General features: G+C 43.7%; 2 protein-coding genes and 2 pseudogenes across 10 annotated transcripts; 2 read left to right on the top strand and 2 right to left on the bottom strand.

Annotated features, from left to right (window-relative positions):
• Nucleotides 1–16,075: 16,075 nt before the first annotated feature.
• On the top strand, nt 16,076–44,661 carry TBC1D7 (TBC1 domain family member 7). Of its 3 annotated transcripts, none has more exons than XM_088471762.1 (8): nt 16,076–16,197; nt 21,944–22,066; nt 24,253–24,333; nt 32,338–32,525; nt 33,172–33,309; nt 34,469–34,611; nt 38,883–39,012; nt 44,371–44,661. In XM_088471762.1, the coding sequence occupies exons 2-8, from the start codon at nt 21,955–21,957 to the stop codon at nt 44,455–44,457; spliced, it is 879 nt and encodes a 292-aa protein (XP_088327888.1). In that variant the 5' UTR covers nt 16,076–16,197; nt 21,944–21,954; the 3' UTR covers nt 44,458–44,661. The 3 variants fall into 3 exon arrangements, with proteins under 3 accessions (XP_088327888.1, XP_088327886.1, XP_088327885.1); XM_088471760.1 differs by having other exon boundaries at nt 16,078–16,197; nt 21,947–22,066; nt 34,466–34,611; XM_088471759.1 differs by having other exon boundaries at nt 16,079–16,197; nt 34,466–34,611.
• LOC148524728 (5S ribosomal RNA) lies at nt 41,553–41,671 on the bottom strand (annotated as a pseudogene).
• On the top strand, nt 42,741–42,859 carry LOC148524729 (5S ribosomal RNA; annotated as a pseudogene).
• Nucleotides 44,662–68,503: 23,842 nt separating the features above from the next.
• Nucleotides 68,504–446,527, bottom strand: PHACTR1 (phosphatase and actin regulator 1). 7 transcript variants are annotated; one of them, XM_088471643.1, is made up of 15 exons: nt 446,451–446,527; nt 442,718–442,817; nt 388,254–388,400; nt 183,276–183,440; nt 138,816–138,896; nt 109,129–109,290; nt 93,481–93,678; nt 90,047–90,362; nt 85,034–85,263; nt 83,167–83,323; nt 79,975–80,030; nt 75,884–75,945; nt 74,085–74,225; nt 72,124–72,200; nt 68,506–69,700 (listed from the first exon to the last, which is right to left on the bottom strand). In XM_088471643.1, the coding sequence occupies exons 2-15, from the start codon at nt 442,776–442,778 to the stop codon at nt 69,685–69,687; spliced, it is 1,869 nt and encodes a 622-aa protein (XP_088327769.1). In that variant the 5' UTR covers nt 442,779–442,817; nt 446,451–446,527; the 3' UTR covers nt 68,506–69,684. The 7 variants fall into 7 exon arrangements, with proteins under 7 accessions (XP_088327770.1, XP_088327768.1, XP_088327771.1 ...); XM_088471646.1 differs by lacking the exon at nt 93,481–93,678; XM_088471644.1 differs by lacking the exons at nt 388,254–388,400; nt 442,718–442,817; nt 446,451–446,527 and adding an exon at nt 208,016–208,475 and having other exon boundaries at nt 68,504–69,700; nt 109,183–109,290.
• Nucleotides 446,528–576,716: the final 130,189 nt, after the last annotated feature.

A 576,716-nucleotide genomic window follows, 5' to 3' on the forward strand; every position in this document is an offset into this window, starting at 1 on the left:
GCATCCTATGCGTGCGCTCCTGAAAAGGGTGTGTGGCAGATCAGGAAGGGGGCTGTCCTTGCTGAATGCCCCCAATTCATCATACTCAGGGGTGTGCCCAGCACTTACAGAGGTGTAGGGCTTCCCCCAAGCTCTCTCCTCACGGTGAATAGATGCCATGCGCATGGCGTCTATTCACCCGGCGGTGATCGGTCACCACAACTTTTCCCACCTGCGGGACACTGCGACCCGCGGATGGGGAAGGCACACGGCAGGCTGTTTTAGCTGGGCCCCGCTAAAAGGGCAGGGCACATTTTGCCCTTTTAAAATCTGACAGTGCGAAGAGCTCCGCTAAAGGCCCCCATATACGGTGCACAGTGCAATATAGCAGCCGATCCGATTTCACTGCTATATCGTACCGTGTATGGGCATAATATCGGACAGAGTGCTCTCCCGTGGGGTCTTACATCTCACCTCCAGATCTTTCTGCAGGTTCATTTGATTTGGGGATGTGATGTACAATCCCAAGCAACGCTGTGGGGCAGGGGGGTGCTGGCATATCAAGCGGTCGGCCACCAGATCGCACCGTGTGTGGTGATCGCCCAATATGTCGTCCGTCGGATCCCCCTTCGCGTCACAAGGTGCACATCGCACCGTGTATGGGGTCCTTAAAACAGGCTAGCGGGAACACAAAATGCATTATATAACCTGTTGCTACAGAGTGCAGCATGAAATGAGCCATGGAGTACAAGCCAGACTCTTGTACATCTGTAGTATTAGCAATGGCTTAGTATATTGTTGTAGCGTTCCCGCTAGGGTGTTTTTTGTGGACGGCAACGGGGAGATGACGACCCAAATGCAGACGTGTCGCAACCATTTTCAGGGCGTGTCTGTGACTGTGATCCCATACGCAGTGAAAATGGCTCCAGCACCTCAGTTCCGGCGGCCATTCTGCGTGACCATAGGATTATTTAGAAGACCGATAATCGACTAATCTGCGGCTGAGCTGCGTCTTTGCACGCAGTGGCTTGGATTTGCAAAGTCACTGGTGGGCTTCTCAATACAAATCCCGGCAGCTGCGATATCTGCATATTTTCGTACAACTACAGTGGCATTAGTGTACATCTCTGAATCAGGCCCTTAGTTATCAACATAGGTAACCAGTTTCCAGGGACACCTAGCTGCTGAGCATGTAAGTAAGCTGAATATGGTTCAGGCTGGGTGGGCATTGGGGCACTGCAATGTCTTTTATAACATATTCAGTGAACGTAGTTATAATGTAATTTTCATGAATTACAAATTTACATATTTAATTAAAAACATAGGTTACAAAGCCCAGACTATGGGAATTGTCTCCACCATGGCAATTCGGAATTGCATTATACGGATGATCTACACTGAGTATAATCAGGCACAAATTTTACCAATGTTAAGTCTTAATAATACAAACATTATATACAATCTGATATACAGTGGAATATTGCTTATTCTCAAGGAAGAAAGCAAAAATGGATAATTGAAAAGCTTGACAAAAGGACAACTCCACATTGTATAATGTCACCTAAACTTGGAATTGCCCCATACCATACTTGAATGCTCTGAAACACTAGTCTGATGAATAAGGCATATAATAAAAGTACAGTAGTGCAATGTACAGAGCTTGCAGCAGTCACTTCAGTCTGACTGTGACACTTGGAAAAGTCAGAGCTCCAATAAGTAGCACCAAAGATCTCAATCTGCACTCACATATCTCCCAACTGTCCTAATTTGACAGGACTGCTCTGTTGACCCATTTTTGACCAGGCTCCCTGGAAGAGGTATCTCCCCAACCAAGATTGTGCGGAAGTGCTGCATGCATCTGACCTGGTGCACACGGTAATTCAAGATCAAGGGGATCAGGCCCCAAATGCTGAATGACCAAGTTCATTTTTTGTGTGTGATCCATCAAGAACATCTCAGCAAAATTGGCACTTTTGCCGAATCGGAATCTATTACATTCGGCCTCTTGTCTTGTTTCCATCTCGGTAGTGCTCAGAGGTATGCGCATAGGAGCGTGATGAGAACTCAGAGTTTGTGTTTGGGGAATAGTACCTATAACACATCATTCCTAATCTGTACATCATTTATGCAACTCTTAAGCATAGATGTTGATAAACACTGGAAAAAAAACCCATACCTCCAAAAGTTAGACATTTGGTAAATTAAATCTATTGTAGCATCATCACATTAACTTGATAATATTTGATATAATACTACAGAATGGCGGTGTATGTTTAAGGCTTACAGCCTTGGCAATTTTAATCTTAATGAATTAATTATTTGAATTATTAAAAAACATGAACTAAAAGACATAATGGTGCTACCTACAGACAAGCCACGATTTCACTTGTCTAGAATATATTTTATTTTTTCATTCTAAAACTTCAATTCCTATCCTGTTTAATTTATTTTAAAAACATGGCTATCTTTGAAAGGGTAAATTGAATGTATTATAATTTTGTGATGGCAATCAAGCCTTTGCAGAACTAAAAAAGAATATTTGCACCACTTATCTACCAAATGTAATTTTTGTTCTGCTTGCAAAATATTACAGATATTTTTGGGAAGGTGACCTTACAGAGGTATATTGTGTATCATTTCTGATTTCCTGTGAACGTCTATTTAAATGCCACACATGTGGGTAATAATTAATGGAATGGACACAATAAATATTGTGCTTATCTGGTGTTGAAGTTCAAGGCTTCTGTATGTATCCTTTCTATAAACTGCAGTAGCTTCTTCTACAGTAAATTCTGTTTCAAGCTATTGATTATAAATTGTGAGGTATGATAAAAGATAATATATAATGTAAATAGATAACTCTTTGTTGGCACCATTTTTTATGTTGGTTAAAGCCGCTATTAAATTTCAAACACAAATGGATGGCGAAATATATCTTTCCTATACATGGGTGAGTAGCAGAGAAGAGAGCACTGACTTACCAAAAGTCTCTTTCTAAAGCTGTGTACACATTAGACGATCAGCAAACGATGCAATGGTTGTCCAGATTTCCCTTGAACTCCCTGACAAACGGTATAGTGCATACACACTATGCAATCATCCAGACGACCGAACAATATATCTTGCATCGTATGGTGGTTAGATCTTTAACTATATATTGTTAACATATCGTCTGGTCGTCCGGTAGTACGTACACACTGCATGACTTGCGGGAAATCGTTAATGAGATTGCAAGATTGAGCAGCATGTAGGGTTGACCTGAAGTTTTCGACGGATGACGCTACGGGAGCGAGCAAAGTGCGTACACACTTGAGGCTTTGATCATTTTGTCTTTCCGATCCATTGGAATCGGCCAAATCATTCAAAACATCATCTAAAGTGTACACAGCTTAAGACATTTTTATGTTCCCTTACCTTGCTGTATACTACAGAAATTGCTCCATAAGATTTGAAGTGCACCCAGTATTTGTGCAAACCTTTAGAGCAATTCCAGTTTTCACCTAATGCAGCCCCTTAACCCATAGAGCGTAATGTGCTCACTGCTACTCTGTTCACCCCTGAACTTAATACATGTAGTACAAGTTTACAACAACCTGGTGCAGTCAACAAAGATATATCTGTATGAGACAATGTCGCAATACTACGTCTTCATATACAGCAAAGCAGAATATATTATTATGGAAGTGTGCACAGTTAAAAAAATAATAGCCCAATAAGTAGTTAAAAAATTGAGCATAGTTCAAATGGTCAGGGCAGGCAGCAAAGATACACAACAGTAAACTAGCAAGGTTCAGGGCTGGCAGCAAGAGAAAGTAGTCCCTTGCTCCTTTTTTTGCTTTGCTTCCAACTGAATCAGACACATGATGATTACGTCTAATGAGCAGTGATAATGCTGAGTCTATAATTGTTGCCTATGATAACACCAAAGTCACCTCTACTAAGCCATGTCTGACTGCATGAATAAGAGAGTGTATAAGAACTGAACTAATTCTAGACATTCATACAACTACAATAAGGAGTGCAATGTATTCTTTACCTCACTGGATTAATGTGCAGTTCTGTCTGCTACTAGTTTTGTCTCTACGGTGACATCATCAAGGGCCCCTTTGTCAAATGTACATGCAACTTGTATCGAAATAAAAGATAATTTGTTTAGTTAGCAATTCTGCTCACCTTTCTGATCCTTTTTCCATATACACCCATCAGCCATAACAGTAAAACCATTGACAGGAACACTCAAGAATACTCAGTTCTTGAAGTTGATGTGTTGGAAGCAGGAAAAATGGGCAAGCGTAAAGATCTGAGTGACTTTAACAAGGGCTGAATTGTGATGGCTAGATGACTGGGTTACAGCATCTCCAAAACAGCAGGTCTTATGGGGTGTTCCCAGTATGCAGTGGTTAGTACCTACCAAAAGTGGTCCAACTGGTGACAGGGTGCCCAAGGTTCATTGATGCGCTCATCTATCTGGTCCCATCTAACAGAAGGTACTGTAGCACAAATTGCTGAAAAAGTTAATGCTGGCTATTAATGAACGGTAAAAGGAAACGAGAGAAATACATAAGGCGCTCAATAGAAAAACGTAAAATTACATTCCATATCAATGGACCTTCAATGTTGACCATTAATCCCCTGAAGCTGTATTTCCACAAGTCCTAGAACGTCACTGATGTGTGAACCATTTCATGTAAACACATATTTCAATGTTTTCTCCCAATACCTCCAACTCTCTTCCTTTAGATGGTCTCAAACAGATATGAGGCCAGAGCCTCAAATAATGTGGTGGTGTAGATGTTATTCCTTGGCATCCCAAATGTGAAGATTTCAGCCCCATTCTCACATTTGGATAGCACCAAGCAGCTCCTCCACCAACATGTTTCGGCCATAAAATGGTCTTTTTTGAAGTCATGTTTTGTAATCTGGGCAATGTTTTGCTGGGAAACCTTGGGTCCTACCATTAATGTGGATGTCACTTTTACACACACACCATCTACCTAAACATTGTTGTAGACTAAGTACACCCCATCATGGCAACAGTATGCCCTGATGCACCCGGTCACACTGCAAAAATTGTTCAGTAATGGTTTGAGGAACATTACAGAGAGTTCAAGGTGTTGACTTGGCCTCCAAATTCCCCAGATCTCAATCCACTCGAGCATTTGTAGGAATGGAGGCTCCACCTTGCAATTTACAAGACTTAAGGTCAATGCAATTAGCTGCGAATGGTGCGAGTTGCCATTGCCAAGGTGTTAAAACAGCAGCTCATCTTGTGGTCTGCTGTCAGCCCGAATTTGCAAATTTTTGTTTGCAGCCCCACAGTTTTCGAATTCAGGGTTTTGTAAAGTGTGGCTGTTTATGTGCTGACTCACACTCTTGATGGATTGATCCCGAAGAATCTGTTGATAACACCTTGGTGCCAGATACCACAGGACACCTTCAAAGGTCCTGTGGAGTCCGGCACTTTCTGTTATATAGAGATATTGCCCACCACTCACTGACTAGTCAGATCCAGATGTGGACACTAATAAATCAATGCTTTAATTCTGCAGTTTCCTCAGGGTACAATACAACACCACAAACATGCTCCTCAAAAAGCTCCCCACATGCAGATTCCAGGATCTGGCGGCCGTCTCCCAGGCTGACGACATGATGCAAGTACAGCAAGTCCAAATAGTTATAGTGACTAGAGCATTTAAACACGTTGTACAATGTCAATGCACGATTGCTGAACTCCTACTTCCGGGAACCCTTATCCAGTGTTCTCCCCAGGTTATTTGCGGGTGCACCACCCGGCAAGAAACAGCCTACCACCCGGCACTTTGGGAGCCTGCAAGTGGGGACAGCATCTGGGAGCTGTATAAAAAGGACCAGATCCAACAGACTTTGCAGCTTTTTCCTAATCAGATGACTGGGCCTCTAATAAGAGGAGAATTAATATATACAATGTCATTTCAAGTTTAAATCATAAGGTCAGGGTTTAAAACATTTTATTATTGCTATTATTAAGACCCCCACCCGGCTACTTCTTGATGCCACCTGGCTGGAAACATTTTCTGGGGAGAACACTGCTTATCCGTCTACTGACATGATGTCACTGTGTATATATGTGAATAAGTATCACGTGTCCAATAGTTATATTTGGTGGACCTCATGATAACAAATATAATACTTATATCACATTTCTAACAGCCAATCAGGATATGCAATAATGCGTTTAAGTAGAGAGTCTAAAGGTGTGTACACACTGGGCGATATTACTGAGCGATTGCATGATTACGACATTGTAATCGTGCAATCACTCAGTAATCGTGCACAAATCGTACACTTTTATGTCGGAAACGACCAGCGATACGCGCTCCCGCTGGTCGTTTCCGACATTGTCCATCGCCTGAACATGCAGCACAATCTGACGATAACAACAGATTGGCATGTTCAGGAATGATGGACTGTGCCTGCACTGAACGACTGATCGTTCATTGCAGACACTACAGGTGATCAGGAACGACGGTACGATTACGATGTCGTAATCGCGCAGTCTTTCCTGATCACCCAGTGTGTACGCACCTTAAGATAGACATATACTACGGGACCTTGGAATAACAAATATATCCCCCGTAATAATGTTAATAAACAACAATGTATTGTATAATTATCGCAATAATGTGCTAATACTTGTAAAAATACATATTGGAAAAAAAAACATAATAGGTACTGTATAGTATTCAGATAACTAACAGTAGGGTACAAACATTTAAACAAATTATATATAAGTCTAAAGAGATCTGTGTATAATATTACAAATGCATAATGCAAACATAATATACTGTATGTAAAATACAGAAAGCACTGTAATCCCAAGTATTCAATCGAGTTGCGTATGGGATCCCGGTGGTCAGAAACCCTCCCCCTCTCCATACCCCTACCTCCTTGGTGCCTAAACCTAACCCCCCCTCCCTGCACCCTAAACCTAACCCTCCCTCCCTGCACCCTAAACCTAACCCTCCCCCCTTAGTGCCTAACCCTCCTCCTATTGCCTAACCCCAACCCCTAACCCAAGTACTTACCGCCGGGATGCCGGCATCATGATTCTGACAGGTGTCGAGATCCCGGCGCCAGCATTCTAAGTGCCGGCATCCCATCTGTCAGGATTTTGACCAGATCCCTTCAATTAGACCTTTAGGGAACAATGTACATTAAACAACCTCTAGTCTAAACAGCTGGATGTGCAGTTTGCTTTTAAAGTTTGGACATGTATAGAGCAGCAGAGCATTATTCCATTTTTTTATAGGTATAATATGTACAAAATACAGGTGATGGCCAGGGGATAAAGAAGATGTTTTTGTTGCAACAAATAAGGAAATCAACCTATTAGTTTGTGCTGCAGTATATGAATTATTATTATTATTCTCCTTTATTGTTATGGTGCCACCAAGGTTCCGCAGAGCCTTACAAATGTGTGAAACAAGAAAACAGTGACTTAAGGAGCGTACACACTAGACGACATGCTCCCTGAGCGATATCGTCTAGTGTGTCCCCGGCAGGGTGTGCTCAATGTCGTTCATGACATTGAGCACACCCGCTGAACGATATCATTAACGATATCGTTCAGCGCCGGGCTCCTTCCCCCATTCCATAACATGCAGCAACCTGACGACATTGTCAGGTTGGCCTGCATGTTAACCCGATGAACGATAATGACGAACGACCCGCGGGAACGCGCGTCGTTGTTATCGTTCATCGTTTCTGTGTTAAAAATGGACGATAAAGTGGACGACTGAACGATAATGATATCGTTATCGTTCAGTCGTCCACTTTAATCGCCCAATGTGTACGCACCTTTACAGTACAAAACAATGCAGGACAAGGACATGGTTTATAAACATTGCTGCAATAGCGATCATAACACTCAAATAAGCAGCAGGGTGGCAGCTACCAAGGTTAGGTGCTGTTGTAGGAGGTATAAGATAGTGTAAGTAAGGTAAAAGGAGAAACACATGAGGTTAGAGGGCCATGCTCGTGAGAGTTTACAATCTAAAGGGGAGGGAAAGACAGGATTAACACAGATGGGGTACTAGTGAAGAAGGAGCAAGGAACAGTGGGCCTGATTCAGCCCGGACGCTATGCTGCGCTCGCATTGAGCGATTTTTCGCAATCTGCGCATGCGTATGAGTTGCAATGCGCATGGGCGAACCAGTCATTGCGATGGGAAAGTGCTCGCCCGTCGCCCGCAGTTGGGCCGCTATTTTGAGTGAGACAGTGCCGTTTGTGGGTGGTAACGGGAAGGTGCTTGTAAACGGGGGTATGGATGTGCGAACGCAGGTATGCCCGACTGTCAGAATGGCGTTTAATGGGCGTGCATAATTAGCAAAGTAGCGTCATTACACACGTGACTGGGTAGTATTTTAGCTGCACTGCTCGCAAAGTTGCGGTGGGAAAAGGCTACCACAAGCACTGCGAGCAGCTCCGATGGCGCTCGATGTTTTCGATTAATCCTACAACTGCCGGAGATGACGTGTGTTCTGAGTGGCAAAGGGGCGTCTTTATACAGGTGCGAACGCATAGTGCGGCCGCTCGCTATTACTTAGTGGGCAGCTTTACACGACGCAGTGCAAGCACGTGATTTAAATAGCGGGCCCCTTTTAGCCAGCGAGCGGACGCAAATAGCATCCAGGTCTGAATCAGGCCCAGTGTATTTTTGTCCAAATATTTTGGAAATACTTAATTGATTGTCTTCTCTTAAGAAATTCCCAGGACATACTCTGTTCCAATTACCCCCTGGCAGATGCATACTTATACAGTTTTTAGTATGTCATATTTAGAAAGGGAATGCCAACAGGAATAGTCTGAAACTGGAATAAGTCACTGCCCGAACATTTTCCGTTTCCAAAACAATTTACATCTGATAAATACATCCTCATGCAGAAACGCCAAAATATATAATATTGGAACAAAAAGGTTAATCAGAGCAAGTGAAAGGCTATTACAAAGAATAATGAACGTTTTCTGAATTTTCAGACTGAGGGTAACTGAGTTTCCAGTTATTGAACCAATTACCCCTTGACAGATAGCAGTTACTTGCAAAAGTATTCACCCCCTTTGCAGTTTTTAGGTTTTGTTGCCTCTCAACCTGGAATTAAAATGGATTGTTTGAAGGTGTGCATCATTTCATTCACAGAACATGCGTACACCTGTGAAGTTGTGTGTTTTTTTTCATTATGTGAATCAAACAACATTTAGGACAACATAACAGAAAACCTCAGCGTGCATAACTATTCACCCCCCTAAAGTCAGTACTTTGTCGAGCCACCTTTTGCGGCAATTACAGCTGCAAATCGCTTTGGATAAGTCTCTATGAGCTTGCCACATCTTGCCCCTGGGATTTTTGCCCATTCCTCAAGGCAAAACTGCTCCAGCTCCTTCATGTTGGATGGTTTCTGCTTGTGAACAGCAATCTTAAAGTCTGACCACAGATTCTCAATTGGATTGAGATCTGGGCTTTGACTAGGCCATTCCAACACATTTAAATGTTTCCCCTTCCCTGGTGCTGAAAAACATCCCCACAGCATGATTCTGCTACCACCATGTTTCACTGTGGGGATGGTGTTCTTGGGGTGATGGGGTGTGTTGGGTTTGCGCCAGACATAGCATTTTCCTTGGTGGCCGAAAAGATACATTTTAGTCTCATCTGACCAGAGCATCTTCCTCCATACATTTGGGGAGTCACCCACATCCCTTTTGGCAAACTCAAATCGTGTCTTTTTATTTTTATCACTTAAGCTGCATACACACACACACAACGATTTTTTGAACGATTATCGTTAAACAATATCGTTTAACGATAATCATTTGAAAAAATCGTTCACTTTGAGTCAAACGATGAACGATTATCATTCATGCGCGTTCACATTTGTAGTTTGTAGTTCAGTCAGACTTGTCAACTCAACGATTTTCTTTAAGTTAATATGCAAAAATCGTTTCTAGTTCAAAAAAATCGTTCATTACACTTTAAAAAAATCTGACAGATAATCTGACAGAAAATCGTTCATAAAATCGTTGGTAACAAAATCGTTGTGTGTGTATGCATCTTAAAGCTGCATACACACACGATTGAGTTAATGAACGATTTTAGTAAACGATTTTCTACCTTGAAAAAAAATGAACTAAAATCGCTTACTAAAGTTGTTCATTTACTATGTTCATTTAAATGTAATGAACAATTTTTATGAACTACAAATGATTTTTGCATATTAACTTAATGAAAATCGTTGAGGTGACAAGTCTGACTGAACTACAAACTACAAACGTGAACGCGCATGAACAATAATCGTTCATCGTTTGACTCAGAAAGAGAATGATTTTTTTCAAACAATTATCGTTAAAAAAATCGTTGTGTGTGTATGCACCTTAAGTAATGGCTTTTTTCTGGCCACTCTTCCATAAAGCCCAGCTCTATGGAGTGCACGGCTTATTGTGGTCACATGCACGGATACACCAGTCTCTGCTGTGAAACTCTGCAGCTCCTTTAGGGTTACCTTTGGTCTCTGTGCTGCCTCTCTGATTAATGCCCTCCTTGCCCGGTCTGTGAGTTTTGGTGGGCGGCCCTCTCTGGCAGGTTTGTTGTGGTACCATGTTCTTTCCATTTGATGATGATGGATGTGATGGTGCTCCAGGGGATCATCAAAGATTTGGATATTTTTTTATAATCCAACCCAGAATTGTAGTTCTCAACAACTTTGTCCCTGACTTGTTTGGAGAGCTCCTTGGTCTTCATGGTGTGATGCCTCTTGCTTAGTGGTGGTGCAGCCTCTGGGGCCTTTCAGAAAAGGTGTGTTTATACTGACAGATCATGTGACACTTAGATTTCACACAGGTGGACTTCATTTCACTAATTATGTGACTTCTGAAGGTAATTGGTTGCACCAGAACCTGTGAGGGGCTTCATAGCAAAGGGGGTGATTACATATACACATATTTTTGTATATTTTTTTCTCATTTCATTTCACCAAATGAGACTATTTTGTGCAGATCCATCACATAAAATTCAGATTAAAAAAACATAAATAAATTATAGGTTGTAGTGTAACAAGAAAGGTAAAAAGCCAAGGGGGGGTGAATACTTGCAAGGCACTGTAGATACTGATATATTTTTTCAGAGAATTTGCTTAACATGACTCGTTTGGCTTATAAAAAGTCATTTAATAAGGCTGGGCCAACATTCAGCATATAAAATACTAGGAACTAGTGATAGCTGTCTCATTCTTAGCTGTCAATACAATTAGCTGTGAATGGGGCGAGATGCCGATACAACGGCACATTAATTCGCTCCCATCTCGCCCTGGACTGGCAGATTGTTTCAGCTTGTTCAAAGCTACCGTAAGTGCCACTTATGTGCTAATTGCGTCGACCCCTTAAAGAGCTCCACCCACAAACTTAACAATGTACAGTACATTCTTACTAAAAACCTACGGTCTACAGACCATTTCATGTATATTTTTAGTAAAAAGCAAATGTATACAAACAAATATATAAATTTATATCCGTGTAAATGAAAACATTCACATCTCAAAGGTGAGTGTTTGACTTACATTTGCACGCCCTTAATGTCCTACATTGTACATTAACACCCCTGATTAATCTCTCCAAGTGCAGGTGCAAGTTTTGCACATGCACAGCGCGTACATTTTGCACTAAAACACTTTTTTACATCACATAAATCACAATTGACTACTCTGCTGGAAAGTCCAGAAGACTTAAGTCTTTGGGACTCCCTGGATGAGAAGAACACCCTTCTGTGCACTTTCCTAATGAAATGGGAAAGTGGCATGATTCACAGGGAATTGTTCAGCTCCTGCTGTCTAATGGCGCAAATGAAGTCATCATCAGTTGCCCTACAGCAGGTGCACAAGGTTTGTACTGTATTATGCTGACATTAGAGAGCCCTTTCCCACCTCTCCAGACACAGGCAGGCTATAGTGTCAGAATTGCAAATTCATGTGTTTGCTATCTGAGCAATTCACAAAAGAAGCTACGCAAACTAGCGTAGTACTCATTCTGCATCAGCCCACCAAGTCTTACTACTCTGCCCTTACTCAAATTGGAGTAAAGACCTGTGAAGATATAAATATGATGTATCTCCTAGTCCACTACTACCCATCAGAACGCTGCTGTGTTTCCCTATGATGGGAACTGTGGCCTTGTCTCGAACCAAAGAGGTGCTACTAATGGAGAGGCTTAGCACAAGCAGCAGTAGCGACAATGTCTAGTCAAATTATCGTATTTTCTATCCTTGATGGGAGTACGTAACATAAAACGAACGGTTTCATTTGCATCCTATATAGTGGACCAAAATAGGTAGAATGGAATACCCACTGGGTAGATAAAGCTTGTCTTAAATGGTGATACCCCCAAAGGTTGCCCTTACTGTTTTTCAAGCAGGGGCTCCAAATTGCTAGTCTTCAAGTTGAGTTTTCCACTATAACTCTTGTGTGTCTCAGAAGATAAGAAAAATATTGTCATCCACTAAATGAGGAAGAGAGAAGGGACTTTGCTACTTTATAAATAAACTCAGCAAAGGAGAAACTTGTAAGGACAATCCTTTAATGTGTTTGCTGCTATCTGTAATACATCCACCTCCCTGACTAAAGAAAACGTAATGTATACAGCTCTGCTGAGTGTAACACAACCACCCCACCCTTATTAAATTTGTTACACTTCAGGTCTCATATAAGCCACAGGGGAAAATCAAAGAGAAACAAGAACAAAGCTGAAATTAGTAAACTTGGAGTGTCTCAGACATGACAAAGGGATCAAGCAGAAGAGTATTCATGAACAAGGACAAGGTCAACATGCCAGGAGATCTTGAACAGGTTACTGGAGTCATGCAAAGTGAAGTCACGAACGAGACAGGTCATACATGGGATCAAACAGATAGGAAGTCCCAGTATGCTGGAGCTAGGTAGTGATTTCATTTTTATTTTTTATATTTTTACCAATGTCAGTGAGGTAGGGATTTAGGCTGGCCACTAATTATATTATGTAGTATCACTTTGTGGCAGTGAAAATAACATGGATACCAGGGACACAGGGATAATCAAATAAGAAAGGCTATACTTGAGCTGAGAGTGACAAACATCAAAACCTTTTCCACAGTCTTTGCAATGTACGGGGTAAGTCTCTTTCCCCCCAATACCTGTATTGTATTCACCAAAAGGCCACCATCTCTCAGAATGGACCCTCCAATCTGGATGTCTCTCTTCCTGCTGCTCCTGGGGTTTTCAGCTGCAGCCTCAGGATAAGGGAGCTCCTTCCGAGCCTGCTGCCAATCACTGCTGCTGATCTGCTAGATTGTTCTCACATGCCCTGTCTCCCGCTCTCCCTATTCTGTCACTCTTGAGGCATGCCCAGCACTCCCCGAGCAGCTTTGCTCCCCCAGTCTCAACCACAGCACTGTTTAGATGCTTTGCATATGCGCACGGCATTTCTTCAGTATTCACCCATTGCTCTGCTGTGCTCTCCCAACCTCCCCTCCATCCATGGGACACTGAGGCCTGCAGGTGGGATAGCTGGACAAGGCCCGAAAAGCAGGACTGTTCCGCTGAAATCGGCCAAGTTGAGACATAAGCACCACATTCTATCACAGATCTCTCCTCACTATCTCTCTCTGGGCTTCTCCCCATCACTGCCCTGTACTTCTCTTTTTCTCTACCACAGTGCTCCTCTGCTGCCACTCCCAACCGTCTCCTCTCTTTCTGACAGGAAGACAGCCTGCTCACTTGGGGGTCTATTTACTTGGCCTTGGATGGAGATAAAGTGGACGGAGATAAGGTACCAGCCAACCAGCTCCTAACTAATTTTTCAAACACAACCTGTGACATGGCAGTTAGGAGCTGATTGGCTGGTACCTTATCTCAATTCACTTTATCTCCATCCAAGGTTAAGTAAATAGATCCCTTGATCCTGTCCTCAGCTGCTAACAGAATTCCCACCCTCCGCTCCTGACAGAATTTTCGCCCTCTGCTCCTGACAAGATCCCCGCCCTCCGCTCCTTACAGTATTCCTGTATTCGCTCATGGGAGGATCCCCAATCCCATAATTCAGCATGAATTGTGTCATCAAGCCATCTATATCACCCACTTCACTCAAAAACTGGGCGGCACCGGGCACCTGCAGAGAGCTCCGGGACACTTGCTCACTATTCTGTGCGTGCGGGAGACCCCCCACCCCCAAGATTGGGTTAGTCTCACAGATGTTCTAGAAGAGTAGGCAAGTACGATTAATATTGAAATCAAGTATTCCCCTCCATTTCAAGATGGTGATACTTAGAACTGTAAAGGTAAATTTAGCATTTGCTGTAGTGCCCTTAGTAGACTATGGGAATGTGTTAAAGACAAAGGACCTGATTCAGACCTGCTCGCTAGCAAGCGATCGCTCGTTGCTGGCGATGTTTGCTAAAGTGCGCATGCGTATACTTCACAGTGCATGTGCGCAAACTAGTAGGAGCGATCGGGAAGCGCTCACTCACCCTGCAAAGATAGCCCAGTAGAATGAGTGACAGGAGAGGCCGTTTGTGGGTGGTAACAGAAGCAGGGCAGTAGTAACGGGGGAGTGGAGTTGCGAACACAGGCGTGCCAGAGTGTTTCAACGCCGTTTCAGAGGCGTTCATAATTAACAGCCAGCGTCATAGTACACATCACCTGGTTGAATTATACACTGAAGTGCTCGCAGTGCTTGCGGTAGGGTACACTCAACCACAAGCGCTGCGGTACGATCCAATGGAACCCGATATACCGATGGTTGTATATATTTCCTGGAGATGACGTATGCTAGTGGGCGGATAAAGACAGGCTGGTGGGCGTCTGTAAACACAAAGTGATCAGACGCCAAGACATAGTGGGCGTGCTTATGCCATGCCTTGCGAGCGCCTGCCTTGACGTCACTTAGTTGAATTTCCATACGCTGGGAGCGAGCAGCTGCATCTAGCGAGTGGGTCTGAATCAGGCCCTAAGTGCGAAAATAAATGGACTGCAAGAATAATCAGTGGTTTCTCTGTGGTATCCCTGTTCTTAAATAGGCGAAAGCTGTGAAAACTAATTTCTCAAAAAATTCCAGGAAAGAGGTTAGCACTGGTTTATGAATAGAGTGCAAAATCCTACATTTGCTTGTTGGCAGGTATTAGTGTGTACAATCACTGAATTGGCAGTTTATTCCTAGAAAAAAGTTATATCTGGACAGATGGCAACCCTAAAATAACATGGTCACTAAATGCAATCATAAGGTAATTACTTTGCTATTCTGTCTCATTCTGTGGATCCTAAAGGGGTTTGGAGAGTGGACATTACTGGGAATATTGTATATGGTTTTGAGTATATTGGGGATGTGGATGGTTTGGACAGATTGTTGGTGGTGCTGATACTGGATGTTGGAGGAATGCCTTTACATTTTATATAGCTCAAATACACCATAGGTGCCCACAGTAAGTGTACTGACCATCTAGGTATGCAGAGAATTTTCCCTCTGTCAGTATAAGAAAGAAATTAGGTCAGTATTTTGCAATACATATTATGCAGCATACAGAATTGCAAAAAGGGCTCTTAGAATTGGTTTAAACTAGGGATGTGCAGGCTCGGATAGGTTCGAGTTTGCACGTGGAGTTCGGATTTTTCCCTCCAAAAAAACGGAACTCAGAAAGAGGCAAAACGTCATCTTACATGGACGAACATCATCATTCCTGGACTTTTGTTTTGTCCAGGAATGATGATGTTCGTCCATGTAAGATGACGTTTTGCCTCTTTCTGAGTTCCGTTTTTTTGGAGGGAAAAATCCGAACTCCACGTGCAAACTCGAACCTATCCGAGCCTGCACATCCCTAGTTTAAACTATCACTCAACTAAGATATCTTCTGGGACTATTATTTTCCAGGAACAAATCTTCAAAGACTGGCACTGCCTCTGGCAAACAATAACATCTGCAAACCATGAAGCAACAGTTCTTAAGTATACTGTACACTACAGTCTATGACTTACCCTGAGACATCATCCCAATTAGTATGTCATGAATTTTGACCCTTCGCAGTTGCCGTAATGTATTCCTGTGATGTCATAACCAGGAAGTAAACATCAGTGTGAAGCCGCTGCTGGTGAGAATAGCAGATTGGACACTAGCACGGATCAGACCTATACAGCGGGGATAGTGCTGCGTGTGCTCCGCTGCTCCCCCTAGGTACAGTATGTTCTACTGGCGTCTCATGTCTCGCTGTCATCGCCCCTCTCTCGCCTATTCCGTCCTGCTCTGCGTTCAGGGAGATTGTTTGATCTTTAGGTTTAGCATCTCCCATATATCTGTAACAGTCCGTCCACCTGATACATTCATTGCTGCATGGTACTTACTGTGCATTTGGACATAATGAGCAACAATGTATTAAGCCATCACAGCTAATGCAGCTAGGATGTTTTGCTGCATCGTTTTTTCTTAATTCACATTGAAATATAAAAAAATATTCTGTATTACAGGAAAAGATACCTTGGAGGGGAGGACAGGGTCAGAGACCAGGTTATGTAACAACACTTTCTGGACAGGGGTCTTGGTTGTATTCTTTATTAAGAAACCTATTTAAGCTAGCTACACACTATACAATTATTGGGGCAATTTGCAAATAATCGGGCTATTGGCCTGATTTATTGTATAGTGTGTACGAACAATCATTTCAGTGTTTCACCTATAAAACAGTAGAAGAACGTCCACAGACGTATTCCTTTCATTATCTGATCTGTTGGTCAAGAACGAAAATTCCGCCCTCAAATTCCCATTATGGAGCAGTGTGTGTGCATCCTCAATAATCTGCCCATGTTTTCTATGTTCTCCTGTCACTATGTCATCATCCTTGTGGGTGGTCATATGCAGAATCGGTGGTAGCTTCTAAGGAAAATTGCATAGATATTGGGGCTTTCAATTTTCCAAAAAATTGTCCCGTTCCTCATCCCAATCAAAAATCTGACCGTGTGTAGTTAGCTTTAGGTTATCAAGTTGTCTATTTTATGTTGTTATAAATGTTCCGCTTATGCCATTTAATTAGAAGGAAGGATGCTGTTCCAGTTCTCTTAGTTCCATAACTATCCTGGGTGATTTGGACTAATCTTGGGTTGGAAGAGGATTAGGGTGCTAATGCTGTTCTAGTAACTCCGGGAATATGATCTGACACATATTTTTATTGGGGGAGGGGTGAATGGTGAAGAAAGTCTATTGGCTCAGATGGGTTAAGTCAGTCAAATACTTCTAACCACAATTGTTTTATTAGTGAGCAAATATGAGGGGGGGGGGGGGGGGGGAAGCAGCCCATCTCTTACTCTCTATTTTAGTTTATCCTAATGCTGTAGAATACATACACTGAAGTGCCAAAAGTCATATGATAGCAGTATGTAAGTGTTGGACTGGAGCATGGAGGGCCCAGGTTCCGGAGTATAGATAGACCGAAAAAAGGTCCACAATGTCTAGATAAACACAAGGGAGTATATTTACTAAAGTGAGAGTTTTTAGAAGTGGAGATGTTGCCCATAGCAACCAATCGGATTCTAGCTATTATCTTCTAGAACACAGGTTCTCAAACTCTGTCCTCAGGACCCCAAACAGTGCATGTTTTCCAGACCTCCTCATAGAATCACAAGTGAAATAGTTAGCTCCACCTGTGGATCTTTTAAAATGTGTCAGTGAGTAATGAATGCACCTGTTGGGTGACCTGGAAAATGTGCACTGTGTGGGGTCCTGAGGACCGAGTTTGAGAACCCCTGTTCTAGAAGGTGCTAGGTAAATGTTAAGTAGAAGCTGATTGGTTGCTATGGGCAACATCTCCACTTCTAAAAACTCTCACTTTAGTAAATATTCCCCCAGATGTTAGACAGTCAATAGGTCGACTGGGACAAAAGGTCAGAAGTGGTCGACGAGGTCAAAAGGTTGAAACAAAAATGGTTGACATATGATTATTATTTTTTTTGTTAGGGTTAGGCACTTACCCTGACGGTTAGGCACCAGGAGGGAGTGTTAGGGTTAGGCACTAGAAGGGATGTTTAGGGTCAGGCACCTACCCCGACGGTTAGGGTTAGGCACCAGGAGGGTGGGTTAGGGGAAAGATTAGGGCTAAAAAAATTATAACAATCATTTTCACATCGACCTACTGACCCTGTCTACCATTTGTTCCTGTCGACCTTCTTACATGTCGACTTTAGTGTGTCGACCTTTTGTCCCTGCTGACCCTTTGTCCCAGTCGACCTATTGACTTTCTAACATCTGGTGTCTATCTAGCCACTGTCAACCTTTTTACTGTCTGTTAATCCACACCCGAAGGGCCCATGGGGGGAACGCAATAATAGAGGCCCACAAAGGGAGTGGCTAGTCCATTGGAGGGAGTGTGGTCTACTATAATGGTAACAAGTATTGATATAATTTATATCCAGGGCCATTACTAGGGGTATGCTAGCAGTGCTGCCGCACAGAGGGCCTGATTCAGACCCGGTCGCAAGCGCTGAGCGCTCGCAACCGGGTCGATGGTGGCCCACAGCGCATGCGCACGACGGAGCCGGCTCCGACGTGCGCTTGCGCGAGACCCGGCTAGCGAGCTGTCGATGATGAGTGACAGCTCACCCCCTTTGGTGGGCGGGCCGGGGGGGGTAGCTGCCCAAACGGAGGTGTTCCCATGAGAACGACTGCCATTTGGGGGCGGCCCCACTGACATCATGAGTGATGTCAGTGGAGAGATTCCGGCTCTGTTAGAGCCGAAATCTCTCTGGGGCTTGCGGCCACGAGTCCCTACCACAAGGGTCTCGTCGCAAGCCTGATTGTCGCGATTGTCTTGACCATTGCGACCATCATCATGGCCGCTCGCAATAGCTGTAGGCCGATCCCCCTAAAAAAAAGCCGGCCCTGATTCAGAGCGAGCGCTCTGTCAGAGCGAGCGGCTCTGAATCAGGCCCAGAGTGCAGGGCTCTGTGGGTGGCACTGTTGCAGCCCCACGACCCTTACTTCTGGATAGCAGGGTGCCTGGAGTACTGTAGCCAGTATAGCGCTCTGGGAATGCACCCTGCCATCTGCATAGCTGCTAGGAGCGTCCTCAGGACACTCTGGGCAGTACTGCACTTCCCTGTACTGGTGGGCCTGCCCCCTCCGCATGATGACATGCACTTAGTGGCGGGGGTGCACAGGGCACTCCGGAACCTTCTACACCACTGGTCACAATTGCAGAGAAAAATTTAGATAAATGTCACAGTTTACTTATTATAAAAGTGAGGATAATCGCTCTGCAGTAATAATGTTTTAGCACTTGGCAAATCAGAACTTTATATATATATATATATATATATATATATATATATATATATATATATATATATATGAAAGTGGTGTAAGTGGCGCACTAAAGCTAGAAGGTCAGATGACGTAAAAGCAAACAAGCAAGTAACCCAAAAAAACAAAACACACTCCCTCGTAAGGTGGCTGCCAATCCTTACTGGATATGATCTATTCAGAGAAACCATATATAGAAAATTGTTTATAGAGGTGAAGAAACGGCGCCTTCAGTGTATCGAATTCATAGCAAATGTCCATACATTCTTTGCAGTTCCAGGGTGATCTCCACGACAAACGTCCCACGTTGAATTTAACTCAAAATAAATTAGAAAATAAAGAACATAGTGTAACCTGATAAATACAATAATAGTGCATATATATGTAGCAGTGTTCTCATGCAATAGAGAGGTGATTGATGTGACCAGATGACAGTGTAGAGAGCACTCCACACGTGCTCTTAGTAACTGTGTTCAAAAAGCACCAGTACCCATTTAGATAAAAAGGCCTCGTACCAGCTATATTCTTTCTATGGATCAGCACAAAAGAAATCTTTTTCTGCGAATTTCCATTCTGTTCCAATTCATAAAACCATGACGTGTATGTCAGAGAGAAACAGAAAAAAAACCTCCAATAGTGTAATACGTTTTAAACATATACACTTTAATAACATACAAAAAAAGACTCGTACAATATAAAAGGAATCAGTAAGCTTATCTGTCCCAAAGTAATGGAGGTGTACCAGGAATGTTAATTCTGCGTCTCAACGCGTTTCGTCCCTCTGGGTCTCTGGAGACTTCTTCAGGAGTGAAATAAGCAGTGGAGATAGTCCAGTATGACACCAATAATGAATGCCATAGATATGGGTATAAATATAGGAACCAGGTGAGCGTTAGCGGCTGCACGCGCTGTTCGCGCATGCGCGGGAGTTCCAAGTCCCCGCGTGGATATGTTAAACATAGTGCAATCTTGCACTTCACAGACCTTCAGTACGGCACTCGCCACAATACATTTCATTAACACGAGGCATCACTTTTGCCTCTAGTGACAATCTCCTCTAATGTAATCCTTATCTAGGACGGCGGCCATTTTAGTGTATATCATGGAGGCCGCCATTTTTGCTAAGTCTAAGATATGTATACACATAGAGCTTATTACTAGGCAGCGATAATCCGTACTAAATAGAAAACAGCGGCACAGATGAAGTAGGACCTTGATATTCGGCGACTCAAGCAAATAACCAGTGCCAATGATAATATGTAAAAATTAAATAAGACATATCTTACAGCCAGATATTTTCATAAGAAGGCAAAATAATATAAATAAATAAATAGATTCTAGCTTTTATATTCTAGAAGGTGCTAGATAAATAAGTAAAATTTGATTGGTTGCTATGGGCAATATCTCCACTTCTAAAAACTCTCACTTTAGTAAATATATCCCTTAGGCTCTCTTCATGGCAGCTCAGGCCATGGTGGAGAATAAATTAGCATCAAGGTTTCTTTGGAACCTCATGCACTGATATAACGTGGGTCATCCTGAAGAAAATCCTTGCTCCTTTTTGCTTGCACCCCATAGAGGTGTAAGTAAACACTTACTAGGGTTTCCTGCTGTAATAACCTGCTGTGTGCACACACAGAACTTTGCACTTAATTGAATACTCCCCCATAAGTTTCTTATTGAGATACTGATCACAATTTATTAAAATCAGAAAAGTGTGCATGGCCACACACAAGCAGTGAGCCTGTGTAATGGCTGCACACTGCCTATCTAAGGCTAACAATGCAGAGTACGGCCCAGCCTACAAATATAGTGTCCCAACTGGACAATCTGTGGCACCCCTGAGGACGCCATGGCATTCAGTTTGGGCTATGGGATCTCTTCTTTCAGAGCCGGCCCTAGGCATAGGCATTATAAGCAAATGCCTAGGGGTGACTCCGCGACTGGAATGCCTTAGGGGCATGCCAAGGCTCTGTCACTGCGGCTGCCCCCGTCCAGGCCCGGCGACAGGGGGGTACCCCCGTCCCGGGCCCCAAGGGGCCGTGGCTGCTGAACTTAATTATTAAGGACGAGAGGCTGCGACGCAAATAGACAATGGAGCTGGACCCCATCCCTGAGCTGGAGACGAACGCTGCGCACTGCGCATGTGCTACTGTAAAGAAGGACGATGTCATGTCATTACGAATGACGTTGCGCCCGCGCTGCGCTGTCCCGGCCTTCTATCCCTGCTGCAGCAGCAGCCTCCTATGAAGAGCTGGAGGTAGATTGCAATCACACTCCGCTCCAGTGATATTGACTACAGGCACCTTCCCCAGCCCAGTGGTAGCCGCAGTATTGTATCAAGATTTGGGGTCAGTGGATTTTTTTTCCTTATTTTTATTTCATTTCTGTTGTAATGAAATCCATATATATAAATATATATATATATATGTGTGTGTGTGTGTGTGTATGTATGTATATATATATATATATATATATGTGTCGAGATATACTCACTAGGGGGCACCAGACAAAACTTTGCCTAGGGCACCAAAATGGCTAGGGCCGGCTCTGTCTTCTTTGCATATCATGCATTACAGGGATATAACGTATTGGACAATGTAAATCAGCTTAAAATTGTTTTTTATTTTAGCAGCGTGAAACATGACGGAAGATTCTCAGAGGAACTTCCGTTCTGTGTACTATGAAAAAGTTGGGTTCCGTGGAGTGGAGGAGAAGAAATCCCTGGAGATCTTGCTAAAAGATGACCGTTTAGGTAAAGAGAGCTCAGTGGGGGGATATTATTACTTTCTAATAGTGACAGACGATGAGTGATTATGCCTGTAAAATGCTCTAGGGGAACATACAGGGAAGATTCTAAAATGGTAACATTGAATGCAATATAGAAATATAAATATATAGAAAATAATGGTCGCGATTCAAGCGATGATAAATAGCTCCGCGATACAGCTATTCAATTCAGCGCAATGTTTGGTCCAACTAAAGTGCCTGCCGCGAGGCTGTTTGCCAGCTTAGTGCGCTGCTAACAGCCTCGGGGTCGGCACTTTAGTTGGAGAATTCCGGTTCTCGCAACTAAACAACCAGGTTAAGTCGCGAGAACCAGCATTCTCGAACTTAACATTGCGCAGAATTAAATAGCTCTGAGTGCTCTTTTCGGGGGCTATTCATCACCGTTTTGAATTGAATCGCGGCCAATGTTGAAAATAATTGTATTCATTGTATTAAGCAGGCTAGCACCACTAATCACAATTAGGAAAAATATATCTGTTTCCAAATATGTGATAGTTATGTCTTTGTTATTAAATGCTGTTGTGTTCCCCCCCGCACCTTCCGCTGTCCTGAGGCAAACAGTAGACAGTAGAAACAAAAGACAAAACAGGAATACCACTATAAGTATAAACTGTGTACAGCTTAAGATGGCCATACACTGGTGAGTCCCTGACAACTGGATCTATGTCATTGGTGTTGTAGGATGTTGATCACGTATACAGTCTAATGTGGTTTTTGTCTGACAGGACCAGCACCTCATGGCATCACATAAGATGTTGATCAGAATGGGCAGTCTTTGTTGGCCATATATACAACCATTCATAGTTATGAGGTCTAAAATGACCTAATTTACCATCACATTGTGTATGAGCACAATCACACCAAACTTGCAGCCTGTGTGTTTATCAGTAATCCAGTAGGTAATGAGCACAATGGCATTGAGGCATCTTGTGGTTTTTGGCTTATCCTGTGGTCATTAGGTAGAGATTCCTGTGATGGGCTAGCAAGATACACTTAGATTCTTTCCGGATCCCAACATTTGCAGGCTTGTGAGACACCAGAGAAATGTGCACTTTATACCTAATAGACCCACTGCCAACTGAGCACCAAAAGTTCAACGCTGGTGACACCACATGTCAAATATGAAAGCGTTTCACATGTAGTGGTTTACAAGTGTTTGTACTTGTGTCCTGGGAGGTCTGTGGAGGCCACCTCAATGCATGGGGTGTGGTATAAGAGATTGTCTAACTAATTTTTGTCTATGTCTAGATCTACCCCAGTTGTTAGACAGTCAATAGATCGACAGGTACAAATGGTCGACAGGTACAAATTGTCGACATGGTCAAAAGATCGACACATATTTTTTTAATGTTTTTTTGCGTAAATACCATTCGGCCCCTTGCGGGCTCGCTCCGCTCGCCACGCTGCGGGCGCGGTGGCACGCTTCGCTCACCACATGGATTTATTCCCCATCCATGCCCACTTGGATGGTAGGGAATGACGTTGGATGGTAGGGAATGACGTTGGACACTGGCTCATCTTAAGTGCCTAACCCTAAACCTAAAAAAAAAAAAAAAAAAAAAAAGTTGATCATGTTTGTGTCGACCATTTGTACCTGTCGACCCTCTTACATGTCGACCTTTAGTGTGTCGACCTTTTGTACCTGTCGATCTATTGACTGTCTAACAACTGGGGTCGATCTAGACATTGTCTAACTAATTACTGTCTATCTACAGTCCGGCACCCAATGCATGTGACTTGCATTCAATAGCCAGCTTCTAAAAAACCACACAGCTAACAGAACTCTCACAGAGGCTCACAGTGTGATTGTGTTATAAATGCAGCTGTTGCATCTCTTTCATATGCAGTGTAAGTGGGTAGTTACAGTGTTTTACCCATGTTCCCACTATCTTTGACCCCCCCCCCCCCCATGTTTTGTTTCTAAGTATCCTTGCCTCAAACTTGGAGCCATTTTAGTTGGTTCCTGATCATTGCACATAGCTTTCAGGATGAGACCGAGAAGCACAAAACACTTCATTCAGTAATTGATATATAGAGATATATATGTATGTATGTGTGTGTGTGTGTGTATCTATATCTATATATCTCTCGTGTGTATATGTTTGTAGCGTGGAACCAGACACATTTTATCATCTATCCTTTTGCCTACAGATATCGAGAAGCTTTGTACCTTCAGTCAAAGATTTCCTCTCCCATCCATGTACCGAATGCTTGTGTGGAAAGTTCTCTTAGGTACAATATACTACTAGGCCTCTTGTTATAACATTATGTATTGCCAGATAAATGATTTTTTTTCTTTGTTTTACGGTTAAAGTATGAGAATAGACATCCAATGCATAATCGAGAAACAAAAATAAATTTAAATCTGCACAATTTTTATACATTGTTATATCATATTATATTCTGAATCTTAACTGTAAAATTGTTCTGTTCTGAGACCATGGTAACTGTAGCCCTATTTAGTTAAATATGTATCAGTGATCGCGCTGAGCAAAAAAATATCGGGTAAAAGGGACCCCTCACTTTAAAAAATTGGGGTCCTATTCCACTGTTTTTGGGTCCCATCACAATTTATGATTTTGAGCTCCCTATATACCATCAGACCACCCCACATGCCCTACACATACTGTACTGTGTGAAGTCACACTCATATTTCAGTACTGATAATTATTTTAAATACTTTGGCTTGATCTCACATAGCCAACAGGTGCAGTGCTGGGGGCAGAGAAGTGGTAAGGGCAGGCAGCAGTGATACAGTGCTGGGGGTGGGGGCAGTTTGCAACTTGGGCAGTGCTAAAGATAAGCAGTAGTTGGGGTAGAGCTGCTGGTTGAGACAGAGAGCAGATGGGGCAGGGAGGGGTTAGAAGGGGGTAAGGCCAGGCAGTGCTAGGGGTAGAAATGGGGTTTGGAGAGGTAATGGCAGTGCTGGGGACAGGCAGTAGTTTGGACAGTGCTGGGGGCAGGCAGCAGTTGGGATAGAGGTGCATTAGGGTAGTAGACAGTTGAGGTAAGGAGGGAGTAAAGGTAGATTGCAGCTGGGGCTGTACTGGGGCAATGAGGCAGGGGCAGGCTTTAATACCCTATTTCATGCCCAAAACCTTGTTGGGCAATGCCAATTGCAGGTGATTCACATGTAAGTAACTCGCCTGTGTATTTTCCAAATTTCAAATTCGTTGCCCAAGGCTATTTAGCCTTTGCACAACCATAACACTTATTCAAATATATAAATTGGTGATTGTGCCCACTTTACCACCCAATTTCATACCCAAAAGCTTGTTGGGCAAGGCCAATTGCAAGTGGGTCATATGTAAGTGACCCCCCCTCTGTGGATTCCAAGTGTGAAATTTGTTGCCCAAGGCTAGTTAACCCTTGCACAACTACAGCTACTTATCCAAATGTATTAATTGATGCCTGTGCCCACTTTAATGCCCTATTTCATGCCCAAAAGCTTGTTGGGCAAGGCCAATTGCAAGTGGGTCATATGTAAGTGACCCCCCTCTGTGGATTCCAAGTGTCAAATTAGTTGCCCAAGGCTAGTTTAGTGTTCACTCTAGCTCCGGTGGCAGGCAGGGCGCTGGAGCTAGAGAGGGCAACCTTGTGCGCGCGCCTTCGCGCCCGAAAAGGGGGCGTAGTCATGAAAAGGGGGCGTGTCTATAAGACGCGTCCCCTTTTCGTCATACTTGGGGGCGTGCCCGGCGCTTACGGGCATGCTGGGCAGCCCCCAAGCGCATGCGCCCGGCGTCTATTCTCCGGCGGTGACCGGGTCACCGCATGTTTCTCCACCCGCGGGACACTGCGTCCCGCGGGTGAGAATGGCACCCGCAGGCTGTGAGGGCAGTGCGCTTTTTGCCCTCCACCTGGAGGGCAGGGTGCTTTTTGCCCTCCAGAAGGAGGGCTGGGCGCCGCGCCCCGCTAAAACAGCCTAGCGGGAACGCTATAGTTAACCCTTGTACAACTACAGCTACTTATTCAAATATAGAAAATCAGGTCACTATGCCCACTTTACCACCCAATTTCATGCTCAAAAGCTTGTTGGGCATATGTAAGTGACCCCCCTCTGTGGATTCCAAGTGTCAAATTTGTTGCCCAAGGCTCTTTAATCCTTGCACAACTACAGCTACTTATCCAAATGTATTAATTGGTGCCTGTGCCCACTTTAATGCCCTATTTCATGCCCAAATCCTTGTTGGACAAGGCCAATTGCAAGTGGGTCATATGTAAGTGACCCCCCTCTGTGGATTCCAAGTGTCAAATTTGTTGCCCAAGACTAGTTAACCCTTGCACAACTACAGCTACTTATTCAAATATAGAAAATCTGGTCCCTGTTCCCAATTTCATGCCCAAAAGCTTTGTGGGCCAAGCAAAATACAATTTACATTTGTGTAATAGATACCATATTTTGTTTATTCAATGTAAGCTTATTGATTCTATTTGATAAAAATATTTTAATATAACATGTTCTGAATAAGAAGCTGGAAAATGAATAAGAAGTTGGAGCTCGAATAAGAAGTGAATAAGAAGCTGGCCGAATAAGAAGCTAACTTCAGCCTCATTAGCTCGATGAACTGCAGCCCCAGCTTGTCCCTCAACACCCGCGTTTAGAACGCCAGCTCCTTTCTAGCCCAGGCAGTGTCCTCTTCCCCGGCCTCCTGCATGTTGAGAGCCCCTTGGCTGAAGGAGTCGGGGATGGAGTGCACAATGGCATTTGTGAACCACCCCAGGCTGCTGGAGGGGCCCGGCACAACCGTTATGATGGGGTCAACAACGTTGCTGCTACAGCCGGGAGAGTCACAGGGGGGGTGGTGGGGAAGGTGTGCAAAGCCCGAGGAGATGGAGTGCAGAGCCTTGTGAGAGGGGTAGCTGGATTCGGAGCCCAGGGAGGAGTATGCAAAGCCTGGAGAGCTGGATTCAAATTGCAAAGCATTCAGCTGGTCACTGGTGGGCAGGGAGGAAGGTCTCAGGTGGCGATTGGATGGGGAGACACTGTAGGATTGATATTTGCTGCGGTGCACGCAGATCGTATACGTAGTCACAGCATGTCCTGAGTGACCCGCTAATAAACTGAGTCCCTCGCTGCCTGTAGTGCATAAAATATGCGCTATAACGCAGAAGGGTGAACCCTGTGTAGGTACAGCTGTATACCGTCACTGAATTCTCAGACCATGCATCAAAATAGCTTCTGGTTAATAAGAAGGTGTCTGATGCGCAGAAAGGATCATCATGTTATGACAAATGCAAATTTACACCCTTTGGAGCAGATTCAGTTAGTATAGTAACATCTTTATGTATCGCGGCTTGGCTTAACAGGCTTATGGTGCGGTAATTTCACTTGCCACGTCTATGTGCACTCAAGGCTTATTCCAGAGTTTGCGCTGTCATTTTCTATGATGTTAACCTTATGTGTCTGAAAAAATGGGGAAATCAGCCTATACCCCCAAAAAGTGCAAAGTTTTATTGGATAACAATATAAAAGTCTATTAGTGACCAAAAGCAAAGTATTTGGGGCTCTTAAAAGGTGTCAAATGGCTGATTTTAGTATTATTTTAATAACGGTGAAAATATAATAGAAAGCAAGTGTTTTTTTCAGAAAATAAATGCTCTAGATAAATTTGGAGGTAAATATTGTGACATTTTTGCCACTTTTAAAAAGTGTTAAAAAACACCTGCAACTCCCACCTGCAAGCCTAAAAACACCTGTCTCTTCTATACAGCACCCCCATATATCTTAAATCATTTAGCCCATAGTCTGCATTTTGCAGAATATTACCCCAAAAATGAAGTGTCATTATTTGCCAAAGTAAGCTAATTAAAAACTTCTAAGTGCCTTTAGGTGGTGGTGGGGGGTTAATCTCATGGAGAGTTAACGCGTCTTAATTTGCGTGGCTAATTGAATAGCAAAAAATGTGCGTCCGGCCACGTTGTTGCATTTAGCTGGGTTAAAGCTGCTAATTTAATTCCCCCCAATTTTGATTTACTCCTGAAAGTGCGTATATACTAGACAATGTTCTCATGATGCGATATTGTGAGCAATTTCCCTTGAACTCTCCCCGGCAGCTCCCAGGCTCTACAGGACACGATATGCTGCTAAAAAGTGTCCAATCTGACTAAAGATCAATCTGCACAAAATCGTGTATGAGATTGGCAAATTTTGCCTGCAGTAGGCAAGATCTGAATATGCGCGATGTACGAGCATCGGATCGTGATGTTGAGTGGACACTCACGATTGGGACATATTTTACACCATTTGACGTTCCGATGCGTTGAAATCAGGCGAATTGTGTAAAATATCGTCTAGTGCAGGCATGTCAAACATGTGGTCCGAATAAACATTTTATGAGGCCTGACAGTGTGTGTGTGTGTGTATATATATATATATATATATATATAATATATATATATATATCTATCCATACACATACACAGTCAGGTGCATAAATATTGGGACATTGACAGAATTTTCAAAATTTGGCCTCTATTCACCACCACAATGGCTTCGAAATGAAACAAACAAGGTGTGCTTTAACTGCAGACTTTCAGATTTAATTTGAGGCTAATTACATCCAAATCAGGTGAACGGTGTAGGAATTACAACGGTTTCTATATGTGCCTTCCTCTTTTTAAGGGGCAAAAGTAATGGGACTATCAGCTCAAAAGCTATTTAATGGACAGGTGTGGGCTATTCCCTCATTATATCATTATCAATTAAGCAGGTAAAAGGTCTGGAGTTGATTCTAAGGGCGGAATTCAATTGTATTCGCGGCCCGCATCTCCCGTCTAAAGTGACAGGAGTTCGCGGGCCGCTATACAATTGTCCAAAATTTTCCCGCTGATCGCGCCCATAGAGGTCAGGTTTAGGTGCGTAAAGTAGCTAAACCTGGCCAAAGTGCTGCGCGCGATCGCAAAAAGTGATGTTTGGGCGCCCAAACATGTCACTTTTCGCACATTTCAGCTCTCATCCCCCAGAGGCTGCGAGCTGAAATGTAGCGCTGGCAGCTCATCGTGCCCGACAGGAGTAAGAATTGAATAGCTCCGTCGGGCGCGATAGGGGCTGGAAAGAATTGAATTCCGCCCTAGGTGTGACATTTGCATTTGGAATCAGTTGCTGTCGACTCTCAATATGAGATCCAAAGAGCTGTCACTATCAGTGAAGCAAGCCATCATTAGGCTGAAAAATCAAAACAAACCCATCAGAGAGATAGCAAAAACATGGCCAGGGCTATTCAATTGTTGTAAATTAGGCGTGATAAAAAATATTGGTTGAGCTGTTTTTCACTTTATCACCTGTTAGTTCTCACCACCCCTAGAGGGTGAGTTTTGAATAAAAAGTATTTTAATATTAGAATTTTATTAATAATTAACTAGTATACTATTTTTAAGGGTGAATATCATTGATTTAATCAAATATTTCAATAAAATTACTTTTTGTAGGGACAAAGTACAGGGAAAAAATAAGCCATGTGGGAAGGTGATCAGGATGTAGCCAATGGGTTGGGTATGAAATCCTGGCTGTCTGGATGCCGCTGGTCAGAATACCAACAGCAGCATCCCGACACCCATAAGGAATCAAGGTAAGTCTAACCCCTACCCTAACCCTCCCTCCCCGGTGCCTAACCCTAACCCTTCCCCTAGTGCCTAACTCCTAACCTAACCTCCCCCTAACACCCCGATACTTAGCTTCGGGATGCCAGCGGTCAGGATACTGGTGCCAGGATCCTGACCTGTCGGGATTTCAGTGCTGGTATTTAGACCGTCGGTATCCCGCACGCTGGGATGCCGTATACATCCCGTAGCCGATACCAGTACACTGCAAATGATGAAATCCTATATAAGTCAATTGATGATCAGGTACATATCCTTCAATTATGTACTCCTCTGATTAAAGGCTGATCACTTCATTTAAATCTGGTCACCCGTTCTGAGTATGAATTCATTAGCATATTTTCGCTGCGTTCCTTGCTGAATCAGGCCCTGTGTCCACTGCAATAGCAGCGATAGCACTGCCGGAAACTGCAGTAGGAACTCAATGGTCACGCGCGGGACCGGCCGGCGGTTAGTCTCTACACTTAGGCCAGTCCCCCCAATCCAGTCTCTGCCATCTGCACACCTTTTTTCCCCCACTTCCCACCCCCCCCCCGGCTTCCACATTTACTTAATGGAAACCGGGTCGGCGGCAGCAGGGGCCGAGCCCTCTTCCTTCTGTTCAAGAGTGGGGCGGGCTGCAGCAGGCTGTACAGTGGCAGTAGCGTAACTAGGGTATTTGGAGCCCAGGGCAAGTTATACTAAGTAGCCCCCCTCTAAGTATGTGCACGTGCGCAAAAAAAGTGGGCATGGTCACATGCCACAAGGGGCATGTCCACTGAAAAATGGGGACGTCTCAACATGACACCACCATATCTCGCCACTCTAGGGAACATTCCTTTCCATTCCATATGCACATTAATGCCCCCCAGTACTAATGCCCCTTATGCAATGCCCCCTGTTGTAGTACACATTATGCAATGCCCCCGTAGTGGTCTCTCTTATGCAGAGCCCTCAGTAGTGGCTCTTAGACAGTGCCCCCAGTAGTGGTCCCCCCTATGCAGTGCCTCCATATACAGTACCCCTTAAGCAGTGCCCCATATACAGTTCCCCCAGTAGTGCCCCTTATGTAATACCCCCTTATACAGTGCCCCTCATCCAATGCAACCTTATACAGTGCCCCCAGTAGTGGTCCCACCTATGCAATGTCCCTTATAGAATGCCACCTTTAGAGGTCCTCCCTATGCAGTGCCCCTTATAGATTGCCCCAGTAGTCTTCCCCCTATGCAGTGCCCCCTTATACATTTCCCCAGGTAGTGGTCCCCCCTATGCACTGCCCCAGTAGTGGTCCCCCTATTCAATGCCCCTTATAGTGTGCCCCCAGGTAAGGCCCTCACTGTGCAGTGCCCCCATTAGTGCACGAGTGCCCCCAATAGTGTTTCCCCCTATTCAGTGCCTATTATAGTGCCCCCAGTTTAGGTCCTCCCTGTGCAGTGCCCCCATTAGTGCCCGAGTGCCCCCAATAGTGTTTCCCCCTATTCAGTGCTCCCAGTTTAGGTCCTCCCTATAAAGTGCCCAGAGTACCCCCAGTAGTGTCCCCCATGGCCCTTACAAATACACAAACAAAAACAAATAAAATACCTTAATCCCAGCCCCTGCAACTGCCGCTGTCCCCACCTCTGTCCTCCCACGTCTCTCCACCCGCGGCGGGAGCCGGAAGGCTGAGCTTGAGAGTGAGCTCTAGCCCGGCTTCCCCCGTGGATGTTGGCTGCTACAACAATTGTAGCAGCCAAGCGTCCACGAGGGGAGCCGTGGGAGGACAGAGGAGCAGACGGCGGCGGGTGCAGGAGCGGGGAAGGCACGTATTTGTGTACTTGTAAGGGGCATGGGGGACCACTTCTGGGGGCACTCTAAGGGACAATACATATCGGGGGCACTTCATAGGGACGACTAAAGTGGGGGCTGCCGTGTGTTTGTTTATAGTATGGACTGCACACTAATTACTGCGGCGGTCACCCCTTGCCGTATGTCATAGAGAATCGGGCCCTGGGTTACCCGGGATGACATCGGGAAGCAGGGTCTGGGGGCGCATTTATCACAAGGCGTGTAGAAAGTACCATCGCCGCCCACCCATTTTACATGCCCACATGAAAATGATTTGAATTGTACCTAACCAGCAGGCTGGCTAGCCGCGATGAAGGTGAAGAAACAGGGCAGTGAATTAGCACGCCCAAAAATAAACAATTGAATTCCCCTCCTTAAGTCTAAATGAGGCTCAAAGTAGCACTAAAGTTCGAATAAAACTATCCATGGGATGGAAGAAGCATGTCTACACACTGATGCTGAGGTCATATCACAAGAGACAAAGTAACAGAACCTTACTAAAAGGAGTAGTTTACTGCTACCACATGGTATTATTAGATGGACTCCATGCTCCTTTGGTACTTATAGATACTCAACTTAGGTCCTTGGGGTCAACTGAAGTGACAGTAGCTGCTTCTGCACTGATTATGTGGGTGGTCATTTAGCACGTCCACTAGGATTCACTTCTACCTGATACTATTTTGAACAGTTTGTAATTGCCATGAACAGTGCGTCTTACAGTACTGCATTCAAAATAATATTTTTATTGGTGAATAAATAATATTTACACTTTAATCTTTTAATGTAAGCTAATAGCTTGAATAGTTATTTTGTATTGTTTTTGGCTTTTTAAAGGAATACTGCCTCCTCACCAGGACACTCACTCTATGGTGATGGTATATAGGAGGGAGCATTATGAGGATGTACACCATGCTCTGCAGGTTATCCGCTTCATTAGTGACTCCACTCCCAAGACTGAGGTGTTCCTTCACGTGTATCACCTGGAAACAGTGAAACTGTCTAGAAGACATATATATCCTCTGGTATGGTCAACTGTTATGGACACGTTGGTTTTTAACTAAATAGCTTTCAAATGCGAATTTTACTTTGGTTATTAAGGCTCCCAGCTCTTTCTTGCTGTAATATGCTAGAAGGGAAATCATTTGTGCAGCACAGTTGGTGAAATACCAGCATTAAGCTAACTGTGGAGTATTCCAGCAACCAGGGCTCCAAGTCCCTTATGTCTCAGAGCCTCAATACTCTGACCACCAAAGTATTATGGAAAATACAAAACTATGATGGTTTTGTCTTGAAAAGGAATGTAGTTTTCTAAGCCATTAGCCATTCTACCTTGGTTACAGTCAAAGGGGAACATTGGGTCTTGTCATAAAAGAAGTAGGTTACAATGTTGGTGCCTATGTCTGCTAAGACCATCCAGCCCAGTAACACAGTGCCCTTGGAAAGTATTTTCACATACTAGATATTTAGGACTTGTTGTGCACTTTGGGTTAACTTTTTATTTTCCTAGCCACTGGCACTGGAGGCCAACTCTGTGCTTAGCCACGTGCGGGAAGACCCTACATTGCTTTCTTCTTCATACATTTCTCTGTCTCAGTTAACTACTGTATCTAAAAGTGTGATATCCATGGGCTATCGGAGGTTGTTAACACAACATTTCTTCTGTTCCAGGAACCGGAGGATGAATCATTCCTGGCCATAGCCAGCGCAATGGAGGAGATGGTTGAGGATGATGTGGATTGTTATTGGCTTATCAAAAATTTTGTTCATCATTTAGAAACCAGGTTTAGGGATTCTCAGCCACAGCTGGTAAGTGTATAAATTGGCATACCCCACCCCCCTTACTGTAAGATATAGGTATCATACCTGCCTGTGTGTGATTAATGTGGAGCACACAAACTGTAAATGCATTTTACCTGACTCCATATATTTACAGTATGTAAAAAAAAAAAAAAAAAAGCACAATAATCATTTCAGAAAGTACATTTACCGCCTCTTTCTACAGGACACATGGTCACCGACCTTTGGAAGATTGCAGGCACCTAGGATTTGCCTTTTTTTGTAAATAAAGCCATTTGCTCGTCCAGAGAAATAATGTGTCCATGTTAAAGGGGATCTCCGGATAAAGTAAATCCTGACCTCCCCGACATGGTGTTTTTTTTCATTTGCACTCCACTTTACAGTGATTCCGCCCTGATAGCGGGTTGTAATGGGCGCTGTGTTCTGGTGCATATTCGCATAATTAAGACTTTCGTGCAGCTCCCTGCCTGTCTAATACACTGTAATGTGCTATGATCGATCTATAATGTGTATCCAATATAACACACTAGTGTACCACAATGAGAACATCAGGGCAATATGGGTGTATAGACCTGCTAAATTTTTGGAAGAATAAAATTGAATTGGATCTTGACTTGTCTGTTAGAGAAAAGTATTTAGAAAAATGACAACTAGAATCGTATGTCTGTAACATAGCCACCAGGGGGCGTATTTCTGATCTAGCAGCGCCATTTGCTGCCATGTGGGATGGAGCTGGGATCTGAGAATCATGCAGTTTTTGCCTATTGGTTCATTCATAATGGATAGTTAATATAAGAAAAACAAAAACATTGAAAAATAGGTGACAAGAGCGCTGTTCCCAGAATACACATGACCTTACAATATGCATGACAAATCAGTTCTAGCATAGATAGCAGGATTTCTGTCTGAAGCCTGTATGGAGCGGGGCCACAATGGGCAAAACCTGTTGTTAATTGTACAGGTTTAAATAAAAAAGAGAACCATATTGTATTGCTAGTTATGCAGTGTATATGTTTTATCAGTCTTCCTATAACATTTTCTATGTCCATCTTTGTTTCCTTGACAAGGTTATCTGAGGTTCCGGATTGGTGGAAAGGGGAATTCCTTGTCGGGGTATACGTTTCTATGAACCTTTATTTACAGCACCGTCTTCTCTGTTTTGCAGCAGAAAGCGTTTGAGCATTACCTAAATTTAGAGGATAGCAGACTTGTGACTCACCTTAAGACGTGCAATGCATTGGATAAGCTTCCCTATGACTTGTGGTATAAGAAGTGCTTTGCAGGTTGTTTACCAACTTCTAGTTTACAAAGGTACAAATCTATCATTACTTATCATTTGCATAAAACTGCTATATGGCATTGTCCTCTTTCTTCAGTATTGTGTTCATGCATTAAGGGACCAGCTAGTCCTGAATTATAAGGGCAGGTTTTGAGAAGGGGAGATGTTGCCGATAGCAACCAATCAGATTCTACTTAACTTTTATCTGCCCTTATAGTAAATATACCCCATAATGTGCAGAAAGCTTTAGATTTGTATGGTGCGTGTCGTAGCACAAATCTAAATGGCAGTGTAATTATAAAGCTGTCCAGCTTTTGTGGTTCACATGTAAAAGCAGCCAGTATTTACCCTGTATGCACACAAAAATGAAATAAAGTGTGTCTATACTATTTCAACATGGTCCAGGTGAAAAGTTACTCTTTATTTATTTATTTTTTGCTCCCAACTCCTAATCGGCACCAGTTGTCAGATCAGGATGAGTTATATAGAATACAATATGGCCACAGCATTATGCCTGATTCTACAAATAAATGCAAAAAAAAAAAATTCTATTGAAATGAACTTCAGGGCACACTATACATATTAGATGTGTTCAGTTTTGCTGTGAAGAGTCCTTTTTTAGTCACACTGTACTGTTACATTTATACCTCCGGCAGTAACTGGGCCTTAGCCTCTACTTTCTGTGAGATGCCCTATGTGCTGTCCAGGGGTATATTCAGAGCCGGATTGAGGGCCACATGGGCCTGGAGCTGAAAATGAACAAAGGCCTATTATGAGAATCAGAGGAGGCGTGACCAGTGCTGTGTGGGTGTGGCCAGTGCCATGTGGGCGTGTACACCCTTATACTCTCAGCCCCAATGTCTCCCTAAATATGTAAAATAAAAAAATGCTTCATTTTGTGAGGTAAATAGAAATACAATTTTACTACTTATGATTTATAGCTGAGCGTGTGGAGAGCAGATGGCCAGTCATCATCATGTTGTCATGACAATGGGCCTATTTTTATGTGGAGGCCTGGAGCTGTAGCTCCATCCGCCCCATTGTTAATCTGGCCCTGGGTATATTACAATGTAGGTGTACTTGTATACGCATAGGAATCAATATTAATAAAAACACAAAGTGTAAACTTGTCATACTTTAAATAAAGTTATCCCTGATGTCTCATTACTGTCATGAGGTATTTGCTGTTGTTTAAAAACAAATTCGGATTAAATGTACAGTATTTAATGAAGAAAAAAATAAGTTGAAATAATTAAGGGATAGTCCAAATGTTATGAGTACAATGAGGTAATATTTTCCATAAACTTTTGACAGTTACGATATTTGGCATTGTGCGCTGCCTGCCATTTTCTGCCCAGACAGGCTGATTGCAGCACTTAGTGACTGGAGATGCACCCCATTTTGTAGATCTTTTATCTGATATCTTTAGTATTGACGAGTCGCCCTAACCTTTATATAATGTGAAGCTAGTCACATACAGGCCCCAGATCCAGAACCAAGTGGCCAAATTGATTGAGGTTTGGCTGTCCCCTGAAAGCATTACTGTGACCTGTTAGTCCTGTCACACCCTGGCTAATAACTGTTCTCTGCAGGGCCGGATTAAAGGCAGGGCGACAGGGGCGGTCGTCCAGGGTCCACCACACATAGGGGTCCCCCACACCCTGTCCCCTGCCACTACTGTCCTTCCAATCCTAACACCGGCGGAGTACAGCATTTAGCTGTCTCCGCCCAGGTCCTCCTCGGCAGTCACATGTGACTGCAGGCAGGCAGCGATCACTGACCACTTTGGATCAGAGTGCAGCGCTGCTTCGGAAAGCGGGCAGGCTGCGCGGCACTGCAGGCGTGACGTCAAAGGTCGCGCTGCGCAGTCCCACGCCAGCTGCATCTGAAGATCGCGGATGTGAAAATACAGGACCTGCAGCTACTGCCCTGGGTCTGCTGCTGTGTGATTGCCCCGGCGTGGAGCCTGGAAGGTGAGTCAAATAATGTTTTTCTCATATGTGCGGTGGTGCTACTGGTTACGGGGTCGGGCAGGCACAATATTAAATGAAATATGTGTGTGTGTATATATATATATATATATATATATATATATATATATATATATATATGTGTGTGTGTGTATCCAGCATCTCTCCACTCTGCTGAATTTATTGCAGATAAGCAATTTTTTTCTTATTACTTATGTTGTGTTAACCCCTGTCTACTCTGTATCCCTGTAAATGTGATTAAAACCCCCCTTTCTGTGGAAAAGCACACCTGTGATAAGGGTCATTTTTTGCTTATTTGAGGCTAAACCCTATCCACCAGTGCGCAGACCATGAGGTTGTCCATGGGATCCTAGAGGAACATCAGAGTATTATATGCAGATGCCCAAGTATCTTTCTGGTACGCAATATATATTTAATTATACGTGCTATATCTAAACGAAAATACTACACTATATTTGTGTTCTATCTGGCTCTGGTTGAGCCTTTCCTATTAAGGTTTTCCTGATTTGTTGGAGGACCATACACACCTCACCATATGGAACCCCAGTAAAGAAATCACAGATAAGCTTTAAAGATTTATTATTTGGTACGCACATCTTATTTTGAGCACTTACATCACTGTTTTTAAATACTACACTATTAGGCGCATGCTTTTTCCCTATTCCACTTTCAGATCTTATCTATCCTGATCGCCGCTCAGGAACCTGGGAAGACTGCTGCCACCTCCACCAGAGGGACTAAAAGTGTCTTATGTGCCAGCACTATATGGACTGTACTTTGTTTTGAAACACACCTATAGCACAAACAGTGCTACACATTTATAAAGACTTTAACCAGTGCGCCGGTCTATACACTCCTTACAAACCATATATATACATATTTGTGTGTGTGTGTATGTATATATATATATATATATAATGTGTGTGTGTGTGTGTGTATATATATATATATATATTAGTGTGTGTGTGTATATATGTGTATGTATATATATATATATATTATTATATAATTTGGATCACTGATAGGGCCCCCGGTCAAGTTTGTTGCCCAGGGGCCCCCACAGACCTTAATACAGCCCTGGTTCTCTGTCTGATATTCATCCAGTAATTGCTTTGGTTTTATAGTTATTGTGCATCACAGGAACTCACTGGCCACACAGACTGCAGTGTTTGCCCAGTTGCTCGGTATGGGCAGTGATACACAGCTTGCGTAGCCAGCGTTTAGTATATCTTTCATTCATTGCCACTGTAATCAGTGGTACAAAGGAGTTATTTATCTAAGATATGGAATAGCCGTGATTAATGTTCAGCCTTTAAGAAAGAAAAATGGGTTTTCTTGTTGTCTCATTGATATCTTAAAAATATTTAACCCACAATTTAGATATTACTTACAAAACGTATGTGATGTCCAGTTGCTTTTGTTCCATTTTCTGTCACATCATTCCCCCCCCCCCCCCCCCCCCTTAGCTGAGATCACTCTGCATTTTTGGATGAGCTTTCCTAAGCCGTAGGGCAATGGTAATGTGGGAGAGCTTTGGGAATTGTTTCCCTTCACGCCACATGGCTTTTCTGTTGTGCATTATGCTATGTACCTCAGGATCTTCTCTTCCACAGAACCATATTCCAGACCTACAATACTTCTTACATACAATGGTGAAATCTAGCAATATATAGGCGCACCATGTCAAATTAGGGAGTCATATGAAGTATAGTGGGTGGTCAGTGCACAGGTAAATTCATACAATTATTTGATGTGACGTAAGATATGTAGCTAAAGATATCAATAATATCTAGTGTGTATATATAGCACCATTACCTCTGCAAGATTATAAAGTTATATGTTCTTGTTTGGCGGTGCTCCCCAAGAGTCAAAAATGTTTGTTTCATGACTTTTGTTCATATTTGTATCTATTGGCGATTTTTATGATAGGATGTATTAAAAGCTAAGTTTTAGAATAAATAATTAGAATTAGAGTGCCCCCAAACAAGAGGCTTCTTCCTCCTTTTTCTTTGTTTAAAATAAGAAGGTAACTCCGCTAATCTTATGTAATATCTCAAAATTATGTTATTTGCTTAAGCCTTGTGGTTGGCAATTCTATTATCAGCTGAACGGAATATAATATTTATCTTGAGATAATGGAGTGGCATGTGGGTGGTATAAGTGAAAGTCTATGTACCTGCCATACAATTGGTGTTGGAAAATATGTTGACTAAAACATAATAAAAGTTGGTCCCAAATTCCTGTTTTCATTACTTATCACATGCCAACTATCCTAATACAATCCATTTTTTCTTCTTCTTCCTTGTCTCCAGGGTATGGGACAAAGTAATTAGCGGATCCTGCAAGATTCTAGTATTTGTTGCTGTGGAGATTCTGCTGACCTTCAAGATGAAAGTGATTGGTCTAAATAATGCAGACAGTATTACTGTATTTCTGGACAAAGTAAGTATATTTAAAGGGGCAAGGTATAGCAGTCAGCTGTCAATAAACCATTATCTAGAAAACAAAAAAGAAGGGCTCGGTGCTGGGGCACTCTTAAACATATTCACGTAAGTTTCACATAAAACATAACTTTTAATAAACACGATTAAAATTGAAAGGGCACCCATGGTACACAGAAATATTTGACAGAGTTATCACTAAATATAATTTTTTATGTGTGTGTGTATATAATTTATTTATGATCTCCAAAGGTAGAGACAGACCAGCACTCCATAATATGCAAAACAGTAGTGAGCTTTAATGTGCCTTTAAAAAGTCAGAAAAACATCAATGAACAGCTCAATAATAAATGAGATGCTTAGCTCCAGACAGAGAACCACAGAGTCACAGCCGTGCGTCTGAGATAATAAATATATATATATATATATATATATATATATATATATATATATATATTATACACACACACACACGAGCAATGCTGTACCCCGGCAGCTGGTTCGGTAATCCTGTTTTCTACTTCAGGGTCCATAGGGTATCCACAGGATACCTTTTGGGAATAGGCGATGGCGTCTCAGTTTCGTAGGTGCCCGGCTCAGAGTCGGATCACCTTTTCAGAGTGGGGCTGTTAAACAGCCCCTGAAGTCATTTCAAGGCAGCTTTGCTGCACAAGATGAGCTAGCGGTGACCCCGGAATATCCTTGACTGTGGCCGGATTGCCTTTCCACAGCGATCCTGCCTCGGGCCTTCCCACCTCTCAGTTTCTCGGTGGCCATTTTTGAGAATTGGCAAATGCTGCTGGAGTTTGATACAGGTGGCATCGCGGTCCGGGTCCCCCGCATACCTCTCTTCCGATAAGGTCAGAGTATGCAGCACTGTTTCCTACCAGGCTCTGTGTCTGCGTAGTCGATCATAGTGCTTTTAGTGCAGGTGATTTATTTCTGCATTGTATGTGACTTACTGTTAGCGCTGTCTGATTGTACTTTCACTTCTGGCTGTCAGCCATTTACTATCCGTGTTCTTTCTCTGCTAAAGCCCTTGCGGTGCGATGTTGCAGGGTGTTCATTGCCTCACAGTAAAAGTATTTTCTGTGTGGGGAGTCACATACACTCCGTTTACACTCATCATGTCTGGGAGTGAACGAGAATATCCTCTTCAGCTAAAATGTACCACATGCAATGTACAGTTAGCGGAGGGAGATGGGAACGCTGAGGGATTATGTAGGGCATGTTATACTTTATCACGCCGATTTCTGTCACTGCACCGGTGCAGGAACTGCCCTGGGCTTGTTTTGCTAATGCACTTACAACCCTTGTGGGCCAGTTGGCGACGCCCCCTGCGTCTCCCCAGATGGGGTTATTGCAGCAGGCGGTAGTCTCATCACCCATGCAGGGGTTCCCCAGGCAGTTGATGGTACCCCAGTGTCTCCCGCTTTCTCCCCCCCCAGGTCTCGCAGGAGCAGGTGTGGGTGAATTAATTGCCCAACACGGTACAGCACCTGACGGACGTTTTACAGGGGGAGTCTCCATTGCGGCCTTTATTGTCTCAGACTGCTCAGTATGATGATGATGACATGACGTCTGATGACGGTGAGATTATTGACTTTTCCGACCAAGAGCCCCTTCGTGCAAAGGAGGGGGAGTCTAAGTCTAAAGTCTATATACCTGGCCTTATACGGGCAGTCCGTGCGGCCTTGGTTATTGAGGATGAGGATCCCCCCGTGGCTAAATCCAAATACACCTTCTTTAAGGATATTAAGGGAGATGCCACTGTATTTCCTCTATCTGGTCAGTTGGTGGATCATTTAGAAGAGGCGTGGAAAAATCCGGGTAAGCGGTTCCAGCCTCAAAGACGCTTGGCCTTTGCATACCCCTTTGCGGATAATTATTTTTCCAAATAAGGTGGATTCTCATGTCACACGCCTAGTGAGGAGTGCAACATTGCCCATGCCCTCCTTGTCCTCTTTCAAGGATGTTATAGATCGCAAGCTGGAAATATGCCTAAAATCCATTTATTCCCTTGCTGGAGGGACACACACCATAAGCGGGGAGGATCCAAGCGTATACGCCAAGCCGGAAACAGTGGGGAAACCATGGCAACAGGACGCTGGCCACAGCGTCCAATAGGAAATAGTATATAGACAACAGAAAAATAGAAAAACAAAGCCCTCCGTGCCATAATATCGATATCCTATATTGAGAATTAACAAATAATAAATATACCAGTAATAAACATATTATCATGAAAAAATCAACATCTATCATATTATAAGAAAATAATCAAAAAAAATTACCATATCATAAAACATATTATAATATATATAATTTTGATGTAGGGTCACAAATCTCCTACAATCTTATAATTAATATCTAGATATCCTATCGATTATATGAAGGCATTATATAGGAAGATTAGTTCCCTGGTAATATATAAAAAGCGTGGTTTACTGGTTCTCCAATCCCATGAATGTATGGAATCAAAGATATGCAAAATGCTTTGCTGTGTCACCACTTTGTCCCAAGCCACCTCCTATGTTCATTAACCTACAGCACCTGGTATTCCCAGGTGGTCTCCCATCCGAGCACTAATCAGGCCCAATGATGCATAGCTTCAAAGATCAGACGAGATTGGGCATATCCAGTATGGTATGACTGTAGGTGTGTTACCAATCGGGGAAGTGTGAACGTCCAGGTACACACAAAGCAAGGGTGATACTGTATCATAGTTGATAAAAAATATGTTTAGTAGATTGCACAGAACTAAATTATCTCATTGATGTTATCCAGAAGTAAGTAAGTGATCTCATTAATATTATCATGGGACCAGAGATAAAGGTAACTACCTCTGATGCAGTATTGTCTGTGTGTGTATGATTCAGTGTTAAACTATGAGTGTGTATAAATACAAGGGATAGTCTTGAAAATGTACCCCATCGTGAAATCAAAAATCAGTTATACAAATTGTATATTAGTTAAATATAGAGCAGATCTGTGACACAAAATGAAAATAATAAGAATAAAAATTATATCGAAAATATGCCTCAGATATCTTATCGTATGACAGTGTGTGTGTGTGTGTGTGTGCAGCTTGTTGAAAAAATATTGAGATGTGACCTATCGTGACAATAAAAATATAAATAGTAACTCAAAATGTCTGAATGTGTCTACACTATAATAAAGTTTAAATTGTTAAGTCTTCGAGTATAATGACTGTGATCTCTATTGGTTTGCGATTCCCCTTGCAGAATACCTGGGCAGGGAGTGATGTGAGTAAATAGGGGGTATTATGATTTGAATTGTGTATAAAGCAACAGAAGTGAACTAATGATGAAAAAAGTGTAGCATGTGACTGACGGATAGGGTACCGTATGACAAGTGTGGTGAACTATTAAACTTGGATATTGGTCCCGATTGACATATCCTTATTAGAATATATTACAGTGTGACGGATTTTTGTACCATCTATTAAAATGATACTTTCCATGCCTAATTATGTTTAGCAACGAGATTTGGAATACGTTATAAGAATCTAGATCTACACAAATACCATATAATATATATGTGATTCTTATGGATTGATAATTAATGTGGAACAATTAAAGTACTCTTATGCATTACTTTCTTTGAACTGCGTGTTATTTAACAAAGGGACTCCTCATATGAGAGTGTCCTACAATCACCCTTGCTTTGTGTGTACCTGGACGTTCACACTTCCCCGATTGGTAACACACCTACATTCATACCATACTGGATATGCCCAATCTCGTCTGATCTTTGAAGCTATGCATCATTGGGCCTGATTAGTGCTCGGATGGGAGACCACCTGGGAATACCAGGTGCTGTAGGTTAATGAACATAGGAGTTGGATTGGGGCAGAGTGGTAACACTGCAAATCAAATATTTTCGCCACAATAAATTATATATTATATTTAGTGATAACTTTCTATCAAATATTTCTGTGTAGCGTGGGTGCCCTTTCAATTTTAATCCTGTTTATTAAGTTATATTTTATGTGAAATTTACGTGAATGTATGTTTAAGAGTTCCCCAGCAACTAGGCTCTTCTTTTCTGCTTTTTTTGTGTTCTATGTTCTACTTTGTGCTTTGGAGCACCACCAACGGTGACTCATGACTTACAATATTTCTAAAAGGATGCAATATTGTTGGTACGTACTAATTGAGTTTTAAATTTAGTTCTGTGCGGAATTCTTTTACTTTTGTTTCAAAATAAACAATTGTCTGCCATTTATGTTTTGTTTTTCATGTATTGTATTTGTTTTGGTTCCAAAACTATTTAAGGGGACATAAAAAAGAATAAATTAAAATAAATCTCAAATTATAAATATGTAATCGATACAGCCGCAATACAGCAAATTATCAGCTCATTCCTTCAGAATGTTTACATGAGGGGATATTTGCACTAGTACAATATCTGTTATATAGAGGCAGTGTTGTGCCTGCTCTTATATTGTTTCCACATTTTTCTGTAAGATCGTTACAACCTCTAAAGCCGCATATTCACTTGCAGATATTAATGAGCGATTGAACGATAACGACATCATTATCGTTCAATCGCTCATTAATTGTGCGGGCAGTTTAATGTCTGAAACGACCAGTGAAGCGCGCTCCCGCTGGTCGTTTCCGACATCAATCATCGCCTGAATATGCCGGTCAATCTTCCGATAATGACAGATTGGCCATGTTCAGGGATGAGGGAGGGTGCCTGCACTGAATGACATATCGTTCAGTGAAGGCACTGCAGGGGATGGGGAACGACTGTACGATTACAATGTTGTAATCGTACTGTCGTTCCACTATCTGCAAGTGGATACACGGCATAAGCCTAACATACAGGATCTAGTATTTAGGAGTAGCAATGTGCAACATTACACTTGTCTTGATTGCCATATTACATGTGTTCAGGGTCTTTACATAATTACAGTTTTTTGTCATAAGGTTACTAAACGTAAAATCCAAGTTGCCAAATATCAAAGTACTACTTGTAAAACTGACTAATACATTCAGTATATAGAGGGTTTGGGAACTTACAAGGAAGAAAGTTATTCCACCTAAAGTTATGATTGCTGGGGCTAAGTGTGACCTTCTTTCTATGCCCAGCATACTTTCTGTATAATTTGATTACCGCCACCTACCTCATTCTAAAATAAGAGAGAAGAATTGCTTACCTGCAGCTTCAGGGCATGCCTTCTGTTATGGAAGTGCTCCAAAAGGTTTTTTCATAATGGGTTCAGTGTTAGGTTTATTGGCCTTTTATTATGGTGATATGTGATATACAGTAACTGTAACAATAATACGAAAAGAGGTCTCTGGTGATGTGACTCTGTTGTGTTCTCTCTTAGATCCCTGAAGACAACACAGACTCCATAGTCAGCAAAGCTATAGATTTGTGGCATAAACACTGTGGAATACCTGCCCATTCAGTGTGATCGTCTGCCCTGGATGTCTACTGACAGCTGTACATTTAACTTTTTTCATTTTATTTATCAGTAATTGTATATTGTCTTTTATTTTCCTCTGTTGGAGCCACTAAATTAATTTTTTCTGACTGTTGTGTGGTCTATTTCTGTATCTTCACTGACGCTGTATAAAAGCTAAAAGATGGAAAAATAAAAACCTGTTGATTATGTGAAGTGCACGGCTTTATACATATCAAATGTTTTTCAGTTACCTTGGTTAGTTTTCAATCACCATGAATTTTACCTATCGTAGCCATCCCAATATCTACAGTAATGTATAAATATGTTTAAAAACGCTTACTGCAAAATGCAGTTTAGAGATGTCTTATCTGATGGTGCCAAAACTGAAATAGCTTCTATTTTTGTTTGTAATGAAGAAGATTGGGGTATTGACCTACTGCATGACTCCCATCTCCCAAACCTAGTGTCGGTCATCGTAATAACCAACAATATAGTTGGTTTCCTGGCACTATAATGCGCACAAATAGCTTTGAAGGTAAAACACTGTATGTAAAATGTGAAAGGAGCGGTGTGAGGAAATCCAGGTCACTGGGGATCTCTTCTAGGTAGTTTGGCTCACAATCTGGCTGGGTTGCCTATCCCATGCAAGATAAGCTAATGTAACTATTACTAGATCTATGTATCATTTAATCTACATCCTTGAGTCCTATTGGTCTCCACTAGTTAAAAAAAAAAAAAACAAACATTCTCATTCTAGTCCCTGAGACTTTGATAAAAGAACATACATTTTTGTAATTTTGTATATACAGGTTGAGTCTCCCATATGTAGAAAAAGGAAGGAAAGTACTCTCTTTTTTGGGGGATTCTACCTATAATGATAAAACTTAACTTTTAATATTATTTCATAAAATAGTCATAGGAAGCGAAACACTTGAAGTTTACACATACAATGTTATACACAAAATATTATTAAAAGCAGGTACTTATATCACACCAAATTATTAATCAGAGAGTGGTCAAAATCTATATAAATAGATTCAATAATCGGAGGTAGGAATACCTAAATTCAAGAGAAACCACCAAATTGAGTCTCCCATATTCAAGATGTTTTGAAACAAAAGTATTTTGGATATCAGATTTTTCCATATTTTGGAACATTTGCATACCATAATGAGATGTCTTAGGAATGGGACCCAAATCTGTTTCAAATACACCTTATACACACAGCCTATAGGTAATTTTATACAATATTTGCAATAATTTTATGAATCAAATAAAGTATGCATACATACAAACTTCACTTATGTCTTTCATATACACCTTATACACACAGCCTAAAGATAACTTATACAATATTTTTAATACATTTTGTGCATTAAACAAAGTTTGTGTACATTGAACCACCAGAAAGCAAAGGTGTCACTATCTCAGTCATGCTAAAAAGGTTCTGTATTTCATACTATTTGGATATGAGTGACTCGACCTGTATATGTGCGTATATATATATATTATATTATACAGGTGTGTTTGTATATATGTGTGCGTGTGTGTGTAATATATATATATATATATATATATATATAATATATATAAAAAATTAGTCCTATCGATTCCAAGAAAAGACACCTTTACCTCTAAAGCCAAAAGGGACATGTCCGAAACTGTCATCTGGGTGAACGACTACAATGCAACAACACAGTCAGTGATGAAGTCTGCCCAAACAACTTTGGCTATCATCACTTCCGACAGTGATCTTCCATCATTAAAAAATTCTAAGCTATTACCCTGTTACCGTCGTGGTAAAAATATAGGAGACTGGGTTGTACGTAAAGACATTTAAAAATAAATAATTGTGCTGCGCTCTAACCGATTTAGTATGTAGATGCTGCAATGTTATACTCCTTATGTATACCACTAGTTCTTAATAACTAGAGTAACATATAGAAGGTTAGTGGTTTTAGCGTTAAATGTTTTTACTGTAAACATGTAAATAAAATACAATACACATTTATCCTATGATGCCTCTCCACATGGGCATGAAAAACATGTATCAATAGGTACCAATAACTGAATAAACATTAAATGAACATACTAAATAAATCATATTAATTAGAAATAATTAAATCAAATGTAATAGTAAATATTGGGGCAGATGTATGAAGCTCTGGAAAGTGATAAAGTGCAGAGTGATAAACGACCAACCAATCAGCTCACAACTGTCATGTTACAGGCTGTGTTTGAAAAATGAGAGGTGGGAGCGGATTGGTTGGTCATTTATCACTCTGCACTTTATCACTTTCCACAGCTTCATACATCTGCCCCATTGTCTCTTAATTAGAACATATAATGCACTATACAAAAATTGGTCAGGTAAAGGTGGATGATAATCCTATATAGTCAATCCAAAGAAAAATAGTGATAACTGAAAGTTGATGTAGCTGATAGCGGCGTCCCGCTAATCGCCTAGCTAAAGTTAACTTTAAATTACTTGAAAGGTGAATGAAGATAATTGAGAAATATGTGAAGATTCCGGTTTTAGGCAGAGCATGAGATATACATAGTCCAGATATTAATGGTACCGTAGCCCGGGGTGTATTTTCTCTGGGTAGGTAGTACGGAGGCCGGAGAATGTGTAGGGGTGCTCTGAACCGGGTTTGCCTCTAACGGGAACGGACGCCAGCAGTGTGCCTGTCTCCAGGATCCTCACTGCGTCCGTGCTTCCGGGAGGCAACTAGGTTAAATACCACCTGGCCTTATCCACCTGTTATTGTTTTACATTTGCATCCCAGATTGCTATTGATGAAATGCAACATTGACCTCCTGTGCAACGGCTCTGGGGTGAAGAGAATAAGAGCCACATTTCTTTCCTACTAAAATTTGTTGTGATAAAGATTCATATGAACTCCTTCACTGCTAGCTTATTTTGGCTCTTTTTGGACTGATCACATTACATCATCAATATCCGTAATTGTGCTGTAACTACACAAATAATACCTTGGTTTTTTTCCTCTCAGAAGACTTCACATGTCCTGAATATAGCATTAGTATGCTTATTTCTCAATAGGCAATAAAAGGCAAAAAAGGTTTTTGTTTTTTTTCTATTGAAATTGCAAGAAAGTGAACTGAAATCAAATGTCTTTTTTATTTTTTTTATTATAACCTCCATCAACAAACACTATGCAGTTCTTACTCCGGCATTAATCCAGATTTCCAAAACAGCAAAGAGCAGGATGTTACATGCAGATTTCTCAATAAAAGCTGCACACAATAAAACTAATTAACCTGTTAGAATGAATGCATAAAATGTGTAGTAATAATTTGGTAGCCCAAAAAGGCATACCATTTTGAAAAATAGACATCATACCACATAACTTGAGAGGACCTCTGTATTTATTATTTCCAGGATGTGGGAGATCTGGGCATTAGAACTCCCCTAGCTATGGATTTCTTTACAGTTTCTATACAGGGGTGCAGGGTCTGCAGTGCACATGGGTCCCTGGATTCAGGGGGGACCACACTGCACACCCTGCACCCATATAGTCTTTATACTTACCTGTCCGTTGTCTCCAGAGTGCTGCTCTACAGTGCCGGGCACCAAAAATCACTGGGAAAATGATGGCAGCCATTTTCCCGGTGTCTCGCACATGCGCAGTACTGCTGTCCCCGGGAAAAGGGCACAGACGCCATTTTCCAGTGACCCTATTCTGGCACAAAGCCAGAATCTACTACTCGCGCAGGCCCACACTGAGTCTGCACACAGGCCCCCCTCCTCTCTTAAAACACCCCTGTTTCTATAGCATAGTTTGTTGTTCTCTGTTCACCAGTACATAACTGATATGGCACATTGTATGAAAGAATGGACTCTCATCTTTTAAACAAGGGTGTTTGTAGGTGTCAGGATGATGGAAATCATACACGTTAAATGCAAATCCCCATCAACCAGGTCTACTAGTATTTTCTGCAGGTTTTTTCTGTTTTTAAATAATGTCAATTTAAAAAAAAAAAACAATGTGTGGGGTCTCCCCCACATCTATAACTAGCCCCGGGCCTTTGAGCCTGGGCTTGGATTTGAAAATAGGACAGAAAACAATGTTGGATCCCCACTATTTTCCAATAACCAGCACTATGCTGAACCAGACAGGGGGCTGACACTATAGCAGGGGACTCAGTGTGGGGTACCCCTGTCATAACTGTAACCATCCCCAACCTGGTCAGCCAACAGCTGGAATTCCTAGGGAAGTTGGGTCTCCACACCCCAAGGACAACCAACAGCTCAATACTCTTCACTGCGCCCCCTGGACTTTGGGTGTGGAGGTAATAGATAAACAAAAATATTGGTTGGTTTTTTAAATTACTGAACGAGGGCTGTGTACAGGTGTTTATTTAGTAACAGACTTCAATATTCGACGTTCATGTCCTGTCTTTTGAAATTTGTTTTACAGGTGTCAGTGGGCCAAAAATATCACACTCCTACATTTAATTTTATTAAAATAATAATGAATGTAAATCCCTAGGGAACAACATTTATATATATAACTTTCACCAGCTGATATCTTCATGCCATTTTGGGAGCTCCATCTTATTCATACAAACCTCATTTGCCAGATTGTTTGCTGAAAGCTGGACCCCATCACTTTCCAGCAGCAGCAGCAGATTTCTTCCACAGGACACAGAGAAGTATATACGCGTCTGAGGCCGGCGCAGCTGCACACATCTTACAGCATCTGATGGTTCAGCTCCCGGCTACTAGTTCACCAAGGCCCCGGAGCTGCAAAGGTCTGCATACAATCTCTGTCCACAGTTTACACAGCAATAACATTCAATGTTGCAGAATGTATACTTAGATGTTTAAGACTAGGGGCTATATTTACAAAGTGGCGTCTTGCTTCATAAATATAGATGTATGTATCTATTTATAACTGCTGGTGGTCCAGGATTTATTCAAGACAGCAAACTTCCATTGGTTACTATGTAGGTGTATCAAAAGCATCAACTGTGTTCTTTTCAGATTGCTTATAAGTAGAAGCTCCAGACTTTGCATATCTAGAATATACAAATATAGGGCCTGATTCAGCAAGGATCGCAGTTACTAATACGCATGCAATCGGCCAATTGTTGCATTCTGCGTATACAATGCAGTGCGCGTGCATGACCTAGCTATTGTGAATGGGACTGCGACTGCAGAAGCTGCGCAGACCCCTCGCAGAGTGATTGACATGAAGCACCGTTTGTGGCTGGTGACAGGAGGGGGGGTACACAGGCATGCCAGTTGCAGGGGTGTGCATAACTTTGCCACTGCGGTGTCATATGCAGTGTGAGGTCTCATAGCGTGCGTGGAAGTTACCAATTTCTGAGTAAGGTCATGGTTTGCCAGCCACCTCCATCAACGATCATGGCCACTACTACTTCTACTGTCCGCTACAATGTATAATGGTAGAAGTCTGCCAGCGGGCAGTGCTGCAGCTGCCTGTCCCTGTGGTCCGCCCCCTCCCTGTCTGCTGTAGTGTCTTCAGGGAGGGACTGGGAGAGACGTCATGACGTGTCTCCCAATACAGTCCCACAGTGCCCTGCGCCGAGGAGCTTTTCCTCTGGCGTTGGGCTTTCCAATGGCTCCCACAGTGACGTGCCGAGGATCTTTGTTATACAGGTAAGTGCGCTGTATTCAGGATAGAACCTGGGGGAGGGGGGATTTGTACTGTGTGACATAATGTGTATGTGGCATTACTTCTGTGGGCATAATGTGTATGGGGCATTACTACTGTGTGGTCATTCTGTGTAATGGACATTACTATTGTGTGGCGTAATCTGTAAGGGGCATTACTACCATGTGGTCATACTGTGTAATGGGCATTACTACTGTGTGGTGTAATCTGTAAGTCATTACTACAGTATAGTCATAATGTGTAGTGTAATGTGTATAAGGGACACTACTATGTAGTGTGATGTGATTAAGGGGCACTACTGTGTCTCGTAGTATAAATTGGGGGTAGTATAGTGTGGCCACGCCCTTTCCCTACATGAACATGCCCTTTTTTTCGGCCGGGCACCTGCGACGCTGTCCCTGTTTACAATATATGCACCAGTTGCATAATAAATTAAATGCATTCATTTTCAAGCAAGAAAATTCAGAGTGCAACCCACGTATCCAATTCTGGAATGTATAACTGAAAGAACAAAGGGAAAGGAGGATACTATTTGCGAACAATACAGAGAATAATAATATTAAAACATATTCAACTTCATTTATCTGTATTAAAATATACACAAAACTAGAGTTACAAAATGTTACAGGCATACAGTATATACAATGCTATTACTAGCAAGACATGACTAGTAAAAGCACTGTCCTTTTAAATATCGGGCATAAACACGAACAGATGTGTTGGATTTTACAACCCAACACTTCATAAATAAACCCCTGAGTGTTGTGATATCACTCCTGCAAGGACCTTGACTCTCATCCCCACTATTTAGGGGGAAATATATCAAGCCTTCTAAAGAGTAAAGAAGTTTCCCGTAGCAACCAATCAGATCCTAGCTAGTAATTATCAAGTACATGCTATAAAATAAGTATAAGCTGATTGGTTGTTATGGGCAACTTCTGCACCCCTTAAACTGGGTACACACCTAATGGATACGAGGGCTGATTCAAAAGTAATGAGACAGATTTTTTTTATTCAGAATCAGATGACTCCACAGGATCTGAACATTTTTATTTCTTCTCAGGGTCCATAGGGGATCCACAGGGATACCATGGGGTGTGTGTGGTTGGGTATGCAGTCGGGAAGCCGACGGACCTAATCCCGACAGCCGGCTTCCCGACTGCTTTATCCCGGCGAGGGTTAAATGACAGGCATCTAAATCTACACGCCTGTCATTTTACTGACATCGGGAGACCGGCATCCGGCATCCCGATCAAAGGGATGCTGGGCGCGGATAGCCACAGAGAGGGGAGGGTTAGGTTTACTGCTCCCAGGGGAGGACTTAGGGTTAGGCACCCCGGGGGGGACTTAGGGTTAGGCAGCAGGGAAGGGGGGTTAGGGTTAGGCACCCCTAAGGAGGATTAGGGGAGGGAATTAGGTTAGTCTATACTTACCTTAGGGACGATCGGGATTTTCACCCATGTCGGGCAGCCACTGTCGGGATTCCTGTGGTTGGAGTAATCCAGACACCAAACAGTTAAGCTTTAGCTCCCAGGATGCCTCGGTCCTCCACATATGCCCCACCTCGAGCCACAGGCAGACAGTTTTTCGTTTGGTGCAGGGCTGCAGCCGGGCAATGGAGAAGATCAGGTATGGCGATTCCCTGCTTGTGGGGTATCATATGTTGGCAGTCCTTACTTCGGGAGGTGGAGACCCACCGGAAGACACTATGTGGGGCAACTGGTGCATCCGCTTCCCCACTAGACCACTGGGGCAGTTAAAAGCCGGCATTGGGAACCAGGTAGAGGCCAGCGGCACCCGGTGGTTGATGCGGCAATGAGGAGGTAGGCTCTCCCCTGGCAGCTCCTCCCCCAGCCCAGAGCGCGATCCCTCCCAAGAGTTTTCCCACTTCTGGACTGCTCCCCCTACTCACCGTCCTCCTATATGAGATGCTCAGTAGCCATTAACCAATGCTTATTTAAAGATACAGGTCTCAGGAGTGTCGTGTCAGGGGCCTGGTTATACAGCACACAAATCCTACCAGCCCTTGGAGGCTTGAGTAGTTGATTTAGTGCACATTATAAGTATATTTATATGCTCTTTCTCAAACCCTCAACTACCACGTGTGTAGGGGTTCATTATTATTATTATTAGTTTTTTTTTAAAACACATTTTATTGGGAAGATGAGATACAACAGTGACCTACGTAGAGGTCTAATAGTATAGATATGTCATATTGCAAAAATAAGCAAATGTATGAATCACCTATACTGTAACACAAAAGAATCAATAAACAGTAGTGAAAATGCATCATGTATACAGTGAAACATTCTCATCTATTTTTCCTTATATTGAAAAAAGAGTAAGATATGAAAGAAAAAGATGGAAAGAGAAAGAGCAAGATAAAGGAAAAGCAAGAGAAAAAAAGAAAGAAGTCGGGTGGGGAGAGGGGAAAACCCGACTGGACAGAGCCACAGCGGAATGACTTGGTAGTCTGAAAACAGGGATTATATATCAAATAATCACACCAAAAATGATCAATAAAATGCTGGGAGAACCTGGAAATAAGAGGTCCAAGGCTCCCAGACCTTGATAAACTGTAGAGGAGCCCTTCAGTATACTAGTAATGTACTCCATGGAGTGGATATGCCATATTTTAGCTATGATCAGACCCATAGTGGGAGCTTAAGATGTCTTCCATGCTGAAGCAATGATGCATCTGGCTGCCAGAATCATTTCAGTAGATTGTTTATTCTGATGAGGAGATGTTTCAGGGATACATGTAGGGAGTAATAAAACATATTTAGGGCTAAGAGGGACCTGAATTGGTCAGGGTACCCAATTCCTTCTATAGGGGGACTAATTTGGAACAATTCCACGAAATATGCAGAAATGTTCCATCAGTCATGTTACATCGCCAGTACAAAGGGTGCATTCAGGGTGCATTTTGTTAAGGCAAGTAGGAACATAATACCATCTGAAACATAACTGTATGCATTTTCTTTTACACGAACACATATTGAGCTTTTGACCAAGTTAGAGTAGATGTCAGTCCTGATCGTCGTTGTCTAAGGTTTCCCCCAAGTCCGTCTCCCAGGCCCTCTCATGGGAATCTCTGTCGTCCAGTGGTGAGGGCAGAAGTTAGTCGTATAATGTGGAAATAAGTACTTTAGGGGATGCCTTGTGAAGGGCTAAGCTCTCCAGTGTGGTGAGAGATCTGTGGTTGAGTTGTGATGTTTGTTGAATGAAAGTGTCATATCTGTAAGTAAAATATGACACCCTCCCCAGTTTTTAAGGCTCTTCTGAAATTCAGCAAACAATTTTGGGAAGTTAGCTTGGAAAAGCTCTCTGTAGTGTTGGAGACTCCCAAGTATTTCAACTGGCGCCTATTCCATCGAAAGTGGAAGGGCATCTTTAATGTTTTCTGGAATGTAGAAGTCGAGGACCTCTATGCCGCTTTTACCGTTTACATCCTGCCTTTAGGAGGCCATGGATAGAAAGCTAGAATCCTGTCTCACGTCAGTCTACTCGCTTTCTTGCGCTATCACTAGGACAGCTATGGCTGCAGCCTGGTTGGCTAAGGCTATCAAAGAATGGGCAGGAGCACTGGAAGAGAGCCTGCCATCAGACACTACCAGGGAGCAACTGGCCTATATCTCCCATATTCAGGAAGAGGCCTTTTATTTGAGAGAAGCTGCATTGGATACTGGACTCCTTGCCTGTAAGTCATCTGTGACATCGGTAGTCGTCTGCCGGGTCCTTTGGTTACGGTCCTGGAAGGCAGACATGGTATCCAAGAAGGCACTTGAATCTTTACCCTTCTCTGGAGACAGGCTGTTCGGCGCAGAATTGGACAAGATTGTGGCTACTGTGGCAGCCTCAAAGTCTGCCTTTCTGCCAACAGCAACTGACCCTAAGCCTAGGCAGTCCTCTTATTTGTCCTTTCGCCCCCAGGGTAAGGCAAGAAGACAGTCTTTTCCCTGGCAGTTTAGTTCTCTCAAGACCTCAAAGCCGCAAGTCAAGCAGCTTTGTTAGGACAGACGTACAGCTTCCAAACCTGATGACAAATCTTCAGCCTGATGGAGTGGGCCTCCTCCTGGGAGATCCCAGGATGGGGGGCAACTTCTTCGATTTGCTGTCTCTTGGCGTCAAACAACAACAGACGCCTGGGTCCAAGAAGTGGTCTCTCAGCGGTACGCTCTCACCTTACTAAAGCGTCCTTCCCAGCTATTTTTTTTTGTACAGGTCCCCCATCAGACCCTATCAAGGCATTGGCCCTCCAGGAGGCCATTTACTCCCTGCTGCATTCAGGTGTGATAATACCAGTTCCTTCGGCTCAGAGAGGAACTGGTTTTTATTCCACTCTCTTTTGATTTAGAAGACGAATGGGTCTCATCCGCCTATTCTGAATCTCAAACCCCTCAAAAAATGTATCTGAGTGAGCAAGTTCCGCATGGAAACTTTACCATATGTTCTCCTGGCAATGGAGCCTGCGGATTTCATGGTTTCTCTGGACATTCAGGATGCATACCTGCATGTACCTATTACTCCAATCCACCAGCAATTCCTATGGTTTGCTGTTCTGCAGCAACACTACCAGTTTTGGACACTGCCCTTTGGTCTGTCAACGGCCCCTCGGGTCTTTACCAAGATAATGGCGGTGATGGCGGCACACCTCAGATGCCAGGGAATCAGAATCCTTCCATACCTAGATGACCTCTTAATCTTGGCACACTCACCGGTTGTGTTACAACACCATCTCCAGCTGACCATGGACTGCCTGCAAACACATGTCTGGATCATCAAATGGAAAAAGTCCTCCCTATCTTCGACACAGTGGATGATACATTTGGGGGCACTCCTGGATTCTCAAAATCAGAGGATCTTTCTGCCAGCAGACAAGATTTAAAAAAATACAAAACACTACACTTGTGTGTGCGCAGCTTGCTCCACAATCGGAGGGTATCCATTCACTCAGCAATGCAGGTCCTAGGGTCCATGGTATCCTCCTTCAATATGGCGGAATACGCCCAGTTCCACTCCAGGCCCTTCAACAACTGATTCTCTCCCATTGGAATGGACAGTATCATCTCATCCAGTCCCAGATGAGCCTCCTCTCTCAGTTTGGCTTTCTCTCACATGGTGGCTACAGACATCCCATCTGGACAAGGGTCGCCCTGCTGGATTTCAGATTAGGAACTTCTCACAACAGATGCCAGCCTTCGCGGATCGGGTGCGGTAATCTGTCATCATATCTTTCAGGGCTGGTGGACAACTCAGGAAAGTTGCCCGACCATAAACATTCTGGAGCTTCGAGCAGTGTACAAAGCACTCACTCAGGCGCAAGATCTACTCCGTGGCAGGCTTGTCCAGATCCAGTCTGACAACACAACTGCGGTAGCATACCTCAACCATCAAGGAGGCGCACGGAGTCAGGCAGCCATGCGAGAAGTGGCAAACATCCTGGCCTGGGACGAATGTCATCTTCCCGCTATCTCAGCAGTGTTCATTCCTGGAGTCCTCAACTGAGAAGCGGACTTCCTAAGCTGTCAAAACATACATGCCAAAGAGTGTACTCTCCACCCGGATGTCTTTCAACTCCTGGTGGACAAATAGGGCCTGCCAGAAGTAGACCTCATGGCCTCATGTCACAACCGCAAGTTTCCAAGGTACGGCTCCAGGACCAGAGACCCCTCAGACGCCTTCGTGGATGCTCTGGCAGTGAGGTGGAACTTCAATCTCGCATACCTCTTTCCTCTGATCTCCCTCCTCCTGAAGGTACTTCAAAAGTTCAAGCAGGAAGGCAGCATGGTGATACTAATAGCCCCACAGACTCCGTAGGTTGGGGAACCATAGACACTCCCTTTCCACTTCCTCTACAGCAGGACCTGTTGACGCAGGGCCCTTGCCTGCACCTGGACATACTTCAGCTGTCTTTGATGGCATGGCTCTTGAGTCATCCCTCTTAAAGGCTAAGGGTTTCTCTAGCTCTGTGGTCCAGATGATGCTCAGGGTGCCTCGGCCCGCATCTATTACAGAGTTTGGCACTCTTTCAGTAGTGCTCCTCCAGAGGCTATGACCCTACAGTATTTAGGGTCTCCCGGGTACTTTCTCCAGGCTGGGTTAGACATTGGTCTCTCAGAGTTCAGGTTTCTGCTCTGTCAATCAAAGGATTGCTCCCCTGCCTGCTGTTAGAACATTCTTTCAGGGTGTTCTCCATCTTCAACCTCCCTTTGTCCCTCTGGTAGCTCTGTGGGATTTGCCTTCAGTTCTCAGAACTCTACAGACTCCTCCGTTTGAACCTCTGGGCTCAGTAGACCTCAAGTGGCTGACAGCGAAGACGCTCTTTCTCCTTGCTATCTCCTCTGCCAGCAGGATATCTGATTTGGCAGTGATCTCCTGTCACTCCCCATTCTTGTTTTTTCATCCAGACAGAGCTGTCCTCTGTACCAGGGCTGGGTACCTCCCTAAAGTGGTATCCCGGTTCCATTTAAATGAAGAGATTTGTGGTTCCGGTCCTCGGATATTTCTGCAAGTGAAGCCTCCTTGGATGCGGTTCATGCTCTTCAGGTCTACATGGATCATACTAATTCCTTTAGGAAATCAGATTCTTTCTTTGTTATGTATGGCTTTCACAAGCGAGATGGCCAGCTAACAAACAAACTCTCTCAGGACTACACGCAAACTGATCTTCCTGTTCCAAACAGGGTTACAGCTCATTCTACTCAGTCTGTGGGACCCTCATGGGCAGTTCGACGTGGCGCTTCTGTTGAACAATTGTGCATGGAGGCCACATGGTCTTCTGTCCACACCTTTCTCAGGTTCTACGCCTTTGATACCTTGGCCTCTCAGGATGCTTCCTTTGAGTGTCAGATTCTCCTTTCTGCTCAGAAGCATCCCCACCATTAGGAAAACTGCTTTGGGACATCCCCATGGTATCCCTGTTGATCCCCTATGGACCCTGAAGAAGAAATTTAAGAGTTATGATAGACTTACCTTTGTTAACTCTGTTTCTTCGAAGTCCATAGAATCCACAGGGCACCCACCCTGATGCACCTGGCCTTGGGTATTTTCTCTCTTGTTCACTGATTCATTCATCTTCTGGGAGAGTGTTTCTTGAGAGTACTGTTCTTCCTTCTCTGCTTTCCTGCTCCTTCCTTGGGCTTGTTTACAAAACTGTCTGCCTGTGGCTGGGGTCGGGGTATATGTGGAGGAGGACCGAGACATCCTAGGAGCTAAAGCTTAACTGTTTGGTGCCTGGATCGCTCCAACCACACACACCCCATGGTATCCAGGTGGAGGACTTCGAAGAAATAGAGTTAACATAGGTAAGTCTACCATAACTCTTAATTTTTCAAAGTAGGATCCTTCACATTCATTTTTTGCAGCAATTCAAAAACAAAAAAAATCAACAATTGACGATGGCTTATTTGCTTTATAATTATTATGAGATGGCGTCTTAAAATCAGTCAGAACTCGATCTTATATGTAAAGATTACACGCATTTAAATGCAATAAATACTAAACATTATACATCCAAATATATTTCCACATAAAAATATCAACATAAAATTTAATTGCTTGCAATCACCTATTTATCTAATAACCACTTAGTGGTATCAGAATAATTTCTAATTAAAATCAATTACCACTTGTCCCTTTTATAGGTAATCTAGAGGCAATTATATATGCATATGTCCTGCCAGCCTTTTATAAATAAGAATAACTGATTCACAGAAAAAACTCACTGGTTATGCTTGAAAACTGGACTCTATTTATATTATTAATGAAAAATCAGTCCAAGTGATTATCCAGTGCAGGTGATTGGAGTCCCTCTCCTTGGGTGGATTATGCCGCAGCTCAGCTCTAGTCACATGTGATTGTTGCACTTTTAACAAAACAGTATGTATAGTGTGCCTCTCCCAAGGAATATTACTGAAGCTCCACTCAACAGTGTCTTATAATGCCGCTGTACTTCCTACCTGGACTTGCCGGTATCAAGCAGTCACCAAGGGCACATACAGTAAAGAACAGCCCACACACAGTCCATCTCCAGGAGTATGATATCTCCGATCAGCTCAAGACTGACTTCCATGGCTGTCACACTGCTCTCCTAGGTATGTAGTGTATCGCAGACTTCTCTTGTCAACAGGTAAATACTCCAGGGGCTTGCACGGGACCACAGGATAAGTTAGCGCTCCATCTCCAGTGAATCAGATAGCTATTTAAAGGTAATATTAAGGCTTGTCAGTTGAAATAGACAGCAACTGGGGATCCTCTGACGAGTTTCACCCCTCTATCAACTGTAGGGGCTATTTCATAGCATTTCAACAACGATTCAAAGACGTGCAGAACACTATTTTGTGACATCACATTTAGTGTTGCAGCTGTGGCATTTTTCATTTCATCATCTGTTGAGAGCTTCTTTCTGCTCAGTTTTTTTTCAGGGTTGGGAATACCCAGAAATCACAGGGCGCTAAGTCCGGGCTATATGGAGGGTGTTCCAGTGCTGTCCCATTAATTTCAGTCAGTGCTGCCAATGCAACAGGTTCAGACACATTGATATATGAGCTTCACAATAACCAGCATAGCGTTGCCACGTCTACCTATGGGACAGAAAAACAGAGGCTGTCTCATTACTTTGCGAACTCCTCCCCGCGGCCTTTACTGCAAGTGTACAGGCGGTTGACCGATCACCTGTACACACAGTACGAAGGGTATATTGGGCATTGGCTGTGCAGCACAGCCGACGTGATATCTCTGTGAATTACGTTGTTCACAGACATATCGCTGGTACACACTGGCCGACGGTCACATGACATATTGGCCAATCAATTGATCCGCCAATATATCTGCCGGTGTATACCCAGCATTAGTCTTGACATGCAGTGTTAGGACTTCATAGCAACCAAGTTTGAGAAACACAGCCCTAATGTATACCTTCCATTCATTGGTGAAGAGCGCCTCTGACATTAGAAAAAAAGAGATTCTGACTCTATACTCATGAAATACTATAATATTACATATTTATACATATTTTTACAGAAAATGATGTTCCTCTGAGGACAGTTATGGTATTTATAAGCATGAATAGTTAGATGTAAAATGTGAAAGTTTGTAACATCCTATGGATGCAATAATCTTTAAGACCACATGGTGGTGTGGTTTCACAATACATCAAATAGGATAGAACAAGATTTTAACTGTAATAAAGATGTAGAGATTAAACAATATAGATTCATTGTCTAAGTTCCTATAATTACTAGTTTGGTTTATGTACTAAAGAAGATGCGTACTCTCAGAAATCTCCCTCTACTCAGGTTGTAAAACCCCTACTCTAAAGTTGTCTTATCCATTCGGTTCTTCTGAAGATATTCTTAAAGGATTCTCTGTGCTGGTATACCTAAGAAGGTTACACTTTACCTGTCTATACAGTCATATGTAAATGCAATGCCTAAATGATTAGCTGATTAGTATTACTGCATCCATAAATATGCAGTCACATTTGCATTGGAACAAATAAGAATAGTGAGGAGCTCTCATAAATCCTTCCAAAAAATGTGAATATGTTGGTGAGAACTGTAAGTTTTGTAGACCTCCAGAAACTACTGTAGACGGGCCCCGTGCACACATTGTTTAGGGCCCCCCCCCCCATTACTGGGTCAGGTACGGGCCAGTCGCTTGAGAGTCTGCTTTACCTATATGTGTTTGCAATGAAGAAATTGTTCCTCCCTAGGACTGCAGTCAGTATTCAGTTTACACGAGGGAGATCACATGGTTTGGAGGACGCCTGTTTGCGAAGGAATATAACCAATGTGACTGTCATATAGCAGAGGTTTGACCAAAAGCAGGGGTGATATGGAGAAGCAGTGGGTGACAGGGTAAGGGTGAAAGGGAGAGGGTAACAGACAGAGGGTAATAGGGAAAAACAGAGGGTGATAGGGAGAAGCAGTGGGTGACAGGGTAAAGGTGAAAGGGAGTGGGTGTTGGAGAGGCAGTGGGTGGTGGTAGAGGGTGAGAGGTAGTGGGTGATGGGTAGGGGCAGGGGATAAGTGAGGCCTCTGTAGGAAGGTGTAAAGGGGGTTAATTGGGTTGGAAGAGTTTACTGGGACATGAAGGGAAAGTATCAGTGAGGGAAACAGGAAGAAAAAAAAAAAACAAGGAGAGAGAGAGAATAAACAAATTAAAAAAAAATAGTTAGTAAGGAACTCACCTTCCACTCACTCCTTGTGCAGAGACGCTATGTACAGCAGGCATCTTTCCCTGGCTGGCACAGCAGGGCAAAGCCGTATGAGTGGCGAAGGAGACCAGGACCACATTCCCTAGGAACACAGGCCGGACTCCTCTCAACTGCTTTTTGCACCGGACCAGTCACTAGAGTGTGACGTCAGGCCCCTGGCAACAGCAATGTCAGAGAGGAGAAGGTAAGAGGAGGGGAGGGGAGGGGGGGTCGGATCACCTCTTCCTTCTTTGCTATGGCCTGCGATAGTGTACTGTAATGAATCAGTCTGACTCATGACAGTACTGATGTCAATGCAGCTATGGGCACCCTCATTACCGCTGGCTCTGGTGCAGTGCACCGGGTGCACCACCGGACATTATGCCACTGAGCCTGTGATGGACCATGCAGTGACGGGGCCCGCACATGCCTGCAGCAGAGCAGGCACCAATTACAGCTGGGTTTGTCTCTGGACCCCTCCGGGGTCCCTAGAATCTTGGGGTCCAGTATGGCTTTGCCCCTATTCCCCCCTGTCGCCGGTCCTGCAGTCCAATATAAAATCAAGAAGGGCACAGATTAAGTCAACTCTCTAAACAAAAGGGGTTATTATTTAGTTGGACAAATGGGTTATTAACTGTCTGCAAAGATGTTTTGTATGACCTACAAATTGGCTCCTACAGCTGATAAACAGATATATTAGAGGAGAATAAGAGGGGCGTCTGTACTAAGACCCTGTAGTAGGAGGGTGGAATTTTATGAGAAATGATGACATAAAAATACAGGGCTGTTAGCACCACTACTGGTCAGAATGTTGACAGGTTCTGTATGTTGACAGTCATAATGTCATAATGGGCTTTAGCATTTTAAGAAACATGTTGAAATTCGCAAATGTCAAGATCGACAGCACATTTTGTGTTATTTTTACGGTTAGGCTAAAATATAAAAAAAAATGTATTTCCACATTCTGGTGTCGACATTTTGAACATGTCAACATTTAGGAATGTCAACATATTGGTTGTCGACCTAAAGTCCATGTCAATATTCTAAATGTTGACTTTTCATACCACATCCCTATGAAGACAAGTCACTCCAGCCTGTGATGTCACCTGTTGGAAAAGGTTCTATCATCTGTTGAACTCCCCTTGGGTTGAGAGGAGCCATCTGGAGGGGTAGGAGAGATCAGCAGACTGAGAGGGGTATTTACAGAACATTTACACACATTTTGGAACTGTTTGGAATTGCATTTTATTTAAAAATTGCAAATGTGTTTTTTTGTTAAATTAAAACACTAGAAAAGGCATTGACATTTCTCGGCATGTTTTAAAATGGAGAGAGGAATGCTATGTAGGCCAACTGGACCCATCGGAGACTCTAATGGATCTGCCAAACAGAGCGGGGAAGTTTTATTTTTATTTATTTTGACACATTTTTCGTCTCATTGAATGCTACACAAAAGAAATGGACTGCTAGATTAAATGTTTTGATCAAAATATTAACAAAATCTCCATGCTTCTATTCGCTAGATACACACAGATTTATTAATTGTTAGCACCAAGAGCAAAATTATTTTGTTTTGCTTAAAGTTATCCTTTAACAAAGAGATTCCCAAAACTCCGCCATTACAGTCCAGGTTTTATGGATATTCATGCTTGAGTCTAGATGGTTAAAACAAATTGACTGAGGTAATAATGAAGTCATCTGTGCTCAAACATGGATATCCTTAGAACCTGGACTGTATTTGGGAACCTCTATTTTTACTAAACATGTAAGCAGTGCAATCAGGGTGATTGCTACTATTTCAGGGAGTCTCCCTGACAATCGGGGAGAGTTGGCAAGTATGGGCAGTATATAATAGCAATCAGCAGTGTATATACAGATGGCAGTATATACACTAGCCATCAGCAGTGCATGCACATGCTGCAGTACATACAATAGCCATCAGCAGTGCATGTGCAGACGGCAGTACTGTATATATAATAGCCATCAGGACAAGGGCCCCTGAGTCCAGGGGGACCCACACCGCACACCCTGCACCCATATTTAGTTTATACTTACCTTTCTGCAGTCTTCAGAGTTTTGCTCTGCATTGGAGCTCATACGTGCTGCTTTCACACTCTCCCTGATATGCTTTTTCAAAAGTAGGAAAGTGTGGTGCATGTACAGGCGGCAGTACATACAATAGCCATCAGCAGTACATGTACAGGCGGCAATACATACAATAGCCATCAGCAGTACATGTACAGGCGGCAATACATACAATAGCCATCAGCAGTACATGTACAGAAGGCAATACATACAATAGCCATCAGCAGTACATGTACAGGCGGCAGTACATACAATAGCCATCAGCAGTACATGTACAGGCGGCAGTACATACAGCCATGGCCAAAGGTTTTGAGAATGACACAAGTTTTGGTTTTCACAAAGTTTGCTGCTTCAGTGTTGTTAGACCTTTTGGTCAGATGTTACTATGGTATACTGAAGTAAAATTACAAGCATTTCATAAGTGTCAAAGGCTTTTATTGACAATTACATTAAGTTTATACAAAGAGCCAATATTTGCAGTGTTGACCCTTCTTTTTCAAGACCTCTGCAATTCGCCCTGGCATGCTGTCAATCAACCTCTGGGACACATACTGACTGATGGCCGCCCATTCTTGCCCAATCAATGCTTGGAGTTTGTCAGATTTTGAGGGTTCTTGCTTGTCCACCCACCTCTTGAGGATTGACCACAAGTTCTCAATGGGATTAAGTCCTGGCCATGGACTCAAAATTTCGATATTTTGTTCCCCGAGCCACTTAGTTATCACTTTTGCCTTATGGCAAAGTGCTCCATCATGCTGGAAAAGGCATTGTTCGTCATCCTTTAATAGTTCTTGGATGGTTGGGAGAAGTTGCTCTTGGAGGATGTTTTGGTACCATTCTTTATTCATGGCTGTGTTCTTAGGCAAAATTGTGAGCCCACTCCCTTGGCTGAGAAGCAACCCCACATATTAATGGTCTCAGAATGCTTTACTGTTGGCATGACACAGGACTGATGGTAGCGCTCACCTTTCCTTCTCCAAACAAGCATTTTTCCAGATGCCCCAAACAATCTGAAAGGGGACTGATCAGAGAAACTAACTTTACCCCAGACCTCAGCAGTCCAATCCCTGTACCTTTTTCAGAATATCAGTCTGTCCCTGATATTTTCCTGGAGAGAAGTGGATTCTTTGCTGCCCTTCTTGACACCAGGCCATCCGCCAAAAGTCTTCGCCTTACTGTGCGTGAATATGCACTCAGACCTGCCTGCTGACATTCCTGAGCAAGCTCTGCACTGGTGGTTCCCCAATCCCACAGCTGAATCAACTTTAGGAGACGGTTCTGGCGCTTGCTGGATGTTCCTGGGCACCCGGAAGCCTTCTTCACAACTATTGAACCTCTCTCCTTGAAGTTCTTGATGATCCGATAAATGGTTGATTTAGGTGCAATCTTACTAGCAGCAATATCCTTGCCTGTGAAGCCCTTTTTGTGGAGAGCAATGATGACTGCACGTGTTTCCTTGCAGTTAACCATAGCTAACAGAGGAAGAACAATGATTTCCACCCTCCTTTTAAAGCTTCCAGTCTGTTATTCTAACTCAATCAGCATGACAAAGTGATCTCCAGCCTTGTCCTCATTAACACTCTCACCTGTGTTAACGAGAGAATCACTGACATGATGTCAGCTGGTCCTTTTGTGGCACGGCTGAAATGCAGTGAAAATGTTGTTTTTGGGATTAAGTTCATTGTAATGGCAAAGAGGGACTTTGCAATTAATTGCAAATCATCTGATCACTCTTCATGACATTCTGGAGTATATGCAAATTGCCCTCATAAAAACTGAAGCAGCAGACTTTGTGAAAACCAATACTTGTGTCATTCTCAAAACTTTGGTCATGGCTGTACAATAGACATCAGCAGTGCATATACATGCAGGGGTGTATACAATAGCCGTCAGCGAAGTATGTACAGATGGCAGTATATAAAATAGCTATCTGCAGTGTATGTATAGATGGCACTATATACAATAGTCAGCATGCACATAATGGACCTCAGAGTTACATGCAAGTTTGCTCTGCCTGTGGATCTGGTGATGTTTAGCAGCCACGCATGGGTTCACAAACCAGCCGCATCGCCACTTGCAGCTGAGGGGCTGTTACTGGGCGGGAATGGGTTGTTTGCACAGAGGATAAGTGTGCAGTGGGTATGTTATAGGCACATAGACAAAAGGTGTAACTCTGTACTGAGGGCCTGATTCAGAGCCGGACGCTCTTTGAGAGCGCTCGCTCTGAATTAGGGCGTCCCTTTTTTTTTTAAAGACGGCCTCCTGGCCGTTCGCATAGCTGTGGGTGACCACCCACAGCTTATGCATGCGGCCAGGTGATGGTCGCGATGGTCAAGACCATCGCAACCATCGAGCTTGTGACGAGACCCTTGTGGTAGGCCGCAAGCCCCAGTGGACTTCCTGCTCTAATAGAGCAGGAAGTCCACCTACTGACATCACGAGTCAGCAGGGCCGCCCACAAACGGCAGGCGTTCCTTAGGGAACGCCTCCGTTTGTGTAGCCACCCTCCGCCCACAAAACGGGGCGAGCTGTCGATAAATATCAACAGCCATCCCTTTTGTAGTGAGTCCCAGAGCAGCTCCGGCGTGTGCATGTGCAGTGGGGGACCATCGACACGCTTGCAAGCGCTGTGCGCTCGCGAGCGGGTCTGAATCAGGCCCAGAATTCCTAGGAACCAGAAGGTTGTCACATATTGTATCTAACTCAAATTTGAAATCAAATCCAAATGCTTTAGTGCAGCATTTTACCTTTGAGCAATGTAACCGTTTTTGTTGAACATGATAATTGCATGTTTTGTAAAACATTTCAATAAAGATACAAATAAATGTTAGTTAGCTTTTGTTTCCTTCCTATCTTCTATTTTCCTCAGCCAGTTATTACACTGATCACAGCAATAGATCTTGTTCTGCCCCATCCCTTCCCCCATGCTGGGCTGCAATCGCCCTGGAGCCACTACTGAATCTCCTAAACATGGATTGTGGAGTGACCCTCCCTCACATACAAGCTTTCTGTGACAGAATCTGCTCACAAATGGTGCAGCTGTCTGACAAGCTGACAGAATGCTTTGTTGCTTTCATTTAAAAACTGAAGAAGTTACTCAACCCATTGGGGCACATCCAATTAGCCGTGGGGTGTACCCCGTGGCTAATTATCGCGCAGGTCAGGATTCAATTAGCGGGGACTCCACGCGTGGGTGTCCCCGAGACCCCGCGCGCGAGTCCCCGCTGTCAGGCTTTACCTCGCACCTCATGTTGGTGCAAGGTAAAATCTGCGTATTCGGCCTCGCGCGAGCATGAATAACACACTGATTCCGCAGTTCTCGCGGAATCAGTGTGTTCTCGCGTGGAAGTCCTGTTTTTGGATGCGGGGAAAAAGCTATTTTATTGAATAGCTTAACCCCGCGCCGCGGGACTTTCACCCCTCAATTACACGCAGGGTAATTGGATATGCCCCTAATAATGTTTTACATAGTAACATATAAATGTTCAACATATTTGTTAAAAGCTACTGTTACTTTTAAAATATAATAAAGTATCAATGTAAAATAATACATGATAACATTTAAATTCACAAACTCCACTTACTGCCTCTTGGTAATTGGTTGGGAACAGTCACTACGATATATCCAAAATGCTAAACAAATTTTAAATATTTAACTTTATTTGGTTAATTTTAAATGGATCCGAGCTGCAAGCAGAGTCTTGCAGGAAGGCACAATGCCCATGGCAAGCTGTATCTTGGGATGGCATAGCAGGAGAATGATTAGTGGATTCTTGCCAAGGGCTGCATAGTCTCCCTAGTTTACAATGGGTGTCTTCCAGGTGTGTCAATTTTCTCCCAAACTCTAAAAACATAAGAAGCATCATTGTTTTTGGACTGTATTTGCCTTGTTTGTTCACATTTGGCAGGGAAATCAGATTGTATGAACCATTGGTACAGGGACTGTAATGTCTGTAATGCAATTCTATGAATATGAGTATAGTGCTGCGAAATGTGTTGGTACTATTTAAATCAAGAACATTAACTAATAACAGTGTTTTATTACTTCCAATTTGACAGGGCTTCAACCAATATGAGGTAGAGACTTAAAATGGCTCATCTGGGAAGTTAAATAACTAATATTAAAGAGAAGAATTCAGATAAGTAACATTTTGGACTGACCATAGTGAACAGTTAAGCCTACCACTAAATAAAGTTTAGTACAGACAGCGGCAATTGGGTAAGGTGAGGAATATTGCTAGTAGTAACCAGAAATAAGCTCTTAGGTAGAAGCTAGTTTTATTCTGGAATTATTTTTCATTACTTGTGATCTATCATCTTTAACTCTTTAAGGCAAATGATCCCTTCATGTCTATTCACGTATATTTATTAACATTGAAGAACTGTATATACTTATCTATATATTTTATCATATATCAATGTATATTTTTTATATTATAGTACTTATAGAAATCTTTGATTTTATCTGTTTTGTGTTTCATTAGTACGTTTTCATTGGTGCTGTTTAGATCGACATATTATAAGAGATTGATACCAGTATTCTGTGTACTAATAATGGTGAGAAGACATGCTGAGATATCACTGTCACGTTTGTAAAGGCAGTTGAATGATTTAAATTTCCCTGTGTGTTGTGATTAATCACACTTATGCCTGGTACGCACTACACCACAGGTTCTCAAACTCGGTCCTCAGGACCCCAAACAGTGCATGTTTTCCAGATCTCCTCACAGAGGGCCTGATTCAGACCCGGTCGCAAGCGCTGAGCGCTCGCAACCGGGTCGATGGTGGCCCAGAGCGCATGCGCACTCCGTCGCTCCAGGTCTCGCACCAAAGGGGGCGAGCTGTTGATGTTGAGTGACAGCTCGCCCCCTTTGGTGGGCGGGCCGGGGGGGGTGGCTGCCCAGACGGAGGCGTTCTGTCGCTTGGGGGCGGCCCCACTGACATCACGAGTGATGTCAGTGGAGAGATTCCAGCTCGAAATCTCTCTGGGGCTTGCAGCCACGAGACCCTACCACAAGCCCAATGGTATCGCGACCATCATCATGGCCGCTCGCTGTAGCTGTGGGTGGTCACCCACAGCTATGCGAGTGGCCAGGAGGCCGTTCTAAAAAAAAAAAACCCGGCCCTGATTCAGAGCAAGCGCTCTGTCAGAGCGACCGGGTCTGAATCAGGCCCTGAGTCACAAGTTAAATAATTAGCTTCAAGATTCTGTGAATGTTTTAAAATGTGCCAGTGAGTAATGAACACACCTGTGCACCTGCTGGGTGACCTGGAAAATGGGAACTGTGTGGGGTCCTGAGGACAGAGTTTGAGAACCACTGTACTAGACGATATGTCAATCGACATGTCAGGCACATCATCTAGTGTGTACCCACTGCCTGACATCGGGGTCGTTCCGTCGTCCATGCATGCATTCGACTCAGCTTCCGAAACGCCGGCATGCCAGTGAATGAAATATCGGGTGGTTGGTCTCCGGATCGTGCAGTGTGTACCAACCGCCTAATATGTCGCAAATAGGCACCATCGGGCATCAAATCGGGGGGGGGGGGGGGGGGTCGCCTGATATGTACCCACCTTTACAAGCCTCGGTTACGTTGATGGTGAACCAGCCTCTGAGTCTGAGTAACCAAACTGCTGGATCTCATCCAATTCTACTGGCCGAATCTGCTCAACGAAGCCACCTTAGTTATTTGTCCCTTTTATTACTATTCTTTCTCTGCTTAGGTGACAGTCCCTCTCTTTTGCCAGCGTTATTATAAGAAAGCCAGAATTACGCCTTTTTAATCAGATTTCCCAGTTTTAATGTAAGATGTCTGTGTTGTTTCTGATGTACAAAAAAGGCTCTTATCACCAACAGGGCTGTTGAGCAGCAAATGAGGACATTACCTATAAGGCTGTTACTGTAGGGATAACATGTGGCCACAGTTTGTTAGGATAGAGGTGTAGTTTTCAGTAGAGAGATTCCATGACGATCGCTATTATTACAGCACAGTCACTGTGTCGTCATCAATTGGTTTTTTTCAATGACAACTTTAACTTCATTTGCTAAACTTTTTAGTGACTCTCCCTTTCCAGTATGGCATTTGAATCAAACATAATCAAAGCAGTCCACCAAATAGCTTTTTTTCTGTCCAGAATCATTAAATGACACTGAAATGTACCCGAACTATATGCATAAACAGAAAGTAGATTTTGAAAAATATTCTTGTTTATTTCTTAATTTCATTTACAAGAAAACTCCATGTTATATATTGACAGGTTCAATCAATGGAGATTTCTGACCTGGCATAACGGTTGAGTTTGTCTTGACCAATCCGTTCCTACTCTATACAGAACAGGCACAATATAATGACACCACATTCCCGAAGACAAACACAATCAATATCTGCCTTTAGGAAAATATTTTCCTGGATGTAGAATGAAAGTAGGACTGATCAAGACAGCACCTGCTGATTCAGAACTGTAATGAGTGGTGGCCCATTCAACCGAAGAACTGTACACTGAGAGATGAAACAATGGAATGCACAGTGCAACTTACACTTAACCATAGTACATATAGGCACATCACTTTGGATGCTTTGGAATTCATAAAAAAAAATGTAAATGATTTGTTTGTTCAAATGGGTTACTGTCTCTGTACGCTTTTATTAACTGACTCTAATTTAATGTGTAAAAAAATGATAGTGGTTTTGGTGCCAAAAACCAATTGCAAAGCTACATGATGCTGGCCATCCCAGCCCTGTCTATATATCTCACACATAATCAGTTTGTTACAACAGGCCCAGGAAACAACAACCAGTCGCTTGCATGGAAGATATGACACATGTAACTGGGATGCTTTACAGAGGAAAAGTAGTGCAAGTCTCTCTCCTTGTTCACACATCCCATATAGATTTGGCTGAAATGCATCAAGCTGGTCTGACATAGGCTTTAGAGGTCTCCTTCATACTTGGGATCTCCTTACACGGTCTTCCAAGTGAACCACAACTGACACTGAGCAGTGAGATGTTCGCACCCGAGTACTTGAGGAAGGACAAGCACGGCTCAGTCTGTACATTCAGGGCAGATCCACACAATGTTTGCTGACATTTTTCTTTGCACAATGCTTCACATTTTAAGGTCTAGTGAAGATGGAGATCATCTATGAAGATTATGCAAATGACATTTTCTTCTCTTGAAAAAACAAGGCAGTTCCAAAGATTTACATTTATGTATAAGAGAAAATAAAATATCCCAGCACTTGTGGTTCCCTTTTTGAAAACAGTAAAGTATTCAAGTAGAACTTTAATGCTAGGGTCTGTGAAACCTGCACGAGAGAGAAACATGAATATATGAGAAAAACAAGAACATTGTACTATTAATGTTATACTATAATGTCATATTAAGGATTAGTATTTGCAATTTCTCTTGGTTATTCTTATACCAAATCAGAGTTGTAACTAGAAGATATCCAGGATGACACCTGCCAAGGGCACTGGTGAAGGGTGAGTGCCAACCTGGCCATAGGCAAAACTAATGCAGTCTTCCTGGCTTGAAAATCAACAGGACTCCTCTAAGAGGAGTCACAATGCCAGGCTAGTCATGCCGTGACCAGCATTATACATAATGGAAATGGTGTTGGCCTAACGCTGCCTCCTCCTGCGCCAGCCTGCGTGGTGATAATAACACGTCTGCTGCATTCAGAGTGGGATATCATTTAAATTGGCAATAGAGTGTGTCATAATGTGACTTGGAGGAATCCGCATTACGGCATATAATGTGAATTGGGGCACAATGTGGCATATAATGTGAATTGGGGCACAATGTGGCATATAATGTGAATTGGGGGCACAGTGTGGCATATAGGGACGTTTTTTGCAGGGTTAAAGTATCTGGCGCGTGCCCGCTTATCCCCTTATTCAATTTGGATCCGGCGAAAACGGGACCCAGCGGAAAGGTAAGTATTGTAAAGTCCTGTCACTTTAGGGGAAATCAGCCTTTCATCCCCCAAAAGATGGTCTGACATGGGGGATCACTCTGGGTACCCCCGACTTGGCCTGCTGAAGGTAATCAGGGTTTTTAAATAGCCGCTGCAGGTGCATAAATGCGTCTGTGAAGAAGTGGTGAATAATAGCATTTAGTTGTTTTTTTTTTTGAAAAATAACTATGTCCATCAAAATTGGGGTACATGAAAATGGGTGCAAGCATATTTTTAAGTCCATAAAGTGTTTTTGTAAAATTCTTCAAAAATCCACCTGCCGCAACGAGCCACATACTAGAAAACACCTGCCGCATACATGGGGACCCCCCTGAGGCTATTTCGCTAGTTTTTAAGTTTGTTCCCCAACATTTTTTTATTTGCCCCCAAAATTAAAGTACCTTTTTTGGGGTGTACTAAGGAATTTTTGAAAATTTTTTTTGACACAGATTACATTAAGGGGACATTCCAAAGACTGCAGGCTATTTTTTTTATTCTGCACCCCCCAAACCCCAATTCTGCACTTTTTTTCGACACCTCTTTTCGCACCTGCGAAAAGTCTTTGAAATTGAATATGGGGATAATTGAAACTGGCGAAAATGACGTCATCGGCGATAAATTATCGCAGATAACGGACTTTTCGCCCCATATTGAATATGGCCGATAATGTGAAACGGCTGCATGAACAGAGTGTCAAGTCATTCACTTTGCCAGGGGTGCACCCAAACTTCTAGTTACAGCACTGTACCAAATAATGAATTATGTATAAATAAGTACAAATTATTGTTATCTGTACAATTATTTTGGAAAACAAAAGCAATCATGAAATCATTAAAAACAGTTGATGATAAATGCCGTAAAAATCTGTATCGCATTTAAAATGGACAATGTCCCTGGAGATATCTTCCCATTAAACACTTTCTGTCAAGCAAATTGTTTCGAGAGGCTTTCCGCAGACCCCCTACCCTCTTCGAATTGCTTTGCCAACCACAGGCTCGACTTCAACACTTCCTCTCAGAGGGTTACAAACTTCTCATAGAAGACTCCTCCATGTTACCACACTTTACAGTTGATTAGGAGAAGGATCTTGGTTTCTTGAAATATTTAAATAGTGCAGCCAAAGCTGTTATCCCAGTACACTGGAGATCTACGTCTCCCCCCACCATGACTGAATGGTTCTCCAGGTTGGAGTTCTACATGACCATGGACGACTTTATGATGACCAAAGCTACTAAATTTAGAAAGTTCAGCGCCATTTGGGGACCTTGGCTTAGGGAGTCTACCTCTTATCTTAGTAACATCCAGGGTGGTTGTTACCTCTAGGTGTAACCTAATTATTCAGTCTCAGGTGGTCTTCCCTCTCCCTTGCATTTCCCTCTTCCCTTCTGTTTGCTCTAAGTCCCTCTATTGTTTCTTTCTTTCTCATTTATTACTATGTGCACTATTTCTCTGGAAAATTGATGCTTGTTATATCTCACATTGTTTTCACCTTGTGCTGGTGATCATCATCAGCGAGTATCTTGCACCAAGGTGGATACAACCACAACAGTTGGGTCTCATAAGAGACATATATGTGGTATTTGTATTTCCTTTGCACACTACACAAGGTGCACAAATACGCCCTTCCTGTACTTGGGAAATGTCAGTCTGCCCCTTCCCTCCCCCGCAATGGGGAGAAACTTCTTAGTCTACATACAGACTGAGACATGCGTCACTGTACTCAGCACTGTAATACTAAACCAATAGTTAGAAGGAACACTATATATACAAACCTTGTTAAATGCCTACTTAATTCATGGACCTCCATTTCTGTACTTTTAAATTCGTTCAGCTCCTTACGTATAGCAGCCTATAAAAATAATACATAACAAATGAACTTACATTTTACTGCTATACGGTTAACATACTGAATAAAACCACACTATAGATAAAATAAATATCTTCATATATTATCTATTACTGTTGAAGTGTAACACAGAGAAACCGGCCTTGTTGTGTGGCCGAAACGTTGTGTCCTAATAAAACACATTTTCCTTTTTGTATAACCCCCTTTAGTGCAGTCATTACTATGCAATGGCTACACAATGGTTTATTTTTATTAGGCCTCATTTACAAAGCACTCTATGGGGGTTACATAGTACAGTAAAATGCAAAACCAGTCTTATTACTAATTGCCGCTTTAAATTTAGTGTTTACTCGCCTAAATAACATCATGTCTCGGAACCTACTACATAACCCCCTATGTGTACCGCAGGATACTATGGATATACATCTATGTGTCTAGGTCGTCTGCCCAGCACAAGAGGATGGTGCACGTCTAGTCTCCGTTATTGAGTGACCACTCGGTACACTAGAAGTGAAACTAGGTGGTGAAGAACTGGAAAGATTTGAAGAGGTGCGCTGTGTTATATCAAAGTACAACCTCCTAAATCACGCTTTGTATTAAATAAACCTTAAATGCAATTCAGTTTAGCCTTAATTATAACTTAAATCTGTGGTTCCTAAAATTGGTTTACCTAGGGTAGCGCTTAGAGGGAAACTTTATATGTACTGTTCTGTGTTACATTTAAAACAATGTGCTGGAGATGAGTTATGGTACCAAGGAGCCGTGTTCCAAAAAAGCATAGGAATGGCTGGTTTCAAGTATAAGAGTAAGGGAACATAAGGACAGTTTTCATTATGCATCACGTTATGTGTGTGTTGCACTTGCAATGTGCCTAGAATGTACTTCTACATCAAACTACAACGTAAAAGTGCTAGAAGTGTAGAATGTGACACAAAGGTCACAAACACTGAACAGGGGCAAAACTCAATGGGTATGTGTCCTTTAAACACAACGGACACCCCTCCGCACCACCATGTGCTTTGTAAATGACATGTGCATCCATTTGTGAAAGAAGTTTGTGAACCACAGAACATTGTACTTTGTGCTGAGATATTACAATGTTTTATGTTTATCCCTTGGATGGCGCTGCAGACATTGTGTGGCACCTTATAAATAAAGGTGAATATTAATAATTACATCATCTACTCACAGTAACCACAACATTCCAGCTGTATAAAATGGTCAAATGAGTTTGCATGGTGCAATATAGAAAACATTAACTGCAGTCACTTAACATATTTGTTAATAATGATTTAATAATGAAACATGGGTATGGTTTTTTTGTTGATAAATAAGGGAACACATCAGCCAATTTGTAAATAGTCTACTTTAAAAAGGAAACTACATTCATCATTTGTCTTTTTTTGTGTTTCTAAAAATGGTTTTACTTATTTATTTCATCACTCACAAGTAGTAGTATTACAGTAGGTGTCTGCCTGTGTTACATATACTCTAGTGCAGTGTACTAGCCTGTTTGTTCTCAGCAGATACCAGCATGATTACAGAACGCAGCCATAGTGTATATAGCGTCTCATCCTACTAACAAAATGCAATGTGAGCAGACATTTGTCATCACAGTGTTTATGAAAGCTCAGCGCAGTACAAAGCTCTAAGACAACACAGAATAGCTCTGAAAACAAATTGGTGCAGTTGTGTTACAACAAATGGCTTTGTTATTAAACTGGCCCAAGGATACAGCTGCCAGGTTTACCTTGGAGACTACAGTCATTACATGTTATAGGCTGCATTGCTGAATATTTTCCTCTCATCTCTATGGCAATTTACTGTTATGCAAAAAAACTCTACGTCTTGTTAATGCGGAATATCTAATAGGCCAAATTTACAAACTTTGTCAGCGGCTGTAAGACGAGTCCACGGTTTGTCTGCCCTCCTGTCGTAGTCCTGTGCATCGGCCAACTCTACGTAATCACTGAAGCGTATTAGGATTTTCTTTTCACGCAGCTCCTCAACTGTGGGTCTTTGACTGAGCTGTGCACAAGAGGAAAACAGGATGTTACAGCATAAGGCCGGTCTGTGATAGCTGCAAATGAACAGAGACTCCCTTATCAAATGTAGCAGTTTGAAGCTGGGAAAGCTTCCTCAATGTGACAGGCGGCATTATTACCCAATGTACTATGAATATTACTACGATGGTGCACACATACCTTTTGTATAATCTTTGTGTGGGACAACCAATATTCAGTCCTCCAAAGTGTGTGAAATAAAGTTTACTATTTCTTTTGATGGTGCATTCCTTTTACCTTATTATATTTAGAACAGGCCTGAAACAAGTATCTAATAATAAATCATATCTGTGTGAAGAAGAAATATTATCACCCCATTAGGATTGTAGAGAGCAGGATTGCTCATTCTGTGGCTCTTGTGCTGCAAAACATGCTGGAACTTGGGTATACATTTAGTACAGGGCACCCTTCAAAGTCACCACGTATTTGGCGGTTTTCAATGCTGGATTTAAAGGTAAGAAATATTACATATAAACCCAGGAAATTTAATATTATTACCCCTTTAAATGCAGCACTGTTTAGTAAATTTACCCCCTGCAGGCCTAACATTTACCGGCAATTCCCCGAAGCTGATAGGCGTTCTGATTCGCCGATTGGCAGACTCCGATGAGTGGCGATTTATTGGGGGATTGGAATTTGCCAATTAGGATTGTCCGCCATGTTGGATTACCACAATTCCAGTTATCTGCAGAACGGGGAATTGCCCCAGTTACTTGCAGATGTATTGGTCCGATTACATCTTTCTGTTTAGACTTATATGGTTTTGTCCTTCCATACAGGGTTAGGAATCTGTATGGCGTGATACATTTCTGTACAACTTTGCTGATTTGTATACATTTATTTGGTGAAATTATCAATTCATAACAAGTAGTACTACACATTTAAATACTAATTATCTTTAGAGCAAACTTTATCAAAACTGTTGCCCATAATAATCAACGCTGATATAACTGTTGGGGAAGCCCCCTTCTCTCTCCAACCCTCCTGTTTTGTACACTCAGAAATATGGTCACTCTGGTTAAAAGAAACTTCTGGTGAAATAGGCATATAACAAATCATGTAAATCACCATACAGACAGTAGAGATGTCGTGGCCTATTGATTAACAGATCTCTATGACTGTGCTATTTCTCTGCAGATGTTCTTTAGTTGCATTCTGTTTATTACGCAGCTTGAGAAAATGCCTGTGTGGACAAACCCTAAAGCCCCTAATGTGCACTGCTGTCAGGCTGAGACTTAAATGTCCCTGGAGATACTTAAATGTCCCTGGAGATAATTTATTGGTCTGTTTAAAGCTGGGTACACACTAAACGATGGGCCCTCATATCGGGCAACCGGTACACATTAGACGATCCGTGTCCGACTGCCCAATATGTTGGCCCCTGTTGCATCCCACTTCATGGGGTCGTCAGCCGCATTGTCAGATTGAGCTACATGTAGGGCCGACCTGACGATACGGCTGACGACCCCACGCGAGCACGCACCGCCCGACATACACACTGCACAATTTGTCGTTCCGATCCATCGGAAATCATCAAGTCGTCTAAAATATCACTAAGTGTGTACACAGCTTAACTGTTTTAGTTCAGCCCTCTCCTAAACACATTAGCACTTGTAGTCTCACCTTACGTGTAAGTCTCCTTTTTATCTCTCGTTTTTCCTCCTGTTCTTCTTGTTCATTACGAGCTGTAAATTGCAAAATGTTTTAACAAGTTATACAATGTTATTGTCTTCTACAATAAATATTTATATTGTGGTATAAACCATTGGGTAGCCTGGGTTCTGCTCCAAGAACTAATTGTGCTAAAGACAACATTAGTTCATTTTAATTTTTCCACAATTAAGCAGTATTAAAATGTTGTCTTTCCAAAATATCAGGTTAGCACTATGTGAAATTAATTAAAAGTCACTGGGGGCGATTCAATTCAAAGCGATGTTTGGCCGAGCGAAAGGATTTCTTCTTGCACCCTCCTAGAATGCGAGGATAAATCCGACAAAAGTGCGCTAACAGCAGCGCGGCCAGCACTTTAGTCGGAGAATGCCGGTTCTTGTGACTAAACACCCAGGTTAAGTCGCAAGAACCGGTATTCTCCAACTTAAAAGAGTGCTGAATTGAATAGATATGGAAGCTTCGTCCCGGGGCTATTCAACATCCCATTGGATTGAATTGTGCTGACTGAGTCCAGTTTTAAGTATTGGGAGAGGAGTTGGTTATACGAATATGGTTGTAATTATTTTATTACAGATGTGTCCGTATACATGTAGCCTCCTTGCACGTTAAACAGCCCTTCTAGTCATACCATGCCATGGCACAACTTGGTAGCGCGAGCATTTTTTCATGGAATTGTTTTTCTTAAAATGTGTCTTATTCGCAAATAGGACGCACAAGCAGCTTCTGCTGATTAAAATGATATGCAGCATGCCTATATTCTAGGTGTGACTGCAGCTGTATCTGCATGCAAAATGCTACATTACAGTGTCACAGCCGCTGACACTGTAACTCATTAGTGTCTTTTCGTGCATCTTTTTCCCTTGAAATGCATGTTATTCGCAAAGCAATGCAAATAGTACACACAAGCAGCTTCTGCTGATTAAAGTAATATGCAGCATGCCTATATTCCGTGTGCAACTGCGGTTACATCTGCATGCAAAATGCTACATCGCAGTGTCACAGCCGCTGACACTGTAACGTAGCATATCGCATGCAGATGCATCCTTTTTGCATCGCCTTGCGAATAAGTCACATCGTTTTGCAAATAACTCACATTTGAAGGTAAACAGTTGCACAAAAGTGAGTGAGCCGCCAGGTCCCGTGCAACTCTGCTAGCATTGGGTGTCTTTTTTTGCCAAAAATGTGTCTACATTGCAAAGCGACTTGGACGCACCAGGAGACTGTGCTGATTAATTTGATATGTGACACTTGTATCTCTGTGTGCAATTGGGACTAAAAACAGGGCGTGGAAAAAAGCTGCATCAAAGCACTTTGTATGCTTATTGAGAGACACACAAGTGTTGCATATCAAATTAATCAGCACAGTCTGCTGGTGCATCCGAGTTGCACCACATTGTGGGGGTTACTCAGACCCGGTCGTTAGCGCCGATGCGCTCGGACCGAGTCGATGGCCCCCCACAGAGCATGCGCACGACGGCGCCGGCGCCATCGTGCGCATGTGTGAGACCCGCTACGACCGACAGCGCCTGTCGATGTTGATTGACAGCTCGCCCCGATGCTGTCGATGTTGATTGGCAGCTCGCCCCGTTTGGAAGGCGGGCCGGGGGGGTGGCAGCCCAAACAGGGACGTTCCCATGGGAACGCCTACCGTTTGGGGGCGGCCCCACTGACATCACTAGTGATGTCAGTGGAGAGCTTTCGGCTCAGACAGAGCCGAAAGCTCTCCAGGGCTTACGACAAGGGAGACCCTACCCTAGGGTCTCGTCGTAAGCCCCGATGGTCTTGACCATCGCGACCATCACCTTAGGCGGTCGTAAGGCTGTGGGTGTTAACCCACAGCCTTACCACCGCAAAGGAGGACGTCTTGAAAATTCAAGAGGTCCTCCCCTCATTCAGACCGACCGCACGCTCTGTGCGACCGGCTCTGAATGAGGTCCTGTGACTCAGGGGACTATTTACTAAGCAGTGTTAGGAGACAGAGTGAAAAGTGATAAGAAAGTGATAAGGTACCAGCCAATCAGCTCCCAATTGTTATCTCACAGGCTGTGTTTGAAAAATGACAGTTGGGAGCTGATTGGCTGGTACCTTATCACTTTTCACTCTGTCTCCTAACACTGCTTATTAAATAGACCCCTAAAGCTGGGTACACACCTAAAGATTTTCTGTCCAACTAGCCAACTAGTTGATTGGTTGGAATGAAAATCTGGTAAGATATGAAAGCAAATGACAATAAGCAATTTGCTCCCAAACGCCGGAAAATGGACAAAAACTGTTGTTGGAACAAGTTGTTTAGATCAAACATTTAACAAACTTGTCTGAACAACCATTTTCATCTGTTTTCTGGCATTTAGGAGCAAATTGCTGATCATCACTTACTCCCATATGTTACCAGATTTTCATTCCAACCAATCAACTAGTTCAGGGATGGGGAACCTCAGGCCCTGGGGCAGTATAAGGCCCAGGGAATCATTTGGTCTGGCCCTCAGAGCTTTTTTCTGTTAGCCTCATCTGGCTAGCAGGGTGCCCAGACAGCCAGGTCGGTAGTTTGAGTGACAGATTGAGGCGTTTGTGGGTGGTAACAGGGGAAGGTGCTTGAAAACGGGGGAGTGGAGATCCGAACGCAGGCTTGCCTAATTATGCGAACGGCGTTTTATGGGAGTGCATTCGTTTATGGGAGTGCATAATTAACAAAGTAGCGTCATGGCACATGTGACATGGGAGGTTTTTTACACTGACATGATCGTAGAGCTTAAGAGAAGGTATGGTCAACCTTAAGCTCTACGACCAGTTACGATGGTTCCCGATGGTCTCGATTAATCCTTATATGCCCGAAGATGACGTGTAATGCGTACGAGAAGGGGGCATATTTTTTTGTCTTCCAGCCGCTTCCTCCCCTTGGTCGGCCAGCTACCGATCCGAACTTAGGGACACAACTTGCGAGGGAATCATTTGCATATCCGGCCCCTTTTCCCCTACGACCGAGCGGCCGCTTCGACCGACTCTGAATGAGGTCCTGAGTCTCTGGAAGCACACAAGCAGAGCACGAGGAAAGAAGAAGCCATGAGGAACAGCACAGGTCCATACAGCCCAGGTAAGGTGATAATTAGTAACTTGATTTAAAGCTGCAGTACCGCCTACACAATACATTTTACTACAGGGCAACATTGGTATACAGTACAGATGAGTGGTTCAGTTCGACTCAGTTCTTGTCGCCAAATTAGCACTAGTTTGGATTTTATCTTATTGACTATCCAAAACACGTGAGAGCTGGATAGCCAATAAAATGCCGTTTTTGTGATCTGAACATAACCGAGTAAAACCGAACTGCTCACCTCTAGTATACAGTATGACTTAGATACATCTTTTTTTCTATCATTTAAATAAAAACTCATTTAAATGAATAAATATTTTTTCTTTTGATACTTATCAATTACATGAACGCTACTATAGTTATCCAGCACCAAACTGCTTTTCCACTTAAACCACTATTTTCCTGGCTGACATGATGCCTTATAAACTGACTTGAGCCAGGTAGTGGGAAGTTGGAAAATAGTGGTTTAGGTGGGAGACACGGGTGAACTATAGTGGCTCCTGTTAATTAACAAGTTTTTCTTTTATTTATGAAAATAATACAAAAAATAAAGAACTAACTCTTGTTTTGATAACACCATCTGGGGACAGCATTGCTGTACCAGGGATTATTACCCTGAGCTATTACCATTATTATCATGGGTTATTGTTGGCAGTATCGCATTGTACTATAGACTAATGCATACACAAGTTTTCCCGAGCAAAAGAGCATTTCACCCTTTGCTAAAGGCCTGAAACCACATTTAATGGCTGAGCTGCTGCTTCTGGGTCATTGCCTTGTGCTTGTCCCCCAGCCAGCACTTGCACTCATACATGGAATATATAAGTACATATACACACACACATATGCATTTTATATTACCCCTCACATTTGACAGCTTCCAAGACATAAATGCTGCCAATTTGCACATCAAACATGACATAAATTTAGAAGACAAGTATTATACACTTACGTTTCAGGATATTTCTTTGTTCCAACTCTTCAGCTGTCGGCCTTTGGCTCAATCGTCTGTGGAAAAAAAGATTGTGATTATTTGAAACACATTTTGTTCAAAATATAACTTCTGTAATCATCAGTAGACGTATGTGGAATCGGTTCTGTTACTAAAATAATTGTAGCACCCTCAAGCTATGACAGCCATACAGGAAGTATACAGATGTTACACAGCGTAAAACACTAACAGATCAGAAAGAAAGCAGGACCTGTTCTAAAGTTATCTCAACTTTGAACCACTTTAGCAACTACGTGAACATTGCTTTATGTTATTTCATTTGCTTGACAAAAGCTTTCTGACTTCCCAAGTGGTGCACTGCAAAGGGTATATTGGTATAATGCAAAATTGACATATGAACAGTAGATAAAAGCCAAACCAAATTGTGGTGCCTGGATATACAGTATAAATATGACACCTCCTGTGATGGGCAATAGGAGTGTTGTAGAGAATGGTGACAAAATTGGAATGATGCAAGTAACATTTAGAAACAGTACCTATTGGTCAAAAGAATTGTGTTTTGGGATTTATGTCAGTAGTATATTCCAACCTGATCCTACCAGCTGGATGCGGTGAGGATCCTGACAAGCGGGAAGCTGTCTGCCAGAACACTGGCATCGTAATCCCAAACGCTGAGTCAACACCGGCGCTGGCATCTTGACAGACGGCATCCCGATCGTAAGGACACCGCGGAAAGGTGAGTATCAGCTGCTGGTGGACTTAGGTTCAGGCACCCCAGGGGGGAGTTAGAGTTAGGCTTCAGGCTGAGGGGAGGTTAGGGTTAGGCACCGGGCAGGGGGTTTTAGGTTCAGGCAACACCGGGGGGGGTTAGAGTTAGGCACTAAGGGGGGAGGTTTAGGTTTAGTCACTAAGGGGGGAGGGTAAGGTTTAGGCACTTACCGGGAGGGTTAGGGTGCGGGGTAGGGAGGGTTAGTATTAGGGTACAGGAGAGGAGGGATAGGGTTACCGTTACCCTGTTGGGATTTGAACCATTGGGATGCCGCTGTCAGTGTACTGACAGCCGGCTTCCCGTCCATCGGTATTTTATACCGATTCCCTACCAGCTACCTATATCACATGGTAAAAAAATAATAGTCCTTCCACTGTGAATATTTTACAAAATAGTAGTGGAAATAAGCCTATACTAAAGAACGTTTCAAATAAACATTAGAAATCTATTTATAGCGCAGGATATAAGTAGACAGACTAAATGGGCCTGGGGGCCTTTAACTGCTGTCATCTGCACATTAGGTTTCGCTGTCCTACTTTTACTCTCATTAGTTTATTTTATAGATTTTTTTATGGATCTATTGCTTTAGTGGCACCAAAAAATGTCAGGCTCTTTGTTTGCTGTAATCACGGATGGTGTAATGGTTAGCATTACTGCCCCACAGCTGACTAGAGGGCCGTTAGAGCGCGGTGGGCGCACAAGGGCGCCACCTCATAGGAGGCACAGTGCAGCCGCTGTTGAGGCCCAGAACCGATGACTGCCGGCAATCAAGTGCATTAATAACTGTCTGTAGGCCAAAGTTTTCAGTACGGAAGTATTGACCTTTATCGTGTGGTATATTGCCTAATACTTATTGATTCTGATCACAATGATATTATATCACAATATGTACTTTACAATAGGTTGTTCAAAACAGAAAAATAATGAAGGCAATCACCAGCCCACCAGCAGCATGTAGGCTGTACTTCGCAGTGCCTATAGAGTAATCTCTAGCTCAGACGCGGCCTGGGGCAGGACCTTTAAATGGCGTTGTGGTGGCGTGACATCATAGGTCATGCCACTGCACAGTTTGTTGCTGACTCGCAGAGGGCGAGGAGGACTGACTAGCCGGGGAGGGAGTTGCTGCAAGTTTCTCTACTGAAGTTCTGCAACACCAACATCCTTCACAAGAACTCTGACAGAGTCTGTCTACAGGTCAGTCTTCTGTGTGCTTTATTTTGTTACAGTGGGGGCAATGAATGTTATTTCTTTTCTGGTGCGGCAATGAATGTGGGTTTTATGTTTCTTACAGTGTGGGCCAATGTGTATGGGATTTAGCTTTTTCCTGTAGGGACCAATATGTGTGGGTTTTATTTTTTTCCTCTGTGGGTCAATCTGTATTTTTTTCCATGTGTGTGCGTGAGAGGGTGCACTCCAAAATTTCTCGCAAAGGGAGCAAGTAGACCTTGGGCTGGCCCTGCTCACAGCATTGAGCTTGTGGGTTTGGTCTTAGACTCTATGCCAGGGTATTTGGTTGCACCAATTCCACCAGTTTGCATTTATGTACTGTGGGCCTTATTCAGAACCGGACGCTCTGACAAGAGCGCTCGCTCTGAATCAGGGCCCTCCTACATGAAAATGGAGCGGCCTCTTGGACGCTCGCATAGCTGTGGGTGACCACCCACAGCTATAGCGAGCGTCCATGATGATGGTCACGATGGTCAAGACCATCGCGACCATCTGGCTTGCGACAGAGACCCTGCGGTAGGGTCTCGCTGCCGCAAGCCCTGGAGTGATATTGGCTCTATGAGAGCCAAAATCACTCCCACTGACATCACTACTGATGTCAGTGGGGCTGGCTTCAGACGGTAGGCGTTCCCATGGGAACGCCTCCGTCTGGCAGCCACGCCCCCGGGACACGCCCACCAAAGGGGGCGTGCTGTCAATCAACAACGACAGCACGCCCCCTTTGGTGCGAGACCCGGAGCGACGGCTACCCCGTCGCTAGCCGGGTCTCGCGCATGCGCACGACGGAGCTCCCTCCGTCGTGCGCATGCGCAGTAGGGCACCATCGACCCGCTTGCGAGCGTCCTGCGCTCGCGAGCGGGTCTGAATGACCCCCTGTGTGTGTGTACACTAATACACTTGCTATCTGTTTTGAGCTCCAGGGTAACTGCAATATACTTTGTGTATTTCATTACACGCTACGTGCTGTTCCAACAGTGCCAACACATGCCTCTGATTGCGGGCGGGTGGTGCCAGCCGGGAGACTTGCCCACTCTTCCGGGGGTCGGGAGCGACACCCGATTTTCGGGAAGATCCCGACCATTTCGCAAGAGTAGGCAAGTATGTACTGTAGTATACTCGTATACTATAGTAATTCAATAATATTACTTAACACAACATTACTTTACAGTAAGAATAGCAGTATTGACTGAATCTACCTGGTAAGCTTAGTCCCAATCTGCTGTCTCAGTTCCAGCCTCTCTTCATCCGTCTGCACGGGGAGGATGTTTTTCTCCTCTAATTCTCTCTTGGAGGGTCTGTTACTTAACTTTATCGCCAAGGAGTCCTTCCGGAGGACCTTTAATGCCAGGGAACCTTGGGAAATATGGAGCTTTTATAATTAGCTGGAGTGTAACATGTTAAATTATTGTAAAAAAAACTCATGGATAGTTTATTATTAAAATCTTGACTAAGGTTTGGATATCATTTCAGGTGTGTACCACCACTTGTGAAATATTCAGCCTGTTATAATGGTATTATTTAAAATTTTTATTATCCATTAATTATATATATATATATATATATATATATAATATATATATATATATATATATATATATATATATATATATAAGTCCAAATTCAGCCCGGCACTCCCCTCCAATATCCGCAGACAGCTTGCTCCTGGTGCCCTCCACTGGGGTACGAATCCCCCACAATATAGAAATAAAGAACTGGCGGCACTCATGAGACTTTTGTAGAAATAGTGCAAAACTTTGTGCTTTTAATCTACGTTTCGGGACTTTAAAATCCCTTCTTCAGGATACATGAATCCTGAAGAAGGGATTTTAAAGTCCTGAAACGTAGATTAAAAGCACAAAGTTTTGCACTATTTCTACAAAAGTCTCCTGAGTGCCGCCAGTTCTTTATTTATATATATATATATATATATATATATATATATATATCTATATGCGGTCAACATCCCTACTGCAGGTATGGCATCCCGGCCACCGGAATCCCTGAAACGTAGGTAGCGGGGTTAGGGGAAGGGTTGGCGTTAAGAGTTAGGCACTAGGGGGGGAGGTTCAGGGTGCGGGGAGGGGGAGGGGAAGGTTAGGTTTAGGCACTAAGGGGGGATTTTAGGTTCAGGCACCAGGGAGGGAAGATTAGGGTAGGGAGAGTTAGGATACCTACCAACATGTTTCGGTATCCTAACCCTGCCGGGGTAACGACATAGAGACTCTGTACCCATCCCTATATACAGTGTATATATATATATATATATATATATATTATACACTATGTAGACAAAAGTAATTGGACACTGACAGCAAATAGATCAATGAGATGTTATTGACGTCAGTACTTTGTAGGTCCACCACGTGCAGTGATTACTGTAGACACCCTTCTTGGCAACTGTCCACAAGTTCCTGGACAACAGCAGGTGGTATGTTTTGCCAATCCGCCCTAAGTGCAGTGACCAATGTGACACTGAAGAAGGTTGAGTCGGCCTAGAACGCAACCATTACTCGGATTTGTCCCAGAGGTTCTCAAAATGGTTAAGATCTGGACTCTGAGCTGGCCAATCCATCCGGGTTACTGAATTTTCTGTATACCAGGCCAGCGTCGCCCTGGAAACGTGACAGGTGACATTGTCGTCCTGATAAAAACATTTGTTGTTTCTGTAGAACTGCAAGTGCTTTGGCCTCCCTACGAAGTGTTCTTGTCGAAACCACCACATTAATGGCCATTTGGAACTCGTGTGCAATGGTATGCATTTCGCCTGTCCATGTGTTCATGCATACCATCTGAATCGATCACAACAGCAACATTGTTCATACACTCTGCGTAACGCGTGTGTCATAGGGGTCTTCAGAAATGCGCCATTGCAAATACTGGCTCAACTTTGTGAACATCAGCATTGCGTGTGGATTGCATGTGGCTCTGAATCAGGTCTACTATGTCTATCTCACAGTTGAATTACTGTCAGCTAGGTTCTGGATACAGGACAAAGAATTAGTCTGGAAGCCATACAAAGTATATATGATTTAACAGATTGCATAAGCAATTCAGACTACATACTTGTGTATAGTGAGCTGTCATCATCTTCATCTTCATCCTCATCGTCGTCATCATCATCATCATCATCGTCGTCATCATCTCTGGAGTAGAGGCAGGAAGAGTCTTCATAATTTGTATCATGAGGCACATTTTCTTTATCATCTTCACATTCAATAACAACAGTTGGCACTTGTCTCATGTCAGGATACCCACTAAGCTTGGACATGCTGTCTCCTCCATGCAATCCCGAGCTTAAAGACAAACAAGACAGAAACAAATTCACTTTCATTTTGTCTCAGTGAGATACTGTAACACACAATATGAGTGTGAATATTACTATCTATCTATCTATCTATCTATCTATCTATCTATCTATCTATCTATCTATCTATCTATCTATCTATCTATCCCATATATATCTACTATCTCCTATCTATCTATCTATCTATCTATCTATCTATCTATCTATCTATCTATCTATCTATCTATCCCATATATATCTACTATCCCATATCCATCTATCTATCTATCAATATATATATATATATATATATATATATATATATATATATATACATATATATATATATATATATAGATATACACACACACACAGATATAGCAGTAAAACCCCAGGACTGCCTTTCATTTCAGGTTCAAATATAACCAGACCGTCACTCATTATAATATGCATAACTTGCTGTTACATGATGCCAAACCCAACATGCAGACCACAGGCAGTTATCATAGAGCTCTGAGTAGACGGTGGCTACTTTACAGAGATAAGTACAAGAAGCACATAATGGGATACTATTGACCCAAACCAATGTATAGTTTATGAAATGGATCTATTATCTATAATTATATCAGTCACAATGATCAATTATAAGTTGCGAAGTATCATTAACATCTCCAATTATGTAAGTTATTATGAGTTTCTGGTGCTTCAATGACTTGTGTGAAAAATTCTGACAAAACATCCCCCCAAACACAATCTTTATTAACAAACTGGATACTACTGGTTTAATGGCACCAATTCGTAAGGGATACTTTAATATAGTCAATTCTAGCATGTTTCTAATCCTGACAACACTTACATGGACCCCTTACGTGTAACACTTAGGGGTAAATTTACTAAGATAGGAGTTCTATTAAGAAGTGATGTTGCCCATAGCAATCAATCAGATTCCAGGTATTATCTTCTAGAAGGTGCTGATTGGTTGCTATGGGCAGCATCACTTCTTAGAATAGAACTTCCATCTTAGTAAATTTACCCCTTACTATGTATCTGATGAGTTGCTGGAGGAAAATCTTACTGCTTACCAGTTCTGGGAAAGGTGGGATGGTGGCACATACCTCCAGTATATGATAGGTCAAAACCACAACACAGCTCCTACCTAACACTATATGACTGTCTACAAACACCTGACGCTCAGATTATACAGTAGTATCCTGTATTTGTAGCTAGGATACAATTGCTTAATAACCCTGAGTCTCAGCGCTGCTGCCATTCTTCCTAAACACAACACAAGTAAATGAATGGAAATAGCCAAGGAGAGACACATATTCATCATATGATTCATATACAGTATGTTTATACATCTCTGAGTCTCTGTATAATTCACAGCCTGTTAGTGCTGAAAAGTGCATATATTCCTGGCCTGAATCCACGAAACCAGACAGACTTACTATTATAGGTTTATGCCATCTGCAACAGAAGTATGTTTGTGCCATGTAACAAAAAGAGGTGGAACATTTCCAATTATAACCTTGGGATAACTGCACTGTAATGTATAACTTGCTCACCACATATCATTACTGTGCTCACAGTGCACACCACATTTTAGAACTATATTTAGGATCTATACAAATGTAACAACTTTCTTCAGAGAATCAGTTGTATAGCAGGCAAGGCAATCATTGTAGTGTCATCTTTGCTGAAGCCCAGTACTCCTTACATTACTACGCACAGGCCCATACGTGATATGCTGGTGTTCTTAATGCATCTGCTTCATTTTTCATTCTGAATATCATTGCTAAATCAGAGTAGATTCAGCTACATTTCTATTGCTACAAATAATTCAACAAGGCAAACTACGGCAGGGGAATAGTAATTGGTCAGCAGCACTTGCTAGAGGCACATATAAAGGAAGTGCTGACACAATCCAATCCCATCTGATTCACCAATTCAACATGCTGGCAATGTGACAAATGGATAGAAAGCACACTGATTGCTGCATAATTCACATCTCTTCTCCATCTATTCTCCGTCACCCCCTAAACTCACATAGAAAGCTGGGAAATTGCAGAAGAGCACTCATGACTAACAGCCATAATACAAAATGCCTTGTTATATAAATCTACTTATGACGTTCTCACTGAAAAGGGTCTGCAACACTCTTTCTGTAATGCTGGGCTGCTATTAAGAAATATAAAATCATTTAGAAAGTTACAGTATATGTGTTATTGAACGTATCTCAGACACATCTGTTATTGTAGAACACAATCACTACGTGGAAACAGGACATCTTTGTCCAGATGACACATTAACTATTATTTAGCTGGGTACACATTTAAAGATGTGTACCCATCCGACCTATCACGCGACGGACCTGGCGGGGGCTCCGGCATCAGCAAGTCGCTTACCGGTGTCGGGAGCGACATGGCGACGACAGGGGCCATGCTGCATTCGGCAGCATGGCCCTCGCTGACTATGTCGCCTGTCGGACCTGCATGCAGGTCCGACGGGCGATGTCGCTGACGATGCACGGGAGCGCGCATCGTCAGCAACATTGGGTGTACACACTAGACGATGTTGCCAACATATTGTCCAGTGTGTACCGGCCATAAGTGTAGCATAAAGAATCTACAGTTCTGTCATGTGATCTGTATACTGTACTGTATATCTGTAACTGTATTTCCATAGTACATCAATGTATCATTTAGGTTTAGTGGGATTAAAGGACATAGGAGTCGTCATACTGCATTTTTGTTATTATACCCTCTAGTGTGAGTTCAAAGAAAAAGACATAGCTTAGATAATATTTGTTATTACTGATGTTTGTGGTACAGTTCCTGCTATCACTCCGAGATTGAATGCATTTTAATAAGGCTTATATAGTATACAATAAAATTTTTTAGTCAAGTCAACAACAAAAAAAACTTACAATTTTGTACAAAAATTAATGTCACTACTGTATTAGTGCCATGCTTGCACTGCCCACTATGTTAATCAGTGGATTCTCTGGTGGGAACTCCATGTAGGAATGCCCCAGGAGCATAACAGCAATAGTACATACTCTGGATAATAATCAAACACGTGGGAGTATTAAGTAAGTACTTTTAACACTTTAAGTTTAAGTTACTTTATAGGACATGTGTGTGTTAAGGTATATTATAGCACATAACGTATGTTAATGTATATTACTTAAAGCACATAACATGTTTGTATGTTACGGTACATTATTTATATTATATAAGGTGTTTGTTAAGGTATATAATTTATAATAAGCAAAATTTGTGTGTATGTTAATATATATTATTTATAGTAAATAAAGTACATAAGATGTGTGAATGTTAAGGTATATTATTTATAGTACATAAAGTACATAAGGTGTGTGCATGTTAAGGTATATTATTTATAGTACATAAGGTGTGTGTATTTTAAGTAATATTATTTATATTATATAACATGTGTGCATGTTAAGATATATTATTTATAGTACATAAAGTACATAAGATGTGTGCATCTTAAGGTATATTATTTATAGTACATAAAGTACATAAGATGTGTGCATGTTATTTATAATATATCATTTGTGTGCCTCTTAAGGTATATTATTTATATTATATAACGTGTGCATGTTAAAATATATTATTTATTTTATATAACGTGTTCATGTTAAGATAAATTATTTATATTACAGTATATAACATTTGTGTGTAAAGGTATAATATTTATAGTATATAAGGCGTTAAGGCATATTGTTTATAGTATATAACATGTATTAAGGTATAAAATTTATAGTGCTTAACATGTGCATGTTAAGGTGTATTATTTATTTTATAACATGTGCATGTTAAGGTGTATTATTTATTTTATATAACGTGTGCAAGTTAAGATATATTATTTATATTACAGTATATAACATTTGTGTGTAAAGGTATAATATTTATAGTATATAAGGCGTTAAGGCATATTGTTTATAGTATATAACATGTATTAAGGTATAAAATTTATAGTGCTTAACATGTGCATGTTAAGGTGTATTATTTATTTTATAACATGTGCATGTTAAGGTGTATTATTTATTTTATATAACGTGTGCATGTTAAGATATATTATTTATATTACAGTATATAACATTTGTGTGTAAAGGTATAATATTTATAGTATATAAGGTGTTAAGGCATATTGTTTATAGTATATAACATATGTCTGTGAAACCTCTCCTAAAGATAGATAATCATCACACATTTACAGACAGCAGTTGTTGTTCAGCCACATTTCTGCTAGTTCCAATTGTCATTATATAGAATTCAGTCACCAAACTGGTCACCTAAATTGCTGCTTGCATGTCAAAAATCACAATGTCTCATTTAAATAATTGTGTGACTCCCTTTCCGTCAGGATGCAACTCCACTATCTTGTACAGAGGCCACTTACTTGGCTTGTTGCTCTCTCCCCAGCCTTTGACTCGGCTTATGGTGGGAAGGTTGGTCCTGTGTAGTCAGATAGGACAATACTGATTTGGATCTGTGTCTCAATTTTGATTCCTGTGGATTTAGTGATGCTTTTACTTGGTTTAATACATGTTAAATTTCGATATTGCTATTTCTCTAGAATATGTAGTCTAATTGTGGTGCTTTGGAACTGCTGTACAGCTATACATGTTGATATATGTTTAGTGCCTAAATATAGTACATTTAAAGATACATAACCATGTCAGAGCATACAAATATACTGAAGGACATAAATTTATCATCACCTAACCCTATGTAAAGTTCAGTATACTGCACAGCTTTGTATAGTACCTTTCCAATCTTTGCATGGTCATGGCAAATGTCTTGTTTAGCTCCTCAATTACTCTGCATCCTGGGGGTATGGAGGGATGGATGGGCACTGAGCTAGATCCAGTTGACAGATGTTGGCTGCCATATTGAAGTTGGTGCTGGTGGACGGCTAATTGGGATGGTAGGACGGTGTGGTGATGCTGGGAACTTTTCTGATTGGAGTAGGAGTGGGAGTAATCTGCTCCTCCCAATGGCATGCATATCATGACTTTCTTTGGAGGTAGTGGAGGAGACATCTTCCCTGGCATACAAGGCAGTTTCATAGGTACTCCGGAGTCTAGAGAAGAAGAACACAGTTCAAATCTTATACTGTAAATGTAAACCATTTGGAAAGGTTTAAAAAATCAACATAGGGTAGTGATATTGTATTGTCATAGGGCATGTGTGTAGGACTCACAAATATAAGTTCTAAAAACACACATTATTGATCAGTGAAGAGGGGTACAATGATTATACACATTTATGAAATTATTGAAAGATATATTCTATATATTTATTTACTACTCAGGTAACATATTTTATTAACCCCTGAAGTGCTGGCCCCATGCTACTGCTGTTATTTCCGACTTTTCTAGGTTTTTTTTTCCCCAATGTGCTGCCTGAAAAAAAATGATAGAGGGTAAAGTTATCTAGAAAACATATTAATTTTTAGTTGAGATTTGATCCAAACGTGTAAACAACATCTGCTAGACAGGACCTCGCTCCAAAGCTGACCAACAAGCACTGCAATGTACTGCATAGCACTTTGGCGCAGCCACAGGAGATGCCACCAGTGGGACACTATACACAAAATTAAACACACACAATATTGAAAAGAAAAAGACAAATGCCTTAAACATCACATCATGTGACCCTAACACCACCAAAATAAATACAAACCCATAGAACATATGATATAGGTTGAATCTGAAGAAAACAAAAGCATTGTGTTGAAATATCAGTATAATGTGTCCTCACTTCCATAATCTGTATCTAGAATACTTCAGGAGAAACATAAACTTGTACATACAAATTTGTGTTTGAGTGTAGGTACATATAGGGCTGTAGAGAGCAATGACAAGCCCAGGAGAAGGGTGGCTTGTTAAAGGGGCCTGGCCACTGGGTGCACCCTCTCTGCATCCCTGGGCCCATTCTGTGGCCATACATGTTCTCAATGGGATTAAGGTCTGGGGAGTTTCCAGGCCATGGACCCAAAATTTCGATGTTTTGTTCCCCGAGCCACTTAGTTATCACTTTTGCCTTGTGGCAAGGTGCTCCATCATGCTGGAAAAGGCATTGTTCGTCACCAAACTGTTTTTGGATGGTTGGGAGAAGTTGCTCTTGGGGGATGTTTTGGTACCATTCTTTATTCATGGCTGTGTTCTTAAGACAAAATTGTGAGTGATCCCACTCCCTTGGCTGAGAAGCAACCCCACACATGAATGGTCTCAGGATGCTTTACTGTTGGCATGACACAGAATTGATGGTAGTGCTCACCTTTCCTTCTCCGGACAAGCGTTTTTCCAGATGCCCCAAACAATCTGAAAGGGGCTTCATCAGAGAAAATAACTTTACCCCAGTCCTCAGCAGACCAATTCCTGTACCTTTTGCAGAATATCAGTCTGACCCTGATGTTTTCCTGGAGAAAAGTGGCTTCTTTGCTGCCCTTCTTGACACCAAGCCATCCTCCAAAAGTCTTCATTCTGTGTCATGCCAACAGTAAAGCATCCTGAGAATATTCATGTGTGGGGTTGCTTCTCAGCGAAGGGAGTGGGATCACTCACAATTTTGCCTAAGAACACAGCCATGAATAAAGAATGGTACCAAAACATCCTCCAAGAGCAACTTCTCACAACCATCCAAGAACAGTTTGGTGATGAACATTGCCTTTTCCAGCATGATGGAGCACCTTGTCATAAGGCAAAAGTGATAACTAAGTGGCTCGGGGGAACAAAACATCTAAATTTTGAGTCCATGGCCAGGAGACTCCCCAGACCTTAATCCCGTTGAGAATTTGTGGTCAATCGTCAAGAGGCGGATGGACAAACAAAAACCAACAAATTCTGACAAACTCCGAGCATTGATTAGGCAAGAATGGGCGGCCATCAGACAGTATGCGGCCCAGAATTTGATTGACAGCATGGCAGGGTGAATTGCAGAGGTCTTGACACTGCAAATATTGACTCTTTGAATAAACTTACCAATAAAAGTGTTTGACACTTATGAAATGCTTGTAATTTTACTTCAGTATACCATAGTAACATCTGACAAAAAGGTCTATATACACTGAAGCAGCAAACTTTGTGAAAACCAATACTTGTGTCATTCTCAAAACTTTTGGCCATAGATGTACTCCAAACTCCCCAAAGGGCACCTAACACTTGGTAGCTGCCACCCTGCTGCTTTTGAGTGTTATGATCGCTATTGCAGCAATGTTTATAATCTATGTCCTTGTCCTGTTTTGTTTGTACTGTAAGTCGCTATTTTCTTGTTTGCTCATTTGTTTATGTACTTTGTGAGGTGCTGCGGAACCCTTGTGGCGCTATTTAAATAAAAAGATAATAATAATAATATAGAATCAATAAAAAGACTGTAAACTGCAATTGTGTGGTCTACAAGGAGCTAGTGTTTAGTAAATATGTTTGTTTATTAGTATACGTAAAAGGGTATATAAGCATTTATAATTTAAGAAAGTGATTTTGCTATATTAATCTTCCCAGCTCTCTCTCTCTCTGTGTGAACATAAAACCACACTTGTCTACTTTTTAATTCTCCTCTCCAAATTTGGTCACCAAAATGTGGTGAGATACATAAGTAATTTGTAACATGTCAACATTGCTGTAATGTCTACATCTAACACAATTTAACTCTAATGGTAATGTCGACATTTTGTCCATGTCAACATATGTCAGGTATAGCGCACATCGACAAAACAAAACATCGCCAAACTTGGCTCAGATGCAGTTGTCTATGGCTTAAGCCAGACCGTTATATCTGCCCAATAGTGTATCCATGTTCCTCAGTACATCCATGTACAGTAATGTAATATTTCATACCAAACTGTAATGCTGCTCATAAGCTAATATTTTGCTCATGTAACAGCCAAATAAAATTGAGCATTTGCACTTTATTTTGGCCATAAATACCAAATAAGCACTGTAATGTGTGCATTTACATTGGAGTAAAAATATTGTGAGTGTGCTTATTGCATAGATGGGTTTAATTGATACCTTTCCCTAGGAAGAAAGTAGCTGGAGGGAAAACTTCATGTTTTTTGCAGTCAGTAGATGGGGAATTAGCACAAGGAGAAGGTAAAATGTTTCTGTGTTGAGTGAATGAGGAAAGTCTGGCTGGTACACCTGCAGAACTCAGGAAGGAAGAGACATACTGTACAAGGTTCATTCACTGCCTCTTACCTGCTATATGGTTGGCAATTCTGGAAATAGGTTTAGGAGGCAGGGCAGGGGGCTGCTTGAGGAGAGTTAGTGGTTTCACAGGGGTGTCCTCATGGTCTACAGGGAAAGCAGATGATTTTTTGGGGGGTAGTAGCAGGGTTGGCTTGTAGGATGGATCCTGGGATAGGGATCCTGGCTCAGACGTTAGATCTTCAGACACTGAGGAACATAAACCACATCACAGACATAACACTGTTACATGTGAAGTAGCAACAAACGTGTGGCAACAGCATGGGAAGCAATGGGTTAGTTCACAGACGGGCTACAAATATGGCACGGACAGATCAGAGTGTTATTACCATACTTGTCTCAAACTTGTACTTTTATTAAAACAAATAATTGCTAATTTATTTTAAAAGTCAGCAGCAATTGTGTTATTCAGTTGAGTTTTGTAGATTCTAATACATACATTAAGTAACCCAGTTTATTTATTTAAATATGACCAGTACTCGTTCTTTATAAATATATTTAGTATGTGATTTACCATCAATTTTAAACTGGATTTTGACTCTGTAAACCTGTCAAATTTGATTTTTAATATATCCATTAAAAATATATATATAAAAAATATATACAGTACAGGTTGAGTCTCCCATATCCAAATATTCCGAAATACGGAATATTCCAAACTACGGAATTTTTTTGACATGACTGAGATAATGAAACCTTTGATTTTTGATGGTTCAATATACACAAACTTTGTATAAGCCACAAATTATTAAAATGATTGTATAAAATTACCTTCAGGCTGTGTGTATAAGGTGTATATGAAACATAAATGAATTTAATTTCTGTACACAAACTTTGTTTGAACCACAAAATTATTGAAAATATTGTATAAAATTACCTGCAGGCTGTGTATATAAGGTGTATATAACACATATATGCATTCTGTGTGTATATTTGGGTCCTATTCCCAAGATATTTCATTATGGTATGCAATTATTCCAAAATACGGAATATTCTGTTATCCAAAATACCCCTGGTCCCAAGCATTTTGGATATGGGAGACTCAACCTGTATATATAAATGATGATCATTTGAAAGACACTGGAGTAGATTCAATTATACCCCTTTAACACCAGAGCTAAAACCCGGATTATTGCAGGGTTAACCCATTTAGCTCCTTAGTGTAAAAGGGAACAGTGTTGGATTTCCGGGTTGAGTGAGCCAGCAATCCAACCCAGGTAACTTGCAGAGTTTAACACAGAAATAACCCGTAAAACCCTGCAATGTAAACGGCGCGATCTGGGTCACGATGACCTGGAGCGCGCCGCATCCCAGCCAGTTGGCCGGCTTCAGTGGCATTTGGAGATGGCATCATCTCCAAGCATCCATTTCCACAGGAGAAGAGCCTGGTCACTGCAGACCCGGCTCCGGTGTGAACGACGCCGACTCAGGAATTTCCAGGGTCGGTGCCGGCTAAATTCCAGGTCTAATCCGGTTTGGAGCCCTGTTCCAACCTCCAGGTCAGACCTGGAATTTAAGTATAAAAGCAGTATTAGCTGCAAACTAGGTTGCACAACTTTCTACCACGGGTAAAAGCTGCGGCCATGACTTTTTGCAATTCAGTTAGAAATCTGCAATTTGAAATGGGATTTAACGCAACTTTTAGTTCGCACCCCCAGAGTTGGTGAAATGTAGCAAAATTTCCTTATTTTTATGTAAAAATGTCAGGACAGCGCAGTGCTCCTGGGACAGTTCTCCTAATGACTAATAATACATTTAGAAGTTTTAAATAGGTAAATATGTCCAATAAAGACATGCCATTTTTCAGGTGATTCTCTCTAATAAAGTTGTTGTATTGATGGGAAATGGGTCTTTAAACTTGCAGATGGGCGTTGCAAGTATTTTTTTCCAACTTTTAACAAACCTGTATATACGCACTTAAAAATCGTTACAGACATTTTAATGTACCCAAAATACTATATATGCTTTTATTTGCCTAAATATACTTGCTTGCCATAATTTTAACATAATTTATATAAGTTGCAAAAATCAGCCATTTGACACCGTTCAACTGCCCACAATACTTTCCTTAGGGTCAATAACAGCCTCTTACACTGTCCTGCTACTTTTTATCCACTTTTTTGAGGAAAAACAGTGATTTCTCCACTTTTTCAAGCACATTACAGAGGTTGCACTTTTCAAAATTAACGCAAGACATTGCCACAATGCCCGTGACTTGCTGCTTGTAATTGAATTGCAAGGGTATTGGGAGTATGCTTCATAAAAACATGTATGTTAATGTAACACGGAACTTCACACTACAGAACTTGCAACTAATTGAATTTGTCCCACTGAGTGACATTCAAATATGTATGAAAAACCCTGCATCCATGTTAGCTAGTGAGAGTTGTCCCTCAGTGTTGTTACAAGGTAACATTTTCTAATCAGAAGTATCAGTGAGCGCTATGCTTAATAAATTGCACAGCTTTATAATTCCATTCTACTACTATTTAGACATTTGGCTCTGATTCTGAGACAGATGCTGTTGTAGCTGGCCTTGCGTCTTTTGCTTCAATTAAGTTTGGACTTTATAACAATGCCACTACAAATCCCTTCCCTGCTGTACATCTGTGCATCCGAATGTGCAAGGACTAAGTAGGTCCCTTGCAGTGTCTATACATGCTGCATTACCGTCTGGTACGACTGTCGTGGTCAGCATTTCTGTACGCACTGTTTACAGTGACAAGCCTCCTGACGCATCTGTGATGCTCCCATAAGACGCAACATCTCCGTGCATCTTTTAGCCACCCCCGTTACCTCCCAGCCATCACCCAGGAAAACCCCTCACATTTCTGCTACTGTTCGTCTAAATTTGTGCTATGACTCTCTCCATAGAAAATCGGAAAACATGCACGATAAAAAATCGCTCCACTACGTCCAACATTGCTGATGCATTTCACGGGCATTCCTCCACATGACATTTTACATGTCAGTAGCTGCATCTAACACATTATATGGGATGTAGTCAGTATCCTGGCAGTTGGGATGTCGGCGCTTAGAATCCCGGCGACAGTGGGGTTAGGGTTAGACACCAGGGGAATGGGTGGGTTAGGTACTAGATGGGGAGGTTAGGTTTAGGCTGTGGGCCTAGGGGGTGTTAGGTTTAGGCTGCAGGGTGGAAAGGTTAGGTTTAGGGGTAGGGTTTGGCTACTCACCGACAGGTGTAGATATCCTAACCCTGTTGGGATTCCGGCGTCGGAATTCTGACCGCTGGGATCCCGTGCGCCGGTATCCCGTACCCAAGCCCCATTATATAGTTGAATGGCATTTAAATACATACAGGACCTGATTCACAGTTAGGAGCAAATACAAAATGAGCAACTTGCTCCTGGAGCAAACCACATTGCAATGCAAGGAGTGCATGCAGGGAAAATACGGGCTGGTTTTGCATACATTGAGCAAATACCAGGCTTTTGTTTTTACAACTAAATTTAGAATTAAGCTAGGACATGCCCCTTCCTAACTCTGTCTTTCTCTGCCCTGCCTGCAGTCCAACATTGTTTTACTAAAGTACACATTGCTCCTTTATCTCTCCCTTTATTTGCTTTTAACTTTATATCAAGCCTATAGAAGCACTACATCCCCGCGTGAGAAATAATGTCTCCATAATAGGATATGCTCCTGGAAGCTGTAAAAATACAAAAGGTCTTCAATACAGAGATTGTAAAAAGTAGCTACTGGTCATGTGGTTTGCAGAGAATGGACGGCAAAGGTAACAAGACATGAATTACTAATAAAGGGATGCAATCACATATACGGAAGAAAATAATAATAATAGGCACTTTAGCAACAGTAGGAGACAATGCATGTTTGTAATATCTGTGTGTCGTGTGTGTGACGTAACAAGAAAGACAAATCAGCGTTAATTATTAAAATATGCTAAATATAAAAAACTGTACAAATGTCAGTAAAACAATATCTAGCAAATGATTATACTTTTGTCCTCCTCTTGTAATCTTTAAAAGGTTACATATTTTGTATTCAAAGTAAACATTATAGAAAACAAGAGCTGGGGTGTAAAGTCTGATGTTACATTTGACTTGTCACGCAATGGGCAGATACTGCTACTTAGGGCCGTATTCACTTAGACGCGAAAAGACATTTTTCGTGAAAAAGTATTGCCGATTGCGTCTTTTCACCAGGCGGAAACTTATCTCCATATTCAATTCCAAACACTTTCCGTGTACGCGAAAACGCAATGCAATGTAATAGGCGAAAAAGATTTGCCTATGAATAGGTAGAGAAAAAAAGTGCAAAATCGCTATTTTGGGACGCAAAGGTGGGGAAACCACTCTGCACCCTTAGGACAGCCCCCCAAAGCATAACTGCTTCAAAAAAAACCTTAAAAAAAGAGGAACACCCCAAAAAATTACCAGGAAAATGGGGGCAAAAATGTGCAAAGTGGGGGTACAAACTTGTAAACTAGTGAAATAGACTTTTGGGGGGTCTGCAAGTATGGGGGAAGTGTATTTTTTATTGCAGGTGCTTTCTGAAGGTGCGTTTTTTAATACTTCACTTTGCGAATCTTAACCATGGTTGCACCCATTTTCAAGTACCCCAAATTTGACAGGACTACTTATTTTCTAGAAAAAAAACTGGTTAATGCTATTCTTCACCACTTGTGCAAAGACGCTAATTAGAGGCAATTGACAGCACTTAAGTACCCCAAATAGCTTCAGTTGGGCTATTCGGGGACATCTATATTGATCCCCAATGTTAGTGCATCTTTTGGGGGTGTCAGGCTGATTTCACCATTTTTTACAGCACTTTTGAGTTTTGCCGGGACGCATTTTCTCCTCCTTTGGAATTGACTACAGCGAATAGCGGGGGCACGCTCGATAAGTCTCCGCAGCCAAAACACGTGATGTAGGCGAAAAGTGCGGCAGGCGAAACCTTTCCGACTTTTTGCAGATAATTGAATACGGCCCTTAGTCTAAATGCTAAGCAACATGATCACTATCTAATTTGTGCAAGCACATGGGTGATGAAATTGGATGACATTTAGCTTGTTGTGGGGCCTGCTAGCTTGGTGGGAAGATGACCCCATATACAGGCTAAAACGGCCATCTTCTGAGCACAGCTGCAAGGTAGTGGCATCTCAGGGCACCTTCACGGACAATACCATTTTCATGACAAACCAGAGGCTGTGCCACAAATGCCGGGATTACAACTCCTGGATTAGCCTTCAGCTGATATGAACATTACAAAGCATGTTGGTAAATTTAACCAGAAAGCGGTAAAGTGGCTTCAGTGCTGAAGTACCAGATCTCCTGCCATATGGTTAACCAGGAATATGGTCAAATCTGACAGTAATCCTATCATTCTCTGCTTGGCCAAGAGCCAAGATCTGTAGTCAGGTTATGCTGCCCATCCACTAGGCGATTAAATTGAGCGATTTAACGTCGTTATCGTTCAATCATTCATTAATCGTTTGAAGATCGTTCACTAGAATGTCTAAAACGACCAGCGATGTGCGCTCCCGCTGGTCGTTTTAGACCATCTATCATCGGGCAAACATGCTGGTCAACCTGACGACAGCATGTTAGCAGATGATTAATGTTCCTAGACTGCATGATAGCAATGTCTATAATCGTGCAGTCTTTTGCCTGTCTTCTAGTGGATGGGCAGCTTTATCATGGTTTTTATTAATTACGCCTCTGTGAAATAGTTTACATGTCACAAGTCTGCATATCATTTTAATGTAAAAACACAGCAATTATACTATCTGGGTTTCCGTATGTGGAGCGTAGTGTTAATGTAGCCCCACATCATGCCCAGTTAGAATAAAAAAAATAAGTGATGGGTACACGTACAGTATTCTGGAAATGCTAGAAACTTGCATTGCTCTTTGAATAGCTCCAGATGGTATCATTACACTGATAAATTATCCAACACAAAATTAAACCCTAGGAGGCTTTCATGAAATTTGCCCCCGTACTGTGTTGACAATGTAAGGAATTATGTACTGTATTGCTCTGAATCAACCTAGACCTTGTGCAAGAGGTTATTTTCTTAGTCTTGTCTTCCATGAAATAAAACTAGTATGTGTTTCATGTAAACATACAATATGTTTATGCTACAATAAAAAATAGTATATTATCTAAACCTTTGAAATGTGGCATTGTATATAGATAACAGGTCTAACTTAATTACACATTGAGCAAGGGTTACAGTACTAAATTGGAACATTATTTTTCAGACACAAAGGGCCAAATGTAATAGGGTGAGAGTTTAGAAAATGTGAGAGTTTAGCAGTAACTCTCACACTATTACATTGGTCGAGATGTATTTTCAAAATGGGAAACATCTGGATGAGAGATTAAATAGTGAGAGTTTTTTGAGTCTGAAAAACCTGGGAGTTTGCATGTTCTTGGACTCTATTACATTGGCCGAGTTTAAAAAGTGTGAGAGTTTACTCTCACATTTTCTAAACTCTCACCCTATTACATTAGGCGCAAAGACTTAAGAACTTTTACACCATTTCATTTTTGATCAGATGGGAAAAAATTCATATTAAATAAAATATTAATGTAGCCTTTTTTAAACGATTCACATAATTGTCATATGCAATATAATATAAACTGATGGACATGTCACTCTCGCAGTATTGCATTGGTAACAGGCCAAAATAGTACATGTGTAACAATAGGAAGGCAGGTGAACAGTCATTAATGAGAGTATAAACACAGGACTGGTAAAGTGAGAGAGGTGGATTTTGTATTTTACGTTAAAATTAGTGGTTCAACTGATACAAAGACTAGGGCCCTCATTCAGAGCCACTCGCTAGCGGCAGTACGCTCGTTCCGAGCGATGTTCGCACATCTGCGCATGCGTACGGTTTTTAGTACGCATGCGCGAACCAGTCAGTGCGGCCGAAAATCGTTGGTACGCAATATAGCGAGGGCCTGCTATTTTGAGTGACAGAATGAGGCGTATGTGGGTGGTAACAGGGGAAGGTGCTTGAAAACGGGGAGTGGAGATCCGAACGCAGGCGTGCTTAAAGGTCAAAACGGGCGTTTTAAGGGAGTGCATAATTAATACAGCAGCGTCATTGACCACGTCACTTGGTTTTTTTTATCTCAGAACTGCTCGCAAAATAGCGGTTGAAAACACCAACCACAAGAATAGCGAGCAGTTCATACGCTGTACGATGTACTCGATTAATCTAATAAATAGCGGACATGACGTATGGTGCGTGCGGCCAGGGGGCGTTTTTATCAAATAAACGAGCGTATGTTTTGCTCGCTCGTTCAGACTTAGAGGTGGGAACAGACTGCAATTTGCGAACGGATCATTTGAATAGCCACCCCTTGTTTTTGAACGAACGACCACAAATAGCGAACGGCTCTGAATCAGGCTCTAGGTTAGAGATTCAACCTACTAATCTCTAATTTCAAGAGTAAAGGTAATCCTGAATTTAGGGCTTATACTCACATGCATTTATTAAATGTGCATTACAGATGTTCCCAAACGTTTTGGAATCACGGCACCCTAGAGTATCAGCATTTATCCACGGCACCCCTGGGCCAAAACTTTCTTATTGAGAAATTCAGCAAAAATGAAATGAAGTAAATTGTGCTTATATGTCACCCTTAGGGTCAGGTATGTGGTGGATGACAGGGCTGCGCTTCTTTGTGCCACATATTTTTAGATTGGCAGCCATTTGCACTGGTTTTGCCAATCACACTGACTAAAATTATTTTATTTGGTACTGGACCACCATACCGAGGCACCCCTGCAAGTGTCCTGAGGCACCCCAGGGTGACATTGCACCCAGTTTGGGAACCACTGGTGTAGTACATTTCTTTTTAACGCAGAAACCACTGTCTGGTGTTGCCATACTCATTGATATTTTAGCTGTGTTGCACTAGTGCTGACACGGTGTCTTTCAGAACAGTGGGCCTGGTTCAGCGTTGGGAATAGAGTAAGATAAAGCAAGTAACTGATCATCTTGGTAAAACCATGCAGCACTGCAGGTGGTGCAGATATAAATGTGCAGAGAGATTTAGATTTGGGAGGGAGGTGTCCAAACTGACATCTAAATAGCAGAGTAATAATAAAGCTGTGCAGTATTTGTAGGCTACATGAAGAATCAGGCAGTATTTACGCTGCATGCAAACATTTTTTTTTTATATATTTGCACCCCTTGCATTGCAAAATGGTTTGTCTATGTACACAGGCCCTGATTCAGAGCCGGACGCTCTGACAGAGCGCTCGCTCTGAATCAGTGCCGTGCCTCTGAATTTTAGAGCGGCCTCCTGGTCGCTCGCATAGCTGTGGGTGACCACCTACAGCTATAGCGAGCGGCCAAAAAGATGGTCGCGATGGTCAAGACCATCGCGACCATCGGGCTTGCGACGAGACCCTTGTGGTAGGGTCTCATCTGCCGTAAACCCTGGAGTGCTTTCGGCTCTATCAGAGCCGAGAGCACTCCCACTGACATCACTTGTGATGTCAGTTCGGCCGGCCCCAGACGGTAGGCGTTCCCATGGGAACGCCTCCGTCTGGGCAGCCACTCCCCCGGCACGCCCACCAAAGGGGGCGTGCTGTTACTCACCATCGACAGCATGCCCCCTTTGTAGCGAGACCCATAGCGACGGCTTGGCCGACGCTATCCGGGTCTCACGCATGTGTACGACGGAGCCGGCTCCCTCGTGCACATGCGCACTTGGCCAACATCGACCCGCTTGCGAGCGCTCACGAGCGGGTCTGAATTAGGCCCACAGTTACTTGTTCTATCTTACTCAATTTCCAAATCTGAATCAGGCCCAATGTATGTTCCATTTTTTGGACTTATTGCATATTGGTGTATATGTACTAACATTGCAGATAAAGTAATGTTAGTGCCGCTCCTGCTTTACTTATTACAGTGGCAAAGCAAAAAAAGGTCACTGTAGAATGTATGAAAAAGCAATAACTGAAGTTAGTGAACAAAAAGTCACCATAGCGCGTCTGTTTATTTTACCATTTATGCGAGACAGGGCCGTAACTAGGGTGGTGCGACCAGTGCCATGGCACAGGGCACCGCAGGGCAGGGAGCACTGTTCAGGCATGTCAATTTTCTGTTTATTATCATTCTCACTTGTAGCTTCCTCTTCTTTTATCCCCAGCATCTCCTGGCCTCCCCATCTCTTCCCTGGCCCTTCCCCATGAGGCCATGGCCCTTTTTTCGGGTGCATTTATTATGTCCCTATTTGAAAAATAATGAGGAGGGGGCACCATTGCTCTTTCTGGCACAGGGCGCCACAAAATCTAGTTATGGCTCTGATGCGTGAGTCTCACAGGAAGCTGAATGAGAAATAAAAATGTACTAACTTCATTGCCAAGTGAACATTGTATTTTGGAACACTTCCTGCTTCCCTAACATTGTTTACATGAGGAGAAGCAGGTATTGTAAGGGCTGCCATTTAAATTATGAGGCCCAGTAAAGATGAAACAGGCAGAGCTCCAGACCTCCAACCTGGTGGAAGCAGAGGTGTAACATAGAGTGATAGCGCCCAGAGCCTAGACATCCTGTGAGCTCCCCTCCCACCCCTACAGTACTAAAATGTGCATCACAGCAGGGTTATAGACGACAGTAACCCTTTAAAGTGAGAAAAAGTTAAAAGAAAAACTTATGTTCATCCAATCTACTTTTGATCAGCAGCCACCAGCCATGGGGAGGGGGCAAAGGCCCAGTTGGGGACAGATGCGGCTGTGGGTCAGACACTGGGGAAGGGGAGAGGGGAAGATGAACACATGGGGAGAGGTGGTCACAGGAATATATGGGTGGGTCAGAGGCACACATGGAGAGGCAGGGATCAGAGGCACAAATGGGAAGGGAGTGTGGGTCAGGGGCACACTTGGGGAGAGATCTTATAGACACTCTTGGGAGCGATGAAGTCAGAGGAACACTTTGGCAGGGATGGGTTTAGGGGCACACTTTGTGAGGAATGGGGCAAGCATTTTCTGGGGGTGATGGGGTTCAGAAGAACACTTGGGCAAGGGGGGGTCAGAGGCACACTTGGGGAGGGATAGGTGCAGAGGCATACATGGATAACTTGTGCATGCCTTAGTGTGGAGCAGTATAGCAGACACAGCAGTTACATGAATGAAAGCAGGCAGGGGAAAGAGGAGAATAAAAGAGGAGATGAGTTGGGGCAGGCAATAGGATGAGCCAGTCCAACTGTCAGCTGAGATAATAGGTGGTCTCTATGAGAGGGGGGCCCGGGGCACGTAACTCCTGTGCTCCCATCTAAGTCCCTTATACTCTGCTGCTGCTCACTGTGTGAGTGTCTGACAGGGGGGCTGCAGTGCGCAGCTGATTCCGGCAACTAACTGCTTCTCAGTCACAGGCTGCTGCCCCCCCTTCCGAGCACAGCCCTAGTACATTAGTAACACCTGTACCCCCCTGATGGTGGCCCTGGGTATCAGCATCTTCTAGTAGAGAAAGAAGCACTGGAGAAGAAGCCCAGCAGTCAGTGACTTCTGTTTTTATTAATACCTGCATCTTCTAGCACCACCATAGGTGCCAATGGTGGCGCAGATAAGCATACCTGCTTTAGCATTTGCAGGCAGAAGACACAGGTGAGCACTTTTGAACTTATCGAGAAACAATATATACAGGGAGTTTATTGTGTTTTTGCCCCTTATCTCCACTTAGTACATGTGCACCATTATTTCCAGTCAACGAGGGAGACAACTGTGTTGCTGGAGTACTTTTGCACTGGTCTCTCATCATCCAGTTGTCTTAATAATTCAGCTCCTATTTCCACATTTTGAACTGCTGACTCAAATTGCCAGTACATGCTGCTTTCTTTCTCCTCTGCTCAATAATTGTAATCCTACAGTACTTTCTGGTCTGTGGCCCACCTTACATCAGGACGTCCCGAGTGATCAGAAACCAGGATCTGGATCTTTTCCACCCAGATCCCTGCCTGCTCCACCTTATCCTGCTGGCTACTCCATGAGCTGCATTACATTGTGGAGGGAGGAACCAAGATGATGAGATTTGTAGCACCCCCCCCTCCTACCTTGACTTGACCCTCCTTGGACCTCCCAGAAGACGGTGGATAAAAGTTGGTAAGTATGTCTTATGGTGTCTTATACTTAAATCAAGTGATTAGTATTGTTCATTGTACATTGGTTTGTGACTCACTAACTGCAATAAGAAGCTGCACTACATAACTTACTTGTTGCTTTACCTAGGTACTACCCAACCAAACTGCATAACTGAAAACAAACAAAAGCAAATAAATACAAATATCAGGAAGCCCACAGACAGCTCTTAAATATTAGTAAAAATGCATCTCAAACCTGTCTGCTTTTGATATGTATGATTACTATGGGTGAAATGTATTAAAGACCAAGTTTTAGTGCGACTATGGACTCGCATCAATTTGCTGCGAGTTTGACGTGAGTCTGTACTTAAAGTCGCATTATGTAACAGAGTGCGAGTATGTCAGAGATGCAAGTCCATGTGAGTTTTTCTGGGGGAAGTTGCAAGTTTAGCAGAAGTTGTGAGTATAGCAGAAGACTACACAGATCAGTGAGATCTGTGCAGGCGTCTCTGTATAAAAATGGATTAAAAGTTTTAAAATCACAAAAGATAAATGATGTGAGGTCCCCACCCAAAAGCACAACCAGCAACGGGCTCTGTGAGTCACTCCTGTTTGTGAAAATACGGGGGGAAAAGACATAGGAGTCCCCCTCAGCCTTTCAGACAATGAACAGTTTCCTCATAGACTTCAATGGTGGGAATGCACTTTAATAACCCTGTGGTACCCACCATTGAAGTCTATGGGGCAACATCTCATTGGCTGAGAGGCGGACGCTCGTCTCTCTCGGTCAATGATCGTTTCAGCCAATGCATTTCTATGGGAAATGCAGCAGCTGAACCGCCATTCAGACAGTACTCTGTCCGATGGGCTCCGCTTTTCCGTTTGTGCTTTTTCAATTTTCCAAGACCATGGATACCTACATGGAACGAAGAGGACCTGAACCAAGGGATGGGTAAGTTTTTTTTTTTTTACAGGTACAATTGTGCATTCTACTGGACAAGGGGACAGACCAGTGCAAAGGACAAGATAAGTATGTAGTGTGAGTGCGGGTGAGTGTGAGTGAGTAATTCAGTGAGTGTATGTGCAATAAAAATATACAATCTACGATGTGTGTGTGTGTTGCCAATATTTTTTGCCAGGGGACTAGAGGCAGGGCCTTAATGTAGGTCTATTATTTTGCAACTTTTTTTGTTACAAGTTTTGAGCGTTTACAACTTGCACCCTATTACATTGTGCGAGTTGTATGTTTTAAATGGGAAAAGACCTGGATGCGAGTTTCGGCCATGCAAGTAGTGGAAATGCGACATGCCTGCGAGTTTGCATGTTCTCGTAGCCTATTACACGTGCGAGTTTGCATGTTCTCGTAGCCTATTACACGTGCGAGTTTGCAAATCTTGAGAGTTTAGTGCTAATTATATTACATTTCACCCTAAAATAGTTAAAATAAAGTGAGTGAAAGATCAAACTCACAATTACAGATAAGCAGGACTCTGTTAGTTCTCCAAAGGAGCAGTAGACAATGTTTAAAGTATACTGTATATAGCAAAGAAGTATTTATTATACCAGCATGCCCATGTTCCCAAAAAGATAAAGCAGCTATGACTGTGCATGTTTAATTGGACTTTAGGTATTTCACAGTATTTATGTATTTATTTACCTAAGTAAAGCTTCATTTAGAGTTATAAATAAATCCCATTAGAGGGGTTTATTAGGAGCTGCATGCAAATCAAGTGCAGATGAAGCACATTTAATTCAATTAAATGTGCTTGTAAGTAAATGTGGCTCTCCATCTGCATTGGGAGTTCTCCATATGTGATAGTTGCCATCATCACAATCAGTGCACAATTGCACCAGCCCTATCTTTGGTGCCAGAGATCATTCTGAAATACAGTAGGACAGATTTCTGTGTTAGCTCACCTCACCTGCAAGTCCGTCTACACGCCAATGACATGCCCTCTAAACACATAGCTTATTTGTGAATGTCCAATTGTTGCCCAGTTACACCCACTGAAGTGGAGATGCATACAACTCTGAATGTAACAGAATAGGGAGTTAGGGTCGTAAATGTGTTGCCTGCATTACTTAATTGATATGTATTTATTGTTTTAAGGAGAAAACAACAGCAGTTTATATTTCATACCACTTCCCATATTTTAATGAATTTAATTTGGATTTAGTGTATGTATGCAATGTATGTATATATATATAATTATATATATATACTGTGTGTATATATATATATATATATATATATATATATATATCACAAATATGTGTCACGAATGATCCGACATTTCGAAGCTCTGGTGTGAACACCTTGATAAAGGGGCTCAGAGCTCCGAAACGTTGGATTATTTGTGACACCTCAATACAGTTTTTTTTACAAGACTCAGAGTGCTGCCACCTTTTGTATTTGGAATGTATAGATGTATTTAGTTTGTGGAGTGCCGGACCTTTTTTATGTCCGATGTGTCGCCTGTGGGACTTTATATTAGAGTGGACCTCATCACAAGCTTGGCTGTGGAGGGCACCCGGCACAGTTTGAATATTTACTGTTGAATGCCGGATCGTGGACTTATATATATATATATATACATGTGTTAAGTATTATTTTCACACATCACACTTGCTGATCTGGATGTTAACCTGGTGCGGTGTTGTAGAGTTGAATATATTGTGAAATATGTCCGATCTATCATATCCTCTTTAATGCATCTTTTCCTGCTTACTCTATTGTTTAGAATTGTATTTGATTAATGTTTGTTGTCTTTTAACTATGTGTTGTTCTTATTTAAACAGAATAAAAAAAAATCAATATTTACATGGGATTGCTGCTCAAAGTAATATTACTAGTATTAATTAGATATGTACAAAATAAAAACAAAATGCTTGTTATAATGTATTCAGTACCTAAGATAATAAAATTGAACCATTCTGAACCATTCTCATTTATGATCTACATATATATTTTTATACAAAATATTAATCACCATTTAGGTTTATGCATACGTTGAGGGGCAAAGTCAAGGGGCTCTGCAATCATGTGTTAACCCACTGTGATGTTACTGATAGTCCACACAGGGTACACTGGTAGTTATGATCCTGAAAATATGTAAATAGAACATTTATTTTATTGTTACAAAGCATTAGATTTCAGATATAAATGCTTTTTCACCTATATGATTACCGTAACCTATTAACCAAACAAAAATAGTAGAGCAAAATACAAAATACCAGTCACCTATACAGTCAAGTGATATTATTTATTTTTATTTGTAAGACACCATAGTGCTCACAGCACCGGACAGTGGGGAAAACAGGGCATACATAAAACAGGGACATCAAAGTAGACAATATAAGTTTTACCGTGAAAACATGGGTAGGGAGGGCCCTGCTGAGAGTGCTTACAATCTAATAGGTAAGAGAGAGCTGAGACAAGGGAAGTAGACATGAGTGGGGATTTTGACAACAGAAAGGGTCTACCCGTGAGTTAGGTAGGCTTTAATAACATGTAAAGACTTGACATAGGACCTAAACCAGCATGGTAGGGAGCCCCATACGTGTGTGGCGGCAGAGTAGAAGTCATATAGGTGGGAGTGGTTACTAGAGAGAAGGTAACCCGCAGGTCACATACAGATCTAAGAGGACACGAGGAAGAGTGCTTTGAGGTGGGATTTGAGGTGTATGAAGTGGTTATGTAGGTTAGGATACATTGAATAGGATTCTGAACAATATGGGGTGTCAGAATATGGCCTTTCAGAATGGTGCAGAGTATGTGGTCACCCATACCACTGCTCTGGGGCCTAGGGATCATTGCTCTTTTAGACCATGCTTTCCTGTATATAGAAGGCAGCGTATGTGCCAGATTCCTGATACACAAGCACTGCTTGCTCTGTGGACACTGCCAACACGATTGACTCAGTGTTCATGTGTCAGGAACTAAGAGTTTACGTTTCCTGCTATGTATATGTGGATTGCTTCCTTTTCTTCTGTACATGCTACATGCTATAGGCAGGAACATAGCATACAGTCACTGAGTTACCTGGGTTAATGAACTTATCAACACAAAGCACCGGGATGCTGGTATTCTACTCACTGAGCACTCTGTGGAAATTGTTCCTGCCATTCTCAGGTTTCTCTGGACCAGCTAATTTTTTGGGACTTTTTTTTTTGAGGGAGTCAGATGGTGATGAAGTAGGAGCTTAGAAGTCCCTAGTTATAACAATACAGACAGACTTTCTGTGGCTTTAACCGCTATTCATGGAAATGCATAATTTTTATTCATTAGGAAGTAGTGATATCATTGAGATGGTTTATGATTCATGGTGTTCAATGTCTCATTAATATCACTACTACAAAGGGAATTCACAGGCTGCATTTTCCTGAATAATTGTTCAGACTGCAAATTATATACATCACTTTGTCTGGACTACTGCTGTACTTTAAAGGTAATTTTCCTTAATGAATTAATGTGTATCACATGAACACTAACTCTCCCATGTCTCCAGCATGTAACATTACATAATCATGGAGTATCAAGAAATCAGATGATTATAGTCACCTGTCCCATCCATGAGCTCAGAGGTTGGAAGTACTTCATATGCACAAGTGTCACCTGAAACAGAACTGGATTCTAGCTCGGTTATCACTGGAAGTGAGGAATGCCCAGTTCCAATTGGCTGCCCGTTTTCCATCATTCCGTCTTCATTTTGTAAATCGCCATCTGAAAAGATAAAAAGGTAGAGAATTTTGTAAGACATAGTTAACCAACTAGTCATATATTTTCAAATGGTAAAAGTAGGCTGAGCTAGAGGAATTGGTAGAGAAACAATTATTCCTAGAAAAAAGAGTTGCACGCTTGCCATTAAGTATGTTAATCATGAAGACTCCATCTGACCAATTAGTAGAACCACACAATCACCATGCGTGAGACCCCAATGCTTAAAGACTGCTCAACTTCAACCTAATGAATAATCCTCCAAGTATGATCTTGGAGAATTTTGAATACAATTGTGAGGTTTAGGATATTCAGATATGCTTGATATTCCTCTTTAACTAATGTACTACTAATACAGTAAGGATGTCCCAAACAGCGGAAGGCTTACTACAGTATCTATTGAAAAGCTCTTCAGTGATTCAGTCTTCAGTGACTTCAGCAACAGTTTGAATAAAAAAAAAATGTTCCACACAGTCAGATAATGATTTCAAATGATCTCTTTGGCTTTTACAAAGTTTCATAATTCATGAAGTAATAAGGTGACTGACTTGATTTGCCTGTACCCATCACATACAAAAGATGAACACTGCCATTTTGTTAGTTAGATACATATCAATGAGAATGAAGCTTCATGACTTAATGGTGTCACTAGTTCCTAGCTAATTGCTTTGCTGCATTCTCATGAACATTGGTTCATCTCTCAATATGGCTTCATCCATTCTGCAAAGGAGGCACATATATTCTAGCATTCTAAAGTGTGAAATGTAGCCTTGCTGAAGTTCCTCTGTTGTCTCCTGTACCTTTGATGCTGGATTTGGGGTTCCAAAGCTTGGGTCTAATAAAATTGCAGCTGAACTGGGAAGCAGTTTGGAAGCCGACGGATGGAATCCCGACTGCCGGCTTCCCAACTGTCTAATCCTGGCAAGGGTTAAATGACGGGTGACAGGATTTCCCGACGCCTGTCATTTTACCTACGTTGGGAGCCCGACACCAGGCTTAGCGATCGAAGGTAAGCCGGGCGCGGACAGCCGCTCCCGGGGGGAGGGTTAGGGCTCCCGGGGGGGACTTAGGGCTAGGCACCCACCCCGGGAGGTTAGGGTTAGACTAGGGGAAGGGGGGTTAGGGCTAGGCACCCCCGGGGGGAGGTTACGGTTAGGCACCCTCCCCCGGGGGACTTAGGTTTAGGCGGTGGAGAAGGGGGGGTTAGGTTTAGGCACTTACAGGGGGGATTAGGGTTAGGCACTTAGGCACCTAACCCTAACCCTCCCTTAGGGTTAGGCACCCCTAAGGGAGGGTTAGGGTGTAGAATAGGGTTAGGAAATACTTACCTTGGACGATCGTGATTTTCACCCGCCAGGCAGCCGCTGTCGGGATTTGAACCGCCGACTGTTCATACCGAACCCATTGAACTATTTGACTCCAGAAATATGACTCAATACCTGTCCTCCAAATGGGACTGCTTCAAATACTGATCTTCAGGATTCAAGAGTGCCATTCTGGAAGGTGGGGTCTGACAGCTTACTTCATTACAGATAAAGTTACACGATAGAGGCTTTCAACCATAGTAGGAAGTACAACAGGCTCAGGTTGAGTTTGTAGCTAAACAGATTAGTCAGTGTGCAGGAGAAAGCTTCTCATTGGGAGAGGGGGGGAGGGAAGATCAGATCTGAGAAGGTTGCGGCACCATTGTCGGTGATGGCACTGATCTCTAAGTTGAAGGAGGGGAATGATCTTGAGTTCTTCAAGGCTATATTTGAAAGAGTGGAGAGGTCCTGGGTAATCCGCCTGGTGCACTTATTAACAGAAGATACCTATGGCATTAGTGAGGCTTTCATAACTGATTGAAGTCTTCTTCAATGTCTGTGGAATCGCTGAGCGATTCAAATTAGCCGTTGCAGAGATCCACACTGTCAGAGAGTGGAAGCCAGAGTGCTAGAACAATTTATTAATGGACTTCCTCAGCAGATGTCTTGATAAATTGCCTACTATGGAGCCTTAATTCTTATGTCTGCTTCCCATCAGGATGGGGATTCCTTGGCTGCAAAAGAGTATAATGCAAGATACCATTACCAACTCCAGGTTCTTGCATAGACTCGTCATGATCTTGACAAGAGAAAACTGCAATAGAGAGGGAGGAGAAAAAGGGTCAGTAATCCGTTATCTTTTCCTACAGGAGCCAAGAGCCATGCTGTCAAGCCCATCTTACCGGTTCAAGGCAACCATTAAGAACTGATGCCAAAGTCCCCATGGAGATTTTCCATCTCTTTAATTTTGCAGACTCCAGTTTCATCCTCCTATCATGTGTTTCAGAAGTGGAAACTGCCAATTATTGAGCATGTGGAAAAAAATACACAATCTGATGCGAAATCCTGCTCCTTTGCGGTAGTCTTTACCACTGCTTCTATTCTAAAAGGACCACCTCTATTTCAGGTACTGATCCTATTTCCCCTACCCTGAGGGTGGGTGTATGTCCTAAGTTCCTAACTCATCAGTTTTGTTTTGAAAGGCAGAGATATCCCAGGTTATGCAACTCTTAGAGGTGCAGGGAGCCCTGGAAGTTTTGCTCAATACTTTCTCAGAGATCAGTGCAGAGGCCCTGCATCTATCTCTTAATCTTAATACTAGAAACAGAGGAGGGATTACACTGAATAGATCTTGTGAAAGATGTAGTGGGGGAGATTGTTAAACGACATGCTAACAATGATTATGTAGCTTTCTCTGACATTAGAGACATCCAAAAGCTTTGAGTATAGTATTTGTGTATGTGGTGAATGATTAATGATTGTAGATTATGTCACCATATACAGTATCCAGTACGAAAGAGAAGCGGCCAAGATATTGGTAAAACTTTTTTATGAGTAGGTTTGCCAAAAACTGTCTTCACAGACCAAGGCACAAACTTTATATCTCATTCAGTGCAAGGTGTTCCAGTGGCAAATGCAGGATTTCCAGAGGGGGGTTTCCAAATGCTTAATTTTAGCGCCAGTGTGGCTTGTCAATGAAGAGGGCAGAATTAGTACTTAACCAGCTTTAATAAGCGTCATACAAAGTGTATTGTGTGTAATAATTCCAGCATATACAGGACCAGTGATCACAATAAGCCATTAGATGCATCAGTAGACCATCCTGCCTGAGCTGAATGTGTTTATTTTAGATGTGGGCACCATTCCAGCATTGGAGCAAGTCCAGGAGCCTGGAGGAGCAGCAGAAGAACCTAGCACTGCCCTGGACATATATGTACATATTGAGCTCTATATCAGTGCATCTCTAACAATGCATGTTTTCCAGATCTTCTAGTTGGTGCACAGGTTATTTATTACTAGGTGATACATGTTAAAAGATCCCCAGGTGGTGCTAATTATTTCATTTGTGATACTGAGAAGAACAAGCAGCACTAGTAACAGTGTATTATATTACTATTTCTATTGTGGTCATGGTGTGGGCTGGGGAGGGGGGTTTCCAGGCAGATGGAAATCCCCCCTGCATTTGCCTATGGGGTTCTTAGGCTACTGAAAGTCAGCTTTAGGACTTCAGTTTACCATTTGCAGACAATCCGGACTGCTGGACTTTATGAGCAGTTTAATCCTCCCCTCTTTCCTCTTAAAGTTCAAGTTGGAATGATGCCCTGTGCCGAAAGAAGAAAAGAGGTAAACTCATTCTCATGTATAGGAGATTTATACCTATTATTTCCCATTGCAGCACTGCGAACATATCAGTTAAGAAAAACTTGTCAACTAAACACAGTGACTCCAGTGATATCCGGTTGTGTTTGTGAGACCAAGGATTCTGTGATCCTTTGGGCAGAGAATTTTAAGTAACAGCTTGTTCTCCAAATATTTTCTTCTTATATGTGGCGTGTGGCTGGCAAGAGTTAAACTTTTAAAGGGGGTAGACCATCCAGTGTTATATTTAAGTTGGCAGCATTATCCTTGGGAAACACAATACTCTGTCAAGGAAAACTAGTGCTCCACTAGAAAATGGTTGGTCAATGCTCTCTGTTGCACATTTTGTTGTCATTACTGACCATGAAATCCCTGAGAAGATTGCACTATATGCTTGGGAACAATTCTTGAATGATGAAGTGGCGTCTGGTGCCTCAGTCCTTCTCTTTGAGGTTCAACACTGTCTGCGTCACCTGAAGGCAGATTTTTAGTTCCAGGGAGCATAGGAGCCCTGAGCTTTCAACATGGCTTCCCCAAAGCCACTTTTTTGTGCAATTTTTCTTTATAAGTTTCAAAGACTCATTTACCAATAGACAATGGAAATACATAGTAATTGAATATCCATTAGTAAAGGATTTAAGTACAAAACAAAGAAAGCAACAAACTGGATATAACAAATCGGATATGCATGTGAAAAAAAGGAAGGGGGGGGTGGGGGTAGGCTGGCAAGTGGGAAAGTAACCAGCCATCATTTAAAAATAGGTAAGCTAAGCTGTAGTATACTCCAAGAAAGCTAAATAGAGTGGCGGAGTGCTATGGGATTTATCAGTTGAGATACCAGTGATTGAACGATATAAACTGGAGGGTGAACACGTTGATGGTTATATGAAAATGTCCTAACAATGCCGTGGGGGGTGAAGTAGCAAGAGGAGAGTTAAAAGAGTTAGAGCCTTTAATATCAAGCCAACAGACCCAAGTGCCCTGGAAGGCAGCATAGTCATCCTCCGCAGATGAGACCAATTCATTTTTATCCAAAAACAATAAAAACAATCGTCAAACCAATCACATACTGTTGGAGGAGAGAAGGAGCACCAGAGGACCATTATAACCAACTTGGCAGCAAAACCACAATGTGAGGAGGGCAGGAGTCTGCCATATGTGAGGAAGGGAATAGTATCCCCAGCAGCATGGGAAGCTCCACCACTTTCTCATACAGGAGGAAGGTTTAATGAGTTCTGTGTGATAATACGTACTGTATATATTTAGTTGTGGTTTCGGGCTAGATTACTCTAGCTTGGTACTTATTCATGGCATTAGTGATCTACCACATAAAAGTTTAATTGGTGTGTGTCTACACCCAGTAACAGCTCAGATAACTCTCTGAGGAGACAGCTCAATGAAAAGCTTGGAAGACGGCTCAGTGAGGAACTGAGATAACATATGCAATTGTGTGTTCAGCCACTAAAGTTAAATTGGTAAGAAATTTAGCTGCCTCTCTATATTTTTAAGGACCATACAGTGAAGGTTGTGCCCTGTGCCCTGAATGAGACCATAGGATTATACATTGACTAAAGACCATACTGTCACTAAACTCTTTATCAGGAATCGGTATGATTTACCTATTTACCTATTTGCTAACCCTTCTACCCCCTAACCCTCCCTTAGGGTGTATAATCCTAACCTCCCCCCCAGTGCCTAACCCTAATGCCCTCTCTAAGTGCCTAAACCTAACCCCCCTTCCCTGCTGCCTAAACCTGTCCCCCGGGGGTTGCCTAAACCTAACCTCCCCCCGGGGGTGCCTAACCCTAATCCCCCTTACCCTAGCCTGACCCTAACCTCCCGGGGGTACCTAACCCTAAGTCCCCCCGGGAGCCATAAACTTAACCCCCACCCCCCACGGTTGTCCGTGCTCGGCACCTGGCGTTTCTTCGAACGGGCTGCCGGGTGTCGGTCTCCCGTCGTATGTCTAATGACAGGCGTCGGGATTTCGACGCCTGTCTTTAGACCCTTGCCGGGATTAGACAGTCGGGAAGCCGGCGGTCGGGATTACGTCCATCGGCTTCCGGACTACCACCCCATTATCATGTTCCTCAATCCATTCCTTAACATTTTTTGTAGTAAGGCAGGGCGAATTATCCTGCTAAAAGAGGTCTCTGCCATCAGTGAATAATGTTGCCATGAAGGGGTGTACTGGTCTGCAACAATGTTTAGGTAGGTGGTACATGTCAAAGTAACATCCACATGGCTGCCAGGACCCAAGGTGTCCCAGCAGAATACTGCCAAGAGCAACACACTGCCTCCCCCAGCTGGCCTTCTTACCATAGTGCATCCTGTGCCATCTGTTCACCAGGTAAATGACGCACGCGCACCCTGCTGTCCACATGATATAAAAGGAAAAGTAATTCAGCAGACCAGGCCACCTTCTTCCATTGCCTTATGGTCCAGTGCTGATGCTCAAGTGCCCACTGTACAAGCTTCTGCGGTGGACAGGGTTCAGCATGGGAACTTTGATCGTTCTACAGCTATGCGCTGTCAATCAGCTAACATCTGCAGACGAACTGTGTCTTACGATGCAGGAGCTGATCTGCACATGTCCAGTGCGGTTTTTGCGCAGATCTAAAACCATCGGTCAGTTGCCACCGTATACAGTTAGTGTCCACCTCTGAATCTGCCCCAAAGTTGCTCAGATCCTTACATTTGCCCAGTTTTACTGCTTCCATCACATCAACTTCAAGAACTGAGTTTTCATTCGCTGCCTAACATATCTCACCTCTTGACAGGTGCTATTGTAACGAGCTAATCGTCCCTGTGTATTCTGCGACGGCATAGCGATCGCAATGGATTAGCATACTATCGCAGTTGAACTGCGTGCGTAATCACTATTGCATTCGCAGTTGCGATCCGTAATGAATCAGGCCCTCGATGCAATTCAGAACTGCGTCCCCCGGTGGTAACCATTAAGGCGCATGCACAGTGTGTTTCGGATTCATGCGCAGATTTAAACATTGGGTGCTTAAGCCCTATGTGTCAAATGTGTGAACCTTTGAATAAGGCCCTATGTCGCATCAAAGTCCTATCTACTAGAACTTTATGACCTGTAGATCACACTGGATCAAAGAATAATGACAGGAGACTGGAGCTGTGTAGCATATGTCTTTACTAACACCGGACTGAACTACAGCAATGGCTGCCAGGTAACAAGGTGGCTGAGGAAGATTCCATCAGCCGCATCTGCATCTACAGGACCAACCATTTCATTCAAGTTTTCGCTTTTTATTCCCTAAAATAATTATCCTATGATCTTAATGATCATTCGTACACCATTTGACCACATCTTATGAAGAATTTCAAGGGAAATCGTACAACTGATCTTAGAAACTTTGAATCTCACCGTGTATGGGGCCTTAAAACTGTGAGTAGAACTGGTAAGAGGTTGAGTAATGAGCTAAAATAGGAGATCTTGTAATGTGGCACCAAAACCACAGGGAGTGGATAACATAATATAGAATTTAGGAGTCAGAAGGATCTTTAATAATAATAATAAAAAAAAAAAATGCATCCAATGGCCATCAATAGAAATGATTTGCAAAACTGTAAGTGCCAGCAGTAATTTAGCCGCATGGCTACCTGGATCCTGTATTTGCTCAGCACGGTACTAAAGGAACTTCTCAGTGCTACCAGTCACACTAGCCATATTATTTTTTTGTAACATATATAAAATATGTCAATAAACATCAATGTATTAATGAAGTTCACTGCTTCTACACCCCACGTGAGCTTAGCTGTTTCTAAGCAGTACGACTCTCTCACACTCTTAGTAAAGTCGTCCATTTTGTTTAGTGCTGGCAGACTACCCACCATGTTATTCACAACAGAACTCCCTAAGGAGCAGGTTTGAGGTACCTGATTTAATTTAAATGGCAATGTTTGCCTCCAGAAGTCACTAACCATTAGACAAGCTCATATATACATATAGGTAGTCAGGCTGTGCTATGCATTTCATTTATTAAAGGTAATACCTTGGACTAGTGTCAAGTGTGTGTGCTGAGTCAGGTAAGCACTGGGTATAACATACAGATATGTGAGTCTATCAAGTAGATATGTAATTCACACCTAGACTTCAGCAAGATGGGCAATCCTGCAATGTCTCTATACCACTGAACACTGAATCAGGTGAGCAGATACATATTGGAAGTATGTAGACCTTGTAGCCATCTGGGAACCTATGACACTATTTTCGTCTTTCATCTGTCTATCTGGTGCCGCGCCGATGCATAAACTTTGTCTGTTATGGCACAGACATGAATTAGTACAGGTTACAAATTCCTATCAGTTGTGTGACATGTTCCTGTAACATATTTGTGACAGGCCTAATACAGTTATTTCTTCCTATGACTTAGAGGTGCAATATGGTACAAGCAACCCTGTTAGGCTTCACATACTGAACCAGACGTGTACTATTAAGCAGGGCTGCCATCAGTAAATATATGGGGCCCGTGACTCACAAAATAGGCAGGGCTAACCCCAGCCCAGGCACCCCCACAACTCCAAACACTTACCTTAAGGCCCCCATACATCAGAGATGGATTGCAGCAATCGTGCAATTTGCAATCGATTGTGTATAAAAATCTGCAATGTATGGGCTTCACAGATTGCAACCAAAAAGTGATTGGAATTGTTTAATCAGATTGTCCAACATGTTGGATTTCACAGATGGATTGGGGCTGTAGATTGCTAGTGTATGGACATGATCAGCAGATTTGCAGACCGTTTCTAGCAAAATGATGGGCCTTTCAAGATAGCCAGATCTGTGTTTGCTGCAATCGATCTGCAAATCACTGAAAAAGATCTGTAGTGTATGGGTGCAGAATGCTCGATTGGGAAATCCTAAGATCGGGCAATAAATCTTCAAATTGTTCAGTTGTGGTTTTCAGATTGCTGATGTATGGGGGCCTTCAGTTATGTCTGTTCTGGCTGCTCCTCACTCAGTCATCCTCACGCACCGGCACCGCGGCTCACACTCAGCAGAGTGGCATGACATCATGACGTCACGCTGCGCCGTCTAACAAGAGAAACTTTACTGCATGGGCCAGCTGCGATGTAAGTAGGAGGTGGAGCTGGAGGGCAGCTCTGGGAGTGAGAAGTGATGCACGACAAGTCACTTCTACTGTGCGGGAGTGGAGTAGTAGTGGACGGCACACTCTTAAAGTGATAGTAGTAGCGGGCATGGGCAGCCAAGCGACGGGCAGTACTAGGAGCGGTCAGGCCCCCCAGAGTGTCCAGCATTGGTAGGAAGCGGAGCGGGAGGGCATCCCTGGGCTGGGCATGTCAGTCACTAGTCTCTGCTATTGTGCGCCAGCATGGGGGGCGGTTGTGGGCAGGCGGGCCCCCCCAAGTGTCCCGAGCCCGGGACCACAAGTCCCAGCAGTCCACCACTGATGGCGGCCCTGACTATTTGCCCTGAAAGCATTGCGGTCTGTAGATGAAAATCTCAAACCCACTGCAGTGGGATACAGATACAGAGAGATGCACAAGTGCCATCACCAATGGAGAATATTGTTGGCTTAAAGTCAACTATTTATTGATATGATGGGATGGAAGATCCTGCCTACGAGTGTAGAGTTTGCTTTAAGGATATGTGTTAATCAGCCAAAACATGCACCATATTATGCACAGTGACAGAGATTCCTAACTTCTCCTCCTCGCTGCTGATACATGACCTATATTATTCTGCTGTGAAATTGTTCAGTGGCTATAGTGTCCAGGAGAGCACAGCGCAGGCACATGTGATGCATACCCACGTTCATCTGGAAGAACATATACGGCAGCCATGTGTGTTGACCTGAGCGTGTAAATAACAGGTTCTCAAACTCGGTCCTCAGGACCCCAACAAACCATCAATACATAAGAGTATATATGGAGTAAATAATTAGCTCCACTTGTGGATCTTTTAAAATGTGTCAGTGAGTAATGAATACACCTGTGCATCTGCTGGGTGACCTGGAAAACGTGACCTGTGTGGGGTCCTGAGGACCCAGTTTGAGAACCACTGGTGTAAATCATAGTAAGGTAATCCATAAAGACTGTCAATTGGCTGAATAAAATTCCTTTGTGTAAGAATGTAATTATTCTTTGGCCAGAGTTTTCAACTCATATTAATTGCTGAGAACCTTCCTATGTTAAATCTCATTTGGTCAGGACTTATAACACAGCCAGTACAGTTGCATGTATTACATGTGGGTATTTGTTTACTCCTATGTTAAACAAAGAAATTGGTCTAGTAGAGAGACTGTGGACTTTTGAGAAGTAAGACTTTGGCCATTGCAAAGGGAAACTATGTAACCTTCTTCTGTATTCCTTAGGGTAAATGAACTTGTATTATAAAGATGAATTCAAGTGAGTAAGGCAGTGAGCCATTGCACATTGCTGGTCACATGGCAGCTGATCCAGAGTGCCCCAGTTCCTCAAATATTTCAAAATAAACACTTTTTTTTTTAAACGCCGTTTTAAATGTAGCTTCAGATAATAAAAACAAAACAATTAACTGATCAAACCAACTTTTTCTTAGCCTTCTTTATTGTAATTTATATTTATTTTGATATGGTTGTTATTTACTTATGTGCTAAAGCGGTGTTGAAAACAACTGTAGCTGCTGTATTGATTGATGTCTCACAGAGGTCAGATGAGGCTAATTACATTTCTTCAATCAAAATAATTACACCATGTACACACAAACGTTGCCTCATGTTGTTTGACCTCGCTTAGGTGCTGAATCATTATGTGTCTAATTAATTATAGAAGCATATGAGTGCATAAACTATAAAGTAATTACAGCTTGTTATATGATCAATGTCATGGAAAATTATGAAGAAAGCAGCCTGCAGAGAGATGACGATCAATACAAATGGAAACATGGATCCCGAGGACAGCAGTGTGCTGTCAGGATATCACTGGGTCCTTCTTGGATATTCCAAGCATTACACCCATACCTTACTAAGTGACATCCATCAAATACACATTATACTATGGGCCCACCATCACACAGGCAGGCATTTTAACCACCACAAAATATTTGTAACATCTCCCAATAGATTATTTGGCTAAGGCAACAACCCATCACTACATTAAAGTATATATGGAACAAAAAAAACTGACTGTCACAGACTCGGTTAAAATATACTCCGATCTCTAACCGCTGTCCAGAACTTTGTCACATTCAGCATTCACGTGAGCCTGCATGGCATGGGTCTGACACAGAGTTACTCAAAAAATAATTACCTGGTCTGTTTACAGAAATGATTACCCCCCGCCCCAGTATCTCTCCCACTCACTATTCATTTTCCAAATATAACTGCCTATGGTGGTTTAGGAGCAACACTCCAAGTAGAAAGTTTCAAGTAGGAAGTTTCTTAACTTATTATACACTTACAGTTAACTCCCAGTTATTATTGCCCAAATAATAACTTGTAAAACTATAAGTAGCATGGACTGGCCGAATCCCCATGCAAAATGGATCCGAAAAGAAGAGCAGAGACCAATCTTGTGAAATGAAGTTTAATAAGAAAGATACAATGCTTAAAGTATGTACAAAAATAATAAAAAGACCATATAACAATGGTTTAGGACAAATAATTTTCTAATTAATAAAAAGGGGTAATAATGGAACAGTCTCACTTACAGAAATCTATTTTTTGCAGGAAGACAGAAGAAGGGGTAATGATGGGCTTCCAAAGAATTGAACACATTTCAGGATTTTACATGGCATTTTATGTGCCTGGGCTGTTTGCGTCAATGCAAATTAAGTTATATGGCCCCTTTGTCCTGTTAAAGAATCAGGGTCTGAGGTTTCACAGATCTTCAAGGAATTTGGGCAGTAGATGAAATGTTACGTGAACACTGATATATTTGTAACAAGAGGCACCATACAAAACTTTATGACCTACCATAAACCGTTATCTATGACCTGATCCGTGAGCATCCTCTCTGGCACTTTTTTAAACATCTAATTAACCCAGCGACACTGATATTGATGTAAATGAATTTCCAGGATTAGAAAAAAAATACGCTTAATTTAAATAAACATGAATGTAATGTTTTGATAAACTTTTTATATTGCTTTCCTGATATTGATTTTCTTTTTTTGTTTAGTTAATACCAATGTGCTGTTCAGCGCAGCCAAAATTATTTTTGTTTATCTATGTACATTCCAAACCCCCAGTTTTAAAAGTTCTGACATTATTTGCAAATGTCCCCAATTTTTAGCATTGGCCATCTGTACAGTAACATTTCTCTTTTACCATTCCCATTTGTTATTATGGCTTGGGCATTTTAAAATAATATTAATGATGACTATGTATAATGCAAAAAACTTAGGGCCTGATTCAGCTAGTGCACTGCTGATCTCAGTTTCTCGATTATCGGGAATCTGTGCATGTGCAAAACAAGTCCTGCGAAATCGCACGCAGGGCCCATATGCCTCTGCCGGACTCACAGGCAGAGGTTATTGCGTGGACTCCCTGCATTCCCATAAACGGGGGGTGTCACCCCATTTTCCTGGAGTGTCAAGTCCAGAATCTGCTTCCATGGACGCTGACTTCCTGGCCTTGCACGCTGACAGGACCCAGCCAGGCTTCAATAAGCTTCAACTACCGCAGCCTAACCATAAGCCTGACAAAAGGGGCAACCATCGTCACCAATGGTCACGATGGTGTTCTCAGGCTGCGACCTCAGTCGTAGCGCAGGGATCGCAGATGCAGCAAGGAGGTGTCAGACTACTCCTGATGCATTTGCATTTTTGCAGGACGGAATTGCAAAGCCACTTGTGTGCGGCTTTGCAATTCCGTCCTCTGCTGAATCAGGCTCTTAGATAATAATTAAGTTAGTTGAGCATGTTAGGGTCGCAATGCATCAAAATCAACACATACAACATAATGGAACATGCATGTATGCACCTGTTCTGATCTAGTGTAAAACAACCTGGTAAATTGTCATTTAATGTTGGGCCAAATTTATCACTGGGGACAGTAGGAATGGTGCCTCTTATAGAGGCTCCTCACTGCTTTCAGAAGTACCTAAAGGAGCATCAGCTTACTCCCACCTCTCTACCATTAGGTTCTCTGCCTGAGGTTTTTGCATAGACTCGGAACATCCTACACAATCACATGATCTTTACAAAGCATTGTCTATCTAACAGAATCTCTCACTTCTCCACACAGGAAGTCAGGGGGAGCCGCGCCTGTGTAGAACGGCAACTCGCTGCACATGACAAAAAATGGGGGCGTGGTCTAATTGCTAAAGGCCATGCCCCCTAAATTACGCTATTTGGGGGCGTGTCCGTATGGCACACATCCCATTAACATCATGCTGGGGGCGAGCACCAGAACTACGTCAGTAGCTGGGCTGCGCATTACTCTTTTCCGGGGCCGGCACCGCCACACAGCTGCGGCGGTGGAGGTGCCCAACCGAAAGATGGGACTGTCCTGCTGAAATCGGAAATGGCTGGGAGGGGTGCGCCCTCTATGGGGTGGCGTCCCTGTTCAACCGCACTTGTCAAACATGCCTCGAGCCCGGCCCTGCAGAAAGTGGAGGATGTTGCTGACAGACTGTACCATACAATACTTTCATGTCTATAATGTAGACTAATAGGGGAATTCAATATGGAGCGAAAACTCAGTTTTTTGCGTTAATATTGCACCTATGACGTCATTATCGCAGGTTTTAGTGTTACACTGTATTCAATTTCAAAGACTTTTCGCAGGTTCGAAAAGTCTTTGAAAAAAAGCGGGGATAACTTTTCACCACTGAATAGGTGGCAAAAAAAAGTGCAGAACTGGGGTTTAGGGGTGCAGGCTTAAAAAAAATAGCCTGCACCCCTGGGAATTACATTTTAAAAATAACTGTGTCAAAAAAAAAATAAAAAAAAAAATAGGGACACCCCAAAAAATTTATTTAAAAATTGGGGTAAAAAAAATGGGAAAAATATGTTTAAAAATAGGGAAATAGGTTCAGGGCTATTCTGCAAGTATGCGGCAGGTGTATTCTAGAATAGGCTACTAGCGGCAGGTGCATAGTTGCAGAATTTTAAAAAACTTACTTTAGGGACATAAAAATATGCTAGTACCCATTTTCATGTACCCCAAATTTGATGGGACCACTTAAAAAAAACAAAAAAAATAGTGCTGGCGGCGATGCGTGTGTTATGCACAGCCTGAGCCCGCCTCCTGGCGCTATTGGGCAAGCGCTCAGGGAAAGGGAACGGGCTCAGGTATGCAGCACAGGACCGGCACTGGAAGCCTAGCACCGGTCCTGTGTAAATGTGTAGCGCTGACCGCACTCACTGCGGTCGGCGCTACACTTGTGGCTAACTAGGGCGGGCCGGACCGTGGCCGGCGGCGCCCCCCCGCGCTGCCGGTCCCACGGCGCCCAGGGCACGCACCCTGCCCGACCCCCCCCTAGTTACGCCACTGCTTGCACTCCATCTCAAACCCCAAAATTCAACAATGAGATTATTTCCATTTGATACGTATGGGGATTAATGTGATCCTAAAAAGATACACAAAACAAAAAGAAAATGAAAGATTAAAGAAGAAATATGTATGTTATCTATTGTAAATATTTTTCTAAGAAGTCCGGAATGTGTAGATGTGTAGGAAGTAGACTATAACACAGATCCGTTCTGTTCTATGTCTGATTTATATTTAAATATATTTATTTTAAATTGCTGTGTAAGATAATGTTATCATGCTGCAATGCACATTACTTTATTATACAATGTAGGATAAGTTGACAAAAGTACTATTCTTGTCAATAGTTTTGTAGGGATATAAAAATAACTGCATTGGTGGGTAGGGGGAGCTATGAAAATAGCATGCAAGATGTTAGAATGTTCTCCAATTCATTGTACATAACTCTAATCATTAATGGCACAATTCAACTTAACGCGAAGTGCAGCCAGACATATTCGGCTGTGAGCAATACCACTTATTAGGCAAACTACAGTCATTTTCCTGTGCACCTCTATGGGGTTAAAGGAAAGGTGAGTGAAGATCCATTCTGCAGGTGCTCCACACATATTGTGCAGAATTGAATTCCTCCTCCTTGGATTTTAAATGGTCTAATGTGGTTTACATTTCCATTGCAGGAAGTTCATGGTTGTGGGGCAATGGCACTGCCTTGCCTATTTGAAAGACAAAAAAAGGATGAGTTATGTAAATGTTTATTTTTAAGCCTAGAAGGAGGGCAGGGTCCAAGACTCAGGTTTATGGGTGACCTTGGCTTATTGGGGCCTGCCATGGCCTAATAGAAAACTGGCCTTAGCATTGCTGTGTTCCCTGGTGGCTGCCTCCTCCCCAAGTCCAGCCACCTAACTTAATGCGCCAGAGGTCATCTGCCTTGCCGTGACTGTTAGGGGAAATGGTTGATCCTTTCCTCACTTCCCTTTAATTTCCTCTCCAACCCACCCCTTTGTGCACGTGGGACTGGTGCTGGCTCTCTACATGGGGTGAGGACCACACAAGAGGAACATTGGTGGTCTACCTCCCACAGCATGATTTCCATGATTATAGCCTAATCATTTGAAGTTACTTTAGTCAAAAATGGTTTCCAGCAAATCACTTTGTGATGAAGGAAACAGAAACTCTTCATAGACCAACTTCGTATCATCTTACCCTTATTATTTATTCAGATATGTCCCATTATCACTGAAGAGCAATCAACTCTTTTATTGCCTTGTTCAGAGTTGTAAGAATCCTAAAATAATGATTAAATTACTTTTGCCTTGAAGAATCATGTTTGGTCAATCTAAGTTTAATATATGTATCTTACAAGAGACATAATGGATCAAAGCAAAATATATAATTTTCATGCTTCTGAAGACCTGTGTATAAATTTTAACCTCTGAAAGTCAAACCAGATAATATCGTTCAATTATATATACAGGCCATATAAGGAACCTATAAGGATAATGTATCTTCACTAAAATTCAATATAACATAATCATGTATTTGTTTAGAAAATGATACCATGTTTAGTGGAAGTAAAGTCATATTTTTCCTATGTGCCAAAAGAGAACTATGGTATATTTGTAATAACTTATTGCTATGACTGTGTTTGTACAGTAGATTAATAAATTGGTTATAATTTAGCTAGCATACTAGCACGCCTAATTCAGGGGCACATTCGACATGTTAAAATTCTCCTTAGTGAAACTTTATGGCAATTTCTGAAGACATTCGGGGGTCTGTACACCATCTCTGGATGGTTTACAATAACACTACCTAGTTCCGGAAAAAAAATTGCTTTTCTCGGAACTTAATGAATGACATAATTTCTATGTCCCCTTTTTAAAGTATAGACACTGTGGAAACTATCAGGGGAGAATTGTAACCATGAGATATTAGTGATATTTCAGCATGACATTACTTAGACATGACAATTGGACATGATAAGTTGGTTAAATGATGATGAATAGACCCCTATTAAATGGTTAGTTTTGTGGGATAACTCTGCCCCCTGAAACCAGATCACGTGAAGGGGTATGTGAGTTCTTTCATTTCTGGTGAAGCCTATTATGACAGTCAGGAGGTATGTCACGCTTTGAGGCTCTCTGCTCGAGAAAGAAGAGCCATGTCCACCTAACAACTCTGCACACAACATTGCCAGTGTGTTGAAGGGAAAGGGTATGAGAGTATAGGGGTTGCAGGGCTGTCTGGTGCAATGTAATAAGAAAGCCACACCTACAGCATGCTGGTCACATTCACATTAACATGCACTGCCATGCTGATTTAACCCTGTCTACTGACACTTTGGCTCCCAATCAGGCCCCAGTTAGAACAATTATTTTCTTGTATTAACTTGTTAACTGCACTTAAAACTAAATATTCTTTTAACTATATGTCTATTTTGACTGAAGCCAGTCAGTCATATAACAACTGGAAAACTATGTTATTGAAACATATAAATAATGGAAAGATGTGGTAGTTATGAGAGTGAAACATTATTATGTATGATTACATGAGAACAGATACATAATTGCAATTTCCAGAACAAAATAAATTGAGCTCTTATGCTGGTGAGTAATTTATAATGTGCATCTTTCACTCATCTTGCACTTTATATGGTAATACATAATCGATTTTATGGAAATATATTTGCATCATCCACTAATCAGCAAAGGTAAAAGACTAAGGGGTCTATTTACTAAGCAGTGTTAGGTGATAAGTGATAAGTTAGGTGAAAAGTGATAAGGTGCCAGCCAATCAGCTCCTAACTGACATCTCACAGGCTGTGTTTGAAAAATGACAGTTGGAAGCTGATTGGCTGGCACCTTATCACTTTTCACTCTGTCTCCTAACACTGCTTAGTAAATAGACCCCTTAGGAAGGATAACAATTTATATAAGAAAACAATCATGGCCTCAAGCTGTTGTGGAACTTTAAGTTTCAGCATGAAATGCCAGCTGCAGGCAACATCTGAAGAGTGACAGGTTGCCTATCTAAGATTGCTGCAGAATGTAACATATAACACTATGAAACAGGCTAGCTGACACAATTAAAATAACACATTTTCCATAATTGCTCCATTTTGGGGAGCAGTTTTCTTTTGAGAAGTCTCTGTGGATGTGTGTGTGCATTAGGATTCAAACACGTATAAGAAATCATCAATTTATAGCCTTATATGCAATTGATCCTATTAACCAATGTAAAGCTGGGTACACACCCAACTGACCGTCCCACCAGATATGGTAAGTTATACACACTTACCAATCTGCCACTCAATATGTCTGCACTGATATCACAATTCCGTGGGCATTTAAATTTGCCCGCCCAGTTGTGATGTCAGTGATGGCGTTTCCTGTGGCGAGTGTACGAGTTGGTTGCCCGTATCTTGCAGATATATCGGCTTCTGCCATGCTATAGGGCCTATGCGATATGTCTTTGAACTGCATCATTCTCACACATATCGGCTGTACACATGGACAAATGCACTCTGTGTTATATACTGTTCATTGGCTGTACAAACAATATATCGCATAGTGGGCCTGATTCAGAGCCACTCGCTAGATGCGATCGCTTGCACGATGTGTATGCAAATTGCGTAGGCAGTGCCAATGCATTAGCACGCCCAGTATTTCTTAGAGAGCAATCACATAGTGTATGCAGACACCCCCCAGCCTGTTTTAAGACACTCACTTGTACACGTCATGTCCAGGAAGTGTATGCAACCATCGGTACATCGGATGCTATCGCAGTGCTTGAGGTTGACTATACCCTGCCATAAGCACTGCGAGCACTTCAGTGTAAAAACAAGCCAGGTGACGTGTACTATGATGCTGTCTTATAATTATGCACATCTATAAAACCGTCATTGAGAAGCTCAGGCACGTCTGCGTTTGCACCTCCACTCCCCCGTTCTCAATGGCCAGCCCCTGTTACCACTTACAAATGGCTTCCCTGTCACTCACTCTGCTGGGTTGTCTATGAGCAGCGAGCGAGTGCATTGTGAACTTTCGCTAAGGTATGCACATGCGCACAATGCATACACACTGCATACCATCGGCAGTAGCGAGAGTATGCACCTTAGCGAGCGGGTCTGAATGAGCTCCAGTGTACCAAACTAAAGATGAAATGATGCAAAACACTAATTTAGTAAAACAAATTATGTTTTATATTTTGAAAAATAATTGACTTTAACACCCTAATGATTTCTTAATCACGTGCAGACCTTATGTGGCGTGGAAATCAGCTTCCCATTCAGTCCTAATTGGGCTATACACTGTGCAATAGCACCGATTAATTCTCAGTGTGTAATGCTAATCCGATGTAGCACCCAGGGCTGATTATCATGTACAAAGTATTCGGATCAGATAATTGGATCAGAACTGCTGCACAACATTTTGAGCTGATTGCTGCTTACATCACTGAGGTGTGTAGCTATCATTATTCTTTCCTTTCTAACAAAGCAGAGAATATGTCAGAATAGGGCTGCACTTAATTTTTAATGTAATATATTTAAAATTTACCAATATTATATAAGGTTCTATTCCACAATGAAATGGGGTCCTAATTCACCATTTAATCTAAGGACTGAACCACTAATTGGGCCATTTGCAATAAGATCTATTTACTGGAGAAGTGGCAAATATTGTGATATATATAAATGTGACTAATACCTTTTGTCAAATGTGGATATGAGCAGAAAAAGCAGGGATATAATGAGAGCAATGAGTCATCAGTGGGTGCCATACACTTGCCCATGGCAATAGAAGAGCTATAGACATTATTAACAGTCTGAGATCCTATTACACATGTCCTATTCCAGCGATGCAGCCTCAAGCCTTTTCCTGCTTTATTGTCAGATCTGTTTGATATAGGTTATAATCATTTTATGTAAAATACCTGATATGTTATTACATATAGGTGTCTCTTTCTTTGATTACATCTGTTGTTTTATTTTATGACTCAGATAGGTCTTTTGAAGATTAGAGGGCCAAGTAATGCAGCTGGCCAAGGGTATCAGGTTGCCTATGACTGTCCTATTCCTTCTTACTTTTCACGCAGATCAGAGAAACAACGTATACATATTTACATATAAAACAAAGGGGAGATGAATACATAATTGTATTTATTTTTAATAAAATAATAATAATAAAATAAAAAACAAAATTAAGTTAAATGTATCAACTTAAGCCGGGATGCGGTTAGTATCATGACCACGGGGATTCCATCTGTCAGAATGCTGGCGCCGGAATCCTGACAACTATCAGAATCCCGGCACCGGCATCCTGACAGCCGGAATCCCGAAGGTAAGTAGCGGGGTTAAGGGGTGGGTTAGCGTTCGGCACTAGTGGTAGGTTTAGGCACTAGTGGGGAGGTTAGGTTCAGGCACCGGGGAGGGAAATTAGGGTTAGGGTAGGGAGAGGGGGAGGGTTAGGATATCGACCGACAGGTGTCGGTATCCTAACCCTGTCGGGATTCTGACTGCAGGGTTCCCGAGCACTGGCATCCCGTTTCGGCCCCACCAGAGCAATTATGGATTTCTCCAGTGCTATTCTCTACTCAACTGAGAGACAGAGCAGTACCTTGCATCTAAAGCAGTCTGTCACACATGGAGATATAATATGATTCAGAAAAAAGAAGTGCAAAGGAATGAAACACTGGAGGGTTTATTAATAACAATACTCTCAGATTCCTTCTTTCTCCTGTTGCTGCCGCTAGTGAAATCTTAGCAAAACCAATCAATCCGTCTTGTGTAGTTGCTATTTATAATTCCAGAATACAAAGTGCCCAGATAAATGTTTGCTTACAGACCATGCTTCAATGAAGAGCTTCCTTTTTTTGTCCGAATAGAAGAGACAGTGAGCTTCCAGTCATACATAACAAAGAAAGGCTGAACGCTGGATGGTAACACTGTGTGTCCAACACAAGTGGAGATATTTAACACAGCACTCACTTCCCTATTAAAGCAAATGTATATCTTATCATAAACCTTATTTTTCTTCATCTTATACTTTCTGTGTTGATGGTAAGAGCAAGTAAAGGGGCCTGTCCATTAGCAGATAAATTGAATGACTGAACGATATATCGTTCAGTCGTTCAATTTATCTGCTATGGATAGGCCCCGAACAATGACAGATGCGCACTCCCGCGGCTGATAAATTGAATCTTTCATCTCTCCAACATGTATCACTGCCAGATATTACAAATATCTGGCAGTTTATATGCAGTGAACGACGAAAGATATTAGCAGCAGCTACAGAGCACTGCAGAGAAAAAAATCCACTCCCTGAATGATGTCATGCGATATCGTTCATCGTTCGTCTTTTGCCAAAATCTGTCATGTACATGACAGATATCTTTCAGCACAGTCACCGGAATTTTCAATAGATATCTTTTGTCTTTCATCTTTCAGAAAAACATCTGCTAATGGATAGGCCCCTTTACACCACTGTTTGACATGTATTTATATCAAAAGTATGGAGAAGAGCGTATAAGGTATCCAGTCAGAATATTGTTAATTCAAAATGTCAACAGTTGGAATGTCAACATTGTAAAATGAAAATATTCAGAAATGTCGACAGGGTCAAAATGTAGACATGTTCATTATGTAAACATTTACATGTTGACAGTCAGAATGTCGATAGTATATTTTTGTGTTATATTTTGGTTTAGGGTTATGCTTAGAATATGGTAAGTCAACATACTGACTGTTGATGTAAAATGTTGACATTATGAACATGTCGACGTTTTGACATGACAACATTTATGTATGTTTAAATTTTAAATATAGAAATAAAATCCATGTCAACATTGTGATCATATTGACATATCAAACCATACCCGAGTGTGAGTGCTTATAAGGTAAAGTATTACCCACACCATGCTAAAGAAGCACATATCAAACATAATATATTAATGGGGATATCATACATATATATTCTCGTACAATTGGAAAATAATAATTATACAAATGTATTAATCACAAAACCATAATAAACACAAAAACATTTATATTAGACTTAGCGGCGGACGCTTTAGTCGGAGAATACCATTTCCCGTGACTAATCACCCAGGTTAAGTCGCGAGAACCGGCATTCTCCGACTTAAGTTGTTATAGTCGGATTAAACTACAAGGTGAATTGAATAGCTCCGGGACCAACTTCCTCGCGCTATTCACCTGGCTCTGAACTGAATCGCCCACAAAATGTTTTTCTTCCAATAGGACTCTGAGCACTTACATTTGTGGGATAAAACACGACACATAATACGTTTATAAAAAGTAAAAAAAAATACAGAAACATAGCTTTGTATTGGGGTATTATGAAAACAGAGGCACAGTGATGAAATGGCTGAGTAAACAGGTAAGGCTCAACTCTGTGTTTGAAGGTTTCTAGAGAGGAGGCATTTTGGAATTTGCGAGAGAGCAAATTCTAAAGAGTAGGAGCTTGGGACCTATATGAAGTGTAATAGATTATAGGTACTGCTATTCCTATTAATCTGAGAGACTGAGAGTACAAGGATCAGAAGCTGCTTAAAGTATCTAAGACAACTCTTTCAATAACCATTCCTAGATATTAAAAATTCCAACATGTAGTTAATCTTGCAGTCTGGGTCTCATTTATATATATATTTTTTAAGAAGATATCTCACAATTGTTTTCTTTAGTGATAAAATACAATGCATGTCTGCAAACAGAATTGTACTATTTTGGCCAACATTGGAATAATTCATCCAGGAGGTCAAACCTAGTCCAATAAACCAAATAATTCAAATCTGCAAACATGGAACCTTGGCACTCAACTTTGACAGCAGATTCCAGCTCAGATGGAGGAAATACTCACTGCACCTTGACTAGGATAGTGCCGCATCAGGCTGTAGACATTATGCTCTGCAAAGCCTCTCCACTGTACAGAAAGGCTGTGTTGGTTTGTTGTGTATGGACATAATCTCACTTGTTGGGAGATGTACTGTATCAATCCTTGGAGAAAAATAAAGCAAAGTAGTTACCCAAAGCAACCAATCAGTGTGAAGCTGATTGGTTGCTTTGCACAACTTATCCACTTCATCTCTCTCCGAGGCTTGATAAATTCCATTCTAGCATTTAAATCTGACTTCTTATGGGTGATTGTGGACTGGTATGGTTGAGTATGCTTGATTTGTGTTAGCTTATTCTTTATCATGCAAGTCTTGTAACTTTACATGTTTTTTTTTAATTTAAACAGACTGCCGCTTCCCTTCCCAAGCAGTTAGCCTTGGACTGTAGATCACGGAGTATTGGGGACAGCAGCTACCATAATAGGGGCTGCATTTTGTCTAGCCAGGTCTCCGTAATACATGCTATATCTGATGGGCCAATGAGGTCAGTTGGACTGACTCACAGGTTTTGTCAGGATCTGCTGCTAGTCTGTTGTAATATGTCGGGATGATATCTAGAGGCACCCACTCACGCACATACACTCAGAATCACGAGTGCAGAGAGCCGTGTGCCCTTAAACTGCCCCAGCATACACGGCCAGGCATTAACCCGATGAGAAGGGTCGACTCTGAATAAGGTCAATAATTGTCTTGTGTAATATAGAGCTGTAAATCATTACAGAGCAAACCACGGGAATTAAGATAATTTCTGTATAATTAGTAAGTTTTAGATTTCATATTTTCTTCCACTTACTGTTATTCATAATTTCTTTTTTTTTTATTGGGCAGTCATTTGAGATGCCATCTACAGCTCCAATATGTCTCCCTTTTTAAAATTCTACTATATCTATTGCACACTGGCTCTAAAAGTAACTACGGTAATATAGCACTTAATATTTGATGCATGTCAGCATGTATCTGTTACTAATGCCTAATTGCGAGTCTCACATGCAACTGCACAACTCTGCACTAGTCCCATTTTTAGTAGGTAGTCCCTAATTTCCACCCTAACCCTCCCCATGATACCTAACCCTAACCCTCCCTCCTGGTACCTAACCCTAACCCTCAGGGTAAGTGCCTTACCCTAACTGTCCCTCCTAGTGCCTAACACTAACCCTCCATTAAGTGCTGTTGGGGTACGTGCCTAACCCTAAGCGTCCCTCCTAGAACCTAACCCTAACCCTCCGATAATTGCCTAACCCTAACAAAAAAAATGCGTCAACCATTTTTGTGTCAACCTTTTGTATATGTCGACATTCATCCATGTCAACTTTTTGTGTGTCGACCTTTTGTCCCTGTCAACCTATTGGCTGTCTAGCATCTGGTGTCTAATGCCTGTCTAGCATCTGGTGTCTAACTAGACATTCTTGGCATTTTTAATGTAGATCTATTGACTGGAACCCTTCAGTATTTTATGTTGATATGCAATATGTAGATATGGTTATAATGTCAACAGCATGTCCACACTGATGAGATGTCAACATGTTTAGAATGTTGACAATGTCTCTTTAAAGAAAGCCTAACCCTCACCATAGCCCTACTACTAACCCCTAAACCTAACTCTAACCCCTGTACATAACCCTTACCCTAATGTTGACATTTTAAATGCCGACATTCTGTCCATATCGACATATTTCAGGTGTTGACATTTTAACCATGTCAACATTGTAACTGTCATCATTCTGGTGTCGACATTATGAATGTTGATATTGTAAATGTCAACTTGGTGACTGCATACTCACCTGTAGGTATATAATGTAAAGGTACAAGGGAAGTGACACTAAAAATCATGGTCCCTAGTGAGTCCATAACCTTGTACATCTTTACTTGCAATATGTTGCATTGTTTTTCAGTTGCTATTCTATTTCTGTGTGTTTGCCATTTGAAAACAGTCATCTGTAAAATACAGGTTGAGTCTCCCATATCCAAATATTCCGAAATACAGAATATTTTTAGCATGACTGAGAAAGTGAAACCTTTGCTGATGGTTCAATGTACACAAACTTTATTTAAAGCACAATATTATTAAAATATAGTATAAAATAACCTTCAGGCTGTGTGTATAAGGTATATATGAAACATAAATGAATCTCATGTATTTATACAAAATGTTTTTGATACACAAAATTATTAAAAATTATTAAATAAAATGACCTGCAGGCTGTGTGTATAAGGTGTATATAGAACATAAATGCATTTTGTGTTTAGATTTGGGTCCCATTCCCAAGATATCTCATTATGGTATGCAATTATTCCAAAATACAGAATATTCCGAAATCCAAAATACCCCTGGTCCCAAGCATTTTGGATATGGGAGACTCAACCTGTACTAATAAAAGGAAAACGGCATATCATATGTGCATCAAATGTGTAAGTTATTATAGACCATTGTAGAAAATATCAATATCTTGGTGATATTTAACAAAGAAAATATAATATCTAAATAAATAAAAACACTACAATGAAAAACCATGGCTAACAGTGCTGCAATGGCTGGGCCAGACTGCATACACATTTCAACATTTCAATTTGCTCTGCATGGAAAACTAGATTGCATAGCACAAAATGTCAGCACAGATCCTATCTCTTATGGAGCATACACACGGTCAGATTTTTCTTTTGAACGATATCGTTTGAATGATTTGAATGATTTTTTTTTTAAACGATTTGAACGATTTTGCTAACGATTTACTCAACGATTTGAACGTTATCTGAAGAAAAAGAACGATATCTGACAAATCTGACTGCAAACATGTCAGATGTCAGATATCGTTCTCTAACAAACGTGAACGCGCATCGTTCATCGTCCATCGTTCATGCTTGTACACGTGAACGATTTTTTCATCAGATTTGAACGATTGAACGATTTTTAAAATCGTTATCGTTCAAAACTGATGAAAAATCTGACCGTGTGTATGCACCATAGGTGTGAGCTACACAAACAACTTATAGCTTTTTAGCACAAAAGAATATGTAATGAAACGGGAATGGAAAGGCTGCAGGGTAAAAAATCTAGGGACTGGCTTCAGCGAGAATCATCTTATTTAACATCCGCATTAGAAAAGAAATGAAGATACTTAGGGGGTCATTCAGACCCGGTCGTTAGCGCCGATGCGCTCGGACCGGGTCGATGGCCCCCCACAGAGCATGCGCGCGACAGCGTCGTTGTGCGCATGCGTGAGACCCGCTACGACCGACAGCGCCGGTCATAGCGGGTCTCGATCCAAAGGAGGCGAGCTGTCGATGTTGATTGACAGCTCGCCCCGTTTGGAAGGCGGGCCGGGGGGGTGGCAGCCCAAACGGAGGCGTTCCCATGGGAACGCCTACCGTTTGGGGGCGGCCCCACTGACATCACTAGTGATGTCAGTGGAGAGCTTCCAGCTCTGACAGAGCCAGAAGCTCTCCGGGACTTACGACAAGTGAGACCCTACCCTAGGGTCTCGTCGTAAGCCCCGATGGTCGCGATGGTCTCTGACCATCGCGACCATCACCGGAGCGGTCGTTAGAGCTGTGGGTGTTAACCCACAGCCTAACGACCGCAACAGAGGCGGGCGGTCAGGATGCAAGTGGCTGCGTAGTTTCTGAGCGACCGCTTGCATCCTCCGACCGCCTCTGAATGAGGCCCTTAATCCCCCAGCTCCCTGACCTACTTGATCAATTATAACACTTGAAAAACAGAAATTGGAATTTTTATAGGTCTGGCTATGATCTTTCTTAAAGAGAACACAGATTCACTTATAAAATGCATGCTTACTAGCAGAGCCGTAACAAGACTTTTTGGTGCCCTGTGTCAGAGAGAGCATTGGCGCCTCCCCCCAGGGCCAGGGAAGAGATAGGGGTACTCCTGGGGCAGCCAGGAGATGTTGGGGATAAAAGAAGAGGAAGCTACAAGTGAGAATGATAATAAACAGGAAAATTGACAAGCCCAAACAGCACCCCCTGCCCTGCAGTGCCCTTTGCCATGGCACAGGTCGCGCTACCCTGGTTACAGCCCTGCTTATTAATGTTACTAATCCATAGTACTAGCATATTACCTTTCTTGGTCTTCCAAGTGATTTATTGTTGGTTCCATATAAAGCATAGATAACCCAATAGTTAAATAATCATTAACTGACTTGTGAACTATGTGGACATGTCTTGTTAAAATGTACATTATGAAAATACACAATTATCTACAGTGCCCAGAGCTTTAACTGGCTAACAGTTTCCTCCATTTGAGCATTTCATAAACTGTCTGCCATTAAATCAGCAGCACTTCCAGGTGGGGCAAAATGTACACTACCAAGAGCTCCATTTACTGATGGGGAGGGTTAGGCTACGGGAGGGGATGTTAGGGTTAGGCACTAGGGGAATGGTAAGGGGCTAATCACACACAAAGCCAGAAATCACGCAGGATCCACCAGAAGTCACTTTGGCATTTAAGCGCTGGAAAAGGGGCGTGGACATGAGGAAGAGGCGTGTTTTTAAGACCGCCTCCCTCTCATTACTCTTGGGGGTGTGCCTGGCACTTACCGACATACCGGGGTGTCCCCAAGCTCTCCCTTCTCTGTGAACAGATGCCGGGTGCACTGGCGGTGATCACTACACCGCAGTTTTACCCACCCGCAGGTGGGGATGGCACCCACAGGCTGTTTTAGCAGGGTGCTGTTAAAACAACCTAGCGGTAAGGCTAACTACTAGTCCACCAGGGAAGTTTTGTCGACATTCTAACCATGTTCACCTTTTATCAGTGCCGACATGAAAAGTATCTACATGCGGCTCGACAACATTATATCCATGTCTACATTATGAATGTCGATAAAATATTCAACAACTGGGAAGGTGTACAAAGGAAAATTTAACACAAACATAAGACATAATCAAGTACTATACAGTATAAGTATATAGTATGATAACCAACCATAGTTGGGTATGGACAGCACATTTCAACTAGAGGACGATATGGAGTCCAGGTTCACAATAGACCAGATAATAAAAGAGCATTCACCATCTGTAGTGTATTCATGCCATTTGGACCATTTAACAAATAAGAAGCAGAAGAGGAATAACAAATGCCTAAGGTCCCAATCTCCAATTCAAACATAACTTATTGAGAAGTGGGGGTGTGGGGTTTGTCTAGTTTTGAGTAATGGCAGCAGTTGTGCCCCAATATGTATCTACTGTGCTTGGGGATTGTTGAAGGATAGTGATGTAAGAGTGCTACTTCTGGGGTGAGTTCAATCATTATAGCTAAAACTTTGACATTAAAATTGGAAAAGTCTCTCCAGAGCAGCTGAATATTTAGGCATTCCTCGAAAATATTAACAATATTACTACCCTAACCCCTACCCTAACCCTACCTCCCCAGTGCCTAAACCTAACCCCTCCTTTATAGTGCCTAAACCTAACCTCCCCACAGTATGCAGTCGGGATGCCGACGGTCTAAATGCCGACCGTCGGCATCCCGACTGTCTAATCCCGGCAAGTGTCTAATGACAGGCGTTGAAATCCCGACACCTGTCATTAGACCTACTCCGGGAGCCCAACACCCGGCTTACTGATCGAAGGTGGGTTAGGGGCTCCTGGGGGGACTGAGGGTTAGGCTTCGGGGAAGGGGGTTAGGTTTAGGCACTCAGAGGCGGGTTAGAGTTAGGCACTTGGGGGGGGAGGTTAGGGTTAGGAAAACCTAAGGGAGGGTTAGGGCGAGGGGGGTTAGGTTAGTAAATAGAAAAAAATACTTACCTGTCAAGTTCTTCACTGTCGGGCTTCCGCTGTCGGGATTTGAACCGCTGGCCATACTGATTCCCTCACCACAGCCTAGACCTAAGACCCCTTCCCCGGTGCCTAAACCTAACCTCCCCCCATGTGCCTATACCTAACGTCCCCTTCCCTGCACTCTAATCCTAACACTCCCTCCCGGTGCCTAACCCTAAGCCTCTCCCTAACCCCCCTACCAAACGATACCCACCCAGTGCACTCTGATACATACCATTCGGGATGCCGACAGTCGGGATACTGGTGCCGAGATCCCGACCTGTCGGGATTTCTGCGCCGGTATTTAAACCGTCGGCATCCCGCAAGCTGGGATGCCGACTAAAACCCTGTGATTAGAGCATTTTGACATAAAATGGCAGGTGATGTAATACAAATCTGATTCCTATTTTGATTGAGGGGAGGATTTAGGTATTAAAGCTGAAGACTGCAAACATAGGTGCCAAAAGATTGTTGTGCCTAAAAGTTGTGATAATGCCAACAGGAACCAGCATAAAACATTCAAAAGTGCAAATGAAACTAGTAACACCAATACAGTATGTGTGTGTATGAGGGTAATATGAAATATACTATATTTTTAACACATCTATAAAATAAGATACATTACAGACACGCCAACTGGAGGCAAGGCTACATCTTCAGAAGAAGGAGAGACTTGATTTGAGGGGTGTTCCAACGTAGGCAGAATATAATAAAGGTGTTTTTGAGAAATTGCAAACACATGCATACCAGGGCAAAGTGGGAAATGTGCCTGAGAAAGCAGTATTATGTGCTGGTTGTGAAGGGCAGGTACACAGCCAATGATGATGACGGGCACTATCGAACTGCTTTTGATAGGCTGATTGGAAATACACCTTTGATGCTGATTGGTGCTTTCTTTGTAGCTCTGGCATATATTATGCTTTTGTGTTTAGCAAATGTTTTTAGAATTGATCTCTTGTGCGGTAGTTATTTCTGATGTTTTAAACAAGTATTTAGAGTTCTATTATTACCTAATAGCAAACAAACAAACAAACAAAAAAAGTCTATAAACATAAGCGTATGTGTATGTGATGTATGTCTGACTTAAACTGGGCACATATGCTACTGATGCCAATCTTTTGGAAATAATCTTATGGAGTTATGTGGTTCCTGTATTTTTTATATTACTATTTTGACTTTAGCAACAGCTGTTCCAGAATAGTTGTACAAGGTACTAGAGCAGGGACAGGGAACCTCAGGCCCGGGGGTCATATAAGGACCCCCGGGATCATTTGGTCTGGCCCTCAGAGTTTTTTTCTGCTAGCCTCATCTGGATAGCAGGGTGCCTATAATGGCACCCTGTGGCCAGAATCTATGCAGCAGTGCCACCTGGAGCGTCCTTAGGACGCTTCAGATGGTCAAACTGCTGTCCTTACAGCTCCCCGGAGCATCCTCAGGATGCTCTAGGCATTGCTATAATTACTAGCGATTGTGGCCCTGTCCCAGTGTGACATCACACGGAGGGGGCATGGCCTGCAACGGGCCCGCGAATAATGTTATATATATCAAAATGGCCCTCTGCAAAAAAAAAAGGTTCCCCACCCCTGTCCTAGAGGCTGTGGCACACTGAGGCCTGGGTCACAATGTATCAATAACAGAGTCTGCCTTGACCTATGTAAACTGCGACACAGGCACCTGCTACATGAAATTTGGCAATGTTAGTAGCAATGTCTAAAATAAATGTTACCTTTGTCATAGATTTCCTTTAAGACTCCCCTCTTGATGAGCTCCTCCCTGCTCTGTCTCATTGAGATCTTTCTCTCCAGTGCTATGATGAAAAAGAGCACATTCCATTTAGGATAAAGCAAACACACAATTATATCAATTTATCATAACAACAAAATGAACATTAAGATCAATAGTCAAAACATTACATAATAGATGGCAAAACTTTATTAATTTTGCATTTGTTTCAAATCATTTTAGATTTCTGTCTAAACGTCAAATGTGCATTGATCATCAGATAAGGCCTTTCAATCATGTAGTTCAATAAAGAGGATTTAACAATTTAGTACAGGTAAAATGAGATTAAGTAATGTGATACTTAGCTATAGGGAAAGAACTTACAAAGTGATATTGACAAAAAAATATTTTTGTGCTAATACAGTAACAAAGAAACCTAAACTTAAGCCACTAAATACAAAGGCCGCTGGTGACTGACATCACAACTGTAAATGCCCGTCCAGTTGTGACGTCAGGCAAGACACATTGGGCCGATTGGTATGTGTATGCACTTACCAATCGTCAGATAGGACAGCGGATCAGCCAGATGGCTTATCCATCATCCTAATGTGTACCTAGCTTAAGTCCTATTACCTATGAGGTACACTTAAGGGCAAATGGGAGCTCACTGGGGATTGAAAGCAGAACAATTACTGTGTATTTCTTTTGAAAACAAAACAAACAAAATTAGTGCTTTACATTTCTTGAGTGGATTGTGGACTAGGATATCTTGACAAGTTATTACAAAACTGTTTAATTTATTAGTTATGTGGATAAATAAATCGGTTTGAGTGCTGTCATCTTAGTATATTATGTGTATATACACTTCCTATAGCAAAAATGTAGATTTATTATTGAATGGTACTAACAGAATCACGTTGCTTCTGTGTCATAAAACCAATTGTACTGTCAGAACTGAATCCAGGTATTGAGATGCTCAGCCCACCGGTTAGCAGGTCACAGAACTTACAACACACCCTGAGGTAGATGTACTAAGTCTTGGAAAGTGATAAAGTAGAGAGATAAATTACCAACCATTCAGCTCCTGTCATTTTTTAATGACAGGAGCCTGTAACATGAGTTAGGAGCTGACTGGTTGGTACTTTATCTCTCTTCACCTTTTCCCTCTCCAAGGCTTAGTACATCTCCCCCCTCTCTGAACAAGGAGCCACCCCAACTACCAATCAAGCTGATACAAGGTGAAGTGTGTACATACACATTACGAATGCTGCATTAACGCAGCATCCACACTACCCTGCGGACTGCAAGACAAATAGAAGCAACGCTGGGTGCGATTAAAGCGGTGAACTTATTGCACCCTTTGTCTACTAACATTTAGTACACCATAGTGAGGCCTGCATAGCTACACAGAAGCATAATGGACATATAGCAAGATACAATAAGTCCAAGCTATACAAGCAAGGTACTCCCTACAGCAGTGTTTTCAACCGGTGTGCTGCGGCACACTAGTGTGCCGTGGGCAGTTGTGAAGTGTGCCGATGTGGCGGCGGTCACTGCCGCCAGGCACATTATACAGTATAATGTGTGGTCCGGGCTGCCGCTGAGCTCCACCTGCCTAGACGTGGCGGCGTGACATCACAGGTCACACACGCCACGTTGCCTCCTGCGCTAGTGACCGAGCCGGCGCTTCCTGCCCGCGCCAGTGCCATTGTTTCTGCCTGCCCTACGCCAGTGACAGAACCAGCGCTTCCTGCCCGCCCCGTGCCTGTGACAAAGCCAGCGCTTCCTGCCCGCCCTGTTCCAGTGACTGAGCCAGTACTTCCAGCCCGCCCTGTGCCAGTGACTGAGCCAGCGTTTCCAGCCCACCCTGTGCCAGTGACCGAGCCAGCGCTTCCAGCCCGGGGGGGGGAGGGGGGGCAATGTGATTGCTTTATTTCTGTAGGAGCCAATGTGTGTGTTTTATTCCTGCGGGGGCCAATGTAGTGTATTTTTTCATAGGTCGCGCACGCCAAATCGCCGTATGGTGTGCCTTGGCAATTTTAAATCTTGTGTAGCGTGCCTTGATTTAAAAAAGGTTGAAAATCACTGCCCTACAGGAAACAAAAGCAGCCTTTTACCCCTGCACAGTGATACAGGTTGCATATTGGCAGACCTTAATACCTTGATTAAGTTTAGATAGTACAAATTGTACTATAACAAGTGTCTATCGTTATATATATATACATAATACACATTAGATGTTGTTACTGACTCTGGTATCCCTACTTCAACATTAGATGCTGTTAATAACTCTTTCATTGGACTTCATTCCCCAGCCCACCTGCTGGGACTTTGTCCCTGGAACCCAAAGGAGGAAGTCATTCACCAAACACCCTAATACCCCTTTTACACCGGGACTAAAACCCGGGTTATTGCAGGGTTAACCCGGGTAGCTCCTTGGTGTAAAAGGGGAGAGGGTTGGATCGCCGGGTCGAGTAACTAGCAGGGTTTAACACGGGAGCAACCCGTGAAACCCTGCAGTGTGGAGTCGGGTCACGATGACCTGGAGCACGCCTCATGCCGGCCGTTTGGTCCGGCTTCAGTGGCGCTTGGAGATGACATCATCTCCAAGCGTCCCCTTCAACACTGAAAAAGCCAGGTCTATGCAGACCTGACTCTGGTGTGAACGCCGCTGTCGGCGCCAGCTAAATTCCGGGTCTGATCCGGATTGGAACCCTGTTCCAACTCCGGGTCAGACCCGGAATTTATGGGTAAAAGTGGTATTAGTCAGTTTCTTTTTCTTCCTAATTTTAGGCCCTGACTGGGTATGTCGTGCAAAGTAAATGAAATGTAGAGTGATGGTAACATATTGCGTTCCATTTTGGTATTGTAGGGTAGATGTACTAAACCTTGGAGAGAGATAAAGTGGAGTGAGATAATGTACCAACCAATCAGCTCCTAACTGTTATTTTTTAAACACAGCCTGTAAGATGGCAGTTAGGAGCTGATTGGCTGGTACTTTATCTCTTTCCACTATCTTTCTCCAAGGCTTAAGATGGCCACACATCTAAAGATTATCTGTCCAACCAGCCAACTAGTTGATTGGTTAGAATAAAAATCTGGTAAGGTATGAAAGCAAATGACAATCAGCAATTTGCTCCCAAACGCCGGAAAATGGACAAAAATTGTTTGAACAAATTGTTTAGATCAAACATTTAACAAACTTGTCTGTACGACCATTTTCATCTGTTTTCTGGCATTTAAGAGCAAATTGCTGATCATCAGTTACTCCCATATGTTACCAGATTTTCATTCCAACCAATCAACTAGTTGGCTGTGTGGCCAGCTTTAGTACATCTTCCTCCCTGAGTGACAAGAAGTGACGAATAGTAGAATGAGCAAATCAGCAGAACAATCATTTTTTCTTTCTTTCATTGCCTTAAAACTAATCAGAGCTATTTAAACCACTTCCTCCACTCACAGCTGTAACCAGTTACATGTCATTGCCTCATTAAACATACTGATTTAGCGCACTGCTGCTGCTATACTGTACTTTTGGGTTTACTACAATATGCTATAGATAATTAATTGTAGTTTATTTATTCTGCTTCATCTTAGTCTTCTCCTCTGTTTTGCCTGTTTCTCTTATGAATCACTTCCAAACACAATTTCCTTACCTAAACCATACTGATGACTAATACCTCTTTTCCACCAAAAACCCAGGTCCGACCTGGGTTTTTGGAGATGGTTGCAACCCTGGTCAGACCCAGGTCAAACCCATTTACACTGCACCTTTGATCTGGGTTACTCCCAGGTATAGCCCTGTGCACACTGAACTCAGGTCTGCCCTGCTAAACCTGTGAGGTCATAAAAAATGGGAGGCATGACCCAGGTCAGATAACCCGGGTTGCACCGTTTACACTGCACCATTACCCGGGTCCATCCTGGGTCCAACCCTGGTAGCCACCTGGGTTGGATTGCTGGGTCACTTGACCTGGGTTATTTTTCAGGAACCCTTTTACACTGAGCTGCGACCCGGGTAGACCCAGCAAAAACCCAGGTTTTTGCTCTGGTGTAAAAGGGGTATAAATGGGTTTAACCTGGGTCTGACCAGGGTTGGAACCATGTCCAAAAACCCAGGTCGGACCTGGGTTTTAGGTGGAAAAGAGGTATAAGTAACTAACATGTAAATGTCTGAGAAAGACGTGAATGCCCATGAAAACCTCAAACTTACAATCTGGGCATTTTAGTTCCACAAACAGAGCAATGTATGAGCAACTTGTGTGAAAGTGACAATACTGGCCACTTTTATTATTTTGTGTATAGCTCTTATACCTGACAGTAGGGTTTAATGGAGAACACTAAACTCATAGAGCAAGCAGTGTATCAAAGACGCTGTCATGCTTCTGATTTCCCTGGCCATAGGGGGCGAGCAAACATGGGTAAGGCATTCCATTCCCACTTAAGCTGGCCACACATCTAAAGGTTATCTGTCCAACCAGTCAACTAGTTGATTGGTTGGAACGAAAATCTGGTAACGTATGGGAGAAACTGATCAGCAATTTGTTCCTAAATGCCAGAAAACAGATGAAAATGGTTGTCCAGACAAGTTTGTTAAATGTTTGATCTAAACAATTTGTTCAAACAGTTTTTGTCAATTTTCCGGTGTTTGGGAGCAAATTGCTGATTGTCATTTGCTTTCATACGTTACCAGATTTTCATTCCAACCAATCAACTGGTTGGACAGATAATATTCAGATGTGTGGCCAGCTTTACATGATTTTACTAACATTAGAAAATGCTAGTAATAAAAGCTTGATATTTAATGCCTATTTATCTAATCTACAAAGACATCTAGAAGACCTAGATTTAAAAAAAAGTATCACTACCTTTCAGAGTGAGAACCAACTCTAAAATATCAAATACACAAAACCTTTAATGCAAAGAAATAATATACAGATTATCCATTCATAGCCAACCTAAACCAATTGTTTTATCTTTTTGAAATATTTTATTTGAAGGCAACCTCTTGTGACAACATTTTGATAACAAGAAGACACTGACAAAAGTCCTCTGCAAGTTCTCTATGATCTTCTGTCCATGGAGAATTTGAATAATTCATTTACTATTTTAAGACTTTAATGTGGGTTGTGCAGCTGTAGCTATTTTTCCATCCTACCAGCTTACACACTTGTAACAGCTTTCAGTGTTCAGAATTAAATGGTAGGAAGATTACTCCTTCATCTCATCTGTCATCTACTCTACATCTTAAGCAATCCTGATCACTCCACTATTGCAATCAGTCCAAGTCATATCTAGTCCCATTATAGAAACTTTATTAAAGGGCAGTTTCAACCCCAGATTCTAAAAAGTGTGTACTGTGATAAAGCAAAGTGTCACCTGGAGCAACACAAAAATACATACAGGTATCTGTTCTCCAAGGACTTTACATAATCAAGGTTTAGGGTTGTGTGCCGGACCATTTTTGCTGGATTTGGATCTGATTCGTCATCCGGCTTTGGATTTGGATTTGCCAAACATGCCTTGACTGCTTTTGGATTTGGCTTTTTTTTGTTCCTAGAGTATTATTAACCTCAATAACATTAATTTCCAGTCATTTACAGTCAACTTAGACCACCTCACAATTTACAATTTTCACCATTATTGGCCAAAGGCTGAAGTGAGCTGGCTGGTTACTAAGCGACAGAGCAGTGGCACAGACACCGCAGTTTAAAGCACATTTATGAAACATTGCCACATAGCAGTGGCAGAAATGATGGGTACTGCAAGATGGAATTGTCCTTGGGCCCTCCCATCCACCCTTATGTTGGATATTAAAAAGGACATGCACACTTTAACAAAAGAAGCATTTCAGCGGCAGGGACTGACACTTTTGTGGCTGAAGTGCTTGGTTTGTTTGGGCCCCCACAAAACAAGCTACCAATCGGCTTAAGGCAACAGCTCTACAGTGGCAAGATGTCACCGTCATTGCCATCATCACCCTCATCAGTGTGCACATCATCCTCACACAATATTAATTAATTCTCGCTGGAATCCACCATTACAGAAGACTAGGCACTGTGACGTAGTTGCCGGGTGTCACAGCGCACCAGACTCCGGCACTCTGGCGGCGCTGGTCTGCAGAGGGGCAGCGGGTGGTGCGTCACCGGTGTTCCCCGCTGGTCTCTGCCTCTCCTTCCTGACGGATGCAAGCGGCCGCGGCTCCCTGTGGGAGCACGCGCCAACCTGCTTAAAATTTAAAGGGCCATACACACGCCCTTAGCAACATCACAGGAAGTGACTGGGCTAGCCCTGCTTATTTAAGGAAGTCTATGGGAGCACTCCAGTGCCAGAGTATAGGCTCATTTACCATACTCCAGCGTTCCTGTGATATTCCATTACCTGTTTCTGACCTTGGCTTCGTTTGTGAGCCTGATTTCGCCTGACCCCTGGTACTGCATCTGATATCTGGTTTTGACCTCAACTAGTCCCTGTGAACTGTTTATGCCTGCTCCCTGGTACCGTATAAGTCCGTTCGTTTCTGACCCGGCCTGACTAAGCTATATGTCTTTTCTGCTTCATACAGAGTTTACCAGCACCTGTATAAGGGAACCTATCCTGAGGGCCGCGACCTGTGTGTCGGACGCAGCCAAGTCCATACCTTCTTGCGAGGGTCCCTGGTGAATACCACCGGCACATTAGACTCTGTGCCTCAGGCATAGGCCTAGCCAACTCCCTAAATACGGGCCGCAACCATAATCCGTCAGAGAAGTGTGACACCGGGAAAGGTCTTCCTCGTGGAATTTCCAGTTCATTTTGATGAACATCATCTTTTCCACATTTTGAGAATGTAGCCTTCTACGCCGTTCGCTCACAAGGCTCCTGGCTGTGTTGAAAACTCTCTCCGAGTACACACTGGAGGGTGGGCAGCTTAAGTAATGCAAAGCTAGTTCATACAAGGGCGTCCAAATTTCCTTTTTTCCTTCCAGTACCTGAAGGGACTCTGTGACATGTCTATTTGTATGGTGTCATGAAAATAATCCTCCACTCTTTGGATGGTGAGCATATCAGATGGAGTTACAATAGAGGTGTCACTAATGTTGGGCAATTCTTTTAGACCCGACCAGATGTCAAAATGTTGGGTTGACTTATCTGCAACCCCACTGGGTCTTTGGGGAAAGCTGATTTATTTTTCTGGCTGCTGCTGAAGAAATTAAAGGAGGAGACGTCGTACTGCTTTTGATACCTGCCAACTTGCACAGCAGTAGCTCTTTGCATCTTTTAAGATCTGGGTCAGTTGGAAAGAATGACCTGGGATCAAGCATGGTTGCTAAAATGTAGTGATCAGATTTCAAGATTATGGACACCCGTGGATCCTGACGAAGCCAATAAAGGACTTTATCTACATGTCCAGCATACTTTGCGGATTCGCTAAAAATTAATTTATTCCATTTTGAAATAAGGCTGTAACAAAACAAAATGTGGAAAAAGTGAAGCGTTGTGAATACTTTCTGGATGCACTGTATATACATATATTTATATATATTTATAAAAGAGAACGAAGTTCCCGGCACTCAGAATATTTAGCGATCTGTACTTGCGCTGGTGCCCTCCATGGATAACTAGATCCACACTTAGTATATAGGAGGAATGGCGGCACTCAGGCATCCCTCTTTGTAATAATAAAATTTATTCAACGTTTCAGGCGTCCGCCCGTCATCAGGAATACATACAAAATGACATTATCACAACTTGTATAACCACTCACAGCTACCCAATTGTACTCACCTGGACGCCCCGCTATCTGACATCATATATATATAATTCCCTGCCTTTCTGTAGTACCTTTCTTGTATTTGTCTAAAACCACAGGAGAGGATTGCGCCTACAGTATGTAAATATTATGCACACTGCCTGGTTTTCCGCCGTATTTCTTTGACAAATTGCCCACAACTTAGCAGTTACAGTAAGGAACATTATCCAAAACCTTTCATAGCCTAAAGCACGACTCCATGCACACAGCAGATAAAGAGCAATATATCAATATGTCAGTATTTCCTAGAAAAAGGAGGAAATTCATACTACATTGTGTAAACAGAAAATGCTGCCTAAGGAAATCATATCAGGATTTATTGCTTTAATATAGATAAAAAAGAAATGACGCAAACCCCTGTGACAATGTCAGTCTTGAGAACAAAGGACAATGTTGCATATGCCTAGGTGGGACCTTCTGTTATCAATCATTTGTTTATAGAACAAAAGCTATGAAGATGAAACTGTTGTGGTCTCTTTCTCACATTTTGCTGCTGTATAAACAATCATATATAAAAATCAGAAATACACATGTTGTAAGTTTCAGGACCCTAACAGGGCTGACATTATCTGAACTAAAACTAATCAGCCCTGTCTTTCATTTTACTTAAGGATACTGGGCCTGATTTAGAGCCGGACGCTATTTGTGAACGGTCGTTCAGGAAAAGGGGCCGGCTACTTAAATTGAGAGCTCGCTCTTTGCGGTCTGTTGACGCCTCTATGTCTGAGCGAGCGAACGAAACATGCGCTCGCTATTTTGTAAAGACGCCCCCTGGCCGTTCGCATCATACGTCATCTCCGCTATTTATTAGATTAATCGAGTACATCGAAAGGCGTCTGAACTGCTCGCAGTGCTTGTGGTAGGTTTTACTTCCCGCAATCACTGCGAGCAGTTCAGGCTAAAAGACAACCAAGTGACGTGGTCGATGACGCTGCTTTGTTAATTATGCACACCCATTAAACGCCCGTTTTGACCGTTTAGCACGCCTGCGTTCGGATCTCCACTCCCCGTTTTCAAACACCTTCCCCTGTCACCACCCACAAACGCCTCATTCTGTCACTCAAATTAGCAGGCCCTCGCTGTTTTGCGAGCGCACGATTTCCAACCGCAATGACTGGTTGGCGCATGCGCATTACGACCCATACGCATGCGCAGATGTGCGAACATCGCTCGGAGCGAGCGAGCGGCCGCTTACGAGCGGCTCTGAATCTGGCCCACTGTACATAAGGCATCTTTGTGCACTTACACACTCAGCATAATCAATTAGGTGCAAGAACAGCGAAAATCCCGCAGCTGTGGGCTTTTTCCTGCAAGTGCAGGATTTTTGCTATTCAATTAGGTGCAGAGTTTTTGAAATTTTGAGCCCCGGGAGTTTTTTGTTGAGCACCTCCAGATCAAGTCTGATTTTTCCTAAAATCTGTATTTTGGTAAAAATCAGCGGGGCTTGCACTGGGACCCCTGTGACCCCTCCCCCCCACCTCCCCGATGACTAATAAAGCAATTAAACTTAATTACTCACCTTCCAAAGTGGTTTCTTCTTCCACCAGCGTAGGGACCCAGTATCCTGCAGCAGGATGAGTATGTCCAGGGCCGGCTCCAGGGTTCGGAGCACCCTGTGCCGGCCCTTCAGAAGACGCCCTAACATTGCGAGCAGCTTCAAATTTGGGGGCGTGGCCTAATTAGCATAGGCCACGCCCCCTGTGTGACGTTATTTTGAGGCGTGCACGCATGGCACGCCTCCAAATAACGTCAGGCTGGGGGTAAAGCCCAGCACTCCGTCACTGGCTGGGCTTCCCCCTGCCCTCTCCCGTCAGTGAAAGGTTGCCGCGCGCATGCGCGTGGCTTCCATTCACACTCCGGGGGTCCCCAACCTTCCCATTTGACCACCCGCGGGCCACTTCGGCCCGCGGGTGGAACAGCAGGACAGTACTGTTCCGCTGAATTCGGGATGCTGGGGAGGGGTGCCGCCCCTCTCCGGGTGGCACTCCTGTGTGACCGCATTGGTCGAACACCCCTAGAGCCGGCCCTGAGTATGTCAGTGTGTATGAGTGTTTGTGTGTATAAGTGAGTGTGTGTGTGTGTGTGAGTGACCCCCGATGTGTTTGATCCCTCTTGTGTGTGTGTGTCTCCCTGTAATGGGTGCTGGGAGAACTACATCTCCCAGCAGCCCTTGATTCTCCCAGCAGCCCTTGATTCTCCCAGCAGCCCCCGAAGCCTCCCAGCAGCCCTCTCCCAAGTGACAAGATGGAGGGAAGGACACCAGGAGACCCCCGGACACATATCATTTATTTTTCTTTTTTTTTCACGCTCTGCAGGGTTTTCAGCTCTGCAAACCCTGATACCATTTTTTGTTTATTGGATACCGCGGGTATCAGGAGCGCGCATACCCACAGTAATCCAAAATTGGATGCAAGGTTTTTTAACCCGCTAAACCCCGTGCCCAATTTAATATGCCCATAGCTCAGGTAAAAACAATTGCAGATATCAAAACATGAAACAATCTACATATTATCTGGTTGATATTATAACATACTTTTTTAATACTGGATCAATTTGTGATTTAGGTTAAGTAGCATTTTTTACAGTAAATAACGATCTATGGGAAGATACACTTATGCTGGGTACACATTTAACGATGTGTACCTAGCGTGATCTCGTTAGCGACGAGACGCACTTGCCGATGTCAGGAGCGACATTGTGACGGCAGGGGCCATGCTGGATTCAGGAGCACGCAGCGTCAATGACACTGACACACTAGACGATGTGCCCGATATGTTGGCCGATCTGGCCGTATCGGACAACATATTGTCTAGTGTGTACCGGCTGTAAGCCTTGGAGAGAAGTGGATGGAGATAAAATACCAACCGATCACCAACTGTCATTTTTCAAATACAGCCTGTACACTGGCAGTTAGGAGCTGATTGGTTGGTACTTTATCACTCTTTACTTTATCACTCTCCAAGGCTTATTATGTCTCCCCCCCGAATATTAAAAAATACAGAGAAGGGCAGCAGAGGTAGGGCGATGAGAGAGGAAAATATAGCAGGCAGCAGAGATGAGGATAGACTGGAGAGGTGCAAGGCGGAAGTTTGGAAGGAAAGAGTGGAGCAGATTACAGTAACAAGGCTGGTAATGAGGAGGGCATAAACAAGAGTCTGAGCAGCTTTCAGGTTGAAGAAGGGCTTGAATCTGGAATTATTGCTGAGGTGGAAACTGTAGGATTGTATAAAGGACTGAGGACCTCATTCAGAGTCGGTCGTAAGCGGCCGCTCGGTCGTACGCCTAACGACCGCGAAACTGAAAAAGGAAGCAATCGCACGGCCGGTCGGTTGCAACCAAAGTGACGCCCATACGTGAACAATGCACCTCCTCTAGCTAGCGAGTGATAGCAGCTAGCGATCGAGTCAATCGTTGTCAGTCATTGTCAGTCGCTGTATGTTAATTTTCTTCTGATGGTTGCGGCCGCTTGTGTTGTGTGCAAATTACACCAAAAATTAACAAATAAACGCATAGAATAAGCCATCCCCATGAAATATATTTATTCTTATTATTCGCTAATGCAAACGCAGCTGAATCAATTACAAGCCAATTAGCAGTGTTATTAGCTACAACAAACGATTATTAGCTGCTTGCATTGTGTGGCTCAAAATAGAAACATCAATCCTAACATCAGTTAGGATAGTATCGATTGTACTCTGGGGCTTGAGAGAGCACATACCCAACCTCAACCTGTACGATCAGCCAGGCCTCGAACCTGCTCGCAGAGTGACGTTTTACTACTTCCGGCCTTCTATGTCGGTCGTAGCAGGTAATTTTTGTACGTCTAAAACACCCTGAAAACGGTGAGGAACGCCTGCGTTTTCAGACCACCACCCCTGTCAACACCCACAAACAGCCTTTCATGTCAATCAACTCTCGGAAGCCACTTCCTGCTCGTAAGCCGTTCGATTGACAGCATCTCGTACGCACATGTGCACAACTAACCGTACGCATGCGTGGTTTGGAAACATCGGATGCGTACGACCGAGCGGCCGCTTACGACTGACTCTGAATGGAGTCCTGAATGTGGGAGGAGAAAGAAAGTACAAAGTCAAAGGGTGACGCCTAGGCATCGGACTTTGGGAACAGAGGAAAGGTAGACACTGTAAAGAGAAAGGGAGGGGTATTAGTAGAGGGGCCATGACTGGGGGAAAGATGATGAGTTTAGGTTTTGAAATATAGTTTCAGAAAGCATTGTGCCATCCAGGATGAGATGGCTGACAGACGGGAGGTGATATGGCAAAGGTCAGATGGAGAGGGGCCCGAGGAGGAGAGGGAAATGTGGGTATCACATATTATACAATTCAATACCATACATTATATTGCAAAACAAGCATGTGTATATGGTAAAAGCTGCACTTTATATTTTCTTATTTTTTTAACCATGTAACATCTACTACAACAGATCCAAGCTCTGAAGAACTAACCTTCTGCACTCATCAGGTCAGAAGATTGTTGGTATTAAGTTAACACTCCTGTCGACATGTTCCACCAATGTTTGTGACACAGTTGTTTTCCAGACTATATATAGGGTATGATTAGCCAGCTTGAAGCAGCATGGCCAGATACATCTAAAAATATTGCCAACAAGAGGCTACATATTGTGTAAGTGTACAGGAAATGAGCACACAGCAGGTGCAGCATAGTCACTGCTCAAGGATTAAGCAGATCACATGGATAATAAAATACTGGCTATGATATGTGCAATTAATGAATCATTACAAAAAAAAGTAAATAACGGCTGTATCCAAAAGAAGAGTGAATATTTTGGTTTATTATCTATATTGAACATGAATATTTCAATGAATTAAACAAAAACAGTCATCTGTACAAACAATTTGTGAAGATGAAGGATGCTTGTGGTTTGTATCATTTATTTTTTGCTTGTAAACTAGGTATTACTCAAAAGATAAAATTTATATAGCACAAGGAAATAGGAATTGTCTGTATCATTAGAGGAGAGTAAAGGTGATTTGTAACCATGACTGACTGCTCTAATAATTTGTATTAAGGAATCATTTCTCCTTCTCTCTCTTTTGAAGTTTTATTACACAACCAGAGTTCCTCATTTGTCTGATTCTGTCTTGTGTGATAACTGAGCTGAATGTACCTGATTCTGAGTCGCCAGTAATTCCGATATTCGCACAAATGGTCAATGTTTCTCATCTGCACTTGGGTCTAAGTCACTAACATTTAGTGTCCCATGTGTACGCACAGAGGCGCAGTTGAGATTGAGGCGCACGGTATCTGAAGTGTCTTGGAAATGTGCTGGCTAGGCAGTGACTGGGAGGTGGCTATTCAGATGCATGAATATGGTTGTCTTATGGACGTGTTATGGGAGTGTTGCGGGTGTGTGACTGAACTGGTTTATATTGGCAGCCATACTCTGACGGAGATTCAGTTTCAATGGTACAATCGATGCTGCGTCTAAAGAAGCACCAAGTAGTATTTCAGCGTCTAAAGACTCTCACAGTGGGCGCCTTAGCCCTTGGACATTCAGAGGCACGGATGTACACCAGGGAAGGGCTTGTAGCCCTTCCCTGGTGCATAAGGTCGCACATGCTACACCGGCAAAATACACGCGTAAGTCTCAACATTACATAGGGGTCTATTTACTAAGCCTAGGATGGAGATAAAGTAAATGGAGATAAGGTACCAGCCAATCAGCTCCTGTCAGCCTGTGACATGGCAGTTAGGAGCTGATTGGCTGGTCCCTTACCTCAGTTCACTTTATCTCCATCCAAGGCTTAGTAAATAGACCACATAAACACTTGACATAATTCAAGCTGTATTTCTGCATACATTGTTCTGCCTAATACATTTGTACATTAAGTCAGATATTTCCTTAGGAAACAGAATGCAGTTTGTGCCTGTATCATCTCCATAACACAAGCTCAGAGCATCAAAGCATGTCAGAGACTCACCACTAGCAGACATGGATGATATGAGCAAGGCAATACATGTCTACATCCCTGGCTTGCAACTGCATATTATTTCATGTTTAACTATTTAAGTACTGAGACAAACTTATATTATACTATTATGATTATAATAAATACATTATAATACATTGACAAGAGTTATTTCCTTCAAGGTTAGTCTGCACCGGTAACAGTAGGTCCACAGCCCATAGGTCCACGGTACTCATAAGCAACTATGCATAGTTTTACATGGTCCATTTGTCTAGAACTGCTTTCAGAAATAGCCAAATAAAAATAAATGTGGATCGCTATCAGTAAAACGTATAAGCCTGTTTCACACTGGAGTTACGTTGCTTCTCTCAATGTGCAGTCTGACTTAATGCTGGCAAGTTATGTCTACAGTATTTCTGGTATTTGGATGATAGATAGACAGTAACTAGATAGACAGTCACTAGTTAAACACCAGAAGGTAGACAGTGAATAGTTTGACAGAGTTAAACAGTCGACAGGTAAATGGTCGGCAATGCATAAGGTTTTTCCTGATTTTTAGGATTAGGGTTAAGATTAGGCACTTGGCAGAGGGTTAGAGTTAGGTTGCGGAAAGGGACGGTTAGGCTTAGACACTAGTGGGAGGGTTAGGATTAGGGTTAAAATAACAAAAACAAATAACAAAAACAAACCCAGATGTCAACCTTTTCTACCTTTAACTTTTTCATTTACCTGTCGACCTTTTGCCCCTGTTGAACTATTGCCTGTCTACCTTCTGGTAGTTATCTATTGACTTATTATCTAGATATTGTCGATCTATCAATCCAGTATTTTCTGCCTGCTCTGTGTAAGTAGATAGAACAGGCAACAGTGGCAAACGCAGGATTTCTAGAGGGGGGTTTCCAAATGCTTGATTTTAGAGTGAGTGTGGCCAGTCCATGAAGAGGGTATAATTAGCACTTATCCAGCTTTAATATGCATCATACAAAGTATATTGTGTTGCATAATTCCAGCATATACAGGACCAGCGATCACAGTAAGCCATTAGATACGGCAGTAGGTCCGTCCTGTCTGAGCAGAATGTTATTATTTCAGATGTGAGCACCATTCCAGAGCATTGGAGCAAGTCCGGGAGTCTGGGGTAGCAGCAGAAGAACCTAGCACTGCCCTGGACATATATATGTACATATTGATCTCCTTATGTACTGGATAGTGTATTATTATACAGTATTAATAAATAACCCTATTGATGGTCTATAACAGTGTACCCCTAACAGTGCATGTTTTCCACATCTCCTAGTTGGTGCAGGTATATTTATTACTGGCTGACACATTTTAAAAGATCCACAGGTGGTGCTAATTATTTCATTTGTGATACTGAGAAGAACATGCAGCACTAGTAATTTTGTATTATATTACTATCTCTATTGTGGTCATGGTGTGTGCTGGGGAGGGGGGTTTCCAGGCAGATGGAAACCCCCCTGCGTTTGCCTATGGGTAACAACACATCAGCAATCAGTCAGTCTGACACTTCCGGCATCTGTATTGTTGCTATGGCAACTTTCATTATGAACAACTTGTGTTATTCATGTTATATAAATCATAGATCTTTTTAATGAATTTAATACAGTGGATTTGTTCATATGTATTTAATGATGTGTATAAAGTGGTGGATGCTTTCTTTCTGATAATGTCTAGGACAGATGAGGTCATTTCCCCCTTCCAATTGATTGGCTGTTCCACCTTTAAATATTAAGTCTATTCACACTCAAGACATGTCTTGATAAAGGTCCACATGGGACCGAAAAGCGTTGACCAGTCAAGAGTGTGAACAGTCCATTTCTAAATTTTTTGGAATCGCTAGGGATGGTGCATTGACTCAGATTACCTTCTTTGTAATGATTATTGCTGTGTGTTATTATTCATTTGTATTATATCATGGGATTTTTTATCCACTTAAGATCCTTGTAGGGTCTTTTTTATTTTGTAATTTTTTTGGGGTGCTTTTTGTTGTTATACATATCCTAAGTGTTTGAGTTTATTGTTAATAAACATTTTTTTGGGACTGATCGTTGCCTCAGCAGTTGTGTTTTGGATATCTTCCAAATGGGGTTTGGAGTTGTGGTGGCGAGAAAGGTCTGAAACCCCATAAAGAAACCCAGATATGCTTCAACACATCTTTCTTGACTGTGAGTAGGGTACGCCATCTATGATCAAATTTCTTCTGATAAAAGAAACCTTTATACACTTGACACTTTCCTGAACATTCAGTGAGTGGGGAACGCCCATCCTTTTAAATCCAGTATTTTATGGTGTGAGTTGGGGTATGCCTATGTCTTCAATCAGTTTTTTCCCTGTTCTAAACACAAGGGTGTATTTATACCTTTAACAATTATTAGAGAGAAAGAACTACTCCTTATACATGTTTACAATTCTCTCTTTTTTATGACAAGCCATTATGACCGGTGGATAGGAGAAAGAAGGATCCACGTGACGTGCTCATCGCTGACCTCCACTATAAGGGATGTGTTGGTTCAGTAATGTATGATAGAGCACCTTAAACATTGAATCCCACATATTGTATTGCTTTTATATGTTTGAATTGGAATTTGGTGAAATTCTAGTGGTGAATCTGTTATAGGCAGCTGGTAATTATGCCAATTGTTGGGGATACAAATTTGTCTTTAATATCTAGAATTAGCCCTAGTGCATATGTGGGCTGCGGAATATGTGTGTACTATATAAAAGTACTGTTAATATAAGCTGTTCATAATAACAACACACATTACCAATGGAATTGGTATGAAATACCGCCAGCGGTTCGATTCCCGTCAGCGGCAGCCCGACAGGAGCAGAGTGCGACGCAGCGGAAGCCCGACAGCGCTGGAAATCCCGATCGTGGATAGTATTTACTAACCTAACCTAACCCCCTAACCCTCCTTAGGGGTGCCTAACCCTACTTCCCCCCCAAGTGCCTAACCCTAATCCCCCCTCTAAGTGCCTAACCCTAACCACCCCCTTCCCCGCTGCCTAAACCTAAGTCCCCCGGGGGGGTGCCTAACCCTAAGCCCCCCCCGGGGGTGCCTAACCCTAACCCTACCTCCCCCTAGCCTAACCCTAACCCTCCCGGGGGGGTGCCTAACCCTAAGTCCCCCCCGGGAGCCCTAAACCTAACCCTCCCCCCCCGCGGCTGTCCGCTCGCGGCGCCCGGCATCCCTACAATCGGGATGCCGGGCGACGGTCTCCCGGCGTCGGGGAAATGCGGGCGTCTACATCTAGACGCCTGGCATTTCACCCTTGCCGGGAAATGGCAGTCGGGAAGCCGGCTGCCGGTATTTAGGCAGTTGGCTTCCCGATTGCCTCCCTTACTAACACATGTATGTTGTGTGCTATCATGACTATAATAACAAATGTGTAATGTGTGATAATATGTCTCAGCATGTAAAGCCTATACGCTATTTGAAAATAATATACTATATGTGATAAGAAATTCACAAATTCTTTAAGTTTAAACAGCGTCATATAGTGTCTGTAAAGCTGATAAAATTGTTGGCAAACAATCTCAGTGTATGATGAATATTCTTAAAAGAACTGTACTGTAAATTGTACATTACAGTCTGCCAGGGATACTCTTGTAAGTCATACCTAGCCACTCATCATTACCCATTTGGAACATTTTAACGTATCTCAGGATTTTAAGAACATATGTAAAATATCAGATGAGGTATGCTTTAAACAAGCCAAGAACTTTAACTGAAAAGCTATAGCAGCCTTATTTAAATAAAAATTAATTAACCAAAGAGTGAGATCACATGCTTACAAACATTTTAGTAATGGGTGCAAACGACATAGAATGCATCACAGACATATGCACATTGGATTGTATGAGTACAGGTTAAAAACTCACTGCACAATACGGGTTGAGTCTCCGATATCCAAAATGCTTGGGACCAGGGGCATTTTGGATAACGGAATATTCCGTATTTTGGAATATTTGCATATCATAATGAAATATCTTGGGAATGGGACCCAAATATACACACAGAAAGCATTTATGTGTTATATACACCTTATACACACAGCCTGCAGGTAATTTTATATAATATTTTCAATAATTTTGTGGCTCAAATAAAGTTTGTGTACATACATAAAATTCAGTTATGTTTCATATACACCTTATACATACAGTCTGAAGGTAATTTTATACAATATTTTTAATAATTTGTGCCTTAGACAAAGTTTATGTACATTGAACCATCAAAAATCAAAGGTTTCATTATCTCAGTGATGCAAAAAAAATTCCGTATTTTGGAATATTTGGATATGGGAGACTCAACCTGTATTAATAAAGCCGGGTACACACTGGAGCGATGTCGGGAAGAATGTAAGCTCTTACGAGCAGGGGCCTCTACCCTCTTGTCAGCTTCTCCCTACTACACTTTCATCTATTTCTTACTCCCCACTAAGGCACCTAACCCTTGGTTGCTTATGCTCTGGTGCTTATGTGGGTGCTATGGTCACTAATGTAGCATTGTATATTATCTATGTCCTTGTCCTGCATTGTATTGTATTGTACTGTAAGTCGCTGGTCACCTATTTGTTTATGTACTTTGTAAGGCGCTGCGAAACACTTATGGTGCTATATAAATAAATGATAATAATAATATGCTGTTTCATAACAACATATTGCCTACATCGCCGACTGTTTACGCATATTTGCGCCCTCCCACTGTCACTAGTGACGGTCGCCAAGTTTGATGTGCTGCACATCAAACCTAGCAGTATCGCTAGCGGCCAGTGCATTGTTAAAGAATGACATAACGGTGATTGTTACGTCTTTCATTAATGTCGTCCAGTGTGGATGCACAATCACTACTGACAGGCATTCGTTCCGATGTCGGAGCAAATGCCCATCACTCCAGTGTGTACCCAGCCTTAGACTAAGGGGTGAATTTATTAAGAATCGTGTCGGTGTAATTTGGTGATTTCCAGTGATAAAGACGTGCGTTTGCAAATCGGAAATTGACTACAGGACAACTCACATGATTTTTCGCATGTCAAACATGACTTCACACTCCAAATCACGGCATATCACCATCGTACCAATCATCGGATGATTAACATTGACATCAATGCAAATCACGAATTTACTAAGAATGGTGTTGGACAACAAGACCGAACTAGCACCAAAATTGCAACGCAGTGCACTAAATGAATAGACTACCAAATCAGAGGTATGTTTGCATGTGCAAACCATTTCAATTAAGACATCAATCATGATACTTGTAAAAGCCACCTTACTCAGCTGCAACACGGTCTGTGATTCCAACATGGCTGAGACAGGCCTTTCTGTCATGTAGACACAGGCATTTGTTTCATGTGGATTGCACCAGCTGACTCAAAGGGCCCAGGAGCAAGAAACAGAACAGAAGAACCAGCAGGTAGAGATGCCGCAGAGCCTATGTAGTCCTAGCTTCTTCCCTAGGTGGGTAAATCTCAATGCAGTGTCTAATGACGAGTTCATCCAGATATTCCGCCTCAACCGCAACAAGTTAATGCACCTGTGTGACCTCGTTAAAACATTGCTTGAGTCAGACACTGCACGGCAGGGCCATAACCAGGGTGGTGCGACGTGTCCCACAACAAAGGGCACCGCAGGGCATGGGGTGCTGTCTGCGCCTGTCAATATTCTATTTAGAATCATTCTCACTAACTTCCTCTTCTTTTATCACCGGTATCTCATGGCTGCCCCTATCTCCTACCTGGTCCACTCCCATTTCATCTGGCCACCTCTCCAAGCACCCTCGGTCACATCCTCTTTTAACACACACATTTCAAAATACTGTAATACATCACCACAAAGACAAGACAAAAATTAAAATGTTACAGGACAAAAATGAAGACAAACAAGACAACAGAAAAAGACAAGTCTGCTTACAAAACAAACAAACAATTCCAAAATAGCTCAACAACTCTCCCTCCAAACACAATGCACACTCCTCTCAATACAAACGCCACCAAATGACGTGTTTCAGCAGCTTTGGGGCGTATTTATTGAGCATGGTGACAACACGGGAGCATGTGTGACTTTGGACTAATCAGAAGAGTTTTGCAAACGTGTTGCATTTTGCCTCCTATTAGACTGAGATTTCTGTTGCGTGTTCAAGTGCATCATCTGCCTTTTGGAATTTGATGTGCGGGTTTCAGCGCATCCGGGATTTATAAATTCATGTGCTATTTAAGGTGAATACGAGTGAACTCGCACATGCCACAACACAGAGATAATCACCATCAAATGACAATCACCGGGCAAACAAGGGTGAAAAAAAAAATTTGTGATTTACAGCAGAAAAGAGCTGTGATTAGGAATCGCCCACCAACACGATTCTTAGTAAATTTACCTCTAAATATAGAGACAAGAAAAGTTGTGGCAGAATTTTGCAAACTTTTTCTGAACACATAGCCTAATTTAGCTGAATTATTAATATATAATTAATATATAATTAATACAAAATAAGGCTTTTGTTGAGTCATTTTTGGTTTATGGTTGTGCACAGTTATATCATCATGATTACAGGTTCACACCAAATGCACTGTTTAGCTGGGGGTAAGTACCTTATAATAAAGATAAAACTATTTATTAGATTTAATTATATAGCACTTTATAAGCCGTTTCATCAAAAAAAAAGGGAGTGTATACAATTATGGGCAGTATTCAATTAGGGAGCGAAAAGTCAGTGCTGGACTTTTCGCTCCACATCGGAGGTTTTGCAGGGATAAAGTATTGGGCGGGTGCCCGCTTTATCCCCGCGTTCAATTAGGAACCAGCGAAAACGGGACCCCGCGGAAAGGTAAGTATCGAATAAAATTGGGGACTTTTCAGGAATTCATCCTGCGACCCCCCTAATGATGTCCAGATATGGGGGATCACTGTGGGTACCCCCTTTTTTCCCTGCTGAAGGTAATTAGGGTTTTTAAATAGCCGCGGCAGGTATTTTTTTGCGCTCTTAAGAAGTGATGAAGAATAGCACTTAGGTTTTTTTTTTTGCCAAAAAAAATATGCCCATCAAATTTGGAGTACATGAAAATGGGTGCAAGCATATTTTTAAGTCCCTAAAGTGCATTTTTAAAATTCTTCAAAAATGCACCTGCCGCTAATACCCGCATTCTGCAAAACACCTGCTGCATACATGGGGACCCCCCCTGAATCAATTGCGCTACTTTAAAACGTTGTTCCCCTATTTCTTTATTTTTACCCCAAAAATCAAGTTAATTTTTTGGGGTGTCCGTATTTTTTTTTTTTTTTTTTTTTTACACAGATTACTTTTAGGGGCCATTCCCAGGGGTGCAGGGTATTTTATTTAAGCCTGCACACCTAAACCCCAATTCTGCACTTTTTTTCGCAACCTCTGCAGTAGTGAAAACTTATCCCCATTTTTTTCCAAAGACAGTAATTGAATACGGGGATAAATGAAAATGTTGAAAATGACACCTGAGCCTAATTGAATACCCCCCTATGTGAGATGCTTCTCCAGCAGCTAGCACCGGCAAACAGCTCAGGAGTGAAGTATAAAATAAAGATGGCAGCTACCTAACCTGCAATTGTGATTTTAAATAGCAAATAAATGTCCAGATCCACTTATGAAATTAGATAATTTCTTAGAAGGTAGTAGACAAAGCATTTAGACAGGAAGAAAGAGGTGCAGTGCACATAAGCTTAAAGCTATATACTGTAAATTTGCAATTATTCAGCTGTTTCCTATATTATATTGTATTGGAGAAGATTTAATGAAACGCATACGTTAACTAACTTTTTTTCTCATCTCTTCTGGAATTTCCTTTGATTGTGGCATGCTGTGCTGCCTGGTGAGACCTTTTAACTTACTTCACATTGCTGGAAAGGTTCTATTTAATTTATGTTTAGATTAAACAGGGCTGGCAATAATCAAGCCTGACTGTGTCAAGTCTAATTGAATCCAATTATCAATTCAATTTGGTTCATTGATTCAAAGAGTAACTAATGGGGCAATTACTATTGCATACGGGGCCAGTTGGTGTTTTTTTCCTTCAATAAATTAAATAATTGAAAAATTATATTTTGTGTTTACTCAGGTTGTCTTTGTCTTATATTCCATTTTATTTGAAGATCGGAAACAATTAAGTGTGACAAATATGCAAACATAAAAGAAATCAGGCAGGGGCAAAATTTTTTACCTCACTGTATAGAAGACAGATTCTGCTCGTTGTCTATGGAGGTGCGAGCAGAATCTGCCTGCCATAACTGCCAATTATTGCCCAACACAAGCTGCTGACATCAATCTTGTTGAATTGAATTTGACCCGTAGATTGGTAGATTTAAACACAGTTCAAGTGTGGAGAAGCAATTTCTATAGTATTCTTATAGCGTACCTTGATGCATCGTGAGATGTGTACAGCTCCAATAAGGAATGCGCCCAACTCTAAAGCTGGGTACACACTAGACGATATGTCGTCTGATATGATTGGAGCGATATATCGGGCACATCGTCTAGTATGTACTTGCTATGTCGCTGACAATGTGCGCTCCTGCACGTTGTCAGTGACATCCTCCGTCAACCCTGCATGCAGGACCGACGGTCGATATCGTTAGCGGGGTCCATGCTGCTGAATGCAGCATGGCCCCCGCCGTCGCTCCATCATCGGCACGTATGTATGCACTTGCTGATGCCGGCACCCCCGCCAGGTCCGTCGCTAACAAGGTCGTACACACTAGACATCGTCAAGTGTGTACCGGCCTCAAGGGGCAGATGTACTAAGCTCTGGAAAGTGATAAATTGGAGTGATAAGTACCAGCTAATCAACTCTTGGAATTTTTTCAAACACAGCCTGTAACATGACAATAAGGAGCTTAGTGGCGCGGTAGTTTATCACTTTCTAATTTATCACTTTCTAATTAATCACTTTTCATAGCTTAGTACATCTCCCCTTATGAACCTCTTAAGCTGGCCATACACGCTACAATTATTGTGGCGATCCGCCCGATATCCGCGGATCGCCCCGATAATTGTAGCGTGTGGGGGGGGGGGCGACCGAGGGTTAAATATTGCTCGGTCGGACATGCCGGATTGTCCAGCATGCCCGTCCGATGCGATATTTACCGGTAAACTGTCGGCCGCATCGGGCAGTGTATGCCCAGCTGCGGCCGACAGACAGATACTTCCTGTGTTCCTTCCCATGGAAGGGACAGGGAAATGTCTCCTCCCCACGGGGGCCGAACGCAGATGTCGGCTAATACACTGTGAGAAAAATCTCATAGTGTATGCCGCGGACATCTGCGGCTGGCATGCTGCCAGATAAAATGTCTGTCGGTCTGACAGACATTTTATCTGGTCGTGTATGCCCAGCTTTAGGTGGACAGGGCTTGATAATGCAATATTCATAATTATAAAACAGCTTCTGTCCACGTATGTTTAAGAATTATAAATACTACTGTAATTGGAGTACCATTGTTTTAGTGAGAATAGCTTAGCAACACTGGTTATGCGTTGAAAACACTATCACAACGGTGATATAGCTCCTTTAGGTTTCATGCTCATTGGTGTTTGAGATGACTGTAGGACTGTAACCATACACCCCAGCTGTCCTGATTTAGGCAGAACAGGTGCCTCTGGTGCTCTCTGCAATTTATTTGTTTTAGGTGATAGAAAATATGTGGTGGTGACCTAGCATTTTGGAAGGGGCGAGGTGCTTTACAGTTGTCTGGAATATCTTTGGGCAAATGTTGGGACACAAGAAAAACTGAAATGGAAAACAAAATAATGTTAGTGACTCATACTAGTTGCAGGAATACAAGCAATCAACAGTAATCAACTGCGTACAGTATATACCTTTTGTCTTTTCAGATGTTTGACACTTATTACAAATATAGCATGTTTCCATGTTAGGAAAACTCTGCGGCTCCACAGCATAATGACTATAAATCACTGTAGTTTTGTGCTACTAGACTGAAAGAGATGGCATTTCATTGCTTAACAGACATGTGCATATAATTATTCTGAAGACGTATTTTCTTCATAATCCTCATGAATTTCCTCTATTGCATTGTAGAATGAGTTTGCATATAAATAGTTGTATCCTATGAAGGACATGGAAATTTGGCAAAATTTTAGACTCCGTTAACTGTACTACAAAATGAAGTTACTTTTAATGCTATTTCCAAATGTACTTCATAAACTGTAACATAAACCTTCTACATCTGGATGAAAACCTTGCAATGGTTATAGTTCTGTATTTGCAATGTCAGCATTGTCTTTGTACTCATGTATCTTAGATATTGTAATAAAATATATAATAAAAAAATTGGGTACGTCCTCATCTTTGCAGCCCCCCTGTTGGAGGCGCTGGTTACGCTGCGCACGTTATCTTCACTAGTCAGTGAAGATAAGTTAGTAGCGTGAGGATCAGCCAGTGTCCAATGTCATTCCCTATCATCCAAGTGGACATGGTGGGGGAATATATCCATGTGGCGAGCAAAGCGAGCCACCGTCCCGCAAGTGTGGCGAGCGAAGCGAGCCTGCAAGGGGCCGATGGTATTTCCTCATAGTTACGCTACTTACGTATCTTCACTGACTAGTGAAGATACATAAGTAGTGTAACCAGCGCCTCCAGCAGGGGGCCGCAAAGATGAGGAAGTACCAAAAATTGTCTGCTGGGCTTATCCTGTGGCCTTTTTACAAGCACAGCATTATATCACTACTGTGATGGGGAATCTGGGGGATTCTGATTGGGACAACTCTTTTGATGACTTATTGAGGCAGGGGCCTACTTGTAGGAAAGATATATCTTATTATTATGTGTCCCTGGAAAATCCTATGGACCATACTGCTTCTCAAACAGGAATGGGACAGTGGCTTGTTCATTTTCCTAATTTTCCCACGGGATCAGTATGATTTACCGCCGGCCGCATCCCGACAGCGGAAGCCCGAACAGTGAAGATCCTGACAGATAAGTTATTTTTCTACTTACTAACCTAACCTCCCCCCCTAACCCTCCCCTTAGGGGTGCCTAACCCTAACCTCCCTCCAAGTGTCCAACCCTAACCCCCCTCTAAGTGCCTAAACCTAACCTCCCCTTCCCCGCTGCCTAAATCTAAGTCTCCCGGGGAGTGCCTAACCCTAACCTCCCCCCGGGGGTGCCTAAACCCCCCTTCCTCTAGCCTAACCCTAACCTCCGGGGGGCTGCCTAACCCTAAATCCCCCCAAAGTTCCCTAACCTAACGCTCCTCCCCCGCGGCTGTCCGAGCCCGGCTTACCTTCGATCGGTAAGCCAGGTGTCGGGCTCCCAGCATAGGTCTAATGACAGACGTCAAGATTTTGACGCAGGTCATTGCACATTTGACCACCCACAGCTTTTGCGAGTGGCCAGGTGATGGTCGCGACCATCGTGCTTGCGACAAGACCCTTGTGGTAGGGTCTCGTTCCCGCAAGCCCCAGTGAGCTTCTGGCTCTAAAAGAGCCGGAAGCTCACCACTGACATCACGAGTGATGTCAGTGGGGCCGCCCCCAAATGGCAGGCGTTCCTTCGGGAACACCTCCGTTTGGCCAGCCCCCCCCTCCGTCCCGCCTACCAAATGGGGCGAGCTGTCGATCAACATCGACAGCCGCCCCTTTTGGATGCGAGCGCCAGAGCGAGTGATTTCTCGCTCGCTCCAGGGCTCGCGCGTGCGCACTGCTCGGCCATCGACCTGCTTGTGAATGCATTGCGTTTGCGAGCGGGTCTGAATCAGACCCAATATCTCATGGGATTGTCTGCCTCGTATAGTTGTCCCAAATGTCATAATTCTGTGGTAGACTCGTATCATTCCCTCTGGGATTGCCCAATAATTAGAAGATCCTGGCTGAGGGTGAAACGAGACGCAGAGAGAATGCTGATTAATTATGTTCCCTTTATGCCATATTTGGATTTCCCCTAAGTCCCAACGTGTCAATAAGGGATGTAGAAAGCTTTTGTTGGCTATAAGCTCTGTAGCCAAGAAAACCATATTTCAAAATTGGGTAAAACCAGGCCCACCTGTATTTACTCCATATAAAGAGAAACTTTACCAAATCTTTCCGATGGACTGGGTGGAGACCATGTTTGAGAAAGAGAAACGAGTGGGTGTTTTTTTTGACGTTTGGGAAAGTTACATTGGATCCCTGCCTCTCTCTATGCAGAGAAAGATTCATAATTGCGTATGCCTGACATCTTGGTATGGGTTGAGATAGCTGGAGGGCGATTCCCCGATTGACGTATAAGAGTATACGCTTTTAAATATATTTTTCTTTCATAATCCAGGGAACGGGTGACACATTTCATTCTAGGTTCACTTTCTAAGTCAACATGTATTATAAATATATTGTTATAGTTTGTGAACTACACTTTATAACTGTTGAATGTTTCCAATACTGTGACTGGTCTACCTTGAAAGATTCTTCTTTGCTCTTCTTTTGTCATTACTGTGAAACTATTGTACAAGTCTTGATGATGTAATGATACGTCTTGCTTCAGCTGAGTGGCTGGTAATTTATCACTTTCCAGAGCTTAGTACATCTCCCCCATAGTCTACTAGATCCTTTGATCCTTTGTAGGGAGATGAGACAGGAGGAAAGAGAGAGAGAGAAAAAGAAATCCCAGACAGTGGCGGGGCAACAGCTAGTATGGAATATTGGCAAAATGTGATATTCCATTAACTGCACTTCAAAATCAAATTATGTTTAATTCTATTTCCAAATACACTTCATAAACTGTAACATAAACTTTATGCATCAAGATGAAAGTCACAGTTACAAAGTCACCACTGTCTTTCTACATATGTATCCTAGATCCTTACCTATGGATGCCTATTTATTATTATTTATTTATTAACAGTTTCTTATATAGCGCAGCATATTCCGTTGCGCTTTACAATTGTAAACATTAATAGAACAAAACTGGGTAATAACAGACAGATATATAGGTAGGAAGGCCCTGCTCGCAAGCTTAAAAGCCTATTTGATCAACACATCTTACCCATGCCAGACATATCTATTCTACTACTTGCTGTGCCACTATTTATGTAAAGTAGGCATTAATATGCCTTTGCTGTCTGACAAAATGTTAATCCGATGTGTAAACAAAGATAAGCAACATATGGTGAAAGATGAAAAATGTATATTGTAGATGGAATGTGCATCATCTACATCTATGTAATGAATATGTCATAGGTGTAATATTCCATATTAGCCGTTGTCTCTGTCACTGCCTAGTGGTTTTTTTTCTTTCTCTTTTTCTTGCCTTATGTCTCATCTCCCTACATAGGATCTATAGGAGACTGTAACTCTCTGTAGTGACCTCACAGACACAGATGCATTATATTCCAACTTGATGACATCATTTTTATCAGAACTTTATTTTATTATAGATATAGATTGAGGTTCAGTTGTCTGCAACATTGGTATTATGGGGCATATTTATTAATGATCTGGCCCTAGACCTGATAAATATAATTTCTTATCGCTGCTATTCGTGACAATAAGAAATTAAGATTTGCTTGAATGTATTAAGATACACTCGCAGGGACAAGGGCACCGAAATGAGCCTGCCCCTGTTATGTGTGTACGAAGTGAAGGGATCACATTAGCGATCCTTTCACTACTTCCTTGGGAGCACTAAAGCGGACTACGCATGCGTGAGTGGAGAGTGCAGAGGAACAGTTTCGTTTTAGCTCCGATCTTCCAGCCAAGTTCGGATCTCAAAACGAAGCAAAACATCATCTTTCACGGACATCTGTGCCAAGATGTCTGTGAAAAATGATGTTTTGCCATTTTCTGAGAGGAACCCTCTCCTGGTACTTTTTGCGACCTGTAACCTATAGGCTAGTATGGCTAACGCCATCTTTAGCGACATCGCATTCCGGTACCTGGTAAATATAGCAAAGAAGTAACCTCCATTCTATTGGGGTTGCTCTTGCAAGCGAAAACGGGAAACTGCAGCAGATATCTACGATCCCTTGTACATATATTTGGGGATATTATTTGCGATATCCCAAATATAGTAATTGATAAATAAGCCCCTTGAAGTTTTATGGATAAAGTTTTACTACGTAATTGAGTTAACTACAGTCAATGGGGGAAATTCAATTGTATCTCGCTCCCATAGCTCCGGTCTAAAGTGAACGGGATCAATTGTTTCCACGCCCAACCATTTGCTGGTTGTGACGGCTGCATTCTCACACTCGAATGCATGGGATTAGCAGTGTTAAGCGGCTTCTCCCATGCTATGTGCCAAGCAGGCGCGTTTTAAGAGAGGAGGGGGCCCGTGTGCAGCCTCCATCTGTGGCCCCCTCCTCTCTGGCAGCACACTGAGCACGCGGGTCTCTGGGAAAATGGCACCAAAAGGGACAACTTTTCTGCGCATGCACAGGTCACCGGGATAATGGCTGCAGCCATTTTCCCAGTGATTTTTTGCTGCTCTGGAGTGCCAGTTCGGCGCTGCGGAGCAGCACACCGGAATCAGTGGAATCCATTATAAAGACGCCTATGGTGCGAAGCACGCTGCAGTTAAGGTGCTCTAGTTAGCATAGGAACATTAGGCTGTCTCATTACATCTTAACTTTCTGAGAAAGCTTTGCAAACATGAAATGTCAAGTGTGCTCTACCATTCATGTGAAAAAAGAAAGACAAATTGAAATAGACAGTGAGTTTAAACCATTACAGAGATGCCTCTGTGACTCATTCACACGAGCCATTTTATTATACACCAATGAATGAAATGCTGAATGAAAAAGGCACCGTTTTAAACACTGGCAGCCTGGTGCTGCAGCACCACCATTATAGTGGGGCATAAATCTACGTCTTTAGAGTAAAACAGTTATTGATAGAACATACATAGTGGGTGCCCAGCATTTGCTGTGGCAACATGTAACCTCTCTTCATCATTAAGCAGGGAATTAAATTGGTTTGGATGCCCTCCGCTGGGCGTCTATACGATTGGGCGCCCAACTAAACAATTTGGACACCTAAAGCCACAGGGGACACATTTCTTCTCCCAGCCTCATGAGGTGCCAATAGAAATGTGTTCAAAGTCTGTTGTTTTGCACAGCTACACCTGGTGTTTTTAGGCACAGTAAATACTAATGGGCGGCCGGAGGAACAATTGAATTACTCGGTAGGGTGCCTATTCGTATAGATGCCCTGCAGGGGGTGCCCAAAACAACTGAATCGCTCCGTAAGTGCACCACTCTTTGTCAGTTGGAGACGATGACCAGGTATCTTATACACATGTTTAGAGCATTTATTCATGCAACTAATTGTAACCAGTTTAGCTTTTGCTGAGCAGGACAACCTTTGTTTTAAACGACTTTTAACTGTTCAGCAAAGAATATGTTTAGTTCCAATCAGCACCCTTTCTGGTAGCTGCTAATATTTAGTTACGGAGATCCACTTAACTACCTCTCAACCCCTTCAGCGCCAACAGAAACTTTGTACACAAATCCTTTGATATTATCAATGCCACAAATATAGTACACTATAAATGTCTCTTTTTTTCAATTCCTTACGACCATCCTATACTGGTATCCTCCAGCGACATATCAAAAAAAATAAAAAATACAAAAGAAGTGTAGTATTTCAGCAACAGGATAATCTCCCACTCAGTGGTATAGATGAAACACCTTCATGCAATCTCTTGGGGGTATCATTTCCACAGTGTTTGTACTTACACAATATACAGAAATTCAAGCCTTTAAATATCATCTCAGTACCCCTGTGATACTTGTTGAATAAACATGGGGAAGCCATTATCAGCGACAGTGAGTGACTTAAACCTACAGCAGGTGTATTGCTGGCGATAGCACTGTCATGCCCCTATATTGTAATATCTTCTGACAAAGGGCTCGATTCAATTGCCCGTGATGTAAATAGCGCCGGGCGATAGCTCCCGGAGCTATTTAATTATGCGCGGTGTTTAGTCAGAGAATGCCTGTTCTTGCGACTAAACACCCTGTTTAAGGCGCGAGAACGGGCATTCCCCATCCTAACTTCCCGTCGCGATGCTGTTTTCCAGGCGCGATGGGCAGAAAACAGCCTTGCGCCGGGACTTTTGTCAGATTTGTTCTTGCATCCCCAGAGGGGTGCGAGAAGAAATCCTTAGTCGAGGTTAGCTGCGCGATGTATTGAATAGCTCCGGGAGCTGATTCCCGGCGCTATTCACTTCGCGCAGAATAGAATCGAGCCCAAAGGCCTCTTCCATCTGTGTTCTCTATGTACTTAATTGGAGCACTGTAATTATGTAAATTATGTACTTGTCTGTAGTATCTCACACTTAAGTAATTTGTTATATAATTATACCCCTATTCACAGCACTGCAGTACTCTTGTGGTGCTATATAAATCTAATAATAATAGCAGTAATTGTTGGTGGCAACTTTTCCTGCATTGCATTGAGCAAATCACCAGTAAAAAATTATTGAGTCCAATCTACAAGGTGGCTGCTCCAAATAAATTAACAAAATAAGTCTGCTGGCTTATATATATTCTGTATAATTTTTATATATACTCTATATATACTGAGAAAAACATAGCAAGACATAAAATAAACTGAGAAATAACACGTGTCCTTTGCACATACTTTTTTATTTGCTTACTTACTGCAGGCTGACACACAACAGGGGGGGGGGCTTTGGTGGAGGGTGCTATAGGTACTCTGGCAAATCAAATCGTAGGGCCCAATACTGGGATATGCTTACCACAAATTATACTATACTGTAGCAAATTGTACAGATGCAGTAAATATACACAGGACAAAGCCAAACACTTATCAAGCTCAAAACAGCTGTGGGTAACAGCAGGATCCTAACAGACATACTAAATTCACACAAAAAGCCAGATCCAGACCTAAATTCTCACAAAAACAATAGTCACACCAAAAGCCAGATCCACATTGAATACATACACTTATCTGGATCCTCACTTAATTCACCCTCATACATCAATATACATAAAATGCAGAATTCATACTAAATTCATAAAAAGACCCTCAGGATCCACGACAAATTTACACATACACACCAGGATCTTGCCGTATCCACACTATATTTATACAAAACCATCTACAGTAGAACCATTCTAAATTCACACACATTCCCAGATATTTCCATAACCTCACTGAATTCAAACAAACCACCTGGATCCACACCCGGATCTTGCTGGATCCACAATAAGGGCCTGATTCAGCACAGGACGGAATTACAAAGCTGCATGCAAGCAGCTTTGCAATTCCGTCCTTGCAATTATGGTAATGCAGCAGAAGGCGTCACGCCTCCTACATGCTTTACTGATCTAAGCTGCGTCCAAAGACGCAGCATCGGATAATCTGTGATAACATCGGGCAGCTAAGTGACCCATGGGGTCACCCAAGCCGGCCGCCGCAGATACAGGAGAGAGGCCAGGAAATCTCAGCCGATGGAGATCCTGGCCTCTCCCCCCCCCACCAAAGGTGGCGTCACGCCTCCGTTTTGGGAAATGGAGGCTGTCGCCGCCCCCTCCCTGCCCACAAACGGCAGCAGACTGACAATCACTGACAGTCTGCTGCCAATCTGTGTGCGATCACGCAGGATCCGTACTGCACATACGTAGAAGGTTTTCGGCGCCTGCGCAGATTACCGACCATCGAGAATCTGTGTTCAGCAGTGCACTTATGTGGCCCTAGGGTGTGTTTGTGTGAATTTAGCGTGGATTCTGGTAAGCTTCTGCACGGTTTACTGGAACCTGAAGATCATTTTCAAAATTTTATCAAAATGTGTGTATTTCTGTTGTTATGTTTATCAATTCTTGAAATCTCTTGGAAGAATCAGCATGCCAAGTATGCACCCAGAAATCCGTAACTAGACTTTTTGGTGCCCTGTGCCAGAAAGAGCATTGGCGCCCCCCTAATTTTTAAAAGAGACATAATGCACCCAAAAAAGGGCCATGGCTTCATGGGGAAGGGCCAGGGAAGAGATAGGAGAGGCCAGGAGATGCTGGGGATGAAATAAGAGGAAGCTACAAGGAAGAATGATAATAAACAGAAATTTGACAGGCCCAAACAGCGCCCCCTGACCTGTGGTGCCCTGTGCGATGGCACTGGCCGCACTACCCTAGCTACGGCCCTGTGCACCCATATAGCCTTGAGTGAACTAAATAGGGATCACAATGGATATATACTTGGAGTACTACCTTAAGTAATTCTAAACAAATACCTTGTGCTAATGGTGTATACATACGGTCAGATTTGACAGATGAACGATTTGAACGATTTTACAAACGATTTGAACGATTTTACCAACGATTTGAACGATTGAACAATTTTTGACTGCATTAAAATTATTGAAATCGACCAAAACTGACTGCAAACACATCAGATGTCAGATATCGTTATCTGACCATCGGGAATACGCATTGTTCATCGTTGAAGCCTCACATGGCAGATTTTCCTTCAGATATGAACGATTGAACAATTTTTTAAATTGTTATCGTTCAGATCTGAAGAAAAATCTGACCGTGTGTATGCTCCATAACATAGGTTTATAAAATCTGAAGAAAACAGAAATTACAGCTTGATGCTATTCTGTATCCAGAAAATAAAATCCTTAAAAGCTCTCCTTTTAGTTGGAAATTGTTTTGTTTGTAGCACTTAGGGCAGATCTTGTTTTATTTCTATCCATCATACATATATGAAAAAAACGTGATGCTGTACAGATTCTTATATTGAGATTGGTTGGTTGAAATGAGGAAAAAAGGACCAGGCAAACGCAAGAGTTAAATGTGATAAAGCAGAAAATCAGCCTCAATGGAAATAATTCAAATATATTAGTAGAATTGTTTTCTCTTCTTTTTTACCACTCTTCTGTGTTTTTTATTTTGCATCTGTACTGTACTGTTCCACTTACGTGGCTTCAAATAATTGTTTTTAAATGTTGCCTTCTTGTAAATAGCTTGTAATAGTCCATATGCAGGACATAAAAGCATATACAGCAAAATTAGACATAATACAGGATTCAGTGATAGCTTGGCAGTATTTATGCATGTAGCATGTTTATATCTTTTACAGGGAAAATACCCCCAGTTTAAATTAATTTGTATGCTGGCTCTGAGGTTTGTATAGCTCCATGGAAGACACTGATTAATGAGAGAAAAGAGGCACTGATAAAAATTGTCTACGAATCGGAATCCAAAATGATACCCGAGATAAGAACAAAACAATGTGAAGATCGTGTTCTAGTGGCTCATATATAGAATTTCCTATTACCTGAATGATCCCTGAATAATCACTTTTTGTAAAATATCACCTGTCATTCCCATTCACATTAAAACTTAGCTTAAAACATGACATCACAACTCAATGTTCTATTCTATTACATATTATATTATTGAAAGTAGCAATTATCTTTGGCCAATACATTTTCTATAAAACCGAGATACTTTATATATAGTAAGAAATAAAATGTTCTGATTTTAAGTAATAAACTGTAGCATATAATGCATGTAGTATAATTTCAGCTAGAAGACATTAGGCCGGATTCTGACTCGCATGCTAAGCTGATTTTCACGCAGTTGGCCGATATTTTTTCTACTGTGCATGTGTCGGAGCATCACAGCGCATGTGTCCCGATTGTTACCGCACAGAGAAGCAGAACATATTTGGACGCAGTGATGGTCGATGTTAGTGGGAGTTCCTGGTAGGTAACAGGGAGGTGACTTAGCAGATGTGGACGTGTCGCTGTAAGCGGCTGCATCAAAGACGCAGAACCGCTCATACAGGAGGCCACAAGCAGACGGAGAAACTGCACCTGAAAACCAAGCTTCTATGGTGCATCTAAAGACGCATCGAGACGCTGCAAGTGGTTGTCAATATTCACAAAATCAGCATTAGCATAATGATGCGGCTGCGGCAAAAGACGTTTCTGCGTCTGCATGCTACTCAGAATCATCCCCATAGTGACAGCAACCAAAGAACGTGAAATGTTCAGTTATGTTTAATAATAGCTTTTATTTGTGTTCCCTAAAATCTGAGGTTAAAATGACAGATTGTAGGATATTTAGATTTTAGCAGATGTTTAGATTTTGTTGCCAGTAACTCAGGGGAAAATCAAGATGTATGCAACTAATCATGGCAACATAATCATCTAAACATAATACAGTACAGTAACAAGAACTCAAAACAAGTAACAGACACTGGGCCTGGTTCTGAGTGCAGACACGGACGCATCTTATGCTGATGCCGCGCCTGATTTAATAATAATAACACAAACTAATAAATGATAATCCATGAATGTGTTCTCTACCTTCTTCTGAATGTGGAAGGTAGAGAGCACATGCATGGATTATCATTGAGACACAAACCACACCCATGAGGAAGTCATTCTAGACGAAATGCGTTGGGTATATTAGTGAGACGGACCGCGACTGTACTAAAAGGTCTGTACTATTAAGGTTCATATGAAAACTATACTCAAACTCATTTCAATAGTCACCTTATTTGGCGCCCATTTACAATAATTGTATATACTGCACAGAGCCGTAACTAGACTTTTTGGTGCCCTGTGCTAGAAAGAGCATTGGCGCCCACCTCATTTTTCAAAGGGACATAATGCACCCAAAAAAGGGCCATGGCTTCATGGGGAAAGGCCAGGGAATATATAGGAGAGGCCAGGAGATGCGGGGGATGAAATTAGAGGAAGCTACAAGGAGGAATGATAATAAACAGAAATTTGACAGGCCCAAACAGCGCCCCCTGACCTGTGGTGCCCTGTGCTACCCTAGCTAAGGCCCTGATACTGCACATGCAAAAAGTCATGGGATAGCAGTATGTAAAAGTGATGGTAGGTGATATCACTGTATTGTGACATTTTGGAAATGCCCAAACCTGCATCAGTTGTAATGAGACATCTCGTGAGTCAGTTTGAACCCTCAGCTACGATGCTCATGGCAAAGCGACAAGAATTATCGGAGTTTGAATGGGGCATAATAGTTAGTGGGAGATTCCATTTCTGAAGTTGTGTGAACATTTAGCATTCCTCGATCCAAGGTGTCACGACTGTATCAGGAAGGCATTTCCACCCACCATGGACAGCACAGTGTCTGACCACAGGTGCTTAATGATCGTTATCAACGGCGTCTGGCCAGAATTGTCCGTGGTAACAGACAAGCGACACTGGCTAAAAATCACATCCACATTCAATGCAGGAGGTACAAGACACATATGGAGCAGGTCAGTGCAGCATTCTTTAGCTTCAATGGGATATTGGAGCAGAAAACCCACCAGAGTGCCCCTGTTAACTCTACATCAAAACACAGCTCCTTACCTGGGCATCTGGGATTGTGACTTCGCTAATTGGATCCTGGAGGACTCGCATGGCATGGTCCGATGAGTCACAGTTCCAGTTGTTTTGGGCTGATGGTAGGGTTCAGGTGTGGCGCAGACCTCATGGGGGCAATTCAATTGTTGCTCCATTAGGGTGCAAACAGCCAACAGCGCTGGCATTTCTGCTCGCCCCCTCATGAGGAGACAATCAGAAATGTGCCATAAGTCCTGATTTTGGGTGTGGCTAAACTCGGTCTAACTGGCCATGAAGAGAGCGATAATTAATAGGTGTCCATGACAATGTAATTGCTTCATTGGGCGCCCATTCATTACGTGACATAAAAAGCAATTGAATCGCCACCCATGAGGCCATGGACCCCAGTTGTCAACAAGGCACTGTGCAGGTTGGTGGTGGTTCCAAAATGGTGTGGGGAGTGTGTTCACTTGGCATGGGTTGGATCCGCTGGTCTGCCTGAACACGTCATTGACTAGTAACTGCTATGTTGCATTGCTTGATTTGCAGCCTGTCATGGACCCCATGTACCTCCACAATGATAATTTATTTAGACAGGATAATGCACCTTGTCATTGGTCCCATGATGTCCAGAATTGGTTCGAGGAGCATTCTGGAAAGTTCCGACGAATGGTGTGGCCACCACATGCACCCAACATGATCCCAAATGAGATTTATGGGACATTGTGGAGAGGTCTATTCGCACCCAAGCTCCTGCATCTACAAAGATCAGGGAGCTGTGGGCAGCTGGCAAGACAGAATAGGTCAACATCTCTCCAGTGATCTTCTGTCCACTTGTGGAATTGATGCTATGTCGAATTGCTACACCATGCCGAGCTAGTGGGGGTCCTACACGATGCTAGGCATCTATCCCATGCTTTTTGGCACTTCAGTGTATATACAGTATACACCACACACACACACAAACACACACACACATATATACTTATAAATACACAATTAATGCCAGTTTGGGTGATGACGTAATTGCGGCTGTGGCACATGCATATTAAACCTAATGTGCACAGGGCATGCCCCAGCTCCCATTACTTGTGCCGTGCATATTAGGTGCAACATGCACACGCGCGCAGCTGCAACGGGAAAGAAGCAGACCGGCACAAGGGTTAAGTATGTCGGGACAGGACGGTGTGGGGAGGGGTGGCTGAGGTGACCCCCACAGTATACATCTATATATATTATGTATCTATCTATCTATCTATCTATATATAGGTCAGTCTATGAAGTGAAGTGCAGCATGTGCCGTAGTATTGTACAGTAGTAGGAGCCAGAGTAGGAAGGCAGCTGCGGGCCTGAAACTTTCCTTTGTCAGACTGACTTCCTGCCTCTCTGCACATGCGCCTATGCACAGAGCTCTAATTGATATCTTTTGCAACAGTGAAAGACATCTCCTCTTCTGTAGCCGGGTCTGTCCTAGCACTAATATGTAATTGAAAAAGGCAAAACTGTTTTTCCAATATGCTGCACAAAGCGGCAATATCGTTAAAGCAATTTCGCCTCTTTTTTTTTATAAATAGAAACATTATACTAAAAAGAACTGTCCAAAAAGTGTGCACCCTCTTAAAGCTGGCCATTCACTATTCCAACTTCCATTTATGCATCTAACAAGCAACTGCAGTGCCGAAACTAGGATTTTTGTCACACGGGGCAAGACAATAATTTCGTGCCCCCCCTCCCCTCCGTTAATTCCCCCATAGTAATGCCCCTGCAACAGTGCCCCTATAGTAATGCCCCCCTCAGCAGTGCACCTATAGTAATGCCCCCGTAGTAGTGCCCATGTAGTAATGCTCCTGTAGTAGTGCCCATATGGTAATGACTCCATAGTAATGCTCCTGCAGTAGTGACCATAAAGTAATGCCCCTGTAGTAGTGCCTATATGGTAATGCCCCTGTAGTAGTGCCAATATAGTATTGCCCCCATAGTAATGCCCTTGTAGTAGTGCCCATATAGTAATGCCTCTGTAGTAATGCCCATATGGTAATGCCCCTATAGTAATGCCGCTTACACAAAAAAAACAACAATACTTACCTTAAACCCCGCTCCTGCGTCCGGCTGCTCCTCTGAACCATGGGAGAGACATCATGACATCTCGCCCATAGTGCCCGTGGGGAGAGCTGGAAGCTGGAGTTCAGGAGAGAACTCCAGCCTTCGGCTACCGCGGCGCTGCAGGGAAGGACCCGGGCGCCCGCTAATAATAAAATCTCAGCAGGCGTCCGTCTTGGAACCTCCCTGTGGTGCCAGGCTGGAGAACACAGGTGGGTGCAGCGGCGCACATGCACCTCCAGCTCCCCCCTTAGTTGCGGCCCTGGCAACTGTCCAACTTGTCAGTCCAACTATACTGGTACTCCATACACCAAACCACCTTTTTCATGATACCAGCAAACCAGCATTCTCTCCAACTTGTGATGGCACAGATGTAAGCAGTGCTTGCCTACTTCTAAATGTTTAAAATAAAAAATATATATCTTTTTATATTATGTATTTATTTAATAATTTTTTTCAATACAACTGCTTTTATTCCCCTTTTATTATGTTGAAGCTGGCACTTGGAGACAGCTGTGACCTGTAGTCTGCCAGACGAATAGTGTGGGGTTACCCCCACTTTTAAACACCATTGGCGCTTACAACCCAGTTTTGGTCGCCCCAAAATTAGAGGAGAAACCAACCTGATTTAGGGGTAAAAAACAGTGGGCTTTGCCAGCCTGGGCTGGTGACTCTTTTAGTTTTTTGGCCAGCTTAAGACATATCATGCCTAGAAAGAACAGAACAGATTTTCGAAGATGCTATTTCCTGCTGCTCCTTTTTTTCATTATCTGTTACATAAAAGAGATAGTGCTGTAACAGGGCTTCTCATGTGATAGATATTGTAAGAAAATCATTTTATTTCCTAGTTATAACAAATGCAACAAATATGCCTTTTGACAGGCATAGGAGATGTTTAAAAAGTGAGACACATATACAGAAGCTTTGCATTATTTCTATGACCTGTGGCTAGGATTTAATAAATAACTGCCTTTATCGTTTTTGTTCAGGTATCCCTGGAAACGGATTTCCTCAATGGTATTCTAAAAACCAGGAAATGGGTCCACCGGAATTACCATTATGACTGGAACTATTGAGAGGCTGTGCTTGATGGTAGCGCTTCCGGGACTGAAGGGGGCCACATGTGGTTACGCCGCCTCCATATCTGGTTGCACCCCATGTGCGGTGAAGAGGACTCTGGATAGAACGTCATTTCCGGCATTCGGATCAGAAGTCGGAAAGACACCGCGCCATAGAACAATGGAATGACGGGAACATGGATTAACACCCCATGAACATATAGGACTGGTTTATTTATTTTTTATATTTTTTATTTATTATTTATTTTGTCATATGTACATTGAGGGTCAGTTTTACAACATCTGTCATACATAATAATGATCAGTACATTAGGCAGTTACATCACAGCACATGTCCAAAGACATCATTAGCATTGCAGTAACATAAGTTTCAAAATCTGACCTGAATTATAAACACATGTACAATAATAAGATATAGTTTCATAATAAGAATTACAAAGAACAGCCATGATAAATAAGAGGAAAAGCTAAAATAAAAGAATTTAAAAAAAGGGGGGAATGATGTCTGGCGCTCACCCGCTAGGCAACACTATGGGAGGATCTCCCAAGAGAATTTGGGTCTCATACCATTGAGTCTGACGCATACTATGTTGGATCTGGGATTGTGTTGAGACTGGCAGAGTAGCTACGAGACCTTCCTATGTATCAAATAAAGAAGAGGCTTTCTTTTCTTTATCGAACATAGGGCCTGATTCAGAGCCGCTCGCTCTGACAGAGCGCTCGCTCTGAATCAGGGCCGGGCTTTTTTATTTTTGGAGCGGCCTCTCGCATAGCTGTGTGTGACCACCCACAGCTATAGCGAGCGGCCATGATGATGGTCATTGAGACCATCGGGCTTGCGACGAGACCCTTGTGGTAGGGTCTCGTTCATCGCAAGCCTCAGAGAGCTTTCGGCTCTAACAGAGCCGGAAGTTCTCCACTGACATCACTTGTGATGTCAGTGGGACCGCCCCCAAACGGCAGGCGTTCTCATGGGAACGCCTCCGTTTGGGCAGCCACCCCCCGACCCGCCCACGAAAGGGGGCGAGCTGTCACTCAACATCGACAGCTCGCCCCCTTTGGAGCGAGACCCGGAGCGACGGAGTGTCCGTAGCTAGCCGGGTCTCGCGCATGCGCACGACCCGGCTAGCTGAATCGGGCCCATAGTTTCCACCCAGTCCATTCGAAAGATGAAATTCAACTTCTCCTTATATAATTGAAATTGATTGGAGTTGGGTGTATCCATTCTTGTAAAACGGCCTTCTTTGCCGTTTTGCTTATTGCAATTAATAATTTCCTGCTACCCCGAGTAAGTCTCTGTCCCTTCAGAAATATACCCAGGACAGCCCATTCTGGGTTGAAAGGCACATAGTTGACCAAATGAGTCTCGGCATCTCGTCTTACTCGCCTCCAAAAACCTTGAACCACTGGACATTCCCAAAGTCAGTGATATAGAACCGCCTCCTCCCCCACACATCTAGGGCAAGTGTGAGAGTTTTCTATAGCGCCTGTGAGGGGACAAATAGGTCCTATTGTATACATTTAGGAAAAGCTCGTTATATGCACTGGCGGTCAGTAATGATCGTGACCTCATCAGTCCACGTATTAAATCATTAATAGAGAGAGTTGGGAATTGCGTCAGCCATTGACGCATTCCCTGGCTAACCAAATTGTGATCTAACTCACCACTAAGGAAATTGTAATAGATAAATTTGGCCTTATGAGTATGTGTTGATCTAGAAAAACATTTGTGTAGCGGGTTTTGAAAATGTCCGCACTACAGAGGCCACAAAATACTGTGCCTGGATGTAAGATAAGGGATAAGCCCGCAGAGTCTCAAATTTCTCTGTTTCCTCGTGGAACATCAGGGGCCCCCTTAATTCTTAGTTCAGCAGATGACTTATATTGTGAACACCCCCCATTCTCCATATCGTAAAAGCATAAGCTGCCACACCCTCTTGACAGTTTAAATTGCACAACAATGGGAGATGGACTGATTTATAAGCATTGAGGCATAGCTCATGGCGCAGTATAAGAGGTCAGAGGCGTCTAGAAGTCATTAATGGTTGTCACGGACTTCTGGTGGGACTTCCTGGTCATGAATATGTAGAAAGTATTTTAAGGCCATTGTAGGGAGGAATTGTGATTCAAGGGATGTGTTGGCGCAAACCTCCTGATTATTTAACCAGTCAGCCAAAAACCTAATCAAGGAGGAATGATTGTAGACAAGAATGTTAGGAAAATGTATTCCACCGTTAGAATTAGGTTGACATAGTTTTCGAAGACTAATACGGGCCCTACCACCATGCCATAGAAATGATCGGATGAGCTTGTTAATTAATTGAATATTGTCACGACCAGGGTTTCTCGGCATGGTGGTCGACGGGTATTACCTGTGAGGTCACTGTGGCGGGGGCGTCTGGCGGTGGTGCTGGTGTGTGGCGAGGGGCATTGGCTGTGCGTGGCTCTGCGCGGGCATGCTGTAATGTTGGGCTGGTGAGGCCTGGCGGTTCTTGCATTCTGTTTGACATGGGCGCCGCCATCTTACCTCCGGCCATGTGATTTGCTCGCCCAATCCTGGTTTGTCACATGCTCTCTCTGGCCAGTCACGGCACAGCACTTGGTAGTTAGGAAGGTTCAGAGCCTCCCTTCATTACCAGTGCAACGTGTTTCTCAGCATAGCTGAGAGAGAGTTCTCTGTGCTCACCACCTGTTACCCATGAAACGCTGCTGCTTGTCTGCTCCAACCCCGCTGGACTACCCTGCATCCTCCATTACCTTCCCCTTGCCTGAGTACCTGAGTCCTGCTGTTCACCCTGCACCTTGCCTCCACTGACACTCTGCTGGATATTTCTTCCTCAGTCTGCATTCTTCATTAATCAGTCACCACCTGGACAGTTCCCCTTGTCTGCCACTACCTGGACATTTTCTATTAACCAGTCACTACCTGGACATTTTCTATTAACCAGTCACTACCTGGACAATTTCCATTGCCTGTCACTAACTGGACTTTTTCCTATTTGCCTCACTACAGCTCTCAAGTGCACTTTAGTGCTATACCCGGACTCTTCTGTTTTACCACATTCATGTCTGTTAAGTCACTCATTAAAAACTCCACATTTACTTTTAAACCTGCTTCAGTGTCTGCTCCTATTACCACCCCGGGTCCACAACAAAACCAGAACCTCACAAATATCTTTTGTGGTAAGCAGAATGGGCAATGTCTGTTATATAGAAGACGGGGAAAGGTCATAATTTTGATAAGAGCAGCTCTACCTATATACGAGAGGGTCAAATGTTTCCAACTCCTGAGCTCCTCAGTAATCATTCGAATCATTTGTGATATATTTTATCATACAGCTGAGCAGGGTTCTTAGGCAAAAGAATGCCCAGGTATTCTAAATGTGAGGAGGCCCAGGAGAATGAAAAAGACGAGCCCAAGAAGGAGTAGAAATAGTGGGATAAAGAAACATTGCTCGCGATTTATCTTCGTTAATTTTCAGACCAGAGATGACGCCAAACTGCTCAAACTTCTGCATAATCAAGGGTAGTGCTGGGGGTCTGTAATATATAAAAGGATGTTATCCGCATATACCGTAAGTTTAACACTGCGCATGCCAACCTGGATTCCTCGGAAGTCAGACCATTGCTGCAAAATACGAAGGAGAGGATCTACAGCGAGGTTGAAGAGGGGGGAAAGGGGGCACCCCTGTCGGGTGCCTCGTCCCAATGGGCGTGCCACACAATCCATTATGGACTGGTTTTTATTATATGCGGCATGCATGCTACAGGGATAGATTTTTATTTAATGATTGATTATGCTGGGCATTTATTGCCGGTCTCGTATGTAGGTCCCATACACCTTGATAAAGATCTAGTTGTTAGATCGACACACGATGGTGGAGGGACATTAAAACTCGATGTGTTCACCTGCTACAGAGGGGCTATCTGAGGTTGTGGTCTGTGGAAGTCCGGAACCTACTTACTACACTTCAGGTTAATTGTTTATTACCATCTACTCCTCACTACTTGTAGTAGTGTTATCGCTAAGTGGTTTTTAATAAATGTATTATTTTGACAAGTACTTCGTTCCCTTTGTTCTATGGTACCTTGTAACATTGGAACGGAGGCTGGGGGATCAATACACAGGAGAAGTGTATTATCTAAAGAAACCTTTATGCATATTATGAAGATGACGCACATGTGAGTAGGCTACGCCTCATATTAACTATTTTGGATCGCTCTGTCTTTGGGGGAACATTCTAGAGAACTAATAGAAACTTTTATGAGAATTTCTATCCCCCACTTTCTAGTGAGTGGGGTACGCCCTATTATTTTTTACAGAGGATTTATAGTGACATTATCTGTTTTACACTATTTATACAAATTGTACTAGGCATGTGTTTTTGTGTGCTTTATTATATGAATTTCTGATGATGTTCTGAACGGACTGCACTCACATGCAGAGGACTTTACTGATCTGTTCTTTACTCAGGTCCGGGGGTCATTTAAAATTAAATATTTATTTATACCATATTTATTTGTTTTGTACCAGCGCCTTTGGTTTAGTTTTAATAGTAATGCTGGGCATACACAGCCAGATAAAATGTCTGTCAGACCTACAGACATTTTATCTGGCTGGCTGCCAGCCGCAGATGTCGCCGGCATACACTGTGAGAGAAATCTCACAGTGTATAGCCCGACATCTGCGCTCCGCCCCCGGGGGAGGAGACATTTCCCTGTTTAACGCAGGAAATGTTTGTCTGTCGGCTGCGCTGGGCATACACTGCCCGATGCGGCCGACAGTTTACCGGGTAATATCGCTTCGGACGGGCATGCTGGACAATCCAGCATGCCCGACCGAGCAATATTTAACCCTAGGTCGCCCCCCCACATGCTACAATTATCGCGGCGATCCGCCGATATCGGGCGGATCGTCCCGATAATTGTAGCGTGTATGGCCAGCATTAGCGGTAAATATTAAGTGTGCAGTCAGATGATTTAGTCTGTAAAAGGAATATTTACTCAACGTATACTAAAATATTTAACATATACTGATAACCGCCAGTGGCCAAAATATAATAAACACAAAACATTGGGAGAAAGTAGGTATCGGCTTTACAACTATGTTGTGTGTAGGTGTACATTGGTCTGTTATGTTGTCTTAGAGGTATAGGTGTGTAAGGGGTTCATTATCTTAGTAAAAACGTTTCTAGGGTATTAAGCAATTAGTCATTAGTTGCATTAGTCATATATCAGTCTATACTCTAATAAAGTTTTTACTAACTTATTCCTGTATTGTGGTTCCAGGAATTCATACAAAACATCCCAGTGACCACAATACAATACAGAGTATCCCAGTGACCACTATACAGTAGAATGAATATCCAAGTGACCGCCATACAATATACAGAGCATAACAGTGACCACCATACAATACACAAAGCATCCCAGTGACCGCTATATAGTACAATGAATATCCAAGTGACCACCATACAATACACAGAGAATCTCAGTGACCACCATACAATACACAAATCATCCCAGTGACCTCATATAGAACTAAGAGCATCTACATGACACATGACCGCCATACAGTACATTGAGTATTCGAGTGAAAGCCATTCCATACATTGAGCATCCCACCGACCAAAATATAATCCAAAGCATCCCAGTGATTGCCATACAACAAACAGAGCAAAAGAGCATCACAGTGACCACCATACAATACACAGAGTATACCACTGACTGCCATAATATATATTGTCTATCTACCAACATTTAAAAGCATACATTATCCGGATATGCAATATTATGGTTTCCTTACAGATATAATCAACGTGGGTAAATTGCATTTCTTGCTCCCTGATATTATATGTAATTTTAATTTATATTATATATGTTTTATGTATTTTTTTGTATATTTATTGTTACAATTAAATTCAACTACTGTATTATCAGACCTAGTCAGTGCTTACTATTAATTATAGACTTGAATTTCCTTCTCTTTTGATATTCTAACATCTGCTCTCTAATGCCTAGGGCATAGCATTCTGTGGAAAACAGAATCAGTAGTCATTTTACATACGTAAAACCAGAAATTTTTATGTGGCTCTATGGAAAATGCAAATAAATTGAATTTAGAAGTGGCGGTGTGGCATTCTGATATATATATATTATATATATATATATATATATATATTACAGTATATATAATAAGTACTATGTAAGATCTCAAGCACTATGTAAAATCTTACCTGCAGATGTCTGCTTGAATTTTTCACTTTTCTTCTTTCTCCATTTCCATGGCTTAAATAGTCTTCCTAGAGTGGCAAATTTACTTCTTCTTCTGATAGGTGGGGTGTGGGTACCAGGTACTAAAGACTCAGATCGCATTGCAGCCAGTCTCTCCACTTCCTCAGCTGAAAAATACAAGATATACGGTATTGTAAGTAAGGCTCTCACATGATGAGATCCTGTACTAAATGGGAACAAGAATAATAAGAGTTTAGAAGGAAAGCAGATTTTAATTGAAACAATGAACATCAAAATGAAGGCAAGTCATTGCCAATCTGAAACTGCGGATTTTGAAGACCAAAACTAATTTCCTCAAGGGAACTGTACCTCCCATATCTAATTTATTTAAATGCGTCATCATTCATGATAAAAAGAAAAGGGGGTGAAGTAGTGCTGACAGGTTAAGGAGTACAGGATACAAAGGAATGCAGATATGCAGACAGAATGATGGAAATGTATTTATGCAAGCTTAAAACTGATGTGTTAGCAAAACGATAGCACATTGGACAGGCAGCCAAATAATTCTTTCTCTATCTCACAATGTATTCAGTTGCAAAAGTAATGTAAGATTTAATAAACAGAACTCAGCAAAAACAAAATATAATGTGTATTTTACTTGGTGTTTATTATATATTTTAAAACACTTAACTTTACTGTGACTTTTAATTTCACATAATAGTTCAACATTTGGGCCCTGTCATCTTGACTTTCTACAGTCTTCTACAACCAGTACCCTTAAATCATTCTGGCTTCCCCTGCTGGTTTTCCTGGCTTGTAATCCAGTGTGATGCTGCAGAAGGCACAGTAAGATGGTAACTAGACAGTAAAGGGACATAACTTGCTGAAGAGGCAAAGGTTATTCCGATCAGGCGTCGGTCACGTGTATCAAGGATACCTCTTTGATGAGGCACATCCAACTGCTGTCCAGTCCCTCATCTGCAATGCAATTAATGTTTTGATGAGGCTGGAGATTTCCTGCCTTTGTGTAAACAATATTTGATATCATTAAATGACACTGTGTGACTCTGCAAACCAAGTTTTGCAGCATAATTCCTGCATATTTTAGGAATCTATCAGATGTCTATTGGGAATGGCAGCCTCAATCTGTGTACAGTCATTTAGCGAAGGCACTAACTGCTCGAATTGTGCACTTTCTATTTAAAAAAACAGCTAAATGTTCTAATAATCAAATTCTGTAACTAGCCCTTTTCTCCGGGATGTAGTTAAAATACCGACCTGGGATTTAACATAGGCGGCTAAATCCCGGCACCAGCCCACAGACCGATGCCGGAATTCCGACAGATGGCATCCCAATCTAAGGTGATCCGTGATGCCCTTAACTGTTAGCCGCAGGGAGAGGGGGTTAGCTTTAGGCACCACGGGGGGAGGGTGAGGGGGGGAGGATAGGCACCACTGGGGGGGAGTTAGGGTTAGGCACCACTGGGGGGGAGTTAGGGTTAGGCACTTAGTGGGGAGGGTTAGGTTTAGGCACTAACGGGGAGGTTTAGGGTGCGGGGTGGGAAGGGTTAGGATTAGGGTGCAAGAAGGGAGGATTAGGGTGAGAAGTGGGGGTTAACATGCTGATTCCCAGCATCAGGATGCCGTTGTTGGCATTTTCATAGCAGGCATCCCGACAGCCTGGATTTCATACCCAACCCCTTTTCTCCATGTAACTGTGACATACATCTATTCAAAATAGATGTAAATGGATTTCCTGTAAGTAGGCATATCTCTCTCTCTCTCTCTCTATCATTCGTGTATATGAGATAACCAGCTATATGTCAGTTAAAATGGATTTTGTACACTGATTATCTTAGGCACATTATTTAGAGTACCAGAAGCGGATGACCAGCTTTATCTTTTAAATGATAAAATTGGAAAAATTAATCATGTGAAGTCTCACAAATGTACTTACGTATTAATATATACAAATAGTTACAACAAACACATGATACAATAAACACATATAGGGGAAAATGCAATTATTTTCGCCACCCCCAGTAGTACTGCGCGCCCGACAGCGGCTATTCAATTCCACCTGCCTACGGACATGATAGCATGATTTCTGCTCGCCGCCTCTTGAGAGTTTATTTTGACCTAAATGTTCTATTAAATATTGTGACATTTTTAACATCAAAGAATAAAACCACTATGGCCGTCACAGAGTACCTAGTACACTATTTCCCAAACTCAGTCAACTATCTTGTGGAATTGCTCAACTCCCTCAGCCCTCCACTTATATGCAGGCAGGTGGAGATGTAACAGCTGAGTAGGCTGATCATGTGACTGACTGACCTCAATAAACATCTTTGTGATGTCACTGAGATGGTCTGTTGATATGACATCTTAGAGTTTAGGGCAAGCTTATTTTGACCTAAATGTTATATGAAAAATTAACATTAACCATACATATGTGATATGGATGAAAATCAAGGTAAACACTTTCATTCTAATTGGAAAATTCATAACTTTTAAGCTTAACATATCCTATTAAATATTGTGAAGTTTTTAACACCAAAAAATAAACCCGCTACAGCCGTTATAGAGTACCTACTACACTATTTCCCCTTCAATGAGAGGACATACAACCAGCACAATGAATGTGCAGGTCGGGAACGCCTCCGTTTGGCCAGCCACCCCCCTCTCCCTGCCTACAAAACGGGGCTAGCTGTCGATCAATATCAACATTGACAGCCACCCTGTTTTGCTGCGAGCCCCGGCGGAGCGAGTGATTTCTCGCTCGTTCCGGGGCGCATGCGAACGGGTTTGGATCAGGCTCTAAGTTTTGACTTGGCTTGATTTAGAAATTTTTATATATACTTCAATGCACTTTGGCTTTACGTACTTTTACTGTGAGGGGTACATTTACTAAGATGAGAGTTCTATTAAGAAGTGATGTTGCCCATAGCAACCAATCAGATTCCAGGTATTAACTTCTAGAAGGTGCTAGATAAATAAGTAGAATCTAATTGGTTGCTATGGGCAACATCACCTCTTAATAGAACTCCCATCTTAGTAAATTTACCCGAGTCTGGCAAATCATTTTCACACTAATTGTTGTATGAAGCAGCAATAGACTGGACTCCATATACTAGTAAAAATAAAATTAACTCTTACCCTGTAGTAAGGGAAAAAATATATAATTTGTATTTCAACTTGGTCTTGGGTCTTTGGGGGTGATTCAATTGGGGTTTTTTTGGGCAGCGATTGTTAATGGGTGCCCGAAAGGAGCAATTCAATTGTTGTGGGTGCTCATTATTTATCTGGTAAAGCAGCTAAACCCATTTAAAGTACTGGTTAGGGCGTCCAAAACACAAGCGTCTTCACACATTAATGCTCGCCACCTCAGGATGATGCAAACAGAAAAGTGCGCACCTTTAGCACTTGTGTCCGATCTGAGCAACAATTGAATTGCTCCATCGGGCACCCATTGTTGAACGGTGTGCGAAACACAACTGAATCTCCCCCTTTGATTAAAAAAAACTGCCTTGCATCATTTATATTAAATCCTTTGCATTTAAGCTCATAGCTCTAATTTATAATTATTTAAGAATGCCACCATCAAAGAGAAAATGTCAGTTAACTAATAAATTGTGTAATGACTTTTCTTTTATTAACAAATGTAAAGAGAACATCAATGAGATTATGTTATAATCTATGTGTAGTGCTGTGTTTGCAACTGGCCATTGTGGGAGGTCTGATATTACTGACTATACAAAAAAGAAGAAACACAGACTTGTATCTCAGGCTTCTGTTATTTCCGGGAAGGTGCCCAGTTTTTTCCACCAGCCAAAACGGATAATGAGTCAGATGAATTGGCAGCATGTAAGGGAACCATGGCTTTCCATATGGTAAAGCATAATCATAGTTTCAATTCAATGAACTGCACCTCAGAAATTGTAAGGGTACTTTTTTGAAAAAAGAAATTTACATGTACACGGCAAAAATCAAGAGGAATTGTTGCTAATGTAATGGCACTGTACGCGATGCAAGAAGTTATTCATGACCTGGAAGATGCACGATTTGTATCTGTTATGATAGGCATTTTAAATCATACGGCTATACAGTTAGTTACTGTCCTTGTTCGCTACTTTGTGCCAGGTGTAGGTAAATTATTCACTTTACTAATCTTCAGGGAGAGACTTCTGACCTGATTACGAGTCTTATTATTGAAGTTCTGAACAAATACAAGTTTACAGATAGAATACTAGCATGATCTGCAGATAACGTCAACACCAACTTTGGAGGAGTCAACCACGGGGGAAAAGAAAATGTTTTTCTAAAACTAAAATCCCATTTAAAAAGGAACATTTTTGGAATTTGGTGTGTTGCCCACATTTTATACAACATAATTCAAAGTGCCAGTGATGTGTTACCAGTTGATGTAGAAAAAATTGTATGCAAGATATTTTCAAATATATACTGTCCGTGTGTCACATCTACAAGAGTTTTGTCACTTTGCTGATGTACAGGCCAAAGATATTTTACGACATTCAAAAACAAGGTAGTTGTCAGTGTCTCCAGCAATTGACAGGATAGTATCTATGTTTAATGCTTTGAAATCAAACTTCCTTTCCCAAGTGTGTCCCAAAACTCCTGAAACATTTAATTGTACATTAATTGTACATTCCTACAGTGCTAGCTTAAAGTATTCCACAACTGCATTAAACAAATAGAGAACAATAAAATGAAAGTTATGGAACTAGTAGCCATTCTCACCAACCTTGTTCTGAAAATTTGTGACAGAAAAGAAGAACATTTCCTGCCCACAGAAACCCACTCACTGCTACAATATTGCAGGGGGGGGACTTAACCGAACATTGTTTTCATAGCCAGTGTGTTGAGTTTTACGATGCCTGCGTAAACTATATTGAAAAGTGGGTAGCTCAAAATCCTACAAAGGAATTTTTCATGGCTTGAGCTAACCTCAAAGGAAAAACTAAGTTGGCCTGGAGCTAGATCATCTTTAGCAATTGTTCTCCAAATTTCTTCCATTACTATTGATGAAGAACAATATTTTGATCACCATAAAATAGTTGAAAGGCTTACTAAATTAAATTGGGAGAAGTGGACTTCTAATTCAGAAGTCAGTCTATTCTTATGCTGGGTACACACTATGTGATATGTCGTTCGTTCAGCCGACGAGCAACATATCGCACAGTGCATCTGTCCATGCGTACAGACAATATGTCCATGAAAGACATTGTTTACAGTAATAGTATGTTGGCCCTGCAGCACAGCAGATGCCAATCTATCCTGCAGATATATCGGTGCATCTGACTGTGTGTACAGGTGACCTGCCGACCGCCTGTACACTGCAGGGATGGCCAACATAGACATTTCAACTGGGTGGACAAATTCAAATGCCCGTCCAGTTGCGATGTCAGCGCAGATATATTGAGTGGCAGATATGTAAGTGTGTGTGTATTGGCTTACCAATCAGCCGCTTGCTCTGCAGATCCGTCAGTCGGCGGACAAGTCGGCCAGATCCTTCAGTCGGCGGACAAGTCGGCCAGTCTAATGTACCCAGCATTAGAATATAAATGAGTTAATCTTTTCAAAACGATCATCGAGGAAGGAATTGATGTTTCAGTGTTTTCAAATGCGTTGCAATTTCTATTCTCACTTTCAGCAACTAAAGGTGGGTACACATTAGAAGATATGTCGCCCGATCCGGCAGATCGGGCCAACACATCGTCCACATTGGCAAGCGTGTACCCACTATGAGCGACCATGAGCACTCCCGCGGGATCGTTCATCGTCTACATGCTGCTCAATCTGTCAATGTGATTAAATGACCCCATGCTTGTGGATGCGGCTGGTGAACGACATATCATGTGGTCGTTCACCAGATCATGGCTTGTCAAATGACTGCACGATTTTTCGGTCATCGCATCGTGCGTTAGCCGGGTGCACACATCGTTCAATGTGAACCCAGCTTAACTCTTTAGTGCAGTGCTCACTGATGAATTTACTATGGACAGATGAGAGAAACAGATTAGAGATTGATACAGTAGGAGCCAGCCTAATAGAGAGGACTCATTTTGTACAACTATCCCGTGTGCAGTTTTACCACAAGCTTCTTAAGAACAAAAATTTGCTGCAACAAATCCATAGTTCATGCAAATACTCCTACTCACAACCCAAACTGAAAGCGAGGGAACATCATCTGCTACACTTGTGCTTTTACAAATATTTATTTGTTCAGTAGACACTTTTTTTAATGAAGATGCATATAGTTAGGATAATTTGTGAACTTTAAATGTGCTTTAAGTATCCAAACACAACCAAATTATATGTACAGCCTGTATTTTGCCTGCACAGCAATATAATTTCCATGATATGAGGTTAATGTAATAGCGCGTGGGTTGACTGCGCCAGTGGGATCCCTGCAAATGTGTCCTGATTTTTTCTTTTTTAAATATAGCAACCACACACTACTGTACATATACATAATTTATTGCTGTGACTGTCTGTTTACATGAAATCTCACAGTCTAAGGTAAGCATATATTAATCTAAATGTTTTATGAAATAATGCTAAAATTAACATCATCACACATTAGCGATATGTATGAAAATGTTATATAACAATTTCATCCTGAAGGGAAGACTGCCAAACTATTAGACTTAAGCAATTCCACTAATATTATGAAGCTTTTAACACCACAACAATCAATGGAAATCTGCAATGCTATTCTCCTGGCGAGGAGAGGACAACTAGTCAGTCAGTAAATGATGAAAACTCAGTAATAACCCAGTGTAATTTCTCAACTCTGTCAACCCTACAGGAATACCTCTCCGCAAACTGACGTTGTACACAAGAGTCCCTATTATATTGTCGTGGAAGCTCCACAACTTGCTAAAAAGCCTTACTGCAAGTGTACGCCTCAAAAACCTGCATCATAGAGACTACCATACTAACAGGTTGTATCAGGGGGCAGTGTGTCTTTATACAACACATATCACTCATGTCCAGTGACTACCTTTTTAATTTCAAGCGCCATCAGTTCCTACCATCTGTGTTTTGCCTTCACCATCAATTAGGCTCAAGGCCAGTCCTTCAAAGTGGCCAGCATCAACATAAGAAATTCATGCTTCTAGTACAGACTGCTGTATGTTGATCTGCATCAAGAAGAACCTACACATTCTAACCCTACTGGAAAATCCATAATGTTGTTTACATAGAAGATTTAAAATCATTCACAAATATATTGTAAATTAAGTAGAAATTAAAACAATAAAAATTATGTTTTTGGAAACCAGTACGGAGATGGCTCTATGGCTGGGCAGTGGGGAGTGTGGAAATATTTGGAAGAGTTATATCTGCTGGTAAGTAAAGCATTTGGCGCTATGTGCAAGCTCTGGCAGTTTTAGTGTATGAGAAACAGGCTTTAGGGTGAAATTAACAAGGACATGTAGCTGTGACATAGATCAGAGCTAATGTATAAAAATGGAGAGACAGAAAAACCAAAGTTAGTTACAGAAAGGGTTTTCCAGCCCTGAATATGGGCCTTTAGTTGAGACATACGTACTGTATAAGATTCACTTTTAGACCACAGAAGATAGTGATAGTGAGTTTCACTTATGTAATAATAATGGACCTGATTCAGAGTTGAACGATAATGCATGTGCATGTGCAATTTATATATCTCAGATTCGAGGCTGCGATAATATACAAATGTTAGTTTCAGCCTTCCCCTTGTGTACTTGCAAGCACCATAGCTTGCAAGCCCTGAGCCCACTTTCAGTGTCTGTGGTCAATGCAAATCCGTCGATGGACTCAAACATTCCACAAACATTCCCATCGTGATCACCATCAATACTTACGATGCCGTATAACTGGCGAAGTGTCTGCTTCTGAACCTTCTCTAAACATGAGAATACAGCCGCATCACTGACACACATATAACACGCCCATGAGAACCTTTTTTTGCATTCACTTCATGCCCCCTAGGTGCGCAATAGCAAATAATAGCTCAACTGCGCAAACATCGTCACACTTAACTTAACACTCTGCATCTTATGCCCAAAATTATTTTGTCATCACTACCAGTATGACCCTAAGGTACTAGACCGTATATTTGTGCCACTACCACTTCATAAGGTTACAAGATAAAGTATACAGAGAACTGTAAATGTGTCATCCATCACTAAATTTTCCTGTAAGCGCATTTTTTGTTGTTATTATTATTGAAATTGATTTAAATATTTATTTTAAACCTTGTTGTCATCATTTATCTTGTAAATCATTTGGAAGATACTAATCAGCTCTTCTTATCATGAAGAGTCATCCAATTTCCCATCATCTAATTTCCACATTCGTTTTCAAATTAGACAATCAACATAATTTTCAGTCATGTATCCAAATTTAAGTACAGTAGTTAAGGTAGGATATTGCTGTTCACACGAATTGCATGTCACTGCTAAACATTCATGCTGTTTTCCATATAATGCTGCAAAAAACAAAACCCTACAATAATATGTATCTAAAAAGGGGAAAAAACACAAATTACAACATTTAGATCAAGGTCTATAAGGAAATAGTTGCCTTCAATACACTTACATTAAATAACAAAACAATCTTGATACATTCACTAATATTCACAGATTTTATGCCATAGTTTCTATACCAATACAATTTGATATAGTCAGTGGGGTACCAAAACTGTATTTTTCTGCCCTATAGCAGTAAATTAACAAGCTTATAGAGACAGTGTACAAAGAATTAACCCAGTGCCATAACACTCAAAATTGTCCCCAGTGCCAGTATACGCATTACTGATCCCAAAGTCAGTATAGACAGCACTGCTCCCAAAGTCAGTAGACAGTGCTACTCCAAAAGTCAGTACAGACAGTGCTACTCCAAAAGTCAGTACAGACAGTGCTACTCCAAAAGTTAGTACAGACAGTGCTACTCCAAAAGTCAGTACAGACAGTGCTACTCCAAAAGTCAGTACAGACAGTGCTACTCCAAAAGTCAGTACAGACAGTGCTACACCAAAAGTCAGTACAGACAGTGCTACTCCAAAAGTCAGTACGGACAGTGCTACTCCAAAAGTCAGTACAGACAGTGCTACTCCAAAAGTCAGTACAGACAGTATTGCTCCCAGGCCCAGTATAGGCAGTATTGTTTCCAATGCCAGTATAGTCAGTACTCCACTCAACACCAGAATAGATAGCACTGCCCGCAATGCCAGTATAGTGAGTAATATAGTAAATGGGTAAACAAGGGTGCGTGGGGATTTATTTATTAAAAAAATTTTTTATCCTCTATCGTGTGTGTCCTTGATTTCTTTTAATTATTTTTATTACAGGTGGACTACATATGCCAGCAGGCCCTTAATACCCGGGTAAGCTGGTACTTCTGGTTCTCCAAGTGTCATCATGCCATGGCAGGTTTTCTGGGGCCAGTAATTCACCTATAAGAAATAATATAATTTATTACAATAACCATAACCTTCATGCCCACCACTACCAGGTGTACGTAGAAGAGCCCTAGTGCTGTTGACACTAGTGCTAATTGGACCCAGGAGGAGGGTTAGGGTAATGGGTTAGGCACTAGGGCGAGGGTTATGGTTAGGCTGCGGGAGGGAGAGGTTAGGTTTAGGACGTGGGGAGGGAGGGTTAGGTTTAGGCACTAGAGGGGAAGATTAGGTTTAGGCACCAGAGAGGGATGATATGGGGTAGGGTTAGGTTAGGAGTACTTACCTTTAGGCATCAGCATTGCAAACTGGTCTGGATTCTGACTGCCGGGATCCCGAGTGCCGGCGTCCCATAGGAACCTTACCCTATGCCCATGCCATTCCTGTGCGACCCCCCTGGAGCTAGGTCACCATAGGCAAGTGCCTTTACCCAGAACCAGCCCTGTCTATTTCCCTATAGTTTTTAAGTGTGTTAGCAAGTCCCTCTTACTCTTTGTACAGTTGTTATTATCAATGTTTTGTTCCCAATTGCAAAGCGAAAAATAATATGCTTGCCCTTTATTTATATTATAATAATAATAATAATAATATAATAATAATAATAATAATAATAATAATAATAATAATTACTAGGACTAGTTGGTTCTAACAACTATAATTTTTAGTATCAATTTATACAAAGTATGATACAAAGAGGCTAATACTCCCCCACTGTAGGCACTGAGCTAGATGTGTATACAGTATATAGCAGCTGGGCATCTCATATCTGAACGCTTGGTCTCACCACTGTCAGCATTATCAGTGCACATTTGCACCAGCCCTATCCCTGGTACAAAACATGTTTCTGAAAACAGGCGTATTTCTACGTATGCACAATTCTTCATAGCCTGCAATGCCGCCAACATGCCATCTCTACATTTAGCCTATGTGAGATTGCCTGTTAGGGCCCAGTTCTGCCTACTGAAGTTGCGCCTGAGATGCATATGACTCTGCATTGCCCGTAGTTGTGTACACTTCTGGTGCATGCACAGTGCAAAATGCTGCAAATGTGCTCAGCCGCTGGGTTTTGTCTCAGAGCAGGATTCTCTCAGACCATACATACACCTCTTTAATGACAGTGTTTCTAAAAAAAACATCTACAGACAATGTGGAACACTCGGAAACTGCAGTTAGTATATAGGTCTAATTATGAGATTCTAGCACGAGATATTGGCTGTGTTTACATTGGCATTTTATCCCTATATCCAGCTAAATACAAGCAACATTATGCATTTTTGTGAACTTGTGTTTCTGACTAAATGATCTGATTCAGTGCTCCCAATTGTAGACACTAAAATAGCATTAAATAAAACAAAGTACAAATACATTATAATTTATTGATATTTTATAAACCACTCTCCTCCACATCTACTGCACCACTCTGCAAATCCCTGCACTGGCTCACTATTCCTTAGAGAATCCCATGCAAGCTTCTCATCATCAATGCCCTCCCAAAATGTCCCTTTATTAAGCTCTGACCTCGTCACAAGATACCAGGGCTGTCATCAGGGAGATATGGGGGGAGGGTACAACTGTAAGGGGCCTTCTGATTCATAGTCTGCCTGTAAAACAGAAGCAGTTTGTTGGCAGGATCATCAGACTGGAATAAAAGAAGCGTGACAGTCATATCACCATCCTGATTGGATATATAACTACTGCAAATTAGCAATATTTGGGTTATGCACAGGGAGGACCAAGGTAATCGGAACTTTAATTGTCAACTTACAGTAGTTGCTCATAATATACCATCAAATTCTGTAACTGTGCTGCTATTGTAGGTTGTCCTTAAACTGAAATCTAAAGGGGCCTATACATTACACAATTTTTTTAACGATCTGACCAAAACCAGGAGATTTTGGTCGGATCGTTCAAAAAGACGTCTAATGGATAGGCTGCAAACCTTCCCGAAAACGACAAAAGAAGTCTTTTGCCGTTCGAACACGCTGGTCAATTTCTGCATATTGCTTAGCGACTTTAGAAAACTCGTTCAGTGGATATGCAGTGAACGACCAACGCCGAACGGCAAACAACATTTTTTAATTAATATTCACTCCATTTATTAAAAATTTCCACTCCCTTGTCTCTTCAGCGACAGTCCTTGATCTTTAAATATAATCGTTCATGTTTGTGAAAGATTTTTAGCATGAAAGACTTTTTGTTGGCAGGAAAAGTCTTTGATCTTTCACAAAAAAAAGTCTTCTAATGGATTGGCCCCTTTAAGTGATACTTTTTAATAATATTTTTATTTTGTATTACTTCCTTAAATACAAAATTGGGTCGTAAAACAGACTATGCTTCATGATGAGGTATTAACAATAATAAGCCACTCAGAGAACATAGGTCATCTCTGGATGAAATTGTTTCATGAAAATGTGATTACAAATCTTTCCCACTATACACGCTTACTAATTTGTGTAGATTTTAAGTGATTGAACTGTTATATTAAATTAAATGAATCATCACACTGTTCTAAAGGCTATGAAGATCCCATAAGTACAACAGTTATACCAGAATCAAAACATTAACCATTTCAGGACTTTGCCAAAGGTTGTAGCTTGTAAGATGTACCCTTAATGTCAGTATTTGACTCCTTTATAGGGCCCTACCTACTGTCATTGTCAAAAAAAATGCTGGAATCACAGATGTAGTATGAAAAGCTATCAGCAGCAGTAGATGATTGTCCAAGACAAATAGCATGGACAAGTACGTCTGTGTCTGCTTCCCAACTCCAGTCCTAAAGACCCTCTAAAGCTGGTCATACACCAGAACAATATCGTTCCAGACAGCCTACTAATTGGCTGGTTTGAGCGATAAACAGGCAGTATGTGGGAACAAACAATAATCCTTTGTTTGCTGTCACACAAGAAATAACATAAAAAAACGGTTGTGCCAACTAGTTGGGATGATCAACAATGTCTATCGTTTGGTGTATGAGGAGAGCTGGTCGGAGTTGCAGAATGCCAGCAGCTATAGTAAATACCTGCTGATGGTTGGAGAACAATCTCTGCCTGCACATTGGAGGGGAGGTGGAGAGACACCTGGATGCAACACGGATGGACGTAGGGGGCATGTATGACACATTACTTTTTTTGGTGTGTGTGGTTATCATGGGGGGTGTTGAGTGACACGGTTTTGTTGTGCAGGGGAGGTGGCCAGAACTTACTATTGGTTCTTGAGGAAGAAGCTGTTGAATAAGGGCTGTCAAGAGCTCACACAGGCCTGGGGGCATGGCCAAATCTGTGAGGCATGGCCCCACACCCTCTCCTGCCCGAAAAAAAAAGCAGCAAAATAGGATTTTTGTCCCCCCAGCAGCTGAACCGGGGAGCCGGCAGTGGTATCCATAGACATACCTGAGTATGAGACACCACCAGCCCCATCACTATAGCAGGACAGACACAGGAGGTATCATACAGAATATAGGGGTCTATTTACTAAACAGTGTTAGGAGACAGAGTGAAAAGTGATAAGGTGCCAACCAATCAGCTCAAAACTGTCATTTTTCAAGCTTGCAAGTTTGCTTCTTCAGTGTCTTTAGACCTTTTTGTCAGATGTTACTATGGTATACTGAAGTAAAATTACAAGCATTTCATAATTGTCAAAGGCTTTTATTGACAATTACATTAAGTTTATGCAAGGAGTCAATATTTGCAGTGTTGACCCTTCTTTTTCAAGACCTCTGCAATTTACCCTGGCATGCTGTCAATCAACTTCTGGGCCACATACTGACTGATGGCCGCCCATTCTTGCCTAATCAATGCTTGGAGTTTGTCAGAATTTGTGGGTTTTTATTTGTCCACCCACCTCTTGAGGACTGACCACAAGTTCTCAATGGGATCAAGAGCCTGATTCAGACTTGGGAATAGAGTGAGATATCTCTCTCAACTGATCATCTTGGTGAAACCATGCTGCACTGCAGGTGGGGCAGATTTAAAATGTGCAGAGAGATTTAGATTTGGGAGGAGTGTTTCCAAACTGACATCTAAATTGTAGCGTAATAATAAAGCTGTGCTGTATTTGTGGGCTACATGCAAAATCAGCCAGTATTTACCCCACATGTAAAAAAAAATGTATGTATTTACATCCCTTGCATTGCAATATGGTTTGTTCAGGTTCACAGTTGAGAGTGATATCTCACTCTATTTCCAAGTCTGAATCAGGCCCTAAGGTCTGGGGAGTTTTCTGGCCATGGACTCAAAATTTCGATGTTTTGTTCCCGAGCCACTTAGTTATCACTTTTGCCTTATGGCAAGGTGCTCCATCATGCTGGAAAAGGCATTGTTTGTCACCAAACTGTTCTTGGATGGTTGGGAGAAGTTGCTCTTGGGTACCATTCTTTATTCATGGCTGTGTTCTTAGGCAAAATTGTGAGTGAATCCACTCCCTTGGCTGAGAAGCAACCCCACACATGAATGGTCTCAGGGTGCTTACTGTTGGCATGACACAGGACAAAGACTTTTAGAGATGGCCTGGTGTTATAAAGGGCAGCAAAGAAGCCACTTTTCTCCAGGAAAAACATCAGGGACAGACTGATGTTCTGCAAAAGGTACAGGGATTGGACTGCTGAGGACTGGGGTAAAGTTATATTCTCTGATGAATCCCCTTTCCGATTGTTTGGGGCATCTGGAAAAAAGCTTGTCCGGAGAAGGAAAGGTGAGCGCTACCATCAGTCTTGTGTTATGCCAACAGTAAAGTATCGTGAGACCAATCCATGTGTGGGGTTGCTTCTCAGCCAAGGAAGTGGGATCACTCACAATTTTGCCTAAGAACACAGCCTTGAATAAAGAATGGTACCAAAGCATCCTCCAAGAGCAACTTCTCCCAACCATCCAAGAACAGTTTGGTGACGAACAATGCCTTTTCCAGCATGATGGCGCACCTTGCCATAAGTGGCTAAGTGGCTTGGGGAACAAAATATCGAAATTTTGAGTCCATGGTCCGGAAACTCCCCAGACCTTAATCCCATTGAGAACTTGTGGTCAATCCTCAAGAAGCGTGTGGACAAACAAGACCCGCAAATTCTGACAAACTCCAAGCATAGATTAGGGAAAAATGGGCGGCCATCAGTCAGTATGTGGCTCAGAAGTTGATTGACAGCATGCCAGGGCGAATTGCAGAGGTCTTGAAAAAGAAGGGTCAACACTGCAAATATTGACTCTTTGCATAAATTTAATGTAATTGTCAATAAAAGCCTTTGACACTTATGAAATGCTTGTAATTTTACTTCAGTATACCATAGTAACATCTGACAAAAAAGTCTAAAGACACTGAAGCATCAAACTTTGTGAAAACCAAAACTTGTGTCATTCTCAAAACTTTTGGCCATGGTTGTACTAGCAGTTACTCCCCTGAATAACTTTGGAAGAATCTGTTTGTTATAATTGTTTTCATTTTTAATATGATCCCTGGGGATAACTGTTATATAAAAGTATTTTATTATATTGTTCTTTATTAAAGATACCTATCCAAGACACCCTTTCATAAGCAGGCTCACAATGATTTGTTCCCTCTGATCTATCATGATTTCCAAACAACATTTTCACATTCATCTATTTGACACTATTTTTTTAGTTACAGGATATGGCCTGATTTTACATGACTGCTTTTTTCTTACTTACTGGTGAAAATGTAGCTTTTTTGCTGTCTACAGACTTACTGATGGATGACAGCCCTGCTACCCACAGCCATTCTCAATTAAAGGATCACGATTGTTCCCCTTTAATGAATTATTGATTAGTTTAACTACCAAGTACAAATCTCCATATAATCTCAAATCCTCAATCACAAAGCAAAAGTACCAAAATGCTTTGGATCATGCTGCAGGAAATAGGTCAGTTTGCTGTTATGTTAGTAGATAACTAGGTACAGATAGACCACACAGTCTGACTACTACATACCCTGGAAATGAATTTATCATTTATACCCCTTTTACACCAGAGCTAAAACCCGGGTTTTTGAAGGGTTAACCCGGGCAGCTCCCTGGTGTAAAAGGGGAGAGAGTTGGATCGCCAGGTCGAGTGACCCGGCAATCCAACCCAGGTAACTAGCAGGGTTTAACACGGGCGTAGCCCGTGAAACCCTGCTGGGAGAACAGCGCACTCCGGGTCACGATGACCTGGAGTGCGCTGCTAGCCGGCCGATTGGTCCGGCTTCAGTGGCGCTTGGAGATGACGTCATCTCCAAGCGACCACTTTCACTCCGCAAAAGCCGGGTCTATGCAGACCCGACTGCGGCGTGAGCGGCGCTGACTCGGGAATATCCCGAGTTGGCGCCGGCAAAATTCCGGGTCTGATCTGGATAGGAACTTTGTTTCAACTCCGGGTCAGACCCGGAATTTAGGTGGAAAAGGGGTATAAGATGAAATAATGCACATCACCACAATGCCAGTGTGTAAACAGCATTCATTCAGACAATGACAAGCTCTACTTCAGCATTCATATTAAGGAAAAAAAATATGATGGAGATGGAGTATAGTATAATGTTAAGAACAATAACTACAAAATCCCAGGTGGCACTCTTGCAGGTTGGGAGCTGCAGGTTCAGTGGACAACAATGGAATAAATGATCAGCAAACAGATAAAACTAAAAGGTCATTCTCACACTCAATTAATTAGCATAAATATAAAAAAGTAATAATATGCAAACCTATAATAAAGTGTCCTTGTGTTAAATAATCATAAACAGACAGTGATGGGAGGGATGCCTCCCAAGTGGGAGCATCCCAATAAGAAGCCCATAGGCTTGTATTTGGTAGCGAAGCGGTGCTTAGTACATTTGGGGAATGCAGTAAAACCCTTGAAAACTGCATTTTCGGGAGTTTTACCGCATTTTCACCTTTAGTACATCCCACCCTATATGACATAAACAAACTCCAGAATATAAAAGTCTTTAATGACATCAGTGACACAGTCTAGCTTCCAACAGTTGTCCGAGATGAAAATTCAAAAGTGCTTAGTACTTGTCATATAAGGAGTGGCGCTTTTCAAAGTTGCTGCTACTTTGCTGGTTTCAGCACTGGATTTAAAGGGGCAACAATAGTAAACACAAAACCAGGCATGTTTAGTATTTTATATTATTGCCATTTAAATCCAACGGCCTTAACCACTGAAGATGTACTGGCATTCAAAAGCATCGCTTAGTAAATTTCCCCCTCATATACTGAAAAATTGTCATATTTGATGGATACATATAGAGGGTATCTCTGTTATGTGGGGAGTGGTTTATACGGGATGTAGTCAGCATCCCGGCATGCGAGATGCTGACGGTTTGAATACCGGCGCCAGGTTGGGATGCTGCAATAGTATCCCGACCGCCGGCATCCCAAAGTATCGTGGTGTTAGGGTGAGGTTAGGGTTAGGTAGCGGGGGTTAGGCATTAGGGGGAGTGTTAGTGTTAGGCAACGGGTAGGGAGCGTTAGGATTAGGGTGCGGGGAGGGGGAGGTTAGGTTTAGGCACTAGGGGGAGGTTAGGTTTAGGGACCGGGGAGGGGGTGTTAGGTTTATTCACTAGGAGGGGAGGTTAGGGTTAGGCACCAGGGAGGGTGGCTTAGGGTTAGGGTAGGGGCTAGAAAAGTACTTACCGTCACTTCCTATGGGTGTCGGAATTCTGGCTGTCAAGATGCCGCTGTTGGTATTCTGCCCAGCGGCATCCCGACAGACGGGATTTCATACCCAACCAGTTTATACCATCCAGTTTTGTAATCAGTGATAAAGCAGTTAAGTTACTCTCAGTAGGAGTCATGGGTGCTACTGTATTTTATGGAAAATTGCAGCTCACTGACCAAGAGGTGTATTCCCCTGAGTATTCTGTCCCATTGTCATGTTTTTATTTTGTGTTTTTAACAGAGACTAGCATCCCACGTAACCACCATGGCTCCTCTGTGGGACTAACAAAAACAGTCTCTGTTTCTCATAGAAAAAGCACTCTCCAAACAGATGAATACATTAGAGCTCAGTGACATTGTATAGTCCTGGAAATTCATATTAAGAGATGGGTATTAAGTTTGCTGATGCTGATAATATAATAACAGCCATTTGATGTGTTTCTCTACCAATCTGGCGATTTCTTCATAAATGTGTATTATTGGAAAACATGTGTATTGGCAGTATTTAATATCAGTATCCACATGGGTTAACAGATAAACTGAAATCACCCTCTTTACATAGTAACATTCCACCATCTAGCTGTATGAATTGATCCCATATTGTCCTCTACTATATTTCCAACTTAATATATTTTAACCTAAATTATTAAGACCTTTAGTTTTACCGAGACCTTCTAGATATAGTGTTCTTAAATAAATAAATAAATAAATACAAATCCAGTGTGCCTCTGTTTAATACTGTCTTAAAAACTTTATTTGGCCTTTTTTTTTTGGATTCCTATTACTGTATGCGAAAAAGTTAAATATTTAGTTTATTATGTTTTTTTCTATGCACAATAAACAATGTACATTTTAATCTCCTTGTAGTGTAGCCCACATATGGCAGGTCCCATATACATTCTATTAAATATATTCAATATTTGCTATTACATCCTTTGGTGACACATTTGTGATGTTCTGTCAAATAAAATGTATAAAGTAAACATATGATTCTTCCACTACCAAAACAACCACAGGATTTGAACATTAAATATTGTATTCATACCAGTATCTTATCTCTGGAGGAGTTGAGGAGTGTTACACTGTATATACATTGGTTGCTATGGGCAACATCGCTTCTAAAACTCACTTCTAAAAACTCTCACTTTAGAAAATTTACCCCTATGTCTTTTTTATGGTTAATCATGGTCTTTATGGTAGTTACCTCTCTTAGCAAAGTATCTTGTCCCAAAACACAATAGTGTTTCCCTATAATGTTTTTTTACAATCTGATGCAAATATATTAAACTTGGATATAGAGGACAGATATTTATTGATTTTATTCTTTGTAGATTCCAAGGATATCGTTGACTTGGCTCTTCTCCATTTAATGCTTAAAGGTCTCCTCTAAAATGTCCTCCTGGATAACCCATCTGAAAGAAGAATCATGCATCTGTTTTGATTGTTCTTCATAGTCTTTTTCAAGTGAACAACTGGGTCCTATTCCTCTAAACTGACCCCAGGGTATATTATTTATCCATGGTTTACAATGATAATTTTTAAAATGTAAATTACAAACTAATTTTACTGTTTTATAAAATGTTTTGGCAGAAATAGTTTGGTTTGAAACCGATAAAGAGATGTCCAAAATAATGGAAAATAAAAAGTTCTACAAAATAAATAAAATGTTAGTTTGTGTACCACCATCCAAATTAAACAATAAACTGTAAGTATTAGCAGCAATAGAGAATTAGATTTGCATCAGATTGTCTACAAATATACTCATATTATCTACTTACACCAGAAAACACTGTTTGAGATATTGGTAATACGGCAACTGTATCCAATAAGATGCTGCACTGGCATAGAGCATCTTATCGCTATCACTATAGTGCTGGGCAGAACCGTAACCAGACTTTTTGGTGCCATGTGCCAGAGAAAGCTTTGGCACCTCCTCCCCCATTTTTTATTAAGGGACATAAGAAAGTGCACCTGAAAAAAAGCCATGGCTTCAAGGGGAAGGGCCAGAGAAGAGATAGGGGTACTCCTGGGTCAGAAGAAGAGGAAGCTACAAGTGAGAATTATAATAAACAGGAAAATTGAGAGCCCCAAACAGCGCCCCCTGCCCTGCAGTGCCCTGTGCCATGGCACTGGTCGCACTACCCTAGTTATGGCCCTGGTGCTGGGTACTGACCCGGCCATACCACATGATAACCGTGCATGTGCATAGAAACATTAGTGATAATAAATTGTTGTAGTAGTTATATGGTTATATGCTAATATTCACTCAATTATCTTTTCCGTATTAATGAATCCACCAACAACCCTTTATGTTACTAGGATAAGAGAGGGGAGGAGCATGCAGCCTCCTGGGGATGGATTAGAAGATCCCTCTATGAGAGACTGGCTAAAGCTTTGGATGGTGTTAGCAATGGGAAACAAGCTGATAAATGCCCTCTTTTGCTGTCCATAGAGAACTATGGGAATGCCGCTACTTTAGTGAATGCTGGTGATATATGTCCAGTAAAACATGTTTGTATAAGTCATTCTGCACTGAGGGTTTCATTTCTCTATACATTTGCATTTAAAGTAAGTTTGAGCAGTCATGTTGCATCCTAGGCTGAGAGAAAATATCAACTGTAAATTCCAATTGAATGGTTCAATAGTGGAAGCATTTCAGCAAACATCTAGACTTTAGAGGACCTGTGATATAATCAGAAAAATATTTATACAAAATATGTATTAAAACTAGAGAGTGTCCAGTATTTTTCTCATTAATGATGAAGTGAGAGAAATAGCAGGTTCAGGATAACATATTTACATATCCAGGGCCGGCTCCAGAGGTCGGAGCACCATGTGCCGGCTCTTTACAGTGCGCCCCACCATCGCGCGTGGGACTGAAAAAATGGGGACGTGTCCTAACTACCATAGGCCATGCCCGCATGGCACGCCTCCAAATAACGTCAGGCTGGGGGAAGCCTCACTAGCTGGTCTTCCCCCAGCCCTCTCCTGTCACAGAATGGATGCCGCGTGCATGCGCGCAGCATCCATTCAGACTCCGGGGTCCAACCTCCCGATTTGATCACCCGCAGGCCACTTTGGCCCACGGGTGGAACAGCGGGACAGTACTGTATTGTCCCGCCGAAATCGGGATGTTGTGGAGGGGTGCGCTGTCTATGGGTGGCACCCCTGTTCGACCGCACTGGTTGAACACCCCTAGAGCCGGCCCTGCACATATCGTACAGACATAAAGGGACTAATTCTAAATTGGTAGCAAAGCAAATAAAGTAACTTTACACCACAAGAAAACCATGTTGCACTGCAGGTGGGGCAGATTAAGATTGTGCAGTGAGATTTAACTGGCAACATCTAAAGATATCATTGCAACCAGCCAATTAGTTGGCTGGTTGAAATGAAAATCTGGCTATACATGGAAACAAATGACAACCAGCCTTTTACTGCCTAATGCCAGAAAACGATAGATAAAGGTTATTCAGACAAGCTGGGTAAATCAAAAAGATCTCAATGAACTTGTCTGAACTTTTTCATCTGTTTTCCGGTGGTTGGGAGCAAACGGTCGATTGTCGTTTCCTCCCATATATTCAGCTGGCTGGTTGGAATGATAATCTTTAGATGTGTGGCCAGCTTTATACATGAGAGGGCCGTATCCAAACTCAAATATATATATTGAAGTGTAAAAATAAAGCTGTCCAGCATTTGTGGGATACATGCAAAAGAAGCCAGTATTTATCCTGCATGAAAAATGTAAATAAATGTATTTGCACCCATGCTTTTTTTGGCTGCTCCCAACACAGAAACAGCCCCATAGTTCTTTGTCACTAAAATTACATGACACCTTACCACTTCATATGTAATAGATAAATGAGCAGTGTGGCAATAAAGTGCAGTTTAAAGGAATGTGCCTATATGAGAAAGGGGTTGGTTTATAAAGACCATTCCCCCTAAAAATTAGGGCAGTCAATAAGGTCACCACCACCACAATCATGGATTTTAGAATATAACATATTATAATGGGATGTAGTTTGCATCCCGGCGTGCGGGATGCAGACAGTCGATGTACCGTCGCCAGAATCCCAACAGCGCCGGGATCCCGGCTCCAGAATCCCGACTGCCGGCATCCTGAAGGTAGGTATCAGGGGTGAGGGGAGGGTTAGGTTTAGGGTTAGGCACTAAGGGGGGAGAGTTAGGTTTAGGGTGCGGGGAGGTTAGGTTTAGGCACCAGATAAGGGAGGGTTAGTGTAGGGGGGTGTGGTAAGTATTACCGCCGGATGCATGGCCAGTGGTTCAAATCCCGTCAGCGGCTGCCCGGCAAGGGTGAAAATCCTTATTGTCCTAAGGTATCGCTAACCTCATTCCCTCCCCTACCCTTCCTTAGGGGTGCCTAACCCTAACCTCCCCCCCAAGTGCCTAACCCTAACCCCTCCTGTAAGTGCCTAAACCTAACTTCCCCTTCCCCGCAGCCTAAACCTAAGTCTCCCAGGGGGGTGCCTAACCCTAACCTACCCCCGGGGGTGCCTAACCCTAACCCCCCCTTCCCTTAGCCTAATCCTAACCCTCCCGGGGGGTGCCTAACTCTAAGTCCCCCCAGGAGCCCTAAACCTAACCCTCACCCCCGCGGCTGCCCGTGCCCGGCTTACCTTCGTTCGGTATGCCGGGCGTCGGTCTTCCGGCGTCTGGTTAATGACAGGCGTCGAGTTTTCGACGTCTGTCATTAGTACCACGCTGGGATTAGTGTCTGGAAGCCGGCGGTCGGGATTTAGACCGTCAGCTTCCGGACTACATCCCGTGTAGGGAGAGGCGGAGGATTAGCATACCGACCAACAAGTGTTATGTAAACCTTGTCGGGATCCCGACTGCCAGCAACCCATATCCAACCCATTATAATGTTGTACCTCTTTTTAAATAATGTTTATGGAACATAATGGCATATTTGCCATAGCTATCACCAATCAGTAGCACACAGAAAGTAGCATTTTACAATGCTAAACATAGTAATTAATTGTATGTACAGAAAGAAAAGGAATATCTGAAATTATTTTATACAAGGAATTGCAGTATCAAAAACACCTATAATGCTTTTATGTATTCCTTATTTGCTAAGATTATCTGAGCGATATATAAAAAAAGGAATCCTTAATAGTGTTAAGAGAGCAGTGAGCTCTGGCACTGTCACCTATACATGCTGGGTACTAGGACCCAGAGTCAGAGGGAGGCGCGCCCTCCAGCCTGATGATGTCACTGCTGGGCTACTGCTCATGTGCAGCTGGCACCATCTTTACTGTGTAAAGTGTCACAGTACTTAGGTCCTGAGGTGAGACAACTAAATACCGCTGTTAACCCCTACAATACTGGTATTCTGCTTACCACTGATACTGCTGTGTTACCTGTTATCCTGTTGATATCAATAAACCCAGCATCCTGTTTAACAGTGACGACCACCCCAATAGTCTATATCGGTAAATAGTACCTCCCCAGCCTTTTGATAGAATGTTATCCACAATTAAAAGAAAAAGACAACATATTTTCATTTGCATCACTACAATATATAAGTTGCACCTGCTAAATTGCTGCTGGAATTAAATTGTCGTAGTTATATGGTAATTTTCACTCAATCATTTTGTACATATTAATTAATCCAGCTGCAACGCTTTATAATATGTTACTAGCGCTGCTTCCAAGGATACACAAATCATTCTTAAAACTGCAAATCACTTACTGGCTGCTGTTCTGTAAATCTCTATTTAATTTCCTGAGAGCTGGCTGACAGAAGTAGTTGAGTTTACACACACCAGTAATAATAAACATACTGCGCAATTGATTAGCGACTTTGTTCTTCATGATTTCCATCTACACTTGCAGCCTCTCACTTTGAGGGGATCCACAGCATGGACTGAAACAGGTGACAATGCAGTCACTCTAATGGTAAATCAGAATGAGATCCTTCTACATTCATTTGCTCTGCAGAGGAAATTAAGCCTTAAAGATAGTGGTTTGTTAGAAATCAATTGTATCTTGTAGTTTTACCTTCCCAGCATTGCAGACAGTTGTAGAAATCTCTAGGAACCTTATTAATCATCCATCTCCAGACATAATTCCGCCTAAAGCAGCTGGGTGATGTGGACACTACTTTAGAGGTGTACCCCTAAGGCATCATACCTCCTTCTGAGTCCTGACCTTCAAAACTCACATCCCCAAGTTCCATCCTCTCCATACACCACACAACTACTGACACAGAATAACACTGCACTGCCTGTGCATGTCTCTGCACACTGTACAGCGATGTCTCTAGCTCAACTTCAGTCCTTTGGGCAGATGTATGAAGCTCTGGGAAGTCATAGGGTGGCGAGTGATAAACGACAAACCAATCAGTTCCCAAATGTCATTTTTCAAACCCTGTAATTTGACAGTTAGCAGCTGAGTGACTGGTCGTTTATCACTCTCCACTTTATCACTTTCCAGAGCTTCATACATCATACATCTATCTTCTAAATACACATGTCCCATAAATGAAGGCTCCGGGTGATGTACTCGCTCTGTCCAGCAGGGTGGGCACACAAGCACTGAGCTGACAAAGAGTCCATGACATGGGCCCCTGACTGCATTCATAGGCACACAACAATACTAAAATACACTCGTACAACAGACAGCTTATAATAATATGTTTCATTCTAACTTCAAAGGCTATGGACATATAGGTATCCACAGAAGAATCACAGCAGCACTATAAGATAACATGTATACCTGGTCACTAGGGTACCTACACTGCCATCCTCTGTACACACACTCTATCCCTCCTCTGTTCCAACACTGGCCTCCCTTCTCTGTACCTGCATTGCCCACCCTTCTCTATATCTACACTGCCTCTCACCTCTACATACACTGGCCTCCCTCCTAGATACCTACACTGACTGGCCTCCCTCCTCTGTACCTACACTGCACTGAGACTGTGCCCTCCCTTCTCTGCACCTACACTGGCCTCCCTCCTCCTCTGCACCTACACAGTGGCCTCCCTTCTCTGTGCATACACTGACATCTACCCTCTGTACCTACACTGCCCTGAGGCTGTGCCCTCCCTCCTCCTCTGCACCTACACAGTGGCCTCCCTTCTCTGTGCATACACTGACATCCATCCTCTGTATCCACATTGGCCTCCCTCCCCTGTACCCACACTGGCCTCCCTCCCCTGTATCTACACTGGCCTCTTTCCTCTGTACCCACAGTGTCCTCCCTCTCCTGTACATACACTGAGATCCATCCTCTGTACCCACACTGGCCTCCCTCCCCTGTACCCACACTGGCCTCCCTCCCGTGTATCTACACTGGCCTCTCTCCTCTGTATCCACAGTGTCCTCCCTCTCCTGTACCTACACTGACTTCCTTCCCTAGTACCTACACTGGCCTCCCTCCCCTGTACCCACACTGGCCTTCAAGGTCCTACTCTGTACCCACACTGGCCTCCCTTCTCTGCTGCATTGCACGTTAATAGATGCATGCATAACACTATTACATGAGCAGCTACCGCCCTGCCCCGGCAAGAGCCCCGTCCAGCTGCCCCGTATCCCGGGCTCTTATTACCAGGCAGAGTAGCACAGACACCCAGCACAGAGCCGCCTCACAGTCACCCATACAGCACTCACCCTCTCGAGCTTCTTCCCCGCGACTGCAGTTGCTGCATATGTGCTTGATCTCCTTCCCTATGTGACAGTGGATGACAAAGGATACGTTGTTGTTCGTGGGCTCTTTCAGCGGCTTCATCCTGACTAAATATAAAGACTTCTTCCTCTGCTTGTCGGCTCTGCCAGTGCCAGTCAGTACAGAGCCCTCCCTGCAACCAAAGGAAGGCAAAGAGAACATCCCAGGCTGCCTGCTGCTGCTGCTGGAGTGTGTGAGATCCGCCATCCGTCCCCCTCTGCTCTCAGCAGTCACCTCACACACAAACACATTCTCAGGGCTGGAGGGGAAGGAGAGCAGCCCCCTAAGTCTTGTGACCTCTGGAAACTGCTTTCACCAATGCAGATACATCCCGTTTGGACGGAGATGCTTTAGAACAGCATTCCTCTGCCTGTACCTGTCATACCAGCATCCCATTCTCACATAAATCACAGCAGCTCCATCCCCCTCCCTATATCATTTTGTTGTCCTGTCTCCTCCATTCACCAGCTGACCTTTCTTCTCATTACATTCTTAAGGGCTGCTTGCACAATTTGTGACAGATCTACAGTGCATATTTAAAACATCTTTAGGCAAGATTAAAATGAAGATTTTTAAACTATATATCATAACATTGGTACTATATTAGTACTATATTATACATTGGTACTATATTAGGCTGATACTGGCGTTGTTTTAAAAGTTGAGGTTGGAAAAATTCTGGCACATACGCCACTAAAAAAACATTACTAGAAATTGCCATTAATTCAACTAGATCTCTAGCTGGACTGCCCCCTTGATTGCCCATGCCAGATGAGGGCAAGAAGGTTTGTTGTTACACATGCTTATGGTAGGCCATGATCAATTATACTCCTACAAAATGGACTCCTCTTAAAGCCCCAGTGCAGTTGTCTACAAACTAATTTCTAATCATAGCAATACAATAATAACAATGTAAACCCCTTGGTAAGTACATCAAACATGCTACTGGTTTTTACTCAATTTTAGTATTATTATCATTATTATTTATATACCACTAACCACATACATAATACACAGTGCCATGACAGATTCTCTGTCCACCATTTCATGCCACCTGCATTGTTGCTTAAGCTGGACACACATTAGACAATATTTTGAACAATTTGCCCGATTCCGCTCAAAACGTCTGATTGTTCAAATTGTCAAGTGTGTACACACTATGCGAGCTTCCACGTCATCGTCAGTAGCATCTTTAGTTCGCCCCTACATGCTGCTCAAACTGAGGAACTCATCAACGAGTTTGCGCGAATCGTACAGTGTGTATGCTCTACCGAACGACATGTCGTTCTGACTTGGCTGATGTAGAAGTCACGTGAGGCACTCCCCTGACACTCCCTCTGCTCCATTTTGCAGTCAGATTGTCGCTTCTGAAGCTGGGTAGAGGACGCATCTTGCAGCGCATCTTTTATAGCATCAGCAGCATCTTGAGGATCCTATCAGAACTTCTCTGGTATGTGATGTCCATGCATGCACCCCTATTCTCCTATGTGTCCTGCTGCTGACCCCTATGTTACCTGGTGATGTCCTATGTGTATAATGCACCCCCATTCTCCTATGTGTCCTGCTGCTGACCCCTATGTTACCTGGTGATGTCCTATGTGTATAATGCACCACTATTCTCCTATGTGTCCTGCTGCTGACCCCTATGTTACCTGGTGATGTCCTATGTGTATAATGCACCCCTATTCTCCTATGTGTCCTGCTGCTGACCCCTATGTTACCTGGTGATGTCCTATGTGTATAATGCACCCCTATTCTCCTATGTGTCCTGCTGCTGACCCCTATGTTACCTGGTGATGTCCTATGTGTATAATGCACCCCCATTCTCCTATGTGTCCTGCTGCTGACCCCTATGTTACCTGGTGATGTCCTATGCGTATAATGCACCCCTATTCTCCTATGTGTACTGCTGCTGACCCCTATGTTACCTGGTGATGTTCTATACGTATAATGCACCCCTATTCTCCTATGTGTCCTGCTGCTGACCCCTATGTTACCTGGTGATGTCCTATGCGTATAATGCACCCCGATTCTCCTATGTGTCCTGCTGCTGACCCCTATGTTATCTGGTGATGTCCTATGCGTATAATGCACCCCTATTCACCCATGTGTACTGCTGCTGACCCCTATGTTACCTGGTGATGTCCTATGTGTATAATGCACCCCTATTCTCCTATGTGTCCTGCTGCTGACCCCTATGTTACCTGGTGATGTTCTATGCGTATAATGCACCCCTATTCTTCTATGTGTACTGCTGCTGACCCCTATGTGACCTGGTGATGTCCTATGCGTATAATGCACCCTTATTCCCCTATATGTCCTGCTGCTGACCCCTATGTTACCTGGTGATGTCCTTTCCGTATAATGCACCCTTATTCTCAAATATGTCCTGCTGCTGACTCCTATGTTACCTGGTGATGTCCTATGCGTATAATGCACCCCTATTCTCCTATGTGTCCTGCTGCTGGCCCCTATGTTACCTAGTGATGTCCTATGCGTATAATGCACCCCTGTTCTCCTATGTGTCCTGCTGCTGATCCCTATGTTACTTGGTGGTGTCCTATGCGTATAATGCACCCCTATTCTCCTGTGTCCTGCTGCTGATCCCTATGTTACCTGGTGATGTCCATTTATGCACCCCTATTCTTCTATGTGTCCTACAGCTGACCCCTATGTTACCTGGTGATGTCCTATGCGTATAATGCACCCCTATTCTTCTATGTGTCCTGCTGCTGACCCCTATGTTACCTGGTGATGTCCTATGCGTATAATGCACCCCTATTCTCCTATGTGTCCTGCTTCTGACCCCTATGTTACCTGGTGATGTCCATGCATGCACCCCTATTCTCCTATGTGTACTGCTGCTGACCCCTATGTTACGTGGTGATGTCCTATGCGTATAATGCACCCCTATTCTCCTATGTGTCCTGCTGCTGAGCCCTATGTTACCTGGTGATGTCCTATGCGTATAATGCACCCCTATTCTCCTATGTGTCCTGCTGCTGACCCCTATGTTACCTGGTTATGTCCATGCATATAATGCACCCCTATTCTCCTATGTGTACTGCTGCTGACCCCTATGTTACCTGGTGATGTCCTATGCGTATAATGCACCCCTGTTCACCTATGTGTCCTGCTGCTGATCCCTATGTTACCTGGTGATGTCCATGTATTCACCCCTATTCTCCTATGTGTACTGCTGCTGACCCCTATGTTACCTGGTGATGTCCTATGCGTATAATGCACCCCTATTCTTCTATGTGTCCTGCTGCTGATCCCTATGTTACCTGGTGATGTCCTATGCGTATAATGCACCCCTATTCTCCTATGTGTCCTGCTGCTGATCCCTATGTTACCTGGTGATGTCCTATGCGTATAATGCACCCCTATTCTCCTATGTGTCCTGCTGCTGATCCCTATGTTACCTGGTGATGTCCTATGCGTATAATGCACCCCTATTCTTCTATATGTCCTGCTGCTGATCCCTATGTTACCTGGTGATGTCCTATGCGTATAATGCACCCCTATTCTCCTATGTGTCCTGCTTGTGACCCCTATGTTACCTGGTGATGTCCATGCATGCACCCCTATTCTCCTATGTGTACTGCTGCTGACCCCTATGTTACGTGGTGATGTCCTATGCGTATAATGCACCCCTATTCTCCTATGTGTCCTGCTGCTGAGCCCTATGTTACCTGGTGATGTCCTATGCGTATAATGCACCCCTATTCTCCTATGTGTCCTGCTGCTGACCCCTATGTTACCTGGTTATGTCCATGCATATAATGCACCCCTATTCTCCTATGTGTACTGCTGCTGACCCCTATGTTACCTGGTGATGTCCTATGCGTATAATGCACCCCTGTTCACCTATGTGTCCTGCTGCTGATCCCTATGTTACCTGGTGATGTCCATGTATTCACCCCTATTCTCCTATGTGTACTGCTGCTGACCCCTATGTTACCTGGTGATGTCCTATGCGTATAATGCACCCCTATTCTTCTATGTGTCCTGCTGCTGATCCCTATGTTACCTGGTGATGTCCTATGCGTATAATGCACCCCTATTCTCCTATGTGTCCTGCTGCTGATCCCTATGTTACCTGGTGATGTCCTATGCGTATAATGCACCCCGATTCTCCTATGTGTCCTGCTGCTGATCCCTATGTTACCTGGTGATGTCCTATGCGTATAATGCACCCCTATTCTTCTATGTGTCCTGCTGCTGATCCCTATGTTACCTGGTGATGTCCTATGCGTATAATGCACCCCTATTCTCCTATGTGTCCTGCTGCTGACCCCTATGTTACCTGATGATGTCCTATGCGTATAATGCACCCCTATTCTCCTATGTGTCCCGCTGCTGACCCCTATGTTACCTCGTGATGTCCTATGCGTATAATGCACCCCTATTCTCCCATGTGTCCTGCTGCTGATCCCTATGTTACCTGGTGATGTCCTATACGTATAATTCACCCCCATTCTCCTATGTGTCCTGCAGCTGAGCCCTATGTTACCTGGTGATGTCCTATGTGTATAATGCACCCCCATTCTCCTATGTGTCCTGCTGCTGAGCCCTATGTTACCTGGTGATGTCCTATGTGTATAATTCACCCCCATTCTCCTATGTGTACTGCTGCTGACCCCTATGTTACCTGGTGATGTCCTATGTGTATAATTCACCCCCATTCTCCTATGTGTACTGCTGCTGAGCCCTATGTTACCTGATGATGTCCTATGCATATAATGCACCCCTATTCTCATATGTGTCCTGCTGCTGACCCCTATGTTACCTGGTGATTTCCTATGCGTATAATGCTCCTCTATTCTCCTATATGTTCTGCTGCTGACCCCTATGTTAGCTGGTGATGTCCTATGCGTATAATGCACCCCTATTCTCCTATGTTACCTGGTGATGTCCATGCATGCACCCCTATTCTCCTATGTGTACTGCTGCTGACCCCTATGTTGCCTGGAGATGTCCTATGCATATAATGCACCCCTATTCTCCTATGTGTCCTGCTGTTGACCCCTATGTTACCTGGTGATGTCCATGCAGATAATGCATCCCTATTCTCCTATGTGTCCTCCTGCTGACCCCTATGCTACCTGGTGCTGTACTAGCAACCAATCAGATTCTACTTAACTTTTAACTAGCACCTTCTAGAAGATAATAGCTAGAATCTGATTGGTTGCCATGGGCAACATCTCCACTTCTAAAAACTCTCACTTTAGTATATATACCACTAACAATCTCCCTGATTGTAACTTACCCCCTTTATGAAGCTGTTATTTAAAAAAACCCACAGATATATATACATTCAAATAAGATCATTAGTATAATTTCCCTGCATCGGTTATAAGGCACAGTGATCCCTATGGCTACATGAGTTTTCTGAAACGTATCAGTGTGTATTCATCAACAAGAAGATCTTACTAACATGTTTGGGGCTCAATAACCGTTGTATGTAAGTCAGTTATATGACTCGCCTCTCAGATGCAGCAGTACACGTCCACTTTACCGCCGCGCTCATAGGTGTTGTTTTCACAATCTCCCTGAAATGCTTTTTCAAAAGTAGGTAAGTATGATACCCCCATGTTTACTGCTGCCTATGTACCTAGTGATATGTGCTGTAATCATTACACGACTCATTGTCACAGGTCACCCTGCTTTTTTTTAATGTGGTCTGGTTTAGTTTGATGCCACAAAAGGGCAATGACGTGTGTGCATGTTGTAGTGAATACTTTGCCTACTATATATTATTTTGGTACATGTTAATAAAAACCAACAAACAATTAACCAAAACACATTAAGAACTAAGTATTTAACTACATAAACACTAGCATTAAAAACAAACTTTATAACAGTAAAAAAAGTTAAAAAACAATTTTATTAAAATCCATTTAAAATTCTAAACAAAAATCTTTGAAATCACATATGTCTTTTATTCCCAAAAAATAAAAAATTAAAATAATTTATTTAAAAAGGCCCCCGATGATTGGGGGCCGCATAATATGTCCAATATGGCCACCTCCTACAAGAGGGGGCCAGCCAGTGAGCAGTTTTTCCCTTTACCCATCAGTGGTAAATAGCATATATTCTGCCATGCTGCACTGTGACCAACCCACACCTGATGAGCCACTTTTTTTTCTATTTTCAATTGTTTCTTGCAGAAAAGTTTATCTAATTAAATTTTTTTCTCCATTTTTTTTGCAATTAAGGCCATGGAGAAGAACACTGCTTTTTTGACCTTGTTCATAGAATTATATTGCAAAAAAGAATGTCTATGGATGGTGAAATCGAAGGACTATTCCAACAAAGTCTTAAAGAACAGCGTCAGCCAGGAAATGGTTGATGTTTTGCAAACTGCAACACAGTGCTGCAGACGCTAACTGGGTGCGGAGAAAAATTCAAAGCATGCGCACAGTGTTTTTAAAGGAACACAAGAAAGTAAAAGCGCCCATGGCATCTGAAGTAGGGGCAGATGAGCATCACATCCCCTACTTGTGGTACTATGACCTGCTTAGATTTACACTTGAGCAGGAACCTCTGGCCCATCTCTAAGCTCACTGGACCCAAGGCTTGGAGAAGAAATGGAAGATGTTGGCGATAGTTCCAGCATGGATTTGGTAGGTGAAGACACAGTGCACACACACCACGTTAAATGTTCAACAGTACACAATAAAGTTATAAATTGGACACAAAATGTTACTTTATGCAGTCATCCTGCCATGGCACTGCCCCCACAAAAAAAATTGAGGGATTTGGAGATGAGCTTCTCGTAGAAAGCTGTCTGTTTGAAGGACCCACCATCAGAAGCATGACCATTCTTGCCAACGTTCGCAAATAGGAATTTGTAGTTTGCATTGACTGCGACCATGAGAACTACAGTTATGCTGAAGAATCCCTTGTAATAGAGTAATAGGACCCACTGTTGGCAGGTGGGGTTATGCGTGCATGTTTACCATCTATTACTCCCCTGCAGTTAGATAAGTTCTACTTTCTTTCAAATTCCTCAGTAATACTTTTCCATTCCTCCACGGTGGTAGGGAACTAGAAAATAAAAAAAATATATATATATTTTTTTAAATGCATAAAATTTACCATATCTTTATTATTTTACAGACTGCAACCCCTGCCCTGGCGGTGGATATTTCCCCAGAAATGTTGTAGCTGCCAGAAAGTGAGGGAGAAAGTTCTTCCCAACCCCTGCCGCCCCCAAAGAAACAGCATAAGAATCCTCAGAAACAGAGGGGGGCACCTTCTTCACTGTCCCAAAATGTCCTTGAAAGTGTACAAAAAGTGCTGCAAAATCCTCCCGACCAATGAGACTTTTTTGGGTCCCACCTTGCTTGTAGGCTACGAAATATAGATAGTGACTAGCAGGTCCATTTTGAAAGACCGGTATATGAGTTGGTGGTACAGGGCATAGGCGGGCATCTGGCACCATGCACACACATTGTAGAGCCACCACATCATCCCATAATGGCTCCTACCCCATCATCTGCTCGTCCCCCACTCACCTATCGCTCCGCCACTTCAAGCGGCATATGTTCTGCCATGCTGCATTGTGAGCAACCACCGACCAGATGAGCCACATTTTTATGATTTAAAGGTTTTTTTTAAATAAAGGCCCCACTTATCAACAAGTTTTATCATACCTAATAACTTTGGTGCTCTATGATATATGGTGCTTCCGCCAATCACTCGATGTCATTTATGAAACACCTACCATAAGGCCTGATTGCAGCACCATATATCATAGACCTCCAAAGTTATTGGGTATGATAAAACGTGTTGATAAATGATGCCAAACCTTATACCTTTTTATACTGGTATTTGCACATATTTCTATATTTCTACTGTGCATATTGTTCAATTTAATGTTTTTGTCCTCATTGTTGTTGGGCTATACAATTTGTAAAGGTTATTTGCACATACTGTATTGTTATTTCTATAATGTGCCTATTGTTATAATGTATTTATTTATATACTGTTTTGCACTTGAAAATGCTTCAAAAAAATTAAATATTGTGCCGTCCTTCCCAAACGGTGCAGAGTTTCTAGTTTTAATAACAAAAATTTTTAAATAAAGACTGGTATTTTCTTACCTGCAAGTACTGCTGCCTCAGGACAGTAATGATGGCTTTGCAGGTCTCTGGCATGATAAGGTCCAAAGCTTGAGGTGAGATGAGGGAGCCAAACTTCATGTCAGCCAGGGGACTAGCCAGTAGCCAGGTACCTCAGGGTAGCCACTAGCCTCTCCTCAGCAGAGATGGCCCTCTGCAACTTGGTATTATGCCAAGTTAGTATTCTGCCTCTGAATTTAGAGAGTCACTAGACACAGCAACTCCTGGAAAATGTCAGCATCCATGCAAAGGAAATTGCAAAATCATCCGGATTGTTCTTCCAAATCCAAAGTAGTGGGGTGATAGCGAGACTCCCTTTGCATCAGCACTCCTTTGTCCAGCATGATCTCAGGCTTCTCCTATTCTGGGCCCTCTCCCTCTCAGCTAACACTACAGCCGCAGCATAGACACAGCTATAGCGAGCGGCCAAAATGATGGTGACCATCGCGACCATCGGGCTTGCGACGAGACCCTTGCGGTAGGGTCTCGCTGCCGCAAGCCCTGGAGTGCTTTGGCTCTATCAGAGCCAAAAGCACTCCCACTGACATCACTAGTTATGTCAGTGGGGCAGGCCCCAGACGGTAGGCGTTCCCATGGAACGCCTCCGTCTGGGCAGCCACGCCCCCGGCACGCCCACCAAAGGGGGTGTGCTGTCAATCACCATCGACAGCACGCCCCCGTTGGTGTGAGACCCATAACGACGGCTTGGCCGTCGTTATTCGGGTCTCGCGCATGCGCACGACGGAGCCGCCTCCGTCGTGCACATGCGCACTTGGGCAACATCGACCCGCTTGCGAGTGCTCAGCACTCGCGAGCGGTCTGAATCAGGCCCAGAGTTCAGCAGTTATACACCAAGCCTCACCAGTCACAGAGAACTGCAAAGAGATAAAATGGCGGCAGCTTTTTATTGCCTCATGAAAGTTCCGCCCAGTATTTAAATTTGGCAGAAATCTTTAAGATGGTTGTCAGGTGTTTAGAAAGCAAACAACATGTCTTTAACGAGGGAACGACGCACGATATAGCGTTTGGTAGACTACATCGTGTGTATGCACTATATCGTTTGTCCGGGAGTTCAAGGGAAATCGTGACGACCTTTCATGTCGTTTGCTCAACGTCTAATGCAGGCCTGGTCAACGTGTGGCTCTCCAGCTGTTGTGAAAATACAAGTTCCAGCATACCCTCCTACCAATCAGCTGATAAAGCATGCTGGGACTTGTAGTTTCACAATAGCTGGAGAGCCACAGGTTGGCCAGACCTGGTCTAATGTGTACCCAACTTAAGACTCAAGACAATTATTGAAGACAACACACTAATTTTTTTATATTTTCATCCATTCCACCACGATTATACTCTACACATTGCTTGCTTTACCACACTTATGTGTGAAAGACTGCACTTGCATTTGGTTTATAGCCCTTTATATCTTTTATATTTTGGATGACACCTGGACTTTTACTTTATATTCTGTTATGTAGGACATAAATACAATTTTAAAACCTTATTTGATTTTAAAACCTTATTTGATGTTTGATGAAGCTGACTAACATGGGACGTTTCTGTTGCCTTATTTGAGAGGGGAATAATATAACTAATGTAACAGGAATTTGCCGTTTTCCTTTAATTGATATTTTACTGATGCTCTTACTGAATTCTTAAAATAAATCACAGCATCCTTGATATTGCAATTCCATTGTGCATACATGACACAATTTAATATTTCAGGTCAGAGTAGTTTACTCCACATGAAAATTTATTCTCAAACATCTCCAGTTGGATAGATTTAGTATGCATACGTAGGGGATACGTACAGTACATGTGCATTTTGTATCTCCTCTGCCTGTCAGCAATAACACAGTTCTGAAATACTACTGCAGGGTGATGACTGAAACAGCCGTTAGTTATTGTGGAATTTGAACAATGTACAGATTAGTTACAGGAATGTAAAAGTAAACAATATGTGATTGGAGCCAAGAAATACTGAGCACATAACTTCCATGCAAACATGACACTAAATGCCCTAACCAGGGGAATCTTGGGGGATTTTAAGGAAATGGTTAAAGCTTTTATTATGTTTTCTTGTAATTTTCCATTAAATTGTATGCACTCTAAACTGATGCTGCCCTCTATTCTACACATTACAATGTTTTGCTATTAAGCAGAATGACATAGGGGACCTTATGGTTTCTGCATTCTCAATAAATTGCAAGTAAATCATAATTAGCATCTAATAAATTCATTTTTTGTATCTCTGTCACTGACCTAAATGCATTAAAACACACTCAACGTTTCAGACATTTACCCTGACTCCTATTAGTGTTCTGTCCTTTAATTACCAGTACGTTTTTCCAATTCACTTTCAACCAGCCTGCAACTCACATTGCCCTCTTTTCTTCCCTTTCTTTCTTTAGATGGTAAGCTGACATTACTAGGGCACTCTACTCTCTTTACACATTGTTTGAAGATACCCGAGCCTCAAAATCCTTTTTTAATATGGGTGCAGATTATCCAATAGAAACATTGCTATGTGTGTGGCAAACAAAAGCTACTGCCCTCTGTTATCAGTCCCTTTTGGTGCAATGTTATTGTTAGCTATGGTATAAAAAGCACCTTACATATTTGTAAATAATGTAAACATTTGTAAATAATTTCCATGGACACATTCCTGTTAGGAAGATTAATTTATATATGGTGTGTTGGAACACATATGCTAGCTAGAAAACAACAGCTATGCTACATAATATAACTAGATGACATAGTTATAACATAATTTCATTACACTTTATACACACTTATGGTGCGTACACACGTAGCGATATTAATTAGCGATTTAAACGATAACGATATCGTTACCGTTCAAATTGTTCAATTTTTGGTCCCTGCCAACTCACCATCGAACAGTGATGCGCAGCCACGTATGGACGATAGCGATATCGTCCATCGGCCGTGAATGGAGGTCAACTTGCTCGATATTGAGCAGGTTATTGCGGGTCGCTATAGTCGTCGATGAGTTGGTGGTGTGCTGGATGATCGATATCGATCATCCAGCACACCAGGGAGGGTGCAGGCCGATGAGCCAGCGATAACGTATTGCTGGCTGATCGCTACGTGTGTATGCACCATTAGAGGCCTACTTATCAGTATGGCCCAAATAGAATTATTTTCTATTAATAAGTGGGGAAAAGAAAATCTTTCTCGTGGCTATCTAACATAAAAGCTTCATCAGGGCAGATGCGCAATGCTCAGCTCCCCAGCACTTCATGCTGGTAATAGTATGCAGAGACTTACTGCCAGGCCCATAGAGAGAGCTGGCCTAGGCCTCGGTACTTTTGGGCCCAGGTAATTAGTACCCGCTCCCCCTCCTCTCGTCACCCCTGCTTACTGCTTCACAGGCCAGTCCTGGTCCCTTGTGTGCAGATGTAACCTGGCAACACTGCAATTACAACATGGGCTTAAGAAGGAAAAAAAGCTTTATTTTAGTAATAAACCATTGTATCCTTTTCCGATCCCTACTCTCACTACCTTACATGTACCACTGCTATGCTTCTTGAATAGGCTATGCATAGCCTCCCCACGCAAAGCATGAAGAAGTTATCGCAGATCGATACCCATCTCCACCAGTAGCTTTTCTTAAAAATCCCTATCTCTTAAAAACAACTGTTTTTTTTCTTCATAAAGAGCCCACTTAAGAAATGTACACTGGTAATAATGTACATAACTGCTAGACACAGTCATAACATAATTCTGTTACACCCTACACTGTATACAGGACATTATATTTACCTAACATAACTGGGCAATTAGACATAATCTTCATACATTTCCATTACACTGTATACAGTCATAAGATAATACAGCTTTCCAATATGCCCAGACCACTGGGAATTAGTATAATACAATTCTATAATATTCTGTAAAGATGTAGAATGCTACATCAACCCACCTATGACATGACTAAATTAAATGACCATAATATACAGACGCATCACATCATTATATGCACTTAATTTATGAAACAAAGCCACATGGTTTTACTCATATTGTACATGGTACCAGCTGCGTGGCGATATGCCATGTATGTATACAAAACAAAGACATTTGATGCCGGCACTATCACTAGCATTGCAAATCTGTGTGTATTTATTCTATTTTCTCTGTTTAGACTAATCTATGCCTGCTGTGTGCACACATCGCCTGACAAAGCAATGTTCCCATCTTTCTTTCCCATGTTGGCTTCCTCCAGTCATTCTATCCATCCACAGCATGTGATTTTACTATAGAAGGCAAAGTTATGCCCACCTCACAGATTTACTATCTTATGTACAATAACTCCATATGGCAACATATTTATAATACAGCATATTCCCTTCATTTCAATCATAAATGTAGAATATATCATGTTGCTCTTCTTTCTACAGACAAGCCTAACCTTACTACAGGCACCTACAGAAAACCCCAAATTACCTCTACTCTTTAAGGGTACATAAAACCTATTTTGTCATTAAAAAAAAAATGTAATCGTTAAAGATTTTTTTTTAATATTATGCTTTTTGCATGAATTCACCTATTTTATATGAAACGTCAACTCTGATTAGACTGCTGTTCTTTTTCTTTTTTTGTGTGTAACATGTTTACATTCAACTTGATTTAAATATGATAATCCTGGCACACTGCAATGGCTTGGGATTGTGGTCAAGTGTCAACAAGAGTTTGGACATCATTGGGAGCAGGATTGATGGAGTCTTGAAAATATTTTAGTGAGCAGTTATATAGGCGCCAGACACAACTTCCTAAATTGTATTCAAGTCTTCGTGGAGAAATGGCACAACACATTTTTAAGTTATTGTGTCTCTAAAGGCGGGTATCCACTTGCCGATTAAAATGAACTATTGAACGATAACGATATCATTAATCGTACACAAATCGGCCATGAAAATTTCGGAAACGACCAGTAATGCGTGCTCCCGCTGGTCATTTCCGACATCAGTCATCGTCTGAACATGCTGGTCAATCTGCCGATAACGACATATTGACCATGTTCAGGGATGAGGGAGGGTGTCTACACTGAACGACATATCGTTCAGTGTAGGCACTGCAGGGGAAGAGGAACGACTGTATGATTACAATGTTGTAATCGTACTATCGTTCCCTTATCTGCTAGTGGATATGCACCTTAAGATATCTTAAAATAAAATATTATTAAAAAACATTAATTTGTCTCTAAAATATCTTAAGACCCACAAAGTTTGTTTATTTTCATTCGCAATTGTTAAAAACTGAATACATTTGTTTACATTTCTTACTTCTGCTCCTCGATCCTTTCTAAATGACCGAATTCCCAAATTCCATGTTATCTACTAATAAAAAAATAATTGGCGTTACAGAAGTCACCCCATTAAACTATTACAGAAATCTTACCCATAAACTACAATCAAACATGTCTCAGCCCTACTTATGATGGGCATACACGGCCAGATAAAATGCCTGTCAGACCGACAGACATTTTATCTGGCCGGCTGCCAGGCGGCAGATGTCGCCGGCATACACTGTGAGATTTCTCTCACAGTGTATTAGGCTGACATCTGCGCTCCGCCCCCGGGGGAGGAGACATTTCCCTGTTTCTTCCGTAGGAAGGAACACAGGAAACGTCTGTCTGTCGGCCGCGGCTGGGCATACAGTGCCCGATGCGGCCGACAGTTTAACGGGAAATATCGCATCGGACGGGCATGCTGGACAATCCGGCATGCGCGACCGAGCAATATTTAACCCTCGGACACCCCCCCACATGCTACAATTATCGGGGCGATCCGCCGATATCAGGCGGATCGCCCCGATAATTGTGGCGTGAATGGCCAGCATAAGCAAAAAGAAAGAAAACCTTAAGAACAGTTAGCTAAGATACATATAGAAAGAGGTACAGGCCGGGGCATCTTTAGAGAGGAGTGGGCCCGTGTGCATCCCCCGTCACAGGCCCCCTCCTCTCACCCCGGCGGCCGGCAACTGATTGATGTGGCTGGCCAGCCACCGCAGCCTTAGTAGACTCTGGGCACTATAGTGCCCATGCGCAGGTCGCCAGGAAAATGGTGCGGCCGCAATTTTCCCGGCGATTTCCTTACAGTGCATACGTAAAATGTCAGAAAAATGGCGGCGGCGGCCATTTTACGGCATTTTGAGCAGCGTTGTGAGTCTTGACACGGGACCTCGGAGAGGTAAGTTTTAGATAATATGGGTGCAGGGTGTGCCCTGCACCCATTATAGATACACCTCTGGGTACAGGAACCTACCAATCCCACTAGGCGAGCTCCACACCTCAACAGGGATGTAGCAATTAGGGGGAGAAGTTGGATGCAGTAAGATGAGGTCTCAAATTTTGCCCTAGGATATACCACTTATAATACAATTATTTAATACTCAGCTTTATTATTATTACTATTACTATTATTATTATTATCATCATCACCCTTGCTTATATAGTGACCGTTACTGTTCCATTGGAGCTTACAATCTACCGTGCATTTCTACAAAGAGCAGAGCAGCTAAGTCTTATGAGCATGCACGGTCCTGAAGCTCTGTTTGGGGCCTCTCTGCACAGACGGCCCTCTCAATATAATAAAGTATATTGCACTTTTATAAGATTTTACATACATTTTGCTCCATAATATATTAGTGAAATAATGTTGCACCCATCAGATTATTAATGATATTGGCCTCCTTCATCAATACATAATGAATTCCCTCATAATCAGTGCATTGAGCCTACCCGTAATTGCAGCATGCAGTTTGAGCTATCTCATCTTTCAAAACCACCTAATTTTTGAGGCTGTCCCTCTCTGCAACTGGCTTCATTGGCTCCCCATCCAGCTCAGTAAACCCTACTCTTCAAGCTTGCTGCCTAGGTGTCATCCTTGACCCTTAACTGTTCTTTACACTTGACATTGAATCTGTTACAGTACATACATCTAACAAACATATCCAGAATGTACCTGTATCTTATACAAGACACTGCAAAAACTGTAATTAATGCACTCATTATCTCCCGCCTTGATTATTGCAATAGTCTCCTTATAAGTCTTCCCTCAACCAGACTTTCATCCTTACGATCTATTCTGAATGCAGCGTCTATACTGATCTTCTTTTGGAAAACCTTCTTCAAAACCTTCTTCAGTTGCTCCGCTCTGTCAGTGTGCTTACATTGGTTGTCTTTTTTTTTTTTACCAAATTCAATATAAAATACTTCTACTTAGATATAAGGCTATCAAACAAAATATCTCCTAGCTCAACCCTTCCTCTCTGTGCACTATCTGTATCTATCATACACACAAATTACCTGCTTCCATTCACAGTTACAGGACTTTTATCAGGCTACACCCATTATGTGGAACGCCCTCCCACTCACAGCACTACTTTCTTCTGACTTCCAAACGTTCAAACATCCCTTGAAAAGTCACCTCAAGCTTATCAAATTCCAAAATGACCTCCAAAATCTACCACCCATCTACACACTTTCCATATTTTCTCTTTCTACACCCACACAGCGCACTGACCCTAGGCCAACATTGCTGTCTGACTGGATCATATAGCCCACTAAGATCTTCTATAATCTTACTGGATCACTATGCAATGTGTAGCTTTTATCCTCATGTATCAAATTCCTATATCCATATAGATTGTAAGCTTGTGAGCAGGGCCCTCTTACCTCTTTGTCTGATTGTTATTACCCAATCTTGTTTTGTTACTGTTTGTTCCCAATTGTAATGCACAACAGAATATGATGATGCTCTATAAGTAAATATTATTTAACAAATAACCCCCTGACCCTCACTTACAAAGTATGTACTTTATCATTCTGACCCTCCTACATCTTCAGTGTCATTTCTGCCCACATGCCCTCCTCCTTCTTTCTCCGATTTCAATATCTACTCCACCCTGTTTTCTTTTTCCCACTCCTGCATCCAAGATTTCGATCATTCCGCCCCCCTTCTCTGGAACTCATTCCCTCAACAAGTCAGGCTTTCATTAAGTCTCACCAGCTTCACACATTCACTTATAACACACTTTTTTTTTAACTCAAAGCCTGCCTACCATCCCACCTCCGAAATGTCTTCTCTGTCCTACATTTCTCCTTCCCTTTTAGTATGTAAACTCTTACGGGCAGTGCCTTCTTATCTCATATACTCCCCCCCAGCACTAACCTTGCTTCCAGTGCTCCTTGTCTCTTGTCTCTTAGTCCCTTTCAGCGACTCTGTCTCTGTGCTCGATCTTCATTGGGCAAAGCTACACTTGCGCATAAAAATACTGTGGGATACCCAATCTCTGTCTCATGTTTGCATCCCTTCTAGATTGTTGTTTTTTTGTTCGATGTTGTTGATATTGTTCCAAAGATACGTCATTTTACATTTACTGTACCTATGATATGTCAAGATTCACTGTTACTTTGTAAATTGCCTCTACGGGGTTGCGGACACTAAGTGGTGTCTTAAAAATCACAGATGATAATAATAACAATAAGGTTTTCTAACCGACCGATTGACCACATCGACGTTCATCATGTCGACACTGATAAAATGATGACCAGATTAGAATGCCAACAAAATGTCCCTGGTTGTCCAGAGAGGACTTACTTTGTTTGGCGGGTCCGGTGGCTTTAGTGTTGTTTTCCGGGTTTGGCAGTGACAGATGGTGACTGACAACACATAATTGCCACAACACCTGTAATTGCCCATGATCTTGCCTGTGTCACAGGCACTAAATCTGTATTTTCGTTTTGTTTAAAGAATTCATTAAGCCAAAAGATCATGTGATAAGCAACATAGCAAACTTTCTTGAGTTACTTTCTAGACATAACTATAGACCTAATAAGTCTATTTTTTACATAAAACTATAAGGTTGACATAATCAATGAGGTGGGCCCAATTGTGTGAAATCATTGTATCCACCACTGTATAACAAAATAGGCAAAGAACAAACTAGAACAAACTGAGCCTAGCAGCAGTATTTGAAGGGTTAAATATATCAAGCCGTGAAGGACGATTTTGCTAACAGCCATTTTCAGTAAATGAGATGTACTACCTGCTAGGATTGTTTAATGGACAAAAATAGCTGATGTTGGCCTGGGGACAGTCAATGGTTTCCTTCTTAATATTATAAGCACTATCCTGTGATTTTAATTAAGAGTTTTAAGTATATATTATTGTTGCATTTATGTTACATTTGGCAAAGAACATTATGATTAATTACAGTTCAACTGACCTAACATACATGTGAATCTTTTTGCTGCACAGTATAAAACTATTTACTGACGCAAATATTCTTTTCAAATGCCTTCAGTATATGAAAAGTGAGGGGATGATATTGTACAGAACATAGAAATGTACATATAGTGGCATTCTTATGTGCAGGTAGCAAAAGCCCTTGAAAATGGTTTTGGTCTGCATACAAGTGTTGATGATCGTCAAAAGGAATTTGTTCTAAAGATTTTTACCAAACTTTTCAAGCTTCTCATAGTTTAGTAACTAGTATCTATGCTCTACTACGCAGCTGCTTTAGAACAACTAGAAACAATTCATGATGGGAGAAATGGTATTCATATTTACCATGCCAGAGAATCGCAGCTCTGCACCAAATTTAGCTCTAGGCCCACAGACTCATAGGGCGCTGTAAAAACATATACATTTTTGTCTCCATAGGCTGCTGTGGACAAGCAAAATTACAGAGCTGCTAAGAAACTTTCTTGACCCACGGTTATAGAAAGGGTAGAATTGGTGGGTGGGCTTAGAATCAGGATTTAAGTTAATGTTATGGCTAGAAATAACTTTATTATGTTAAAATAGAACTTAAACAAGCAACTCATTTTGAAGAGGAAACTCTCCACATTGAATTAAGTGTCTCTCATCTACTTAGTCCAATGAGGGCAGTCCTGGATTAACAACAGGGCAAGAGGGGCAGTTGCCCAGGAGCCTCACACACTGGTGAGCCCCCACATAGCTACATTATCAGCGTGGGGGGCACTGTGCCATATGTGAACAGATTTTTTTTCCATATAGCATAATGTGAACTGGGGGCACTACAGTGTATTTAACACATCTGTGGTGCTGGGGGTATTTCATATTACACTTTCTAATAACATAACCAGCATATCATAATGACAAATTATTGGAAGGGGCCCCCAGTGGCATCGTAATGGGGGTGCGGGCCGCATCCGGGTGTCACAACCGAGGGGTGACACCAAAGTGCTGACTCCTCTTCAGTGACAGGAGCCGGGTGCTGCACTGCACAGTGAGCGACCCTGCACTTTGAAACAGACTTGTCCCCTGGGGCAGTCAACATCTCCCTAGCCCCCGGAGTGACTTAAACAGGGGATCAGGCCGCGAGGCCGCGCCTTACCAGCAAAGTCACGAGGCCACACACCCTTTTTCTGCGGGACATGACTACCCTCCCCACCCCTGGTGTCACCTCATGGAGGGAGGTCATTGGGGCCCCCCCACAAATTAGTTTCCCTTAATCCAGCTCGGAACAGCTGAGCTAGAAGATTTTTCTGTGCCTTCAGGGCCAGGCCCCATAACTAGAAAGTCTAATGGTGGGCTGGCACCTTTCTTTGCTGGACCTGGGGCAAATGCTGTTTTATTAGAACAGCTCTCAAGGACACAGACAAGCTGGAAATGCCAGCCTGGTAAGACTGAGTAAAATTTAAATCATGTGAGTGGAGCTTCTCAAATGGTTGTTGGATGGGAAGATAAAGATTCTATTAGTTATACAGTACATTCATAATTTCAACATACAGAACAAAATACAAGAATATCAACATGGTCTTAATGTCAACATTGACATAATGTAGACATACTGTAGTGAATGTTGACAATAGAATGTCGACAGACATTTTTGAACGATGTTAGGGTTAGGCTGTGATTTGAGTTAGGATTAGGGCATACTTGCCTACTTTGAAAAAGCATTTCAGAGAGATTGTGAAAGCAACACTTATGAGCGCGGCGGTAAAGTGGACGTGTACTGCTATATCTGAGAGGCGTGTCATAAAATTGATTTACCTTCAAGTGTAAATGAGCCCCAAAGCAGTTAGTAAGATCTATTTGTTGATGAAAACACACTGATACTTTTCAGAAAATGCATGTAGCCATAGGGATCATTGTGCCTTATAATAACCAATGCAGAGAATTATACTAATGATCCCATTCGAATGTATATATCTGTTTTTTTATAGAACATATTCATAATGGGAGTAAGGTGCAATCAGGGAGATTTCTAGACTCTCCAGGGAGTCAGGGAGATTTCTGCTATTTCAGGGAGTCTCCCTCACAATCAGGGAGAGTTGGCAAGCATGGATTAGGGTTAGGATCAGGCTTCAGGGCCGTTACATGGGTGTGTGATTGGTGCTGCTGCACAGACCTCTGTGAGTGGCACAGTCGCCGCCCCACGGCCCTATCTTATAGCTAGCAAGGTGTCTGCAACAACACCCTGAAGCCAGGATCACCTCTGCGGTGCCGTGGTTGTGTCCTTTAGACAATCGAGACAGGCACCCTGCCTCAGGATGCTTCAAATTAGCGTTACCCTTACCAATGCTGTCCCCTCTGCGTGATGTAATGATGTCGGGGGCTAAGGGGGCAGGCCAGCACAGGGTGCATTTAAGCCCTGTTATAGCTCTGTCAGGCATACTCACCATCGGAATACAAATCCACATGCTTGACATGTTGCCTGTCGACATTGAGAATGTTGACATTTTACATGTTGACATCCCATGCACGTTGACATGTTGATATTCTGGTGTCAACATTCTGAATATCAACAAATTGTACAACACCCTTCTGTTTAACACACCCTCAGACAAGTAAATCCATATTTTAGGTTTAGACACTATTGTGTGTTTATCTAATGTTGAGTACACACTTGGCCATCTGTTCAACTGACCCTCTGACTGATTGTCTATGCATACACACTTACCACTCAGCCAACCAATATATCTGGCCAGAGGAAGCACTGTTGACATAATGTTATCTGCATCCTGTGAGCAGCATCTGGTTCGGATCGGTCATGTGTACACACCATCAGATGGGAACCCTATATCTGCATGTGTGTTTTTTCTGGTGTGCTAAATTCCGGGTATGCGTTTTTGTATACTTGGCCAATAAATAAATACAATACAATATATTGCATTTGCCATGCTGCAAAGCTGATGCGATATATCTGTGAACAACGTCATTCACTGATATCTTGGGTGTACACAAGTGCCGATGGTCGGGACTGATATATAGTTCATCGGTTGTACGAACGATATATCGTCCAGTGTGTACCCAGCATAAGACTAACAGGTTAAACTAATAACACAAACTTTGTTGTACATACTCTAATATTAAATAATAAATAAACCATCTAAATCCAGTCATAGCCAGAGATACAGCATTTCCTCTGGTACTATATGAGAGGGCTTGCAGTGATGCTTGCACGCTATCAGTAATGATGTCATAAAGCATGTCCATTTTTATGTGTTTTGATTTACATGGCTGATCTGAGAACTGTAACTCTAACTAGATATTTGTATACACTCACTGGTAAAAAAACAACAACAACATACAGTATATTGTACTTTACAAAGTAGTAAGGGGAACCAAGAGCTTAAGCCCCCAGGAATGCACATAATGAGTTTTATCCCTTTGAACCCAGAGCTGTTTTGGGAGTAAAGGAAAAATGGGCACATATAAATGCTTCTTGTTAGGTTGTGAATGCCCCAATTAATATTATATGCCACACTGTGAATGCCCCAGTTCACATTATATGCCACACTGTGAATGCCCCAGTTCACATTTTATGCCACACTGTGAATGCCCCAGTTCACATTATATGCCACACTGTGCACTCTGCCAATTCACATTATATGCCACACTGTGCATGCTGACAATTCACAATATATACCACATTGTGCATGCTCCCAGTTTAAATTTTTTGCACACTGTGAATGCCCCAAGTCACATTTTATGCCACACTGTGCCCCCAATTTACATTATATTCCGCATGGTGCCCCCAATTCACATTATATGCCACACTCTGTATTCCCTCAAGTCACTTTATGACACACTGTGTTCCCAATTCTAAATATATGCCACTCTGACCTCCCCCCATATTATTTTTTACTAATTTGCTGATCTCAGCATCTATGAACAGTGCAGCAGCTCCAGTTCTATTGGAGGGGCCCGGGTCCTGCGCAGCACCCCTCCCCGTCACTGGAGGATGCAGTCAGTCAAGGTAGCAAGGCCATAGAGAGCCAGCCTTGGCCCCATTACTATTGGGGACATGGCCTAATCGAGGGAAAAAAATAAAACCTATTTGGGGAGGGGGCTGCTGTGAATCTCACAGCCCAATGCAAATCCAGGGGGAGGGGTATGTGCGATCGCTCCCCCCCCCACAGGCAGAGAAGTGGATACTGCTTTTTCCTGGTTTCCCACTGCAGCCCAGCACACAGCAGCATCAGGGAAGAGGGAGGAGGGGTGGCGTCAGACCCGGGCCCCTCCAACAAACCTGGGCTCAAGTAATTAGTACTTAACCCGCCCTCTTGGTGCCCCTGAGGGTGAGTACAGGTGAGTGTGAGTGAGTGAGTGTGTGAATGTGTAATAAAATACTAAATCTTACTGTGTGTGTGTCTTGACTTTTGTTTAATATTCCTTTTACAGGAGGGCCAGTGGCGCCAGCAGGCCCTTCATGCCTCACAGGTTGGTACTTGTAATTCCTGGCAATGCTCCCCCCCTGTAAAAGACAATATTATTTGCGACAACATTATTTATCCCATGAACTCCGCACCCACCGGCCAGGGATGTGAAGCATTTGCTGACTAGTTTAGGGTGTTAATGATTTGTCCGGGGGACCCGGTGAAAGAGTCCCCTGGCTGTGACGTTACACCCCGGCTAGTGGAGCCTAGTGCTGGTAGTTAAAAAACAGGGGACCCCCCAGGCCATTTATTCCCATTTGTTTTACCATCAGCATCGGGGCCAATAGCCCGCTGCTGGTTCAAGAAATACAGGGGACCCCTACGCTGTTTTTCCCTGTATTTTGTGAACCAGAATGGGCTCAAAGAGCCCAGTGCTGATTATGCTTGGGGGTCCCCACGTCATTTGTTTTTTTTTAACCATTTATTTGCTTAATATTATAGAAACATGCAGCCTGCACACTGATATGCACAGGCAGCATGTTCGGGTGTGTTTGACTTTCCTACAACTTTCTCCTTCTCCACTTAAATTCCCCACAAAACCACAAAGTGAAAGTAGCCAGCTGTCTTTTTCTATGATGTCAAGTGAATGTTGTTTCTGTAAAAGCACCATTAAATGAATATGAATAAAATAGCTTCTAATCCACTGTGGCCTGTTTCTATGATGTCAATTGAATGGTGCTTTCTATAACAAATAGAGTAGTACAAGTAAATTAATACGAGTAGAATAGCTTCTAATCCAAAGTGGTTTGTTTATATGATGCCAATTGCATGGTGTTTCTATAAAAGCACCAATAAATGATTCATACTTGCCACCAATCTTGCTGTCTCTGGGATGTTATGCATTATTGGGGCACGACTGAGCATTTGAGTTATGGCGACCATGCCCCAGCTACACAATGCCGAGATTACCAACATTGCGCAGCTGGAGGCGAGGCCATGATGACACCATTTAGCATGAATCGCGTCATCGGTTCCCCCAGTATTCTACAAGTGGGCGGCTGTGGGTGGGAAGTGGACAACGGCGGGGGGGTTGCGAGTGGAAGATGGGAGCTCCTTCCGGGAGGGAGCATCCAGATCGGCAGGACAGGGGGGGGCGTGGCCGGTACAAGGGGAGTTGCCGGGCGGGTGACATCACTTGAAGGTGTGGTGGGGGCGGGGTCACGCGATCACGTCAGTTTGGCCCCGCCCACGCTATGCAATGCCGATAAAATAGGCATTGTGTAGCAGGGGGCGGGGCCAAAATGACGCGAATCGCATCACCGGTCCCCTCCGCTGTGGGGGTTGCAGGGGTCATTGGGGGGGTGACAGGAGGGTTGGGCGGCAGCCGGGAGAATTGCCTGCCTTCCCGGGAGGTCGGGAGCGGCACCCGATTTTCGGGAGGCTCCCGACCAAATCGGGAGGGTAGGCAAGTATGTGCTAGGAGTGACGCAGTCAGAGTCCTGACCCAGAGCCGTAACTAGACTTATTGGTACCCTGTGCCAGAAAGAGCATTGGCGCCCACCTCATTTTTCAAAGGAACATAAAGCACCCAAAAAAGGGCCATAGCTTCATGGGGAAGGGCCAGGGAAGAGATAGATGAGGCCAGGAGATGCTGGGGATGAAATAAGAGGAGGCTACAAGCAAGAATGATAATAAACAGAAATTTGACAGGCCAAAACAGCGCCCCCTGACCTGTGGTGCCCTGTGCGATGGCACCGGCCGCACTACCCTAGCTACGGCCCTCTCCTGACCTCAACACAACTAAGATGCTGTGGCATGACATAAAGAAGGTGGATCACACCAGACAAAAATATTGCTGAACTGAAATAGGTTTGTAAGGAGGAATGGTGCAAAATCCTCCTGACCATGGTGCAGGTCTGATTCTCAGTTACAGGAAACGTTTGGGTTAGGTTACTGCTGCCAAATCAGGGTCATCCAGTTATTAAATCCAAGTGTTCACATACTTTTTCCACCTTGCACTGTGAATGTTTGCAAGGTGCATTTAGTAAAGACATCAAAGCATATAACTGTGTGTTATTAGTTTAAGCAGACTGTGTTTGTCTATACTTGTGACTGTAACTGGGTCAAACTTGCCTACTACTGAAATAGCATTTCAGGGAGAATGTGAAAGCAACACGTATGAGCGTGGCGGTAAAGTGGGTGTGTACTGCTACATCTGAGAGGCGTGTCATAATACTGCCTTACATCCAAATGTAAATGAGCCACAAAGCAGTTAGTAAGATCTACACGTATTGTGTTTTACAAGGGGTTCCATATACTGTAAGTGGCCATAAGAAACCTTATAAACATACTTACCTCATATCCGAAATTTTAAGGGAGCCCCCTGAACCCCCTGAAGAGTATCTGGATCTTCTGCATCTTAGTAAAGTGGGCAGGATGGGGAGATAATTGCCGGAAATCCCGGCTCTGTATAGAGAGGCCGGGGCTAAATGACGCGAAAAAACAACATTGAACCTGCCCCCCCCCCCAAAGTGGCCAGCGTTGTCTGCTCTCTGGGCATCTCCCAGGGAGCAGATAATAAAAGTCGGTAAGTATGCTTATAAACCTTATATGAAAATGCATGTAGCCATAGGGATCATTAGGACCTATGTATCAAAGCATGACGAGAAATAAAATTGTGAGCTATAACTCACCAACCAATCAGCTTCTAACTTACATTTTATAGGCTGTGTTTGAAAAATGACAGTTAGGAGCTGATTGGTTAATACTTTTTCTCTCACAATTTTATCTCTCATCAAGCTTTGATACATAGGTCCCATTGTGCCTTATAACCAATGCAGGGAAATGGCACTGATGATCCCATTTGAATGTATATATCAGATTTGTTTTTTTCCCACAAGTATATAACAGCTACACAATGTGGGTAAGGTGCAATCAGGGAGATTGCTAGACTCTTTAGTGAGTCAGGGAGATTGCTCCCATTTCAGGGAGTCTCCCTGACAATCAGGGAGAGTTGGCAAGTATGAGCTGAGTATACAATCAAATAATCAGGCCAAACTCTTGGCTGGCAGTTCTAGTTATTGCACAGTATGTACACAGTACCCAGGGTCAATGGTAGTTTCAAAACTCTTCAGAACTGCTCCTAATATCAGGAGTGCTGCATGACATTAGCCTGTCCAGATGAGCCAATATCGTGCCACAAATGCATTGTGTACATTATGTGATTTGGCCGACATAGTGCATTTAAAAACGGCACCTCAACAATCGTTTTGACAGGAACAATAATTGAATAGTGTTTACACTGGAAAAGGGATTTTCATATGATCGTTTCAACATGATCTAATCTGTCAAGTGTGTACCTAGCTTTTAATGAAAATTAAACAACACTTTATGGATTTCTGCAAATTTCTGCAGAAATCCAGGTAATTCCACTAGATTCACATTCATTCTTGCATTAAATTGGTAACCAAGGGAATGTGTGTGGTGAGTATTTATTTCAATAAAGGAGTTTTTCAAAGGTATGGTCTTTTTACAGCATGCCTTGGCAGCCATACATTTAAGGCCTGGATGCTGAAAACCCTGTGGTGCGTGAAAAAAAAAAAAACTTACATGTCTGGGGGTTTCCGGTGGTCTCTGTGGCTCCCGGTGGCCTCTCCTCCATCTTATCACTGAGGAGGGGACTGCTGGGAGTCCCGGGGGCTGCTAGTAGGTTCCAGGGGTGCTGGGAGATGTAGTCCTCCCAGCACTGGTTACAGGGAGGGACACACGCACTCATGCACACACCCACACACTCACTCATCCACTCATACACACTCACACACACTGACATACATATATTGTACATTCTGATGCAGAAGACCCGCCTCCCGACGCTGGAGAAGAAGACACTGCTTTGGAAGGTGAGTAATTAAGCTAATTGGAAACTTCCAATAGCTTATTTAGTCCTCAGGGGGGGTGCCGTCGGGGTCCCAGAGCAAGTCTTGCTGATCGTTCCTAAAATGAACAATTTTAGGAAAAATCAGACTTGCTCTGGAGGTGCGAGGAAAAAAGCCTCCCGGAACTCAAAGACTGAAAATCCCGCACCTAATTGGATAGCAAACATCTTGCACCTGCAGGAAAAACCTCACAGGTGCAGGATTTTTGCTATTCTCGCACCTAATTGATTATACATATAACCTCCCCTGGACTTGCCTTTGGGTAACACCTGGAAAGTCATGTCTGTGTCACCCACTAATTCTAATAATTTGGAGGTGGCTTTATAGAAAACCAAAGCAGATTTCTCTCATAGCAGAACCATAGCAGATTTCTTTCATAGAGTATTAGGAACAGCAGTGGGATTATACCAACCTTAATTATTTGCTTCCATCTGTTCATTAAAAGAGCCTAACATGCAAAACAAAACTACATCCTGTCTTACAGTGATCTTTCTTATTTCCACTAATACTAATCTAACATATCTGATTCATTGTACTTATAGAAAACTGTCAGACCTGGATTTACATTTACGCTGCCCCGTGCCCCTTATACCCTGCTGTCTGAGTACTCCATTGTTCTAACTGCCACTGTACCTAAATTATTTAACCAAGCTACTGTGTAGAATGTCCAAACTGAGCCCATGACTAAATGTTATTATTTGTTAAATAGCTGTATATTAAGATGTAAAATAATAAAAACATGAAGGTAGTGATGTATAAAGGAGAAGAATGCCTCCCCTGCCATTTTCTCATCCCCAGGTCCAGGACTGAATAGCCATTCTACATATATAAAGGCCTAACGATTGCTAACCTCAATAGATCCTCGGTAGATAAAGACCTTGGTTATGAGGTAAGTACAGTTGTACCACTTTCATACCAAAATTGCGGGTCTGACCCGGAGATTGGAGCAGTGTTCCAGTCCGGATCAGAACCCGGAACTAACCCCTTTCACATTGCGGCGCTGACCCAGGATATTCCCGAGTCTGCCCCGTTCACACCAGAGCTGGGTCTACAGTGACTTGGCTCTTCGGCGTTGCAGTGGACGCTTGGAGGTGATGTCATCTCCGAGTGCCTGGAGCTGGCCAATGGAACGGCATGCGGCACGATCCGGGTTATCATGACCCGGATTGCGCCGTTACACTACAGGGTGCCATAGGAACGACCCGTGGCCAACCTGCAAAGTACTCAAGTTGGATCCCCAGGTCCCTGGACCCGGGTGTATCCATTTACCTAGACAAAAATCTCAGGTTGATGCACATAAAAAGGGGTATTAGTGTGTACTATACAAATAAGGTGTTCTATAAAGGAATTGGAAATGGGAGCATAAATAATAGAAGCCCTGTAAATCCGCACTTGTGTTCTGTGTACAGTATGTACATAAAAAAATAACTTAAAATCCTCTAGAATCCTATTCGTCACCTACATAATGTGTCAGAGCCTTGTGAAAATAACCATTTAAAATTACAGATTATCAGAGTAAAAAAATTGGACGTTCCTGATAAATAGGGATATGGGAAACCTAAACATTTGCCCCAGAGAGCAGAATGCCCAGGAATGATGTCATCCAGTTACTATTTGTTAGAGACAGTAATACTGTTTGAAATAGTGATATAATTGCTTAAACGCCCTAAGTCCACAGAAATGCCTGGTAAATACATTAGTTTCAAATGTCATGACATGATATGTGAAGATCTAGAGCTCCAGTTGGAAAGTTACACAGTCATTTTAGCTTTGTCCAGCAGAGAAACATAATTGGGATCTTCTTTCCCAATGCGGTATCCAGCCTCACATAAAGCACTCTATTAACCAAGCTCTAAAATAATTAGCAATTACACTGTGTGAACTAAGCATTCTATAATGGACTGATTGTAATGGATAATGGTTAAATGTTAGCTGACTATTTAGATTGGTGGAAGATAGTACGACAGTTTAATGTGGACATTTTTCTCAATAAAATTTATTATTTCATAAGGGAATAAGTTATTTCCATCATATACGATAGTACTCTTCAGTATGTCAGCATAAACCTAGTAACAATCGTACAATCTTCATGAACAGAAGGTGTGGCCCTGACCATCAGATGTTGCTACAAATTGTACTGAAACATCTATGCAGCATTATAGCATGAATATCTATTGAAATAATTTGATTATGTTCTGTGATTACCAGCAAAAACTGATAAACTGGGGGAAAGGAATGATGCCCTACAATTTCCATGATATGTTTATTCAAATTTGGATATAATATGCTTTTTGTACTCACCTGGGGGTCTATTAATCATCACTTAATTTCTACAAAAGCAGGTGAAAATTTAAATTTTCACATACGTTTGTAGAAATTAAGGATCGGGGCTATTCATTATAGAGGTAATGCAGGAGTTATCACTGATATCTCTGCTTACCTTTCAGCCCCAGTCTGTCCCGCTATCCCAATACACTAGTATGGGGACCTAAATTCATCACGCTCCAAAAATATAATATTTTCGGAGTTTGCGGGAGCATTCACTATCTTCCTCATCCATTCATCGTCACCCGGGTCATACCTTTTACATAGGAGGCTATCCAGGTCGGACCCGGGAATAACTCTGGTAGCGACCAGGGTCGAAGTCCCGGGAATTTCGACCTGGGTTGACCCTTTCACACAGAAAAAAGGACCCGGCTTGACCCAGCTTGCCCGGCAAATTACTGGGTCCTTTTCTCTGCCTGAAAGGAGTATTGCTAAAAAGCATACACCCTTGGTATTGTACATTTTCCAGAAAGAAGTGAGTATAATCACGCCCTCATTTAGTAGCAGAGTGGGATTTGCACCAACACAATCAGGGGGAAAACGGATATATTATAAAATTTAATTAACAAGCATTGACCCAACAGCTGTTAGACTTTCCTATCTATACACATGTATGTGTATTAGTTTACAATGTTTCCGTGCTGTGCAATATCTCAAAAAGGCATACTGTAGATTTGAGAACATAAGATTTATTGGTATGTGCCATTAAATGATGTATGGCCACCAATGATCATGCTCTGTGGGAATCTGGCTTTGTAGATGAGTCCTAGAATTGCTAAGCATATGTGCCTTATTGTCACAATGTATAATTGCTGGTAGGTCTGAGAGCATATGGCTTCAGGTTATTAAGGGCAAATCATTAAGTCCAGCTTAAAATGAACTCATTCAGATGTAACTAAAAAGAAGCTCAGTCAGTGTCATTATGCGTGTCCAGAATGTTTCTTTAGCAGCTATTTCAGGAATGATTCACAACCTAGATAAACTAACATCACAATCACAAGGACAATATAAACTTTCCTTTATACTCCAAGTATTCTGTGATGCCTACTGAAATATGGATAATAAACATATTCAAATGTAGATTATTTTAATTGAACAGAATATTATGAACCAAATCAGTGTCATATAGAAAGCAGACTACTAATAAGGTGCTCCAAGAAGAGTAACTCAAGCACCTGTCTAATATCTATAGTGCATGTTCACTTTTGTGCTATAAATCCTTAGGTGGAAGTGTGGTCTTGGTACTGGTACTTAAAGCCATCATACCCTACCTTTATTGCAGAACCAAAAGGTAGTGACTTGGGGCCTGATTCAGCATTGCACGTAAGTGCAATGCCGAACGCAGAGCCCCAATGGTCGGGAATCTGCGCAGGCGCTGGACCTGTACTGTGCATGTGCAGTACGGGTCTACGTGATTGCATGCAATCCAACAGCAGACTGTCAGTGATTGACAGTATGCTGCCGTTTCTGGGCGGGGGCGGCAACGGCCTACATTTCCCAAAGTGGAGGCGTGTCACGGGCTTTGAGGGGGAAGACAGAGACCAGGATCTCCGTCGGCTGACTGAGATTCTTTCGCTCATCTGTGACGGCCAGCTTGCTTGACCCCATGGTCACTCAGCCAGCAAAGAATCATGCAGTTGATCTGATGCTGTGTCTAAGGACACAGCCAGGGTCATTAATTCATGCAGGAGGCGTATTAACATATTAGCAAGGACGGAATTGCAAAGCTGCTTGTGTGTGGCTTTGCAATTCCATCCTATTCTGAATCACCCAATTAGATTGCTCCTGACTGCATTAATTCATTTATTCAGATAATTTATTCAGATAATTTTCCTGTCCCAGGAGTATGGGTTTGTGTGACCCTCTCAGTGTACCACAACATGCTATACACTGCCACATATTTAAGTGGCAACAATGTATATTACAGAGAATGAAGCTTATTTAGTTGCATGGAAAGTACAAATGTGTGTTGTTATTATTATGAATGTGTTTATTGTTTAATACATTGGAAACTCTTTTATGTAACATTTTGTTTGTAATCCTTTGTTTCTTGTCTGTCAAGCCATTCTGCTGTGTCAAATGAAGTTATACCCTTCTCCCTCTTAGTGCCAGACATTTCTAGAAACCTTGAATACTTTACCATACATATATGAACAGTATTATCAATAATCAGTAATATTAGACCTAATTTATTGATATAACAATAAGCTTAACAAAAAGGTTTATACTTTTTTTTAGTAAGTAAATATTTTACAGTATAAAATAAATTCTCTATGTTTTGCTGTCCCACAAAACTTGTTGCATGAGAGAGCTGCCTAAGGTGGCTCCTTTATAGGCACTGTCCTACATCAAGGACAAACTGCGTTTAGTGACGTAGCGAGAAACTGAGGGCCTGATTCAGCATGGACCACTATTCTGCTTATACGCACTGCGTTGCTAATATCAGCGGTGATATTTAAATATTTGCATTCACATTGCGTATGCAGCCTGACATAAGGATGCCCACTTCCCCTTACTCACATCCCTATACTAGGACAACACAGCGAAAAAAATCGGTAAATCAAGTAACATCAGACCCAGACGCACAGTTAAGGAAGCCCAGACCTCACTCAGGAATTGCTAACTTCTGCACACGCTATGAGGCCTCAGGAGGTGTCTGGTATCGCAGTGGATAATTTATGCATGCCCATGCAACGGCATTGAAATGCACTGACACACCTGCGTTCACACGGCCACCTCCCATCACCACCCACAAATGGCACTTCCTGTCAATCACTCGGTCGTTCGTCTGCGTAGCCTCAGTGTACGCAATTCTGACCACAGCATCTGGCTCAACACAAGCGCGCTGCAATGCATACACATGCACAGTGCAAATTAATCGACCGATTGCGTAGATATTAGCAACTGCGTTCCTTGCTGAATCAGGCCCTGGCTTCCAAGCTGTGCCAAACGTTGTGCACTGAATGGATGACAGACTTAGGGCCTGATTCAGCTTGAATCGCAGTTGCTAATACGCACGCAGTCGGCAGCTTGTTGCTCGAACCGGTCGCTGCAATCAGGACTGTGCAGTCCTATCGCAGAATGATTGACAGGAAGTGCCGATTGTGGGTCATGATGGGGGGTGGTCAGCTGAACACAGGCATGCCAGTGCATTTGCACGCCGTTGCATGGGCATGCATAAATTATCCACTGCAAAGCCATACGGAGCCTGAGGTCTCATAGCGTGCATGGCTGTTAGCAATTTCTGAGTAAGGTCAGGGCTTGTGCAAGTGTGCGTATGGGTCCGATGGTACTCGATTGTACCAATGATTTAGCTATTCTGCTAAGTATTACAGATGTGCGTATGGTAAAGTGGGCGTCCTTATGTAGTGCTGAGTTTGCATTGCGATCGCAGTGGTTTGGCTTGCTATCGCAGTTGAACTGCGTGCGTATGCAGTATTGCGATACATAGTGAATCAGGCCCTTAGACGTTCCTTTTAAATCTTGCTAGAAGTATGTCCTTATGTGTCCTACATTTAACCACTAAGCAGAATGAAGTCACTGTCATAGGGCCTGATTCAGAGCCACTCGTAAGCGGCAGCTCGTTCGCTCTGAGCGATGTTTGCCCAACTGCGCATGCGTACGGATCGTTATACGCATGCGCAAACCAGTCAGTGCGGCCGAAATTCATGTGCTCGCAAAATAGCGAATGCCTGCTAATTTGAGTGACAGAAAGAGGCGTATGTGGGTGGTAACAGGGGAAGGTGCTTGAAAACGGGGAGTGGAGATCCGATCGCAGGCGTGCTTAAAGGTCAAAACGGGCGTTTATGGGTGTGCATATTTAAAACAGCAGCATCATTGACCACGTAACTGGGTTATTTTATAGCCAGAACTGCTTGTAAAATTGTGGTAGCAAAAACCAACCACAAGAATAGCGAGCAGTTCATACCCTGTTCGATGTACTCGATTAATCTAATAAATAGCGGACATGACGTAGGATGCGAGCGGCCAGGGGGCGTAGTTTCCTAAAAAACGACCGCAAGTTTTGTACGCTCGTTCAGACCTAGAGGCGTGAACAGACCGCAAACAGCGAACGGTTCATTTGAATAGCCACCCCTATTTTCTGGACGAGCGAGCGCTAATTGCATCCGGCTCTGAATCAGGCCCATAGTCACATCTCTCCTCATAACACATAAATTCTGTAAAAAGCAGATTTACAAACACAGTGCTGAAGAACAATTCAGTTAGCAGCTTAGCCGCAATGCAACATTGTTAGTTTTTTTTCCTTGCACGCCATAGAAGTGCCCAGGAGAACTAGTAGCCTTCAGCGTAACATACCATAACAGGCGAATCTGTGTGCAGCCGAATAGCTCAGGATGTGCAGGATGTGCAGGAGTACATCGCCACTAATTGAATTGACCGCTGTGATTGTATCACTGCAACTTCTGCAGCAAACTCACTTCATATAAAATATGTAGCATGCTCTCTCAAAGTAAATTTTTATTAAACTGCTTAACATCATATATGATATGGAAATTCAAGGATCAAACTATAATAAATATCACAATCAGACTGAAAATCCCAGGCCTACCATTTAGGCTAGTTTTGACAATAGCCAAATCCTCTTCTGAAATCCTGATTATGTAAAGTCTTAAATCTAGCTTTACCAATAAACCTGGCCAAGCAGGCTTTTATAGATGTAAGCAACTTTTCATATTAATATGCATGAATTGCAATATTATGATATATGGGATGGGATTTATGATCTGGAGTGCTTGGATTCAGGGGTATTTCTGAGCAAGGATTTGACATAATCTAAAGCACCATGTCTAATATTCAAAATTACATTTAATATTATCTTTTGTCACACACTGGACCTCATTCAGAGTCGATCGCTTGCTGCAAGCGATCGCTCTGAATGAAGGCGGGTACTTATTTTTTAAGTGCCGCCTTCTGGTCGATCGCTAGGCTATGGGTTACCACCCACAGCTCTAGCAACCGACCAGGGTGCTGGTCGATGGTCATCACCATCGCGACCATCGGGGCTTACTACCAGACCCTAAGGTTGGGTCTGGGCTCTCGTAAGCCCCAGGGAACTTCCTGCTCTGTTTGAGCAGGAAGTTCCCCACTGACATCATCAATGATGTCAGTGGGGCAGCCCCCAAATGGCAACCGTTCCGTCTGGAACGCCTCCGTTTGGCCGGGCCCGCCCAGCAAACGGGGCGAGCTGTCACTCAACATCGACAGCTCGCTCCGTCTGCTACGAGACCCCTAGCGACGGAGTGCCCATCGCTACCCTGGTCTCGCGCATCGACCCGGTTGCGAGCACATCGGCGTTTGCGACCGGGTCTGAATGAGACCCACTGTCCCTATCATTCCTTTCCTCATCCATTTAGTCAGCATTGATCCTCACAGTAACTTTGGGAGGAAGCTCTAGATTGGTGGTTCCCATCTCCAGTCCTCAAGAATTTCTGTCTGTGGAAGCAAGTGGGATAATTACTGATCCAGTAAAATACACTAACTCACCGGTGCATGATCAACCACTTAACTGTAATTTCTTCCCCCAAAAACTGGACAGAAATTGATGTTTAGAAGTCTAGAATGTCTTTTTAAAAATATATTTAGACATTTTTTTTAAAAAAAATACCTAGGGGGTGTTTTGCGTAATAGATCTCAGTGGCAGAGCCCCCACCCCCAGTGTCAATGGATCCCAGAGCCGGCCTAGCCAAATTAGTGCCCTAGGCAAGATTTTGGGAAGTGCCCCCCCATGGGATTCTGAAAAAGCGTGTGGCCTCATAGAAGGGGCGTGGTCTCACTGTGCTGTGGCCCCTTCCCCCCTTGTGCTGCACTCCCAGCACCCCTCACCCAGCATAGAGCACAGCACTCTTCTCCCAGCACTGTACCCCTCACCCAGCACCCCTGTCACAGCACCCCTCCCAGCACATCACCCGTGCTAACCACTAGCCGTCACCGGGTGCCCTGTCCCTGCAAACCACCGCTGCCTGCTCACTATTTTGCTGCTGACAGGCCTGATCGGAGCTGTCAGCTGAGCTCTGATCATGGACGCTGCACAGTGACAGTAGCAGCTGCCATAGTCTCTGCCCAGCCAGTAGCAGGTGCCCCGGCCATGCCTGGCCCAGACCTCTGCCGGTCCTATGCGGGCTTGGTTGCCCTTAGGCATTGTATTGGTTACTCCCCCTCCCCATGTGCCACTTAATATATAGTTATATAGTTTTCATTTATTATCCGCTGGGGAAATGAAAGTCGTGATGGTCGCAATGTTCCTAACATCAATTGTCCGATATAAAAAATCCATGTTAATGTTATGGGTTTCAAAAAAATATGTGTATGTATATATATATATATATATATATATGTGTGTGTGTGTGTATATATATATATATATATATATTTATTTTTTTTATAAAATCATGTTGGATAAGTTTTAAAATAGATGTTCTTGATCCAATTCAATGATAACATAAAAAGTGTGGGTTTTTTTTGGAGGAAAACAAAATTGCCAGTTAAGTGGTAACTTAGCATTTGATGGCCTGGACCCACATCCAATCCGATCAGGTGTCACACTGGTTACATATCTATAGATGCTATGGATGACAGTGATGCTCTAACACTTTTCAGTTAATTGGCAAAGGTGGAGATTCAAGAAAGGAGGGTGCTACTACTACTGATACCAGTTATTTAAACTAGATTATATATTAATGTAAATACTATTTTATTGTTTGTTTTAGTTCATGCATTGTATGAGTATCTTAATAAATGCACAGCAGTTTTTACACTACATATTGAGCTGGAAACATTATTCAGTTCCTTACAAAGTCAGCACTTACATATTTGAAACTCTGTATCCCCTTCAACCAACTTCTGGAATAGATTTCTCTCTGCTCAGGATCTGCTAGCTACCTTTTGTTCTGACAATGTATTGATCTCATCTTGTGTGCCCAAGTATGCTAAGTGTAACTTCAATCTGCTAAAAGATATCTGGCTGGCGGTGTTGATCTTCATGCTCATTCGCATCTGTTTTCTATTTTACTTAATCCCCACGTGAATATCTCGGTGCCAAGATAAAATCTGCTGCAGTTTACATAAGCAAGGAAACTGAACCCAGGTTACTTTACTGTTAGTAATCATAGTGCACAATTGGTTTCTCGGTGCTGAACATCTTTGCCATTTCCTTAAAGGCTGAAACAATAAGGACTATAGTTGCAGAGAAGTGGCAGATTAGTGTTTCATGACTTGCCCTGGGCAGTTTTTATCTTTAAGCTGTTTTGTTTTCCATTTCACACAGTAATGGTGCATATACATGGTCAGATTTTGTGTCAGATCTGAACGATAACGATTTTAAAAATCGTTCAATTGTTAATTTCTGATGTCAGATAACGATATCTGACATCTGATATGTTTGCAGTCAGATTTGGACGATTTCATTCATTTTAATACTTTCTGAAATCGTTCAACCATTCAAATCATTTGTAAAATCGTTCAAATCGTTGGTAAAAGTCATTCATCGTTCATCTGACAGACCTGTGTATGCACCATAAAGAAATAAATTCAGATAATTAGTTTATAAATACACAGGATTAAAATAGGGGTATGTACTAACAAAATACAAGAGGATTAATTATAAAGGATAGAGGAAATAGGGATGGACAATGTGAATTAGATTATATTGGCAATAACTGTAAAAGCTAAATGTAATAATTACATAAATAAATAAAATAAAGTGGGGTTACATATGTGAAAATATTGGTGTTACACAACTGATATGGATTAAAGGTAAAGGTAGAGAAATGGTGAGTATTTAACTATGTGAAGAAGGGGTGATTCTGTTGTAAGAGTTTAGACAGTGTAGGCTGGTAAAATAGGAGAGATTGAGATACTGTATGGTATGGGCCAAAAAGTGCAAGACATCAAGGTATATTTATACACTGGAGAGTGACAATTCAGAAAAGTAAGTAAGTAAATAATTGTGGAATATGTTTACAATATTAACAGGTAGAGGAATGAGGAGGCAGAGGGAAAATTATATACTATATATATATATATATATATATATATATACACGACAGTAACCTGTTACCCTGGATGCTGAATATGCTGTAAGCAATAAAAAACACGCCAAGCCACCCCCATACGTGTTTCGTCACTAGGACTTTGTCATGCCACCTATCCAGGCACTGGTAGGCAAAGCTGGCATAATCGAGCAAATCTGCAAATTTGCATTTGCATGCACCAAGTGTTAAAAGACCCACTGAGGAGGTGAAATGCCTGTGGGATACCACTGCCACTTACAAAATTAAGCCCTGGAGTTTTACTTACCTAGGATGCTCCATTCTCCCATCCTACTTTTATTATACTAGCCAAATGTGCAAAAAAGATCCATGTTTAGAAATGAGGAACTCCTAAATACCTTACAGGCATCCATTCACCTCAACTACAACACATTGGAGCTAATCCTGAAGACAGGGCAATTAACAGGTTTATCCTATACTGGTCATGCTATTGTTGTATACTGGTTTACCCTGCACTACTGTATACAGTATAACAAGTTCAGTTCAGTTTCGTCCACCTTCGACCTCTCCATAACCCATGTTCCATTGTTCCTGCTCTGGCACTTGTTTTTATGTAGGGGATGATATGCATTTGTATTCTACATTTGGTTTTCAATATGGATTATACTAGATAACTAATTATACCACTGTGACTGGAACAGAAAGAGTAAAGAAGGAAAAACAATTAAGTGGAATAATGTGGTTAAAGGCACATTCCCTTGTTTTAGGCTCTGGCAAAGCCATTCACATATGATATGCTATATTCTCTTTCACTTTTCTCTTTTTAGTGCACACTTTTTCAGTCAGACAGACAGACAGACAGACCAAAGCTTACTCCAAATTAGTTACCAAGTAAATACAATGGGCATAATATCCATTACGTTATCTCCATCCAAGTATTAATCTGTATGAAATTATATTAACCTTTTATTTTTAAAACATCTTCTTTCTGGGAATGGGGGGGGGGGGGGGGGGCGGGGGGGGGGGAATAAAGCTTTAGGGCCACCAATTGACTTGGAACATTTCCGACAAAACACAATCTCCATCTCCTGAAGCGTATTTAAGTATCTTATTCAAACACAATCTTTTTGTTGCATGTTGGAGAAATACAAGAGACATTCTGCCATTTTCACATTCCTCTGGTATAAATGGGTGTAACTATGTAAAATAGCCACATGACATCAGGAAAAGGCATTTGTGCTGTAGCTTGCATCTTCTAGCTAAACATATTATTATTATTATTATTAGTAGTAGTAGTAGTAGTAGTAGTATATATCAGTACATAGGAGCCATACAGAGATTAAAAACACAATTACAAATCAATATATATGATAATAACAGTATCAAAATAATCAGTATGTAATTATCTTGTACTCAAAAGTAGGGGGAAAGACAGGATCAGTGTCGCTGGTGAAAGTCCAGGGAAGAAAGTTGCACTGGTGGCCGAGATAGTGCAAGCAAGAAAGTACAAGGAGGGTTGTGCCCACGAGGGCCTACAGTCTAAGGGGTTGATTTACTAAAGAGAGAGTTTTCAGAAATGGAGATGTTGCCCATAGCAACCAATCAGATCCTAACTAGCATTTAACTAGCACCTTCTAGAAGATAATAGCTAGAATCTGATTGGTTGCTATGGGCAACATCTCCACTTCTAAAAACACTCACTTTAGTAAATATACCCATAAGAGTGAGGGATGGAACAAGCAGAGTGCACTGGAATAGTGTGTAATAAGTGGGGGCTGAGTAATTAGCTATGAGATGATAGGCTTTTATGAAGAGGTGAGTGACGTATGTGGATTCTGGTAAAGAATCTGATAGGGGGCGAGAAAGTGAGTTCCAGAGCAGTAGGGCAGCACAGGAGAAATGTTGGATGGGGGAGTGAGATGAGGTAAGGCACCAGTTGGTGGAGATGTAGAGTGAGTAAGAGGGAGTGTGGACAATAAATGGGGTGGGAGATGTAGAAGGGTATAGAGTGTTTATAGGCTTTATAAGTGAGGGTGAGGAGTTTGAGTTGTAGTCTAAGACAGAGGGGGAGTCAATGAAGCAATTAGCAGAGGAGAGGTACATGAGATGGAACGCAGCATTAATGATAGATTGAAGATTGAAGTGGTGAGAGGTGGATGTGAGGAAAGCCAAATAGGAGGAGAATACAGTATTCTATGCAGAAAAATCACAAGTGCGTTGGTGAAGGTTTTGGTGGCATCCGTCTTGAAAAAGTGTCTGATGTTAAGGTTGAAGCAGGATGATTTTGAGATAGAGTTGATGTAGGAAGTGAAGAAGAGTAAGCCATCAAGAAGGACCCCCAGGAAGCTGAGACAGAGGACAATGAGTTCCATTTTGGATTTATTGAGTTTGAGAATATTATGGGACATCTAAGAGGAGAAAACAGAGAGACAGAGACACAAGTTAGGATGGAAGGAGAGAGGTCAGGGAAGGATAGGTAAATCTGGGTGTCAGAAGTATAGAGATGGTACTGAAAGCAGAAATAGCTGATAAGACCTCCAAACGAGGAGACAAAAATTGAGAAGAGAAAGGGCCAAGGTAGGAGCTTGTAGGACACCAATGCATAGAGGGAGAGATAGAGATGTAAAGCCAATGGAAAAGACATAGGAATGGTGAGAGAGGTAGAAGCTTAATCATGAGTGGAAACTGAAAGAGTGGAAGGATTGAAAGTGACAGTGGTTCACAGTATCAAAGTCAGCAGACAAGGTAAGAAGGACAAGTAGAGAGAAATTACCATTGTATTTGACTGTAAGAAGAACCTTAGTAAGGGCAGTTTATGTGGAGTGCAAGGAACAAAAAAACATACTGAAGTGGGTCTAGGAGAGAGATGGAGGAGAGTAAAGTGGTGAAACAATGATAGACAAGCTGCTCAAGGATCTTGGAGGCACATGGAAAGAAAGAGGCATGAGTTAGAGATTGGGTCAAGTGAGGGTTGAGGAGATGAGTGTGGATGGGTGATTAGAGTGCATGTTTGAAGGAGGAGGTGAGGGAACTGGATGAGAAGGGCAGGCTGAAGAGGTGGGCTGCTAGGTTGCAGCAGGTGAGAGGAAATGGCGTCAATGGGGCAGGTGGAGGGAGAGAAGGGTCTTGACTTTAACCCTAGTGGTAGAAGTGAAGTAGGTGAATTGTGTCTGGAAGAAAGTTCCTGTTTTGGTATATGCAGAAACTGTTGCAAGATATCATTAATATAGCTAAGATCTATCACTATATTTCTGCCTTTTTCATCGGTATGATATGTCAATACCAACCATACTGAAATATTTTTTAAGATTGCAAATAGGTGAATACATATTACACCATATTATATATTTGAAAGGTATAGTAATAAAAGTTACATTTTAATATTTTCGTAATTTCAATTAATATATTTAAAGAGTGCCCCCCAAAAAGAGTCTTCTCCTCTTGCCTTTGCAAGAAATTCTATACAGAGGTGAAGTAGGACAAGGTAGACAGGCAGTTGTAGACATGTAGGGATTAGGCAGTAGAAGTCTGAAGGCAGATGTCCTGGTGGATAGCATGAATCTCATATGTGACATGGGTGTCAAAGTTGATTGTGCAGAGGAAGGAGCCGGGGCAGAAGCAGAGGAAGAAACAGAAATGAAAACACCACATCTGATATGGCAGATAATACGATATACACTATATTTAAAAAATGGAAACGTGTATTTAATAATGTAGAATGAATGTCATATACAATTAATACCCAAACTAATCAAGTGAACATGTACAGTATCGTACAAATGCATGCAAACTTGAAAAATAAAATATATCTAAAACATATGTAAAACACAGCTGATCCTGATAAAAAAATGATCTTATGATTAGATTTGCAACTGTAACAAATTCAGATAAACTATAATCAAAAAGTGGAGCTTCACAAAAAAAAAATATATAGAAATATGCTTTGCATAGGGTGCCTCTCAGTATATAGAAGGAACTAATCAGTCCCATAAGCAACTGTAGCCAGTAGTAATGAGTGGTAATAAAAACAGTCTGCTCCTGGGTACAATTAGAGTGGATGTTTAGTTACCAGAATGTCCTTTGGCTGAATGACACTCTCCTCGGTCCAGCACATACGTAGTGGCGACCACGTGACACAGCGCTGCTCAGTGGATGTAAAAGCCGCTAAGACCACAGCATGCACATGTAAAGTGCTCCAGCACCAATAGGCCCCAACCACGGCAGTGGAATGGAGACGGCTGGAATGGATACGGCTCTAGTGGAGGTGTTGAATACACACAGGGGTAAAGAGATGCTGCTGTAGCAATCACAAATAGTGGTACACCCCAGCTGTGACAGTGGTGTGTAAAAGTCTCCAGCAGTACATATGTGCATCTGATTAGTGTAGTTATCATTCGTATGTTCCTCATCAGGTATTATCTTGTTTTTTATTTTATTCCTTTGAAATTCTTGCACGAATCCCAGTTTGGAACATGCTGCTGTGATTATTTACACTTTCTGAGTAATCAATGGATTATTAGTGTAACCCCCCTTCAGTGTGCGGTGTGGTACATAGGTGCATTTGGAGTGATACACCTCCTATTGCCTCAGGCGAGCTCTTTAGGGTGTGGGCAATACCTGAGAAGGGGGTCCCTGCCCATGCAGGCTTTATAACAGTCACACATATAGATACAGGTATAGCCACATGCAGCAACAGTTCTTGTTGAATAACTTGGGCGCCAGACCTTCTCTTATAAAAATATACCACTTTATTTCTCTCCTCCTGCACATGACTTTACATGACAAGAATATGGTTATAGCAGCTTCTCCTCTCCCTCCAGCTCATATACTTGGCATGTCAGATGGTATATGACAATCTTATGGACATGCTTACATTACATCACACTCTTCTTCACCAGGACAGTCTGTAAGCACAGTCACAATGAATGCTTTGCATTTTAAGACACACAGGTCCACTTTTGCCCTATGCTGGCTGGTGCCTGTAGTTCTCCACTTCATACATGCAGGTCCACCTGGCCCTATGCTGGCTGGTGCCTGTAGTCCCACAGCTTCACACACATGTCACATAACTTCTTTTGCACTCTGCCTCTTCTTTGTCTCTTCTAAAACAATATACAGAGTATCTCATACCCAGGTCTGCCTCTCTCTGCTCCCCTTCTCTTTCACATGGGACAGCAATATACAGACTTTTTTATTGCAGCTATCAAACTCTCAGCTGTAGCACATCCCTATCATACAGGAATGGCTCCTATAGCCACACTGCTACCACAGTGACCCCCCCTTTAATGGCTGCTGAGGGGTTTTTATGCATAAGGGACTCCTCTTGTTCCCTTAACAATAAAGCTCCTGGGAAATTCCTCTTTCCCATCTCTCCAACACATATACTAACATCTCTTACCCCTCTCATGGGTGCTAAACACTTCACTGGGCTGCTCATGCTGCAATATTCCAGCTCTGTGGTCTCTCACAGACTTTATCTCAGTGGTCTCACTCCAGACCTCTCTCTCCTTTGGCGTTAGATGGGCATCGTGGCAGCCACCACAGCCCCGCCAATCTCCCCCTGCCAGGGGAGCATGATGGCTACATTTCTGCTTCCAGCTCTGACTCTCCCCAAAGATGTCTGCACTCTCCCAAATTCTTGTTCTCTATCCCTTTGTTCTTCCTCCCCCCTCCTTTATCTTATCTGCCTTCTACACACCCAGTCTTCCCACCCCTGCGTGTCTATTTCTCCAGCCCCTCCTTTACCTGAAAACTGATTCCCAGGGTCTCAGGAATGTAATTACTACAACAGGAAGCAAGCTTTAACACTACAAATACCATCCTCTAGACGGTGTTACATTAGATCATACTTTTGTAATTGTAACAATTTATATATACATTTTAGAGTTTTTGTTAGTGGCTGGGGTTCTTTTCTGGGTAGAAGTAGAGGAGGGTATTGAAGGTGGTGAATAGGAGGCAGGAATTGGAAGACTGGAAGGAGATGTGAGACTTAAAATTAGATTGTTTAGAGAGAGATAGTGCAAAACTACTAAGAGAGGATATATTTGAAGTGGAGGAAGTTGCAGTGAAAGCACAACTTCCTCCAGTGCTGCTTAGCAGTACAAGAGCATTTTTAGATGTGAGTGAGTTTGGCATGCCAAGATTAGGGTATGGTCTGACGGAGGCAACAGCTGAGGCAGTGGAGTCCAGGGCAGAGATAAGGGTACTCATTTGTTTGTTTGAAAAATTAAATAAGATAAGTCTATTGTTTTGTGTGGGATATACATAAGAATTGTACTTACTTTTAAGCCCCTTAATGTTTAAACACTATCATCTATTGTATATCCCTTTTAGTCCCCATTATATGTTTTAGCAAATTTGTTTAGTTAGTATGCATCACTGTACATAGCAACCACTTGAGTTTTAATTGCATTTCATCTTATGGTACAGGGCGCCATCATATCAACTAGGTTTAAAAAAAAATAAACAGTAGTTATGGACAAATTGCAACAAACAGTTGTACAATGTGCTAGCAGCAGAGATCAAAGTGGGTAAAGGTATGTGTGTGTCTGGACATTAAGTATAATAATTACAATTCTGTACCCCACACATAAAAAAAGCCTCAAACATATTTTGAGGCAGGAACAATAACATATAATGAAAAAAAATAAAACAAACGAGCAGATTTTAAAATAACTAAACATAACTATAATATATAATATAACTAGATACATCAACAAATCTCTAACTAGTCTGTAAATAATAGTAATACTTAGGGATCATTAATCTCTTATTGAAAAACTGTTTCATGTTATTGGAAAAAACTGTTCTTGTACTTTATGTATTATTTATTTTTTGTGTACGTTGGAAATAAAAAGTTTAAAAAGAAAATGTGAAACTAAATTGGTATAGGTAAATTGGTATTCTGGCCGGAGCTTTTCTGAACATGCACGCTTAAAGCAGCTGGATTCGCTTGTAAGTGTATTGTCATTAAAGCTAATTGTGTATGCATTTGAGCTGGTCAAAAGAAATGCAATACTTTTAAACTACATGTGTTTACAGAGAAGGAAGATGATTACTTGCAATTATCCGCACAATGAGCTGCATGTTGTGAATTTTTAAGTGCAATAAAAGCATTCTGAGGTCATAGAGGAATTAAAAACCCTTTAGTAGCTGGAAGATATTTTACATCTTAAAGGTACTCTAACCTCAAAAAGTGCTTTGCTTAGTACAGAGGAAAACATAGGTAAGAAATAGTCTTATGCAGTGGGTGGAATTCAAGTAGCCCCGTTAACAGGTGGTAATTGATTGCCGAGGGCTATTCAATTAGCCCGACTTAACGGTAATTTCTTTTCGGATCTCATGCATACTTGCCTACACTCCCGGAAATCGCGGGAGACTCACAATTTTTCAGGTAGCCCACTGCACCCCCGGAAGGCAGATCTCCTGCATCCTACCCTCTTCCTAGTGAAGCAGGCATGGTGGGGAGATTTAATGGGGAATTCGCTGGACCGTAATGAGGGGGCAGGGCTAAACAATGAGATTTGCGTAATTTAGCCCCACTCCTTCGTCGCGGGCCTGTGAATCGCAAAATTTTACGGGGAATGGTGCGGGGCCTCATTACGCTACCAGTATGGCCCCACCCCCCGGACCGGCCTGCAGTGGCAGGTCTTTGGGTTGCTCCCGGAAAGTATTTTCACAAAGTTGGTAAGTATGGTCTCATGAGAACTGAACAGAAATTCCTGATAAGTATGCAGTTAACTGGTGATAACCAGCAATGGCTCCTACCGTCTTAATTGAGGGGGACTACGGCTGCTGTTGGTCTGGCCAGCCGGGTCCCACTGCCTGCGCAATGGATCTGGCAGGCGCCTAGATCAAAGCATGCGCAAGAGCGCCGGTAGCACAGCGCATGCACATAACACCGGCTTCTGGGGACTGCATTGACTGCAGCCCCGAGAAGCCATGTAGGGCTGCCCGAAAGGGCTCTCTGCTAATTGCAGCCTTGACTGGCAGTCCCAGGGGGAGGAGACACCTCTCCCTGGGGCTGCCTGTCCTGTGCGTGACTGGCAGATGGCGCTAGCCACCTCCAGTCACAGTTTAGCCAGCGCAGTCACAGACTGCAGCTGGCTCACTGAAGTGGCGGATTTTACTGCAGTCCCACAGACAGAGCCATAACTAGACTTTTTGGTGCCCTGTGCCAGAAAGAGCATTGGCGCCCCCCTCATTTTTCAAAGGGACATAATGCACCCAAAAAAGGGCCATGGAAGAGATAGGGGAAGCCAGGAAATGCTGGGGATGAAATAAGAGGAAGCTACAAGCAGAAATGATAATAAACAGAAATTTGACAGGCCCAAACAGCGCCCCCTGACCTGTGGTGCCCTGTACGATGGCACCGGCCGCACTACCCTAGCTACAGCCCTGCCCACAGCTCATTGGCAAAATCTGCCACTGGTAATAACACTCAGTTAACGCATAGGTCAGTGAACTTTTCACGGACTCTGGGGTCTATGTACTATGCCTTGGAGATAGATAAAGTTCCAACCAATCAGCTCCTGTCACTTTACAGGCTGTGTTTGAAAAATGACAGTTAGGAGTTGATTGGCTGGTACTTTATCTCAATCCACTTTCTCTCTCTCCAAGGCTTAGTACCTAGACACCTCTATGCATTAACGCCCCTTTTTAACACTTGTTAAAATGGGGTTCGGGTGAAAAATGGGAATCTAATTGAATATCCTCAGGTGATAAAGCCCAAGGCCAGGGCTGTAACTAGGACGTTGCGGCCGGTGCCACCACCGATACCATGGTGGCGGATCTGGTCCCCATTTGCTGGGTACCAGCTGCACAGGTTTTCAATATTCTACAGTATGTGCAATGAAGACTTTTTTAAATCATCTCTCAATGCCAAATCTTTATACCTATCTTCTTTCTCTTGCAGCGGTTACTAATCGTTGAATAATGGGCATTTGTATTTTACCAATAATGCATAATATTGGTAAAATATGGGTTGGGTACGGGATGCCAGCATTTGGGATCCCAGCGGTTAAGAATCCCAATGCCTGCATTCTGACAGGGTTAGGATTCCGACACTTGTCGGTCAGTATCTTAACCCTCCCCCTCTCCCTACCCCTAACCCTCCCTCCCTGGTGCCTACACCTAACCCTCCCCCCATAGTGCCTAAACCTAACCTCCCCCTTCCCGCACCCTAAACCTAGCCCTCCCCCTTAGTGACTAACCCTAACCCTCCCCCTAGTGCCTAACCCTAACCCCTTACCCTAGCCTTCCCCCTAACCCCAATACTTACCGTTGGGATGGCGCCGCCGGGATTCTGACAAGTGTTGGGATTTCGGCACCACCATTCTAAACGACTGTCGGGATTTTGACTAGATCCCCTTTACAGGATTGCTTAACATAAAATCACTACATACAGTACTGTACATTGAATTGGTGCAGTGTCACCAGTCCATGGTAGGTTTCATAGATGTAAGTTTCATCCTTGAAGTAAATTGTTAACATTAAAAATGAATCACTTTCATACTGTATCAAAAGATAACTGGCAGGAGTAATATAAGAATACCAATGTGGAGACTACTAGGTCTGCTCTCTGCTATGGCGCACCCTGAATTCCATATGTCTATGCAGAGACCCAAGCATATATGGTGAATCTCCTTCACCCCCCCAAAAAAAGATGCCCTATTTCTGGCTACTACCCAATGTTAAAATAATCTGTCTCATATCCTTAGGATTAATCATAATGTCAAGTTTAGAGAAAAAAATCAAACAATAAGATCTGTGTTCTGCAGACAATTGCTGCACAAAGGCTGACATGTAACGGTCTGTCAATTGTTAATAATGACTTTATGTTAATTACTTTGTCCATTTTCTAAGATAGATATTGCCCTCAGCCCACAATATTAGAAACAGAATAAAACAGAATATACTCCCTCCTAACTAATACCCTTTTCACATTGCAATGCCGGGTTGCACCCGTGATGTTGTTCACGCGTTCATCCAGGGTGCGACCCGGCTGTAACCCCTTTCATACTGGCATCCCTACCCAGCTTATTGCCAGGTCGATGACGTCACTACCACCATGTGCCGAGCCGGTACTTGGAGATTAGATCATCTCCAAAGGTCGGCTCTTCCTAAACTGTGGACGGGACCTAGGTCGCATCGACCCTGGTTACCCGTTCACAATGCATCGCAAGCCGAGTTGAACCAGTGTTGAAGTGCCGGGGTCTCTTGACCCACCTTATTTCAACCTGGCCCATTCACACTGCACAGTAACCCAGGTAGCTGCGGCTTCACATTATTGCAGCAAGTGTGAAAAGGGTATAAGTCTAACTGATCTAGTGCAAACAATATTTTCCATGGCACTCCTGGAGGGGCAAAAACTATAATTCTGGATGGCATGTTTCTCTATTAGCTAGGATTATGTATATACATAACTTGGCCAAATGTGCACAGATACTCATTGTTTTATATCTTATGTATTCAGTACCCTTGAAAACCATTTAATTTGTTCTATACTAATTTACAACACACTCAGAAAGTAAACAATTCCCTGCCAATGGTAATTTCCACACTTCAGGAACCGGACTTTGTTAGCTTTCTGCTTCCAAAAGATAATTCATGCCTCCATGAAAAAAATACATCACATTGCAGTAATTACAGCAACATTACCAAACCATTAAGCTATATTCCAACAAAAATAGCGAAGTGGTAATTTTGTACCACAATAGCTATTACAGCCACATTAGAGGTTATTTGAAGAAATGGTTCCATGCTGGGTGTTAGAAAGGAAAGCTGGACAGGGTTAATGCAAGTTCTGTAAGATAAATGAGCTTTGTTAAATTGAGCTGTGTGTGTCCTCCAATTTCTGGAGTCTGTGTAAATGGAAAATGATCAGACTTGAATCTTATGTCCTAAAACAAATGGCTTAATCTCAATGTTACAGATGAAGTTTGTGCAGACGTGTATTGGGGCACACAGTGCATATTAATGTCAGTGCGATCTAAACAGTCCAGGAAAGATTGAGACACATTAGGTCTACTATGTACATATAAAGCACAAAATGAGTGGAATATGATATACATTAGGCTATGCTCATTTTTGGATGACATCTGATCCCTTTTTGACAAAATGTTCCAAATATAAATGAAAATGAATACCCTTAAAAACCCTTCGGTCAAATTGGGTGTACATACTTAGATTGCTGCTAAGCAGGTTAAGCTTTATAAAGATTAATTCATCATAATAACAATTCAAATGTAGTAATAATCCTATAGTAATAAAATTATGGGCAGCATATTTACAAGTTCAGTATTATTCCAATCCCAGCTTTATTTCTTTTTGGTATGTACAGCAGATGTTGCTTAGTACATTGTATCTGTTAATAAAAATGTGGATAAAAATTTGGCCATAATAGGTTTATTGCATATTAATATGTTATCATATCTCTTGGGAAGTATTTATATATTTTTATTGTTACCCCCAAATGGGTATAAAAAAACTTAAGGCCACAGTGTTATAAATTGTATAATGGTTTCTTAATCAGAATAATAAATAAACCTACTAAAGTGTGAATAATAATGGCTAAAATTACAACCAGATGTATGTCCTTAAATTAACTATTTTTTCCCCTTATCAAAGAATGAATTTATTTAACTGCAATATTAAAATTCATATTGGTGATAGGAATTGGAAAAATATGAGATATGGTAAGAACTTACCCTTGTTATCTCTATTTCTACGAAGTCCATAGGGTTCCACAGGATACCTTGGGGTATAGGCGATGGCGGCAAACATCCAGGCACCACAGAGTTAAATTTTCAGCCTCCCAGGATGCACTGGGGTCCCTCTCCTATACCCCGCCCCCGAGCCTCAGGCCACTCAGTTTCGTAACAAGCCATAGGCCGGAGCAGGAGCAAAAAAGAGAGAGAAGACAGTCTGAAACACACAAGAATCACATTCTCACCAGAAGGAGACGGAGAAACCGGTGACCAGATCAAAGCCCATCTGCAGTACAGGTGCGACAGGGCGGGAGTCCTGTGGAACCCTATGGACTTCGTAGAAATAGAGATAACAAGGGTAAGTTCTTACCATATCTCATATTTTCTACTTCAGGGTCCATAGGGTATCCACAGGATACCTTGGGGATGTCCCAAAGCAGTATCCTTTAAGGGTGGGGACGCTCCTGTGCTGTAAGGAGAATCCGCCGCCGAAAGGAAGCATCCTGAGAGGCGAAGGTATCAAAAGCATAATACCTTACAAAAATATGGACAGATGACCACATGGCTGCCAATCACCGCTGAGGCGCCACGTTGAGCTGCCCACGAAGGACCCACAGACCTAGTGGAAGAGCTTTAATAGAGGATGGAACAGGAAGACCTGTGAATCCATCCTGCCAAAGTTAGCGTAGTGGCAGGCCAACCCTTTTTATGGAAATCAGAAAGGACAAAACCGAGAGTCTGATTTCCTAAATGGACTGGTACGGTCAACTTAAATTCTTAGCGCCCGTACCACAGCCAAATAGGCCTCACCAGCAGACAGGACTGGGGAAGTAAAGGCAAGCACTGCCCTGTTCCTAGGAAAGATGAGAAAAAGGGAGGTCTACATGACAGAGCCTCCCATTCTGAGATCCTACTGGCCAAATTAAGAGCCAGAAGGAATACAGTCCTAGCCGTAAGCCATTTGAAATCCACTGAGCCCAGTGGATCAAATGGCGGTCCTCAGAGAGCCCTAAGGACCACAGCCAAATCCCAAGGAGCCACAGGTGGAACAAAGGGATGCTGAATATAACGTACACCCTGCACAAAGGTGCGGACATCAGGAAGAGTAGCAATCCTACACTGATACCATACTAACAGGGCAGAAACCTGCACCTTCAAGTAAGCAAGGCGATGACCGTTATCTAAGCCCACCTGTAGGAAAGCCAACCTGTGGATATCCGGAATACCCGAGGAGCCTAGCCTCTAGGGCGACACCTGAAAGAAAGTATACCATACCTAATGGTAAATTCTTGCAGATAAAAACTTCCGAGCTCTTAGCATGGACAGAGCCCCTGTTAACTATAGAGCTGGAAAAACTCCTAGACCTTAAGAGGGCAGTCTCCACCGTCACACCGTCAAGGACAGACAACCCAGGTCTGGGTATCAGCCAGGATCCTGAGACAATAGGTCCGGGCGTAGAGGCAACAGCTTCGGAGTGTTAACTGAGAGGTTCCGAAGATCTGAGTAATAGTGCCATCTGGCCTACGCTGGAGCTATCAGCAGGAGCGTGCCTCCTTCTTGCTATTACTGGAGGAAGAAGGGATAACGGAGGGACGAGGTACACAACTTGGAAGGTCCACTGGACCTACCTACGTCTATCAGAAGAGTCTCATCTCTGAAAGGCTCCACTTGTTCACCAGAAGATTGAACACCTCCTGATAAAGCGGACATTTCCCTGAATGCACGTCTTGACGGCTGAGAAAGCCTGCTTTCCATCGGAGGATTCCTGAATGAACACTGCCGATGACGGCAGGGATATAGCCTTCCACCCAAGCCAGAATTCGGGACACCACTGTTAGGGTCGCCTGACTTCGGGAACCTCCTAGGTGGCTTACATAAGCCATCATGATGGCATTGTCAGACTGTACCTGCACGGTATTTCCGTGGAGGACCTGTCCTGCATGCTGGAGAACCTTGAATACTGCTCAGAGTTCTCAGATGTTTATGGGAAGCGCAAAAACTACTGGTGTCCACCTGCCCTGGAACAAGTGTGGATCCGTCACTGCTTCCCAGCCACGGATACTGGCGTCCGTCGTCAGAAGGACCCTGTCCGCAATCCCAAAGGGGGTGCTCCTTGTTTAGGTGAGCTTTCTGCAGCCACCAGGCCAGAGAGAGACAAACCTCCGGGGAAAGCCTATTGACTTTATCCTATGGGGCAACCCATCCCATCCGGAGAGGATCAAGTTCTTTAGAGTGAAGCTGGGTACTCCACCATGTCGAACAGCGACATCCTGGAACCCAGGAACCACATAGCCAAGTGAATAGACACTCGGCGACTCTGCATTACAGGCAAAGGTACGCAGTTGCCTGCAGAGATCTTTTCCTCAATCACAACGATCCTCAGATGTTGGGATATGGAGCATCCTCTGTGAAGAATCAGAGAGGACCATTTCCAGTTTATCAGTCAGCCCTAACGTAGCAACACAGATATTATCCGTTGCATATGGCACTGAAGTATCTCTGGAGACCGTGGTAACAACAGGAGGTCACTCGGATAGGGTAACAAGCGGACCCCCTGCATCCGCAGGTGGGCTGCCATAACTACCATGACCCTGGTAAACCGTGAGGCGCGGAGGCCAGACCAAGGGGCAATGCCAGAAACTGGAAACGCTTATCGACCACTGCAAACCTGAGGAAAACACTGGTGTGCTAAGATAAGAGGGATATTCAGGTAGTCACCCTGAATATATCCAACAACACCACAAAATTCCCAGGCTCCATTGAATGATGGAATGCAGGGTCCCTTTCCCGAACCGAGGAACCCTTAAGAATTTGTTGAAGGATTCGAGGTTGAGAATGTCCTGGTAAGCCCCATTGGGTGTCTGTACCAGAAAGAGGATGGAGTAATACCTCGTTCCCCTTTGGGGCAACGGAATAGGTACTATAACTCCTGCCTGGAGCATAGAGTGTAACACCCTCAAAAATTACAGGGCCTTGTCCTGAATTGACAGAAGACCTGTAACGAAAAACCGTCTGGGAGGCTTTTACCGGGAAGAGAGGACATACCTTCAAGAAAATACTTCTCTTACCCCAGTGTCCGTGGTGGTCAGACACCAGCACTGGGCGAACTGGAGAAGCCGGCCTCCAACTCTGGGGGCTCCCGAGAGGAGGCCCGTCCCGTGAGGCTGAAGGCTTATAGTCCAACTTGGGAGTAGGATGTCTTGTACTCTAAGCCTGTTCTTATGGCTGAGCAGATTTCCTGGCTACTGACTGTCTTGGAAAGCTGTATTTCAGACTTACCCTGGCCTCACAGGGCCGAAAAGACAAAGTCCCAGACCCTGATGGGACTGTAGCCGATGGCAGAAACGCAGACGTAGCTGCTGCCTGCAGGGCCACAATTGTGTCCAGACGAGGGCCAAACAGGACTTGTCCCGTTAAAGGCAAAGCATTCCAAATGGAATCTGCGTCCGCTATCCAAGAGCGCAACCACAGGGAGCGGCAAGCCGCTACTGCTGCCGAGGAGATTCTGGAAAGGAGTAGGCTATATGTAAGACCATCTCATTATGAACGTGGCAAAGTCTCTGAGAATTTGCCACTATCCACCTGCTCTGCTGGAGAGTCAGTGTGCAGAGATCCAGTTACCTACTCAGTGTTCCATGGCTCTGGCCCCCCAGCACACGGCCATAGCCGGCCTGGAAGCCCCTCCAGCAAGGGAATATTGGATTTTAGATATATTTGCACCTTGCAATCTGGAACCTCTTTCAAAGAGGACCTGGAGGGCATGGGCCACGTAACACTCCTCACTAGGCGTGTAACATGAGAATCTACCCGTAAAGGTAACTCCCATTTGGAAATGTAATTATCCGCAAAAAGGGTATGCAAAAGGTCAACCGTTTTTGAGGCTAGAACCGCTTACCCGGAATTTCCACGCCTCCTCTAAATGATCCACCTGACCAGATAGAGGAATTACAGTGGCAACACCCTTATCCTTAAAGAAGGCATATTTGGATTTAGCCACGGGGGATATGTAATAACCAAAGCCGCACGGACTGCCCGTAGAAGGCCAGGTATATAGACTTTAGACCCAGACTACGCCTCCTTTGCACTAAGGGGCTTGTGTCTGAAAAAGTCAATAATGTCACCGTCATCAGACGTCATGTCTTTACCCGTCTGAGACCCGAAAGGCCGTTTAGAAGGCCGAAATGGTGACTCCCCCTGTAAAACGTCCATCAGGTGCTATACCATTTGGACAATAAATTCACCCACACAGGCTCCTGCGAGACCTGGGGGGGCGAAAAGCAGGATACACTGGGGTACCATCAACTGTCCTGCATGTGATGAGACCACCACAGGCTGCGATAACCCCTATGGGGAAACGCAGGGAGCATTGCCCACAAAGGCTGTAAGCATCTTAGCCAGCCGAGGGCGGTCCCTTTTTGTGCAGGCACAGTGACAGAAATGGGGCATGATATATAATACAACATGCCCTCCATAAACCCTCAGCGTCTACATATCCCTCCGCTAACTGCACATGATATCAGTACATTATAGCTGGAAGAGGATATCCTCGTTCACTTTCCGACATGAGGATTGTGAACGGAGCGTATGTGACCTCCCACACAGAAAAACCACGTTTACTGTGAGGTAATAAACACCCTGCGACACCGCACCGCAAGGGCTGTAGCAGAAGAACAGGGATAGGAAAAGGCTGACAGTCAGAAATGAAAGTACAGGCAAACAGCGCTAGCATTTAAGTCACATACAATGCACAGATAACATCCTGCATTACAAGCACTGCGATCAACTACACAGACCAGAGCCTGGTAGGAAACAGTGCTGCATACACTGACCTTAATTGAAGGAGAGGTATGCGGGGGACCCGGACCGCAATGGCATCTGTATCAGCTTCCAGCAGCGTTTGCCATCCCCAGCACATGTAGTGAGAAAATGGCCACCGAGGAGCAGAGAGGAGGCGGGCCCGGGGGAGGAGCGCTGACACAGCCCGCTCAGACCGCTGTGGCATGGCACTGTGCAGCGGGGGAGACGCCGGCTGTGAGACAGGGAAGGCGTTCTCCCCTGGCGTGCTATTAACCCCTGGGACGCCGCGCTGTACCGCACATGCTGCGGCCTGCTGTCCCTGGTGGTCTAGTGGAAGGCGCAGGATCAGTACCTGGCCCCACGCGCAGCCGGTCCCCAGGGAGCCCCCTGCCTGGGGACCAAACAGGACTGTGTTACCGGCGGGTGCCCACCGCGGGACCCCGCCGCTTACCTTGTTCCCCGTGCATCCGGCCACAGTCCAGGTAGCCGGGGATCACCGCTAGCTGTGACCCCAGCTACCTACCAGCATCCCCGGATCGGTACCGGCGTTCTGGTACCGGCGGGGTGTAGGAGTGACAGCATGGACGTCAATACTGACTGTCCTATGCTGGAGCACTCTAGTTGTGCAGCCACAGCTGCGAAGAAATATTCAGGGGCCTTAAAAAGACCCCCCTCTGTACGGTGCGACTGGTCCGGCCAGGCACCTACGAAAACTGAGTGGCCTGAGGCTCGGGGGCGGGGTATAGGTGAGGGACCCCAGTGCATCCTGGGAGGCTGAAAATTTAACTCTGTGGTGCCTGGATGTCTGCCGCCATCGCCTATACCCCAAGGTATCCTGTGGATACCCTATGGACCCTGAAGTAGAAATATGTGTACTGTGCTAGAAGGTATCACTACATACATGTTTGGTTTAAGCATATTTCCATTCTATCCCATGCAATAATGGAGAATTTAAGAAATAATTTATATTTTTTTATGCCTATTTGTAACTAAACCATGCTGATTCTTAGGTTTTATATATAGTCCTGTTAGTGCACATATGTGTCTGTGTTCAGTTCTCTTTCAGTCTCCATTAAGCAAACTAAATCTAAACATACCCTTACCTTGGACCAGTGGAAGTGCAAGGTGCAACAAAATCTGCATATGGACGTATGCGCATGCATTTTGTGTACTGTAGTAAAACAGATGTAGGTCCAACTCTGCATGAGGCCCTATATGTGCTAGACTAGTGTTTCCCAACTGAGGTCCTCTGAAATCCCTAACCATGGAAATATTTTCTAGATCTCCCAGTGTGTACACAGGTATAGCCTTTACTGGCTGACACTTTTTAAAAGATCTATATAGGTGGGGCTAATTATTTGACTTGTGATACTGAGGACTGGAGTTGGGAAACACTGTACCAGACATTCTGTCAGAGCTGAATTAAGTCCCTGTGGGGCTCGGGGCACTTAATATTGGGACCCCTATGGTCTAGAATAAAGAGTAAATCATGTAATAAAATAATCATTTCTCAAGGTCATCTGGAATATGTCACACAAGGTAACTGTCAAACATCTAGAGTGTATTATTTGCAACGCAGTCCAAAATCCATTCAAAGTAGGCCAACACAGTACTTCAACTGCATATCTGTAGCCTGGGTCGCCAAGTAACATATCAAGCACTGGTACTTTGGAGACATGGCCACAGCGTGCCCTGTAGTGTCTATGTAGCATCTCTGGAAGAGATGTGGCTACACCTCCATGACATCCTCACCCCCTTCTGTATGAAACAACTCCTGAATCCTACTGTATATTTAATCAGGGCAGTGTAGAGTGCATGTCTGATGCAAATCACCCACCAGGCATCCTAGGTAGGTGATCTAATTGGTGATTCTGTGTCCAAGCTGACTTATCGTTGCTGGCAGACAATCACAAATTGACAGTGCTCCAACTGTCGTGCAATGACAGAGTGAGTGTAACACGCCAGACCAGGTGGGTCATCCAGATGGACAATAGTCCGCATTAATATTGTCCCATAAACTCAATCCAATGGCCGTGAGAGAATACAGAGCACAGTGCAATGGAAACAGCACCTGTACCTTCAACGCATTTCTCCGTATACCACGGCTTTTTCAAGAAGCAGGTTGCACCGTGCTCTGTATTCTCTCACCGCCATTTATGGGACTATATTAATGCGGACTATTGTCCATCTGGATGACCCGCCTGGCCTGGCGTGTTACACTCACTCTGTCATTGCACGACAGTTGGAGCACTGTCAATTTGTGCTTGTCGGCCAGCCACGATAAGTCAGCTTGTGAGCGAGGTTCCCTAACAGCGTGATTACCTGTCGGATTTTCTCTGCCGCCAGCTTCAACACTGCAGGTCTGTTGCCTGATGATACAAACAGCTTCTTACATAACCACAGGGTGTGAGTTCACTTCTCCCCAGTAAGGCTGTGTGGCAGCGCAAATAACTTGGTGAGGCTCCCGCTTGCCGCCGACCAATACGCTACAAGCCTGACATCTAAGGACAGTGAGTATAAACGAGGACATTAGATATTTTTGTGATAACACTACCTCAGCATTTAAATAAAGCGGACAAGAGTCCAGAGACTTAATTGAGCGCATCAGCACAAGCAACATTATATCTCTATAAGGGCTCTCTTTACTACAATCCGCATTGGTAATGCAGATTGTAGTGTGATACTACCGCGTAAACTCACATTGTGAATTCAGGCAATATCACAGGGATTTACTACAAATCCCTTGCAGGGACAGAACTTGCGAGAAAGCTCTGTCCCTGCGAATCCCCTCCGCACACTAGTCACGTTATTTTCGCAAAAAAATAACGTGACAAGTGCCCCGTGCATGCGCCGACCGGCCGCCGCTGCTACGCCCCCGGCGCTAAGCCCCATCACCATTGCCAAGTCCCGCCCCCTACGATCTATGCGAACCCAACTATCCTCTGTAGAAAGTAGTCATCATCAACACTCATTTGTACCAGCCCTATCTTTGATGCAAAGCTCAGAATGAAGCCGGATGGATCTCTGCATATGCTCATCTCTGGGTAGCCCTCAATTCCATCAACACGCCCACCCCAAACTTATCCTACATGCGAATAACCCATTACCACCCAGTTACAGCCACTAAGTCACAAGTGGTGGTATGACTCTGAATCACTGGTAATTCCTCTAAGTTGTGTGTGCAGGCCCCAACACACATGCAGTATGCTAAAAATAGAAGAGAAAAACGGGATCTGTATGCTGACAGAATTGTATACAACTATATTCGGTAAGTCAGGTTTATTTTATTTCTTGACTATTATCAATTTTGAAATGCCTCGCCCAGGTGCCAGATTATATATATTGCAATACTTTCTACGCTTTACCTGACTGATGTGACACTTATTATTTTGAGCGTGTGACAATCAGGAGCAATAGGATGGCACGTGATTTTTTTGAGTGTAAAATTTTGAAACAAATTCAAGTTTGTGTCATAATATTTTTTGTGGCTAATTGAACATGCCCCTTACCGTAACCATTTAGACATGTAGTAGGCAATAGGTGGCAACAATTCCTCATAGCTTTTCTAACGTTAATATCTTTTCTACCAGAACTGAATGGTGATGTGTTCCCATTAGGATCATGGACTGACGTCTTAGTGAATGTGTTGTCTGCTGTTACCATGGCATATAAGAAATATATTTCCTGTATTTCTAAATAAATTTTTTAGAACTAATACCCCATAACTTGACCTAACCACTTCATTCCACAATCTCACAGGTCCCCTCCTTGAAAGTTTTGGCCATGTTCACAGTCAATTAAGCCACCTGACCTTGACCACCAGCAATTCAAGGGGAACTGGTTAAGGGCCTTTACAGTTGTCAGCTTCTAAGCTCAAATAAGGTCCGATTCAGAGTTGTACGTCAGCCACAGTTAAACTTGCATTTACGTGCATAGATCTAAATGCAGACATTCACCCCTATGCCAGCCCTATGCCTGGTGCAAGAGCTCTGTCTGATATCAGAAGCAGGGGCAGTTTAACAAGGAAAGGGAACTTGTGTGCAGCCTCCATGCGAGCCCCCTCCTCTCCAGCAGCGTTGTAGACTCTGGCTTTGTGCCAGTATCTACTCCGGGTCCGCAGGCCTCCAAGAACATGGCACCCACTCTATGTTCCCAGAGACTTCTCTAATGCAAATGCGCAAATCACCGGGAAAATGGCTACAATGCTTCGGAGAGTATAATTATACGGGTGCAGGGAGTGCGGTGTGGGCTCCCCCTGGGCCTGTGTGCACTGCACACTCTGCATCCATTATAGATACGCCATTGATAAGGTTCCACCTACACACCCACGACACAACCTCATTCAATACCCAGTCACCACCCAGATCCACATATTCAGCTGCAGGTAGAGTTATTACAGAGACGTACAACTCAAAATCGCCCATGGTTGCTTGGCTATGGAGCATGCACAGGGTGGACTTGCGTACAGCTCTGAATTTGCCCATAGTTACAGCTTTCTTCATATAAACAAATGGAATATGTTATGTTCTGTAATACTACATGATTAGTCACGTTTTCTGTAGTACTCTATGATTACATGCATTCCTTTCTAAATTAACTGAAAACTACAATTCTAAGGGCAGCAACTACAGTATCCTTAGCCCAGTGAAATTCAGAACAGAATAAAGACTTGCTTTCCTCTAATCTATTCCAGGTGCTATTTGTGACTGGTGTACTATACATAGCAGCACATCATAATGTCCTGAGAAGGTTATTAATATTTTTGAAGGTGACATGTCAGAAACAAAAGGTTGTCTTATATACCCTGATTGGTACATAGCACATCATTAACTTGAAAGGCAAAGACACCATTATCATGTCTTGTCAGCATTGTATCAATGCATTTGTATATTTCTGTTTCCCAATGGCAATCCAGCGTATCTTACTCTCTCCCAGATGTTCCCAAACGCGGTCCTCAAGGCTCCCCAACAGTTCAGGGTTTAGAGATATCCATGTTTGTGCACAGGTGTTAAATCAAATTGATTGAGGTACTAATTAGGTCACCTGTGCTCAACCATGGACATCTCTAAAACCTGAACTGTTGGGGAGCCTTGAGGACCACGTTTGGGAACCTCTACTCTATACTGAAATGTCAGCTTGACATGCTAGTTTTCTATTTATTTTTATATCGTTTTATAGATTTTGTACCGTTAAAAGTTTTATTACTGACTGAGAAAGTACAAAAAATAACATCACCGCATGATCATTGTGTAACGCAACAAAATGCTTTAGTTCTTCCTTTTTTATGGCTGCAGTGGTAAAAATTCTGATAAAGGCCCTTTAACAAGATTCTCCTAACATTCAGAGAGAGGAGTGTACCTGGCACAGCAGCTCTGCATGATATATCTTCAGCACATCTGTTCACGTGAGCTTCACATCTGCTGTGGTGGTGAGCAAACAGCATAGAATATCAAACAGCAGCCAAGCGGATCACTGTGATAGCTTTAGAACTTCATGCCCCAGGAACAGTCTCTGTTTTGTTCTCCTCCACGGCGATGTATACATTAAGTTGTATGAGTTGGTTTGTTTTATATTTGGAACATTATGTAATCCATTTCTTCCTGTCTTCTCCTTAAGAAGGCTGAGAGTATTCATGTTTACAGATTTTGGACTCGTTGACGCAGCGTGTTAACAATTTTACTGTACTAGTTTTGCATTCCAAATAATATGTTCCATATTTTCTACTCCTCATGTTCAAAACAGTTTTTCTTACAGACGTCTGCTTTGGAGAGTAATCTAAATTCGCCTTCCAAAGAGATAAAGGCAGTTATTACAATCTTTTACATTTCTGACACCATGTGGTTAGACCGTGTAACTGTAGAATTGGTATAATGGAGAATACTGTAGAATGTTACTGGTAAAATTATTTATTTGTGTATATATGCCAGTGTATGAATGAAAGTCTGTATTAGTATTGTTTTGTGTATTAATATGTGCATAATTCCTGTTACTAAGTGTGTGTATGTATGTAGTATGTATATGCTGTGCTTGTGTATGCAAGTATGCCCTAAAATGCAGTGATAGACAACCTGATAGACTTCTAGGGCCTCTAACCTTCACAAGGGCCGCACATTTCCTTTAATCACAGATATAAGTTAAAACAATAAATGTAATAAAAGAAACAGACATCAGCAATAACATATCAGCGGGCGGTTTGCAGTAGGTATGCTGAAGTTCACTATGTTGACATTCATAATTTCAGAATGTCGAAAGTTATGATGTTGACATCTAAACTGTTGACATATGGAATATGTTGACATGTCCAGGGGCGGATTGGGAAATAAAAGTGACCCTGGAAAAATGTCTAGAAGCGGCCTCATGTGGGCGGCGCAAAATCAACTGTAGGTGAAACCGACACCAAAGTAGGCAGGATTACTACTTCAAAAAGCTCAGCCCCTCACAGTACAGCCCTCCTCATCAAAGCCTCTCACAGCACAGCTCCCCCCTCATCACAGCCCCAAACATCAGTCCCCCGGATAGCACAGTCCCCCGGATAGGCACAGCCCCCCTATACAGCACAGCCCCCTCACAGCACAGTCCCTCTCATCTCAGTGCCCTTGTACAGTACAGCCCCCCTCATTTAAGCCCCTCACAGCACAGACTCCTCTCCACACAACGTAGCCATCTCAGCACACCCCCTCACAGCATCAGAGAGTATAGGTCGTCTCATCATAGCTCCTCACAGCACAGGCCCCCTCATCACAGCCCTTCACACCACAGCCCATAACACAGCCCCCTTCATCACAGCCCCTCACTGCACAGCACCCCTCAGCACAGCCCCTCACAGCCCTCATTCACAACACAACCCCTCCCCTCTCCCCGCAAGCACCTGCTGCTGGCTCCTGCACAGTGAGGGACTGGTGGCAGCAGCAGGGGACTGGTGGCAGCAGCGGGGGACAGGTGGTGGCAGCGGGGGATTGGCGGCCTGGCCACTGGGGGAGCAGTGCTTCACCTACCTTTCCTACAGGACACGGACCCGCTCTGCCACCTCCGGATTTGGCGCGCCGCCTCAGGCTCTTCTCGCAATATAGGTTGACCGCTCTATTACTATAGCTTCGAAAGGCAGCCAGCAGGCAGTACAGAAGGCCTGCAGACCTGAAGTAGATGCTGACACAAAGCCAGAGTCTACAATGCTGCTGGAGAGGAGGGGGCTCTCACGGAGGCTGCACACAAGCTCCCTTCCTCTCTTAAACTGCCCCTGCTTCTGGTATCAGACAGATCTCTTGCACCAGGCATAGGGGCGAATGTCTGCATTTTTAGATCCATGCATATAAATGCGAGTTTAATTGTGGCTGACGTACAACTCTGAATCGGACCTTATTTGAGCTTAGAAGCTGACAATTGCAAAGGCCCTTGCACACAGGCCACTGGGCATACTTGCCTACTTTTGAGAAAGCTTTTCACGGAGTTTGGGAAAGCACCAAGCTAAATCCGACCACTATGGGCGCAATCAGCACAAAATCTGCAACAATTGAATAGCGCACTGCGATCTCCCGTCACTTTAGACGGGAGATCGGGTGCGCTATAACAATTGAATACCGTACTTTGAGAGAGCATACCTGTGAGTATATAGATACTGTTCATGGTTGGAAACCTCATTGACAAGGGCTCTCCATTTAAAAAAAAGTGGGTTTCTGAACCGAACCAAGGCCCTCATTCAGAGGCGGTCGGAGGATGCAAGCGGTCGCTCAGAAACTGGGCGGCCACTTGCATCCTGACCGGCGCCTCTGTTTTGGTCGTTAGGCTGTGGGTTAACACCCACAGCTCTAACGACCGCTAGGGTGATGGTCGCGATGGTCATTGACCATTGCGACCATCGGGGCTTACGATGAGTCCCTAGGGTAGGGTCTCACTTGTCGTAAGCCCCGGAGAGCTTCTGGCTCTGTCAGAGCCGGAAGCTCTCCACTGATATCACTAGTGATGTCAGTGGGGCCTCCCCCAAACGACAGGCGTTCCCATGGGAACGCCTCCGTTTGGGCTGCCACCCCCCGGCCCGCCTTCCAAACGGGGCGAGCTGTCAATCAACATCGACAGCTCGCCCCCTTTGGAAAGAGACCCACTACGACCGGCGCTGTCGGTCGTAGCAGGTCTCACGCATTCGCACGAAGGAGCCGGCTCCCTCGTGCGCATGCGCACTAGACAAACATCGAGGCGGCCGTGAGGTCGCAGACCGTACGGCCGCCTCTGAATAAAGCCCCAAGTCCTGGCAATAATGACTTTAGCAAGGATGGAGAGACCTAGGTGTATATCGATTTTGATTTATTTAAACTAACAGACAAATTATTATTTTTTCTTTAAGTATTAGTAAATGTGTGATTTAGCCCCAGAAACACAGAAATCTTAGAATGATTAACACCGACCTTTAGTTAATATACCCCCAAGAGTATATTTGTGGAGTATTTTGTTATATTGTTCCTCCAAGCCAAGGCCAAATAAACAGATATTAGGATCTAACGAGGGGAGCTTAGGATCAATTACCTGATTATCAGCCCAGACACAAGACAAAAAATCAAAGATACCAGGATAATCCAATAGAAGGTGCCAAAACCCAGAGTTCAAGGCCCCAAGTTTAGAACGACTAAGGTAGAATGTAAACCCATTTGGAATAAGTATAGGGGAGTACGATACACCCTATGCAGGATATAATACTGTATTTGCTGGTATCGAACACAAGGGCTAGTGTCTTTAATTGAGCCAAGGACATGCTTGCAATCTTCATCAGACAGGTGACCCAAAACCACCTCCCTCTTTAATTATAAACTGAGGAGTACAGTACATCTGGTAAGTAGCAGGTATTAAATTCAGAGTATACAAAAGAGACTTGGACTTTAGAGGGGAATGTGAAAGGGGCAAGTAGCCGCTCATGAACTGAGCACAGACAGCATGGCGAAGCTGTAGGTATCTATAAAGGCAATGTGCAGGAGGCCATATTCAGCTTGTAGCTGTGCAAACGATTTAAAAATAGTAATACCATATAGGTAAAGCTGTCCCACAGAGGAGATGCCATATAATAGCCAGATAGGATCATTGCTAAGTGTGCCCAGCTCCATAAGTCCATATAGGCACTATTAAACCATAAAGGAACATCACTCCTCACATATAGTACAGAAGTACATACGAAAACAGTCTGATGGAACAATGGAGCCAAACCAGTACATGTATATGTAGTAAAAATTGTAATGAAGTAAGTGGGGACCCTGTCTGCTCAGTCAAGAAGCCTGTGTAGTGTAGTGTCTCTCTGAGGTGACAACCAACACACTAAGCGGTAATTTTACTATTTGGTCGATTTGGTGGTTTTCTGAGATTTCGGTGAGATTTTGCTAATCAGATATTTACTAAAGGGCAATTCGATGGCAAATCACAGGTGAAACATGACTTAACACACCAATATGGTTCAATACACCATCAGGCCAAACATCATAACATTTACATGGACACAAATACAAATCACGGATGTATTAGAAGAATTGTGTTTGACAAATTGATCAAAATCACACCTGAGCCTGGTCTGGTACTGTAAAATTGGTGGAAAAACAAGCGTGGGGTCCTCCCTATTTTCCAGTAACCAGTAGCGAGTTGAACCAGCCAGGGGGCTTACACTATAGCAGGGAGACACACAGCATTGGGTCCCCCTGCCATAAAGTAAATCCAGCTTCAAACTGGTCAGCCTAAGGCTGGAAATCCTCAGAAAGTGGGGACCCAAAAAAGTAGGACACTCTCAGCCATTCTGTGGATGCTGCCATAGAAATCGTCCGCTGATTGGCTGAGAGTGTCCAACTCTTAGCCAATCAGCACTTAACCATTATCACCACTGTCAGCGGCATCATGCTTTGATGTGTCAGCAGAGTCTATTGTAAACGGGACAAATTGACTGATCTCACACATGACAGAAATCGCTGAGTATCACCATTAACTGTAAATACAGTCAGATACGCTGATTAGTAAATTTGGGGTTTGATTGTAAAATGTTCCAGCAATGTCCAGAGATTATGTTTAGAAGTTAAAAACAAATTCTTATTAAATTCACCCCTATGTGATTCAAATAGTATATACGAAGATTGAGAAGAGCCAAGCCCCCAGAGGCCTTAAGGTGCGTATCCACTAGGCCATTAAAATGAGCGAATTGAACGACAACGACATTGTTATTGTTAAGTGTAGGCACTATACAGGATGAGGAACGACTGTACGGTTACAATGTTGTAATTGTACTGTCGCTCCTCTATCGGCAAGTGGATACGCACCTTTGGAGTAATCCGTACCCCTCAGTATCACACTCTATTGCCTTATTTAGAACATAAAATGCTAGTGATGAATACCAATGGCTAACATGATAAGTATATATATAAATAATCCTCCCGGGTGGCACTCCCAGTAAGTGTACAACTTCCAAAATACAAACAGCAGAGCGGCAGCACTCCAGTACTCCAGTATAAACAGCACACAGAGGCAGGTATATATATATATATATATATATAAATATATATATATATATATATATGCAATAAAGCATTGAAACGTGTGCTGTTTATACTGGAGTGCTGCCGCTCTGTTGGTGCAGATTTCATCTAAATCAATGGTCAACTTTGCATTCAAAACAAGTCTGGTACACAGGTTGTAGTGTAAACAGTAGTCTAATACTGTGCACAAAAACTTGTTCGGGGCTGCTGGTGTGGTGTCCAACATCTATTTGTAAAGAAAAAGGGGGTTGGCGGTAATACCCAGCACTCTATGAAGTTATGTAATGATGTTTGAGAATAGTGTGATAAGATTGTGAGGTGATTATGTAGAGTGAGTATGAATGCTAAGTGGGAGAGATTGGATGTGAGGATAATGAAAGTAGTTCAACACACAGACAATGTTCCAATAATGCATTTATTGGATGGTAAGAAACAACAAATTAAAAATGACATAATCAGTAATAGAATCTTATGTATTTCGTTGTGAGACTGTTTAAAAGAATTGTCCTTTATACACTATAGGCTGGTTGGCATATTGGTTAATTAGTTAGGTTATAACTGAGCTCATCACACTGTTGTTCTGTTGTGCTGGAGTCTATTGATAGGCTAACAATCTATATACCTATATAAAATGAAATGTCCTGACTGAAACAAGAAAATTGGGGAGAATATGCCTTCTATGACATAGGTACCCACTAAGAAGGGATGTTTTGAAATCGACTCCTAAAGGTGCATACACACTAGACGATATGCTCCCTGAGCGATATCGTCTAGTGTGTCCCCGGCAGGCTGTGCTCAATGTCGTTCATGACATTGAGCACAGCCGCTGAACAATATCATTAGCGATATCGTTCAGCGCCGGGCTCTCTCACCCATTCCCTGACATGCAGCAACCTGACGAGGTCGTCAGGTTGGCCTGCATGTCAGCCCGATGAACGAGGATGACGAACGACCCGCGGGAACGCGCGTCGTCATCGTTCATCTTTTTTGTGTTAAAAATGGACGATAAAGTGGACGACTGAACGATAACGATATCGTTATCATTCAGTCGTCCACTTTAATCGCCCAGTGTGTACGCACCATTAGAGGGTGAAAAGGGCTAAAATGTTTCCTCCCCCTGTGCAATGTCCTGACTGTCTCATCATGGCTGCAGCACAGTTCAATATTCAAACACCAACTGTCATCCCAAGTGCTGCCAAACATCACTGGCAGTAGGTGTGTCTCCCCTACTTGAATAGTGAGGGAAGGGAATGTGTTACTACACAGATGAGGTAGGGGAATGTTTTACTATAGATGAGGTAAGGGAATGAGTTACTCCACAGGTATGGGAGGGGAATCTGTTTCTACACAGGTGAGGGAGGGGATGTCAAATGTGTTACTATAGTGTAAGGGAAGAGAATGGGTTACAACACGGGCAAGGGAGGAGAATGTGTTACTACAGGGGTGAGCAGGGATAATGTGTTACTCCAGAGGTGAGGGAGGAGAATAAGTTACTACAGGTGTGAGGGAGGGATTGTATTTCTACACAGGTGAGAGAGGGGAATGTCAAATGTGAGGGAGGGGATGCATTACTATAGAGGTGAAGGATTAATGTGTTACTGGAGTGGTAAGATGGAAATGGAAATAGTAAATATTTAAGGTCTTCCCGGGTGAAACAGGGTTTATCAGCTAGTGAACTTATAAATCCGATGGTAAGCGGGAGAATCATAAAATAAAATGTAAATTAAATGTGATCAACAGTAAATCTTAGTCTGGTACATGGTACTTCTGCAGAGCAGTGATCATGAGAAAGCCATGGTCTGTTACACTGTAATTCAGCAGAGCGGTAGTCAGGAGCATGCTATGGCCTTGTACATGGTAAATCAGCAGAGCAGTAGTCAGGAGCATGCCATGGTCTGGTACATGGTAATACAGCAGAGCAGTAGTAAGGAGCAAGACATGGAATGGTACACGGTATTTCAGCAGAGAGGTAGTCAGGAGCATGCCATGGTCTGGTACATGGTAATACAGCAGAGCGGTAGTAAGGAGAAAGCCATGGCCTTGTACATGGTAAATCAGCAGAGCAGTAGTCAAGAGCATGCCATGGTCTGGTACATGGTAATACAGCAGAGCAGTAGTAAGGAGCAAGACATGGAATGGTACACGGTATTTCAGCAGAGAGGTAGTCAGGAGCATGCCAAGTTCTTGTACACGGTTATTTAACAGAGTGGTAGTCAGCGGGCCCTTTTATACAATCCAAAACCCGCGAGAATCCGATAGTGGGATGAGGACGTTTTTCCTCGTCTTGGGATCCAATTCAGGTGGGAAAACCCGAGCCGGCTTAGATCCGACTCAGATCTGCAAATTCGGGTGGGTACGGATCTCTGATATCTGAACCCGCTCATCTCTATTAATAATGCAAATGTATGTTTGTTTGTGTCCGTAACACAGAGTCTGTCAGGCACAGCCAAAGTTGCGTATATGGCAATGAAGAGGGCCGTTTAACTTCTTTGTTCATATTTGACAGCTTAATCAATAATATCCACCAATTACATTCATGTTATGGTGTAAAACATGAACAAGGTGAAGATTAATTGTAAGGTTATATAAGCAGGGCCTTCTCTATATTCTCATGTCAGCTTCTATGTCAACCTCATATTTCATTGTGCTGTATGATTTGATTTTTGTATGATTTGTTATACCAACTGTATGGCGCAGCAGAGATTTGTGGTGCTTTATAAATAAACAATGAAGATGATGAGTTGTATAGTATACTGACTATTCAGCTATTTAAGAGTTCTAATTACACTCTATCATACTTGCCGACATTCTGGCTGCCCCCTCAGCACAGTGAGGGGGAATGGTGCTGCATAAGTGGGCATGGCGGGGACATGACGCGGCATTAGGGCCGGAGCGGGGGCGTGACCACACAATTGCGTCATCACTCATACCCCATACTTGCCTACACTCCTAGAAGTCGTGGAAGACTCGCGGTTTTTCGGGTAGCCCCCCACAACCCCGAAAGTGTAGGCAGATCTCCCGCATCCTGCCCACTTCCCAATGAAGTGGGCAGGATGGGGAGATTTTCCTAAGAAATGTACAGGTCTGTCGGGAGGGGGCTGGGCTAAAATGATGCAAATCGTGACATTTAGCCCCCTCCTTGCGGACCCGTGAATTTCGGTATTTTCCTGTGGTAGGGCGGGGCCTAATGATGTCTACAGTCCAGCTCCGCCGCCAAAGATGTTTGCAGAATCTCCTCTCCAAGCTGCTATTGGGGAGGAGTTCTGCAAAGTTGGCAAATATGCCATACACCCATAGAGGTGTGGGTGGGGTTCCAGGGTTATGCGGGTAGGTGGCGGTCGGTCTGGAGGCTTGCCCACTTTCCTGGGCAGCCAGGAGGATTTTCGGGAGCCTCCCAGCATTACGGTAGAGTAGACCAGTATGCACTTTATATTTATATACATGTAATCTTTACGAAATGTGCTTTCTTGTTAGTCTCAAATGTATATAGCTATAGCGTACTGTTACTGTAAGAAGCTTAACCTCACATAACAGCCTGGCGCGATGTAAGATTAATATACTGACACTTTGATAAGAAAGGCAGACATCATTTAGCCTCCTTTTGATAGATAAAGGAGCTGCTATCACAACAGTCATAGGTCTTATTGGTACTAAATACATCATGAACACCTATAAATTTCTCTCTAGAAGCCGTAAAAAGGTTAATTCCATCAATTTCTATTCAGATATTGACTGAGAGAGCATGTTGGTATAATAAAAAAGAATAAATAGTGAGTATTTGATGGATTTTTGTGAAACAAAAAAAAACATTTTTATTCTACATAATATTGATCTGAGGAGCTGTGCACAGTATAAAAGTTATGAGATAGGGCTCTCCCACCCCTCAAACTTTATTGATAAACAGTTATTTGTCTGCCACGGTCTCCTCTGTTAAAGTGTTACTTGCCTACTTGGCCAGGGAGGCTTCCGACCGGTCGCGAGAGGGAAAATCTCCCGAACCGTCCGTCACCTGCGCACCCAACCCCACAACTCCCGGCACCTAAGTGAAAGTAGGCGATCGATGCGGGGCCAATGTGATAATGCTATCTAACAGCATAAATAGTTTTCACTAACAAAAATACAGAAGGAAAAAGGAGCATCTGCTGGTAAGCAGGACTGCACCTGGAGGTAAGTAGGACTAACAAAACAGCCTAGAGCTATTGCTTTGCTTTTGTTCATGAAACTGGTAATGAGCACTGATCATCCAAGGGCATTGGACAGTGCATATTTGTATACAATGTAGGACAACGCCTTCTCTTACGTAACTGCACATGGCCAAGTACAATAAACTTGTGTTCAATGACAACAACCAAACAATTTACTAGTACTGGTATAAAATTACTTATTAAAATTAATTTGGGAAAGGATTTTTAACTATTGGATGGCACAAATACACTAATACTTTTATACACTCATAGGTTCATCTTAAATTTTATAGATTGGACGCATGTGAGCCTTGGCTCTCAACTTTCCCATCAATATTCCACCCCTTGTTGGATTCTACTATTCAACCACTTCTCTCACCCACCCCTTCCCCTCACAACCCATTATTCGGGAACCGTAGCTTCCCCCCGGGAGTTCCGAGTAATGCATTCCAGGTTTGGCGTTCACAGGGAATCACTAAAATGAGCCAATTACTAGAGGCATCGAGTGTCCTGACTTTTCCTGCATTTCAAGTGAATTGGGGCCTACCCAATAAAGAGATATGGAAATATCTTTAGATTAAACATTTTCTTCTGAGTCTAGGCCCCTCCACAGGTTACTACTCTGTTTGAAAACGTGCACTTCCCAATCATACCCCTTCTATTTATAAAATTCTGGTAGATCACACCTTTTCCACTAGACCCAAATTTACACGTGACTGGGAGACGGACTTACAAGGTTTAGTGCAGGGGTGGGGAACCTTTTTTCTGCCAAGGGCCATTTTGATATATATAACTTTATATGTGGGCCTGGAGCAGGCCACGCCCCCTCCATGTGACATCACATGGGGCGGGGCCACAATTTTCAGTGATTACAGCAATGCCAGGAGCATCCGAATGATACTTCGGGGAGATGTAAGGGCAGCAGTGTGACCATCAGAAGCGTGTGACCATCCTAAGGATGCTCCAGGTGGAACTGCTGCATAGATTATGGCTGCAGGGTGCCATTCTAGGCACCCTGCTAGCCAGATGAGGCTAGCAGAGAAAAGCTCAGAGGGCCAGACCAAATGATTCCGGGGGCCTTATACGGCCCCCGGGCCTGAGGTTCCCCCACCCTGGTTTAGTGGGAGAGAATGACTGGCAAGGGATCTTCAAAAATACATTCTCTAGTTCCTCAAATATGTTGGTGATGGAAACGCATTATAACATTCTTTCCCGCTGTTATCGCTGCCCCAGCTTACTAGCTAAAATGTATCCTGGAGTCCCAAACATTTGTTGGAGATTCAATATAGCAGTAGGATCACCTTTGCATATATGGTGGGAATGTTCTCTCCTCTGGCCCTTTTGGAATAAGGTGATAGAAACAGACAGTCTCATTTTTCAGGAAGACCTGAAATCTAACTCTTTTATGGAGACCTCAGGCACAATACAAAAAGACACTACTTAGGCACATACTGGGTGCCTCAAAGGCAGTTATTCCAGTACACTGGAGATCAATTTCTATACAAACTATGACTGAATGGTGTGCTTGCTTAGATCATTAGATGTCTATGGATGACCTTATATTGTCTTTGTCGAACACTCACCAGGACTTTACAAAGATAAGATACCCATGACTGACTTATAAAGAATCTGAACACTATAAGTCACTATGTAGGGGTTTGGGTTGAAGGCATATAGAGATATAAGAATAGTTGTCAACTCGGTTGCTTGTGGCAGGTAGGTCTAGTTTTAGCTATAATCTTATTTTTCTCTCACAACTACTATATGGTAGTGCTATCCTATACCCTGGAAATTTTTTTTTTTCCTTTCCTTTTATTTTTTCCCCCTTTTTTACTTTCCCCACTTCTTGAAAGTTTTTGATTTATGTGTTTATAAAAAAAATACTAACCAAACGGCATGACTTGTTTATGGTTCAGCATATGTCATATTTGCCTTGCTGATTTGTTGTATGTGTCATATTCTGATTCACTGATTTTCCTTTTTTTTTTCTTCATGGTGTGATATGGTGTTAGTATTTAATTAAAATCATTTGCAAATAAATACATAAATAAATAAAATATGTTCACTGGCCACTAGATGGCAGAACATGTTAAAAGTTCTTCCTGAGATTAATTAAAAGACTCATTCATTTGCAGTCACAGTTGTTGAATTGTAAAGCTATACCAGTAAGGAAATTATAGGATATTGTGCTTATTAAAGTCCAGCATTATTATGCATCAAGTCTCAGAGACAGATTAAGTCCTCACTTGGCCTTAGGGAAGATAATGGTCCAGGTACTCCACGTTGTCCCCTCCTTCCCCCTGTCCTGTCAGTCCTTGCATAAATGTATTTTCTAGACAAACTGGATGAATGAGAGGCTTTAAGAAAACATGCTCAGTCATACCGTATTATATTAAACATGTTAATTATTAAATAAATATTAATATGATATACAATGTTATTTACTTCTCTTGCATAAATAAATATAAATATGTTCTTATAGCAGTGCTGGGGGATGTACAGTTTATTGAAGCTGGCCACACACCTAAAAATTACCTTTCCAGCCAACCAACTAGTTGGCTGGTTGGAACAAAAACCTGGTAATGTAGTAGAGGAAGATAATCGGCTATTATTTTGATCCCAAACGCCGGAAAACAGACAAAACATTAATGAAGCTAAGATGATTAAATCCATTTGATTGTCTGAAGGTCTGTTTTTATCCGTTCTCCAGCTTTTTGGTACAAATGGCCAATTGTCGTTTACTCCCACACATTAGATATGATTCTCCTCAGAGATGTTCTATAGTGTTGGGGATTGGTGGCTTTTATAGTAAGTATAGTTTTATTTGAATGCAGAATGTCCATAAGTAAAAGTATTTTTAATATTAATATTAAAAATACTTTTACTTATGGAAATTCTGCATTCAAATAAAACTATACTTACTATAACAACTTATTTTTGCATGTCATGTGTAAGCATACAGGCGTTTTAGCTGTATTTTTACCAGTTTTCTTATAAACCCTACGTTTTCCAGGAACTGCAGTTCGAGTATTGTGTGCACATGTTTGTTACTGTGATTTGTGTTGGGCATCGGGATCCCGGCTCCAGTATCCCGATTGCCGGCATCCCAAAGGGGAGTGTCAGCGGTTAAGTTTAAGGTTAGGCATTAGGGGAAGGGTTAGGTACTAAGGGGGGAGGGTTCGGTTTAGGGTGCGGGGAGAGGGAGGTTAGTTTTAGGCACTAGGGGGGACGTAAGGTTTAGGCATCAGGGAGGGAGGGTTAGGGTAGGGGTTAGTGGTAATATACTTACCTAAGGGTGTTGGGACTCTGACTGTCGAGATGCTGCTGCCGGTATTCTGACCGGCGGCATCCCGACCGCTGGAAACCTATATCTAACCCGGCTTCTCTAGTGCTTTATAGACTCAGGGGTCTATTTACTAAGCAGTGTTGGGAGACAGAGTGAAAAGTGATAAGGTGCCAGCCAATCAGCTCCCAACTGTCATTTTTCAAACACAGCCTGTGAGATGGCAGTTAGGAGCTGATTGGCTGGCACCTTATCACTTTTCACTCTGTCTCCTAACACTGCTTAGTAAATATACCCTTCAGTGATTACTAGGGGTGTGCACCGGCCATTTTTCGTGTTTTGTGTTTTGGTTTTGGATCTGGATCTTTCTTCGTGTTTTGGATCTGGATTGGTTTTGCCAAAACCACCCTTCGGTGTTTTGGGTTCAGGGTTTTGTGTTTTGGATCTGTATTTTTTTTTAAAAAAGCATAAAAACAGCTAAAATCACAGAATGTGTTGATTTTTCTGCTCCTATGCTATTATTTACCTCAAAAACCTTAATTTCCACTCATTTCCAGTCTATTCTGAACACCTCACACCTCACAATAGTGTTTTTATGTCCAAAAGGTTGCACCGAGGTAGATGGATGACTATGCTAAGCGACACGAGTGGGCGGCACAAACACATGGCCCATCTAGGAGTGACACTGCAGTGGCAGACAGGATGGCAGTTTGAAAAACTAGGCCCCAAACAGTACATAATTCAAAGAAAAAAAAGAGGTGCAAGATGGAATTATCCTTGGGCCCTCCCACCCACCCTTATGTTGTATAAACAGGACATGCACACTTTAACAAACCAATCATTTCAGCGCCAGGGTCTGCCACACGACTGTGGCTGAAATGATTGGTTCGTTTGGGCCCCCACAAAACAAGCTGGCAATTAATCTGTCCCTGCACAAACTAGCTCTATGGAGGCAAGATGTCGTCCTCATCCTCATCCACCGATTCCTCACCCTCTTCAGTTTTGTGTACATCCTCATCCTCACAGAGTATTAACTCATCCCCGCTGGAATCCACCACCACAGGTCCCTCTGTACGTTCTGGAGGCAGGTCTCCCTGGAAGAGTTGATAATTCATTTTTATGAACATCATCTTCTCCACATTTTGTGGAAGCAACCTCCTACGCCTTTCGCTGACAAGGTTCCCGGCTGCACTAAACACTCTTTCGGAGTACACATTGGAGGGGGGGCAACTCAGGTAAAATAGAGCCAGTTTGTACAGGGGCCTCCAAATTGCCTCTTTTTCCTGCCAGTACAGGTACGGACTGTCTGACATGCCTACTTGGATGCTGTCACCGATGTAATCCTCCACCATTCTGTCAATGGTGACAGTATCATATGCAGTGACAGTAGACATGTCAGAAATTGTTGCCAGGTCCTTCAGTCCCGACCAGATGTCTAAACTTGGTCCTGCCTGCCCTGCATCACCGCCAGCGGGTTGCTTAGGATACCTAAGTTTTTTCCTGGCAGCCCCAGTTGCGGGAGAAAATGAAGAAGGAGCTGTTGACGTGTCACGTTCCGCTTCAGCTGATAGTGTTTTCACCAGCAGGTCTTTGCACCTCTGCAGGCTTGTGTCGGCCGTAAGAGAGACACCACATAGGCTTTAAACCTAGGATCGAGCACGGTGGAAAAAATGTAGTGGTCTGATTTCAACAGATTGACCACCCTGGAATCCTGGCAAAGCGAAAGAAGGGCTTCATCCACAAGTCCCACATGCCGAGCGGAATCGCTCTGTCTTAGCTCCTCCTTCAATTTCTCCAGCTCCTTCTGCAAAAGCCTGATGAGGGGAATGACCTGACTCAAGCTTGCAGTGTCTGAACTGACTTCACGTGTGGCAAGTTCGAAGGGCTGGAGAACCTTGCACAATACGGAAATCATTCTCCACTGTGCTTGAGTCAGGTGCATACCCCCTCCTTTGCCTATGTCATAGGTGGATGTATAGGCTTGAATGGCCTTTTGCTGCTCCTCCATCCTCTGAAGCATAGAGAGGGTTGAGTTCCACCGCGTCACAACCTCTTGCTTCAGATGATGGTGGGGCAGGTTCAAGAGTGTTTGCTGGCGCTCCAGTCTTCGGCACGCAGTCGCTGAATGGCGAAAGTGGCCATAAATTTTTCGGGCCACCCAAAGCGTCTCCTGCACGTCCCTGTCGCTTTTCAGAAAATTCTGCACCACCAAGTTTATTGTGTGAGCAAAACATGGGACGTTATGGAATTTGCCCAGATGTAATGCCCGCACAATATTGGTGGCGTTGTCAGATATCACAAATCCCCAGGAGAGTCTAAGTGGGGTAAGCCACTGGGCGATGATTTCCCTCAGTTTCTCTAAGAGGTTGCCGGCGGTGTGCCTCTTACTGAAACCGGTGATACACAGCGTAGCCTGCCTTGGAACGAGCTGGCGTTTCTGAGATGCTGCTACTGGTGACTCTGCTGCTGTTGCTGCGTAAGGTGATACATCTACCCAGTGGGCTGTCACAGTCATATAGTCCTTAGTCTGCCCTGTTCCACTTGTCCACATGTCCGTGGTTAAGTGGACATTGGGTACAACAGCATTTTTCAGGACACTGAGGACACTTTTGTTGACGTTTCTGTACAGTTTCGGTATCGCCTGCCTAGTGAAGTGGAATCTAGACGGGATTTGGAACCGGGGACACACTACCTCCATCAATTGTCTAAATCCCACTGCATTAATGGCGGATACCGGACGCACGTCTAACACCAACATAGCAGTCAAGGCCTCAGTTATATGTTTTGCTACAGGATGACTGCTGTCATACTTAAAGGACTGTTGGAGGGTCAATTGTTTAGTAAAAGTAGTGGTGTTCCTACTTCCTCTCTGGGATGATGGACGACTCCCAGCAGCAGCAACAGCAGCAACAGCAGCAGCGGCAGCAGGAGGCGTAGCAATGCAGGATCCTCCGGAGGAATCCCAGATAGGAGAGTCAGTCATGCCAGTGACATGGCCTGCAGGACTACTTCCGATCCTGACTAAGGAGGAAATTGACGAGGAGGGAGTTGACGGTGTGGTTTGCAGGCGCTTGGATACAACAGGAAAACGGGATTTAGGTGTCCCTGGACTGCTTACGGTCTTAGCCAAAGTTTCTGAACTTGACAGTAACTTATTATGAACGCGCTGCAGGTGCCGTATAAGGGAGGATGTTCCTAGGTGGTTAACGTCCCTACCCCTACTTATTCCACGTTTACATATGGTACATATGGCAAGACAGTTGTTGTCCGGATTTGGATAGAAATATTGCCAGACCAAAGAGGTGGAATGTTTGGTCTTCTGCCCAGGCATGACCGTGATGGGCTTTTTCATCCCACGGACAACAACTGTCTCCCCCGGAGCCTGATTTAAACAAACCACATAACCATCAGAATCCTCCTCAGCGCCAGCTACACCAGTATCCTCATCCTGTTGTACTTCAACAGTGACATCTTCAATTTGCATATGAGCAAGTGGACTGTGGGTGCTCCTTTCAGCACTTGCAGGGGGCATGCAAATGGTGGAAAGAGCCACCTCTTCCCGTCCAGTGCTGGGAAGGTCAGGCATCGCAACCACCACCACACTTGGACTCTCCTTGGGGATCTGTGATATCTTCTTAGAACGCACAGTTCTTTGCTGTGCTTTTGCCAGCTTAACTCGTTTGATTTTTTTAGCGGGAGGAGGGCTTCCATCGTCATGTGAAGCTGAACCACTAGTCATGAGCATACTAGTCATACTAGTATGACACACACTAGTCATAGGGAAAGACCTTAGCCGTTCCTTGCCACTTCGTGTCATAAATGGCATATTGGCAAGTTTACATTTCTCTTCAGATGATTTCAATGTTTTTTTCAAGGTCATTTTCCTGAACTTTGTCATTTGGGATTGTATGTGGTTTCTACTATGACATTGGGCATCGGCCTTGGCAGACGACGTTGATGGCATGTTATCGTCTATGTCATGACTAGTGGGAGCAGCTTCAGCACTAGGAGGAAGTGGTTCTTGATCTTTCTCTATTTTATTTTTATTGGAGAAAGTTTGGTCCTCCATTTATGTTATATCGATTTGATATATACGTGCGGCTAAGGCGCACACAAACACAGAAAATATTTTTTTATTTTTGCTGGAGAGTAGTGCACTTTATGGGTTACACCACCCTTTAAGAAATGAGCCAGCCGGCCCTTTACTTATGAGACACAAGCGCATGCTTGGCGCTGCTCCTTTGCTGATGCACGTGCGGCTACTGCGCACACAATTCACAAACACAGAAAATATTTTTTTTTTGGTTTGGACTGGAGTGTACTTTGGGGGTTACAGCACCCTTTAACGGTCAAGCCAGCCGGCCCTTTACTTATGACACAGGCGCACGCTTGGCACTACTTTGTTGATGCACGTGCGGCTACTGCGCACACAATTCACAAACACACAAAAAATATTTTTTTTTAGCACTTGGGGGGAGCACCCCTGATGGACAGAGCACCCCCTGGACAACACTACAGCACCCCTTTAGGACTGGGACACTGCACAGGACTTTGGAGTGGACACAGCCCCTATGGAGAACTGACTGCACAACACAGTCCAGCCAGCCCCTATGGACTTTGAAGTAGTGGACAGCCCCTATTAACAACAGCAGCACAGCACAACACAGCCAGCCCCTATGGACTTTGAAGTAGTGGACAACAGCAGCACAGCGCAGCGCAGCACAGCACAGCACAGCACAACACTACTCTGCACTACACTACACTACACTACACAGCCCAGCCAACCCTAACTCCCACCCTCCCTCTTCACTGTCCACAGCCGAGTGAGAAAATGGCGCCGACGCGGGTACCTTATATAGGATCCAAAACCCGCGAGACCCGGAAGGCGGGATGATGACGTTTTGCCTCGATTTCAGATCCGTCAGGCGGGAAAAGTCGAGCCTGACTCGGATCTGACTCGGATCGGGGGGGCTCGGGGGGGTTCGGATTTCAGAAATCTGAACCCGCTCACCCCTAGTGATTACACTGCTGAAAACTTTCATTAGATGAAATGATTGTTGGGCGTGAAAGCAGCAACTGCTATGGGGCTAATTCTGAGTCAGATGGATTTCAGTGCGCGAACACAATTAGCGAGTATTTGCGTACAACGCATTTGCAAATTGACACATTTTTCTGTAGGCCTGTCCTATTTTGAGTCAGACGGAACTTGACCAGATCTGTTTTTCATTTGTGAAATTGGACCTTACTGGTGGTGGGAAATGGACGGTAATAATATCGCACAGACTGCCAATACTAGTGGGAGTGCCATGGGTGTGTATCTAAAATCATGCGTACGGGGAAGGGAAGCCTGTTTCTATGGGACTAGTGCCAGTGCAGATACTAATGATGATGATTACAGCAGCCGGCGTAAAATCAATAGTTGGCACGGCTTCCCGTTTGCAGAAAAACTAACCCCCATTTTAGCTGAATGCATTCTCACATTAGCATAAGGTAGTAAATCAAACTTCCACGATTACCCACAAATACAGCCACTTTGTGTGCACGTCAGACTAGAAGGGCATGTTCTATCCATAGCCAGTACTGGTCTATTAAGTGTAATACCTGTGAGTCTGTCTATACATATTTTGGACCTATACTCGGTGACCATCTTATCCCTGGTATATTGAGATTGTGTTATCTTTCATTACTCCTAATTTATATCCAGGGCCGGATTAAGGTCTGTTGGGGCCCCTGGGCAACAAATGTCTATATACACACAGATACACATATGCATTACTTATCTTCTTATATCTCCTGATGTCAGAGGCATTGAGGCAGCAGCAGCAAAAGTTGTACCAGGACCCAGGTCGCAGTCTTTGAAAAGGGGGTGGGGCCAAATAACAGGAGGGGTGGGGCTTAATCACGGGCTGCGGAAGACGGCTCCATTAAAAGAATTAAAAAATGAGTTCATCGGGGGATGTGGCCGGGGAAAGTGTGTGGGCGCCTGAGGATGACCGCCCCTGCCGCCCACCTATAATCCGGCCATATTTATATCTGTATATAGCATTCCTCCTGGAGATGTGACACTAGGGTATACAGAGGGGAGCAAGCACAAGAATAAGCTGAATAAAGTAATGGGCGTGTTAAAGCAATCTTTTGTGGGTGATGGAAGGCTGGCATAACTATATGAAATAATGATGATAGCGTATATCAGCAGCACAATTTAGCTACTCCTGATTGGCTAATTGAGTAGTGACCTCTCCAGTTCCAGTACTTGAATCATTACCGACTATATTTTATTAGGTAAAGTCCATCTGTTCACATACTGTAACTTGACATTTCCATTCGACTACAACAGGAAAGCAGATTACCAGAGGGGAAATCAACAGATGTTGAGTCGTTTTTATTTAATTACATCTATATCATAAGTGAGAAAATGTGTGTGTGTGCGTGCGTGTGCGCATGTGTGTCTGTCTGTCTTTTATGCACGGCCATAGTTTTGCACCTATCTCCACCAAATTTGGCATGGTGGTGCAGTTTGACCAGGATTAGGCTTTTGTCTAGGTTTGAACTTCGTCAGGGTCACACAATCCTATAAAACTGGGAGACTCTTAAATTACACAGGTTCTGGGGCTGGCTTCATACACCCACAGACACACTCTCATCTCTTCCAAAGTGCTGTGTTATATCACTTTTCCAACAGCTGCACTCATGAAATATGGAGTTAGTCAACCCTCTGTGTTTGCAATGATAAACTTTGACATTAAACAGTGTGCATTATTAGCATTTCACTCACTGTCTCATCTTACAGCAGCTGCCTGAGGGTCTTAGCAGAGTGCCTGGCAGGCTCATGAACAGCTCAGCACTCAATACATTCAGAGTGTGGCAGACAGCATAATCAATCCACAATCTTTTATAGTGGCAAACCTTAGCATATGGAGATTACAAACAGCAGGGGAGATTGATCGCAGCCACACAGCACCACTCCGGACGGGTCCGATTCTGTCTGCCCTCTAAACATGGTCTTCAATGTTGGTCTGCAGAGTAGTGACCTCTCCAGTTCCAGTAATTGAATCATTACCGACTATATTTTATTAGGTAAAGTCCATCTGTTCACATACTGTAACTTGACATTTCCATTCGACCACAACAGGAAAGCAGATTACCAGAGGGGAAATCAACAGATGTTGAGTAGTTTTTATTTAATTACATCTATATCATAAGTGAGAAAATGTGTGTGTGTGCGTGAGTGTGCACGTGTGTGTCTGTCTGTCTTTTATGCACGGCCATAGTTTTGCACCTATCTCCACCAAATTTGGCATGGTGGTGCAGTTTGACCAGGATTAGGCTTTTGTCTAGGTTTGAACTTTGTCAGGGCCACATACTGTCACACAATCCTATAAAACTGGGATACTCTTAAATTACACAGGTTCTGGGGCTGGCTTCATACAACCACAGACACACTCTCATCTCTTCCAAAGTGCTGTGTTATATCACTTTTCCAACAGCTGCACTCATGAAATATGGAGTTAGTCAATCCTCTGTGTTTGCAATGATAAACTTTGACATTAAACAGTGTGCATTATTAGCATTTCACTCACTGTCTCATCTTACAGCAGCTGCCTGAGGGTCTTAGCAGAGTGCCTGGCAGGCTCATGAACAGCTCAGCACCCAATACATTCAGAGTGTGGCAGACAGCATAATCAATCCACAATCTTTTATAGTGGCAAACCTTAGCATATGGAGATTACAAACAGCAGGGAAGATTGATCGCAGCCACACAGCACCACTCCGGACGGGTCCGATTCTGTCTGCCCTCTAAACATGGTCTTCAATGTTGGTCTGCAGAGTGATTTCATGGGGTGATTCAGCTACGGTTGCAGTGACAGGGATCATGTAGATCCCAGATTACGGGAATCTGCGCATGCGTCTGACCCGTATCGCGCATGTGCATTATGGGTCTATGAAACAGCAAGCAGCACGCCACCTACCCACGAAGCCATGCACCCTGTCCTGCTAGGTCATGCCCCCTTTTTTTGCCAACACGCGGCTTTGCTGCACACACAACTAGCCTCTCCGCCACTACCCGCTCCGAGTTTCACCTCATGGAGGGACGCCACTGCCTTGCATGCAGTTCAGATCAGTAATGCATAGAGGAAGTATGAAGCCTCCTGCTACAATACCTGCTGCATAGTAATGCATAGACCAAGTATGAAGCCTCCTGCTGCAATACCATTACAGTTATCGCAGCTGCTAACATGTTAGCAGCTGCGATAGCATATCCGTCTGCAGCTGAATCACCCTCTCTGTTTTGCAGTGATTTCTGAAACTCAAGTGATTTTGGGAGCTATACTGATTTCTGTGTAAGTCAGTCTGCTCCTGATATACCCCATTACAAACGGTATGAGAATACGCCTGCCTGCACTGTCATTTACTACTAATTTGCAGAGTTATCCAGGTTATAGGCAAGGACAATGTAAAAAATGAAGGCTGCAGGTGTACTTCAGGGTCCAGTCTTCAACCCGGGCAACGCCGTGTATACCAGCTAGTTTTATATAAACATTTAAATTTAATTTCATTAATAAAATTCACTCGTTTGTGCATGACACCTCATTACATTATTATGAGGTAATCTAAAAAGTAAATACTGTTTGGCTGTAATATATTTTTTTATTTGAATACAGAATACCTTTGTCTATTTTTCCACATACTGTAGTCACCTTTTTCATTTAAGTATTGATCATATCTGTCCACAAGCGTAGTGCAGGCTCGGTTCTACTTGGTTCCGTTCGTTTTTTTTTACCGAATCTTATTGGCTATCCAAAACTCGTGACAGCTGAAACCCAATAAGTTTCGGTAAAAAAAACCGAACGGAACCGAGTAGAACCGAGCCTGCACTCTTTTTTGTACTCTGCTGCCTCCAGTCCATTGGACCAAAACTGTAACAATAGATGAGGGTCCCAGTCAATCTTCGTCATGCAGGTTTGTTCATCCATTATGGAACATTTCACACCACTTTCTCACGTCACCGTACACCTGCTTTATTTGACGATAACCTCTCTTTCTGCGCAGTCAGGAATTGAATAACACTCCTCACTTCACAATTAGAGGGATTTTGTATCGTAGGGTTCATTTTAACAACACACGCCCCTCACAGAGCACTTAGAAAACAGGTTAGGGATACCCTAAGTTGTGGAGGGTGAATGACCTGCGCGGTGGGAATATGCAGTCTCCACTTTCTGGATTAACCTCGTATATAGCGTACAAATACTGTATTGTGACTTCAACATTTACTACTACCATTGTCAAGTCAGTGCCAGATTAATGTCCACATGGGCCTGGAGCTGAAATTTATGAAGGGCCTATTGTGTGCCGCTGCAGGGGGTGTGACCAGCGCTGCAGCAGTGTGACTGGTGATGTGGGGTTGTGACTAGTGTGGTGTAGCTGTGATTTACATAGGGGTGTGGCCTGTGCTGTGGGTGTGTTTTGACTGCATACAGTGCCATAACTGCAGGTATGCGACCGGTGATGCTGCACAGAGCGCAGGGCTCTGTTTGCAGCACCATCGCTACCCCATGGCCTTTGTTACTGGCTAGCAGGGTGCTTGCACCCTGCAGCCAGTATCACTGCTGCAGTACTGCCCAGACAGACACCCTGCAGTCTTTGCAGCCTCCTCCGGATGCTCTGGGCAGTGTTGCACTTCCAGGTGCCGGTGGCCCAGGCCCCTCTACACGACAGCATGATGTCATGTGGTTAAGGGGCAGTGCTGGCACAGGGCGCTCTGGAGCCAGCTGTTTGTGTGTGTGTGTTTGTGTGAGACACTCTGGAGCCAGCTGATTGTGTGTGTGACACTCTGGACGGCTTGTATAAAACACACTGACCCGTTTATGTAAGCAATGTTTCAGAACTTGTATTTGTCATTTTGCTAATCCTGACGAAATAATGAATACAAGTTCTGAGACGTTGATTACTTAAATGTATTCTAGTGTGTTTTATACAAGCCGACAGTCATAATGTCAATATTCATTATGTTGATATTAAAGTTAATTTAAACATGACTGTGTGTGTGTGTGTGGGGGGGGGGGGGGTTAGGCCGGTATACAATCGGGAAACCGGCTGCCTTAATACCGACAGCCATCTTCCCGACTGTCATATCCCGGCGAGGGTGAAATGCCGGGCGTCTATATCTAGACGCCTGTCATTTCCCCGACGCCGGGAGACAGGCGCCTGGCATCCCGATCGAAGGGATGCCGGGCGCCGCGAGCGGACAGCCACAGGGGGGGGAGGGTTAGGGTTAGGCTAGGGAGAGGGAGGGTTAGGGTTAGGCACCCCCGGGGGTGACTTAAGGTTAGGCACCCCCCCGGGGGACTTAGGTTTAGGCAGCGAGGAAGGGGGGGTTAGGGTTAGGCACTTAGAGGGGGGATTAGGGTTAGGCACTTTGGGGGGGAGGTTAGGGTTAGGCACGCCTAAGGAGGGTTAGGGTTAGGTTAGTTTATACTTACCTTAGCGACGATCGGGATTTCCAGCGCTGTCGGGCTTCTGCTGCCGGGAACTCTGCTTTTGTCGGCCAGGCGCTGCCGGGAATCAAACCGCCGTCCATGCGGCCGGCGGTATTTCATACCGACTCCGGTTAGGCCCTAGGGCAAGAGAACCTTTTCTCTGCCAAGGGCCATTTTATAACATTATTCGCGGCCCAGGTGCAGGCCACGCTCCCTCCATGTGACATTACATGAGGCGGGGCCACAATCCCTGGCGATTACAGCTATGCCCGGGGCATCCTAAGGATTTTCCAGGGAGCTGTAAGGGCTCCTGGTGGCACTGGTGCATCGATTCTGGCTGCAGGGTACTATTCTAGGCACCCTGGTAACCAGATGAGACTAGCAGAGAAAAGTTCAGAGGGCCAGACCAAATGACCCCGCGGGCCTTATACGGCCCCCAGACCTGAGGTTCCCCATCCCTGACCTAGGGGAAGGTTAAGGCTAGGCTGCGGGGGAGGAGGATAGGTTTAGACACTGCACGGAGGGTTAGGCATTAGGGGAGGTTACAGTTAGATTGGGGGGGCGTGGCTAAGGTTAGGCCCTATAGGGGGGGTTAGAGGTAGGGATTAGGGTTAGGCTGTGCCGGGGCATTAGGCACTAGGGGAAGGTTAGGGTTAGGCTGCAGGGGGAGGAGTGGGTTACGCACTACAGGGAGGGGTAGGGATTAGGTTTAGGGATGGGGGTAATACTCATCGGAAGGCAGGAGCAGCAGAGGTCATGACTGCTGGGACCCGGAAGCCGCGCTGGAGCTTCTACAGCCATCAGGAGCATGTTAGTGGGCCAATATACATATTTATACATTATATGCTCCTGTACCCACCTAATTTAACACACACATATATATAGCCATGTAAATAAATATATATACAAAACATACATAAATTGTACACAGGGGCCAAACATTACACTGACCTGTGGAATGTGACATGCTGGGCTGAAGTGCCTTCCCTCCTGAACTAGGCGATTGGTCTGGTGCACAGTCACAGGACACAGCTCTGCAGTAGGACGTACAGGAGGCGGAGCTTAAGGCACATAGGGGCGGGGCTTCGGCGGCCAGAAGTGGGCGGGGCTTAGGTCGAGCAGCCGAGAGGAGGGGTTGGGGGTGACAATGGGCTCAGCTTCGGGCGGCCAGTAAGTGAGTGAGCTGGGAGGTGAGTGAGTCAGCTGGGCTGTCGGTGGTGACAGGAAAAAAAAATCTTTTTTTTTCCTGTCTGCACTGCAGTCCTTGTATCCTGTGGGCCTATTTTCAATGGGAGGCCTGGAGCTGTAACTCCATCCGCCCCATTGTTAATCCGGCCCTTGACAGTCAAGTCACATATCTTTGTTATTGTGGGTCTTAATTGTATACACAAATTTGCACCTGACACGATAGAAGCAGATGTTACTATTTGGAGCTATTGTGTACTTCTATAAAATACTTATGAGCTGTGCATGAGCATAAGAGCCCAGGACTGGCCAGCGCAGTGATAAGCTGCTTTTTACTGCTGGTGACCAGTATCACCGGTATCACCAGGGAGCTGAGCATTACTGCCTCATTGAACATTTTTAGTACATTTCTGTGATACATTTTCTATCATGGTGATACGTATCACCAAAAAATGTTTACTATTACTGTCAATGATAAATAGACCACTTAATGTCAGCCTGTAGATGCTATTTATGAACACCTACAGTGTCCACAGACCTGCAGCTGATGATCGTAGCCCTTCTCCCCTTACGGAGCAATGCTGTGATCCATGGGTCTGTGGAGAGTGGGTGGGGCCAGCATGGTGCAATTCTATGAGAACTGCATCATTTTTGCCCTGCCCTCTCCCCATAGACCCGTGACTTGTGTAAAATGCAGTGAGGGGGCAAGGACGAATGATGCACGGTGCCCAGCAAATACCGATACTGCGCCCAAAATAATGTACTGGTAATGACTACATATATGACTATATAAAGGATGCACAGTACAATAAGTTCTTAAAATATAGTCAATGATTTTCAGTATTTATAGCAATACCAATACCAAGTAAGTTAGGTAAGAAAGTTCTTATGATCATCACAGTGTCTCGCTTCAGTAACTTTGTTCTTATCCTGTATTCTCTGTAAGCTGAACATTTATCATAGATGAGTTGACAAAAAATCTATAGCATTGTATTGTGAAGTGTATCAGCAGAGAGTTCTGACACACAACATGTGAAAATCACTTTCAAACTGTATAAGGTTCCTGGATATTTTCACATTATGGTAAGTACTATAAAACTTATGTAGGTTTGCCATATCATCCCTTTAATTTGGGACACGTGAATTACACAGGTTCTGTGGCTGATCAAAACCAGGTGAAATGGAGATTTGAGGCTAAATGTAATAGCTTGCGATCTTCAGCTGCTGCGGGATTAATGCGAGTCTCCCCATATTTTTAAAGCAGCCTTTAAAGTCATTGCCACTTTAAAAATACAGGGAGACTCACATAAATCCCCGCAGCAGCTGAAGATCGCAAGCTATTACATTTAGCCCTTGAAGTCAGCCAGATACAGAATCTGTGCAATTCATGTGTCCCAAATGAAAGGGATGACATGGCAAGCCTATGTAAAGGTATATTTTTCCTATACAGTAACGTAGATTGGTTGGTATGTGTTAATATGAAATTAATTTAATCTAATTTAATTAAAATCCCTACATATATATATATATATATATATATATATATACAGTATTGTAAACCAAATATGTAAGTAAAAAAGTTCCTTTTTAGGGATGTAATCCATATGCCTGATTTAGTTGATAATTTAATAATAATCATGAAAAATAAGATTTCAAAATCAATTGTGTTTTTCCATATACACGCACACTAACACAGGAGTATAGCTGGTGCTTAAACACAAAAACATGGAGAAATCCCAGGGGTCTGATGTATCACTCTCACTATGTTAAGGCTGTTCCATAATTGGCTTGCCAGACAGAAGTAGAACCTTCTAACACCTGGTGACTTTAATTATTCACTATGACCATATTTTGAGTCTCATGTGTTTTAACAACATATTTGTAGGCCTGATTTAAAAACCAATCTCACCCAGTTGAGACTATGGTTGTCCTGAAGTAAGCTGATGGTCACAGTACATTCAGGGAGGGCTGTATCCAGATTACTGTGGCTTTTTACTCATACTGTTGATAATATGACTCAGAACTCTTGGCTGACACATATACACAGTATAGCTGATTGGAAGCTAATGGTTCTGATCTAAGCTCGGAATACACTGTTCAAAAAGTTAGAAGACTTGTGGTTTGTGACATTTGGTGGTGACATCTACCTTGAAATTGCAGTGATCCTACAGACACAGTGGCTGCCAAATTAAGGTAACTGATAAGAAAAAGAAAAAAAAGACAGATTCCTGGTACGATGTTGAGACTTGTTATATGTCGCTTTAGCATCTTGATACTTATTTAACTTCTGATAAATAAATATATCTGCTTCCTGCAAAGCCCTATATTTCAGTTAATATATCTGTTTAAAAATTTATGTAACTATAATTTGGAAATTAAATGCAGCTGTGGTTTTACTGACACATTATGTTGCCTACATGATGCACCTATTTTTATTTGAGGAATGCCACAAGTCTGATCCTAATGCTGTCGTGATACCTGTGAGTGTTAATGATTCCATGTCATGGCCAGTTATCTGACAGAGGGAAGCAGTAGAGGAGACCAGTGCGGTTGAACAGGGGCGCCACCCATAGAGGGTGCACATCCCGATTTCCGCTGTTCCACCCGTGGGCCGAAGTGGCCCACGGGTGGTCAAATCGGGAGGTTGGGGACCCCCACCGCCGCAGCCGTGCGGCGGTGCCGGACTCCCGGATTGTGAATGGATGCAGAGGGCTGGGAGAAGCCCAGCCAGTGACGGAGGGCTGGGCTTTACCCCCAGCATGATGTTATTTGGAGGAGTGCCATGCGGACACGCCTCCAAATAACGTCACTTAGGGGCGTGGCCTATGGTAATGAGGCCATGCCCCCAATTTCGGTCGCACGTGGCATTTCAGGGCGCACAATTCCGGGCCGGCACAGGGCGCTCAGACCCCTGGAGCCGGCCCTGGAGGAGACCCTGCAGCTTTCAGCGCCTTGATTTAAAATGCTGAGTTCAATACTATTTCTTGTCGCTATTGTAGATAGTGGCACCAAATGCTATAGTATGCTATGCTGTATGCAGTTCCAATCAAAATGTTGACACTCAGAACGGGAACAGTGTCAGGTTGAAGCCGTCATACCAGCCTGTTAATATTGCTCATTAAAGCATTTTAAAAGTGTCGGCTTTACAACTTCAAACATGATGCTTCAAACCATGATGCATTAGTAATAAGTTGGTATCACGGACCTCACACATAAAGTTGAATTATGGGTTGAAGTGCTTTTTAAAAATACACTCTTGTGCCTGTCATATGCATAGTATGGGTTTGCTAAGAGTGTAGGCATTTTGATTGTCGAACACTCATAGCAAACCCATACTATGGATATAACAGACACAAGGGTGTAATTTTAAAAGGCACTTCAACCCATTATCTAACTTTTGGCAGTGTCAGAAATCGGCATTTGGCTCCTACTTACTGAATTTGGCGGTGTCGATCTGCCTCTTGCTATGTGCTGCTGGCTATTTGTTTTCTCTTTGCTGACTGCCATGCAGACTCCTCTTTGCTATGTTTTTCCTTGGCTGCTCTCCATACAGTGGTCTCCCTCTAGCGGTGGGTGCATGCTTCCAACTTTAGGTCCCTTTGCCTTGCTCCTGCTATAGTTGTTTATACCAGTTGCTGTCTGTGTACAAGTTCCGGGTTGTCTCCTGACATTGCACCAGTGCCAGTTACTTTCATCTTTTTGCCTGTGTACTTCGATTCTGAATCTGTGCGTGAGACCCTGGTCTTTGGTTATGTTTGACTATCCCTTGGATTCTGATTTTGTACAATGATGTCCAATCTGAGCTCTGCTCCCAGCTAGTTATGTGAAGGGAGAAGATAGAGGGCCATGACCATAGGGCGTCTAGCAGGGAAACCCATACACCTTTCAGTGGTCCCTGGTGAAATCTGGGGGGTCTGTAAAGCTGGCCACACATCTAAAAATTATCTGTCCAACCAGCCAACTTGTTGATTGGTTGGAATGAAAATGTGGTAAGGATGAAAGAAAATGACAATCAGCAATTTGCTCCCAAATGCCAGAAAATGGACAAAAACTGGTGTTGAACAAATTGTTTAGATCAAACATTTAACAAACTTGTCTGACGACCATTTTCATCTGTATTATGGCATTTAGGAGAAAATTGCTGATCAACAGTTACTCCCATCCGTTACCAGATTTTCATTCAAACCAATTAACAAGTTGGCTTGGATGTAAGTTGGTCTAGTGTGTGGCCAGCTTTAGTCTCTGCGGCACTAACTCTTCACTTGCTAAAACAAATCCTTTATCTTTTGTGACAGGAAGTTGATTAAAAGCATCAAGACTCTTAACTATTCCCATTGTTTACCATAATTTCCCCTTTAGTGTGCCTGTATTAGAATATACTATGCTATTCTTGTGGTACTATTCCTATAATGATTATTCATGATGTCTCCATGACAACCATTCTCTTCAATCTTAGCGGCAATATTTTACCTCTATGCTTATGTATCACACTTGACTGATGTGATTAAGTATAAATTCTGAAACTGTCATTTTTCTCTAGCATGGGTGATGGGCTATCTGTACCATGATACAGTTGTGGATTCTTCTGCCTGTGTGAACTTGAGCAATGTGTAATAAAAATATTAATGGTTCCAGGACAACAGATGAAAGAGCGGTAAAAGTCGCCATTGCTAATCACGAGACGCCCGCGTCTGGCTAGCCACGCCCTTGTTACCCTTCAGGCCACTGAAATGGCTTCTCTCTGCAACTAAATTTGTTTGGGCAGACTGAAAATATTGTCCACCTGCGTCCGATGCCACCTGAGAGAGTCTAAATCAAGGCAACTGCTACCTACTGCTAAGTTCGGACCTGAACTGTAAGTTGTCAGGAGGATCAGTGGCATCCCCCATCCAGGGGCACACTATCCAGCAGGGCCATAACTAGGGTAGTGCGACCCGTGCCAGGGCAGGGGGCAATGTTTGGGCCTGCCAGTTTTCTGTTTATTATCATTCTCACTTGTAGCTTCCTCTTCTTTTATCCCCAGCATCTCCTGGCCTCCCCTATCTCTTCCCTGGCCCTTCCCCATGAGGCCATGACCCTTTTTCAGGTGCACTATCTTATGTCCCTATTTAAAAAATGGGGGTTGAGATCCAATGATCTCTCTGGCACAGGGCACCAAAAAGTCTAGTTACGGCTCTGCTATCCAGGACTGACAGAAATCTGCACCAGCACTTTAAGGTAAGTTGTGTAAGTTTTGTTTCCCATTGAAATTAGTGTTTGGAGCTGCATTTATCCACTTTTTGCACAATAATTAGTCATTAGTACTATTAGAGTCTCCCAGTTATAACTAGTCATGTCATCATGGGGGTGCATCTGTTTTAGGGTTTTCTATTGTAAGCACCCTAAGGTGAAAAACTACAATGGCTACAAAGAGAAGAGATAAAAACATAATAAAAAAAGGGATGTAGTCAGGAAGCCGACGGTCTAAATGCCGACCACCGGCTTCCCGACTGTCTAATCCCGGCAAGGTACTAATGACAGGCGTTGAAATCCTGGTGCCTGTCATTAGACCTATGCCAGGAGCCCGAACGAAGTTAAGCCGGGCGCCTGGTGCGGACAGCCGCAGGGGGGGAGGGTTAGGTTTTAGGGCTCCCAGGGAGACTTAGGGGTAGGCATCACCCCCGGGAGGGTTAGGCTTAGGCTAGGGGAAGGGGGGGTTAGGGTTAGGTACCCCCGGGGGGAGGTTAGGGTTAGGCACCTCCCCGAGAGACTCCGGTTTAGGCTGCGGGGAAGGGGGGGTTAGGTTTAGGCATTTAGAAGGGGGTTAGGCTTAGGCACTTAGAAGGGGGTTAGGGTTAGGCACTAGGGGGGGAGGTTAGGGTTAGGCACCTCTCCGGGAGACTTAGGTTTAGGCTGCAGGGAAGGGGGGGTTAGGTTTAGGCACTTAGAGGGGGGGTTAGGGTTAGGCACTAGAGGGGGAGGTTAGGGTTAGGCCAGTGGTTCCCAAACTTTTTTGAATCATGGCGCCCTAGAGTATCGGCATTGTTTTCAAGGCACCCCTAAGTTTAAGTTTGTTATTAAGAAATTCAGAAAAAAATTAAGTAAAATAGTAAATTTGTGCTTAACTGTCATCCTTAGGCTCAGTTATGTGGTGGGGGACATGTTTGTACTTCTGTTTGCCCACATATTTACATTACATTGACCATAAATTTGATTTGGTGCTGAACCACCAACCTGAGGCACCACTGCAAGTGTCCCGAGGCACCCCAGGGTGCCACGGCGCACAGTTTGGGAACCACTGGGTTAGGCACCCCTAAGGGAGGGTTAGGGTAGGGAGTAGGGTTAGCAGCACTTACCTTAATTAGCGATTGGGATCTCCACCCTGCCGACTTCCGCTGTCGGGATTTGAACCATGCGGCCGGCGGTAATACTTACTACACCCCAAAAAAAACTGTGTACAATTTGGTAAAAAAGGCTAAACCAACATGGAAGAGTAAATTTACTTTGATTTAAATATAGTAATGAATCAGTGACTGATTACAACATATGATTAACAGCATTAACAGGCATGGGATACTGTATGCCAGTCACTGGAAAGCTCTCAGTACTGCATAGAGGTCAATAGTACTGTACTGTATGCTCACTTTACTGGATGGTGGTCACTAGAATGCTGTATGTACTGTATGGTGATCACATGGACATTGAATTTATTTGTATGGCAGTCACATGGATGATCTTTGTAATGTATGGTGGTCACATGAATGCTCTTTGTATAGCACTTTGACAGCTTTATAACCCCATCTACATTTGATTTGGTCTCGTCGACATGGGGCCACTTTCAGAATTTTTTCAAAAGCCATTTTCACTTAAATAAATAGGATATTTTGCATTTAGCTTTAAGAATGTTAATTGTGACTAAAAAGTGTGTGTCAATAGTCATTTTTTTCTTTTTGTTTATAATTGTATTGCATTTATTCTTTAGAGCACCTACAGTACCAGGCTAAAGGGAAAATCTGAAGAGCAAAAAATAATAAATCAGAATAACCCTGGAAAGAGCCATCCTGTACATACTGTTTGATTTTCTGTATGGATTACACCAACATATACTGAATACATGTTTATGTATATCCAAAATATGAATATTACAAACAAATAGGTAAAATTATTTGATCAATTTAAATTTTAAAACATTTTAATTGCAAGGTTCTACTTGATGTAACTAATAACATAATTTGATAAAATAGAGCAAACTGTGTAATAAATTATCTCTCTCCCATAATTATAAATCTGTATTTAATAGACGAGATATATTTCACAATTTCACAAACTACTGTAAGAAAAAGCCACATTTAAATTCACCTAATAATACATCAGTAACATCAGTGCACGTAACATAGACAAAATCACTTAATATATCAACTCAATATGGCTGTAGACACGCACTGGCAGGTAATTGATTATATTCAGTTCAAAAGCTATTACACTAGCTCGCAATAAAATGAATAGCAATAAAGTGTCAGCCTCCAATCATTTAACAAAACAAAAAATGGTTATGTTACTTGCTCTTATGTTGCTTCTGTTGTCACATGTCATTAACGGGCTGCCACATACATATCTTAATAAAGACCAGTAAAAAACTGTTTCCTTTCATTATTTCCTGATATTTCCCTTTGCTCCTCCTGCATTTCAATACTATTACATGGCAGTAATGACAAGCGTATTGTGTAAACCACTGTTAACCTTTTAGAAAGAAATCTTATTTTAAAGAGACCTTAATATGTAGTCTGGAGTTTAAGATTAATGTGTGTGCTGCCTTGAGCTATTTCTTATTTATTTATGCAAGGCTGAAAAGAAGCCTGTGTGATGCATCTTTTGCTTCTGCCACGGACTGTCATGAGATATAATGTTGTCATTACAGACCAGCAACAAAGTGGTCAGGACATATTACCTGTGCATTTTGGCAGGGCTAGGTTCATGCAAGCAGGGGGTGGCCAGACTTTTGGACTCGGTGATCTACTTTTAAAAAGAAAGATAAAACCTTTTGTGATCAACCGAGCCTAAAAATGGGGGAGTGGTATGCAAAAAGGGGGCGTGACCTTGCAGCAAGGGGCGTGGGGTCTGTCCTGCCAAAATCACACATAGTAACCCCAATTCAAATTACGCCTCACAGCAGCACAATCTTATTCCCATACACCACATAGTAATGTCCCTTATTCACTTTACGACATACAGTAGTGCCACTTATACACAATGCCAACAGTAGTGCCCCTTATACAATGACCACTGTAATAGTGCTCCTTATGCAATGCCCTCAGTAGTAGTGCCCCTTATGCAATGCCCCCTGTAGTTGTGCCCCTTATGCAATGTCCCCTGTAGTTGAGCCCATTATGCAATGCCCCCAGTAGCTGTGCTCCTTATGCAATTGCCCTGAAGTTGTACCCACTATGCAATGTCCCCAGTAGCTGTGCTCCTTATGCAATTACCCTGTAGTTGTGCCCATTATACAATCCCCCAGGGCCAGCTTTAGGGGTGTTCGACCAGTGCGGTCGAACAGGGGCGCCACCCATAGAGGGCGCACCCCTCCCCAACATCCTGATTTCAGCAGTTCAGTACTGTCCCACGCGGGTGGTCAAATTGGGAGGTTGGGGACCCACACCACCCAGCTGTGCGCCGGTGCCGGACCCCGAATCGATGCTGCGCGCATGCGTGCGTCATCCATTCAGTGACGGGAGAGGGCTGGGGGAAGCCCAGCTAGTGACGTTATTTGGAGGCGTGCCATGCGGGCACACCTCCAAATAACGTCACCTAGGGGGCGTGACCTACTGTAATTAGGCCACACCCCCATTTTCGGTTGGAGCACACTGTAGAGAGCCGGCACAGGGTTCTCCAACCCCTGGAGCTGGCCCTGCAATCCCCCCTGTATTAGAGCCCATTATGCAGTGCACCTGTAGTTGTTCCTATTATGCAGTTCCTCCTGTAGTTGTGTCCATTATGCAATGCTCCCTGTATTAGAGCCAATTATTAAATGCCCCCTGTATTAGAGCCCATTATGCAATTCCCCTGTAGTTGTGCCCATTATGCAATGCCCCCTGTATTAGAGCCCCTAATGCAGTGCCCCTTATGCTGTTAGTTTAATATGTGCTTAAAATCTATTTAGCAGAAAATGTGGACCTCACTAACAATATGGTAAAACTAAATTGTTCCCAATGTGTTGCTCATTTTTCCCAACTTATATAAGACATTTGTTTTATGAATGTGGAGATAAACAAATAAACTAAATTGATCAAGCTTTATAGATGTAGGTTACATTCAATTTTTGATGTGTGTAAATACCTACCTGACATTATAATGTTTTGTTACCCCAACGGATGGTAATGGGCGACTTTATAAATAATTACCTGTAAAACTTGACTTTAGATTTTATTTTGGGCTTTTTTCTGAAATGGCAACCCTAAATGACCCCTGGAAAAAGTCACTACTGCTTGTTTATGTAGAATTTCATAAAAATTAGTGACCTTACAGATGTTTTCATTAAATAATAGTGGACTAAGGGTCACAAACTTATATATATAATTTGCTTAGTCCCTTATCTTTAACACTCTTTGAATTTGAATATCTCAAAGACTAATTAAGATAATAATGTGATTCTTTTGCGACGGATTTCAATCAGTATTAAATTACAGAATTTGGAATGAAACTGTATACAATTTGATGGAAAAAAAAAATTGACAAGAACCATAACATGTCAAGAAAACTACCAGAACATAGAGCTGGCACAGTGAACCGGGGGAAGCGGGATAGGGGTGACCATTGTCGGCTGCTGTTCTCACGCACTACTGGTGGTCTGTGCTCTCCCATGGCACTAGCTATGTGCAGACACTGTTTATGTTCTGCAGTGTTCGGCTCCTGATTGGCCGCCTGGCTGCGTGACGTAGCTATTACATAATGAGGAAGGGCGCGTGGGCAGCACAACACATGAGGCTGCTGCCATAGGGGGCGCTCTTCCCTCACCTACTTTCTCCAACACGTCGATTCCAGGCTTGCAACTCTCAGCCAATCAGCGCCTGGGTTTGCACCTCGAAAGCAATGCCTCTTGTCTCTGCTTTCCACGAGAGCTGCCAGCAGCCGCTGATTGGCAGGAGGTTGGGAGACGGTGAGGCGGAGTAACAGTGCATTAGCATTTGCATCTATAGGGGCTCAGCTTGCAATACCCCCAGGAAACGGTCTATTTTGCTTCAGAGTCCATGGCCAAATATATCATCGCACTTACAAATTGGCAAAATGTTACAATAAAAAAATCCACCAAAACCATAAAAGGTTGTGGCTTAGCCGCTTATCTTTCACACACATATTTAATTAACCGATTCCGTCGTATTAACTAGCCATTATCTAGCGAAGCATTTTCCGTACGTAAATGCTCTGGGTCAAAATTGGTGAAATGTTCCTAGTGCTTTATGATAATACTAATAAAACCATCTGTTGATGGCCCTGAAGCAAGGTGCCTAATGTTGAGCCAAGCCTCAGCAGCAGTTATATCCAATAATAGGATTTCTTAGGGAAGAGTCTTTTCAAAGGTTACAGTAAAGCCAGGTGAAGCAAGCGTGAAATTGTCTTCTACAGCACGTCAGGGGGTTTCCACTATGTACCACAACTTGCATTGTGTCAAGAGGGTTTCCCATAGTGTAATATTTACATTTCCTGCAATAAATGTTTCTACTCTTAGTAAAAAGAGAAACCAAAGTTGTCTATATGGAGGTCTACTACACTGAATGCCCCATTCACAACAATGATCATGTATACATTACCTATATCTGGGTAAATATGAAAAATATATTTGTGTTTTACTGTCTGATTTCACGTTTCTCTAGGAATGAATGAAAGGAAAAAATCTTGTGAATACAACACATTCATCATAGGAGGGTATTGTTGTACAACTCTTATTTTGACAGTTATTTCCCCTATAATTATGGGGCTACTTGGAAATTGACATCTCATTGTATATTTATCATAATTTATTTCTAATTCAGGATGCCTACCATTATCTCTTCTTAATCACAGAAATGCATCTTTGTTTGCATAACGATTCTTTTTGAATGTAAATACATTTAAAAGGTATCCATTCATCAGTATATTTATACAATATATCAACTCCTACATGTAATAGTAGTAGTGTTCATGCCTATTAGTGTGTCTTTCACTGGATACAAATGAAAGGCAACCTATATTATTGTTAGTGTAGGTAATGACTATTTAAGTGTAATCACTCCTCAGTGTTCTTTCATGCTTATTTGGGTGTATTGTGCCTCTCATCAACCACTGACTGATGAGAACAGAGCAGAATATCACTTTTTCTTTAATATTGCTCTAATTCATACAACCCTATCGGCTGCGTGACCTGACCTAAAAGGATACTTTTGTAACCAGTCCCCATTCATTATATTTTTTAATGTAATTGTAGACACATTTTCAGACAGTTTCATGGCTGAAATAAAATAAAAAAAAAAAAATATTTATGTATTATTATTATTCTTTATTTATATTGTGCCACAAGGGGTCTGCAGTGCCTTACAAAGTACATAAACAGAATGAACAAACAAGAATAAAGTGACTTACAGTACAAAATATTACAAGACAAGGACATTGCCGAATCAGCATTCATAGTACTCAAATAAGCACCAGGGCAGCAGAAACCAAGGGAAAGATGCTGTTGAAAGCAGTGGGGAGTAGATGCACAGCAGTGCAGCACAGACAGTGTAATGATTAGCATTACTGCCTCACAACAACTGAGGTTATGGGTTTGATTCCCACCTTGTCCCTAACTGTGTGGAGTTTGTATATTCTCCCTGTGCTTGCGTGGGTTTCCTCCGGGTACTCCGGTTTCCTCCCACACTCCAAAACTATACTGGTAGGCTAATTTGTTCCCAGAAAAAAAAATTAACCCTAGTGTGTGTGAGCATGTGGTAAGGACTATAGATTGTAAGCTCCATTGGGGCAGGCACTGATGTGAATGGCCAAATATTTTCTGTAAAGTGCTGCGGAATATGTGTGTGCTATATAAATAACTGGTAATAAATAAAGAAATAATAATAATAATAAATAATATAAGTAAGGGAAGAACAAGCACATAAGGGAAGAGGGCCTTGCTCGTGATAGCTTACATTCTAGCAACCAATCAACTTCTACCTATAATTTTATAGAATGTACTTGATAAATTCTACCCCAGAGCTGATTGGTTGCTATGGGCAACTTCACTTGTCCACTTCTCATTCTTTACACTGCTTGATACATCTTCCCCTAATCTAATGAATGAATAGTTGTGGCATAGTCACAAAATACACCGTTTGGTTCTATTATAAACATTTAACAATTTAACAAAAATCTCTCATAAAGTGGCCGTATACTTTAAAGCAGTAATCCCATGATAAATTAGATGTGTTTAATGCAAATCATTGGTAATTATCTTTTTCCCTTGTTTTCTGCCTACATACAGCTATTAATAGAATTGGTAATTTACATTCAGCGCTCAATCTCCATAAATTCCACATGTAGTTGTGGTCCAAATATAAGAAAGGTAAAAAAAAAATACCAAAAAACAAAAGTGCAATAACTTCAATATATCATCTATAAACAGCAAACACGTTTTCAAAAGAGATGGGTTTATATTCTTTTGGACACCTCCACAGTGCTGAATGTAAATTATCAATTTTGTATTGATTTTTTTGTTACTTTTTACTTGTATAGAGTTAAAAAACCATACTTGTTTTCCAACCCAAAAGGCATATAAAATGATACAATGATCTGAAGGAGAATAGAATAGGGGTATAATTACCAAAGTGTGGGTTTTCAGAAGTGGAGATGTTGCCCATAGCAACCAATCAGATTCTAGCTATTATCTTCTAAAAATTGCTAGATAAACGTTAAGTAGAATCTGATTGGTTGCTATGAGCAACATCTCCACTTCTAAAAACTTGCACTTTAGTAAGTATACCCCTGACTAGCAGATTAAATCTTAAAATGTACATAAATTACTATTAATAAGGGGATAATAATCTATGTGAGGTTGCTGATATAAAGTCAAAACCTTCTACTGTACTGTAGGGTGATTCTATGTTTGCAGTTGCCCAAAAGAGAATGATTACTAATCTCTATCTTATTCTGATACCTTCCAGCTTTTACCCCAGCCCTGTCCATGATTCTGTAAGAGCTTCTATGGCCGTTGGCTAATTAGTTATCTCAATGCTAGAAATTTTGTCTCAAATGATACAAAATTTGTATTAATGAAATAACAAAAAAGATGTTTCTTAAAGCCAATGATATGAACAGAATATTTTCCATCCCAAACTGCAATATTTACAACCTGATTAAACTGGATTAGGTTTTGTATACTACTAATCAAAGTATTGTAGTACTGTAATAGTATAGTTCTGTTTCTGGAAATGAAAACTAGGGCACTGTGATAATGGGCCTGATTCTTAGTTGGCAGTAAATCAAAAAGAGCAAGAAGTCCATGTTGCAAGGCAAGGGGTACAAATATATTTATTTTCTTGCATGACAGGTAAATACTGGCTGCTTTTACAGGTAGCCCACAAATGCTGGACAGCTTTATTTTTACACTGCAATTTAGATTACAATTTAGATATATTTACTAACGGTCGATTTTGGCTTTTTGGTGTATTTATAGATGATTTTCTGTGTGATTTGCAAATCGGGGATTTACGAAAGGCAAAATCGATTGTAAAACTAAATCCGAAACAAAACACTTGAGGGTGGTTTTGCAAAGCACAATGATGACGGACCAAAACATGGGAGTCCGCGCACATCTCTACACAAAAAACCCTTTTAATTTGCTTGGATGTATGCCAGCCTTTTTTTAAAGAGTTTCTGTGGCTTCCAGTGCATGTAGTATGTTTTGGTCAATAGGAGTACATAAGGAAGTTTGGTGATTTTGAAGTGCACATTGCAAATCGTCTATAGGCAACAGCTCCACTTCTAAAATCCTGCACTTTAGTAAACATACCCCTCTGTGTTTTCTCTGTGTATTAGTAAAAAACAAAGGTCTGATTCATAGGTCAGGTCATAGGTCCATTACAACCTCTGTATTGGGGAAGCTGTATTGCTTGTATTTCTACAACAGTAGTTCTGCCCTAGCTGTGCAAAAAAAAGTATTTTGTCATTTTATAATTAAGCCTTATAACCTGCACTCATTTACAGTGGTGAGTAATTAAGTATCTTGCCTGGAGTAATATGAGTTCATTAATGAATGCATTCACTGCTGCTGACTGAGTGGGTTACATTCTTATTTCTCTACTAAGTGTTATAGATAGCAAAGTGCGCTACATTATTTATATAGATCTCCTACCCACCTTATTAACCACATGGCCTCTTCACCTTAGTCTATATTCATTTCACAGACACAATAACCTACAACTTTACTAATAATATCATAATACTGTAATAATACATGTTATCATTTTTGTGTGTGTAAGTAGCGGGATGCTCACTATCTCACAATAGCCGTATATTTGTCTCATAATACACAATATATTTAACATTTGTAGTATCAGCAGTGATCCATTTTCAATAAATGCTACATTGTATATTTAAGTAAATATTTTTTTTCTTCAGGTTAATATAAATGACTAAACACATTGGGCAAAATTTACTAAGCGGCGGTTTGACGGCGGTTTCTATTCTATTCTGAACCCCGGCTGTTTGGTGGCGGTTTCTATGCTATTCTAAACCCCGGGGGGTTGGTGGTGGTTTCTATTCTATTCTAAACACCGGGGGTTTGGTGGCGGTTTTGCAGCATTTTCTAAATGACAGCCCTGTTCTGTTCTATTCTAAAATGTGTTTTGATGGCAGTTTTGCAGTGGTTTTGGCCTTAGTAAATCTGCAGCTAGCAAAACCGCCGCCAAACCACAGTCAAAACACATTTTTAGAACATGTCTGTCATTTAGAAACTGCTGCAAAACCAAACCCCCAGGGTTTAGAATAGAATCCGCCACTAAACCCCCGGGGCTTAAAATAGAATAGAAACCGCCACCAAACTGCCGGGGTTTAGAATAGAATAGAAACCGCCGTCAAACCGCCGCTTAGTAAATTTTGCCCATTGTCTTAAATGGTCCAGCAATTATAAAGCTATAATTTTTTTTTTTACAAAGAGGGGGGGCGGGGGGCGGACTAGAACAAAAACAATAAAACATTTTTTTAAATGCCAGCTCCAGGCATACTACAGTACATATATGTCCTCCTGCTGACATGTCTTTTTCTAAGCATGGCTCCATCTTTTCATTACAAAAAAGCTACAGCCAATTTATCAAGGTCGGTGCAGTACACTAACAGGTTTGTGTGACTTGGAACAGATGCAAGTTTATCACAAGAGAAAAGTATATTCATTATACAAGTAATGTTTTGGTAGTGTGATCCAACAAAGCATTTGGTTTAATAAATAAAAAAGAAAATTAACTACATGTTTTTGAGCTAACCTACAGTACATATGTGTTTATTTGTTAAGCTGCAGGTCCCAATGTGCTTCATTTAGAGCTTGATGGATTTTGCTGTCACAAATATTCATAAAACTTCTGTCTGCTGAGTCGCATTAGGGACTCTAGGGATTCTTAGGGAATGGTGGCCAACTGGGAATCAGCAATATTACTACTGTATGTGAGGCTTACAAATGTGTACACCTAAGTCCCACAATAACATAGAGATTCAGTTTGACAGTGTGTATGGTAAATGCAAATGTTGCATTACCCTACTGGGACCCAAATATACTCTAATAATGTGTTATACACACCATGGGGTATATGAAGTAACCTGTACACTTCAAGCATTGGTGAGTCTTGTGTTTTAAAGTAGTAGTCATTTAAAAGGTAAAATCAACCTGGCTTTGTCTTTTAAATGACTGCTAATTTAAAACATCAGGCAGTCTTGCATGGGACTTACCGATGCTTGTAGTCCACAGCCTATTACATATACCCCCCATGTGTTAATAAATAAATGTGAAAGTTGCATTTTCCTAATAAAATGTTATGAAATACAAATATTCCCAATATTAGTTTTATTTTATTTAAATTTATTACGTTTATTTGTATGTTTTTATTTTACAGATATTTGTGTGCATAGCAACCCCTCAGCACATCTGCCTGTATGGTACAAAAGCTGTTTTATTGGTAACACTGGATGGGTCCTGATTACTTGTCACTTTCAATAAAGTCGCACAGTGCTTCTCTGTAATATTTTTAAATGCATTCCCTGAAATTGTAGGTTATTATTTAGATAAGTGATTACATAGATGACGTAAACTTTGAACATCTATAAAACACGTGCTGCATAATGCATGCACAAGAAACATATTCACTCATTTAATGTATGAGTTTCCTTTCTTGCTGGAACTACAATGAAGCATCATGGCAGCGAATGTTTTGAGAGAGGCAGAAAGGCAATTTGCCCTTAGGCTATGATGTCATACTTTGCTCTACCATGGCGCAATATCTGTATTATCATTTTATTGGTAATTTAGTGACACTGGTGCTTAAGGCAAACAACCTCTGCTATGCTCTAGTAAACAGAATAAAACACACAACCCTGTACTTTGGGACCTATATGATGAGTCAAATACATATTAATTTGCTATATAACCAATACTAAAGCAGTAGTGTGCTATGCTTGCTGTCCAAAATTATGATTATGCTACTTTATATGTTATGTAGAAAACACAATTTAAATTCCCTAACTCGGAATAGGAAGCAACTGAGACCCACGTGGAGGTAAAGAAAGTAATTCTTGTGTGCATGACCTTCTACGTTTCTCCTTAGCGTAAACAGAAAAAAAATCAAACACGTGACATAAGCCCCATATTGACAAAGTTGCTCTCAAAGTTTATTATAGAAAGATATAGTTTTTATTGTGTTCTTAATAAAACATTCTGTACCTGGCTACTCACAATACAAAGCTTACGTCAATGACATTTTAAATTCATGGGCCAAACAGATCATTTTGGGAGCAAATGAAAGGGTATATTCAAGTCAATTCATAAGTTCAGATATATTTGGTACAAAACAGGAACAATTTGGAAGGAATGCGGAATTAATGGTTGGCTACTAAGTAATTCAATAAGAGAGGTAACAGTCATTCAGGAATTCACTTAGTTCTAATAGCTAGGCCTGTATTCCTCTTTCCTCAAAAAATAGCAATCATACTGAACAGGCAAATCAGCCTGTAACCCACAGAAGAGCAATACATTGCTCTGCCTCTACTTGTAACTGTCTCCTCAGGCTGGTCATCAGATACAAAGCTCTCAGTCTCTAACAGGTTTATTACTTAAAGGGTCACCAGCATCAGAAATGCACACCTGGGATATATGTAATTGTACATGTAATTTCCTTGTACTTTAAACGTTAGCGCTATAATAAAAAAACCCACATAAAAAAAGAGTAATTTTATATATCGTAAATGTCCGTGTTTATTAGTTGGAGCATCTAAAAGTTCAAGTCTCCCCTCTTCTATTGGAAAGAATTGCACTGCAAGGGAATGTGTCTATGGAACCCTTTCCCTCCATGTAATTATTCCAATAGGTTTTTGAAATCAATGTTACATCAGGATAGTAACATACAGGCAACTAAGGATCCGGCTTAGGGATAGATTTACTATCCAGCAAATTTTCAAAGCTGATGATGATCAGCGGCTTTGATCGATGGATTTTAAAGGGCAATAGTAAATGCTAAATCAGGCTATTTTAGTATACTACAGCCCTTTGAAATCTGCCCTTTGTGTTATGCTGGCCACACACATAGCAATATTTTACCCGATCTGGCCGATTCCGACACATTGGAACGACAGATCGTGTAAAATATGGCCAAATCCTGAGTAAATCGTGAGTCCCCACTCACGGTCACGATGCGTTGCGCGTCCCCGCTGGTCGCACATAGCATCGTCAGATGTGCCGTGCAGTAGGGCAGATCTGACAATCTAGGAGGCGATGCACTGTGAAAGTCTGGATGCAGGAGAGATCGTATGAAGATTGGACACCAAATTGTGTGCAGATCATGTGCAGAGCTGCCGGGGAGAGTTTCAAGGGAAATCGTACACAAATCGTGCACATCGGCTGATCGTGTGCAGATTGCCATGTGTGTGGGCACCTTTAGTTTAGTTATACTTTCAGACAGCCACTGGCCTCAGTGTACTCATAACTGAAAGAAATCATTGACATGTTGACAATGGTAGATTCCTATTAGGGGTTACAGTGACGATGCAGGCAGGCAATCAGAGTACCGTACATTCACTAACTATAAAGAAAAACAAACATACTAAACGGACTTGGTATAGTTGTCAACTATCTCTAATTTCCACAGACAGGCCCACGTTTTAAAGACATGTTCCTGGAATTGTCCCTATTTTCATTAGTAAATAGCTTACTATTACCCTAATTCTGTATGTGAAATGCAATTCATATTATATATCTTTACAAGTTGAAACAGCATTTTAAATGAATAACAATCGCATTACAAATATTGAAGCAACCATAGCGGTTATTGTAGTGCATGTTCATCCTTCTGAGCAGTTGTTGATGTTTAGTAAATATGAGTAGATCTTACTAATATTATTACATTGGTTTTGAATGTCTACAACTGGAATCAATCATTCCATGCAGATAACAATGTATAACCCACTACAATATATGTTTTTTTTTGGGTGGGGGACCATCTGTATAAGATTGTACAGGTTTAACAGTTCACCATAAGCTAAATTATACACAATATAATTAAATCTAATAACGCCAGTTACAATACAGAGCTCATTTTTGTGGGGGTGAACAAATAACTGACAGAGATTAATTTCTATTGTGAATCTGCAGTGACATTTTTTTTAATGAGAGTGACTTATGGAGACTATACTGAGACAGCTGTATCCAGCAGATGATACTGAGGACAAGATCTAGCCAAACACCTCAGCAAGCTAGCTATGTCCACACTATTGTTTATTCAGTTGTAAAAGCCTACAGAGAAAAATTTTATTAATTAGTTCACAATGATAATTTGAATTAATAGTTAGACTTCAATATGTACAATTAGTAATCCACTTTAAATAATGGAATATAAACTAATATTACACAACCTGTTTTGTGTGCATATATCTAGTCACTCCTCAATTATAAATAAGAGGACACATGTTGTAGCAGATGCTAAGGATTGATGCTTCGGCACATGAAAGACCTGCGCTTCCTGCAAACAGAAGCTATAAATTAACTGACATTAGCAGTCACAGACTAACACTGAGAATTGGTGTCTATGAACACAAGTAAAGGACTACAGAAGTTAGAAACACACAACAATATACATGTATGTATGAGTCTTATTTTGGACTTGTGGAATTTCAACCTTAGAAAGTCATGGTAAACCACTAGTTACATATTAATAGCAGGACTACTGTACAGACAGTATTCATTCTACCAGTAGCTTAAGTTCATCCCAAACGCCTGGAGGCAAGTTATAATTTGGTGCTAAAAACACCACCCCGTCACAGCCACTGACATTGTAATGTAGAATTTTGCAAGCAGATACACCCGCAGTTGCACACAGAATATAGGCATGCCGCAGATCATTTTAGTCAGCAGAAGCTACTTCTGTGCTAATAAGATGCATTTGAAGGGAAAAATTAGCACAAAAAGATGCTCAGAGCTCACGCGTGTCGCACGGAGGATAGGATGTACAGGATGTGGACACGTCTGTATGCATTAATCACAGATAAGATAGTGACCTGTATGGTGCAATTAGCATGAGGCTCAGAGTCCTCCTGATGCAGGCGAAAGCCACCTGATGTGGGGTGGGAAGCCCTACTGATACCCCTGATGGAGGCGAAAGCCACCTGATGTGGGGTGGGAAGCCCTCCTGATACCCCTGATGGAGGGGAAAACCACCTGATGTGGGGTGAGGAGCCCACCTGATACCCCTGATGGAGGGGAAAACCATCTAATGTGGTGGCTTTGAGGTCTGAGTTTTTACTACAAATCACAAAATGCCCAGTCTACTGCCAACTGCATCACATGCCGGAAAGTTGTTCCACCAAAGATCTGCCACACAGACTCAGTTGTTGGTGCCACAGGCCCCCGTCTACCAAGCTCTCTTAGCTGCAGCTCCGCTCGATGCATCTTTGTTGACATGCAGCTCCTGGAAGATCTGCAGCCGCGCTTATCCTCGGGCCAGCCACTCAGGACTCTGCTGCCCAGCTCTGCGGCTAGGGTTGCCACCAGGGAGGAGTGGGACGGAGAGTTGTGGGTGTGGGGGGCACTGGGACTGCTGCACGGGTCCACGGCTTGGGCTGTCCCCAGGGAGGAGTGGGATGGGAAGTTGTTGGTGAGGGGATGTGCCAGGACCGATGCATGGGTCTGAGCGGCTAGGGCTGTCGCCAGGGAGGAGTGAGGCAGAGAGTTGTGGGTGAGGGGGGTGTCAGACATGTCACACCTCACAGAAGAAGCTGCGACACCAATTAGCAGGGACAGGCTATAGATAGACAGAGGTGGCAGCTGATGGTCTGACATGGAGCTCTCCACTAGTATATGGTGGCTTCTCAGGTGCCGGGAAGAGGTGCCATGTATTGGGTGACCGTGACAGTACACTCCGAGTACATAGTTACAGCCCTAAGTGGGGTGAATATATTGTGGGCAATGGAGGAGGTGCCCCTTCAGTGCTGGAGCCCGGCAGCAGGCGCCTCCATTGTCTCCCATAGTTCTGCCCCTGCATTCTACACAGTATTACAAACTGTCTTGCTCTCCTGTATTAGTGACCCAATAATAGCTGCCATAAGACTACTTCCTTGGTGTTACCCTGTTAAAATTGTTGGGCCATCCTTTACCAGGCAGCTAGATTAACAATAACAATATGTTTTGAATTGGATGTAGACCGCTGGCATTCCGACGGTAAGTATTAGGGTTAGGGGGAGGGTTCATTTTAGGTTTAGGCACTAGGGGGAGGGTTATGGTTAGGCTACGGAGGGTTAGGCTGAGTGGGGTTAGGATTAGGCTTCGGGAGGGGAGAGTTAGAGTTAGGCTGCGGCAAAGGTGGGTTAGGGGGAAAAGTGGGTTAGAGGGAGAAGTGGGTTAGGGGGAGGGTTAGGGGCTAAGGTTAGCCTACTTACCTTTGGGCGTTGAGATTCTGACTGTCGGAATGCCACCGTCAGTATTCTGATGGCCGGCATCCTGACCGCCAAACTCGTGTTGAACACACTAACCCAGAGGCAGTCAACAAGTAGCCCAGCTGCAGTGGAACTACAGATCCCAGCATGCCTTGCCACAGTTGTAGCATGTCCTAATAGCAAAACTGTGGCAGAGTATGCTGGAATGTGTAATTCCACAGCAGCTGGAGGGCAGCACATTGAATACCCCTGCATTAACCCATTTGTTAAACCTATTGTAATATGTATGAATGTAACTCAGTTACTGTTTTGTTGCTAATTTTATACATTTAGTTCTTCTGTATGCTGTAAATTCTAATTTGGTGTTTGAGCCTCTAGGGCTCCTTTAGTTTGGCATAGTACATTGTCTTTACCATTAGTTGCTGTATAATGGATGTCCGACACAGAGGCACTGTAATACACACAGAATAACAGTTACACTCAGTGCAGCGAGAACAAGCTGTAGTCTGTTAGTGTTCAGAAAACAAAACACTTCATGTTCACTTGTTTCCCTTGTTAGGCAGTGACATTTTAACTAAATCATTCCCTGACCTGGACCACATAAGTATCAACCCTCACTCTGCTTATATTAGGATGCTTTGAAGGCAGAAATCAATACTTACAGTTTGTTCAACCATAAAATACATTGGTTTAAGGTCAGTGCGCATAATGTGTCTGACAACACGGCTATTTTATTGGAAAAAAAATCATGAAAGGAAAGAACTTTGCTTTATTGGTAAACATCGTATACATGTCAATTTATTGACAAATAAAAGAGACAACAAACAGCTCACTTAGCATGATAACATCGATAATATTTCAGTGATTAATAAGAACACTACCCCAATACAATTTCTCTAATCTGTCTGTTGACTCACCAAATTGGTTTGGTTCTGTATGATTTCTTTGAAGCTGACATACTGTAGGGGTCAACTAAACACAACCAGCCCCATCCCAAATGTCTCTTCCTGGTGAAGAATAATGTATGTACTTAAATAAATCTAAGGTGGCAATCACAGGTGGGTTTCACTTTTCCGTCTGGCAGCACCAGCCTGCCAGCTACACAATTTTCTGTCAGCAGCCTTCACATCACTCCAGTTGGGTGTAAAAGACCTGTCACAAACATGTGTCCCATCTCTGTACGCATGCCCCAAATGAGCAGGGAAGTCAGCATACATGCCCACAGCAGTCCGATGGGTCTGGGATGCATCTGTTCTGTGCGTCTGCATAGTAACAACCTAGTTGGCCCCAAGAAACGTACAGTTCACTAAAAAAGACAGAGCTGCTGATGGATGGATCACACTGTCCACACTTTTATCCTCTGTCTGTGTGCATATGCAATGTATGGCACATCCGCGGTATGTGATTGCTTTCTATGGGGAATGCACAGTTTGCAGATATCCAGGAGATTCATCCGCATTTGGACTTCCGACTCAGAATCAGGCTCCATAGTGTTTAGAGTCAACTGCTGTGACATGCAGCCTGGGCTAGCTACCTTGACCCATAAAGGTGCATACACACTAGGCGATATGCTCCCTGAGCGATATCGTCTAGTGAGTCCCCGGCAGGCTGTGCTCAATGTCGTTTATGACATTGAGCACAGCCGCTGAACGATATCATTAGTGATATCGTTCAGCGCCGGGATCTCTCCCCCATTCCCTGACATGCAGCAACCTGACGAGATCGTCAGGTTGGCCTGCATGTCAGCCCGATGAACGATGATGACGAACGACCCGCGGGAACGCGCGTCGTCGTTATCGTTCATCTTTTTGGGCTTAAAAATGGACGATAAAGTGGACGAGTGAACGATAACGATATCGTTATCGTTCAGTCGTCCACTTTATCGCCCAGTGTGTACGCACCTTTAGATACAGTCAGAGCCGGTCCTGGGAATAGGCCATGTAGGTGTATGCTTAGAATACCATTGTTCCAGGGGTGCCCACATTGCACAGCACACATTGACAGGAGAAGCCTTCAACAGACATGACTTTTCAGGAGCAGCAGTACAGTCACTGCATTGTCACAGTACTGGAAATAGCACTCACTAGTAGTGCCGCTGTTAGGAGAGGTCACATCTGCTAGTGGCTCCTCCCCGTCCCTCCCTTAACTGTCAGTAGTAGCAGCCTTTGTGCTGGGCTGCGGTGGGAGCAGGGAAGTTGCTACCACTGATAAGAAGCAGCAGCAGCAACAGTCTCCTTGGGCTGTTCTAGTGAGCAACTGTATCTCCTAATAAGTATTTTCAAATTGTAATATAAGCCTATTTAACCTAATGTTATATAGATAGATAGATAGATAGATAGATAGATAGATAGATAGATAGATAGATAGATACTGTATATTATAAATAGATAGCAATGGTAAAATGCAGGCATAATATGATTTTTCAACACAGTATGCTGTTCATGTTACTTGCTTACATAATAAACAGCCTTTGTGATGTCACTAAACTATGTTAGAAAGGTCACTGCTTTGTAGAGAACTGTCAGATATCAACTGTATCTGCTGATATGACATGTTACATAGTAAGGTAAGCTTATTTAACCCTAATTGGTATATGAAAATGTTAGATGACTATAGCTACATAGGATATATAGATAGATAATATATATATTAATTGTGAAATGCAGGTAGAATATGATTTATCACCTCATTACTGGTCATGTGACTTGCTATTGGACTGTTAGTTAGCAACTGTATCTTCTAATATGTATTTTCACATTTTAATAGAAGTTTATTTAACCTACATGACAGATAGATAGATAGATAGATAGATAGATAGATAGATAGAAGTTATGAAATACAGGTAGAATATGATTTATGAACTCAATTAGCTAATCATGTGACTTACTATAGAACTGTCAAGTATATCTGTTAATATGTATTATGTACTGTAATCTTATTTTGAACCTAAATGTTAGACAGATACAGTAGATTATAAATAGGTAAATATCAATAATAAAATGCAGACATTATGTTTTTTTCACCTCAGCATGTTAATCATGTGACTTGCTTACAAAATAAACAGCCTTTGTGATGTCATTCAGCTTTGGTAGAAAGGGCAGTGCTTTGTAGAGAACTGTCAACTATAAGCAGCATCTGAAAATTGTACATCTTACAATGTAAGGTAAGCTAATAGTAAATAGTACATAAATATATAACTGTCATATGAAAATGTTATATGAATATAGAAAGATATAGTAGATGAATAATACATATTAATGGTGAAATGCAGGAACTGATCATTTCTAATGTAATAAATATATATAAATTGCATCCAGTGTCAGCGCAGGAACATGTGCAGCCAACGGTCTTGAGGTTAGTGTGCGTTTGTACGCAGATTACTATCAATTATATATAATATATATATATATATATATATATAATGGTTATACAAACCACCCTTATCCTACGCCTATACAGAGAACTAAACCTAGCAGCTGATCATAGAGTCCTCTCCTCTTTACTTTTTTCATAGTGCTGTAAGTGCCATCTATTACTAATACTCTATAGCAGCCTACAGCAACCAATTATCCTTTAGATCCAACGGAGTTGGTTTTAAACACTGCCTTTACTCACTGTTCCTCACATTGTTTCTGGATATCTCTCACTCCCCTGGTATTCCACCATTATACTGGCAATTATATATCCAGCCAAGGTGGATATACAGGGGAATTAGTGCTTATCCACCATCACATTATTTCATACCCTCATGGTACATGCGGTGAGTCCGCTCATATCCCATTCAATACTTCGGTACATGAGATACAGAAGCCATTTATCTCCTTACCTTAAGTGAGAGGTATCTTTATCTTTACTTACATTTATATGTGATAGATATTGTATTAACCACTCATGTGGTCCATTAATTGATGGCTTCACTAATTGTCTGATATGTACTTTACTTTAAGGGTCATCAGCATTTTAGACCCATGTGCGGGTTTCTATTTAACTTCACATGGTGTGTATAACTGCACACATAAGATCTGGCCACATGTATTTTGCCTTGTCTACAGTGATTTAAATTAATTGTCTTACCAATGACTGTATATATGTTTTGCATACAAAGAGTCAATACTGTTAAGACCCATGTGATGGCTCTATTTTAATTCCACACAGTGTGTATATATATATATGCACACATAAGACTTGGTCACATTTTCCTCTCTCGTCTATAGTGAGAGATTCTTTGTTTGTTATTCAGGTTTATTGTGCTTGATTTAAATCATATTTCTATCTACTTGTATGTCACGTGTTTATTAGTATCAGTTTATATCATTAGTATTTCTGATATATTGTATCTTGATATATAACGCTGATACTACATCTTGACCTAGTACATCATTGTCTGGTCATCTATATTAATATGGCGGTTGATTGGCCCAGTCTTTATTCCAGAAATTATCTGTTAATTTATTTTTGTATTTTTCATATATATATTCACCTATTAAATCAATTATAAACAGCAATGATAACAGCACATATTAATGACTATCTTTATAGTCTGTTTATAACAATCAATTTCTTAATGCTGTAAATGCTTTCAATTATCACCTGAGAACCCTATATAGAATGGTCACTAATTATTGTACTATTCTATAATTTTACACAGGACGGTCATTGACAACCCTCTCCTGTACATATTGGATATTAAGTCTATAATTTGTTTTATGTTGTTGAAGTCTTGTTAGTCCCTGTCTCACTATTTATTATCTATTAAAAGTTAAGTTTTAACTTATATAGGCGGATATTGTGCCCCTACACAAGAGAGTACTTTTCTTTTCTCCTTATAGTTATATTTTACTCTCAAGGGTGCACCTCCTTTTTCCTACCATCTTCTGGGATATATAACTCCTTTAGTGATTTTTCTAATAAGTGGAGTCATATCTGCCTTATCCAATATCTATAGTGCATTTTGGTACCAGTGCTTAGAGTTTTCCTTTACCTTTTTCCCTTTACATACCATTTATATCACACAAGGGGTGGGGGGGGAGCTGTGGCCATGGAGAGACACAGGGCAGTGTGGGGAGCTGAGGGAGACCATGGAGAGAGACAGGGTGTGAGCTGAAGGCCATGGAGAAAGACGGGGTAGAAGTTTGGAGGCCATGGAGAAAGACGGGGTAGAAGCTTGGAGGCCATGGAGAGGGACATGGTAGGAGTTGAAGGCCATGGAGAGACACCAAGTGGAAACTGAAGGCCATGGAGAGACACCAGTTGGGAGGTGAAGGCTATGGAAAGACACTGGGTGGGAGCTGAGACCATGGAGATACACGGGGGGAGCTGAAGCCAAGGAGATACACAGGGGGTGGGGGGAGCTGAGGCCAAGGAGATACACAGGGGGAGCCATAGAGCAACAAGGGGGTGGGGGAGCTGAGGCCATGGAGAGAGACAAGGGGGGAGGGGGATCTGAATGAGGACATGGAATGACACAGGTTAGAAGCCGAGGGAGAAAATTGAGAAACACAGGGGTATGGGGAGCGGAGGAAGACCATGGAGAGACACAGGGAATCCATGGAGAGACACAGTTTGGGAGCTGAAACCTATAGACCGTCACTGGGTGGGAGTGGGGGAGCTGAGGATGCTTGAGAGACACGTGGGAAGCTGAGGCAGCTGGAGTGACAAGGTGGGATGAGACAGATGAAGAGACGTGGGGGTGGGGGACTGATGATATTCCACAACTTTTAAAATTAGCAGCAAAAGGCTGGGGCACAATAATCTTCATTAAGACACTGGTATATAAAAACCCATATTACCTCTGTTGTATGATGATGACATTGGTTATATTCCTATGCAAACAGATGTCTTCTGGACCATGTAATCGCCTACATGAATAGTGAATGCCAACAGAGGTTACCATCTACCCAGGGAGGATCAATTTCTTCAGAGGTTCCCCGTTGCTGAGAAACCACAATATAGGTAAGAAAAGTCTCAAGCCGACCGTTCTGTTCCTAGGAGAATGGGGGTGTACCAGGCTCCAAAATTTCTGTTGCCACCCTTGCATAGACCCCGCATTGAAGGGGATAGGGGGATGCTTTGAGGTGATGATAAACATATGAAGGAACTTATGTGCACTAGATCAAGGCTATAAGGGCTGCAAATGTGTACTACTGATGGGAGTTTGGAGTTTATACTCGTTATAAAAGCTATGGAACAAGAGTATCCACTTGAAACATGACAAGCAGATGCAAGGGACCATTGCAGGGTTCTTCTTAATCGCCCTATTCATCAATTGCCAGGACATTTAGAGGGACTTCTGGGAAACATCCTTTCTGAGTACCTCATTATCATATCTGCTGTGATTAATCATGATATACTCTTAGGGGTAAATTTAAGTGAGAAGTTTTAGAAGTGAGTTTTAAAAGTGATGTTGCCCATAGCAACCAGTCAGATTCTACTTAACATTTAACTAGCACCTTCTAGAAGATAATAGCTAGAATCTGATTGGTTGCTATGAGCAACATCACTTTTAAAACTCACTTCTAAAAACCATTGTGAACTTGTCAGGATTTCTCTCCATCATGGGTGCATTTTCTCCTCTGGAGTGAACCCCACTCCCACGATCACTGGCCTGACACAATTTGGAGTGGTTCAGTGAGAACTGATAATCAGTAACATCAATGTGCAGAACCTGCAAGGTACAGACCCCGCTATTCATTCAGTGTCTTTAGGTGGGTAGGGGGCCCTTGTCACAACTCTTCTGTATTATGTGGCAGGGGGTCCCTTGCATCAGCCTGGGGGCTTCTACAGCAGGTAACAGGTCTCTAGCATCACTCTCGGGGCATCTTATATTGAGTTATTATCATGCATACAGTAGTTCCTGCAGAACTTAGTGCAGCCATGGTGCACCCTCCTGTCAGTCACTCATGCTGTGTCCTGCCAGCAAGGCTGCTGCACCCCATCACACCCTTTATATAATTATTTATTGCTGCTTACAATTACATACTGATCACTGGTGTGCTGCTTTTTGTTCATGTATAGCTGCTTAGGTCATGTACTCTATTGTATATTTTATTACTGTATATATTTTAGTAAATATTCTACATCAGGTATTGTGGGACTACAACACTCAGCATTCATTTGACTTCTGGAGAGTTGGACTTTAACAACAACAGAGAGATCCCTGTTGTTCTGATTAAAGTCACAGAGATGCCAGTCACATAGGTCATCAAAAGACTAGTCTGTAAAGGCTCTACCTCTGGGTACAGTATTGTTTACCCATAGGCAAATGCAGGGGGGTTTCCGTCTGCCTGGAAACCCTCCTCGACAGCACATATCATGACCACAATAGAAATAATAATATAATAATATAATAAAATGTTACTAGTGCTGCATGATCTTCTCAGTATCACAAATGAAATGATTAGCAACACCTGTGATCTTTTAAAATGTGTCAGCCAGTAAATAAATATACCTGTGCACCAACTAGGAGATGTGGAAAACATGCACTGTTAGGGGTGCACTGCTGTAGACCATCGATAGGGTTAATTATTATTACCAACTGGCTGGCCCGCCCCTGGCTCCGCCCACAATGACCGCCCCCGCCCCCCCACTGTTAGCCGACAATCAGCTCCCTCCCGGAAGGCTGGAGCTGATTGTCGGCAAGTATGCGCCTACATGAGGCCACTTCTAAAAATATTATCAGGGCCACTTTAAGTTCCCAATCCCCCCTGAAAGCATGTATTCGTAGTGATGTAGTCACTGAATTAGGATCAAAAACACTGAATTGGTCTTAATTCGGTGACTTCATCACTAAATCGTAAGCCACAGAAGTCTACAAAAGTGTCCCAAAAGTTTTCTCAAAGATACATTATTTGGCCTTGGGGTTATTTATGTGTACTACATACACATACAACATATATGTATGTATACATTTTACACCGTAAGACACCCTTGTCTTAAGTGTCTCGGACCCCTTGAAGGCTTAATCCTGCTCTAAGGCTCTCCCGAACTTCTGACAGAGCTGGCCCATCTCCCATGTGCTGCCCATTTTCTGAGTGAAGTGGGCAGCGTAGTGGCTGGATGATGCAATTCTGGATGATGCAATTCACATTGAATTGCATCATGATGGATCTGCATATTTCATATCAGGCATAGAGGTGCCCCCATATCCGACAGGGATGGTGCTTCTGTGACTCTTATAGAGGGGATTCATTAAAAGTCAGCATACAATTCAGCCTACTCAGGATCAATTTCCTTTTTATGTAACAAAACAATATCCTGCAGATTAGATGTCGGATTAGATATATACATGTTTTAGGATTCAGTTGAATATCGGTTCTCTTTACAAGTGATTCTGCTGAATTCAGAAATATGTTAAAAATAAGTAGGTTGGTTGCCAAAAAAGCAAATGAGTATTTGGATAATCCAGGCGTTGATGCATCACTAGTATAGATTTAGTATTGGATGCATTTGCATAAAGAGAAGTGACTTCAATCACACTTTTGTCTTTTACCATGATGCCAATTTCATTTCACATGGTCACAGTCAGGATTTTAACTTAATTCAAAACACAACATATATTCTGCTACAGACATGTTTTGTAGCTTTGCTCATGTTATAGTGTTTCTTGTTGAGATGCACAACTCCCATTCTGTATTCAGCTCGCAGACAGCTAATAATCTGCTGTAGAATTTGATAATACAATCCAGAATGTTCCCTTAATGACTGTGACCTGTTTGTTGGGCACAAATCAATGTCATAATGAGCAGGCTCTGGATGGGGTTTTTCTTTGTTATAAATTCTCTGTTTATTAAACAATTAATCTAAACAAATGTAAAAACAAAAACAATAGGAAGAAACATTTCCGACATAAAACTAGTACAGATTCAAAGACTGAAACTACTGATGTGGAAAAGACAGACTAGGGTAGGTTAGACATGCAACATCAGTAGAAAGTAATCCCCACCCCAAATCTGCACCTCAAGGCAAGGTTGTATTACTGCGGAGGGGGTCACATACTAAGAATGTGCTCTTAGAATTAGAGCTGACATGGGAGCATGATCTGGCTTAATTCTAATTATTAGCTGCATGTATGTGTGCTATATGCAAAAACAGGAAGTGTGTTTCCTACAAGCAAAAAAACATAAAACAAAATAAGAATTGCATTTGCCCCCTTAGCAAAGCAGTGCTAACAGCATTATCACATCTCTGACAGGTGTCTGACAATATCCTGAAGTGCTTCTCAGATTAGAGGGCATATTTATTAAACAATTTTCACACCCAGTCCTCCGAAAATTTACATTTTTAAAGGCTCTTGTCAGCTGTTTTTATGAAAATTATTATGATGGTACCACAGCAGATACTTCTATTATTTCCTAAATCATTCCCCATTGCTGTCTTTTGGGACTGCAGTAAAGGCATACAGATGTGTCATATACAACAAGCCTCAATACTCCATGCGGTGGAAGACACCTGGCTCGAATGAACAACGCTGAGCAGTATATCTTCTAACAAAGGGCCTGATTCCCTATGGATTCACAGCTACAGGCTCTTGATTCAGCAGGGCACTAACCAAGAGAGAGGGCACTTCTGTGCATGTGTCCGAAAAGTGGTCGGGGCTCACGTGGAGGGACCTTACATCACGCCCGCAATTCCATCACTCTAGGGGGCGTGCCCAGCACTCACTAAGATGCGGGGCTGCCCCCAAGCTCTCCCGAAACACTGTGATAGGTGCTGTGCACATGTACACGGCATCTATTCACCCTCTGCAAGAGCCCCCCCCAACTCCCCCCCCTGGACACTGGGGATGATGGGGACAGGTAAAGGTACAGTGGGAGGCAGGGTGTTGCGGGCCCGCCATCGTCTGGCTGTGATAAGCAGAGTGCCTCCATAAGGGCAAGGCGCATTTTCCCATTTTAAAATCGGGTAGGGCATGGCACCCGGCTGAAACAACCTTTATACATTGTATTCTCATATGCCACTGTATAACACTTACTCATTCCTAACTTTCAGTGAATGGATGAATGGCTTGGCAAAAAATACAATAAAAATTATCTAACATCCAATTCATAGCCATCCCTCTTTGCTTCTTTAGGTTTGCAGAGAGAACACCTAGTACATGGGTGGCCAACAGGTCTTGCTATCAGACCTCACATGCTACCCACATGCCCCTTACTTTCCCCTCAAACCTCCCCACATGCTCCTTACATGACCATCTGACCCTCCACATGTTATCAGACCTTGTCACATACCCCACATACCATCAGACCCCACCCACACATGCAATTAGAGCCACTCCATATGTCATCAGACATTACCACATGCCCCATATATGCTTTTAGAATTCCACCCCACATGCCATCAGAGCTTCCCACATGGCTCTTACATGCCCATCATATCCCCCATATGCCTCTTACATGCCCATCATACCCCCATATGCCTCTTACATGCCCAGCCAGTCAGTTGGTAGTCACAGTTACTAGTACAAGTGAACCCATCTAACTTTGGGCCTGATTCATTAAGGATCACAACTGCAACAGCGTACGCAGATCGGCAAATGGTGTGTACTGCACATGCGTATGCACCGCAGTGCGCGTGCATGAGTTAGCATTGCGATTGCACTGCGATCACTTATGCAGATACAAAGCCATTGCAGATCGAGGGATGGGACATCAGCATTTAAGGGTGGTGACGGGGCGTGCCTGTCCATTTGAACTCTGTTACTTGGGAGTGCATAAATTAGCCACTGCGATGGCATACCCAAGCTTGAGTACTCACTGCGTGCGACAAGACTTTCAAAGACAGGTAATTGTGTGTGAGGGGCCGATGTTCTCCGATGTTACCAATGTTTACGCAGGACTGCGAGGTTTACGGATGTGAGAAGGCAGACATTAGCATATTTTCGCAGCTTCGATCACAATAGCGATCCGTGCTGAATCAGGCCCTGTGTTAATATAAAACAATGTGCTGTGCGTTCAGGAAGGCACTGTGTTAAAAAAAGCCAATAGGAGCACTGTGATAAAGGGGCACAGTGCTACTAAAAATAGTGTGTTCAAGTACTATGTAAAAAAAAGCCATTAGGACTACACTGTGTGTTCTTTAGGTACTGTGTTAAAAATGTTTTAAATAAGCCACTGTTGTGTGCACGGTGTTAAAAAAATAGCCATTAGGGTGCCATAACTAAAAGTGCTATGAGGCACTGTGTTGTGTGTTCAAGCATTGTGTTAAAAAATATTAAAAATTAAAATGTTGTATGTTTATGCAATGTAACGTCATTGTCTGGCGCTGTGTTGTGTGTTCAGGCACTGTGTTAAAAAAAATACCTGTCATGGGTGTGTTAGTCTGTGGATTCCGACTAGGTGGAGTAGCTGGAATTGGGTTGGTGAGACTTGGGCAGAAACTAGGAAGTTTGATTTAATTCTTCTTAATGCTCTCTTGGGGATAGTGAGGTACATATGAATAACGAAGAACTATAACAGGTTTCACAGACGAGCAGTAATATTTGCAGATGCTGGAGAAATCAGCTATTCAGGAACAGCTGAGCAGATACTGGGATTGAACCAGCTATACAGGTACTGCTGAGCAGATACTGGAATTGAACCAGCTACTCAGGATTTGACAGGTTTGAGCAGATGCTAGAATGGAACCAGCTATACAAGAACTGCTGAGCAGGTACTGGGATTGAACCAGCTATACAGGAACTGTCGAGTAGATACTGAAATTGAACCATCTATACAGGATTTGTCAGGCTTCAGCTGATGCTGGGATAGAATCAGCTATTCAAGAATTGCTGAGCAGACACTGGGATAGAGCAAGTTATTCAGGAACTTACAGATATCCTCTGAAGCCAGGGAGTGCTGGAGGTGGTCACTGCAGATAGTCTTGAAGTTGGATACTCGCTGCAGAGAGATAAATATCAGAGTTGCTCAAAAGAGAACAAAACACTGGCAGTTTGTGAGTGTTAAAGGAGCTCCCTATATACCCCTGGCAGTCCAGGGATTGTCTGAATGTATAATGCAGACTGGCTTCTGGTTGGCATTTGGCTAATCACCTGATCCCATACTTGCCTACACTCCCGGAAGTCGCGGGAGGCTCCAGATTTTTTGGGTAGCCCCTCGCACCCCCGGAAGTGTAGGCAGATCTCTCACATCCTGCCCACTTCCTAGTGAAGCGGGCAGAATGGGGAGATTTAATGGGGAATTTGTGGGTCTGCGAGGAAGGGGCGGGGCTAAATGGCGTGATTTGTGTCATTTAGCCCCTGCAGTTCAGATCCAGCAATACCATCTCAACTGCAAACTCTGCTGTAATCAAGAATCTGCAGATCTCACAGACAGAGAGACTCTCATGTACATAATCAGCCTGGAAGGGAATCCAGCAACACAGACACATGCTGCAGCTTGTATGCAAATCTGGATATCCTTAACCTGCAGGACAGGTGAGACAGAGCGCGGCCGGGGAGACCTGGTCGCCACTGCTTTGTGACAATACCATTATTAGGATTCCATTACTATGAGCGCTATGTGGCACTCTGTTGTGTGTTCAGGCACTGTGTTAAAAAATTTAAATCATTAGGGAGTGGAGGGGGAATGTACTCTAGTCCAGCACACTGGAGAATACTCTGTTTTATGCAAGCAACTGAAGCGCCATTTGATGTAGTAACTAATGAAGGGAGTTCAGGCACTGCTAGCTTGTGTCAGGTGATTCCCTTAATTAAACCCTGAAAGCAGCTAGAGAAACTGAAGGAGCCAGCAAGTTGTCAGCTCAATTGGCACATGACACAACAACGTCTCCTGCTTCAGTTTCTCCTGTAAATGCTGCTGCAAGGAAAAATTGACTTTTTCCAAGAGTAAGATGAGTCAAAATTGCCCACAATTATGGACACCTCTACCGTGATTCAATCTGATACACTATGCATCAATAGAATGGTGGAGGGTTATTTTGATGACAATGTACAAATTAGCATGTCACACAGGTCTTTTGATTACTGGGAGAAAACAAGGCAATTTGGAGCCTCTTCTACAAACAAACTTTGGCGTACTTAAGCTGCCCACCCTCTAGTGTGTACTCAGAAATAGTGTTTAGCACAGCCGGGAACCTTGTGAGCGATCGGCATAGGAGTCTACTTTCTCAAAATGTGGAAACATTTTCATAAATATAAACTACAAATTCTATGAGGAAGACCTTTGCCGCCAAATACAACAAAGTAGACACTTCTGTAATGGTGGATTCCAGTGGGGATGAGCTAATATTGTGTGATGATGTTAACACTGATGAGGGTGAGGAGGATGAGAATGATAATTACATTTTCGCAGTGTAGAGATAATTAACAATGCTGTTAGCCACCTTAAGCCCATTGGTAGCTTGTTTTGTGGGGGCCCAAGCAAACCAAGCACTTCAGACACAAAAGTGGGAGTCCCTGTTGCTGAAGTGCTTGGTTTGTTAAACTGTGCAAGTTCTTTGTAATATACAACATATTTCCAAGGACAATTCCATTGTGCACCACATTTTATTATGGGCTGTGCCAAGATAGTGTGTGTTTGACAGATATTACTGCATCTATTGGAAAATAGGGGAAACCCCATGTCGGATTTCTAGGATAAAGATGTGAAAAGAAGACAAAGTGTTGGGGGCATAATTTGCTTAAAGTGTAATTGGGATCCAGGACCAGAATAGTGCAGCATACGGCAGAACCAGTTGAGGCAGGTACATCTGATATGTAGTGAGACCTTCATGTGGGATGGGGACCCATGACAGGGACAAGATCATCTTAATCCAACATTGTTTCACTTGTTTCAATCTTTTTAGTCCTAGCAAATATGGTCACTCTGTTTATAACAGAAGCAGATATCTCCTCAGCATATAACTTCACATAATCAGCAAGCACTGTGAGTCTTTGTTTTTAGTCTTCATTTACAAAGATGGGGGTGATGACATTCTTTCTTTAATTGATACACTTTGGTGCTTGTCTGCTCATTGTATCTATGTATTTGTCTTAATTACCGATGATTAATGAATGAATCTTCAGAGCAGACTGTGCATATTAGGTTTAATGCTGCCTACTGATTTTCACATGGTTACTGACATACAAAGTAATTGTGCCAGAAATGGATTGCAGGAGACCTGAATACATTTTTGTTCTTATTAGCAACCTTACATAATACATTATATTGCAACAGCACCACAAGGCTCTAGATTTGTCTATACTTTATATTACATGTATACTGCGTTTTTCTAATGTATTTACAATTACAGTTACAGTGATTAATATATACATAGAAATGGATAGCGAACATTGGACCTGATTCAGAGTTGTACACAAACCCGATGGTTTCCGTACATCTCCAATGTTTGCAATCTGCGCATGTGCAGGATCTGTGCTGTGCATGTGCAGGATCTGTGCTGGGCACGTGCAGGATCTGTGCTGCGCACGTGCAGGATCTGTGCTGCGCACGTGCAGGATCTGTGCTGCGCACGTGCATGATCTGTGCTGCGGACGTGCAGGATCTGTGCTGCACGTGTTCAGGATCTGTGCTGCACATGTGCAGGATCTGTGCTGCGCATGTGCAGGATCTGTGCTGCGCATGTGCAGATCTGTGTCTGCGACGACGGTTGCAGCATGCCATTTGTGGGTAGGGAATACACGACCATCTTTAGTAACCTGAGGTCTTTCTACTACTGTTGCCTCCTGCTGCTTTTACAGTCCAAAGAAGCAGCTGCTGTGTGAACTGCATACAACTCTGAATCAGGCCCGTTGCTTTTGCTAATGTTTTATGCAATAAAAACCTGTTTATAACAGAATCTATGATGAATCTCTAAATTATAACAAGCTAGTAACCCACCCTGGCTACGCATGGGAGCAAATTAATCTCATCACAGCCCCCTGCATCTCATATCAACCTATGCCATGTCACCACAGCCCCCTACATCTCATAACAGTCTCCTGCTTCTTATTCCTGCCCCCTGCACCTCACCAGTGTCACCACAACCACCACTGCTGCGGTTCTGCAGATAGCTGGGGTCTGGCCACTGGGATGTGCTGGGATGGGCAGGAGGATCATGGATGAGAGATTTGTATTGCAGCTACCGTAAGCATTATCAGCAACATGTCCCTGGGGATGGGACACCTGTGCATATTTGCGCAGCCTCCATGCGCACCACTCCCCAGCTGCCGTACATGGTGATGAGCTATGTTCTCTTTGTACAATGTACCCTGTATTTCCTGGGCTTCGTGTTGAGTGCCCCTGTCCGAGAAAAGAGCTATCTTTCATGGGAGGTGCCTCTTGGTCACTGAGGGAGTGTGACTGAGTAGGACCATCAAGCTGGAGAGGGAGCATTTCACGGTGGAGGAGTGGTAGCCGGATACTGCCTGCAGGTTCAACGTAGGGATGGACTTTGGAGCCCGATGGTTACTAACCATCAATGTTTTTGTTTCGATGGTAGTGTTTTTACCATTTGATGGTGGCAGTCCGATGTTTGCCATCATTGAATCTAAATTATTCAATGGTGTTCCAATTGTTGCTTGTTTTTATTACATTCATAATAGCTATGCCTTCCCTGGCTCCTTCCTGGCTACTGTGTCTGAAACAGGGCATCTTCATGGATTCATTGGAGGTTGTCTCTTCCTCTCTGTCTGCCCAAGACGTGACCCTGCTCAGTTTCTAACTTCCTCCCTGCTCTAGGCTGCTGCTAGACAACAGGGCACTGTTTCAGAACCCTAGCCAGCACTAATACAGCAGCTTGGTGCAAGAATTTTTTCTGTCACTTGCTTTACAAAAATCGTGACTGCTCTACTCCCTTTTGTCACAGATGAATGGTTCACCTAAACCTTCCTCAACCAATGCTGTATTGAATAGTGAGAGACCCCTAAACCGGGGACTATATCTCTCTCTATATAAAATAAAGTCCCCTGTTCGTTCAGCTGCGGGTGTATCTGCATGCAAAATGCTACGTTACAGTGTCACAGCCTACGTTGCGTACCAGCATAAAAATCTGTAACATCAACGCACATCGACCAGCTATAGAGCTCTTGCGGCAGGTCTGACCTGTCTCAAATACAGCGGCTCTCCTGATACGTGGAGGGCTCGCATGCTGTTTAGGAAATCGCAATGGCTAATTTATGCACGCCCATGTGACCGCATTTAAACAGTAAGATACACCTGCATTTTTCTAATCAACCCCCTGTTACCTCCCCAAACACTGACTACCTGTCACTCACTTTGCAAAAGGGTGCTTGCGGAATCACAAGATAATCGTTGCTTGTGTGCGCTGCGACTTATACGCATGCGCAATGGCAAACAATCTCTCGATCTGCTTTAAAAAATGACTATTGCGTACATTTCTGATTTAGGCCCTATATAGGTAGATGATTTTTTTTACAGTCCCATTTCTATTGTACATCATTTAATTGTGCTTAGTTTTGTATTATGTTTTAAATTTGCATACATTTTCATTCTTAAAAAAAATTGTTCTTGCGATAGTGATTCATATATACGTTAATTTATTCTTATATTAGATATATGATTAGTTTATTCTGTGTACAACACAGGGTTTATTTACTAAATGGTAAGAAGAGACTTACAGCGTCGCCCAGTTTCCAGAAAAGTAATAAAGAAAAAGATTGTGATGTCAATCGTGTCGGAGGACAGCCTCTCTAAACATATTCCATAATTGTGTGGTATGGAAATTATAAATGCTCTGACCATAGGGGTCGATTCAGACCCGGACGCTAAGCTGTGCCCTCTCGCTGCCAAAAGGGTCTGGTTATGCAAATTCCGCTATCACACTGTCTGGTGCAGTGGCGTAACTAGGGCAGGGCGAGCGGGGTATATGCCCTGGGTGCCGTGGGACCGGCGGCGCGGGGGGTGCCGCCGGCCACGGTACCAGCCCGCCCTAGTTAGCCAGTGTAGCGCCGACCGCAGTGAGTGTGGTCAGCGCTACACATTTACACAGGACCGGCACTAGGCTTCCAGTGCCGGTCCTGTGCTGCACACCTGAGCCCCTTCCCTCCCCCTGAGCGCTTGCCCAATAGCGCCAGGAGGAGGGTGGCAGGCGGGCTCCGACTGTGCTAACACACACATCGCCGCCAGCACGGCAGTGATGTGTGTGTTATTCAGCAGCCAATGAGAGTCAGACAGACTCTCATTTGCTGCTGCCGCACACACATCCCCTGCCAGCGCTGCCGGAGATGTGTGTGAATCAGCAGCCAATGAGAGTCAGGTAGACTCTCATTGACTGCTGCACACCCACTGCAAGAGCCGGCTCCCTCTCGGCTCCTGCAGTGGGTAATGGGAGGGACGTCATGCCGTGATGACGTCTCTCCCATAATGCAGAGCGCCCCAGCCTGGGAGGACTGACGTGCGGCGGCGGGAGCGGTGTCCGGAGCAGGATCGTGGATTCAGGTAAGTGTATTTTTTTTATTTTGTTTTTGTAACTTGCGTGTCTGTACTACGGGGGGATGGGGGGGTGGCTACTACTACTGGGGACACTATCACTTGGGGGGCTGCTACTACTTGGGACACTATTACTCGGGGGGCTACTACTACTGGGGACACTATTACTGGGGAGCTGCAACTACTGGGGACACTATTACTGGGGGGGCTACTACTACTGTGGACACTATTACTTGGGGGGCTACTACTACTGGGGACACTATTACTGAGGAGGCTGCAACTACTGGGGACACTATCACTGCGGGGGCTACTACTACTGGGGACACTATTACTCGGGGGGCTACTACTACTGGGGACACTCACTTGAGGGGGCTGCTACTACTGGGGACACTATCACTTGGGGGGACTGCTACTACTGGGGACACTATTACTGGGGGGGTGCATCTACTGGGGACACTATCACTGCGGGGGCTGCTACTACTGGGGACACTATTACTGGGGGGGCTGCTACTACTGGGGACACCATTACTCGGGGGGCTACTACTACTGGGGACACTTACTGGGGGGGCTGCAACTACTGGGGACACTATCACTGCGGGGGCTGCTACTACTGGGGACACTATTACTGGGGGGGCTGCTACTACTGGGGACACCATTACTCAGGGGGCTACTACTACTGGGAACACTATCAATGGGGGGGCTGCTACTACTGGGGACATCATTATTCGGGGGGCTACTACTACTGGGAACACTATCAATGGGGGGCTGCTACTACTGGGGACATCATTATTCGGGGGACTACTACTACTGGGGACACTACTACTACTGGGGACACTATCACTTGGGGGGCTACTATTACTGGGGACACCATTACTGAGGGGGCTACTACTACTGGGGACACTATTACTGAGGAGGCTGCAACTACTGGGGACACTATCACTGCGGGGGCTACTACTACTGGGGACACTATTACTCGGGGGGCTACTACTACTGGGGACACTCACTTGAGGGGGCTGCTACTACTGGGGATACTATCACTTGGGGGGGCTGCTACTACTGGGGACACTATTACTGGGGGGGTGCATCTACTGGGGACACTATCACTGCGGGGGCTGCTACTACTGGGGACACTATTACTGGGGGGGCTGCTACTACTGGGGACACCATTACTCGGGGGGCTACTACTACTGGGGACACTTACTGGGGGGCTGCAACTACTGGGGACACTATCACTGCGGGGGCTGCTACTACTGGGGACACTATTACTGGGGGGGCTACTACTACTGGGGACACCATTACTCAGGGGGCTACTACTACTGGGAATACTATCAATGGGGGGGCTGCTACTACTGGGGACACCATTACTCAGGGGGCTACTACTACTGGGAACACTATCAATGGGGGGGCTGCTACTACTGGGACATCATTATTCGGGGGGCTACTACTACTGGGGACACCATTACTGGGGACACTACTACTACTGAGGACACTATCACTTGGGGGGCTACTATTACTGGGGACACCATTACTGAGGGGGCTACTACTACTGGGGACACTATCACTGCGGGGGGCTGCTACTACTGGGGACACTATTACGGGAGGGCTGCTACTACTGGGGACACTATTACTGGGGGGGCTGCTACTACTGGGGACACTATTACTGGGGGGCTGCTACTACTGGGGACACTATTACTGGGGGGAGCTACTACTACTGGGGACACCATTACTGGGGGGGGGAGCCACTACTGGGGGCACCATCACTGGTGGGGGAGCTACTACTGGGGGCACCATTACTGGGGGGAGCTACTCCAGGGGGCACTGCATCAGGAGGGGGAACGTCTACTGGGGGGGGACTACTACTGGTGGCACTATTTAAGGGGCTTACTACTAGGGGACCACTACTGGGGGCACTAAATAGGGAGGACCACTACAGGGGGCCCTGTATAGGGGGATCACTGCTGGGAGCTTGCATAAGGTGGACCACTACTGGGGGCACTGCATGGGGGGAACTAATGCTGGGGGCACTATATAAGGGGCTTACTACTAGGGGCACTGCACTGGGGGGACCACTACTGGGGGCACTAAATATGGAGGACCACTACAGGGGGCACTGTATAAGGGGGACCACTACTGAAGGCACTGAATAAGGGGAACTAATGAGGGGCTGCATAAGGGGGACCAGTACTGGGGCATTGCATACTGGGGGTACTGTATAAGGGGAACTAATGGGGGGCTGCTTAAGGGGGACCACTACTGGGGGTACTGTATAAGGGGCACTACTATGGGCCTGCATAAGAGGGACCACAACTGGGGACATTGCATACTGGGGGTACTGTATAAGGGGCACTACTGGGGTTAAAGTGCATATGGAAAGTAATGTGACAATAAAGGCGTGTGTCATGTTGACACGCCCCATTTTTAAGTGACCACGCCCATTTTCACCGCCCACGCCTTCGGCGCGCGCACATAGTAGGGGGGGGGGAGGGTTCCATTATTACATTTGCCCTGGGCTCCAAATACCCTAGTTACACCACTGGTCTGGTGTAAGGACGGCCTCTATGTCTTAGTGACGGGAGAGCGAGCGCTCGCCGGTATAAAGACACCCACCTTTCTTAATTAACACACGTCATCTCCAGGAAGTGTATGAACAATCGGAACCATTGAGAGCCATCGGAGCAGCACACAGCGCTTGAGGTAGACACTACTCCACCGCAAGCACTATGATCACTGTAGGCTGAAATACAACCAAGTGACGTGTACAATGACGCTTCCATGCTAATTATTCACACCCATAAAACTCAGTTTTGACGCCTAGACACGCCTGTGTTTGCAGCACCACTCCCCTGTTCACAAGCACCTTCCCCTGTTACCACCCACAAACGGCACTATCTGTCACTCAAAGTAGCGCTCAGTCTTTGTGTAAAGAGTGCACAATTCCCGATCGCAATGACTGGTTCGCGCATGCGCAGACGGGCGACAATTGCCCATAAAGTGCATCCCCGGCTTAGCGTCCGGGTCTGAATCGGGCCCATAGTTCCTTAGATAGGGTAGTTAAAATGGCTGAGAGAATTACTGGTCAGTCTCTGTCAAAGTTGGACGCTAATTTTGATAAAATTACCCCTAGTGTGCGTGTGTGTGTGTGAGCATGTGGTAGGGAATATAGGGCCTGATTCAGAGCTGAACGCTCTGACCAGAGTGCTCGCTCTGAATCAGGGTCCTCCTCCATGAAAATGGAGCGGTCTCCTGGCCACTCGTATAGCTGTGGCTGACCACCCACACCATATGCGAGTGGCCAAAAAGATGGTCGCGATGGTCTTGACCATCGCGACCATCGGACTTGCGAAGGAGACCCTGCGGTAGGGTCTCCCTGCCACAAGCCCTGGAGTGATTTTGGCTCTATCAGAGCCAAAATCACTCCCACTGACATCACTAGTGATGTCAGTGGGGCCGGCTTCAGACGGTAGGCGTTCCCATGGGAACGCTTCCGTCTGGCAGGCACACCCCCAGCACGCCCACCAAAGGGGGCGTGCTGTCAATCAACATCGACAGCACGCCCCCTTTGGTGCGAGACCTGGAGCGATGGAAAGCCCGTCGCTCCACGGGTCTCGCGCATGCGCACGACGGAGCTCCCTCTGTCGTGCGCATGCACAGTGGGGAACATCGACCCGCTTGCGAGCGTACTGCCGCTCGCGAGCGGGTCTGAATGACCCCCATAGTTTGTAAGCTCCATTGGGGCAGGGACGGATGTGAATGGCCAAATATTCTCTGTAAAGTGTTGCAGAATATGTGTGCGCTATATAAATTACTGGTAATAAATAAATAAATAATAATAAGAGTTTAATTAAAGAAAATAAGATCATTGCTGATACATGCCATCCATGCCACTCTCTCTTCTCTTTGTTGCCATCAAAGAAATGGTACAGGTGTCTTAAGTGCCGTACCAGTAGACTATGGAACAGTTTTTTTTCCCATCTGTGATTGTTAGCTTAAATTGTTATTTTGTGGTATTTTAAGTATTTTATTGGGTTGTTTGTTTTTGCGTTGTAATTTCGCCGATACATTGTAGTAATGTGGAAGTTATAAAATAAAGTACTTGGCTTGATTAAGTTTTTCATCAATTTGTGCTGCAGGAGCTCTTCTGTGGGATAAGACCAAATTGGCTAGCTTTTGCTCCCCACAAGCATCAATGAGCCTTGGGCACCCACTGATTGTCCTCCCTTGGACCACTTTTGGTAGGTACTAATACCGGAACGCTTCACAAGACCTGCCGTCGTGGAGATGGTCTGACAATTTGAAGGTTTATGCTGCAATGCTTTTAGACAACACATATACCATTAGACAGACCTATGCTGATGTTATGATGATTTACAAGTCATTGTTCACCATATAGGCCCAGAAGTACCTGGATTATCAAATAAATCATTACTCCCATTGTAGCACCAGGCCTGGAACTCCTTTAGCTAACATGGTCCATTCTCAATCTCAATCAGCACCAAATGGATTATATCCCTTAATTCCATGTTAGGTGGCTAGTTTCGAGACCTAGAGATATTTTTGAGTAATTCTTCAAATATTATGAAAAACTTTACGCTGCAGCAGATGATCATGGTCTGAGTTTTGTACGTGAAGCGGGACTTTATTGACTTAACGAATCTGAGAGAGAACTGCAGTGATAGAGCTTTATTCACAGGGATAGAGCTTTATTGCATGAATTGATAAATTCCTGTGATATTTCCTAAATCCGCAATGTGAATTTAGGCAAAAATATCACAATACAACTGCATTTAAAATGTCGATTGCAGTAAATAGGGCCTACTGACTTAAAATTATTGTAGTTTCGGTAGTCAAAGACATACTGAAAATATGCTCAACTGAACAGACCCTACGAGTGTATGAGTGTGTGGAAATATATATATATATATATATATATATATATATATATATATATAGTATGTGTGTGTGTTCACATTCTGCACTTGCTGTTGTTTAGTATTAGAAAGTATAACCTTTGAAAGATAAATACTGCAGGTGTAATGCTGTGGGCTCCCCACTACAATATTATATTTCAGCTGGCCTGTAAGTCTGACATATTGTACTATTCATATTATAATCAACCATATTAACAAATAATGTGCAGAGTACAAAAAATAGTTGATATCTGTCCATGACACCTAGACATCCCCAGTGAAATCCCCACTGCAGCTATATAAGGGTTCCTCACCGTCAGTTCATTGTACAGTAGCCGGCAAGGAGTTCCTGCGGTGTGCATGTGTATAGGGTAACGTGATCGCAAGATGGTATGACCCAGTAATGTATAGAAAAGCAGTAGGCCTCCACCCCCACAGAGGTTTATGGGGGAGGAGGTAAGCAGTGGGGCACCAGAGAAATCTCCGGTTTCTTTGGTGTTAAGGTAAATAGAAAAAAAAAGTGAAAAAGAAAGGGCTTTTTTCAACTTAATAAGTAGACCCCGAATATGAAAGGCTTCAACATATTGATTGTAGTGTATAATGCTGACAGTCAAAGTTACAGACATATGAAAGGCTGCAACATATTGGTTGTATTGTATCTTGCTGACACACTTTTGTTTTTAAAATGACAGTTTTCTGTTTTGCAAAACAGAAAGTTCATGGTACGCCAGGTTTTTTATGATGTGACCCCAGGATCACTTTCCCTTTTAAAACCTATTGTGTAATATTAACAGTTTTTTTTATTAGCAGTCATGTTTTGACATTACTGTATGTATTTATACGGAATCGGTATGAACAACCGGCAGTCAGGATGCCTTCTGTCAAAATGCAGACAGCGGCATCCCGATGCTCGGTATCCCGAAAGGGGTCGTGTAAGTATGTTAACCCTCCCCCCTTCTCCTGCTAACCCTCCCTTCTTGCACCCTAGCCCTAACCCTCCCCACCCCGCACCCTAACTCTCCCCGTTAGTGCCTAAACCTAACCCTTTATTCTTGGTGCCTAAACCTAACCGTTCCCCCTTAGTGCCTAACCCTAACCAGGCCCAGCGACAGGAGGGACTAAGGGGACACCCGTACAGGGCCCCAAGGTTCAAAGGGGCCCTGAGGTTCAGACAGGCATAAAACGAGGCCGCAGACTCACTGTACCAGCCGCGGCCAACGGGACCCATAGCTGCCATCCAGCCCCCTTGTAACCTGGCCCAGGCAGCGCTGGGCTCTTCCAGGTGTCTCAGCTGCGGCCTGAGTCGGGCATGATCTTTAAATCTGCAACGCGGCAGCGTGACGTCATAGGTCGCAGATGAAGGTGATGGTGCCTGGGGATGGAGGAAGGTGAAGGGGGCAGAGGAAGATAGAGGCTGGGGGCAGAGGACGGTGATAGGGGCTGGGTGTAGAAGGCAACGGGCTGGGGGCAGAAGATGACAGGCTGGACGCTGACGAAGGTGATGGTGCCTGGGGATTGAGGGAGGTGAAAGGGGCTGGGGATGGAAGAAGGTGATAGGGGCTGGGAACTGAGGATGGGGACTGGAGAAAGGTGATGGGGGCTTCTGGGCTGAGGACGGTGATGAGAGGCTGAATTTGGGGAAGGTGATGAGGGGCTGACGACTGAGGATTGCTGGCTGCAGACACCATCCCTCCTATCCCTGAGGCATCCACAGCACTGCCATCAAGAAGACCTTGCAAGAGACGGCAGACAAGAACTACAGCCTGCATCATCAGTGACAGAGAGACAGTGTGGTAAGTCATAGTGTATTTTTACTTTATTTAAAGGCTGGCATATCTTTCAGTTAACATTATCATGCTTCACATATTACACATGCAGGGGAGGGATGTGCGGGATCGGGGTGATGATGAGAAGCTGGGGCCCCCAGAGACAGTGTACAGGGCTCCAAGATTTCTGTTGCTGGCCCTGACCCTAACACCCCCCCCAGTGGTGCTAACCCTAACCCCCCTCAGTGGTGCATGACGCTAACCTCCCCCCACAAAGCCTAACTCTAACCACCTCGTGGTGCCTAAATCTTACCCCCCCTCCGCAACTAACAGCTAAGGCGCCCCGCTATACCTGCGATGACTGTAACACTGTAGTGATGATTAGCATGCAGTTACACCCGCAGTTGCACACAGAATGTAGGCATGTTGCATATCATTTTAATCAGCAGAAGCTGCTTGTGCTATCTATTTGCATCACTGTGTGAATAAGACGCATTTGAAGGTAAAAAGACGCACGCAAAGATGCTTTACGCTACCGAGCTACACTGAGCTCCCGCACTGTGTGGTGCGACTTGTAGCACACGGAAGATAGATGTATGTAGGCACATCTATATGTTTAGTCCCATGTCGGGATTTCGATGCCGGGATTTCAACAGCCTGCATTCCGTCCGCCGGCATACTGACTGTATATCCCATTTATACAAGCTCCAAAATTCCTAATGTAATTAATTTATAGCCACCTGTAAAACTAATTAAAAGGAAATACATTTTTCAAGAAAACCCAATACAGTGGGCCACTAAGCAAATTCTAATGCATCTTTATGTCCCAGGCAAAGAGAAACCCTGCTCCACAGCTGTGTGACTTAAGCAGTATGCATTACTGCATTGCCTACTGCAATGCAGGCACACAGCTATCTTTCACCCAGAGAAGACAATATATTAGAGATATTCAAATATTGCTGTTGGATATTAACTGCCTGGAGTGAGGTGCAATAATTGTCAGACTAAGCTTCGATCCTCTTTACAACACATGGTCACAGCAACAATGTAAATCTGGCTGCCTCACTTTAAATCACTATATATATATATATATATATATATATATATATATATATGATATACCTGAATTGATTTTCTTTTGATTGTTACATGACTGTCTAAACTGCTGAAAGTACTCTTTTCCCCCATTCATGATTGAGTAGAACGTTTGCACTACAAGCACACATTAAGTAGGGAATGTGGGTATTTGAGGTTTCTGGTCACGTTACATTGATCTGTGTTGTAATGCTAACAGGCGGTTGTTCTTAATTGCAATAAAAAATATAATCAAATCCATCTATTTCAAGCAAGCTTTCCACTGCTTACCCTAATGACTCATATGTTAACAATACATCCCTGTCTCGTTTACTATTGAACAGATCAAACATTCAGAGTGGGAGTAAGTATAGCTTTTGTAGTTGCCAGTGATACTTGATTCAATACAATCAGGCAATTCTATTTTGTGCATGCCTTAGTAGTTGTGACACCAAGTACAGCCCTGCATAGTGATAACCTACAAAGATGATCTCAGCACTCAAAGCCCTGTAAAATGTATTTTGGGCACAATATTTCAAGCATTGCCTTGGCATGAGCAAAGCTGATTGGCAGCTCCTTAGTAATGTGTTCCTTTTCACCAAGCTATGACGCACAGAACTAAGGCATTAGTTATTTTTAACCATTACTGTAATGTTTCAGCAAAATAACTTTGTTTGTAGGCGTTAAGCATTCAAAAGTTAATATAGTTTATATGCCCACATTTCTGAAACAAATATACATTTATGGGCATACAGTATCAGTATGACAAAACAAAAATAGTTTGCAAAGCACAGCAGCACGCAAGAGCTATTGGAGTGATTAATGGAATGATACTAGGCTTTTACCTGAGGTGATCTCCCAACAAGCCTCTAGTCATACTTTAACTGGTGCTCACTGCCCAGCCACCTGCACCAGGATGAGGAGGAAGCATATGCGGAGAGGAGAGGGATGTGATAAGCCCTCTCTGAGCAATGCTCTTATCTTTCTGCAATCCTACAGAGCTGCAGTGTACTCCTAGCTGGCACTGGCATCATTCACTCTGCACACAGGCAGCAGCTATACACTAGCTGAGATACTGCTGAGGTTTCACAAAGCCTGAATAAGGAGCATTACAGTATGTTAATCACTATACATAAAGTACAGTATTTAACATTTAGTAGTTGTCAGATTAGATGTTGTGCCAAGGAAATAGAAGAGAAAGTCCCCATAAATAACACTTCTTGCAGGTTTCTAATCATTAAATGACGGTAATATTTTAACCAAGATGTATAATTGGCAAGTTGATTTGGCAACATCCAAAGTTTTCATGCTACTGACTTAACAAAAATAAGTTTAGTATTTCTACCCAATTACTAGAGTACTGTACAGTACCTCTGTTGATATTTCTGTATGAAATCTCCTTGGGTTTTATTTGTCATATAATTAATAACAGATTTATTTATTTCTCAAGATGTTAACTAATAGTTTAAATGACATTCTTTAGGAATGAACAACTTTTTAAGCTATTATTTACACACCAGTGCTGTAGAATGAAGGTCTGGGAACCATGACAAAGCATAATTAAGTAACTAAGCCAGGTAGACACCAGAGAGAAAACAGATACACTATACAAAAACAATAGAGGGAATAATACACGAAAATAGATTTTATTTACACAACATCATTGGTGTTTCAAAAAATGTATTAAATTTGTTTTGGTTGGTGTATCACGGCACCAAAAGGATTGGGAACCACTGATTTAGCCGCTTGTCAGGTTCCAGTTGTATTGTTAAATTTATCACCCAGGTCACTTTTATCAGTATTGTTTAGTGAAGGGAACTATTGTGTAATAAGAAATTGACAGGTGGTACCTTGGTCATCCCAAGGGATACTGTATGATTTCTGGAGACTTGGGGTTCCTGGTAAAGTCTTCTCTTTATTTATAAACATGTATGTAAAACATTGCAGATGTTCTCTTTATTTAGTTTAAGGAGCAGCATTTCGGAACACAGTATAATTGGTCAATCCCTTTAATCTATTTTTCTTTTGCACAATGATTTATTTGATTCCAGTTAATAAAAAAATTACTATATATATATATATCAATAAATAAATAAAACCAGGAGGAGCAGGATAGCATATGTTAGAACATTTATATGAGGTACAATCACAACTAGGCAGTACACATTATTTTAACACTTATAATAGATACTGTACATAGGAGAACACAGGTTAAGAAGGACACTGTAACCATTTTTGCTATATTTTATCACATTTATCTGGGAGCCTCCTGTGAAAGTGAGGTTGTGAGCCGTTGCTGTCTCAGGTTTTACACTAGGTTTCTATTACAATAGTAAATCCTATTTCTAAATAAGTATAATTTTCTCTTATGCAAATTTTGGTTGGTATAGTCAGACTAAGCTTTCCAATCAATACTATGAGAAGCATCCACAGTTTAAACACAACATATCTTAGAACAACATTACTTAATCATCCAGCAAATCATTTTAATAAAGCAAATAACACTGGATATGCTGATAATGTAACCACAATAGACATTTTATCGGCTCTATTAAAGCAATTTTTCATGAATTATGAGCCTATGCTAATTAACTTGACAAGTCAGACTCAAAATTACACAGCAAACACATAGGGGGAGATTTATCAAATCTTGGAGAGAGATAACTGGAGTGAGATAAAGGCCCTCATTCAGAGGCAGTCGGAGGATGCAAGCGGTCGCTCAGAAACTGGGCGGCCGCTTGCATCCTGACCGGCCGCCTCTGTTTCGGTCGTTAGGCTGTGGGTTTACACCCACAGCTCTAACGACCGCTCGGGTGATGGTCGCGATGGTCATAGACCATCGCGACCATCGGTGCTTACGACGAGACCCTAGGGTAGGGTCTCACTTGTCGTAAGCCCCGGAGAGCTTCTGGCTCTGTCAGAGCCGGAAGCTCTCCACTGACATCACTAGTGATGTCAGTGGGGCCTCCCCCAAATGGCAGGCGTTCCCATGGGAACGCCTCCGTTTGGGCTGCCACCCCCCCGGCCCGCCTTCCAAACGGGGCGAGCTGTCAATCAACATCGACAGCTCGCCCCCTTTGGAAAGAGACCCGCTACGACCGGCGCTGTCGGTCATAGCGGGTCTCACGCATGCGCACGAAGGAGCCGGCTCCCTCGTGCGCATGCGCACTGGACAAACATCGAGGCGGCCGTGCGGTCGTAGACAGTACGGCCGCATCTGAATGAAGCCCAAAGTACCAACCAATCAGCTTCTAGCTGTCATTAAAGGCTGTTCTAGACAAATGACGGAAGCTGATTGCTTGGTACTTTCGACCTCATTCAGAGCCGGACGCTATTTGCGCTCGCTCGTTCAGAAAAAAGGGGTGGCTATTCAAATGAACCGTTCGCTCTTTGTGGTCTGTTCACGCCTCTAGGTCTGAACGAGTGAACCAAACATGCGGTCGTTTTTTGGAAAACTACGCCCCCTAGCCGCTCGCATCCTACGTCATGTCCGCTATTTATTAGATTAATCGAGTACATCAACCAGCGTATGAACTGCTCGCTATTCTTGTGGTTGGTTTTTCCTACCGCAATCTTGCGAGCAGTTCTGACTATAAAATAACCCAGTGACGTGGTCAATGACGCTGCTGTATTAATTATGCACACCCATAAAACGCCCATTTTGACCTTTAAGCACGCCTGCGTTCGGATCTCCACTCCCCGTTTTCAAGCACCTTCCCCTGTTACCACCCACATACGCCTCCTCCTGTCACTCAAAATAGCAGCATTCGCTATTTATAGAGGGCATTTAGAAGGGAAGGGGTTTGCATGTGTGGTTTTTTATGTGTTTTTGTAAATTTTATGCAGGGTCATCCAAATGTTCAAGTCCCAGTAAGTCTGAAAATTTTTTTATGGGGTCAATCCAATGAGCCGCGAATGTATCGTGGGTATGAGTCAGTGCGGCAGGAGCCGCGCTTTACAGCAGTCTGAATTTGCTCAAAACTGATCGCATAGAGCTGAGAGCAAAAATTAGCGAATTCAGGCTGGGAGCGGGCTGCAAGGGGTCCTGGGAGCGGGCTGCAATGCCATTGCTTGCATTTTAATGCCGTGGCAATTGCAACTTGCACCTTTCACGGCTAATTGGATTGACCCCTATATCTGCAATTAGCTCCTGATAGTACAGTTAAGGATTAGCAATTTATATGTTCTTAATATCTTTCCTTGAAATAATGTAGAAAATTAATGTGGTTTTCACCACTGTTGACTAGGAGATGTCTTGGTCTTTCACAGTGTTGGGTACGGGATCCCGACGGCCAGATTTGTAAGTATTGTAACCCTTACCATAACCCTCCCCCTAACCGTAATCCACCCCTCCCACAGCCTAACCCTAACCCTCCCATCCCGCTACCTAACCCTAACACTCCCTAATGCCATCCCTAACCCTACCCCTAACTCTAATGGCCCGTACACACGTGTTGATCAGATAATGATCAGATATCCTTGTCTGATTGTCCTGCATGTGCTGGATGTTCGATATCGAACATCCAGCAACATGCACCAACCCCCTAATGACTTAACGATCCTAACCTGGTTGATATCGACCAGGTTGGCCTTCATGCACGGGTGATGACCGTACATCGACCATCTTTTGGTCATTAGAGGGTTTGAAAAAAAGAACGATATAAACAATCAAACGATAATGATATCGTTTATATCATTCTTTTAAGTTGGACCATGTGTATGCACCATAAGTCTCCCCCTGACCCTAACAGTTTCATCTGCAATCTGTTGGGATTCTGACAATTGGGAGGCCAATGTCGGTATTGTGACCGTTCTGTCGGGATGTTGACTACATCCTCTTTCACACAAATGACTGTTGGAAATCCTAGTGGGAAAACATGTCAGTGTTGTCAGGCATTGCCATAACAATGTGCAGGTTATATCACCAAAACACAGTCCAGGTGGAGGGGAATTTTGCTTCATTAGTTTCCAGTGGAGAAAATCTTTCGGGGTAGGAGAACTGACTTATCAAATGCAACTGTTCAGTTAGAATTTTTTCTTCTGCTTATAGAAGACATGTAAAGCAAAGTATAAAGGATGTACGACTTCATAGTCACCTCATATGAGAGGTACAGACACCAGATTTGCTGAATAAGCCCAGAGCTGGGTGTGAAAGTTGGACAAAGGCATCTAGAGACAGCCTTGTGCTAGCTCTAAGTGAAGTGAAAGATTGGGGGAGATACTAAGGGGTAAATTTACTAAGATGGGAGTTCTATTTAAGAAGTGATGTTGCCCATAGCAACCAATCAGATTCTACTTCTCATTTATCTAGCACCTTCTAGAAGATAATACCTGGAATCTGATTGGTTGCTATGGGCAACATCACTACTTAATAGACCCCCAATCTTAGTAAATGTACCCCTAAATGTCTTTTAATTTTTTCTTTGACAACATCCTTCATTATTGTCTACCCAGCCCTATGTATCTGCCTATTCCTCATGTAGCAAGTAAAGGGTTCCTCTAGAGACTTCATATTCAGAGTTATTGAGCTGGTGGACAGATTGAGGTTTGAGAAGTAGGGTTTCCCGGTACATGATACATGAAGTGTCAAGCCATAATGAAGGGGAGTTGTTCAAAAGTGTGTGGGGAAGCCTCAGGGATGACTGCAGCTCTTGATTGTTTTCCTCCAAATCCAACATAAAATAGAAACCCTGCATGCAGCTCTACATCTACACTACATCGCATTTTTCAGCTAACCTTACTGTGGTATTAATGTCAGCCTACTGTGAAATAGAAGTAATCCTTTATTTGATACAAGCCATGCTTTGGGTAATATACATCAATTACAATGTAGTCAGGTCTGAGGTTAAAAAACACATAAAAAGCACTGAAACACTACAAAAGATAAGCTTAATATTTGTATTTAGTAGCAGTATAATTATGACAATGCTGTACAGGTAAATGCACGTTACACCAAAATTACATGGTAGCTTTCCATTACCCAGAAATACATTTTACACTCGGAATTTAAGACCAATTGTTCCAACTTGTCATGAAAAAACAAATCTGAAATGCTATGCTGTGTGCATGACATTGCTGGTAATCCTCACATAATTAAATATGTTGAAGACTCCCAGATGACTAAACATGGAAATTTTCTATGCAACTTACCTTCATATTCTATTAATACAATCAGCATTTTTATTAAGTAAGCAATTGACAATTACAACTGGCTAATCAAAGCAATCAGAGTAATAGAGAATGCTATTTATTCAACGTTAATGAAAGAAGACTTCTCTTATAATTAATAACAGCTATACATGTTTTCCGGGGATTAACACTCAACAAACAGTAATATGTTTAGTGTTATTCAAGCATGTTCTTCATCTGTTTAATATGCATCATTGATTTGTTTTGTTAAATGAATCTACATTTGTAACTATCTATTTTATTCTCATTACTATGCAGTGTTATAGTTTTCCTAGACTGTTATCTGACATGAATATAATTTATGCATGTCCATATTTTGCAGAACAGAGCTGGATCTGGGGTATTCATATTGATACTCTCTTTAGTTTGGGCATCTAAAACAGTGATCATCAAGCTTTCTTAGCTGAGATCACAATTTAATGTTCCCTATTTCTGGAAAGGAAACCCAAAAGGTTAGGGCCCTCATTCAGAGCCGCTCGTTAGCGGCAGTACGCTCGTTCCGAGCGATGTTTGCACATCTGCGCATGCGTACGCTTTTTAGTACGCATGCGCGAACCAGTCAGTGCGGCCGAAAATCGTTTGTACGCTATATAGCGAGTGCCTGCTATTTTGAGTGACAGAATGAGGCGTATGTGGGTGGTAACAGGGGAAGGTGCTTGAAAATGGGGAGTGGAGATCCGAACGCAGGCGTGCTTAAAGGTCAAAACGGGCGTTTTATGGGTGTGTATATTTAAAACAGCAGCGTCATTGATCACGTCACTGGGTTATTTTAGAGCCAGAACTGCTCGCAAATTTGTGGTAGCAAACACCAACCACAAGAATAGCGAGCAGTTCATACCCTTGTCGATGTACTCGATTAATCTAATAAATAGCGGACATGACGTAGGATGCGAGCGGCCAGGGGGCGTTTTTAACAAATAAACGAGCGTATGTTTTGCTTGTTCGTTCAGACTTAGAGGTGTGAACAGACTGCAATGTGCGTACGGATCATTTGAATAGCCACCCCTTGTTTTTAAACGAACGACCGCAAATAGCGAACGGCTCTGAATGAGGGCCTAGGTTCCCAAGGTAATATACTGTATTCTTGATAATTAGGGGTCCAAAAATAAAGTTTATGGGATCACACTATAAAAGTTTTTTACCATTTGTACCCTACTGCCCTAGCTCAGTCTGGGAGTAAAGTTTATAACACCATGTTTTTTTATTATAATAAATAACTTTATTTTGACAACTGTAATGTCTGGTGGGTTTTCTTTTAGACTGCATAAAAGGCGGGAGGTAGTCGTGGAGCTCCGGAACCGATGGAAATAGTTTTTCTGTTCTATGCTGGGATTGCGATAGCTGCCCCCATCGCATGCTTGTATCAAATGCTCATCCAATGTTTAAATACATCAATTCAGCTGTGTCGTCAGCACAGCTCCTTTAGGCTTGCGCGTATTTACTGCTTCCAATGTGAATGCACATAAAGAACCATTGAGTGTTAAACCATCAAATGCCTACTTTGTGATGGCTAATAGCCATCATAAGACATGTTGCAATGGCGGTACTACCAACACTATTTGATAACCATCTTGCCATCCCTAGCAGACAGCAATGTGTGGGCTGAGGTGGTATGGTCATGGGTGAAGGTTTAATGAGCAGAGGAGGAATGGTTATGGGCAGGGCCGGATTAGTAATGGGGCTGATGGAGCTACAGCTCCAGGCCTAGAATCAGAATAGGCCCACAGCCCTCTGATGCGTGTCTGCTGCTGCAGAAAGGAATTTTTTTCTCCCTCTGCAGCAGCCTCAGGGCCGTCCACGCCCCCCTGGCCCTGCATAACACCCCCCCCTGCCGGTCGCGGCTGTGACACGTGACATAACACCTGAACGCCGGTGGAAACCCATACTGCAAGGGCAGCGCAATGGTGGGCTGGGCTTTTCCAGCCCTCCCAGCACTAGTAACAGCCGGCGGAGCCTACCCATCATGTGATGTCACTGCGTGTGACGTCACATAGGTCCCGCCCGCCACCACCACCGCACCGCGTCCTCACCCTGAGGGCCGACCACACCCCACCCCCGGACGCGCACCGACTACTGGCACCTCAGTCACACAGGCTCACAGCTCCAGATCCTCCATGGCTGGTGACACTGACAGCAGCAGCACTATCTGCAGCAGGGTGTGTTTTTTTTTAGTCCCCAAGGTGAGCTGCTGGTTTTCATTCCTTAATACCAGGCTGCTGCAGTGTAGTGGTATATGTATTGATATGTATGCATATCGATACATATACATATCTTATATAATATTAAATATTCTTTAAAAAGTGTGTTTATAAATATATAATGTGTGCACAGTATATATACATACATATAAACTGTGTGTGTATATATATATATATATATATATATATAAAATATATATGTGATATATATATATATATATATACATATAAACTGCACATATATTTATATACACACACAGTATATATAATATATAAACACATACACTATATGGCCCTCATTCAGAGCCGCTCGCTATTTGCGGTCGTTCGTTCAAAAACAAGGGGTGGCTATTCAAATGAACCGTTCGCTCTTTGCGGTCTGTTCACGCCTCTAAGTCTGAACGAGCAAACAAAACTTGCGGTTGTAATTTTGTAAAATACGCCCCCTTGCCGCTCGCACCATACGTCATGTCCACTATTTAGTAGATTAATCGAGTACATCGAATAGCGTATGAACTGCTCGCTATTCTTGTGGTTGGTTTTTTCAACCGCTATTTTGCGAGCAGTTCTGAGTTAAAAAAAACCAAGTGACGTGGTCAATGACGCTGGTGGATTAATTATGCACTCCCTTAAAACGCCCGTTTTGACCTTTAAGCACGCCTGCGTTCTGATCTCCACTCCCCGTTTTCAAGCACCTTCCCCTGTTACCACCCACATACGCCTCCTTCTGTCACTCAAAATAGCAGGCATTCGCTATTTAGTGAACAAACGATTTGGGCCGCACTGACTGGTTCACGCATGCGTATTACAATCCGTATGCATGCGCAGATGTGCGAACATCGGTCAGAACGAACGAGCGGCCGCTTACGAACGGCTCTAAATATACTGTGTGTGTGTGTATGTATGTATATATATATATATATATTTAAATATACTGGGTGTGGATAAATATACTATATATAAACTATATGTGTGTGTGTGTGCATATATATATATATATATATATAGCAGCAAGGCGGACGGCACTCCTCTGCGGATTTCTATAAACATATCACCACACTATGGCTCCATGATTCCAAAGTTTCAAATGTTTAATTACATTTTTCGTCAATGTAATCTGGCGATCTGTTTATAGAAATCCGAAGAGTGCCGCCCGCCTTGCTGCTATTTTTTTTCACAAACAGCATACACATTGGCCGGTGCCCTTACAACAAAAGGAAAACATGCAGTAGAGTAAGGTGTGGCACTCGGCGCAATAGCAGGCATAGACAATCGGATGTAATCAACGTTTCAGTGTTAGTAAACGCTATTGTCAGTGTGTGTGTATATATATATATATATATATATATATATATATATATATATATGTACACACTATGGACCTCATTCAGAGTCGGTCGTTGCTGCCGCACGGTCGTACAGGAAAAGGGGCCGGATATACAAATGATGCACACGCATGTTGCGTCCCTAAGGTCGGATCGTTAGATGGCCGACCAAGGGGAGGAAGCGGTCGGATCGCTAAAAAAACGCCCCCATCTCGTACGCATTACACATCATCTCCGGCCATATAAGGATTAATCGCGAGCATCGGAACTGGTCGTAGAGCTTAAGGTTGACCTTACCCTCTCTTAAGCTCTACAATCATGTCAGTGTAAAACCTCCCATGTCACGTGTGCCATGACACTACTTTGTTAATTATGCACTCCCATAAAACGCCATTCGCATAATTAGGCACGCCTGCGTTCGGATCTCCACTCCCCCGTTTTCAAGCACCTTCCCCTGTTACCACCCACAAACGCCTCATCCTGTCACTCAAACTACCGACCTGGCTGTGTTCAAGGAGAGAGAAATTTCTGATCGTAGCCGCTAGTATGCGCACGCGCATTGCGAACTTTACGCATGCGCAGTTTAGCGAACATCGGTAGCGTACGATCGTGCGGCTGCAACGACCGACTCTGAATGAGGTCCTATGTGTGGGTGTGTAATAATAAAAAAAAGAGTGTATATATATATATAATATATATATATAGTACATATGTGTTTATATCTATATATATAAATATGATTATCCATGGCCGCTCTCACATCATCCAGGTCTTGCAATGTACTGGGGTGTCACATGGAAAGTCCATAATATAGAGAAAAAGAGGGGCACTCACCAGCTTTCCGCAATTAAAGGTATCAAATTTTAATCCTCACAAATACCAATATCATCTCAACGTTTCAGTCCTACATAGACCTTCTTCAGGAGATATAGCAGTACAACAAGTGCATCAGTGACCAACCAATCCTTTAGAGATCCTATATTGCAATGGGTAGCTATGCTCCATGATGCTAGCCACACCCCACGACACAGACCATGCCCCTACATCACTGGTCACACCCCCATATCAGTAGTCACACCCCCTGCGACAGTACACAATAGGCCCTTCATAGATTTCAGCTCTAGGCCCCTGAAGACCTTAATCTGGCACTGGTTATGGGAGATAGGCATGCTTATCCAATTTCAAACACATCTCAGTGTGTATCTTTCTGCTGCATTTCATGCTGAAGCAATAACTGACTGAGGTATGTTTTGCATAGTACTGGCCAGAATCAGTGTAAGGTGTGTATGTCAGAGACAGTAAAGAATGTGTGGGAGTGAGGGACATTGGAAACTAATGGTTGGCAACCATCGATGTTCGCAACTCTAAGAAAATGTTTTTTTCATTAGATGCCAAGATTGAGATGGTTGCCATCATCGCCTGCTTGTTTCCAATGCTCATTTGATGTTTGATTAAGTCCATTTAGTTGCAGACACCCGAATGCGGTGTCCGCAAAAAAGATAATTTGTGCATGCAAAAATTAACTGCTTCCACCGTGCATGCTTACTAAATAACTACATGTTGCGACAGCAGCAAAGTTGCCACTATTTAATGGCCATTCCTAGTTTGTAAAAGAAGCGCGTCTTTCTCGGCTTCAATCCTTTAGACATGCGGCTGCAGTGATAAAGCATCTAAGGAGAGTAGAGACTACAAGTGCAGTGGGCAGAGTTAGTATTTTTTTTTTAAAGTAAATTTCAGTTGGAGTTGCACGTTGTGTACATTAAGTCCGACGTGCACACATACACCAAAACCGTGACATCATTTTTATCATCTCTTGGTTTTATTATGTAGTTTGGTTGCAAGTGAGTTACATTTATTAAAATATAACTATTATGCAATAACGTTTATTTTTTTTACATGTTCATATTAAAGAATAGCTTTTGCTAAATCATTGAAGAGACGTATTATAAACAGCAAAGAAGTAATTTTGGGTCACCATCCCTTAGGTGAAGGAACTCACTTCAAAGGCAACATCAAGTTGCACAACTGCATTCTGTAACATAGACTAAAATCTTTCACTTCATATGCTTAGGGCAAGACTTTGAAATAATCACCAAAAAATTGCAACAGAGTCACAACAAATATGACCTCACTTATTACATACATTTAGAATTTGTGGTAGACATTCATTTACAAACATTAGAAATTATATACTGTAGCATGGTACATAAAATTAATAAGAAAAAAAAATCAACATTTTAATATTATCTGATGCAGAGAATTTTTTTATGGTAATATTTTATTCAGATAATAAAAATTGAATGCCAGTAAAATATTAGTTTTAGCTTTCATCTCAATACCCATCAGGAGGAACCCTTCTTTCCTCCAGGTAAACCCATCTTATATTACACTCATCATACGCTCATCTCAGGCTTTCCTATTCTTTGCAAAGATCCAAAAACAATTGTTGACAGTATATTTTTGCCAATACCAGCTGCAAAGTTTCCATCAGATGATTACATAAGTTTCATACCCAGCTTACATGTAAACCACAAACACATACAGGAAAAATTACAATGTGCCCAACAAAATAGTCATTACAATTAATTTAGGGAAAACCATGACTGTAGCTTTCTAATCAGATGCATCAGATATATGGAACCACCCTTTCCATTAAAAGTCAGCCTGGTATCATACTCCCTAAACCATGTAACCATTTTTACAATGTAAATATTTCCACAATCCTCATCAAAATAGCAATGGAAATTAAACTTAGAAAGCTTTCATTTTATAATTTATAAGAAACATCCATATAATTAAAATTACAACATTTTCAAAAGTACTCTAGGCCATACTTGTCTACTATTGAAAAAGCATTTCAGGGAATCTCCCTGACAATCAGAGAGAGTTGTCAAGTACAGTATGCTCTAGGCCAGGTATGTCAAACTCAAAATACCAACTGGGCCGAATATTCAAGGTCTTAAGAGTGTGTAGGCCGCAGAAAAAAAAAAAAGAGTCTTATATGCAATTTTGAAAGGTTTATTATTAATAAAACCAATGCAGTGCCCCCTGTAGTAGTGCCCCTTATGCAATGCCCCCTAAATTTGTGCACTGACTGGATCTAATTAGATCCAGAGTGGCAGGCGCGGGCTACTCTCATCGCGAGAGATGCGGGTGATGTCATGACGTCACCTGCGCGCTGCATCACTGGGAACGCTGACCTCTGAAGCGATCAGAGGCTTCAGTTGCCAGCTATAAATAAAGTAAACACTGCCCGATCGTGGCAGGGGTGTGGGCCGCATATTATATATATGTGGGCCCTCACTGTCGGGCCTCACAAAATGTTTATTCGGGCCGCATGTTTGACATGCCTGCTCTAGGCAATTCAAATGGGAATCGGAATGATTTACCGGCGGACGGGATGCCGGCGGTCAGAAGACCTACAGCAGCATCCTGATGGTGAATATCCCAACAGGGGCCTGTAAGTAGCCTAACCCTTCCCATCTCCCCCCTTAACCCTCCCCTGGTGGTGCCTAACCCTAACTTTCCCCGTTGGTGCCTAACCCTGACCCTCCCCGGTTGGTGCCTGATGCCCCCATCCCCAGCCTAACCCTAACTTGCATACTTACCTTCGGGATGCCGGCGGTCGGGATTCCGGCGTCGTTATCCTGACGTCCAGCATCTTGACAGGATCCCTTCAAATGCTACTACTTAGAAGACAATAATCAACATTAAAACAGTTTCCAAACATTTGTATGGATGAGTAAACAAGCACAGCCTAAATACTGTATACCGAACATAAAATAATATTATTGTACATACCAGACCAAACAAAGGGGCCTATTCATCAAACGTTAAATGGCTCGGTAACCATGCGGAAACTCTAATTTCTGCATTTTTAAGTTACCGGGCCATTAATCCTTAGGGGTCCTGTCGGATCCCCCCTTGGTATTCAGCAAACTCCGAAAACTGAAAGTTTTCAGAGTTTGCTGCCGAGAACAAGCTCCATCTTCAGACAGCGCTTGTTCTCGGATCCCGCTCCTTCCTATGGGAAGGAGTTCCGGGGATGCGAAGAGGGATCCGGGCGGATCCCTCTGCCGCCTCCTCACCAGCTCCCCGGCAAATGTGCGCATGCGTGACCCGAGGTTACGCATGCGTTTCCGGGGTTATGGGAGCAGGTAAGTAACGCAGCTACAGAAGTAGCTGTGGTACTTTCCACGGGGACAACAGCTTTTCAGAGCAGTTGTCCTCTCACCGGAGCAATGATGAATTACTCCGGTGTCAGGTTTTCCCCGCTGCGAGTTGGATACTAGAGTATCCCTCGCAGAGAGTTCTAAACTTCATCATTGGAGACCATACAGCCTTCGATGATGAATAGGCCCCAAATATTTAGCATTAACCTTCCAGCACATTTAGGGGCCTATTCATCATCACTTATTTTTTACAAAAGCAGGTGAAAATTAACATTTTCACATACTGTTGTAAAAAATAAGTGTCAGGGCTATTAGTCAAGTTCCGAAAAAGCATTTTTTTTTGGAACTTGATGGTGTTACTGAACCCCACTCTGAGATGGCGTTCAGCCCCTGATAATCTTCACAGGATGCTGTTAACACGGCAGTCTGTGAGCATTTACATGGCAACCACAGCCGAGGGATCTATTCAGATCCCTCCCTGCTGTGTCTGCACTGCAGACAGCTTGTGCAACCTGCTGTGTACTTACCTCAGGCGTCTCTGGGTGTCACTGGCTCCCGAGTCCTGGGTTCTTCTGAACGGGTGCTGGCTGGAGCTTGTGCTGCAGAAGCACCAGGGGAAGCTTGCGCGGTGGTGGCTACGAGGGGAGATTGAGGCAGTGGAGCCCTGGGGGGGGAGGGGCGACGGACAACAGCGGCCGTGGAGGAAAGGGGGGCAGGCAGGGATGGACACAAATGGAGGAGTGTTAAATAGCCTAGCGGGGGGGGGAGGGGGCAGGACACACCACGAGGGGAGGGGAAGGACACCAGTTGCCGCGGGAGTGAAGGGTGGTTGGGACAGGCACCAGTGCCAGCGGGTGGAAGGAGGGCCGGAACGGACACTGGTGGCTGGGGGCTTGAAGGGGAGACATGCAGCCGTAAGGAAGTCCTTATGGATACCTCAGCTGCAGGGGAAAGGTATCACTTTTCCGAAAGATGACTCCGCAAAAAGAGCAGACTTTTGGAAGTGATACTTTTATTAGGGAGGCATGATGAGTGCCTCCAAAACTTCTTTTAAACTCACAGCGAGTTTAAAACATAATTATCACTAGTGATAATTATGTAATGATGAATAGGCCCCATAGTAACTAAACATATATAAGATTATTATCAAGCCCATTTTTACTTAAATGATGAGGACTGGAGTTTCCACAATGCAGTCTCCACTATTCTCAATGGTGGTTGCGGTCTGGCCTCTTTTTTTTACCAAGCTTTTTAAAGTGTAGATTTTCAGAACATGGTCCCATTGGCTATAATGTAATGCACTTCAAAAGCGATCCAGTCAATATACCGACAGTCGGCATCCCGACGGTAAGTACTTTGGTTGGGGTTAGGTTTAGGGTACAATTAAATTACAAACTCACATTTCTTTTTCAGAATAAATTTGCCTTTTTCTTGTTCGCAGCCCCCCCCTGTGCAAGTGAAGAGGTTGCGAAAATCTTTAGTTTAAGGTAAAAATATCGGGACTTGCTACTGAACCCTTTGGAAGCCCTCTTCCCCAATGACTAACTTTTTCAATTAGCTTCATTGGGCCAATAATTACATGTCATCTTTGGGGTTACAAAAAAAAAGGCCTTAAATTACCCAAAAATAAGCTTTTTAGCTAAATAATGCACCCCAAATTTAATGAAAGTTTTTATTTCAATGAAAGATAATTGTTTTTTTATAAATCTTTTACATTTTTTAAAGTCAAATTAACCTCAAATTAACCCAAAAGCCTCTTTTTTCTACTTTTTTTTTTAGCTTTTTCCATTCAATTCCTTTGTAATTAAATGAAATTCTACAGCCTTTTACATTATTTTACTTTATTAAATGTACAAATCAGCCATTTGACACATTTTAAAAGCATACAGTACTTTCCACTTACAGTCTTCTATATAACAAGATTGTCACTTTTTTGGGGTACAGGAAGGTCTCCCCACTTTTTTATGCTATTCTTCCTGTTCGCTTTTTGGAAAAAATCGCACTCCCGCTGCAAGTAGGTCAAACTGGAATTTCTAATTGAATTGTGTGTGCATGAAAAGTGTGCAAATTTAAGACGAAGTGTGCGAGTTTAATGCCTTTTGCAAACTTGCACCTAAATTGAATTCCCCCATGTACAGTATGAAATGCGAGATATAACCACATTCATTTGTGGCTGTGTAAGTGTTTTTCATTGTTTCTTTATTTGTTGTTTAGCTGCTTTACAAATATGTAAAATAATTTATCGGTGGATTTGCTGATTGATTTTATGGGACTGATTAGCAAAACAAAAAGAGATTTGTGAGCTATACCCATAATGGTAATTTGTAAGTTTTTGGTATTTTTATATATGCCCACTTCAAGATGTTTTTACAAAAAGTTAGGCTAAGGTGATACAAAAACAACAGTAAACAAAATAGTGGAGATTGGGCCTGATTCAGTATGGATCGCAATTGCAACCGCGTACGCAGATGGTCCGATTGTTGCGTACTGCGCATGCACCACACCTCGCGTTGCAGGGATTGCACTGCATTTATGGACGCACTGTGGAATCCATCGCAGAGTGAGTGACAGGCCATGAGCGTTTGGGGGTGGTGACGGGGGAGTACTTGCAGAAACGCAGGCGTGCCTGTCCGTTTGAACACTGTTGCATGGGCGTGCATAAAGTAGCCACTGCGACTGCCTACGCAGCTTGAGTACTCACTGCGTGCGACGAGACTTGCACATTCTGAGACAGGTCAGACCTGCTGTAATTGTGCGTGATGAAGCATATGCAGGACTGCGAGGTATTACGGATGTGAGAGGGCAGTCTCTATTCTGAATGAGCGGTAGCAGACATTTGCATATTTATGCAGCTTCATTGTGTGCGATTACGCAGCTGCGATCTGTGCTGAATCAGGCCCATAATGCAGACTTGATTGCAAGTAAGTTTTATTCCTGTGTGTTTTTGCATTGTACATTCTCCAGAGCCAGGTATATGCAACTACAGCCAATGCTGGATCGTAGCTATTTATTCTAATGATCGAATCACCATTTGAGGATGAAGGGGCATACAGTACCTGGGTGGTAACTGAGCAATCGAACGTAGGGAAAGTTTAGCAAGTGAGTGTCAAAGACAGGTTGAGGAATTTGCAGGCTATGCAGAGTTGTGTGTATGCAGAATTAGCTCTGTTTGCAGACATAACTTTTGCATGGGCTAGTGCAGCTGTCTGAAGGCCTGGCCGAGCAGCTCCACCTCCTAGCGATGTGCTCGGCCGGCATGTTTAGATGGGGCACGCTCCCATGATACGTGTCTACGCCCCCGTGATGTGTGGCCATGTCAGCCTTTATCCCTCAGTCCATTCGCGAAGACGGCTATGAAATCGAGCGTATAGACTGGATATCTGCAGTTACTGTAGTTCATGTACGCAATCCGGGGCCACTTACAGCCAACTTCCGTACAATTCTACATCGACCTTTAGGAATTTGATGAATTTTTTAAATTATTTTTTTACTCCTACATATTTACTAACAAACCACTGATCTCCCCAAAAATGGGTTACCAAGTTGTTTACAGTTGGTAGCCAATATTCTTTCTTTTTAATTAAGCTATGAACATATAAAGTAACTAGTAAAGGGACCCGGCATATGCCGGGTCACCTCAGACTTTCCTCGCCTCCAGTACGTCCCCTGCTCTGTCCAGCCCCGCCCCTATCTCCTGCTCCACCCCATCTCTGAAGCTGTCCAGGTCCTCCACCTCCACCTGGGCTAGATCTGTACTATTGGGGCATGAGTCCTGTCTCCTACTGCACATGCATGTCAGAGACGGGACAGATCTTACAAAATTATTATTTTGATTAATATAAAAGAACCCCACAAGACCTCTGAAGGTGTCCTGTGGTATCTGGCATCAAGACGTTAGCAAGTTGTGAGGAGGGGCCTCCTTGGCATGGACTTTTTCTTTCCAGCACATCCCACAGATGCTCGATCGGATTGATATCTGGGGAATTTGGAGGCCTTGAACTCACCTTAAACTCTTTGTCATGTTCCTCAAACCATTCCTGAACAATTTTTGCAGTGTGGCCAGGCGCATTATCCTGCTGAAGGAAGCCACTGCCATAAGGGAATACCTTTGCCATGATGGGGTATACTTGGTCTGCAACAATATTTAGGTAGGCGGTACGTGTCAAAGACATATCCACATGAATGCCAGGATGCAAGGATTCCCTGCAGAATATTGCCCAGGGCATCACACTGCCTCCGCGGGCTTGACTTCTTCCCATAGTACATCCTGGTGCCATCTCTTCCCCTAGTAAATGACGTATACAGTTGAGTTTTCTTAATTTAAAACTTTGTGGCAGATTTTAAGAAGAATCTTGGTTATCATCATTCTCTTTTGCTTTGTTTCTTCAGGTTGATAGGTTTTAGATCAACCCTCTGAGCACTGTCTGGCAGGTTATGGGCCACATGGGCCTGGGGCTGATCAAAGGTCTATTGTGAGTAGTGGAGGAGCTGTGACCAGCGCTGTGTGGGTGTGGCCAGTGCCATGCGAGCATGCACACCCCCTACACTATCAGCCCCAATTTCTCCCTAAATGGCAGACTGTATGAGTACATTTGGGGGAGCCTCATACAGAGCCACAACCCTGGAGGTGTTTTTTTTTCCTCAAATACAATTTTTTTGCACTATTTTCTTTTTCCTTCATCCGGTGTTGAGGGGGGGGGGGGGGTGATTTACTCACTGGGTCAGGACTTGGCAGAGACATGCAGTGACAGGCATCCTGGCAATCAATTAGATTAGCTGCCATGCTGTTTGTCTTTACAGAGCAAAAGCCAAGAAGCTTTCTCAGTCTCCATAAGGTCAGGGGTGTCAGAATGAGGAGGGGCAAGGGAGCAGTTCACCATTTCCAAACATTTATGAGTGGTGCCAGCCAATTCACTGGGCCGCCCAGAAGACAACAAATATATTTTCTTATTTGCCTGCAATATTGTTTTGGTGGTTTGGCCAGATAGAACAGAGGAGCCTGGGAAAGACACATAAGCTGGTGGACAATGGATGAAGAACAGGGTTGAATGCGTGTGTTAGCATTGGCTTGACAGTAGTGGGTGTGGGAGGATTGACAGTAAGTAGTGACAGTGCAGGAGGATGTTTTGTTATTTGGTTGTGATGGTGTTGCTACCAGAGAATATATTGCTATTGGTGGATGGGGAGGGCAAATGTGTTGCAATAGGGAAATAAGCATAATGTGTTGATGCATGGCATGGCCACACCCACAGTAGTAGCACACTGCTTCTTTGTGGCAATGCACGCACCTCTGTTTTAAGCATGCTGCATTAGTAAATTGTATGTACATGTATATTTAAGCAATAGAGTGCAATCTCCCAATGCGGCCCGCAGACTAATAAAGGTTGTTCACCCCTACTCTAGAGGGATTACCCACTAATAGTTGAATGCTTACTGCAACATAGGTAAAAGGGTACTTCCGTATCTTTTCGGCCCCCTGGTTATGCTACTTACGTATCTTCATTGAATAGTGAAGATACGTAAGTAGCGTAACCAGGAAATACTATTCGGCCCCTTGCAGGCTCGCTGCGCTCGCCTTGCTGCAGGCATGGTGGCTTGCTTCGCTCGCCACATGGATTTATTCCCTCTCCATGCCCACTTGGATGGTAGGGAATGACGTTGGATGGTAGGGAATGACGGTCATTAGCGTAAAGATGAGCCAGTGTCCAACGTCATTCTCTACCATCCAACGTCATTCCCTACCATCCAAGTGGGCATGGAGGGGGAATAAATCCATGTGGCGAGCGCAGCGAGCCCCCAAGGGGCAGAATAGCATTTCCTGGTTGGGCCGCAAAGATACGGAAGTACCGGTAAAAGATCATATGACTAGAGTATCATCTGTTATTGTGCAGGTAGTAGTGGGGCTACTAATAACATAATTGGTTGCAGACCATGCATCAGTGTAAAGTAATAGAAGAAACTTATTTATACTATAGGTAATGCAAAACCTTAATGTAAATAAATTAGACAAAGCAATGCTTCATTTCATGCTAAATGAACCAATCAATATACGCTTTATTTTTCTTATATAGTCCTCTTTTAAAACAGCTATTTTATTTGTTGTTGTTTTATGGAATGGCCTGAACAGAACAGACTGTGCCAACTTTGTACCAATTACCTTCTGAGAAATCTGATCATAACTCGTTGCCGATAGCTCTGCAAATGAAATCTACATTTCATCAGATAAGAGAGAACAAGCCATTCCTTATCTTTTAGTAGATTAATAGTATATGCACTCAACTGTGTAAAGACAGTATGTTCTGCTGTGATTATATTAAACAGAGCATTTAAAAGAGCTTTTGCTAATTAACTATAAAACTACAATAAATGTAATATACAAGCTAAAAAAAAGCAGTAAAATAAAAGAAGTAAAAATGAAATATGTATCAATAGCCAGTATGTAATGCAATGGGTTCATTGGGGTCTAGGTATTAAGGCAATGAGTAAAGAATGAAATATTTATCTCCAGCGAATAGCCAGTATAATTTACATTGGTCTTTTGGGGTCTAAGTATTAAGGCAAAGAATACATGATGAAATGTTTAAAATAGCCAGTATAAAATTCCATGGGTTCATTGGGGTTAGACATTAAGGCCAAGAGGAAAGAGAGGCACATTTCCACTCTCCATATTTGGCTGTCCTGAATGGTCATATACTGATAGGCATGCACAGATGATGAGTTGGCCGAGGGTTAATAATCATTACCATGCATCAACAATGTCTTCCCCTCTCTCTGCACCAAAATCCTCCATCACCTTTGCTTTTTGAGACAAGCTGTGTTATAGGGAACTAAACCAAAAACTTTCACTTTAATTAAAACATATGAAGCAATTATTTTATAACATCTTCTTATAAATATAACATGCTAAGTAAAACATTAAAAATGTTCTTGCATGGAAATGTGTCTAAAATGGTAATTAAAGTATTTTTAAAATCTATTTATTAAAGTATTGGATACCCACAAAGCTCAAGAGTTGGAGAGATACTTGGCAGGATGTTTTACAATCTGCCACAACTGTACAATCCATCATTATAATTATGTAGAAGGCTTGCCTATAATAAAAACACAGCATTGTCCTTGTTGAAAAAAAACATACCTCTAAAATTAATTAATTTCACACCAAAGCATACCAAGTGCAACTGGAAACGTTTGGTGCATATATTTATGTGTAAAATGTTCTTGCACTATGTGGTAGGTCTATACAGTTATACTCCTTTTACACTGACATAAAAATCCCGGGTTGATGCGCATCAGTGTTGATGTGATTTTTGTCAGTGTAAATGGATCCACCCGGGTAATTTGCAGGGTTGGCCACGGGTCGTTCCCGTGCTACCCTGCAGTGTAAACGGCACGATCTGGGTCATGATGACCCGGATCATGCCACATGCTACCATCTCTAAGCATCCATAGCAACGCTGGAAGAACCGGGTCACTGTACACCTGGCTCCGGTGTGAACGGCGCCGACTTGGGAATATCCTATGTCGTTGCCGTGTTCTGTGCCAGGCCTGATCCGGGTTGGAACAGTGGGCCTGATTCAGCTTTGGAAATAGAGTGAGATTTAGCACTTAACTGATAATCTTGGTGAAACCATACTGCACTGCAGGTGGGGCATATTTTAAAATGTGCAGAGATTTAGATTTGGGAGGGAGGTGTCCAAACTGACATCTAAAGTGCAGTGTAATAATAAAGCTGTGCAGTATTTGTTGGTTACATACAAAAGCAGCCAGTATTTACACTACATGCAAAGAAATGTATGTATTTACACCCCTTGCATTGTAACATGGTTTGTCCAGGTATACAGTTAAGTGCTTATACTCACACTATTCCCAAAGCTGAATCAGGCCCAGTGTTCAAACTCCCGGATCAGACCCGGCACTTTGATGCAAAAATAGTATTAGTGAGCTAACTATCATTCATATGTGAGTAGGTAGAACAGTTACTGGGTGCATTGTATTAGGATAAATGGATCCACAAGGGCCTGATTCAGCATGGAATGCTATTGCGATCCCAGCTGCGATTACGCACGGGGGTCCGCGGAGAAATATGATAATGAATGCAATCTCAAAGCCGTTGCAAAGCCAGCATAGAGACGCCCACTAAAGCTATCTCACATCCGTAATACCTTGCATTCCTGCGTATACATCGATAACATCAAGTAACATCAGCCCTTCACACAGAATTACAGCAGATCTGACCTGCTGCAGAAATTACAAGTCTAGTACTCAAGCTGCATATTATATCTCAGTGGCTAATTTATGCACGCCTGTGCCATGCTGTTACTGTGCTATTTTGTGGAAACTGAGTGTCACAGTGGAACCAGTACATATGTAGAGGTTCAACAATCTTTCAATTCAAAAGTCAAGTAGTGTATGTACCCAGTTGGGACAGCAACAGTTAATTCATTGTGCTAAAGTATGTAGTGTGCATGGGAACACTTAAAGCCAAAGCCAGTTGGAGAAACCTGTAAACTGTTCAGGAGTTTCTGATCATCTGCAGTCTCGTATTTCAGCTGTTTAGCTATTGTTTACCGGACAAGTATTTTACTTAACTACTCTGTCAGTATACTGTACATCAGAGATTATATCAATTTCTCATATCCAACTATATAATATAAGCATGACTGATGACATGTTGAGTGACTGACTTGGGCTAATATTATTATTGAACTTTCTTTTTATAAAACTCCACCTTTACCAAATAAGTTTTACTTAATGTTATTATACATTGACACAGAGGGGGGAATTCAAATGTTCTTAGGCCTGTGATAATTAATGGCTGCCCGATGGAGCAATTCAATTGTTTTGGGCGCCATTAATTATTGCACTTGTAGTGCCCAAAAGTACAGTGCAAATCGGCTTAACCCATCCAAAGTCCTGGTTAGAGCGCCCAAACCACGGACTGTTCACACATTTCTGCTCGCCCATCACAAGAGGCTGCTCATCCATCACAGGAGGCTGCTCGCCCACCACAGGAGGCTGCGAGCAGAAATGTGTCCCCCCATGGCTCTCGTGCCTATTAGTTAAAGCACTTAAAAACTGTAGAATTTTCCCCAGAATGTTTAAAGGCATTGTTTGCTAGGGATTATGATTGAAAAGAATGCAAGGTAAGAAATAGAATAGGCACAAAGCCCACCCTCAACAATGGTCCCTAATAAGAGCTGGCCCTAAGCAATTTGATGCCCTAGACAAGATTTTTGTTGGTGCCCCCTAGCAGATAATACCACCACCAAGCTTAGTGTTTATACACAAACACCAAAAATAACACACTGGTTTATGGTTTATTTTTTATCGTTTAAGAAACACATGCTAAATGCACAAAATATACAACTATTCAGGCATTTTACAGCTCGTGGCGCTGAGGTGAACGGCGTAAAATGAGTCAGGCAGGCTTATTATACTGCTGCCTGCTGCGGGCCCCTTCATTGCAGCGTGCCCAGGTCGGTGCAATGTATTGGCTGCTAGTTCCACCTATGACCCAGCACCCCTCTCTCTGTCTCCCAGCACAGCACCCGTCACCCAGAACCACAGAGGCAGCCAACAACACCCATCACCCCACTTCTACACAGCAATCATCACCCAGCACAGCAGCCCTCATACAGAATCCCTCTGCCCTCTCCCAGCACAGCACCCCTCACCCAGCAGCACAGATCACAGCCACACCCAACACTCATCACCAATCACCCCTCACCCAGCCAGCACACAGCGCCAGCACCCCTCACAGCAATCAGCTCAGCACCGCTCACTACATGCTGCACTGACTTTAATCAAAACATTTTTATAGCATAGTCACTTAATTTTTAAAACTGACTGGCTGCCTGCCTATGCGTCCGCCCCTGCTGTTTTGCAGCTCCTGATGAATCCTCCTCACTGCGTTTTGTAGGGGTGGAGCTGGTAGGCTGCAAAGGCCAGTGGGAGGAGAAGCTGCTGCAGCTGGGCTTGCGCAGCAGCCCTCCTCCAGAGACCAGTGCCCATTTTTGTTGATGCCCAGTGCCCACTGCCCCCACTGTGCAGAGTCTGCTACTCTGCTCTAGCCTCCTTGGACCTGTTTGTTCCTGCAACAACAGTACGCTTTTGCTGGCTGGGAGCTGCCTGCTGTAACTGCTGCCAGATCGGAGCCCCGATCGCGGCCGCCTTAATACTAGCAGAGCTCCGCCGTCCAGGTGCCCCACCCCCACCGCTGGCTGTTCTGTCGCTGCTTGCCTGTTCACTGTTTGATGCTGCCAGCCCCCGATTGGCATTCAGCTGACAGCTCCGATCGGGCCCGGCAGCAGCAAACAGTGGAGCTGTGCAGTGGCAGTAGCAGCTCCCCCAGCCGGCAGTAGGTGCCCCGTGCCTCAGTGCCTGCCCCAAACCTCCGCCGGCCCTAGTCGGGCTTGGATGACCCTAGGCATTCCAATTGCCCTAGGCATTTGCTTAGTTTTCCTATGCTTAGGGCCGGCTCTGTCCTCTCACGAGTGTCGTGCCATTTTAACTCTTGACTCTGGACAGATGTCCTAATTTCCTGACTGTCCGGGTAATCCCAGAGAGGTGACAATCCTACCCTTGGGGGTACTATTAGTTTAGGTTGAGAACCACTAATGCATATGACCCTAATAATGTATAAATAATATATGCAGAGCAACCTGCACTTGCGACTCCCTAGATCTGGAGTAGGAGAATGGGAGGGGAAGGCGGGTGCATTTCATCCTGTGAAGACTTAATCATCAGTTCCCCCAGATGAAGTCTTGACAGAATGAAAAGCATTGGGGATTGCCATTTGGACACTTTCTAAACGAGTTGGAATTGATCCTTAGGGTTCCAACCAGATAAACTTTTTTTTAAATAATTTTTAATGCATGCATAATGTTTTTCTCTAATTTTGGTAAATACATTTGTCTTGATATACATTGGTTATTCATATCTATCCATATAGATAAGCTGTGACAAAATGTCCATAGAGTAGGAGAAAACATATATGCTCACCACAAAGTTAATGAGATAAAACCATCTCTTTCATAATTTTGGCATGGATCTACCTTTATGTGTGCACATTTAATTTTCATGTGTTCACTAAAGTAATACACCAAGCAGACGCCTTTTCTTCTATCTTGTTAAGAAAAAATATTTCCAGGAGCACAACTTGTCACTTTGAAGATCAGCTGCCAGATATCATCCAATACATCTTTATTCAAATGACTCGCACAGAGCCGTAACTAGACATTTTGGTACCCTGTGCCAGAAAGAGCATTGGCGCTCCCCTCCCCATATTTTAAATTGGGACAGCAAGCGCCTTTTAAAAAAAGGGGCATGGTCTCATGGGGAAGGGGCATGGCCACACAATAGAGCCCCAATTCAAATTACACCGAACAGTGCAACCTTATTCACATTACACAACACAGTAGTGTCCCTTATTCACATTATGCCACACAGTAATGCCCATTATTCACGCTATATTCATGCTATGCCACACATACAATAGTGCCCCTTACACATTATGCCACACAGTAGTGCCTCTTACACAATATGCCATAGGATGAGTTGCAGTGACAGCACTCTCTCTTAAATTCCATAATCCACTGCATGAAGACACCCATTAGCAGCACTAAACGGTATCTGCATCTCTTGCCCTGATGACACCTAACTGCCTGTAATCTGGTTGCAGCAGCCAGTGTTTGTAGCCACCCCACAAAGAGCTAATCACTGCAGGGAAGATAACACATAATTAAGTTTGAAGGCTGCTATGAAGTATCTACACAGCACAGGAGGCTAGGTAAGATTGTATCTTTTAAACTAAAGTTCGCAGGCAGCATTGTAAATTGACCAATATCTCTGCTTTCGACTAATATATTTAATGGAAACCACGTGTTTGAAAGAAGATGTGTCATTTAATCTAATAATAATAATTAGAAGAATAAAAAGCACATGATAATAGGTTCTGCTTACCCTTTTATATGGAAATGTTACTTATGTAAGTAAATATATTCTATAATATACAGTGACACAAATGGACAGAATTTACGTTATAACTAAATATACCAAGGGGAATAATGGGATCAATGTAAGGAAAGATTTGAAACTATTCCAAAATATATTTCTATATGTAGCATTTATGGGGCAAAATGTTTGGAGACAGCACAGAAAATGAAAAGCCCACAAATGATTAGTGCAGCATAAAAGAATCAGTGCTGTGTAAATGAGGATATATGATATTCTGTATATGAGTTACAGATGGGTTAATATGGTAAGTTTATATATAAAATAAATGTATTCTCATGGCTGGATATGAGCCCACATTACTGTACTGTAATATCAGTATATAAAAATGATCAATGACACGCAGGGCCTGATTAAGAGGTGGATGCAATGCTGATATTTGCGCAATTGAGTGATTATTGCTACTGCGCATGCGTAAGAAGTCCTGAAAACTGCTATGGCGCATGTGTTCCCCTGAGTGTACGCGGAGTCCACTGTTGTATATAGAGTCGCTGGCATTAGAGCCAGTAAGGCAAAACCATGGTTGATCCTAGGTAGTGGCCTGAAGTGTACGCAAAAAAAAGGCCATCTGATTGGAGTTATGGGAGTGTCATGGGCAAGTTAGTGAATGCGTCTGTGCTGAGCTAAAGCCACAGAGTTCATGTTTAGCCAGAGTTTAGAAGGGGAGACTGCACCAGCTGGAGGCTGGTGCAAATATCAATGGTGGATGCGATGCTGCGCTGATGGTGGAGTGTTCAGAAGCACTGGTGCAGTTACAGACATTCAAGGTGGGCGTCTCAGGGCTGGCACAGTCCGGAACATGCTAATGCACAAAGGGAGGCTGAAACTAGCATTTGCATATTATCACCATTGTGACTCTGCAAAAAATCAAAATAGTGGCTACAACTGTGTCATCCTCTGAAACAGGCCCTTAATTACATATTGCGTAACCACACTCTCCATAAACACATTCAATTACACCTTTCCATATCTACGATCAGATATTACAGATGAAATAGACATGGCCCCCCTTCACCCTCCACACCCCCACCTCCTCTCTGTCTTCCAGCCCATTGGATGCAGAAGTCCAATGAGCCCTGGAGATAGCAGGGATATAGACGACAGTAACCCTTTACAGTGAATCCAAATGACTTCTTTTAAAAAAAAGTGTGCTTATCTGCGGTTCAGTTATACTGTATTGAACACAGTCTTGTCTCAGATCATCCATGGAATTTCAGAATGGCGCTGGCATGGACCAGCTTGCATCTGAGAGGAATTGAGCTGTCCAATACAATCGCAGAAGTTTGAAATTGGCGCAGGCAGTGACTAAATCATGGCTTGCCAACTGGCAGGCAGTCAGAGCCAGCTGTGGCGAGCCAATCATGGCTCACACCATCATAGCTCCGCCCCATCGTGGCATCTTATATTACATGCCACAGTGCGGGGCGAGTCAGTCCAACGAGAAGGATTGCTGGAAGACAGAAGAGTTCCAGCGGTGCATGAATCGGCAGAGCGTTGAGGACGGCGGCAGTCGGTGGTGGGTGAAGCCAAATTACTGGAAAGATCTGTAGTGGTGGAAGGGAAAAGAGCATTAAGAAGCTCCCTACTACAGACTCTTCCAACTAAATGAGTAGGTGCCCTGGGCCACCACTATCTTCATCTAGTCCCACTAGGGATCGGGCACTAGGTCCGTGGGCACAAACAGACCTTAGGCCTGTGGACGTGTACTATGACGCTGCCTGTTAATTATGCATGCCTCTAAAACGGCGTTGAAACACTGAGGCACACCTGCGTTCGCATTTCCAACCCCCCGTTATTAGTGTCCTGCCCCTGTAACCACCCACAAACAGCCTCTCCTGTCACTCATTACCCTGGGCTGCCTTTGCTGAGCAAGCGAGAGGGATGCGATCGCATTGTGTAGTTCGCACACGTGCAGAACGATGCATGCGCATGTGCATATGCAGAACATCGGGCCACTTGCAAATGCACAACGCGAGCGAGCGGCTCTGAATCTGGCCCACAGTTTCCTGTGAATGCGGTCAGTGCCGCCTAAGGGCAACGGTTGTTTTACAGATGCTCCCACACTATGGGCCTGATTCAGACCCGGACGCTATTTGCGGATGCTCGTTCTTAAAAAGGGGCTGGATATTTAAATTGAGCACTCGCTTTTTGTGGTGTGTTGACGCCTCTATGTCTGAGCGAGCGTCCGAAAAATGCGCTCGCTATTTTGTAAAGACGCCCCTTTGCCGTTAGCATCACACGTCATCTCCGTTATTTATTAGATTAATCGGGAACATCAAACGGCATCTGAACTGCTCGCAGTGCTTGTGGTAGGTTTTACTTCCCGCTATCACTGCGAACAGTTCAGGCTAAAAGACAACCAAGTGACGTGGTCGATGACGCTCCTTTACTAATTATGCACTCCCATTAAACGCCGTTTTGACCGTTAGGCACGCCTGCGTTCGGATCTCCACTCCCCTGTTTTCAAGCACCTTCCCCTGTTACCACCCACAAACCGTACATTCTGTCAGTCAAATTAGCAGCCCCTCGTTGTTTTACGAGTGCACGATTTCGGACCGCAATGACTGGTTTGTGCATGCGCATTACGACCCATACGTATGTGCAGTTGTGCCAACATCACTCAGAGCGAACGAGCGCTTGCTTACGAGCGGCTCTGAATCAGGCCCTATGTGCATAGAAATAAATGTGTAGAGAGTTGTACACATCGTTGCGTGCCCACAATCCACACACTTGGTCTGCTACTTATCATCATCATAGGTTTACACTCGCACCAGCTTCAACAGCGCTGGAGATGTGGAGTCTCCCTTGTTAAATCCGTTAAGTGATGTAGAAATGTATTGCTCCACACAGTGGTGGAACTAGAGAGTGGTGGGCCCAGGTGCAAGAATATGCTTTGGGCCCCCCTATGCAGTACCCCCAGTAGTGGTCCCCCTATGCAGTGCCCCTTATACAGTGCCCTCAGTAGTGACCCATATACAGTGCCCCCAGTAGTGGTCACCCTATGCAGTGCCCCCAGTAGTGGTCCCCCCTATGCAGTGCTCCCAGTAATTCCCCTTACACAGTGCCCTCAGAAGTGGTCCCCCTATGCAGTGCCCCCAGTAGTGACCCAGTAGTGTCCCATATACAGTGCCCCCATTAGTGGTCCCCCTATGCAGTGCCCCCAGTAGTGGTCCCCCCTATGCAGTGCTCCCAGCAGTTCCCCTTATACAGTGCCCTCAGAAGTGGTCCCCCTATGCATTGCCCCCAGTAGTAGTCCCCCTTATGCATTGCCCCCAGTTGTAGTCCCCCCTATGTAGTGCCCCCAGTAGTGGTCCCCCCCATGCATTGCCCTCAGTAGTAGTTCTCCCTATACAATGCCCAATATACAGTGCCCCAGTAGTGGTCCCCCCTATGCAGTGGCGTTGTGCCCCTTATACAGTGCCCCCCCTACATATATAAGACAACATACACACACAAAAAACCCCACATTTACCTAAATCCCCGCTCCTGCGCCAGCCGCCGTCAACTCCTCTGTAATCCCGCTCTGCACGATGGGAGCGACATCATGACGTCTCTCCCATCACCCACTGCGGGAGCCGGAATGCGGAGCTTATGAGTGAGCTCCAGCCTAGCTCCCTCCATGGACGCAGCAGCCAATGAGAGTCTGTCTGACTCTCACTGGCTTCTATAGCAAACACACAGCCACCGCTGGCGGCAGTGTGTTTGTTACTGTGTAGTGCGAACTGCTCTCACTGCGGTCCGCACTACACTTAAATACTGTGGGGCCTGGGGGACACTGGCGGCGGGTGCAGCGGCCCTGTTGGATGCAGGCGGCTATGGGCCCCTGCACCACAGCGGGCCCCGATGTAAGGCACCGGCTGCACCGCCGCTAGTTCCACCACTGGCTCCACACTCACATTAGTGCAAACACTGTGTGACTCTTTCCTGGATAACAGCATGTAACAACAACCTGACTTAGAGAACAGAACACATACATTACACTAATGAGTAAGTAACTTGTTCCGGTGTATCCTTCCACCAGACAGCCCATAACAAATAGTGCCACAAACAGCACAACCCTCACTAACAGCAAGTACTAGAGCAGAATAGCAATGCAAGATACTGTCACATTCTTCTTGCAGCAGTGCCATCCTCATCACACCTAATGCCAGCCACATAAAAAAAGGTTTATAATCATCGCATAGCTTGTTATTTAACCTTTGTTTATAACATAAATGCAAAAAATGAACATGAAACATTGGTTTAAAGTTTAAACCCTAAGAATATTGATAGATATGACCATCAGTTTAAAATATAATCATGAGCTGATTGTATTAAAGACTCTGGACCTCATTCAGAGGTGGTCGAAGCGGCCGCACGTTCGTACGGGAAAAGGGGCCGGATATGCAAATGATTCCCTCGCAAGTTGCGTCCCTAAGTTTGGATCGGTAGCTGGCCGACCAAGGGGAGGAAGCGGTCAGTATTCAAAAAAAATACGCCCCCTTCTCGTACGCATTGCACGTCATCTCCGGGCATATAAGGATTAATCGAGACCATCGGGAACCATCGGAACTGTCGTAGAGCTTAAGGTTGACCATACCCTCTCTTAAGCTCATGTCAGTGTAAAAACCTCCCATGTCACATGTGCCATGACGCTACTTTGTTAATTATGCACTCCCATAAACCGTATGCACTCCCATAAAACGCTGTTCGCATAATTAGGCACGCCTGCGTTCAGATCTCCACTCCCCCGTTTTCAAGCACCTTCCCCTGTTACCACCCACAAACGCCTCAATATGTCACTCAAACTACTGACCTGGCTGTGTTCAAGGAGAGAGAAATTTCTGATCGTAGCGGCTAGTTTGCGCACGCGCATTGCGAACTTTACGCATGCGCAGTATAGCGAACATCGGTGGCGTACGAACGTGCGGCTGCTTCGACCGACTCTGAATGAGGTCCTCTATGTGGCTATCTATCATCAATCGGTTGTGATGTAATAATTGCACCCCAACTTAGAACGTGATAATGAAAATTGCTTTTGAGGTGGGAAATAAAAGGGACTGTGGCAGATACCAGAGATAACTGCTATGTGCCCTCCTTTTTACATCCAGGGGATACTGACCTTTTGTGTGGAACCCCCCAAAACAGCTATGTGACATAACAAAGACTGCAGTAGTGCTTAGGGAGGCTCTTCATGTACATGTATCACAAAGCCATAGAGATGGTGGAGATGAATGCAGTCAGCTGGGCACTGGGGTATGGATTAAGTGGGGAATTCATCTTTTTTCAACAGATCTCTGATTAGTTACACTAAAAACAGCTGGAGATATTCAAGTAAATTGAAAGTGCAACATAATGTTCTCATCTGTTTTACTAATAAATACCAGGTAGCACATTTTCTCAGTGCTACAGAGTACTTGTGCCAGAAGGCTGAGTGCTGCAAGCTGCTTCCACAGATAGCCTTTTATATATTGCAGACGCACCACCCTGCATAAACAGTGCTTTAAATTAATATACCGCATCATAGTGTTGTAGATCTACCATTCATTAAACATTGTAGTGTTTAATGTAGAATGATGTTAAAAGTCATACCACATAATGCAATAGAACCATTATCAAATACTAACATGTCTAAAAAGCTATTTGGAAATTAACTTACAAGAGCAATTATCTATTATACTTTACATGCACACTAAAACTATAATAGACATTACACGAATCTAGACTACATCCTTATTTGTGAAAATTATTGAATGTATCTGTGTAGGGATTGACAGTTTAATAATTGTGAAATTAATTTTTAAAAGCACAAACTTATTTTATGTTCCACTTGATTAAGCACTAAATAATTATCAGAACAGTACCAACAGCTCCAAATAAGCACAAAAAAAGTATATACTGTAAGAAGAAGCTGCACGCACCCAGGTGTGTCTGTGACCACACACCTAATTTATACAAAGGACGGAATCCAACTTGGAATCCCCCCTTCACTAGAATAAACTACCTGAGAAATTAGTGCTGTGCTAGTTAATAGGGACAATATATCAAACTTATTTTAACATACTTCACCATCATATATTTTAATGCCTGTTATATACTGCAATTTACATGCAAAGTCCTATGTAATAAACTGCTAAATTAAAATATACTGTATAGAAAACAGTTTGTATTAATTACAATGGCAAAATGAAATAAAAATGAATTATCTGTAACCTTTCCTAGATATGCTAAGTCACCAGCTGTAGCTTCGTATTAGACTTATTTTTAAATACAGTAAACACATTTTTTTTTAAATAAGACATTAACTGTTTTTTTTTCACAGATGCCAAAATGGAAAACATGTCAATTTTCGTATTTTTCAATACATAGTAGATTGATCTGAAAATTGGTACTTTTAATCTCCTCCGACTGCCGCTTACTGGCTTTCTGCTGATAGGATTTACCAAAATCCTAGATTTATTCATAAGAAATTACAATATGAAAAAAGAAAATACTTTAGCTTATAATCATTGAACATATTTACATTCCTCCTCCTGCAATTGGACATTAATTAGTTTTAGAGTAACGTTATTACTCTTGCCTATACAATCATCCGTAAACTATTTTTATTCTGCATACTGGAGTGTTTTATGATCAAATACCATACCAAATGCTCTGGTTTAGGCAAGACAGTCCGGCTTGTCCTGATTGAGATACGTACCTGCCAGGGCGGTAACTAGGGTGGTGCGACATGTGCCATGGGGCTCTGTTCGGGTCTGTACATTTTTTGTGTATAATCATTCTCACTTGCAGCCTTCTATTATCCCCAGCATGTCCTGGCCTCCCCTATCTCCTCTCTGGCCGACTCCCCCTACATCTGGCCAATTCCCCAAGCACCTTCAGTCACATCCTCTTTTATTTAACACACACAGTTATCTGTTCCACAGCCCTGAACACAGCCTCCGATTCCCAACCCAGGTGTAACCAGCACACCTCAAGTGTCCTTGCCGGTGAGTTCAGCTGCCGATGCAGGATACATACATGGACTTCCCTGCCGCTGATATTTGCTGCATATACACTACAAGCAGCACTCTTTCTATACCTTCAGTCGGTGATCTACACTGCCGGCTCCAGGCTTGTGCACTGCTGTCCTGCTTGTGCAGCTTCACCAGCACTCTCCTACCTCTAGAGCTGTTGAGTTATACTGCATAATTATTGTGTCTCATCACTGCGTCCATGATTCAACGGGATGAGTACCACTTCATCATCATACAGGACAAATCATATTTGTCACGCCCCTTCCCCGTCATGCCACGCCTCTTTTTCAGGTGTACGTCTTATGTCCCTATCTAATAAATGGGGGAGGGGGGTGCCAATGCTCTTTCTGGCACGGGGCACCATAAAGTCTAGTACCTGCTCACTGCATAACCATGGTCAGCGAGCACGCTCCGTAGGCATGTGTCTCTGGTGCTCGTGGCAATTAGAGGGTGTTTTTTGGGAAGTGGATTGGTTTTTAAAAAACACATCCCATTTTTATCCAAGGTGGAAAAAAAATAAATATTGGGAGGTATGAAATATCCTCACAGAAACACATCATTATCAAACTATAATTCATGAATGTTTTTAAGTTCTTAGAAGTTATGCTAGTAGTGGTGGTAGTGTGTGCAGTACAAGGGCTCCACTATATGTAATACATGGAAATAATAATAGTAAAGGTTTGCAGACTCCTGAAATGTATTTTAAATCTGGCCCTGATGAGATTAATTCAATTTAATATAATAACGAGTACTTTTCTCGTATTAAGGTGACTTGAAGGGGCATATTTAATTGCCCGCATACATTTTGCAGCAAAAATTTAAGCGAGCATCGCGACCATTTTGCAAATACTGAGCAAATTTTTTTTAAAGAGTGTGACAAAATGAATAAACTTGTGCAGGGACATGTGCAAGAATCAGGGGTGCGGGGACCAGAGGCAGCGATTGGAGGGGTGCAGCGTACGGAGGGGTGCCGTTACCAAGTGCAGAGATCGGAAGGGTGCGGGAACCCGGTGCAGAGAAATGTTCTATCATGTGTATATAAGGAGCACATTTTTTTGTTCCCAGATTCTCTTAAAAGTTCCCATTCATATAACATACCCCGTCCAGGTGTTTAAGCCCAGTCACCCTTTGAAATTACATCTGGTGAAACTTCTGTTGCTTAGTTACAACCAAAAATACCTTCAGTAATATGCCTGAATTGTGGGCCTGATTCAGAGCTGCTCGCAAGAAGCGAGCGCTCGCTCTGAATCAGGGCGGCCGCTTTTAAAAAAAAAAAAACGGCTTCCTGGCCGCTCGCTAAGCTGTGGGTGACCACCCACAGCTTTTGCGAGCAGCCAGGTGATGGTTGCGATGGTCGCGACCATCGGTCTTGCGACGAGACCCTTGTGGTAGGGTCTCATCTGCCGCAAGCCCCAGTGAGCTTCCGGCTCTATTAGAGCCGGAAGCTCACTACTGACATCACTGGTGATGTCAGTAGGGCCGCCCACAAACGGCAGGCGTTCCTTTGGCAGGCCTCCAGTTGTCCTGCCACCCCCCCACCCCGCCTACAAAACAGGGCGAGCTGTCGATCAACATCGATAGCCACCCCGTTTGTAGCGAGCCCCGGAGCGAGTGAATTTCTCACTCGCTACGGGGCTCAGGCACGCGCGGCGCGCGCAATGCACAACCATCGACCCGCTTGCGAGCGGGTCTAAATCAGGCCCTGTGTTCAAACTGCAGAAACACACTATTGCTGACATTTGACAGTTAAATATATTGTAAATAACTGACTTTTTGTTTCCTAGCAGCATCTGTAATCTTGGAAATATTCAGTGCCACCACTTCAGCAGATGTTGCTAAGTTAGTTCAGTGTCAAATGGCAGAAACAGTATATTTCTGAGCTTTAAATTTAATTTGGGACAAAAGTCTAATTTCAAATGTTAAGAGTTATTCCAGAACACTGTAGTACCCATAATACTTTTTATAATGAGGTGAAATACAGTAGTTTATGAGTGGCATTACCTTTTATCTCTGATTTAATGATCAGATTTGATCATTTATTTTATATTCCACTTATTTTCTAACTTGCCACAATAAAACAAAATAAATTTAGCAAATATACATATCATAGCATGTAGGTTAATCTAAATTAGTACAGTGTCATAGGTAATGTGTTGACCTAGCAGCTCACAACTAGCATTTTGGCTAATGATATGCAAATGAGCACACAATGTGATACAATATTAATGTGTATTCCCTATGTGAAAGCCTGCTTATGACTTCTACATACATTTACTGCTAGCATTACTATAGATAATAGTGTGTAGTGTGGCCTAATTGTACGCATAGTTAGCATTTCTTATGCAAACAATGCCATTATGTCTGGTAACAGATGTCTAGGCTGTAATAAAAAGTACATAGAGAACGTCATTATAAAATGTCTTTACATGAATCCTAGCTGAGTGGAAGCAACAAAGAAGAACAAGAAAAGATATACCTTTGTAAATAGGTTTATAGTTTACATTATGCACTTAGGCCCTGATTCAGAGCCGGTCGCTATTTGCGCTCGCTCGTCCAGAAAATAGGTGTGGCTATTCAAATGAACCGTTCGCTGTTTGCGGTCTGTTTACGCCTCTAGGTCTGAACGAGCGAACAAAACATGCGGTCGTTTTTTGGGAAACTACGCCCCCTGGCCGCTCGCATCCTACGTCATGTCCGCTATTTATTAGATTAATCGAGTACATCGACCAGGGTATGAGCTGCTCGCTATTCTTGTGGTTGGTTTTTGCTACCACAATTTTGCGAGCAGTTCTGGCTAAAAAAAACCCAGTGACGTGGTCAATGACGCTGCTGTTTTAAATATGCACACCCATAAAACGCCCGTTTTGACCTTTAAGCACGCCTGCGTTCTGATTTCCACTCCCCGTTTTCAAGCACCTTCCCCTGTTACCACCCACATACGCCTCATCCTGTCACTCAAATTAGCAGGCATTCGCTATTTTGCGAGCACATGAATTTCGGCCGCACTGACTGGTTCGCGCATGCGTATAACGATCCGTACGCATGCGCAGTTTGGCAAACATCGCTCGGAGCGAACGAGCTGCCGCTTACGAGTGGCTCTGAATGAGGGCCTTACTTAGGAAACACCGGCGGTTGGAATCCCGACAGCGGCATTCCGGCAGAGGATAAAATCCTGATAGTCAAAGGTAAGTATATACTAACCTATTTCTACCCCCTAACCCTAACCCTCCCTTAGGGGTGCCTAACCCTAACCTTCCCCCCAGTGCCTAACCCTAATCCCCCCTCTAAGTGCCTAAACCTAACCTAACCCCCCCTTCCCCACCGCCTAAACCTAAGTCCCCAGGGGGGGCGCCTAACCCTAAGTCCCCCCCGGGGGTGCCTAACGCTACCCCCCCTTCCCCTAGCCTAAACCTAACCTCCTGGGGGGGTGCCTAACCCTAAGTCCCCCCGGTAACCCTAAATCCAACCCTTCCCCCGCGGCTATCCACGCTCGGTGCCCGGCGTCCCTTCGATCGGGATACCGGGCGTCGGGCTCCCGGCGTATGTCTAATGACAGGCGTCGGCATATCGATGCCTGTCTTTAGACCCTTGCTGGGATATGACAGTCAGGAAGCCGGCTGTCGGGATTAGGTCCGCCGGCTTCCCGACTGCATACCGTAAATATTACATCCTCATTTATATTTGTTACCTACACTATAAAACAGGAACCTCATACAATGAAGTGCCTAAATCGCTTGCGTTGAGAACCCTGCCAAATCTATACAAAGCTTGTATGAACTTTGCGGACAGCTCTGGATCCAGATTTAATAATACCACAATTATAACACTCAATATTTCCCAAATGAACATACCAATCTAATTACACATTCACTTATAGAGTGATACAATCCAAAATATTGTTACTGATTTGAGGTTTGATTCTCTTGCAGCGGAGACAGCTTCCGGAAGTGTGAGACTTTTTTCCTGCTGCTCCAGTCTTCCAAGACTCTTCGCATGCGCAGCTTGAAGACAGGCTGTGAAGAGCCTCGGTAGACCAGAGCAGCAGGAGTAAAGTGTCCCATTAGAGCAGGGTGGGGAACCTCCGGCCCACGGGCCGTATACGGCCCGCAAGGTGAAATCATCCGGCCCGGCCGGCCGGCTGTCAGCGGCAGAAGCGGAATCAGCGTAGTGTAGCTGCTGTCAGCGGGGGCAGGTAGTGCAGCGGGAGAGCGGGGATGTCAGGATTGTCATCAGCGGCAGATAGCGCAGCGGGGGAGAGGGGATGTCAGGATTGTCATTGGCGGCTGGTAGCCAATGAGAGCCCTGACACACTCCTTCCCCCCACTGCGCTATCAGCGGCGGCAGGCAGCACAGCGGGGGGACGGTGTGTGTGTCAGGGCTGTCATCGGCTATCAGCGACGGGAGGTAGCGCAGCGGTGGAGGGTGTCAGGGCTGTCATCGGGCGGATTAGTGCAGGGGCTCTCTCCCTATCAGGGGCGGCAGGTAGCACAGGGGGGGATCAGGGTGTTAGGGCTGTCATTGAGTGGCATGCAGGGCTCTCTCCCCATCAGTGGCGACAGGCAGGCAGCGCACAAAGGGGGGGGGGGAATCAGGGCTGTCATATGGCTGCCATTGAGCTGGTTTGTGCAATGGCGTGCAGGGTCTCACCCTAACAGTGCGGGTAAGCAGGCAGTGGTGGCACAGCAGGGGGTGAGTACAGTCAGTGCTGTCATCAGGCTGGTTAGGACTGAGAGGACCCCAGGGCTGCCTTATCAATCTGCCTGTCACACATCCATAGGGACTGCCCCTCCAGACTCTGCCTGGCAACATACTAAAGAGAAGCAGTTACTTACAGCCATCGCATTAAGGGTGAGTTAATAACGTGTTTAAGTTAATAATTTTGTATGGCCCCCGAATGATTTTCTAAAAATCAAAACGGCCCTTGGCAGAAAAAAGGTTCCCCACCCCTGCATTAGAGAGAAGATGGAGGGCAGCATTACCAGAGGGACCGGACGGAGCGATGAGGATCCGCAGACAGCAAAAGACAATGAAACCTGATGATGCAATTCGGATACAACATGGAATGGCTGGCCATAAAGAAGGAAGCAGTAACAAGACTACTAGAACTTCTGAGATGACATTAGAGAAGGGAATGTAATTCTTTTAAATGGTAATAGAATCAGTTATCATCAGCAATGACAAACGGAATACTGGAACATAGCCACAAAGGTCATTGGGAATTGAACACTGTAGGAAATGAGCAAGGATCTGTAACACACACATAAAACTTTAAACCAAAGTGCCATTGCTACCAAACAATCTTCTAGGAAGACCTTGGCAGAACTATATAGTAGTAATAGACTACTATTTAAAGTTCACCGAAGTTGAATGACTGAAAGGAAACTAGGAGCTTGGTGATAATGTCTGTACTAAGTATGTGAATCCACAATTTCTCATTTCAGACTATGATCCACAATTCTGTTCAAAAAATGAGGAAACAGATGCCAGTGTCTTATGGTCAACAACAGAGCTGGCCCTAGGCATTTTAGGCAAATGCCTAGGGCATCTGCGGCTTCCTTAGGAGCATCCTTGCGGCTCTGCAGCTCAGCTGTGACAGCGCATACCAACTACCTGTTTGCAGAGCCGGCCCTAACAGCTGCAATGGCGCCATTGGCTTTCATCTACCTACCCGCTGCCCCCGTTGGTTACTGTGATCGGAGCTCAGCTCCCAGGAAAAGAGTGTGAGTTACTGTCTTTCTGGGGCCCATTTATCAAAGTGAATTTGAGGTAAATTTCCCGAAAACACATGTTTTCGGGGGTTTACCTCAAATACTTAGTATCCCCCGGATGTATGAAGGAGGGACCGCAGCAGCTATCTCTGATACCTGCTGCGATCCCTCCATTGCCGCCGGCAGCCGCATCCCCCATAGGTTTCTATTGGGATGCGATGCTGCAAAATGTGTCAATATCGGGAATGCTTCGCATTCCTGATATTGGCCCCAGCAGCTAACGCTATCTAAAGATAGCGTTGGCCGCTTTAGTCTATGTGGATTCACCGCATATCAGCACCGCATATCAGCACATCTGCCAGATCCCTCCGCCGGGAATGGGCGACGCTCATGTGCAGTCCGCGGGACTGCGCATGCGCAGAAGCCCCGACCGCCCTCCAGAGACATCGCAGGGACGGGCTAGTTTTGGAGCCCGTCTCCCTGCATGTCCCGGATAATACAATGCGATCAGGGGCGGTACTGCATGCCCTGATCGCATTGCAAAATGTGATCATTAATAAATGGGCCCGAGAGTCTCTTAACTAGGTTATCTGATAACCTGAAGCTGAGCTCTAAGCTGGGACAGGGGGCACTGGGGCCAGAGGGTTATACTGGAGCCTGGATCTGACTAGGGCAGCCTGTGACTTGGGTGCTGGCAAAGGGGTGGGGTGCTGGGTGTAGAGATAGGTTAGCCTGGCCAGGGGTGCTGAATGACTGAGGTGTGCTGTGCTGGGAAAGGGGTGAGTGCATAAATTAAAGAGGCAGGGGTGATGTGCTTTGCTCACTGTGCTGGGAAAGGGGTGCATAATTAAAGAGGCCATGGGTGCTCTACTGGATACATGGTGCTGAAAGTGATGGGAAACCTGTGCATAATTAATGAGTCCAGGAGTGCTGTGCTGAAAATGGGGTGCTGACTGTGCTGGGTAAGTGGTGCTGTGCTATGATCCGTGCTGTGCTGGGAAAGGGGTGCTGTACTGTGATCTGTGCAGTGCTGGGTGATGGGTGCTGTAATGGGTGATGTACTGTGATCTGTGCTGGGTGAGGGGTGATGTGCTGGGAGAGAGGTGCTCTGATTTGTGCTGGGAGATGGGTGCTGACCTGTGATAGGTGAGGGGTGTTGTGCAGTGAGGGGAGAGCACTACGCTAATTAGAGAAGATAGCTTGAGGCTTGTAATGGCGGTTGGCCGAAAGGAACCTGACACAGAGAGGAACATCATGAACCTGAAAAGGAGTGCCCTGGAGGAGACAGAAGAAGCATAAAGTTGAAAAAAAAGGTAAGTGTTTTATCATAAATATTTGTATACAAGAAAACAGATGCTGGGCTGGGTCTGGAGAGACATAAGGGGGGCATGAGGCTGAATGGGATGGGAGCACAGCACAATGAGGGAAGGGGAGCACAGCGTAGCAAGACCACACCCCCTTCTGTGAGGCCACACCCCTTTTCAAAATCCCATACGTGGGACAGGGGACGGGGCGGGGGGTTCACCAGCAAACATCTTGCCATGGGTAAGTCAGGCTCTGGTCCTTATAGTATCCATTCCATACTGATTCAGTACGGATCGCAACTGCGATCACGGCTGCAATTACGCACGCAGTCTCACTGCAATGATATGCTAATTCAGTTTGATCGCTATGCTGTCACAGCACAACATAAGGATGCACACCTTACCTTACACATATCCGTAATACTTAGCAAGACTGCGAAACCATTGGTAACATGGAGTACCGTCGCAGCCTCACGCACACTTGCATAAGCTCTGACCTTACTCAGGAATTGCTAACCTTCCGGTATGCCACCCCCCTCCCCTCCTGTCACCACCCCCGAACGGTACTTCCTGCCAATCACTCTGCGATGGGTCTGCGTAGCTACTGCGATCGCAGTCCTGATCGCAGTGGAGTGTTCATGCAACAATCGTCCATCTGTGTGCATAATAGCAACTGCAGTCCTTGCTGAAATAGGCCCTATAATTGCAATTGGTGCTGTTTTCTAAGAAATATATTTTATATTAATCAGGCTATTGAAACTCCACCTTTGACCAGTCACCCACAACTATCTTACTCATTATCCTTATTTCTATAATACATGCCTTATCTTAAAATAATGGTTGAAAATGAATAGCGTGTGTTCTAACACTTATAGAAATGTAGCCATTTATTTCCAAGTTGTCGACTGTCCAGAGATCACTAGAGATAAGTGACCAATGTAATTCCCTGGCCTCAGCCTTACAGAGCCACGCTGAACAGATGGACATTTAATTTATATATATATTTATATATAGACTTTATAAAGCTTAGCAGTGAAAGCCACTCAGCTTTTCTAAATCCAATCAGCAGGGCTAATAATGCTTACGAAGTTTAAATAATATTTTACCTTACTAAGGTCTATGGCAGTTATTTGGTGTTCTTGAACTATAACAGTAAGTACAGTATGTAGTATAATGTAGTTACTGTATAACTGAAAATGTATTTTTACCTGTGAAAAGGTCCATTACATCCATAAGGATAACACTAGTGAAGCAGTAACTTTTTCTTAAATGACACAATCTAATATAATACTGAATCATTGAACGAAAAATAAAATGTCTGAATGTATTCTCTCCCATTCTGTACTCGCAATTGTGTATTGCTCCATTTTTAATATTCTTGCATGCACCATTTACTACAGTAGACGGCACAAACACATCACAAAATGTTTCATTATCACAAAAAAAACAACCAGCATGAACAAAGATTTTTAGTTTCTGTTGACCTGGGACTGATTCGCACTAGTTGTGCAGTAGAAGTGGAATGTCCTTCTTTACTTCAAGTGGTAATCTCTGTTTGCTTTAACAGAATGCATGTCCTACAGTATACTGTCTAAAGTCTTGTACACACTTGTAAATTTATCGCTCTTTCGAATGACAAGTTGTATATTGGTAGTGCATTGGCGAGTGTGTACAGGCCCGGCGTCAGGGGGGTACAACGGGTACCCCCGTCCCCGGCCCTGAGGTGCAAAGGGGCCCTGAGTTTCAGGGGCACAAAATTGAGTCGTCGCGCCTACTATTTATAAACTGAGTACATCGGGCTGGGCTGGCAGCACATCTGGCGCAAGTATGCAAAAAAAAAAGAAAAGAAAATAATTAAGCCCCCACCAACACCCCCTGGGTATTCACCTCACTTAGTACAGTCCGTTATGGTATAGTGAGCATACCAATGACGTCATAACGTGCAACATCATTAGGCATAATGCTGCACCGGCTGCTGGCCCCTCACCTCTTCCGCGGCCCTTCACTGCAGCCGATCATTACGTAATTGCCACCGGCCGGGAACAATGACAGTACAGCACTGTCAACCTCAAGCTGCAGGCCTGCAGCACCAATTCTCCCTCTACAGATTTTATTTTATTCATGTATTGGTAAATTCGGGGGTAGGAGGGGGGTGGGCATTGGTATTACTGTACCAGGCCCCAATATTTTTGTTGCCAGCCCTGGGTGTGTACACCAGATATGTCTGTCTACGACGTCATTCACAGACATATCTGGTCATCCCTGCAGCACAGCCTTTGTCAATATATCATGCAGATATATCAGTGCATCTGCCTGTATGTACAGGCGACCCATTGGCCACCCGTACATTGGCAGCAGGAATTGTCAACAATGATGTCACTTCCGGTTCCTGTGGCCAGGTATATCGGGCGGCGAATTGGTAAATCTATATGCACCAATCTTTTCTGCAGATAACTTACCAAATTGGTGGATCAGTTGGCCCATCAGACGGCCGGGCCAATCCATTGATCAGGTGTGTACCCAGCATAATATATTTAGAGTAGTAGATCTGTTGGTGGAGACACCAGTTAGAAGAGCTCTAGATGTGGATAAATGTGGATGAACAAGCAGCAAACCCAAAGGTAGAAGATTTTATAGTACATTCGTTTTAACGGGATGCAGTCAGGAAACCGACGGTCGACATGCCGACTGCCGGCTTCCTGACTGTCAAATCCCGGCAAGGTACTAATGACAGGCGTTGAAATCCCTACGCCTGTCATTAGACCTACGCCGGGAGCCCGATGCCTGGCATACCGAACGAAGGTATGCCGGGCACTGGGTGCGGACAGCCGCTGTTAGGTGTTAGGGCTCCCGGGGGGACTTAGGGTTAGGCACCACCCCGGAAGGGTTAGGTTTAGGCTAGGGGAAGGGGGGGTTATCTATAGGCACCCCGGGGGGAGTTTAGGGTTAGGCACCTCCCGGGAGAGGTTTAGGCAGCGGGGAAGGAGGGGGTTAGGGTTAGGCACCCCTAAGTGAGGGTTAGGGTTGGGGGGGTAGGATTAGAGGTACTACCCAAATACATTGTCGGGATCTTCACCCCTGCAGGGCTTCCACTGTCCAGAATTTGCGGCCGGCAGTATTACATACTACACCCGTTTTAACACATTCTGACCAATGTTGCAATAATAGAGCTTCTATATTTAGTGCAATGTCAGGCAATTGAAACTATTTTATGTGGAACCCATAATATATATGAAAATGGTACTGTTTTCTCTTCTTATCTGTATGTTTTTAGATTACATTACTTTATAATGCTCCATCAGAAATGCACATTTATAATTTTAGTCACAGATGATCCTAGAACCAGCTGCCAGCTAACAACAGATAAAGCATAGCAGAAAACTGATAGAGCACTCATTTAAAAAAGTAATCAAAAGTGTGCTTAGATCTGCAAAAAGACCAGAATATTGTCACATTTGCTTTAACTCCTAAATCCATAACATTTTTGCCATTATCATTTCAACCTCTGGAAATGCTGACACTCAATCTCAAATGAATGGAGAAAAATGCATATACTCGCCCATATGCAGAGTTTCACGCATTTACGTGATCACACTGCCCCTATCCATACGCTTGGTTATATACTTGTCATTATTATCAGAGTGCATTTGCCCCAGCTCTATCTTTGGTGTCATTTGATAAAGATAAGTCTTTGTCTGCACGAATCTCTACATAACCCGCATTTCGCCCGACATGCCTCTGCTAAACTTTGCCTATGTGCAAATGGCCCATTACCACCCAATTACAGCCCTTCAGTGGACTTGAGACTGAGTTGAGTACGACTATGGGCCATATTCAATTTGAGACGAGAAGTCCGTTTCCGCGTGTTTTTGGCGTAAACTTTTCGCCGATGACGTCATTTTCGCCTGTTTGACTTTTACCCCGTATTCAACTTGAAAGACTTTCCGCCTAGGCGGAGAGTCAATGCAATGTAATAGGCGAAAAAGTATCGCCTATGAATGGGAGGCGGAAAAAAGTGCAGAATTGGGGTTTTGGGGAGCAACGTTGCGGGAACCCCTGTGCAGCCTTCAGACAGTCCCCCAAAGGTAATCTGTGTCCAAAAATTTTTTAAAAATACTTAAGGACACCCCAAAAAATTACTTTGAAGAAGGAACAAAAAAAAAATGTTGGGGTACAAACTTAAAAACTAGCGAACTTGACTCTGGGGGAGTCCCCAAGTATGCCCCAAGTGTTTTTTTGATTGCAGGTGTTTGCGGCAGGTGGATTTCTCACGATTTTTCAACTTCACTTTAGCAACTTTTAAATATGCTGACCCCCATTTTCAAGTACCCCAAATTTGTTGGGATATGTTATTTTCTGGAAAAAATACTCCAGAATACTATTCTGCACCACGTATAGAAAAATGCTATTTAACAGCTATTGAGCCCGTTTAAAATCACCAAATACCTTCAGGAAGCCAAATCGGGGGGGCAATATAGCTAACCCCCATGTCAGAGCATCTTTTGCGGGGTATCATGCTGATTTCCCTAAAAATGACAGTACTTTCCGCCTGTTTCAGTTTCGCCAGGTCCCGTTTTCACGTACTTCCATATTGAATACGCAGTAAATCAGGGACGGCCGCGATACTTTTGCAGAACAGGCAAAGTAGGTGGAAAGTCCGGGCCGTGAAAAAGTATCATATTGAAAGTGGCTCTATGAATGAATCTCTTCTAGAAGTGTGCACTTGGCTCCAAATTATGCGCTGTGCGATAACCTGCAAGATCCATCCACAAGACGTACTTAAGCTCAACTCTACAAATGTACTACGTGAAATCAGAGAGCAGAGAAATACAATACTTTGAACATGAATTAGTTTCAAACGATAACAAACCATTGTACAAGTTATTTTCAGCGAGCTGGAATGTTTTCTATTTGCTGTTAATGACAGCATCATGGTACATAGCAAAGGAAGCATAAGTATTAAAAATGGATGGTAAATATTAATTATGACATTTATCTTCTTTTTATTTAAACTTGAATCCAAATAGTACATTTTAAAAGCATAATATCAATATTCAAGTGTTTCTGTTGCCTTTGTTGCTTTTTTTACTGGTGACAAATTTAATTGTGAAATAGGGAAAATAATGTTTATATTTAGTAAGAGAAATCTGCCACAAGACAGCCTAATCCTGCATCAGATGTCCTTCTTAGTTCATGTTCATTAATATAAATGTTGTTGCGTTTTGTTGGTTTACAAAAACATTAGTTGCATTTCACACTTGGAAGCTCAGATCCTGTTTTTAAATAAGATGGCAACTATAAAATGTCTAACTATATATGCGGGTGAAAAAGAAAATTGGATGTACACCCTTTAAATTAAGGGGGGAGGCTGTACTTATATAGTTGTAAAATACATGCCAGATTTAGAGATGGACATTATTGCACAGCTGCACAGAAGCGGCTGTACAGTAGTGTCTAACAAAATGTAGATGCAGTAGGAGGTGTCTGTAGGAAATAGACACCTTCTTGCTGCATCAGAGATTCCTGAGTGCAATGCCCATAATTGCTGCCTCGGATCACCATCACAACCATCGTGACCATCGGTTGCGATGGTTGTCTCTTTGGCAAGGCTGCGTAAGCTAAAACTTGCCTCGCAGACCCTAATCTTGTCCCTCATGTAAAACAGGGATGGCACGCCCCCGTTTAAAGGAACAGTGACCAGCAATGCCCCCACTCCAACCCCAAACGATGCTGGGAGACACTGCGAGCATACTCGCAGATGGAGGGCTGCATATGCGCAGTCCCCCAACAATCGGATATGTGCACTAACCATCGGGTTAGCGTATGTCTCTGAATCAGGCCCAGAGTTCATATGTCACATCCTGTATACAATATGTTATATTACCTACTGCAATTATTAGGAGATTATACAGTAAGTCACCAAAGAGTTCCACTGGATCTCTGATGTGACTTCTAATATCCATTATAAATTATAGTAAGTTGGTGTTTTATTCCTTATAATAGACAAGGGGGTAGATGTACTAAGCATTGGAGAGTGATAAAGTAGAGAGAGGTAAAGAACCAACCAATCAGCTCCTAACTGTCATTTTTCAAACACAGCCTGTAAAGTGACAGTTAGGAGCTGATTGGTTGGTACTTTATCTCTCTCCACTTTATCTCTCTCCAAGGGGTATATTTATTAAACGTCGATTTTAATCTATTCAAAATCAATCAAAACACATAGGCAAACACAGGGGGGGGGTTTCCATCTGCCTGGAAACCCCCCTCCTCAGCACATACCATGACCATAATAGAAATAGTAAAATAATAGAATTTTACTAGTGCTGCATGTTCTTCTCAGTATCGCAAATGAAATAATTAGCACCACCTGTGGATCTTTTAACATGTATCAGCCAGTAATAAATAACCTGTGCACCAACTAGGAGATGTGGAAAACATGCACTGTTAGGGTTGCACTGCTTCTATAGCATATATGTACATATATGTACATATATGTCCAGGGCAGTGCTAGGTTCTTCTGCTGCTCCTCCAGGATCCTGGACTTGCTTCAATGCTCTGGAATGGTTCTCACATCTAAAATAAAAACATTCAGCTCAGGCAGGATGGCCCTACAGCCGCATCAAATGACTTACTATGATCCTGTATATGCTGGAATTATGATACACAATACACATTGTATGACGCATATTAAAGCTGGATAAGTACTAATTCTGTCCTCTTCATGGACTGGCCACACTCGCTCTAAAATCAAGCATTTAGAAACCCCCCTCTAGAAATCCTGCGTTTGCCACTGAAACTGATCAACATTGATGTTATGTTTCTGAGGCTAAATCACACATTTACTTAGTTGGTGTTTTATTCCTTATAATACACAAGAGGGTAGATGTACTAAGCCATGGAGAGTGATAAACTGGAGAGAGATAAAGAACCAACCAATCAGCTCCTAACTGTCGTTCTTCAAACACAGCTTGTAACATCACAGTTAGGAACTGATTGGTTGGTACTTTATCTCTCTCCACTTTACATCTCTCCAAGGGTATATTTATTAAAGGTGGATTTTAATCTATTTGCTCTATTAGAGCATCACTTACCTGGTGGAGCAGGAGCACGCATAGACAGGGTGGCTTGGTTAATTTCTATGGAAACTACACCAAGATTGTCCCTCCTGCCAATCAAAGTGGTTTGTCCCTCCTCTAGTTTCCTGTCAGCCTTGGCATAATAAACATGGTTCCTGACAGTGATTGCAAAGACATTGCACTTATGCACTCATTCACTAGCAGGGAAGAAGTGATTAAAGTAGGATACTGGCTGCCAGTGGAAGGGGTGTGACTTAGTATCAGCTATAAATAGTACTGGTCCATTGCAAAGATGTGTGAGGATTGAATGTGCCCCATCAGTGTGTGTAGAGCTGATTATTTGACACCTTTCTGTCCTGTGTGACCGGCCCAGTTGGCTAACATTTACATACATGGGGTCTGATTCAGAGCCGCTCGTAAGCGGCCGCTCGTTCGCTCCGAGCGATGTTTGCCCAAGTGCGCATGCGTACGGATCGTTATACGCATGCGCGAACCTGTCAGTGCGGCCGAAATTCATGTGCTCGCAAAATAGCGAATGCCTGATAATTTGAGTGACAGAAAGGCGTATGTGGGTGGTAACGGGGGAAGGTGCTTGAAAACGGGGAGTGGAGATCCGAACGCAGGCGTGCTTAAAGGTCAAAACGGGCGTTTTATGGATGTGCATAATTAAAACAGCAGCGTCATTGACCACGTCACTGGGTTATTTTATAGCCAGAACTGCTCGCAAAATTGTGGTAGGAAAAACCAACCCCAAGATTAGCGAGCAGTTCATACCCTGGTCGATGTACTCGATTAATCTAATAAACAGCGGACATGACGTAGGATGCGAGCGGCCAGGGGGCGTATATTTTCAAAAAACGACCGCAAGTTTGGTTCGCTCGTTCAGACCTAGAGGCGTGAACAGACCGCAAAGAGCGAACGGTTGATTTGAATAGCCACCCCTATTTTGTGGACGAGCGAGCGCTAATTGCGTCCGGCTCTGAATCAGGCCCATGATCCTCACTCTCACCCAATGGTGGAGGAAATATGAATATCTCGGCTGAGCATAGTCTAGATATTTGTTTTCTTCTTAGTGTAAGTTTGCTATATACATATACACAGGCCATATGCAGATGGAATTGGCACATCAAAGTTCAGCTCAGCTCATCTAGCAATATGAACAATTGTTCCCTAACTTATTCTTCAATTGGCAATGTGGGACATGTGGGAACTGCACTAGATAGCTATAAATTAAGAAAACCTGAGAGCAAAGATGAACAGCACATTAAGCCAGACAGGTCAAATTGGGGTTTCGATGGCTGTTTGTATGCCCTCTAATGCATTGTCTGCAGATCTCATCAGTTATTACTATTTACAATATAAATGTGCCCTCCAAACTATTTTACATCACTCTGCTTTGGGAAATCAATATTTAGCAGTTGGGTTGACAGATGTAATGTTTCCTTGTTTGAAACATTTTAAATATAGCATATTGCAAGCTATGAATGCAGTTGAAAAAAAAATAAAATAGAATGCAACATACAATTAAGTCATCCTAGTGGTAGCTTATAAATTGAATCAGGTTGGGTACAGGATCCCGGAGGTTAGAATCCTGACGGTCACAATACCTGCTCCAGTATCTTGACGGTCAAAATCTTGACGTATGTTAGTAAGTGTTCTAACTCTTACTTTAACCGTCACCCTAACACTAAATGTTCCCTTTAGCGCCTAACCCTAACCGTCCCTTCCCGCAGCCTAATCCCATCTGTCCCATCTCACAGCCTAGCCCTAACCCTCCCCCTAGTGCCTAACCATAACCCTAATACTCACCATCGGGATTCTGAACGTTGAGATTCCGGAGTTGGTAATCTGATGACCGTCGGGATTCTGTAGGCAGTATTCTGATTGTGGGGACCCTAACCACCAGAATTCTGACTACATCCCAACTGAATGTTTTGTTTTCAGCTGCACATATTTGGCCTTTACTAAACCTAATGCAGTTGTCATTGAGTATTAGCGGTTTCTTTACCAAGGGGAATTTGCAAGAAATCCCAGCAAGACAAAAATTATCTCTAAGATTTAAGAAGGGAGAAGCGTAGATGATATCTCTGATATCTGCTAAGGTCACTCCATTTTCATTTCCAAAAACAGCCCTAATAGATTTTACATGGGGCTTTTTAAACTGTCACATTTTCCAAGCTACAGATGGCGATAGCTCATAGCAGCCTCTGGGCTACAGTATAGTGTTTTTTTCTGGAGAAGATCCTTCGTTTCCCTTCTTGCCAGCCCATGTTGGTGCATGTGCAACCCAGTAGCTGCACATGCCCATTCGGCTCTCTGCGTCCATACCAGAAACAAAATAATAGCAGTAGCTATCACTTTGCTTCCAACTCTACGCCAGGGCAGGGATTACTCCGGAGCTCAGTCCCGTCACCTAAATAATGCTTTATTCTGGTGGTAATTTGCACTATCACATTGTGATTATGGGGAATATTTTCACACTACAACTGCATTTTAAATGTGGATTTTGGTAAATATGCTGGTAAGTATGGGGGTCAACAATCACATGTTCTGTGCACTAATGTGGGCTGGATCACCATCATGTGGTTTATTATTATTATACAGGTTACTTTATACTGCATTCCCAGAAATATGGGTTATTTACTACAGATTATTGCTGTTATAAATCTGCTACAATATACTGCATCAGTATTTACCATATATATTTATAAAGGGGCCCAGATGAAGCACTGTAGTATCCATAGTTGGCCAAGCCTCTGTGGTGGCTGGTAATACCAGGTAAGCATGGGCCGCTACCCCTACATTCCCCTGGTGGGCCCTCCATGCTCCAGTCCAACACTGGTATTACATACAGTATGGCATAATGTACTCCCTACAGTAACTTATGTGAATATTAGACGTTCAGAGGATTCTTTAACAATGTTAAAGCAATATAAATGCATGAGATTGTAGGTCAAATGCTTTTATACAGGTTAAAGAAATTTGAGGTGATTTCTAATATTCATAATAATTCACAATAGGCTATGGACTATTTCTAATAACACTCATTTTTGTAATGATCATGGAAGAGTTGACAACAAAACTGACCTTATATGCTATTACAGTATGTGAAAACTGAAGTGTTCTACAGATAAAATTTACAAGAGTTTTTATATGTATTAACATAACTTCTGTACTATAATATAGTAGGCTGAAATATAGCAACGTAAAACAATTCTCAAATTTAAGATTTCATTTAATATGTCTACTTTAATTACCACGACAAGTAATGTGCACACTGGTGATGTGTGTATATGTTACCAAATGACATATTGCAGCATAAAACATAGTAATCAACACATCATTTAGAAGTCAGGCAAATAAAACAGCTATAACTGAATAACATAATAGGGAAACACTTTTTTACACAGCTTAATGAGTACACTTCTTATCCAGCATTGGGTCTTAACTATTTAAAAGCAGCGTCACTCTCTGTAGTATAATCGCATGTACTGTATGAACAATATAACATACACATGCGAAACTCCAGGTTTGATTGACTGTTGTTTGAGCAATTGTGTCCTAGCCACAGCACTCCAATCACCATGGCAACACATCCTTTCATTCAATCCAGCAAATTTAAAAATAGTTTTATGATAAAAATTAACCTTTTACGTAGCTTATTTCTGCATTCTGCTCTCACAACAATACATATGTACCTTTATAAGAAAATAACCATTATTTTAAAAAAACAAAAAACATTAACACACATTTTCAGATATTCTAAAAGAAACAAAAACATATGTAAGCACTGGTTAATATGCTGGATACTCTCTTGAGTAATAATGTCCATGCTTTTTTATCTTGCTTCTTATATCTTCTGTATGTGCATTTAGTTTACAAGCAAGTGATAGGAAATATTAAGTATAAATTACACCTTGATATATAATAGAAGTAATAAAAAGCATATAGCATATGGAAGTAATTTTTGTTTTATAACAAAACTGTGCTAATTGAAATAGGGGAGAGAAAGAGAAGATATGATATACTGTAAGCAAGGAATTGTTGAATTGGATAGTAGTAAGCTGCGTTAGATATGATTATACAAAGTGTCTTCCTAACAATAACTACTGTACTTCCATCAAAAAGGAAGTACTAATATAAGCCATGATAATGTCTAAATAAACCCACACAACAGAAACAGGGATTTAGCTGTCACTGATATGAACGTATTCTGTGTTCAGCGCCAGCAGCTGATCTATTGGTTTAACAATGACATACAGTAAGTAATATAATGACACATCACAGACTATGTTTTAACACTTCATTTACATTCTCAAAGCACTTCCGTTAAGCACCTACTGAAATCATAGCAGTGCCCGTTCATGACATATCACAAAGCATTCTCAAATAACCCTTTCCTGGTGTTCTACATATATTATTCCAGCTAATGCCTTATTGCATTAATACATGTAGCTCAGTATTGTAAGACATGTGACCTGCAGCCTGGGGGATTATTCTGGCCTCTTACTGACTATAAATATAGAGAATCATATTAACAGATACTAATTGTAGGCAGGACAAGTTTGTTTCTTTGAATGTAAAGAAAATCTCTGGAAAGAAAACGCTTTTCCGTATAGATTATTTACATGCCAGTAGACACATGTCATTGGAAACCTTAAGGCGGCTTTGGGACATTTCACAAATTTGGTTCCAAGAGGTGACACAAAGAAGCATTAGAACAGTGTGTGAGAGGGTACAGTATAGCATGTCAGCACTGGCTGAGTGGACAGCTCCAAAGAGGCATGGGTGGAAGACTCTGCTTACCTGTCTGCAGGTTCAGAGATATCCTTGCCTCTGCCAGATAAGGGGTGTCACTTTTTGACCGAACTCTCCTGATGGGTCGCCGATCAGTCTCCTCCTCTGAAGATGCCGCCATTAAGGGGTGAGCAGTGAACAGGGTTGCCCGGCGAGCTAATACAGAGGGTAAATCAAAACCAAAAAAGGGGGACGGAATAGAAGAAGGAAGAAGGTGCCAAAGAGGAGGGGGGAGATGGAGGGAGTAGTGAGAGTGCCAAAGACAAACACATAGGAAGGGAAAGAGAGAACTCCGGGGGGAGGGGAGAAGGAAAAAGGCAGAAAGAGAAAGGAGAAAGGGAGGAGGGAAAAAAAGAAAATACGTTAAGGATTCAAATGTAGATGGGAACAGGAGGAGAGAGCAGCAGTGAGCAGGAGGTGAGGCAATCCCTCCCCCACCTCAGCTGCAGCAGCAGACACACTTGTCAACGTTCACAGAAACATAGAGACAATTACATCTACTGAAAGGCAAGGGACATCCCCTTATTGTGTGCTGGTAATGTGCAAGTGTGTGAATGGTTACTGATTAACCACTTAAGCTGCATGGCAGAAAAGGGTTAATGCAGAAACCCTGTTACATGACAAAGCTGATCGACTGAGCTGGGGTGATCTACCACACAGATATACTGCATGAATGGACAGATTCTAACAGCAAGGGATGCTACTGGACATATTAAATGTACTCCAGTTCAACGAGTACACAACAGTGGCAATGTAAAAATAATATTTTTATATACTCTAGTTCAATGACTATACATTGGAAGCAATGTAAAAATAATACTTTCATATGCAGATTTTTATTTAGTTAAAATACTTGCTAATTCTTATGCTAATTATAGCTATTTTCAAAGCAATATAACTAATATTTTGTGGCAGATATTTAGATTCATGTGCATAAGATTTCATAAGTGATATTATGTATGGTACATAATCAATCAGATATTGAGATCAATAGCACATGTAATGCACATGTAGTTTGTCTGCCATTATATTACTGCCCTTATTGACAGTATAGAGGCTGATGTACAATTCGGTGGCGTTCACTGCAAGCTGTCTACCAAAGGAAGAAGTATCAGAAATGAAAAGTACCATTAAAAGATAGAATTTCTGAAAGAAGAAAATAAAAACCTCTCTGTCTCTATTGTCATATTATGAACAAAGTATTATACATTTTGAGCAATAATGTACCCATTGTACAAATGAAAATAAAATAGTAAAAACATAAATAAAATGGTAAATATTAAATACAATTTAAAAAGTAACCTATTCACCTTCTCTTCCAGCCCAACCAACTGTACTAACGTAACTTGCATGGGACAGATGCATTTTTCATGGGTGTTATAGACTCATATAATAATGCATAAATGTCACGCAGAATGAACGTTAACCCAAACCCATTTCCACCTCCAACCTACACATTTGTGCACACAGACCTTGGCCCTCATTCAGAGCCGCACGTTAACAACAGTACCCTCGTTGCGTTCCGATGTTGACTAACCGCGCATGCGTCGGTGTTACACTGCGCATGTGCGTACGGCAGATTGCGAGCTTTTTTTCTCTCGTTCCTAAAATAGCGTACAGGAAGTGACATGTCAAATGTGATTGACAGAACAGGGCGTTTTTGGGTGTTGACGGGGGTGGAGATGAAAAAACGCAGGCGTGGCGAGGCGTTTTTGGGGCGTACATACATTAGCAGATGCGAACGTCAAATGTGTTCGGACCGTCTCATACGTCACTGAAACATCCGCTTTCCCTTCAAAATGCTCGCACAGCTTAGGGTCAGGATTACTCGACCACATTGGCGATGGCCTTCTCCTCCGTCCCGGGACTCCACGATGGTGCAGCGATTAATCGCGGCTGGTCAGTAAAGTAATTAGTGTTGGATTGAAATCCGGCTTGGTATGTGTTTGGAAAGCAGTTTATTGGGATAGCACAAAAGCGTACGCAGGTGGAAATCAGAGCTGCTAATGTCATGATTACACAATCAATTAGCGTACATTTTTGGGGTTTTATTTTGGCCACAATTTGGTGGTTATGGCCTATTGTAACAATAATGTCATCATCTTTTAATTAGCTCCCCTTTTTTTTGGTTTACTGTGGAATTTGCATCGCTATGTGATTTTTTAAACGTTCCTTAAAGAGGCCTTTTTTTTTTTTTTAAAGAGGGTCAGTTTTTGCGTTTAAGGCCAGGATTAAATGTAACCCATTTGTACAATAATGTCACAATACAATGTCAGTGTTTTGTTTTTAATTTATTGTTTACACACAAACAAATTGGCCTAATATTGTATTGCCTTTTTTTGTGGCCAAGATATTTGATCCAAAAAAAAATATAACATAACTACTAACATAAGCGTAAATACAAAATTTAAAAACATTTCACAAGAAAGGAGAGGGAAGTTTTGACCAGAAAGGAATATGAGCCAAGCACAGAAGGAGTGTGGGAAAAGTCGCCATTGCTGTCACCGTTTTCTCGCCCGTTTGGCTGGGTGAGGGTGGGCGCCAGACCGGGTCCGGGATGCCATCGGGCTGGCCTGTCCAGAGGCAGATGTTGTTGCCTCTGGACTAGGCACAGGGCTAGGCACATTTGGAGGATTGGCTGATGTTGTGCCAGAGGTGGAGGATCCGGATGTTCCGGCAGGAAGGGAGGTCGGCTCCACCATGTGCTGGCGAACGAGCTGCTCCAGGGCATCGGCGATGCGGATGTTGGCCCTGGTATTTTCCGCCAGGGCCTGACCAATGGTCACGTTGGCCGCAGCATTTTGCTCCAGGGCCTCAGCCACCCGTATCAGACTGGCGTCCATCCTCTGCAGAATCTCCGTATGGCAATCCGATTTAAAATTGAGTTCTGTGAGGAGGCCCACTGCCTGCGAGGGGGCACGCCCTGGACTGGCTTCTGCAGGGTCCTCAGCCGGATGTACTGGTTCCTCCCCTGCAGAGCCAGCAGAAATTCTGCGCCCAAGGCTCCCCTCTGGAGCAGACTCATCCGCCTCTGTCTCTGTTAGGAAATTGGAGAAAAGACTCACATTAGAATCTACATATTGGCACAATAGCATTTCTGAGTTGGTGACATCACAAGACTTACCTTGGCCAACATGAGGAGCCGCAAAGTCTGGCATGTCCGTATCCATGTTGGACACGCCAAACACCTCCACAGCCTGCACACACCCCTGTGCCATCTCTTCTAAGTCTGTCAACTCCAATGACACAGGGGTGGGACCCCCACCTGTCCCCCTTGCATGCCTAGCCCTGTCGGCAAGTTTTTGTTTGAGACGATATTTGAAGTCTGCCCATCTGTGGAATGAATTTGGAACCATTATCCTTTTTTTTACAATGGGGTTTGTTTATAGGATGGGAAAGTGTTTACTTACCGCCGTTTGACATCCCGGGCTAGACGGACATAATCACCCACCCTATTGACAGCAACGGCGACCTCCTCCCACATTCTCCACTTCTGGCTTTGGCTCATATTCCTGGCTGCCTGGGGCAGGATGTCAACGCACTTCTGGATCAAAACCTCCATCTCCTTGCTTGTGAAATGTGGCTGCCTTTTTTTTTTGCCAGCTTTGGCGGGTTGACTGGGGCCAGCAGTCTCTTCCATGTCATCCTCCTCACCTATTTGGGTAAATATGCAGATTTAGCCACTTCACAACTTGCACAATATTATGTTTTAAAAGAATCATTGACACAAAATGCATGAAGGCCTTACCGCCGCAATTTTGACCATTGTTTCCCTGGTTTGAAGCCATGTCTCTGCTTCCAGCATGAAATCATCCAGAAATTCTATGTGATTTCGTGACGTATTTATACATGCGTCCTTAGTTTGCGGCCGCATCATTGATCGTGCGTCCCTATGATTCATCCTTAATTTGTGCGGGAAAATAAACACTATTTATGGCTTGGTGTGTGTGGAGTCGAGGTGGGGTTGTTGGAGTGTTGTCGGTTAAGTGGTTTGGATTTGGTTGTTTGCGTTTGGAGGATTTGGCAGAGTTGGTTTTTTGTTTGTTTTTGCTACATTTCTTTGGTTTTTCCGTTCGCATTTTTTTCATTTTTTCCACATCCTTTCCTGATTTGGTAAGTTTTGTGCATTCAAATTTGTGGCCAATTGGTGTATTCTTCTGTTTTGTGGTTCGTTAATTTGTTTAACACTCATTTCATCTTTTTTAGTTTTTTTTGGTTTTCGGACCCAAAGAAGTTTTTTGTGGAAATCTTATATATTCGAGTTGGGTAAGTCCATTTTTTGTCTTGCATTTGCGAATTAATTACCGCATTTTTGACTGTTGGTGTAGTGACTTGCATTTGCGAATTAATTACCGCATTTTTGACTGTTGGTGTAGTGACTTGCATTTGCGAATTAATTACCGCATTTTTGACTGTTGGTGTAGCGACTTGCATTTGCGAATTAATTACCGCATTTTTGACTGTTGGTGTAGCGACTTGCATTTGCGATTTAATTACCGCATTTTTGACTGTTGGTGTAGCGACTTGCATTTGCGAATTAATTACCGCATTTTTGACTGTTGGTGTAGCGACTTGCATTTGCGAATTAATTACCGCATTTTTGACTGTTGGTGTAGCGACTTGCATTTGCGAATTAATTACCGCATTTTTGACTGTTGGTGTAGTGACTTGCATTTGCGAATTAATTACCGCATTTTTGACTGTTGGTGTAGCGACTTGCATTTGCGAATTAATTACCGCATTTTTGACTGTTGGTGTAGCGACTTGCATTTGCGAATTAATTACCGCATTTTTGACTGTTGGTGTAGCGACTTGCATTTGCGATTTAATTACCGCATTTTTGACTGTTGGTGTAGCGACTTGCATTTGCGAATTAATTACCGCATTTTTGACTGTTGGTGTAGCGACTTGCATTTGCGAATTAATTACCGCATTTTTGACTGTTGGTGTAGCGACTTGCATTTGCGATTTAATTACCGCATTTTTGACTGTTGGTGTAGCGACTTGCATTTGCGATTTAATTACCGCATTTTTGACTGTTGGTGTAGCGACTTGCATTTGCGAATTAATTACCGCATTTTTGACTGTTGGTGTAGTGACTTGCATTTGCGAATTAATTACCGCATTTTTGACTGTTGGTGTAGTGACTTGCATTTGCGAATTAATTACCGCATTTTTGACTGTTGGTGTAGTGACTTGCATTTGCGAATTAATTACCGCATTTTTGACTGTTGGTGTAGTGACTTGCATTTGCGAATTAATTACCGCATTTTTGACTGTTGGTGTAGCGACTTGCATTTGCGATTTAATTACCGCATTTTTGACGGCTTATTCATCATATAATCCAGTTTTGCTTTTCCCTTTTCCATTTTTTGGGTCCATTTGAACCCTATTTGACGTACGGTGTGCAATGTCGTTTTCATCGATGGCCAAATGTGTTTTTCCGCTATTTTCTGTGTTGGCTTGCAACAATTTTTAAACAAAAAAAACACCCTCTAAATTTTTGAAGTCTCATTGTTGGCTTTTTTACAGTTTATACGTATCATGACAATACCCCGGCATGTAAGCAGCTATGGATGGTATCAGAAAGCTAAGTTGTTTTTTCTTACTTTTGGGGTGGGTCAAAAGCCTTACATTGTAAACTTTGAATTTCAGGTAGATCTGGGGCGAATTGTTCTGGCCCTGCTCCCGGAAGACGACCAACCTCAAACTCGTCCCAGGCGTAGGCATCGTAGGCATGCAAGGCCCCAGATATTTCGAACACGTGTCACCCTTTTTGGAATGCCCGATGATGAGGTTTTAAGACGCTACCGTCTACCTCCCAAAATCATCATAGACACTCTCTCATTAATAGAAAGTGATCTTGAGCGGCAAATTGACAGTCCAACAGCAATACCACCACTGACGCAATTTATGGCGGTGTTACATTTCTGTGCCTCAGGATCATTTCAAACAACGGTGGGAATAGTGGCGGGCATCTCCCAATCCTCCTTTTCCAGGATCCTGAGGGCAGTGATGGAGGCACTTTTCAAGCACCTCCATCATTTTATTAAAATGCCTTTGGATATGGGTGCCCTTAGTGTAGCCAAGGCCAATTTTTACCAAATAGCTGGCTTCCCACACATCATAGGGGTTGTGGATGGTACTCACATACCACTTCAGCCTCCAGCACGGCTGGAGGCAATATTTAGAAACAGGAAACACTATCACTCCCTGAATGTAATGGTGGTATGTGATGCCTCCCTCCAGATCCTGTCCCTGAATGCTAAATTACCCGGAAGTGCTCATGACTCCTTCGTCATCCGGCAATCAGGGATATGGCAGAAATTAACCAACCTACAAGCTGGTGATGCGTGGCTTCTGGGTAAGTGGAGACCTTTAGTACATAACAATGTTAAGCTTGATACACAGTGTTCCTGATGTGGTCTATTTTTGTTCACAGGAGACAGTGGATACCCTTGCATGTCCTGGCTGCTCACTCCTTATTTGGCTCCCACACCAGGGCCACAAAGTGCGTATAATTCCGCACTTACAGCCACCAGGCAAGTGGTGGAGCGCTGTATCGGCCTTTTAAAAGGCCGATTCAGATGCCTCCACCGCTCTGGTGGCGAGCTCATGTATGTGCCGGATATGGTGTCGAAAATTGTGGTCCTGTGTGGGATATTTCACAACATTGCCATAAGGAGTGGTGTCCCAATGCAGCCAGAGGATGCCTTACCTGAGGATGGCCCCCCCGAGGTTGGTCGAAGGTCAGTATGTGGGGGGGCCATACGCGATGATGTGGTGGCCAGATTTTTTAGGTAAGTTTGAACAAAACTCCAGTGTTTATACCTAATGTGTTTGTGTTTTTTGGCGAACATCTAATTTATTTTTATTTTTCTCACCATCTTCTGTTTGTTCACATAATCTTTGGCACTCCAACGCTCACTACTTCCTGCTACCCTTACCAAACCTGGATCTGGTCCTTTTGGGCATATATTCTGGAACCCATATCGCAACGCCATGTTTGTGGAATCATGTTGGCATGGTCCTTCGTCAACCAGTTCTTGATTTTGTGTTTTTATTTAATTATTTCTTGGTATGTGTTGTATTTGAATTTATCACTGTGTATTTTTTTTGGGAGTGACCACTTTGTTTTCTCTGTTATGTTGTGAATAAATGTTTGAAGAGTGAAATGGTCTTCCTTTTTTGGGACGTTAACAGCAAGTGTAACCAGGTTAACACAAGTTACATTTGACTAAGGGGTAAACCAGTACTGACGCCAGTTGAGCAAAACTGAAATATGTTTTCAGCTTCCCAATCCACACCAAAAGGAAGCCTGGCCCAACCTTGGGATTTGTAAGATTGGCCTAAGCAGCTTGCGCACCAAGTAGGAACCTGGAAAATGTAGAAATCTGTAATTGACACTACACCCAAAAAGGGAAATGACATTGTTACTGTTATGTGTTTCTGGTGTCTGTTTGACATACAAAGACAAAACACAATCTAACTTTTAAAAAAGGGAAATCCTTGCAGGAACTTATGTCAGGCTAAACTATCTTGGTTTTGGTTTTTAAAAATGAGCCACAACGTATATTTGTCTTAATAAATTTATTTGGAAAATAGAACCAAAAAAAAAAATCTAATGCCGAAGGAGGCCAGACAGCCGGTCGAGGGCCACCAGAAGGCCGATTACATGTTGGCGCATCTGCCCCACAACATCCGCCACCTCTTGCCGACGCCTCTGTTCCTCTGTGGGTGAGAAAAGTGTGTGGGTTAATACAACAATAGGGAATCCACAGAAAAACTTAAAAAAAAAACCAAATCACTCCTAAACCCAAAAACAGAAATAAAAAGGGTGGGCTGGCAAAAATACAAGGCCTAGGTACAAATTCCCACAGGTATGATATGTGTATGCTTAAATCACCAGGAAGAGGTAAAGGCAAACCTTCACAATCAACAAAAGTCAAGCCACAAAAACACGAAGAAAGGCACGACACATGATTAGATACAAACAGTTTGTGCTTTAAAAAAAAAATTAAAAAAACATATCGGGAGACAAATCGGGAGCTCCGGCCAAACCTCCATGATCCTCCTCGGAGGATCCGTCATTCCCCAAAGAATGGGGCGGAGTTATGCTGGACTCCGGGGAGGGGGTAATTGGAAGAGGGGTGGGTGGAGGAGAGGGGGAAGTGGGACGGAGGGGAAGGAGGCCCGACATTTCCGGGAGAGGGTCTGGGAAGGATGGGGAGGAGTGGGGAATAGGGGAAAGATTTGGGGTGGAGTGTTGGCTGGGGGTTGGGGAGAGTGGGCGGGAACGCCGTCTGGACGGACGTTGACGGCGGAGTCTTGGCTGTCCCCCTAAAATATGTCAAAGAAATTGCGTTTAGTTTATGGACAAATCCGGGCAACCAAACAAAAAAAAAAAAAATAATAAAAAATAAAACCAAAAAAAATAGCAGTAGAATTAAAAAATCAGAAATAGAGGGGAAACATGCAGACGCAGATATGAGTACCAATAATAAATAGAACAGACAGGAAAACATGCAGACGCAGATATGAGTACAAATAATAAATAGAACAGACAGGAAAACATGCAGACGCAGATATGAGTACAAATAATAAATAGAACAGACAGGAAAACATGCAGACGCAGATATGAGTACAAATAATAAATAGAACAGACAGGAAAACATGCAGACGCAGATATGAGTACAAATAATAAATAGAACAGACAGGAAAACATGCAGACGCAGATATGAGTACAAATAATAAATAGAACAGACAGGAAAACATGCACACGCAGTTTGCCCCACAAACACAAACATTAAAACCACAATACATAACACTTACTTGCCAGGATCTGCATGCGAAAGCATGCCAGCAAGCGGGGCGTTCGCCGTTGCAGGTCGGACCACCTGCGCTCCAGCTGCCCGATGTTGCGGCGTGAGCCGAAGGACCGCAGGCGGGACCGTACCTCCGCATACGCGGAGCGCTTCTGCCGGTTGGTCATGGGTTGAGGCTGGCTGGTGATCCGGCGATCCATGACCTCCGTAAGCACCAGCAGCTCACGCCTGGTGAATGCGGAGGCTCTCATGATGGCAATGGTGTTTTTCTTAAAAATCATTTTTGATAAAGTGTGTAAAAATTTTCTGATTGGCTAATGTATTTTGGAAATTAACAGGAGCAATTTTATTGGTTAGTGTATGAGTCATGTGTTCGACAGGGCCAGAAATCTCTGGAGAGTTAGGATAGGCTTGATGCAGTGACATGCGTAAGCAAATTTAAATAAAGAAATGAACCCAGGGAAATATGCGGGGATCCACAGCAATAGTACAATTGTTTAATTGTGGTTCACATGTTTTTTGAACAATAAAAGCGAATGTTTCATCCGTACGTATTCTGCGGGTAAACACAAACACGGACAAGAGTAAAGTTTCTTGCGTTGTGTTGAAAAAAAACAAACAATTAAGCTAATTGATACATTGATTGGCATGATACGATTGATGGAGGTAGGCAGAATAAAGGAGCAGGTAATCGACATCTGACAAGGCCACTTCCTGTTTATACGTGTGCGTGCGTTCCTTTCAAGCCATTTCGGGGATGTACGCTCGCTATTTCGTACGCTCGTTAGTTAGAGGAGGGGTCGTCAGAGTTTAGGGAGGAATTTTAGATGCGAACGAAAATACGAGCGAGCCATTGAATTTAAATATTTTTGTACGTACGCCTAACGTACGTGCGCCCGCTTGCGAGTGGGTCTGAATGAGGGCCCTTGTAGGCATATTTCATGTCACTGTACTTAGGAGAACTTTCAGATGAAGTTAAGGAGCAGCACTAATACCATCAGACTAAGGGCCTTATTCAGACCCGGTCGCAAGCGCTGAGCGCTCGCAACCAGGTCGATGTTTGCCCACTGGGCATGCGCACGTTGGAGCCGGCTCCGACGTGCGCTTGCGCGAGACCTGGCTAGCGACGGGCGCTCCGTTGCTACGGGTCTCGCACCAAAGGAAGCGAGCTGTCGATGGTGATTGACAGCTTGCCCCGTTTGGGAGGCGGGCAGGGGGGGTGGCCAGCCAAACAGAGGTGTTCCCGACGGAACCCTTGCCGTTTTGGTGGCTGCCCCACTGAAATCAGCAGTGATGTCAGTGGGGAGCTTCCTGCTCGATCAGAGCAGGAAGCTCCCTGGGGCTTGCACTTGCCAAGACCCAACCTTAGGGTCTCGTCGCAAGCCCCAATGGTCGCGATGGTCTTGACCATTGCGACCATCACCCTGGTCGGTCGCTAAGCTTAGGGTGGTATCCCACAGCTTAGCTAGCGACCAGGAGGCCGCACTAAAAAAAAGAATCGGCCGCCCTCATTCAGAGAGAGCGATCGCTTCTTGCGACCGCCTCTGAATGAGGGCCTAAGGGCTTTATTCAGAGGTGCACGCAGTTGCAGCAGCAGCTTTTGCTGAGTTGCAGCGGCGATAATATGCAAATGGCAGTTTCAGTCATCCCATTGTGTACTAGAGTGTACCAGACTGTGCAAGCCCTGAGATGCCCACTTTCAGTGCCCGTGGACGCAGCAACACCGCCATTGGTTCTAAACAATCCACCATCAGTGCACCATCGACACTTGCAGCTGCCTGCGGCAAATGCAGCGTCTCCTTCTGGCCTCTGTCTAAACATGGTCTCTGTGGCTGCGGCTGCACATATGAGACCGCAGCTGCTTACACTGACACGCCTGCAACATTCCCATTACACACTCATGAGGCTGCTTTTTTTCACATTGACTACAAGTAATTTGCCTGTCACCACCCAGGAATGCCCATGGTTTTGCCTTGCCATTCCTAATGCCAGCGGTCCTGTACATAACACGGTGTTTCTGTGTGGACTCAAGGAAAACATGCGCCATAGGGGTTTTCAGGACTTTTTGCACATGCGCAGTTGCAAATAGTCACTAAAATGCGCACACATCAGCATTGTGTGCACCTCTGAATCAGGCCCTAACTACAGATGTATCCTCACACATCTTGCTGCAGTCACAGCAAACAGCCCACCTCGGCGAGCCAGGTCCTGCTAGACTCTGCTAGTAAGGGCGTCTTTTATTTGCTGAAATGTGACTAGGATGCCCCAGGAAACTGTGCTGATTAATGTTATATGTGACAATGAGTCTCTCAATCAGCATATGAAGTGCTACGATGCATCAACCACAGCTTTTTTTCTACACCAAGTTCCCTTTAACGACTCAGGGGCCTATTCATCATCAGAGGCCGTATTGCCCCTGATGATTAAGCATTGAACTCGCTGCGAGGGATACTTAAGTATCCAACTCACAGCGGGGGAAAGATTACACTGGAGCAATTCATCATTGCTCTGGTGAGGTGACAGCTGCTGCGAAAAGCAGCTGTCCCCTCGGCTAGTATAGCAGCTACAGATGTAGCTGCGTTACTTACATCCTCCCCGTCGTCCCGGCTATGCATGGGTGACACAAAGCATGGGCGTTTCTAGAGAGGTGGGGGTCCGTGTGCAGTCTCCGACACAGGTCCCCTCCTCTCTGTCCGGCGGCCGGACGTTATAGACTCTGGGCACTAGAGTGCGCCCAGAGTCTATAGAATATGCACAGGCCGTGGCAGCCATTTCCCCTGTACTGCGGCCATTTTCCAGACGTTTTTACAGTGCCGGACCCCCGCTCCGACGTGGGGCTCCGACGTGGTCAGTAATACTATGGGTGCAGGGTGTGCAGTGCGGGGCCCCCCTGGACCAAGGGGCTCGTGTGCCCCGGACACCCTGCACCCATTATAGATATGCCCCTGACTCAAAGTCGCGTATGCGCACAGCCACTGGGGAATTCGTGAGAAGGCGGCGGAGGGATCTGCTCGGATCCCTCTTCACATCCCCAGAACTTCTTCCCATAGGAATGAGCGGGGCTACAAGAGCAAGCGTCGTCTGAAGATGGCAAGCGTCGTCTGAAGAAGCAAACTCCGAAAACTTTAAATAGCCTGTACTGCACAAATATTTTGTGTCCGCGCAGACCTTCAAAAAACTCAGAGAAAAGTGGCAAGCGGCAGCGATTCTTCACCGTTACCGCTTTCATATTATGTTGACAAGAAATACAGGAGCTCCAGAAGGAGAGGTTGTGGGACAGATGAACCTCGGGCTAATTTGTCATCAATATATATTAGTTCATATCTTCAGTTCTGGCTTTGCCAAGGTCTATTTAAGTACAAAAGGTATTTGTACTCCAGCAAGACTATCATTGGACAGTCGTATATAGTGGCATATTTCTTCCTGTCTTTTATCAAATGCATCAACATAGTCCTGGTAACACTGCACCACATAGGTCTCAAATTTTAAAGGTGGAGAGCTTAGGACTCGATTTTAGAACTGGAAGAGAGAGTTCTAGGGTCTCTCCAATTAGTAAAGATTTTTTTTATTTACCAGGGAATTCCAAAAACTATAGAAAACTTTGATGTATGTGACCTTTAGTTGGCTAATGGCTTAAGAGTCTATTTACTAAGCAGTGTTAGGAGACAGAGGGCCTGATTCAGACCCGCTAGCGAGCGCTATGCGCTCGCAAGCGGGTCGATGGTGGCTCAGTGCGCATGTGCACGACGGAGCCGGCTCCATCGTGCGCATGCGCGAGACCCGGATAGCGACGGGCAAACAGTCGCTCCGGGTCTCGTACCAAAGAGGGCGTGCTGTCGATGTTGAGTGACCCCTTTTGGTCCATGGGAACACCTACCGTCTGGGGCCGGCCCCACTGACATCACAAGTGATGCCAGTGGGAGAGCTCTCTGGGGCTTGTGGCAACGAGACCCTACCACAAGGGTCTCGTCGCAAGCCCGATGGTCACGATGGTCTTGACCATTGCGACCATCTTCCTGGCCGCTCGCTATAGCTGTGGGTGGTCACAGAACAGAAGGCCGGCCCTGATTCAGAGCGAGCGCTCTGTCAGAGCGTCTGGCTCTGAATCAGGCCCAGAGTGAAAAGTGATAAGAAAGTGATAAGGTGCCAGCCAATCAGCTCCCAACTGTCATCTCACAGGCTGTGTTTGAAAAATGACAGTTGGGAGCTGATTGGCTGGTACCTTATCACTTTTCACTCTGTCTCCAAACACTGCTTAGCAGGGCTGGATTTACCGCTAGGCATCATAGGTGGACGCCTAGGGCCCGGCGGGTCCCAAGGGGCCCGTGACTGGACCCCCCGGAATCCGGCCCTGGAGAGAGCTTGCATTTTAGCGCCACCTCCTCCTTCCCTGTCCTGGTAGGCACAGAAACAGACAAATCCCAGGTGCACAACTCCAAATTATTAATAATATAAATGCAATAAAATTTTGCAATCAATAGAGGTTTTTAGCATAATCATGGCCAAGGTTATGGGCCCACCCACCATATCCAGGTAACCTCTTTCGGGTAGGCCCCTAACATACTAGGGTTCAAATCCAGAGCGCAGGACCGCCCAAAACTGCCCCAGCCAAGCCGCCCCAGGGCACCAGCATAGTAAGAAAAGTGCAGTGTAAAGAGATAGTTAGGAGCAGCTGCAGCTGCATATAAAGAATGAAAATAAAAAAGTGAAGTACATATATATAAAACACACAGTGAAGGGTTAAAATGTGTTATAATGAAAAATGTGTTATAATGCGGTGCCCTGAGACAAATCAGCCAACGCAATCCAGGTGGACCCATGCCCCAAAAATGAGCCAAAGTTGCACTACAGTATATAACTTTTAGGACTTACCTAGAATTGTGCCTAATACAGTGTGCATATACATTACTATACTCCATGCTTTCAAACCAATAAGGTAGGGTGCCAGTCCAGAATGAGGGCGTCTCATTTCCCTCAGAAGTGCAATGAAGCACATTAAATGGAGTATATGGGAAAGATTTCTGGACTGCACAACCTGACTTAAAATATATATTGTATATAAAGTCAGGTTGTGCAGTCCAGAAATATTTCCCATATACTGTCCTGGTAGGAGCAGGGCTCTGGACGTGCTGCTGCTGGGTCTCCTCTCAGCGGCCAGTGCCAGCAGCAGCACCATGTCCAGAGCCCTGCTCCTACCAGGACAGGGAAGGAGGAGGTGGCATTTCAGTACAGGGCCAGTGAACGCTGGCCTCTGAAGTGATCGGAGTATAAGGAAGCCTCCGATCGCTTCAGAGCCAGCGTTCCCAGCGATGCACTGCGCGGGTTACGTCATGATGTCACCCGCGACGTGAGCAGCCTGGCGGCCGCGACTGCTGGATCAAGTCAGATCCAGTCAGTACGGCAGCGGGAGCGGCAGCCCGGACGACGGCCGCGTAGAGTCAGGTAAGTATGGGGTGGGGGGTGGGATACTACTACTACAGGGGAACTACACAGGGGCAGTACTACTACAGGGGAACTACACAGAGGCAGTACTACTACGGGGGCACTAATACTACAGGGGCAGCACTACCACTACAGGGGCACTAGTATTACTACAGGGGCACTAATACTACTACAGGGGCAGTACTACCACTACAGGGGCACTAATACTACAGGGGCAGTACTACCACTACAGGGGCAGTACTACTACTACTACTACTACTACAGGGGCACTAATACTACAGGGGCACTACTACCACTACAGGGGCAGTACTACTACTACAGGGTCACTACTTTAAGGGGCACTGCATATGGGCACCACTACGGGGACACTGCATATGGGTACAACTACAAGGGCAATACATATGGGCTCAACTACAGGGGGCACTGCATATGGGCACAACTACAGGGGGCCCTGCATAAGGGGCGGTGCTACAGGGGGCATTACCTAATGGGCACTTCTACAGGAGGATTTGCATAATGAGCAGTACTACAGGGGGTATTGCATAATGGGTATTGCATAAAGGGCACTGCTACAGGGGGCATTGCATAAGGGGCACTAGTACAGGGGCATTGCATGAGGGGAGGGGGGTCTATGCTGAGACGGGAGAGGGGTCAGTGAAAGAGCGGGTCTGTGCTGTGAGGGGAGGAGGGGGGGCTGTGATGTCAGGGGGAGGGTTGGGTTTAGGCTGCACGGTGGGTTAGGGGTAGGGTTAGGATACTTTCAGCAGGTATCGGTATCCTAACCATGTTGGGATGCTGGCATCTGGATCCTGAGCGCCGACATCCCGTACCCAACCCATACATACATACATAGCCAATGTTTCAAGTCCGCAGCGGACCTTTTCTTAAGGGTGCTGTACAGGGGAATGAATCAGAAATTAAAATATAGTGCTATGGAATGTTTGAGGGAGGGGGGCCCCAAAACTGATATCTTGCCTAGGGCCCCATGAGATCTAAATCCGTCTCTGCTGCTTAGTAAACAGACCCCTTAGTCTCTTGAATGAACAACAGAGGAGCTACCAATGGTTTCAAGGGGAACACTGGTTTCCTTGTCTACTATGGTACTGAATGTCTTTGCTCAAGGACCTTATCAATATAATGCCCCATAGATCCCAAGTCAATGAGATCCACTGTGACTATGTAATGTTCCTGTAGTGCACTGTAGGTCTGATTCTGAGTCAGACGCCGCAGCGATATCAGATGCAGTGGTTTTTGTCTGGCCATGCGTCTGAGTCACAATGCACATCTTTGCCAATAGAGAAAGTTGTGTAAATTTTGATGGTGCGACCGATTGTGCATATAAGGATGCACCCAGCGTTATGTCTATGTCTACGGGCACTGACCAGGGGCATCTCACTCCTTGCACATACGGATGTACGGATCTCCACCAGGGAAGTTCTTCGTATCAGTATTAGCATAAAGATACAGATGCGTCTGCAGCAAAAGACACAGCCACATCCGCGGCTGCATCCGACTCAGAATCAGCCCCTTTAAGTGGCAAGGAAATAAAAACAGTCAGCTAAACGTGTATCTGGAGGGAAATTCCTAGACTGACCCAACTCCTCCCTCTTCATGGAGATGGGGCCCTGGGATTTCACCTCAGCTTATATTATTTCTTCCTTATAGTGCAATCCGCCAGGAAGTGTGCAATCCGCCAGGAGGTGAGTATGGCTAGTACAGTATAAGCATAGATTCATCTCTCTATAGCTTCAAAGACTAACCACATGCATAGGTTCTGTGTCAGGGGGTGTTCAGATGTCATGGTTCACTTGATACGTGAAAGGAATGTTAGTATGGTTCTTCTTTCTGCACTCCATTAAATGGGAGTCAATAGTTATACACTGATCCATAATTTTCTCCAACGCTGCGGTTGGATCCATTTGTGCTAACTCATCTTTGATATCTTCATTCAAACCTTTCCAAAACCGATCTCAATAGTGTATTCTAAGGGGTCATTTACTAAGAATCGAGCTTGGTCGAGTTAGCATTCTCTGGAGAGTTTGGGCATTTTTTTCCACTCACAAATTTACTAATGACCAACTCGGGAGAAATCTCCTTTGCTACAGGAAAATTCGGGAGAGTTAGCAAACTCTCTTCACTTCACCATCGGCCAAACTTGAGTAACTTTTCACTAGTGAAGATAGGATTTGGGAATTTACCAAGATGAGAGTTTCAAAACAATCAATCAATTCACCTGCCTATGTGCTGCGAGTTCTGCAGAAACATACACAGATCAGTGTGATCCATGTTTCTGCCTGTAAATAGTCTAAAAAGGGTTAATAGAAAAAAAAATTAGGCAGGGTCCCCCCCAAAAGCATAACCAGCCCCAGGCTGCTCAACCAGTCCTGGTTACTAAAATTACAGGGAAAAAACTTGTAGGGTTCTCCCCATAATAGGAACTAGCACCTGGCTGCAGGGCCAGTCCTGGGTTTAAATATAGGGGGAAAAAATGCATAGGGGAAAAAATGCGTAGGGGCCCCCTATATTTAAAACCAGCACCGGTACCAAACTGACCGGGTGTAATGCCACAGTTAGGAGACCCTATCACCGGGTCTCCCCGGCCAAAGCATTAACACCCCAAGCAGGGGATCTCAGGGGAGGTGGGGACCCCCCCAAGAAGGGGTCCCCACTCTCCCAACACCCCAAGCTTAGGCTGAAGCCCGGGGCTACAAGTGCCAGCAGCCTGCCAGCACCTGTACCCCCACTGTAAAATAGTTAAATAACCACAGTACACACACACCATATACAGTATAACTTTAATACATACACCTATCCCACTCACACATACTTACCTGCTGCCAGCTGTTCACGTCCACTTCTCCATGTAGAATCCAATGGGAGTACCTGGAATAAAGATCCCATACTCACCGGTATCCTTGCGCTGGTCTCCATAGCAATCCTGGACTTGACCAAAAAAACAAACCAAGAGACCTGATCCATGCGGACAAGAATAGGTATATGTGTTGCCACATATACCAATACATCTCGAATGACAGGTGCCGGGCCACTTTGGGGAATCCCATGGCCTGCCAGCCAATCAGAGGCCGCTTATCATATAGCAGCTGCTCATTGACTGAGACCCACGTGTAACCAGCCAATGAGTGGCCCCTACTTGTAAAGCGGCCTCTGATTGGCTGGCGGGCCGTGGGATTTCCTGAAGTGGCCCGGCACCTGTCATTCGCGATGTATTGGTTTACTGACTGTGGCATTACACCCAGGTCGGTTTGGGTCTGGTGCTGGTTTTAAATAAAGGGGGACCCCTATGCAATTCCCCCCCCCTCTAAATTTAAAACCAGGACTGGCCCCTAAATTACGGGGGAACCCTACTTACACATTTTTTTCCCCCGTAATTTTAAGAAACCAGGACTGGCTGAGCAGCCCGGGGCTGGTTATGTCTTTTGGGGGGGGGGGCCCTACGTAATATTTTTTAAACATTTAATCCTTTTTTTACAGCTACAACACAAGCAGCCTTCACAAATCTCACTGATATGTGCAGGCTGCTTTTGCGGGAGAGTTTAGCAGAAAGAAAACACTGCAATCTCGGGTGAGTAATCTCTCTCTAAACTTGCTACTCAGGGGAGAAATCTCGATCTGCTTCACCATCAGCCAACTCACTCTCAGCTACACTCACTTCTTAGTAAATTTGTGAGGTTCAGAAGCCTCAAATCACCTGAGTTTCAGCGATGATAATAGAGTTTAAAATAAACAAACTCGATCAGACTAAATTTACTCCTAAGATTGAAATGGTCCCTGATACAAGTTGACAAACTTTGAGTCAGCTGTAGCGGCTGCATTGTAGAATATTCAGGGGGCATCCACAAAACAGATTGTATTGTGCCATAAATTGCCTATAATAAGCCCAGTTTCTATCAGATTTCTCTGGTAATATCAGGGGCTCACCAACTGCTGGAGGCTACTGTGCACGAGCAGCCTGAAATTGATTTATTCTGGAGAGCTCGAACTGCCTGAATAAGTGCAAGTCCCTTTACCATGGTGCTGAGCCACTTCAAAGTACACTATTTTTATAGCCTAGGTACAGTCATTCCGTAACTGCAATATAAGGCCTATGTACCCATATCCAATGAGTTTCAAAACACTGTTACATACAAGAAATATCTCCAGATCCACACAAAACACTGCAGGAACGTATGCATGCTGCACTGACTATGAACCATACTGTACTTTCGGGAAGGGTACGGGATGCCGGTGCTCATAATCCCAGCAGTCAAAATCCTGACGCCAGTATCTCAACAGAGTCAGGATACCGACACTTGTTGGTAGGTATCCAAACCCTCCCCCTCTCCCTACCCTAACCCTCCCTTCCTGGTGCCTGAACCTAACCCCCTAGTGTCTAAACCGAACCTCCCCCTCCCCGCACCCTAAACCTAACCCTCTCCCCTTAGTGTCTAAGCCTAACCCTCCCCCCAACCCCGCTACTTACCTTTGGGATGCCGGAAGTCAGAATGCCAGCACCAGAATCTGACAGGTGTCGGGATTCCTGGCGCCGGCATCTCCTGTGTGTGGGATACTGAACATATCCTGTATTTTCCCCTCTATCAATCTATTTTGAATGCAGTGCAAAATGTTCCTCTGCTTCTGCCCTGCTCTGCCAGCCCTATGTTGGTAACTGAATCCAATATCAAATACTTCTAGTTAAATATAAATTCATCATGAAAATCTCCACCCACATACTGTACATATCTTCACTTGTTTTAATATATCTGCCAAATTGACCACTCTGCTTTACCCAGATCTGTATCTGTCATCCTCACTAATTAGCTTCTGCCATCTGCAGTTATACCACTTTTTGGGTCTACATCGCTCATACAATAATCCTATGCATTTCTTTAAAAAGTTTATCATATTCCGGAACCACCTTCCCTAGGCTACTTTACCGGTTATTACAGATAGGTGTCTCTTTCATTGATTAAATGTATTGACTTGACTCACTACTGAGATATGCAATGTGCAGCATGTATAAAGGTTAGAGACCACCTGATGTGGCCCTTGAAGTGTATCAGGTTGCCAATCACGGATGTAGACGCACTAGTATGTACAGTTTTCCATTGCAGTGTGAACTGGACCCATCTGCAATATTTCAATCTGTTTTGTTTTACTATGTATTCCAAATTGTAATAATCAGCAGATTTAGAGCCGTATTCAATTTGAGCCGAGCCGCGTTAAGTCCGCGGCCCGGACTTAACGCCGACTTCACCTGTTTTGTAGGTGTTAAAGTATCGCGCTTTACCCCATTTTCAATTTCAAAGTACGCATAAGCGGCATCCGACGATACTGTAACTAGCGGAAAGTACTGTCATTTTTGGGGAAATCAGCCTGTCACCCCCCAAATGATGCACTGACATGGGGGTTCACTATGGTACCCCCCGATTTGGCTCGCTGAAAGTATTTGGTGTTTTTAAATGGGCTCAATAGCTGCTAAATAGCGTTTTTCTATACCTGACGCACAATAGTATTTAGGAGTATTTTTTCCAGAAAATAAGTTATCCCAGCAAATTTGGGGTACTTGAAAATGGGGGTCAGCATATTTAAAGTTGAAAAAGTGAACTTGAAAAAATTGTGAAAAATCCACCTGCCGCAAACACCTGCAATCAAAAAAACACCTGGGGCATACTTGGGGAACCCCCAGAGTCAAGTTTGCTAGTTTTTAAGTTTGTACCCCAACATTTTTTTTTCACCCCCTTTTTCAAAGTCAAATTTTGGGGTGTCCTTAAGTTTTTTTTTTTTTTTTTGACACAGATTACCTTTGGGGGACTGTCTGAAGGCTGCAGGTGGGTTCCCAAAACGTTGCACCCCAAAACCCCAATTCTGCACTTTTTTCTGCCTGCTATTCATAGACGATACTTTACCGCCTATTACACTGCATTGGCTTTCCGCCTAGGTGGAAAGTATTTCAAAATGAATACGGGGTAAAACCAAAACAGGCGATAATGACGTCATCGGCGGTAACTTAACGCGGATCCGGACTTAACGCTTCAAACTGAATACGGCATATATTAATAGTAATAAAAATTGATTGAGCTACAATGATCTAGTTTGCATTTTAACTAGATTGGTTTGGCAAGGCTGGTCCATCACAAACTATTTTACTAACATCTGATGTCAGATTACTGGCCTATAATTTTCTAGCTCTAATTATGGTGTGTTTTTAAACACTGGTACCCCATTTGCCCTCTGCCAGCCATGTCGTATAAAGCTATCCATAAATATAAGAAAACAGTAGTCAATTATTGAACTTCTTTTAAGACGGGTTGGGTATGGAATCCCTGGTGTCGGGATGCCTGCTGTCAGAATACCGACAGCGGCATCCCGACAGTCACAATCTCGGCACTGAGAGGTAAGTATTCTACAGTTAACCGTTACCCCTACACTAACCCCTCCCTCCTGGTGCCTGAACCTAACCCCCCCCAGTGTCTAAACCTAACCTCCCCCCTTAGTGCCTTACCTAACCACCGATACTTACCTTCGGGATGCCGGCGGTCTGGATTCTGGCGCCGGTGTTTAGACTGTTGCCATCTCGTCTGCTGGGATGCTGACTACATCCCCTTAAAGACACATAGGTGTATGCCATCTTGTTCTATCGCTACTGCATCTTGATTTAAACAAATAGCTAAATGGGGTGTGGTATATTTTCTCGACATTCATAATGTTGACATTTGTAATGTTGACATGGTTGCATTATTGACATGTAGACATTGACCAAGTTGACATTCATCTTGTCGACACTGATGAAATGTCAACATAATTAGAATATTGACAAAATGTGGTCTAGTGGTGACTTACCTGGTCCGGTGGGTCCAGTGGCTCCAACGGTTCATTGTTGTATTTGCAGTGATGTGAAGATGACTTCCAGCAGATACTGTGCGGCTTCTGATGGTGAGTATTGCTAATCCTATTCCCTAATCCCTAACCATAACTCACCCTCTAGTGCCTAGCACTTATCTCCCCTCCCACCACCTAACCCTAACCAGCCTCCTAGTGCCCAACCTTCCCCTCCTGAAGTTTAATCCTAACCTTCTCCACCCGCCAGTGGCGTAACTAGGAGGGGCAGAGCAGGGCTTGTGCCCTGGGCGCCATCGGACTGGCAGCGTGAGGTGCTCCGCTGCAAGGGCACTGGTCAGTGTAGTGCGGACTGCACAGCCCACACTACACAGAAACAAACACCGTCTCCCGAAGTGGGTGATGGGAGAGATGCCATGACGTCTCTCCCATAGTGCAGATATGCTGGCCCGGGAGGACGGAGGACCGGCAGCGGGTGCAAGAGCAGGAGCCGGGTTTAAGGTAAGTGGGTTTTTTTTTGGTTGTGTGTCTTTGTCTGGGAGAAGGGGGGCCCTGCATAGGGAGGGCTACTACTAGTGGCACTATATAAGGGGCACTGAATAAGGGGGACTAGTACTGGGGGCATTATATAAGGGGCACTGCATAGGGGTGACCACTGCTGGGGGCATTGCATAGGGGGGACTACTACTGGAGTGGGGGCACTGAATGGAGGGGACTACTACTGTGATCACTGCATGGAGGCTACTACTAGGGGCACCATATATGGGGCACTACTGGGGCACTGAATAGAGGGTGACCACTACTGGGAGCATTATATAAGGGGCACTGCATAGGGGGGACAACTAGTGGGGGCACTGCATAGGGGGGACTACTACTTATTATTATTATTATTATTATTATTATTACTGTTACATTTTATTTATAGGGCACCACAAGTGGTCCGCAGAGCTGTATATACAGTAAAGCATACACAGAACATTACATTACAATACAGTAACCAAAATATAAATAGAACACAAGTAACAATTAGCAACACAATTCTCCATACACAGTACAGCTCTGAAGGTGAAGGTTGTCATAGAAGTGCTAGGCTGTGAGACATTGGGGACCCTGCTCCTAGGAGCTTACAATCTTGGGGCATTATATAAGGGGCACTTCCTGAGGGGACCACTACTGGGGACACTGAATAGGGAGGACTACTACTGGGGGCATTATATAAGGGGCACTGCAAAGGGGGTTCTACAACTGGAGTGGGGGCACTATATAAGGGGCACTACTGGAGTGGGGGCACTATATAAGGGGCACTACTACTGGAGTGGGGGAACTATATAAGGGGCACTGCATAGGAGGGACCACTACTGGAGGCACTACATAAGGGGGGACTACTACTGGGGCACTGTATAGGGATGCTGCATTGGGGGGACCACTACTACGGGCACGGTATAAGGGGCACTACTGGGAGCATTACATAAGATTTTTTTTGTGTGTGTGTGTGTGTCTTTGTCTGGCCCTGCTTATGGGGAGAAGGGGGCGCTACTGGGAGCACTGCATAGGGGGGACCACTACTGGGGGCAGTGCATAGGGGGACCACTACTGGTGGCACTGTATACGGGGAATTACTGGGGGCACTGTATAAATGGTACTACTGGGGGCACTGTATAAGAGGCACTACTGGGGGCACTGTATAAGGGGCACTACTACAGTGGGCATTGCAAGAGGGGCACTACTACTTGGGGCATTAAGGTGCATATGGCATGGAAAGGAATGTTCCCAGAGTGACAAGAAACAGTGGTGTGTCATGTTGCCACACCCCCATGTTCCAGTGGCCATGCCCCTTGAGGCATGTGACTGCGCTCACTTTTTTGGTGCACACCTACTTTTTTTTGGGGGGGGGGAGGCTCAGTTTTTAAACTTGCCCTGGGCTCCAAATATCCTAGTTACGCCACTGCCCCCCGCAGACTAGTCCTGACTCTCTAGTCCGTGCAGAATGTAGACATTTTTAACATGTCGACATTCTGCACATGCCAACATGTTCACTGTTGACATTTTAACAATGCATGAATGTCGAGACTGTAAGGGGTAAATTTACTAAAGTGACAGTTTTTAGAAGTGAGTTTTAAAAGTGATGTTGCCCATAGCAACCAATCAGATTCTAGCTATTGTCTTCTAGAAGGTGCTAGTTAAATGTTAAGTAGAATCTGATTGGTTGCTAGGGGCAACATCACTTTTAAAACTCACTTCTAAAAACTCTCACTTTAGTAAATTTACCCCTAAATGTTGACATGATGACTACATTCCATCTAATTGTGTGAAATATGGCAAAGTAATGTACTAAAAGTTTTGATATGGCATATTTGATGTCTTTAAAAAAGATCTTTAATTGATTTTCAAGTGCTTAATTCAGTATAATATTTTTTATATGTTATATTTTGTACAATTGTGTTGGATACTAAGTTTATAAATATATTTCGTACCTGGAGATGTAACCACTAGAGGAAGCATCTGCATCTAGAATTATTTATTTAACCATTACTACAGAATTACTGTAGCATACGTGCTCAGTGACTGTTGGGAGAATTTTGAATACAGGACATGCACCATCTACTGGCGTTATCTTCAATTGCATGAATATCATACTATGTACTGTATTTATATTAAAAATAAAAAAAAGAGTATATCACCTTTAAAAAATGTACTATCTAACACATTCTGTGTCCACATAAGTTATTTTAATAGACATGTAGTTATACATTTGTTAAGCAAAATACACATGGTATGTATAAATCTACTAAATATATTAATAAAGCCCAAAGCCTGTATAGAATTATTTAACCCCTTAACTGAGAATATAGGTATGTACTAGCAATATTTAAAATATATACTACATAAAACATTTACTGAAATAGCTTACTTGAAATAGCTTATATGAAGCTTATTAGTTTAATATAATAACTAATATGTATATTACTTATATTATTGCATGAAGGAAGAAATTCACATGTAATCCATCTGTAAAACTAAGCAAAATGTATTTTGGATCCCAGTTACAGGACACTTACTAACTGTAAAATATGCAGGCACAGTACACAGGGCCGCCAAGAGCCAAGGGGGCCCCCGGTAATAGGGGGCGTGGCCTAATCTTGGGAGGCGTGGCCACGCCCCCTTGCCGAAAAATAAATAAAAAAGATTTGCAGTGCTGCTTCGCCGGGGAGGGGGGCGCTCTGAGCCCCCTCAGCCCGGCGCAAAGCCAGGGGGGGGGCGCGATCAGTGTGATCGCTCCCCCGCACAGGCATAGGAGACTGCTCGTGGCTGCTGCTCAGCAGCCACGAGCAGTCTCCAACTGCAACTCAGCACATGCTGTGTGCTGGGCTGCTGTGAGGGAGGGGGGGCGGCGTCAGACCCGGGCCCCCGCCGGGCCCCTCAGGAAGCCCGGGCCCGGGTAATCTGTACCCGCTCCCCCCCCTCTCGGCACCCCTGACAGTACAATACAAATGTATTTGCCAGGTAGCAAGGAGCACACCCACAGCACAGCTTCATCACATTTGTTGAAACTGTCCCCTTAACAGCGCAACGGTTTGTAAGATTGTGGATTCAGGTTGAAATACCTATTTGGGAAAAATATCACATCACCACTTTAGCCCAACTCTTCATTTCAATGCATACTATTTTGCCTCTTATCATTAGGTCTTGTCCTTCAAGTCATATTGCCACGAACCATGGTCCCGATTCAGCAAGGAATGCAGTTGCTAATACACCCGCAATCGTCGATTAATTCGCACTGCGCATGCGAGCTAGATGCTGCATTCAGAACTGCGTACGCAGAGGCTAAGCAGACTCATGACAGAGTGATTGACAGGAAGCACCATTTGTGGGTGGTGACGGGGGGTGGTCGTGCAAACGCAGCTGTGACAGTGCATTTCAACGCGATTCCATGGGCATGCATAAATTAGCCACTGCGATACCAGATGCCTCCTGAGGCCTCATAGTGTATGCAGAAGTTAGCAATTCCTGAGTGAGGTCTGACCTGCCTTAACCGTCTGGGTCCTATGTTACCGATTGTTTTGATATGTTGGCCAAGCTTGAGCCACCAGTGATGCAGAGAGCTACCAGTGATGCAGAGAGAGAGGAGAGCCACCGTTGATGCAGAGAAAGAGGAAGTCATCTGAGATGTAGAGAGAGGAGAACCACTGTTGATGCAGAGAAAGCAGAAGCCACTGGTGATGCAGAGAGAGAGGAAGCCACTAGTGATGCAGAGAGAGAGGAAGCCACTGGTGATGCAAAGAGAGAGGAAGTCACTGGTGATGCATAGAGAGGGGAAGCCACTGGTGATGCATAGAGAGGGGAAGCCACTGGTGATGCAGAGAGAGGAAGCAACTAGTGATGCAGAGAGACGAAGCCACTGTGATGGAAAGAAAGGAGAACCACCAGTGATGCAGAGAGAGAGGAGAGCCACCGGTGATGCAGAGAAGAGAGCCACTGGTGATGCAGAGAAAGAGGAAGTTATCTGAGATGTAGAGAGAGGAGAACCACTGTTGATGCAGAGAAAGCAGAAGCCACTGGTGATGCAGAGAGAGAAGAAGCCACTGGTGATGCAGAGAGAGAGAAAGCCACTGGTGATGCATAGAGAGGGGAAGCCACTGGTGATGCATAGAGAGGGGAAGCCACTGGTGATGCATAGAGAGGGGAAGCGACTGGTGATGCAGAGAGAGAGGAAGCCACTGGTGATGCAGAGAGTGAGGAAGCCACTGGTGATGCATAGAGAGGGGAAGCCACTGGTGATGCATAGAGAGGGGAAGCCACTGGTGATGCAGAGAGAGGAAGCAACTAGTGATGCAGAGAGACGAAGCCACTGGTGATGGAAAGAAAGGAGAACCACCAGTGATGCAGAGAGAGAGGAAAGCCACCAGTGATGCAGAGAGAGAGGAGAGCCACCAGTGATGCAGAGAGGAGAGCCACTGGTGATGCAGAGAAAGAGGAAGTCATCTGAGATGTAGAGAGAGGAGAACCACTGTTGATGCAGAGAAAGCAGAAGCCACTGGTGATGCAGAGAGAGGGGAAGCCACTGGTGATGCAGAGAGAGAGGAAGCCACTGGTGATGCATAGAGAGAGGAAGTCACTGGTGATGCATAGAGAGGGGAAGCCACTGGTGATGCATAGAGAGGGGAAGCCACTGGTGGTGCAGAGAGAGAGGAAGCCACTGGTGATGCATTGAGAGAGGAAGCCACTGGTGATGCATAGAGAGGGGAAGTCACTGGTGATGCATAGAGAGGGGAAGCCACTGGTGATGCAGAGAGAGGAAGCAACTAGTGATGCAGAGAGAGGAAGCCACTGGTGATGGAAAGAGAGGAGAACCACCAGTGATGCAGAGAGAGAGGAAGCCACTGGTGATGCATGAGAGAGGAAGCCACTGGTGATGTGTGAGGGTGAGGGGAGAAAGCTTGAAAGCCTCTGGTTATGCAGAGAGAGAAAGTGGGAAGACATAGGTGAAGCAGAGCGAGAGGAGAGCCACCGGTGATGTGCAGAGAGAGGAGAGCCACCAGTGATGCAGAGAGAGAGGAGAGCTACCGGTGATGCAGAGAGGAGAGCCACTGGTGATGCAGAGAAAGAGGAAGTCATCTGAGATGTAGAGAGAGGAGAACCACTGTTGATGCAGAGAAAGCAGAAGCCACTGGTGATGCAGAGAGAGAGGAAGCTACTGGTGATGCATAGACAGAGGAAGCCACTGGTGATGCGTAGAAAGAGGAAGCCACTGGTAATGTGTAGAGATAGGAAGCCACTGGTGATGTATAGAGAGAGGAAGCCACTGGTGATGCAGAGAGAGAGGAATCCACTGGTGATGTAGAGAGAGAGGCAGCCACTGGTGATACAAAGAGAGAGGAAGCCACTGGTGATGCAAAGAGAGGAGAGCCATCGGTGATGAAGAGAGAGATGAGTACTACCGGTGATGCAGAGCATTGAGAATGTGAGCTCCTGAGTATTGATCTCTTCCCCAAGCAAAGTTTTGATCACCACATAACACCTTTTGAATTAACATATGATGCTGTTCACTAATGGGTGTGTGCGATTCTGTGCGCGACTGCATACGCAATGCTACGTTACAGTGTCACAGCCGCTGGCATACCGCATATCATTTTAATCAGCATAAGATGCTTGTGCATCTTATCACTTTACGAATAAGATGCATTTTGAGGGAAAAAGTCACATGAAAAGACACTCAGGGCTACCAAGTAAAGTACAGACATCCAGAAAATTAGAGCCATCAGGGTTCTACCAATGAGAAGAATAACACAGGGGCAATCAGCAGATCAAAGCACCAAGAAACAGTACCATTTAATCCATAAATTGCTTGCTAAAGTCTTGCGGTGAGTGACATTGCCTCCCTCTTAGCAGTGGGCTCCTAACACCCTTTAAAAGGTTTGTGAGGAAGCTTTCTGTGAAACAGATGTAACAGATGAGGAACATGAATGTCCTTGGCTTTCAGCCAGCATCTTTCCTCTAGGCCAGGGGTGGGGAACCTTTTTTCTGCCAAGGGCCATTTTGATACATATAACATTATTCGCGGGCCCAGTCCACAATCGCTGCTTATGACAGCAATGCGAGGAGCATCCTGAGGATGTGACCATCTGGAGCGACCTAAGAAAGCTCCAGGCGGCACGGCTGCCTAGATTCTGGCTGCAGGGTGTCTTTCTAGGCACCTTGCTAGACAGATGAGGCTAGCAAAAAAAAGCTCAGAGGGCCACACCTAATGATCCCGTGGGCCTTATATGGCCAGAAATTGTAAAGAAGCTCTAGAAAACTGTGAATCTAAGATCTTTCACTTCATATTATTCCTGCTGATGGACCGTGACATTAGATGGAGAGATGAGAACTTGTTGATGACTAGAGGTTTGAATAAGGAGACATGAAAAATATATGGAACTTGCGAGAATGCAGGAAGGTGCAGACAAAAGTCACCAGAAAAATTACTTGTGTAATTTTGAAAGGACCACTATATGGAGGAATGAACTTAATACTTAGGGCTCTTAACCATTGAAGACAATAGTCTGTGCATACTCAGCATAATATTAGAAATCAAGATAAATATCCTTGTGCTAACAGGTGATGACTCTAACCCTTGTCTCTGCAGTAGCCGGGATCCAATAGTGGGTTATTATAAACCAATGAAGTTCACCTGTTGACAGCCCTTACAGATGTAAAACGCGGCCAGTCAGGGACTCTGCTAATACCAGCAGTGTCCGTCCAGTTGGTAAACTGGCTGTCACAGCCGTGTAGCGGCCTCTGGGAAGTACAGTGCCTAGGTGGGTGTGCCGGGTAACCCAGGGTCCTACTGGTCCCTACTGTGAGCACGGTGAAACCAACAGGTTTGACAAGGATTCATAAAATGAGCGGTCTGAAGATAGAGCAAGCTTTCATGATCCATCCATACAGACCATCAGAGGGTGTTTTGGCCCCTCCATTCGGTTAAAATGAGTGAGATTGCTAGTACTGTAGCTCCTTGTCACCTATGGCATAATTCTTCTCAGCAGCCTAAAATTTCCGCAAGTAGTGCTGACGTGGATGGGACTTGCCTGTGGAAGACTTTTGTGAGAGAGAACTTCCCCCACTACAACCATAGAGGCATCTATTCTAGGTAGAATGGGGCGTTAAAATCAGGTTGTTATAGGATTGGAGCAGTAATAAAGGCAGACTTCAGTTGATGAAATGCTTGTTTAACTTCTGAAGTCCATTCCTTATGTGTTTGCGACTACTTAGCAATTAAGCAGTAATAGTAGCTACAACAATGGAATAGGTTTTGATGAATTGCCTATAGTACTGTAATTGGCGAATAGCAGATATCCAGGGTTCCTTTCTTGAGTTTGCAGTAGAAAGGTGCGTACACACGGTACTATTAAAATGGACGATATGAACGATATCGATCATATGGTTATCATTTTTCGGCCACCAAGGACCTGCGATGCGCAGACACGTATGGGCAATATCGATATCGACCATCGCCCGTGCAAGCGGACCAACCTGGTTGATATCGACAAGGTTACTATAGGTTGGCGTTGATCGCGGGTCATTATAGTCTGTGTATTGGTGGTGTGCTGGATGATCGATATCGATCATCCAGCACATCCGGGAGATCAAACAACAATAATGTTATCGTTGTCAACTGTTTGTAGCCCAGGTAACCGGAGGATAATGAGATGGGTTGAAATTGGGATCACCAGGAGCGTTATATGTTCCTTATGTCGGGCTCCAATTTGAACTCATATGTTTCCATGAAGTTCTGTATAAAGGCATTGGGGAACCAATAAAGGCAATTTGTCCTAATACAGTAAGACAACCCTTGCCAAACAGATTAATTATTCACTGTTCCAATAATAGGGTACTGACCTTGATGGCATATTGCCCCACTGTCAGGTTACTCTACCTAAGGTGGGAGTGGCAGAGGCAACTTGTCCTGGTTCAGCGAACACTTTCCTAAAGTTTCCTATGAAGGCACTACAATTGTGTAGCAGGGGTCATTCCTTTCCTGGAGGGGAGAAGCCAATGCCACAGTTTGACTGGTTAGTAACAAAATAATATCAGCCACCTAGACTATCGGAGGAAAAATGGAATGGCTGCAGTTCAAACTGAATTGAACAATGGTTCAGGAATCCTCTACAATTCTTACAATTCTTAGGATAACTGTTTTATTTAGGAATTCTCAATTAAGAACGTGAGCTTGTAGCAGCAAGTGTCGTGGCAGCCATTGGAGGTGGATTCACCTGAGAGAGGAACAGTTGCATAGCATCCATGCACTGGACAACAGACTGATATAACTTGTTTCTGTGTGTTCAAATATTTATTCAAACACATGATCAAGTGTTGTAACAGGTCTTTGGAAAACAGCTCACCAACTGAATCCATGGCCAAAATTATACTGTCACGGTCATTCTGGATTGAGATGTGTATTCTAAATATCTGCTAGGATTGGCAAAACTAATAATAGGGGCATGGAGTCTGGTGTTTCACTAGGGACCCAACATGCAGGCCGTGGCCCCATGAGTTAGATGATCAGGTCACAAGACAAGGTTAATAATAAGCAGATGAACAGATCACCGCCAAGGATAACAGATCAGGAACAAACCAAGGTCATACATGGAAACAACCAATATAACATGCAGGAACACTAGAGTCTGTCACAATTTACGGATGTATAATGGATGTTAGCACATACTTTGGGATTGGCGAGACCCAGTATTGAGGCGCAGAGTCTAACGTGTCAGCGGTATTCACCAGGGACACCCGCAAGCAGGTTTAGCCTTAGCTGCATGCAACACGCAGGTCATGGCCCTAATAGGAGCCACGGCTGCCTGCACTACAGCTACCAAGGAGGGAGGACATGAGATGCCAGAAGCCGGGACACTAGCAGCAGGCGCCGGGGACTCCCCACTCACTGCCTTATGCCCACCCCGACAACAGCACTGCCGGGTCAGTAAGTGAGAGCCGGGTATGGCAGTGCTGTGACATTACTCCCCTTCTTGGGGTGGGCACCAAACACCCCACAAATGGCTTGCCAGGAAATCTCTGATGAAATCTCCGGAGAAGTTAAGGTGCATGAATATCTGATGCCTTGACCCAACAGCGTTCTTCAGGACCATAACCTTTCCAGAGAAACTCTGGAGTCCAAAATCTGTTTCACCTCATACTCCTCCTGATGATCCACTGGAATAGCTGAATGGGGTTCACAGGATGTTGAAATCCTACTCAGAACCAACGGCTTCAAGAGCAAGATGCGAAAGACATTTGGTTTCTGAAGCGTGCCAGGAAGCTCCAGGTGGATGCCACCGGGTTGACCAATTGGAGGATCTTAAATGGCCCAAAGATACTGGGAGCAAATTTCATCGTCGGTACCTTCAATCGCAGATGTTTCCTTGACAACCAATCTCTGTCACCAGCACTCAGTAAAAGAACCCTCTTCATCCTCCTGTCCACAAAAATCTTATACCACGAAGAGGTTCTGCACAAATACTTTTTTACCTCTTTCAAGATATTGAGGAAGCACATGTCACAAATTGCCAGCACTGTTACATATCCGTGCTCCGGTTGTCTCTCCTCCTCCCGGACTTCTGCTCTTGTGCAACGAACATGCCGTACTGGGACGACAACTTCTGTTGCTATGAGACTGGGACGCCGAATTACTGCACGTGATGCTGGATGATGTGTCCTTCTCACCTGTGGATTACCATTAATCACCTGCCTTGTTACTCCATTGGTTAATTTCCTTTTTTAAGCCTGCTGGTTCATTGCTGGCTTGCCAGCTTTAACGTATCTGTACATGTCCTTCCGGTTCCTGCTCATCTGTGCCTGTTCTGCCACTACCTCATGGAATCTCAGTTCTAACTCTCATTCCTCCATCTAGAGTTTGGATCTGCAATTTACGGAGTGCTCTGGGTCGTGCTGTGCTGTGCCTGCGACCTACTGCTCCTGTAGCCATCAGGTACCATCCTGGCTCTCAAGCCGCATCCCAGCTGTCACAGCCGCATCTCAGCCCGCAAAGTCGCATCACAGTCTGTATCTATCTTGGCGCTAAGGCCGCATCCCAGCTGTCATAGCCACAACTCGGCCCGCAAGGCCGCATCACAGCTTGCCCATGGGAATGCCTACCATCTGGGGCCGGCCCCACTGACATCACAAGTGATGTCAGTGGGAGTGCTCTCGGCTCTGATAGAGCCAAAAGCACTCCAGGGCTTGCGGCAATGAGACCCTACCACAGAGGTCTCGTACCATCTTTTTGGCCGCCCGCTATAGCTGTGGGTGGTCACCCACAGCTATGCGAGTGGCCAAGAGGCCGCTCTAAAATTCAGAGGGACGGCCCTGATTCAGAGCGAGCGCTCTGTCAGAGTGTCCGGCTCTGAATCAGGGCATATGTCCTTAGGGAACCTGTGCAACCTGAAGTTCTCCCTTATGAAAGCCTCTGCTAACTTTGGAGCTGAAGGTAGACCTTTTAATAGGAAGAAGTTCCAGGGTTCTTTTTACACCCCCATGACCAATGAAGCTACGAATGTCTTCTCTGGAGGAATTTTGACCTTGGTAGGTACTGCTGCAAAGAAAGCTGGGTTTAGAATGAGTTTATCCTCTAGAACTTTGTCCTCCATTGTGGAACTGAATGCCTGGGATAATGCGTCCGCTTTAATGTTTTTGCTGCCTGGCCGGTAAGTGACCATCTGGATTGACGATAGTTTAGATAGTCAGCGGTCTTGAGGTAAAGTTCTTGTGGTCTGTGTAAACCTGTGTAAACAGTCAGGGAATTTTGCCCCCTCCAACAGATGTTGCCATTCCTAATGGGCCAGCTTAATGGATAACAATGCTGTATTCCAGACAGCATAGTTTTTCTCTCTGGAGCTGAAAACTTGCGGGAAAAGATACCACAAAAGTACCACTTTCCCTCCTTGTCCGTCTGCGAGAGCACTGCCCCAACCACGACCGTAGACGCATCCACCTCCTGGAAAGAAAGGTTGGTCACAATCAGTTTGCCTCAGGATGGGGGCTGAGGTGAAACACCGCTTCAAGCAGTCAAATGCCTCCTCTTCCTCGGGAGGCCACACCCGGGTGTCTTGACCCTTTTTGGTGAGAGCAGTGATGGGAACTGCAACAAAAGAATAATTCCTGATGAACTGCCGGTAAAAGTTACAGAAGCCCAGGAAACGTATCACCTTTAACCCCACCGGACAGGGACAGTTGTCAATGGTGGAAAGCTTCTCAGTGTCCATTTGAAATGATGTACCCCAGGAATTGCATATTGTCAAGCAGATTGGTTGCCTTGCTTCGACTGCAGAAGATACTCACCCTGGCTCATTGAAGACCTTCCTGCTAGAATATTAGCGCTGTTATTGACCAGTAGGTCAAAATTTTCCATAACTGAGAAGCCTGTGCCAATGTCTCTCCGGACAACAGCGAAATAACATGAACCACCTTTGTTCTTTCAGAAGGAAAATTCAAGCACTGATTCAGAAATTCTCGGCAGCCTTTGGGATCCCCATCATACTTCATCAGATCTCAAGGTGAAAGGATACAGCGGTATCCATGTTTGGCCAGAGCATTCTGTCATGGATGCTAGCCCATACTTTGGGATTGGCAAGACCCACCCAGTACTGTGGTGCCGAGTCTATAATGTGCCGGCAGTATTCACCAGGGATTCCCACAAGTAGGTTTGGACTTAGCTGCGTCCGACAATCAGGTTGCGGCCCTCAGTCTTGGTTCCCTTGTACAGGTGCTGGTGTTCTTCTGGATAGAGTGGAATACAAGCATACCACATAGTTGACAAGCCGAGTCAGAACCAAACTGACAAGACAGTACCAGGGAGCAGATGTAAACCGGTCACAGAAGAAAGCCAAGGTCGAAACCGGAATACCAAGCGCAGGACCAGGATGGAGACAGTCAGGTCACAAATGAAGCCAAGGTCAGCAACAAGCAAATGTAATCACTTGAACGCTGGAGTAAGGTTTGGGAGCCTATACTCTGGCACCAGTCTAGTGCCCAGGGACTCCCTTATATAGGGAGGAGTTTGATTCTTGCACCAAACGTGATATCACATTTGGTGCATCTTTCACTTTAATTTTCCTTTTAGGTCAGCACGTGCATCCCTAGGGGGAGCCATGGCCACCTGCACTACAGCTCTTGAGGAAAGGAGAAGCCAGGACACTAGCAGCGGGGGCCGGAAACTTCCCGCTCGCTGCCTTACACTGACCCAGAGCCCAGCGCAGCCAGACCTGGTAAGTGAGAGCAGTCTAGTAGAGTAAAGTAGAGTAGAGTAAATCCTAATGCTCTGGCCACTTCCTGTGGCCAGAGTGAGTTTTATATAGGCAGCCTGATCAGAATAGCCCACCTCCAGTGATAACACATGATTGCAGGTATAAGGATGAATCAGAGAGACCCAGGTATCTATCCTATAGAGAAGACTGCACTGCAAACAGACAATGGCAGGCAAATCACATCCCCATGGTCAGGTATACCCATTATCCTTACCAGAGACCAATGCCATATGTGAATATATCCAAGGGAACCTTGAATGAGGATTACTTTTTTCCTTACTTCTCTCCAGCAGGTGCTGGGTTCTAGTTCATAGAGAAAAAAGATGAGAGTTTAAGTCCATGTTTTGAAAACCATTGGCTGATCAGCATTATCATACAAACAAATACCCTCTTCTGTTGATTTCAGATCTCTTCAACTGGATTAAGTGAGCCACTATCTTCGCTAACCTGGATAAATTGTGGAGCGTATATCTTCATCTGTATTAAAACAGGTGATCAGTGGAAGATGATAATAAATGGGATAGTCCACTCTATATTATAAGTACCTTGTGATCCACTTTGGGTTAAGTGATGCACCAGCTGTATGCAAGAGTTTTAATTAGATTTTCCCGAGATCTTCTATACAATTTCATAGTCATCTACTTAGATGAGTCTCAGATTTTCTCTTAGTCCGTCTGACCACAGAAACAAGTTGTCACTCATCTCTGGGAGTAACAGTTGTAGCGTAAAATACAGAAATTCCTGTTTGAACAAACCTCTGTACCTGGGGTACATATATCCTCTCCAGTACCGGACTCCAGTTGGATACTGAGAAACTGAAAGCCATTGGGAATTGGCCAAAGACCACTGGTATAAAAGCAACTCAGCACTTTCTCGAGTTCACTAATTATCACAATTAATTTAAGGGTTACTCTACCCTGGTATCCCCTCTTAATTTTCCTGCTTCAGCCTGCCAAGTGGATCCCTCTCTGGCGTCCTCCTCAGTATCCTCTAAGGGCGGGCACTCAACACTTAAAGGATCCATCAGTTGACCACATATGTCATGTGTCCACAACATTTAAATGGGAGCTGTCTATTGAAGCCACTATCTAGCTACAAGATGCTTCCCGAGTATTACATCATTTTGCCTTGCTCCAGTGTTCATGTGTTTATCTCCTATGTCCCAGATCCTGCTTGTTCATGACTACTACACCTCTGCCTGTTACCCTGACCTGTTAGCCTAACTCTTTACACTCCTAACTCTCTATTTATAAACCATTGCTAGCGAAGTCAACCATTGGCTTGCCTGCCTCTTGGATACTGATTTTGTACTGAGTCTCTCAGTTTCTTCCACTAGTCCCAGCTAGGATCCTGACAGCACCGTCAACCATGGACCATGGTGAAAAATCATGGGAACCATTAGATTCTGCACCTTGACACTGCCAGTGTATTGTATAGTTAATCCCTAATTAGCTAAAATTATTCCTTAGGTGTGTCAGTAGGTAGGAGCAGAGTGGTTGGCAAAGTAGGACAGCAGAGATGCATCTCAGGAATTGTCATATTTTAATGATTTTCTCATGTTTAACATGCTGTAATGCACATTTTGTAGAGTATTCATCTCTAACTCATTTTTCCCATTGCATTTAAGCTTGTTCAAGATGCGAACTCATCTGATCCATGTACATGATAGCAGGGGAAGTGGAGTGGGGGAGGGGATATGCAGAGAAAGAGCGGAACCCAAAGTCTCCCTGCTCTTTTCAACATATGTCATTTAACTGTAGTTGCCAAGGTGGATCCCTTAGCAACTATCCCTTGTCACTTAGCAATTTGTAAATTGTTAGCAGCTTCAAAAATATGGAAATATAATTACTACAGTATGATGTATCTTTTACAGTAAACCAAAATGATTTATATTAAAGATACATCTTTTTTTTCAATAGGTTTGCACGTTTAAGTATAGACAACTCATTATTCAAGATTCTTCCAAATGACCCTTATATGCAAAAACAAAATGTAACCTGTTATTATAGTATACTTTAATATATTTTTTCTCTTTCTACATATTCTACACATTCTTATACATTTTATAGAGGTTAAACAGTGTGGAACTAGTCATATAATTCAGTTGGTCAGACAGAGCTGGATTAAGGGGGGGCACAAGGGTCATGTGCCCCCTCTCTAACAGCACCCCTGTGCATGCCACTCGTCGCTGACAATTGGCAGAATTGTTTGCCTTCAACACGTTACAGCAGTACCACGGCCCCTACCATGGGAAAGAGGGGGGGCATGACTCCAACAAACCTGTCACCAGATCACTCTGGTGATGCTCGGCTCACTGCACCTTAAAGGACATTTAGGAATGAAGTCACAATGCTGCACAGTGACTGCGGGAGTAGAGGTAAGAATAGAACCATTAAGGTTAGTAATGCAATTGAGCAGAGAGACAGATTTAAAGTTATTAGATTAGCTAGTAAGTGGTAATGTGTTGGAAAGTTTCAGTGGCATGTGGGTAGATCTGGATGGCATGTGTGGTGGTATGAGTGGCATGTGTGGGACAAGTGCAGAAGTCTGTAGCATGTGGGGGTATGTGTGAAAATCTGAAAGGCATGTGGAAAGCACGTGTGCCCAGTCATTGTAGAGTACGCCAGCCAATCAGCTGGCGTCTCCGTCAGAGCAGCTCGCTGATTGGCTGTGTGCGGTCAGATTGTCTCCTCCATGGACTTCAATGGTGTGAAATCTCCATTGAAGTCTATGGTGGGAACCGATACATTGTATCCAGTGATATAACCACAAGGTTCACCTCAATGTGTACCCAGCTAAACAATTTAAAGTTTATACTGCTATCAATTTTTATCCAGAAGCTTCCTATGTTCTGAAGTCCTCACTATGGCCCTGATTCAGAGCCAGACGCTCTGACCAGAATCAGGGCCCACCTCCATAATTATGGAGCGTCCTCCTGGACGCTCGTATAGCTGTGGGTCACCACCCACAGCCTATATGAGCGTGCAGGATGATGGTCGCGATGGTCTTGACCATCGCGACCATCACCACTGCGAGCCGAAGCCTGCGGTTGAGTTTCTCAACCGCAAGGCCCGGAGTGATTTTGGCTCTATCAGAGCCAAAATCACTCCCACTGACATCACTAGTGATGTCAGTGGGGCCGGCTTCTGACGGTAGGTGTTCCCTTTGGAACGCCCCCGTTTGGGAGGCACGCCCCCGGCACGCCCACCAAAGGGGGCGTGCTGTCAATCAACATCGACAGCACGTCCCCTTTGATCAGACACAACGAGCGAAGGAAAGTCCTTCGCTCGTCGCATCTCGCGCATGTGCACACCATCGACCCACTTGCGAGCGGACAGCCGCTCGCGAGTGGGTCTGAATCAGGCCCTATGTTCTGAAGTCCTCACTGTCTGTATGTCTGCATGCAGCGGCCTCCCCTTGAAATCACAATTTTCCAAAATGACGCAGTCATTTTGCTACCGCAGTGAGGTTGTCCACTTATGCAGTACATTTTGAATTTGTGTGAAGGCTGTAAATGCAAAATGTCTGCATTTCTTCATCGAATAAGCATGTTTTTACTGTTCTCACACATCATAGACTGATGACCAGCATCACCTATACAAGCAAAGTGATCACTAGCCAAGTAACTGTCTATTCTATAGACGGAATCGGTATGACATACCGCTGGACCTAAGCCCGGCAGATGAAATACCAACGCCGGAAGTCCGGCAGATGAAGATCCCGACGGCGCCGGGTAAGTATCCTAACCCTCCCCTCCCCCCCTAACACTCCTTTAGGGGTGCCTAACCAGGGCCGAAACTAGGATTTTTGTCACCAGGGGCAAGACAGTAATTTGGCGCCCCCCATGTAATTCCCCCTGCAGTAGTGCCCATATTGTAATGCCCCCATAGTAATGCCCATATGTTAATACCCCCATAGTAATGCCCCTGTAGTGCCCACCATACAGTAATGCCCCTGTAGTGCCCATGCGCCCATATTAATGCCCCTGTAGTGCCCATGCTTTCATAGTAATGCCCCTGTAGTGCCCATGCTCTCATAGTAATGCCCCTGTATTGCCCATGCCCCCATAGTAATATCCCTGTAGTGCCCTTACAGTAATGCCCCTGTAGTGCTCATGCCCCCACAGTAATGCCCCTGTGGTAATGCCCCTGTAGTGCCCATGCCCCAATAGTAATGCCCCTGTAGTGCTCATGCCCCATTAGTAATGCCCCTTATTGCCTATGCTCCCATAGTAATGCCCCTGTGGTAATGCCCCTGCCCCCATAATAATGCCCCTGTAGTGCAGCTTATTAAAAAAAAAAATACTTACCTTGAACCCCGCTCCTGCGTCCGGTCCGCCGGCTGCTCCTTGGAACTATGGGGGAGATGTCATGACGTCTCCCCCATAGTGCCCGTGGGGAGAGCCGGAAGCTGGAGTTCGGGAGAGAACTCCAGCCTCCGGCTCCGGCTACACCGCGTCGCTGCAGAGAAGGAGCCGGGCGCCCGCTGGTAATAAATATTACCAGCTGACGTCCGGCTTGGAGCCTCTCTGCAGCGCCGGGCTGGAGGTCACTGGCACCAGGTACAGCGGCTCACCCGGTGCACGTGCACCTCCAGCCCCCCCCCCTAGTTGCGGCCCTGGCCTAACCCTAACCTCCCCCAGGGGTGCCTAAACCTAACCCCCCCTCCCCGCACCAAAAACCTAACCCTCCCTGGGGGTGTGTGCCTGATCCTAACCCCCCCTTCCCCCAGCCTAATCCTAACCCTTCTGGGGTCGTGCCTAACCCTAAAGTCCCGAACCCCCCCCCACCCCCCACGGCTAACAGGTCCCGACGCTCGGCTTACCTACGTTCGGTAGTATGCTGGACGTCAGGATTTCTGCGTGGGGCTGATGATAGGCGTCGGTATTTAGACACCTATCATTAGTCCCATGCCAAGATTTCATAGTCGGGAAGCCGTTTGTCGGCATTTCAACCGCCGGCTTCCTGATTACATACCGTCTAGACCAGCATACCTAAATATTTTCATTCGCTGATTGTTTACCTGTATTTGATCCCTGGGTTTGAATGACTACCTTACACGTGTGCGTAAACCTATCCATGTGATCTGGAAGCGTTCGGTTGCTGTGCATAGACAGCTCGCTAGCTAGAGTGACAGGAGAAGCCGTTTGTGGATGGTGACAGGATGAGCCGGCCCTAGCCAAATTAGGCAAGATTTTGGGTGGTGCATCCCATAGGATCCTGAAAAAGTGGATGGTCTCACTGTGCTGTGGCCCCTTCCCCATTGTGCTGCAATCCTGACACCCCACACCCAGCACAGATCACAGGACAGCACAGATTACAGCACCCATCACCTGTCCCAGCACAGCACCCCTCACCCAGCAAAGCATCCCTCTCCCAGCACAGCACCCATCACCCCTCTCCCAGCATAGCACCCATGCTAACCACTATCCATCATCCAGGTGCCTCATCCCCGCAAACCGCAGCTGCCCGCTTACTGTTTGCTGCTGCCTGGCCAGATCGTAGCTGTCAGCTGAGCTCTGATCATGGACGCTGCACAGTGACAGTAGCAGCTGCCAAAGTCTCTGCCCAGCCAACAACTGTTGCCCCAGCTGTTCATGCCCCAAAGCGCTGCCAGCCCTAGACGGGCTTGGGTGCCCTAGGCATTTGCTTAGTTTGTCTATGCCTAGGGCCGGCTCTGTTGACAGGGGCTAGACATTATAAATGGGTGAGTGGAGGTGCGAACGCAGGCGTGCCTGAGCATCTTAATGCTGTTTCAGAGGCATGCATAATTAAGATGCAGCGTCATAGTACACGTCACATGGTTGTTTTACACACTGAAGCACTCGCAGTGCTTGCGGTAGGGTATAGTCAACCACAAGTGCTGCGTTTGCTTCTGATGGTACTCGATGTTACCGATGGTTGCATACACATCCTGGAGATGATGTGCATAAGACAGACTGTTGGTCGTCTGCATACACACCGCGATCACAAGCGAAGACATAGTGGACGTGCTAATGCTTTGCCTTGTGATCGCGGATTTGCATACTTTCGCTGCGTGTGATCGCATCTAGCGAGCAGATCTGAATCGAGCCATGAGTCTGGAGAGTATAATGGGTGTGTCCTCGCGGGCAGGGGGCGTGACCTTGTGGCCCGAATACGTAATACTACAGTGCAGCACCCGGCTCCTGTCACTGAGGAGTCGGCACTTTGGTGTCACCCCTCGGTGGGTGACACCCGGGTGCGGCCCGCACCCCCCTTGTGACACCACTGCCTGTTGTATCTGTGGAAATATCCAGCAATGGGAGTGGTAGGAGTGCCAATCTTAATATACTTGATTATGGGATTATAATAGTGGATTTTATTTGATCTTTAATTATTTTACAATAAGATATGGTCCAGTATATGGTCCAGTATATGAATTTTAATTTTAACATTTGGAACTATTTAATACATACTGTTTGAATCTATCAGACTGGTGATCCTTAGCTTTATTCTAATTATATATCCCTTTTTTCATTCAATTTATATCAGTAATGATATAATATCACTTGTAGTCACAGGCTACACAACAGTACATAAAATCAAACTTGCCTACTCTCCCTGAATATCTGGGGAGACTCCAAAATATCATATACAGTAGCTCTTCTGGACTATTGGTAGAGTAGACCTGGATCCATCCCGCTTCATTGCTGCCTTCAAATTGCTTTGTTGCTGCCACAGGGCCTGATTCTGAGATGTATGCTGATGATGCAATCACACCTGCATACTCTCATGGATCGCAGTTGCTAAAATATGCTAATGCTTTCCAAAGCTTATCTGAGCATAGGGACGCCCACTGCTGCCGCCTCGTATCCATCTGACAACATACAACAGCGTGAACATTGGTACTAGCAACGCACATCGGGCAGTCACGCAGCATGTAAGTCAAGTCTGACCAGCTGCAAATACTGCGACTCTCCTGACACGCAGAGAGCTTTCATACTACGAAGGCGATTGTAATGGCTAATTTATGCACGTTAATGAAACGGCGTTTAAACGGTCAGACACCCCTGCATTTTTCTAACCAGCCCCCCCCGTTACCACTCCCAAATACTGACTACCTGTCTCTCACTTTGAGTGATTCCTATGTACAAGAGTAATAGCAATGCAATCGCTGCGTGCCGCTGCTGCAGAGTAGCAAACAATCTCTCGTTCTGTGAAAATATTGGCATTGCGTCTGTCATTGAATCAGGCTCAGTGGCACAATTGCAGCACTGAGCAGTGGGGGGCTAGGCCGTAATGACGCAACATGTGGCACCACTCTCCCCGCACCTCCCATCTAGAGCTTCTCCAGTGCCAGATTAATGTCCACATGGGCCTGGAGCTGAAATTTATGAAGGGCCTATTGTGTGCCGCTGCAGGGGGTGTGACCAGCGCTGCAGCAGTGTGACTGGTGATGTGGGGTTGTGACTAGTGTGGTGTAGCTGTGATTTACATAGGGGTGTGGCCTGTGCTGTGGGTGTGTTTTGACTGCATACAGTGCCATAACTGCAGGTATGCGACCGGTGATGCTGCACAGAGCGCAGGGCTCTGTTTGCAGCACCATCGCTACCCCATGGCCTTTGTTACTGGCTAGCAGGGTGCTTGCACCCTGCAGCCAGTATCACTGCTGCAGTACTGCCCAGACAGACACCCTGCAGTCTTTGCAGCCTCCTCCGGATGCTCTGGGCAGTGTTGCACTTCCAGGTGCCGGTGGCCCAGGCCCCTCTACACGACAGCATGACGTCATGTGGTTAAGGGGCAGTGCCGGCACAGGGCGCTCTGGAGCCAGCTGTTTGTGTGTGTGTGTTTGTGTGAGACACTCTGGAGCCAGCTGATTGTGTGTGTGACACTCTGGACGGCTTGTATAAAACACACTGACCCGTTTATGTAAGCAATGTTTCAGAACTTGTATTTGTCATTTTGCTAATCCTGACGAAATAATGAATACAATTTCTGAGACGTTGATTACTTAAATGTATTCTAGTGTGTTTTATACAAGCCGACAGTCATAATGTCAATATTCATTTTGTTGATATTAAAGTTAATTTAAAAATGACTGTGTGTGTGTGTGTGTGGGGGGGGGGGGGGGCTAGGCCGGTATACAATCGGGAAACCTTCTGCCTTAATACCGACAGCCGGCTTCCCGACTGTCATATCCCGGCGAGGGTGAAATGCCGGGCGTCTATATCTAGACGCCTGTCATTTCCCCGACGCCGGGAGACAGGCGCCTGGCATCCCGATCGAAGGGATGCCGGGCACCGCGAGCGGACAGCCACGAAGGGGGGGGGGGGGGGGTTAGGGTTAGGCTTAGGCTAGGGAGAGGGAGGGTTAGGCTCCCCCGGGGGGGACTTAAGGTTAGGCACCCCCCGGGGGGACTTAGGTTTAGGCAGTGAGGAAGGGGGGGTTAGGGTTAGGCACTTAAAGGGGGGATTAAGGTTAGGCACTTTGGGGGGGAGGTTAGGGTTAGGCACGCCTAAGGAGGGTTAGGTTAGTTTATACTTACCTTAGCGACGATCGGGATTTCCAGCGCTGACGGGCTTCTGCTGCCGGGAACTCTGCTTTTGTAGGCCAAGCGCTGCCGGGAATCGAACCGCCGTCCATGCGGCCGGCGGTATTTCATACCGATTCCGGTTAGGCCCTAGGGCAAGGGAACCTTTTCTATGCCAAGGGCCATTTTATAACATTATTCGCGGCCCAGGTGCAGGCCACGCTCCCTCCATGTGACATTACATAAGGCGGGGCCACAATCCCTGGCGATTACAGCTATGCCCGGGGCATCCTAAGGATTTTCCAGGGAGCTGTAAGGGCTCCTGGCGGCACTGGTGCATCGATTCTGGCTGCAGGGTCCTATTCTAGGCACCCTGGTAACCAGATGAGACTAGCAGAGAAAAGTTCAGAGGGCCAGACCAAATGACTCCGCGGGCCTTATACGGAACCCAGACCTGAGGTTCCCCATCCCTGACCTAGGGGAAGGATAAGGCTAGGCTGCGGGGGAGGAGGATAGGTTTAGACACTGCACGGAGGGTTAGGCATTAGGGGAGGTTACAGTTAGATTGGGGGGGCGTGGCTAAGGTTAGGCCCTATAGGGGGGGTTAGAGGTAGGGATTAGGGTTAGGCTGTGCCGGGGCATTAGGCACTAGGGGAAGGTTAGGGTTAGGCTGCAGGGGGAGGAGTGGGTTACGCACTACAGGGAGGGGTAGGGATTAGGTTTAGGGATGGGGGTAATACTCATCGGAAGGCAGGAGCAGCAGAGGTCATGACTGCTGGGACCCGAAAGCCGCGCTGGAGCTGCTACAGCCATCAGGAGCATGTTAATGGGCCAATATACATATTTATACATTATATGCTCCTGTACCCACCTAATTTAACACACACATATATATAGCCATGTAAATAAATATATATACAAAACATACATAAATTGTACACAGGGGCCAAACATTACACTGACCTGTGGAATGTGACATGCTGGGCTGAAGTGCCTTCCCTCCTGAACTAGGCGATTGGTCTGGTGCACAGTCACAGGACACAGCTCTGCAGTAGGACGTACAGGAGGCGGAGCTTAAGGCACATAGGGGCGGGGCTTCGGCGGCCAGAAGTGGGCGGGGCTTAGGTCGAGCAGCCGAGAGGAGGGGTTGGGGGTGACAATGGGCTCAGCTTCGGGCGGCCAGTAAGTGAGTGAGCTGGGAGGTGAGTGAGTCAGCTGGGCTGTCGGTGGTGACAGGAAAAAAAAATCTTTTTTTTTTCCTGTCTGCACTGCAGTCCTTGTATCCTGTGGGCCTATTTTCAATGGGAGGCCTGGAGCTGTAGCTCCATCCGCCCCATTGTTAATCCGGCCCTGAGCTTCTCCTCCGGGATCTCCCGGAGTGCATGGGGGTGCAGGAGACTTGATAATCACGAGCATCCTGGCCATGCTGGGAGAGTAGACAAGTTTGAGCAAAACCATATATTTACTTCCGCTTTTACTATAAGGTTTGGCCTAAACTGCATGATGTTGACAAACAACTACTAAAAAAGAATAAAAAATAAGTGTCACCAGTCAAGGGGTTAAAAAAACACTTTTTAAAAAGCAGAATTTTATGATTGCGTGTACCAAGCCTTAGGGGTCTATTTACTAAGCAGTGTTAGGAGACAGAGTGAAAAGTGATAAGAAAGTGATAAGGTGCCAGCCAATCAGTTCCAAACTGTCATTTTTCAAACACAGCCTGTGAGATGACAGTTGGGAGCTATTGGCTGGCACCTTATCACTTTTCACTCTGTCTCCTAACACTGCTTAGTAAATAGACCCCTTAGTCTGTGTAGTAGGAGGACTTTATTGGTTTGTTGATACAACTTATAAATGGAATGCTGCTGGGTAGACAGCACAGAGGATGTAAAGTTGTGGTGATAATTGGCTAAAAAAAAACAAAACCTTGTGGCGGCAGGATGGAAGGTAAAAAGGCAGCTGCATTTTCATCTAGTTTTGCTCTATTAGTCTAACCTAACCATTTCATTATTATATCTTAAATCATGAATTGACCTTTGAAAAAGTTGTTGTCATGACAACCATTACTTTGATGACTCATTCCAGCAATGTCTAGCAGTTGTTAAAAACGTGCATCATTACTGAACCTATACTCTTAATAATAAGTGTATGAAGCGGTAGCTGCTGTGATGCCATGTGACTCAGACGCAAACACCTGCAGTACTTAATACAGCAGGAAATCATCAGGTGAGAAAACAATACTGCAACAACACGCCAAATATAAGTTACTGCTCTGACTTCTCACTAAATAAAATGATTATGTTATTTCTATATATTTAAACCCCTTCGCTGCTGAGGGTTTTCTCACCCTTGTGCCGGGACTATTTTCTGACGTTCGCGTTCCTCACATTCCATCATCACTATCACCGATTTTATTTTTCGTGGTACAAACACAAATTATACTTTTTGTTTTCTTTAGAAAACGTATTTTCTGAAAATACAGATGTATCCACATACATCTATCCTCAAATCTCACCAAGAAGCCCGATTTATCACACCCCGGACTTTGCTACTTAGCCGCGCCAAAACACTAATCCTAAACACCTAGTGCCTGATTCAGAGAGTTACGCAAAGCCGATATTTTGCAGATCGAGCGAATGTTTGCAAATATGCATACGCGGTGATTGCATTGCTATTACTTTCGCACATCGGAACCACTCACAAAGTGAGTGATAGGCAGTCAGCATTTAGGGGTGGTAACGGGGGGTGGTTAGAAAAACGCAGGTGTGTCTGAGCGTTTAAATGCCATTTCATGGGCGTGCATGTGTGTCAATGGTACCGATGTTTATGCTGTTGCACTGTCATGTTGTCGGCAGCAGTGGGCGTCCCTATGCCCGACTAAGCTTTGGTTAGCATATTTAGCAACTGTGATCCGTAAGAGATCGCAGTTGCGAATGCATTAGCATACATCTCTGAATCAGGCCCCTAGTACACTGTTTGCAAACTTAAATACAAAATTGAGGAAAAAGCCGCACACTGAAGGAGAAATAGCAAGGTAGAGGAAATAGTACACAGGGCAGGTCCCATATGAGTGACCCTCGCAATACAACATTATGCTCAATCTGTGACTTTATACCACTTCCTTAGCAACAAAAAACCTAGAACACTATTTGTGAACCAAGGGTCTGATCCAAAGTTGTGCGCAAACCCCTTGGTTTGTGTATAACTCTGATGGTTGCAGTTCGGCGCATACACAGGTTCTGTACTGCGAATGTGCCAAACCTGGTCTGCGAAGATGGTCTCATTTCCCTCCCTAATTCATAGCATGTTGTTTGTGGGTGGGGAAGGAGCTACGACATGGATTGTTTTTGAAAACAGGGGCATGTCGAGGCCAGTGTCTGCATCTTCAAATGCAGCTTCACTAGCCCCGGCTGCATGAATTTCACAGCCATCCTGAAAAACTTGAGGGTTACCCAGATGGCCGATGTTCACGCAATCCTCTGATGCAGCAGCGGGTCACAGATACCGGCATGAGACATCTATTTACACAAAGTGGGCATTAGCTTATTATTGTACATCTGCTGCATACAAAGTTGCAGTTACTGTATAATACTTTACAAGTTTGAATCAGGCTCTACGTCGCTAGAATGAGGAAAAGTAGCAGGAAAAAGTAGCAAAACTGCGGAAAATGTAAGCAGCATGGGAATCACGCCAGGATTCTCAAGCCACATGGAGGAAGAAGAATAGGTGTATGTGGACACATCTGTACCATTAATCTTATTACTTATTCTAACACGTGGATATTTTTTAACCCCAAAGGCCAAACAGAGTGGTTTTTTTTTATAGAAATTTCACTTTGTAGTCCTTGTTTCACCAATAATCCACATTTCCAAAAATATTTAAAAACAGGATTCTGTGTCTGAGCAGGGGGTTGTGGTGGTGCCCTTGGATGCTGTCAAGGTCTTTCAGTGGGTCTGTCTTTAGGAAGTACTCCTCAAATATGGCTTTGGACTTAACTTCATTCAGCGGGTGTGGTTACTGTAATTGGCCCTCTTTAATTTAAAGTTGTATTATACAGCCTCCTAACTATCTCGTGAGTGTGTGCGTGCCTCTCAGGATAGTGCACTTGCGGAGTTCCTTGCTGAGCAGACGGGTTCTCCCTTTATTCCTCTGCAGGTTCAGTTGGCAACGCCATTATAATCTAATGTCGCTCAGCTGACCCGACCAGCATCACTTTTATGGCGGTTCACACAAACTCAGCCCAAATGGTGTAATGGTTAATATTACTGCCTCACAGCACTGAGGTTTTCTGTTGGATTCTAGTGTTCCCGCTAGCCTGCCAGAGCGGCAGGACGCAAGGGGGGCTGGCCCGGAGTCTCTGCACGGGAATGGGGACACACCTCCAATTGTCATGCTCTGTAAGTGCTGGGCTTCCCCCAAGGTCTCCCCTCATGGTGAATAGATGCTGTGTGCATGCACACGACGTCTATTCACCTGGCAGTGATCAGTCATCGCAACTTGGCCCGCAGGTGGGGAAGGCTGAGGGCATGCTGTTTTAGTAGGGCACCGCTAAAAGGGCAGGGTGCAGTTCGCCCTTTTAAAATCGGGCAGGGTGCAGCGCACCGCTAAAACCAGCTAGCAGGAACACTAGGATTCCCACCATAGCCATAACTGTGTGGAGTTTGTATATTCTCCCCATGCTTGCGTGGGTTTCCTCCAGGTACTCCTCCCACAATCCAAAAATATACAGGTAGGTTAATTGGCTACTGACAAAAAATAATCCTAGTGTGTAAGTGTGCATGTACATGTGGTAGGGAATATAGATGTAAGCTCTACTGGGGCAGGGACTGATGTGAATGGCCAAATGTGTTGCCCCCCAACATAAAATCGTTCTGACACTCCTGGCAGAAACAAGCAGCAACTCAGTACCTGAACCTCTCATTAACTGTGACATAATGTCCTGGGCCAACATGTATTTTCCATTAAATACGTTTTATTTTAAAGGCCCTTTTGAGTGCTTTATTTGCTAAATACTATATATATATAGTATATATCATTGTTTTTCTGTAACTCCACCCACACCTCGTGAACCTATATTTCCATGAAAATAGCCCAGGTGATGGGGATTGGCCAGAATTGTTAGTGGGTGGGCTTAGATGCAGGAACATGTATTTTAGGACGGTAAGACCTGACATTGCAGATTTGCTGGCCCAGCCATGGAGGAGGAAAGAGGTCACAGGCCACCAAGAAGGGTGTTAACCTGGAAATGTGGGTACTGGCATTCAGAGCTGCTTAAGGTTTTGTCTATCATTCCAACTAAGGGCATAACACAATATTTGGAATCCCTTTGTGGGGACCATCCTGGAGGAGCACCTGATGAGCAGAACAGAGCTCTAGCAGCTGCAGCCCGTAGAATGCGATGAAGGACAGGGTTCAGAGAGCCGGGCACTCCCAAGTGAAGTAGATTGGGCTGACGAGGGGACTATGGCGACAAAGGCCATGACATCAGTGAAACTACAATCGATGGGCCCCTGGGTTAGCAGATATGCAGACAGAGAGGCACAATTATTACTGGAAAGATACTTCATGGCGAGAAGGCCTGAAGAGTGAAAAATATATATAAGCGCTGGGAGTGGTCCCAAAACAGCCACTGGGGACATTTCAGTTGATATCAATGGTCTTATCCTAAATAGGATTCAGCAAATGGATGATGGGCGGGGTCTATACAGGTGCAGCTGATACGTTTGGGTTTTGGGGCATATTTCCAAGGAAAATGGAACAGACATTGGGATGTGTACAGAAGAATGGGCGAGCACAGGAAGGATAAGTGATATGTCACTGCTGGAACGGGTCCCAATGGAATTGGTGGGTATATCATGGAGCAGAAATTCCAGGACTGGAGGGCATATTTTAACAAGATTAAGAAATTGTTTCTTTCCCACAACCGTCGTTGAATTCCAAAAACTGCTTTTGGGTTTAATTTCATGTATGCTTATATGTTTTTATTAGAAGTTTGGGCAACTTCCATATTATATTTTATTGTCAATAGATGCTTATGTCTTGCTCAATGACAATAAATTTTGAATTGAGATGAATAGCTTATTAATATCTTATCATCTGGTCCTTAAGCTACTGAGGGTTTTGTACTAGTGTGTTTGTAGATAAATAATTAATTTCTGTAAATAAAAGGATAGCTCACTTCCAGATGGACAAGTCCCACGTGTAGGGTCAATGGCAGATGAACATGGTATTAAGGGCGGGATGTACTAACTGTGCGGTGTACATCCCGCCAGTCACCGCAACTATGCTAATCGCATATGCACTAACAGATGCGATTAGTATCGCAAAGGACAGTTCTTGCGATAATCCCTCTGCAGGAAGTCCTGGCTCCTCATACTTCCTGCAGAAGAGGAGAAGGAGGCAGTGGACCCAGGAGGAGCATGCAGGAGGAGGTGAGAGGGGGCTGGCAGTGTGAGGTGCAGGGTGGCAGCGAAGCGGAGAGATGCAGTAAGAAGACCATAGGCTTCTATAGGGTAACACCAGAAAAACCTGGTGTTACTCTACACATCGAAAATCGGGCGCCCGGGGGTTAGTACATATGGAAATGCGGTAAAAACCCAGAAAACAGGGTTTTTATAGCATTTTTCCTTTATTACATCCCTGCCTAAGTGTCTGATGGTCAGAGCCAGCCCTATGCATTTGGAATGCCAAGGTGCATGCATTCCAAGCCTAGGGCCAGCTGAGCTTGACAGCGGGCAACGGCAGGATCGGGATGGGCGGACGAGACCTCTGCTTTTGATGTCCCATCGTGATCAGAGCGTTCAGTTCAGCTCTGATTCGGCTGCAGCTCATACAGCCGGCAGTGGGAGTGGGGAGCAGAGACTGTGGGGGTAACAGGCAGTAACAAAAATCGCTGCTAGAGGAGGGCTGCTGGGCATGCCCAGCTGCAGCAGCTCTTCCCCTCATGTACCTTTGAGGAGTCCACCAGGCTGGGCCTGTCTACAAAAATACACACAGGGGGGGTGGGGGCGCCATTGCTCTTGCTGGCACAGGGCACCAAAATGTATAGTCACAGCTCTGAGTATAGGTATAAGGGATGAGGATAAGTGCTACATATTGAAAATGGCCCCAGATACATTGCAAAGGTTCTTAGTGGCCTACATGATCCAGTCACACTGCAATGTGGGTTTTGCCTCAGTGGGTTTTGAATGAAAAAAGAGAACATATATAGAGTTATGTGTGTACTGTATAAAGAGAAACTAGTTGGGTAGAATGGTCTATAGAAGTTAAGTGAGTAGGGGCTCTATTTATCAACATTATTTTTACTAAAATAATGTGAAAAAGGGTGTTTTCACACCCTTTTCACATTATTTTAGTATCACCTATAGTTATTACAGGGCAATTGGAGTAGAATTCGTAAAATTCTACTCCAACCCCTAAGTATCACTTACTTTTAGTAAAGCAGATCGCATTTCCCATAATTGCAATGGGGGGTCTGCGATCGTGGGGGTGTGGCTTAGCGCCGGGGGTGGGGCTTAGCACCGGAGGGGAGGTAGCAGCGGCGACCGGTCAGCACATGTGCGGGCACTTAATCACGGTATTTTTGCCGAAAATACCGTGATAAGGCTCCAAAGGGGATTAGCAGGGACAGAGCTTTATCGCAAGCTCTGTCCCTGCAAGGGATTTGTAGTAAATCCCTGTGATATTGCCTGAATTCGCAATGCAAATTCACTCGGTAATATCACACTACAATCTGCATTACCAATGCGGATTGTAGTAAATAGAGCCCTAGGTCTGATGAGCTTGCTGAAGAGGTGAGTTTTTAGGGAATGCTTGAAGGTTCTGTGGCCAGAAGAAAGTCATATTGTGAATGGGAGGGCATTCCATAGAGTTGGTGCATCCCCCAAAATAGTCCTGTAACTGTAAATGGAAGCGTTAAAGTGTGTGGAAGAGAGACACAGATCTTAGGCATGTTGAGATCAGTGAACAGTTGTATGTTGGTGTATTGTCGTTTATGGCCTTGTATATTAGCAAAAGTATTTTATATTGGATCCAATAAGATACTAGCAGTCAATGTAAGGACGGACAGAGCGGAGCAGTAGCAGCAGAATGTTTTGCAAGGCTAATCTGTCCTGCAGCTGCATTCAAAATGGATTGTAGGGGTGAACGTTTGGTTAGGGAAAGACCAGTAAGGAGACTATTGCTATAGTCAATGCTGGAGATAAAAAGTGCATGAATCAGAGTTTTTGCAGTGTTTTGTGTAAGATATGTGCGTATTCTGGAAATATTTCTTAGATGTATGTAATAGGATTTGTAAACACATGGACAGTTACGAGTCAATGATGACACCTAGGCAGGGAGCATGAGGAGCAGGGTTCATTTTTACAGACAAAGGAAATATTAGGAAGGAAACTTCTGTTGACTGGTGGGAAAATGTTTAGCTCCATTAAGTTTGATTTGGCTGGAGGACATCCAAGATGAACTGGCAGAAAGACAGTCAGTAACACAGGCCAACACAGATGGCGAGCGATCTGGAGAGGATAAGTACATTTTGGTATCATCTGCATAAAGATGATACTGAGGACCTCATTCAGAGTCGGTCATTGCGGCCGCACGGTCGTAAGGTAAAAGGGGCCGGATATGCAAATGAAGCGCTCTCAATTTGCGTCGTTAAGATGTGATCGTTAGCTGGACGAGCGAGGGGAGGATGCGGCCGTAAGACTAAAAATACACCCCCTTCTCGTTCGCATTACACGTCATCTCCGGGCATATAAGGATTAATCGAGATCATCGGGAACCATCGGAGCTGGTCGTAGAGCTTAAGGTTGACTATACCCTCTCTTAAGCACTACGATCAAGTTAGTGTAAAAACCTCCCATGTCACATGTGCCATGACACTACTAGTTAATTATGCACTCCCATAAAACGCCGTTTGCATAGTCAGGCACGCCTGCATTCGGATCTCCACTCCCCCGTTCACAAGCACCTTCCCCTGTTACCACCCACAAAAGCCTCATCCTGTCACTCAAACTAATGACCTGGCCAAGTTGAAGGAGAGAGCAATTTCTGATCGTAATAGCTAGTTTGCGCACGCGCATTGCAAATTTTACGCATGCGCAGTTTAGCGAACATCGGTGGCGTACGACCATGCGGCCGCAACGACCGACTCTGAATGAGGCCCTGAAATCCAAATGAGCTTATTGGTTTTCCAAGAGATGTGGTATAGGTAGAGATGAGCAGAGGACCTAGATCTGAGCCTTGTGGTACTCCAACTTGTAAAGAGAGCAGAGATGAGGTGGTTCCAGAGAAGTGACACTGATAGAGCGATTTGATAAGTAGGATGATAACCCGTATATGATTGTGTACTGAAGATCTAGAGATTGTAGTGTTTGTATGAGAAGAGAGTGGTCCTCAGTGTCAAATTCAGCAGAGAGATCCAGGGGTATTAGAGGTGAGTAATGGTCTTTTGATTTAGCAGTAATCAAATCATTGACCACCTAGGTCAGCGCAGTCTCAGTAAAGTGTTGAGAATGAAAGCCTGACTGAAGAGGCTCAAAACTAATAAGATAAGTTATTTGAAAATGACTGGAACTGGAGTATTCTAGAGATTCAGAAGAAGACTCAGGTATGACGTTGTATAGGAAAAGTTTGGGTAATAGCAGATAAAAGCCTGGACCTATTTTTGAACTTTAGTTTCTGTTTGACCATCCGAGACAACTTTCAGCTGTTGTCCTTTTTAGATCCTATTAACCAATACCCTCAAATGCTAACCTATCAGTAAAATATTAGAAATATCAAAACATTTACACTAGTTGACCATAGTAAGGATTTTTAGGCAGTCAGCACAGGTTCCAGTACTATAATTAGACCCAGACTTTCCTCATTCAGACTAATTAACCCACATACAGATGGAATAAGTTTACTTTAGGTAACGGGTGCGATCATGCCATTTACTTTGCCATAGACTGTGCCATTCTGCCCTTGTTAAACAAAGAAGTGGACAGAGTTACCAATAGAGCCATAGACTAGGATGTATAGCAATCAGGCAAATATTCTTTGGTTGGAGAGCAAATGTCTAGCTTGTCAAACAAACATGTTCCATCTGTATGACCCTGACAAGAGATAAAGTGAGGCTGGCATTATAGATTCAATTCCAATGAGCTTGGAGTAACGATTCATTATAAAATAATAGAGGATAAAGTTGCTATATATAATAAAACACTAGGAACAAGGGGCCTGATTCAGACCCACTCGCGAGCGGCTGTCCTCTCGCAAGTGGGTCGATGGTGTGCACTGCGCATGCGCACGACGGAGGGAGCTCCGTCGTGCGCATGCGCGAGACGCGACGAGCGAAGGACTTTCCTTCGCTCGTTGTGTCTGATCAAAGGGGGCGTGCTGTCAATGTTGATTGACAGCACGCCCCCTTTGGTGGGCGTGCCGGGGGCGTGCCTCCCAGACGGGGGCGTTCCCAAGGGAACACCTACCGTCAGAAGCCGGCCCCACTGACATCACTAGTGATGTCAGTGGGAGTGATTTTGGCTCTGATAGAGCCAAAATCACTCCGGGCCTTGCGGTTGAGAAACTCAACCGCAGGCTTCGGCTCGCAGTTACGATGGTCGCGATGGTCTTGACCAAAATCACTCCGGGCCTTGCGGTTGAGAAACTCAACCGCAGGCTTCGGCTCGCAGTTACGATGGTCGCGATGGTCAAGACCATCGCGACCATCAACCTGCACGCTCATATAGGCTGTGGGTGGTGACCCACAGCTATACGAGCGTCCAGGAGGACGCTCCATAATTATGGAGGTGGGCCCTGATTCAGAGCGAGCGCTCTGGTCAGAGCGTCCGGCTCTGAATCAGGGCCATGGTCTTTTTTGTGCATTATAATGAACATAGGGCCTGATTTAGCAAGGAATGAGACGAATGCAGATGCACGTACCTAGCCACTGCCAGAATATGCTAATGAATGCATACGCACGGCAATCGCAACATAATAAGCAGACGCCCAGCATTACATAATACCACCCACTTCCCTTTACTTACATCCTCTATACCTGGCAAGTCAGCGAAAACATCGGTAACATTGAGAACCATCGGACCCATGCGCACAGTAGTGGTTGACCTGACCCTCCTGCAGACAGCGAGACTTCCGGTGTGCAACTAGACCTCAGGCTGCATCCTCCGCCACAAGGGCTTAATTATGCATGCCCCTGAAACACCGTCCAAATGCACAGGCATGCCTGCGTTTGTCCGACCACTCCCCTGTCTCCACCCACAAACGGCACTTCCTGTCAATCACTTGTCCCTGGGACTGCGGACTCCCTGCGTACGCATACTCCATCACACTGGCCAGTTGATGCACTGCGATGCATGCGCAGAGCAAAACTATCGACCAATTGCGTGCGTCTGCATCCGTGCGTTGCTTGCTGAATCAGGCCCATAGATCTCAATGTAAGTTTAGTGTAAATTCAAAAGTAGTCTGGTATCCACTGACATACTGTATAAAGACTGCATAGACTAACCAGTGAACTTCATAATTGACCCTGAAGCTGGAAACGTGAGCGTCTTATAAAAGACAAATCAGGTTATCATTAAACATGGAAACATTATTTCACACATTTGTTCAAGGAGTGAACGAACGACAGATTCTGTAAAATATAAATTTTGCCATTTATTTTTTAGCATATGACAGTTTAGTTGCTTTTCCCCTGGTGCTGCTGTCATCTGCATGACACATGCAGCACTTTAATACAGACAATGTTCCACTACTTCTCTTACACCCACATATTGTCAGTGTGAGGAAAAACAGCAATGTCGTTTCTGGCAGAGGCTCTGAATGTGTTGGTATAATTACTTTCTTGGGCAATCAGATAATTACACAAAATAAATTTAAAATTGCAATACTAATATAGTAATCAATGAACATAAATATTTTCCAGTAAGAAAACTAAATGCAGTTGTATTCTAGAGCCTGGGGAAACACAAAATGTTACATGGGTATCTGCGCAACTAGCTGGAGTGTGAATATCAACAACAATTTAATTGGTTTATAAGAGCATCAATGTTTAAGAATAAAATTAAATTTCAACAAAAGTGTTTTATTCTTCTAAAAGCAATGTTACCTTGAGCTCCTTGGCTGAATAAAAGCCTTGGTATAGAATCCACATCCAAAAAGTTCGTCATCTTTAGATAGCTGAAAGCAGTCAATTTATCATCGAAACCCTATAGAAAGAAAAACATTCCATGAACAAGCGTTTAAGTTAATTTAATTTAATTAAGAGATAAACTATGTTTTTGCTGTTATAGGAAATTTTTAGTATTTTGGGACCATGTACAGTTGAAGCACTTTACATTGAGACATATGGTGAGATCGGGTGATCACCGAATCATTCAGTATGTTCCCAATGGCAACATCTGCTGGGCTCCTCCTAATCATAACAGGGTGCCTTGGTAAACAAATGACATTGAGGCCCAAGGGACAGACACTTGATTTCGTAAGTTGATACAAAGAAAAATGCTATTTGTAGAATGTGTGATGACTGTAAGTGAAAGTCTGCAATAATAATTCAAAGCAAGAATGGTTGTCAGCCTATAATTATTACACTATTTCCCATGGTTGCATTCTACTTAATCAGGTTCACACATCAAAGAGGAAATTAATCATCCATATGTGCTGGGGTCTTCTCAGTCACCCACCACTGATAACACTCTCATCATACATACCAAGACCACGCACATCACGCCTTCTATGACTATAGCCTTTTTTTCCTGCTGCCTCTTTTAGGGGTTTTTCAGAAATATTTTTCTTTTTTCATATGCGCCCCCCTCATGCCTAATCCCACTACTCCTTATCATGCCTGCCCCTCAGTCCCTGTAAAATATTTGGCCAGCATTGGTACCCTCAGACCAGGTAATGGTTACAACTATGTACAATGCTTTGTATTGTTGTTAGACATGGATTATAATACTTACAGTATATGGATATCAGAAATAATTTGAAAAGGCAATAATGTAGTAACACATTTACAACTTCATATTTATTACAGTATATTCGTGAGGTACCCACAAATATAAAACATCCTCAGGATTTTAGGAATAAGGAATGCAGTAGATATTTCAGATATCTACCATGGTTCCTTCATTTCCAACCGTTAAGTAGCACCTACAGGGGGTTGGGTACAGGATGCCGGTGCTCAGGATCCCAATGCTCAGAATCCTGACTGGGTTATAATCCCGACACAACCAGGTAAGTATACTAATCTTACCAACCTCTAACCCTCCCTCCCTGCAGCCTAAACCTAACCCCCCTGCAGCCTAAACCTAACTCTTCCGTCACGCAGCCTAAACCTAACCCTTGCCCCCCACAGCCAAACCCTAACCCTCCCCTTAGTGCTGAGCCCCTAACCCAAATACTTACTGTCGGCATGTCAGCGGTCAGGATACTGGCATTCAGAGCTCCGGCAACTGGCATCATTACTACATCCCCCCACAGGCTATGTTGTCTGATTTACCAAGCATTATGGAGCTTGGCCCAGGCAGCTAATGCCATCTGAAGATGACGTTAGCCAATAGTAGCCTATGGGCTACTCTTTTCGCAAAATCTACTGGATAATCCCTCTCCATCAAAGTCACAGCAGTACACTCACCGACGCTGAATCCAGAAGAGCGTGATAGCAGTATCTTCTTCAGAAGCTCTGCTACAGCACTACAACTTTGGTAATGCAAGCAGTCATTTTCATGACTGCATTGCGAGATTGGGGGCAAAATTTTCATGCCACAACCGCATTATATATGTGTTTTTTGGTAACTATGCCCTTATTAACTTGTAACTTTTCTTGTTTTCCTTTAGAATGACGTTCTCATTAATTTTTATTTCATTATTGAACAGCTTATTTTCAGATTTATAATATACTGACTTTCAGACTGGGCACTTGCTTTATATATATGCAGCTAGCAGTGACGCATTGAAAGTATTGAATTCCTCCAAATGTGCCATGAGTCACCATTTCTAACTGATTTGAACAATAAAATTACATTATCCTTTCTCACCACACAGCCGGACACATATAATTGCAGCTATACAGCTACAGTATCTGTAGTGATGTATATTTCTGACAAAATCACCTCATCATCCCAAGTAATAATCGCTTTTTCACAAAAGTCATTATATTACCATCAATACAGGCATAGGGTTTTCTTGCTGTGCCTCTTTAATGTTTCTGTTGTAAGCATAGGGTTATATCACTTATACCTCTTTTCCACCAAAAGACTGGATCTGACCTAGGTTTTCAGACATGGTTCCAACCCAGGTCAGACACCGATTAGGTTATTCTCAAGTCAGACCCATTCACACTGAACCTGGGTCTGCCCTGCTAAACTTGTGAGGTCATAAAAAGTGGGAGATTTCTGCTCCACAACCACCAATCAGCTCATTTTAGGCATGACCCAGGTCGAATAAACCAGGTTGCGCCATTTACACTGCACCATTACCCAGGTCCATCCTGGGTCCAACCCTATTAGCTACCTGGTTTGGAATGCTGGGTCACTTAACCCAGGTTATTTTTCAGGGACCCTTTTACATTAAGCTGCGACCTGGGTAGACCCAGCAATAACCCAAGTTTTTGCTCTGGTGTAAAAGGGGTAAAATATATCAAACTTCTATTATATAGTTTTTTAAAATAAATGCTATACATTATGCCCAATACATATTAATAAGTTACTGATAAAATGTATTTATAAATTTTAAATGTATTCGATTCACATTATTTCTGAATATATTATTAATATATTTAGGACACTTTTTTGGTACTGAAAAACAACCAATTATGTGTGGAGTTTGTATGTTTTCCAAGTGTTTGCAGGGTTTCCTTCAGGTACTCCGGTTTTTTCTCACAATCCAAAAACATACTGAAAGGTTAACTGGCTTAGCAATGTATTCATTTGTATATCTGTAACTGTGTCCATGTGATAGGGAAGCTCCTTTGGGAAAGGGACTCTGTAAATTGATGGGTAATATGTCTGAGCTACTAAATGTTAGCAAAAATAATTATATTAATAATATTCCCACTTTATTAATTCTAATTAACATGAATTAAGTGCAAATTCTCATTGCTGTGCCATAACCATGGAAAAGATCTTTATATAAGCTATCTAGTTGTAGTAGCCTGTCACAGTATTGAAGCAATTAGCTAATAACACTCATTTTCTAGTGCGAATATGAATTTAAAAACATGGAAATGTTTTACAACAGTAACCATATTGCTCTAAACTAATTACACATCAACAAATCAATATTTTATCATTTTCTCTAGGTCTTATTGGAACGTAAGAGGATTAATGATTCTGTGAATGATTCCCAGCAGTTACACTGCTGGTACAGGTCTAAAAGATGTCAGCACAATGAAACACACTGCTGCTAGCAATACTGATCTTCCCATGAAGCAATCATACCTGTGTACATAATCTACTAACACAAGTGCATCACTGCAGTCACTCGTACTGTAACTGTGTCAGTTATGTAAAATCATGTTCTGACATACTGTACGTATCTCAATATGTCTGTGTCAGCCTATTGCATGTTTTCTACTTATAAATACACATATAGGCAAGCTGCAGGGTACAAGAGGTAACAAACCACAGTACAACCATGGTTACATATACAGGGCACTTACAGGTAAAATACATAAAGCAAAGTAGGCAAATGAAGAATGTAAGCATACTAAAATTGCCCCATACAGCTTATTGTAGACATTCTGTTCTATAGCTGCAATAGCAACGTGCAAATAACTTCTTCATCATACAATATTTTTTGTGACAATCTTTAAAAAGGAAGGTTTAAAATTAAACAATACTTACTGCCAAATATCATGTGGTGATGACAGTCCCTGAAAACTGCTCCAAAGCCAGGCTTCTTCAGTCATTGAAAAAATTTCTCAGCATAAAGAACAATTTTGATCCTATGACTGGGACTGAGATGAATAATGCATAGCATCAGACCAACTTCCTGTGATCAACTGATAAAAATGGCTAGTAGATGTAACCATGGCAACAGAGTCCCTTTACCGCCATTGCTTCAATGTCTCTCACCTTCAAGGAGAAAATCACCGCCCCTTCAGATAAACTTATTTAGGATTTTAAAACGAAGGGGCAAAGAATGCTTGCACATCTACTCCTTGTTTTGTTTCAGTCACAGTAATTCATTATATACTTTAGTTTCCAAATAGGATGACCAATAACCCCATTTTTTTATTAGTATACTGTATATATTTGCATCTTTAGTTAATAAATTTCTCTGCTAGTTCAGCTGTTACTTATCTTTTCTATGAAGCATCTTGCAGAAAGAAGCACCGTAATCGTACAGTCGTTACTGATCCCCTGTAGTGCCTACACTGAATGATGTGTCGTTCAGTGTAGGCACCCTCTTTCATTCCTGAACATGGCCAATCTGTCGTTATCGGCAGATTGACCTGTATGTTCAGGCGATGATAGATGTAGGAAACGACCAGCGGGAGCGCGCATCGCTGGTCATTTACGACATTATAGTGCATGATTTGTGCACGATTACTGAGCGATTGCATGATTACGATGTCGTAATCGTGCAATCGCTCAGTAATATTGCCAAGTGTTTACGCACCTTTAGATACAGCATGCTGTACAGGTGTATGGCTCAGTGTCAGTGAATTCAATTAAAAATAAATGAAGGATTTATATAAAAAATGCAAACTGTCCTACTGTCTTTCAGTGATCGTTTGCCCCCCCCAAAAAAGGAAAATGAAAGCACATACTGTACTTATTTGCTTGTTTAAAAGAAATATCTCGACACAGATTGTCAGTGTTATTTTGTGAATAATGAATTGCATAAACAATGACAGTACTCACCTATATTATCGACCCTTTTCCTGTCCTCTGCTAAAAAGTGAGATAGTACAGTGGGTTCCAGGTAAAGAACACCCACAGCACTTCGTGTGGAGATAGAGATTATGAAGGAACATTAATTCCAGTTCTGCTGGTTTTTTTTATGTTATGATGATGTAAAACCTCCCCTGACTCTGAATGATGCAGTTTATTATTAACATGCATTACTTGCTAATTTAAGAGAAATGAAAAGGTTTTTTGTCATTGAATATTTTGTGTGTTCTTTATCTGCCCCCTCAGATTTCATTAGCGTGGAAAATTACTTATCTGCAGGTCTGTGGAAGGTGAGCAGAAATACAGATCCAGTCTTCACCTTTCGTACTGTACACTTTAATTTTTCCAAAAGCCTCCTGTGGTATTATTGTGATCAGACAGAAGTGGGAAAATAATTATAACAGTTGTTTGTTTTACCTGGGAACAGTCATCCAATTGGTTGCCCACAGGCTTTGTATGGTCACTATGGGGTTTTAATCTCGGCCCAACACTGGCGATGACTCAGAATAGTCATTAGAGAAAATCAATGACAATATCCACTTAAGAGGTGGCTTACAAAAGAGGAGCCAAACAGTTTCAAAACAGAATGCGCACAAGGGAACGGATTTTATTTGCATGCTGAAGCTATGGTTTTGTTCAGTCCTAATGCGTCACATAGCTGAGTGGTATGGTACAGAGGGCCTGATTCAGAGCCGCTCGTAAGCGGCCGCTCGTTTGCTCCGAGCGATGTTCGCACATCTGCCCATGCGTATGGGTCGTAATGCGCATGCGCCAACCAGTCAGTGCGGTCGGAAAACGTGTGTTCGCAAAATTGTGAGTGCCTGCTAATTTGAGTGACAGGATGAGGCGTTTGTGGGTGGTAACAGGGGAAGGTGCTTGAAAACGGGGAGTGGAGATCCGAACGCAGGCATACCAAACGGTCAAAGCGGGCGTTTTAAGGGTGTGCATAATTAACAAACCAGCGTCATCGACCACGTCACTTGGTTGTCTCTTAGCCTGAACTGTTCGCATGATTGCGGTAGGAAAATCCAACCACAAGCACTGCGAGCAGTTCAGACGCCTTTCGATGTACTCGATTAATCTAATAAATAGCGGAGATGACGTATGATGCGAGCGGCCAGGGGGCGTCTTTACAAAATAGCGAGCGCATGTTTCGTTCACTCGCTCAGACATAGAGGCGTCAACAGACCGCAAAGAGCGAGCGCTCAATTTAAATAGCCGGCCCCTTTTTCTGAACGAGCGAGCGCAAATAGCGTTCGGCTCTGAATCAGGCCGAGTACTGTATCTGTGTTATCCCATATATATTTTGTCCATATTTTTTATTTTAAACAATGCCTCCAGCTACACTACTCTGTTGAGGAGATGTAGTAATTGTTAAAAAAAAACAAAAAAGCAATTACTTAAAAAAACATGAGGTGGATTTCCACTTATATGGGGTAACAATCGGCAGGGGTGTAACTAGGTATTTGAAAAGTTTGTAAGGGCCCCTATGTACCAGCCAATGGTGAAAAATGTATATAACAATAACAAATGTAACTTTGGCATGGAAGATGGGCCCCCTCAGCTCTGGGCCCCATAGCAGCTGCACCCCTTGTACCTATGGTAGTTACTCCCATGACTATCGGGCTACCACCGCGAGAAAAAATACTGCATGGTTTTAGAACATGCAGTGTACCCACATGTGGTAGGCACAGTTTAGCATTCTGCCACAGATGGGTAGCAATCCTGAATAAATGTGCTCTTAATTTGGTCCTTTTTTATGGTAGAGGAGTCAGCACTTAGGTCCTGACTCTGAGTCAGACACAGCAGCAATGTTGGAAGCAGTGGAGCAACGTATTTCATCTGCATATTATTATCCTTTATTTATATGGCACCAGAAGCGGTCCGCAGTGCATTACAATACACAAAAAACAGAAATAGAACAGAACAAAAGTGACTTACAGCACAGAACATTGCAGGATATGGACAAGGTTTATAAACATTGTGGCATCAGCAGTCATAATATCCAAAATACGCAGCAGGGCGGCATAACCCAAGAGTTACGTGGCATTGTAGGCAGTGGAGAGGAGATGGTAAAAGTGAGGGAAGGAAAGGACATGAGGGAAGAGGGCCCACCTTGTGATCAGGGACAGTGCTAGAGTGGTCGGCGCCCCCCTGCAAACTATAAATTTGTGCCCACCTACAAATATGTTTTCTTGACATGTCTTATATTTACCACTTATTCACGTTACGCCTCCAGTAGAGCCCCCTATATAGATTATGCCACACAGTAGAGCCCTTTATTCACTTTATGCCACATAGTACCCCTTATACACAATATACAACACAGTAATACCCCTTAAGCACATAAAGACACACAGTAGTGCCCCTTATATACATTATGTCACACAGTAGTACCCCTTATGCACATTATGCCACACACGAGTGTCCCTTATACACATTATGCCACACAGTTTCTTGTGCACATTATGCCACATAATAGTGCTCTTTATACACATTATACCACAAAGTAGTGCCCCTTATACACATGCCACACAGTAGTACTCCTTATATACATTTGACCAGCACAGTAGTTCCCTTTATTCACATTATGCCACACAGTAGTACCCCTTATACACATGATGCCTCACAGTAGAGCACCTTATTTACCTTATGCCACACAGTAATACCCCTTATACACATTATGCCACACAGTAGAGCCCCTTATTTACCTTATGCCACAAAGTAATACCCCTTATACACATTATGCCACACAGTAGAGCACCTTATTTACCTTATGCCACAAAGTAATACCCCTTATACACATTATGCCACACAGTAGAGCACCTTATTTACCTTATGCCACACAGTAATACCCCTTATACACATTATCCACACAGTAGAGCCCCTTATTTACCTTATGCCACACATTAATACCCTTTATACACATACTGCCACACAGTAATACCCCTTATACACATTATGCTACATAGAGCTCCTTATTCACATTATGCTGCACAGTAGTGCCTTTTATACACATTATGCCACACAATAGAGCCCTTTATACACTTTATGCCACAGAGTAGTACCCATTATACACATTATGCTACACAGTAATGCCCTTAGTACACATTATGCCACACAGTAGAGCCACTTATTTACCTTATGCCACACAGTAATACCCCTTATACACATTATGCCACACAATAGAGCCCCTTATTTACCTTATGCCACACAGTAACCCCTTATACACATTATGCCACACAGTAATACTCCTTATACACATTATGCCATAGAGCTCCTTATTCACATTATGTCACACAGTAGTGCATTTTATACACATTATGCCACACAATAGAGCCCCTTATACACATTATGCCACACATTAGAGCCCCTTATACACCTAATGTAACATAGTTCTACACTTTATACACATTATGCCACATAAAGCCCCTTATTTACATTGCTCCACACAGTAGTATCCCTTATACAAATTATGCCACACAGTAGGGCCCCCCTTACCTATCGGTTACTAAAGAGTGGACTGGGCGCATAAAGCGACCTTGGTCTAATGCACCGAGTCGCTTTTGCTTGTGGCATGGGCAATCTGTCTCCTAACATGTCCCAAAGGCCCGTGGCCTGATTGCACCTATGGGCATAATGCCCAACATTTTGTGGCTAGGGAGGAGGAGTGGTAAATTACCGGTGGCCAAGGCCACCTACTGGTAAGTTGGGAGACGCTGCAGTCAGGAGCTTCATTTAGCTTTTTGCTTCCTACCACCTGCAGAACTCTCCAGTGCTCATCTTCCTTCTTCTGCCACTGCCCCTTCCTGGCCTCTTCTGCAGCTGCCAGAGCTCTTCAAGTGACATTCTCTTCTACTGACTGCCGACGTCAGTTTCTATTGACCGCTGTCATATTGAAGGCTCTGTTCGGCGACGTCTGACTTCAGACATCACAAGCGGAAACAGCTTTGATGCGGCGTCTAATCAATAAAGATTCCATGGAACAGAGTGTGTATATATGAGCTATGGGACAGGGGCCCTTTAAGAAATCATCCAACTATAAACAAAGAAGGATTTGAGTTGCCATCCAAGAGAATGTGTCATGGAAATGTGGACCCAAGACCTGAAGCTGAAAGGTTAAATCTCTGAAGCTGTGTTGCTAAGTCCGAAAAGTACCAAAATATCTACCTCAATGAAGTCATGGTATAACTTACATGGGGAAACAGCACAAACAACTGTTTCTTTATAGACTAAAAATGGGACACTGAGGGGTCAGAATGTATGGAAGTGACAACTGACCAGTGGCGGCTCCAAGGGTGGGGCTGCAGCGCAGTCCAAATTTCAAATAGGGGAGCCACACCAACTGCCAGTGAGTCCCAGTCATCTATGTTTGGCAGCATTTGAAATGGCAGTTAGTGTGGTTCCCCTATTTGAAATTTGGACTGTGCTGCAGCCCCGCCTCTGGAGCCGCCACTGCAACTGACCAATATTTGACTTATTGAATTGTCAACCATGATAAGAAAATGCCATTTGTTACTCAATTCAGCTAGTTCATGTATTAGTCAATTAGCAAGAAAATTGTGTCAAATTAAAAATAGTGATGGTACCTTACAATCATTAAAATCAACACATTTGATGCCCAGTTACAACCGTGATAGGGTTGTCTGGTTCTCAGTGATATAACAAACATGTCCAAGATCAAGCTATCTAATTTCCTAAGTACAAAACCTGGCTTTTATAAGTGCTCAGGATGTACTACAGCAGGGGTCTGGGAACATTTTTACCTTTTACCCCAAAAATATATTTAGCTACGCCAACGTTACCCCCTTGATTTGAAAGGAAGGAAATCATATAGTAGTGCCCCCATATAATGCCCCTGTAGTAGTGCCCCCATAGTTATGCCCCTGTAGTAGTGCCCCCATATAATGCCCCTGTAGTGCCGCCCAGCTGCCCCTCGGAACTATGGGAGAGGCGTCATGACGTCTATCCCATAGTCGCATGGAGAGAGCCGGAAGCCGGAGTTCAAAAGAGAACTCCAGCCTCCGGCTCACGCGGCGCTGCAGGGAAGGAGCTGGGCGCCCGCTGGTAATAACATCTCAGCAGGCGTCCGGCTTAGAGCCTCCCTGCGGCACAGCCGGGCATGCATATGAATCATTCTATATTATAGAATGATTCATATGCATGCCCGGCTATCCATCCATTACCCCTAGGAATTTTATTGTTATCCCTGTTCCCTGACCACTGCACTACAGTATGTATCTGTATTTAGATACTGGACAAGATGTGGTACATCCACATTCTGGTAAACATGTACTTACTTGCACTAGTCGTTTTGTAACCAGGGCCGTAGCTAGGGTAGTGCGGCCGGTGCCATCGCACAGGGCACCACAGGTCAGGGGGCGCTGTTTGGACCTGTTAAATTTCTGTTTATTATAATTCTTGCTTGTAGCTTCCTCTTATTTCATCCCCAGCATCTCCTGGCCTCTCCTATATCTTCCCTGGTCCTTCCCCATGAAGCCATGGCCCATGGGTGCATTATGTCCCTTTAAAAAATGAGGGGGGCGCCAATGCTCTTTCTGGCACAGGGCACCAAAAAGTCTAGTTACGGCTCAGGGCCTGATTCAGAGCCGCTCGTAAGTGGCCGCTCGTTCGCTCTGAGCGATGTTCGCACAACTGCGCATGCGTATGGGTCGTAATGCGCATGCGCCAACCAGTCATTGCGGTCGGAAATCGTGCGCTCCCAAAACAGCCAGGGGCTGCTAATTTGATTGACAGAATGTACCGTTTGTGGGTGGTAACAGGGGAAGGTGCTTGAAAACAGGGGAGTGGAGATCCGAACGCAGGCGTGCCTAACGGTCAAAAGGGCGTTTAATGGGAGTGCATAATTAGTAAAGGAGTGTCATCGACCACGTCACTTTGTTGTCTTTTAGCCTGAACTGCTCGCAGTGATAGCGGTAAGAAAAAGCTACCACAAGCACTGCGAGCAGTTCAGATGCCTTATGATGTACCCGATTAATCTAATAAATACCGGAGATGACGTGTGATGCGAACGGCAAAGGGGCGTCTTTACGAAATAGCGAGCGCATTTTTCGTTCGCTCGCTCAGACATAGAGGCGTCAACAAACCGCAAAGAGCGAGCGCTCAATTTAAATAGACGGCCCCTTTTTTGGAATGACCATCCGCAAATAGCGTCCAGGTCTGAATCAGGTCTTCTGTTTGTAACATATATCATATGTTGCAAATGTTGACATAGATAATAGCTCTGATGACCAGCTTGCTAATTAGGTTAGCGGAGGTTTGGAGCAGACACTGAAGCACGGCTGTTACTGTCGCTGCACATCGTTCACTGTGTATTACTACCAGGCCTGATCAGAGCTGTCAGCTGAGCTCCGATCAGGCCCGGCAGCAGCAAACAGTGAGCGGCCAGGCAGCAGCTGAACAGCCGGTAGTGGTTGCAGGGATGGGGCACCTGGACGCCGGGGCTCTACTAGTGATTAGGAAGCCGCGATCGTAGCTCTCAACTCCGATTGGACAGCAGCTGCAGCAGGCCGCTCACAGCCAGCAATAGCGGGCTGCCTCTGCGGGAGGCTGGAGCAAAGAAACAGACTCTGCACAGTGGGCACTGTGCATGAATAAATATGTCCGCTGGTTTCTGGAGGAGGGCTGCTGTGCATAGCCAGATACAGCAGCGCCTCCTCGCATAGACCTTTGTGTAGTCCAATAGGCTGAGCCTGCACTGACTCAATGTAGCCTGCCAGCGCCACCCCCACAAAGCGCAGTGAGGAAGATTCAGCAAAAACTTCAAAACAGCGGGGACGGATGCACAGCCAGCCAGACAGTTTTAAAAAGTAAGTGACTGTGTTATATAAAGGTTTTACTTAAAGTCAGCTCAGCATGTAGTGAGGGGTGCTGAGCTGACTGCTATGAGGGGTGCTGGTACTGTGCTCTGGCTGGTCGAGGGGTGATTCGTGATGGGTGTTGAGTGTGGCTGGAAGCTGTGCTTCTGGGTGAGGGGTGCTTTGCTGGGAGAGGCCAGAGGGGTTCTGTATGAGGGGTACTGTGCTGTGCTGAGTGAGGGGTGCTAAATAAGGATTGCTGTGTGGGAGAGGGGTGATGGGTGTTGTTGGCTACCTCTCTGATCTGTGCTGCTGGGTGATGGGTGCTGTGAAAGCCAAATTCTTGCTGGTTGGCAGGTGTCGAAATATTTATTTTCCGCAAGAATATACAAATAAATTGTTTAAAAATCATACAATGTGATTTCCGGAATTTTTGGTTCTGATTCTGTCTCTCACAGTTGAAGTGTACCTATGATGGAAATTACAGACCTCTCTCATCTTTTAAAGTGCAACAACTTGCACAATCAGTGGATGTAGAAATACTTTTTTGCCCCACTGTATATATATATTTATTTAATCCAAACTGGCCAGCACTTGCAAAAACAGGAAAATACTTGCCCAGGTGCCCTCCACACACTATCGAAGTGTCACAACTAGATTCACCAAACGGCGGCACTCACTGAACTTTGTATAGGTTTCACTCATCCACTGCTCATATCAGGGCATCAGAAACATCGAGTACCATCGGCCCCTCACGCACGTTTACAGCAGGCCTAACCTTACTTAGAAATTGTTAACCTCGTTGCACGCAGTAAGTACTCAAGCTGCGTATGACATTGCAGTGGCTAATTTATGTACACCCATATAGCAGCGTTCAAACGGACAGGCACACCTGCGTTTCTAAAACCATTCCCCCGTCACCAGCCCCAAATGCTGACTACCTGTCACTCGCTGTGCGATGACTTACCGTGCTCTGCATAATCGCAGTGCGATCGTAGTATGCAACAATCGGCTAACTGCATAAGCTGTTGCAGTTGAGATCCGTAATGAATCAGGCCCTAAATGTGACAGTATGAGACAATATCATGATGTGAACAGTCGACTGAAGGAGTACAGATATATGGTCAGACAGTGGAAAAGAGCAAAGTTCCCTAACAGTGCTACACGCGGAAGTGATATCAGGCTGCAATCATACCGCAGGAAACTATGGTGTCAAGCACAGCTGTATGAAGTGAATATAACCCTAAAGTACACTCAATCAGTGCTAGGTGTGTGGGTTGGCGTTTTTTGAGTTTACAATGAAAAATGACCTTGTAATGTAGCTTGTTTTAACGTAAATATAGATAGATTATAAATAGATAGCAATGTCAAAATGTATGCAGGACGTGATTTATCATCTCAGTATATTGACCATGTGACTTGTTTCATCATGAAGAGCCTTTGTGATGTCACTCAGCTTTGGTAGAAAGGTCACCATTTTGTAGAGAACTGTCAGTTATCAACTGTATCTGCTGATATGACATGTTACAATGTAAGGTATGCTTATTTTAACCTAAATGTTATACAGATTGAGTCTCCCATATCCAAAATGCTTGGGACCAGGGGTATTTTGGATAACGGAATATTCCGTATTTTGGAATAATTGTATAACATAATGAAATATCTTGGGAATAGGACCCAAATATACACACAGACTGCATTTATGTGTTATATACACCTTACACACACAGCCTGCAGGTAATTTTATACAATATAGTCAATAATTTTATGGTTCATACAAAGTTTGTGTACAGAAATTAAATTCATTTATGTTTCATATACACCTTATACACACAGCCTGAAGGTAATTGTATACAATATTTGTAATAATTTGTGCCTTAGACAAAGTTTGTGTACATTGAACCATCAAAAACCAAAGGTTTCATTATCTCAGTCATGCCAAAATTATTCCGTATTTTGGAATATTTGGATATGGGAGACTCAACCTGTATAGGAAAATAATGACAGATAGATAGATAGATAGATAGATAGATAGATAGATAGATAGATAGATAGATAATGGTGAAATGCAAGTTGTTTATGATTTATAACCTCAACCAAAATGATAGATTTTAAATAGATAGATAATAAATAGATACCCAGAAAGATAGCAATGGCATAATGCATGCAGGAGGTGATTTTTTAGCTCTGTATATTGACCATGTGGCTTGTTTTATCATAAAGAGCCTTTGTGATGTCATTCAGCTTTAGTAGAAAGATCACCATTTTGTAGAGAACTGTCAGTTATCAACTGTATCTGCTGTAACAATTCACACTATAAGACAGTGGTTCCCAAACTAGGTGCTGTGGCTCCCTGGAGTGCCCCAGGGCACTTGCAGGGTGCCTTTGGTTGGTGGTCTGGGACCAAATCAAATTATTTATGAAAAGTGCAATAGGCAAAACTAGTGCTAATGACTGCCAATCAAAAAATATGTGGACAAACTAGAGCACAATCCTGTCCACCACCACATAACTGAACCTTAGGATGACAGATAAGCACAATTTACTTCATTTAATTTTTTTTATGAATTTCTCAATAAGAAATTTTTGGCCTAGGGGTGCCATGAAAAAAATACTGATACTCTAGGGCACTGTGATTCAAGAACGTTTGGGAACCACTGATGTTAGGTATGCTTTTTTATATATGAAAATAATGTTAGATAGATAGATAGATAGATAGATAGATAGATAGATAGATAGATAGATAGATAGATAGCAATGGCAAAATAAATGCAGAATGTGATTTATTTTCCTCAGTATAGTGACCATGTAACTTATTTCATGATAAATAGGCTTTGTGATGTCACTCATTCTTGGTAGAAAGGTCACCATTTTGTAGAGAACTGTCAGTTTTCAACTGTATCTGCTAATATGACATGTTATAGCGTAAGTTATGGTTATCTTATGTTATATACAGTATATGTAAATAATGATAGATAGATAGATAGATTGATAGATAGATAGATAGATAGATAGACAGAAATAGTGAAATGCAGGTAGGATCTGTTTTCTAACCTCAATAGGCTGATCATGTGACTAGAACTGTCATCTATCAAAAAATGTATTTGTTAATATTCCTGCTGACCTTGTAATGTAAGCTTTTTCTAACCACAATAGATAGTTATAAATAAATAGATAGATTATAAATAGATAGCAATGGCAAAATGCATGCAGGAGGTGATTTATAAACACAATAGGCTGATCATATGACTAGATAGTAATTAACTATATGTGTTACAATGAATACTGACCATGTAAGCTTATTTTAGCGTAAATGATAGACATATAGATTATAAATAAATAGCAATGGCAAAATGCATGCAGGATGTTATTTTTCACCTCAGTACTGACCATGTAGCTTGTTTAATCATAAACAGCCTTTGTGATGTCACACAAATGTGTAGAGAACTGTCAGTTATCAAGTATATCTGCTTATATGATATGTCACAATGTAAGGTATGCTTATCTTAACGTAAATGTTAGATAGATAGATACAGTGGCGAAACTACCGTGGGTGCAAGGGGTGCGGCTTCTATTGGACCCAGGCTGCCTCCAGGGCCCGCCGCTCCTCCTGCACCCAGTAGTCATGCACGGATTGGTCCCCTGTGACTCCAAGGCAGCAAGCCAGCTGGCCAGAGAAAGAATAAGAGTGGCATATGGGATTTGTAGTTTATCTTCTATTGCTCAGACTCTGAGCAGTTAAAGATAAACTACAAATCCCATGAGGAAGTATCGGTTCTAGTATGACTCTTAATCAAAAAGTTCCAGGCGGACGAAATGTGTTGAAAGGCTGCCCTCTTGCCTTAATGAGCTATCAAGATAAGCACTTTTAACTTGCTGTTATTAACTTGCTGATATTAACTTGCTGTTTATAAATATTTTCCCCTGTGCCAAGGTTTATTTTATTTTCTCTTATGCCATTTTTAATGTAATTTATTATGGTTGTGCAATAGTTGCTTTAAGAGTCATACTAGAACCATTTAATTGCTAAGCACTACTTGCATTTTATCCTTCACTGCCTATCATAAATGTGCAATTTCATCTGAGAGTTGTGCTAGAAATATTTACATTTAGTAGCACTATTTACACTTTAACATTAGCACTTTCATGTATAAATGTATCTATCATTATGAGGAATTTGGCATTTTAGAGGATAAATTCATTGTGTTTAGTTTTTTGTGTTTACATTGTCTGTCTTTTTTTATGGAATAAATTGCAGTTTTTTGAATCCACTATAGTTTTCATTATATACGTTATTTATTTGCTCACTACACACGTACTTTCATGAATAGAGATGCCAGTCGCTGAATTCATCCACGATTATATATATATATATATATATATATATATATATATAGCTTTGTAAAAAAAGAGTACACTCCCCAGGGTTTTTCAATAGCAAATGTTGTATTTTTCAAAATTCACAGCATAGGGGGGGCCCTTTCAAGATTCAATGTTCTAGTTATGCCCCTAGATAGATAGATAGATCATTTGTGAAATGCAAGTTGTATGTGATTTATAACATCAATAGGCCATACTTGCCTACTTTTGAAAACTAGTTTCAGGGAGATTGCAGGTGGTCCGCACGGCACGCCGCTGAGTGGGCGTGTCATGTCCCGCCCAGGGGGCGTGTCTAGCTTCACCTATGGGTGTGTCTAGTCATTTAGGGGCGTGTTCTGCAGTGGCAGGTGAAAACTATAGTACTAAGAGCAGCATTTTAGCAGGAGGCTCCTGAAAGTACAGCTGCCTGTTTAAAAAAATATATAAATCAAATATTAATACATTCTTGACTATTCCCCAGACAATAGTTGCCAATGATTTGGGTGTGAAGAAATGAAATGTGCTCAGAGGGGGCAGCTGTATTTTTAGTCAGAGCTTCCTTATTGTGATATATCCAGTCAGTCACAAGCATTAACTGCACTCTGAAAGGGCACTCGCTGACAGCTATCCATTTATTGTCTGTCAGTGAGTGCCCTTTCAAAGTGCAGTTAATAATGTCTGTGACACTCAGCACCCAGCCCAGTCACCATCACTGTATATGACACAGTCGCAGGTCTCATTGGCCGCTTACAATTATATTTGAGGCCAACGTGGGGGGAGAAAAGACCACCATATACCTGCGCTGATGTCACTGATCAGTGCGGCGCTGCTGTTTACAGGCTCGGCTCTGCCCGATGTTGTCGCTGCCGCCCAAGCACACTCCATGTGTGCACTCAATGATCACTAGCCTGCCTGACCCGGCCACCGCTACCCACAACCCCGCAGTGGCCGGCCTTTAAGTATTATGGCATCACGCGTTGTGACATCATGACTACCTCCGCAGACTCCGCTCCGCCCTCCCACAGTCCAGATTTGTGTATACGTAGTCCAAAGATTTAAAGAAAGCGGGAGTTAACATAATGTTTGCGGAGGAGCAGGAGGCTTTATTAAAAACTAGGAGATTCCCGCTAAAATTGGGAGGGTAGGCCACCCTGATTGCTACTCAGGGTTGGGGCGCCAGAAATAATGGGATATCGGGGTTGGATTCTGCGGAATGCAGGTCCTGGGGGTTGTGGGTAAGAGTAACTGCTGTCCAGTTGCTGTGTGGGCTGGTGTCTCACTCCTGTTGTTGGTGGTGCAGGATGTGTAGTTTCAACTCTATATAATAATACCACATATAGTGTGTCCTAGGACCTGTGTTATTACCTCTCATATTTACTATAATCCCCTCTCCTCTATATAATGATGCCACATATCAGTGTTTGCTAGGAGCTGTGTCCCCCTCCCCTTATATATCACTAGAAAGGCCCCTCTATTGTAAATAATAAAAACAATACCTCATGTCAGTGTGTGCTGGGAGTTGATGATTACCACTGCATGAGTCATCTGTACAATCCCTGTCAGTGTGCAGTCTCCCCAGTGTGTCACTAGCTCATGACTCATGCTGCTGATCAGATCTCACTGCTCCGATAATTACAGTGTGGTTGCCGTGGAGGAGGAAGCTGGTCCCGCTGCATTCAGAGGAGGAGCCATCGGAAAGCAAAGGTAAGGGACAAGTGGCCATACAGGCTGCACTGCCGCAGCACAGCACTGCCAACCACCCGCCCAGCTACTGAATCTGTTGACACATAGCCGCACTCACTGTCATCGGGCTCCCTGGAAGACATTGTGAGCACCTTGCTTGACACGGAGACTGCATGGGATAAGCGGCCCGGTCACCGCTTCCCACAACCCCGCGGTGGCCGGCCTACAGTTATATTAAGTGTAAGACGGCAAGCGTCATAACGTGCCTGAACCCCGCCCCGTTCATCGCGCATGCGCAGATAGGGATTTAGACGCGGCAGTGGGGAAATCGGGGGATTGACTATACTTTTCGGGGTAGCGGGAGCTCCCACCTTAAAGCGGGAGGCTCCCGCGGGATGCGGGAGGGTAGACATGTATGCAATAGGCTGATAATGTGACTTGCTATAGAACTGTTCGTTATCAACTGTATGTGTTAATATGACTACTGACCTTGTAATGTAAGCATATTTTAACTTACATGATAGATACATAGTGAGATAGACTATACATAGATAGATAGATAGATAGATAGATAGATAGATAGATAGATAGATAGATAGAAGCGCTGGAAAAGCCGGAGTGTGTAATACAACTTTCTGTCTACCAGATGTCGCTTTTCCTAAACTTCACAGATATCATACCGCATGTACGCACCTTTACATTATTTGTTTTCACATGACCAGAACCACGCCACCTTATACAGGCGGAGTAGAAGGAGGAGGATGATGATGACATTGATAGTGATAATGATTACAACTGTTATGGACACACTAGTGTATTGTTACTGCCTTTATAATTTGTTTGTATCATTTTTTTTTCTTTTATACACAGATACCCTGGTCATTGACCTTGATGCTGAGGAGGAGGAGCCTGTAAGCCCTCAAGCAGTCAGTTAGTATTCTTGTACAGTACAGTATTTCTCTTGATTTTAAGAATGCCCCTCCCCATGCTATACACTAGAGAGCCCATTGTGTTTTTTTTTTTTCATATAGAATTTCACTGTATACTGTACTGCACAGTGAGAATGGTGGCGATTGTAGAGCTGGTTTCTCGGGCCAGATGAGCAGTGCAATCACACTGGGCTCATGAGGCCTTGGCCACTGTCTGCAGCAGACAAGAAAATATTGATGTCCAAAATGCCATTGTCCCTTTCCGGGTCTCGAACCCGGGATACCCACTCTGTAAGGCGCTCAAATTACCCACTCGCCCACACATGCCAGCCGTATTGAAACCTGCACCTGTCGTGTATGTGATGTGCCGTGTGCGACTTTACAGCAGGGAATGTGTACAATGTCAATAGCGGGCTCAGGATGCGGCAGCATTGAATAGAAGCGAATAATGGTGGGGAGCCATACAATGAGCTCAGTGGGATAGAATAGTAATGAGTGATGGTGGGGGGAGGTGGTGAAGGGACTTGGGTGGAAAACACAGATAGGAAGGCAGGGGAAAGTGAAGAGTACTGTATTTTAATAGTATAGAGCCTGAAATGATTTCTCTTCATGAAAAACTTCCAGAGCATCGTACTTGGACAGCCCTGTAATGTGTATAATACAATGTCTACTGTATATCGGAAATGCCAGGTGGTGGGAAGATGGGAGCAATGTATTGATTTCGGCAGAGTTCCTTAAGAGTATTGAACTTGAATTGCTCTGTCTTTATCTAATGCTGGTTGTACTTCTGTTGGCCAACACAGATATACCCTTTCCAGGTCTCGAACCCGGGACGCCCACTATATAAGGCACTCACCTTAACCACTCACCCACACACAACAGCCGTATTGAGACCTGCACCTGTCATATATGTTAATAGACATGTGCAACTTTACAGCAGTGAATGTGTACAATACTGTACAATGTCAATAGCGGTTTATAGTCTAATGAAGCTGGATGTCATCATATGGAGATGAAGAGATGAGGAAAGTGCGGAGCAATGCATAAAGTTGACTAGAGTACTTTAAAAGTATTGAACCTGAAATGCTCTGTCTTTATGACCAGGCACCTTTACATCATGGTTAAACTGTGTACTGCATGGCGTGTAGTCTTTTGTGGCATACAGTACGCCTGGCCACCACATAACGAGCAGTATCTGCCATAACGCGTACTGACATGTCACGGCAGGGAACCCAGAATGCCGCACTATGAGCAAAGATGTAGCAAGACATATCTGTATCTTGCAGTCCTGCGTATACATCGGGAACATCGAGTAACATTGACCCCTCATGCAGAATTACAGGAGCCCTAACCTTACTCAGAAATTGCTAACCTCGCTGTACGCAGTGAGTACTCTAGCTGTGTATACCGTCGCGGTGGCTAATTTTTGCATTCCAATGCAACGGCGTTGAAACGGACTGGCACGCCTTAGTTTTTCCAACCACTCTCACATCAGCACCCCCGAATGCTGACCTCCTGTCACTTACTCTGCAATGGCTTTCTTTCTGCAGTGCGATCGCAATGCTAACTCACACACGCACCATCGATGGATCTGTGTAGCGGTTGCGATCCATTATGAATCAGGCCCTATATCCCCACAGCTAATAAAAAACTAAAAATACCTTGGGCCTAACGAAAGCCATCCATAATTGCTCCCGCAATGCACTCATATGCCAAGTTGTATGAATCTTTGCAGCGCACCTGCCCTTTCAACATATATTTAGTGTGATGTTCGTCATCATCTTCATCAGGCCACACTTGCACCAGCCTATTCTTGGTAGCAAATAAAATGCCTGGAGTATTTACCTTCCATCCAACTCTGCATGGCAAGCCTGGACTCTGCCTAACAGACTGATTCACTACCGATCGCAAGTGCGATTGTGCACACAATCGGACGATTATTGTGGTCTGCGCATATATCACAGTGTGCGTGCACAAACACTCAACTGCAATAATCGCAGAGATTACGCATACCCATCACAGAGTGATTGACAGGAAATACCGTTTGGGGGTGGTGATGGAGGGGTGGTCGGTGAAACGCAGGCGTGCCAGTGCGTTTGAACACCGTTACAGGCAGGTGCCCTGGGCAAAGCTACACAATAACCAAAGCTATACAATACACAAGACCTTCTCCCACAGTATCCTCTGCCCAACCCTTCACATGCAATACACACCCACTTCTGTACCTGGCCTGGCCTTCTAGTTGTACACGGTCACAAGTCAGGCTTGTGGCTGCCAAAAGATGCACATGTGCACTAAAAAATGCAATTTGCAGCCAAAAAAAGCCACAAATTCCAATTAGACGCGAAAAGCAGAGGTCGGCGAAAAGCGCAATGTTTTTGCCCCATTCACCTGTTTGGACGCCATGTTTTCTCCATGTGCGTCTCCGCTTTTCGCCCTATTCAATTCCAAAACAGGCGAAAACATGGATAGGCAAATGTAGTGAATAGCGAAACAAGCGAATAGGAAGCATATTTTGGGGAAATCAGTCTGTACCCGTTAAAAAGCCTAACTGACCCTGGGGGGTAAATTTACTAAGAATTGGGATTGTCCCGATTTGCAAAGTGATTCATCTCAGTGTAATTCGCCTGCACTCGGTTGATGTAATCTCTTTTTATCTTTCAAATTTACCAACAGGCGATGTGAGGCTAAACGAGTTTGCCGATGGTGATGTAGGTCGAGTTTCTCGGGTGATTTTAAAGCAAGCTCGAGTGAGTTATCTCACCCGAGATGGCAGTGATTTCTTTTTGCACAACTCTCCCTAGCAAGCAGCCTGCACATATCAGTGAGATATGTGTAAGCTGCTTGTGTTGTACCTGTAAAAAAATTTGTTGTTTTTTTATTAAATGATGTGAGGTCCCACCCCAAAAGACTAACCAACCCCGGACTTGCCAGCCAGTCCTGGTTCTTAAAATTACAGGGAACAAAATGTGTAAGGTTCCACAGTAATTTAAGAACCAGCACCATGCAGCAGAGCCAGACCTGGTTTTAAATATAGGGAGAAAAAAATTGGCGCGAGGTTCCCCGTATATTTAAAGCCAGCTCCGGACCCTTTCTAGCGGGGGACTGATGCCACAGCCAAGGGTGTCCTTTCACCAGGCCCCCCAGCCGCAGCATCTGCACTGACCGCTAGTCAGCCCAGGCCAGGGATCACAGGGAGTTGGAGACCCCTCCAATAAAGGGGTCTTCCTCTCCAGGGCACACCTGGCCTAGGCTGATAGCCCGGGGCTATTCCCACCACCCTAGGGCAGTGGATGGCAGGTTGATAGTGTATGTAGTGTGTAAAAATAGAATTAACGACATTGTCTTTAAAGTGAAACTACAGGTCCCAGCAAGTCTCCCCAGCATGCTGGTACTTGGAGAACCACAAGTACCAGCATGCGGGGCATTAAGGGCCCGCTGGTACATGTAGTTCACCTGTAAAGAAATGTGTAAAAAACCACAAGACACACACACCGTGAAAATAAAGATTTATTACATCCATACACACATACTCACCTGCTGCCAGATGTTCACTTCCCCTTTTCAACGTAAAGTATCCAATGGAAGTACATGTAAAAAAAGATCCAATACTCACCTTTTGTCCCACGATGTTCTCCGCAGTAATCCAAATAGGGCCCTGGACACACTGTATCAAGTTGTTACAGTATGTTGATACAGGGCCTAATTCAGACCCGCTCGCGAGCGCTGAGCGCTCACAAGCAGGTCGATGTTGCCCAAGTGCGCATGCGCACGACGGAGGCGGCTTCGTCGTGCGCATATGCGAGACCCGAATAACGACGGCCAAGCCGTTGTTATGGGTCTCGCACCAAAGGGGGCGTGATGTCGATGGTGATTGACGGAGGCGTTCCCATAGTGATGTCAGTGGGAGTGCTTTTGGCTCTGATAGAGCCAAAAGCACTCCAGGGCTTGCGGCAGCGAGACCCTACCGCAAGGGTCTCGTCGCAAGCCCGATGGTCGCTCGCTATAGCTGTGGGTGGTCACCTACAGCTATGCGAGCAGCCAGGAGGCCGCTCCAAAAAGGAGGGATGGCCCTGATTCAGAGCGAGCGCTCTGTCAGAGCGTCCGGCTCTGAATCAGGGCCACAGTACGCTAATGACAGCTCATAGGTTTGAGCTGTCATTAGTCCCGGGCCGCGACTCAATCAGCGGCCGCTCATTGGCTGGGAGCCTCTTGGAGGCTGACACCTCTATTTCACTGCTGTTTTTCCGTTTTTTTTAATTTATTTTTTACATAAAAACATTTTTTAAATAACATATTTTTCAATTTAATTCAATTATATATACAGTACACAAGGGTGGTTTTTACATAAAAGGTACAGTATCAAGCCAGTGACACTGTACAGAGGGTAAATTTACTGTGCAGTGGTTTGCAAAGCCACAGAGTCTTCAGCGGTTTCGGTCGCTATATTTAAATGGGCAATATCAACACTTGGTTTTGTATTTAATATTATTGCTGCTTTAAATTTAGCAACTGAAACAGCTTAAAACACGGCAAAAGCCAAATACAATATTGGCCAAGGTCCCTCTATTTTCAACTGAATAAGTAGCCACTGTTGGATTTATAAAGCTCGGGCCCGAGCAACTAACACTATCTTCAGGTGCCATTGACCCATAGTAGCCCATGGGCTACTCCAGCAAATCTTTTTCGTCTGTCTGCCCCTACTGATGCTTGCGCATGCACAGCACACTCATTGGATCCGAACCTGGAAGAAAAGTGATTGCAGTAGATATCACTTTGCTTATAGCCATTCGCCAGGACAGGGCTTTTTCAGAATGTAGTTAATGACAAATATGCCTCTATAGGGCCTATTTATCAATGAGTTTTATCGTACGCAATGAGTGAATAAAACTCATTGCATATGATAAATTATGCCCCAGCCAATCAGCTCCCAACTGTCATTTTTCAAACAGATGACAGATAGGAGCTGATTGGCTGGAGCACCAATTTCATATGCAACCAGTTTTATCACTCATTGCGTATGATAAAACTTGTTGATAAATAGGTCTCTATGTCTGGCTTCACTTTTAACAGTCTCCAATTATCCATCTATGGGCCGTATTCAATTAGGTGCGAAAAGTCCATTATCTGCGATAATTTATCGCCGATGATGTCATTTTCGCCATTTTCACTTGTATCCGTATTCAATTTCAAAGACTTTTCGCAGGTGCAAAATGTCTTTGTAAAAAACGGGGATAAGTGTCACCACTGCATAGGTGGCGAAAAAAAGTGCAGAATTGGGGTTTTGGGGTGCAGGCTTTAAAAAAGTACCCTGCACCCCTTGGAATGTCCCTTTTTAAAAAAAAATAGCATAGGACACCCAAAAAAAGTGGTTTCATTTTGGGGGCGAAAAAAAAAAGTTGGGGAACAAACTTAAAAACTAGCGAAATAGCCTCAGGGGAGTCCCCATGTATTCGGCAGGTGTTTTCTAGAATGCGGTTGGTTGCGGCAAGTGGATTTTTGAAGAATTTTTAAAAATCACTTTAGGGACTTCAAAATATGCTTGCACCCATTTTCATGTACCCCAAATTTGATGGGACTAGGTTTTTTTACACAAAAAATAAAGCTAAATGCTATTCTTCACCACTTCTTCAAAGACGCATTAATGCACCTGCCGCTGCTGTTTAAAAACCCCAATTACCTTTAGCAGGCCAATTTGGGGGTACTCATAGTGACTTTTTGATACTTACCTTTCCGCCGGGTCCCGTCTTCGCTGATTCCTAATTGAATACAGGATAAGCGGGCACGCGCCCGATACTTTATCCCCTTGGAAAACGGCGATGGTGCCGAAAAGTCTGACCTCGGACTTCTCGCTTCAAATTTAATACGGGCCTATGTAGGAGACAGTCAACAGGACATTGGCACTCAATCCCTGGGTGGCCCACTTGTGCGCAGTAAAAGACAAAGAGATAAGCCCACCTGTGCGCAGTAAAAGACAAAGGGATAAGGGGCCTATCCATTACACCAGGGCTTTACAAATGTTTCTAAAATCTAGGCACCAGGATGAAAGTGTATAAGCCAGACCCCCCCTTCCCCCGGGGCATTACTGAGCACCTACGCCCCAGGCAACTAATCCCCATGGCCACACCACTAACGGGATACCCCAAGTAAACCTCCCCAGTAGTGGACCCCTATGCAGTGCCCCCCAGTAGTGTCCCATATACAGTGCCCTCAGTAGTGCCCCCAGTAGTGGTCCCCCCTCTGCAGAGTCCCCAGTAGTAGTCCCACCTATGCAGTGCTCGCAGTAGTAGTCCCCACTATGCATTGCCAATAGTAGCATGCCCCCACCTGTGCAGTGCCCCAGTAGTGCCCACCCCACATTAGCAGTGCCCCCTGTAGCGGTCATCCCCCCTATGCAGTGCCCTTACACACACAAAAAAACCCACACAACTTACCTGAATCCTCGCTCCTGACACGACCGCTGCTGTCAGCTCCCAGTCTTGGCCCGTTCTTCTCCTGCACTATGGGAGAGAGTCATGACGTCTCTTCCATCACTTACTGTGGGGGGAGCCAGAAGGCGGAGCTCATGAGTGAGCTCCAGCCGGCTCACTCCGTGGACGCGGCAGCCAATGAGAGTCTGTCTGACTGTAAACTGTGTAGTGTGGACTGCCCTCGCGGTCTGCACTACACTAGCGGCGGGTGCAGCGGCGGCAGGGGGTTGCTGCAAATCTGGTCGGCAGGCGGCCAAATCTGGTCGCCATGGCAACCTGGCCCCCGGATTTTGTCGAGCCCTGCATTACACGACTTTTTGCACCAGGAGGTTTTGATCGTATTGTATAGAAAGTCGTGTAATGGATAACTGGTAAAGACCAGCGATGCGTGTGCACGCTGGGTCCTTGCCGACTCCAACTATCTACTGAACATGCCCACGTCAGGTTCGGCATGTTATGAGATAGGAGGTCGGGCTCCTGTACTAAATGATGTTGAGTGAACGCCGTTCAGTGCGGGCACCGCACCCCGGCGTCTGAAGGTCTGAACGCTAGTCGTTCAGACCTTCAGGTTGCCTAGTGGATAGGCACCTTTAGTGGTGTATGAAGGTCCCTGGGCCCAGCATTAACAAAATTGCGTTACAGCTGCAAAACACACTCACATAAACACACATATTGGAAAACATCAATATTTATTAAGCTAAACCAATTTTCATGCAACATCAGAACGACCCTGTACAATACAATGCTGCTTACACACTGTTCTGCCCCACTGGCCTTCTGTATAAAGACCAGGGGTGGGGAACCTTTTTTCTGCCAAGGGCCATTTTGATATATATAACTTTATTTGTGGTCCTGGTGCAGGCCTCGTCCCCTCCATGTGACATCACATGGGGTGGGGCCACAATTGGCAGTGATTACAGCAATGCCAGGAGCATCCAAATGATACTTAGGGGAGATGTAAGGGCAGCAGTGTGACCATCAGAATAGGGGTGTGCACCGGCCACTTTTCATGTTTTGTGTTTTGGTTTTGGATCTGGATCTTTCTTCGTGTTTTGGATCTGGATTGGTTTTGCCAAAACCACCCTTCCGTGTTTTGGGTTCTGGGTTTTGTGTTTTGGATCTGTATTTTTTTGAAAAAAAGCATAAAAACAGCTAAAATCACAGAATTTGTAGGTTTTTCTGCTCCTATGCTATTATTAACCTCAATAACCTTAATTTCCACTCATTTCCAGTCTATTCTGAATACCTCACACCTCACAATAGTGTTTTTATGTCCAAAAGGTTGCACCGAGGTAGCTGGATGACTATGCTAAGCGACACGAGTGGGCGGCACAAACACGTGACCCATCTAGGCGTGAAACTGCAGTGGCAGACAGGATGGCATTGAAAAACTAGGCCCCAAACTGTACATAATGCAAAGAAAAAAAAGAGGTGCAAGATGGAATTGTCCTTGGGCCCTCCCACCCACCCTTATGTTGTATAAACAGGACATGCACACTTTAACAAACCAATCATTTCAGCGCCAGGGTCTGCCACACAACTGTGGCTGAAATGATTGGTTTGTTTGGGCCCCCACAAAACAAGCTGGCAATTAATCTGTCCCTGCACAAACTGGCTCTACGGAGGCAAGAAGTCGTCCTCATCCTCCTCATCCACAGATTCCTCACCCTCTTCAGTGTTATGTACATCCTCATCCTCACAGAGTATTAATTCGTCCCTGCTGGAACCACAGGTCCCTCTGTACGTTCTGGAGGCTGGTCTCCCTGGAAGAGTTGATCATTCATTTTATGAACATCATCTTCTCCACATTTTGTGGAAGCAACCTTCCTACGCCTTTCGCTAACAAGGTTCCCGGCTGCACTAAACACTCTTTCGGAGTACACACTGGAGGGGGGGCAACTCAGGTAAAATAGAGCCAGTTTGTACAGGGACCTCCAAATTGCTTCTTTTGCCTGCCAGTACAGGTACGGACTGTCTGACATGCCTACTTGGATGCTGTCACCGATGTAATCCTTTAACAGACAGACGCACGCTTGTCGCTGCTGCTTTGAGGATTCAAGTGCGGCTACAGCCCACACAATTCACAAAGACAGAAAAAAAAAAAGAATATTTTTATTGTTTGTGGAGCACACTTTGAGGGTTACACCACCCTCTAACAGACAGACGCACGCTTGTCGCTGCTGCTTTGAGGATGCAAGTGCGGCTACAGCCCACACAATTCACAAAGACAGAAAAAAGAAGAAGAATATTTTTATTCTTTGTGTAGCACACTTTGAGGGTGTCACCACGCTTTAACAGACAGACGCACGCTTGTCGCTGCTGCTTTAAGGATGCAGGTGCGGCTACAGCCCACACATTTCACAAAGACCGAAAAAAAAAGAACAATATTTTAATTGTTTGTGTAGCACACTTTGAGGGTGTCACCACCCTTTAACAGACAGACGCACGCTTGTCGCTGTTGCTTTAAGGATGCAGGTGCGGCTACAGCCCACACAATTCACAAAGACAGAAAAAAGAAGAATATTTTTATTGTTTGTGTAGCACACTTTGAGGGTGTCACCACCCTTTAACAGACAGATGCACGCTTGTCGCTGCTGCTTTGAGGATGCAAGTGTGGCTACATCGCACACAAGTCACAAACACATAAAAAAAATAGTTTTTTATTTTTTGGAGCACTTTGAGAGTTACACCACCCTTTAACAGACAGACGCACGCTTGTCGCTGCTGCTTTAAGGATGCAGGTGCGACTACAGCCCACACATTTCACAAAGACCGAAAAAAAAGAACAATATTTTAATTGTTTGTGTAGAACACTTTGAGGGTGTCACCACCCTTTAACAGACAGACGCACGCTTGTCGCTGCTGCTTTAAGGATGCAGGTGCGGCTACAGCCCACACAATTCACATAGACAGATAAAAGAAGAAGAATATTTTTATTGTTTGTGTAGCACACTTTGAGGGTGTCACCACCCTTTAACAGACAGACGCACACTTGTCGCTGCTGCTTTAAGGATGCAGGTGCGGCTACAGCCCACACATTTCACAAAGACCGAAAAAAAAAGAACAATATTTTAATTGTTTGTGTAGCACACTTTGAGGGTGTCACCACCCTTTAACAGACAGACGCACGCTTGTCGCAGCTGCTTTAAGGATGCAGGTGCGGCTACAGCCCACACAATTCACAAAGACAGAAAAAAGAACAATATTTTAATTGTTTGTGTAGCACACTTTGAGGGTGTCACCACCCTTTAACAGACAGACGCACGCTTGTCGCTGCTGCTTTAAGGATGCAGGTGCGGCTACAGCCCACACAATTCACAAAGACAGAAAAAAGAAGAATATTTTTATTGTTTGTGTAGCACACTTTGAGGGTGTCACCACCCTTTAACAGACAGACGCACGCTTGTCGCTGCTGCTTTGAGGATGCAAGTGCGGCTACATCGCACACAAGTCACAAACACATTAAAAAAATAGTTTTTTATTTTTTGGAGCACTTCGTGAGTTACACCACCCTTTAACAGACAGACGCACGCTTGTCGCTGCTGCTTTAAGGATGCAGGTGCGGCTACAGCCCACACAATTCACAAAGACAGAAAAAAGAAGAAGAATATTTTTATTGTTTGTGTAGCACACTTTGAGGGTGTCACCACCCTTTAACAGACAGACGCACGCTTGTCGCTGCTGCTTTGAGGATACAAGTGTGGCTACATCGCACACAAGTCACAAACACATTAAAAAATTTTTTTTGATTTTTTGGAGCACTTTGAGAGTTACAACACCCTTTAACAGACAGACGCACGCTTGTCGCTGCTGCTTTGAGGATGCAAGTGCGGCTACAGCCCACACAATTCACAAAGACAGAAAAAAAAAGAACAATATTTTAATTGTTTGTGTAGCACACTTTGAGGTGTCACCACCCTTTAACAGACAGACGCACGCTTGTCGCTGCTGCTTTAAGGATGCAGGTGCGGCTACAGCCCACACATTTCACAAAGACAGAAAAAAAAGAACAATATTTTAATTGTTTGTGTAGCACACTTTGAGGGTGTCACCACCCTTTAACAGACAGACGCACGCTTGTCGCTGCTGCTTTGAGGATGCAGGTGGAATCTAGACGGGATTTGGAACCGAGGACACACTACCTCCATCAATTGTCTAAATCCCACTGCACTAATGTCGGATACCGGACGCACGTCTAACACCAACATAGCAGTCAAGGCCTCAGTTATACGTTTTGCTTCAGGATGACTGCTGTCGTACTTCATCCTCATCGCTAGGGACTGTTGGAGGGTCAATTGTTTAGTAAAAGTAGTGATGTTCCTACTTCCTCTCTGGGATGATGAACAACTCCCAGCAGCAGCAAAGGCACTAGTAGGAAGTGGTTCTTGATCTTTCCCTATTTTATTTTTATCAGAGAAAGTTTGGTCCTCCATTTATGTTATATTGATATATATACGTGCGGCTAAAGCGCACACAAACACAGAAAATATTTTTTTATTTTTGCTGGAGAGTAGTGCACTTTGTGGGTTACACCACCCTTTAAGAAATGAGCCAGCCGGCTCTTTACTTATGGGACACAGGCGCACGCTTGGCGCTGCTCCTTTGTTGATGCACGTGCAGCCACAGTGCACACAAGTCACAAACACAGAAAATATATATTTTTTTGGTTTGGAGTGTACTTTAGGGGTTACAGAACCCTTTAATGGTCAAGCCAGCCGGCCCTTTACTTATGACACAGGCGCACGCTTGGCACTACTTTGTTGATGCACGTGCGGCTACTGCGCACACAATTCACAAACACAGAAAATAATTTTTTTTTTGGTTTGGACTGGAGTGTACTTTCGGGGGTTACAGCACCCTTAACGGTCAAGCCAGCCGGCCCTTTACTTATGACACAGGCACACGCTTGGCACTACTTTGTTGATGCACGTGCGGCTACTGCGCACACAATTCACAAACACAGAAAATATTTTTTTTTTTGGTTTGGACTGGAGTGTACTTTCGGGGGTTACAGCACCCTTTAACGGTCAAGCCAGCCGGCCCTTTACTTATGACACAGGCGCACGCTTGGCACTACTTTGTTGAAGCACGTGCGGCTACTGCGCACACAATTCACAAACACAGAAAATAATTTTTTTTTTGGTTTGGACTGGAGTGTACTTTCGGGGGTTACAGCACCCTTAACGGTCAAGCCAGCCAGCCCTTTACTTATGACACAGGCGCACGCTTGGCACTACTTTGTTGATGCACGTGCGGCTACTGCGCACACAATTCACAAACACAGAAAATAATTTTTTTTTGGTTTGGACTGGAGTGTACTTTCGGGGGTTACAGCACCCTTTAACGGTCAAGCCAGCCGGCCCTTTACTTATGACACAGGCGCACGCTTGGCACTACTTTGTTGATGCACGTGCGGCTACTGCGCACACAATTCACAAACACAGAAAATAATTTTTTTTTTGGTTTGGACTGGAGTGTACTCTCGGGGGTTACAGCACCCTTAACGGTCAAGCCAGCCGGCCCTTTACTTATGACACAGGCGCACGCTTGGCACTACTTTGTTGATGCACGTGCGGCTACTGCGCACACAATTCACAAACACAGAAAATAATTTTTTTTTGGTTTGGACTGGAGTGTACTTTCGGGGGTTACAGCACCCTTTAACGGTCAAGCCAGCCGGCCCTTTACTTATGACACAGGCGCACGCTTGGCACTACTTTGTTGATGCACGTGCGGCTACTGCGCACACAATTCACAAACACAGAAAATAATTTTTTTTTTGGTTTGGACTGGAGTGTACTCTCGGGGGTTACAGCACCCTTAACGGTCAAGCCAGCCGGCCCTTTACTTATGACACAGGCGCACGCTTGGCACTACTTTGTTGATGCACGTGCGGCTACTGCGCACACAATTCACAAACACAGAAAATAATTTTTTTTTGGTTTGGACTGGAGTGTACTTTCGGGGGTTACAGCACCCTTTAACGGTCAAGCCAGCCGGCCCTTTACTTATGACACAGGCGCACGCTTGGCACTACTTTGTTGATGCACGTGCGGCTACTGCGCACACAATTCACAAACACAGAAAATAATTTTTTTTTTGGTTTGGACTGGAGTGTACTTTGGGGTTACAGCACCCTTTAACGGTCAAGCCAGCCGGCCCTTTACTTATGACACAGGCGCACGCTTGGCACTACTTTGTTGATGCACGTGCGGCTACTGCGCACACAATTCACAAACACAGAAAATAATTTTTTTTTTGGTTTGGACTGGAGTGTACTTTCGGGGGTTACAGCACCCTTAACGGTCAAGCCAGCCGGCCCTTTACTTATGACACAGGCGCACGCTTGGCACTACTTTGTTGATGCACGTGCGGCTACTGCGCACACAATTCACAAACACAGAAAATAATTTTTTTTTTGGTTTGGACTGGAGTGTACTTTCGGGGGTTACAGCACCCTTAACGGTCAAGCCAGCCGGCCCTTTACTTATGACACAGGCGCACGCTTGGCACTACTTTGTTGATGCACGTGCGGCTACTGCGCACACAATTCACAAACACAGAAAATATATTATTTTTTTAGCACTTGGGGGGAGCACCCCTGATGGACAGAGCACCCCCTGGACAACACTGCAGCACTCCTTTAGGACTGGGACACTGCATAGGACTTTGGAGTAGACACAGCCCCTATGGAGAACTGACTGCACAACACAGTCCAGCCAGCCCCTATGGACTTTGAAGTAGTGGACACAGCCCCTATTAACAACAGCAGCACAGCACAACACAGCCAGCCCCTATGGACTTTGAAGTAGTGGACAACAGCAGCACTACACTACACTACACTACACAGCCCTAACTCCCACCCTCCCTCTTCACTGTCCACAGCCGAGTGAGAAAATGGCGCCGACGTGGGTACCTTATATAGGATCCAAAACCCGCGAGACTCGGAAGGCGGGATGATGACGTTTTGCCTCGATTTCAGATCCGAGTCAGGCGGGAAAAGTCGAGCCTGATTCGGATCGGACTCGGATCGGGGGGGCTCGGGGGGGTTCGGATTTCAGAAATCCGAACCCGCTCACCCCTACATCAGAAGCGTGTGACCATGCTAAGGTTGCTCCAGGTGGAAGTGCTGCATAGATTATGGCTGCAGGGTGCCATTCTAGGCACCCTGCTAGCCAGATGAGGCTAGCAAAAGCTCAGAGGGCCAGACCAAATGATCCTGCAAGCCTTATACGGCCCCCGGGCCTGAGGTTTCCCATCCCTGATATACAGTCAGGTGCATAAATATTGGGACATTGACAGAATTTTCATATTTTGCCCTCTATTCACCACCACAATGGCTTTGAAATGAAACAAACAAGATGTGCTTTAACTGCAGACTTTCAGATTTAATTTGAGGGTAATTACATCCAAATCAGGTGAACGGTGTAGGAATTACAACGGTTTCTATATGTGACTCCCACTTTTTAAGGAGTTTGCCAAAAGTAATGTGAAAAACTAAAAAAAAATCCTAAATCAAACTTTCACTTTTTAATACTTTGTTGCAAATCCTTTGCAGGCAATTACAGCCTGAAGTCTGGAACGCATAGACATCACCAGACGCTGGGTTTCATCCCTGGTGATGCTCTGCCAGGCCTCTACTGCAAATGTTTTCAGTTCCTGCTTGTGCTTGGGGCATTTTCCCTTCAGTTTTGTCTTCATCAAGTGAAATGCATGCTCAATCGGATTCAGGTCAGGGGATTGACTTGGCCATTGCATAACATTCCGCTTTTTAGCCTTAAAAATCTCTTTGGTTGCTTTTGCAGTATGCTTCGGGTCATTGTCCATCTGCACTGTGAAGCGCCATCCAATGAGTTCTGAAGCATTTGACGGAATATGAGCATATAATATTGCCTGAAACACTTCAGAACACATTCTGCTGCTTTTGTCAGCAGTCACATCATCAATAAATACAAGGGAACCAGTTCCATTGGCAGCCAAACATGCCCACGCCATGACACTACCACCACCATGCTTTACTGATGAGGTGGTATGTTTTGGATCAGAGCAGTTCCTTTCCTTCTCCATACTCTTCTCTTCCCATCACTCTGGTACAAGTTGATCTTTGTCTCATCTGTCCATAGGATGTTGTTCCAGAACTGTAATGGCTTTTTCAGATGTTGTTTGACAAACTCTAATCTGGTCTTCCTGTTTTTGAGGCTCACCAATGGTTTACATATTGTGGTGAACCCTCTATATTCACTCTTGTGAAGTCTTCTCTTGATTGTTGACATTGACACATATACACCTACCTCCTGGAGAGTGTTCTTGATTTGGCCAACTGTTGTGAAGGGGTTTTTCTTCACCAGGGAAATAATTCTTCTGTCATCCACCACAGTTGTTTTCAGTGGTCTTCTGGGTCTTTTGGTGTTGCTGAGCTCTCCGGTGCGTTCTTTCTTTTTAAGAATGTTCCAAACAGTTGATTTGGCCACACCTAATGTTTTTGCTATCTCTCTGATGGGGTTGTTTTGATTTTTCAGCCTAATGATGGCTTGCTTCACTGATAGTGACAGCTCATTGGTTCTCATATTGAGTCGACAGCAACTGATTCCAAATGCAAATGTCACATCTAGAATCAACTCCAGACCTTTTACCTGCTTAATTGATAATGAAATAACGAGGGAATAGCCCACACCTGTCCATGAAATAGCTTTTGAGTTGATAGTCCCATTACTTTTGGCCCCTTAAAAAGTGGGAGGCACATATAGAAACCATTGTAATTCCTACACCGTTCACCTGATTTGGATGTAATTACCCACAAATTAAATCTGAAAGTCTGCAGTTAAAGCACATCTTGTTTGTTTCATTTCAAAGCTATTGTGGTGGTGAATAGAGGCCAAAATATGAAGATTCTGTCAATGTCCCAATATTTATGCACCTGACTGTCATATAGCTGTAGGAATAAGCCACACATATATTAATATACATACTGTACATATAGTAATTCCAGGCCAGCAAGAGAGATGTGGAGACTGTATCAGTATAGATGCAGGGACTAACATGTGCTCAATTCCCTCCAAAGTTTTCATCCCTACCTGCTCCACAACCACATCCAGAATCATGTTGGTGAAGGATGTCAGAGTCTCTTTCCGAAACTGACATCCTTTATTTTAGTGACTGACGAAGCAGCGCCATAGGCAGCTACCTAATGGTTGCGCCGACCCTGGTTATAGGGGTGTGCATAAATTAGGAACTGCGATGCCATATGCAGCTTGGGCTTTCACTGCGTGCGATGAGGTTAGCAATTCCTGGGCAAGGCCAGAGCTTGTGCAAGTGTGCGCAGTGGCAAACACAGGATTTCTAGAGGGGGGTTTCCAAATGCTTGATTTTAGAGTGAGTGTGGCCAGTCCATGAAGAGGGCAGAATTAGCACTTAACCAGCTTTAATATGCGTCATACAAAGTATATTGTGTGTCATAATTCCAGCATATATAGAGAACCAGTGATCCCAATAAGCCATTAAATGCAGCAGTAGGACCATCCTGCCTGAGATTAATGTTTTTATTTCAGATGTTGGACACCATTCCAGGGCATTGGAGCTAGTCCAGGCAGAAGAACCTAGTACTGACCTGGACATATATGTACATATTGGTCTCATCATGCATGTGGTATTAATAATTAACTCTATTGATTGTCTATAGCAGTGCTCACCTAACTGTGCATGTTTTCCAGATGTCCTAGTTGGTGCATAGGTGTATTTATTACTATCGGACACAAAAAATGCACAGGTGGTGCTAATTATTTCATTTGTGATACTAAGAAGAACATGCAGCACTAATAAAATTCTATATTACTATTTCTATAATGGACATGGTGTGGCCTGGGGAGGGGGGTTTCCAGGTAACCGGAAACCCCCCTTGCGTTTGCCTATGGTGCGTAAGGCTGCTATGGTACTCCATGTTACCGATGGTTTCACAGTCTTGCAAAGTATTACGGATGTATGTAAGGTAAAGGGGGCATCCATATGTTAGGCTGCATATGGCATAGCAATTGAAATCATTAACATATCTTCGCAGTGAGACTGCATGCGTAATCACTATTGCAATCGCAATAGCGATCCTTACTGAAGCAGGCCCTATGTGAGAATACCTCGTAATACAGTAGTCCAGTTTACTCTCTTCTGTCACAAGTGTAGATACTCTTGAATTGAGTATAACTTTGCACAATCCATACTTGCGTATGCTTTGTTATGACGCATGCGCAGTGCAAACAAATGCAAGACATACTCTGCAAACAGGCATACGTCCAACACAGCATCAGGCTCCACATGTCTAATCTTTTTTAACCGTACAACCGTAGCTCAGGGATGTGCAGAGCCTCCCATGTCATACTTCCTGTCAGACTGCAGAGTTTTGAATTTAAAAATGAATAATACAAAGAAAATATAATATAAAATATTATAATTAGAATAATACAAAGAAGATATTTATAACTTATAAATTACTTATTTCTTCTATTATTCTGATAATTTTTATAGGCACCAAAATTGCAGCACTCCCTGGAAACACAGGGAGAGATGAGAGATGAGCCAGTAAGAGCTCAGACTCACCTTTGGTATCTCAAACACTGCCTGGAGCTGGGGGCTGGTCCACGTAGCAGCCAATAAAACACAGAGAAAAAGAGCTAATAAAGGCATACCTCACTGTGAGGGGTGTGCCTTAAGCTCTGATCGACACCTCTGACGTTCAGATGACCAGTCCAGAAAGTACTCAGGCATTTGCAGACAGAGGAAACACATAAATGAGAAAAGGATGAGGAGGGTCCGCTGCTATGGGGAGATCTGTTCGTGTGTAAGGGAAATCTTTTGTGCCTAGGAAATCTGTGTTAGTGGGAAATACAGTATGTGTGAGGGGGATCTGTGCTATGGGGAATCTATGTGTGGGGGGATCTGTGTGAGGGGGCAGGTTCATATATGTGTGTGTATATCTGGCTCTGATACTAGCCAGTGCCTCCCCATTCATTGACCTCGCCGCACGTCCCTGTCGTAGCTGCCTTGTGATTGTGCAATAAAAATATACTGTAATTATATGTAAAAAAACATTTGATTATTCACACACATATTTGTAAATAAAGATGTAGTTCCATAATGGGACAATTACAGTATTGATTCGTTCTTAAGATACCACCACTTTGTGTGTTGGTTTCAGATGGTATGTGCTCGATTTTCTCAGTTAAAGCTATTTCCAGCTTAGCTGATTGAGAGCTCTTGTTTCTGCCGAAAGGCCTTCAATCACTCATTGTTCCTTTAGCATTGTTCTTGATGTCAATGCAAATCTCATTATTATTCCTCCAGCATGTATGTCTATTCAATTGTTTCCGACGGTGTAGGAGTATGTGATAATGGATTTAACAGGTACATGACTGCTATGAAGGAATTATGAAAGTTTTTCTTTTTAATACCACTGTTAAAAGTCCATGATCCAATGTGGGAAGCACAATGCAGTTATTCAAAGCTTTTTTTGGAAAAGAAAACAAGAAAAATACAAAATAGTTGACATATTTGTGTAACTTATTGGGAATGTGTTAATCATTCAGCAGATGTTCTAATAATAGAAATAGAGCCTTGTGGTAGTAATGTTACAGAAAGTTGCTTTTCTTTCAATTTATATAATTATTCTCTATTTTCTCCCTACAAAATCATTTTATACATTCTCAGAGTTATTGAACACTGGGCCTGATTCAGACCCGGACGCTCTAAACGAGCGCCCACTCTGAATCAGGGCGGTTTTTTATTTTTTTTGGAGCGTCCTCCTGGACGCTCGCACAGCTGTGGGTTACCACCCACAGGTTATGCGAGCATCCATGATGATGGTTGCGATGGTCAAGACCATCGCGACCATCGGGCTTGCGATGAGACCCTGCTTTAGGGTCTCGCTGCCGCAAGCCCTGGAGTGATTTTGGCTTTATCAGAGCCAAAATCACTCTCACTGACATCACTAGTGATGTCAGTGGGGCCGGAACGCCTCCGTCTGGCAGCCACGCCCCCGGCACGCCCACCAAAGGGGGTGTGCTGTCACTCACCATCGACAGCATGCCCCCTTTGGTGCGAGACCCGGAGCGACAGCTTGGCTGGTCTAGCGCATGCGCACGACGGAGCTCCTGGAGGAGTGGGTGCCGGAGTTCGTCTTCAAATTCAGCGTAGGGATGAAAATCGGAATCTGATGGTTACTAACCATTGATGTATTTGTTCCGATGGTAGTGTTTTTACTGTTTGATTGAGGCAGTCTGATGTTTGCCACAATTGAATGGAAATCATTTGATGGTGTTTGGATAGTTTATTGTTAATAAATTCCTGCTAGCTATGCCTCCCCTGGCTCCTTCCTGGCTACTGTATCTGCATCAGGGTATCTTCATGAGTTTGTTGGAGGCTGTCTCACCCTCCCCCCTCTAGGCTGCTGCTAAGTAACAGGGCACATTGCTAGCTTTGATTGGCTCAGCTTGATGTGTGGCTGAATGGGAACATTACGCTGGACAGTGAACACTTCATGGTGGAGGAGTGGTGACCAGTCCACCTGCAGGTCCAGCATAGTGATGGACATAGGAATCTAATGGTTACTAACCATCAAAGTTTTTGTCCCGATGGTATTGTTTTTACCATTTGATGGTGACATTCTGATGTTTGCCACAATCGAATGGAAATCAGTCTATGGTGTTGCGATGGGTTTTTCTTCATTCTTGATAGCTATGCCTCCCCTGGCTCCTTCCTGGCTACTTTGTCTGCATCAGGGCATCTTCATGGATTCATTGAAGGCTGTCTCTCAGACGTGTTCCTGATCAGTCCCTGACTCCCTCCCCTCTCTAGGCTGCTACTAAGCAACAGGGCACATTGCTGTCTCTGATTGGCTCCCAGAGACAGTGAGAGCCAATCAGTTTGCAGTCCTCAGCCCTGCAGCAGTAGCAGCATTTAGTCACTCATACACACACACACGCGCACACTCACAAACACACACACACACACACACACACACACACACACACAGCACAACAGTTTTTTCTGTGACTTGCTTCATTCCAAGCCTCAGCTGTCTTGCTGTTTCAGCACAATGGCCAGTTCCTAAACAGCAGCTTGGTGCAAGTTTTTTTTCTGTGACTTGCTTCACTAAAATTATGACTGCTCGGCTTCTTTTTGTCACAGATGAGTGGCTCATACACCTAAACCTTCCTCAACTAATGCTGTATAGATTAGTGAAGACCCCATCAATACCTCTCCACTGGTTCAAGACATCAGCTTGAATGAACAGACAGACCCCATAAACTTGTGACTGTAATATATATATATATATGAGAGAAAAAAAAATGTGTCACTATAATCCCAAGCTATCTTCGTGACACCAGTGATCTTATAGATAAATAAAGTTCTTTGTGTGCTATTTCGGGGGGTATTCTGGTTACCCTTGATGTTTCCTCGTTATATATGGTTATTCCGTACAAAGAGGGTCTTGAAGTTGTGAGACAAGCACTGATGAAATCACACTCTGGTTTATCTCCTGTTGGGTTTTTGGTAGAACTATTAGAGCTCACCTTGACATGCAATTATTTTAGATATGGTGACCAATAGTATCTCCAGATGGCGGCTACTGCGATGGGTAGTAACATCGCACCGGCATATGCCAATTTATATATGGATGCCTATGAGAGGAACCATGTGGTCCCGTCGTTTGGAGATAGTATTGGTTTTTACCATCGATTTATTGATGACATATTCCTTATTTGGAATAATACTGAGAATTCTTTATTGGAGATGTTCAATGGGTTAAACTCATTGGATTCTCCAATTAGGTTGACTATGAATTATGATGTTGCCCAGATAGATTTTTTGGACATCACTATATATACCACTGGCCTTGGCTCTGGTTATAGGCTCTACAGAAAGCCCACTAGCCGCTACACACTTTTGGACTATAAGAGTCATCACCCAGTCTCATTAAAACAGAATCTATCCATTTCACAATTTATTCGGGTTCTCCGGAACAATTCTGATCCTGATACAGCGGATATACAGCTGTCAGAAATGCAAGATCGTTTCCTAGAAAGAGGTTATGATCATAAGACCACTACCAGATGTTTAGAGAAAGCTAAGAAAATCTTCGCTGAAGGTAATAAAAGAAAACAGGTGACTAACTCTGTCAATCCTTTTGTTATAAGCACCACCTTTGATAAAGTGGGTGATATTGTCCATAAAGCCATAAGACAACATTGGCATGTAGTGGCCACTGATCCAGTATTAAAATCACAGCTACCTGAGAAACCTTTGGTAGGCTTTAAACGTGTCCGGAATCTCAAGGATATACTTATGCGACCTGAGATGACTACACCACAGGACAATAAATCCTGGTTAAATTTGTCTAAACCAGACTGCTACAGATGTGCTGGCTGCACTAAGTGCAGGAGTATGATGAGTGGACAGTTTTTCCATCACCCACACACGGGACGGAATTGCAAATTCGACATCGAGTAACTTGCAGCATCGATTATGTGATTTATATTTTGATATGTTCTTGTTCCTTATATTATGTGGGCAAAACGATTCGTACATTTAAAGAGCGAATGGCCAATCACAGGTCTTCTATAACGGCTGCTTTGTCTGATGGTACATCAGATAAATCTGTAGCCAGGCACTGTAGCGAAGCTCATTATGCTCTATCGTCAATTAAATGCATGATTATCGATAAAATACCTGTTCCAAGGAGGGGTGGTGATCAACATAAGTTGCTTCTTCGTAGGGAAGCGATGTGGACTTATAAATTGGATACGATTCATCCTCGTGGCCTTAATGAGGCATTTTGCTTGAGTATGTTTCTGGACTAGTGTGGAGACTCTACTGACCAATTAGGGGTGCACCATCAGTTGGATTTATTTTATTTTCTTATTATTTTTTATTTTTTTCATTTTTTGTTCCTGATCAGTCCCTGACTCCCTCCCCTGGCATTGATATGGGCGTTTTTTCTGTGGAGTCTGTGACCATAGTTTTTGTATATTAATTATTTATATGTCTATTGGGTTTATGATATGTTATTATGATGTTATAGACATTGATGTTTGACAAGCTCTCTTTTGACAATCACTATTACTGATTATATTTGCTATCTATTTAATGTTGGTATATGATTGCATTTATTAGTGCTAAGTCGACCTTATTAGGTCGACTGTATTGTGTTTCTACTTATTATTCTTGTTAACGCTGATTAAGCTGGCTTTTCATATTAAGGTATATATAAATGTTACCATGGTAACATGACACTATGCGCCTCAGGACACAGGAAGTGGTTACTGGTGGAACGCGTGCCTGAGTGCAGCGTTATTCCTGCTTTCTCTGACAGGAGTATGTAGCGTGGTTCCTGTTTCTTTGATAGGAAGTGCGTGGTGGTTGCCATGGTAACGCGTTCTTCTGCGCTTCAGAGTATCGGAAGTGCTGTGGGTGGAACGCATGCCAGTGTACAGCGTGATTCTCTGGAGGGGTCTCCTCTTGGTACTCCTGGCATCATGTTATTAAGGTAACTTGTGGTAGTTAGTTGCCTTCAGATGGGTTTGTCTACATCTGTCTATGCTTTCTTGGTGATTGGGGGGTAGTTTTGTTAATTGGGGTGGGTATATGTATGTTCTATGTTTTACTTGCATTTGAGTCTTGACAAAGGTCCATGCTATAGGACCGAAACGTCGACATTATGCTGTTCCCATGTATTCTTTGGATTAATTAAAGGACATTTTTATCAAGTCTGGTGAGTGCACCCCAGAGTTTTTTTGTCTCATATATATTTGGATTTATGGGACTATGGCCCTGATTCAGAGCCGGACGCTTGATAGAGCGCTCGCTCTGAATCATCTGAATCGAGGCATTTTTTTTTTTTTGAGCGGCCTCCTGGCTGCTCGCATAGCTGTGGGTGATCACCCACAGCTATAGCGAGCGACCAGGTTGATGGTCACGATGGTCAAGACCATCGCGACCATCGGGCTTGCGACGAGACCCTTTTGGTAGGGTCTCATGGCCGCAAGCCCCAGAGAGCTTTCGGCTCTAACAGGGAACTTGGGAACGCCTCCGTTTGGCAGGCCATCTCCCCGGTCCGCCCACCAAACGGGGCGAGCTGTCACTCACCATCGACAGCTCGCCCCCTTTGGTGCGAGACCCGGAGCGACGGAGCACCCGTCGCTAGCCGGGTCTCACGCATGCGCACGACGGAGCCGGCTCCAACATGCGCATGCCCAGTGGCCAAACATCGACCCAGTTGTGAGCGCTCAGCGCTTGCGACCGGGTCTGAATCAGGCCCAATGTCCTATATGGGTTGGTCACCCCAGCAATAAGTTTTAAACATGTCGTGAGTGCGGACCTTCTCTGGATTCTATATATACAGTATATATATATATATTAGGGATGTGCAGGCTCGGTTCTACTCGGTTCCGTTCGGTTTATTTTACCGAATCTTATTGGCTATCCAAAACTCGTGACAGCTGAAACCCAATAAGATTCGGGGAAAAAAACTGAACGGAACCGAGTAGAACCGAGCCTGCACATCCCTAATATATATATATATATGTATATATATATATATATGTATATGTACTGTATATATAGAATCCAGAGAAGGTATATATATATATATATATATATATATATATAGGCTAGCAACCCGCCCAGGCTTCGCATATATATACCACTGGAATCCACCATCACAGAAGTCTCTGTACTTTGTGTCACAACTTATGGATGGGTAGTGGATGCTGGCACCTTGCGAAAAATTTCCTAGGAAATTTCTGCTGGCACCTTGCGATGCATGATGAGGTTATTTGGCATGTCTTGAATGGTCTGTGAGGGGACTGAGGTCGACGGACAGCATTGGTATAAGTGCTGAAGTTTTCCATATTGCATATTTGGCATTGAGCCTTATTAGCCACAGCAGGCTTTGATCATGGCTTTTGTCCAAAGGACATTATGAATATTCTTTTTGCACTGAACAGATGTGAACATCGCTTGCACCAAAAACATAGTTTTGATGTTGATGGAGATTACAGGATGTTTTATTAATGTATGCATCTGAGCATTATGTTGGTGTTATGGACATCACAAGCTGTTTTTGTGTGCTATATGAAATTCTAACATGGATATTGAAAGAGCCATTGACACCATTAAGCCTGAATAATATCTGTGGGAGATCAATGAATGCCAGTTTTTTAAGAAATATCACTGATTTACTGGGTGTTTTTAGTTAGGAGAGTGCCCGCTACCCAATTGCCCGCTACCCAATTGCCTATATATATATATATATATATATATAGGGGTTATATTACATAGCACAGACTTTTGGGGGGGTGGCGCCGCTGCACGCTCGTACTCCGGGCGCTCTGGCCACATGCCACACCTCTGCTCTAGCTCCTTTCCAACATATTACAGTATATCACACATAGCCTGCCATGCTGCATAATTATGGTCTTGCAGCTAGACTTACACTGTTACTAGATATGCGCTTTATATTTAGTAACTATTATTTAAAAAATGACCCCTTAAAGACTCTCAGGCTCTGTAGAACTTCAGTCAGGGGCTGGCTGGCAACTTTTAGCCTGGGGGGCAAATTCATGCAGGCGGCCCTTGCAGAGGAGTAGCGTGTAGCCAGGGTGCCTGAAGAACGTGCGTGCTACGGCGCCGCCCCCCCCTCAAGTGTTTCAGGGAGGAGGCGGGTCCATATGGGATTAATGTAAGGTAAAAATAAAGATTAGGGGCAGCCCCCTGTCGTAGTGCCCATATGCAGTGCCCCCATGTGCCACAGGAGATAACACCCTTATGCAGGCCTCCAGTAGTGCCCCCAGTAGTGATCCCCCCCCTATGCAGTGCCCCTTGTGCCCCCAGTAGTGGTCCCCCCTGTTCAGTGCCCCTTGTGCCCCCAGTAGTAAGCCCCTTATATAGTGCCCCCAATAGTGGTACCCCCTATGCAGTGCCCCCAGTAGCAGTCCACCCCCCCATGCATTGCCCCCAATAGTGGTAACCCTTATGCAATGTCCCTTAAATAGTGGCCCCAGTTGTAGTCTCCCCCCTATGCAGTACCCCCAGTATTGCTCTTTATATAGAGCCCCCAGTAGTGGTCCCTCACAGTGCCCCCAGTGGTAGTCCCCTCCCCCTATGTAGTGCCCCTAGTAGTAGTCCCCTACCCCCTAAGCAGTGCCCCTAATAGTAGTCCCCTCCCCTTGAAGTGCCCCCAGTAGTAGTAGTCCCCCCTTGTAGTGCCCCCATAGTAATCCCCCCCTTGGTAGTGCCCCCATAGTAATCCCCCCCCTTGGTAGTGCCCCCCCCCCAGTAGAGAGAGACTTAATAAAAAAAAAAAACACTTACCTGAAACTCCCGCTCCTGGTCCCGACGCTTCCACCGGCTCCTCTGGCCGCTTTGCATTATGGGAGAGACGTCGTCATGACGACGGCTCTCCCTTTACCCACTGCGGGAGCCGGAAGATGGCTCCCGCAGTGGGAGCAGCGGCAGCCGCTGAGAGTCTGACAGACTCTCAGCGGCTGCTGATTACAGCAAACACACAGCTGCCGGCTGCGGCGGCTGTGTATTTGTGCTGTGTAGCGCTGACCGGACTCCGTCCGGTCAGCGCTACACACGCAGTGCAGTCTGTGTCACAGTGACACAGACTGCACCGGCCCGCCGCCCGCATGACGCTGCGGCCCGGGGGGCACATGGCACCCTGCCCCCCGGCCCAGCCCGCCACTGACTTCAGTACAAACAAAAGTTTCTAGGAAATTGTAGTTACACCAAAGATAGAGTACTACAAGGTTCCTACAGTTCCTTTACATTAGAAAATATTTATCTAAAGAATCTCATATAATTACATTTGCAAGAGTACAAGCATTACATCTTCCCCCACTTTTACTTACTTTTAGAGGTCGATCCTGCTCTTTGAGAATGGAGGGGGTGGGGGGCACATTGCACTCCCTCCTCCTCTGGTATGCCATGTGACCTTTTTGGGTTATTCACAGGACATGTCATATAAATTTTAAGCCTTATTCTTCTCTTTATAACAATTCAGAAAATAAGTTAGGTTAGCAGCGGTTGGCTGGGGTCAACAAGTAAAGACTCGCCTATCGCCCATCACTGGTGAACAGGGGGCCTGATTCAGAGCCGAACGCTCTGACCAGAGCGATCGCTCTGAATCAGGGCCCTCCTCCATGAAAATGGAGCGTCCTCCTGGACGCTCGCATAGCTGTGGGTGACCACCGCTATGCGAGCGTCCATGATGATGGTCGCGATGGTCAAGGCCATCGCGACCATCGGGCTTGCGACAGAGACCCTGCAGTAGGGTCTCGCTGCCGCAAGCCCTGGAGTGTTGTGATGTCAGTGGGAGTGATTTTGGCTTCAGATGGTAGGCGTTCCCATGGGAACGCCTCCGTCTAGCAGCCACGCCCCCGGCATGCCCACCAAAGGGGGGTTGCTGTCAATCAACATCGACAGCACGCCCCCTTTGGTGCGAGACCCGGAGCGACGGAGAGCCCGTCGCTATCCGGGTCTCGCACATGCGCACGATGGAGCTTCCTCCATCGTGCGCATGAGCAGTGGGGCAACATCGACGTCCTGCGCTCGCGAGCGGGTCTGAATGACCCCCTGGGTGCGAGCGTCCTGCGCTCGCGAGCATCCTGCGCTCGCGAGTGGGTCTGAATGACCCCCAGGGTGCGAGTACAGTATATGAGAGTTTCAGACTATTATTATATTTTCAAATAGAGCTGATATTTCAGCTGCATATATCAAGCTTTGTACAGTGGTTAGGACACAGTTGGCCAAACTTATGACAGGGGAGCTCATTTTTGTACAGGCAGTTTTTCTATCTATCTATCTATCTATCTATCTATCTATCTATCTATCTATCTATCTCAGGGCCATCTCTTCCATTGGGCTTGTTGGGCAGTTGCCCAAGGGCCTGAAGCTTGTAGGGGAACCCTACAGCCGCAAGTACTCACCTCAGTCCCAGTTTCACTTCATCCACCGGCTTCAGACCAGTCAGATAGAGTCTCTCTGCATGTGGGGGAGGTCTGATGGGCATGCAGGAGGGTTTAATTTTATTGACCATTTACATTTTTTTCCCGTGAATGGGAGAGTGCATTGATTTGCCCAGGGCCCACACTGCTCTTAAGACAACCCTGATCTATCTATCTATCTATCTATCTATCTATCTATCTATCTATCTATCTATCGCTCTATCTATCAATTTAGAGTGCCTAAAGCCATAAATCCATTCAAAAGAGAATATCAATTTTGAGACCCTTGTTCACTATCAACTCAAAATATCTTGCACATCCTCTTATCTTTCTCTTAAATAAACAGTTGATATAAGTTGCCCAGAGATAAATAATAAAAAATAATGGTGCTTATTGGCTTGAGGTGAGTGATGGCGTTAATAGAATAGTAAGTAAACACCAATTACTTTTTTGTGTTCCTGGGATTATTGCAATACGATAATGGTGCTTAAAAGAACGTTCTTTACTGTGCCATTAGTGTGTGTTGCACTTTCCACTTTCCATTCTAAAAAGTGCAAGCTCACCCTTTCCTTTACACCTAAACATTGTACTAGAAACACAATTCCAGATTCACTCCCAGCAATGTAGTAAACAGTTTCAAACAAGCAACTAATAAGGAAAGCTATGGTTGGTGTCACCCGGTGCTGTAACTCAGGGTGACACCCCCTCTCTCCACCAAAAAAAAAAAGCAGGACCAAGGTGCACAACTCAATGCTCTCTACCCTCCTTACCAGTCCACCACTCACACAGCAGTGCTCCTCCCAGAATGCCGGTCGCACCCGGCAGGCGTGATGACGTCACGCCCTGCATTCTGAGTAGAGAAGAGAGGAGGACGGTCTGACGGATTGGACCAAAATACTGCCGTCACCAGTCCGTCCACACCTTCCCACCTGCACGGCGGTGGTTGTAGTGGAGAGCAGACTGGTGGGTGCGGGCAGGAGCGTGGTAGTGGCAGTGCATGTGTGGGGGTGCGAGAATGCAGGGCTGCCAAGAGAAATCTTGGGCCCAGGTACAGCATCCTCCCGGGGATCCCCTGGAGAGGGAGTGGCCCTAGCATGTTGGGAGAATGGCTGCACTTTTTTTGGGGTAGTGTCTAGCATGTGAAAAGCACCAACTCATAGGAACATGACAGGTCAGCATTTTTTAAGAGCTAACCATATACTGCCCACTTTTTTTTAACAGTGTCCAGAAACTGCCCCACTTTTTTTTTGGATGCAGAAGACCCAGTAACACACCACACAGCCCCTGAAATGCAGAGAGTGGTTGCAGGCATCCCCCTGTTCACTGGTGTCTGTTCCTGCCAGCAACAATGCGCCCTTCCTTTTACACTGGGGGCGGGATCTGCTCTGCCCTCCAGTTTGATGCCACCCGGCACTCTCACAATAAGTCTTAATATTAAATCTAAAAAATTCATCATTCCTCCTCTCCATAACTATCTATTTCGAAAAGCTGTCAGTTTTGCGATGACAGCTTTTCAGGAAATAGATAGTTTTCCCTCTCTACACTACCTTACCGCAGCTGTTATCTGTGCTGCGCATGCACTGTTACATCCGTAAAACCAGTGCATGCGCAGCACTGCCTACAGCCGCGGTAATTTTGTGTGTCCCCCCCCCAACCCAGAGAGCATCCCCCCAGGGCCATTTCTAGAGGCTGTAGCTCCCAGTGCGAACATCCAAAATGTGCCCCCCCCACAAAAAAAGCTTATGATAGTAAATTTGGTCTCACATCAAAAGACTACCTTATGAATAAATAATGTTAGCATAACCATAGAATTAGGGACAGCAAGATCTGTTACACGATCAGTTGCGCCCCCCCCCCACAGGAAAAAAAAACACATTGCTACCAAACAGAAGAAATAACATTTCTCCCCCACGGAAATACATAACATTGCTCCCCCACAGAGATACATAACATTGCTCCCCCACAGAGATAAAGAACATTGCTCCCCCACAGTGATAAATACCATTGATCCCCCACAGAGGAAAACTCCCACACAGAAAAAGACACATGTCCCCAGTCAGCCAGCACCCCATTCTGTGTTCCAGCCAGCCTGCCTCCCCACTTCTGTATCCAGCCTGCCCCCACTTCTGTGTAGCCAACCAGCATCCCGTCTGTATCCAGCCAGGCCCCACTTATGTGTCCCTAGCTAGCCTGCTCCCCCTTCTGTGTCCCCAAAGAGCAAGCCTGTCCCCTTCTGTCCACAGAGAGCCAGTGTGTCCCCTTCTGTCCCCAGAGAGCCAGTATGTCCCCTTCTGTGTCCCCAGAGAGCCAGCCTGTCCCCCACTTCTGTGTCCCCAGAGAGCCAGCCTGTCCCCATCTGTGTCCCCAGCCAGGACCCCCTTCTGTGTCCCCAGCCAGCACCCCCTTCTGTATCCCAGTCAGCCTGCCCCCCTTCTGTATCCAGCCAGCCCACACTTGTGTCCCTAGCCAACCAGCACCCCCTCTTGTGTCCCCAGAGAGCCAGCCTGCCCCCACTTCTGTGTCCCCAGCCTGCCTGCCCCCCCTCCTGTGTCCCCTGAGAGCCAGCCTGTTTACCCTTCTTTGTCCACTCCAGCCCCACCTCACTTACCTTCCTCTTGACTGCTCCTATCTAGTCTCTTGACTTCCAGCCCTCCAGCGGTGGTGGCGGGTGGAGGAGTGGGCGGGCAGCAGGCTCCTCTCAGGAACACTGCCCCCTCTCCCTATATCATGTATATTTGGATGGCTTGGTGATGTTCCTCCAGTCACAGAAGAGATACCTGGTCATTACCTTTTGCTTCAGTTGGTGGCATGGCAAATTGAACTATTATTGCAGCCACTGCCACCACATGTGGTTACTGAATGCCAAAAATGTCCAGTATTTTTTAAAGCCACAGTCAGCATGTCCTGCATACACCTGTCATTTTCGAAGAAATTCTGAAACACCAAGTTAATTGTGTGTGCAAAATATGGTACGTGTTGAAATCACTCAGTTGTGATGCTCATACAATGTTATTTGCGTTATTGGAAATTACAAATCCTGAGAAGAATCTTAGTGGGGTGAACTATTTTGCTATCACATCCCTGAGTATTTCCAACAGATTGACATTAAAAGTTTTTTTTTTAACATCCTGGTACAGGTGAGGATTTGCTGTTCTGATAAAATGGAATCGAGATGGAATTTGATAGCAGGAAAAACATGACCTCAACTAATTGTCTAAAACAAGATGCATTGATGGCAGATATTGGAAGCAGATCTAATGTTAATATAGCCGTCATGGCTTCAGTGATCCAATGTGCAACAGGATGGCAGCTGTCATACTTGGTTACTTGGTTGCATGTGAGGTTACAGAAGATGCCTGTCTGTGTTTGGCTCTGGCTTCTGCAATAGGCATTCTAGTGCATGAAACAGCAGTAGCAGAACCACCACTCGCAAAGAAAATGCCATGGCATGACGCCTCCTGGTGCATTACCATATTAGCAAGGACGGAATTGCAAAGCTGCTTATGTGTGTTCATTGCTGAATCAGTATGACATTCTTTCACAAAGAAAAATATAAGGAATAAAATAACTAAAACAAACATTGAACATACTCAGTAGCACACTGGAAAGCACAAAAATCCTGATGTTCAAAATGTCTCCTGCTCTTTATCCCCACTCCTTATATTATCATGAACTGCAGTATCAGCTGGGAACACTGTCTCTGTCACAGACATAACAATGAGGCCTATACAGTAAACAGTGGGAAATTACTATATGTGTAAGGGGCATTACTATGTGTGACATAATGTTATAAAAGGCATTACTGTGTGTGGCATTGCTTAATTTGTAATGGCATTACTGTGTGGCATAATGTGTAAGGGGCATTGCTGTGTTTGGGATAATGTGTATAAGGAGTACTGCTGTGTGGCATAACCAGGACTAGATTAAGGCTTGTGGGAGGCCCAGAATAACTAGTTTGTGGGCCCCCCTTCAAGCAACACGGAGCCTACCCCCAAGCCACATGGAGCTTACACCCCCCCCCTTCCCCCAAGACTCACGGAGCCTACTGCTCCATCCCCGCCATTGATTGCTCGCCTGACCTCCCGACAGAGCTGCTTCCTAGTCCCCTCATCAGCACCACAGGAATGATGTGTCATGTCACGCCAATGAAGGAACTGTGCTGCTGCATGCAGTAGAGCATAGAGACGCGGAAGCTGAGCCCCTATCCGGGAACAGGTGCCACTGGACACCTGTTCTCGTCAAAGTCACACCAACCCAGTGTGTAGGCCCCTCTGTGTGTGGGCCCGGGGCGCTCAACACTGTCTCTCCCCCCTTTATCTGGCCCTGGGCATAACATGAATGGGCTCTGTGTAGCATTATGTGAATGGGCACTACTGTACGGTGTAACATGAATAAGGGGCACTACTGTATAACGTAACGTGAATAAGGGGCTCTGCTGTATGACTTAATGTGAATAAGGGACACTATTGTGTCGGTGTAATGTGACTAAGAGGCAGGGCTGCCATCAGAAATTGTGGGCCTGATACTTTCAAAATAGGCAGGGCCCCCCAGGGGGGATGGGGCAGAGGTGGGCGGAGCTGCACCAGGGGGTGGGACATCAATTGGTTTATAAACAAGTTTAAAAATTCTCAAAGAATCTATAAATATAGGGAAATCAACGTCGATTCTACATAAATATATATATTATATATATATATACAGTACACACAAGTTCATTAGATTAAGCACACTCCATCCAGTTGCATCATGCCGCGGTGCCTGCTACAGAAAAATACGCAGCAATCAAAGTGGGGCACTCGGTGTTCTGATAAAGACACAAATCGGTTTCAGTTCAGCAGCACTGGTTTTTCTTTACTTGGAGGCTTGTTGTAAAAGAATTCTTTCAATTTCAAGTGCCTATTCAGTTGATTTTTTATCAATTTGCCATTGCAGATCTTGAAACATTTTGGACAAACGACAACTCTTTATTAAGAAGGCTGGATTCAGCCTGATTTATTTCAAGTCAGATAAAATATTACCATTATCTGATACGGATCTAATGCATAGCTATGCACCTGGTACGAACCTACGAGACTTCCTAGTTAAAGCAGATATCACCAATATTTCTAAAGATATGGTTCCGAGACACTTCCTATCAAGTAGGAAAAAGGGTTGTTTTAAATGTGCATGTGTGACATGCAGTTACCAACTAACTGGAGATCGGTACTTTCATCCACATTCCGACAAGCAATACCAGATCCAATATTCCCTAAATTGTAATAACACCTTTGTGGTGTATCAAATAATATGCCCTTGTGGGCTTTCGTATATAAGGAAAACCCAGTGTAAATTTAAAGAGCGGATGGCAATGCACCGCTCTAATATAAGAACTGCACTAAACAATGGCACAAGCGAACACCCTTTTGCGCGTCATTTTGTCGAAAAGGGACACAATTTAGCTAGCTATCGAATGATTGACCACGTCCCTCAACCCATGAGAGGAGGTGATCGGGGTGGTTTGCTCCTGCAGTGCGAAGCTAGGAGGATACACCGTCTTGATGTTATTGCACCTCGTGGTTTGAATGAGAATTTACCTCTTTCTTGTTTTTATTAACCTCTTGATCTTTAGCTTAAAGGATTGCACCTTATTCTTTATGAACCTATATCATAGATGTGACTATCCTGCATATCTGATCTATTCATTAGTTTAGTATTTGTTACATGCTTATATTACTATGTAAGGCATGTATATATTTTTGATATTGATAAGTGTTTACAAGTTTATATAGAATTGTTTGTTTATAATCATATACTAATATGTTATGGACTCTGTCACTTTCTTTCTGTAGCGCTGATTTGTTTACATCTCCATGGTGATGGGTTTTGTTTCATTTTGATCACATGGACGTCGCGATGACGTCATCGGTCAGGGACGCCAGGCGGGTGCTCTGTCCCGTCTCCGGCGCAGTCACACTCATAGGGGTGTAGCATTTATAAGGTAAGACACATACTTTGTTCTGCTGTATCCTGAAGATAGTGTATAAACACTGAAACGTTGATATATACTGTATGCTGATTGATTTTTCTCGGGACGAGTGCCGCGCCTTTACCGAGTATATATATATATTAAAGCTCAAAGGTGCGGCACTCCAAGCATAAAGAATAAGGAGACGACTAGAGGCATATTAAATCAACGTTTCAATTCATTCTAGATCTTTCATCAAGAACGTGTTTTATATATATATATATATATATATATATATATATATATACAGGGAGAGAGAGAGAGAGAGAGAGAATAGTGGATATAGTGCCAGTACTTGTAATTTAGTGAGTTAAAAAAGTTAGTGCAGTGTACAGATGCAGCAACTAAGCCTAAGAATGATTTAGGCGTCAGCTCTGGGTCAATAGTAAAATACTAGTGTAAGTATTTGAGAAACCATGGGCAAAGTGTAAATTGACAATTGAGTGACAAGTTTGCTACCTACAATAGACGTAACTGCAATGTGATAAAAATAAACCTTGTACATACAATAATTTGTATCATGTGAATACCACGTGCTAGTGCAAGAAACAATGTAAAATATTATATAGGATATTTGGATAAATCCAATAGCTTAAACAAATGGATAACACAATCCTATTAGACACATAAATATCTGGTGAGATCAAAAAGTGCCAGTGCAATAAATACTAATGTAAAAATATAACAATTTATTTAAGAGCAAAGAAAGGAAATCCACCTAGGTGGCTGGTAGAATCCCTTTAAAATTACATAAAAAATATAACAAAAGGCAGTGTAAACAGATTAAAATAAAAAATTGGCAGATTAAAATTATAGCATCTTATCTGAATATGTAAGAGGTAATATTCCAAAGTTCATGAAGTTTACAGCAAACACTCCCAACGCGTTTGGTCTTATGACTTCATCAAGGGGACCTAGGTGGATTTCCTTTCTTTGCTCTTAAATAAATTGTTATATTTTTACATTAGTATTTATTGCACTGGCACTTTTTGATCTCACCAGATATTTATTATGTGTGTAATAGGATTGTGTTATCTATTCGTTTAAGCTATTGGATTTATCCAAATATCCCATATAATATTTTACATTGTTTCTTGCACTAGCACGTGGTATTATATATACATACACATACACATATATGAAAAGCCAGATCCACATAAAATACACTGAAAGAGCTGGATCCACCTAAAACACACTGAAAAAGCCGGATCCACATAAAAAGCCAAAAGGAAGGGGAAATGCGGGATACAGGGCAGAATAAGGCTGGATGGCTGGACTAGGTGGGTGGGGGGAGGCAAAGGGCAGAGAAGGCTGGCTGGACCAGAGGGAAGGGGTGGCAGGGCATGGAAGGCTACCTGGACTGGGGGGGGGCAGGAAAGGCTGGCTGGATTGGGGGGGCAGGGAACACTGGCTGGACTTGGGGGGACAGGGAACACTGGCTGGACTTGGGGGGGGCGGAGGCTGGCTGTACTTGGGGGAGAAGGCACAGGGCAGAGAAGGCTGGCTGGACTGGGGGGGACTAGCAAGGAAGGCTGGCTGTACTAAGGAGAGAGTATAGGCTGGCTGGACTACGGGGGGAAAGCATAGGGCAGGGAAGGCTGGCTGTACTAGGGAGATACCGGGAAGGCTGGCTTTACTACAGGGGGGGGGGGGCATAGGGCAATGAAGGCTAGCTGGACTAGAGATAGGCAATGAAGGCTAGCTGGACTAGAGAGAGGCAGGGAAGGCTGGCTGGACTACGAGGGGAGGCATAGGGCAGGGAAGGTTGGCTGGAATGGGGGGCAGGGCAGGAGAGGCAGGCTGTACTAGGGGGGAGCACACGGCAAGGTCAATGAGTACCTTAGAGTTTTCTTCAGCTGGCGCAGGTAGAAGACATGGGGGCCTGGGTGACAGCGGCAGCCAGGGATGGTAAAGAGAATAGCTATACATTGCCAACAGCATTTAAACTATGGCGTGGGTCGCGAGCCAATCACAGCTCATGAACCGGCAGCCAATCAGGAGCGGCCGCTCCTGATTGGATGCCGTTCTGCAAGCTCTGGCTGGCTTGCGGTCAGCCGTGGCGCCTACTAGTTGAAATACTGTCGGCGATGTATAGCTATTCTCTCTACGGTCCCTGGCTGCCACTGCCACTGGGCCCCCTCCCTCTCCGGGCCGGGGACTCGAGGCCCAGTGGTCCCCCCCTTATGGCACCCCTGCTAAGAGGCACTACTGTGTGGTGTAATGTGACTAAGGGGCACTACTGTGTGAAAAAGATATACCAAACAATATAACATAAACCAATAGGCGCTAATTATCCCTGTTTACTAATAGCACTACTCATAAACTGATTATTTAGCTGCTGTTCCAATTAAGTCTCTGCAGGCTTAACAAAATATCAGAAAAATGGAAAAGAAAAATTTAAGAACTACGCTTTATCTGTTAATGAGTATTTAAATCATTCAAATACACATTCAAATTAATTTAAAAATCAAATAACATAATTTATTACATTCTGAAAATACAATATTGCATGGGTCCCAGGCAAATATAAAAATATTGCACAAAAAGGTTATTATTCTGCAATAGCAGCAGTGGCAAGTGTACTTATTTAATATCCAGATCTCTAAAAGTAAGGAGATCGAAAAAGCACCTCTCTTATTCCAGCATATTGTGGGTTAAGTATCCGCTGATAGATTGCGGTAATGGCCGTAATGTTATTGAATAAGGTATATGGTTTCTCACCCTTGTATCTGCACAATGATTCCAGTGTAATCCCTTGGTAGCCTAGTAATCGTAGGACTTGTAAATAGTCCTGCTTATCTGGATGGCAGTGTCCAATAATGGATCCTCAGTCCGTTGGCTTCCAGCAGCAATCCCGCACTCACGCTGTGTCCACATGGTGAGACTGGTGTCTACCATGTGAAAGGCTGCGAGTACTGGGAAGGATAGAGGCTTCTGGCTGACCGGCAATAGGGAGACAAGAGGTTATACCCACAGTCACGGAAACGAGGAAACAGATGGAAGTTGGTTTGTAGAGGTGCTGTAAAGAATTGCTGGATCCCTGCTTGTAATGATGAAATTACCTAAGGGTAAAGAAACGCGTTAGAATGGAAAACCTGCCACTACCATTACAAGTAGGGATCCAGCTATTTTTTACAGCACCGCTACACCCCCATACACTTTAACGTGGAGAAGAATATAGTGAAAGGAAAATAACTTATTAACTAATACCTTTATATCCTCGCTGAGCATTATTTGCAACATTTAATAAGCACACCTGTATAAAAACATCACAATGGGCGGTATCTATAATCTCCCAGCATAGGCCCGTATTTAATTTGAGGTGAAAAGCTGTTTTTTCGTGTTTTTGGTGGAAACGTTTCGCTGATGACATAATTTTCGCCTGTTTTGAGTTTACTCGGTATTCAATTTGGAAGACTTTTCGTCTAGGTGGAAAGTCAATGCAATGTACTGTAATAGGCGAAAAAGTTTCGCCAATGAATAGCAGGCGGAGAAAAGTGCAGAATTGGGGTTTTGGGGTGCAACGTTGCGGGAACCCCCGTGCAGCCTTCAGACAGTCCCCCAAAGGTAAACTGTGTCAATTTTTTTAAAAATACACTTAAGGACACCCAAAAAAATCACTTTGAATTTGGGGGCGAAAATAAAATATTGGGGGGCAAAGTTAAAAACTAGCGAACTTGACTCTGGGGGAGTCCCCAAGTATGCCACAAGTGTTTTTTCATTGCATGGGGCTTGCGGCAAGTGGATTTTTCAAGTTTTTTTAAGCTTAACTTTAGCAACTTATAAATATGCTGGCCCCCATTTTCAACTACCCCAAATTTGCTGGGATAAGTTATTTTCTGCAAAAAAACCTGCTGAATACTATTCTTCACCACTTGTACAAAAATGCTATTTAGCAGCTATTGAGCCCGTTTAAAAACACCAAATACCTTCAGCAAGCCAAATCGGGGAGTACCACAAGGAACCCCCATGTCAGAGCATCTTTTGGGGGGTGTCAGGCTGATTTCCCCAAATCTGACAGGACTTTCCGCTTGTCTAAGTTTGTGTCGTTTTTGCGTACTTTGAAATTGAATACGGCGAAAAGCGGGCGCGTGTGCGGATAGTGTTTTCTCCAAAAACATGCGATGTAGGCGGAAAGTCCGGCAGGCGAAAAGTCCGGGACTTTTCGCCTCAAATTGAATACGGGCCATAGTAGCAGGTTGTTTTTTCATTAGTGATGATGAATGAATAGTTAGCAGTTTTAAATCTTAAGGGCATTTTTTGTTATGATGAATTACATGCCTTTTTTAACTGAAGACAATCACTGAAAAATGTGTTTAGATTTCTCCCAAGGACATGCATAAAATTAACTAAGGTAAATATAGAAAACATTTTTTCCCACCGTATGTTTTCAGTAGAGAATATGACAATACTGTATATTAAGTAAAAAGCTTTTTTCTATTCTAAAACAAGAAAATAATTTAAAACTTAAATGAACCTGCTGACTATGACTCACTGTGGCTGAATGTCATTCCTAGCTCAAAGTAGCGGGGATGAGGTGTGTGTAAATGGCTGAGCACTGCTTCACTAATGCTACAAGCAACGTTTGGCACATGGCTACAATGATGCCATAGCCTATGTTCCTTTCCCCTCTCTAGTCCCTCATCACTCTTGGCACCCCTGTTGCTTCCGGCAGTTACGCTCCTGGGATGCACACATCTAACAATATAAATAATCATAGGGTCTGTTTTCTGATCTAGTTTTACTTGCTTTACTTAATTAAATACTTTTTGGTGAAATTCCCAATAGGAAACTTTTGGCTTAGGGGTGCCATGAAAAAAAATGCTGATAGGGGCACCGTGATACATGAAAGTTTGGGAACCACTGCTCTATAGTGTTCCAATAATGTGAAAATAAAAATGGAAAAGCTGCATAATGCCTTAATAAACAGTAACAGTATTTTAATAAAAATTCACTTACAAACATAGAAGGCTGAAATATACACACTGTAGATAAAAAGCAATACTTAATCCTACAGCTCGCACAATGTCCCAATGCCTAGCAGATTTGGAGACAGTCGGCCTGATTCTGAGACAGACGCAATTAGCTTTAAACACAACCCAGGGAGCAGGGACGTACATATAATGGGTGCACCGCACACCCTGCACCCATATATTTTAACTACTCACCCCTCCGAAGTCCTGTGCCAGGCTGTCTCGCCAGAGAAAACACATGAAAAATGGCCGCCGCGGCTATTTTTCCTGTGTTCTGCACATGCGCACTAGGGAAATAACTGTAGTGTGACCTGCGCATGTGCTGTAGACTCCAGGCACACTCTACTGCCCAGAGTTACAAGTGCTGCGGCGCTGAGCGCATCCGCCACCATAGAGAGAAGAGGGGGCCCTGACAGAGAGTGCACACGGGCCCCCTCCTCTGTAGAAATGCCCATGCCAGGGAGCCTGTCCTGGGCCTTCCACTGGATAGATTTGGACGACATCACATAGTAAAAAATAATAACTTGAAGATTTAAACCTGGGCAACACCTGGTACCTCAGCTCGTATGTAAATAGGAAGCCCTGTTAGTGGGCCCCAAAAAACAACATACGATAAAAATGATTTGAGGGCGCTAAATATGGGGAAAATTAAAACCTGTATCTTTGACCATCCTTTGCCTTCAAAACAGCATCCATTCTTCTAGGTACACTTGCACAAAGTCAGGGATTTTATTGGATTATAGTCAGGAGTATGATTAACAAATCATACCAAACAGGTGATAATGATCATCATTTTCATATGTAGGTTGAAACACAGTCATTAACTGAAACAGAAACAGCTGTGTAGGAGGCTTAAAACTGAGTGAGGAACAGCCAATTTCTGCTACAAAGATGAGGTTGTGGAAGATTGTTTATGTCACAGGTCATACACAATGGCAAGACTGAGCACAACAACAAGACACAAGGTAGTTATACTGCATCATCAAGATCTCTCCCAATCAAATATTTCAAAGCAGACTGGGGTTTCAAGATGTGCTGTTCAAGCTCTTTTGAAGAAGCACAAAGAAACAGGCAACGTTGAGGACTGTAGACGCAGTGGTTGTCCAAGGAAACGTAGTACATCAGATGAAAGAACATTATGCTTACTTCCCTTTGAAATCTGAAGATGTCCAGCAGTGCCATCAGTTCAAAACTGGCGGAACCAGTGGGACTCTGGTACACCCATCTACTGTTTCTAGAAGTCTGGCCAGAAGTGGTCTTCATGGAAGAATTGCGTCCCAAAAGCCATACCTGTGATGTGGAAACAAGGCCAAGTGACTCAACTATTCACAAAAACATAGGAACTGGGGTGCAGAAAAATGGCAGCAGGTGCTCTGGACTGATGAGTCAAAATTTAAAATATTTGGCTGTAACAGAAGGCAGTTTGTTCGCCGAAGGTCTGGAGAGCGGTCCAATAATAAATGTCTGCAGGCAACAGTGAAGCATGGTGGAGGTTCCTTGCAAGTTTGGGGCTGCATTTCAGCAAATGGAGTTGGGGATTTGGTCAGGATTAATGGTGTCCTCAATGCTGAGAAATACAGACAGGTACTTACCCATCATGCAATACCATCAGGGAGGCATCTAATTGGCTCCTGCAGCAGGACAATGACCCCAAACATACAGCCAGTGTTATTAAGAACTATCTTCAACATAAAGGAGAACAAGGAGTCCTGGAAGTGATTATATGGCCCCCACAGAGGCCTGATCTCAACATCATCAAGTCTGTTTGGGATTACACGAAGAGACAGAAGGATTTGAGCAAGCCTCCATCCTCAGAAGATCTGTGGTTAGTTCTCCAAGATGTTTGGAACAACCTCCCTGCCGAGTGCCTTTAAAAACTGTGTGCAAGTGTACCTAGAAGAATTGATACTGTTTTGAGGCAAAGGGTGGTCACACCAAATATTGAATTGATTTAGATTTCTCTTCTGTTCAATTTTGTTAATTGATAAAAATAAACTATTAACACTTCTATTTTTTAAAGCATTCTACCTTTGCAGCATTTTTGCACACCTGCCTAAAACTTTTGCACAGTATTGTTTATACACACACCAAACGTATATATTATATATAACATACACACTAACACATACACATATACAGTATACACACACTAACGCATACAATACACATATACAGTACACACACGCAATAACACATATACACACTAACTCACACATAGACAGTATACACACACACACTAATATATGAGGGGCCGTTCAAGTCAAAATTACAGCTTTCTGGATATGTCATATACCTAAGTTATTGCTTTCTGGATATGACTTATGCTAAAATGGATATGATGTATACTGAAATGGATATGACTTATGCTGAAATGGATATAACTTATGCTGAAATGGATATGATGTATGCTGGAATGGATATGACATATGGTGGAATGGATATGACGTATGCTGAAATGGATATGACGTATGCTGAAATGGATATGACTTATGCTGAAATGGATATGACGTATGCTGAAATGGATATGACGTATGCTGAAATGGATATGACATATGCTGAAATGGATATGACTTATGCTGGAATGGATATGACATATGGTGGAACGGATATGACGTATGCTGAAATGGATATAACTTATGCTGGAATGGATATGACATATGGTGGAACGGATATGACGTATGCTGAAATGGATATGACGTATGCTGAAATGGATATGACTTATGCTGAAATGGATATGACGTATGCTGAAATGGATATGACGTATGCTGAAATGAATATGACATATCACGTATGCTGAAATGGATATGACATATGCTGAAATGGATATGACGTATGCTGAAATGGATATGATGTATGCTGAAATGAATATGACGTATGCTGAAATGGATATGACGTATGCTGAAATGGATATGACGTATGCTGAAATGGATATGACCTATACTGAAATGGATATGACATATGCTGAAATGGATATGACATATACTGAAATGGATATGGCATACTGTATGATGAAATGGATATGACGTATGATGAAATGGATATGACGTATGATGAAATGGATATGACGTAAGCTGAATTGGATATGACATATGCTGAAATGGATATGACATATACTGAACAGCATATGACTTATGCTGAAATGGATATGACTTATGCTAAAATGAATATGACATATGTTAAAATGGATATGACATATACTGTAAAGGATATGACATATGATGAAATGGATATGACATATGCTGAAATGGATATAACATATACCGAAAAGCACATGACAGTGCCAGCCAATCACGGCTCTCTTATATAAGCAGGGCTGCTGAGAATTAAAAGCAGGAGTACAGTGTGGCATCCCGCACTGTCTCTGGGACCTATTTGACCTACCGGTAGGTGGAGAGATGTCCGTGGTGCTATGCAGCGTAAGCTGTGGTCCCAGATGCTTGCCAGGTGTTGTGTTGCACCTCCACGAGCCCACGGGGTGCCTGGCAGACGGGCACCCGTTGATGTCCTGCTGTGTGCTCTAGAGTGATGCAGAGAGCCGCAGTGTGGTGTTGCCCTGCCCCACAGTCTCGTGGGGTCAGTCTACTGTGCTGTATGCACTGCCAGGGTGGCCTCGGGGCCTTTTTCAAGGACTCCTTGAAAAAGGCTCCGAGGCTGAAATGTGTTGGCGATCAAGCCACCCACACTCACCACCACTACAAGAACTTTAATCAACCATTTATTGCTACACCGAATCCAGGCCGCAGAGGATTCAGCACTGTACAACCCGGCAAACCTTGGGTCCCCCTTGCCCGTCCTGGCAGTGCATACAGCACAGTAGACTGACCCCACGGGACCATGGGGCAGCACCACACCGCAGCTCTCCGCATCACAATACAGCCCACAGCAGGACATCGACGGGCGCCCATCTGCCAGGCACCCCGCGGGCTCGCAGAGGTGCAATGCAACACCTGGCCAGCATCTGGGACCACAGCTTGCGCTGCACAGCACCATGGACATCTCACCACCTACCGGTAGGTCAATCAGGTCCCAGAGACAGTGCGGGATGCCACCAACTGCACAAGCTACAGGACTTGAACAACACCCCATGCATCCCGGTTCCGGAAGACTGAGACCATAGGTCCAGCAGGTGAACGTGGAGGAGTAAGGACCACACGGATAGAAGCCCCCTCAAAGGGTCTACCCACTCCCCAACCGAGGATCGCACAGAGCCATCTGCTCATCCCCACACCCCATAATGGAACCACCTAGGGAAGCACTGTGTCTTACCGAATAAAACAGGTTAGATTCCACACTTACTGTCTGCCTCATTTTTTCTCACCCACACACCCACTAACATAGCCTCCATTTAGCCCCAATACACACACCCCTCTCCTCTCCATCTCCCCTCCCCACATTCCCCTTGCCCTTCCCCCCCTCCCCAGCCAATTCCCCCACACCATCGTATCACACACACCCAGCAGGAGCGCACGTGTACCCCTTTTTCCTCATATTCTACCTGCAGACATTGGTACTCCTGTTAATATCATGTTGCTGAACCTGCCCACTTCCTGCCAGTCCCCCATCCTCACCCCATCACTCCTCTACTTTCTCTCCTCAGACCTTCCCTCTATTATCCTCGGTGACTTCAATATTCCTATTGATATCCCCACAGAATCTACCACCTCCAAACTACTCACCCTCCCAATGGACTCTCCCAATGGACCTCCTCACCCTCCCATGCGAGTGGGCATTTGCTTGATCTGGTATTCACTCACCGTTGTGATATTTCTGCCTACTCCAATTCCCCATTCCGTCTCTCTGACCATCACCTCCTCTCAATTAACCTATCCCTCTCTCCATCCCCTCCTCTACCTCCCAGAGCCACCATCACTAAGCGTAACATTGAAGCTATTGATACTGCTTTCTTTTCTTCCCTACTTGACTCACTTCTCTCCCCTATCCTCTCTTTCTCCAGCGCTAAACAAGCTGCTTCCTTATACAATGCCTCCCTTACTTCTGCTCTTGACTCTGTTGCTCTGGCGATCACTACTCACCCTCGCAAATCCACACCTCAACCCTGGCATTCCAAATGCACCAGATACCTGCAAAAATGTTCACAAACCGCCAAGCGACAGTGGAGAAGATCACACTCTCAGGCAGATTTTCTCAATTTCAAATTCATACTGTCATCCTACAGTGCTGCCCTTTCCCTCTCTAAACAGTCATATTTCAAGAATCTCATCTCCTCCCTGTCCTCATATCCCCAGCATCTCTTTTCCACCTTCAACTCCCTCCTCTGCCCACCCCCTCCTCGTCTCCCCTCCTTGCTCTCTGCCACTGAGTTTGCTACATATTTCACATCTAAAATTTATTCTATACGTCAGGACATCATATCCAACCAGTCCCCCAGCTCTCCACCTCCTCCTTTCCCGGATCACCCCTCCCCATCCATTTTACCGACTCTGACATCCTTCTCCCCTGTGACTGGAGAGGAAGTTAAGGCCCTTATCCAGTCCTCCCCCCCTTCCACCTTTCCCCTTGACCATAACCCCTCCCACCTCCTCTGCTACCTCTCTCCTTCTGCCTGCTCCCATCTTGCCCACCTCCTTAATCTCTCCCTCTCTTCTTGCACTGTTCCTTCTGCATTCAAGCATGCCCTTGTCTCCCCCATTCTTAAGAAACCTAACCTTGATCCTAACATTCTCTCTAACTACCGACCAATCTCTCTCCTCCCTTTTGCCTCCAAACTCCTTGAGCGTATTGTTTAAAACCGCCTCACCACATTTCTTTCCTCCCACTCCCTCCTTGACCCTTTTCAGTCTGGCTTCCGTTCTCTCCACTCCACTGAAACTGCCCTCAGAAAAGTCTGCAATGACCTCCTTGCTGCCAAATCCAAGAGCCACTACTCCCTGCTCATTCTCCTTGACCTCTCTGTTGCTTTTGACACTGTGGACCACCCTCTACTGCTGCATATTCTTCACTCCCTTGGTCTACGTGACACTGCTCTCTCCTGGCTGTCCTCCTACCTCTCTGAACGTTCCTTCTCTGTTTCCTCTCATGACGATTCCTCCCCCCACAGCCTCTTACAGTAGGTGTTCCCCAAGGTTCTGTTCTTGGACCTCTCCTATTCTCTCTCTATACGTCTTCTCTAGGTAAACTCATCAGCTCTTTTGAACTCCATTATCATCTCTATGCTGATGATACTCAGATCTACCTTTCCTCACCTGATCTTTCCCCCTCTCTACTGACTCGTATCTCTAATGGTGGGTACACACTACACGATATGCTCCCTGAGCGATATCGTGTAGTGTTGTCCCCGGCAGATATCGTTATCGTTCAGTTGTCCACTTTATCGCCCAGTGTGTACACACCATAACTGTCTCTCTGCTATCTCTTCCTGGATGTCCCAGCGATTTCTCAAACTTAATATGTCTAAGACTGAGCTGATAGTCTTCCCACCCTCCCACATAACATCATGTCCCACTATTTCTTTATTAATAGATGGCATAACTATCTCATCTAGTCCCAAAGTGCATTGTCTTGGAGTCATCCTGGACTCTTCCCTCTCCTTCAAACCACACATTCAGAACCTCTCGCAGTCCTGTCATTTCCATCTCAATAATATTTCCTAGATCAGACCCTTTCTCACCCAGGATGCTACCAAAACCCTTGTACATTCACTGGTCATGTCCAGATTGGACTACTGTAACCTTCTCCTAGCTGGCCTCCCCAAATCCCATCTCTCTCCTCTCCAGTCTGTGGTCAATGCTGCTGCTCGGCTCATCTTCCTCTCCAAACGCTCTACATCTGCCTCCCCTCTCCTACAAGCCCTCCACTGGCTCCCCTTCCCTTTCAGAACCCAATTCAAAACACTCACTTACAAAGCCCTCACCCATTCCTCTCCCATTTACATCTCTGATCTCATCTCCATACACTCTTCTGTCCGCCCTCTTTGTTCACTTAGTACACGCCACCTTTCATGCCAATTGATTACTTTCTCCCACTCCCACCTCCAAGATTTTGCCCGTGCTGCTCCTCACCTTTGGAACTCCCTCCCTCTCCTCATCAGACTCTGCACCTCTCTACAATCTTTCAAACGAGCTCTTAAGACCCACTATTTCATTAAAGCCTTCCAGCTCTCATCCTAACTTGCTGCTACATCTTCCTTTCTCCCCACCTACCCCATCTGTGTCACTCCTGTTTGTCATCCCCTCCCTTAAAGAATGTTAGCTTTTTCGAGCAGGGCCCTCTACCCTCTTGTGCTTCTCCCTACTGTAATTTAATTTATCTCTTACTCCCCACTAGGGCAACTAACACTTGGCTGCTTATGCGGGCAAAAAGGTTGCTAATATAGCAATGTTTATCCATGTCCTGTATTGTATTGTATTGTAAGTCAATGGTTACTTATTTGTCTATGTACTTTGTAAGGCGCTGTGGAACACTTGTGGCACCATATAAATAAATGATAATAATATAAATAATAATTTGAAGTGCAGCCCACCCCTCTTACTTGTACAGTGTGGCAGAGCTGGAAAGGGGAGGTGAGTGCTAACACTATAGTCAGTGGTGTAATAACTTTTGCTGTGCTGATGATGGTACATCATACTACTGCATTTACTATTAGTTATAGCTGCAGATAGGAGACTGCCTCTTTTCAGCTTTTTCTCCTGTGAGGATTGTGCTCCTGCTGCAGGCAGGTTATGTATTCATGTTACTTTCACTTCCTTTCTGTCCTCATTCTCTCTCATCTCAGCTCTTTCTTTACTCTCCTTTCTCTATGTCTGATTTCTTGCCAGTACCCCAGGTCCCTGCTCAATCTGCAGTAGGCTGTGGTTTTCACACCCCATACATGCACAGCATTATTATAACACTTACATGGCTTTGTGTGTTTATTTAGTGTATATACTGTATAGGTACTGTATGTGTATGTCTAAATACAATTCTATGTCTAGGGCTTTATATTGTGTATGTATGTATGTATACATGGGCGCCGAGAGGGGGGGAGCGGGTAAAGTTTACCCGGGCCTGGGCTTGCTAGAGGGGCTCGGCGTGGCCCCCCCCTTCCCTCACAGCAGCTCAGCACACAGCTTGTGCTGGGCTACAGTGTGAGAATGCTTGCAGCTGCTGCAGCAGCCGGAGCAGTCTCCTATGGTTGTGGGGGGGAACTATCACACTGATCGCGCCCCCCTGCTTAGCCCTGGGCTGCTATATTTTGTGTTTTTTCCAAGGGGGTGCAGCCACGCGTCCCGCGATTAGGCCATGCCCCCTCCTTTACCCGGGACTGGCCAGGCTCTCTACGGCCCTGTATGTATGTATTTATTCTGCCACTCACAAGTAGCGGAAGAATAAATACATACATACATACACAATATAAAGCCCTAGACATAGAATTGCATGTAGACATGCACATACAGTACCTATACATTATATGCACTAAATAAACACACAAAGCCATGTAAGTGTTATAACATACCTCCCAACTTTTGCAGAGTTCCACTCGGGACATCTACGCGGCGAAGCTTTCCTGAAACCCTTGTACATTCTCCGAGATGCTGGGCTGCCCCCGGACTTCCCCCCCGTACTGTGAATAATATGAGATATGGCAAGAACTTACCATTGTTATCTCTATTTCTACGAAGTCCATAGGGTTCCACAGGACTCCGCCCTGTCGAACCTGTACTGCAGATGGGCTTTGATCTGGTCACCGTTTTTTCTGTCTCCTTCTGGTGAGAATGTGATTCTTGTGTGTTCCAGACTTTCAGGGTGTCCCTGCAAGCTAACCTGTATTCCTGCCTTGCTGAAGCACTTTTGGAGCCATAAGTAAAGCTTGTTTCCACTCCAGCCGGCCTAGCCTACTGTCCTCTGCTGTGGCCGCAGACAGCGGTATGCTCCGGGGTTGAAATACTCCATGTGAGTGCCTCCGTAGAGCTACAGCCTTCAACCACGGCTCAGGATTCCTCGCATTACAGCCGCAGCTAGATATCAGTTAGCGCACTACGAACCAGCGCTGACACGGGAAGCATTCCCCTTCACACTGTGCATCGACGGCTTTACTGCTCTACTCTCCACGGCTCAGATCCAGTGCACAGTAGCATTTACCCAAGAACACTAGGTGAGAGACATATTTACGTCTTATCTCCCAGCCTAATTCCTAGGTGGGCTAGAGGAGGATATATACGAATAAACACTCACCCTTTCTTTCATAAGAGAGAAAACATACTGTTGCTAACATTGGCTACATCATCTGTTACAATATTGCAATTACAGCTAACTATTGGATACAAGACTTTATGTCAGAATGGATTCCTATTAACGGAACTGTCAATTTGATGCAATTAATAGGCCATACATTTATTCCTGAGTAGGACTTTATTCAATCAAGTAGAGGTGTATATTAACAGATTCACTGGTCTGATTAATTTATACGATTGGAGCTTACAGCTGGTGCTCTAATCCTAATTGTTTTATATGTGCAATTTTCTTTTTTTTTTTAAATCAATTTATCAAATTCACTGCAGTAAATTTATTGTTGTTATTGACCATCTAATCTATTAGCATTATTGACCATCAATTTATATGACACTGATTTTTATGTTTAATTAAACAATTTATTTATTTTTACATTTGGTGTGTCTTCTGGGTCCGGTTAGACCTATATGCGCCGTCTTCATCTTCTTCTTTAATAATCTTTTTTGGATTAGGGGACTGGAGGACCCTTGGGACAGCTGCTGGTCTAGATAGATTACAGGGAGGTGGGCGCTACCAATCTTTCTATTTAATTTTCTTCTCTCTCTTTCTTCTCCTCCTCCGGCCTATGGCTTGTTATATAACTGGTTTGCCTTGGCTCGGGGGCGGGGTATAGAAGGGGAACCCCAGTCCATAGGGTTCCACAGGATACCTTGGGGTATAGGCAGATGATGTCAGACATAGGACACCACAGAGTTAAAGTTTTCAGCCTCCCAGGATGCACTGGGATCCCCCTTCTATACCCCGCCCCCAAGCCATAGGCCGGAGGAGGAGAAAAAGTCTGGAACACACAAGAATCACATTCTCACCAGAAGGAGATGGAAAAACTGGTGACCAGAACAAAGCCCATCTGCAGTACAGGTGAGACAGGGCGGGAGTCCTGTGGAACCCTATGGACTTCGTAGAAATAGATATAACAAGGGTAAGTTCTTACCATATCTCATGTTTTCTACTTCAGGGTCCATAGGGTATACACAGGATAGCTTGGGGATGTCCCAAAGCAGTATCCTTTAAGGGTGGGGACGCTCCTGTGCTGAAAGGGGAATCCACTGCCCAAAGGAAGCATCCTGAGAGGCGAAGGTATCGAATGCATAATACCTTACAAAGATATGGACAGAAGACCATGTGGTTGCCTTGCAAAGCTGAACAGCAGAGGCACTACGTAGAGCTGCCCATGAAGGACCCACAGACCTAGTGGAATGAGCCCTAACAGAGGATGGAACAGGAAGGCCTTCATGAATATAAGACTCAGAAATAGGTGAGACAGGGCGGGAGTCCTGTGGAACCCTATGGACTTCGTAAAAATAGATATAACAAGATATATGCTGGATTATGCTGTCAATAACAAACAGCAACCTATCAGCTTACAGCCAGCACTATTTATTTCTGGCATGCACATGACAGCATGGTGCTTCCTTTGATAAAGCCCCGGCGAAGCACGTGTCAGACAGCCTGCTGGTGGGCTCCACAGTGCGCACTCTGGACCCCTGCACCACGGACGATCATACAGAAGGGAGACAATATTGGCAGGTACTTTCTTCCTTCTACTCTTTCCTGCTCTCTCATTATAGCCAGCTGCCTGGATTCCCTGCGCTGCTGTACGGCAACAGGGATACTGGTGAGACTGGGCTGTAACAGCAGAAGCAGCTTTCTAATTTCTGGTGCCAGTTCCTGGGACTCTCATTCCCTGTCCTCTAATATCTAAGACAGGCAACAGCAGATCCTGGGCATATAAGCACACCACTCTATACCTGTATCTATATCAGGAAAATATTTAGTACCATATGTACTCTCCCAGATCGGAATAGAGGGACGCCTCTAATAACCTCCATATTATATATATAGGTGGTATCCGTGGTGTTCAGCATTTTAATATTGTGGTATCATTATACCTTTTGCATGTTGTATGTATTTGTTTATTATTTCGCCTTTAGTTTTGTATTTGTATGTCAATTGTGATACATGTTTTTTATATTTATATGTTATTTGTATATCTAAATATACAGATGGATCCACTCAACCTTAGAATATCTTACCCTAGATAACAGTACATTACACCTTTATTAACTAATATCACATTAGAAGGCTGTGGTGGGCTCATCCTATGTATTATTTTTTCACTGGTTCTGGTGGATTACTGAGGGACTACTTTCACTAGACATACCATATGTATGTTTCCTGTGATCATTGAAATATTGCATCTTAATATGTGTACTAGGTAGGGTGGTACTTTGATGAATTATCTATTTCAATTGTGCATATATTTATAACTATACCCCCAGCACCATATGCATGGTTTCTGTGATTAGTGAAGTATCGCATGTGTACTATTTAGGGTGGCATTTCGATGAATTGTCGATTTCAATTGTGTATATCATTAGCAAATATTTATAACTATACTTCCAGTACTGTCAAATAGACCGGGATATAATGGATCACTGTTAATAGATATAGTGTATCATACACTATTAATGTTCTTATTTGTCTATGCTGTCTTTGTATAATAAGTTGATTTCGAGTGTCTATGTTTCATTTTAAGAATTTAATAAACTTTAGTTTTAATATCAACATCAATACATCTATTTTCAGATATATTAAATGGGTAAATATATGGTGGTCAGTCTGCTAATTGAGACATTAATGTAAATTTCACATATGACCATGATCTCACTTAGATGTAATCAGTTTATCCTATTTCTCCTATACTAATTTTGTAGCCATCAATACAGCACAGGAGTGTGCCCTGATAGGAGTCTTTTCTTTTTTTTTTTTTTTTTTCTCTCCTCTTCTAAACCTTGATAATATTTACTCCTGGGATGCACCTCCAGTTTTTGAAATATACCTAGATACGTGTATCCAATAAATCTATAATTAGATCGTTAGAATTAACTGTTTTCCTGTGCAATCAATCTTCTTCCCTTTTTCCTGTATGACAAGATATATACATAGGTAGCTAGTTGTTGTGTCGGGAGGCCATGAGGTCTATCTCTAGAAGGCCCCACTTGTTCACCAGGAGTTGAAACATATCCTGGTGAAGAGACCATTCTCCTGGATGCACGTGTTGATGGCTGAAATAGTCTGCCTCCCAGTTGAAGACTCCTGGTATGAACACTGCCGAAATGGCAGGGAGATTGCCTTCCGCCCAAGCTAGAATGCGGGACACCTCCGTCAGGGCCGTCTGACTGCGGGTCCCTCCTTGGCAGTTTATGCAAGCCACTGTGGTGGCATTGTCTGACTACACCTGCACGGGTTTTCCATGCAGGACATGTCTTGCTTGCTGGAGAGCTTTGAATACTGCACGAAGTTCCAAGATGTTTATCGGAAGCGCAGATTCTGCTGACATCCACCTTCCCTGGAAGAAGTGCGGACCCGTCACCGCTCCCCAGCCTCGGAGACTGGCGTTCATTGTCAGAAGGGCCCAGTCCGCAATCCAAAAGGGGTGCCCCTTGTTCAGGTGAGCAGTGTGCAGCCATCTGGCCAGAGACAGACGTACCTCCGGGGAAAGCACCATTGTCTGTGTCTTTATCCAATGGGGAAACCCATTCCATCTGGAGAGGATCAACTTCTGCAGAGGTCTGGAGTGAAACTGGGCATACTCCACCATGTCGAACATCGACACCATGGATCCCAGTAACCTCATCGCCGAGTGATTAGACACCTGGCAACTCTGCAGGCAACTGCGTACTTTTGCCTGTAATGCAGAGATCTTTTCCTCTGTCACAAAGATCCTCTGTTGGGAGTCCAACAGGGCTCCGAGATGGAGCATCCTCTGTGAGGGAACCAGGGAGGACTTCCAGTTTACCAGCCAGCTATGAGTCTGCAACACAGAGACTGTCAGTAGCAGATGGCACTGAAGTATCTCTGGAGACCCTGCCAACAACAGGAGGTCATCCAGATAGGGCAACAAGCGGACCCCCTGCATCCGCAAGTGGGCTGCCATAACTGCCATGACTTTGGTAAACACTCGAGGTGCCGTGGCCAGACCAAAGGGCAGTGCCTGAAACTGGAAGTGTTGGTCGACCACTGCAAACCTGAGGAAACGGTGGTGTGCTGAAACAATGGGGATGTGCAGGTAAGCGTCCTGAATATCACCATAAAATCCCCAGGCTCCATCACTAAAATGATGGAATGCAGGGTCTCCATCTGGAACAGAGGAACCCTCAAGAATTGTTGAGGGATTTGAGGTTGAGGATGGGCAGTAAGACCATTGGGTTTCTGTACCAGAAAAAGATTGGAGTAATACCCCGATCCCCTCTGGGACAACGGCACCGCCACTATAACTCTAGCCTGGAGCAGAGAGTGTAACACCTTCCAGAATACCAGGGCCTTGTCTTGATCCGACTGACGACCCATGGTGAAAAATCGGCTGGGAGGCCTCCGCCGGAAGGAGAGGGCATATGCCCGAGAGACCACTTTTTTTACCCAAGTGTCCATGGTGGTGAGACACCAGCACTGTGCGAACTGAAGGAGCCAGCCTCCCACTTTGGGGTCCCCCAAGGAGAGGCCCATCCCGTCAGGCGGAAGGCTTATCATCCGATTTGGAAGCAGGACATCTTGTACTCCAAGCCTGCTTCTTAGGCTTGGCAGATTACTTGGCCCCTGATTGTCTCGGAAAGAACTGTACTTTGGACTTACCAAGGCCCTATAGGGCCAAAAGGACAAATAACCCGACCCTGATGGGACTGTAGCCGATGGCAGACACGCAGACTTTGCTGCTGCCAGAGTGGCCACAATTTTGTCCAGATCAGGGCCAAACAGGACCTGTCCATTAAAAGTCAAGCATTCCAAACCTTTTTGGAATTTGTGTCGGCTTTCCAAGAGCGCAACCATAGGGTGTGGCGAGCCGCCACCGCTACTGAGGAGATTCTGGAAGTGAGGAGACCTATATCCGAGGCTGCCTCATTAATTTACGTGGCTGAGTTTCTGAGATTACCCACTAACTCCACCTGCTCAGGTGAAGAGTCAGTGTCCAGAGACGCCTCCAAGCTATCAACTCAACACTCCATGGCTCTGGCCACCCAGCACACAACCATAGCAAGTTGGGACACCCCCCAGCAAGGGAATATATGGATTTCAGGCATATTTTCACCTTGCGATCCGTAGCATCCTTTAAGGAGGACATGGACGGCATGGGCACTCTTCACAAGGCGTGTGACATGAGAGTCCACTTGCAGAGGAGTTTCCCACTTGGAAAAATAATTATCCACAAAGGGGTATGCAAAGGCCAAATGTTTTTAAGGCTGGTACCACTTACCCGGATTTTTCCACGCCTCCTCTAAATGGTCCACTAACTGACCAGATAGAGAAAATACAGTGGCATCTCCCTTAATATCCTTAAAGAAGGTGTATTTAGATTTAGCCACGGGGGAATCATCATCCTCAATGACCAAGGCCGCGTGGACTGCCCATATAAGGCCAGGTATATAGAATTTAGACTTAGACTCCGCCTCCTTAGTATGGAGGGGCTCCTGGTCTGAAAAGTCAAACATCTCATTGTCATCAGACAACATCATACTGAGCCATCTGAGACACTAAAGGACGCTTAGGAGGCAGCAATGATGACTACCCCTGTAAAACATCCGACAGGTGTTGCACCGTATTGGACAATGAATTCACCCACGCAGGCTCCTGCGAGACCTGGGGGGCAAAAGTGGGAGACACTGGGGTACCATCAACTGCCTGGGGAACCCCTGCATGGGTGACTACACAACCGACTGCTGTGATAACCCCATCTGGGGGAACGTAGGGAAAGTCACTAGCTGGCCCACAAGGGTTGTAAGTGCCTTAGTAAAACAAGCCCAGGGCGGTTCCTGCACAGGCGCAGTGACAAAAATCGGGTGTGATATAAGATAACATGCCCTACATAACCCCTCAGTGTTTCCATCACCCTCTGCTATTGGTACATTACATGTGGTACACATTAGCTGAAGAGGAAAATCACGTTTACTCTCAGACATGATGAGTGTAATGTAGTGTGGAATCAGTATGAAATACCGCCGGCCGCATGGCTGGCAGTTCGATTCCCGGCATTGGCAGGCCGACAGATTAGCAGAGCCCGGCAGAGGAAGCCCGACATCGCTGGAAATCCCGATCGTCCTAAAGGTACGTATATTCTATACTAACCTAACACCCTAACCCTCCTTTAGGGTGCCTAACCCCAACCCTAATCCCCCCTCTAAGTGCCTAACCCTAACCTCCCCTTCCCTGCTGCCTAAACCTAAGTCCCCCAGGGGGGTGCCTAACCCTAAGTCCCCCCCGGGGGTACCTAACCCTAACCCTCCCTCCCCCTAGCCTAACCCTAACCCTCCCAGGGGGGTGCCTAACCCAAAGTCCTCCCCGGGTACCCTAAACCTCCCCTCCCGTGGCACCTGGCATCCCTTTGATCGGGATGCCGGGCGCCTGTCTCCCGGCATCGGGAAAATGACAGGCGTCTAGATATAGATGCCGGTCATTTATCCCATGCCGGGATAAAGCAGTCAGGAAGCCGGCTGTCGGGATTTCGGCAGCCGGCTTCCCGACTGTATACCAGTAGTATGACTCCCCTCACAGATAAATGCTTTTACAGTGAGGCAATGAACACCCTGCAACACCGCACCACAAGGGCTTTAGCAGAGGAAGAACAGGGATAGTAAAATGTCTGACAGTCAGAAGTGAAAGTACAGGCAGCAGCGTTAGCAGTTAGTCGCATACAATGCAGAAATAAATCACCTGCAGTACCAGCACGGAGATCAACTACACAGACACAGAGCCTGGTAGGAAACAGTGCAGCATACTCTGACCTTAATCGCAGGAGAGGTATGCGGGGGGACCCGGACCGCGATGCCACCGGTATTCAGCGTCCAGCAGCATTTGCACACTCTTAGAAAATGGCCGCCGAGGAGCAGAGAGGAGGCGGGCCAGGGGGAGGAGTGCTGATAGCCCACCAGACCACTATGCCGCGGCCCGCTGTCCCTGGTGGTCTAGTGGAAGTGCAAGTTAATACCTGGCTCCACGTGCAGACAGTCCCCAGGGAGCCCCCTGCCTGGGGACTTAGGACTGTGTTTCAGCGTGTACCACCCGAGGGACCCTGCCACTTACCTACCCCCTTGAATCCGGCCACAGTCAGAGTAATTCGGGGTCACCGCTAGCTGTGACCCCAGACAAACACCAGCATCCCCGGATCAGTACCGGCGTTCTGGTCTGTCGGGTGAAGGAGCGACAGCATAGATGACAGTACTGACTGTCTATGCTGTGCAGCTCATCTTGAGCAGCCACAGCTGCCTTGAAGAACTTCAGGAGCCATTACAGCCCCCCCTCTGTTAAATGGTGATCCGACTCCGAGCCGGGCACCTACGAAACTAGTTTGTCTTGGCTCAGAGGCAGGGTATAGGAGGGGTATCCCAGTGCATCCTGGGAGGCTGAAAACTTTAACTCTGTGGTGCCCAATGTCTGACATCATCCGCCTACACCCCAAGGTATCCTGTGGACCCTGAAGTACAGAGATACTGTGCGCATGCGCACATCTATTCTCGCTCTGCGTACACACTGCTCTGCTATGCAGTGTTTGCTTCCCCAACTCCCCCCCAACTGCGGGACACTGCAGCCCATGGGTGGGACAGCGAGATAGTCCCAAAAAAACAGTGGGACAGTTGGGTGGTATGGTTATAATAATGCTTGGCATGTGTGGGGTGTGAAAACCACAGCCTACTGCTGATTGTCTGACCCAGCAGCCTGCATACAGTAACAGTACATCTTGCCAGACAACAGGGGAATCCTACCCCACCTGCTGGATTATGAAGGAGCCATCTTGCTGGGAGTCAGGGCACTCCCTAACATGAGCAGGGACCTGGGGCACTGTCAAGGAAATCAGACATAGAGAAAGAAGAGAAAGGAGAGTAAAGAAAGAGCTGAGATGAGAGATAATGAGGACAGAAAGGAAAGTGAAAGTAACATTTATACATAACCTGCCTGCAGCAGGAGCACGATCCTCACAGGAGAAAAAAGCTGAAATGAGGCAGTCTCCTATCTGCAGCTGTAATTAATAGTACATGCAGTAGTAGTTATGTGTTACATTACCATCATCAGCACAGCAAAAGTTATTACACCACTGACTATGGTGTTAGCACTCATCTCCCCTTTACAGCTCTGCCACACTGTAATCCTGCTCTTCCTTCTCAGGGAGCCCTGCTTATATAGGAGATATTTCAGTATATGTTATATCCATTTCAACATGTCATATCCATTTCAGCATACGTCATATCCATTCCAGCATAAGTCATATCCATTTCAGTATGTGTCATATCCATTTCAGCATACGTCATATCCATTTCAGCATACGTCATATCCATTCCAGCATAAGTCATATCCATTTCAGCATATGTCATATTTATTTCAGTATATGTCATATCCATTTCAGCATAGGTCATATCCATTTCAGCATAGGTCATATCCATTTCAGCATACGTCATATCCATTTCAGTATGTGTCATATCCATTCCAGCATAAGTCATATCCATTTCAGCATACGTCATATCCATTTCAGCATACGTCATATCCATTTCAGCATACGTCATATCCATTTCAGTATGTGTCATATCCATTTCAGCATACGTCATATCCATTTCAGCATAGGTCATATCCATTTTAGCATACGTCATATCCATTCCAGCATAAGTCATATCCATTTCAGTATATGTCATATCCATTTCAGCATATGTCATATTTATTTCAGTATATGTCATATCCATTTCAGCATAGGTCATATCCATTTCAGCATACGTCATATCCATTTCAGTATACGTCATATCCATTTCAGTATATGTCATATCCATTTCAGTATACGTCAAATCCATTTTAGCATAAGTCATATCCAGAAAGCAATAACTTAGGTATATGACATATCCAGAAAGCTGTAATTTTGACTTGAACGGCCCCTCATACTAATACATACTGTATATACACATTAACACATACATGCACAGTATACACAATAACACATATACATACATACATACACACACACTAACACATACAGACAAAGTACAAACACACACACACACACACACATTATAACACACACATATATATATATATATATATACACATACACGCACTAATACATACAGTATATACCACTAACACATAAATACACACCAAAACAGTACACCTTGCATCATTAGGCCCCACTTCCGCAATTCGCCGTATGGTGCACTGAGGCTAGGTATATGAGGGAACATCTGAAGCTGCTCAATTAACACTCAGAAATGCCCATTCTCATGAACAGAGAGAACCAGAAACACTTAGGGCTCTATTTATTAACATTATTTTTACTAAAATAAAGTGAAAAAGGGTGTTTTCACACCCTTTTCACATTATTTTAGTATCCCCTAAAGTTACTAGATGGCAATTGGAGTAGAATTCGTAAAATTCTACTCCAAGCCCTAATCATCACTTATTTTTAGTAAGCAGATTGCACTTCCCATAATTATAATGGGAAATATGATCTAGCCAAAGTTACTAAATAAATTGTGAAAAAATACCAGGTAAAGCCCACTGATAATAACGCCACCTAGAGGTGGCATTATCCAGGGTCTCCCCCGGTTACTGGACTCCTGCTCCGCAGAGCAGAGGCCGGAGCCAGCCCTAGTGATCAGCTGTGTGGTCTAAACAGACCACACAGCTGATACACTGTAAAAAAAAGAAAAAAAAATTAGTAAACAAATACAACTTACCAAAGTACAGGGCCCGTGATCCCCAGTGCAGGATGGGATTTCAGCTGACCGGAGCCGCGGAGGACATCATCGGAGCACCGATCACCGGAGGTAAGTGTAATTTAGGGAGGGGGAGGTCACGGGGTGGGTCGCGATTGCAGGGGGCGGGGCTTAGAAGCGGCTGGTCGGTGCATGCTCGGACACTTGTCACTGTATTTTTTGCGAAATTACCGTGATAATGTTGCGGAGGGGATTCGCAGGGACAGAGCTTTATCGCAAACTCTGTCCCTGCAAGGGATTTTTAGGAAAATCCCTGTGATATTGCCTGAATTCGCAGTGAGAATTCAGTCGGTAATATCACACTACAATCTGCATTCAAAATGTGGATTGTAGTAAATAGAGCCCTTACAAAGGCTCTATCAAGGTGCGTAGACTGCATATACTGTACAAAGTGTAAAGCATGCACAGTTTGCTGAAAATCTCTAGAAGCATCCATTTTTGGACTTGTGTATATCTTGGAACCAGGCCTAGAATGCGCATATCTGATATTAAACCTGGAATATCTGTACGGCTTCAGTGGTAGATCTGAAATGAAAGGAAAGTGTTTACTAACTACACTAGTGCCCAGTGGTTTATATGTGAGTTGAAATGTTTCCTTTAATCTACAGTATTTTGCATAGGTATAAGTTTGGGAGATGCTATATTATATATATCTTGCACAGCAGCAAAACAGTTTCACCAATTAGAAAAATTAGCATGAAGTGTAAATAGCCATCTACTATATAAAAGCGAAAATTTGGCCTTCTGTCTTTCTATACAAATCCACAGTTTACAAGCTACGATCGTGAAATTTTACATACGAGCATATTAAAACACGGCGGAGGCAACTAAAAATTTTTTTAAATCAAAATTAATTACGGTTAATTTTTAATTAATGAAAAACCACAATTTTTGCATAGCGTTCGCCCTCTACAGGTCAGGTACGGAATTACAAAAGGATTTAGCTTGTCTACTATTTTTTCTTTTCTATCTTCTCTATTATAGAAAAGCGAAAATTTGTCCTGCTGTACTTCTGTCTTTCTATACAAATTCATGATATTTTACATACAAGCGTATTAAAACATGGCGGAGGCAACTAAAAATGTTTCAAATGGAAATTAATTACGGTTCATTTTTTATTAATTAGAAAACACAGCTTTTGCTGGACGCTCATTGTGGGGCTTCACGGCATATGGGTAGGGCCTCAGAGCAAGCGTTTTGTGTTGTCATGTTTTGTCATTTTCTTAATGTTTATTATCGAAGAGAGCTTTAGCAGGCTTTGCCAGCATTCTCAGCTCTCTGACTAGACCAAATTACGCAACAACATTCACTTCTTTCTTCCAACTGTGACAAAATGATCACTTTGCAAGGACCCTGCTGTACTGTGAGCTGCCAAAATATTACACATGGAATGCTTCTCCAAAAGTTTTTCTGTGCAGAAAACAAGGAGTCGCTGTAGATGGTCATCCTGGTATCAGAGCAACAGAAGCTCTTGGCCGTGTTTACACTGTACATCCTACAAATTTTGAATGGTTCTATCTACGAAGTTTGCTTTACACCGTTACAGATCCTACTTCCTTCGAAGACCTTAGGACTGTTGATGGGGAAGTTTGTCACACTTTTCGTGAGGCCTGCCTAAGGAGAGGTTGGTTGGAGGATGTGTGTAAACAAACATTCTTAAAATCCCGGGTATTCCAGCTAGTGCTTTATATTTTCAAGCAAGTGCATAATAATAATAATAATAATAATACTACATCTCTTTGCTACAGGAACATTTGTTTTATTTGATAATGCACAATTGGTAGGCACCTGTACATTAATGCAAATGTCTAAATCAGCCAATGCATAAAAGCACGCAGACATCGCACGTCACTGGCCTGGAGCATTCTTAGGGACGGCTCAGATGTGCATACTGATGCCCTTACAACCTCCGGAGTATCCTGTGGATGCTCCAGGCATTGCTGTCATTCCCGGAGATTGTGGCCCCACCCCATCTGCATGACGTCATGTGGAGGGGCGTGGTCTGCACCAAGTGCTGGGTCCCACAGTTACAGTGCTGGAAAGGTGTGCCTGCAATAAGTATTCAGTGAGTGGCGATGCTAAGCTTAACAGGTAGGCGACAGTTACTCAAATAACCATACATTTTAACAGTGGTATGCAGAAAAGCAGTCAACTAAGAAAAAGAAAGTGAGGCTACAGTGGGCACAGGCTCACTAAAACAGAACAGTTGGAGATTGGAAAAATGTTGTCTGGCCTGACATATCTCCATTTTCGCAGACATAAAGTCAATAATTTACATAAACAAGAAGCCATGAATCTATCTTGCTATGTGTCGATACTTCAGACTGGTGGCAGTGGCAGTGTAGCAGTGTGCATAATGTTTTCTTGGCATGCACCAACTGAAAGTTCTTTAAATGCCACAGCATATCTGAGTATTATTGCTGACACTAGGCCTATTTCAGACTTGTATGCAAACCAGATGATTTGCGTACAAGTCTAAAAGGGTCCTGCAAGATTGCTCGCAGTGCCCCCTAACCACAGCCTGTCTGACGTTTGGGGGCATGGAGTGGGCAGGGCTGGCCAACGTTCCTGAAAACGGGGGCATGTCGTCCCCCATTTTCTGGGAGTATCGAGGCCACTTTCTGTGTGTTTCGATGCAGATTTCCAGTCTTCGACTACGGTTCTGAGTCACTCATCTGAGTAACCTGAGGATTCCTCAACTGGCCGATGGTCTCGCAAGTGTTTCTTTTGTTGTGTCTTTGCACTCAGCTGCGGCTCACAAAAGCTTGCAGGAGGCGTTTATTTAGTCAGCATACAACTCTCAATCAGGCCCCATTTATAATCACAACCTACCTATCTGCTAATGGCTACTTTTAGCAGGATAATGCACAATGTTACAATGTCCATGTCATCTCAAGTTGTTCCATGAACAGGATGTAGTTGGAGGAGGTTAGGCTTAGGCACTAGGGGGGAGGTTAGGGTTAGGCACCAGGGAGGGAGGGTTAGGATAGGGGTTAGAAAAACCTGTCTTCCCTATGGGTGTCGGGGGTTCTGGCTGTTGGGATGCAGCTGTCTGTATTCTGACCAGCGGCATCCCGACAGCCGGGATTTCATATCCAACCCCCCATGAACATAACAGGAATTCAGTGAACTCTAGTAGCCTCCAGTCATCATATCTCAATTCAAACTGAGATTTGTAGCACAAAATGTTTTTGTTGAGGCCTGGATGGGGGAAATCTGAGCAATAGAACCCCCTATCTCTGGAATTCTTAATGCTTTTTATAGTATAGGGTGAATGGACACAGAAGGTTCTCACCACAGTTGCTATTGTCACCTTGGTGTGTCAGCAACTCACAACAGTCTTTAAGGAGACAGTCAAGCCCCCCCCTGTGCTGTGTATTAGCTTAACCTAAAATGTGTGTCACCCCAAACAACAGCAAAACTAACTAAACAGTCAGTACCCTGTCTGCAGAGGCCTAATGTTCAAACAAACATGGTACAGTCTCAACTTATAGCATGTAGTGCACTATATATAATTCTGCAAAAATCACTGCACGGATAAATTACAGTCACAATACCGATACTTTAGAGATAAAAGCAGCCCCAGTGATTTCTCCACAGGTTTACTGGTACAGATCTCCATTGACCAGTTGTATTTGCCCTCTTTTATACTGCTCTTAACAGCCGGCCAGCTTCCTAACTGTACCAGGGTCTTGTGCCCTTTATAATCTCAGGGCATGATGCCTTTGGAGATTACCCTTGGGCCTACTTGTGTTAAAGATGCAATTTTGGCAATAAACTGGATTTTTGGTGGGAACAGGATTATATCAGTGTGGAGAGGCGGCAAACCCTTCCACACCCTGGATAAGTTGGTGGCACAGGTCTAGCACTTTAAATTATTTCAGGAACTGGCCTAGTGCCCAAAATTGTATGCCCATGGCCTAATGATGATAGCTACAATGCCCCATGGCCAAATGCCAATATATACACATATATTTCATAGATGCCTCAGCTGACACTAATACAGGGCATCACATTTTTAACACAAATATCCACAATGTCATTTATCAGTGTGGAAATGTAGGTGTACAATGCTGGAAATCTAGCAGTGCCCTAGACCAGGGGTTCCCAACCACGGCCCTCAAGGCACACTAACAGTCCAGGTTTTAAGGATAGCCATACTTGAGCACAAGTGACTTAGGCCCTCATTCAGAGCCGTACGCTCTGAGCAGAGCGCACGCTCTGAATGAGGGCCGCCCTCCATAATTCTGGAGCGTCCTCCTGGACGCTCGTATAGCTGTGGGTCACCACCCACAGCCTATACGAGCGTGCAGTTTGATGGCCGCGATGGTCGTGACCATCGCGACCATCGAAACTGCGAGCCGGAGCCTGTGGTTGAGATTTTCAACCGCAAGGCCTGGAGTGATTTTGGCTCTATCAGAGCCAAAATCACTCCCACTGACATCACTAGTGATGTCAGTGGGCCGGCTTCTGACGGTAGGCGTTCCTTTGGGAACGCCCCCGTCAGGGAGACACGCCCCCGGCACGCCCACCAAAGGGGGCGTGCTGTCAATCAACATCGACAGCACGCCCTCTTTGATCAGACACAACGAGCGAAGGACTTTCCTTCGCTCATTGCGTCTGGCGCATGCGCACGATGGAGCTCCCTCCGTCGTGCGCATGCTCAGTGCAGACCATCGACCCACTTGCGAGCGGACAGCCGCTTGCGAGTGGGTCTGAATCAGGGCCTTAATTAGTACCTCAGGAATTTTGATTTAACCATCTGTGCACAATCATGGATATCACTAAAACAAAAATCACTTTCCACCAAAATTCCAGGTCTGACCCGGAGTTGGAACAGAGGCCCTCATTCAGAGCCGGACGCTCTGAGCAGAGCGCTCGCTCTGAATGAGGGCCGTCCTCCATAAAAATGGAGCGTCCTCCTGGATGCTCGTATAGCTGTGGGTCACCACCCACAGCACATACGAGCGTGAAGGATGATGGTCGCGATGGTCGTGACCATCGCGACCATCGCCAGTGTGACCAGAAGCCTGTGGTCGGGTTTTTCGACCACAAGCCCTGGAGTGATTTTGGCTAGTGATGTCAGTGGGCCGGCTTCTGACGGTAGGCGTTCCCTTGGGAACGCCCCCGTCAGGGAGGCACGCCCCCGGCATGCCCACCAAAGGGGGCGTGCTGTCAATCAACATCGACAGCACGCCCCCTTTGATCAGACACAACGAGCGAAGGAAAGTCCTTCGCTCGTCGCGTCTCGCGCATGCGCACGACGGAGCTCCCTCCGTCGTGCGCATGCTCAGTGCACACCATCGACCCACTTGCGAGCGGACAGCCGCTCGCGAGTGGGTCTGAATCAGGCCTAGAGTTCCTATCCGGATCAGACCCGGAATTTAGCTGGCGCCGACTCGGGATATTCCCGAGTCGGCGCCGCTCACACCGGAATCGGGTCTGCATAGACCCGACTTTCCCGGCGTGAAAGTGGACGCTTGGAGATCACGTCATCTCCAAGCGCCACTGAAGCCGGACCAATCGACCGGCTAGCAGCGTACTCCAGGTCATCGTGACCCGGAGTGGGCTGTTCTCACAGCAGGGTTTCACGGGCTACGCCTGTGTTAAACCCTGCTATTTACCTGGGTTGGATTGCCGGGTCACTCGACCCGGCGATCCAACCCTCTCCCCTTTTACACCAGGGAGCTGCCCGGGTTAACCCTGCAATAACCCGGGTTTTAGCTCCGGTGTAAAAGGGGTATTAGTGTGCCTTGAGGACATTGTATTTGAACTAGGGGTGTGCACCGGCCACTTTTCGTGTTTTGTGTTTTGGTTTTGGATCTGGATCTTTCTTCGTGTTTTGGATCTGGATTGGTTTTGCCAAAACCACCTTTCCGTGTTTTGGGTTCTGGGTTTTGTGTTTTGGATCTGTATTTTTTTGAAAAAAAGCATAAAAACAGCTAAAATCACAGAATTTGTAGGTTTTTCTGCTCCTATGCTATTATTAACCTCAATAACCTTAATTTCCACTCATTTCCAGTCTATTCTGAATACCTCACACCTCACAATAGTGTTTTTATGTCCAAAAGGTTGCACCGAGGTAGCTGGATGACTATGCTAAGCGACACGAGTGGGCGGCACAAACACGTGACCCATCTAGGCGTGAAACTGCAGTGGCAGACAGGATGGCATTGAAAAACTAGGCCCCAAACTGTACATAATGCAAAGAAAAAAAAGAGGTGCAAGATGGAATTGTCCTTGGGCCCTCCCACCCACCCTTATGTTGTATAAACAGGACATGCACACTTTAACAAACCAATCATTTCAGCGCCAGGGTCTGCCACACAACTGTGGCTGAAATGATTGGTTCGTTTGGGCCCCCACAAAACAAGCTGGCAATTAATCTGTCCCTGCACAAACTGGCTCTACGGAGGCAAGAAGTCGTCCTCATCCTCCTCATCCACAGATTCCTCACCCTCTTCAGTGTTATGTACATCCTCATCCTCACAGAGTATTAATTCGTCCCTGCTGGAACCACAGGTCCCTCTGTACGTTCTGGAGGCTGGTCTCCCTGGAAGAGTTGATCATTCATTTTATGAACATCATCTTCTCCACATTTTGTGGAAGCAACCTCCTACGCCTTTCGCTAACAAGGTTCCCGGCTGCACTAAACACTCTTTCGGAGTACACACTGGAGGGGGGGCAACTCAGGTAAAATAGAGCCAGTTTGTACAGGGACCTCCAAATTGCTTCTTTTTCCTGCCAGTACAGGTACGGACTGTCTGACATGCCTACTTGGATGCTGTCACCGATGTAATCCTTTAACAGACAGACGCACGCTTGTCGCTGCTGCTTTGAGGATTCAAGTGCGGCTACAGCCCACACAATTCACAAAGACAGAAAAAAAAAAAGAATATTTTTATTGTTTGTGGAGCACACTTTGAGGGTTACACCACCCTTTAACAGACAGACGCACGCTTGTCGCTGCTGCTTTAAGGATGCAGGTGCGGCTACAGCCCACACAATTCACAAAGACAGAAAAAAGAAGAATATTTTTATTGTTTGTGTAGCACACTTTGAGGGTGTCACCACCCTTTAACAGACAGACGCACGCTTGTCGCTGCTGCTTTGAGGATGCAAGTGCGGCTACATCGCACACAAGTCACAAACACATAAAAAAAATAGTTTTTTATTTTTTGGAGCACTTTGAGAGTTACACCACCCTTTAACAGACAGACGCACGCTTGTCGCTGCTGCTTTAAGGATGCAGGTGCGGCTACAGCCCACACATTTCACAAAGACCGAAAAAAAAGAACAATATTTTAATTGTTTGTGTAGAACACTTTGAGGGTGTCACCACCCTTTAACAGACAGACGCACGCTTGTCGCTGCTGCTTTAAGGATGCAGGTGCGGCTACAGCCCACACAATTCACATAGACAGATAAAAGAAGAAGAATATTTTTATTGTTTGTGTAGCACACTTTGAGGGTGTCACCACCCTTTAACAGACAGACGCACGCTTGTCGCTGCTGCTTTAAGGATGCAAGTGCGGCTACAGCCCACACATTTCACAAAGACCGAAAAAAAAAGAACAATATTTTAATTGTTTGTGTAGCACACTTTGAGGGTGTCACCACCCTTTAACAGACAGACGCACGCTTGTCGCAGCTGCTTTAAGGATGCAGGTGCGGCTACAGCCCACACAATTCACAAAGACAGAAAAAAGAACAATATTTTAATTGTTTGTGTAGCACACTTTGAGGGTGTCACCACCCTTTAACAGACAGACGCACGCTTGTCGCTGCTGCTTTAAGGATGCAGGTGCGGCTACAGCCCACACAATTCACAAAGACAGAAAAAAGAAGAATATTTTTATTGTTTGTGTAGCACACTTTGAGGGTGTCACCACCCTTTAACAGACAGACGCACGCTTGTCGCTGCTGCTTTGAGGATGCAAGTGCGGCTACATCGCACACAAGTCACAAACACATTAAAAAAATAGTTTTTTATTTTTTGGAGCACTTCGTGAGTTACACCACCCTTTAACAGACAGACGCACGCTTGTCGCTGCTGCTTTAAGGATGCAGGTGCGGCTACATCGCACACAAGTCACAAACACATTAAAAAAAAAATTTTGATTTTTTGGAGCACTTTGAGAGTTACAACACCCTTTAACAGACAGACGCACGCTTGTCGCTGCTGCTTTGAGGATGCAAGTGCGGCTACAGCCCACACAATTCACAAAGACAGAAAAAAAAAGAACAATATTTTAATTGTTTGTGTAGCACACTTTGAGGGTGTCACCACCCTTTAACAGACAGACGCACGCTTGTCGCTGCTGCTTTAAAGATGCAGGTGCGGCTACAGCCCACACATTTCACAAAGACAGAAAAAAAAAGAACAATATTTTAATTGTTTGTGTAGCACACTTTGAGGGTGTCACCACCCTTTAACAGACAGACGCACGCTTGTCGCTGCTGCTTTGAGGATGCAGGTGGAATCTAGACGGGATTTGGAACCGAGGACACACTACCTCCATCAATTGTCTAAATCCCACTGCACTAATGTCGGATACCGGACGCACGTCTAACACCAACATAGCAGTCAAGGCCTCAGTTATACGTTTTGCTTCAGGATGACTGCTGTCGTACTTCATCCTCATCGCTAGGGACTGTTGGAGGGTCAATTGTTTAGTAAAAGTAGTGATGTTCCTACTTCCTCTCTGGGATGATGAACAACTCCCAGCAGCAGCAACAGCACTAGTAGGAAGTGGTTCTTGATCTTTCCCTATTTTATTTTTATCAGAGAAAGTTTGGTCCTCCATTTATGTTATATTGATATATATACGTGCGGCTAAAGCGCACACAAACACAGAAAATATTTTTTTATTTTTGCTGGAGAGTAGTGCACTTTGTGGGTTACACCACCCTTTAAGAATTGAGCCAGCCGGCTCTTTACTTATGGGACACAGGCGCACGCTTGGCGCTGCTCCTTTGTTGATGCACGTGCAGCCACAGTGCACACAAGTCACAAACACAGAAAATATATATTTTTTTGGTTTGGAGTGTACTTTGGGGGTTACAGAACCCTTTAACGGTCAAGCCAGCCGGCCCTTTACTTATGACACAGGCGCACGCTTGGCACTACTTTGTTGATGCACGTGCGGCTACTGCGCACACAATTCACAAACACAGAAAATAATTTTTTTTTTGGTTTGGACTGGAGTGTACTTTCGGGGGTTACAGCACCCTTTAACGGTCAAGCCAGCCGGCCCTTTACATATGACACAGGCGCACACTTGGCACTACTTTGTTGATGCACGTGCGGCTACTGCGCACACAATTCACAAACACAGAAAATAATTTTTTTTCGGTTTGGACTGGAGTGTACTTTGGGGGTTACAGCACCCTTTAACGGTCAAGCCAGCCGGCCCTTTACTTATGACACAGGCGCACGCTTGGCACTACTTTGTTGATGCACGTGCGGCTACTGCGCACACAATTCACAAACACAGAAAATAATTTTTTTTTTGGTTTGGACTGGAGTGTACTTTCGGGGGTTACAGCACCCTTTAACGGTCAAGCCAGCCGGCCCTTTACTTATGACACAGGCGCACGCTTGGCACTACTTTGTTGATGCACGTGCGGCTACTGCGCACACAATTCACAAACACAGAAAATAAATTTTTTTTTGGTTTGGACTGGAGTGTACTTTGGGGGTTACAGCACCCTTTAACGGTCAAGCCAGCCGGCCCTTTACTTATGACACAGGCGCACGCTTGGCACTACTTTGTTGATGCACGTGCGGCTACTGCGCACACAATTCACAAACACAGAAAATAAATTTTTTTTTGGTTTGGACTGGAGTGTACTTTGGGGGTTACAGCACCCTTTAACGGTCAAGCCAGCCGGCCCTTTACTTATGACACAGGCGCACGCTTGGCACTACTTTGTTGATGCACGTGCGGCTACTGCGCACACAATTCACAAACACAGAAAATAAATTTTTTTTTGGTTTGGACTGGAGTGTACTTTGGGGGTTACAGCACCCTTTAACGGTCAAGCCAGCCGGCCCTTTACTTATGACACAGGCGCACGCTTGGCACTACTTTGTTGATGCACGTGCGGCTACTGCGCACACAATTCACAAACACAGAAAATAATTTTTTTTTTGGTTTGGACTGGAGTGTACTTTCGGGGGTTACAGCACCCTTAACGGTCAAGCCAGCCGGCCCTTTACTTATGACACAGGCGCACGCTTGGCACTACTTTGTTGATGCACGTGCGGCTACTGCGCACACAATTCACAAACACAGAAAATAATTTTTTTTTTGGTTTGGACTGGAGTGTACTTTCGGGGGTTACAGCACCCTTAACGGTCAAGCCAGCCGGCCCTTTACTTATGACACAGGCGCACGCTTGGCACTACTTTGTTGATGCACGTGCGGCTACTGCGCACACAATTCACAAACACAGAAAATAATTTTTTTTTTGGTTTGGACTGGAGTGTACTTTCGGGGGTTACAGCACCCTTAACGGTCAAGCCAGCCGGCCCTTTACTTATGACACAGGCGCACGCTTGGCACTACTTTGTTGATGCACGTGCGGCTACTGCGCACACAATTCACAAACACAGAAAATATTTTTTTTTTGGTTTGGACTGGAGTGTACTTTCGGGGGTTACAGCACCCTTTAACGGTCAAGCCAGCCGGCCCTTTACTTATGACACAGGCGCACGCTTGGCACTACTTTGTTGATGCACGTGCGGCTACTGCACACACAATTCACAAACACAGAAAATATATTATTTTTTTAGCACTACAGCACCTCTTTAGGACTGGGACACTGCACAGGACTTTGGAGTGGACACAGCCCCTATGGAGAACTGACTGCACAACACAGTCCAGCCAGCCCCTATGGACTTTGAAGTAGTGGACACAGCCCCTATTAACAACAGCAGCACAGCACAACACAGCCAGCCCCTATGGACTTTGAAGTAGTGGACAACAGCAGCACTACACTACACTACACTACACAGCCCTAACTCCCACCCTCCCTCTTCACTGTCCACAGCCGAGTGAGAAAATGGCGCCGACGTGGGTACCTTATATAGGATCCAAAACCCGCGAGACTCGGAAGGCGGGATGATGACGTTTTGCCTCGATTTCAGATCCGAGTCAGGCGGGAAAAGTCGAGCCTGATTCGGATCGGACTCGGATCGGGGGGGCTCGGGGGGGTTCGGATTTCAGAAATCCGAACCCGCTCACCCCTAATTTGAACTCACACCTAAATTTCCACACTGATAAATTACATTGTGGATATTTTTGTTAAAAATTTGATGCTCTGTATTAGTGTTAGCTGAGGCATCTATGAAATATATGTGTTATGTTTACAAGTATAAGATCTAGTGCTTGTGTATCATATTGTGAATGCATTTTTTAGCATATTATTGCCTTCATTTTAACATTATACTGCTCACAGGTGGGATAGTGCTCTGATTTTCACCTGATATACAAGTATAACAATTCAGCCCTGTGGTTACACACTCTCAGGTGTGATTAATTTGTCTTGCATAGCCTTCTATCTGTATAGCAGTAATACACATAAGGGGAGATATACTAAGCCTTGGAGAGAAAGAAAGTACCAACCAATAAGCTCCTAACTGTTTTACAGACTGTGGGAGAGATGTATTAAGGGACTTTGGGCCGGATTCAGAGCCGCTCGTAAGCGGCCGCTCGTTTGCTCCGAGCGATGTTTGCCCAACTGCGCATGCGTACGGATCGTTATACGCATGCGCGAACCAGTCAGTGCGGTCAAAATTCATGTGCTCGCAAAATAGCGAATGCCTGATAATTTGAGTGACAGAATGAGGCGTATGTGGGTGGTAACAGGGGAAGGTGCTTGAAAACGGGGAGTGGAGATCCGAACGCAGGCGTGCTTAAATGTCAAAACGGGCGTTTTATGGGTGTGCATAATTAAAACAGCAGCGTCATTGACCACGTCACTGGGTTATTTTATAGCCAGAACTGCTCGCAAGATTGTGGTAGCAAAAACCAACCACAAGAATAGCGAGCAGTTCATACGCTGGTCGATGTACTCGATTAATCTAATAAATAGCGGACATGACGTAGGATGCCAGCGGCCAGGGGGCGTATTTATCCAAAAAACGACCGCAAGTTTTGTTCGCTCGTTCAGACCTAGAGGCGTGAACAGACCGCAAAGAGCGAACGGTTCATTTGAATAGCCACCACTATTTTCTGGATGAGCGAGTGCTAATTGCGTCCGGCTCTGAATCAGGCCCTTTATGTGGTTTAGTGGTATCAGCACACATTATGTGTGTTAATACCAATTCTCCCCCATGTATTAATGTGGAGATGTGTTTGAAATAACTGGGACAGTTGCTGTGGGAATACACTGGAATATGCTTATATCAAGAGAGAGGAAGCCTGGCTCAACAAGAGAAGAGTCTGTGCCTGCAGCTGAGCCTTTAGGACAGCGACAGCCAGTGGTAGTCAAGACCAAAGTTGAGGACTAGAGGGGCCTGTAGTAGAGGAAAGCAAAGGTGCTATACAAAGCTCACCCGAACTGCCTCTCCTTCCGGATCTAGTAAATGGCATTAAGCTATCATCTCTGAGCCTCCCGAGAGCAGCAGAGAATCAGCATTAGGAGTGTTTTACCTGCTTTTTGAAAATGATGTCTATGTCTCTCTCGACAAGAAGGGGGTGTAGTTTGGCTGTCAATCTAGGAGGGGAAGAAGAATTCTGGGGTATTTAAGGCCTCTGCAGACCATGTATCAGGATAACCGATGCCAGTTAGTGGCTGGGGACTAGAGATTAGGGGGTATATTTGCTAAAGTGAGCGTTTTTAAAGTGGAGATGTTGCCCATTGCAACCAATCAGATTCGATTTACTATTTAACTAGCACCTTCTAGAGGATAAAAGCTAGAATGTGATTGGTTGCTATGGGCAACATCTCCACTTCTAAAACTCTCACTTTAGTAAATTTACCTCTAGGTCTTTGTTAGTAAGTCACAGGGCTGTGTACATACTTCTATGTGGAAGATACTGTTTTGCGGTCATCCTGAAAGCAGTAAAACAGTGGTGGAGAAGACCAGAATCAGTGTGCGTGCTTCTACTATAAGTCTATTTTACCACAAGTGGTGTCAGTGCATGGGATGACAAGGGAAGCCAGTTTCAGCTTCCCAACCAACAAAGAAACCAAAATGGAGGAAATCCTGAAAGTGCTAGTGAGCAGGGGCAACAGCAACTCCAGCAGCTGCATCAGCAGTTTCAGGAGCAAAGCCAGCAGCAGTATGAGCAGTTTTGGGAGCAAAGCCAGTAGCAGCATCAACAGTTCCAACAGCAACTGGTATAGATGCAACTGATACAGATGCAGCAGCAACTGCAGCCGAGCCCTACAGAGGAGCCCAAGCTTCAGTTGATGACAACTGACGATGACATAGAAGCCTATCTCGCCATCTTTAAGAGAACGGTGAATAGGGCAAAATGGCCACTGGATGTCTGAGTGGAGAAACTAGCACCATACCTGACCAGAGAGGCCCAGTGGGCTTCTATAGATCTCGATGACAGGAAGGCGTCGGTGTATATGACCTTAAAAACAGAGATATTGTGCATGCTGGTGTTACCAGGCCAGGTCAGGCTCAGCGCTACCATAAGTGCTGTTGCTCCTATACCTTCTGGTAAGACCTCAGCTAGCCAGTTTAATCAAAATACTAAAGAAGTGGTTAAAGACACAGGATAATTCACCACAATAGATGGGGAGCTACTGGCGATTAACCACTCTGTACAGACCTTGGACCAGGGTTTGCAAAAGTGGCTGCTGCAGGCAGAACCCCAAAGAACTCATCACACTAGTGGAGAGGTTTGGGACCTTGCAACAAATGGCCAAGCCTCCTTGCTTTGTTCCAAAACCTATGCCAAGAAAAAAAATGTGGTTGGCCGGGAACCGCCCATGCTCAACTGTGACAAGCCCCCTGGCAAGAACGGTCAACTAACATGTTTCGGATGTGGGGAACCCGGATACATCCAGATCAGTGTCTGACACTGCAGGAGATATATCAGCCAGTATGTGCCCAGCGTGAGGAGAAACTGCTCAATGCAGGGCGACTTATTGAAACAGGCTGTAAAATGAATTATTTTCTTCACAGAACATTTATATCCTGCAACATTATTAGCAAATAAAGTTAGTCAATTATAAAATCTCTCCTAGTTTCTTGAGAAATTATAGATGAAAAAAGGGTTTTAGTGAAAATAATTCATATTATAATGACATCAAGAGGATTTTTAAGAAAAACTTGCTAGTACAGTACTTAAGTTGAATAAAATGTTGCTAACTTATCTGAATAGTTCCTCTCAAATGGTTTTTCAAAAGACAAACAACTCGAAGAATAGATTGACATCCAGTTTTTGTTTTAAAGATAATGAATAATAGTAAGAAAGCTAGGCTAGCCAGTATTGTAGGCATAGGAATTATTGATTGGTAGCTGGATAAACCTAAGGAGTGTTTCATTGGGGAAGAAACATTTGAATTACAGGCCGGATCTCCCATATCCAAAATTCTGTTATCTGAAATATTCCAAAAACCAGAATATTTCAGATTTGCCGTCATATCATGATGTGACCTAACTTCATCACATCACTGTGCAACTGTCCAATGACTGTTGGCCAGTCAGGAAGTGGAATTTATAGGGGAGGATCCCCAGGGATTGGATACTGCGATCAGCTGGTCTGGGAGCAGCACTCTGAGTGGTGGGGGAGAGTCGGGTGACAGAGTCCAACATGGCTGCGTCCACACTATTGTTCTGGAGGGAACTCTGGCTTGCAGTTTGTATAACATCATGCTGGGGAGACACGAAGTGAGCAAGTTACTGTAGAGAGCTATCTCCATGTTCAGTGACAGGCCACTGAGCAGACTGGGCAGGGGTTGATCTCAGCACCAGCCGGGAGTGATGTGCAGCATGAGCGGACATCTGTGCTATCCGGGAGTGATGCACAGCATGAGCAGACCTCAGCGCTAGCCTGGACAGGCACCAGACAGGTAAAAAGGTAGTTTTAAGTGTTCGGAGCATTACAGATGGGAAGCAAGTTCCATAGAGTTGGAGCTGCAAAGCTAAAAGCTCGACCCCAAATGAATTCCGGGAGATTCTAGGTACTGTTAATAGTCCATCAACAGATCACAGTAATCAAGTGGGACAGTAAGGGATCAGAAGCTGCTTCATGTACCTTGGGTCCTGGTTATGTAGGGCTTTGAAAGTCAGTAAGCCAATCTTGAAAACGCTTTGCCATCTTAGAGGCTGCCAGTGAAGGGAGTAGAGAATAGGTGTTATGTAGCTGGAACAAGGCTGTTTGGTTAATAGCCTGGCAGCTGCATTTTTTACCATCTGCAATTGGTGCAATTCTTTTGTGGGAGACCAAGGTAGAGGGCATTGTAGTAGTCTAGGCAAGATGACACAAATGCATGTATGACTTTAGGCAGATCTTCTGAGGGAATTAAGTGCTTTATTCTGGCTATGTTCCTCAGATGAAAGAATGAGGATATAATTGTGGCTGATACCTGATTTTTAAGTGTCAAGCTACTATCCAGGACAACACCAAGATTGCGCACATGTTTAGTGTTTTGTAGTTCAAAACCCCCAAGTGTAAGTCCTGATGGTTGCCTATGCTGCAGCCTTGTCCTGTGACCTGTCATAAGGACCTCTGTTTTATCAGAGTTCAGTCACAGCCAAATGACACTTATACACTCATTGAGCTTATCTAGACAGCCAATTATGGGTTTTATTGGGTTCTCAGTAAATGGAGCAAAGGACAGATACAGTTGTGATTATTTCACCCATTGGTAGCATGTGTACAGCAAAAAGCATGGGAGACAGTATAGAACCCTGTGGGACACCACATGGAAGTGGCACTGGTGAGAATGAGTTTACTCCAGAAGAAACCCTCAGTGACCTGCCGGTGAGAAATTATTTGAACCAACTAAGGACTGTGCCATCCATTCCACAGAAATTTGTCAGGCACTCAATTAGAATCCCATGGTCCACAGTATCAAATGCTGCAGAGAGATCCCGAAGGATTAAGATTGAACAATCACCTCTGTCTCTTGCCATCAGAAGATCATTAAGAACACATACCAGGGCTGTTTCAGTGCTATGTCTTCTCGTGAACACCGATTGGAATGGATCATAAATATTATGGGTTGACAGGCGGGTTTCTAGTTGAGTTGCCACCACTTTCTCAATAACCTTTCCTAGAAAAGGAAGGTTTGACATCGGCCTGTAGTTGGTCATGCAGTTGGGGTCTAAATTAGATTTTTTTTTTTCTTTTTTTAAAGATGTGGTCTAACAATTGCTTCCTTTAGTGGTTCAGGAAAAATGCATATCTGCAAATAGCATTGAACTATTTTTGCAAATGCAGGGTCAATCATGTCCCTATACCCTATTAAAAGCTTGGTTGAGGCAGCGTCCAGATCACAAGTGGTGGGACGCAACATTCGGGTCATTTTAGCAATGTCTTTTACATTCATTATACCAAAGCTGTTCCATGGAGGCAAGTGGCCTACATTGGCAGGCTTGGTAGTTTGGCACTCCTTTGATGGCACTGTGGGGATTCCAGCCCAGATGAAGGATACTTTGTCTGCAAAGAAGTTTGCAAACTCATTGCATCTTGACAGAGAGAGGGATTCATCAAGCCGCAGGCATTTTGGTTTGCAAAGCATCCACTGTACGGAAAAACTGAGTTGGTCTGTTTGCTGCCATGATCTCATTTGAAAGGAACTGTTTTCTTACAGGTGATTGTTGATTGATTTTCTCCAATATATTTGATTCGTTTTAACTTGTCCTCTACCATGATCATCTTCTCTTCTCCTCTATTGTTTTTCAAGTCTATGGGGCCTATTCATCAAAACATAATTATCAATTGTGATAATTACGGTTTGAACTCGCTGTGAGTTCAAACACAGTTTAGGAGACATTGATCATGCCTCCTGCCCTAAACTATCACTTCCGAAAAACTGCTGTTTCGATGAAGCAGTTTTTTGAAAGTGAGAGACTTTTCTCCTGCTCCTCTTCAGTTTTCACTGCCTGTCTTCAAGCTGTGCATGTGCAGCTTGAAGACAGGCTGCGAATAGAGCCTCAACTGGAGCAGGAGAAGAGAACCTGCCTCCCTTCCCTCACCTATGTGCTCGCACACACACCCTCCCTAACACACCTGCCCAGCGAAGCCCATCTGCAAATCTGCTGCTGCAGCCGCCGCCGTATACCCCCTCCCTTTATTCCCCCTCCCCTCCGGCGGGTACTGGGGAGCGGGGATGATGGACGGAGCCCCGGTAGTGAACGCCGCCATGCAGGCTGCGGAGGTGCTGGAAGGCATAATACAGTGCAGCATGGAGCAGCAGCAAGGAGGACCCCCCCATTCTCCGCAAAGCTTCAGCCACCACTGGAGATTGTGCCCCAACCACCTACTCTCTCACCTGCAGTATTATTATTATTATTATTATCGCTAATTTATATGGCGCCACAAGTGTTCCGCAGTGCCTTACAAAGGACATAAATAGATTGATATACAGTGACTTACAATACAATACAATACATTACAGGGCATGGATAATATACATTGCTACATTTGCGATCATAACACCCAGATAAGCAACAATGCAAAGCAACCAAGTGTTAGGTGCCCTGGTAGAGAGTAAGAAGTAGATGAAGGTAGAGTAAGGAGAAGCACAAGAGGGTAGAGGGCCCTGCTCATAGGAGCTTACATTCTAAGGGGGAGGGACAGACAGACAGGGGTGACACAGATGGGGTAGGCAGGGAGAGAGGAGTATGTAGCAGCAAGTTAAGATGAGAGCTGGAAGGCTTTGGTGAAATAGTGGGTCTTGAGAGCCCATTTGAAGGATTGTATTTTTAAAAAAAAAACTTGTCAGTCCTCTGCCATCTCCTGGCCCCGGCTCACAGGAAGACTACTCTGTGAGCCGGGAGGCAGCGTCAGGCAGGGAAATGAACACAGAAGGGAGGGATATTTTCAGATCCCTCTGCTATATCGGATGTTGTACGCCATCTCAGGGTGGCTTACACTATCATTGTCAAGTTCCGAACAAAATGCTTTTTTGGAACTTGATGAATTTCATAATTTTCACATCCCCATACTAAAGTATGGGGACTGTGATAATTATCGGGGGACATGGGCCTGATTCAGCAAGGATCGCAGTAGCAAAGACGGATGCAATCGGTCGATTAATTCGCATAGAGCATGCGTATGCATCGCAGTTAGTGAACTAGATTGCGTTGGGAACTGCGTTTGCAGAGGCTACGCTGACCCAGAGCACATTGATTGACAGGAGGTGCCGTTTGTGGGTGGTGACGGGGGGGTGGTCGGGCGAATGTAGGCGTGCCAGTGCGTTGCAATGCCATTGCAGGGGCGTGCATAAATTATTCACTACACTACCATACACAGCCTGAGGCCTCATAGCGTGTACTGAAGTTAGAAATTCCTGAGTGAGGTCTGACCTGCCTTAACTGTGCATGTGGGTCCGATGCAGTAGCGTAACTAGGGGGGGTCGGGCGCCGTGGGACCGGTGGCGCGCGGGGGTGGCCCCACCCTAGTTAGCCACCAGTGTAGCGCCGACCGCTGTGAGTGCGGTCAGCGCTACACATTTACACAGGACCGGCGCTAGGCTTCCAGCGCCGGTCCTGTGCTGCACAGCTGAGCCCGTTCCCTCCCCCTGAGCACTTGCCCAATAGCGCCAGGAGGCGGGCTCAGGCTGTGCATAGCACACGCATCACAGCCAGCGCTGGCAGCGATGCGTGTTTTAAACAGCAGCCAATGAGAGTCAGATAGACTCTCATTGACTGTTGCAGCGCCCACTGCAAGAGCCGGGCTTCCGTCCAGCTCCTGCAGGGTAATGGGACAGACATCATGACGTCTCTCTCATAATGCTGAGCGCACCAGGGGGAGGGCACAACGGGGGGGTGGCTACTACTGGGGGCACCATTAATGGGAGAACCTCTACTGGGGGGGCTATTACTGGGGGCACTTAATCGGGAGGGGGAACCTCAACTGGGGACCACTACTTGGGGGGGGACTACTACTGGGGGCATTATAAAAGGGGCCTCTACTAGGGGCACTGCACTGGGGGGACCACAACTGGGGGAAATAATAGGAAGGACCACTACAGGGGGCACTGAATAGGGGGGTCACTACTGGGGGCCTGCATCAGGGGGACCACTACTGGGAAAACTGCATGGGGGGGACTACTGCTGGGAGCACTATATAAAGGGCACTGCATAGGGGGGGACTACTACTGGGGGCACTATATAAAGGGCACTGCATAAGGGGATACCACTACTGGGTGCACTGCATTGTGGGGACTGCTACTGGGGGCACTGCATAAGGGGGAACACTACATAGGGCACTGCATTTGGGGGGACCACTACTGTGGGCACTGAGTAAGGGAAACTAATTGGGGGCTGTATAAGGGGGACCACTACTGGGGATACTGTATAAGGGGCACTACTATGGGCCTGCATAAGAGGGACCACAACTGCATACTGGGGGTACTGTATAAGGGGTACTACTGGGGTTAAGGTACATATGGATAGAAATGTTCAGCGTGAAAATAAAGGGGTGTGTCATGTTGACACGCCCCATTTTTAAGTGACCACGCCCATTTTTTTTAATGAAACTTTCAATACATGATTTCTATTTTAAGACATTAACATTTTTATTACCATCAAGCTCCTTCATTTGACAACAGTGTTTTTAGTGAACTCAGGAAAAGGGGATTCATCATCACTAATTTTCTGTAAAAGTAGGTGAAAATTAAGATTTTCACCTATTTTTGTAAAAATTAAGTGTCAGTGTTATTCAACAAACATGGGGCCTGATTCAGCAAGGATCACTATTTTGCTAGAACGCATGCACCGCAGTTGCTAATATCAGCGTTGAAATGCAAATGTGTGCAATCACATTGCGATCACAGCCTAACATAAGGACGCCCACTTCCCCTTACATACATCCGTATACTTGGGCAAAATACCAAAACAATCGGTAACATCGGACCAGTGGCGTAACTAGGGTACTTGGAGCCCAGGGGAAATTTGAAAAGGGAGCCCCCCCCCGCTCACCCCTAATATTTATAATTGATTTTCCCTGATTTCATTTGGTAGCTTTGTTTTTAACAACTTCCTTTATAATACCTCAAAATACGGCAACGTGATACGCCTCCAAAATATAGGCTGTGCTAAATGTTCTAACATCTGAATATTTATACAAAGAGCCCTCAGAAGGCGCTGAAGTACTATCACCAAGCAGCTGCGGGAGGGGTGTCACAACCTTCCAGTGGCCTTTTAGAGCCCAATAATATATGGAAAATATAACTCGCCCAATATGGTGAAGTTACAGTATATGTCAATTATATAAAAATTGTATGGCACTCAATAATGAAAATAAATACCAAATTCAGGGCAGGAAGTAATAAAAAAAAACTTTTGGTATTTAATCAACGTCTAATAATAAACCGATATTTAAGGAAATTGCACATAAATCATAGCAGCATATTGATAAAACAACCATATAATATTCACCAAAGGAAATGCACAGCCCAGTATGTTAAAGGTGGAGAAATTGCTCCTTTGTATTGTCAGTCCAACATAAAAGGATAATCACACTACAGTGTTAATCAGTTAGTTAGTTAGTTAGAATCACATGATATAAAGGAGTCCGAACCATATTAATAGTGAGATGATATCAGGTGTTACTTATTTGGTTCTAGAGTAAAATACACCATATTGTATCTCTTTAAAAGAAGATCCTATTTACGTGACATGGTCACTCCAGCCTCCAACCTACAACTTCAATTATGGAACCATTACTTGTTGTATACGCAGCACGGCTCCTGATAATTATCTTGTGCTTAACGGGTTGTCAGCATCATCAAGGGAATGTCGGCGCATCTGTGACTGATATACGCATGCCATCTAGATGTGAAGTTCCTAGTTTCAGATTCCAAAGGGTAAATTTACTAAGAATCATGTCTGATTGAGTTTTGCAGATTAGAAACTCGATTTGCATCGCTGAAATTTGGGTGATTTTAGGCTTCTGAAACACTCAAATTTACCAATAAGCATGTTTAGCTGAGATTGTGTTTTCCGATGGTGTATCTGATCAAGGTTTCTCCCCGAAGTTGCACGTGTCTGAACTAGGGATGTGCAGGCTCGGATAGGTTCGAGTTTGCACGTGGAGTTCGGATTTTTCCCTCCAAAAAAACGGAACTCAGAACGAGGCAAAACGTCATCTTACATGGACGAACATCATCATTCCTGGTCTTTTGTCCAGGAATGATGATGTTCGTCCATGTAAGATGACGTTTTGCCTCGTTCTGAGTTCCGTTTTTTTGGAGGGAAAAATCCGAACTCCACGTGCAAACTCGAACCTATCCGAGCCTGCACATCCCTAGTCTGAACGCAACCAAACACTGCTGAACAAGAAGCCCGCAAATATCGGTGAGATATGTAAAGGCTGCTTGTATCTTTTTAATGTGATTATAGGGTTAATGAAAAAAAAAATATGACGTAGGGTCCCCCTAAAAAGCATAACCAGCCCCAGGCTGCTCAGCCAGTCCTGGTTCCTAAAAATATGGGGAATAAAACGAGTAGAGTTCCCCCGTATTTTAGGAACCAGCACTGGGCTGCTGAGCCAGTTCTGGTTTTAAAAAGAGGGCAAAAAAATGCGTAGGAGCCCCCTATTTTTAAAACCAGCACCAGACTCAAATCTGGCTGGGGTGTAATGCCACAGCCAGGGGATCCTCTTACCGGGTCTCCCTGGCCAAAGAATTATCACCACAAGCCGGACATCTAAGGGGAGGTGGGGATCCCCCAATAAAGGGGTCCCCCCTCTCCCAAACACCCCAGGTGGTGGGTGCAGAGGTAATAGTGTTGAAAATACAGTTAAACTATTGTTTTTTACAGTGGCACCTCAGGTGACAGGGGGAACTCTACGCAATTTTTTCCAACTATTTTTAAAACCAAGACTGGCTCAGCAGCCCAGTGCTGGTTCCTAAAATATGGGGGAACCCTACCTGATTTCTCCCCATATTTTTAGGAACCAGGACTGGCTGAGGCTTCCGGGGCTGGTTATGGTTTTTTTGGGGGGGACCCTACGTCATTTAAAAAAATAAAATAAAACCTTTAGGTAGTTTACATGCAGAAACATACACAATTCGCACTGATCTGTGTATGTTTCTGCCAAACTTGCAGCTCATGAGGTGGTCTATTTGAAACTTGTATTTAGGTCCGTGTTTGCTACAATTACACCCGTGATTGTAATCACAATTTTTGGTAAATCCCCAAGTTGTATCTTTTTCAGTGAAAGTACTTTCGAGGTTGGCAGATGATTTAATCATGTTTGCAATCTCAGTTTTTCAGTGTAACTAGAGAAATCTCTCCCAAACTCACCCGAGTGTCTTTTTAGTAAATTCGCTAGTTGAAAAAAATGCCTAAACACACCCGAGATTGCAATCTCAACACGAATCTTAGTAAATTTACCCCCTAGAGTCCGGTCATGTGACTATGATATGTAGTCATGGAGACTCAAATACATTGGGTCTCCTGGGATAGAGATAGCGAATTAAAGTAATCTTAGTATGTCATTCACAACAGAGGTTAATTATTTGTTTTTTTTTACAATAATCAGCTTGCTGTATATATACAGCATAGAGGACGGCTAGTAATTGTGTGCAACATTATTTGGAACGCAAACCGTTATGGCGGAAAAAAACTGACTTGGTTTTGGACATGCGAGTCATTAGTATGTGGTTTATTAGCTTTTTACACAGAGATGTTGATTTCCAGCGATTATTTCATCTTTGGTGAGCTAGAAATACTCACTTTGACGTGATTTATGATGTCTATTTTTGCGCTTCAAATCAAACAGACACTTGTCTTGAAAAAGGTCTGATTGCAGACCGAAACGTCGACACAAGTAATGTGGTGTCTGACATGAACAATTATATGAAAAATTTGAATAATATGTCTCAATAAAAAATGTTATTTTTAAAGTGAGTGCCTTCATCCGAGAATCTCGAGGATACTATCTCTATACAATGGACTTTTTTGTCTTGAAGTGCACCCTGACTGAATGAATTTCTAGAAGGTGTGAGTGCAGGACTTTGGAATACTATATATATATATATATATATATATATATATTTTATTTAATTTATAACACTTACTACGTGCAAAGCACTGTTTATTAATTTATATATGTCAACAACACAGGAAAAGAGAGCATCAATAACAAACAAGATGCATTGTGGGCAAAATAATCTGCATATATTCAAATTACCTTTGTGAATAGTGCATTGTGATTGATGTGGTGTTTGCACTCTTTTCCTGCATGGTTGACATATGGGAATCAGTGGGTGGTGATTAGTACGTGGTGGGTATTGTGGGGTAAGAGATATATTAGAAAAAAAAGAATTATTTAATCTCTGTAATTTTAAATGTTTATGATATAAAGGGACATATAAGAAGCCTGACACTCACTAGCAAATCATTGGAGGAGAATGGCGAGTGAAGACTGGTAAGAGCAGAGATAAACTGAGAGAGATTGGTGATTGGAACAATTCACTACTGATGTGTGAGTCAGAGCAGAGGGAGGCTAGGAGAGAGCTACAGCTGTGGTGGGCAGCAGCACCCTTTCTGTCAGTTCTGCCAGGGCACGTGCCCGGCTTGATATGCCACTGTCTGTAATATAATAATTAGCTTACAATTATATTGTTTTGGTTATTAAGTTATTCAGCGTGGAGCCTGAGCTGCACGCTAAAGAGACATAAGGAAGTGTCTGTTAAAATAACTATTTATCTATCTTGGCAGCAGTGGCCACTTACTAAGAAGCCAGGGAGCAGTGAACGGCATGCCTGAAGAGACATAAGGGATTGCCTATTAAAATATCTTTCTAACTATCTAGGCAGCAGTGGCTATTTACAAGAAGTCTGGGAGCAGTGAGCGGCATGCAGCGGTCATCGGCAGTAGGTACAGTAAGTGCAGGAGGATAGGAGGCAGAGAAGAATGCAGCACAGCATGAGTGATCTAAATAGATCACACCACTGCACACGCTGCTACACAATCTGCCGGCAACTTGTTAACTTGTTAGCACATTCTGGGAAACGAACGCCATCTGAAGATGCTGAACAGTTTCCCTTTCAAATTCCGAAAATTAAGCACTTTCAGAGTTTGATGAAACACACAATTTCAACATCCCCATACTTAAGTATAGAGTAGGGGTGTGCACCGGCCACTTTTCGTGTTTTGTTTTGGTTTTGGATCTGGATCTTTCTTTGTGTTTTGGATCTGGATTGGTTTTGCCAAAACCACCCTTCCGTGTTTTGGGTTCTGGGTTTTGTGTTTTGGATCTGTATTTTTTTTTAAAAAGAAGCATAAAAACAGCTAAAATCACAGAATTTGTGGGTTTTTCTGCTCCTATGCTATTATTAACCTTAATAACCTTAATTTCCACTCATTTCCAGTCTATCCTGAACACCTCACACCTCACAATAGTGTTTTTATGTCCAAAAGGTTGCACCGAGGTAGATGGATGACTATGCTAAGCGACACGAGTGGGCGGCACAAACACGTGGCCCATCTAGGAGTGACACTGCAGTGACAGACAGGATGGCAGTTTGAAAAACTAGGCCCCAAACAGTACACAATGCAAAGAAAAAAAGAGGTGCAAGATGGAATTGTCCTTGGGCCCTCTCACCCACCCTTATGTTGTATAAACAGGACATGCACACTTTAACAAACCAATCATTTCAGCGCCAGGGTCTGCCACACGACTGTGGCTGAAATGATTGGTTCGCTTGGGCCCCCACAAAACAAGCTGGCAATTAATCTGTCCCTGCACAAACTGGCTCTATGGAGGCAAGATGTCGTCCTCATCCTCCTCATCCACCGATTCCTCACCCTCTTCAGTGTTGTGTACATCCTCATCCTCACAGAGTATTAATTCGTCCCCACTGGAATCCACCACCACAGGTGCCTCTGTACGTTCTGGAGGCAGGTCTCCCTGGAAGAGTTGATAATTCATTTTTATGAACATCATCTTCTCCATATTTTGTGGAAGCAACCTCCTATGCCTTTCGCTGACAAGGTTCCCGGCTGCACTAAACACTCTTTCGGAGTACACACTGGAGAGGGGGCAACTCAGGTAAAATAGAGCCAGTTTGTACAGGGGCCTCCAAATTGCCTCTTTTCCCTGCCAGTACAGGTACGGACTCTCTGACATGTCTACTTGGCTGCTGTCACCGATGTAAACCTCCACCATTCTGTCAATGGTGACAGTATCATATGCAGTGACAGTAGACATGTCAGAAATTGTTGCCAGGTCCTTCAGTCCGGACCAGATGTCCAAACTTGGTCCTGCTTGCCCTGCATCACTGCCAGTGGGTTGCTTAGGATACCTAAGTTTTTTCCTGGCTGCCCCAGTTGCGGGAGAAAATGAAGAAGGAGCTATTGACATGTCACGTTCTGCTTCAGCTGACAGTGTTTTCACCAGCAGGTCTTTGCACCTCTGCAGGCTTGTGTCAGCCGGAAAGAGATACACCACATAGGCTTTAAACCTAGGATCGAGCACGGTGGCCAAAATGTAGTGGTCTAATTTCAACAGATTGACCAACCTGGAATCCTGGCAAAGCAAATGAAGGGCTTCATCCACAAGTCCCAGATGCCGAGCGGAATCGCTCCGTCTTAGTTCCTGCTTCACTTTCTCCAGCTGCTTCTGCAAAAGACTGATGAGGGGAATGACCTGACTCAAGCTGGCAGTGTCTGAACTGACTTCACATGTGGCAAGTTCGAAGGGCTGGAGAACCACGGAAATCATTCTCCACTGTGCTTGAGTCAGGTGCATTCCCCCTCCTTTGCCTATGTCATAGGTGGATGTATAGGCTTGAATGGTCTTTTGCTGCTCCTCCATCCTCTGAAGCATATAGAGGGTTGAGTTCCACCGCGTCACAACCTCTTGCTTCAGGTGATGGCGGGGCAGGTTCAAGAGTGTTTGCTGGTGCTCCAGTCTTCGGCACGCAGTCGCTGAATGGCAAAAGTGGCCAGAAATTTTTCGGGCCGCCCAAAGCGTCTCCTGCACGCCCCTGTTGCTTTTCAGAAAATTCTGCACCACCAAATTTATTGTGTGAGCAAAACATGGGATGTGCTGGAATTTGCCCAGATGTAATGCCTGCACAATATTGGTGGTGTTGTCAGATATCACAAATCCCCAGGAGAGTCTAAGTGGGGTAAGCCACTGGGCGATGATTTCCCTCAGTTTCTCTAAGAGGTCATCGGCGGTGTGCCTCTTACTGAAACCGGTGATACACAGCGTAGCCTGCCTTGGAACGAGCTGGCGTTTCTCAGATGCTGCTACTGGTGACGCTGCTGTTGTTGCTGCGTAAGGTGATACATCTACCCAGTGGGCTGTCACAGTCATATAGTCCTTAGTCTGCCCTGTTCCACTTGTCCACATGTCCGTGGTTAAGTGGACATTGGGTACAACTGCATTTTTCAGGACATTGAGGTCACTTTTTCTGATGTTTCTGTACAGTCTCGGTATTGCCTGCCTAGTGAAGTGGAATCTAGATGGGATTTGGAACCGGGGACACACGACCTCCATTAATTGTCTAAATCCCACTGCACTAATGGCGGATACCGGACGCACGTCTAACACCAACATAGCAGTCAATGCCTCAGTCATCCATTTTGCTTCAGGATGACTGCTGTTGTACTTCTTCCTCCTCGCTAAGGACTATTGGAGGGTCAATTGTTTAGTAAAAGTAGTAGTGTTCCTACTTCCTCTCTGGGATGATGAACGACTCCCAGCAGCAACAGCAGCAGTGGCAGCAGTAGGCGTAGCAATGCAGGATCCTCCAGAGGAATCCCGAATAGGAGAGTCAGTGATGCCAGTGACATGGCCTGCAGGACTACTTCCGATCCTGACTAAGGAGGAAATTGACGAGGAGGGAGTTGACGGTGTGGTTTGTAGGTGCTTGGGTACAACAGGACAAAGGGATTTAGGTGTCCCTGGACTGCTTACGGTCTTAGCCAAAGTTTCTGAACTTGACAGTAACTTTTTATGAACGCGCTGCAGGTGACGTATAAGGGAGGATGTTCCTGGGTGGTTAACGTCCCTACCCCTACTTATTTCACCTTTACATATGGTACATATGGCAAGACAGTTGTTGTCCGGATTTGGATAGAAATATTGCCAGACCAAAGAGGTGTAATGTTTGGTCTTCTGCCCAGGCATGATAGTGGTGGGCTTTTTCATCCCACGGACAACAACTGTCTCCCCCGGAGCCTGATTTAAACAAACCACATCACCATCAGAATCCTCCTCGCCAACTTCCTCCTCAGTGCCAGCTACACCAGTATCCTCATCCTGTTGTATTTCAACAGTGACATCTTCAATTTGCATATCAGCAAGTGGACTGTGGGTGCTCCTTTCAGCACTTGCAGAGGGCGTGCAAATGGTGGAAAGAGCCACCTCTTCCTGTCCAGTGCTGGGAAGGTCAGGCATCATAACCGCCACCACACTTAGACTCTCCTTGGGGATTTGTGATATCTTCTTAGAACGCACAGTTCTTCGCTGAGCTTTTGCCAGCTTAACTCGTTTGATTTTTTTTAGCGGGATGAGGGCTTCCATCGTCATGTGAAGCTGAACCACTAGTCATGAACATAGGGAAAGACCTTAGCCGTTCCTTGCCACTCCGTGTCGTAAATGGCATATTGTCAAGTTTACGTTTCTCCTCAGATGATTTAAATGTTTTTTTTAAGGTCATTTTCCTGAACTTTGTCATTTGGGATTGTATATGCCCTCTACTATGACATTGGGCATCGGCCTTGGCAGACGACGTTGATGGCATGTTATTGTCTATGTCATGACTAGTGGTAGCAGCTTCAGCACTAGGAGGAAGTGGTTCTTGATCTTTCCCTATTTTATTTTTATCGGAGAAAGTTTGGTCCTCCATTTATGTTATATTGATATATACGTGCGACTAGGGCGCACACAAACACAGAAAATATATTTTTATTTTTGTTGGAGACTAGTGCACTTTGTGGATTACACGACTCTTTAAGAAATGAGCCAGCCGGCTCTTTACTTATGGGATACAGGCGCACGCTTGGTGCTGCTCCTTTGTTGATGCACTTGCAGCTACAGTGCACACAATTCACAAAGACAGAAAAAAAAGAATTTTTAATTTTTTGTGGAGCGCACTTTGAGGGTTACACCACGCTTTAACAGACAGACGCACGCTTGTCGCTGCTGCTTTGAGGATGCACGTACAGTGCACACAATTCACAAACACAGAAGAAAATTTATTTTTTTTGTTGGAGTGCACTTTGGGGGTTACACCACCCTTTAACAGACAGACGCATGCTTGGCGCTGCTGCTTTGAGGATGCACGTACAGTGCAGACAATTCACAAACACAGAAGAAAAAGGTTTTTTTTTTGTTGGAATGCACTTTGGGGGCTTACACCACTCTTTAAGAGATGAGCCAGCCGGCCCTTTACTTATGGGACACAGGCGCATGCTTGGCGCTGCTCCTTTGTTGATGCACGTGCAGCCACGGTGCACACAATTCACAAACACAGAAAATATTTATTTATTTTGTTTTGAGTGGACTTTGGGGGTTACACCACCCTTTAACAGACGAGCCAGCCGGCCCTTTACTTATGACACAGGCGCACGCTTGGCATTACTTTGTTGATGCACGTGCGGCTACTGCGCACACAATTCACAAACACACAAAAAAAGTTTTTTTTTTTTTTGGAGTGCACTTTGAGGGTTAAAGCACCCTTTAACGGACAACACTACCGCACCCCTCTAGGACTACAGCCTTTATGGGACACTGCACAACACAGTCCAGCCAGCCCCTATAGACTTTGGAGTGGACACAGCCCCTATGGGCAACTGACTGCACAACAGAGCCCAGCCAGCCCCTATGACAGCAGCACAACACAGTCCAGCCACCCCCTATGGACAACAGCAGCACAACACAGCCCAGTCAGCCCCTATGGACTGAGTGGACACAGCCCCTATGGAAAACAGCAGCACAACACAGCCCAGCCAGCCCTAGCTCCCACCCTCCCTCTTCACTGTCCATAGCCGGAGTGAGAAATGGCGCCGACGCGGAAACCTTTTATATAATCCAAAACCCGCGAGATCCGGAAGGCGGGATGGTGACGTTTTGCCTCAATTTCAGATCCGAGTCAGGCGGGAAAAGTCGAGCTTGACTCGGATACGACTCGGATCGCGGGGGGCTCGGGTGGTTCGGATTTCAGAAATCCGAACCCGCTCATCCCTAGTATAGAGTGTGTGAAAATTATTAGGATCGTTTTGTAACAAGAAGATATGAGTGATATCTCCTTCGTTACAGATTTAATGAATAGGAATTTTGCTAACAAATTTGAAAAAAATATGAAAATATAAAAATAGGGCTTCTTTAGTGATGATGAATAGAGCCCTATGGGGCCTATTCATCAAACGATAAATGGCCCGTTAACCATACAGAAACCTGATATTCAGCAAACTCCAAAAACTGAAAGTTTTTGGAATTTGCATGCAAAAACAAGCACCATCTTCAGACGGCACTTGTTCTCGTAGTCCTGCTCCTTCCTATGGGAATAAATTTCCGAGGATGCAAAGAGGGATCTCCGCCACCTCCTCACTGACTTCCTGGCGGCTTTGCACATGCGTGACCTCAGGTCATGCATGCGTAGAAGTGGCAATGACGCTACCTGTTATTTATGCACACCTTTAAAACGGCGTTGAAACACTCGGGCACGCCTGCGTTCGCATCTCCAACCCCCCGTTTTTACTGGACTGCCCCTGTCACCACCCACAAACGGCTTCTCCTGTCACTCACTCTGCTGGGCTGGTTTTGCTGGGCGAGCGAGGGATCTGTGATCGCACAGTGTAGTTCACGCATGCACACTGCAATGCATTCGCATGCGCAGATTAGCAACCATTGGCAATTGCGAACGGACCGCAGACACAGTCCGGGTCTGAATCAGGCCCAGAGTCACAGAGGCCAATGGAATGGAGGGTTTGCAAGAGAAGAGGGTGGTCAACAGCATGACAGGCAGCAGAGATGTAGAGACAGATAAAAATGAAGAAGAGACCCATAAACTTTGCAGTGAGATGACTGTTGATGACTTTGATGAAGGCTGTTTCCATGAAGTGAAGAAAGCAAAAGCCAGATTGAAGTGGGTCAAGGAGAGAGGAAGAGGAGAGGAAAGATGCAAGATGGTTGTAAACAACTCAGAGCCGGTATCTCTCCACTGACATCACTCGTGATGTCAGTGGGGCCGCCCCCAAATGGCAGGCGTTCTCAAGGGAACGCCTCCGTTTGAGTAGCCACCCCCCTGGCCCGCCCACCAAAGGGGGCGAGCTGTCACTCAACATCGACAGCTCACCCCCTTTGGAGCGAGATTCAGAGCGACGGATTGCCCGTCGCTAGCCGGGTCTCGCGCATGCGCACAACGGGGTCTGAATCAGGTCCCAGCGCTTGCGACCGGGTCTGAATCAGGCCCTCTGTGCACGGATACAAAACTTTTTTCATACAGCGCAGGTGCAAATGTATACATCTTTGCATATGTCTGTCGTATTCTGAGACGGATGCAACTTAGCAGGATCTGTCTTTCCATTAAGTTGTGTGTTTTGGGGCTGCAACAATGTAATTGCACATATCTGCCCTGTCTTGTGGGAGTGTCGTGAGTGTGTATCAAACGCACCATACGATTCTGAGACGTGTCTATGGGGAAGCCTGTTTCTGACGGATCTCTTGCACCTAGACTGGGGCTGGTGCAAGTGTCGATACTAATCATGATGACAGTTGCGGAGGTTGGTGTAAAACCAATGGACGGCACAGGTTCCCACTTGCAGATGTGCAGACCAACGCATTAGCTGAACAGAATCTCGCATTAGCATAAGGTACCAAATCAAACTTCCACGCCTGCTTACAACTGCATCCACTTTGTGCGCTATGGGCCTGATTCAGACCCACTCACCATCTGCGTACGCTCGCTGGATATGTATGCAAATTTGTCAAAGTGACGCCACGGGAAACGAATGCTCGCCAAGGCATAAGCACGCCCACCATGTCTTAGCGAGTGGCCACTTTGTCTGAGCATACACCCATTTGCACAGGCAGAGCCACCCACCAGCACACGTCATTTCCAGGAAGTGTATTAATACATTGGCACATCGAGCACCATCAGATGCTAACAGTGCTTGCGGTTGCTTTACGCTACCGCAAGCATTGCGAGGAAAAAAGTGTAAAAAAAAGGCAGGTGACGTGTACTATGACGCTGCCTGTTAATTATGCACGCCTCTAAAACGGCGTTGAAACACCCAGGCACGCCTGCGTTCGCATCTCCAACCCCCCGTTATTAGTGTCCTGCCCATGTTACCACCCACAAACGGCCTTTCCTGTCACTCATTACCCTGGGCTGCCTTTGCTGGGTAAGCGAGAGGGTTTGCGATCGCAGTGTGTAGTTCGCGCATGCGCAGAACGATGCGTGCGCATGTGCGCATGCAGAACATCGGGCCTCTCGCGAACGCACAGCGCAAGCGAGGGGCTCTGACTCAGGCCCTATGTGCGTATCAGGCCCATAGTAACCATTTCATCCATTTCAGCAAGTCATTATACAGTGTATTGTGACAAAATTGTTTACTTTCATAAATGTGTTGAAATAAAGCACAAACGTAACGTGTTCCACTTTCTTTCATATTACGGAATCTGAGTTTCCATGGCCACTAGATGGTGCTCGGAGATCATGACTAGTGCTGCTGTTACAGTCTGTGAGCTAGGACATATACAGCACAAACTTTTGCTTTGTGGTAGCTGCATACAGTACTTGAGGACATAAGTTTATTAATGAGTCAACAAAAAGTGTTGTGCTGCTGCCTGCTGCATTCAGTAGATTCTTTTCTACTCCTCTGATGTAGCACAGGGGTTGAGAGCTTCTCCTGACATCTATTGAACAGCATTCCTTCTAAAGACACGTACATATATTTCAAATATGTCTCGTTCTCAACACAAAAATGTTTTACAGCTTTATAACACTGTATATGCTTCTAATTAAAAATTATAAATATAAGTAAAAATATAAAAACACAATTTCTATTCAGAGTATTTTCTTTCAGCAGAATGTAATTCTAAACAACATAATTAATGATAAAAGTTGCTGGTTGAGTTAATTTATGTGGCCCTACTGCCAAATGCACTTAATTATATGTAATCAGTTAATTTTAGTTGCGTTAATTGTTGCGTTTCTTGCACTAAAGGTTTAAATTAGACTGGCAGCCGACCTGGACGATTGTTGACATAAGGATTAAGAGAAGAAATGACAGACAGCGATGCAGATTTCGATACATGCCATTATAATTGAATCTGAATCTGTGAATCTGCCCTTAGATTAACACACCCCATATTACATGTTGATGCAAATAAAGAACACAAGCTACCAATATGATATATGTACTCTTGTCATTAAGGTGCTATTATTTTATATTCTGTAAATCATACAGCCAATCTGGTGCCAATCTGAAATTACTTGGCCAATCTGAGACACATTCATATGTACGTATATATATATATATATAGTTCAGCAAATGGTGCGCTGAAGGAACTATATGGCCTTGATTAGTTGCTTTATTTATGTACCCAACAAAGATTTAAATATCTAATACTTTTATTTTTGAAACTTAAAATTCAAGCTGGTCTATATGAATAAAAAAAATAATAAAAAAATAATAATATATATATATATATATATATATATACAGTACATGCATACAGTGGATGAACTTCACTGTGCATGTTAGAGATGGGACAGACTTATATACAGTAGCGTCACAAGGGGGGTGAGGCCCGCCGAGGGGTGACACCAAGGTGCAGACTCCCCCTCAGTGACTGGAGCCAAGTGCTGTACTGTAGTATTAAGTGCAGCACTCTTCTCCTGACACTGTGAGGGAGCCGGCACAGCACACAGGACAGTACGCACCTCCTGCACCCCCCAGGCCTCCCCAGTAAAAATCACGGGAGTCGGGAGTACTGGGTTCGGCCCGCAAAGCCATACCCCCTTCCCATGTGGCCACGCTCATGCAGGTGAGGTCACCCCCCCTTCTTGGCGCTGCAATCTCCCAATGTACAGTGCTGCGCAAAATTTTTATTATATATATATATATATATATATATATATATATATATATATATATATATATATATATATATATATATGTAGGATAATATTAATAGTAGGATCCAGAAGTTGAAACAATTGTTCTGGTAGTTACAAACATCAATAAAAATAGCCACAATTTTATCACAACATAGGAATTACTGTTTATGTTTGCCTTTTCATCTTGCAGTTTAGGTTTAAAGTTACGGACTTTTTGTAACTCATTGGTAGTGATTTTCTAACTGACCATGTATAATTTCTTGAACCAGTTTGTGAAACCGAAACAACTGCATTTAGCTTAAACTTTATCACATTTGTTATTGATTTAAAAAAACAAAATCAAAATACATTTGAGAAAGCTAAATAGGTGCAAATCTTCATATTAGCTTGATACATATTAATGTTTAATTGCATTTTGTAATTATGCACCAAGTATCAAAAACTGAGAATTAATAATAATAATAATAATAATAATAATAATAATGTTTCTATAATTCTTGGGAGATTGACAGAAAAATCATTACATTTCATAATTTTAACATATGTTAAGCAGTAATTCAGATAATAATGCTGGTGGTTATTAATGAACCAGAAGAACAGCACGAAAGAACCCCAAGTGTCGTTATGACTTCAAACTATGTTAAGTTGTTCTTATATAGATGTGCTATACTGCTGCCTAAGTCATAACCCCTAATTTCTAATGTAGTACTACTTAATTTTTCTGGGGTTTTTCATAAAAAAAAACACTGAAAAAAAGTAATATACAGTGAGTGTAATGTTTCTGATAAATAAAACATGATTTTGGTAATTTACTATATGACAATATATTATGTAATCTTTGAATGTGTCTTAGATTTGTTATATTCATTACCCTAGGGTCTCGTCGTAAGCCCCGATGGTCTCTGACCATCGCGACCATCACCGGAGCGGTCGTTAGAGCTGTGGGTGTTAACCCACAGCCTAACGACCGCAACAGAGGCGGGCGGTCAGGATGCAAGTGGCCGCCCAGTTTCTGAGCGACCGCTTGCATCCTCCGACCGCCTCTGAATGAGGCCCTGTATGTGGGAGGTAGGAAACAATGTGTCCTTCCCTATTTCTATGGAAACCAACATTATTCCATAGGGAAGGGTGATATCGTCTGGTATTGTTTCATGATCACAGGTGATCAACAGGTACAGGTACTAGCTGCTAGAGGCCTAATCATTTGAAAAAAAAAGGACTCCACTCTTTCACATGCTGGTGCCCTCAAATGTGCAGGTGCCACCATGGGATGAAAGGGCACATTTGTGTATATTCCGTAGTCCAGGGTAATATTGCTTGTTAATCACCAGACAATAATGTCTGTGTGCAAATTGTTTGAAAGAGAGGACTCCCTTCTTTAAAATTATGCTACCCTCATGAAGAGGTGTCACGCCGGTGCGCACTTGGGATACCACTGCCCAAAAAGGGGTGTGGCCTAAATAAAGGGGATGTGGCCTCGCAGGGGATCCCGAAAAACATAATTACTAGGGCAGCCCAGCATCACCAGAGATGCTGGGCTGGTCCCGGAGACTGGGCAGTCTGCACTGACGGCTCCCCTTCTATGACAGGAGCTGGGTATTGCAGGAGAATGTTACGCTGCAGCACTCAGCTCCTGTCACTGCAGGGGAGGCAGCATTTTGGTGTCACCAGGGTGACACCCGGGTGTGGCCCGCACTCCCCTCATAACGCCACTGCCCTCACATGTGTTTTTGCTTTTGGTGGAGATAAGGTACATTTGTTGCCTTACCCATCTATGGAAAACATATGTTTTTATAGTGCAGTGTCATACTGACTAGTGATAGCCAAACAGTATGTACTAAGGAGATCCACCCCTGGATGCTATGATTTTTCACACTGATCTCAGACGGGCGAGATGTACTAAGCATCGCATCCGCGATGCGGTACATCCAGTTTGTCTTCGGGTACATACCGCGGTAATGAACCGTGGTATATACCAAGAATATTGTAAAGGACAGCTCTCCCGATGGCTTCGGACAGAGGGACTTTTTTAACACCCAGAAGTCCCTCTGGCGTCCTTCTGTAATGCGCAGCTGTGGGCCATGGGGGTGATGGGAGGGATCCTGATGAGAAGCCCATTGGCTAATATTGGGTAACGCCACCTGGAGGTGGTGTTACATACCGGGATGAAGCATTTCGGTGCTTAGTACATATGGGGAATGTGGTAAAACCCCTGGAAACTACATTTTTGGGGGTTTTACCGCATTTTCACTGTTAATACATCCTGCCCATTGACTACTAAATGAGGCATCTACTGTAGTTTAAAAGAGTGGGCTCCCCTCTTTGAAATGAATGTGATCCATCTCTCTAGCATACTTATGGGCAGCTGGTCATATATGTAAGACAGGCTCGCAGAACTCACAGGTATTTTGGGTCCCTGCTGAGCTGAGTAGTACATACGTGTGTACCATAGGAGCACACAAACACAGTGAACAAGATAGCCATTGTGGTAGAGGAGAATGCTTCATTTAATGGCGCATTATGGAGGAAAGCGCAGTAGTGCAGTCTATACTGCATATCAACACAAAATATATCTGACAACTGTGCAAATGTCAGGCCCAGAGTGTTTATTTCAGTTGATATCCAGTGTTGGGTATGAAATCCCGGCAGTCGGGATGCCGCTGTTAAGAATACAGACAGCGTCATCCCGACAGCCAGAATCCCGACACCCATAAGAAGGCATGTAAGTATTTTCCCTATCCCTACCCTAACCCTAACCCCGACTCCCCGTGCCTAAACCTAAACCCCCCATTCCTAGTGCCTAAACCTAACCTCCCCCTCCCCGCTTCCTAATCCTAACACTCCCTCCCCGGTGCGGTGCCTAACCCTAACCCCGCTAGCTAACGCTAACCGGGAGGCTTGCCTGCCTTTCTGGGGGGTCTGGAGCGGCACACAATATTTGAGAGGCTCCCGATCAAATCGGGTGGGTAGGCAAGCCTGTGTCATGATTATTAGTTGTCCACGCCAGAGCTGAAAAGTTCAAATTAGTTCAGGCTATAATTAAATTATTAATTCTTTAATTTAGTTTGTATATTGTGCTAAGTGTAATCTAATGATTCCTATTTTATCTTCACTAGTTTTAAAAATCATTCCCAACCTATATGCCATTACAGCTGCCATTTAAAAAAAAAAAAACAATCTAACTTTCAGATCCCATTACAGCACTTAGGGGTCTATGTATCAATAATCGCAGTACTGCCGCAATTATTATCCGTTAACCTCCCATTTTTAATGAAAATATCCACGCTATGTACAGTACCAGGGCAGATACTAGGATATCTGTCACCCGGTGCAAGGCAGCAATTTTGCACCCTCCCCCTTGCCGTACCTGGATTTTGTCCTTGCTCCTCCATAAGGCAGTGCACTACTCAAACTTCTCTGGTATAGTGACTTAAATTATTGACACACACCATAATGGCCATTACACATTATGACACACACTGTAATGCCTATTACCAAAGTGCCACTTACATACTTGCCCGACACCATTTTATGCCCCACAGTAAGGCTTCTAATTATTTTAAAATTACCTGCTCGTTGTCAGGGGTTTTATGCTCGTTGCAAGGGCATTTCATGCTCGTTGCCAGGGGGTTTCATGCTCGTTGCTATGGGGTTTATGCTCATTGCCAGAGGTTACATGCTCATTGCCATGGGGTTACACGCTTGTTGCCAGGGGGATTCATGCTCGTTGCCTGGGCTTTCATGCTCCTTGCCAGGGGATTTCATGCTCGTTGCTATGAGGTTTATGCTCATTGCTAGGGGTTACATGCTCGTTGCCATGGGGTTTATGCTCGTTGCCAAGGGTTTCATGCTCGTTGCCAGGGGGTTTCATGCTCGTTGCTATGGGATTTATGCTCGTTGCCAAGGGGGGTTCACGGGAGAAGATGCAGCTTTCAGAATCTTCTCCCTGCACTTCCGGGAATGCTGTGTGCATTGCACTGGCATAATAGATACTAGAGGTCCAGTAGGACCTCTAGTGTCTGTCTTCTCCTTTGCGGTGGCCATTTTTGATGGTCCATTTTCAGACATCTAGTCCGCATGGAATCTGCTGAAAATGGCCATCCAAAAATGGCCACCGCCAAGGAGGAGGCAGACACTAGAGGTCCAGTAAGGACCTCTAGTATCTGTTTCTTCATTGGCGGCAGCCATTTCTGGATGCCCGTTTTATGAATCTGCAGGCCCCAAGCCAAGGTGAGTTAGTCAGTCAGCCCTATTTCACCCCCTGCATTCCGGCACCCGGTGCATGTGCACCTCTAGCCCCCACCCCCCCTAGTTGTGGCCCTGATAGTACAAAAGGGAACTCGCAGGGATAGCGGTTTTGGACCCCGCAGTTATATCACAGGCAAATTGTGGAAGTCTGTGAAAGACTTCCCTGGGGGAAGCTGACACTGCGCATACGCACAGTATCAGCTTCCGGAGCCGCCAGGGGCTGCGAGAGAGAGATAAAAAAATCTGTCTCCTCCCCCTGAAGCCTCCATAGGCTCAAAGCAGTTTACACCATCTAATACCTCCCAACATGACCCTCTCCAGGAGGAACACAATGCTCTGGTCCTGGATTTCCCTAGTAATTTATGAATGGTGGCGGCTCTAGAGGTGGGGCTGCAGTAGAGTCCAAAATTCAAATAGGGGAGTCACACCAACTGCCAGTGAGTCCCAGCCAGTGATGTTTGGCAGTGGTTGAAATGGCAGTTGGTTTGACTCTCCTATTTGAATTTTGAACTGCTCTGCAGCCCCACCTCTTACCAGGGAAGTCCAGGACCAGAGCATTGTGTCCCTCCTGGAGAGGGTCATGTTGGGAGGTATGCCATCTGAAGATGATGGAAACTAAACTTTGAAAAGCGCTAATTTGCTGCATTGTGCTTTTAGTACATAGGAGCAATACATAAAAGTATACAGAAACTCCCCTAAGTTTGAATATTAAATTACAAAGATTAGTAAAGTTCAAATCAAATCAGTAAACAAATCTGCACATCTGAATTTCTGGAATATCTGTAGTTTGCAAATGACAAGCAAGTCATTTATACTGAGCAAATTTTCATATACATAAAGTTGCGGCTCCAGAGGTGGGGCTGTAGCACAGTCCAAAATTCAAATAGGAGAGCCACACCAACTGCCAGTGAGTCCTGGCTGGCAATGTTTGGAAGCTTTTGGAAAGGCAGTTGGTGTGGCTCCCCTATTTGAACTGTGCTGCAGTCCAACCTCAGGAGCCACCATGTCATGGTCTATTTGCATTATATACATTTTCTACAAGAAAAGATGCACATATTTCTGCAAGGGTGATAGTTTTTTTGGGGGATTGGAACTGTGTTGCTCACCAGTTTGATTTTGCTAAATATACATTAAATGTTGAATATAATGATCTGCTTCATATAAAAACTATATATTAACTGTACACTGACAAACTTAGTATCATTAGCAAATGGATAACATGGTGTTCGCAGGCCTTGATTCCCACTATATACTTTCCAGTTAATTAAAAATCGTCACACAGTGCCGTTGCCCTGGCTTTACTTACTGGATTCAACTGTGCTGGTCTCCACAGTCCGCCCCTGTTGGCCAGAGTCTTTCTCTAAACCGGGTGTGTGTTTGGTGTTGATCTCCTCCCTGTAGGAAGTGTTGTATGAGGAAGTGTGGTATCTTTTGTCCATTGTCAGGATCTGCAGCTTCCAGCCTGAAGCACTGCATTATTTACTGCCTGTCTGTGTGCAGTGTCAGGTGCATGCTAATTAATTCCCCTGTCTGTGCACAGCTGCACACTGGTCTATCATTAAGGGAGACTTTCTCTGTTTGGGCCTTGTTCCTGTTAAATTCCAGCCAGTTCATCACTCCATGCCAGTGATAGAAGTTTTTTCGTACTTCTGGTTCCTGCTTGTCAGTCGAGTTCCTGAGTCAGTCTAGCTGTGTTTTGTGTGTGCCTTTACTCCATCCAGGTGGCTCCACCTGCATCCCATCCACATGTGCTGCTTGTACCATCTGGGAAGCACGGAGCAGTTCCTATCCCAGAAGCATCTGTCACCATCCGGTGGCCAGTGTCATCCCGGCGTCACTGGCAGCAGCTCTGCGTTCCAGGTGCGCAATCTCACACACCGTTGCCAGTGTCATCCCAGCGGCACTGGTAACAGCTCTGCGTTCCAGGTGCGCAACCTCACACACCTTCGCCAGTGTCATCCCGGCAACACTGGTAGCCACTCTGTGTTCCAGGTGCACAAATTAGCACACCGTCGCCAGTGTCATCCCGGTTGCACTGGTAGCAACTCTGTGCTCTAGGTGCACTATTAAGCACACCATCGCCAGTGTCATCCTGGAGGCACTGGTAGCAGCCCCACGTTCTTTTGCATACCTCACCTGAGTGTCATCAGCCCAAAGGCTGCAATGGTCCTGGGGCCCCAGGTCACAATCAGCCCTCAAGGCTGCTGCAACAGTCCAAAGGCTGCTTCACACCATTAGTCCCTAGGCCACAACTATAAAGGCCACAATCAGCCCCCAAGGCTGCTCCAACAGCCCAAAGGCTGCTTCACACCATCAGTCCCTTGGCCACAACTATAAAGGCCACAATCAGCCTCCAAGCCTGCTCCAACAGCCCCAAGGCTGCTTCACATCACCAGTCCCTTGGCCACAACTCTAAAGGCCGCTACCAGCCCCCAAGGCTGCTCCTACAGCCCACAGGCTGTATCACACCTCTTGCCCTCGGCACAACTAGTACAATACATTCCAGCCCTCAAGGCTGTGATCAGTTGGCTCTACATTTACCATCGATTCCCTCCAGGAATCATAACATCGATATCCACATGGATTTTGACAATCACACAGGGCTCTATGCTGCCCTGTGCTGGCCTAACCTGCTAAAACCTATTATTGATCTCACTAGTGTAGTGATGTGTATCTAGGACTCCCTCAATTCTCTAGTAGGTACAGCTGCAGAATACAGAGCACTCACCAACTCTTGACAAATTATTTTCTTTAATGGGTCCAAAATTTTGTTAAGAGTCAGTTTTGCTTGACATATTTTCACACAACAAGTAATGAGAATTTCCCTACTGTACACTTCCTAGTTTTATTAATCTCCTATTTGTTTTTTGATAAATGTCATCAATGTAATGGCATAGGGCATTTCACTAGCTAATAACACTCTTGATAGGTACTTAAGTTAGAAACAAAGAGAGTACCTATTTACTACATTGGCTTTTGCAAGGGATAAGATGCAATTGGGAAGTATTCACTTAACAATGGCCAGATCAGGGTTCTGATCCTTCCAAAATAGCACAAGTTGACTTGGTTGTAGAAAAGCTATTAGATGACAGTTATAAAATATATTATATAAGAATAAAAACAATGCAATGCTATAGATAAGCAAAAAAATTAATTTTTGTGCAATGCATTTTACAGTATACGAATAAAAATTCCATTGCTGATGGGTAAAGCTTATTCTGTACATCTACACATCTATTATAATAAAAGGAAAATGCTGCTCAAGTGTATTGCATGCCAGTGGCCACTAGATGGCGCTCAAAGGAGCAATTCAATTGTTGCTCCATTGGGGCACGCACAGCCGCCGGCACTGACATTTGTACTCACAGCCCCCCGGGCTGCTGAACAGAAATGACTGAAAAGTGACCCGTTTGAGCGCTCAAATGGGACTTTCGCGGACACGACAATGTCCCCTCATTTTGATGGGCTGCTAACTAGTATTGTGATAAAGTACCCCTAGAGCTGAGAACACAACTGCGGTTGCTGGATTTAGGTGTACCAGCGTATTGCATGACAGAGCTTTAAAAAACAGACTGACACAAACGATTGTGGCTCACCAAGTACACATTTGCTCAAATGTTTAAAGTCTCCAATATTACATAAATAAAACGTCTATGTCACATTTTTTAAAGAGATTCAGTCATCTTCCTGTATGACCGCATTGTAGTTCCAGCTGCCAGACAGTATGAGGTTGTCTCATCCTGCTGATTCAAAAATAAACTTCTATCAGAAAACACTCAATTGTAGTCAATTTTATCAGTCAGTCAAGGCCACTTTTTAACTGTGTTATCTGTAGTTTATTTTAAATATTTGCTACCAAAATATCTATACAATGCCATTTTTATTTAAAACTGAGTCCCCTTATTTGGTATTAGAAACTGAATATTTTGAATTATCAATTAATTAAAATTGATTTTTCTGTATCTAATAGTGTCTTGTAGTAGCACTTTTTAGAAAATAAATGTGTGTTTTTATTGCATATTGTTTATTATTTTGTTTCATTATTGCTTTATTGTATTTGTGACAACTGTGCTGTAATATACATTAAAGTTTTATTTGAAGTTGACAAACTGTAACTAAAAAATTATTTTAGCAAAATACGAGGGACTCGTACATGCTAAGGGCTCTATTTATTAACATAATTTTTACTAAAATAAAGTGAAAAAGGGTGTTTTCACACCCTTTTCACATTATTTTAGTATCACCTACAGTTAATACAGGGCAATTGGAGTAGAATTTGTAAAATTCGACTCCAAGCCCTAATTATCACTTATTTTTAGTAAGCAGAACGCATTTCCCATAATTGTAATGGGAAATGTGATCTGGTCAAAGTTACTAAAAATAAATTGTGAAAAAATACAGAGGAAAGCCCTGTGATAATAACGCCACCTGGAGGTGGCGTTATCCAGGGTCTCCCCCGGTTACCGGACTCCTGTTCTGCTCTAACGGGTAGAGCAGAACCCAGAGCCAGCCCCAGTGATCAGCTGTGTGGTCTAAACAGACCACATGCTGATCACTGCAAAAAAAAAGAAAAAAAAATTAGTAAAGAAAATTTTTTTACCTGAGTCAAGGGACCGATGATCGGGGCTCCGGTGATGTCCTGCCTCCGGTCAGCTGGTCTCCCATCTTGCACTGGTGCCTGACCGGGTCCCAGTGCAGGATGGTATGTCAGCTGACCGGAGCCACGGAGGACATCACCGGAGCACCGATCACTGCAGGTAAGTGTAATTAAGGGAGGGAGGGACATCACGGGGGGTCCGCAATCACGAGGGCAGGGCTTAGCAACGGGGCAGGGCTTAGCGACAGCAGGTCGGCGCATGCGCGGGCACTTGTCACAGTATTTTTTGCTAAAATACCGTGATAAGTGTGCGGAGGGGATTCGCAGGGACAGAGCTTTATCGCAAGCTCTGTCCCTGCAAAGGATATTTAGTAAATCCCTGTGATATTGCCTGAATTCACAATGCAAATTCAATCAGTAATATCCATCTACAATCTGCATTCAAAATGCGGATTGTAGTAAATAGAGCCCTAAAACACCAACAACATCACATGCTCTATACAAAGTGAGCACATTTATAGCAAAATGCTTACTGTTAGTTTGAACAAAAAAAATTGGCAGTGTATTAAAAACTATGTTAAAATTATTAAAAAGAAATTCAAATTTTCACTCTCACTTGTGGTACAAAAAGTAAATTTGGAACTAACACCAAAGTATTTAAGGAAGCATGTTCCAGAATCAATATGTACTAAGGAGAAAGGCAGACAAAATAATTAATTAGCAGTATTAAGTGGAACTACAGAATTTAAAAAGACAGTCCCTTCTTTATAGTACTTAGCTTAGATCTAGCACAATGTTCCCATCACTCTCTCTGACCGGTTTTCACTCTCCAGAGAAGAAATATTAAATATCCAGGAGGCAATTTAGTTCTGCAACTATAACTATGCAATACCCCTGTGATGTAAAATCAGTAAGTCCTTAACGCATTTCTCCTCCGTGAGCCAGCAGTTGCCTCAGAAGGGTTTTTAGTAACTAGATACAATCTAGAATTATTTAGTGTCTGACAGCCATTGAAATCCAAGTATTAATAAATGTCATATTGTGTAGATATTAGAAAACAAGCACTATTCAAGAGCAAATACTGTTATATACAATAAATACATACAAATATTCCTATATTGCGCAATATCAAGTATGCCAAATAAAAGTCCAGGTGATATTCATTTTTTGTGGTGCAGCTCTCCTATGAGATCTCTTCCTAAAGATCAGTGTTTCTGTGCATACATAAAAAAAGATAGGAGGCGCACAATGGTGAAGTACATTTAAAAAGCCATATCTTTACTGAAAAACGATTAATAGCCATTCACATAGAAAAGTATATACTGTATATATAAATATGAATGAATGAATTGATCAGGTCACCGGTCATCCCACAGAAGCCGTCACCTCTGGTGTGGCTAATGATGCAGACGTGGTGACGTAATTAGTCCAGGAAGTGCTGGTGGATTGTAGAGGACACCAGAGGTGCCAGCTTATGTGGTATGACTGTGGATCTGATCAATGGTTATACTGTATCTGTAAGGATACTGGCAATATACCTCTATACGCTCCTACCGATACCTCCTAAAACCTGCCTATAAACCTCTAAAATTGACGCTATTTGCGTACGCAGTCATACAGTAAAATAAAGACTTTAGACCTTGAACATGTGTTTTCAAAGCACAAAGTATTATTCAACCAAAGTACAGATAATACACGCTGTGATCTAAGTACAATTTAGCGCAAAGAATTTGTACAGACCCAAGATACAGTTATTACATATGCATAAAAACAGTGATTAAACTTCAAACAATGAGAGAGAGAAAGAGGGAGAGAGAGAGAAAGAGAGAGAGAGAGATGTCTGCTGCGAGCACATGTCCAAGATGGCTGATGAGAGAGTGTGTGTGTGTGTGTGTGTGTGTGTGGGGTTGTTAGGGCCCATGTCCTATTGTTCAAACCGCATGGTCTCCGAACACAAACTCCATTTTGAATGTAAGAAAACTCACATAATGTTGTAACTCTGTAAATCATATATCCATTAATGATCACAATTATAATAAGTACAACAACCTACTTGTACTATACAACAACAAAACTGAGTAGAATTATAACTATAATAACAAGACTATTAATTCACAACTTCCATGAATCAAGCACATGTTTCAATGGGGGGGGGGGGGGGAGGGGAGAGTCACATGTAATGCCATTGTCTAACCCACGTGCTGGCAGCCATCTTTAACAAAAACTGCAGTGTCTATCTTACACACAATTATTACTTGTACCATTCAAAGCTGTTATTATTTAAACTTCCATGATATAGCACTGATACCAGCCTATGATTACATTCATGATACTATACAAACTTATTCAGATAGTAATTATCATATAGTAGCCAAAATACCAGTACTCACAATACACAATTCTATCATAACACTGAAGTAACACCAAACCCATGCCAGTCTTATTGCCATAATCACACAATTAATAGTTCACCATTCCAATGAATCAAGTACATGGTACCAGGCCCATATCACAAAAGGAACAACACATGGAACCAAGTATGTATGTATATCTCAGTCAGACCCATATTGAATACTACTTTTACAAATTCACTTCATTATTAAATGTTAACACAGCCTTTACCAGACTACAATACAAACATGTTACACATATATTGTCTACTACAGATTGAGACAAACTTGCTACAAATACACTAACTACCCAAGGGATATTCAAAGCATTACAGCTTGATAACCTTGCTGTTAATCACCAAATTAATCACTACACACAATCTATATAAGCTATAAACTGATTAATACAAACTTGTTACAATACCCAAATAGGCTAACTAATGTACAGTTTACATTATGAGTAGATATCTCCAGGCCTCCTGGTGAATGAAGCTGCATTTTGGCCTCCTTCTGGGGGGTGGGGGGGAGGAGTCTGCTCTGCCTGTGTCTCTGATGTCTCCTTGCAAGAACGTGTGTTCCCAGTGTGTCCCTGTAAGGGTGTCCACAGTGTAAAAGCCATACTCCTCCCCTCACCTGTGAAAAGGGCCTCCCAAACCCCCACCTTGAAACTCCTATCCTACCAGTGTGATACAAATGCTAAACAGGTCACTTCAAATGGACACAGATCAGCCTCCAAAAGCTTGCTGTCCCCTTATTCCCCCCCTGCATGCATAACTAAGCTGCTAACATTTTACAAGGTACATTTTGGTGTTTTAACGCTCTACGGTCCATAAGTTGAGAATGCATGTTGCGATCTTCACCCCGATGATACCGGAAAACTGTTGAGAAAATGCACATCAGTATAACACCAAACACAGCTTACTTATCATGTATTAAACCTTATATACCAAATAGTTTTTATTTCACAGCATTTGTAATAAATGAATTAAAGTTGGATCTTATACTTTAAAGCTATGGAACCTTTTGTGTAAGTGTGCATTATGTAAGTATTAGGGGTTTGGGAAAAGACGCTAGTTTGCTATGTGATTGCGCACGCCTGCAGCTAATAAATGGCGTTCGCATGCAGGATATTATGCATTCGCTAATGTGCGACATATTAACAACGCAACTGTATGTATTAGTGTGCGTATGAGGTATGGTAAAATATGCGATCGCATGATGCTAATAGTAGCATCGCCATATGTACTTAAGTGTGAATTTAGCTAAAATGGCGCTGGGCGGCCATTCGCAAAATGGCATCTTGCAGATTCTTGTTTCTAAAATGGAGTCTAGCTGCCATTCACAAGATGGCGTCGCGCAAGCTAATTTTTGCGCTGATTCCATCTCTGCCACTAATCCAGCTTCGACATCTTTTACGCTACGCTATGTGTGCCATGGTCTTGGTGTTCTGTAGATCCAGCTTGGGACCCTTAGGTATGATGGCTGTACATAAGAAATGAGGAAGCTTAATAATGGTTTGGCTCATGGGTACTGTATGTACAGGAGTATAGGTACACTAATGATGGTGTAGGAACCACAGACTTGTGATATGTATGGATACTGAACTGGAGTGAACAGAGGGCCCAATTCAGACCCGCTCTCTAGGAAGCGTTTGCACGCAGACTGCTGATGTTTGCATTGTGCGCATGCGTACGCATCGCAATGCGGATACACGAACCAGTCCGAGCTATCAGGAAGCGTTTGCTTGCTGCACATAGACAGCCTGGCTGAATGAGTGACAGGACAAGCTGTTTGTGGGCGGTGACAGGGGTTGGTCCATGAAAACGGGGGAGTGGTGGTGGGAACGCAGGCGTGCCCGAGCGTCTTAACGCCGATTCAGAGGCATGCATATTTAAGACGTAGCGTCTTAGTACACTTCACTTGGCTGATTTTTACACTGAATGGCTCACAGTGCTTGCGGTAGGGTATGGTCAACCACAAGTGCTGCTTCCTGGAGATGATGTGCGCAAGTGGGCTTCTTAAGACAGGCTGCTGGGCGTCTGCATACACAGTGCGATCGCACGCCAAGACATAGTGGGCATGCTAATGCCTTACTGTGCAATCTCAGATTTGCATACTTTCACTGCATGCAAATGCATCTAGCGAGCAGGTATGAAGCGAGCCCAGAATACCAAGACCGTGACAGTTTGTTCAGGCCCTTTGGATCCAGTAGGGGAACATACCCAAATGGCAGATATCCTGTCTAAATTGAATCTGTCAACAGACAAGAAATGAACCAGGAGCAAATTATGCAATTCTTGAAGGAGTTACCTTCCCAGATAAAAGAATTACGAGCTCATTTATCTCGTTCCTGTGAAATTATAAAACCTGACAATTGTCCTTCACTGTCTAGACTTCGTATACCCACACCTGAGAAGTATGATGGTAACCCCAACAATTGTCGGGGGTTTCTCAACTAATGCAGCATACATTTTGAATAGCAATCTGAAAATGTTTCCAATGATAGGACGAAGACTGCCTATATTATTTCGCTATTGACTGGAGAAGCACTACTCTGGTCTCTCCTCTGGGAGAGGTCTGATCCCATTCTGTCAGACATTAATGGATTCCTATCTGTCACAGTGCGCCGGACCCCGGCTACCACTTACCGGGTCCGGCAGCACTGGAATCTGCAGCGGGCAGTGGGCAGGGAGTCCCCGGCACCCGCTGCCATGACGTATGCTCCGGGTCCCCCACATGCCGGGAGGAAGTGCAGGCGATCGCGTCTCTCCTAGGAGCGTGCGCGCCATCTTGCAAAGTAATTTAAAGTGAAGTCACGTTTGGTGTGAGATTTGAACCTCCTCTATAAGAGGAAGTCTGTGGCACCAGACAGGTACCAGAGTATAGGCTCTATTCCATACTCTAGCGTTCCTAGTACTTACCTGTTATCCTGATCTTGACCTTGGCTTGTATGTGACTCCGATTTCGTCTGACCCCTTGTACTGCTCCTGATATCTGGTTCTGACCTTGGCTGCTTCCTGTGACCCGTTTACGTCTGCTCCCTGGTCCCTGGTACCGTCTCGTCTGTTTGGTTCTGACCCAGCCTGTTGACTATGTTTATTCTTCTGCACCTGATCCAGTGTCCACCAGTACCTGTATAGGGGAACCTAACCTGAGGGCCGCGAACTGTGTGTCAGACGCAGCCAAGTCCATACCTTCTTGTGAGGGTCCCTGGTGAATACCACTGGCACATTAGACTCCGCGCCTCAGGCATAGGTCTAGCCAATTCCCTAAATACGGGCCTCATCCACAATCCATCTGAGAGTTGTGACACTATCCACTTTTCGTAAAAAATATTTGATGAGCTGGGTAGATCCACTTCAGCTGCATGCAACATCTTACGACTGACACAGGGTCACCAATCAGTGGGACAATATGTTATTTGATTCAGGACCCTATCCTCTGAGCTCTCATGAAATAATGAGTCTTTTGTAGCAGTTTTCTGGCAAGGTCATCTGACCAAGCAAGGTCTATCCAACCAAGTTTAAGATGAACTTGCATCCAGAGACCTACCAACTTGGATGATTTAATCACTATGTGTAATCGTATGGACATTTGATGTAAAGAAAGACATGAGAAAAGTAAATCTGTGCACCCCAAGACTCCTTCTGTTTCCCTGCTGAAGATCATATGCAGCTAGACAAACCTTGGTACCCCAAAGTTCAAACTGTTCCTCAAGACCGATCGCCATCACCTTCTGCTGAGGAACCTGTGCAGCTGGGTAGGTCACATATTTCACCAGAGGAGCGTGAATGACGAATCAAAGGGAGGTTGTGTTTGTATTGTGCTGCTACCAACCACTTTTTGAGGGATTGTCCTCAAAGGTTTGGGAAACGCCTTCTCCTAGTTAAGGATGGAGAGATTAACCTAAGTGTATGCCGTTATTCCAAACCTAGCAGAGATTATGTTATTCCTGTTAAAGTGAAATATCCACAAGGCTCTCGTTCATTAACAGCCTTGGTGGATTCCGGTGCAGCAGAGAACTTTATGTATGCTAAGGTAGCTGAAGAACTTTCTATATCTTTACAGAAGCTACCGATTCCTATTGCCCTCACTGCTGTGGACGGAAGTTGGATTCCTGGTGGTCATATTGTGTACTGCACTGTTCCTGTAAACCTACAGATTGGGTCCCTACATCATTTTTAGTGATACCTGAAGCTACAAGTTCAATTGTTTTTGGATTTCCCTGGCTGCAATATCATAATCTGCACATTGACTGGTCGTCATCATGCATCTTGTTATGGGATTCTAATTGCTCAAAGTCCTGTCTACAGACAGCCCTACCATGTTGTACCACGTCTGAAAACAAAGTTTCTGAATTACCTGGTCCTTACAGACAATTCATCAATGTTTTCAATAGACTTTGGGACTGCACCATCGATCTGATTTCTGACAAGATGTCCAGCGGTTTGTGGCCACTTGTGCCATCTGTGCCCAGTCCAGTAATTCCAGTTATTCAAGTCATCAAGTCTGCATTATGCTAAGCCCCAGCCTAAATGTCCAGTGGCCACTCGTGAAAGGGGTGGGTACTGTCTCGAATCTGGCTTTTAGCATTTCTGACAATCTCAGACACTCCTTCATTGCTGTCTCCAGGCCTTGCAGAAACATTTCATTACAATTATCTGATGCACTTGAGCAGCTCAGCAGTGCTCACCTGATCCTCTCCTCCAATGGGAATGGACTATCTCCTATTTAAATCTGCATCTGGAGTCAGCACATTGCCTGGGCAACGTGTTCCTTTTATGGGATAGTTCTAGGCTTCAGGATTACTCCTTGCATCCTGATATCATGTCCTCTGAGACAATCATTGCTACTCCATGGATTCCTTGCTATTAATAATCCTCAGCTTCCAAAGCCATTCTCTGTAGCCGTTACGTGCATTCAATCTGCCGCAGTCAGTGCTGCAGCTTCCACGCTGCATACAGGCCTGCTCCAACCACTCACTCCAGCAAGTATACAATCACCTGCTTTCCATCTGCCACTGTGTATCATCACCTGTCAGCGTGGCACCTTCCATGCTGCATACCAACTTGCTTCCCCTCAGTGCAGAGCAAGCAAGTGCAGCCATGGTCTTCATTCTATCTACCGATAGTACATCATACCACTGGGACAGTGCATACAAGTTACCTATTCTGTATTACTCTGTGCTTGGTGGTTGCTCAGGTTATTGGGTTATACTATTGTGCTGACCTTGTATTGGTTTTCCTGTGCTGTTTGCTATTGTCTTGGGCTGGTTCAGAGAAGGGTGCTGATTCCATGGCTAGGCTCAGTGTGCAGTATAGGGTGTGTACACTGAGGTGTTCAGTAAGCTGTATTACTTATCCTGACTCTCAGTTTCTGAGTTCCTCGCTGGCTTCGAGTTCCAGGTCTTGCGTCAGAGCAGTACGAGAGTTACAGCTTGCTCAAGCTGTACTCTGACTACATTAGACTCCGATTCTTTGCCTGAGTTCTGAGTTCCTATTTACCAATATTATATTGCTCTTAGTCCCGGAGGTCACCTTTGTCTCTGGTCTTGCTGGCCTTCACAGGTCACTAGGCAATTGGTCGTCCAGTGGACCTGGTCTGTTCACTCTGGTTCCAGTTTAGTATTCATGCATATCACTAGTCTGTGGTTCCTACGCTGTCACTAGTGTGCCTACACTCCTGTTTAAACTCATGTGCAAAAATTACATTAAGGCCCGTATTCAATTTGGAGCGAAAAGCTGGAATCATTTCGCCAGGCGGAAAAGTATCGCTGTATTCAATTTGAAAGACTTTCCGCCTAGACGGAAAGTCAATGCAATGTAATAGGCGGAAAAGTTTTGCCTATGAATAGCAGGCGGAAAAAAGTGCAGAATTGGGGTTTTGGGGTGCAACATTGCGGGAACCCCCGTGCAGCCTTCAGGCAGTCCCCCAAAGGTAAACTGCTTCAAAATTTTTTTTAAAAAAAACAAACTTAAGAACACCCTAAAAAAATCACTTTCAATTTGGGAGTGAAAAAAAAAATGTTGGGGGACAAACTTAAAAACTAGCGAACTAGACTCCAGGGGGGACCCCAAGTATACCCCAGGTGTTTTTATCATTGCAGGTGTTTGCGGCAGGTTGATTTTTCATGATTTTTTAAACTTAACTTTACCAACTTTTAAATATGCTACCCCCCATTTTCATGTACCCCAAATTTGCTGGGATAAGTTATTTTCAGCAAAAAACCCTCCTGAATACTATTCTTCACCACTTATACAAAAACGCTATTTAGCAGCTATTGAGCCCATTTAAAAACACCAAATACCTTCAGCAAGCCAAATTGGAGGGGGGGGGTACCATAGCTAACCCCCATGTCAGAGCATCTTTTGGGGGGTGTCAGGCTGATTTCCCCACGTCTGACAGGACTTTCCGCTTGTTCAAGTTTCGCCGGGTCCCGTTTTCGCGTACTTTCAAATTGAAAACGGGGATACGCGGGCACGCGCACGATACTTTTCCGCATGCAAAACAGGTGAAGTAGGCGGAAAGTCCGGGAGCAGAAATAGTATTGCGGGTCCGCTCAAATTGAATACGGCTCTATGCCTCCAGGTTTCATCTGCATCTCCGTTCAATCCAAGGGTCCGAGCTGGATCTACAGAATATTAAAACCGGAACAATGTGTATGCACTGTAGGTCAAATTCTGAAGGTTTACCATGTGTGTTAAAACTTACAAGTGGCAAAATAATACAGACTTGTGATTGACAGTACTTTTCCCATTATATTACATCACAAGGTTTAATAAGTATGTATTTTGGATAAATCTACCATTTCCAAATAACAGGTCACTGGTAAATGATGATAAAAAAACTCTTGAGTAAAATATGTCATGATTGCAGAATGACTGATGAATGCCCTGGGGCAAGATCATTTAGTAGATCTGTTGTGTTTTCTCCTTTGCAGATTACTTCTCTCACATTTTGAATCCTCCACAATGCTGATATAGCAGATCTGGGATGTTTCAATCCCTGCAGCCTATGCACACAGTTATTTATTTATTTATTTTTATTGAAGCAAGTGCATCAAAATATGTAGCATAGTGTACAAAAGGCATATAAGATAAAGAATGATGATGTTCAGTAATATGGAACAGTATGGCTAAAGTAAGCATGACAAGCCTAAAACAAAATCACATCATGTAATACACATTGACAGCACTTTTTTTCAGGAAACATAAGAGAGAGTCAAGGGTGGAATAGACTTTCAGTATAAATGAATACACAGATGCATTGCTTCATAACCTCTAACTTTTCTAATTTTTCCAAACCAAAAGAAAAAGGACAGAGGTGTCAAACGCAGCTCACGTCCTGAGAACAAACCACGTACTATTAATCTAAAATACTTTATATGCTGAAGGGACTGTATAAACAAGATCTGTTGTTGTAATCAGTCCCTAGAAATTTGTGATACCATAATAATATGGCAAAAAAAAATAAAAATAAAACAAACAAATAACAAAAATATTTGAAGGAACATAAGATAGAGATTTCTCCATAGACATACCAAAACAGTATTGTCAACATTAGATATATATGTCCAAAATGCCTAAGATGAGAAGGGCAGATATATAAAAACTAATGGTATTTCAATATTTTGCTTAAATAAGAGCATAAACATTTTAGGAATAAAGATAAGCTAGACATTGTAAATATATGTCCAAGATACCTAAAATATCACACTATCAATTTTAAGATAATATTCTGATAAGAAATATGAAATAGAGTGTGAGAGATTGACATATTAGTGGAAGAATAACACCCATTGCAGTATGAAACTGGAATGGTTTATAAATGGCAATAAATTTACATATCATTCAAGTAACAAAACCAATGAGGTTTTGAAGTAAAAGGGAAACATATATAGTGGGGGGTAAGTTAAAACGCCAAGTGGGCAACATTAGCATTCTTTCAAGTTTGGGAACACTCCAAAAGCCTATAGAAGCCAAACCAGGTTTACACTTGTAAATTGATGACCCTTGGGGAGGCCAGCTTAGATCCATCACAGGTATCAGTCCGGAGTCTTGTCCCATCTGTGTTGAAGGGAAACCAGATCTGGAGTTGTCCATCTGCTCAAGAGACCCAGCCAGGTTCCATGATATCTTAGGATACAAAGTGCAGGAAGGTGATTCAAGGGGTAGGGGGTAAATACCTTCCAAACGCTGAGGACACAGAGTATTGGGTGTTAATGTCATAGTAGACAAGGGAGCTTCCACCATGGGATCATCTACCTCCCTCTAACAAGCAACATTGTAGACTTCCAAACGCTGAGGACACATAGTATTGGGTGTTAACGCCATAGCAACATTGTAGACTACAGACCAGAAGAGTCCAAAAAGGAGTCTAAAGAAGACAACATGTGAGTAAGTCTTTTATCTATATAAGGCAGCAGGATGTTGCATAGCTTCTCAGCCAGACGAGTGACAGATTCGGCATCCATGAAGAACCGAACAGGGTCTGCCATAGGGAGCATCGCGGAAGTCTGTAGAGATGTGCCGAACTGTGCAGGAAGCCTCCAGGAGGATTCCAAAAATGACTGCAGGTAAGTGACCCCTCCAGATTGAAAAGCAGCGACTGAAAGGGAATAGCAGCTGGTTAAGCTCTTACCGCATCAGAGTCCCTCCTGAACTATGGACCTGATTCAGAGCCGCTTTCACAAGTGCTGTGCGCTCGCAAGTGGCCCGATGGTATGCGAACGTGCATACGCACGTTTCATTTTGCGCGTGCGTGAACTACTGTGTGCGATCGCAAACCGCTCGCTCGCCCAGCAAAGACAGCCCAGTGTAATGAGTGACAGGAGAGGACGTTTGTGGGTGGTAACAGGGGCAGTGCAGTAAAAAACGGGGGAGTGGAGGTGTTTCAACGCCGTTTCAGAGGCGTGCATAATTAACAGGCAGTGTCATTGTACACGTCACCAGCCTTTTTTTTACACTGAAATCCTCGCAGGGCTTGCGGTAGGGTAAGGCAACCACAAGCGCTGCGTTAGCTTCCGATGGTTGTTGATGTACCAATGTTTTAATACACTTCCTGGAGATGACGTGTGCTAGTGGGCATCTCTACATATGCTAATGGGTGTCTGCATACACAGAGCGATCGCTCGCACAGCCAAAGTGGGCGTGCTTATGCCATGGCGAACGATCGCTTCCCATGCCGTCACTTTGTCATATTTGCATACGCTGGATGCGAGCTATCGCATCTAGCTAGCGGCTCTGAATCAGGTCCAATGAGGGAGGCAGCCAAGCTCACAGTTTCCAAGTTAGGATGTAGGGCAGTCCAGATAGGAATCAATCCCCAGCAGCTGACAATTCGCAATAATAAGAATAGTAAAGCAGAAAGGGCTGTTAAGCACTTTCCAGTAATCGTTCCCAAAGATGGCAGTGGGAGGTCATGAATGCCTGAAACACTATAGGCACGACTCCGTCGTGTAAGAAGTAGCTCCAGACCCGGGATCAAACCAAATCGTTGCTCTGATGTTCTAGATAGCTGCAGATAATTGTTGTGTAGAAATCCTGAGATTAATCTATAGTTTGAAAGTTATTTTATGCAGCAAGGTCCGGAGCCCATATAAAAAGCGGCCACTCTAGGTGCCCCACCCACCAGAAGTCACACACAGTTATTTCTAATGTTATGTGGTTATGTTAGGCGGTCACACAGCTGCTCCATTTTTTTTTATTTTTTTTATGTAGTTGTTTCTCAGTGGTGGTGAAATGCTCCCTACTACTGTATGTTGGTGCCTTCCTAGCAATTATGAATTAATGAAGAACAGCTTATAGTATGATACCAGTATACACATAAATAAAACATTAGGGAATTCATTGATCAATAGGCTAGCAGTTGGCCTCATTTGCCCTTTTTATTGGATTGTTTGGGCAAGATGGCAATATTGTGTGTAGGGCCATTTTTTCTTAACCATCATACCTTTCCCCTTCTGTCAATAAATAATTAAAACTGACACTTTTCCCCACTAAAAGATATTTGTACCTTTATTGCAGATATGGTTTATCCTCTATTCACCTGGTGTAGAAGTATAGGCTGACCGATAGGAAGTTTATAAACAAATTATTGAGACTTTAAGGAACCTGTAGAGAAAACCCTGTATGAGTGTTACTATGACTATGTATGTGTGTGTGTTTGTTTTATACTACAAACAGTGACTTAATAACCCATAGTTATGGATATATTCACCCGATTTGAAATATGTAAATCAGTACCAAACATCAGCCTATACAATATAAACTTAATAAAGTATCATCAACATTTTAAAATCACAAACAAAAATACGAACAATGCTGTAGGTATGCTAGATTGGCACTGATAACAAATAAATAAAGATACAGTGATACATCCCTTTTATGGTATGTTGTTCCCTTCAATGGAAGCACTTCAAATCCAGCATATCTTCTTTCTACAAATGTAATCGAAAGAAAAACCCACAAACAAGAATAAAAACTACAATAGTGTAATTCATTCAATATATACTATAACTCCAGAGTCCACAGTGGCATGCAATGAGAAGTAAATAGGTGATAACTCCATTAAGTTCCATCATGGTATTCTAAAGGATGCATCAATGGGCTTTTCAGAAAGTCTTTCAACCTCTCTTGAGTCAGAATTCAAGTCCCAAGTCTCCCGTTAAACACAGTTATCTATTCTCACATGATATGAACCCAAAATATTAGTGATAGTGTAATATCGTTTTAATAACAGGACAACATAGTACAGGACAATTAACACTTACAGATCATAAATCTAAAATGGTAAAGTTAGATTCCTAATAGATAAGAATGGAAAATAAGAATTTTAAATACAGACGGATAAAGATGGTTAAGAGATGGGTTCCCGAGGGTTCTATTACTAAGCTTTGGATGGAATTAAAGTGAACGGAGATAAAGTACAAGCCAACCAGCTCCTAACTGTTATTTTTCAATAGATCCCAGAGTAGGGTTGTTACTGCCACTGGATGATAGACGCCCCTCCTACCAAAACATTTCAATCTTCAAAGGATCTTTTTCAAGATATGGAGGCTGTATCTCCAGGCTGGTTTGTATACTCTGGCCAGCCAAACAAAAGTCAGATATAGCAATTGTTCAAAACACAATATGCAATATAAAATGTCCAGTGATTGTTAGTTTCATAGGGGATTCCAGTCTAAAAAGTCCTTCCTTGTTGATTTGATTAATATATATCCTTCATGGTATACTATATGTCCATCAGTTTCTAATGCAATCTACAATAGTAATTAGATTGTATTGTAAACCATTGGACTTATACTATGAAAAATGTGCAAATCTGTTGGAGGGATGATATTAATCAAATTCAATAGAAACATATAATTAATATTCAGCCCATTTGACTGTTACATTTTGCATATTTCTGAAGTGATATTTGGCCTTAAAAGTTTGGCATGGAATTTCTGGCAGGTGGCACAACACAATAGATCCATCCATAGCAGGGCTGAAACTAGGATATCTGTCACCCGGTGCAAGGCAGCAGTTTTGCGCCCCCTCCCTTCCTGTACCTGGAGTTTGTCCTTGCTCCTCCATAAGGCAGTGCACTACTCAGACGTCCATGATATAGTGACTTACATTATTCCACACACCATAAAGCCCATTACACATTATGCCACACACTGTAATGCCTATTACCAAAGTGCCACTTACATATTTGCCATATTATACCCCACAGTAAGGCTTCTAATTACTTTAACATTACCTGCATGTTGTCAGGGGTTACATGCTCGTTGCCAGGGGGTTTCATGCTTGTTGCCAGGGGGTTTCATGCTTGTTGCCAGGGGGTTTATGCTCATTGCCAGGGGTTACATGCTCATTGCCAGGGGGTTTATGCTCGTTGCCAGGGGTTACATGCTCATTGCCAGGGGTTACATGCTCTTTGCCACGGGGTTTATGCTCGTTGCCAGGGGGGTTTATGTTCGTTGCCAGGGGGGTTTATGCTCGTTGCCAGGGGATTTCACGGGAGAAGATGCAGCTTTCAGCATCTTCTCCCAGCAGCGCCAGTATTACAGGTGCCGGGAATGCTGTGTGCATTGCGCTGGCCTAACAGACACTAGAGGTCCAGTAGGACCTCTAGCATCTGTTTCCTCCTATGTGTCGGACATTTTTGTATGGCCGTTTTCAGCAGAGTCCATGCGGACGGCTAGTCCGCATGGAATCTGCTGATAACGGCCATCCAAAAATGGCCGCTGCCAAGGAGGACAGACACTAGAGGGCCAGTAAGGACCTCTAGCATTTGTCTCCTCTTTGGCGGCGGCCATTTTTGGATGGCCATTTTCTGAATCTGCAGCCCCCAAGCCACCTTGAGTCAGCTTTTTTCACCCCCTGCAATCCGGTGCACGTGCACCTCTAGCCCCCCTAGTTGCTAACCGTTCTGCCATAATCAGGCCCACTAATTTCATAAAATGCCCCTAAGTTAAAGATTGTATTGTTGGATTTATGCAAAATATAAATGCAAAATTCATTAAATTCTAGTCAGATTATTCATTTGGAGCCTGATTAACAACTGAACATACAGTAAATCAGCTGTAATTGCTGAAATATTGCAGAACTGTATTGGGCATCTATTCCCCCATTTATATGCTTGCTTTCATTGCCATCACCAATATCAGTACACACTTGTACCAGCCAAATCCCTAGTGCAAAACATCTGTGTGAAAACCAATGTATACAGTATATGCATCCGCCCAACTCTGCACTTCCCACAATTCCACCTACACTCGAAAACACGCAAGACACATCCGCTAAACCGACATATTAGGTTCTGCTCATTTCAAAAGCACAGCATTATGTATACAGAATAGATCTACAACTAGAAAAAATCTATACTTTGAAGCATTTGGCTTTTTTGCAACTGCAACGTTGCAATATTTGGAATTAAGAATCTGCCACATTTTAGCAGTAGCTGGTGCCTCTCATCATTATTATGTATAATGTACACTATAAAAATAATTATTTCTGTATTTATCAACAAGGCAGAAACCACAAATTCAGACTTTTGTAGCAACTCCCCTCCAGTTTGTTGTAATTAATGCGTAAGAATGCCCACAAAACTGCAGATGAAAAAAGCTGTGTAGCAGAGGATATTTGGTGCAGCGAGCTGGATTCCATAAGGATTCAACCTTAATCAATCAAGGCTGCCAATTTCAAAAAGGCGCCACAAGCCGAGTCTCCCTGTTGTGTTTTAGTGAGGTGGCACATTGTAGTACAAAGCATAGGAAGACACGTGGGAGGATGTAATTGCAGATGAAGGCGAGATCATCCAGCAAGCTGAGAAGCATTATAGCATATTAGGGTGAGCACTCAGTCTGTGTCTGTCTTGTTTCCCCTCCCTTCTCCCTGGGCCAATTGAAAAACCTGTTGCATGACTGTACAACCCTATGCGTTCCACTGCCGTTGTGTGACAACACAAATGGTGGAATGGGGTGAGTGAGGGCCTGAACAGCAAAGATCGCTATTCTGCTAATGTGCATACAATGCAGTTGCTAATATTAGCGGTGATATGTAAATGTTTGCATTCGCATTGCGATCGCAGTCTAACATAAGAACGCCCACTACCCCTTACACACATCCGTATACTTTGGCAATAAAGCAAAACAATGGATAACATCGAGTAACATCGGACCCATACGCACAGTTAAGGCAGGTCAGACCTCACTCAGGAATTGCTAACTTCAGCACACGCTATTCGACCTCAGACTGTGTATGGTATAGCAGTGGATAATTTATGCACACCTCTGCCATTGAAACTCACTGGCACGCCTGCATTTGCGCGACCACCCCCCCATCACCACCCACACATGGTACTTCCAAGTTCCTGTCAATCATTCTGCAATGGGTCTGCAACGCCATTGCAATCGTTGTTGCGTGCACATGCACAGTGCGAAATAATCGGTCAATTGCGTGTGTATTAGCAACTGCGATCCTTGCTGAATCAGGCCCTGAGGCCCTAGGACTGATGATGATCATTCATCCACAGGGTGAAGATCTTTATCACCCCTGTTTGAGTTTTCTGTCCCCAGTGTAGGTTCCTATGGTCTTTCCTCCCCTAGCTGATTCTTCTGGGTTGCCATATAAGTGAACCTTGCGGATACCACCTCGGGAGAGCTGTCTAGCATAGACGGTTGGTGAGTGTCATAATAAATTACTTGCTTTTTATTTTTCTTGGCTCACAGCTGCATTAAGGGACTTCTATACTGTGTTTAATATATGTCACTTTGTGTGTTTCATGGTGTATATAACACTGATAGAAGTGTGCAGGGAAAAATGCTGGCGAGTGCAAAAAGCATCCCATTAAATGTATTGGAACAAGGTAAAATTTCTTCAGGCTCTGATCAACAACAGTATAGCTGTCTTTTTACCAGGATGATAAGGCTGTGGCTTAAATATGGAATGGGTATGAAGTCCCGGCTTCATATCCTGACGCCAGCAGCTGGTAGGGAGAAGTTCCCAACAGAGCAGGTAAGTACCCTATCCCTCTCCCCCCTAACCCTCCCTTAGTGG

This window comes from Taudactylus pleione, unplaced genomic scaffold, assembly GCF_031769625.1.
Source record: "Taudactylus pleione unplaced genomic scaffold, aTauple2 ptg000116l, whole genome shotgun sequence".
Lineage (NCBI taxonomy): Eukaryota > Metazoa > Chordata > Amphibia > Anura > Myobatrachidae > Taudactylus > Taudactylus pleione.

Bases quoted from the DNA above. Each gene is read 5' to 3' on its own strand.
- TBC1D7 (XM_088471760.1), top strand. From the start codon at position 21,955: ATGACGGAAGATTCTCAGAGGAACTTCCGTTCTGTGTACTATGAAAAA. The intron at 22,067-24,252 runs GTAAAGAGAGCT...TTTTGCCTACAG, and splicing joins GCTAAAAGATGACCGTTTAG to ATATCGAGAAGCTTTGTACC. The intron at 34,612-38,882 runs GTACAAATCTAT...CCTTGTCTCCAG, and splicing joins CCAACTTCTAGTTTACAAAG to GGTATGGGACAAAGTAATTA.
- PHACTR1 (XM_088471642.1), bottom strand. From the start codon at position 208,277: ATGGCGGATCTCACACACTCCAGCAGCAGCAGCAGGCAGCCTGGGATG. The intron at 183,441-208,015 runs GTGAGTGCTGTA...TGTATTTTTCAG, and splicing joins CGGGGAAGAAGCTCGAGAGG to CTGAGGAAGTGGAGAGACTG. The intron at 80,031-83,166 runs GTAGATTCAGTC...TTTTTTCCACAG, and splicing joins ATTGGGACTAAGCTTACCAG to ACGATTGAGCCAAAGGCCGA.